The following is a 520155-nucleotide window of genomic DNA, read 5'->3' as shown; positions in this document are numbered from 1 at the left end:
ACTGAACCAGGAAAATGGTCCATTCAGTGGACTCTAATCTGTGTGTGTGTCTGATTCTCTCTTTTCCCTCCCACCTCCTTTGCCTCACATCTCTTAGCCCCCTGACCTCACCAGCTCTCCAACATGTCACTAGGGGTTTAGGCTCTCCCCTGGTTTCAGTGAAGAACTGGGGAGAGATCTTTCTCCTTACCTCCTCCTCAGTAACAATGGTGACTGGGTACCTTATATGGCAATGAGAATATATGATACTTGTATAATTGATCCAGAGACTGGATTCCTTAGCTACCTCTTCTGCATAGTATCTCTTTTCCTGAGCAGAAAACAGTGGTCTTAAGGGATGGAGGTCAGGAATTCCTGGGTCCCAGTGATGATCATGCAGCATGAGGTGATCTCCACAGCAATACTAAATACAGTGTGGGAAGAGATCTGGATTTCTAAGTGACACAAATGGTGCAGGTAAGAGGTAATACTATCAGTTACAAAAGTCTTCCTTGAAATTTTGCTTTCACCTATGCCTCCTTTGTTTAAACAATTTACAAATCTGGATCCCCTGGAAAACTATGTCCTGGCTTGGGCTTTCTTAGTCCTTTAATCCCACTACTGTGAAACTACTGAGCAATGTGAATGTTTCATTGATGTCATTTTTTTCTATCACCATCACTTCCTTTATTAAATCCTTACTAGTAACTAAGATAAACCAGCATTAAAGTCTAACACAGACCATGACTGATAATGTCTATAATATTCTGTCCTTGTAGGTCCCCATCTCTGTTGTAAGGAAAATGAGCTATGCTTCATTATCTCTTGTATTGAGCACTCTCATTGCTTTCTCTACTGCTCAGAATCCAACTTCTCTTCTGTGATCTATTTACATTGTGGTAGTCATTGTGTTTATTATCCTCTTGGTCTTGCTTATTTTGTCCACATCACTTCATACAAATCTTCCCTTCATTGATCAGTATACATGGTCAGTTTTTCTAAAGGTGCCATATACAGCTGTTGTTCAGTTATTCATTTGTATCTGAATTCGTGACCCCATCTACCATATTGTCCATGGGGTTTTCTTGGCAGAGATACTGCAGTGGTTTTCCATTTCCTTCTCCAGTGAATTAAGACAAATGGAGATTAAGTGATTTGCTCAGGGTCATACAGCTAGTGTCTGAGGTCTCAGGTCTTCCTGACTCTAGAACCAATGCTCTATCCACTACGCCATCTAGCTGCCTCCTATATACAGCTGAGAGATATATAAATTCCATTTTATTCCCATTCACTAATTGCCCCAAAGCTATCATCCCTAATTATTCTAAAGTACTAGTAAGGCACTTCTTTATTATTCTTTACTTAGACTTGTCTAGTTCTGAAAGGGGTACTTTAAATTCCCCTATTATTATAGTTTTACTATCTAGTTTTCCCTCTAATTCAATTACATTTTCCTTTAAATAGGTATATGCTGTGCTATTAGGTAAATATATATTAAGTATTGATATTGATTCATTATCTTTAGTGCCTTTAAGTATAATGAAATTTCCCTGTATCTCTTTTTATTTTGTCTGTAGGAATGTAATTCTATCCATGTTTCTCCAAATTCCTCATTTCTTTCTGCACGTTACTGTTTAATTGTGTTTATGTATCATAGTTTGCTTTCAGCCAGTTCTCATTCAAAGACCTGTTTTTTTTTCTATTCTCTGTTGTTGCTAAGAATGCTTTTAGGAATGAGCAGAGGTAGAAGGAGACTTGAGAGGTAGCCATCTGTTTGATCAGCTCTACATAGCTTTCCTTCATAACAGAACAAGCCTACCCCTAAATAAAACCATGAAAGAGGCAAAGTTTGTCCTAGATGCCCATCCTTCCACCACTTCTTTCCTTATTCCTGGCTCTTGTCTCCTGGTCTCTCAGGTTCCTGCAGGCAGTGATTGCTGCCTGAGCTGACTGGCAGACTGAAAAGCTAAGGACTAGGCCATCAATGGCTATGGTCCTTCAGCCCCAGTGTAGCTGTGTAAACTATGGCACTTTTAAGAACTCCAGTTCCTATATTAGAAGAGTATATTAGGTAAGGCAGTGCTTTTAGTGAGTCCAAGCTTACCTGCAATTCTGTATGGTTGTGAGCCATGGAGAAGCAAAGTGATGGGAAAGCTCCTTGGAGGAGATGACCTGGGCCTTGAAGGCAGATAAGCCTTCTGAAAGGCAGAGATGAGGAGAAAGTGTATTCCAGACATAGAGGACAGGTTGTACAAACATCAGGAGACAAGAAATGGCATGTTGACCTCAGAGGACAGTTGGTAGTCTGGTCTGGCTGGAGCATGAGATGAAAGCTGGAGTCATATTAGAAAGCGATATAAATGCCAGGCTGAGGAGTTTCTATTTTATCCTAGAGGGATGTTTCCTAATAAGGATTGTCTATGTCCTGGTAAGAAAATTTGAGAGGATTTTGAGGAGCTGCATAATATGGTCAGATTTGTGCTTTAGAGAGATTATTTCAGCAGCTGTGTGAAAAAGATGGGCTTGAGAGACAGAAGTGAGGAGAGAATTAAGTAGTCTAACAAGTTAGTGATAAATGTCTCCCGTAATTCACAAAGTAATATTTATCCGCAAAGTAATCAGGGAGGGTATTATTATCCCAATCTGGCAGGTGAGCAAATAGGTGTGTATTGAGTTGGAGGTGGGATGGGAAATGCTCCTGCCCAAGGTCTCAGAGGCAGTTGTGGTGGAGTGAATAAAGAACAAGACTTGAAGACATTTAGATTTATACAGAAGTGGTGTGACAAGGCATTGGGTTCTTCATTCCTTCAGTTCTTAAGGAAGAGATTGGATATCCACTTGCTAGAAGTATAGAGAGAGTTCTTGCTTAAGTAGAAGGTGGACCAGGTAATCTCCAGGTCTGTTCCAACTCTGATCCTTAGATTCTGTGGTAGGGAGGATTAGGATACACTATGTTAGCAATGGAATCTTGATGAGGAGGAAATACAAGTGCCCCCAAATACAGAAGGCATAGCAATGACAGGAAGGGGAAACACAAAAGAACCTGTCACATAGTAATTTTTTTTTCCAATTAATGAGCATTTTTTCCCCTTTCTCTCATCTCTCCCAATGAGAGAAAAAGAGAAGGCAAACAAAACATTCCACAAGGCAATTTTGCAGAAAAAAATATCTGAAGAACAGCTTCTTGTTTCCTAGTTCTGAGCTCTCTTGACCAGTCCTTGCCCCACAACCTTCATGGTTTCAACAGCAGAGTCAACTCCTTGGCAACCTACCAGAGGAATCTTTCCAATCAGACCTTGTAATTCTGTGCTCACCTGCTTTAAAACTAGGGCAGAGGAAGAGCCTTGTGCTTTGGTCTTTTGGCCCAGGGTAGCCTTTAATACAGCACAGAAGGAAACAAACTGACAATTGAATAACTGAGAAAGACGCACAAAGGAGGCTGTCAAGGATCTATGTAACACCCCATTTCAGCAGGATCTTGGGGGCTCCTTTGTGCTTAGCCCCTGACTAGGGGGCATCAGTTTTGGAACCAAAGAAAGTCTGTTACAGAGAAGCAGTTAGTATCCAGAAAAACGGAACCATCAGAGGTAGAGGATAGGCCCCGTTATGGTGGCCACTCAGGATTTACCTGTGGCAAAGTCTCAACCGGGCAGCCTCACACACTGAAAGGACACAGACATGGGCCAGCCCTGGTGGTCTCAGAGAAGAGAGAGCAGGCAACAAGGGCTGGGGTAGAGGCACATCATAGTAAACTAGGCCTTAAGGAAGAAAAGGATGGGAAGTAAGATACACATTTTCAGCAGACACCATAGAAAAACCAGCAAAGGGATAAAGTCAGACAAAAAGTGATTGAGGGGAAAATGAAAGGGGAAAGTGGGAAGCCATCCCAGTAAACAAATACGTGGCAACAAAAGAAATGAGTCAAAATCTCCTGAGAAAGGTGAAAATATTGCAAAAAATTCTGCAAAAAAATGACAATGAAGCATCAGAATGATTCAGCAGAGCAATAAAAGAAGGAAATGAAAATATCAAGCAGTCTTAAGGAAGAAGTCAGCAAATTTAACTAGACAAAAAGACAGGCATGCTTTCCATAACAATGGATTTTCTGAAAAATAAGCAAACAATTGAAATGAACAAATGCAGAAAAAGAAGAAAAAATAATGGAACATCATTTAAAAAAATAGTATTGCAAGAACATGTGAGAACTATACCAAGCAAGAATACTGTACTTGAAGATGGAATATAAAAATATAAACTAAGGATTACAGGTCTTCCAAAAATACATCACGACACAGAAAAACTGAAGAACACATTTCAAGAAGTAATAGAGAAAATTTGCCCTGAAATATAGGAAGCAGACAACAAAGAGATCAAGAGAATGCCAAGAAAGATATCTCAAGGAACATTATAGCAAATTTCAGAATTACAATATCAAAGAAGCTGGGAGACTATAATAGAGGAGATAGGTTTTTAGTTTTTGTTTTAAGTATGTAACAATGTATGCTTATGAACCTTTAATGTTTTAGGCATTTCTTCTGTAGTAGAGAAAATAAATAGTTGTCCTATACTGGATATCTACTACTTTGTATATTAAGTGACTTTTCCAGAAGGGACTCCCTTTTGGGGAGATCTTAGATATGAGTCAAAACTACTAGGATATTTTCTTGGAAAAATTCCATGTGAGAGAATAATGATCCAGAGAATGTTGGAAGAAGCCTGAATCCCTTCTCATCAGGATCAAGCTCCCCCCAATACAGAAGCTAGTTCTCATGAATCCAGAACTGAAGCCTCTGCCAGTGACATCTCAAGGTTTTGCAGCAAGCCAGCCATTCATGACTCATCCTCCTTGTAAGTGATTATCTTATCCTCTGAGAGTGCAGTTGCAGTGTTTCCACTGAGCACTAAAAGATGCCAAATGGGTTGGTTTACACCCCATATTGCCCAAGTCTAGGATTAATCTAGGAGACAAAATGAGACATTGTCAAAAATATTAAACTAGAGAATCTATATGTTTTTCTTCCTTTGCACTAATCCTTCTCTCCCCACTCCCTAAATTCCCCAGGTGCAAGGTACTATATGGGTCAGCATTACTGAGAAGATTACTTTGATTCTGTATCAAATTTTTAAGTCCTATTTACGGGTACTTGATTTTGTCCTGTAACTGCCTAAGTCATGGTTTTTTGTATCTGTACTTTGTTCAGAATTCAGCGGGCCTATATAATGGATTAAGTTTAGAAATCCCCTTCTCTTTCTAATCACTGTTCTATTTTTGCCTCAGGGAATTTAGCTATCCTTGGGGGATGCTGGTGAATACCAGGGTGTCTCGTCTTGTATCCTTATACCACCTTGAAAGATGTCTGGTTTACTGTCCAAAAAAACTCTGGGCTCAAGTTCAGAGATTTCTCTTATAAAATATTCAAGTTCTATGGGAAACTTCATGGCATTTGTGTGCTACACATGAGAAGTAGACTAGCTGACAATTTCCCATCTTTAGCCTCATCCTTGCCAATTAAAAAGATAGTCTTGTCTAATTCCCAGGTGTCCCTGAGACTACATACCTAGTTTGCTATCAATGACCTTGATATAAGAATATCATAAATTCACAAAGCATTGCTTCAAGACAGGGAAGGGTCTTCAAGGTCTCACATGTACCAGCTTTCTTTAATGTTACCACTTGGGTGCCGTCATTTCAATAAATGCCTTTCTATAACTTGGAAGCTGTCAGAGTGAATTCTTTCTGGACAGTAGGACCCCAATGTCTTTTCCTTATCAATCAGAGATTTATCAATCACAGGCTAGGGTTATCTAGAGTGCTAAGGGCAAGTCTGCCTGCCTACTTGTTCTGAATCTCCTTCTTCCCCTTGATAATGTTTAATATAAAATTTTGGAATAATCTCTTTGTTCTCTCTGAAGCAAACTCAGAGAATGCCTCTTCCTATGTCAACAAAAGCCAGCCAGGGCTGACTTAACATTCCTTAAGAGACCTTTAACCTAAGATACTATCTTGAATAATGGGACGTTTTCCATATCTTAATATTTGTAGACATATACTATGTTATGGCATGTTAATGGTAAAGAAAACACAGACATCTTGGGCCGTAATTTCTATGTGAAACTTTGTCAAACTCTGTTATCTTATTGTATTTACAACCTATGCAATTGAGAAATTCCTTTCTAATGGTCTAGTTAATCACTCATGGAGATCATAAATCTGAAGGACACAGAACACTTCTTTGTCCTAAAAACATATTTAAGGCTGCCCAATTCTTTGTATCAGTAGCCAGAACATTTCTGGCTCCATAATGCATTATGTTACCGTTTTCTTTAATAGGGAATTGATTAATTAATTAATTAAATCATAAAATGTATGCATTTAGCCTGTTGCCTTTTCTTTAACCAAGTTTTCAGGTCAACACCCTTCATGGGAAGTCTTATATAACACCATACTAGGCCTTACTTTCTGGACTCAAGCATTCTCTTTTATGACCATGGTGATGTGGATAGAAACAGTGTCCTAAGAGTTAAAAATAATATTGATTGACTTTGTGAAGCCCTTGGTGCCCTAAAGTCTCCACTTACCAAAGAACTTCCCCTTATCCTGGACCATAAAATTCCTTGTCCCCACCCCTCATCCTGGGGAAATGGGATTTCCTTATCTCCCTCATCTTGTGTCATTCATAGTCCTCACCTTGTGTCTTTATCTGGCAAGACTCACCCTAGATCTCCAACCCCCATAAGGAAACCCTAAAATCATCCTATTTCAGTCTGGTCCTTTTCATATACCATTGCCTTTGTTTACCTCCTTGCTAAATTTCAGGCCTTCTGCTTTTGCGTCAACAAAGCTCCCAATGGCTACAGAGAAGGTCTAAGTGAATTCATTCACATTTTGAACTAGCTCTCCCACTTCAACAACGGGACAAAACGTCTAGATATAATTCGGCTGGACATTTAACATGTACATGACATGAACATGTATTGTTATTTGTTCATCTACATCTATGTCTTTCTGTCTGCCTAAAGACACTGAGAAAAGGGGTGGGATTCTTATAATTAAGTAATTTTTTTAATGGGATGGGGAAAATAATACAAATAAAATAGTTCGTATTTAGAAATGAAATTTGGTAATGGTAGAATACAAAGTTCAGTCCTGCCTGTCCCACTTCTGTGTCCATGGGAGCAGAGGGGGAGAGAAATGTTTTTCCTGGTCTTTCTTCTCTTTCCTTGATATACTATTTCACTTGGCGATTTCATTAGTTTCTAGGAGTTATCATGAAGTATGGCGGATGGCCTGCGTCCCCACACGGCTCGGTAATGTGGTGAAGAAGAAAGACACGGGAAGCGGGAAAAGATAGACCAATTCCATTTATTGATCCGAGGGTTAGGGTATATATAGACAGAAACTGCAAGTCTACGGGACACATTCTGCTTGTCTCCTGTCCCAGTGATTTGGCCAGTGTTATTGTCTTTAAAGACTGTTAGCCTAGAGGGCATCTATTTTACATATCCCTTGTTTTCTGTAATTCTCTTGTTTGTCTTGCGGAGACAGCAACTTCTGGCGGGCATGGAGAGCCATTCTGGATGATAATGAGCACAGTCTCAAAGAACAGTTTCCCTGAAGGTCTATCCTGATCTTGTCAACCACACTCCACCCTGGCCCTCAACAATGAAGCAGATGATTCCCATAGCTATCTACCCAGGTCTAGTTTCTCACCTTGAACTGTAGTCTGACATCATCAACTGTCTACTAGACATTTTGAACCTGATGTTTTGAACCTTTCTCAAATTCAATGTATACAAAACAGAGCTCAAATTAACTTTCCCCCTTTTATTGTCGAGGAAACCACCATTTTCCCAGCCAAGCAGATTCACAACTGAGGTGTCATCCTTGATTTTTCAGTCTCACCAACACACATCCAAGAACTCACCAAATCTTGCCATTAATATCTTTACAACATTGAACCTCTATATCTCTCCCTTCTTTCCACTCAAAGTCATCACTGCTATTCAGGCCCTCATTTCCTCTCCCTTGTACTATTTCAATAGCTAATTGATACCCTTGCCTCCTTTTACTCCCTCCCCTCCCTCCTTAATCCATCCTTCACAAAGCTGCCATAGTGAATTTCCTAAGCCATTAAATTCTCCTATTCAAACTTTAGGATCAAATATTCTATAAGGTTCTTTAAATTTTAAAAGTTCTTCACAACCTGGTCCCTTCTAGGTTTATTCTACATTACTTCCTTCCCCATATGCAATGATTCTACCCTGCTGGTCTCCTTGATGTTCCTCCATAAGATAAGCCATCTCTCATCTCTTTTCCTTTACTAGTAGCTGTCCCAAATACTTGGGAGTGCCCTCCATCCCGGCCTCTTGTCTTTAAGAATCCCTGGCTTCCTTCACATTTTAGCTCAAATGCCACTTTCTTCCTGGTCCCCCCTCAGATACTGGGACTTCCGCTTCCAAGGTTACTTGTCTTTTATCCTTGTCCTTATATCTATGTGTGTGTATTGATAATGTTTAATATAAAATTTTGGAATAATCTCTTTGTTCTCTCTGAAGTAAACTCAGAGAATGCCTCTTCCTATGTCAGCAAAAGCCAGCCAAAGCTGACTCTGCATTCCTTGGGAGACCTTTAACCTATGACATATCTTGAATAATGGGACTTTCCTTTGTATCTTATTATCTATAGACACATACTATGTTATGGCATATTAATGGTAAAGAAAATATAGGCATCCTGGGTTTCTATTGAACATTGTTTGCCCTTTCCTGTGTTAGTTACCTGTTTGGGGCAGGAAGCCTGCCACTTACTCGTGATGGGATTTCCTTCCTTCCTTACCACCTGAGACATATGTTTACCCAGCTTGGAATCTCAACATTTGACTGACATTGCTTTGTTAATTGTCTTGTCTTACTGAATTTATGATTTGCCTAATTAGGAGAGTTTCCTTCTCATGGCAAAATGTACTTAAGACGTTTTCTGTACTAGGTAGTCAGAGTCACCTCTGACTCCATAGCGCTATGTAACTGTTTTCTTTATGGGGAATTGATCAATTAATTAATTAAATCATAAAATGTATGCATTTAGCCTGTTGCCTTTTCTCTAACCAAGTTTTCAGGTCAACAGTTAATATTCATATATATATAGATATATACACACACACCTACAGACTATAAACAACTATACAGAGAGAGTTGTTTGCCTGCGAGCTTCTTGAGAGCTCACTATTTTTGTGTCTTTGTGTCCCCGAGTGCTTAACGTTCCTGGTACATAGTAAGTTTTTGATAAATGCCTGTTGGCCACATAAATCATCAGCATTTGTGTATATAACTAACAAAGCCCCAGCAACAAGAAATAGAGAAATTCTATTTAAAATAACTGTAGTCAGTGTAAGTTATTTAGCAGCCTACCTGCCAAGTCAAACCCAGGAACTACAGGAACACAATTACAAAACACTTTTCACACAAATGAAGTCAGATCTAGACAACTAAAAAATATATATTGTTTAAGATAATGGCTGTTCCAGTCAATTAACATTTATGAAGCACTCAGCCGATAGAGTGGCGAGTCTGCGGTCAGCAAGAGCTGACTTCAAACCTGGCCCCCGACGCTGACCAGCGGTGTGACACTGGGCCGGTCACTCGGGTTTAGTATCGGCGTCCGAAAAATGCGCTGGAGAAGGGAACGGCCAAGAACTCCAAGCACGCCATCAACAGTCAGACCCTGGCTGAAACAACGGAGGGACAACGAAAATGTCCTAATCGCTGTGCTAAGTGTTGGGGATAAAATTAATAAAAACAAATAATCCTTGCTTTTAATAAGCTTACACTTTAATGGGGGGGGGGGGGGAGATGCACAAAAGAAGGCAGGAAGAAGGGGAAACCAGAGAGTATCTTCTAAGGTGGAGTTGAAACCAAGGCAGAGCAGGAGAGGCGGAATGTTGGGGAAGAATTTAAAAATGTCATTCTCTTTTTTGCAGAGGAACAAGCGATCAATCAATGAACAAGCATTTATGAAGTGCCTACTGTGTGCCAGGCAGTTGTGTTGCGGTCGTCCTTCATTGCCGAAGAAGACCACGCCATCAGAGACGTGATGACGTGACTTGCCCTGGGCTCTGTCCTGAGGGCGGGCGGGCTGTGCAGTCACCAGCCCCACTGCGCCTCCAGAGCCTTCGGGGTTCATCTGGGTGACTGGAGATGGCCAGGATGCACTGGGTGCCGGTGACGCAGACACGAGGGGTAGTGCATTGAATCTAGGACTGACTGCCAACCCCCAGTAACCCTGGCCGGCTGAGTCCCCAGAGAGCGGCGGCTAGGGCGGGTTTTAGAGGGCTGTGAGGACCCGGAGTTGTTGTCTAATACTATGGGGACCCCCTCGCTGCCCTCCACCGGTGCACTTATCCCAGTGGTCATAGAGTGGTGTCGATCGTAATCTGCCAGGGACTAGCCTTTTAGGGGTGGGGCGTATGTACAGTTAGGGCAGTGGCTACAAAATATCCCCTCAAACGGGGCCCAGACTGCGGCCTGGGGCGCTAGCGAGGCTGCCCTGGAGGGCGCCCTGGGAAGGGCCCGGGATTTGCGTGGGTCTCCTCCGGCGGCTCTGGAGCCCCCCGGCTCCTGCCTGGCGCAGACCTCCGCACGGTCCTAACGGCCTCCGTTTCATTTCGCCCACCGGCTCCCCCCTTCCCAGTCTGGGGGACCTCCGAGGTCAAAGCTTATCCAATGACCTCTAAGGGATTGATTTCAGGGCCCCGCACGTCCCGACGGAGTTGTTGGGGGGGAGGGGAGTCAGGATTCGATCCAAGGGCCGCACTTGAGGACCTCTGGATTAGATCCACAAAGAAGTTCACATGAGGGCCGGGGGTCCCACCCGTGGTACACACAGTCAGATTGAACCGACATGCAATGATTATACCACGCTTACTTGGTGTTTATCGGTGATTACTTCATTAGACCCTCACTACAACCCCGGGGGCTAGGGACTATTGTGCCCATTTTACAGATAAGGAAACTGAGGCCCACAGACGTGGACTGACTTTTCCCGGACACGCGGCTAGAAAGTGCCTCAGGGCGAATTTGAACTCGGCCCTTGGGCGCCCTGCTGCGCCTAGTGCTGTTTATGGGCGTCGGCAGGCTGGAAATCGCCGTGAGGAAAGCTCCGGCCTGGAGTAACTGTGTGTGATCTGGTGAGGGGGCGGGGTGAGCTGGAGGAGGGGAGAGAATGGGGGAGTATGTGTGTAGGGGTGGTGGGGGTGTTCAGAGCTAGGAAAAGAGTTAATGAGAGTTAATTGTGTGTTTACCAGAAGCTTAGGAGAAAAGAGGAAGTGGACACTGGCGGGATTGCGCAAGCGCCTAGGACAAAATGGCGTTCCAGACTCGGCTCCTGAGGGGGAGGGGCTAGAGGAGGGGCGTGTCACGTGACCCTGGCTCCGGCTTTACACCGCCCGTGGCCGCTCTGCCTGACGGGAAACGGAGGGGCGAGGGAGTGAGGCGATCGGCCATTTTGTGTCTTTCCTGTGGGACGCGGCGGCGCTTGTGTTGCACGGTGCGGCAGCGGTACCCTGCTCGTATCCCCTTTCCTTCCTCTCCTTCTCTCTCTTGCTCTTTGTCCCTCGAGCGCAGCAGCCATGGGCCGGAAGAAGAAGAAGCAGCTGAAGCCTTGGTGCTGGTATCCTTTGTCGGTTGGCGGGCGAGTGCCCGCGGGGGCGGCCGTTGGGGTCGGCGGGGCTGGGGGAGGGGGAGACCCAAAGCGAGGTTGAGGTCGCGGAGCTGGGCCTAGAGGAGGGGAAGAGACCCGGGCCGCGACCGAGGCTGCGAGGGTGGGGGAGGGGAGGAGGAGAGGCCCAGACCGAGGCTGCGGAGCTGACGGTGGGAGGGGGAGGCCTGGACCTAGGTCGAGACGGAGGCTGCGGACGGGTGGGAGGCCCTGGCAGGCGCCGCCCCTGGCGACCGCGGGCGCTCGGACTTGCAGGGGGCATCGCGGTGACTCCCAGGACGACTTCGCGTGTTGCCACCTCACCGCGGGCTGCCCCCGCGGATTTTGTGCTCTGGGCGGGTGGGGGGGCCTGGGGTTGGACTCCCCCAGATCTCCGGACCCGGGGCCTCATCGGAAGCGGCGCTGCGCCTTCCGCCCCGCCGGGGCCCGGAGGCCCTTCCCCTTCCCCTCCCCCGGCGCTGCGGTTCGTCTTCTGGCTTGAGAGTAAAGGTCACTTCAAAGAAACGTACTTAAAATGTCTCCTTGGGTCCTGAAGTTGTGACACTATTTACTTTAAAAGAAAAACGCGTGGTACCACGGGGGGAAGGGGAGCGAGTCACTTAGTTCCCTCCGGCCTCAGTTTCTTTATCTGGTGAATTGTGTCGGATTCTATGATCCTTTGAAAACTTGATTTGAATTTTTGTGGGGGTGGGGAAGGGCTTTTAAAGAGACTTCGTTTATGATGTTGCAATTTTTTAAATTGTAATCCTTGTGGTAATGATGGATTACTCTTGCCTTAGGTTGTTGAATTAATCTGCTCGGCCCTGGGAATAGAATAAAATAGCAGTATTGGTCTGAAAGGACCTTGCTGGCTAACAGGGGATTTCAATTCAGCGAGCCACTATGAGGCAATTTGTAAAAACGTTATGGATTTGTAAATCGAGAGATTGCTGCCCTTAAAGACCTTGTTATAAATGGCCTAGTCTTTTAAGTTTGGGCCACCATTTATTTTCTGTTTCCCTTGAAATATTTTCTGGCAAAAGAAAATTTAAGTATGTGAGAAGCACAACAAACTTCCATAGTTTCTCTAGCTATTCAGGTAACTTGGACGTTTCTTAAACATTGCATTCCATGATTTTCTTTGAGAGATGCAATTAAAAAGCATGGGGCAAAAAGACAAGTGTCGTCACTGAAAATATAAAAATAAGGGACGAAAGAAATTCCGTGAGATAGCATTGATTCACAGGTCAGGTTTATGACTTGGGGACCTTGGGCAAAGTCATTTTTTGAGCCTCAGTTTTCTTTTATGTAAAAGGAGAGGGTTGAGTGAGGTAGTGCCTTCTAGGTCTAGAGCTATAGGAATGAGATGTGGAATTATGTGTAAAGAATATATAGTAAGTAAATCTGTTGAAAAAATTCTTGAAGGCCAACGTTGTAAGATATATGTAAGATTGTACGACTAACACTGGAGTTTTTCACTGTGTTCCTTAACAATATGATCAGGTATTGTAACAGGGATTTTGATGATGAGAAGATCCTTATACAGCATCAAAAAGCAAAGCACTTTAAATGTCACATATGTCATAAAAAATTATATACAGGGCCTGGTTTAGCTATTCATTGTATGCAGGTAAGCTGGCTCTTTTCATACTTATTATTTTTAATCTGTAAAAGTGTTGTTCACATTTGTTGTAAGGGAAAGGACTTGGATGAATTTGTATTACAAATGTTAACAAATACGTTAAATGCAAAAAATAAGTGGATGAGTTTGTCAGCATTGTGTTTTTTAGTCATAATTAAAATTTTCATATGATCAGTTCAAGTAGGACTTTGCATGAGGTCTAAAAGTATCTCTTGAAATTATGCTCTTATGACCCTTATGGATGGTGTACCTACCAGGTATCTGGAGAGTAGGAATCTGATTGGGGTTGGAATTTTGCAAACAGGATTATCTAATTTTATTCACATTAGCATACCAGTGCTTAATAACGGCTGTTGTTATCTCATATCCATTTAAATAAGGCTTTACCTGGCATACCTTTTTTAAAAGACTATTTGCAGCATCTTATGGTATTCCTGTAAATGAAAGAATTCATTTAGATTGTATTTTGCTATGTTTCTCTATTTCTACTTTTGAGTAAGGAAAACTTCGTAGTTTATTTGGAAGAGATTCTTAGTATCTTTAGGGTCTGATTGAACAGAATTTCCCCAGCTTTGGCTAAATTGGTCCCAGTGATTAAAAACTGATTTTAGTGAACTGTGTGGGAGGAAAAGCAAAACAAGATATTTGTTCCCAAGTTTAGCAGTTGTAGTTCAGGTGAAGAGGCAGCTAGGTGTCTAAATGGATAGAGTGCCAGGCCTGGAGTAAGGAAGACCTGAATTCATATCCTGGCTTGGGACACTTAACTAGCTGTGTGACCCTGGGTAAGTTACTTTAACCCTGTTTGCTTCAGTTCCTCATCTGTAAAATGAGCTGGAGAGGGAAATGACAAATCATTCCAGTATGTTTGCTAAGCAAACCCCAAATAGGGTCATGAAGAGTCAGATATGATTGAAAAACAAAAGTCTTGATGAAAATATTATTGTTGGTTTTCAAAGAGTTTTCTGCATATATTTTCGTTACTAATAACCCACTGAGCTAGTAGGTATGACAGGCAGACCCCTGTTTTGCAGATAAAGAAGCAGATACAAAGAGGTTAGATGTTAGATAAGTTGAGTTGGAAATAGAATTACAGGCTCTTGAATTTGAGCCAAGGGCCTTTTCTATCTAAGATATTTCCTTCTTCCACTAAATAGGGTCCTAGGAAACCTAGACTAGAATCCTAATTTCTACCAGGAAAATACGTAGGAAGAATACTCTGAATTTTTGAATTTGAGTAATAAGCACCAATAAATCTTTTAGGAAAATTGAGATTCACATTTATGAAGCTGTCTTCTGATGGAAGTACACTAGTAGGAAAAGGGGGACAAAAGTATTTTACCTCTGGAGGAGTTATTTTATTTCAATAATAGGTAAGAGTGACTATTCCTGAAGTATGTTAGAACATTTGTAACTATACTGGAACAGATGACTCTGGTTGTTTTAAAAGTTGATGAATCCTTGTATCTAGCAAAATACATAGTAAATATAGAAAAGGGACGATGGTTTATTGGAAAGGTGCTAGGAATTTTTTTCAAGTTGTGTAATAGCAAAAATGTTGCAATAATCTGTTTACTTTGTGGTGATATTTTAAGCTGATGGCCATTCACAATTTCCTCTCAGAAACCAGATCAAGGCCACAACCTCTCTTCCCCCCGCATCCTATTGCAAGGGTGTTTATTATGTTTTTTAATTTATTGGGGTACAATAAAAACTTCATTAATAATTAAAGCCTTTTCAAGTGGTCTGTTTGGAAACAGATAGGTAAAAGCAGTCCAAGATATTTTTGAAAGTAAGACAACTTTTCAAAGTGTTTTGTAATTTAAGCTTTAATATTTCATACTTGACTCCTCTGCCTCCAATTTTTACACTTTAGTAATGTGATGGTTCTTTACAAATGCTATTGAACTTAGCATGTAATTCATTTAAGAGGAACTCTTGAAAAAATTGACAAGTCAAATTTAGTGTTTCTCTTACTGAAATGAACATAAATTGTTGTGGTAGGTGCATAAAGAAACAATAGATGCTGTACCAAATGCCATACCTGGGAGAACAGATATTGAATTGGAAATCTATGGTATGGAAGGCATTCCAGAAAAAGATATGGATGAACGGAGAAGACTTCTTGAACAAAAAACTCAAGGTGAATTTAAAGTTTGTGCTTTTCTTTCTCAAAATATCTTAGGAAGTAATTCCCTATTTGTTCCTTCACTTAGAAACTGTCTTGGACATGTAGAAATAGATGTTAAGTATTCTTTGGTGATGGTTACAAAGAAAATCATTTACATTGCTGGATAATTGTGAAAGGAGGGGTGGGTTAAGGGGAAGTTGATAGTCCTCTTTTGGATGTTGTGAAGTTGAGATACTTAAGAGATGATCAGCTTCTTTCTCTGGTTAGATTGCCTTTGGGAAATTAAATAATACTTTTTTTAATGGCCATCCTCCATCCCAAGCTTCTTCCTAAGACAAAGACCCATCTTAACATTGGTATTTGTTGATGCTATTATGGTTGTTGGGAATGATATGGTCTCCAAAGAATCATAGTTTTTAGTTATCCATTGGACAGTGGTTTATGGTGGTGTGTAGGCTGTGACATTGCTAATCAATAATTGCATAGGAACAGTAGCATATAAAACATACAGAAATGTATGACTCATAAAGAGGAGGTGACTAGGTCACATACTGAGCTTTTTCACTAACTGATGGACAGCACACTTTCTACATAAATATCCATTCTTTGTCAGTTCTAGAGGAAAGATGTGGACAACACACAGGAGGAGATACATTGTTATAACTGTATCAGTGGAGTCAGTATAGTCCACGTCATCATAGATCATACCATCAGTGAGGTCACAGTTCATTGAAACTAATGTTATATGTATTTTGTTATGGAGATATTTTAAAACTAGGTCATTATGGTGCAAGCAAGCTCTATGAGGTCCGACTAATCAGAAAAGTCTTTTGAGGACAGTTTATAGCGTAGTCTGTTTCTTATCTGAGGACCAGTCTAGCTCATTTCAGAGACCTTCATCTCTAGAAGATTTCTTCAGCAGTCCATGAAGACTGTCTCATTTTGGGTTAGGAGATTGAAATTGAAATGTTCGTAGTTTAAAGATTTAAATGGAATGAAACAAAAATCGTCAAATTAATAAATTACATGGTAATGTTATAAGCTTTTTCTTGCATTGTTGTAACAATGAAATTTTCATTAGCAGAGAGTCAAAAAAAGAAGCAGCAAGATGATTCTGATGAATATGATGATGATGAATCTACAGCTTCAACTTCATTTCAGCCCCAACCTGTTCAACCCCAGCAAGGTTACATCCCCCCAATGGCACAGCCAGGGTTGCCACCTGTGCCAGGAGCACCAGGAATGCCTCCAGGTAACACCTAAGTTACTTAAAAAGTAGCAGTAAACCAAAGAGTTGTGTCTTAGGACCATTTCCTTTGCCTTAGTTTTGTTGTATTTACATATTTCCCAACAGTTAAACTCTAACTTGGTTCTTTCGAAAATTTTAAAATTATAGGTATACCTCCATTAATGCCAGGTGTTCCACCTCTGATGCCAGGAATGCCTCCAGTTATGCCAGGGATGCCTCCTGGGTAAGGAAAATCATTATAACTGCTTTAGTTGGTTTGTGCCTAAATCCACTGGTCCTTTTCAACCCAATTGTTTTCATTCAGAATTAAGAGCTATTGCTTCTCCTGTTCACTTGTTCAGTATATGGGCTTTATAAATGGTGAAAATATGAAGCTAAGAACTAAGAAGACTAAATGCTGCAAATGATTTTAGAAATTATTTGCCTCTACAGAAAATGCGTTTTTAGTTTCAGTTTGCTTTTGTTAGACATCTCTTTTAGTTGTCATTACTGTAATTAAGGTAGTTTATTATAGTTCCACGGTTCCTGAGGACACAGTTGGAACAAAAGCAAACTTTGTAATTTATTTACTTTGTTGAAGCATCAAAAATTTAAGTAACTATGAGGTACCTGGGATTTTACTTAATCTTATTGGATATGACAGGTAGTCGATACACTCCCACTGTATTTTGAAAATCACAGTTAGATTTTGATTTTGTCATACATTTTCACAGATTGCATCATCAGAGAAAATACACCCAGTCATTTTGCGGTGAAAACATGTAAGCATCTCATTCATAATGTAATTCAGGAGGTACATTCATGATGTCATTTTTTTTGTGTATAATGATATTTATTCAGTTGACTTCAACAGTTTTGTAACTTTCTCACCAACCTTGAAAATCCCCAAGCTCGTTGACAGCAGGTATCTAAGTAACAGGAGAGAGAAATGGTTTATTTAGACTTGTAAATTGAACGTAGGTTTTTTAAGTTTTAGGCTATGTTTGTCTCAAATGACTTCTACTTAATGGGGTTTTTGTACTAAAATTTGGTCTATACTTAAAATGCCATCAACTAGCCAAATCACACATTTTAATGTACGTGTTTAGGTATGAAACTTAGTGTAAACTTTAAAATTTGTATTTTTCATAGTCCACAACAAACTGAGACTTGAGAATTTGGGAATTGAAGAGTTTATCTTTTTTCTTTAACTAGTTTGGGAAAGCTCTTATTTGGGAAAGCGTGCTCCTGAAATGTGTATATTTAGAGCTTGCTGATGCATCCTTTTTAGATTATGGATAAATAATAGATCTTGTTTGATGACTTTAATAAAGTGGCTAGTTGTTAATCCTTAAAATGAAGAAAACACGTACTTTGTCTCAGAGTCTAAATATATGTAGTCTTAAAACTGGGGCAGAAAGAGAATTCTTTAATCCATTTCACTCATTTATGGCTATTTTCTATAGTAGGCAAAGGTATTACATTTCACTATTTTGAGTAGATGCGACCATACGTGGTAGCATGTTTTATTTTAAACGAAAGTTTAAGAAAGAATCATTTGATTTTAAGTTTGTTAGGGCATTCTCTTGAGGCAAAAGGCAGGCAAGAAGATTGACTTTCCTTCTTTTTCTGGTAAAGTTTACCAGATTTTGTTTTGTTTTTAGAATTTTTAGTCTTTGAGGGTTGTTGAAAGGTGTGGTGGTTTTGTTTTTTATTTTTTGTTGTGTGTACTTTGAACTTGATTGGATTTAATTCATGAAGGCTTTTGAAGTCTTCAATCCGTGATTATTTCAAGTCTTAGTCAAGATATCTTCCATAGTTTACTCTTGTGTTTTAAGTTATGCTTGTTGTAAAATTTGTTTTTCCAATAGAATGATGCCAATGGGTGGAATGATGCCACCTGGACCAGGAATACCACCTCTGATGCCTGGTATGCCACCAGGTAGGAAATGTGGAATGCTTCCTTATATAACATGGGTTTTGTAGGCTTTATTTTTCAATTTGGATAACTTTATTTTCCTAGATTTGACCAGTGAAATGTTGGTAGATGATACTTTTTTTTTTCCTTCTGAAGTTTGAAACAGGGAGTTAAAGTTAGCATCTTATCTGTCAGTCTCAGCTATCTCCTGTAACTGACAACCAGGAAGTAAGCAAAAGGTTTTTAACAGCTGAAATTGCTGCCAAGCCTTACAGTGAATCATTTAATACACTTGGATTCTCATAGGTCATCCCTTTCTGCTATCTCTTGGCTTTTTATTTAGATAGAACTCTGACTAGCTTGGTTAGAAAATTGGGGAGCAGTCAGCTAATCCTTGCAAGAAATGATAGCATCTTCAGTGAAAGAGAATATAAGAAAACTAAAAAACAGTAAAAGATTTAAAGCACAGGACTACTAATAAACATTGCTTAGGCCTTAGTAGACCTTTGGGATAGCTCCATATCATAGTGCAGTAATTGAATTTATCTTCATAATGATGATACCAATCGTTATGAAATGAACATTATAGTCTATTGTTTTATGTCATTGTAGTTTTATTTACATTTATTCTGAAATTTGCTTTCTAATAGAATGATACCGATGGGTGGAATGATGCCATTTGGACCAGGAATACCATCTCTGATGCGGTTAAATATATGTTAAGGCAGGGAAGTGTAAATACATTTTAGGAAGATTTCCATTAAATATGGTTTAAATAGAGTTTTGGCACTTGTTGTTTTTTAGTGACTGGGACAAAGCAAGCTTATATTTTAAATGACTTGATCATTGTTTACTTTGGAAACGTTGATATGCAAATACCTAATCATATGCACATTTGTCTTCCACTTCAGAAATAATTTCCTTGTACTTTACAAACACTAATCCAAGTATCAAGTTTAGACTTTTAGTAAAGTCAACCCTGGGTATAAGTTCCACACTTTCCCTTTTGGTGTACTACCCTGCATATTTCCTGTATAGAATGCCTACTTGTTACTCTCTTAGGCATGTACAGAAATAGGAAAGGGGCAAGGATTAAAGTTTTTTCATAAGGGCCTGATGCCACAAGTTACGGATTAGTTGAATTTGTGTCAACCTCTGAATTTTTGGTTTAGTAACATTACATTCTTTACATGTATTAGCCTCAGTGTTTTGTAAAATTGTGGGTTTTTTTTTAAACTAATGAAATTAACAGACTAACCAAATTTCTACTCATTTTATAGGTATGCCTCCCCCTGTTCCTCGTCCTGGGATGCCTCCTATGACTCAAGCACAGGCTGTAACAGCACCTGGTATTCTTAATAGACCACCTGCACCAGCAGCAGCTGTTCCTACCCCCCAGCCTCCAGTTACTAAGCCACTTTTTCCTAGTGCAGGACAGGTAAGGTATTGATTAGATTCTGGATATTTGTGTTTAATTGTAAATGACTGGTATTTCTCATACGTACTACTGAGGTTATTATAGGTTAGTTTTTCTTTTGGAGCCTTTTAAATAGCAGTTTATCCTTTAATAATATATTATTTAGGTAGTGGCAAAGATACGTGTATGTGGAGAAAATATGATTTCCTCTATTCAGAATAGATTGAAAGCTATCAGAAACTTTACATTGCTTTTTCATATGTCAAGACCTTGTACATAGTTTCACCCTTTCTTGACTTGGCTCTAGCTGGAGCTGAAAGTTAATTTCTTTGCATGGATATGAGAAAGAGCTAGACTTCTGTCAGGTGAACTGAAAGTGGGATGAGTCCAGGATGAAGGATGAGTATTTCTCTCTGCTTCACCAAAGACTAAGGGACTAGAAACATTTTGAAAGGCTATTGGGATCATGAATTCTTTGTCTTCAAAATAATAGAGGTGGGACCTTTCTGGTTGCATATTGACTTAGAAAACCAAAAGTTAATATTTACATCTTATTGTGTATTTTGTTTGTTAAGTATTTCCCAATTGCGTTTTAATCTGGTTTGGGCTGCACTTGGGAGTTTTTAGGGCTTGGCTTTTATACTTCTGATTTAATTCGTTTTATATTCTTATGACACAGTTGTCTGAGAAAATTGAATCTTTTTTTCAAGTTAGACGTTTACACCTGTTTGTCTTCTGAGGCACTATACTATTTATTTTTATGACTAAAGATGAGGACAATACGTATACCTTAGGTGTCTAGTTGATTTATAGTAAATGTGTTCAGACTTGATGAAAATAACATTAGACCTTTATTCATTTCCTCCTGTTTTTCTTCAGTTTTGATTCAGAATCACTTAATAGACTCATTTATTTAAAAAAAACCATGAAACATTTAGAACAAAGTTTTTTTTATAATTGATAACATTTTGGATGTGACTTTAATTGGTGTTAAAATATGTAAAAGTAATGTAACTTGGACTTTCCAGTTAATTTTTCTAGTACTTCAGTATTTTTTTTTTACTGGGAGAGAAGTGTTTGCATTTGAGACAGAATGACAGCATGAAGTTTAACATAAATTCTTGGTATTTAATTCAGTCATTGTTTTACTTCAGACTATCTGGGATACACATTCATAGTGCACATGTTAGTATATAAAAAGGAAAACATTATAGCTAGGTTGGGTGGGTTTCTCTCCCCCCTACCCCCCAGGCATATGGCAATTGCCATTAGATTGTGTTTGTTGTAAATGAACATGTCCTGCCTGCCTTTTGAAATAACGAATTGGATTATATTTTGCAGGGAAGGTAATTCCTCATTTACAAAAATTCAATCTTTAGGTTAAAAAAAGTCTACCACATGGCTTATTTTCACCCATTTGTTTGGAGACTTTTCACTGTTTCCTTTCTTTTGTGCTACAGATGGGGACACCTGTTACAAGCTCAAGTACAGCTTCATCCAATTCAGAAAATCTCTCTGCATCTTCTAAAGCTCTGTTTCCTAGCACAGCACAAGTACGCAGGAAGTTGCAGTTTTAAAATTAAAAAAAGGCTTTACAACTTAACCCTTTGGACCCTTTTAAACCTTTATGTTCAGAAATGTCTAGTTTCCTAAAAAAATTTTCAATGACTACTCTCATGAATGCTAATTTAAAAACTCTGGAAAAATAATAACCCAAATTTATGTGGCTCTAAAGGGTTAAAAAGCATGTAAGCATTAAATGCTTCTTAGTGGTCAATGGTTAGCTTGATGCATGATTAAGCTCTTTTGATTTATGCTGTTTAATCTAATGCATCACATTTAATGTGCAAGAATTCAGCATTCTGAATTCTGTACTAAAGTTGAAATATTTGGCTTTGTTTTCTCAGCTTCGGTGATTTTTTTTCAATTCCAGACAAATTGCTAAAATTACTGATCTCTAAAAATCCACATTAATTGTCCCTAATTTAGTTACTGTACTGGACCAATGATTTGTGGCCTGTTTTTAAAACAAATTTAATGAGAACATTTCAGTATTCTTTGTTATAGGCTGCTTTTAAAGGACAGATGAATTAGTCATTACTGATACTGTGTTTAATAACATTAGGATTTGCACAAACATGACATTTTTAGCAGTTTCTAACATTTTTGAGCTGCAACGTAGATTAATACTGGCTTAAAAGACTAATTTAGAATGGTGAAAACAGCAAATCACAGTATTCCAGTATATGACACTATACTTGATGATTAGGAGTAGCTTTGTGTAAACTCTTCTTAAATTTTTTGGGGGTGAGAGGGTGGAAGGAATTGAAGTTACACATGCTGTCTTGTTAGTTTGGATTGCTTTTTGTTTTGGTGGTTGCTTTTGTCAAGTACCTTTTGATAGAAATCTTTGCGAAGTATATTGGGTTTTGCTGAACTTTTATGTTGTGTTCTTGAGTTGCTTTGAATTAATTTTAAGGCTGGAGTGCTTTATTGTGGGCAAGCTTATTTTATATGTGCTTTTTTTTAAAGTTACCTAAATGAAATTATTTGGGTATTTGAGTTTTGCTGATTTAAGTATTGTAATTCACAGGCTCAGGCAGCTGTTCAAGGACCTGTTGGTACTGATTTCAAGCCTTTAAATAGTACCCCTGCAACAACCCCAGAACCCCCCAAGCCTACATTCCCTGCTTATACTCAGTCTACTGCTTCAACCACTAGTACAACAAACAGCACTGCAGCCAAACCAGCTGCTTCTATAACAAGTAAGCCAGCTACACTTACGACAACCAGTGCAACCAGTAAGTTGATCCATCCCGATGAGGATATATCACTGGTAAGTGGTTTTCAATTTTCACGAATAAATATGGCTACAAAAGTAAAAATTTTTAGCAGCATTTCACATTTTAGTGAGAGTGATCATATACAGGCATGTACCCTTGTGTTAAAAGATTTAATGCTCATAATTTTTTTGCCCCTCTTGGTTCATAAAGGAAACATTACAAGGGTTTATCTCCAGTATTTCCCATTTTGAATACTAGAATGGGTTTGAAATTATACCTTGTTTTCCCCTTTTTGTTACTATTTTAGTTACATAAATCTTGGACTAGGTGTCAGCATCAGTAGGTCACCAAAACAAATATTAAAAACACTGCTGACTTTCTTGTTACCTTAGCATATTTAAAAAGGCCATGTTTTAAGTGTGGTTAGTTATTTAAAGATAGTTTGACAATAAGTTAATATTGTGCTTACTAGGCATGCATTAGCTGTAATAAGTTGTACTAGCATCTATTTTGGATGGTTCACCTAAAAAGTTGAAAAATTATGCTGACACTTTATCAGTCTTGTTCCAGGATTGTTTGTAGGTGTTTTATTTTGAGTATTTTAACTACATTGAGTATTTAACTTTTAAGAAATCACCAACGTTTCTTAAAGTTGACTAAGTTCTATGTATGAGGTTTTAAAAATATTTTGCTTATTTCCATTCTTAGGAAGAGAGAAGGGCGCAATTACCTAAATATCAGCGTAATCTTCCACGACCAGGACAAGCCCCTATGGGTAATCCACCTGTTGGACCAATTGGAGGTATGATGCCACCACAGCCAGGAATTCCTCCACAACAGCAAGGAATGAGACCCCCATTGCCTCCTCATGGTATTCTTTACTTTTCATTTTTTTAAAGAAACTTTTACTTAATGAACACTATCAACATAGAACATAACCTTTTTGTAGATTTTAAAGTAATTGTGACATTGCATAATATGTTTTTTAAGGATCTACTTACCTATGTTATATCTTTGGATGTGTTTTATAGGTCAATATGGTGGTCATCATCAAGGCATGCCAGGTTACCTTCCTGGGGCTATGCCTCCATATGGGCAGGGACCTCCAATGGTACCCCCTTATCAAGGTGGGCCGCCTCGACCTCCAATGGGAATGAGACCTCCTGTAATGTCGCAAGGTGGCCGTTACTGATGTTACTTCACCCAGTCTAATAGGTTTGGAGATTAAACCTTTTCTCATCTTGTGCTGTTTATATAGCCAAGCTTTCGTCAATTAAGGCTTCATTGTGACTCTAACAAACATTATCTTCCCACATACCAGGAACTATTGGACATTTTGTTTTACACGGGAAAATTTTATTTGGAATAATAAAGCAGGAACTTTTCCTGATGTTGCAATTTATACTGTATGGCTTCTTTTTCATGTTTCATCTAGGTTTTTAGAAGTGAAGTATAGTAAATATGGTTCGTTAAATTGTGAAGGCGCTGGAATTACATGAACATACCACCTTAAAGGCAAGTTCTGTAACCTTACGTTGCTATTTGTAAAGTTATGCCTTCGCAGCATTTCATATGCTGTTGGACTTTTATGTCCCCAACATAGCTTGGTGAGGGCTGTAACTGTTTCCAAGTACCTGTACATTGCAAGTCTGAATGTGTAACAATATTTAATGTACTTAGAATTCCTCATGTTGCAGGGTTCAAGAAAAAAACTGACCCACTAAAGGTCGTGTGACTTTTCTGTACTGTTAAACTTAATTGTAATAAAATGAAAGAAAAATTGATGCCTTTTTATTCATGACCAGCTGTGGACCACTGCCTGAAAGGTTTGTACAGATGCATGCCACAGTAGATGTCCACATATAATAAAATGCATAGTTACTGGCAAAGTTTTGATAATACTCTCCAATTTTGTGTTTGAATTGTAGGTCACTCCTTAGCTGCATGGTGAAATTGCCTATTTCTGAGCAATAGACATAAACTTGTACTTTTATTAACTCATTTACTGTTTATTAGACATAATGCAGAGTATGATTACACCATTACATAATGAGTATAAACACTTTTTAGTGCATTCTTCCCTTGGTTTCAATATTTGCAGGTGACTTTAGAAATTGAATATATGAATTTGACACACCTTCCCTACTGCTGCTCAATTATATATAGACTCTAGTGCCAGACATGTGTAATTTAGGATTCTTTAGTACTCTAGTCATGGACCTCAAAAGCTTTACCAGGTGCAAGCTTCTAGAAGTTTAGCCACATGCTGTAAATGTGTTTTCTATATTTGTCTTAAAACATTGAAAACTCACATACTTGATGCTTCGCTAATTTTTAAAATTTGTATCCTAAGGTTAAAATGTTTATTGTTTGATAGTTTGCAAATGGCAAGTTGGTTACATAACTTTACTAATTGTAATGCTGAGCATCTTTATGTAAATATGAAGCTTATGAGGTTAATAAACATTTGTTTTTGTGATCTTAAATCTACATTAGTCTTTAATCTCAGACTCTAGATGCAGCTAGTGACTAATGTAGTCACTAGCTTATGATTATTGTGTATATTATCACGTTGTCATGGGAAATTAAAGCTTAATGTAAAAACTGACTTATGCTTTTTATTTGTACAAATAAGACTTTTTAAAGAGATTTTTGTTTTAAGTATCTTGTTAATAGATATTCTGGTATTTGATAATTCTCTTTTGTTTTTATTTTCATTTAATTTTATAGTTACAGGTGTGATTTTTTTTCCTTAAAGAACTGAGCATAATTATGGAAGTTTAGCTGTAATGTACTTAAACTTTTCCATGTGGTGTTAACTAATACCATTATGATATTTCTAAGAGCCAAATTACTTCACTGCTTATAAATTTTTATATGAGGGTGAAGGAAGAAGAGATGATTTAATACTTTGTAAAAATGTTTTCACATTCTTTATGAAACATAATTTAAACTCAAATATTTTATTACTATAAAAATGACTTGAATTTGTTAATATGTTACAAGTCTTAGTCCTAAAGCACAAAAGCTTTAGTCCATATGGTGAATTTATTTAGGGTGAATTGATTTCAAATAGCATTTTATTAAGTATTTGACTTTTTTGATGCAAGGAAACCTGTCTGTTTAAACAGTGAAAATCATTTCTTTGAAAGATGCTCAGCATTATAAACATTTTCAAACTAAAAGTTGTCAGACATCTTGAACCAATGAGTTTCAGCTACTATTCTACTCTTTTGGTAAGAATTTTCCCTCGTGTGTTACATATTCAAGATCACTAGTCTTGGTGTGGTAACCCAGCTGGGAACTAATAAGAGCTCCTGCCCTCAGAGGGATCTTATACTTCGTTGTGAAATTCCCTTAGATGCTTGTAACTGTACAAAAGGATAGCAATTGATGAAAATTTTTTTTGGCATCCATAGATGGGCAGGAAAGAATTTCTAAAACTAAGTTAATTGAAGTGCATATAGTTATGACTTATTGGAAAAGTAGATTTTTTGTAAGTTGTAATGATTTCTCTGACTTACATGTGTGGTCTCTTTCATTGACTTGTATGGCCTTCTCTTGTGTGGAGTTGTGAATTTCTATTTTATATATGAGACCAATATTTTACAACAAAATTATGCCTTTTGAAATCTATGGATCAGGAACTTTCTTAATTACTTTATCAAAATGGTAACATTTCTCTGCAGTTATACTTAGAAGTTAATTCTAAAAGGCCTTAACACTTGAGTATCACATCTTACCATCTTAATTAAACATTACTTGTAGTTACAAGTGGCTTATGTGTGTGGTGCAGAAGTTGATACTTCTAATGGTTTTGATGCATCCATTAAAATATGATTAAACTTCTGGAAAACACTTTCTTGTGCCTAACTGCTTCTGTGGTCCATGGTGGTATGCATTATTTAAATTGGAACAGTTGAGATGATCTTGTCACTTTAATAAGTTTCCTTAAAATTATTGGTAAAATTGTAGGAGAAATTCTGTGAACTGGGTAGGCAGTATATAATTTCCATAATTAAGAAAGTGACATGACTGATTTACTGTGGTCTGTCAGTTTCTCACTTTTCCTTGGAGACTAGCTCTTTAAATTTGTCTGGCACTAGATAAGTAGGAATAGAACTAGTTCCTCTGTTTGAACTATTAGTTGTATGGTGAGATAACCAACCAACTGAGGGTTAAATGGTGGGATTTTCATTTTACCTAGAACATTTTCTAGTTTAATGACATAGCATAATAAATGCTGCGAGGTATGGGGAAAATATTGGTAGGTGTATTACTGTTCCAATGATCAAGCTGCAAATTAAATGTTTATCTCAGCACTTTCCTAGTTTAAAAATATTTGGGGCAACCCCCAACAAATAAAAAATGTGGGCTTAGTGTGAAATTATAATAGACAAGTAGTAAAAAGCTGATTTTTCTTTTGCTTGCTTGATCATTGGGATTTTGTTCATTTTTTTATGCATGTCTTTAAAATTAATTGGGTCATGTTTTTCTAAAATTGAAATTTTCTTCTTCCTATAGCCCTGCCATAGGACAGGCTGAGGCTGAGTCTCAGTGTTGCCCTGTTCAGTCTGAGGCAAGTGGGATTTATTTTATTCCTTATGGGGGCTTTCACAGCTTTATGGCTGTTGGATATTTATGTCCCCAAACTTGCAGCAAGTTTGGTGAAGGCCCCTAAATTTAATTAAATTTAGGATTTTTATAATCTTTTGGCAGAGAAGGCTCTATATTAATATTCATGTTTGACTGTGGTGTTTAGTAGATAAACGTGGACGTTAAGAATTTATTCTATAGAAACATTAAAATTTTTTGAAATTAATCTTATGTATTATCTACTGTTTTGACTCTCTACTTAGGTCCCTTCATTTAGAGGCATAAAATTTGTTGTTATGCTATATTTGTATTTCTGACCTATGAAAATTTAATTGCCAATTTAACAGAAACATTATATTGGATCTTAGATACGTGTTTGATAATTAAAGTAATTGAATATTAAAAATTGTATTTAAAATAAAAACTTGTTATCTATAAATGTTTGATATTTTGGAAGTCACCACATTGGAGCAAATGTTAATGTAGAGCCCCCTACATTACATGGGGAGGTGGGAAAAGAATAGAAAATTGGCTTTATAAAGGCTTCTAAAAGAAAGGGAATGAAACTTATCAGCATAACAAACATCAGTTTGAAAGATTTTGTGGCTACTGTTTTTTGATGAGCCAAAAATTTGGGAAAATGTACATTTTAAAGTTAGTAACATGCTTTAAAATTGCAATATTGAGATATAATTTTGAGGCTTCTTTTCAGGCTAATTGGACAGAGTCCCAATCCATTCTAACTAAATTTTTCTTGGTGAGACAAAAGGAGACAAAAGCTTAAACCTAGGATAATGTGTAGTTAAGTCATAAGTGTATTTTGGCCCACCCATTCTGCCTCTTGGAAAGACTTTTTGAACAACAAAAGCCTTTTAAGCGTTTTAAGAAATGTTGTGTTTTATTTCTCTTTAGAATTTACAACCATGAAGTTAAAATACTAAGTAATTGCCAAATCGCCAAATTGTTTTTAAGGTTTTGTAAAGATGATTTTTCACTCTAGTTTTTAGTGGGTGATAGAAAAATTTTAACTTTCTTTAACACAAATTTATTGCTTCTAATAACATCATTATTGCTGTTTGAATAGTTATAATCAACAAATCTAAAAAGATAACCCTGCTTCTTACAGGAAGAGTCAGATATTTGGCTTCTTCCATAGCATTAGCCATTATTTTGTGTTCTCTTAAATACTGATGTCTAGAAATTGCTTATTCTATCACTAATGCCAGAACTTAAGATGAGCCTGAATCAGCTGAGAGCTCTTATCCACCTTAGGAACTATTCTTGTACTATGATGGATTTTAATACTCCTTTATCTTAAGGAGTGGCATTTTGCAAGAGAAACCTAAAGTCTATTTTTAAAAAAAATATAGTTAATGCATTAAAAAGTAAGTTTGTAATTTGTGTTTTAGTAGATAAATAGAAATTTAGAGATAAAACTTAACTAATGGTTCAGGTATCTGCAGTATCTGTTGGTAAAATCGGATAAATGTTAACGTTACTTGTTCACAAAGACAATTTTTTGTTTTAATAAAATAAATAGTAGATGTCTTCAAGCATGATGCTTGTTATATAGTCAGAGGCATAGGAACCCTCTTGCACATAATTTATGTTTCCTCTCACTTTGTACAATAATAAACCATTATATTTTTAAATGGGTATCCTCCTTTGATCTAGCCATGGGTCATACAGTTCTGAATGCTCTGGATTTGATTTTTCTTTTCCTGTAATTCTTCAAGTGAACATAGTTTTGGCTAAGAGGAGGCATGAAATTTTAAGCTTTCAGATTTTGCCTCATCCCACTGTTAATAGAAATATTTGACAGAACTTTGTAAATGTTTTGTTAATTGCATTTCTCGCAATTAACTACTATGATTTGAATTTTCTCCCTTCATGTAACTAAGAATCACTTACTGTCATCGTGTGGTTTTCATAGTTCAGCAAGTCACCTGATTATGCCTTATATGTAAAGTGTCGCATTTAAAAATCAGAAGCACTTCGCTTTTTATAGCATTTTTATTACAGTGCCTTGCACATTGTTGGTGCTTTTAATTTTGTGGTTGATGCTGAATTACTAAAATACTTTCCTAACAACCCCTCCACCTCCCATTATGGATCATATTCAGATGAATGTAAAGAAAGAAGTAAAAGCTTCTGTTTGGACTGCTCTGACATTTACAAATCATCATCTTCATATCATAGTATTCAAGTATTTGTAGGTTTTTCCTGCTCTGTGAACTTAGCATTGGCTGGAAATGAAGAGTGAGTGTGGCATGTGAAAGAATGCTACACTGTAAAATGATCCAATGGAATGTTGCTGGCTTACTAACAGAAGCAGAATGTCTCTGTGAATAGATTTGTTCTTTGCCCTGAGGAAGAATTGTCCTCTCCCCCCTTTTCTCCAAATGTTGGAGTGTCTACTACTCTAAAAATCTGTTTAAGTCAACCCCGTTTGTTTTAGAAAAATGTAATGTGTAGATTTTTTTTTTTAAAAGGGAGATTTTAAGACCTAAATGTAGATCGAAAGAGGATACTTTCTGGTGATTTACTAGGATGCACCTAGTTTGATACTGTAATGGTGGGCACTGGCCAATGCTTATTCAAGAATAACACATTAGTTGAAGATTTTCTTGATTTAGGTATGATAGGTAGAAAGATTGAAGTTTTTAGGAACATGGTGGTTAAATGCCATGATAACTGCAAGGGAGGTGCATGTAAGTAAAATTTACCTTAGTTATTTCATACTACTTTCATTTCATTGACAGCTGTTTTTTGATTTTAAATTGTTATAAATGGATTATAGATGCAATAATAAGGCATATGAAACAACATTTGACCATATAGTTTTGCCAAATGAATAGATTGGCAAATCATTTTGACGTTCTGGTCTTCTAGTAATCACTAACATACTAGGAGTTTCATCACTAAGGTGATTATTTAGAAACTCCTCATGGTTTGCCTTTCATTGCTGAACTTTGATTAAATTTGTGAAAGGGTTCTGGGAATTTAGCACTGAGTCCTATGCTGACCAATTTGAACAAAATAAAGAATTGTGGTCATCTTCCCTTAACCCCAACAAATGTTGGTATTCATTGTTTTAGACAGATTCTCTGTGTCTTGATTTTAAATCACATAGTTGAGGACAAAGATAGGTCTATTTCCAGCATCCTTCTAAAGGGATTTTTAAAAAATGGTTGTATTCTATATTGGCCTGACGTTAGCAAGACATTTTCATATAGGAATACTTCATATTTTGTATTTGGTTTTGTGTCCTCCAAAGTAATGAAACAATTTTTGGTTATATTGGAAAAATTATTTGCATTTTAAGATAAATTTTCTGTAATATTTGCTTCATACACAGTTTAACACTTTAAACTAGAAGAAAGAAAAAGTATAAAGACATGGAGGAAGTAACAATCATGTCATCACCCACTCATTACAGACTAATAAGACTACTAAATAACTAAAGTGGACAAGGGTAAAAAGAAGATGGGGAGAAAGAGATTTTTCCTTTTTGGTAGAAAAGACCTCTAACTGAAATTACGTAGCAAATCTTTTTTTAATTGAAATTAAACAATAGAAATCCCAAGTTCTGTCATCTTAAGTTTTGACAGTTTAAAAGAAGTCACTTGTCTATGGTGTAGAATTTTCTTTAATTTAGAAGTTATCTCTTTATCTTGAGATTCTGCTCCTTTGGAAGAAATTACTTTATCACTTCCCTAAGTCAAAATAAATATCAGAATATACAAATTATCTCATTGATCAGGAGGAATCATGATTTCATAATTCAAATTAGATCACACCAAATTTAATAGCCCGTGTAAGTAATTTTGTGACATTTAGAGAAATAACTAATGTTTAAATAGCAGGCTCTGAGGAAATTTAATGCACATTGACTTTATAACTATGGATTGAACTCCTCAGTTTAATACAATTTGTGTTTTTGTTAACTAGCAGCAGAATTTCAGCATTTGCTACTTACTGGTAGAGAAGAAAAATCCCACAGCACTGCCAGTACAGGTTAGTTTAATCTGTAAGTACCTGATGTTCCTATTTGAAATATTGTTTTCAACATATCCATATAACCACACAAGTTAAAAAAGCCTTCTAGTTAAAGAAACATGACTACATCTAATATTGGCTGCTTTGGACGTTTAAAAACACACATTTGGGGGCAAAAGCAGTTCTAAAACCACTGATTTTAGGTCAAGTTATAATGATGCCTCCCTTATGAACCTGGCTTTTGTAGTTGACCCAAAATAGATGTGCTCTCCATGAAAGGAAAAGGCAGTAGTAGTTTTGTTTGGCCAAGGCTCGAGTACTGGAAACCAGAACTTGTATTCATCTGTTGTTTGAGCCTCTCCACAATCCTTCTTGCATTCTCCCTCTGTTTAAGATGTCACTTTCACAGTGTGGCTTGAAGTCTTGAAAAAATGTTAACTCTACAGCTTAGGAACACCAAATGGTTGCACAGGCATAAGATGGAAAATGTTAAAATAGTGCACATTTTGACTATAGATGTTTTAGTTTTGCTACAAACAAGCATTAACTTTTTACTTATTTTACATTAAAATATACCTCAATTTTATGTTACTGTTCGACTTTTAGGTACTTTTTAGTCTTTGTACTAAGAACAGCATAAAACTCATTCGTTACATCTAAGTTAATGCAAAATTCCACATCAGGAAATTCAGGCAGATGCTGCAAGTATGATTAACTTAAGGGTGGGGAAATAATATATGTATATATTTTAACATTCAGTTTTTTATTCTACCAAGGGCTTGAAATGATGCTAACCATGTTCAGTTTCTTTTTCTCCTTAAAGTGTTGCTAATTTTTGGTTCTTAAAGAAGAGTGTGTGTGTGACTTATTCTGGGAATTGGGAATGGTATGAAGAAATGGATCTTTTAAGCAACATAGATAAGCAATATAAATGTGGGGGAATTATGAAGTATTTATTTTTCAGAGGTTTGAATTCCCTTTCCTTTCCCAAGCTTGAGCTTTGATTATAATGCCTTCCTCTTATACATTCATTATTATAGGAAATTTGGGGGAGGGGGTTGGGATCGAAGTACAAAGATTCATAGGACTTCATCTCTAGAAGCTATATTTTTGAATTTTTAAATTTAAAGTTTTCCCTCTATAGAAATTGGGAATACTTTAGTTTTAAAGTAGATATTTACTTATTAGTGCTCCTGCTTAAATTAGAATTATAACTATTTGAAAACAGTTGCCTTTTCATGTTTTCAGACAGGTTCTGTTTGGTTGAAAAAAATAAATCTAGGGTTATCTGCTGGTAATGTGTTTTTTTTTAATAAGATCACTTAACTGTTGTTTCTTATACAAAATTACCTGAGGGCAAAGGTTCCCTGCCTTTCACAGTTTAAACTGTATTTAAGAAATGGAGTAGATACAGTGGAGATTTGGTTTTCCTTAAAACTATCTCTAAACGAGCTGTCTTCCTGGTGAGTACCATTTTACACTTTTATCTCAAGTTTTACATTTTTTTTTTTAAAAAACGAACTAACTTAAGGCACCACCTGCTTACAGTTCTAAGCAGAATTCCTACGTAGCCTTCTAGGATTTACCATAAACCAGGAGCATTAAGGTGATAGTGCATGGCTTAACAATTTTCCCCACTCTTCTTGAAAGTGTTAGGTTAAAAAATCCAAAATATTTTATTCTGAGAAAATAGCTTTAAAATATTGAGTCTATTAAGCTTTGTCAATTGGGTGTAGAACTGCAGTTTTCTGATGATTGGATCCTACTTTGTTCAGGTAATAGAGGAGAAATAATTCGTTGACTAGTTCATTTTTTAAGTGAATGTTCAGAAATTTCAAACGCATTTAGATAGGGTTTTTAGAGGACTTACTTGAATATAAAGTCACTTAAATAGTTTACTTTTTCTTGTTCTCTTAGGCATGAGCATTGCACATAGATTTTTTTTTAATAACACTAATTATGCAGAAAAGTGTAGATACTTTTAGTTTAGGAATTTTTGCCTGATTCTTGCTGGTTGTAACTAGCCTCTTGAGTACATATCAATGTAATTGTGCTATCTTCTGCTCCTTGTTTCTACCCCATATAGCAAAATTGATTTTTTTCTTTTAGCTTACAGCCTGGTTAATTGCCAGCATTTGCTAAAGGTGCTTTCCTCTCATGAATTCCCTGCTGTGATTTTGTGAACCCTTGACAGAAATGTCACTTTGAAGTTTTTGGTACACAGAAATGGTGGTTGTACAAAACCAAACCCTCAGAAAATAAGCATTTTCTGAATGTGTTGAAATTATAATATCTCCTGGAACTGGCACTAAATGAACAAAGCCTGACTCTTTGGTTGTTGTCTGTAAGATTTACAGTGAAATAAAACTTGAAAGCACTGTGTCCTTTCCTAGATAAGTATTACAGAAAGTGCAAATGTGGTAAGTATATATATGTCTTTAAATGCATGTAATGGTTACCATGGTCAGTAACCAAATTACATAATTAATGAAAATTTAGGATTCCAAATTTGGGACTCAGATCTTTGTATATGTATCTAGCATTTACAGAAGCGTGTGTGTACAATGATTAAATAAGATGGATTTACTTCTTTTGTCTGTGTTGCTTTTTTGTTTGGGGGCAAAACGAAACATCAAGTTGTAAATATATTGAGCTTCCTTATTCAGGGTTGCAGTCAGTGACTGTTAATGATGCAGATGACTTCAAGAGGAGAACAGCGCTATTCCCTATTTGAAATTACAGTAATGCCTTTCACATCTTAAAAACATTCTAGGTAAAAGCCTAGATAGCATGCTTAGCAGTATTTCTGATGATCACTGAAGATGGGAAGGATTGGATTGCCAGCATTTTGGGTAGCTGAAGCCACAAAAAGATCCAGGTCATCTGATTAAATAAAATTTAGTAAGGATAAATAAAAATTAATTTTTTTTTTTTTAAAACAAAGCATATCCTAAGTGGATGAGGTGTGTATGGCTAAACATTATGGAAGCAGGTTGGTGCTATGGGAAAGAGTGCCAGATTTCTGACTGACTCTCAGTTTTGTTATTTGTTTTCACCTTTGTATAACTTTGGACAAGGAGCCTCTCTAGCCTTCAGTGTTTCTCATTGCTCAGATGGTGGTGGAAGGGGGGGGTGGGGTGGGTTGGACTAAAGGACCTCAAAAGATCTCTGCAGTTGGATGTTGAGAAGAGTCAAGATCATGTAAATAGTGATTAGTTGAAGGAATTGTGGAGGTTTAGCCTAGAGAAGAGATGACTTGGGTGTAACATAGCTAGCTAGCTGTGTTCTAATATTAAGAGCTACCACGTGAAGGAGATTCATTTATAGCCACATGAACTGGGGTAGGAAGAATGGGTAAAAAAATTTTGGAGTCAGTTTTTGACTCATTGTAATATGGTGATTCAAGTGGGCATGGGCACCCTTGGGGGCAATGACTGGTACGCCTCCATCTCAAGTCTCAAAACAAACTGGGTGATGACTTGGTTGTCAGTGTTGTAAATGAGATTTTTATTAAGGCATTAATTGAAAATTAAATCCTGAAGTATTTTTTTTTATTCATTTAAGTCTAAAATGTTTTAAAACATTTTAAACTCAGATAATGCGGCTATAAGACTTCTCTCTGTTATGAGTACTAAGTGTTTGAGCTTTATGACTCAAACATCTACTTCTCCATGAATTTCTAAATAAATTGGAGAATTAACTGAAATGGTATAATAGTTTATAGAATATCACTTAAACTTAGTCTTTTCAGATTGCTACTCTTTACAGAGATTGTTTTGCTCTATTATGGAAAATAATGCATTTGTATGCAAATTACCTTAGTATATGAGTCAAGTATTATAGCCTGGTTGTGTCCATAGCCCAAGGACAACACCTCAAAGCAAATTAGTGACACTTTTTCAACTCATTAACTGTGGAACTTTGACTTACCCCTACTAATCTCAGTGGAGAATGAAGGTGTTAATAGAGATCCTCTTTATGCTAGATGGTGTATGGCTAGAAGGAAAAATGACAGTTCTTAACTACAAGATTGTTGTGATGGATGACAAATCCTTGTCCAGGTAATAATTTCTTGATGATTAATACTGATTTTCAGTTTGCATGTTACAAAAGCCTAAGGATCATTTAGGGCTATCAGTGGATGTTGACTCTGGTGCTACATTTAACCACACAGTGTTATTTAATTCTGGTGTGGCAACTACCTATGCAAATGGATAATGCTCTGTAACTGCCCTAAAGTTACTGCAGTGAGGCCAAATGTTTTGCCCAGTTACAATGCCAGTATATAGAGAAAGGAAGTAATGTGTTCTAATTGAAAGACTAGCCCTTTATTCACTATGTCATACTACGTTTCTCAGATGTTGCTAGGAAGACTAAAAACTTTGAAGTTAACACCCAGAATGCACCTAAAGGGAAAATTTAAAAGCTTTATCCTTTGAGTAAAACAGATTTTGAGTATTAATGGTAAGAGATTTGAGGATAGGGTCTAGTTAACGATATCAAAATCTGTGATGTAACCTTTGAAAAGCAAAACCCAGCATTGGAATTTTTTGCTCAATTATAACAAGCTGAAAAAGTATCTTAGAAACTTTCCAGTGTTTTGGAATAGCTATAATTATCTGCGGTTGAAGAGTTAAGGTTATTTGCTTTCAGCAGCTCTATGAGAGTAGGTCTCCATTATACAGTTGTCCTAATGGACCACCTGACTATAGTCAGGTGCTCTTTTTTAAAAATTGAATTGTTTTATTTGTTTTGAGTGTTTGACAATCACTTCCATATCTTAGATTTTTTCCCACTCCCTCTCATTCTCCATTCCCTTCTTGAGATGGCATATAATCTTATATAGGTTCTACACATAACATTCCTATTAATACATTTTCACCTTAGTTGCATAGAATTAAAATGAATGGGAGAAACCATAAAATGAAACAAAACAATACAAAAGAAAAATTGCCTTTCTATCTGTGATCCAATTCCATAGTTCTTTATCTGAATGTGGAGGGTATTTTGCCTGGAAATTTTTTAAGTCCATGCATTTCAACGAAGTACTAGTAAGTCCACCAGAAAATTCCTCACACACTGTGGTTTTTGCTGTGTACCAAGTTCTTCTTTCACTCAGGATAAGTTAATATAAGTCTTTCCAGCCTTCTCTGAAGTCTTCCAGTTCATCATTTCTTACAGTACAATAGTATTTCATTACATTCGTATATTCCAACTTGTTCAGTTATTCCCCAATTGACAGACATTCTCTTGATTTCCAGTTTCTGGCCACCACAAAAAGAACTGGTATGAATATTTTTGTACATGTGGGACTCTTTCCCATTTCTATGATCTCTGGGATAGAGTCCTAGAAGTGATATTGCTGAGTCAAAGGGTATTCACATTTTTGTAGCTCTTTGGGCATAGCAGATGATTGGATCAGCTCAGAACTCCACCAGCAATGAATTAGTGCTCCAACTCTTTCCACGTATCCAACATTTATCATCTTTGTGTTTTGTCATGTTAGCCAGTCTGATAGATATGATGTACCTCAGAGAAGGTTCCCTTTTTACTGCAGTATGTTGAAAGTAGGTACACTTGTTAGCTGTATTACTAGCATGTGCCCTTCTGCAATTGATTGATCTAGGATTTTCTAATTGATTAGCAATGCAGATACAAAAAACTTTGCTTAGGGCTTTATAGCAGTGCTCACTTTTACAAGTCTCCTGTTTTCTCTTGCTGTCATATCCTAGCAAATAACTAGTTAGGATGATTAAGTAATTTTGCCTGAGACCTTGGAAAGGGAGTAACCCATTTTGCTAAGTTAGAATTCTCTCCAAATGGGGAGAGTATGTTCGTTTATCTAGGACAGCAACTGATGTCAGTCTCAAAATAGGTAAAGGAGAGCTGGGTGCAAGAAACCAGGTAAGATGGACTTTTTCTCTCTCAACTCTGTATCGGGTATGATAGGTAAACTATATGGCTGAACCTCACATAGTTGTTTTTTTTTCCTAGTGAAATATTTCTCAGGGTATGTTCATCTATATTCTTCATGATGTGCTGGTGATTGTGCTAACGGCTATGCTAGTGGAGCTCAATTTGGCAGGTTACTACTCAGTTAAAAAGTACCCAGTATGGGCTCAGTAATTCCAGACTGTTCGCTGAGCAGTAACCTAACCATATTTAGAAAGTCTTAGGCTTGGCTAGCCTCTTATGTTTTTCAGTTGGAGTAATCAAGGTGTACCATCTACTCAGCTTTCAAAAGTTGAAGTCAGCCTTTAATTTGTCCAATAAGTAATGGATCTCTTTAAATTTCTGTGTAGGACCTAAGGCATATATTTATAACAATACTCAGCCATGTAGAGCTTCAGCTATAAAATGTAAATGCTGAGGGGAGTCTTTTTTTTTTCCACTGTACTTAACATGGTACATCTTAAGAAGCGGCAGACCTGACCACACTTCTGGCTGCTACAAAACCTTGGCATTTGCTGGACAACACAGCCTCTGGCCATGCTTTCCAGTACTGGTCGCATCTTATACCCTTCAGCTCGCTGGGTGAATGGGATTATTCCTTCCTTTCTGTGGACACAGATTCTCTTCCTGTCATTGCTCAGTAATCTTTAATGTGCATGTTATTTATCTCTACCACCCAATCAAAATCCTGGTAGCTGTTACCTACAAACCACTTCTGACCGTGATTCTTCTCAGTGAGGTTGGTAACATGGCTTGCAAATATCTTGTTCCCCAACCAAATTAAGGAATTTCAGCATACACACTGATTCCTCAAATGCCCTAACACCTCAGTTCCTTGACTTCACTTCCCATGACCTCTCCCAATTTACTTGAGCCACACAGTCGTATCCTTGACCTTGCCATCACCTACAAAGTTACCTTCATGTTAAAGAATTCCCTGATCCCCTAATTAACTATAATCTATTGGCTTTACACCTCTTCATCCCTTACCAGGCCCTTATCTTTGTCCACACTGTGACTTCAGTTGCTTGACCCTTTAATCCCAGGCTATCTTCCCAGCAGTACTCCTTTCTCATCTTGATCTCATGGTGAACTAATTCAGTTCTACACACCTCTTGAGTCTCTAGCCCTTTCTTTTTCCAGTTTGCCCCCTGCCAAGCCTCAGCCTCAAATCACTCTCACGATCTGCCAGACTGCTGTTGAATAAAAGTGGAGAAAATTGTGCATCCATTTTGACTTGACTAGAGTTTTATGCCACTTAACTTCAACTGGGCTCTCACTGCTGCTGAGCAATCATACTATACCTCCTTCAGCAATTCATTGCCCCTTTTCCCTTGTGACTGCTAGGTGGCACAGTGGATAAGAGTACTAGGTCTGGAGTCAGGAAGATCTACAAGATGGAGTACAAATCCAGCTTCAGACACTTAATAGCTGAACACATCACTTAATCCTGTTGATCTCAGTTTTCTAATCTGGAAAATAAGCTGGAGAAGGAAATGGCAAACCTTTCAAGTATTTTTGCTAAGAAAACCCTGCATGGGGTCATGAAGAGTTGAACGTGACACAACCACCCATGGTCCATGAAAGGAGAGACTATTCCCCAATATTGAGCACAATTCATTAGTACAGAGGATGGAAGCTGACCCAGAAATTAGGGAGATGAGTGATAAAATCTATCCCTAGCTGCTTATGAGCTGTGTGACCCTGGTCAAGTCACCTGACTCAGTTTACTCACCTACAAAATGGAACTGTGCTATTATGATAGAATAAAAGTATATAAATACTAGCTCTTATTTTTATTAAGTAGTGGGCATTTAATGTTTATTGAATATTTCATTTTTGTCAAAACTGGTCAAAGGTAGCAGCCATTCAACTTATCCCAAAGCCCAGGTTTTATAATGCTAAATCCAGTGAGAATTATATAACTTTACCCCCCAAGTTACTGAAAAGCCCTCAACTAAGTTCAATACTTAACATGCTCTAACGTGCAGGTGTCCACTGTACCTTTTTGTCTTTTTAATCTTGTTTTAGGGTGTACCATTGTATGTTTTAATTTTGTATTCTGTAGTGCTTTTTTTGTAACGTATGTAGTCTAGGCATAAACCATAAATCTAGTGCAAAGTAGTGGGGGAAGGAGCGGGATGCAATGTAGTGGAAAGAATGATTTGGAATGCATATAGGATGAAGAGTTGCCAAGGCCTAACCCTTCCACTCACTCAGTCTTGGCTCTCTGACTGGCTCACTTCATCTCTCTGAGCTTTTTTCCATGTTTGCCTACCTCTCTACCTAACAGGGTTGTATGACTCAGTATTTTTCTTTCTTTTTTGTAAATAGTATTCTTTTCCAATTACATGTAAAGAGTTTGCAGCATTCATTTTTTATAAAGTTTTGTGTTCCAAATATTTCCCCCTCCCCAAGATGCCAAGCAATCTGATATAGATTGTACCTGTTAAGTTAAACACATTTCCACATTAGTCACACTGTGAAAGAAGAAATGGCAAAAGGGAAAATCTATGTGAAAATAATATGCTTTGACCTGCATTCAAACTCCATAGTTCTTTCTCTGGATGTGCATAGCATTTTATATCATGAGTCTTTTGGAATTCTCTCGGATCATTGTATTGCTGATAAGAGAGTCTTATCGTAGTTGATCACCACACAATGTTGCCGTTACTGTGTACAATGACCTGGTTTTGTTGACATCACTCAGAATCGGTTCATGTAAGTCCAGGTTCTTCTGAAGTCCACCTGCTCATTTTTTCTTACAGTAGTATTCCAATAATTTGTATGCCAGTCTTGTTTCAGCCATTCCCCAATTGGTGGACATCCCCCAATTCCCAGTTCTTTGCCACCATGAAAAGCTGCTATAAATATTTTTGTACATGTGGATCCTTTTCTCTTTTAATATCCCTTTGGGATACAGACCTAGTAGTAGTATTGCTGGGTAAAAGGGTATGCACACTTTGATTTGCCCTTTGTGACCCAATATTTCTTATAAAATGTTTTATTCAACACTAGGTATTCTTATATCCATCAACCACCAAGCGTTTACTAAGCGCTTACCATAGGTACTGGCAAAAAGCCAAAAGGCTACCTTCAGAGTAACATACTCAAAAAGGTAGCATGTCCATTTATAAGTACTGTATGTATGAAAGAAGTGTAACTACTTGAAAAGGACAGAAAAATGGAGGGGTTTGCATGCGCGCGCACGCGTGTGTGTGTGTCTGAGAGAGAGAGAGAGAGAGAGAGAACGTTGGTGGAATAGCAGGCCAGTATAAAATTAATAGGACTAAATAATTGCTAGGGTCTCTTCCAGCTCTCATGTTTTGTGATGTTTGTCAATTTGACCTCTAGGACCCTACTATTTAATGATTTTTCTTGTGGGGATGGAGGACACAACAACAATATTGATTCTTATGTAGAAAGACCCTAGCTTAGGGGTCCTGGGCATTGCACTCTGGCTTAGGGGTCCTGGGCATTGGTTGTATGTAGGTCACAAAATAATCTTTCTAACAGACATTTTTATTCCTGCTCACAGCATTTTTGTAGAAGTCATGTGCATGATCTGTATCGCCAGTTTAGCTGGCTGGGTGGTGGCTTTGGCTGTTCCTTGTGAAGAAATCGCTTGAAGTCATGTTAAGTTTGTTGAAAATAGGTTATGGGGTAACAGATGTGATGAATATCATTTCTATAGTCCCTATGTCAAGATCCAGGGTATCTTCATAATTCTGTTAGCTTTCATTTGTGTAAGAGTTGTTCCAAGTATGGGAAATAACATGATATAATGTTTATGAAGTTTTTTTGGTTGTTGCAGATTTTAAAGGTATCACATATGTGTCAACTTTTTAAAAAAAATTTTCAGTTGCAAATTCTCTCCCTCTCTTTACATTCTCCCCCACCCATTGAGAAAGCAAGAAATCATATCATCTGTTCTTTATTAGCTTTTGCCGTGGGAAAAGATTCTGATAGATTAGCCAGGGTGGTTCTTTATTGTGTTATACAGGTTCAGTGTGATTCCAAAGCTGCTTAATGCTCTTAAGGTAAATATGAAGTGTTTTGGGTAATTATCGTACAATAATAAATGTCTACCAGGAAACCAGGGAGAAGCTTAATCAAATAGCAAAGCATTTCATTGGGACAAAACAGCAAAATATGTAACAAAATCAAGCAATTGAATCATTTGACTCCCTGTCCCACTCACCATATGCAAAGGGCTACAGATCCCATGCCAGTGGGGAAGGGAGCTTACTTTTTGAGGAAGGTTGGTGTTATCCCTGAACAGGGTTCTGTTTTCTGGTAGGACACTATGCCTTGATACCCTTCCAGTCAATCTCTCTTGCTGTCTGCTGGGGGTGTCCCAAAGTGCTATCATAGGAATTGTCTGTCAAAGTTAACTAACATGTTAAAGACAACATGCCATCTGTGAGGGTGCCCCTTTCATAGGGGCAAATTTTATTTTTCTTTTATGGAGCTACTCTTAGGAGTTTGACATGCTTGGGGGTGCTAATCACATTTTCTGCTTTTTTGTTTAAAAGAGCTTGCCAAGCTGACAGACAGCTAGGTCATTAAGGCCTTTTTCTCCCTAATTCTTAACACCCTCCACTGCCCTATAGAAATTCCCTAACCCTCTCTGGTTTGGTTAGGGTGAATCTTTTCAATTTCAGTCCCATCAGTCTTGTCCCTAACATCTGGCTATATGATTTACCTTGAAATTTCAGTTAAGCCTTAAGAATGCACTTACACAATTGGTTACCTTTACCCTACAAATCTGGTACTGTGACAAAGATGCCCTTTTATTACATTTTTTTTCACCTGTGAAACAATTATAAGATTTAGTGGGTTTTTGTGAGTCATAGTGTCCAAAAACCAGGGTTATCTGGTTTGGGGTATATAGTTTTTCTTTAGAAATTTTAATTTTTCTATTAACATATGTTTTCTCTCCTTCCCACCCCTCCTTGTACCCTATTGGGAAAACAAAAACCAGCTCTTTGTAACAAATGTGCATCATCAAACAAAATAATTTCCCTCATTGGCTGTATCCAAAAAATGTTTCTTTCTGAACCCCTAGTCGGTCACTTCTCTCAGGAGAATGTGGGTAGTGTGCTTGGTCATCTGTCTTCTGAACTAGAGATAGGCCATTGTGTTGTTGATCACAGTTCTCATTCTTCCAAAGTTGTTTTTATAATGTTGTTGTTTGTATAAATTGGTTTTTTCTTATTCTGCTCATGACACTCTACATCAGTCATATAAGTCTGCCCAGTTTCTCTGAAACTTTTTCTTTAAGATTCTCATGCGCTGCTATGATGAAATATCACCTTTTTACACCATGACTCTTGTGCTGAATGACTATCTCCTCCTATACCTTTGTTTTAAGGTCTCTAGAATGCATCATATGAGAAGGCATTTGGGACTTTTATAAGTTTCCATTGAGTAGTCTTGAATTTTTTTTGTCATCCTCTGATATGCATGTGCCTAGCAACTCCCACTCAAAAGTGTCCTCTACTAAATGTAGTATTCCTAATGTGATCCAGTATAATAAGATTAGCAGTGATTTTTACTGAAGCTTTGCATTTTTTTCAATGATCCTCCAAACAGAATACCTATTTTATTCATGATGGGAGCATCTTGAAACCTGATTAATCCATACTTTGCCTATGTTTTGTGGACATTGCTGTTGACAAAACAAACCCTAAAATCTAAAATAGTTTTAGCAAGGTATTTGTTAAGTTGTTTGGTAGAGGAGAGCACTCTCTTCCAGGTTCTGGAAGGTTTACATGATATAGGGTTTAGACAAGGGCGCACCAACCACATGTACACAGTTAAGCAAGGTATGTTGAGATAGATATGAGTGACTATAAATGTTCAATAAAAGTGAGGACATAAGCATAAGTGAATCTATTACAAAATCTTAGGTGTGATAACCCAAAAACAATAATGCTTTGGGTAGATCCAGGACCTGGGGGAACCCAAAATACCTTGTAATGATCTCTAACATTCCTAGAGAGTTATTGGGGTCAGGGACATTCTCTATGTAACATTCTTTAATCACACAAGGTTGGATTTAAGCAGTATAATTTTTGTTCAACAGTATAATCATTTCCTCACAAAATCATGGTATAAATTCAGGTCCATATAATTGAGGAACACCATTTTTTCTTCTTAAAACTGTCCATCTTTATATGGAGTCAAGTGTATCATCCCAACCCAGTGTCATCCTAGAAGTAAAGTAGAGCGGGTTTATCTTGATCTGCCTTTATTTCAGTTGTGATGATACTGAGATGCTGCTTGCGTATAGGTTTGTAGTAATGGTTATAATTGGGAGTCACAACTATGTGTGCTTCCAAAGGTGGAGAATATACTTCCATGAAGGTACATGGCTAGTCAGTGCTCAATCGTTACTATGTATATAAAAATGTAAATACTCTTTGTAATGTGCTATGTAAACTTTAAAGCATGCATAAATGCTAGTTATGTTAAATGGTGTTTTCAGTAAATGTATATTTGTGGGTTGTATGTTTGTAGGTTGGCAACATTTGCTATTTCAAGGAATCCTTCTTGAAGTTGTAACCAGTCCCATCATACATTTCCTCCCCTCTCCCATCACCCCCATCAGGTTCCATATATGCTTATTATGGGGGAAAACAATCATAGTTGAGCTTTGTTCTAAGATGTTAGGGACCAGAATTCATGTGTTCTTCTGGACCTTGTACCATATTATAGATGAATTGGTAGTTGTGCTTTTTAATTACATACACACACATACACACACACAATATATACGTATATATGTCATGGTCTTTACAGGCAGCATTTCCAGGAAAGTTCTGTAGGCTTCAGTGGTACTCGAAGCCCACACAGCACCAGTAGGCATTCCACCTTCAGGAATATATGTTGGATGATGTGGTGGAAAGTGCTAACAGTGCGTTACTGACAAGCGTTTCATCAAAAAACAGTTTAGTCCAACTTTTGGTACAGCATCCACCATCTTGCCTGATTATCAAATGAGATAATGGGTCAAGTGCTTTGCAGACTACTGGTTCTGGAGTTTCAAATTCTTCAACCATCTATCAAATTGGTGAAGCTGCCCATTTTTACTAGAACAGTCTTGTTCCAGTCACTGGTCTAGAAGATTTTGTTCTCCTATTTCACAAGCAGGATGTTGCCTAGGGCTTATCTTGTATAATTTTGTGTAAAAAGCATCACTATCGTACCCTTTCAGCTCGTAAACAGGCCACCATCCCTTATTTACCACATCGCTGTAAAAAAAAAAAAAAATCCTTGAAATCTGTGAAAGGAGTCATAGTTTCTGATACCCTCATAACTTTTTACGTAAAAGATCTTGATCACATAGTAAGTGTCAGAGGCTGCATTTGAACCGACTGCTGGGCGCTTGCCGTGCTGGGTGTTGAACTTTATGCAGATACCTGATCAGCTTTAGTACAGAATTCCGTACCTCAGGAAATTCTGATGGTGATCCATCAAGTCTCAGCCTTTTTCGTAGAAGCAATTATAGGCAGGTCCTGGTTACGGAGAGGAGTATCACAGAGAAGTGCTGTTTTATTTGCCCACTCACCCATTCTCAAGAGGCTTAAGATAGATTACAAAGTCCTTCAGTTGGCGTTTGAAGTCCTTTACAAATTTACTCTACATTTTCACTCTAGGCTTACTATGTGTTACTCTCCCTTACACTCTACATTCCAGCCAAAATGAGCTTCTGATTATTCACAGTAGACAGTGTTCTCTCTCTTGGCTCTATCAAGTGACACTTCCTATACAAAGATCTTCCCATTTGCTAATGTTCTTCCTGCCTCCCATGAAACTACATTGTCATTACTTTATATAAATTTTGTTTTTATTTTCCTGTGTATGTGTTCTTCCTCTTTCCTCCCCCCACTTCTAGTAGAATGTGAGCCCTTCCTAGGGAGGGTCACATTTTATCATTTTTGTTTCTGCAACTCCAGAGCCTTGATTTCCCACCTAATCTCCCAACTCATATTAAATAATGAAGATGCAGATGTCATTTAAGAAGTGATAATTGGATTAAATTATATAATCCTTGATCCTTTCTGCTCCTGATTTTTGTCCGTTTGAAAGTTCCCTGTGGTTTCAAGAATCCATTTCAGACCATTGTTAAAAGAAAAAAAATCTTTTTGCCAATCTAAGCCTAGTCTATCCAAGCTCCAGCTGATAGGATTACTGAAATGATATGACTGACCTGCAGTCAAAAGTCTCCTTTAAAGGACAATGCGAGTTGTAAGATGAAGTCTTTCTTCATCACTTTAAGAAACAGGCATTTATCAATTAGTCTACCAAAGCTAACTAAAATGAGTCATAGTGGCCTGTCCTAGAAGAGTGGGTGCAAGTGAGCCGCCATAGCTTCCTTATTGTTTTTCCCCTGAGAATGCTCAGTAGACCAAAGGCAATAACTAGGCAGTAGGTCCTTGGGGCAGGAGGAGAAAGATATGGTATGGGAAAAGCAGAGATGCTTGCATTCCAAAGGTTGGGGCTGGAGGAAAAAGTGAGAACCTTTTCCCTTTGCTTTTGTCTTTTACCTTAAACCTGTAAGCTCTGCAATATGCTGGCATCAAGTGGTTATTTCTGTACCCCCAACACTTAGCACAGTTCCTGGCAGGTTGTAGTCATTTATTCAATGTTTACTGTTCAATGTGAAAAGTAATTGATTTTAAGTCCATGTTGTTTTTGTTACTAAGTTGCGTCTAATTCTGTGACCCCATTTGGGTTTTCTTGGCAAAGGTACGGTTTTCCTTTTCCTTCTCAAGCTTATTTTGCGGATGACAAAGTGAGGCAAACAGGGTTAAGTGACTTGACCAGGGTCACACAGTTCTGAGGTATCTGAAACAGAATTTGAACTCATGAAGGTGTCTTCCCAATTCAAAACCCAGTGCTCTATCCACTGCACCGCTTACCTGCTCTGAAAAAATTCATGTTTTACAGACCTTCAAATGTTCAAATAACTTTTTTTTTAATTAAGAACTGTGATTTTATCAACATAGAGAGCTTCTAGTAATACACATCATCTGTTCTACAACCTTATAGTTTCAGAGAATTTTCTGGGGCACGAAGGGTCAATTCAATTTGACAAATATTTATTAAGTACCTACTGTGTTCCAGGCATTGTGCTAATCCCTGGGTCACACAGCCAATATGTGTTGGAGGCAGGATTTGAACCCAGATCTTTCTAGCTCACTGACCACCATATCATATTGTCTCTTAACACGTTACTTACTAATTGTAGAAGTGTTTAAGAAAGCAACATTCTTTTTCTCTTAGGACATCGGAAAATTCTTTTATCTTAACTTTGGCAAATAGGTTTGCATTTGAAATATATAATTTTGTTTAATCTTAATTGCTGATCATGATTCCAGAAGTTTAAATGGATGTTTTCCAAAATTTAAATACACCAATTTACTGTGGTATCCTGAGAAGCTTTACTAATCTGACCTTTCATTTAGTATAAAACCTATCAGATAAAAATACAATGGGAGAAATGCTCAGCTCACCAGATGTTGGAAGCTAGAATTATTTCTAGTGAGGTACATAATAAAATATATCCTTGTGTACATGTGGGTGGGTCTGTCTATGCTTACAACTGCATGACTGAGTGCATATATGTTTGTCAGAGGGAGAAGCCTAGCCACCTACTATCGTGAACCAATGCCGTCTCCAGCTGATACTTTTTTTTTTTTTTTTGAGGAGAAAGTCCTCTGGATACATTGGGATCCATTCTACCCTCTCCTGTGTTCCTGACTCTTCTCTAGTTCCCCTAGTTCTTTTGAGCCTGGACCATGTTTTCCTACAAATGTTTTACTTCTGACAAAGAGGCTGTAGACTCAGGGCAGAATAAGACCTCTCATTTTTGGACATGATACCTATGGGAGTTTTTTTTTTCTTCATTGTGCATGTTTGTTACAGAGGCTTTATTTTTGTTTTTGTTTCCAGTAAGGAGGAGGTAGAAGAGAATAAATTTTTGTTAATTGAGCACATCGAATTAAATGTTCCTTTAAAATGCACTTCAGGTACCATCTTCTTCATTCTTGCCACCTTGGGGCCAGTCAGACAGGAGAATCCATGAAGTACAAATGTAGCACAAGCAAAAGACATTACTAGGCCATAAGCTAGCATAGTGCTGAGTCAAGTAATAGGTATACAACTGTTTGTTGAATGACTGACTGAGTCTAGGAAGTCACTGTGAGTGACCTCTGACCTTTCAAAAAGTCTTTCCTAGTTGCCTTGCTCTTATTTAGTCCTGTTGGTATAATTTTTATTATTATGTTTTCTTTTGTTTAATTTTTTAAAATGCATTTTTATATAGAAGAGGCAGTGTGGATGTAGTGGATAGCTGTCTGGCCTCAAGTCAGAAATTATTTGTTGTTGAGTCATTTCAGTCATGTCTGACTCTCTGTGACCCCATTTGGAGTTTTCTTAGAGATATTGGAGATACTTGGAGATGCTGGAGTGGTTTGCCATTTGCCTCACCAGCTCATTTTACCGATGAGGAAACTGAGGCAAATAGGGTTAAGTGACTTGTCCAGGGTCACATGGCTAATAAGTGTCTGAGGTCACTTTTGAACTTGGGTCCTCCTGACTCCAAGGCCACTTCACCACCTAGCTGCCATAAGTCAGAAGTCCTTGACTTTAAATTCCTCCTCTAATGCCAGTACTGACTACAAGACCCTGGAGAAGTGGGGCACCTCTCTGTGCCCTAAGCAGTTCTCCAAAGCTGAGTTAACAGAGATAAGCCTGGGCTGCCTTGGTGGAAGGAGTTCTCTGTACCAATGGAATCACGAGTCTGCAAACCAAAAGAAATAAAACAATACAGAACATTTTCAGACTCTGCTACATTATTACCCATGTGATAAGAGTGACAGTTTCCTCATGCATGCAGCCCTAAGTTGGACCAGGAGATCTCTAAGGCTTCTTCTGTCTTTAAATCTTCTTACCTGAATTGAGTGGGAGCAATGCACCATATTCTCTTACGTGACAACTGTGTGCTTTGAATGAGTCTGTAACCCTGGCACCATGTTCCACCTGGTGGCATTTGTTTAAACTACAAACTTAGATGCTTTGATGTGTGTTGGTCCTTCATTGCCGAAGAAGACCATGTTATCAGAGAAATAATGACATGACTTGCACTTGATTTTGTTTTGAGTGAGGGAGGGCTATGCAAGTCACCAGCCTCACCTCTCCTCCACAGCCATCTGAATCCAGTGACCAGATATTCATCAGGATGACTGGAGATGACCCAGGATGAGGCAGTTGGGGTTAAGTGACTTGCCCAAGGTCCCGTAAGTGTCAAGTGTCTTGAGGTGAGATTTGAACTCAGGTCCTCCTGACTCCTGCACTGGTGCTCTCTATTCACTGCACCACCTAGATTCTTTGATGTGCTTTTACCAGAATAGCCACACCTTCCCTCCAGCAAATGCCATCTGGCTTCTGATCCCAGCTTTCCACTCACACCACTACCATTTTAGTTCAGGCCCTAATCATCTACCTCCTAGATTTAGTAGCAGCCTCCTCATTGGCCTCCCTGCCTCAGATCTCTCACCTGTCCAATTCATCTTCCTCACTGGGGCCAGTGTAATCTTCCTTAAGCCTATAGGCTTCCTATTGGCCTTTTGGACGAAATAGAGACCATTATACCATGGCTCCAACCTACTTTTCCACCTCGTTGGGGTTACTCCCCCACCTACGCTCTGAGATCCAGCCAAACTGTCCTTCTTCCCTTTCCTCACACACCCCATGCCATTTTGTAGTTCACCACCTTGCGCCTAGGCCCTCTGAATAGTGGTAGGACTGTCCCCAGTACTGGACATCGGTACTTCAAGGTTATGGAGCATAACTAGTTTGGGGGATTGGTTGCCCCTTTCAGTATAACTGCACCCAATTAGGGCATAATCCCCATCTCCACCCAACAAAACGTTATTCAAATGAATTTGCAGGCACAGAATTACTGGTTATAGGTCTGCATCCAGTGTCTGTATGTGTGTATATACATATAAAATTTGTGTATACATATGTGTATAGACATGGTTATATATACACGTATGTATGTTTCCTTATGTGTGTAATTTTGTTTTACTTTTTAGAATTTGGGAAGGAGTTGATATTAAGCCTAATTGGTCTATAGTTACAGAATCCATTTTTCCTCAGTTAAGAAAATCAGGACAACATTGATAAATGTTCAGCCTTCTGGAACTGATCGCATTATCCACAACTTCTAAAAACTTACTGTAATTCATGTATTGCATCTCCAAGATTTTTTAATACCTGGAGGTACCATTCACCTGGACTCACACTCAAAGTTAGTATGAAAACATCTAAGCCTCTATCAATTTTGGATTTCACCTCCTACTTAACCAACCTAGTAGGATGATCATTTTCCTTGATAAAGAAAGTAGAAGTTGGTCGAATTGTCCTACTTCCTTTCTATTGCCCACCAACAGTATACCATTTGGCCCTAAGCAGTAGATACATAACTTTAAGGGCCTTGCTTTGAACCCATTAAAAAAAAAATAATTGTTCTTGTTTTCTGTGTTTTTTATAACCTTTAGGCTAATTCTGGCTTTTGTCTTTTGACACTGAAAAGCTTTGTAAACCTTAAGGAATATTAGTTATGGTTATTGTTCCTTTTATACATGTTTTTGGTTCTGAGCTCATCAAAGAATTGACTGTCAATAAGCATTATTAATTAGTACCTATTATGTGCTCGAGACACAATCTCTGCCCTTAAGGAGCTCACATTCTATCAGAAGTTACTGTGTAGCAACACATTTTTTATATATATTTATTTTTAGTTTCCAACATTCATTTCCATAAGATTTTGGGTTTTGAATTTTCTCCCTCTCTCCTTCTTTCTCCACAAGATGACATGTAATCTTAATTTGATATAGGCTCTACTCATACTTTCATATTAAAACATTTTTCATATTAGTCATAATGTAAAGAAGAATTAGAACTAATGGGAGGAACCATGAGAAAGAAGAAACAAAACAACAAAAGAAAAGGAGAGCAAATAGTATACTCCCATATGCACTCAGACTCTAAAGTTCTTTCTCTGGATGTGGATAGCATTTTCCATCATGAGTCTTTTGGAACTGCCTTAAATGAATTGCTGAGATTGGTTAAATTTACCAAAGTCAGTCATCACTTCATTCAGCCTCAGTTCATATAAGTCCAGGTTTTTCTGAAGTCTACCTGCTCATCATTTCTTTTTTTTTATTGTTTTCGGTTGTCAACAATCACTTTCATAAGTTTTGAATTTTCTCCTCCTCCCTCCTCAAGACAGCATGCAATCTTACATAGATTCTACATATACATTCTTATTTCCCATTTTCACATTAGTCATGTTGCGTAAAAGAATTATAATGAATGGGAGAAACCATGAGAAAAACCAAACCACAACATAACAAAATTGAAAATAGTCTGTTTCATTTTGCATTCTGACTCTGTAGTTCTTTCTCTGGATGTGGATGGCATTTTACATCATAAGTCCTTTGGAAATGTTTTAGGTCCTTGTATTGCTGTGAAGGGTTAAGTCTATCAGAAACAGTCCTCAAACATTGTGACTCTTACTGTAGATTTTTTCCTAGGGAATTCATTGATGACTTGTCCAATTTCTTTTTCTGAGATGGGGTTATTTAAGTATTTTATTTCCTCTTCTGTTAATTTGGGCAATTTATATTTTTGTAAATACTCATCCATTTCACTAAGATTGTCAAATTTATGGGCATGCAGTTGGGCAAAGTAATTTCTAATTATTGTTTTAATTTCCTCTTCATTGGAGGTTTTCAATTTTAATACTGGTAATTTGGTTTTCTTTTTTTTAAATCAAATTTACCAAAGGTTTATCAATTTTATTGTTTTTTTTTCATAAAACCAGCTCTTAGTTTTATTTACTAGTCAATAGTTTTCTTAATTTCAATTTTCTTAATTTTTCTTTGGTTTTCAGTATTTCTAATTTGGTATTTAATTGGGGATTTTCAATTTGTTCTTTCTCTAGCTTTTTGAGTTGCATGTCCAATTCATTGCTCTTGTTCTCTATTTTATTCATGTAAGCATTCAGATTTATAAAACTTTCCCTAGTTTTCTGTTTTCACTGCATCCTATAAGTAGGTTGTCTCATTATTGTCATTGTCTTGAACGAAGTTATTGATTGTTTCTGTGATTTGTTGTTTGATCCACTTATTCTTTAGGATCATATTATTTAGTTTCCAATTAAATTTTGGTCTATCTTTCCATGGCCCATTATTACAAATAATTTTTATTGCATCATGATCTGAAAAGGATGCATTGATTATCTCTGTCTTTCTGCACTGGTTTGTGAGATTTTTGTGCCATGGTACATGGTCAATTTTTGTGTATGTGCCTGTACTGCTGGGAAAAGGACATAATCCTTTTTATCCCCATTCAGTTTTCTCCAGAGGTCTATCATATCTACCTTTTTAAAAATTCTATTCACTTCCTTAATTTCTTTCTTTTACTTTTTAAACTTCTTATCTGGTTCAGAGAGGAGGAGGTTGAGGTTTCCTACTGGTATAGTTTTGCTGTAACCCTTAACTTCTCCTTTAAGAATTTAGATGCTATATCACTTAGTGCATATATGTTTAGTAATGATATTATTTCATTATCATTGTGTCTTTTAGCAGGATATCGTTTCTTTCCTTCCTCATGTCTTTTGATTAGATCTGTTTTTGCTTTTGCTTTGTATGAAATTAGGATTGCTATCCCTTTTTTTTTTTTTACTTCAGCTGAAGCATAATATATTCTATTCCAGACTAATCTTTTACCTTTACCCTGAGTGTATCCCCCTGTTTCAAATGTGTTTCTTGTAAACAACATATGTAAGATTTTGTTTTCTTATTCATTCTGCTATCCACTTCTGTTTTATGGGAGAGTTCATCCCATTCACATCCACAGTTATTATTATTATCTGTGTCTTTCTCTCGAGCCTATTTCCTCTCCTGTATGCTTTTATTTCTCCATTTTCCCTTCCCCTCCTGAAAAGAGTTTTACTTTCGACCACCACCTCCCTCAGTCTTCCCTTCCTTCTATCAGCCCCTCTCCCTTTTCTTTCCTCTTTCCTCTCCTACTGCCTGTGGGGCAAGTTAGATTTCTATACTTAATTGAGTATGTTGTTCCCTCCTTGAACCAAATCCAATGAGAGTGAAGCTCAAAGAATGCCCATCTCCCTCCTTTCTTTCCCTCTGCTATGTTTTTGTCCCTCTTCATGTAATGAAATTTATTTTCTTCCTCCTTTCCTCTTCTCCCATTACAATCTCTTCACATCTTTTAATTAAGTTTTTTATCATCACATCTGTTAATTTATACACACACCCTCTATCTATGTATATCCCTTTCACATGTTGCAATAAATATACAATTCTCAAGATTAACAAGTATCATCCTCCCATATAGGGATGTAAATAGTTTGCCCATATTGAATAACAGGTTTTTTCCCCCCTGTTTACCTTTTTATGCCTCTCTTGAGTCTTGTATTTGAAGATCAAATTTTGTATTGAGTTCTGGCCTTTTCATCAGGAAGATCGGGAAATCACACATTTCATTGAATGTCCATCTCCTTGCCTGAAATATTATGCTCAGTTTTTAAAAAAAAATTATTTATTTTTAGTTTTCAGTATTCATTTCCACAAGATTTTTGAGTTCCAAATTTTCTCCCCATTTCTCCCCTCCCCCCACTCCCCCAAACCTGTGTATTCTGAGAACTCCCTCCTTCAATATGCCCTCCCTTCTTTCACACCCCTATCTTCCCTTGTCTCCATCTTCTCTCTTTTCTTGTAGGGCAAGATAGATTTCTGTACCCCACTGCCTGTATTTCTTATTTCCCAGTTGCATGCAAAAACAATTCTCAACATTTGTTCCTAAAACTTTGACTTCCAACTTCTCTCCTATCCTCCCTTCCCATGCATCCCCACTGAGAAGACAATCAATTCAATATAGGCTATATATGTGTAGTTTTGCAACAGACTTCCTTAATAGTCATGTTCTGAAAGACTAACTATATTTCCCTCCATCCTATCCTGCCCCGCCCTTTATTCTATTCTCTTTTGACCTTGTCCCTCTCTTAAAGTGTTTACTTGTAATTATTCCCCATTTGCCCTCCCTTCTATCGTCCCCAACACCCCACTTATCTCCTACTTCTCCCCTGTAGTGTAAGATAGATTTTCATACCAAATTGAGTGTGCATGTTATTCCCTCCTTAAGTCAAATGTGATGAGAGTAAGCTTCACTTTTTCCCTCTCACCTCCCAACTTTTCCACTCAATTGAAAAGAGGTTTTTCTTGCCTCTTTTATAAGAGATAATTTGCCCCATTCCATTTCTCCCTTTCTCTTTCCAAAATATTCCTCTCTCACCCCTTAATTTTATTTTTTTAGGTATCATCCCTTCCTATTCAACTCACCCTGTGCGCTGTGTGTGTGTGTGTGTATGTATGTATATCCCTCCAGCTACCCAAATACTGAGAAAAGTTTCAAGAGTTACAAATATCTTTCCATGTAGAAATGTAAACAGTTCAACTTTAGTAAGTCCCTTATGATTTCTCTTTCTTGTTTACCTTTTCATGCTTCTCTTGATTCTTGTGTTTGAAAGTCAAATTTTCTATTTAGCTCTGGTATTTTCATCAAAAATGCTTGAAAGTCCTCTATTTCATTGAATGACCATTTTTTCCCCTGAAGTATTATACTCAATTTTCCTGGGTGGGTGATTCTTGGTTTTAATCCTAGTTTTTTTGACTTTGGAATATCATATTCCAAGCCCTTCGATCCCTTAATTTAGAAGCTGCTAAATCTTGTGTTATTCTGATTGTATTTCCACAGTACTTGAATTGTTTCTTTCTGGCTGCTTGCAGTATTTTCTCCTTGACCTAGGAACTCTGGAATTTGGTTACAATATTCCTAGGAGTTTTTCTTTTTGGATCTCTTTCAGTAGGTGATTGGTGGATTCTTTCAATATTTATTTTACCCTCTTTTTCTAGAATATCAGGGCAATTTTCCTTGATAATTTCATGGAAGGTGATGTTTAGGCTCTTTTTTTGATCATGACTTTCAGGTGGTCCCATACTTTTAAAATTGTCTTTCCTGGATCTATTTTCCAGATCAGTTGTTTTACCAATGAGATATTTCACATTGTCTTCTGTTTTTTTATTCTTTTGGTTTTGTTTTGTAATTTCTTGGTTTCTCATAAAGTCATTAGCTTTCATCTCCATTATAATTTTTAAAGAACTGTTTTCTTCAGTGAGCTTTTGAACCTCCTTTTCCATTTGGCTAATTCTGCTTTTTAAAACATTCTTCTCCTCATTGGCTTTTTGGACCTTTTTTGTCATTTGAGTTGGTCTATTTTTAAAGGTGTTATTTTCTTCAGCATTTTTTGGGGTCTCCGTTAGCATGTTGTTGACTTGCTTTTCGTGATTTTCTTGCATTGCTCTCATTTCTCTTCCCAATTTTTCCTCCACCTCTCTTACTTGATTTTCAAAATCCTTTTTGAGCTGTTCCATGGCCTGAGACCATTGCATATTTATTTTAGAGGTTTTGGATGCAGAAGCCTTGACTTTTATGTCTTCCTCTGATGGCACGCCTTGTTCTTCCTCATTAGAAAGGATGGAAGAAAATACCTGCTCACCAAGAAAGTAACCTTCTGTAGTCTTATTTTTTCCCCTTTTTTGGGCATTTTTCTCAGCCAGTTACTTGACTTTTGGGTCCTTTGTCAAGAGAAGGGTATACTCTAGGGACCTATAAGTTCTTGGTTCCTCTAAAGTGGCACAGTCATGGAAGAGGAGTTTACTCCTCTCTTGGCCTGTGCTCTAGTCTGACAGCAACCACGAGCATTTCTGCCCAGGATCTGCAAATGGAATTCCCTCTCTGGAGCCTTCACCAGCTCCACCAGGCCAGTGCTCTTCCTCACCCCAGGACTGCCACTCAGGGCTGAGATCTGGACCACTGACTCAGTTCCTCCAGGATCTTTAGCCCGAGGGCTCCAAAAAATGAATACTGCTCCTGTTGCCTGGGGCTGGGGCTAGGGCAGGACCCTGCTCCTTTCTCATCCAGGTAAAAGAGCTTTCTCACTGACCTTTGAAGCTGTCTTCGGCATTTGTGGTTTGAGAAATCTGGGAATCGCAGCTGTTGCCTGTGATTGTGTGCCCTGAAGCTTGCTGTAGTCCTGTCCGTGCCAGGCTGTGTAGCCAAGGCTGGGCTGCGCTCCATGGGCTCAGCCCTGAGACCAGTGTGATAGACCTTTCCTGTTGGCTTTCCAGGCTGCCTTGGGCTGGAAATCTCTTTTACTCTGTCATTTTGTAGCTTCTGCTGTTCTAGAATTTGCTTAGAGTCATTTTTTTACAGGTATTTTATGGGTTGTGGGTGGAGAGCTTTTACAGGTCCATCCTTCTATTCTGCCATCTTGGCTCTGCCTGATTATGCTGAGTTTTGCTGGGTAATTTATCCTTGGTTGTAATCCAAGCTCCTTTGCTTTATGGAATATCATATTCCAGTCCCTCCAGTCTTTTAATATAGAAGCTGCAAGGTCCTGTGTGATCCTGAATGTAGCTCAATATTTGATTTCTTTCTTTCTGGCTGCTTGCAGTATTGTCTTCTTGTCCTGATAGTTCTGGAATTTGGAAACCATATTCCCTGATATTTTCAGTTTAAGATCCCTTTTAGAGCGAGATCCGTGGATTCTTTCAATGATGATTTTGCCCTCTGGATCTAGAACCTCAGGGCAGTTTTCTTTGATGATTTCTTGGAAGATATTGTCCAAGTTCTTTTTTTTCCATCATGGCTTTCTGGTAGACCAATAATTCTTAGATTTTCTCTTGTGGATCTGTTTTCCAGGTAAGTTGTTTTTCCAATAAGATATTTTACATTTTCTTCTATTTTTTCATTCTTTAGATTTTAGATTGATTTTTGATGCCTCATAGAATCATTAGCTTCTGCTTGTCCAATTCTAATTTTCAATGAATGGTTTTCTTCAGTTAGCTTTTGTACTTCCTTTTCCAATAGTCCAATTGTTCCTTTTAAGGAGTTATTTTCTCCAGTTAGATTTTGTTCCTCCTTATCCATTTTTCTTTCCAATTTTACTTTTCAAGGAACTGTTCTCTTCAGTGAATACTTTTTTTCATATTGTCAATTGTATTTAAAAAATTATTGGTCAGTTTTTCTTCTGCCTCTCTAATTTGGCTTTTAAAATCCTTCTTGAGTTCTTCCAAGAATGCTTTTTGGGCTTAAGAACAGTTCACATTCCCGTTTGAGGTTTCAGATGGGGGCTGTCCTCTTCTGAATTCGTATTTTGATCTTCCCTGTCCCTGTAGTAAGATTCTATGGCCTTTGTTTTTCTGATTTACTTCTTGCTTGATTGGCATTTTCCTGGCTTTTAAAGTAGATTTCTGCTTCTGGGGCACAGGGGGCTCTGTCCCACATTTTTTGTGCTGGGAGCTTGGGACCTGGTTACTGGCTTTGTGTGCTGTGGCCTCTGGTTCTTTCAGCTAGAAGCTATGTAATGCTGCAGCTTACTTGGTGCTGAGCTGGCTGGTGTGTGCCAATACCAGATGAAGTCTTTCTGAGTTTCCCAGGTGGTACATTGAGTGAGGTATGGGGGAGGGGTGGTCTGGCCAAGGGAGGTCTCCTCCCCTAGAGCTGTGCTAGAATACAGGCAGGCTCAGTGGCTGGTGAACCCCATCTGTACTGGTGTATACCCAATTTCCCTGGCTGTGTTAAGGCACACCTGGGGTTCTGGTGTTGGTGCCTACTGGCTCTGCCTCCCTGGGGTTCAGGTTCTCCTGCTGGTGGACTGAGGTGGAGCTTTCTGCGATACCTTTGATCTTGCACTGGTCCTTTTTAGCCACAGCAAGAGGGATCCTTCCCATCAATCTCCCTAGCTTCCTGAGCTGAAATACAGCTATACCCCTATGCTGGCTTCACTATTCCTGGATTTTTCCTGGGGCAATATTCTCTGGATTTTTCAAGGTCAATAAGGTCAACAAGGGGAGCACTTACAGTTTACTCCACCATCTTGGCTCCAGGAAGTTCAAGTAGGTGACTTTCAAACATTTAGTCTGTGAGCTGATAGTTCCAAGAGTGGCTCCTCATCATTTCTTATAGCACAATAGTATTCCATTCCATTCATATACCACAACTTGTTCAGCCATTCCCCAACTGATGGATATACCTTCAATTTCCAATTCTTGGCCACTACAAAAAGAGCTGCTAAGAATATTTTTGTATGTGTGGGTCATTTTCCATTTTTTGTAATCTCTTTGGGAAACAGCCCTAGAAGTGGTACTGTTGGGTCAAAGGGTATGCACGTTTTTATAACCCTTTGGGGATAGTTCCAAATTGTTCTCCAGAATGGTTGGACTAGTTTACAACTCCACCAGCAATGCATTAGTGTTCCAGTTTTCCCACATCTTCTCCAACATTTATCATTTTCCTGTTATGTTAGCCAATCTGATAGGTGTGATGTGGTACCTCAGAGTCATTTTGATTTGTGTTTCTCTAATCAATAGTGATTTAGAGCATTTTTTCCTATGACTATAGATAGCATTAATTTCTTCCTCTGAAAACTGCCTGTTCATATCCTTTGACCATTTATCAATTGGGGAATGACTTGTATTCTTATAAATTTGACTCAGTTCTCTATATATTTTAGAAATAAGGACTTTATCAGACATACTGGTAACCATTCATGGAGCTGTCTGCTTTAAAAAATCTTTTCTCTTTACTGTCATTCATGATTTTCTTAATAGAATTTTTCTTAATAGAATTTCATTTTTGAAAAGCTCCAGTCCTTCTTGAATATTCTTATTTTGCCATAGGCCATGAAATCGTTACTGTTATTTGAACTTGAAGAATTGTTTCCTTAAAGTCTAGAATACAGATTCCATTTTATCTGATGTGATAGCCTCCTTGACTACTGTAAACTGTTTGATGACAGGATCATTCTTCCCCCCAAGGTTTCCATTGCTTATACTTTACCAGTTGCTTTTCCTTATTGGTCATTCATTCAGCAAAAATTAAGCACCTGTTATAAGTGGTGGTTGTTGTTCAGTCCATGGGGTTTTCTTGGCAAAGATGCTGGAATGGTTTGCCATTTCTTCTCCAGTGGATCAAGGCAAACAGAGGTTAAATGACTTGCCCAGGGGTCACACAGCTAACAAGTGTCCGAGGCTGGATCAGAACTCAGGTCTTCCTGACTCCAGGCCCAGCACTCTATCCACTGAGCCACCTAGCTACCTCAATATAAGCAGTAGCATGGTGCACTAGGCAGTTTCTTGCCTTGAAAGCAGGAAGACTTTGGTTCAAGCTCTACCTATGACCACTCATGACTGCATGACTCTGGGCAAGTAATTGTAACACCTCAGTGCTCTGGGAAACTCTCTTAGACTATGAGTGGCAGAGAAGATGCCACCTGCATTGGTAGACAGAATTCCTTTCTCTAGGAGTTCTCAGTATCAATGAAATTATAGGTCTAGTCTCTATCCTATGAATATCCACACAGTATTGGGTCTTCAAGGATATCAATCACTCAATAAACATTAATTAAGCATGTACTGTGTGTCAGACATTGTGTTAATTGCCTTGGATACAGAAAGAGGTGATAGTCCCTGTTCTCAAGGAGCTTAAACTTAATGAGGGAGACAACTCGCAGACAAATACATACAAAGCAAGCTGTACACAGGATCACTGGGAAGTAATTAACAGAGGAAGGCGATAAAATTAAGGTGGTTTGGAGAAGACTTCCAGTAAAAGAAGGAATTTTAATTGTGACTTACAGGAAGCCAGGAAGGTCAGTAGGTAGAGTGGAGGAGGGGACAACATTTCAGGCATGTGGGATAACTAGGGCCAATGTTTGGAGCTGAGAAGATAAGAGTGTTTTGTTCACAGAACTGCCAAGGGACCAGTGTCACTGAATCAAAGAGAATGTGTTGGGGAGTAAGGTGTAAGAAAAGTAGGAGGGGGCTAGGGTATGCAGAGCTTTCAATGCCAGACAGATACAATAAATACAACATAGGTCCTGCCCATAAAAAGCTTATAGTTTAATGTAATTGCACAAGGATTAAGACCTGAAGGGCAGTTTGTTGTTACCTCTCCTACTTTCTAAGATGAAATTTTTGGTGAAGCAAGTTAGGTGTAATGGGCGTGGAGCAAGCTGTTTGTCCTTTGTGGTTGTGGTCAACCACTTGGAAGCTGTGGGATGACCCACTGCTGAAAGGACTTGGCATTTCAGAATGATGTGGCAAATACTAAGTGGATATTTGGTCTTTCCCCACCCAGTGACAATAGCAGGGGATGAGATGTTGTATCTATTAAATTAAGAAATAGGGTCCAGTTTACCCTCTTGGCTTTGACTTACCTCATGACAACTATCTCTGCTTTGACTCCGCTATACAGGAAGAAAGGGGGGTAGATTGTGTTCTTCCCCTTCCTCCTACCCTACCATGTGGAACTTGGACTACCTGGGTCAACTTGTGCCTAGGCCCCTATCAGCCTTTTCTGCTTCCTATTTCCTTGCCTGAGTGGGATGCTTTGTGAAACCAAAAGGTCCAGAGCTCAGTGTGTTAGCAGCAGAATCCACCAAACTGGAGGCAGCATTATTCACCAGAGCATTTGAATATGGCAACAGCAGGTACAGGACTGTGGAAGCAGCTGAATTTAAAATTCAGAGGAGGGTCAGGTGCCAACCTGCAGTGGAGTGATAGTATGAAGCCTACATGGAATGTGAAATGCCTATTAGTAGATATACAAACTACTTTATTTTCTGATGAAATTAAACATTAGCCTTCTAATAAAGTGTAACAGTAGTTATGAGTTACTAAATTCTGTTCAAATGATTCTGTTAACGCATACTTGTATTCTTTTATGCTTAGTATTCCTTTTTGTGTGCAGAACTAAATTACCTGTCTTACACCCTGATTTATATTGTTCATTGAGTATCTCTTTTCATTCTCCCCTTTGGCGAGACCCAGAAACCAGCCATAACAGCAATTTTTCTCCCTGTGGCCCTGGGATAGGGGATTTAAGGATCTGAAAAGTATGAAAAAAGGGAGACTAACTCCCTCAATAGAAGCAGGTTCTCCTGTAACTGAACCCCATCACAAACTGCATGGGGAGGGGACAGGACAGGGGGAGGGTGAATTGTCACAGTCTCACCGGCCCAGTCTTAACACTAGATAAGAATGTATGAAAACTTCTTTTGTTTGACTATGTTTATTTATTACAATTGAAGGTTTGTTGGGGGGAAGGGTTGGAGGGAGAAAGGCCAAGTGATAATGATTTCAAAAATAAGAGAAAAAAGAAAAATGCATCAATGAAGATTTTAAATTTAAGAATCAAGAGTGCAAAACAGAAAGCATTTTAGAGACAAAAAACAAGCAGGGCAGCTTTGATTGTTTTATATTTAAAAAATAAACTATGTAACAGAGACTTATGGTTTCATATGCCTTATTTTCCTGTTCTTTGCATGTGGAAATTTTTGTTTGTTGGTGTTCATCAAGTTCAGAATAACAAAAAATTAAAAAAGATTTACCAAATTCTCTGCTTTTACTGGTAGAAGAATCTGAACTTTTGCATTAGTCATTCATTATGTCCAGAGCATACTCCCTTACTATCATTGAGACCTTTTCTTCCTTTACTATCTTCTGTAGTGTTCCCTTTCCCAAACTACCTTATATTTAAACTATTTTGTATGCATTTTTATTTGTTAACTACACATTTATGTTGTATATAGTTTATATATTCTTGTCTTCCCAATTAGAATGTAAACACATGTTGACTAAGGATGATTTCATTCTCTGCATTTGTATCTCCAGGGCTTAACCCAGTGCCTGGCACATAAACAGATCGACTGATTGATAGTTGAAGTTTCTTGTCATTATTATAGCTTATCTCCATATAATTTTTGAGGCTCTGTTAGCAAAGTATTATACATATCCTCTTTCTGCTTGGACAGTTTGCAGTATATATTTAGAGTGTTCTGTTTCTTTCTCCATTATATCTCATTAAAATATTTTCATTGTTTGTCCCTTCATTAGCAATGTAGCCTATATATATTTGTAACACACAGTGCTACTCCTCTGTTGCGTCTATCACTTTCTTTTGAATAAAGTTTACTCTTCCATTGCTGCATTCTCATTATGAATACCATCCCGAGACTTAGTAATTCTTATGATATCATATCTGCCACTTTGTATTAAAATCTCAAGTTAATTTACCTTGTACAGGGTTACTAATAATAACTACCCTTGGATCTGTGCTGTTTAATATTATTGTCAACATGCTTATTCATTTCAACAAATATTTAAGTATCTAGTATGTGCAAAGCACAGTGCTAGCTGTTGGGGATAAATTTATGTCATGCTTTGCAGTTTACAAAATACTCTATGAGGTAGTGAAGACAAATTGTATTATCTCTATTATACAAGTCAGGAGAATGACATTGACATTGTTACTAGCCCACAGACATACAGTAAGTAAGTGATAAAGCTGGAATTTGAACATAGGTCTCATAACTCCCAGATGCTTGTACTCTTTGTATCACCTCTCTATAAACTGGTAGATAGACATAAGTATTATTCCCAAAATTGCCAAACCCTTTCCCAGTTTATCTCTCCCTGTGAATTACTAGGCAGTTTTGCAAATATTTTTCTTCCTAAGTCATACCTGATTTCCCCCCTATATTATTTGGTTTTACAGTTTCAGCTAAATATCTCTTTCTTTCATCTTGAGTTAATTTCATTAGTTGCACTCTAGTGATTTTGCTACTAGGTAGTGATACTTGGTAGCAATCAATTAATCAGTCAGAATTTATTAAATACCATCTTGGTGCTAGGCACCAGGGATAGAAATACAAAAATGAAACAGTCTCTGCCCTCAAGGATCTTACAATCTACTTGGGGAATGCAACATAGTCATAGATAAAGAAAAAGAGGATATGTACAAAAAATGCAGGGATTATTGAATTTTTGAAAGGAATTACAAAGGCAAATTATAATCATTAAGCAAGGAATCATCAAGGACAGGGCATGCCAAGCATTGAGGGTGTGACATCTGCAACCAGAGACACCCTTTTATCTAAAACACACACGCACGCACACACACACAGACATTGAGGCATTTTGTGAGCCTCATTTTTCAAGATTGTATTTTATAGTAAAGGTTAATTGCTACTAATTTTTATTTTATGTTTTAGTTAGACAAACACAAAAGATTAACAAAAAATTCATTATGATTTAAATAAATGGTAGCCTTAAAAAAAATAAAATTCTTTGGTTAAGTAACCCAATGAGATGTGCTGTGCATGTTTGTGACTGTTCCTGAAAGTTAGAAATGAGTTAAAGTACAAAATAAAAAAAAAAAACCCATGCAAGATTTAGTTCATTTCCCTTTTTTGACAAAATTATTAGACTGGCAGATTAGGGGAATAGTGCATACATAGAATTTATGAGTCTTCCGTTATTATGAGTCTTCTGCTATTCTTGTGGACCAGATGAAGGAATGTGGGTTAGTTCATAGAAGTTAAGTGGATTCACAGCTGATTAAAAGACCAGACTGGAAGAGTTATGGATTAATGATGGATTAACATCAGTTGAAAGTGATGTCTCTAGAAGAGCATTGTGAGATCTACCATTGGATTGGAGCTGTTTACTATTCTTGTCTATGACTTGGACGAAGGCAGAGATAGTATGCTTATTGAATTCAACAAATACTTAAGTATGTACTTTGGGCAAAGCACTGGGCTGATTGCTAGAGATATAAAAACAAAAATAAAAGTTGTGGCCCTCAGGGAATTGTCATTCTGCTGGAGGGGTGGTGGTGATGGAAGGAACCAACATCTGTGCAGATAAACAAATACTAAGTAATTTGAGAAGAGGGAGAACACTGCCAACTGGGGGAGGGGCAGATGAAGGAAGGCTTCTTGTATGAGGTTTATATTTTCAGGCAATGAAGCTGGGAGGGATAACTAAATGTGCTGAGTGAGAGGCCAGTATCCCAAAAGCCGTCAGTAGATTAAAAGAAAAGACCAAATGAAATAAGATGATTTTAAACAGGGATAACGAAAAAATTTCATTTGGATTAAAATAATCATCTTTGCAAATACAAGATGGGGGCAGATATCACTAGATCTTTCTCAAAGAGTTCAGTGCTTGATTCATGGTCAACCCAAAGCCTGTCTTCCTCCTAGAGGAGTTCAACATTGTGGAAGCATATAGCACCAAGGCCAATTTCAATTTCGCACCTTTCCTGGTCTTTGAACTGGATTGCTTCTGTTATGTCTTTCAAGGAGTTTTGAATGACTTTTTAATGTACGGTGGAGAGACACTTTGTTGCAAAAGAGCCTGTAAAGCAGTGTTTTCTTCTCCCCAATCAAGTACTTTCTCGTAATTAACAAATATTAAACCCAGTGGTCTTACATAGTCTCCATCTTTCAGTCAATTACAAAATAGTAAAGATGCAGCCCATTGTTAAATATGGGTTCCAAAAGTCAAAGATGTTCACATTGTGATGGAGGGGATTCAGTACAGATTGCATGTTAAAGATTTCTTTGCGGATGTTGATGTCCCTGGGATGCTCCTGTTTGTCAATAAATCCCTGGAACACTGCAGAGTCTCCTGGAAGGGGGGGGGGGGGGTGTGTGTGTGTGTGTGTGTGTGTGTGTGTGTGTGTGTGTGTGTGTGTGTGTGTGTGTGTGTGTGTGTGTGTGTGTGTGTGTGTGTGTGTGTGTGTGTGTGTGTGTGTGTGTGTGTGTGTGTGTGTGTGTGTGTGTGTGTGTGCCCAAAAAGAGTTTGGCCTCTCTATCCACGAAGGAAAAACTGAGTGGATGATGAATATCCCGATTATGGCATGTATTTGGATGGAATCCCTATAAAGCTTCTCCATCAACACATCTGTCTGGGGTGGACAGTATAGATGAGCAATATGTTGGTCCTGGATTTGAACAAGAGAAGGAGAGTAGGCAGGATTCCCTTTGGGAAACTATAAAGCTCTTTTATGCCCCCAAGCTTTCTGTGGAAATAAAACCTTATCTATTCAATGCAATGTTCTACCAGCATTTCTATACAATGGCAAAACATGGAAATATAAGTGACTGAAGAATTAAGAATGAATATCACATAGACGGCAGTGGAGAAGCACATGGTAGGTGTGAGGAGGCTGTAACATAACTGATGTGGACCTTTGGAAAAAAAAGATGTCATCAAGGAAATGTATGATAGGAAGAGAAGACAGACTGGTCATGTGGTGAATAAGGGATGATAGGTGGACAACCAGAATGTTCCTCTCACTGGTAGCCCTGAACTGTTGGGATAAAGTAAAGAAAGTTTTCACTACATAGGGAAGGTCTCCTGTGATGAACAGATAGATAAGAGTTACACAATGTGGGTAGGCATGGATGGGATGGATCGATCTGCAGTGTTCCAGGGAACTTCCATATTGATGAAGTCGTAGATTTATTTGAGTATTTGAGGATTCTCTAAAGGGAAATTATTATTTCCCCATTAAACCTACTCCTAACCATTCCTATTTCCGTCAAGGACACTGTCATTCTTCCAGTCACCTAGGTTTGTAAACTTGGAGCTACCTATGACTATTGCCTCACTTCCAAAGTCAGATCCACTGGCACATTTTCTTGATTGGACCTCCGCAGCATCTCCTGTACCTTTCCATTTCTCTCACTCACATGGCCACTGCTCTGGTTGAGGCTTCTGGCCTGAACCATTTGCAATCACATCCTAAATGGTCTTCTTGTTTCTAGTCCTTCTCTGACCTCTAATCTATTTTTCACTCAGCTACTCAATTAGCCTTTTGTAGCTGAGGTTTGACCCCATGACTCCCTTCCTCAACAATCCTCTCCATTGACTCTAGGATAAAATACAAACTCTTTATCCCAAATACCTTTCCAGCCTCATTTTACACTACTCACCTTTGCACATTCAGTATTCCAACCAGTTGTACTCTGATCTTGACAGTTTTCATGTATTCACGCAAACACTCCCCAGGCCTGGAGGGCATTCATTTATCAGAATTCTCCTCCTTCCAAGTTCAGCTCAGGGGCCGACTTCCTCTGTAAGACCTTCCTTAATCTCCCAGGGTGTTGGTCCTCTCTCCCTCATCCATTTTTCTTGCATTTATTGGAGTATATATTTGATGAAATAACACTTCTGTACAAAACAAGGACAAAACTTCCATGTGTGTGTCTTGCTTCCTCCTCGAGTTTACCTTTAATTTAAACTTGTGAGTTAAGGACTGTTTCCTTTTTGTCTTTGAATCTCCAGTTCCTGGCATAGAGCAGACATTTAATAAAAGTTAACTGAAATGTTTTGTTGATTTGACAAGCTGAAGAAAGTTCAGAGGATGGTCTGAGTGAATGGTAAGTGTTCTGGAGACCAAGTCACGTGAGAATTTCTTGAAGCAACTGGGCAAATTCATCTTTGAGAAGAAAAGATAGGGGAACAGGGAGGAAGAGGACATGAATAGTAGAAGAGCTGTTTTATGGAAGAAGGATCATATTAATAAGATCCTAGAGTTGGAAGGGACCTTGGAGGTCAACCCTCATTTTAAATGTGTGCCCAGCACTGTGCTAAACACTTTGCAAATATTATCTTTTCATGATCTCCAGTCATCCTGATGAATATCTGGCTACTGGACCCAGATAGCTCAGGAAGAGAAAGTGAGGCTGGTGACCTGCACAGCCCTCCCTTACTCAAAACAAAGTCAAGTGCAAGTCATGCCATCATTTCTCTGGTGTCATGGTACTCTTCGAAAAGGAAGGATGAACCCTGTGAAGTAGGTGTTATTATTTCCCCCCATTTTACAGATGAGGAAACTGAGGCACATAGAGGGTTAGTGACAGGGTCACCCAGATAGTAAGGGTCTGAAGCTTCATTTGAGTCAGATCTTCATGACTCCAGGGCCAGTGCTCTGTGCATTGTAGCACCTGGAAACTAAGTCCAAGAAAGGTTGTGTTATGGTCAAGTTTACCCAACTGCCTAGTAAGCGCTTGGGGCAGGATTTAAACCTGGATAGATAGCTAGAACATTTAAATGCTTACTCTGTACCAGACACTGTGTTCAATGCTGGGGATTTACATAAAAACAAGCAAGACAGTAGTGCCTGCCTTCAAGGATGACAGACCATGTGGCCTCTTGACTTAATGAGTTTACAAACATTAAGCCCTGTGTGCTAGGCACTGTGCAAAACCAGTCCCTAGTCTTAAGAAGGTTCATGTTGTAATGGGGGAAACAACAGGCAGAATTTCACGCATGGGACAAAGGGGAGGCAGTCTTAGAGGGCGGCACTGGAGGTGCGGTGTGCAGAAGGTGGGATCCGAGCTGAGTCTTCAAGGAAGCCAGGGAAGTCAGGAGCTAGAGATGAAAAAGAAAAGTATTCCAGGAAGGGAAAAGGCAAAGATGGAGGGGCATAGGTGAGGAACAGTAAAAAGGCCGGCAAGTAAATGTCTGGAGGGAGGTAAATCGTGAGAAGACTGAGCGACTTTGAAGGACTTTAAAAGACAAAAGGGGATTTATTTAGTCTTGGAGGTAACAGGGTTACCGTGTGTCTGTGGGAGGCTAATATGGTCAGATGTGGGCTTTAGGAAGATCGCGTTGGCAGCTAGGTGAAAGACGGTTGGCAGTGGGAAGAGACTTTGTGCAGGGAAGTCCACAGGAAGGCTGTAAGCCAAGGTGAGACGGGCCTGAGGTGATAAGGGTAGGGTGGTGGCTGAGATATCCGAGATAAGGGGACTTAGAGCCGAGCTACCAAGGCAGCGAGGCAAGGCTCTGTGGTGCCAGTGCCACGGGGCTGACGAAGATGACGCTGAACTGTGAGCCTGGGGGACTGGGACAGTAAGAAGGAAGCTGGGAAGAGGGGGCTGTTTGAGGGAGGAGGAACAAGTTCAGTTTTGGACACGGAGGGCTGGAGATATTCCCAGGATATCCATCAGTAGGCAGCTGGCGGAGCAGGACAGAGAGACCTGGGCCGGGAAGTCACCGGCGGAGAGGGTGCTAACTGTGACGAGGTCAGCGAAGCAGGCAAGGCAGCAGAGGTTACATGGCCAGGATACTGTGGGGGACCCCCACCATTAATGGGCATGGCCTAGAGGGAGCTCCAGGAAAGGAGGCTGAGGAGTAGGGGGAGAGGCCGAGAGAGGAGGATGCTGTTGAAGGTCCAAGGCTGGGCACCTTGAAAGGACCAAGGAGGGGACGTACCCGGACTGGGGCTGGGGAAGGATGGGGTTTCGGTGGAATGCGCAGGGAGAAATGGGGGAGGGGGCCAAGTGCCTGTTTGGTGCGGGGGCGGGGGGTAGGGGTAACTGGTCCCAGTTGCAGTGCGGCACTGGGGGGAAGGGGGGTCCACGGACCCCCAGGCAGACTTCCGTGAACTTTGGTGGAAAAAAGGCACCTTGGCGTTCCCTGACCTGAGACTTGGCACTTGCTTTAATTGTGAATTTGTAAAAGCTCCCATCGCCCTCCTTGGTGGTGCAGGGGGTGGGTCGGTAAGGGGCTGCCCCTAACGGGAATGAGCCCCCCCGTCCCTGGAAGGCAGGGACCGTCTTCTGGGGTCTTTCCCAACTTGGCGGGTGTTCTTTTGGGACGCGCCCGTGGCTAGGCAGGCGGACAGCCCGGCGCGGAGATGCTCTCACTCCACAAGCGCACGTGGCCGCCGCGCTCGGGTTCGCGCGTTCTCCCCCCTCACTCGCGCCGTGCCTGGCCCCGCCCCCTTCCCCCCTCACTCGCGCCCCCCCCTCCCCGGCACCTCCTCCCTCTTTCGTTAGCGCCCCCCCTCCTGAGCACTTCCTCCCTCTCCCTCGCCCCGCCCTCCCTCCCTCGCTCTCGAGGCCCCCTCCGTCCCTCCTTCCCCCGCCCCGCCTCCTTCTTCCCTCTCTTTGGTTCCTGTTCCCCCTCCCTGGCGCTTCCTCCCTCCCTCCTTTCCTCGCCCTCGCGTCTCCTTCCCCTCTCCCTAATCTCGCGTCCCCCCTCGTCGTTCCTCGCCCCGCCCCCAGGCCCTGCTCACCCTGCCCTCCCTCGCTCCCCCCCGTCTTACCACACTGGTGTCCCTCCCTTTCTCCCTCCGATCCTCGCGCCGTCCCACGCCCCACCCCTTTCCCCCTCCCTCCCTCCCTCCCCTCTACTTTCTCACAACCCCCCGGCCGGACCCGACGCCTGCCCTGCGGAAGGACTACAACTTCCATGATGCTCGGGGAGGCAGGGGGCGGGCCGGCCGCGCTTGTGTTTCCGGCGGCGGCGGCGGCGGCCGGGGACGGTGTGAGAGGTGGTAAGATGGCGGCGGCGGCGGTGGAGTTCCAGAGAGCCCAGTCCCTGCTCAGCACCGACCGGGAGGCCTCCATCGACATCCTGCACTCCATCGGTAAGCGCCCGCCCCTCGCCCGGCTCGGCCGCTGCCGCCGCTTGGGCGCGCGGGCCGGGGCCGGGGCCGGGGCCGGGCCGGGGGCTCCGGGCGCCGCTGCTGACTCACGGTGTGTGAGGGGGCCGGGCTCGGCCGGGCCGGGGCACAGGCCGCGTCGCTGCCGCCTCTGCCCGGGGAGAGGGAGGCACGAATGGGGGAACGGGCGGACGGAGGCACGGGCGCCGGCGCCGTTGCTGACTCACCCCGGGGCCCCGTCGAGGCCGCTGGCGGGACGGACCCTGGGACGGACGGACGGACGCGCGCTCCCGAGGGCCTCCCCCCGCGCGCGGCCGCCGTGACTTCGGCGGTTCCGGGGGCACCCCGAGTCCTCCGGGCCGGCCGGGCCCCGGGCGCCCCGCGATCCGCGGACGCCGCCAGGGCTGCCCCGTGCCCGAGATCAAAGACCGTGGCTTCATCGTGCAACAAGTAGCCCAGCGGTTACGGAGGTTCCGCTTGGTCACCTTCGGGGACCGAGGACAAAGGTGCCCCTGGCCTGCCAAAGGTGGGGGGCAGAGCCGGATCCTGAGCCCCGGGCACGGGAGGGACGAGTGAGTGAGTGGTGGGGCATGGGGCCCCCTCTGCCCCCCAGGAAAGCCCAGAGCTGGAGCCCCGGGTCGGCCGACCCTTCTTTAAACCGAAGAGGAAACTGAGGCCTCGGCAGCCAGGTTACCTCGTAGTAAACGTCCGAGGTGGGATTCGAACCCAGGTTCTCCCAACTCCGGAGCGTTCTCGGTTATTTTGTGAGTTTTCCGCCCTGTTTTCAGGGTGCTCAGAGGATGGCAGCAATAGCAGTTTCAGGTGTGTTTTTTTCTTCTGTGGAGAAACTGAGCCAGAGTGCGCTCCGATCTTGGGGTTTCCCTGGGCTTCGTAGGAGACCGGTTTGGGAGGGATCGCGATGACCACGGGCCGGGAAGAAGGTAAACTTGAGACCCGGAGTGACTCTCCGCTGCACTTTTCCCCTGTTCCATCATGGGGCATCTCCTCTTAGTTTTGTCAAGTCATGGCAGCCTCCGAAATCGGTGGTGACCGGTGGTACCAATCATTCTCTGGTTGATAGTTTGGGAATAGTACTTTTTATCAATAACTGGGCTTTTTTGTTCTGCTCTGGTGAAGAAAGCATCACGTTGTTTTTAGCACAGGCTGAAACCAAAGCCCTCTTCTCTTCAGTAAGTGTTGTATAGTTTGGGCGCTGAATCTTGATTAGTGTTTTACAGGCTGACTTGTTTTTGTTTTGTTTTGTTTTTTAACAAATGACTTTCTAGAACTGCTTTTTTTTTTATGTTAAGGCTATTGATCTTAGAATATTAAGTATCTTGTGCATTTTGATTATAGTTTGGTGTCTGCTGGGATGTTGATTATACTGAGCATATTTCATAGTTTTATGTTGTAGGAAATGGTTTTTTAATTATCCCATCTTGGCCAACATAAATTTGTGGCCATGGGTAAGGATAGCTGCTGCAAGCTGGTGTTCTGATTATTGCACGGAGTGGGGGGAAGAAAAGGGACTTCCTTTTGGAACATAAGAAAGGTTTGGTTTGTTTTTTTTTAAACAGCTTTCCAGAGTTAAACTTTGTATCCAGCCTATTTTCATTATATAAATTGGACCTGAATTATCTTTCAGCCTTGTTTAGAATTTACACTGTTTTAGTGTTGCAATTTTAAAATTTTCACTTGATCCTGGGATAGTACATCTCCTTAAGTTTTAGTTTAAATTGATTTGTACCTTCCTCATTTTGTTAGGTAGTTAAGAGTGAAGTGAGCTCGGGTTGAATTTGCTGAGAGTGTTGGGTCTCAGTTTTCGTTCAGAATTTCAGGAGGGTTTTTTATTTTTCTCCTAGTGAAGCGTGACATTCAGGAAAATGATGAGGAGGCGGTTCAGGTCAAAGAGCAAAGCATCCTGGAACTGGGTTCACTTCTGGCCAAGACTGGACAGGCTGCAGGTAAGTGAGACAAACTCTGATGCCTTCTCTTGGCTCAGGAAGAAGTCATTGCTTACAATTTCATTTTATGTGTACTATGATGGTACACAGGAAGTTATACATGACTCAGTTCTGCGGTCATATGGTGTGTTCTGTTTTCCCAGATAAGTTTGGGAACTCTGTAGCAGGAATCATGTAGACAGTAACTCAGGTTAGAGTTTTGTTCTGGGGAAAGTTCTTACAATCATAACTGTCAAGTCACTGTTTTGCCTTTGCCATGACTTTTTTCCAGTGTCTTTACTATTCTGGGACTTCACATGCTGATCAGGAGTACTTGGTGATCTTAGTAAACAACCTTGGTGTGTGTCTGATGGGCTTTAGGACCTTTAACCCTGACTGTAAAATAGCTGGGACTGCATTTCTGTGTGACTCATTATCCTCGCTGGTCCCAAATGATTAAGAATATAGTTGGACAAAGCTTTCCTGAAGCTCTTTGTTGGGGCATGTTGCTGCTCTGACACTGCAGTTGGAGTCAGCTCATTGGCTGTCAGATCCTGTACAAGGTAGAATTCTAGATCATTGAGAGATGCTGCAGGCACTGGTCCTGGTATGCTCTGGAGCTAAAAGATTGGTGTTGCTACTGTTTAGGAATGTACTTTTCCCAGACTGAAGTTTGAAAAGTCCTACTCAGTTCCTGATGTAGAATTAGACAGTTAGGAGAGTCAAATCAGGCAAGTGCTGCTAACTTTAAAGAAAGTTTGGCATCCCTTTAAAAAAAGAAGTGACAAAGAGGTAACTTGGTTAGTAATTTGCCTAGATCATACTTCGGTGCTTAGAAGTTGATACTGTAAGTTGGCAAATTCCCTTGATTTTGATACTTTTAGTACATTGCAGCAGAACAGAGCTCATTTCATACAAATGCAGTTCCCTTTGATGGCTATAAGACAAAAGAATCTACAGGGTACATTTGTGTGAAATTTCTATCTTATTCTGAATGTGATTGGACTGTGCTTATATAGTCAGTTTTCAGTTATAAGAATTGTCTGTTAGAAATTTTTAATCCTATACCAGCTTCTGTCTGATTTTGAGACACTTCTCCCTGCATTCATTTGGTTTTGAGCTTAAAGAACACAAACTGATGTTAATACTTGTAAAATTAAACCATAATTAAAATAATAATTTTGTGAAAAAAATCATTATGGAGGCCGGCAAGTGAGAAAGGCTTTTGGTTTATCTGTTTTGAGTTACTGGAAAAGATTGTAACTGATCCTTTAAGTTTTTTGTCCTTTCTTTTATCTCATCCATCCCACTCACTATCACTGATGCTTAAGACCTGTGGAGTTGGGAAGGGTGAAAAGAATGAGGTTGCTAGAAAGTTTGCTGTTTCTGGGGTTATAGTTTGGTGAATGTTGATAAATACTCTTATGCCCCTAACAGAGTTATGAGTCTTATTCATTTGATGTGTGTACAGATAGATTCTTTTTATTCTGAACTCTTTGAAGATAAGAACCATATCTTTTCCATCAGTAATTCTATAGGTACTTATGAAATCCTGTGCCTACTACTATTTGAGGTACACATAATGTGACACATTCCATGCCTACAAAGATTTTAGAATCTATTTTGGGAGACTAGATGCATCTGTGAATCCATCAGAGAACAAGGCAGTATTTTATGTATCAGCTTTACATAGCATCATTGTCCCACAAGGTCGAAGAAGTGTTGAGGAAAGCAGCTACTTTGGATTTAATTCTGACCAACAAAGTTTGGTGATCGGGAAATGACAGGAACTTTGGGAGAAAGTGACCATGCCATTGTGGAGGTCAGCATTTCAAAGGAAGGGATGGTGGTCAGACATGTATGTTTTACTTCAGAAAAGTATATTTTTGAAAAATTAGCTATAATTTCTGTTGCTAAGGAATATAAAAAAGAATATGGCTCAGAAGGGTTGAGAGGTACTAAGCCATTATTGCTGACCTTTATTATCCCATTTGTCCCTGACAACACCCTTACATTCTTACAAAGGAAGAACCAGACTGAGCAATGTTAAGTGACTTGCCCTAGTCACAACACTTGGTCAGAGGCACGATTCAAACCCGACTCATTCTTGATTCTTCTTTCAACACTATATTACTTCTAATAGGAAGTTGGGAAAGAGATCTATATGGCAGATGAAGGCAATCAGAATCTTCTGAGACTGGAATGTTGGTGGAATCAAACAAGACTACATTAATTCCTGGTTAAGCTTAAGCCCTACATTTAGGTTTAATAAATTCAGTCAATGTGGAAAAGACTATTTAGTGGTTTGTGTGAAAAAGACTTGGGGGTAAGAGGGAGCGGTGTCAGTTGACCGTAGGCTTAATATGAGCCAGCAGTGAGACCTAGCTGTTAAAAATGGTAGTGCAGTTTTGGGGTCTCTGAGTTTTAGGTGTGTGAAAAGAAATTTAGCTCAAGGGAGGTTTTAGTTCCACTGTACTCTGTGCTGGTCAGACATCTGGAGTATTGTAGTGGCAAATGAGCCATTATGAAGCTGGAGAATCCAGAGAGTGGTGTGGAAAATTGTCATATGAGGGAGAGGTTGAAGGAGCTGTAGCCGGGCAGAGAGGAGATGAGAGGGGAAAACTTCCTAATTGCCTTCAAATACTTAAAGGTCTGTCACATGGAAGGACAGATCAATTTATTCTTAAGGTAAAACTGGACAAATTGTATAGAAATTATAAGGATGCAGATTTTTGGTTCAATATAAAGAACTTTCTAACCATAAAAACTGTCTAGCATTGGAATGAGACACCATTCTAGTGATTCCCAATCTCTGAAAATATGCAGCAGAGGCTTACTGACTGTCAGGAAAGGGATTTCTGTGTTGGATGAAAAACTGGACTGTATTACTTTTGAAGTCCTTTGCAATTCTAGGAGTGGGCTACTCTATAATAAAGCACTCAGTTGTGTGGTACAGACGATAAACCAAAACAGAAATTAGCGGAGGGAGGTGTTTGGAGTAGTCATCTAGGAAGACCTGAGGGGAGGCAGGAATTGGGGCAGGTCTTGAGGGCTGATAGGCTATAGAGAAGTGGCCCAGAGGTCATTAGAATTTCAGGTGGGAGGAGCGTTATGACCAAAAGCATGAAAGCAGTAGTGAGGGTTGTGAAAGGACTGTTAAGGGGGCAGATCTTACTGAGGGCAGAGTAGGTAGGCATTTGGAGGAATCGGAGTCTTGGCCTTTCTTTGCAAAGTCTTGGTAGTGTCTAATAAACTACAATACAATATGTAATTGTGATATACTACTAACACAATATTTAAATAGCTAGCATATGCTAGCTATTTAAGTCTTGGCTAATGAGGACCCAAAGGGCCTAGTGGTAAGAATAGATATGTCCCTGAACTGTGAAAGGGCAAGGTTTTTCTTGATCTGAGGAGAGAAACTTCAATTGAGGACTCATCATTTGATCTCTGGATCCCCTGGATCAGTAATCAAGAAGGTGTTAGTTTTTAGTTTTGACTTCTGTAGACTCTTGGGAGTATAACTGAAATGAAAGACCACTATTCTTGGGGTTTGGGGTTGAACCATTTCCAAAGTTTCATGTTTTTTACAAGCAAAACTCTTGCTTTGATCTATTTTTTTTTTAAGAAAAACTTTCCCTTGTAACTTTGATAATACAGATCATTATTTTAAGAAGGCTTATGTTCAGTAGTTTAATTATGAAGTTTTGAAAGGATTTCATAGCTCTTTAAAGGTTGACAAACAAAGACAACCAGGGAGAGTGTAGTGGTATTCCCGAAAGAGGATGAGAATCCATGGAATTTCAGATGTAGAAAGGATCATAGGGGCTAACCATCCAGTCCAGCCCATCCCTGAAAAATTGGGCTTTGTTACAATAAGGTGGGGTGGAACTGAAAAAACTACCTAATAAAAGTGGGAGACTTAAAATGACAAGCCATCTACTTAGCTCCTTCCTTACTCAGCCACTAGAACATTTCATTTCAAGCTTGTGGGGAGGTGACAGAATCTCCCTAATGTGTGACCAGGGTAGAAGAGCTCAGGAAGAACAGCCATGGAGAAATCAAGTCATCAAGACTGGTATTTGCATTACATCCTGAGTGACTGACAGTTTTCTCCTTTCTGATTTGCCTTACATACAGAGCTTGGGGGGCTCCTGAAATATGTGCGACCCTTCTTGAACTCCATCAGCAAGGCGAAGGCAGCCCGTCTGGTCCGATCCCTGCTGGACCTCTTCCTTGACATGGAAGCGGCCACAGGGCAGGAGGTGAGTCACATTGATTGCAGGGAATAAACAAAGAGAGAGCCAGTTTTGTTGAAACTGTTTGCTTCAACTATGGTGCTGTTGTGGAAGAGACAACTGGAAGGGCAGACTAGGGACTGATCACATCAGTTTCCCTTTGTTACAGGGTATTTGATACTTTGGGTCTGTTCCATGCTTGGCTTTGTAAGTGGAGATTGCCAGTGGTCCCTAGAATCCTCATTACATCAGGGTCAAAACCAGATTCTTGTCTTTGAGGTATTGTATTTTGCTGTGCCTTTGTAGTGTTTTCTGCTTCTGTGGTACCTTTCATCATCTGTCACAAAGCTCCTTGGGAACACTAATTAACTCTTGTATTGTATCTTTTTGAAACATTTTACACCTTGGCTCTACCTTTTAGTGGGGATCAAACATCTTTCTTTGTGTGTGTATATAGGAGTGATGGGCGTTCTTGTCCATGAAATTAGACCAAGGGCTGTAATGAAATTAGACTTTTGGGGGCCAGTGATCCTCTTTTCAGACTTTTCCAAAGGTGACTGCCATTTTTTTTTTTTCATTTTGAAGAGAAGGAAGTGAAAAATTACAAAGTTACAAAGCAAAAATTGTGCAGCAGGCAGTTGTGGGTTCATTTCAGCCACTGGTTTCTTTTTGTAGAGCTGATGCTATTGGGGTCTGTCATGGAGGTAGAGCTTGTGACTAGTGATCCTGAGTTGTTAAGATGAATTAAAATTAGCTGTCACTTCTGTGGTATGGGAGAGAAAGGAAAAGTCACATCAGTTAATAGGGCCGTAGTTCTGTGGTATCAATGGTGGAAGATTTGTAGAATGCTTAAAACCAGTAAGGCTTCATCTTGAACTCCTGACTTTTTAAACTATCTGATTTCTTATTGTGACATTTCTAAATTCTAGTTAATGTGTCAGGTACTCAGAAAAATTAATTTTAGAATAATTAATTACCAAATTCAATTATATTGATTTTGTCAGGGCCCTATTTTGTAAAAAGTCAATTCATTTACAGAATCTCTTAGATGTTTGTTTTTTAGATATTGGTATTAAAATATGTTTGATTAATTTCGGATAAAAATAGCAATGTTAGAAGTAATCATATTTTCATTGACTTTTAATGACCCTTTTCTATTCTCTTTTCATTGATTAAGTGGTATTGTTTATTTGGAATATCAGAATTTACTGTAGGCTGATGGACTGCTAAACACAATGTTAATTTGGACCTTGCACAGCAGAATCACACAGGCTGATGTGAGATTTTTTGCTTTTGCTAAGCCTTTATTAGAATCTTTGACCTTCTCCTCTTAGCATTGAGCTGACTCATTGGAAGGGGTAGCACTTGTTGAATGAGCTTAAGACTTCCTCTAATACCAGTTGGGAGGGGAGGTTTCTTACCTGAGTTATAACCTGGTCTTTTCCTGTGTGATTCATTCATTCGTTCAGTTAGCCAGCATGCATTTATTAAGCACCTAGTATGTGCCAGTCACTGTGCACAATGTTGGGGATACAAAGAAAGGCAAAAGCCAGTCCCTGCCCTCAAGGAGCTCACAATCTAATGGAGGAAAAAAAATCTAAACTGCATACCAACAAGATATATACAGGGTAAATCGGGCATCGTCTCAGGGGGAAGGCACAGAGAGTGAGGACTGGGCTGTAAGACCTCAGCTGAAACTTGAAGGACACTAGGAGGTGGAGATCAGGAGGGAAAGCAATTCAGGCATAGGGGATCGTCTTTGAAAATGCTTGGAGGTTGGAGATGTAGGAGTATCATGTGTGAGAAACTTCAGGGAGTCTAGCTTGAGCAGAGAATATGCGGAGGGATGGAAGGTATGAGAAACAAAAGAGATAAAGGGCCCAGGTTGTAAAGGAGGAGTTTGTTTTTTTTGATCTTTGAAGGTAGTAGGGGAGCCATTGGAGTTCATTGAATGGAAAAGTGACAGTCAGACTTGTGCTTTAGGAAGATCAATTTGACAGCTAAGTGACCACTGGAGTAGAAAGAGAATTATGGCAGGTAGACCAAGCAACAGGTTATTTTGACAGTCTGGTGTGAGGTGATGAGGGCCTGCACCAGGGTAGTAACAACATCAGAAGAGAGAGTGAGGCACCTACAAAAGATATTAGGGAAAGTCGAATTGATAGGACTTGGCAACCATTTGGATATAGGAATGGAGTGACAAAGAAAGAAGAGTTGAGGATAACAAATGCCTAAGTTGTGAACCTTAATGTCTGGGAAGAGGGCTATTCCCTTGAGTAATATGGAAATTAGGAAGAAGAGAGGGTTTAGGGCAGAGGTCTGTGAGACCTTGAGACCACATGTGGGCTTCTAGGTCCATAAGTGCAACCCTTTGACTGAATCTAAACTTCCCAGAACAAATTCCCTTAATAAAAGGATTTGTTCTGTAAAACTTGGACTCAGTCAAAAGGCTGCACCCAAGGACCTAGAAGGCCACATGTGGCCTGGTTTAGGGGAAGGAATATTTGTTTGGTTTGCACATGGCAAGTTCAAGATATCTATGGGACCAAAGTTCTGGATGTCTGACAGGCAGTTAGAGATGTGTGATACTGGATGTTAGAGAGCGGCCAGATAGTATTTGAGAAACATCTGCATGGAGATGATAATTGAATACATAGAAGTTTATGAAATCATCATGTGAAATAGTATAGATAGAGAAGAGAAGAAGATCCAGGGCAACATCTACCATTAGTGGGCACAACCTGAATGAAGATCCAGCAAAGGGAGACTGAGAAAGAGCAGTCAGATAGATAGGAGGAGAACCAGGAGAGAGCAAGTAAGATCAGAAGAAAGTGATCAGTTTTGTCAGAGGCTCCAAAGCAGATTAAGGATGAAAATTGAGAAAATGCACTGGTAACTTTGGAAAGACCAGTTATAATTGAATTATGAAGTTGGAAGCCAGATTACAGAGTTAAGAGAGTGAGAGGAAAGGAAATCAAGGCACCTATTATAGATCGTATTCTCAGGGAGTTTAGCTACAAAAGGAAGGAGACACATGGGATGAGAGTCAGTGGGGATAGATGGATCCAATGAGAATTTATTTTCTTTTGGATGGACTGGGGGAGACATGGGCATGTTTGTAAGCAGTAGGGAAGCAGCCAGTACACAGGAACAGATTGAAGATTAGACAGGATGTTATGGAATCACATGTGCCTGCATCACTGGGTCTTCATGTGAGATGGGGGTGAAAGAGGATGGTGGCATCTGAGTGATGTGAGCTGCGGAGGGGAGGAGCGAAGAGGCTCAATTTTTTCAGTGAACTGTGAGGCAGGGTTTTCAGCTGTGAGTGTGTGTGTGGGCAATGGAAGGTTTGAGGGGGGATGAAAAGGTTTGGAAGAGAGAGATTTGATTAGGGACATATAATAGGTTTGCCTTGCTCAGTGAGGGCCCAGTTGAGATTATGTAACATAAATTTGTACTCAGCACAGTTTCTTAATTTTCTCTGGCTTCATTGGGTAGCATGTAAATATGAGCAAAGCCTGGGTGGTGGTGGGAGTAATCCAAGTCTGGGGTTGACAGGGCAAGATCTTCAGTAAGATCAAGGGGCCGGGGGCTTGAGAGAAGGGAACAGTGTAGAGTTGAACTGGGTCATCAAAGGGTCAACATTGGGAGAGGAGGATGAGTGGGATAGACTTAGTGAAGACTCCTCAGATTGTAATTTTTCTCCCAGGGGTGAGGTAAGGCCTAAAGGCTCAAGGTTACAATATTTTTAGAAAAGAATAGTTCCATATAAGGATATAAAACTGTGTAGTGTATTAGGGTCTCAATGATTGGACAAAACTTACATAATTCCTCGATGTCTTCATTTCAAAAGGGATTGGTTAGATTTTGTGTCTAGAATGTAAGACCATATTCTCAGCTAATGAGGATAATGGTCAGTGGAGGGGGGGAGGAGGGACTTGCATTAGGGTCTATATAAATTACTGCCCTTTTCCTTGTCTTCGGCTTTCCTACTCCTGCAGGTAAGCCCCGCTTCTCGAGAATCAAATAAATCTCTTTTCTGTCATCACTTTGAGAGGCCTCTGAGTAATTGATTTATGTAGGGACCTGAGCCATCCCACACAAGGAGAATGTAGGGGTGATGGATTGGGAAAGAACTAAGAAGTGAAGAGATTGGAGGTCACAGTGAGGATGAGGACAAGTTAGAAGTTGCAAGGCAGAGGGAAAGGTGCAATGACAATAGATGATGAGATAAAAGAATTTCAGAGTTTCATGACCGTGGAAATGGGAATGCTTATGGGTGATCAAAGGTTTTCTTGGCCATCTTTTTATGTAGCTGAGATGTGGGGAGGAGCAGGTCATGGGAAATGAGTAAGCTGAGCAATTAGGATATTGGGGTTTGAGGGAGTCTCTTTGTATGTGTTGAGCTCCTCTTGTTTGAGGGCAGGAGTGGGAGTGTAACTTAGGTTTGCTGAATCAGACTTTCATTTTGATAGTTTTTTGAAGTGATGGTTTTAGAAATTGAGGATTGTGTGGCTCTGAAAAATTCTTTAAGCATTCATCAGTTTAAGGCAGTGACCAGCCTCTAGCTGTTTGATTGATCTCATCTTGCTGGGGGAGTACAATGGTATTGAACACTTAAACTTCAACTCTCCCTCACTTAAATTCAAGTCAACTGCAAGTCATGTCTTCATTTCCCTGATGTCATGGTCCTCTTTGAAAACGAAGGACAGATACAACTTTTAAACTGTCACAGTTATTTACTAAATTTAGTCTTCTGTCTGTGATCTAATGGCCAATAAACAGGCTGATGGAGCAGGGATCTATTCTTGAGAGTTTCTCTCCTTCTAGTGGTTCTTCCTGAATCCCCCAATACAGTGAGAAATTATTTTATTAGATAAGGCTAGCCTCTCTGCTGAGGTCTTTCCTCTCTATATGTCTGCAATTATGTGTTGGTTCTCAGGAGTTGTGATATACAACAGAACCAAACTGATAGAATGAAGACTTAATGCTAAAAATAGGGCCAGCATCATAACCATTGACCCTCTGTTTTTGGTCCTGTTTCTGTGCAGTTTAAGAGTCTCTGTGTTTATGGTAAGATCCAAAGACCTCTCTTTTCTTCCTTGGGTCCTAAAACTCATTCTGCATGCTAAGTATTGTCTTTCTTGTGTCTGAATTTCTATAGGTTCAGCTACTGTAGTTCTTCAAATGCCAATATTTAGAACACACATCTGCTTCTTAGATACTGGTTAAGAATTACTTACCTTCCAACATTGCCTCAATGTGCCTCCTTTGGCAAGGTCACTTCTTTGTTTGCCTGGGTAATTGATGCAACAAGAAATGCAGATGACTTAAATAAAACTTGGAAAACCTTTTTTGGATGTAAGCTTATTAGAAATTTTGTTCAATCTATTTAATAAACAGCTAAGTTTGATATGTCCACAAGAGTGCCCATGAATTGGCTACTTGTTCTGCCCAGAATCTGAAAGGGAAATTGCCCAGCTGGACCTTTTGAGTTTTAGAAACAGCTGTTGGAAACAAAAGCATTTATGTTGGAACTGTGACTCTCTGCTCTTTACTCACTGTGTGTGGACATTTGGAAGAGAACATTGTTCCTTTAGGTTTTCATTGCAAATATCTAATGGCTTGTCAGTTTTGAAAAGGTTCCTCAGAACCACCTCAAGACCTTTCTTACTGATATTGTTAAAGGGACCTCAGCAGTAGAGGGAGACCAAGTGAATTGGTGTGCTTCTGTAACTGTCCATTTCCCAGAAGACTACTATTTAACCAGGACTTTTGATGTTTAGAAAACAAAAACAACATAGTAGGCTCGCATTGTAACATAGCTTGTTACACACCTTGGAATAGTCTGTAGACTAAATATAACTATATGTAGCAACTGAGACTAGAAGGCATATAACAGTGTATAGTACTGGTATTTAGTCCTGCCCCTCAAACTAGTGTTACAAGTTGGGTGTACTCTATGATGGGACTAGAAGGACTTAGGATTGTTGCTCGTGTTTTCTCTTCCCACTATAGGTGGAGCTATGCTTAGAGTGCATCGAATGGGCCAAATCCGAGAAGAGGACTTTCTTACGTCAGGCTCTGGAGGTATGTGCCCTGTGGACATGACATAGGTATCATATGTGCTCAGACTTGATCTCATATCTTTGCTGAATATCCAAAAGAAATTTGCCTTCTTTTTAAAAACAACCCAGGTCTCCTTTATTTGGGAAAGTTGTAGATTGTAACAGGATGGTCTGTTGTGAGGAATGTCTAAGTGATTAACTTGATTAGGTTCTCCTCTTTGAATTCACATGATAAAGAAAGATTTTGCCTTTCCTACTTAGAAGTTCAAGAAGTTCCGTTCAGGTATTCAACCAGATGCTCTGTCCAGCCTCAATTTGCTACTATAGTGGCCTCATCAGGCAGTGAACCATCCTGCACATTATGAGTTGTTGCTGTTGATCATGTCACTTCTCAGGTTGGAATTAGTGTCACCAGCAGGAATTACATACTCATCGTTAGCAGTTCAGTGACTCTCAGTCTTGGGTTCCCTTCTCCAACTTTTCCCTCCCTCACATCAGTCACATTTTTCTTTTTCAGGCAAGGTTGGTGTCTTTGTACTTTGATACCAAGAGGTACCAAGAAGCATTACAGTTGGGTAAGTGATCTTGTAGAAAGCAACAACTTCAGGATAGTTCAAAGTGTAACATGTAGTAACCTTTCCAGAAAATTTGAAGAGACCCCCTTCACCTTAACCTTCTTAATTTAGGGATCTCAATGATTAGCATTCTGATTCACCCAAATTAGAGAAGCAAAGGCTGATTCTTTTGTAAAAACTGAATTTTACTGAATGTGGATCTTTAATTTTCACATTACTATTATCTCGGCGTCTAAAGTTGTAAGTGCTCTACTAGAGATTGTAATACAACATCTCTGTCCATATTTGTGTTTTTAAAAAAGTTCCACCTTGCTGGGGTCACGAAACCAACAAGTTGATGAGGCAAAGTTTAAGTGAATCTTTGCTCATTCCCTCACGTGGAGCTCCTTTCCTTTCTTCCTTATATAGTCAGTGCTGAATCCACAGAACCTTCATGCACTCTGCATGTTAGCATTACATGCTTATGGTTCTGGGGTGGAAGTGTGTGACTTCTCACAGGAGAGGGAGTAGTGATGGTAGTGGAAAGATTGTTGGGACTGAGGTCAGATGATTCAGGTTTGAATAACACCTCTGCCATTTATAGTTTGTATGCCCTTGAGCAGGTCACTTAATAAATTCTCTGAGCATTAGGTTCCTCAGCTATAAAGTGAGTGGTTGGATAAAATGACCTTTCAGGTCTTTTTCATCTCTAGAGTCCTGATCTTAAATCTAGATAGAAAAGAATGCTTTCCATAATTCAGTGGCCTCTTGCAAAGTCAAATGGGAGTAGCTGTTCTTGAAGGAATTGTATTTGTGGCTTTACAGTTAGTATGACTGATGGTCAGGGAAAATGAACCAGGGAACTGGGTAGGTAGAGAGCTTCTGGGATTGTAGGGAGAAAAAACTGGTTGTGATGTCTCCTTATTTCTGTGCCATTATGGCCTAGTTATCACTGGTGGCCTGGTTAACTGACTGTTTGAGAATTAGAGCAGACACTTTGGCCAGGCAGTATTGAGTAAAGTGATTTACTCCTCACCATCTGGAGAACCAGCAAACTGCACCTTAAGGAGGCTCCCAGCAACTCCTGATTTCACGAAAGACCATGGAGTCCCTACCATCCCTCACTTTGGTGTTATAGGCTCCCAGCTACTACAATTACATAGGGCTTTCAGATTTGCAAAGCACTTTATATTTTTTCATTTGATCCTCACAACAACTCTAGGAGGTAGGTGCCATTATTCCTATTCTGCAGATGAGGAAACTGAGGCAGGTTTAAGTGACTTGCTCAGGATCACACAGCTAGTAAGTATTTGAAGCAAGATTTTTAACTGTGGCATTCCTATTTTCAAGTTCAGTACACTTTCCCCTTTGTTACCTAGTTGGTGTTTCCATGTACATCACATGCCTCTTTCTTAACTGATTTTGGACAGTGCTTTGTTGCCCCCAAAGCTGTTCATGCCAGAAGGTTTCAGGCCCCAGATTTGCCTGTGGGGATTTGGTTCTCTTCTTTTAGATGAAGGAAAGGTTCCTTTGGAGGGGACACCAAATACCTGGAGAAGCTCCTCTCACCTTGGCCTTGGGGTCCATTGTTCTCTCATGTAGTCTAAGGATGGTGGGGTGACAGATGAGGTTCAAGGAGTGCTGCCCTGATGTTTACATGTGAACATTCCCACTGTCTTTAAATCATAGGATGGGCCTGTCCATGAGTTCATGTTGTCATTAGAAAATACAGAGTGCTCCAGAGAGCATCCCTCATCTCAGCTAAAATCTCCTTACATGCCTCTTCTAGGTTATGGGCCTAGTAGCTCTGCTTTGGGGTCCAGGCAAGGCTTCATCTTAATTCTTTTTGTTTTCCCTGCAGCCCTGAGGGCAGTGCTGTGCGTATACTAAGTACTCAATCACTAAACATTAAGTGCCTACTCTGTGCCAGGCCCTGTGCTGAGGAGACATAGGGGTTTAAAAGAGACCTGGTAGAGAAGTGCAGCCAGGTGAGAGATGTTCTGAGCTCAGCTGTTGTCCTTAAGGGGAGGTCTGTAGTCCAGAGTCCCACCCTCTTAGCTGAGAAGTAGAGGACAGTGATGAAATGGAGTTCCAGGGCCAATGGGGTCTTGAAGGATGAGGAGGTTTTCCTAATGCACTCCTGGGGCCTGGGGGAGAGGTCAGTGGAACAGTGACTGAAGGGGAGTGCAGTGGAACCTTTGGTCTTTGGATCCCCTACTCCTTAGAGGCCTGTGCTTAAAGAAGAACTTTCTTTGGGAGGAAGAGGGCAGCGCTTAATCCATATTTAACATGTGATTGTTTGAAAGGACTCTAATGTTACCATGCATCTTATGCCCTAGGTTCTCAGTTGCTGAGAGAGTTAAAAAAGATGGATGACAAGGCCCTTCTGGTGGAAGTACAGCTCTTGGAGAGTAAAACATACCATGCCCTGAGCAACCTTCCCAAAGCGAGAGCTGCCTTAACGTCTGCTCGAACCACAGCAAATGCCATTTACTGCCCTCCTAAGTTACAGGCTACCTTGGATATGCAGTCAGGTAATAGCCTCTTCTCTGCCTTGGGGAACCATTGTCATGCATGTTCAATGATGCAACTCTTTTTGATGTGTTCTCATACTTTCCATGGTTGGGGAAAGGAACTTTTTACCATCCTGCCTTGTTTTCTTACTTTGATTTACCATTCAGGGGTATTAGTCTTTGTGGAATGTAGGGAAAGAGGGACTAATTGATTTGACTATTATTTGAGGAGCACTGGCACTTCACAATTCAGTTTAAGTTAAAAAAAAAATTCATTAAGCATTTATTTTGTACGGAACTTATTATTTCGCCTTTCCTGACTATCTAGGCAGGCATCTGCCACCTCTTATATGACCAGTGTAGTATAAGTGCTCATAAGTGATTAGCCAACGAACTTCACATTTAGAGGAGGAAACTAGAAGGTGGATCCCAGAATTCTAGCTTTGGTTCAACTTTTGACACACCCAAGATTAAAACAAATTCCTAATCTCTCATTTTTAATTCCTTGTTTAATTGCTGGAATAGTTACATCTCTATCCCAGGATCATTTAACTCAGATTAATGATAATTTTGAGACCTTTTGAAAAATGCCTTTTGCCCAGTGCAGACCTAAGGCCTGATACTGTGTACTAAACCAAAGGACTCAAGGTGGCAACCGTCAGCATGAAGCAACCAGATTGGGGGAGTAGGGCCGTGCTCAGAGATACTGGGTGGGTAGTAGCATGAGTACCACCCTGCTCTTGGTCTGTAGTGACCAGCTGGAGCCGTGGCTGGCCCTGCTTGAACAGATCACCTGTGGATGTCATGTACCAGTGATGTCTCCTTGCTTGGTTAGCATTGTTTTTGTGTCAGTCACACAGTTGTCTCACCTTGTCTATAGAGTGAAAAAAAAATCATCAAAGACACAGCAGGCTAACCGGGAGTTGTGGTGATTGTGTAATTTTTCTCCAGTTTGTCCCATATTTATCAATGACTTGAAAAAAGACAATGTTCACCAGTTCTGGAAGTCACATTCTCCATTTTTAACTAAATTTGACTAAATGTTTAAAATTTACCAGTCTTTTTCTATAGACTTCTTTTTAGCGGAAGTACCAGTTTGTCCGACTGATGCAGTCCTAGAAGCTGAGTGAACTCCTTGTGTTCTGAATCCCCTTTTGTGTATAGGTATCATCCATGCAGCAGAGGAGAAGGATTGGAAAACAGCGTACTCTTATTTCTATGAGGCGTTTGAGGGCTATGACTCCATCGACAGCCCCAAGGCCATCACAGCCCTGAAGTACATGCTGCTTTGCAAAATCATGCTCAACACGTAGGTGCCTGTGCTGATGGGCTCTGTAAAGGGGCTGCATTTGGGGGTGGGGGGATGGGTAGGACAAGGAGAACGGGCTTAACATGCCCTCAGCAGCCTCTATTGTTGCTTAGGGCATGCCTGCCTAGTGGGCAGGTGTATAAAACTGTTAGCAAAATCCGTACTACAAAATTTTTCTCATGGTAGACAGCTTGCCCAAGAGGCAGCTGAGCATTGGGTAAGGGACTGCAGTGAATACTGAGTTTGAGGGCTTGAGTTCAAGTACTCATTCTTCCCCATTCTGAGCCTTAGGTTCCTCCTAAGTAAAATGAGAGGGGTTGGTCTAGATCAAACTTTGTGATCTCAGGCTTCCTTTATACAGTTAAAAATTATTGAGTAATCCACCTCCCCCAAAGAGTTTTGTTTGTGTGAAATAGCTATAGATATTTACCATATTAGAAATGAAATGACTTTGTATTATGAAAATAGTTTTGACCTCATGGACTCCCTGAAAGGGTCTTGGGAATCCCTCGAGGTCTCCAGACCACACTTTGAAAACCACTGGTATAGATGATTTCCAAGGACCATTCCAATTCTGAATTCTGTAATAGTTATCTAAGCTGAGCTCACATGGGCTGTTTTCTAGAAGTTGTGGGCTCACACTGCTTAGAATTGAGATAAGGAGTATATGTAGTAAAGAATAGAGTATGATAGCTGATTAAATAATGTTACTAAAAAGCCCCAAGAGACTATCCAATACTTTGCTCTACTGAAATTTAATATTTTTTTGAACATTGAGATAGCCATTATCATTTGGGACTAAATACTTAATTTTATAGCAATTTTGATATAATTGGATTTGACCTGTATCTTACTTTTGTTTTTTCTAAAGCTTTTTTCTTTGTAACAGTGCAATGAGAAATAGTCATAAAAAATCTAGAAGCTCCTTTGCATTTGTAATGAACAATTAGATTGTGAGTCTAGGGATCTGTTTTGCACCTAGGGCTCAGGGGGAGCTACTGTTCAGATAGGATCAGTGCTTTGAATGTTCAGCAGGGTGAGTGACCTACTGAAAGGGTGTCTCTTTTTTTCCTCCAGGCCAGAAGATGTGCAAGCCTTAGTGAGTGGGAAGCTTGCACTGCGCTATGCAGGGAGGCAGGTAGGAAAGAGCTTTTGTGTTCTTGGTGAGCCTCCTCAGGCTCAGAGCTCAACTAACCCATACTTAGTTGGGAAGGTTAAAAAATGTGGCTGGTGCCATGTTTTCTCATTCCCTCAGCAACTCCCCTTCCCCCCCAATCTCAAGCCATTATCTTTCTCTTCAGTTCTTGTCCAGAGTCTGGTGTTCTTAAGAATGTGGCCCCGGTCTGTTGTGATTGTAAGTTTGAGTAAGTGGTGGGGTCATGAAACAGGCACATATATGATGAGCATTTGCCCCAGACCAGGCCAGTCACCATTACCTGACGCTAGCTGTTAGCCTTAGTGGCCTGGTCATGGTGTCTCTCTGTGTGTTCAGCCTGTGAAATTGTGGATGACTCCAGAGTGATCCAGTGGGCTGTTAAGTCCTCACTGATGCTACTGTGACCCCATGACCTGGCACATTGTACTGTGTGTGCAAACTCCTAGAAATAGTGCTGGTACCGCTTGGGAAGCTGCCAGTACAATTTAGTATGTACCTTTTTGCTGGGAGTGGTTAAAAAAGAGAGGTGACACTGGATTGCTCTTGGTTAAAGTAGCTTAATGCTAGAGTTGGTATGAATCATTTTCTTGGAAAAGTGAATCTTGGTTTCTGTTAAAATTGTACTCTCAAGTTTGCTTCTATGCCTCTCCATCCCCCCACTTACATCTTAGATTGAACAACTCTGTCCTTTTGAGTTCAAAGACAAATAAGACAGCTGAAGGTGATCTACCATAGGGAGCACTTAGCTTTCTAGGGAAGCACAGATGCCATAATAAAGAACTTTTCCTCTTCTCCACATAGAACTTTAATTGACTTTTGATCAGGAAAACACTTTGAGAGCTGCTTCCAATGTTGGCCACAACCATATTCTTTATTACAGTGGTGAAAGCCTCAATATGCTTACTGTTTATTGGCAGTAAACCACACAGATTCAGTACAATGGACTGAGCATGCCCTCTTCTGTTTCTTTAGCTTTCCTCTCTCTTCCTTTTCTCCTCTCATACGCACGCCCCCACTCAAAAGGGATGGACAAAAATTGATAGAGTGAGCTTCTGGGCTGGTCAAGAGGAGGTTCTTTCTCTGCGATTGATCCTTTATTCTAGATGATTTGGCTTCAGGGCAAAAAAAAATATCTTGAATCATTTTTAACCTTTTCATGAAAAGCACCTTCCCATTTCTTGTATATTAGCTTTCTGCTGAGAACAAATACTTTGACTCACTTTATGGGTGGGTAGGTAGGTGCCTTTAATACCTACCAGCCTTAAAGTTTCCTATGACAAGAACATCAAGCTGTTTGCACAAGTAACATAAATATTCACTTGTTAGCACTGGACCTTGTTCACAGCTGATTTCCTTAGTTGTGACAGCTGCCGCTGAGTCAGCCTTCCAGTACCTTCTCTAGCAGCTAGGGTAGCACTGGTAATGTTCCTGACCTTGGACCAAACCCAGAGTTCCCTCTGTCCCCAAGAGAATTTGTGGTGTAAATCTAGAAGGCACCTGCAGAATAAGGACAATCTTTGGAGAACAGCCTGACCTCTTCATCCCTGGGGATGGTCTTTGATTGACTGGAGAATAAACTGCTCCCTCTGCTAAAAGAACTGTTCTGATTTTTAGCTCTATCTATGTATTCATAAGTCACCCAAGACCATCGATCATAGGGAACTGGTGGACATGTCGTTTGTGTTCTTAGTTATGCTGAGGTCAGTGTCAGGTTTCTCTTATTATGCCAGGTGAAGAAAGCTAAATTCTTTGTAGTCAAAAGTTGTATGGAAATCACACTGCCCAAAAGAAGTAGAAGAGCGAAACCCAAGAGATTTGTGTTTGGACAAGTGTGTGTGAGCGTGCAGAAACATCACCATGGCTCTTTCTTCTTTGTTTGCAGACAGAAGCATTAAAATGTGTGGCTCAGGCTAGCAAGAATCGATCGTTGGCAGACTTTGAAAAGGTGAGCTACTGGGTAGTACCAGACTGGATTAAGGGGTGGGCATAGACTTGGAACAGCTAGTGGTGTAGTGGATAGAGCACTGGCCCTGGAGTCAGGAGGACCTGAGTTCAAATCCACCTCAGGTACTTACTAGTGATGTGACCCTGGGCAAGTGATTTAACTCTGTTTGCCTCAGTTTCTTCATCTATAAGATGAGCTGGAGAAGGAAATGGCAAAACCATTCTAACATCTTGCCAAGAAAACTACGTGGGGTCACGCAGTGTCAGATGTGACTGCAGAACAACAGAATGGACTTGAACGATTGCAGTAGAAAAGAAAAATTGTCCTTTAATAATTATGGATAAATTGGCATCTGCTTCTAGGTTTGCTATCCTGAAAGAAACCAGGGTGGTACCATTATGATGCCAATACATTTTCTTAATCCAGAATTTAAAACTTCTCTTGGCTAGAGCAGTTAATGATTCAAATGAAAGTAATTTGTATTTTTTTAGAGAATAAATGCTCAAAAAAGAAGTTTCTTAAGAGTTAATCTTTGTTATGAAAAATCTTTTGAAATAAAGGATGTCTCAGGCACAGGCTAAGCCTTTCTGTTCCATTTCATTTTACTTCAGTAATTATCTTCATCACTTCACATGGCCCCTTGTTAGGTCTCTTAGCTCCAGAAAGTGCTTGACTTATTCCTTGGATGGATAAAAGAAGAAACTTGAATGTGTCCACATGGGCAGAGAGAGGCGTTTGAGCCTCAAAATGAACTCCAGTGCATCCTGTATACATATTAGACAGCAGAGGGAAGAGAGGCAACCTCAGAGTCAGAAAGATCTGGGTTCAAGGACATACCCCTATCCCCACCACCCCACACTCTGTGGAATTCCTAGTGCTCTGTGAAGGTGCTGGGTGACCTGCATCGGTGGAGAGTGTTTCCTCTGGAGTTCCTTGTGCCAATGCAGTCAGGTTGAGACCTTTAGCCCTGTCCACATAAGGTAGTATTCTGTAAAAGAGCTTCCAATGTCGTAAGGGACTGCCATTATTGGCCTTGAAAAGTTGGCTGAGCCCCATGAGCCCAAGCACTTAACTAAGTGCATACTACCTGCTAGACCCTGTGCTGTGTCCTGGGAATACAGACAAAAATGGAACTGGCCTTGCCCTCAGGGGGCTTAAATTCTGTTGGAGTGGGGAGACATCATGTCCATATTAAATATTTACATTGGTAGAAGAGAACTTGTTGGGAGGACTGCACCCAGCCTTTCTGAAGGGGTGTCCCCATGGTCGTTGTCTTTGGGTTGCCTAGAGGCCATTTCCCATCCTGTGGAATGAGACATCTAAACCAAATGGGAGCAGGTAGCAATGATCATTGCCATTCTTTATTGCTGCATCTCTCCTGTAGGCACTGACAGATTACCGGGTAGAACTCCGGGATGACCCCATTATCAACACTCACCTGGCCAAGCTGTATGATAACTTATTGGAACAGAATCTGATACGGGTGATTGAACCTTTTTCCAGAGTCCAGGTAAAACTCTTCTCTAAGGAGAGCAGGCAGTTGAGGGACCAGGGTGGGCAGAAGGCACGCAGGGTCAAATGGCATGGAGGGCAGGCATGGACACCTGGGTCTCCAGCTGCTCTCAGGGCTCCCAGACTCTAAGCCATTGATGGTAGCTTTTGGCCTTGGCATACCATCTGTATCAGGGGCTCTGGTGGTTATAGGAAGTCACTGACTGTATCACTTGAAGAAAAAGAGGATGGGAAAGGGTGATGTGTGGCCAGACTGATGCAAAGATATAGAGAGGCTTCTGAGGATTCAGTTAGACATGATGCCCTGGCCAGCTGGATATTTGAGTATTTAGGGGGTGACATCCTTGTTTCTTGAGAGCTGTATTCTTTATTGCTACCTTTTTGGAGGGCACTCACTATACAGTATAAAGGAGAAATGTTTCCTATTTATATTTTAGAGGAAGACATACACATGCACATGAACAATTTAATTGGAGGCTCAGTAGAACATGCAGTGCCCAAGGCCTTCCTCTCTTTGTTCTGAAGTGAGGGAAGCTTTATTCCTCTGGGGGCCCCTCTCCCAGTTAGTCAGTCTCCTGGGGTGACTGAATGATGAATCACTAAGCCCACAAGATAAGAGAGGCCTGAGTTGGCCTAGAACAGTCCTAGGATAGTCCAATTCTGTAGTACTCTTGGAGATGAGAAAATAGAGCTGTCAAGAGATACCATATCGGTCTTGTCCAGTTTCTTCCTCTAGCCCCCTTTCCTGCCCTCTTCTTCTCGTTGAAGGCACAAGCTTGTTCTTAAGTATTGATGCCTTTCCCTTTCCTTTTAGATTGAACATATATCCAGTCTCATCAAACTCTCTAAGGTAAGTTAGATATGCGGAATCCTGAAGCCACCTTGGCAGAAGGGCTATGGTGTGGGAAGGGAATGGGTTCTTTGTGCCTGGTTGGTCCTTCCCTAGAAGGAGCTGGCTTCTCCGTGCTGATGCTGACGTGTGGAATGGGCTTTAGCCTTTTCTTAGTTGTGATATACAAACTTGGGCCATCTGGTTAGTGTCTGGAGACGTGTCTCCTTAATCCTGTTCTTTGATCTTAGGCCGACGTGGAAAGGAAACTGTCACAGATGATTCTTGACAAGAAATTTCATGGTGAGTGAGTGAACAGTTAGTTGGGGGAAAAGGGTAAGGGAAGGAATTGAGAGGAAAAGTTGTGATCTGTCAGTGTCCAGATTGTCCATCCCTCTGTGTCTGGGCCCCACCCTGTCCTGGAACCCTGGGGGCCCGTCCTGTGGTCCTCAGTTGAGTTCTCTTGCTGCTTAGAAATGAGGCCAGGGCTCTTTTCATAATAGTAGTAGAAGCTATTTAGAAAGTGCTTTAAGGTTTTGAAACTACTTTACATAATGTTACCTCATTTGGTCCTCACAACGACCTTGTGAGGTAGGGGCTATTATTACTTAGCAAGTTTTCCCTTTGCCTTTTTAAAGGCTTATATGCTTTAGCTTTCCCTGAGTAGCAGCAGATGTGGTGTATCAAATGGTGGATTCCCCCCTCCCCCCAATAATACTTTATAAGGTAGTCTACATTCTGTTTGGCTCTTTGGGGAAGGCCTTGTCTTCTTGAGTATTGACAAGAAAGGTTCAAGGCAGTATTCCTCTCCTCCTCTTGTCAATTGGATATTTGCTGACTGTCCAAAGCTGCCAACTTGATTGGTCTTAAGGCAGGGTGGGTATACGTGAAAGAAGTATTTATATAAATGATGGAAGTTGGGGAGGTTTCTGAGGCAGAAGGGTACAAATATAGCTGCTTAAGTTGCAGAAGAATTTGACAAAAAAAGCCAGCCCCTTAGGTCCAGCCCTTCCATTAATGTACCCCAACATCACCTGCAGTCCATGGTGAGGCATCCTAGCCTTGCAGCCAGGAATATCTGGGTTCAAGTCCAGAATCTGAGCTGTGCAGGCTTCGTGACTCAGGGCAAGTCACTTCAGTCCCTCCAGAGGCAACTCTAAGATTATATGTGACAGAGAAGGTGCTAACTGGCATTGGTAAGGGGAGTTCCCTGTACCAGTGCAGTCACGAGGCATAGTCCTTAAAGAATGTGGTGAAAGATTGGAAAGGAGTAGAAGTGGCTGATAGTGTACAACAGCAGCATACGTCTCATCCTAAGGTGTTCTGTAACTTGAACATTCAAGAATGCTTTGGGTTAATTTGTAGATGATAGATCAGTAAAGATTTGGCAAAGAGGAGAGTTTGTGGTATGATTTCTGAGCACGCTGTCCCACGGATTTTTTGACAAGGCCATGGTTAGTTTCATTATTGTATTGAATAGACTTCAGAGTTTGGCTTGGTTCTCCCACTTCTTATTGATTTCGTAAGATACTGAATGTGTGTATGCTTGATTAGTATTCATCAGGAAGGCCAGTGTGAATGGAATATATACATATATGTGTGTGGGGGGGTGTGAGTGTATATATTTCCCCCCATTTCTGGAGAAAGTAGAGGTAACTCATTTGCTAATGTGGAAACTCCCCATAATGGACCATGTTTCTTACCTTAGATGCCCTTGTTGTCTTTCCTGCAGGGATCCTGGACCAGGGGGAGGGAGTCCTGATTATTTTTGATGAACCTCCAGTAGATAAAACTTACGAAGCCGCTCTGGAGACGATTCAGAATATGAGTAAAGTAGTGGATTCACTCTACAACAAAGCCAAGAAGCTGACATAGGTGAGTGCAGGCTCCGGGACCAGGGCTAGTGACAGTGTCCTGTCTTCTGCCTGTCGAGACCAAATGCCTCCTCCTTGTGCCCCTGCGGCTTCCCCGATTGACACTGCTCTGTCTTCTCTTACAGAGTTGGATTTGGTAGCTGTCGTTTGGAGAGTGTGTGTGGCAGGAGAGTGAAACCTTTGGGGAAAATGCTAGGAGATTTTTTTTCTTTTTGTTCTACTTTTCGCTCGGAAAGTTTTTAAATTTCCTCATTCGGTGCATCTGTATTCCAGCCGATAGGTGTGCCAGTTTCCGTGTAATCTTTACTGGCCCAACTTGGGAGTGGGGAATATTGTTTAAAAAAAAAAAAAGAAAAAAAAGAGGTTATTCTAAATAAAAAGAAAAAGGCTTACACTACCTAATAGCTGTGCTCTCTGCCTCCTGGGAGAGGGCCACACAGGCGGGCATCATGGCCAACCACCAGGGTACAGGCTTCATCCGCCGGGCTGTCTCTCTCCTCCTCTTGTCAATTGGATATTTGCTGACCGTCCAAAGCAGCCAACTTTATATTCTGTTTGTACTGAACCAAAACAAATGACGGTGTGTGTAGACTGATCTTTTCTTTTCTATTGGAAACGAGGCATCTCAGTGTTCTTTCCCCTGCTGTGCTTCCCCATCCCTTGGTCCCCCAAGAACGTGGCTCCAGCACCCTGTCCTGAAGGGCCTGGCAGCTCCAGTTGCTGGGGCCTGGAGCCGGCCTCCATCATGGCCACTCAAGGGATCATTGCAGACCCTCCAGACCCCCGGGGCCTGCTGTGCATGTGGCTCTTCCTCTTTTTAAAACTCGAACAGAAAACTAGACTAGACTTCAGTGTTTTAACAGCCCCCTTTGCCGCTGGTGCACCCCAAGACCCCAGTCGATAGTGGAGGCTGTCCCATGTCTCCTCCTTCCTCCCCTCCTTTCTCCTGGCAGTCTCTGCGTGGTGGAGAGAGGCTGTTCTGAAATCCACCAGCTTCTCTCCATCTCTTCTACTCCCCTCTCCTGCTGTCAAATGGATTTATTCCTTTTTTAAAACAATGAACATTGGAAATGAGACTGTGGGGGTGTCTTTAGGGTTTTTCTTTTTCTTTTGTAACCATTTTTTGGGGGGTGGAGTGGGGGTGGGGTTTCAATTGAACCTCATGTCACCCTCCCAGGGAGCTTATTTATTTACCTCTTGAAAATCCAATTGGTGGAAGGCGGAGCACTGTATTCCAGCATGTTTTGTTTTATGATGAGGTTACTCAGCAAGGTTTTAATGCCATTTGGGCAGTGTAAGCTTCTGCATCTTTGTTGTGCTGAATTCTCTTCCTCTTCCTCTCATCTTTCTCACCTGTGTCCATTTTCTATCTCTCTGGTCTAATCTCTTTTCATCTCTTCTGCCTCCCCCTCTCCCTTTCTCTCTCTCTCTGTTTCTCTCCTTCCTTCTCTTTCTCCGACTTTCTGGCCCTTTTTCTCACCCAGATTTTCTTAATAAATTTATATTTTGTAAAAGGATTTTGTTGTACCCAGTTTTGCATCTTCACTTAATCTCTGACTGGCTATATTTTTCCATCTTCTGTCGTTCCCCTCCCTTCTTCCCCTTTTTTCCCCAGAATCATTTCTTTTTGTTCTTAACATCACCTCTCCCATTTCCTTAATAGTCCCTCTCGTGTCCAGTCACTGTTTTGGTTTTGGCACCATCAATATCAAATGTACAAACGGTTCTTGCTAACCAACACCAGGTATATCTGATGTTCAGATGAGTTCCAATAAAAAGAATTTTTTTTTCAACCTGTGTCATTTCTTGAGTGTTGGAAACCTGATTCCCTGACAGCTCTGAGCATCTGGATCAGAAAAAGATAGGAGGGAGGGTTCATGGTGAGATATTAAGCCCAAACTGGGATATGGGAAGAAGCTTGTAACTGAAATCCAGGATGGCAAACAACCTTTGCATCTTGAGAGTCCTGTAAAGGATTTCCCAACTGAGTTTAGCCACAAAGTACTCTTGGGCTTGATGGAACACATAAATTTGAGTCCTGAAGTATTGAGCACTTTGGGGATGAGGGTGGGTGTGGTTGGGGAAATTTTGGAGCAGATTGGAAGAAATTAAGCCTATTTTCATACTGAGAGATTGACACATGTCAAAGAATTTTTGATACATAAGTGCATGTTACAAACATTTTAGATGGGAAATATTACATGTCACAATTTTCTTGTGTAACTCCACGTTTTTTGGAAATACTCATTTTCACAAATACAAAGTATCAAGTATATCATAGCTAATCTTAGAGTGCCCTCTCCCCATCCGATGCCCCTAGCTTTCCTTATTCTTGGTTCATCTGTGGGAATTTGTCCCAAGGAGCTACCATTCTTCTCTCCCATGTATGACCTTTAAGTGAGCTGGGAGCAGCTCAGCCGAAGCTTTTGTGTACAGTTCAGTCCCACAAGTCTTGTTCATTTGGGGCCTGTGCTGTGCTTTGAGGTCTGTGGGAGAAGGCTCGGGGCAAACTCACCTGTAGTCCAGGAGCTTATCGTGAAGGTCGACCAAAGGAGACACAGTTGGATGTAAGCCATGTGGTCACTCTGAGGGGACAAGGACACCGCCAGGCAAAAACACTGAAGCCATGTGGTCCCCCTGTATATGCGGAAGTCCAACGATGTGTTGCTTAAAAGAACCACTAGATGGCGCCCCAGGATCCCAATAGGAAAAAAGATTGTTCTGGAGTTGTGGTTTGCTGGGTCCTTGGCTGCCTATACAGGCTAGGGTGGGAGGGGTGAGGTGCCCCCAGGCGAGGAGAGCTCAGTTTGTCAAAGGGCTTCTTTTCTTCCCTGATTTATGGAGATGAACCTCAGGGATCTTATTGTACTGGGTCCTCAGGGAGGATAGGGAAGAGAAAAGCTGGCCAACCAGACTGTTCTGCCCTGGGGTCTTTATCCAGACGGTCATTGCTGACTGCATTCCTAGACCACCTCCCCTAGCCTGGGTGTGCATATGTGTGTGTGGGGTGTACAGTGCAGGAGAGGCTGTTGTAGAGAGTAGGCTCTAGTAGGTGAGGTTTAATTAGCATTGTTTGAGGGGTATAAAAACCATAGGGAGAGGGCCAGCTGTTTGGCCAAAGTGGTGGCCCGCTGGCTAACCTCTGTTCCTCTGCAGCCTTGGTTTTGCCATGCAGAGGTGTGATAGTGTAGAGTTTTGGATTAGAAATCAGACAATTTGGGGTTTGTGGGAATTTGGGTTTTACTACTTGACTCACCTGTGGGACCTTGGAGAAATCAATCTTGGGGTTACCCTGTCATCTGTAAAATTACTGGATTAGAGTATATCTAAGGTCTCTTCCAGCTCTAAATCCTGTGATCCTTAGATGGCAGTCCCTACAGTGTGTTCCAAAAGGTGCCAAACCTTTAACAGTTTAGAAAACTACAGATTTTTGGGGATTCCCTATGGAATGGCTACATCCTCCCTATTTGGAGGGCAGGAATGAGCTCTTTTTTTCTAGGCTGTGAAGGATGCCTATTTGGAGAAGGCACAGATTTAGCCAAAGAATGTCTCATTCTTCTAGGTCAGGATGTTGTGGGACTTGAAAATGTCATGAAAACAATCCTGGTGTGCTTAGGGGCTTGTGAAAAGGAACCCTTTGCCAAGGTGCATTGTGAGAGGGTTTGGAGTGGGGAGGAAGGTAGTACTCCTTCTAAACTTTTATTTCAGGATCCAGTAATTCATTCTCCTTTGCCACAGAATTTGAAAGCAAAATCTCAGGCTTGTAGAGCATTGTAGAAAATTCTAGCAAAACTGAAATTTATTGCAGAATCAACAGCCTGGCTTATTTCATCATGCCTCTTTCTTAATTTTTGCCCCCTTAATATTAAAGGAGTAGCCCTGACATGAGCTGATAAGAAAGTAGCACAGGAAAGGGTCAGGGGCTTAGGAGTAAGGAGGCCTGTATTCTAGGCCTCGTTTGGCCCCCTTTAGCTTGTGGAACTTGGGGTAAATCACTTTTCATTGAGCCTGTTTCCCTACTGGTAAAATGATGGATTTGGACCAGATTACTTTGAAGGTATTTTCTAGTTTCAAAATTCTGTTCACATCACAAGGGTGAATGTTGTTACCCTTGACTACCAACTCTATCTTAAAATTTAGGGTCCAAGATGAAGTAAGTTCAAATTTAAAGGGTTACCAGGAAAGGATCCCAGTTACGGTCTATGGGAGGAACAGTTGATGGAGATGTGCTTTTATTCTTAATGCACTCTAATTGGAAAGCCCTGTATCATTTGGGACTATTTTGGATATAGTCTTACAGAAAGTCTTCATATATTTGTGATTTTTAAAAATTTCAATAAATTCATTTGTGATTTTGAGGAGGGACTGTGGGGTTTGTTTTTTGTTGCTGCTAGAAAAAGATGGGATAGAGGCTGTGCTTGTGATTTCATTAGTCTTAGGAACCTCCCTATTACCAATACCTCCAGTTTGATAGTCTTGATAGTACCTAGAACAAGCTAAGTAATGACTGGGCTCATGCAGCCAGAATAGTATGTCTGAGTATTTGAGCTGAAAGGCTCTTCAACAGACAGACAAGGCTGACATCACTGCCTCTCAACCACATCACTGCCTCTCAACCACACCACTGCAGCTCAAGGCCTTAAAACCCCTGCATTAGCACCCTCTGATGTCACTCTCCCATGGCCAGGGTTCAGGGCTAGCTTCTTTGCAGACATGGTGCGCTTTCACTCAGGTTTTAGTTCCTGAGTGCCAAGGTTTGGCTGTGTTCCATTATGTGGTATAGAAAAGCTGGTTTGTTACCTGAACCCTGTTTGAACTGTTCTTCCAACCACATCCTCTGGCTTGGCAGAGGCCCCGTTCTAGCGTGAGTGACAAGGGATGCTTGTGCTGAGATGAATGTGCTTAATCCGTCGGATCGTTGATTTAGGAATGGAAGGGACCTTAAATGTATTTTCTACCTATTATATGATGTGAGGGCGGTGTGTGTGTGGTGTGTGGTGTGTGTGTGTGTGTGTGTGTGGTGTGTGTGGTGTGTGTGTGTGTGGTGTGTGTGGTGTGTGTGTGGCGTGTGTGTGGTGTGCGTGTGTGTGAGATTGATTGACTGACGGCTGGCCCATTGTCTATTGTCTGAAGACCAGCCAGCCTAAACTGTGAGAGGCTCATCACAAGGGGGCCACACCAGCTCTGGCTTCTCCAAGCTGCAGAGGGGTCATCGATTCAGAGCTGGGAGGGAGCTCGCGCGTCATCTAGCCTAGCCCCCTCATTTTAAAGAGGAAAAAGCGAAGACTCGAGAGATTTGGAGGCTTCCACCCAGCGCTCTTTCCCGAAGCACAGGTGTCATCTCCGCGACATCCCTCCTGGTGGAAGGACTGAAAGGATCGTTCTTTTGTTTTTGGAGAGAAAAGCCTAATACGAGACTCCGGCGCCGAGAGCCCGACTATCGGCCGGCCGACCTCCTTCACTAGCCATTAACCATCGCCTGCCTGGCTGGCCCGGGAGGGTCTGGAGGTGACTTGGGTGGGGAGAAGAAGGGGTCTGGCAGCCCGTGCTGGTCGGTGGGGGCCCGGCAATCCTGGGGTGGGCACCGCTAGGCGCGGGGCGCGGGGGCTGGCAGTTCCGGCTGGCCGGGCTCCTGCGGGAAGACTGCGGGGAGAGGAGCCCGGCCGCGGGCGGGCGGCGGCTGCCCGAGGCGGAGCCCCCCCGCGCGGGCCCAGGAGACTGCAGCGCCCCGGGCGGGCGGGCGGTCGGGGTCCCTCGGGCTCCGCCTCGGGTGGGAACAAAGGCGGCACGTGCGTGGGCGGGGCGGGGCGGGGCGGGGTCTCCTGGGCCGCCGTCCGGGAGCCGCGCGATTGACAGCCCCGGGGACCCCGAGGCCGATGCGGCAGCAGCTGCTGCGGGAGCTGCGACGGCGGCCGGGGGCGGGGAGAGGGGGCGGGGCTCGGGGGGCGGGGCCGGGGCGGGGCCGGGGCCGCGTGCTGCTGCTGCTGCCTCCGCCCCCGCCGCCGCCGCCGCCGCCGCCGCGGACGTCTCGGGATTCTGAAATGGAACGCGGACACTAGAGGCGCCTGCTCCGGCTCCCGCTCCGGCTCCCGCCCCGGCCTCCGAGCGGCGGCTTCCCCAGCGGAACCAAGCGAGCCCGGGGGCCGGCCGGCCGGCGCGTGGGCAGGGCTTGCGGCCCCGACAGGGCGCCGGGCTCCGGGAGCGCGGCGGGGGCGGCGGGGGCCGGCGGGGGCGGGGCCGGAGTCGGCGGCTGCAGAACCTTGGACAGAAGCTTGAGGCCGAGCCGGGAGCCCCGCGCGCCCCGCGCTGTGGCCGCCGAGGGAGCGGCTCCGGGTGCGCACTGCGGAGGGCGGGAGCCGAGCCAGCTCCGAGGAGGAGCCGCGCTGCGCTGCTGCTACCGCCGCTGCGGGGGCCGCTCTCCCGGTAAGCCGAGCCGCCGCCCGAGCCCCTGCGGGGGAGGGGGCTGCGGGCGGGGAGGGAGGATGCTGCGCCCCGGGGGGGGGGGGGGGCTGCGGGCGGGGAGGGAGGATGGTGCGCCCCGGGGGGGGGGGGGCTGCGGGCGGGGAGGGAGGATGGTGCGCCCCGGGGGGGGTCTGCGGGCTTGGAGGGAGGATGCTGTGCCCTGGGGGGGAGGGTGGGGCTGCGGCGGGGGGCTTCGGGTGGGGAGGGGAGCCGGCCTCCAGGCCGGCTTGGCCCGCTGGGCTCGGTGTCCCGTGGCTTCCCCGAGGAGGAGGGCGGGTGGGAGCCAGGAGGCTGAGTGAGGATACCGGGAGGCTTCATTCAGCCTCTCCGATGCTAAGAGAAACCATCTTGTTTTTCTGTACAGATCTGAAGGGGGCCGCTGTTCATCGGAGTCCAGCCCCCCAGCCAGGGGCACCTCCGGAGAGCAGGGTTCTGGCCTTGGCAGGCTGGGCCCGCAGGGGGACTATCCCTGCCTTCCCCCAGCCTCGCGTTGCGCTTGCCACCTGCCACCATGGGCACGGTCCTGTCCCTGTCCCCCAGCTACCGAAAGGCCACGATCTTTGAGGATGGCTCGGCCACAGTGGGCCACTACACCGCTGTGCAGAACAGCAAAAACGCCAAGGACAAGAGCTTGAAAAGACACTCCATCATCTCGGTGTTGCCCTGGAAGAGGATTGTGGCCGTGTCGGCCAAGAAGAAAAACTCCAAGAAGGTCCAGCCCAACAGCAGCTACCAGAACAACATCACCCACTTGAACAATGAGAACCTCAAGAAGTCGCTCTCTTGTGCCAACCTGTCCACATTCGCCCAGCCCCAGCCCGCCCAGCCCCCGGCCCCCAGCGCCAACCAGCTGTCTGGTTCCCAGCCTGCTGTGTCCTCAGTCAAGAAGGCCCCCCACCCCAACGCCACTGCTCCCGGGACGCCCAAGCGGGTCATCGTCCAGGCCTCCACCAGCGAGCTCCTGCGGTGCTTGGGGGAGTTCCTGTGCCGGAGATGCTACCGCCTGAAGCACCTGTCCCCCACGGACCCGGTGCTCTGGCTGCGAAGCGTGGACCGTTCGCTGCTCCTTCAAGGCTGGCAGGACCAGGGCTTCATCACGCCGGCCAACGTGGTCTTCCTGTACATGCTCTGCAGGGACGTCATTTCCTCCGAGGTTGCGACAGACCACGAGCTCCAGGCTGTCCTGTTGACCTGCCTCTATCTCTCCTACTCCTACATGGGTAATGAAATCTCCTACCCGCTCAAGCCCTTCCTGGTGGAGAGCTGTAAGGAGGCATTTTGGGACCGCTGCCTCTCCATTATCAATCTCATGAGCCCCAAGATGCTTCAGATTAATGCTGACCCCCACTACTTCACTCAGGTGTTTGCTGACCTGAAGAATGAATGCAGTCAGGAGGACAAGAACCGGCTTCTCATTGGCCTCGACCGGTGAATTCCACTCGTGTGTGTGCGGCTTACAGGAACAGTACATTTTTTAATTTATTATTAAACACAAAGTTTTGTGAACATATGTGTCTAGCAAAGCCACTGAAGGGCCTCCCTATTCTTGGCCTTCCCCACCCCTGGTTTAATCCAGCCCTGGTCCTTAACTTCTGACTGCTCTGGGGAGCATTCTTTTTTTTTTTTTTTTTTGGTCTGTAAACCTTTTGCAAAGTTTAGGTGATGATTTCCAAGTTGTTTTCTGGCCACTGAATCCTTGCTCTCTATAACTTCAAAGGACTGGGTATTCTTGCCCCTTATTATCCCCCCTTTGCCCTCTCCCCTTGACCTGGTCCTGGGAATGGGGTGAGAGATGAGATGTTGAACTTTGAGATGGAGAGGCCTTAGCTTATTCCACAGAGACCCTTTGTCCTAGAAATGGATCTTACTCTCCCTGAATGAAGTCCCCTTACTTCCCCAGCTCAACTCCATCCCCTCCTCCAATCCCAGGAAGGGAGAGGAATTCATTTCCCCAAGTGGCAGCTGTGTCCTGAATGACTGAGGGCCCCTCCCAAGGATACCGACCTGGACCTTGCTAATATGTTGAGCTGGAACCTCTCGGTTTCTGGCTGCCCCGGAACCAGTGTGTAGTTCATTTCACTGAAATTATCAGAAAATGGCTGATAGAGGGAAGAAAATCAATCTTGAATTTTTTTAACCTTATGTTATGCTGGGTGTGTTTTTGGGGAAATTTTTCAGTGGGAAAAGGGAAGGCCTGTAATTTAGAATTCCTGCTTCTCATTTATCCCAGGCCCTAGGTGTTCACTCCTGGCTCATGAAGTTGGTCAGGCTCATTATGCTACTGGATTAGGGTAGCAGCTTCCTGAGTCCCGGTGAAAGGGGTGGGACTGTGTTTAGGGATACTTTCTTTCTTTTTGGAGGAGAATAATTTATCTGAATAATGCCATTGAGTCAGTCACCTGGTGTGTCACACCTGTGGATGGGGGATACTGCTCTAGCTGCCTGGCAGCAACCTGGCTCCCTTGTGGGGAGTCCCAGTGGACTCTTGAGTTGGTGCTTAGCTCAGGGTGGGTCACTCGCAGGTCCACGTGGCTCGGGGCCTACAGCTGGTTCAGTTGATCTGGGCCAGCCCTGGTGTCAAGATACCCCACTCCCTCCCCCACCCCTGTCAATTTCAGGTTGTTTCCAAACAGCTTGTGCAAAGCCCCCCACAGGCCCCAGAATGGGAGCTGGATCTTGTAGACAAATATGAAGTCTGGATTCACACCCTAATTGCTCCTGGAGCCTGTTCAGTTGACAACATGTCATCTCAAACCACTGGTTTTCACCTTTTCCAGTGGCTGCCATGGACATTGCGGATGCTCGTCTCTCATAGCTACCTTTAGTAGCTCAGGACTTTAGGGACCACAGGCGCGGGGGCAAGTCTGTTTCAGTAACCCTTCGCCCTGGCAGTGGGGAACAAAGGTGGCTAATACTACAAGAGATTCTTCTGTTTGGCCTGACAACCCAGGAAGTTTGCCCTGACAACCCAGGAGGTTTGCCCTGTTGGTACTGGAATTCTTACAGAATGGGAGATAAAGGGTCATTGTGCTTAGGGTTAGGTAAAACACTAATTGGATGACTGCTGGAGTCAGCAGCAATCATTCCTGGAGTGAAAAGTCAAAATGTATTTTTTTTTTAATGAAAAAAGAAAAAAAGGAAGAGAAAGCTGTGAAATTGAAGCCTTTGACTTATGATGTCTGGAGCGGGCAGCCAACTTGAGTCAGCCTGTGGTGCCTGGAGGGATATAGGTGAGGGTGCCTGGATTTCACAGGTAAGGAAGGAGAGCGTCTGCCCAGCGTCAGTGGTGGGGCCTAAACTGAGCCATTAATGTGGACTGTAAGATACTCTTTGGACATGGAACTGGATGAAGAAGTCTCTGCAAAGTGACCAGCATGACCCCTGCCTGGAAAGCTGGAGTCTCCCTTGATGGACTTTTCCTGTGGTTTGTTCCCTTTCCGCTCCCACATCATGGGATGAGCTCTGCCCTTGGTCTTGGTGGGACCTTGTCCCCCCGCATGTGGCACCAAAGGGGGGGCTTTGAGTGCCAAGGAACTGAAGGAAGAATGAGGGGGACTTGTTTTTAATCCCAAGTCAGGCTAGCCGAGCCTGGACTGAAACTCTCTGGTTGAGCGCCTTTGATTGGATTCTAGTTTTGGGTCTGTTTCCTTCTCTTTCCCTGTATTTATTTATTTTTTTTCTTAGAGGAGGAGGAAGCAGAGGAGCAAATTTTGGAGGTGGTTGGGGCCTAAAGGAAAAGAAATCAACCATGTAGTTAAATCATTGTAAAGTATATTGTTCCCTGCCCCTCTCCTTCCCTGCACCTATCACCAGTGTTGTGTAAAGGACCAACTGATATACTTGAGTGTGCAAGCAATGAACACAACTGACATGCTGCTATGAAGAATACTTTTAGAACAAAAAGAAAAAAAAAAGAAAAAACTAACCAACAAAAAAAAAAAACCAACAAAACAACCCCTTTCTTCTTTGTTGCTTTTACAGTGATCTTGTGCATGCAAACAGGCGCATTTTGTGTCTTCAGAAAATAATCTTAGAACAGATGGTTGTGAACATTTACACCCATGCACAAACCAAGTCAGAGGAATCTCTCTCAGTATCTGGTTTCTCTCCTTCCCCACCCCACTCTTTTTCCCATCAGCCCTGGGGGGAATCGATGGATTTCTTACCATGCAGTTTTTAGGTTTAGTTTGGTTCCAGCAGTTGTTAAACTTGCAATGAAAAAAAATGTGCCATTTCCCCCCTTTTTCCCTTCCCCCACTTGAAATGATCCACAGCTGTATATTTGAAACTGCTAATTACCCATGTGCGTGTGGTGTATGTTGGGGTTTTTTTTTAGTGCAATTTCCTCTGTAGATCTCCTTTGACCAAATTGTGGGTGTTGTTAATATTAATTTATATTTGTCTCATTTTGTATGTATGTGTAGTGTGTTTGTAAGTATGTGTGGTTTATAATCTGACAAAGTCATGAAGCTCAGTCTGGCTGTAATTTAATTCCCTACCCTTATTTTTATTTATTTTTGTACCGTGCTGATTAAATAAAATGCACTGACCATCCATTATGCAGCCCCAGGCCCCTCTGTGTGGTGGGTTATTCGAGGTGTGTGCGTATGGGTTGGGGGCGGGGGGGACTGGGGAGTTGATTCCCTTGGCCTTGATCTAGGGGGAGGGAGGAACTCCCAGGGAAAGGAGGGGACATAATTATACTGGCACAGCCTCACTCCCCTGGGCTTTGATATTCGATGCAAGAGGGTCTGAGTGGAGACGCAGGATCTCCAAGTGGGCAGGAAAGCAGGAAGGGTGAGTTTCTGAGAGATCTGACTTGGAGTCAAGTGGGAGTGGGGGGCTCTTCCATGGCTAAGCAGCTGTTAATGAGATTTAAGGACTAGCTCCACTCAGCCTGGGGAAGGGGGAGGGAGGGTGACACTTGCACCTGTCTCCACTTCTGACACTGGGGTTCCCTGCTCCAGGTGCTGATGGTGCCCTGGTGGTGTTTGCTCATGCCATTTCCTTCTTCCCAGGGAATTCTCTGTATGAATTGGGATTTGAATCTTTTTGCCATGGCCCCACTGGGTCTGTCAGTTCGATTCAAGTGATCCTTGTGAGATAAGCTAAGATCAAGGTCTGGGAGGCCCACTAAGGCTCTGTAACCTGGTAATGTCCCACTGGAGAGCCAGATAGGTTTCAGGACCCGTGATCATGGCCACATTTCCAATTCTGATAGCAAAAATGGGGATATGGAGAAGGTCTGCTTTTCCTTTTCCCAGGTTCTAATAGCAATCATCTGCTCAAAGTCAGACAGAACTATCCTTACAACATTTGAATGAAACTATCTGCCTACACCTCAAGGAAAAGAACCAAGGGAGAATTAAGACCCTCTCATCTTTTCTCTGTAGACCCAGCTCCTTGGGGCTGATGGGTAATAGCAACTGAGGATTGCTCCCCCCCACCTCCTCCCAGCATCCCCACTCTGGGCACTAACAGCTGGATGGCACTGATGCCCACATCTAAAGGTGTAGGAGAAAGCATTTCCTCTCATGCCGCCTGCCAGTCAGGGAGGTGTGTTGGCCTTTTGTCTGCAGAGCTATTGGGCATTCCCGAGGCAATCCTCATTACTTCATATAATCCAGGGAGGGAGGCTCCCTCTTTAGAGGGAGTGAGTGGCATTGAGTTCCCTACTGGGCATAGAACCCTGCTGGTTCTGTGGCAGATCCAGAAAGCCTTTTCAGCTCATTCCAGTCCCTCCCCCACAAAGTCTGGCTTATTTGCTTTTCCTGCTTCTCCCTTGTTCCCACTTTGCCCACTGGTAGGAGATGCTAGGTAGTGGCTTGAACTTTCTTCAGAGCCTTCTATGACGCTCCAGAAGAAGCTGTAAGCAACTTAGGCCTGCTCCTCTTTAGTCAGAAAAGATCCTACATCTTTCAAATGGGTTGTTGCCACAGAGTAAAGGAGAAGGAATGGGAAAGGGACCATTCAGAGGAGAGACCTCAGTAAGGTGGTAGAAAGGCAAGCTTCCGAATTTAGCACTCTCAGCCTCACCTAACTTTGTTCTTTCATCTTTTCATTCGAAAGCCCCAAAGTGAATTCTCCATTTTATGTAACCTGCCTTCTGTCCTTCCGAGGACTGGGAGCTGGCCAGCTCCTTGAGGGTCAGTCTGGACTATATCATTCTTTGTTTTTGTAGCTCCAATGCCTGGTCCACAGTTGATCTATATTTGTTGATCTATAAAACCCCACCCCACCCCTACTTAAAAATGACACATAATTGGAAAAACATTAAAAATAAGATTCAATGCTTTATTGCTCTTCATGATGAATCAAAATAGGGCTTTGGAAATAAAGTTAATTTAATGAAAAATAGGAATATATGCACCAACAAAAAAAAAAACCTGCATTTAATTTAATCAAGAGAAACATTTCATTACATACAATCACCATAGATATCCCTCTCCTCTCCCTCCTCCCCCCTCTACCACTGCCCAGATGCAAAGGCTCTATGAGAGCTCCAACCTTGCCCTTTGGTCAGTTTCCTGTGACCAATTTTTGCACCAGATGAGAAGTATGAGCTCTTCTGACAGCCAGGTGCACCCCTGGCCCTTGTCTGGTGGTCCTGGGCTGGGGAAACAAAATGAATCTTCGGAGAGAAGGGCCTCCTTTTATTTTTTCGAAAAGAATTAAAAATAAGAATCTGAAAGGCCTCCTTCACCCCAGGCCTTGAAGATGACTCATTTGGCAAGCCTTTAGGAGACTTTTAACAAATACATAGTTCAAAGCAAGATACTTGGGTGAATATATGGAAAGGACAGAGAAAGTTTCCGTTGGTCTCTTCTACAAGTATCTACAGGTAATTGGCACCGCTAACAGTATCGCTAAACTTTGCTGTTGGCCTACTGAGTATTTGCTATTAAAGCAGTTGTGAAAGGTTTGTCTCTATTTGCTAATGCTTGATATGGCTTCTTTAATTAGATAAAAAAAAAAAAAGGCAACAAGGAGAATGCCAATGGGATGCCAGGCTGGGGAATCCCACACAGTGCAAATGTAGGTGGTCACCTCTGGGACAGCCCCCGTGCCAGGGTGACAAGCTGGAACCAAGGGAGTTTAGGGAGTGGGACTTCAGGTTGGACCACAGGACCAGCATTTGAGGTACGGTGCTGCTCCCTTTCCTCAGGGCTGCATGGAGGCACTTGGTTTGTCCTTTGTGGGACCAGAGGAAGGCTGGGGGGAAGGGGAGAGGATCTGGAGGAACAAAGGGTAAATGGATAAAGAGAATCCCAAATACCACCTTTCCCCCTGCCCCAATCACCCAAGGGCAAAGTTGACTCTTTCTAGTTTCAAGATGGAGTCCCCAGTTTTTTCCTTCCTTTTGAGATGCTAATGAACCATCCTTCCCTGGGTAACTTCACACTTCAACACTTTTTTTTTTTGATGGCCTATGAGAACACCCAGCCCAGGAAAGTCCTCCTCTCTCCCAGTGGGATCACAGGTTGGTGCCACTCCCAGGACAACAGCCATTACTTGGCTTGCCTACCTTAGAGAATAAGACATGTAGTCTTGGGAGGGCTCTTCTCTCTGCTTAGGTTTGAAATGCACATACTTTTAGCTGGGTGCAGAACAGCAAAATGGTTGCATTTCTCTACTCTGGAGATTTTTCTTTGCCTGGTTTCATATTATCAGGCTTTGTGCAGCATGAAGGGGTAGTCCTGGCCTGGCCAGCAGTGCCAGGATCCATCACTATTCTCTAATTATTAATTAATTACTTATTAATCTCCCTACTTTCCATAATCCCATAATGCCACTTCCCTCCCACCACATTCATATATCTCAAAATAAGCCCAGTACACAATTAGATGTATTGAAAAAAAGAGTTCCCAACCACCCGATCCCTTCTGCCCCCAACTTACACCTCTCATCAGTACTCCTGCCAAAAAGTGTTTTACAGGAAAGGCATCTGCTGAAGAAACTCTTGCAACAGTAAAAATGAGGGCTGAGACAGGTTACATGTGCAACATAGATAAGGGGACGCTCGGTTAATTAAAGAGAATGGTCGGTCTTTAGCATACCACACGTCTCCATTGGACAGGTGGTAGAGAAGGCCTCTATGGGGTGCGGCAGCCACCCAGGTACCAGCATCGTAGGCATGTGGTGCCAAGTGCAGAATCCCTAAAGCAGGCCTTTTGTGCCCTGGGGTGAGAAAGCAGCCTTGCCAGGAGATCGAGAACTGGGGAGACTCTGGTTTTTGGGTTCTGAACACAATGGCCTGGTGTTGGTTGGTGCTAGCGAGAGGCAAAGCTTACATGCATGGCTTTCATCCTCCCACCAAGGCTCTGGGTCCTGAGTTAAGTTTCTCAGGAAGAGATTCTAGAAACCAGGGCTGACATCTGAGCATGGGTATGTGCGTGTGAGGGGTAGGGGTGTCGAGTGGGGAGGATGTGAGGATCAGAGGCCCCTAGCCAGGCAGGCACAGCTCAGTTCCAGGGTTGAGCTGTGAGTGAGCAGGTTACTTTGGCATTATTCTCTAAAGAGCATCTTTTTAAGATTTTCAGCTCTTTTTCCCACCCTTTTACAGGGTCACCGGCATGGTCACTAGTTAAAGTAGCAACCTGACCAGGCAAAGGGAGGCTTAGGTAACTCCTGACATCCTTAACTTGCTTGTGGGTTGTCAATGGGATTTGGATGCTAGCCTCGATGGTTTGGGTGAGTCACTCCCTTCCCCCCAGCTCTTTGGTTTCTCTTGGGGAGGTGACAGAACATGAGGAAAGAGGAAGTCAGGGATAAAAGGAAGCTAGGAGAAGAAAAGCTCCCTCTGGGGAGTGGTCCTGGGTGGCTGGGAGGAGGAGGGAAGGGGAGGAAAGAGGAGGAAGCCCATTCAGAGATCATTTCTAGTCAGGTTGCCTGAGCTACATTAGCAGGCGATTCAGCAGATTAGATTGGAATCTATTATGCTTAGCAAGGACAAAAAGCTTCCTGGGAGTCTGCTCCCTAATCTTCTGGCTGGACCAAGGCAGGCGCTGGGGGTGGGAGACCACAAGCCTCCCCTGCTGCCCGGCCCCCCCAACCCCTTTCCCTCCCAAGGTCTCTCTCTCTCTCTCCAGCCTGGGGGCGGCCAGCTAGTTCCCAGGCACACTGAGGGTGAAACCCGAACGGCTCTTGGTGAAGTCAGGCTCTGGCTGGTTAATGCGTGTTTCCACGGAGACAGTGCACTTCTTGCCGTGTAGGCTACACTGCACGGGGTTGTTGACATTGACTTGGAGGTGGCGTTTCTCACTGAAAGGACAAGAGAACAAAACAACCCCACACAGATCAGACAGGCAGGTTTCCAAATCAGTGTTACCTCCCATACCTGCCTCATAGCCTTGGCAAATCTCCACCCTGCCTGTTGATGTTCAAAAGCCCCTTTGGGGAGAAGGGCCCCTCGAAGACTGAGAAGAGGCAGGTGGGTTCCCAGCAGGCCTTAGAAATGCTAACAGCCCTGAACCTCAAGGGGAGGATGAGCAGGCGGTAAGGGCAGCCACCGAGCCTCTCTGTTCAGTGATCTCCAAAGGGAATCTGGGACAGAAAGCGGCAGTCTGCCCTAAAGTCAGGTTCCAGAAAACACCCAATGGTTAACCAAGGATGCATGGTGAACTGGAAACTGCTCTAGCCTGTCTGATGGAACAGGAGGCTAACACCGACAGCCCAGTTCTGGTGGAGATTCACACATGGGTTTTCCATCTGACTGGGATGCAGCCTGGGTGGGAGCAGAGCCCTGTGGGGCTCCAGATGGCTTTTTTCCTGGAGAAGGGAAGGGAGCTGATGTAAAGATCACTTCTACTACATACACATGCACACACACACACACACACACACACGCATACATATACCCATGCACAACAGTCACATTTGTGTCTTTTTTTTAGCCAAATAATTTTTTCTCTTCCATCTATTCCCAATTGCCCCAGGATTGCTCTGCAGACAAAAACTAGCCACGCCCAACCTGTCTCAAGCCTCTTCAGAACAAGAGGGTCCTTTTGCCCTCGCACCTGGGAGCTGGACCCAATAGTCCATCATCACATAGAAAGATGGGAAGAGGTCAGGTGACTGAAGGCCCATTTTGTTCCCCAGTCCAGAACCTGGGAATGTGCCCTCCTTCTTTATCCCTATATAATAACTGTGCTGGGAGTTACAGATCTATTTTTTGCCTGTGGTGGAGGCCCTGTTGATGATGAATTGTTGGCTCAGACAAGCTTTCTCTTAGCTGCTGAGATGCCCCAGTTAGACTTGAGGTGGAAGAACTGAGAAAGGCAGCCCTTTCTGCCTTGCCTACCTTCTTGGGATACAAAGAAGGAGTCCTCCCCTCCCCCATCACTAAATTCACTTAAGGAGCTGTCAGCTTTAGAAAAAGACAAAGAAATTTGGCAAAATGGGCTGAGACCTAGTATTTTCTATTGTTGGGTAGAGGCTCAGGTGAGCCAGCTGGGGTCCTACCTTCTCTGAGATGTCCAAGGGGAGCCCAGAGGCATACAGAGCTCAAGGGCTCAGTTAACAGACACAGGGCCTCTTAGGAAGGAGACAAATCACAATGAGGGAATCTTAGAGGAGGAAGGGACTTCAGTGAACATGTGTTCCAGTCCCTATGTGAACAAGAATCCTTTCTAGAACATCAAACCATCCATCAACAAGCATTTAGTAAGCACCTACTACAGGGCCAGGCACTCTGCAAAGCACCAGAGATACAACTGCAAAGAAGGAAACAATCCTGGCTCACAAATGACTTCAATTCTACTGGAATTAACAAATGATCATCATCTGGGTTCTCACCCCATCCACCTTTGCCTGGAGAACTCTGCTGTGATGGGGAGCTTTCACACAGCTCTCAATCCTGGCAAGTTTCTCCTGCTGAATGTGCCACTCTACTTCTACCCAATGTTCCTGGATCTTCCTTCTAGCCACGGTGGATAAATCCACCCTCTTTCCCCACATGCCGTCCTGCCTTCGTGTTTTCCTTAAAGCTGCTCTGAGTTAGGCTAAACATTCCTAGTTCTTTTGGCCAATCACCTCAGGTCATTCCAGTTTTCCTCTCCTCTTGATGTTCTCTAACTTGTCAAACTCTTGCCTAAAACATGGAGCCCAGCACTGAACAAAGTGCTCCAGTTGTGGTCAGACAAGAGCAGAGTACAGTGGGACTATTGCCCTTCTCATTCTAAACACATTTATGTGGGGTGGGTATAATCAGCAACACCTGAATTCAAATATGGCCTCAGACACTTATTAACTATGTGACTCTGGGCATGGGCAAATTTTTTTTGAGAGGGGCTTAAAAACTTTTTTGAAAATTAAATTTTATTTTTCTCAATAAAAACTGACCTTCTTTTCTCCCTCCCTCCCCCACAGAAAAAAAATAACAAAAACTCAAAACAAATACGGGTCATCAAGAAAAATAAAATTTCTGGGCAAGTTATTTAACCATTGCCTGCCTCCATTTCCTCATCTGTAAAATGGAGATATTGATAATATTTACCTCCCAGGGTTGGTGCAAGCCCTGAATAACATTTGTAAAATTCTTCGTAAACCTTATATTATTATTATTAAGGTAGCGCTACTATACTAATTATATTGTTAATTATTATAGTTCACATTTGTATAGTGCTTCATGGTTGGCAAAACACCTTCCATTAGGGTGGGGAAGCTGCGGCCTCAAGGACACACGTGGCCCTCCGGGTCCTCAAGTGCAGCCCTTTGACTGAATCCAGACTTCACAGAACAAATCCCCTTAATTCAAGGATTTCTTTTGTAAAACCTGGATTCCAAAGGCTGCACCCAAGGACCTAGAGGACCACGTGTGGCCTCGAGGTGGCAGGTTCCCCACCCCTGCCTTATATACACAGATCGTTTGATCGCTTTAAATAGGCTAAGCATCTATGATGCTAGGTGGGTAACAAGGTTGACACAGTGGTTACAAATAACACCTAGTTTCTGCCCTCATCAGCCTTACTGCCCAATATCACCCCGGACCAACCTGACCGCTAAGATGGAGAGTTTGGGTCTGGAAATCATCAATGGCTACTTCTGCTATAGCCTTAACGGGCCCACTGTAAGGAGCTTCCCTGCTGGGAGTCATTCAGGGTGAGTGGAAAGCATTGCAAATGGCAGCAACCTTCCACATCACCACTAACTTAGCAGTGTTCCACTGGGTCTTGTTGAGAATAAAATGATTGGAAAGTGACCAGTTCCCCAGTTTTCTGTCAGCGCTTGACAGGTGTGCTGAACAACAGAAGCAGCCTGGATCGTAGGGTGCATGTCTACTAAGATTTCCTGCTCATTCCCTCATTGTGCACACCATGGGGACAGCGGCCAGGCCGTAAAAAGACACATGGTCCTCACTTATGGGACGTCAGGTATTTAATACTGAATGTGTTCTTGCTTCAGCCAGCTGCAGCTAAAATCTTGGCTTAGGGAGCTATTTTTAGTCAGGCCTGGCCACAAAAATAGCAAAGCCCATCAAAGCCAGTGACTCAGGCACTTTTCCATTAGAGTTTGGAACCAGGGCCACCTGCCTCTAGACAGGTAGACTCAGGAGGGCTCCAGCCTCCCCAGCTCAGCCACCAGCTGCCAAGTCAGCCATTGGAACAAGCCACAGAAGGGGAGCAACGGCTGGGGGGGCTCTCCTGGGCCCAAACCAACCAACCAAACACTGGCAAATGTGGCCCCTATGCCCTAGCCAACCTGGTCTCCTTGCCAACTCTGCTCTGCCCCCAGGCAGCCAGTCAACAGTCATTCTACACCTTTGCTCATTTGCACCTGTGGTGAATGCACTGTTTTCCTAGCCCTGGATGGCTTCCCGTTGGCTCTGCCAATTCTGGGCAATCACTTCCTTCATGTAGCTTTTCAAGACTCACATTCAGTGAGAAGCATTTCTTAAGAACTCCTCCCCAGTCAGAGCATGTTCTCAGCCTTTATGTAGATGATGTTATCATGAGATGCTAGATGGAGAGCTAGATAGGGGGCCACTTGATCCAACCTTCTCATTTTACAGGGGAGGAAACTGAGGCCCAGAGAAGTTGTCACTTGCCCATAATCACACAGGTAAGAAGTGTCTAATGAAGGATTAAAACCCAGGTCCTGTAATTCTGGAATGAGGGATCTTCCCATTGTATCAAGCTGGATCACTGGCTTATATATTATCGGAAAGAATCATGATTTCATAATTATACATTATTAAATATATTATACATCTATATTGTATATTTCATAATTATATGCTATGCATTTGGTTATATATTATCTGGAAAGAACCATGATTTCATAATTATGTATTATTAAAAATATTATATTAATATACAACATACAGATCTATAGGTCATTATAGATTTCATAATTATATATTTGCTTATATATTACTTGGAAAGAACATTGATTTCATAATTACATATTATTAAATATATTATACAGTTATATTAATATACAAATGTATCATATATTTCTATATTCTTGGAAAGAACCATGATTATGTAATTATATATTATTTTATATATATAAATATGTAAATACATGATATATTTTACATTTCTTAATTATGGATTATGCTTTTGCTTAGGTTACTTGGAAAGAACCACAATTTCACTAGTGAAGGTGGCAAACCAACCAGACCTTCTCATTCTCTAAGGTTCTCATGCACATTTTCCCATGAATTCTCCACAAAGCAGCCACTGAATGAGTATCTTTTTCTTGGCTTTTTGGTATCTCAGAAGTCATGGGATCACAGACTAAGAGCTTAGAGGAAGCTTCAGAAGTCATCTAGTCCTCTTTTTATAGATGAGGAAACTGAGATCAAAAGAATTTAAGTCATTTGCATGAGGTTAAGCCGGCAAAGTCTGAACCATATCCCCTGACTCCAAATCCAACATTTTTCTACTGAGGCTTGGGACAAGGGACCGTCACAACTAGCTAATTTGCTTTTCCTCCCTCCCCACCCTATTTTCTGTGTCTTTTGGGCCTACTTCCTTTTTCAGTCACATACAGACTCAATAATGCTTGCACCCACCACCTTGGAATTTTTCCTAGTTGCTTGATGTATGAATGTCTTATCTGCCTAAATAGATTGAAAATTCCTAGAGAAGAGCATCTCTATCTTCTTTTTATATCCCCAGCCCTCCCAATAGCATTTAACATAGTAACTTGCCACATGGCAAAAGCATAATTCAATTCAACGTTGATTAAATACCTACTATGTGCAAGGGACTGTGCTGGGCTCTAGGGTTATAAAGATAAAATAAAATTGTTCCAGCTGTCAAAGAGAGCTTACATTCTAAATGCTCATAGAATGAGTGAGGTTGGTGGGAGGAGTCCTGGAAGAAAAGCCACATGGAGCCTCTTGTTTGAGAAACCTTGTGAAATTTACTTGACCTTGCTCTAGCATCATAGAGTGGAAAGAACCTTGGATTTGGAGTCAGAAGACTTGGATTTGGACATTCCTTGTGTGGCCTTGGGTAAGTCAGTTTAACCTCTTTGATTCATCTACAAAATGATGGGATTGGCCCAGATGATCTCTCTCAGGTAACTCCCAGCTTGAAATCTTATGGTCCTATGACCTGCCTGAGACACTAGTGGCTAGTGGTGTAAAACCCAAAGAATGAAAACTATGCATGATCCAAAGTCAATCAGTCAGTAAGTCAACAAGCAGTTGATAAGTGTTTACCTTGTGACAGGAGGTACAGAGAAAGGCAAAAACAGTGACTGTCTTCAGGGAGCTTACATTCTAGTAGGGAATACAATATGTACACAAATAGGCTCATTCAGTTAAGAGGAGCAGGCACCAGCAGCATGGGGACTGGCCTCCCACAAAAGGAGGGCTTGGATCCGAGTCCCGAAGGAAGATGGGAAATTGAGAAGTAAGGGTGAGGAGGGAGGGCATTCCAGGCGTGGGGATGGCCAGCATGAAGAAATGAGCAATGAGTCCTGTGTTAGCAAAGAGCTGCAAGTAGGCAGGGGGAGGAAATCATCATGGAGAGATGCAGAGTGGGCTTAAATAAGTTCTAGCATGTTACCAACAATTTTTGTTCAGTTGTTTTCAGTCATGTTAGATCCTCTGGGACCCCATTTTGGCTTTTCTTGGCAAAGATACTGGAGAAGTTTGCCATTTCCTTCTCCAGCTCATTTTACAGAAGGGGAAATTGAGGCAAACTGGGTGAAATGACTTGCCCAAGGTTGCACAGTCTGAGGCTGGATTTGAACTTGGGTCCTCCTGACTCCAGGCTTGGAGCTCTATCTGCTCCCCTAGCTGCAGTTACCATCAATAGATACTTGTACATAAAAAGTGGTTGTAAAAATGTAAGTGAGTGGGTCATGTCATCAGAGAGAGGACACCTACAGTGCCAGGTGCTGGGCTAAGCACTGGGATACAGAGAAAGACCCCACAAAATGCCCCTCATCTCAAGATTAGGTTGGCCTTTGGATGGAGTATCTTAGAATCACCCTTGCTAATGGCACCCACTATCTGTGAATGTGGAATAGCTGATTGGTTCCTCCTCTACAGTTATTCTGAGCTCTTAGGTCCCTGCCCCACCAGGAATACCTCCCAATACCCCTCATTTGAGAAACAGTAATCTAGAAAAAGTTTGCAGAGATTCAAAAAAGTTCTCTTGCATGAGATTTCCTAGTCCTCATCACTGTGTTGGTTTTACCTCCACAGCCGCCTCTTAGCTGTACTTGACCCTCTTCCTACTTCCCAGATGATAAACATTTGTCCAAGACAAAGAGTCCCCTTCCTGATACACATTTCACGAAAATCAATTATGACAGCAATAGAAACAAGTGACAGCATCAGTTAACCTTTCTTGGCATGGCCTTGTGCTAGGCTTTCCCCAAAACTGTTCAAAGGACTCTCCCCATTTCTCTGACATCTTTTATCACATGACAGTTTATCAAAGGCTATTTGGATTCTCAAGAAATGGTTCTTTTCTCTCCCCCACAGAAATGCAGACAATGGCCCAAAACAAGGCCATAGGAGAAGGTTGAGCTACTTGCTTCTGGGCACAGTCATCCACATGATTTATGAAATCAACCTGTACTGAACAGAATGAACTAAGAAGAGAATAAACTGATCATACTTTCAAACATCTTTCTCCATCTAGGTCCTTTTTTGGCAGCTGGATTCCTTCCTTTCTGAAATTAGAGAGCTGAGATAAAATAAGATTCCGGTAACTTTCAATAAGGCTGTTAGGATCTCAAAGTCAGAATCAAACTCAAAGGTCTAATCCCTTGCCCCGTACAGACATCCTTCTGGTACCATCTCTCACAAGGTGATATCTATCCTCTGTTTGAATATCTTTAGGGATTCAGAGCTCAAGACCTCACAAGGAGTTTATTTCATTTCAACTAATATGGCACTACTCTAGCTCATCGTATTTCCCAAAGATTAAATACCAAAGAGGTCCTATGTTAGCTGAGGATAGAAGACAAAAAAGGAAGAGGATTACATGCCCTCAATCAACTCCAGGAGAAGATAAAGACTTGGCCATGGACACAGATCACTGGAGGGGGGAGGTTGGAGGTGGAGTGGGAGCAGAGCCTGGAAAGAATCTAGACTAATATTAGGAAGGAGTACATAGAAGGCATGGAGACAGGAGAGAGTGTCAAATGCAGGGAGTAGCGAGTGCACCAATCTGACTGCCAGGTAGACTTCATGAAAGGGAGGAACCTGAAATAATTTGCAAAGGTTAAGTGGGAAATAGATTCGAAAGGGTTTTAAGGACCAGATGGAGGAGCCTGAATTTTATCTGAAAGACAATAGGGAGCCACTGAGGGTTCTGCAGCAGGAGAGTGTTATAGATGACTATCATAGCTGTGTTTTAGGAAGATGAATGGGGTTGTTGTGTGGTAAATGGATTGGAGAGGGGAAAGGCTGGAAGCAGAGAGAACAGTCCAGAGGGGAAGTGATGAGAACCCGTACCGGTAGCAATGAAGAGAGGAAACATACAGGAGATGCTGTGGAGGTGAGAAACAGTAAGATAGGGAAATGGACTGGATATGGTGGTGAGGGAGAGGAAAGTTAATCATAAAGATGATAGGTAGCAATTATGTGCCTATTAGGCGCTAGGCACCTGTTTAGCTCATCGGCCAAGGTGTTTTTGTGGGTGTGGCCGCTGCACATGCTACAGCTTCTTGGAGCTATGGGTGAAAGTGGGGTGAAGGTGGACACCAAAGGCAGATAAGCAGCTTTTACTCAAGGAGGACCAGCACCTCTGGGGGGAGGGCTGCTCATCCAGGTTAGTGGGTAGGAGATGGATAATTATCCAGCAAAGGAGACCAAGGTCAATTGTTAGGAAGTGTCTGCACTAATCTGCAGCATCTGGTGAGGGTCAGCCCAGTGTCCTGTTGGACAGTTGCCCCGGAAGAGCTGGGAGTGGGTCTTGTTCTGAGATTCTCAGAAGACGTGAAGCATCGTGGCCCCAGTGCTTTCCATCCCCAACACATCAGGTCCCTTGTCATCCCTCCAGCTCAGATTCTTCAATCACAGCACACTCACACAGTAGTCTGCTTTTCACAGTCCTATCCTATTATAGCTGTCACTGGAATAGATTCAGCAGCCTCCCTGTTCACTGCAAGTTTAGAAATGGGAAAAGTGATGCATGCAGATAGCTGGTAAATAAGGTAAGGGAGTGACTAAGGTCACTGAGCCTCATTGCGTCTGAGTAGAAGGTTGAACAGTAAGATCATAGAGGAAGGGAAAGGTCCCTGCTTTGGATCTATAGCCTTTTACTAAGTGGAATTCCAGATTTACCAGGCAGGGTCTATGGAGAGGATTTTTGGGTCCCTGACACTTTCTTGAGTAAAGCATATTCTTGAGGAAGCCTGTCTTGACTTGCCTATATACTCACAAAATGGGAAGAAAATGGGCAGTCCACTGAACATTCTCCCCTGGAAATGGGAGCCACTCCCCTTCAGCAACTATATAGTGGGAAGAGGGATATAGCAGGCACAAAAAGGACACCTTTGGCCCCTAGAAGTCTACATGATTAATGTGCAAAGATTTTTCTTTCCTGAGGACATCCCTACACCATTCTCCAGACTTCTCTTCATTAAAAGATAACATTTTTGCATAGCTTGGTCTGATAAGAAGAACAAATTAGGAGCTTCCTCTCCTTAATTTCATTCCAAATTTCACTCAGTCCAGGAAGGAGTTACTTGTGATTCTTTTGGGGACTGGACAGAAGCAGAGGCTGGCTAGCAGGCAGGAAACGGGCACACCAGGGAAGTGAGACTTCATGTTACCATCTCTCCAGCTTCCTCATCATAACATTGATCAGAGCTCTCTAGAGCTTTTTGTTTAAAAAAGAAAAAAAAAGGGTTTCAGTGCATTTTTTGGAGTGGGATGTGTTTTATAGCCTTTTGGGAGAGGGAGAGAAAGACAGAGGAAAGGAGGAGGAGGAGAAAGGGAAGGGAGGGGGAGAGAAAGCAGGAGAGGGAACATGGTTCCTTTTACTAGCTTGGCAAAGCAAGTGATAATTACTGATTGGGCTGACGTGTGTGTGTGTGTGTGTGTGTGTGTGTGTGTGTGTGTGTGTGTGCGTGTGTGTTTTTCCTCTCTCTGGTACTGGGATCTAATAGCTTCACGAATCTGCTCCAAACCATGATGGAAGGCCACCGACCTCTATCCAATTACCTGCCCCTTCTTTTTAGACTGAAGCCACTGTTCCAAATTCCCCTTCTTTTTAGACTGAAGCCACTGTTCCAAATTCAAGAGAGGAATCAAAGGGTCACTTCTCTTTTTTCTTGACACTTTCATGTAATGTACACAGCATCAATGTGTTTTGACATCTGTGGTGTGTATGTGTGTGATAAGAGTCACTGTGAAGAGGGGGAAGTGGTGGTGTGTGTGGAAATGTGTGGTCTGACATGGAGGTTAAGGCCTCTTCCCCATGTGGGAAGTTGTAACTGGTCTTGGAACTGGTCATAGATACAGCCTGGGGCTCTGAAAGGCCTGATCCCAGAGCAAAGGAGAACCTCACAGGTCATCTACACCAAGGGCTCTTAACATTTTTAGATGTCCTGGTTTCCTTTGGAAGCAGTGTGCAGAAGGCTGTGGATCCCTTCTTAGAATCATGTTCTTGTAGGCATAAACCAGAACACACAGGAAACCCATGATATTAAAATATAGTTATCAAAATATTGAGAAACTCCACAAGATCATGAATCCCAGGGTTAACAACGCCTGATCTAGTCCAACGTGTCCAGAAATAAGAATCCCCTTCAATAGCAATAGTTCTCAAAGTTGGGTCCAGGGACCCCTGGGGCTTCCCAAGATGCTTTCAGGGGCTCGTTAGGTCAAAATTATTTTCATAATCATAAATCCTAATTTTTAATACAGTAAATATTGATGGTTCTAACCCATATAAACAAAAGCTTAGCTCCCCACATTTTCTCTGGCTGGCCCCCATACCTGGAATGCTCTTCCTTCTTCACTCTGACAACTGACCTCCCTGGCTTCCTTTAAGTTCCAACTAAAATCTCACCTTTCTACAGGGGGCCTTTCCTAACCTATCTTAATTGTGGTGCCTTCCCTCTTTTCAGTACTTCCTATTTGTCCTGCATATAGCTTGCCGTTGTAGATATTTATTTGCACGTTGTCTTCTCCTTAGACTCCTTACCTCCTTGTTGAGGGCAGGGACTATCTTTTGCTTTTTTTGTATCCCCAGAGCTTACTGTGGTGGCTGGCACAGGGTAAACACTTAATATTTTATTCATTGATTGAGAATGTAAAGAGGTCTTGAGACCAAAGATCTTGAGATCTATTGTATTACAACATCCCTAACCAGTGGCCATCCAGCCTTGCCTTGAAGATCTCAAGTGCTCCCAAAGGGGAAATAGTCTTTCTCTCTATTATTTCGAGCTTTCTTTGAGTTTTCCTTCTGCCTCTAACATAACTTAAACAAAAACATAAACCCTCATACTGGTTTTCCCCCTACCCTTAGCATCCTTCATCAATGTCAATTCATTTGGGCTTTGGCTCTCCTGACTATCACATGGAGGGACGTATCCCTTCTCTATCCATCTTTAGTTGTCTGCCAAGCAATAGGCAAAAATACTTTTTATTTACAAAATGAAAATTTCTGTTTTCCCTTTCACTGAAAGTCTAGAGAACACATCTTCTGTGTATGTTTTCCCAAACCCTAGTACATCCTGAGCCTTCACTGGGAAACAGCAGAGGCCCACACAAAAACTCAGCTATTCCTCGCTATGCTGGCTCTTCCAAATTTAGGGCTAACATCCTCACTGACAACAATTCACATTTAATAATAATAATAAACCCAACTCTGTTTATCTCAGTTTCCTCATCTCAGGGATGACAATAGCACCTACCTCCTAGGTTAGGTGAGTTAATGAGTTAATATTTGTAAAGCGCTTAGCATGGTGCCTGGAACATAGTAAGCATTATGCAATTGTTAGCTGTCATCATCATCATCATCATTCATTATTGTTTAACTCAGTTTCCCCAACTGTAAAATGAGGCTATTAATAGCACCTACCTCACAGGTTTGTTGTGAGGATCCAACGTGATCATAACTGTAAAATGTTTATCACAGTGCCTGGCCCATAGTATGTACTATACAAACAATAGCTATTAGAACTGTTACTATTATTTCCTATGCCACTATGGGTTTTCCTTAGGGCCAAAGGAAAATCAGGCTTGGCTTAAATGAGTTAGAGAAAAAACATAAAAGACACTCTAATAAATTCAGTTTCTTCTCTCTCTCACTCCTTTCTTTCCTTCTTTTTCTTTTTTCTTCCTTTTCCTTCCTTCTTTGTTTCTTTTTTCTTTTCTTTCCTTTTTCTTTCTTTCCTTCTTTCTTTTCTTTCTTTCTGATGGGCATTTCCCATAAACTCTAACTTAAGGTGAGGTAGGATTTGCATTGTAGGTGAGCCAGGAAGGGCACTGACTGGCAAATTTGGGAGGTGTCTATGCAAATCTCATTGACTGGTGAACATTGGTGGGGAATCCAGGGGGCTTTTCTGTCTGTTGCAAGATGAGTACAATATTTTTTCCTGTTCAGCCACGGCTGTTGCTGTAAAATGCCCAGCCTGGCACCAAGTACAGGCAGGTGCTTAAATAAATACTTTTTGGAAACAATGATGTTATCAAACCTGTTTCCTTCTAAACCCTGGAGTTATAAAGATGATGTATTAGTTTTTTTCCCCATTGGGGTGTCATTGACAGGAAATCATCTCTTCCCACCAGTGAAAAAGAGCTTTTGATATTAACTTTCTCACAGTGTGTATGATACTGCTTATGGTGTCTCCCACTTCCTTTTAAAAAGTGCACCCAAGGCCCCCATGCTGATGTCAAACCACAGAGAACATCTCTTTCAAAATCTAGCCTGAAGGAAGTCTATTTTGGTGTTCGCTAAGCATCATCAGTGAGAATATTTTTACTCTATTAAATTCTGAAACCAAAACTCCAGAGCTCACACAATGATGAGAGTAATGACTTTGTATCACCTGGTCACTAGGAGCTCTTAAAGTTTGAGCTATAAAAGAAAAGGGCAAACAGACCTTTTATTTAAAAAAGGAAAGTTCCTGTCCTCCGCATTGAAAGTAGAGAGGGAAGAGGAAGTGTCTCTCATGTGCCCTGACCCTTAGTACATCCTGAGTCTTCAATAGTAAACATCCTTGGCCCGAAGAGATGCATTGGTTATGGACTAAATGCTCTATAAGAAACTGACCACAGCCATTCCAAAGAAGGAGGGTCGACATGGGCTGTAACAATGAGTACAGACCAAGGACCCAAAATAGAAATAAGGCTATGCCTGAAAAAAATCAGGGCACTGGGACATCCTGTACAACACTCTACATAAGATGGAGTTCACTCTATACAATGAGTACTTGTGAAAAGTTGTGTGCAACAGAATCAGGTACCAGGGAACTCAACATTTTAAGAATTGTTTAAGAAGTGTGAACCAGATCTTTCTGTAGGGCGAATAATCACTCTAATTTACTATCCTATTTTACAAAGTTAAACTTTCACTGGGTTTTGCTTAAAATCAAGGTGGATCCATGTCCTGTGTATGAATGCCAGACAGGGGATAGAGACTGGGCTTGTGATTTCTTGGTCTAGGGAAGTCTAGGGTGAGGAAATTCCTTTTGCCAATTTGGGATGGCACCTTCATTGCAATTTATAGTCTTAAGGAACTACCTAGAGCTCTAAGAAGTGACTTGCCCAGTACCATGCAGCCAGAAGGGAAAGAAGTTAGGAATTTCTTCAGTGAAATTTGGGATGAACTAATTTGAAGAACGTCAAACTTTGTCTGCCAGATGCCTATAGGGATAGGAACTAGACCTCCAATTTGATTGGTGGAAGGAGCTGTCAGGAGAGAAAATCTCACCTCTGCCAATGACGATGGGTGCCATGTTTGCAATTTATAGTCTGAAGAGTTGAGTAGATCACTTGTATGTTAAGTGGCTTTGTGGGTCGGAGGTCAGACTTGAACCCAGATCTCTCTGGCATCAAGGACAGTGATCTGCCTATTCATTATGCTACACTGACTCTAACTAGTGGAACTTAGGGGAATAGAAACACCTATTATTAGTTGGCTGGGCAACTTAAAAAGATTGAACTCCACCCATAAGCAAGGTGCCTTAGCTCTAGAATGCATGTGAAAGAGCATAGAATACCAGCTGACTGGTTTCTGGAATCCTGACAATGAGGAATTCATAGCCAGCTCTACTTGGACCTTCCAGAGGCATCTCAAGTAACCTGGAGACAGGTTTCCACTCATCACACGGTTTATTTCCTAGCCTGGGTCAGAGTTCCATTGCCATTGTTGCGGGGCAAGCAAATATGAAGGGGCTGGGAGAAAAACAGAAATCTTGACTGGAAGGAAGGCCTGAGCTATGCATCCCCTTTGAACCCTACAAATTCTTTTTAGGAAAAAAATAGCCATGACTATCACTGTTATGGCTAGGTTTGTGTTTTTGGTATTGCAGTAGGGCACTCTGCTCCATCCAATCAGAGCTAAGTTTTGGGAGGGTTGTTACATAAGAAAGGCAGGAGAGTCACACTCAACCTCCCACCCATCCCAGCATGAGCATTACCTGGAAGTAGCTGGGCCAGAACTCATATACAGGGTGACAAGTCACTGCATCAGTTCCTAATATTCTCTGGCTTCTCTGGCTTCTTGTCATTCATGACTAATACAACTGGTCCCCTGGTTGCACTTTCACATACACTATATAATTTGCTCCTTACATCCACCATGGGAAGTACCATTATGCCCAGTTTGCAGACTGAGGCGGAGACAGATGAAATGCCTGGCTTAATTGAACTTAGCTGAGAAGTGACAGGGCCAGGATTCCATGTTAGTTTTCCTGATTCCCTTTTTGCTTCTTTCCCTATTATGTTACGCTGCCTGTAAGGGCAAAGAATTCTCAATGTGGATGGAACCATGACAAAGCTTGTATCCATCAACCCAAGAGTAAGTAACTATGTTTGCACCAACACAGTTGACCCCATGCAGCTCTCTTTTTCCAAGATCAACTCCTTTCAACCTCATTTCTAGGGGTTACCTCCCCTCGGGTAACCTCTAACCAAAGACTATACACATAGCTTTGCAGGGAGAGATGCCATGAAGGGGTTTTGCACGCTTCTTTCACTTCCTTATTTCTTTGACTAGCTTCCACCTTGCATCTAGCTCTTGAGGGGATGCTGGTTTTTGAGGTGGTGTTTCTATGGGAATCAATGGCCTCCATGATATTTTGGGATCCTGTGTTTGGCAAACTAATAAGCCTTTAGTTTCTCTGGATTTTAGACAACTCTAGTCCAGGGATTGTTAATGTTTTGGGGGGGGTCATGGCTCCCCTTTGACACTCCAGTAAGGCCTATGGACCCTTTTTCTGAATAATATTCTTTTTAAAAATTTAAAACATTTTAATTTTTATCTATTTATTATGACTTTTGAATAATGTTCTTAAATGCATAAAATAAAATACATAGGATTATAAAGGAAACCAGCAATACTGAAATATAGTTATCAAAATATTTGAAAAAAAAACAACAAAGAAGTTCACCGGTCTTGATTAAGAATTCCTGATCAAGAATGAGTTGCGGAGTGCCAGAGCTGGGTGGCACCTTGGCATCCAACTGCTCCCTTCTCATGGGTCAGCCTACTCCTTCACTCTCATTGCACCATGCAGCTTCAATGTGGGGGGTTCAGAGGAGGCTGCTTGACTTCTGTTGACTTGACCTTTCTCCCTCACTGAGGCAGACTGTGATGTGGTGACTATACCTGACTTTATGAACTTTGGTATCCGGGTCTCTCTAAATATCAAAATTAACATTTCCATTGTACAATTTATGTTTAAATAATATTTTATTTTTCCCCCGTTGCATGTTAAATCAATTTTTAACATTTTTAAAAAAAGTTTTAGTCCCAAATTCTTTCCTTAACTCCTTTTGCCCCTCCCTGAAATGGTAAGCCATCATATAATTTATACAAAATTAATGGTTTGAATGAACCTTTGGAAAACAAATTGAAAGGATAATGTCATCTCCCCAAAGAGTTGCACCAGGGAAGCAGCATCAAAATTCTGCAGTTAGATTGCCATGAAGGCATGACATATGTTCAAGGAAACCTATAGGGTCTCCATACATCATAAAGATCCTAAATAAGGCTGAAAAGAGATGCTGAAGAATATAAGAATGACATGGAAAGCTGGAAGTTGACCATTTCTCAGAAAAAAACTTAGCCAAATCCCTTTTTGGTTAATTTTTTTAAATTTGTTTGATTTAGTTTTATACTGGAGACCTAGCCCAGGTACCAAGAGGCCAATATGAGAGATAGAGAGAAATATTTTCTCTAGCAAGTGGATTAGCAGCTTGCAGAAGACAATCTCTAGGGTTAGCTTTTAATTCTGAAATTATGTGGTTTGAAGTGATAAAGATAGCTGAATCAGGGTGTGGTGAAAAGAACACGGGACTATAGGTGAGGAGCCCTAGCTCAACCATTAAGCTACCAACAGGTATTGGGCAAGGTAATTTCCCCTATTTTGGGCCTCTAGAACAGGGTCTGTTCTAGATCAATTCCAAGGTCCTTTCTAGCTGGGTCTGTATTTAAAATCCCCAGTGCACCACTTTTTTTTTTTGTCTATCATGTCATATGGACTTTAATTTGTCATAAAATGCTTTTCTCTTTTTTTTTAAGGATCTTTCCCCTTTTGTTCTATTAGTGACATTTTAAATTTTAGTTATTTCCCTCCCACATTTCTACCTCCTTCCCCCCGTCTCAGCCGTGGTGCTAACAGCACTTCCCGATTTAGCACCATCTGTGAACATTGCTGGCGTGTCGTTTCCTTGCCGTTCACATCATTAATGTTCATCCAGGCTGAATCGAACCCAGCCCCAACAGATCCTTTCTTCTCACTTTTAACCAAAGATCATTTAGAATGACTTATTAGGAACAACATTCTCTGTCACTTATTCTATTCATTCTCATCAGACAGCATTTTGGGTTCATTTTCTTCTGGGGGTGGAGGAAGAAGATGGTAGGAGGAGGAAAGGGACTATAGCAAGTTCAAGCACTCAGAATTTTTGCCCTTAAGAACTACTCAAGAAGAGGGTTACTTAAAGCAGATCACACATAGGTCTAACCACCGAAAGGATGCCTAAGCAGACAAAAATATTTCCGTAGGATTGTGGACATTGGATGGGGTTTGGAATGTAGGGTTTCTGAACAGTGTTGGAGGCTGAGGAATATGGAACTGGAATACCGGGGTACAGCCCCACTGTGTTCAGCTCTTGCAAACAAAGGCAGGAATGAAGAGGGTTTCACAAGTGCAAGAGAGAGAGTCGATGGATTGCAGCAGAATACAATCTCCATAAATGTTCTGTGGCAGCATCTCACTGGAGGCACTGGTGTGACCCTGGAAAACATGCTCTGAGAGGGCTTTGGAGCAGGAGTCTGGGAGAAGACAGCATCTCGCTTTCTGAGGACCAGCCTCGCTGACTCCAGAGAAGCTTCCCACCAGTGGGTTAGCCAGTCCAGGGTGACACCAAAGTAACACCTATTCCTTGTGAAGTTCTCTCTACCTGTATGACCCTGGCAGGTCACTTACACTTCTGGGCCTCAGTTTCCTCCTCTGTAAAATGAGTTGGGCTAGATGGCCTGTGGATTCCCTTCTGGCTCTGGGCCAATGATCCTATGAGCCTTTCCTCATCTGCAAAGCGACAGTGACAGGATGCAGACAAAGGGGCAGATGAGAGACTGTGATGTGGAAGTGAGAGCAGGAGAGTATGGTGAAAAGCTATGGTGGAAAACATGGAGTTATGGATGCTAAAGGCTTATAGGTTACTCTGTTTGTAAATTATGATTATATTCTTCAAGGACAAAGCAGAAGGGCATTGGATTTGGCAAGCTTTGAACAATATTATCTAAAAAAAGAAAGTGACATTTGGACAAAAGTATAGATTGGTGTGTGCATCAAATGTGCAGATGACACAAGGTGATGACACTGGAAGGATCCAAAAGGATGTCGATAAGCTGGAGCACTGAGTTGGGAGTTAGTAAGAATTAAGTCAATGGAAATAAATGAGTACTAAAAATAAGCTAAAATGGGCATTGAGGTGGTGCAGTAAGTAGATAGAGCACCCAACCTGGAGTCAGGAAGACCTGAGTTCAAATCTGACCTTAGTCACTTACTAGCTTTGTGACCTTGAGCGAGTCACTTTACTCTGCCTTAGTTTCCTCATCTGCCAAATGAGGTGCAGAAGGCAATGGCATATCACTCCAGTATCTTGCCAAGAAAACCCCAAATGGGGTCACAAAGAGTCAGACACTATTGAAAATGATTGAATGATATCGACATTATTTGGATTCTACCTGATCAGTACCTAATGTACTATGTGAGGAAGCTAGGAAGTGCAGAATCTGACCTGATATACACAGAAGAAAGCTTTATTTGAGGTGAAACAATCAAGATACTTTGGAGATGCCAAGAGAAAAGGAAAAGATTCCATAAACTCCTTGCGGGCAGAGGTTTTGGTCTTTGCCTTTGTACCCACCAGCACTGTATGCCTGCTACACAACCCATGCTCAGTTAGTGTTTGTGGAATTGAATTTAACTAATTGTAGCCATTACTTTTACAAAAAAAGGGGGGAGGAAGTAACTAAGAAGGTATTAGCAACTGCTGACCCGTATGCTTTCTCATTGCTATAAAATATTTACGAGAATAGTCTGCGTAGATTGTGGGTGCCCTTGACGAAAACCTGAAATGTGGATGGGAAGACCTTCCCATTTTTCTATAGCTTTCCACAGTTTTTCCTTCAGTAAACTGAGAGAGACAAGGAGAATTTAATATCTTGGCTTGAGTGGCTTTTTTTTTTTAATGAGGGAAAAAGCATCTGACTCGATAGAATAAAATGCGACCTTAAGGTCTCTGCAAATAAGGTGTCTATCACACATATGTAAAATTATGTAAGGCTGTGATGGATGTAGCTATAGAGAAAACTTACAAAGAAAAGTAAGGCTGGATGTGGGTGTACAGTGTGATGCCAAGCTATGTTCACAGTCTCGTGAAAGGTATACTTGGCAGAATGGAGCTACATTACAAATTTCCTACTTATTGAAGGGGAAGTTCTCCCAATGGTCAGTGATTGTACTAATGTTATTGAGCTCTAGAGTGCTTTGAAGTCTCTGCAGTGAAATCCATAACAATGGAAAAGAGACAGAAAAATCTATATCCTTTAGAAGACAACATACAGCTGGATGGCAGTCCTATTGAGTAAGTCTGTCAGTAGATGGATGCAGTCCCCAGAATCTTAGTTCCATTTTAAGATTTAATAACACCTGTATTTTGCATGGGGTGATGTAGAGGGATCATAGCATCATGGAGCTGGAAAGAAAATCCTAGCCCATCCTGCCCAACCCAAACATTTAACATATGGGGTAACTGAGGAAAAGGGAGAGTATGACTTGCACCAGGTCATGCAGGTAGTAAGATTTGAACCTAGGTTCTATGGATAATGATCTAGGTTTTGAATTGTTTAGTAGAAGGAAACAGTTCTGGATTACTTTTAGGAAAATCCATAATACTTTCAGTGACCCACACATTGCTTGCCATGGCAAAACTTCATTTCTAACACTCATATTTTCCTGATAATTTTATGTTACTACGAGTTACAGAACATTGCCATCTTAGAAGAATCAAAATTACAAGTGACCCAAAGGGCAAAGGAAAGACATATGGTAGGTGTTGGTAGCTTGTGGCATCTTATTGATGATGTTACATGCTAGGAGTAGCAGCAAGGAAATCATTGAAGGCATGTACAATCAGGAAAAGTATCTGGGCTGTTCACAACGGAAGGGAGAATGAGAATCTTTGCCCCAGAGCTACATAGAGCTCTCCAGGATGAGAAAAGATTCAGAGGAGGGTCTGTGGAGAGATGCCCCTGGAGGGCTTTGGGAAAGAAGTAGACAAGGGAAGAAGAAAGGAAAGATCACTGATGAAATGCCTACTATATGCTAGCAACTGTGCTCACTAGTATCTTAGTAAGATACTAAGACAACATCAAAGTATCTTATTTGATGGTGGGCAAGAAGAATCACATAGGCTGAAAAGTCACAGACAGAATTATCTGCCCTGATGAATGATATCACAGAGGCAAAGGAAAAAGGAGTATTTCCCTTCCCTTAAAGGAATGTATTCTAACAAAATCTGTTATAAAGCAAACAATCTAACTAGTTATAAGGGGAAGAGAAAGGAATAAGCATTTATATTGCACCTACTATGCGCTAGGCATTGTGCTGAATGCTTTACAACTGCAACGTAGGTGTTGATCTGTTATTATCACTGCTTTACAATTGAAGAAACTGAGGCAAACAGAGTTAAATCACTTGCCCAATGTTACATGGCTAGTAAGTGTCTGAGGTTGGATTTGAATTTAGGTCTCCCTGACTCCAGATCCTTCGATCTCTCTATTGTACCATCCAGCTGCCTCTGGTAGTGAAAAAATTCCAAGCAATACCCAAATAAAATGAGTTGCCTTGGGAAGTGGTGCTTCCTCTCCTAATGTAAGAGGCAAAGATTCTGGGATTTAAAGGAAAAAAGCTTATTCACCCTACTACAAAATTCAACTCAGCTCTACTGAAATCTGCTGCTCAACCTAGCAAGTTCCCCACAATCGGGAACATTTGATTAGGCAGCAGAAATAACTGGTGAATTCTGTTCTATGGGGAAATCAAGGAGTTTTCAAGTGATCTGAATCTTTTGGAATAAGGAGTGTACACCTGTGGTTCTACTTACTCACTTTTCAACTTTAACTCCAGTCCCAACACTCTACTGAACCTGCTCCTGCAAAGGCTACCTTCCTCATCACTAAGTCTATTGTCAGCCCTTACACTCCCTGACCTTTCTGGAGCATTTAACAATGGTAATTACCCCCTCTTAACTCTTAGCTTTTGTGATTATTCACTTTTGGTTAAATTACTTCTCTGACTGTTCTTCTGCCTCCTCTTTTTTTCCACCTTTTCTTCTGTGTCCTTTTTTTTTCCTTTTCACCAAAGGTCTGTGACTAGTCCTCTTCTTTCTTCTCCTTCTCTACACTAGGATTTCTTAACCTGGGGTCCATTAATTTATTTTTAAAAAAACATTTTGATAACTTTCAGTATAACTGGTTTCCTTTGTAATACTATGCATCTTATTTTATGCATTTAAAAACATTCTTCTGAGAATGAGTCCATAGTCCACAGTCCAGACTGCCAAAAGGTCCATGACTCACAAAAGGCTAAAAGCCCCTGCTTTATATTCTCTTCCTGGGTGCTCTTCTTCATTCACCCAACTCCATTTACACAATTCAACTACTACCTCTATGCAGATGACTCTCAAATCTCTATTGCCAAATCCCTCTCAAGCTTCAGAATCGTATTTCCAAATGACTGTGGACTATCTCCACCTGAATATCCTGTAGCCATTTCAAGTACAAAACATTCAAAAATGGACTCACAATTATCCACTGAACCTGCCTTTTCACACTTCCCCATCTTCATTAATGATACCCTCATCCTTCGAGAAGAACAGATTCAAAACTTTTGATGCCTCCTCTTTGCATTTCCTCCATCCCCCATCTGACCAGTTGATGAGCTCATCCTATGTATGCTCTGTAATACATCTCAAGTCTGTACCTTCCATTCAATTTCCACTCCACCAAGCCTCTTTTAGGATTTTGTTAACTCTTGTCAAACTGGTTTTCTTGTCCCCAGGCTCTCCTCCCTTCAGTTCTTCTTATAAATGGAATCATGGAATACCAGAGTTGAGATGCCATCTACCTCACCCTATAACTAAATAAAAATCTCCTACATAAATGACACCTGATGTAAATCATGCCTGAAAAGCAGTTATCCAGCTTTAGTTTGAATTGAAGATGAGGGGGACTCTGCTACCACTCGAGGTGCCATTATACCAATAGCAAAGTATCATTGTTGGGAATCAATCTCAGATCTTCAGTATTCAAGAAGACTACTCTTTCTATTTTACCCTGTGGTCTCTTGTCCATCATACTGCTTCTCATTTGATAATGAAAAAAATCTGAACTTTTTAGTTTAGGCTTTAAACCAAGCTCTATTATCTGACTGTAACCCATTTTTGTTGATTTATGTTCCACAGCTACCTTCTCATCTAGTCAAACTGGACCATCTATCATCCTACAAACTCATCTCATTCTTTCCCACCTTTGCTTATACCATCCCTTATATTCATTGTGCTTTTTCCTCCCATCTTTGCTCACTGAAATTCTTCCCATTCTTTAAGGTCCAACTCAGGAGCCAGAACCTTCTTGATGACCTCCCCGTAGCCTGATACCATCATTCTGAAGCAATCTATCCCCTCTCATAGGCCTTGTTTTGTGTTTTTGGTATATATTTATATTCCACTTTGAATTATAGTTATTAATGAACATTTCATATCTTTTTTTGTAAGCTCCTTAAGGGCTGGGATCGAGTCTTAAACATCTTTTTCTTCTTTTTAGCACCTTGCATTGTATTTTGCACAAAGCACCTACTCAATAGTTGTTGAATTGTGGTTAAATCAGAAGCAAATATTCCTGTAATCTCAGTTTATTAGGAGAACAAGCTCCCAGCTGCCCATTTTTTTCACTTTGTTGCAGAATGTAAGGTGCAGTATGCAGCACTCTAGCTATATAGCTACACCCTCTTTACTCTGGGGAAGCATTGCCCATTTGTGTGTTCCTAATGGGAATTCCACCCTCTCCCTTACGATGGTATTCTAAAGGACACAACCTCCCACACAACTTCATTTTCTTCTTCCAAGGCCAGGGCATCTATTTTGGGGCTAGAATGAGAGACATGCTGGTGGCCAGAGTCCAGTTCTTTTGGAGGAGGATCCCACATCACAGGACCCTTCTACAATGGCCTTTTTGCTGGTAGACACATCAAAGATACAGTGGGATCTGCTCTTTTTTTCTTCCCCCAGAAGGAAGTCATCTGGATTCAGCCTTGGGTGTGTGTGGCTGGAAACTAGGGTGTGTGTGTGTGCCCTCTCTTGCCACATCTGCACTTTTACTGCCTACCCTGAAGAGTTTTCATTCTTTTCCTCATCAGGGATTTAAGAGTAATCTCTATTTTCCTGTCTTCGTCCACTGGGATATTCTGATCTGAAGGACTCCCACATTGGATCTGACCTTGAACGAAGATACACCTCTGTTAAAAGGCCAATTGCTTTGGCTGTTTCTCTGGGCAGTTTAGGCAGTTTTCCTGCTGTGTCTGTTTTTGGTTTTATTGACTTCCAATATTGGCTTGATTTGCCGACTGTAGGATTCCCTGGTTGTAAGAGCACATTACAGCCCCTTTTTTGATCATATATATACATAGTCACATTTTCTGGTGATTTAGCCTATAAACTTGGTCCAAAGGCCTACAAGTGTCAAAAGGGTTTTAGGTATGACTCCATTTTATAGATGAGGAAATAAAGATGCAGAGATTGTTATTTGAACACCACTGAGGATCTGAACTCACATCTCCTGACTCCAAGTTCTGCCAGAGTGCTTTCCACATTAGAGTTCAAATGACCCGAACCACTTCTCCCTAACCTTTGATCTTTATTTATTTCATCCCATGTTAAAAGAAGTGCATTACAGATGGCACATTATTAAGGTTGACTCTTGGTACAAGTGATCTAATGGAAGAATCGGTAAGCCAATGAAAACTCTACTGGAGCATTTTTTGATACAGAAGGTAACCTATGTGCTCAGCAATGCTGGCACATCTGTATTGGCATTTGAATTGTCAACCTCAGTATTTTTCTTTTTTTTGGTCTGATACATCAGAACCTTTACTTAATATTTAGGCCAGCACTGCACAGGCCAGCCTGAAAAAGGTTTGTGCCCTGATTAGACACTTTTGTGTTTGTTTGAAATGACTGTCCTGGCAGAATACCTGGGGAATTTCAGGGCAAAGAAAAGCTTTAGGAACAGATCAGAAATGGCAAAGTAAATAATACCCTTGTGGTACTGATCAAAAGAGAATGATACATCTCATTTCTGCATCAGAAAAGCGGAAAGTTTTATCTAAAGGCTTTGAGTAGGCACATGACCTTTCCTCATTCATCCTCTCTTTACCTTTGTGGGTGTGTTGGGGAGCGGAGATCATGAGTAAGAAAAAATGTCATCCCTCCTTGGGATGAGCAATAAGGAGTGTTCTCTTCTCTGCCTCTGATGTCTATACAAATCTGCTCTAGAGGCTTTTAAACTTTCATAATTTATAATAAGACTAAGGATATCAATACAATCGGAGTCCAAATTTCCAGAAATGTGAGAGTAAATCTCATCAATTGTATCAAGCATTTTTCAGTCTGAGAGTCAAGACTCTCGTGCAAGGTTGTAGAACCTGCATAGGGTTCATTTCTAAAAAATAAAAATTATTAATGTCTTTTGTTTTTGCATCACATTCATTGCTTAATACATCCGTCCTCCATTCTTTATTCCATTCCTTTCCATTATATGAAAGATTACAAAAAAAATTAGTACAACCAACTGAAACATATAAGTGCATCTTCTAGCATATACAAACACACCACATCCATAGCTCCTCACCTCTTCCAAGGAAAAGAAGAATGTTATACATTTCTTCATCTCTTCTCAGGAGTCAAGATTGGCTGTCATTATTCCACAGAATTCATTTTCCTTTTAATTACATTATTGTTGTCATTATGGGCATGTATGGGGTCTGTTTACTTTATTCTGTATCAGTTTATAGAAGTCTTCCCATGTTTTTCTGAATTTCTCATATTAATTTCTTTAAGATTTTTTATATTAAGTAATATAATTAATATAATAATTTTTTTCTCCATCCCATTGAGAAAAAAAATGGGGGCAGGAAGGGAAACCAATTTTGTAACAAATATGCACCGTCAATCAAAACAAATTCCCACACTGGTCATGCCCCCAAATGTTTGTCTCATTCTACATCTTGAGTCCATGACCTCTCAGTCAGGAGTGGGGAGCATGCATCCTCGCCTTGTGGGTTCCTCTGGAATTGAGGAATTGGTCACTGTGTTCATCAGAGTTCTTAAGTCTTCAAAACTGCTCATCTTTACACTGTTGCTATAAAATAAACTGCTTTCATGCTTTTGCTTACTTCACTTTGCAACAGTTCATACAAATCTCCCCAGGTTTCTCTGAAACTAACTCTGGTGTCATTTCTGATGTTGCAAGTAAAATTAAACAAAGGTAAACTGAGGCATGCTTCTCTGAGCAAGCTATTTTATTAATAGAGAGCTACTTGTCAACAAAAGGGTCAAGGGTTTGCTTCTGCTTCTGCTAAAAACCCCGAGCTAAAGACTTAACTCATTTTCATAAGGTTAGAACAAAGAACAGAGCCTCAGGGTGGGTGGCATCATGGGGTTGAGGACAAAATGACTGGTTACATAGCTGAGCTAAGAGGAACAATATGGTTGGTTGGAAGTTGAGAATTGGTGGTCTAGCAAAACCCTCCTCCTTCTCTCTTATGACTAAGAATGCTCTTATGACAATTCGTTGTTTGAGTCTACCTGCAAGGTCATGGGTAGTGGACAAAACTTCTTTGATAACAGACTAGACATCCTTGAAGGATGGCTTGGTGGTGTAGACCCAATTTCCTGATGTTCACCCGCATCCCTGGAGAAAAGCAGAATTTCTTGAGGCAAGAATAGAACAGGGAGTAGCAGGAGGGCTGGGTTTCTAAACTTAATGCATTATAGGCGAGATGAATTTCTGCACTAAACGCAGAGATAAAGAATCATGACTTAGGCAGTTATAGGACAAAATCAATTAGTTGTAAATAGGATCAATAAAAAATGACAAAAAATAAATTTAATCTTCTCAAGCATGATATTATATATTCATTGTTTCTTAAAGCACAACAATAAATACTTCATTACATTCATGTGCTATGATTTGTTGTCAGTCAATGGGCACCCACTTTGTTCTCAGTTTTTACTAATACACAAAAGGCAGCTATGAATATTTTGGTGTGCATGGGACCTTTCTTTGGGCTTTAAGTTCAGTAGTAGGTCAGAGGATAAGGATATCTCAGTCAATTTTGTGGGGGGTTTCATTCTCAATTATTCTCCAGAATCAGTCAATTCACATCCACCACTGACACATTAGAATGTCTGTCTTCTGCAGCCCCTCCTTCAATGGATATTTATTTCCATCTTGGGTGACCTTCTGTCAGTTTTCTGAGTAAAAGGTAAAACCACAGAGAGGTGTCAATTTTGCACACAGCTCATTAACACAAGCTTGATCATCTTTGCCCTTTCCATGCCTCCTTCCATCCATCCATTTACTAGCTTTTATTTCTGATCAAGAAACAAGAAGGGGACATGAAAAGTGCCAGGGTGAAAAAGTTGGTCAGTTACCCTAGGAGTATACCAAGAGCGATCCAGGGTTTCTGTGTTTTCATCACAAAATGCCTTTGTCTACTTGTTATGTGTCTGCCTGGCACATAGTAGGTACTTAATAAAAGGATATTGAGTGACTGATTGATTATAATAGTTTCCCAACTGGTCTCCCTGTTTTAAATATCTCTCTTCCACATAACTGCCAAAGTGATATTCCTAAGCTCCGGACTATGTCACCTCTCTTCTCAGTAAATCTCAATGGCTCCCTAATCCTCCAGGATCAAAAGGAAATTCCTGTTTGGTACTGAAAGCCCTTTATAACTGGGACCCAATCTACCTTCCAGCCTTTTAAATTTTTGTTTTATCCATTTCCCACACTCGATGGTCTAACTTAACCCAAACTGACTTTCTTACTGTTTCTCATATACAGTATTCCATTTCCTGTCCCATGCATTTGCAGTGACTGTCGCTTATGCTTAGAATGCATTCCCTCCTTACTTTGCCTGATAACACTAGAGAAAAAGAACAAACTTGGGAGTCAGAGCTCTGAGTCCCAGTCCAGACCCTGCTGCTTACTAGCTCTGTAATTCTGGATGATTTATTTGACCTCTGCGAAGTTCAGTTTTCTCATATGTAAAATAGGTATAAACACTTGCCCTAACTGTCCTAACAGGCTATGAGGATGAAAACACTTTGTAAATCTTAAGGAGATGATGATAATTCATTGTCCAGTGTCATCATGATCAGATAATGCTGTTGCTGAAGTCTGTCTTGTATGCCTTAACTTGGCATGGAGATGACCAAGGGGGGGACATTCCTAGAAGGTTATACCTGCAAATCCAATTAAGCTGTAAGTCCTTCTCCTATAGTCCCCCAATGGACTGACTGACGGCTGATCACCAACCTGGCTAGGTTTGGAGAGGCTTCCTACTGGGATTAGCCATAGACCTGATGAAGATTTATTTTGGTCCCAGCAATTAACGGGTGGAGAGGACTTGCAATGTGCACCTATAGCAGGGACGGATACCCACACTGATGAAATAATGGATCCTGCAGGCTATCGATGGTAGCAGACCAGCACCTTTGTTTTGGCAAGGAAAGGGCATCACACGGCAGGGCTAGAATGCTCACATAAATATGAATCAGCCAGAAATTTTAAATCAGCGGTCCTCGATTGCTCCACTCCTTTTAGTGAAATAATTATACAGAGGATAGTGATTGGTTCCCATTGTTACAAAATCCCGAATCCCTTTGTTCACTCATAGTAATGTGACTTACAAATGGCAATCCTAGGCTCGTTTTATTGTTCTTTTTGTTTGGTTTCATCAGCTCAAACCTCTGAAGCCGCCACCATCTCAGACTGGGGTGGGGAGGAGGGGCACCTTCATCTAGCACACGGGATGGGAACACTGAGTCATGGAGGAATAAGGCTCTTTGGGTTGGGGAAGCCATGGAGCAGTCAGGCAGTCAGTGGCAGAGCTGGGATTGGAATTATGCTCCCACTTCTGTCCTGAGGCTTTGGGCATCAGCCACACGGCTAGGAACAGAACCCAGGGATAAAGGCTTTTCCTCCCCCTGCTCATGAGTGCACCATGTGACATCCACTTCCATTCAAAGGAAAGAAGTGGAGGGGGAGCGGTAAATCTCCTTGGACCTTTTAATTGCTGGTTTTCGTTCCTCTGTTCCGCAGGAAAACAACTGCCAGGCCCAGAAGAGGCTGGAGCAGGGCAGACCACAGGGCTAGGAACTGTATGCTGCAAATGACACCTCTCTAAGCCCTACAGGCTGTTTCCTGGGCATCCATCTGCCTTTCCTGTCTACTTAATATCTTTTCAACTGTGATTGAGAACAGAAAAAAAATGAGGAAAAAATAGCCCCGTGAGACAGAAGGAAGGTTCTGGGTTATACCTCCATCTCCCTGTAAGGGTGGGGACCCCTCTGGCAGGTACTAGTGAAGCCTACGGATCCTTCTCAAAAAAGGGCTTTTAAATTTATAAAGCAAAATATAGAAGATTGCAAAAGAAACCAATTATTTGGAAATAAAGGTGTACTTATTTTCCCCCTTTCAAGGTCACAGACCGCCTGGATCTTTGAATTCAAAGCGTCCTTAAGAGTCTACAGATTCAAGATTAAGGACCCCAGTTTTAGACATATATCAAGAAAGGTTCTGATGGTATAAGATATACATATTCGGACATGATCACTGAGGGAATTTAATTCCTTCATTTAAGGGTTTCCATTTTCTTTTTACTGTTAAATTGAGGATAATAGATGCTTATATAAATAAGTGGAGTTTTTTTTTTGAATTTTAAAGAAGGGTTCTAATATCTCTACTGCAAGAGATTCAGTTCTACAAATATTTACCAAAGTATCTCTGATGTGCAAAGCACCCTTTTAGGCATTTTGAAAAATAAAATATACTTAAAAAGTCTGGGACCCTGATTGCAAGCATGTGGGGGGGGGGGGGCGTCCCCAGCAACACCCTGGCTTAGCGTGCTTCCTTCAGGGCAGTATTCTGTGTGGTCCCAGCCTAGCCCCCCCGCCAGCACAGGCAGAGGGAGCCAGGAGGTCTCTTGTTTTTGTTTTTTTGTTTTGCCCACAACAGGAGCATCCAGAAGTGCTGGCTCTACTCCCGGGCAGTGCATTTTGTGTGTGCGGGGAATTGCTATGGCCCTACAGACAGTCATGGGGGTTAACCGCTCGGCCTCCACTGCATTCTGGACACATCCTGCTCCGGGGCAGGAGAATAGAACTCGAGTGTTCAGTGGTGAGATCTCTAACAACCTGGCAACATCTGCTGCTGGAGAAGCTTATTCAGCAGAGAGCATCCCTTCAACTGGAGGCTTCCCCCTCCCCCCATTCCCCATTATCCCGAGTGTGCCGCACTGCAAGACAGAGGGAGCCAGGGAGGGAGGGAAGGAGAGAAAGAGACAGACAGAGAACCGAACACAAGGTTGGCTGGGGATGGGCTGGGGAGGAGCCGAAGCACCCGCTTTTAGCTCTATAGCTGCCTTGGTCACTATGGCAACCTGGACATTAACGATTCCATCTGACATTCGGATTCTGCCGCCTGACTGGAGGTGGGGGGGGGTGTGCTGTGTACAGTGGGCAGAAACATGTGCACTCTTGCGCAGGCCCATGGAGGAGGCCCTGCCAACGCTGGCTCATTTGGGGCTGTTGTTTTATGCATCATTAATGGTGCCTTCTTCCACTTTTTTTTTTTTTTGTTTATCTGCCTTTTCTGGGGAAGGTGATTGTCTGAGGCTTGGAGCGGGCAATGCCCAACTAGGAGGGGGCCAGGAGGAGGCTGCGGATCTGGCGAAAAGAGAAGTAGAATGCAGATTCAGTTCAGTGTAGGCCTGGCTTAAGAAGCAGAAGCATACACATACGCATACACACACACACACACACACACACACACACACACACACAACCACTCACTGTCTCACTCTCTTTCTCTCTCACTCGCAAACCCCTAAAAAATGGATCATTGGGGCAGAATACCAATCTTATGAGGGAGACACATCCAAGAGGAATAGTTTTTGTTGAGGAAGGGAGGACTATTTTTTTGGGGGGGATTTCTTAACCTTTTCTATGTAATGGGATCACTTAGGTAACAGCCTGAGGAAGCCTACGTTCAGGCTTAGAATGTTTGAACATGCTGAAATAAAATATGTAGTATTACAAAGGAAACCAATTATACTGAAATACAGTCATCAAAATATTATTATTATTTTTAAATGCCTGGACTAAAGAACTAAAGAAACAATGTTGGCCCACTGCTATAGCCTTCCCCCAGAAGCAATGAGCTAAAGTGTTCCAGGTTCCTTCTCTCAAGGAGGTCAGTCAGGACTGGGTGGCCAAGTCTGGTGTCTGCCGAGGGCCATCCTGGTGTTTTACTCTCAGCCTTTCCCAGCACTGTCTCCATATAAATAGGCAGTGAGGCAGAGAGGGAGGCGCTGTGACAGAACGGAGCCTGGGAGATGACTTGGATGAGAGGAAGTCTGTCCTGATGCAACAGGGAGCTGAGTATAGGCAGAATGTCAGCTCAACTCCAACGCTTTACTGTATCTTAAAACCAAGGCAGAAGAAGGGGTGTGGTTATGTTTCAGAAAACCAGCAATCCAGGTTGTTCAGTGTGTACTGGAACTAGGGCAGGGGTTTTCTTCCCAGAAGACATTGTATGACACATCTAACCTAGCTATGAGCCTGGGGATTATATTTTGTGAACAGAGTTCGGTAACAACTGTCTGGGCCAGTAGACAATAGACATGTGCCTTGCTAATGACTGGTGGGGAACTCTGACGTCACATGATTCTTTTCTCTTGAATCAGACCTGGTTCACAGCTGATGGAGCATTGTGATGGACCCCTGAGGGGAGGCAGTACTAGCCAGGACCCTATCCTCTAATATCTCACTATTATATTGCTTTCTAAAGGATTCTTCTTGACCAGGAACAGACAGAAGTTCTTAACTCGAGATCTGTGAAGTTGTCTTTAAAAAATATTTTGGCCAAGTATGATGGCACACACCCACCAGTAACCTCACCCACAAGGGAGGCTGAGGCTGGCATATTTCTTGAGCTCAAGAGTTCTAAGCTGCAGTGGACTACACTGGGTGTCCTCACTAAGTCTGGCATCATCAACTGGTGGGTCTCTGGGAGTAGGGGGCTACCAGGTTCCTTAATGCTGGGACAAACTGGTCCAGGGTAGAAACAGAGAACGTCAAAGCTCTTGTGCTAATTAATCAATGGTGGGATCAGGCCTCTGAGTAGCCATTGCACTTCTAGCCTGTGCAACATAGGGAGAACTTGTCTTTAAAAAAACAAACTGCCCCCCCAAACTTTTTTTGTTCACTTTCTTTTACTATAATTGGTTTCCTATAGTCAATAAGCAAAAATTTATTTAAGCATCTATTATGTGCTGTGTACTGTGCTGAGCACTTAGGGAAAAAATATGAAAACTCTAATAGAGGAAGACAACATAAGAAAAAGAGGGTGGAGGGGAGAAGGTGCTTTATAAGCCTATATTTTTTACATAGTCTTTACATATTTTAGTTTATGCATTTAAACATATTATTCTGAGGAGGAGTCTACAGGCTTCACTAGGCTGCTGCCAAAGGGGCCCAGGACACCCTTTTTTAGATGAAGAATCCCTGATCTATGACAGTCTCTCTTCATATAGTCCAATGGATCCAAAGTGCTCCTTGATAATTTTGGAAGCGACTCAAACATTCTAGGGTAGAAGGTGTTGCTGCTGTGGGCAGAGGTGAAGCGGGAGGTCCCCAGGCATTCCCTGGAGGAATGCCTAGTCCTTACCCTCTTGAGATTCTAGTAGGGTTTTCTTCCCAGGCTACATCCTGGTTTTTTAAACTATTTTATAAATCATCTTTATATCACATCAAACCACCTGCAGAAAAGTCTTTGGTTCTTAGTCTTTGAGAGTTGGCTACAGCATTGAGGGGATAAACGAGTGGCCCAGAATCACACAAGTAGGAGGTATCAGAGGAAGGACATGGAGTTCTCCACTCGCTGTACCACACTGCCTCTCAATTCCTTCATTTATTAAATTACTTTTATTAAATATATTTCTTAATTTAATTTAAAATTTAACACATTTATATTTATTAATTATGACCCTTACATTTATTAAGTACCCACTATATATGGTACACTGCGTGAGATGCTAGAGAGAGAAACAAGGCTTAGGGAAGGCAGTCTCTGATGTTATAGGATTGATGGTCTCTTCCTCCTTGCAACCAGTATTTGAACTGGGTTAGGGAGGGAATGAAAGTAGAATATCATATCACTTCTTTTCAATAGACCTACTGTCTTTCAGTACACTTATCTTTCCTCTCTCTCTCTTAACTCTCTGTAAGTCTGGTTTCTGATCCCACCATTCAACTGAAACACCCCTCTCCAAAGTCACCAAGGATGTAACTGCCCAATCCAATGGTCTCTTTCTCCTCCTTTTTAACCTCTATGCAATTGTTGATGGCCAATCACCCTCTTTTCCTTCCTACTCTCTTCTGTCTAGGGTTTTTTTTTTTTTTTGCGGGGGGGAGGGCACTGTTCTCTCCTGGTTTTCCTCTGACCTATCTGACCACTTTTCAGTCTCCTTAGATGGATTTTCATTCAAGTCTTGACCGCTCACTATGGGTGACTCCCAACGCTTTGCTCTGTCCTGGACCTTCTTCTCTTTTCCCTCTATATTTTTCTTAGTGTTCTCATTAGCTCTTATGGATTCAATGATTTATCTCACTGCAGATCTATTTATCCAACCTCCAGTTTCACATCTCCAACTGCCTGTTGAACATCTTCAACTGGATGTCCTGTAGACATTTGAAACTCCAAATGGCATCTTTCCCCTCAAACCCTCCCCTTGTCCAAACGTCTCAATTACTGCTGAGGATGCTACTCCCCAGTGCTCGAATCTTAGTGGTCATGCTCAGGGTCTTCACTCTCTCACCCTCCTCCCCTTATCCAGTCTGTTGCCAAGGCCTGTCAATTCTACCTTCATAATATTTCTCAAGTACATCCCTTTCTTTCCTCTGCTACTGTCCCCACACTGGGGCAGACCCTCATCACCTCACTCTTGGACTACTGCAATAGCTACTGGGTGGGGGTGGGTGGGGTGGGGGTCTGTCTGCCTCAAGTCTCTCCTCATTCCAGTCCATCACCACTCAGCTGCCAAAGAGCTCTTCCTAAAGGGAGACTTTGGACACATCACTTGCCTACTCAGTAATCTCCAGAGACTCCCTACGACCTCCAGGATCAAATAGAAAATTCTCTCTTTGGCTTTTCAAATCCTTCACAATGGGCCCCTTCTCATCTTCTTACACCTTATTCTTCTTCACCAGGCTGCTGCCAAAGGGGTCCACGATGGAGTGACACTGGCTCCGTTGCTTTTCCTCACACAAGACTCTTCACTTCCCAACTCTTTACTGGTCCTCTCTCATGCCTGGAATGCCCTCCCTCTTCCTCTCTATCCCCTGGCTTTCCTGGTTTCCTCTCTGCAAGAAGTCTTTCCCATCCCTCTCAAAGCAAGTGTCTTCCCTCTGAGATTACCTGCAATTTACCTTCTGTATATCTTATATGTACAAGCTTCTGTATAGCTTATATGTACATAGACTGTGAAATCCTACAGGATTCTGCCTTTTTTTGTATCAGCACTAAGCCCAGTTCTTGGAATATGCTGCTGTCATCCATCTCTTCTTCTCTAGCATCATCATCATCACCACCACCACCACCACTATAAATATATATGGCGCTCAAAGGTTTACAAAGAGTTTTTTTTTTAAACAAATATTATCTCAATTTATTCTCACAACAAACTCTGAGAGGTAGATGTTGTTATTATCCCACTGTACAAATAAAGAAGCTGAGGCAGACTTAGTGGGTTTAGTGACTTGCCCACACAGCTAATGATGAGCTCAGGTCTTTCTAACTCCAGGTCTAGCACCTTGTTGTTGTTTAGCCATTCAGTTGTGTCCAACTCTTAGTCACCCCATGGACCACAGTACCCCAGTGTTGTCTGTGGGGTTTTCTTGGGGACAGAGATTCCACAATACCTTGTAGTTACCCATTCTGGGGCTTCGCCAGCCTGATGGTTAGAAGTTTTCCCTAAACCATGACAACCCACCTACTCCTTAGAAACAAATCTAAAATTATGGAAGAGAAGCCAAAAATATGGCCTCAGGGATCTATAACCTAGAATGAGATTTTTACCCTGCTGAAGCACAGAAGCTTTTATGTCTGGTGTTGTTTTTAGGCAATGGTATTATAAATTCTACCCCCTCCTCATACTCAGGTATGGATTCCCCATAAAGGGGGACCCTGAATGAAGTTAAAAGGATTTCAAATGCTACTGAACAGCTCTTGAATTTAGGATCAAAGTGATGATAAAATTTACATCACAGTGAAAATGAAATGGGGACCCATAATTTAGAAGGTCTTTACCAGAATGCCTTACAAATATTGATCAAATGTTTTACAAGTTACAAAGGTTTTTTTTTTTTTTCAAATACTTGATCTCATTCAGGACTCACAACCACCCACTGAGGTAGATGGGGGCTACATAGAAAATCTGATTCCCATTTTGTAGATAAGCAGACCCTCAGTTCACAGAGGTCAGCTCAATTGGCTGCTGGTGCTTAGTTTGCTAGTGACACTGGCAAGGCCTGGCTATGCTTACTGTTCTCCAGATTGAAAATAATTTGGAAAAAACAAATTGCCTCATGTAGGATGAAACTGCAGCAGATTTCAGCTTTAGAAGCATCGTAGAAAACATTCGTGATTTCTTCCTCGTTCATGAAAATTCAGGTCCTTAGACCAAGTACAAGCCCAAGCAAACAAAGCATATTCAAAAGTATATTTTTTAACACTGAAAAGTACCCTGAGCCCTCATGCCATGCAACTCTTAATTTTTTATTTTTATTTTTTTCCAAATGCTAATTTTAATGAGATGCTTAATAATAGAATTTCCATCATGCCTTAAGGTTTGCATAGCACATAATACAGGCAATATACATCATTTAGTACTCATAACCCTGTAAGATAGGGTTATTACTTCTATTTTACAGATAAGGAAACTGAGGCTGAGCAAGGACTTGTCCAGGTTCACTTGGGCAGTAAGTGCTTGAAGCTGGATTTGAACGCAATTCTGCCTGAACCCAGGTCCAACTATCTACCTGTTATATGCCTGGTGTTTTTTTACTTTAGAAATGATATCTTTTAGGATTAATCCCCAAACTGCCCCCACTTCCAGTCTCCATGAGTCTACTAGGCCACCAAAGGACACAAAAAGAGTTAAGAACCAAGACTCTCTAGCAGAATGACAGTGAGCTCCTGGAAGACAGGGACCACTTTTGTTGTTTATGTCTTTGTATCTCCAGGACCTAAACAGTGCCTGGTACCTCGTAGGTATGCTTGCTTAATTAAATTTTTGAGTTAGTTAATGAATACATTATTGGGAACTGGCATATCTGATAAACACTCATTGTCCCCCAGCAGAGAGTATGGTCTAACGGGAAAAGGACGGAAAGGTTTTGATAGTGATGTGGGTAAGAGAGAGTTTTGACCAGAGGGTAAAGCTGCTCAGGCTCGTGGGCGCTAGAACGGTTTCTTTAATGGAAAACAGAAAAGAAAAAAAAAGTGAGGATTTTTTGGTTTTTCTTTTCTCTCTTTTTTTGGCATGTGTGTGAAATTGCAATGATTTTCTTCCCATAAAGAAAAGCATCCCTCTGTTAACAGAAACCACCTCTGTCTTCAGTGGAGCGGGCTTCCTGCTGGGTCAGCTGACTTTCCAGTCCCTCACTCTTGACCCCATCTGGTAGAAAAGTCTCAGTTTCAAAACTGCCAAAATCTTCCTTATCATCATAGAGTTACAAACCTCTTTTGGCAGAACTGAAATGGACTCAGGCCCACCACTGACCCTATGAACAAACCACTCATTTTCATATTTAACCACTGTTATTTTTTTTATTAGTAGTAGTAATAATAAAAATTCACATTTATCGAGTGTCATCATATTTGTAAAGATCTTCCTTATAACAACTCTGTGAAGTAAGTAGTCCAAGAATTCTAACTACCCTTTCAAAGGAGTAAACTGAGGCTCTGATAGTTGACATGACTTGATTGACCATGATCACAGAGCTAAGAAGAGATTTGAACCCAGGTGTTCTGACCTAAATCTAGTGCTCTATCCACTAGCACAACAATCTGAGATAGACTAGCAGGTACCCCTAAATTCTGGAGCTGATGACTTGTTCTTTCCCTTTGCTTTCTGTCTTCCTTCAAGTTCCAGCGAAAAGCCCTCCTTTTATAAGAAGCCTTTCTGAATTCCCTTAATGCTAATTCCTTCCTTCTTTTGATCATCTCTTATTTATCCTGTCTAGAGCTTGTCTGTGGATTGCTGTTTGCATGTTATTTCCTCATTACACTGTGGGGCTCCATGAAGGTAGGAACAACTTTTGCCTTTTCTTTATAGCTCTTGAACTTAGCACAGTGCCCAAAACGAAGCAGGCACTTAATTAATGCTTACTGACTTTCAGGATAAACTCAACATCTATAAAATGGGAATGAATATGATCCACCAAACAGCTACTATGACTGATCAATGAATGCCTGGGGAGGGAAGCTCAGATCCCTGGCTCCATATCATTTGTCATTAGGAATGAAGGTGTAATCTTGGGCTGAACCTCTTGCTTCAACCTATTAAGTGGGCTGCTGTGGGCATCCCAGCCAGAGGTGTTATTTTAGAGCTGGTTTTATATTTCTGTATATTTTTGGCCTCAACACTTTTTCAAAGCACATTGCAATGTGGCATCCATCTGTACAGCAAGGAATGGCTGCGATTCTTCATTTGGTGATTATCCCGCTCCTTCAGATTTCTCACTTTAGCTGAAATTCCTTTTCACTGTTCAGAAGATCTCAAGAGCTAATCCATTTTTTTCCCTCTGGGTACGAGGAGTGATCACTCAATGTTCCTTTTAATAAATATAAATGTTGGGGGAGAAAAGGCAAATACCTGAAAGCTGGCATTAAAACTGTGCATAGGCTCAGCTTTTTCATATCAAAAACTGTGCATTTTCAGCCTCCCTCAGGGAGGGAGAGTCATTCCAACCTTCAGGATCCACACTTCCCAGTTCTGCAGAGAATAGATCTTTTCATTTAAATGGCGCTGGCAGGGAAGGACGTGGGCACCTGCTCCATGGGTGACACACAGCCTAGCAAAACCCTTCTTGGCCTCTCCGGCTTCCCCAACTAAGCCTAAAGGTGCTAAGCTGTTCTCCAGCCTTCTCACACACCAAAGCATGAGCTGGAGACAATTCCATGGCCGGGGACAGCTTGCAGGAGTGGCCCGTCACGCCCCCTTTCAGCTCTGCTTTAGCTCGGCTCCAGCGACAGTAGTTAAAAAAAGCATCAGCCAAGGAGGAGCAGTTGGAAAGAGGGCCCGCTGCTCTTCAATTAGGCAGAGCAGCCTAATTTTATCCTTCCTCTGGTTTTCTCTTCTATTCACATCGGCCTCTCTTTCTTAACCTCATTAGATCCTTCCTCCATCAATACCCCTTGTCTTTCCTTATGTCAATCAATTCATCACCAGGCATTTGTTAACCACCTACTGTAGGTCAGGCAAACAGGGTCTCTGCCCTCAAGGATTTCACATTCTAGTGGGGGAGGGAAGAGACAACATAGAAGCAATTCTACACAGAAGATATGTACAGTGTAAAATGGGATCTAGTCCCAGACAGAGATGCCATTGGTGAGGGAGAGGGAGGGGGGGAAGGAAGAGGGGAGAGAAAGAAGTGGTGGGGGAGGATAAGCACAGGAAAACCTTCTCTCACTTTTCTCCCATTTGGTCCTTTCCAGGACTCACTTAACCCTCAGTTAGCTAATTCACTTCACTAGGTACAGCCTCCTCTTTCCCCAGCCCCATCCTCCCCATTATCACACTGTTTAGGCCCCTCCAATTCAGTGACCATTTTTGAGCTTTAACCCCTCCAGCGCCCTACAAAGCTATGGGAAAACAAACTTAACCGGCTGATACTGCTTCTGTAAGACAAACATAGAGAAGAAAATGGAAAAAGAGTTAACTGAATATCTGGATAACTGAATTACCTGGACAGCTTTCATGTGTGAAAATTGTATGAACACAACCTTAAGGAGAAGGCCATAGCCATTCTGAAGGTTGTGTATGGTACATGTGCCTCTATGTGGAATGTGTATGGTGTGTGTATGGAGTATGTGTGCACCTGTGTATGGTGTTTTGTGGTCTATGTATGTGTATGCCTATGTGTGGTGCATGTGTGCATGCATGTGGTATGTATTTGTGTGTGTATGTCAGTGTATGTGTGCCAAGAAAGGTCTTTTGATGACCATCTGGATCTGTTTTTCTTCTCTGTTTCAAGAGAACCCTTTTTACAGTAAAGAGGGGGAAGTTTTTAGTTCAGTATCATTTTCGTGGATGCTCTCACTTCTCCCCACCCCCACCCTTCTGCCTTGTGCAGATTGGGATGATTTGGAGCACTCTTTATTGGCAATCCCACACCACCCCAGTGCTGGTTTCTCCATAGCAAGCTTCAGTCATTTGTCATTAAAGCTGCCTCCAGTGACAAGGCTTGGGAGCTCAGCATCCTTCCCTGCCCTCAATCACTTAGCAATGCTTATAAAGCAGTGTGTGCCACAGTGGGTGCTCTGTGTGTGTGTGTGTGTGGGGGGGGGGGGGGGGTGGCCCTCCTCTTCATTCCCTTCAAATCCTCTGGCACACGGTTAAGCTTTTCTCTTTCCAAATGGATTTGTGAAAAAGGTTATCAAAAGAGGGAGGTTTCTAAAGAATGCCATTTGCATTCTGAGGATTTGTGCCCAGTGCTGTGAAGAAGAATTTGCACGTACCTACTATGTGCCAAATACTATGCTAAGTGCGTTACATGTAATATTTGTAAAGCGCAAAAAGTATCTGAGGCTGGATTTGAATTCGGGTCTTCTTGATTCCAAAGCTGGTGTTCTATCCATCAGGCAACTTAGCTACTTCCTAGTTGTGAAAATCAAAGAAACTAAGATGTATAAAATGCTTTGTAAACCTTAATGAACTTTATAATGATTAGCTAATATAGCTATTATCATCTCATCTCTAGCTCTGATTCTGAATCATTCAGGTGCCCTCAGATCACAGCTACCAGCAAGCATTTCCTTACTTTACATCTTCTTTGACTTTTACCAGCCTCCTCAAGGTAAGCTCCTGGCAGGGTGACATTCAAAAGGAAGGAGAAGAAGTCGAGCATTTTCTGTACTTTCCCTTCTTAGTCCACTGATGGGCAGTGAGTTCTGGTCTCCCTTACTTTTTGGCATGGCTACGGTGCACTGGTAACTGCTGGGTGGGGGATAACAGAGTGTGGCTCCCTTCACTGCTCCCCTCTGGCTCATGGGGATGAACCTAGGATCGCTGAATTCTGGAGAGAGCTAAAGTATTCCCTGGAGCCTTGGTACACGTGCAGCTGGGTGAGTGGGAGGAGCAGATGTGGCCTGTGATTCAGCTTTCCCAAGTGAGCGTTATATAAGGTAGGATGGACAAATCCAACAGCAAACATTTCATATTAATTTGTTTGAACACAGTGATTCCTGCAGTGCCAGGATCAAACCCCCTAATTCAAACGCACAGCCTGACTCCTAATCAAGAGATCCCCTCCTCTGAACTACTATGAGCAGTTCAGCTTTCTTACAGGGATGCACCAGAAAGGGAAGCTGTGAGCAGAGAACATTTGGCCTTGTCCCACAGCCTGCTCTCCTAATCCCAACCTCCTCGGGGTGGGCTCCTGCTGAGCATCAAGGACAAACAGTGGGAGGAAAAGGGAGGGGGCCATCAGAGAAAGGCAGATGGAGTCAGGCTGAATGTGAGGAAAGAAATGTCAAAGCAACTAACCCAGGAACGACAGAAACATCTTAGCAGGAAGAACCACCTTCATCTTGAAACCTAAGGCCTTTTTGGAAGGGTGTTGGCAATTGCTTGAAAGGGGAGGGCAGTGGGATATTTTGCTTCAAGTTCTACCAAATGTAGGATTCAGGGATTGTTGGGCTGGAGGTGGGAGGTGCTCTCTGAATGGGTGGTAGGTGGGGTCACTGGGATCTTGTGGCTTTTTGGGCTGGGTGGCAGTGGGGTATGTGGTATTTTTCTTGGGAGGGGACTTTGGCGCTAGAAAGCTAGAAAGCCTAGGGTGAGGCCCAGAGGAGGAAGTAGCCTTTTCTGGCTTCTTAACATTTACCCTAAGAGACAAAAGCAAAGGGAACCATCAATTTTTCTTCTAATTTGTCCAGTCCTGTCCAGTCAGTCAGTCAACAGGCATTTCCAGGTACTCAGGTTAACCAGGTTGTGGCCACTGTCACCATCTTCTACACAGCAGTATGAAAACAAAAAACATTGTGGATGTACCCAAGCTGTCTTCAATTATGTCATCATTTGGCAACATGACTAAAAAGGTTAATGCAGCTAGGCATGTGCCAAGCACAAATAACTATTAAAAAGCTAGCCAAAGTAGTGCTGTCAAAGCCAGTTCATCTAACATGACTGAAAGCATCAGGCCCTTAGAGAATGAGGGCATGCTGAAGACACTGCAGACCTAGACAGCAGCAGCCCCACCCAAGAGTCTGCATCTCTCAAAGAGGTCATGTCCTGGAGAGCCATCAACTGCTGGGCACAAATGGCTGATGCCAACAGGAGCGAAGAGGCTATTTGTGGCAAAGAAAGTAATGCATTATTAAAATTCTGCAGGAACTCATGCTCTCAAGAGGGATGCTCATAGAAACTTGTAGTGAGAGATTTGGATCAAGCTAAGAAGGATGTATGACCAGTGGGAAGCCAAAACAAAAGACATCCAGGCTATGCTGATTACCAAATGAAATACTCCATATAATCTTTCCAGTGTGAACCCATGTTTCCATGTTTCAGCACCTACTCTTAAGGGTCAACCAAGATCTCCTAATTCCTAAATTCATTGACTTTTTCTCTATTTCCATTCTCCAGTGTAGCATAACGAATACAGTGCTGGACTTTGAGTCAGGAAGTCTTGGGTTCAAATCTTACTTTAGACACTTGCTAACTGTATGACTCCTGGCAAATCATTTAAATTCTTTGTACCCCAGATTCCTCATCTGTGGAATGATGGTGTCAGACTTGATGGCTTCTATGTTTCTTTTTAGGTCTAGATCTACATACATGGTGCCCATGGCCAACCATATGACGTGAATTATCAATCCCACCCCTTGACACTTTCTTTTTTCTTGGATCAGATAATTATGCAAAATACTTTGTAAAACTTACAGTGCTATATAAGCATTAGAATTATCATTGCTTCACCATCATGCGACTGGTTTTTTCTATCTTTTCTTCTTTCCATTGCCTTAATGTCCTTCGTCCTCTTTTCTTCTTTCTCTCTGTACTTTCCTTCCATCTCCAACTCTGACTCTTAAAGCTAATGGCACTAACTCCAGTCTTTCTCCTAAGCTCCAAGTCACACATTTCTAACTGCCTGCTAGACACTGCCCCCTGGATCTCCTGTTGGCACCTCAAGCTAACCATATCCAGATTGAATTCATCATCACTTCTCTCTGACCCTGAAATCTTCCTGTCCTCCTAACTTCTACCATTACACCAAATTATGAATTGTGTTCAGGTGTGTCTGACTCTCTGTGATTCCATTTGAGGTTTTCTTAACAAAGATACTGATTTGCCATTTCCTTCTCCAGCTCATTTGGCAGATGAGGAAATGGAGACAAACAGGGTTAAGTGACTTGCCCAGGGTGACACAGATAATAAGTGCTTGAGGCCAGACTGGAACTCACGAAGATGAGTCTTCCTGACTCCAGGTCGACATTCTATCCACTGCACTACTTCACTGCCCAAACTATGAATGGTCCTACCAATTTTCTAGTCATCCAGGCTCAAAATATTAGAGTCATCTCCAGACATCCTCCCCTTTGTTGTATGCTTCTAACCAATCACCAAGTTCTGTTGATTTTACCTCCACTGAATACAATCCTATCACCACCACCCTAGTTCACGCATTTGTTACCTCTTGATGGAATAATAAAATAATCTAATTAGTCTCTTGGACTTCAATTTCTTTCTCCTCCAATGCATCCTACATAGTGTCACCAGAGGAACCCTTCGAATACTTGGTCCTGATTATATAGCTCTCCCCCTCTCCCCCCATCAAGATTCTTCAGGGATTCTCTACTACTCATGAAGAAAGCCCAACCATGTCATAATCTGGAAACTGTTGAATGTACTGAGTTTCACAGCCTCTTCCTCTTCATATATTTTATGTTCCAGCCAAAATGGAATATTTATGGTTCCTCAACCTTCTCCCACCTCTATGATTTTGCTTACAACGTCCCCTACTCTAAGGAAAAGATGGGAAAGGCAAGATTCAGAGTGACTTACAACTGAGCAAAGATATGATTGGAAGGGAAGAAAGTGCTGGGCTGCACTTCTGTGTCTAACACCTAATGACATCCTTCCCGTGCCCTAAAAATGATCCCAAATGCTTCCTTTTTACATATGGAAAAATTCCCTCAGTCTCCCCAACCTGAAGCCATCTCTCTGTCCTATGGACTGCTATCACAATTTATTTTCCCCTCTCATGCATTTGAATTTCAAGTTCATGATTTCTTTTGGGTGAGTGTCCCCTCCAATGACAGAACCAAATCCTCTGAGCTTTAGTAGAGAGGACCTCATGAGTGGTTGTGACCAAAATAGACAATCGACTTGTGGCCAAGCTTATGGCCATGAGCCTCTATGATCTTTGCTGAGCCTGGGTCCTCAGACCACAGACATTCAGTCAAGTCCTGTGTCTGTGTACTTGAGCCATTTTTAACTCGGGAGGTCCTACAAGAGCTTACAGTGCCTGATGTAGCTTTTCAGAATTCAGGGTCACATGCTTGCCATGATAGGGCATTAGAGAAGGAATGCAGTAGAGGCCAAAGCACTAAGAACCCCGGATTTAGATCATGACCAATCCTGCTCTCCTCATTTTTTTTTTTTTTTTAGTTCAGGGGCCAGCATAAGCAAAAGTATTACACTGAGTGGGAGGAGGGGAAAGCAGGGAGTATTCCTTAGAGGTTGTAGCTGGGACAAAGGTTTAGAGGTATATAAAACAGATAAGTTAGTAGAAAGTCTTGGATTTTATGAGGCGGGTAGGTAGTGTAGTGGATAGAGCGCTAGGCCTGGAGTCAGGAAGACTCATCTCCCTGAGTTCAAATCTAGCCTTACTTACTAGCTGGTGACTCTGGGCAAGTCACTCAACCCTGTTTACCTCAGTTTCCCCATCTATCAAATGAGCTGAACAAAGAAAGGGCAAACCACTACAGAACCTCTGCTAAGAAAACCCCAAATAGGGTCATGAAGAGTTGTACATGACTGAACAAAAACAATAAATGGATTTTATAATTAGGTTTTTTAAAAAAATTAATCATTGCTCTGTAATCTATAATAATTGTAAGTGACCTCTGTTAAGTCTTGGGTCAGTTTGCATAAGGCATCATACCATGCTTGAGTCTGAAATGAACAAAGGTACCTTCCCTTTGGGTGTGTTTCAACGCAGCATGCAGGTGACTAGCTTCTTCAAGGCTAGGTCAGTAAAGGCTTATTAAACAGACTTTTAGGTGTGCTGCCCAGAGATAGACTACCATCTGAGACCAGGGCAGGGACCCCGAAACCTCTTGAAAGAACAGAATGTGGAACTGAATCTAAAAAAGAAGAGACTGAATATTGAGGGCCAGGCAGGATGCTCAGGGCTGTCCTCAAAGGTAGGTAGTCCTGCCTTTGACACATACTAGCCATGGGACCCTATGCTGGTCAAGTAATCTTCCTTGGGCAAATCTCCAAAGCTATAGGTTACAGGAGTCTGCATGAGAGGATTTTTCCTATTGAAAGGTCTTTATCCTGATAAAAATGCAGTTCTGGAACATTTAGTAAGTGACTACTGTGTACCAGGCCTGTACCGGTTCTTGGGATTACAGAGACAAAACTGAAACAGTCTCTTGCATCAAGGAGTTTCCAATATAGAGACAGCTTGTACATACGAGGTTTGTATTTTTTTTTGTTTTGTTATGGACCCCATGGGGAGTCTGGTGAAGTTTATGCTTTTAAATGCATAAAATCATATAGAGAGGACTGCAAAGGAAACCAGTTATAGTTGTCAAAATATTTAAAAAGACAAGGCTGTGGATGCCAGGTTAAGAACTCATAATATAGAGGTATATAAAAATAAATGAGAGATTTTTTTTTTTTGTGGGGGAAGGCAATGGCATCTCGAGGGACCAGGAAAGACTTCATGTAGAAGGCAGAATCTAGAATTCCTTGAGGAGGAGAGTGACACCTTCAGACCTTTGGTAGCTAGGGGAGGAGGGATTAGGGTAGAACGACCAGCGAGGAGGCTGTTGTAAGAGTGATGAGGGCCTGGCTAGGATGGCAGCCATGTAAGGGGAGAGAAGAGTTACTACCGAGGTAGAAATAAGACTGGGCAAAGGACTGGACAGTAGGGGTAAGGAGAACAAGGAGCAACATCTTAGAATTCTGGAAGGGCATAATGTAGTAAGATTCTGAAGGGTTTCAGACACTACAAAGGGGAGTTTGTGTTTGATCAGAAGAATGACAGTTTTAGGCCTGTGCTTCAGGAAAACTTATTTGGCAGTTGAGTGGAGATAGAGGATTTATTAATAGCTTAGTATGAGATGTTGTGGCAGAAGAAATCTGCCAAGTGATTGGATTTGGGAGGTGAGGGGGAGTGAACAGTAAAGGATGATTCCAAGGGTGACTGAAAGAATGACGGTGACCTAGAAAGAAATGGGGAAATTGGGAAGAGGGGAGGGCTTTGAGGAGAAAGATAGTGAGTTCTGCTTTGGATACGTTGAATTCAAGATGCCTATGATACATCTAGTTGGAAATGTTGGCAAGTTGTTGATACAGTAATGGAGCTCAGGAGAGAATTGAGGCCTGGATATATAGATCTGGAGTCATCCATAGAGATGACAATTGAACCAATAGGCACTAAAAAAAAAACCACCAAATGGAAAGGGAGAGAGAGACAAGGAGAAGAGTAAAGAGAGGATAGGAGAGGGGAGGAGAGATGGAGGGAGAGAGAGAGAGACAGAAGAAGAGTGAAGAGGGGGGAGAGAGAGAGAGAGAGAGAGAGAGAGAGAGAGAGAGAGAGAGAGAGAGAGAGAGAGAGAGAGAAAGAGACAGAGAGATCACTCACAGTTAGGGGCTAGGACATGATCAGTTCATATTTGGACTATATATACAATACTCTTTCCTCTCCCCACCCCAAATAAAAAGTTTGGGCAACTATATTGCATGTTATAAGCCTGACTTCTTCCCAACTAGAATGATCTCATGGCCTTAGCTATAGTACTCTCAGTGGACACCCTTGGTTACTTGGTGCCAACCACAAGAGGTGAAGGCAGAGTATCTGGAAGGAATGAAAACAATTTCTCAAATCTAAGACTTGACATCAAACTTCACTGATGACAATGTCATTTGAGGATTCAGATAATTCTGCAAACATCTCATTAATACAAGTTTTCTTTTAGGCCTGCTTCTACTACAGGTGATAAAGCCCATGAAAAAATTCCAAGGACTTGCAAAGATGTCAGAACTTATACTTGCTATGTTTCAATTTTTTTATGCCTTTTTATCTTTTTCATGTGTGTTCTATCTTTCCTTTCCCATTTGACCTTTTAGAGAGGAGGGACTGTGACTCTTACTTCTTCATGTCCTTTTTAGTACCTAGTACACATAAAACTCTAGAAACACTTACTGTGAATGATTAGGTTTGGAGATTTTTCAGCATTATGATCTCTTGTGCTTTAGGAGAATGGGAAATGCTACCCCTACATACACTGTGCTCATTAAATTCTGGAAAAGCAGCATGTCTTGCAGAACACCAACTTTTTTATTTGATCCACATTTGGGCATGTGGGTAGGCATAAGATGTCTTAGAATTTGAGATAGGCTGGAAAGGTCCTCCACCAGCAAGTGCCCTTTTTAGTTCAGGGTCTGGTGTCTTAGAGACTTATTTCTTGAGTTAAATATTACCCTCCTTAAAGTCTGCTCTTAAAAAATGAAAATATATATTTAAAAGAATGAGATATGAAATACTTAATACCTTAGGATGAATCAATGTATGCAAATCCTTTCCACCATGATAGGAAGGGTGTATTGGATACATGGAAGAAAGGGGGCATAGAAAGTGGGAGACTATAGACAGATTAACCACTCCACAGCATCACCTAAGATCCATCAAAGACCCATGTGAAGTCAGTCATCTACTGGAAGGAGACATAGAAGGGGACAGCGTGGTGTAGTGGAAAGACCCATCGGACTTTGGAGTTAGAGAACTTTGGATAGGATCCTTGGATCATAGATTTAGAGCTGAATGGGACCTGAGAGACTGAGTCAAATCCTCTTATTTTAAAGGTGAAGAAATGGAAGTTGAGAGTGATTAAGACTTGCTTTGAGTCACAGAGCTAATAACTACCTAAGGAAGGATTTGAACTCAGGTCTTTCTGACTCCAAACCTAGCACCCAACCCACTATACCACCTAGTTACTCAGATTCTCTCCTTATCACTTACTACCTGTTTGACCTCAAGTCCTATAACCCATCTGGGCCTCAGTTTCATTCTCTGAAAAAGAAGGGAGGTGGAATCAATGGCCTCAAAGGTTACTTTCAGTCCTATGATCCACATCTCAGCGGCAAGGTAAAATTAAGACCAGTGTAGACCAGGTAACAGCAAGCCCCAGTTCTCAAGTAGGAGTCCATTATTTTATGGGAAGTTACAAGTCTCCTTAAATGGTATGGTCTCATAAGCGATGATGGCAAAGGGAACTGAAATGAAGTCACTTCATTCTAACAGATGAGTGAAAAGTAACAGACAGCTGAAGGGGAGGGAGGGAGTTCTTGCCATCGCTCCCCTGACAAATGCCAGAGCTAATATTAATCTCTCATTTTTCAATAGGTGGTGTGTGTGTGTTTCTAAGCCTGAACAAATCCTTCTTCATTTCTCCCTTCCTTCTCCATTCCTATCAACCCCCCACACCCCCCAATGACGTGTGCACATGCTTCTGGTATTATTGAACCAGCTGGAGGAGGCCAGAAAGAAATGGAGCCGAGAGAGCCCAGAAAAAAAAAAAGAAAGAAAGAAATCCAACCCCCAGTTAACTCTCTGAAACCCCAGCTGCTGTTGCTACAGTCAGCAGGGGACAGCAGGTGTCCTTTCATTCAATCTGGACATGGACTTATAAATAGAGACTAGGAATTTCAAATACAAAAGCTTTATCCCTCAGAAAAAGTGAAACCTCCTCATCCTGCTAAAAGAGCTAACCCTTGAGCAGCTGAAGAAAGCAGCCTTGAATACTGGGTCTGCCTCTGTGGAGGAACACTGAATGAAGCAGAAACAGTTCATGGGACCCTTGGTTCTTAGATGTCAAAGTGGTCATCTTATGCCATATGAAACCAGGTTTGCCCCATCTGCAGTAAAGGCTCATTTCAGTCCTGGTTAGATCAGGGTGCTATTTAGGAGAATTGCCAAGTGGTGCTCAGATGCAAGTAATTGCATTCTTTATAGAGAACAATCTCCGATCTGCAGTTTACATAAGTATTTTTAACACACACACGCACACACACACACACACACACACACACACACACACACACACACACACACACACACGAATAAATAAGGTGTCCCAAAAGTTTCAGTGTAGTCCAAGGCATTTGTTATCTGTAATTCAGATTTTATTTCTACTTCAAAATATGGAAGACAGAACCTTCAACCCAGCATATGTAATTGCAGACAATGAAATGGTCTTTTGGAAACATTAACATGTTTCTGAGTGGAGGATGAAATAAGGCTCATGTTCATATGGCACATATGCATATATGCCTACATGGAATAATAATGCGTGATGTTTATATAACACTTCAAGGTTTGCAAAGTGTTTGACATTTATTGTCTGATTTGATTCCACCACAGACTTGGGAAGTAGGTGCTGTTATTGTTCTCATTTTACATGTGGGAAAACTGAGGCCTAGAGAATTTAAGTGACTTGACCAGGGTCATACAGTTAGTAAGTACCTGAGGGAGAATTTGAACTCAAGCCTTTCTGATATTATATCCAACACACTAGAAACTATACCTCCGAGATGGCTCTAAAACAAGGGGCCTGAGAACTTGGATTAGAAAAAAAAATTACATCCTTATTAGAACATAATTGATTTTCTTTGTAATCCTATGTAATTTATTTTATGCATTTCAAGATATTATTCTGACAAGGGGTTCATGAGCTTCTTCAGTCTGCCAAGAGGTCCCTGAAATAAAAAAGAATAATTAAGAAGCTTTCCTCTAATGAATATATTCTTCTATTTCTTCAAGGACCTTGGGACACTTTCTCTGCAAGGCCTCAGTAATTTCAGAGGGACTAGCAAATACTCATCTTATGGCTCTTTCCACGAATGCAGAGAAAGTGTAACGTGCTCAAAGCCACAGGGTCCATGGCTGGGTGGTGAAAAGTATCCTTCAATTTCTTGCCTCTGAACTTCCTCACCAATGGTTCCCTATGGCTGGAATGAACACCACCTCTACACCCATTTCTGCCTGTTAAACTTCTGCCTGGGCTCCTCAAAAGCCTTCCTTGTCTGCCATCGCTGGCAGTTACTGTCTCTTCCTCTAGGCCAGGGGTTCACTTTTTTGTGTGTCATGGACCCTTTGGGCAGTAGCGTGCTTAAAGCCTGTGGGTCCCCTTCTCAGAATCATGTTTGAAAAGGCAGGAAACAAAATACACAGGGCTACAAAAGAAACCAATCATAATGAAATATAGCTATCCAAATAATAAAATAAAATTAAGGCCTCAGTCTCAATCCCAGGTTAAGGCTCCTTGCTAACAGGACACTGAGAACCAGAGTACAGCCAGGCAGGTGAGGCAGCCGGCTAGCACAGCAGGTAGAGTGGAGTTAGAAAGAGCTGACTTAAAAACTGGCTTCAGCCTCTTAGTAGCTATGTGACCCTGGCCAAGTCATGTCATCTCTGTTTCCTCATCTGTGAAATGTGGATAATAACAGCACCCACCTCCAAGGACTGTTGTGAGGATCAAGCCCTTTGTAATTTTCCTGTGTTTCCCTCATCTGTGTCCATGTCTCATTCCTCCCTTCTACAAAGTAAGCTTCTGGGGGATAGGAACTACTTTATTTACTTCCAAATCCCCCATGGCACCTACATAGGAATATATGCTTGACAAGGATTTGTTGATCCGATTAATCACGATCACTTACATCAGTGTATGTTTTTCTAATTTAGAGCATCTTAGAGCGCTCATCATTTCATTTAATCCTCTCAAGAAGCCTGGGAGCGAGATGCTGAAAACTGTCATTCTCTGCAGGGAAACGACCAGAGAGCTAAAAGGGGCCTCAGCCCAACATTCTCATTTTACAATTGAGGAAACTGAGGCACAGAGAGAGGGCAAAGGACTTGTGCAGGACCGTTCAGTTAGTGAGTATCTGAGGCAGAGTTTGGACCTAGGTCTTCTAGGCGCCGAGCACGGTTTCTTAACCTATGCTGCTAAACTGCCTCCACAATTTGATGGATGAAGAAACAAATACTGAGATGTGAAGTGACCTGTGGCCAAACGAAGGAAGTGACAAGACAAGGATTTGCACTCGGGACTTATGACTCTAAATCGATGGCTTTTTCCTATTCCACATCATTTTATAATAGAAAAGAGCAGAGATGGGCTATACAGTCTGTATCTTCTACTTCTTACTGTGGTAGCATGTTTCTCTTCCCACAGCTCTGGGGAAATGAAAATGAGACCAGTATGAAGTCAAGCAATTTCCTGAAGGAACAACCAAAAAAGCACCCATTAAGCAGTGGACCATTTTGTACGGCGTTGTCCTTTGTTATTACTGCTGGGTGAAGGAAGTAACTTTTAACTGGTTCAGCTCTCAAATTAAATGAATTATAAATAGAGCTGCCTGGGCTTGTTAAGGATGAGTTTTATGGGCTGATTTAATTTCCCAGAATCTCTGATGGGTAATGCCAAACGTAACACTGATCGATTAGTTCCTTAAAATTTTGGATCTGGCTCAGAGATCAGACTTGGGAGTTGGGGGGGGTTGATGTCAGGAAACTGAAGCCATGGTCTGATGATAGATCCTCTCTTGGAATCTGACCCATGTCATAGTCATTGGAAATGAGACAATCTGCTATGCTTTCCCCCCACCTCCAATCTTAAGGGTTGGTAATTTTCCAAAAGTGATTATAGATTTTACTTTTAGACTTCATTATGCAAAACTTAGTTCTCATGAACTGAATTCTTTCACAATTAGAAGACTACAGGCTCACACTTCTTGTCAGCAGGAAGTGGAGGCTGGGGCCATTCTAATTTTGGAGATGAAAAGCCATCTTTAACCCAGAAAAATGAAGTTGGTTGAGGGAATTTCTCTGTTCCATCTGACATGATTTACCCACGGACTAGGGAAACGGGAGAGGGCAATTTCAGAAAGGGATTCACCTCCTGAGGCTCTGAGATGACCCATATTTCCTGTGTCTCAAGGACTCTGGGTTTACTCTTATTTGTTTTGGTGTAGCAATGCTTGAAGGAGGGCCAAGATTCCATCAGCCAAAGGACGAATTGAGGGTTTTAAAGTTGGTCACCAAAACCAGTGGTAAAATTCAGATAATGTAAATATGTGTCACAAATGTTGCATTTTTAGTGTTCTGGCTGCACTTTAGAATTTATAACAAAGACAATCAATGTTACAGACTTGATGGGCTCAACTGGGACAATATATAAATTATGAATTAATAATAAGACCTCAAGTCAGCACACATTTATGAAGCACCCATGACATGCTAGGAGAAGCTCATAATATTATAATTATGCTTTCTACTTACATAATTTTCTAAGAATCCTTAAACTACCTATGTTGAGAGAATTGTTTTGAGGAAAAAGAATCAGAAACTGTAAAGCACTATTTAAATAGAGGATTTCTTTTAGTTGTTTTTCAGTCATCTCCAATACTTTGTGATGCCATTTGAGATTTTGTGGCAGAGACATTGGAGTAGTTTACCATTTCCTTCTCCAGTTCATTTGACAGATGAGGAAACTGAGGCAAATAGGTGACTTGTCCAGGGTCACACAGCTAGGAAGTGTCTGAAGCCAGATTCGAACTCATAGATTCTTCTAGTCTCCAGCCCTGGCACTCTACCCAATGTACCACCTAGATGCCCAGTAAAGGAGAGTCCCTATCCAATGTCTGTCTATGTATACAGTGCTTAAAATTTATACCAATAAGTGTATGTTATATTAATTATAATTAGAATATGTTATATTAGTTAGAATTAGCTACTATTCACGTGGTACTTTAAGTCGGGCAAAGTGTTTTACATATGTGAACTCATTTGATCCTCACAACAACCCTGGGAGGTAGGAGCTGTTATGACCCTATTTCACAGATGAGGAAACAGAAACCCTTGCTCAGGGTCACATAGGTAATAAATGTCTGAGGTCAGATTTGATCTCAGGTCTTCCTGACTCCAAGCCCAGCACTCTGGGCACTAAGGCACCTCCTAGCTGCCTCCTAACAATACTTGGATAGAGATAGAGGAGGCAATATTATCATTATTTTACAGTTGAGAAAGCTGTCTGGGTGGCTCAGAGGGATTGATTGAGCACCTTTGAGTCAACCTTTCTGGGAAGCTTATACTCAGAAAGCTCTGGGTTTGAATCCTGGCTTTGCCACTTGCTACCTGGGTGACCTTTGTCAGTAGGGGGCCTCTATCTACTACCTCCCACAGACCAGAAAAGTTGGGAGAGGGCTAGGCTCTGAAAACTACAACTTCCTCTCAGAAGACCAATAGTACATGATGAATCACAAGTCAGGGCTAGAGATTCAGATCAATGTTAGGAGGCAAATGTTAGGGCAAAGAGGGACCACTTAGACATCTGAGAAGCAACTTAATGTACAGAACCAGGGAAAGGGTGAGAGGTTAATGATGAAGACATCCATTCCTGCCCACAGGAAGGAGGCAATGCCAGAAGGCAGAAAATCAGGAGCACACAGGCTTCATTTTTGTTTAGGGATTTTTTAAAAAGACTGAGCTTGTTATTTCACTGGTGTAGGGAATTTTTGGTGAGGAAATGCCCTCTTCCAAGGCTATTATTGGTGAAAAGGCTTTTCTAGCACATTAAAAATATGTAAGAAGGTGACATGGAGGTCATCAATATTTAGTGGGAAAATTCCCAAGGGTTTCTGTGGTCCCTTCTGTAGCTTATGTGAATGGGAAGGAGAGGAGACTGGAGAATAGGGGGAACCAAAATCTCTTTCAGTGTGATTTTCTCTAGCTGCTTAATGATGACTTGACCTTTGACCTGTGGGTCAGAAAATACACTTGGAAAAAATGTCTCTGAGAACAGATTGAGGGGGTTAGCTCATTTTGGAATCAGTCTCATGGGAGTCACCTACAATCACAGTGACTTATTCTGACTTATGATTTATACATGAACAAGAAACTTCTATTTTCATAAGTTTGATTTATAACACCTCCTTGCATTAAAAAAAAATACTGTCGATTGGAGACACTCATAATTACAGGACTCTATTATCAGTTATTAGACACTTCAAGTACCTTTTCTGTGAAGAACTCAAGGTGTGAGATGGAATCAGACAAAAACTTGTTCATGAGGAATACATCTAAGTGTCTCAAAGATGTCAAAGAAGAGGTGGTCCTCCAGAGCAGAGGGGAGGGCAGAAAGAGCAGAGAGTTTGGAAGGTAGAAGGGATCTCAGCAGACATCAAATCCAACCTCTTTGCACTTTGGGGAAGCTCTAAAAGATGTTTTTCCTGCCGTCAAACCTAAATTTGTCTCTCTGTACCATGAGTGAGTTGATCAATTTCAGAGCCCTTCTAGGAGAAGCAGTGTGGTGTAGTGGATAAAGCCTTGGAGGCAGAACCTTGCCATTTACTGTGTTCACATCTGCTTCCTCATCTATAAAATGAAGAGGTTGAACGCAGTGATCTCTGAGGTCTTTTCACACTCTCAAACTGATCCTATAACCAAAGGATATGATTCACTAGCCTGAAGTCCTGGGGGAATAGAATTACTCCATTGTTTGAAGGATCTCTGAAGTTGGAGTGAGAACACTATTCCTATCACCATCCTAAGCCACCCTACCTCCTAGGCCAACTTTAGGCCTTTTGGGTTTCCTGGCAGTCAAGAATATTTATTGGGCATCCAACAAATGTATTTGTTGTACATTTGTTGTATTTGCAGTTATGTCAAGAACTAGAGGGAATGGTCACTCCCCCTCTGCTCCCTCTCCCTCCTTGCCCCAGGTATAAGGGACATCTATTTTTCCAGTAACCTCTGACTGGTTTTGATACCAGCATGAGCACAATGGTCACCAGGTACCTCAGGTGGGGAGGGATGGAGCACAGGTGAAGTATCCTTTGAACACTTTCATCAAATGTAGAAGAAGCAAGAAAATACAACTTTAAGTAAATAATAGTACATGTTTCCTTCCCAAAGTCTTAGGGAATACTGAGAATGCCACAGGGATCTTCAATATGGGGATGTAGAGCTCTTGCTGTGGTTTACTGGGTCACATTTTTTAGGGGGGGTTCATTGGAATGATTTTCCTAAGTTTTATTTTATCTCCTTAGAGGAGGTAAAATAAAATGCTCTGTCATAGGTCATAAGAAAGCTTTTAATATGTTAGACAAGTCACATCTTTCCCCCATAATAATCTTTAAACTTATAATTAAAATATTTTATTGATTCCCCTTCCTCTTTTTAACATTATAATCAGTCATTTTTGCATGTCCTCCTATCCCACCTGACTCCATCCTGAATTAAACCCTCCCTGGAAATAGAAACAATTAAGGAAAAATAAACAAGATAACCACTAAATCAGGCAAGTTATTCAACATTCTGTCCTCTAATCCCCTCCTTTTCTACCATGAGGAGGGAGATAATGCTTCCTTATCTGTAAGCTAGGTAGCACCAGTCTTAGAACCAGAAAGACCCACTTATTAGCTGTGTGACCCTGGACAAGTCACTTCAATATGTTTGTCTCAGTTTTCTCATCTGTAAAATGAGCTGGAAAAGGAAAGGGCAAACCACTCCAGTATCTCTACCAAGAAAACCTCAAATGGGATCATGGAGAGTCAGATATGACTGAAAAATGGCTTAACAACAATCTATAATCCTATTAATTATAGGGTGTACCATCTCTTATTGCTCCCTACTTTCTAGAAGAAAAGAAAATTTCAGTTTGCTCCTTATTCTCTGAGTTCATTTCCTTTTCACTGTTGAGCTGCCTCACTCAATGGTGTCTTGAAGTGGTGAGAGTTCCTAATTGTTGGCTCTCTAGTAGACCCTAGTTAGAAAGTCCTGGAAGCTGGCCTTCTGTTATGGGGAGGAAGATTTTCTAGGCAGCATAATACTAGAATCTAACCTCATAGTCAGAGAAGGGTGAATTTCTAAAAAAATCTCTGTAAAAAATCATGAACTTAAATATCAACAGACACAAACATTTCAGCACACAAAGTACAACGAGTAATTTGGAAATGTGGGTTCAGTAGGAAGGGGGTTACTTATGTCACAATGTCAAGTACATTTATTTCCCTTTCAGTATGTCTAGGTTCTCACAATAGTGATACCATAAACCTAAGTGTCTAAATGAGTCTTTCTGGCATGGAAGAGGGACTCATTAGAAGACTGCGGAAGGGGTATTACCTCTCCAGTATCCCAAGTGTCTTTCCCTTTCAAGGAGGTAAAGGGGAGTCCAAACTACAGGATGGCACTAATATTCTGGGAGTTTTGCATGTATCCCTGTGGAAAGTAGTACTCACTGAAATGTTAAGGCTAGTCCCATTGGCTACAGCAAGTTTAGTGCCCTTTCCAGATGAGTCCATTGTATGGGGTATTACTTAGTGCCAAATATTTTAGTACCCTGGTGGAAAGTAGGACTTAGGGATAGGACAATTGTGTTGATTGTGTGCTATTGTGAGTCATTATGTGTTTTCTGCATTTGCTGAGGGGATCCGATGAGTTCTAAGCATTTTCTTTATGTTTTGTGTGGTGCAGTAAATGTACTGTTACCCTGAATGCTTGTATGGGATCTGGGGGGTCTTTTATCCACATCTGTGAAGACCTTGACATAAGCTGTATTTGGACATTTTCCTAAATGGTGAGGGGGCCATAGTAACACAACTCTCACTTTTTATTCTGATCAGATCCTCTCTGGAGTACAGTATTGAGTGCTGGGTATCCCATTTTAGAAAGGACATTGACAAGTTGGAACATGTGCAGAAGAAGTGCCTGGGTGGTGAGCAGTTTCAAGATCATGCAATATGAGAATGAGCTGAAGGAGCTGGGGTAGTTTAGTCTGAAAAGAAGACTCAGGGGGATATGATGGTAATCCTTAAATATTTAAAGAGCTGTCAGGGGGAAGACAGATTACACATGTTCCATTTGACCTTAAAGGGCAGAATGAGGAGCAAGGGGGTTAAGTTGCAGAGAGACAGATTTCAGCTTGAGGAAAGGAAAGATTTCCTAACCATTGGAGCTTTCCCCAATGGGAAAGGGCTCCTTTGGGATTCAGTGGGTCCCTTTTCACTAGATGTCTTTAGGCAGAGGGATGCTGTAGAGTGATCCATGATCGAGTAAAGATTGGACCAGATAGCCTCTGAAGTCCCTTCCAACTCTGGGATTTTATGATTCTGCTTAAATTTAATTTGGTTCCAACAACCACAAAACCAAATCCCTTCAAGAAGAAGAAAATAAATTATGCTATTTCCGCTTCCCCCTGATTACAGAACTGCTTTGCCTCTTTCTCTGGGGCCAGGGAGTCTGGTGTTACTCGCTTTGTGGCTTCTCTTAATTGAATAGCACATGTTCAAACATGCTAGCCTGCTTGCTTTCCAAAGACTGTGACAAGGATCCTGGGGCGCATCCCTTCTCCTGCTAACACTGGCCAGGAAATGAATTTCCATTTTGGCACAGTCTTTTCACATTTCAGTGACTGAATATGGCTTACATTTATAGAGCACTTACAAGAAACTTTCCTTACTGTCCTTGGTAGTAGTTTAAATTTTATAGATGAAGAAACAGAGGCTCAAAGGTGTGACCTACCCAAGGCATACAGTAAGTCTCCTGACTGCTATCCCCTCTAGCTATCTCCTTATTCACAGCTAAACATAGAGAAAAACTGTATATGCTTGTGGTCTCCATTCCCCACCACTAACAAACTTAACTCCCTGCAGTCTGACTTCCAGCGTCATTGCTCTTTCACCTTCAGTTCCAAGCATATCTCTTCCCTGATCCTACCCAGAGAACTATGCCCTGTAAGAAGAAGGGAGGGGTGAAGTGGGGAAGCACTTATGGACAGCAATCAACACACTGTATCTGACAGTAAATACAATATTCTGTACCCTTAGTCCCCTACTTTTACAAAGAATGGAGGAAGATAAATCTTTCCTCATTTCTACTTCAGGACCAAGCTTGGTCATTATATTTATATGGTATTCTGTTGTAGATACTGTGTGTAGTTTTTTCTGATTCTGTCTGGTTAACTTTGCATCAGTTCATGTAAGTCTTCACATGCTTCCAGACATTCTTTCTAACAGCACAATGAGATTACTTCATTCATGTAGTACAACTTGCTTAACTGTTTCATAACTAATGGGCATCTACTTTGTTTCCAGTTACTGCCTGCTACAAATAAGTTACAATAAATGTCTTATCTTTAATCTCCTTGAGATAGAAGTATAATAGCAGAATCCTGGGACAGTGTATAAGCATTTTAATCATTTTCTTTGTGTAATTCCAAATTGCTTTGCAGAATGTTTGGACCAATTCACAGCCCCACCCATAGTTTATGAGCAGGAATCTCCTTCCCCAGTCCCATCAACACTGATTATGCCCATCTTTTGTCATCTTTACTAATCTGGGAGGTGAAACCTTTGAGTTGTTTTGATTTGCATTTCTCTTACTATTAGTGTTTTGTAGCAGTATTTAATATGGTTGCTAATAGCTGGCAATTTTGAGAACTGTTTATTTAAGTCAATATTCTTCGACCACTTATCTACTGAAAAACAGCTCTTTAACTACTTCTTACCAGATAATCTTTCTCCTTGGTTTCCAGGACATTGCTTTGTCTGAGTTTTCCTTCTCCCACCTCTAAGCTCTTTTGGAACCCTTAGTATGAGGGTTCCCTGACATCCCATCTCTGAGTTTTCTCTCCTCCCTCTACACTCCACCTGGCAATTTCTTCCACCTTAATGGCTCTGTTTTTAAAATCTACATTGATGATTCCCAATTTTGCTAGCAGACTCATTGTGTGTGTATTACACGTAGGAAGATACTCCTAATCTCTCAATTCCACTTCCCTACTTTCAAGGGCCTGCACTGGCCTAGGTGCTTGGCCAGCATCCCAAGCTTGTCAGGCTGAATTAGCTGTCTTCCCCCTTAAATATGACCCTATTTCTATCAATGACACCATTGTGCTTCCTAGTCTTAAAACTTTGGCTAATTATTTTTTCTTCCTCATTTCCACATTTAATCAGTAACTGAGATCAGTTCATTCTCCCTCATTATTCTCTCTTATCTATTCCTTCCGGTCCACTAGGGTGTCACCACCCTAGTTCAGACCCTCTTCACTTCTATTGTAAAAGTCTCCTAACTATTTTCTTTGATTCTAGTCTCTCTTTTTTAAAAATTTAACCAATAACACAGTTGTCAAAATAATTTACTTAATGCATAGCTCTTCCTGTGTTACTACCCTGCTCAAAAACCTTCTGTGCCCTATTGTCTCTTGTATAATAAACTATAATTCCTCAGCCTGGCATATAAGACTTTCTATAATCTCATTTTAACCTAACCTTCCAGCTTTACTTTCTATTAGCCTCTTTCACAGAGTCTACATTCCAGCTTCCTGATCTTTGCCCTCTTGTATTATGGGTGATGCAATGGATAGAGGCTAGACTTGGAATCAGAAAAAACATGAGTTCAAATCCTACTTCAGATACTTACTAGCTGTGTGATCCTGTCATTTAATCTCTGTCTACTCTCATTTGCTCATCTGCAAAATGGGGATAATAATAGCACCTACCTTCCATGGTTATTGTCAGCAACAAATAAGATATTGTAAGCCCATTTCAAATCTTAAAGTCCTTTATGAAATGCTATGAAGCTGAAGGTGATGTTCTCCTACCTCTGTACATTTATATAAGCACTTGCTGGTGTTCAGTTGTTTCAGTCATGTTTGACTTGTTGTGACCCCATTTTGAGATTTTCTTGGCACAGATACTGGAGTGGTCTACCATTTCCTTCTCTAACTCATGCCACAGGTGAGGAAACTAGAGCAGGGTGAAGTGACTTGTCCGGGGTCACACAGCTAGTGAGTGTCTGTGGTCAGATCTGGACTCAGGAAGACGAGTCTGCTTGACTACAGGACTGGAGCTCTGTGCACTGTGCCAGCCTCTAGAATCTTTCTCAAATGTCTAAATCCTTGTTCAAATCCTTCTCTTCTTTTAAGATCCAGTTCTGCTACTTCCATGAAGTCTTTTCTGAATGCTCCACCTTCACCCATCTCAGCTGACAGTGTTACCTCCCTTGCTCCATTATGCTGTACCTTATATTATAATTATTTGTGTAATATCTCATATATCCATACTGAAGTCACAATTGGGAATTTTAAGTAATGGAGAAAAGCCACATGTACCCACTTTAAGCTAAGTATAGTGTTTACTGGATACTGATGCAAGCCACAAAGAGAACATTTACTTAAACACGCCTTGGGTTGTCCTGGGTCCCTGACTGGTTCCAGAAAGTATATGGGTATGTAGCTAAAACCCAGGTAATCAGCATGGTCTCAGCAATCAGTTGGTTCTGGATGGTCCAAGGCTTTTAGGGGCAAAGTGGTTTCATGTGAGATGAACAATGGGAGGTTGGTTTGTGGGGCTAGAGGCATCAACATGAAATTAAAAAAAAAAACCCCCATGTTTTTCCAATTATATTCAAGTTAAGGAAGGCACATTTGGGTTGGCTAGTATGCTGTCTTGAGGGCTAGTGGCTTCTTTACCTCCAGCCTCCCCAGAGAGAAAAAGTGCTGAGCCTGCCTGAAGTAGCCTGTATCCCTCCCAGATTTTAAACTCCTTGAGGGCAGGGATTCACAGTATGACTGAACCACCTTGGCAGTATTTTTTTCTATAGAGATCATTTGAGATGGGAAGAACTTAAGTTAGTATATATTTGGTTAGAATAAATCATTGTCAGCCAACACTATCAAACTTTTTTACTTGAGTATTTCATGGGTGCCATCACGTATTGGGGTGGGATAGGAGGAAGGTAGGGTATCCTGATGTGATCTCTCACACTCAGTAATTTTTATGTATAAAGACAAATGGGCCACGAATTTACATACTTTTCCTACATATGCCATTAGATAGGTAACTGCTTCTATTTTTCTTTATTAAGACAGAAGGTGATAACTTACAGAACAATCTTAAATAACATTTGATTTCACATATCTGTGGATTCCATATCTTTCTTTTTATTTTAATTTTTTTAAACATTTAAAATGCTTTGTTAGCCTTTTTTTGGGGGGGGAAGGAGGTATTTATCACTGTTCTACCAACCAACTCTCTCCCAAGTACCAAGTAACCAGTATTAAATAGCTTTGGTGATTATTTCTTGGTAGTATAGTTTGAGATATAGAGGCCCCTCTTCATTTCTACTTTTTTCAGTATTTCCTTCAGATTTGCAATCTTTAGTTCCTCCTCATTAAAAATTTTATTTTGTCTAGATCTATAAAAATAACCCCTTGATTATTCAATTTGTATGGCACAAAACCTGTAAATTAATTCAGGTAATAGCATCATTTAAATTACACTGGCATAGCCCAAACACAAATAATTAGTAACTCCTGTTATATGTCTTATTTCTTTTCTGAGAAAAAAAAGTATTTTGTCATTTTATTCATGTAAGTCCTAAGGTTGTCTTAGAAGATCAATGACCAGATATTTTATATATTCTCTACTTACTTTGAATGAGATTTCTTTTTTTATCTTATCCTGATGAGCTTTAATAATAATTTTCAGAAAGCCTATAGATTTTTGTGAGTTTATTTTATACCCTTCTACTTTACTGAAGTCATTGTTTCAATTAATTTTTTAATTGAATATCTATGGTTTTCTAGGTAAGCCATCATATCAGCTACAAATAGTAATAATTTTGTTTTCTCTTTGTCTATGAATATTCATCAAATTACTTTTTCCTGCCTTAAATAATAGTGGTGACAATGGTTATCCTTGTGTTACCCCTGATCTTATCAAAAAGACTTCAAGTGTTTCTCCCTCACCAATAATGCTAGTTCTTGGTTTTCCAGAGGTGTCATTTACCATTTTGAGGAAAGGGCCATTCACTGCTATGCTTCCTAGTATGCCCATATCTAGTTTTACTGTATTTTGCTTTATTGCATTTTGCAGATACTGCAGTTTTGCTTCAAGCAAATCTACCGGTACCATTTTTCCAACAGCATGTGTTCATGTGTCTCTTTGCCACAATTTGGTGCTTGCAATATTTAAAACTTTTTCATTATTATTATATCTGTTGTGGTCATGAGTGATCAGTGATCTTTAATGTTATTGGGGTGCCATGAACCGTATCCATATAAGATAGTGAACTTAATCAATAAATGTTGCATGTATTCTGACTGCTCCACCAGCCAGCTGTTCCCTATCCCTCTCCTTCTCCTTGGGCTTTCCCATTCCCTGAAACACAAAGATATTGAGATCTGGGCAATTAATAACCCTAAAATGGCTCCCAAGTGGTTCAAGTGAAAGGAAAAGTTAATCAATGTGGCCAACTTCATTAAGACATTGCCACAGCCACCCCATCCTTTAGCAACCATCACCCTGATCAGTCAGCAGCCATCAACATTCATTACCACTTGCTGAAGGCTCAGATGATGGTTAGCAGAAACTTGTGCCTTGGGCTTCTGCTAGGCTGATTGGTGACTGCTTCCTCCAATCACCATACTTCCTTTCAGTCCTTCCTCTCCAACTACTGCTTCCACAGTTTAGCCAGCTACCCTGCCACTTGCCTCTCTCCACTTCTAAAACCACAAACCACAATCATATCAACTCTACCACTTGTCCTGATGGACTGTATTATTTACTCTTCTATGGTCCCACTTACCATCCCTGTAAATTTCATGACCAATGTCCCTTCTCTGTCCATCACTTCCCTTTGTGTATTGTTTCTTGCATTAAGATGCAAACTCCTTGAGACCAGGAATTGTACTTGCTTTTGAATTTGTATTTGCATCCTCAGTGTGTAACACAGTGCTTAGAAGGTGCTTAATAAGTGCTTTTCTGTTCATTCATTCAGTCATTCATCATAGTAGGTAATCTTTTTAATATGGTGTCCTAGCTTCCTTGCTAATATTTTATTCCATTTTTTTGGATCTGTATTTATTAGCAATAATGAGTTAGAGTTTTTTTGTTCTCTGCTTTATCTCTCTGGTTTTGATATCAGCATCACATTTGTTTAATAGGAAAAGAAGGTTGGATATTTTTTTCTATTTTTACCAAAAATTTGTGTCATATTACAATTAATGTTTAGTTGAATGCTTGATAGAATTAGTTAGCAGATCCATCTGGGTCTGTGGTTGTTGTTCATGTTTTTTTTTTTGTGGGGGGAGAAGTTCATTTACAACTTGTCTAATTTCCTTTCCGGAAGGTTAACTGATATTTTTCTAGTCTTGTTAATCTGGGTAATTTATATTTTTGTAAATGTTCACCTATTTCTTTTCAGCGAACAGTCTGTTGGCATATATCTGGGCAAAATAACTTAGAACAATTGCTTTTATTTCCTGTTCATATAGTGTGATTTTTTTTCCTTCTATTAATGGTGACTTGGTTTTCCTTTTAAAAAAGCAAAATTAACTGATTCTTTTATTAATCTCAAAAAACTCCTAGTTTTATTTAGAATTCATTTCTGTTTTCAATATAGTTTATATCTTGCTTTATTTTTAAATTTTATTTTTTGCATTTATTTGGAGATTTTTGATTTTTTGTTTCTCTAGTTTTTTTTTGGCTGTAAGCTCAATTCATCATCTCTTGATTCTCTTTTTTGTTGATGAATATGTTTAGATATATACATTTTCCCCTTGGCACTGGTTTGGCTGTATCTCACAAGTTTGGTGTTATCTCATTGATATTGTTTTTCTTGATAAAATTTGATTTTTTCTATAATTTGTTCATAGACTCATAAAAATATTTGAGATTATATTAGTCTCCATTTATATTTTAATTCTTTTCTGAGATTACCTTTATTGTTTACAGTGTTTATTACATTATGGTCAATAAAGGATTTATCAGTTTTTTGGGGGGGCCCTGTTACTTGTTGAATTTTTGTGAAGCTGCCACATTGAGAAGTAAGCATATTCTGTTTGCTTCCTACTTACTAATCCCCTCAAATTTAGCATATCTAACCTTTCTATTCAGACTTTTATTTACCTTAACTTTTCAGACCTTTATCTTATTATCATTTATCTTCTAGTTAGATTTTTCCAAGTGTGAAATGGACACATTAAGCTATTTGTTTGGAGATGATGACTGATCAGTGACTGGCTTCTGACCACACTTTCTTCTCTATTTATTGTTTTATAGGCTGCTCAACAGATGCTGGATAAACAATATACAAAATGGCAACATAGTTGCATAGTTGCAATTCTATCAATACAATTATGGGCCAATTTTTTTTCCTTTTTCCTTCTTTGCCTCACTGCTAGAAATCTGAAGCCCATGCCTCTAATAAAAATTTATCGCTACATTTGTTTTATATCACATTCATTTCCTGTTATCTTCCCCCCCCCGAGAGTTTTTTCTTTTATCAAAGATTGCTCCCCAACCCCAACAGTTCAGCCAAAGCATATTTATTTATTTTTTTCAGCAGTCCTCTTGGGACTTAGGGATCTTAGAGGACTCAGAGATGTGTGGAAGGGGCCCTGCTGTTCAAAGTTCCTGTGTGTACCTGAAATCTCATGGTACATTCCTGTGATTACCATCATCATTGGCTCTGCCCTCTGCCAAGCTAATAACAGAGTCTTCTGACTATATACCTCTCATATCCCAAATCATCGTCATATGATGGCCCTAAACACCATATGGCTTCTGATCCACAGGCTGGGGATTACTGAATTTTCCCCTCTTAAATGTAAATGGTATATAGGAACCCTGCTGCTGTTATCCAAAGGAGTTCAGAGGAAGCCAACACCCAAATGCTGCACTGGTTATAAATGGCTTCCTCCGTATAGATTCAGGCTCTCAGAGGATTGAACAGTAGCTCATCTACTTTCATGTTTTCCTTTAGAATTCAGTAATGAACTCATTAAATCACCAACTTGTTGTGACAGAAAGTCATTCAGATGCTGATGCCATTGCCATGGAAACCATTCCTCTGCTCCGGAGATCTGTCTGTCTCTTCCTGAGGAGTGCTGGCTCCATAACTACCAGCACCCCCAAATAACACAGAGATATCACGACTGCGACTGCGTGCAGATCCCAAAGTGGGGATGTAAAGCATCTCCACAGAGGGGTTGTTTCTTCCTATCTCTTCTCCCTCGGCCTAAGTGGGAAGGGGGTGTCCTTGTTCAGTACAATCTGATGGTTAGCAAATAGCTCTCATTGAGAGAGCTGGTCCACACTGCCAGCTGGTCCACACCGCCTTCCAGTTTTCCAAGCTGTTTGCTAATGACGTTTGGACTTACACCGAACAATTGCTTTGCTTGGTATCTGATAGATCCTAGAAAGTCAGACAAAGGCTATTCTTTTGGAAGCTTCTCAAGGCTGCTCTTATAAAGTGAACCTACTGTTCCCTTATCTCCTTATGTCTTCAAAACCCACAGAGGTGGTCCTGGTTGTGGTTGGACTTGATTTTTCAGATACCACGCAAGTGACTTTGAAGTACAAATTCAAATGCCATTAACTGGCAATTGGGGAAAATTGCAAAGTAGTGAGGACCAGTGCTTTCTCTATGCTGCTGTTTGCTCAACATGTCAGATTTAACTAAACCTCCTTTTTGCCCTTCCTACCTACCCATGGGAAGAAAAGATGGATAGAAGCAACATGTCTTTGGATGTCAAGCTATGATTTTACACGGAGATTATGACATTTAGCTCTTGCCCCTCCCCATAGAAACATTAATGGCTAAAAGTCAAAAGTAGATGAAATACTTCATTAATCTATTACTGCAACTTCTAGACATAGCTTGGCTTATATTCCTTTATCCAATCCCTCTTGGGTGAGGAAACATCATTTTGTTTCTAGTATTGCCTATACCCAGATTGATCATAATTAGACACAAAGGTTAGTGCCAAAATGTGTTCCAGAGACAACACAAAGATCAGCATTTTCACTCTTAAAATTATTCTTAATCAAAAGTTGATGAATTCATGGACAAGAGAATAATCCCCTATGTCATTAAACATTGTATCAATGAAGGGAGGATAGTGTCTTTAATAACGTACATAAAATGTAGCACACTGAGAATGATTATATGACATTTTCTCCTCACGTTCTCTGTGAACTAGTTCCTAGTTCCTATAGCAGAAGTGACCTTTCCCATCTTAGGTTTTCCTAGGGGACTCTCCCTTGATAGCCCTGTGGTCCAATCATTCTATACCTTATGTTACATTTATTTACATAGTGGTCTTCTTTCCACTATTAGAGTTCAAGCTCCAGGAGAGCAGGAACGCCCCTCTTTTGCCAAAGATGGATCTCAGAATCTAGCATATAGTAGAGCTTTATCAAATATTTGTGGAATTGAAGTTAGTAAAACATAGACTTGAGAATATCACTCTCCTGTCCATAGACATAATCCTAAATTCTGTTATTTAATGTAAACTCCTTGAAGCTAAGAAAGGGGATCATTGAAGGCTCTCTCCCCATTCTAGCCTTAGCTTATGAACACTTGTAGAAATCCCTTTGGGACTGGAACAGTGTGAGAAGCAAATCTTGCCAAACACATTATGCTGAATGTGTGTGCATGTGTGAGCACACGTGTGTATGTATGTGTGTATGTGCACATACATGTTGTAAACTGGCAGAATTGGGGAAGGAGGGGACAGCATTAGGAAAGAGCACAACTAGGGAAACTTCAGTAAAGTGTTTTTTCAGATTTTTTTGAATTAAGTAAAAAGAGCTCAAAAAAAATATTTGTTATATTCTCACTTTAACTACAAAGAAGAAACAACACTTCATCAGAGACTATGGGAAGACTTTGGTTGTCCAAAGCCACCAAAAGGGTGATGTCTAGTTTTTCTTACAATTCCCTCTCCAATAACAGTATGGCCACTGTCATATTAGGAAGATGAGTACTCAGAGGTAGCCTGTAGAATGTTAGTGATCCCCAAATATCTATTTCACTCCTAATTTATGGTGTTCTATTTCCTGGGTTAGGTAGTTTGGGTTCATACTACGTTAAGTATTTTGGTCTGATTACTTTCTCCCTGTTTAGATTGTGAACTTCTGGAAGGCAAAGACACACACAAATTAACTGTATGACCTTGGGCAAATCTCTTAACTTAGTACCTGATGGAGTGACATACTTAGCTAATACTGCTCAGTAAATGCACATTGAAGTTGTGTGCTTCAGGTCCCTTGTGGACCAAATAGGGATAATATCTCCTTCCTTTAGAACAAAAGGGAGGATATGATGATTAGAGAAACAGTGTGTGAAAGCTCTAACACCTCAAATTCCAAGCATCTACTAAACAGAGGCAGTTAGGTGGCACAGGGGATAGAGCACTGGGCTGGGAGTTAGAAAGATTCATCTTCCTGAATTCAAATCAGTGTTTTTACTTGCTGTGTGACCCTGGGCAAGTCACTTAACCCTGTTTGGGTTTCCTCATCTGTGAAATGAGCTGGAGAAGGCAAGCTACTCTGGTATTTTTGTCAAGAAAATCCCAAATGGGGTCATGAAGAACTGGGCATGACTGAAATACTTAACAGCATTAAACATATACCTATCATTGCTTTAGATTCTGTGGGGGATAACTAAAGTAGTGGAAGAGAGGCTGATTGAGATTTGAGAAAAGGAAAAACTTACCAAAAAGAGGTCTGTGAAAAAGAGGAACGGGACTTTCCATCTCCAATGGACTCTGCAGACCACTGACACCAGCCTCCTTGTTGTTCCTCTCACCAGACCCTCCATGTCCAGACTGGGCATTTCCACTGGCTATGCCTCATGCCTATAACACTTTTCCTCTCGATCTTGATCTCTGGGCTTCCTTTGAGTCCCAGATAAAACCTCATCCATGAGCAGCCACTGCTGATAATACTTGTTATAGCACAGAGCCTGGAACATAGTAGGTGCTTAATAAATGCTTATTCCCTTTCCTTTCCCCCTTAATGCCAGTGCCTTCCCTCTATTGATCACCCCCATTTACTCTGCCTATGCCTTATTTGTCTCTCCCATTAAACTGTGAGCCCCTTAAGGGAAGGCATTATCTTTTGCCTTTCTTTGTATCCCCAATGCTTAGCAAGCTGCCTGGCACACAGTACACACTTAACACATGCTTATGGATTGACTATCTGAAGAGGTAGTGAGTTTCACATCTCTGGAGGTCTGCTGTAGAGATGATTCTTATTTAAGTATAAGTTTGACTGGGTGGACTCTGAGGTCCCTTCCAAATCTAATGTTTTGTGAAGAGGATAAAAATATAGATAAATCTAAAGCAGTGCTATCTTCTAGTGTCCCCAATACAATGCTTGGCACAGTCATTTCTGCCATATTCTGTTTGTATAAACAATTTGATGGAAAATTCTTGGGGAATAATATCAACTTAGGCCAAATCTAATTGCCAAAAATAGAAAAAAAGGGGTATTTTCACTTCATTTTAACATAATCTTCAGGCCCTATTTAAAACTAACAATAGCTAGAATTTAAATAGCACCTACTATATTAGGCATTGTGCTAAGTGATTTAAAAATCTTATCTTATTTGGTCGTCACAATAACTTGAAAGGCAGATGCTGCTATTATGGCCATTTTATAGTTGAAGAAACTGAGGCAGACAAAAGCTAAGTGACTTGCTCAAAGTCATACAATGATTAAGTGGCAAAGAAAGTCTGGATTTGAATTCAAGTCTTCCTTAAAAGAATATAATACGTGTGATCTAGTATATATAATATACAATCACATCACGTGGGTGGCCCCTTAGTGTTTACTATATCAAGAATAAACCTTTATCAAAAGATATTGCACCACTTTTCATAGTCTCAGTCAGCAAATCAAAGTGTAATATTGGGACATGAAGCATCAGTCCAGTTTCTATGAGGTTACATCATTCCAAAGGAACAAACATTGTGTTTGCTTCCTTTGGATTTGTTTTCTAGGGAATTTCTTAACCATCATGCCCTCACATCTCAGCACCCATTTGTTCACAGAGATAACTTTGAGTTACAAATGTGACCTTCCACCTTTAAACTGAAAATGTGATCATGATAACTCTTGATATCATGGTTTAAATTTTGCAAAGCCCTTCCATTTGTTATCTTATTTGATCCTCAAACTCACCCTATGAAACTATGATTTTATAGATGAGGATACTGAGGCTGGGGGTGGTGGTGACTTGCCCAGGGTCACTATGGCTCCATAGGCAGTGTACGATATACAGTCAAACAAAACATGGTTTTGTGGCAGTTTGTAAAATAGTCCGTTTGGGTACATATTTTACATAGATTGAATGTCAGCCTCATTGAGAGCAGTGTCATTCAGCCCTGGAACATGCCTGGAACACATATTTTGTTTACATCCAGAAGGGGACATAGATAGTCTTAGGCAGAGTGTCTGGATTAGGGAAACCGCACCAAAAGAGAATGACTCATTTGCCAGAGACAGGAAAAGGCTTCCTGGGCTAACTGGTTCCACAGACTTCACCAAGCTTGATTCAGTCTCGACTTCCTTTCGATTTATCCTTAAAGCACCACCTTGTCTGACTAATAAAGGGGAATGGGTGGGTCAAGACAGGGGGAGACATCACTGCCAATATTTAGACCTCTGACATATAGAACCTCAAGATGTATATAGTCAGCAGAATGAACATTAGCACAGAGAGTTCAAAATCCCCAGAAAATTCAAAAGCACTTCTCTCTGGCTTCGGGACATATTTTCTGTTTTTGTAGTAGTAGACTTAATTCCCTAATTATGTTTCCTTTGGACTACGTAAAATGTTAAAATTAGTTTGCTTTCCCTGATCATACATCAATTGATCCTAGTGGGATTGGAGAAAATGCCAGATTTGGAATAAGAAGATAAGATTGAATTTTAACACTGCCAAATACTAGCTTTGTGATCTTGGGGGATTCACTTAACTAATTAGGGCCCCAGTTTCTTTATCTACAAGATGAAGGTGAGAGAAGATGATCTCTAAATTTATGATACTATGTGCTGGCTCTGGGGTGTCCCAGGTATGACATGGTAAGAGAATCTGGTTGGGGATTAAGTATTTGCTTTAAATAATATGGATAAACAAGAGCTCACTGTAACATGTTTAAGCCAAAAGATTCCCGTAGTTCATTAGAAAAAAGAGGGTGGATATGCAACTGGGAAATAAGATACACAGGCAATGAAGTATAGAAATCTAGCTTACCCTACAGGAAAATGGAGGGGGAAGAGAATAAGAGAAAGGGGAGGGGAACAGAAGGGAGGGAAAATCAGGAGAAGGGGTAACCAGAATGCACACTGTCATGGAGCGGGGGAGGAGAGAGATGTGGAGAAAATTTGGAACACAAAATCTTGTGGAAGTGAATGTTAAAAACTAAAATAAATAAATAGAAGAAAATTAAAAGAAAAAAGGGTGGGCAGTTTATAAAGGAAAAAGAAAAATGCTCTAACTATATTTTTCTATAACCACAACCCTTTCCTAAATCTCAAGGTCCAAATAAAAAACACAACAGATACATGGGAATTAAAAAACATGAGAAAGGTACTCATAACATTTTTTTCTTTTGGGGGTATACATCTCAGAGTCTGAAACCTAAACATCTGAGCTATGGTTAGAGGTGTTTCTCTGGCATTATGCAGAAAAACACTTGCCAGTAATATTCTTTTTCCTTTGCATTATGTTCTTCATTTCCAGAGATCCAAAAGCATCATCATTACCATCATTATTAAAATTAAGGTAATTTGAGGGAAAAATAAAATGGTAATTTTAAAACATTTACAATAGGCAATGAATTGGAGGGTAAATTTAAAACCTGGGATATTAATCAGTACAATCATATAGATTGGAATGAAGCTACTTTTCACTTTCTACTTTGTGGGCTGGGTCTCTGAAAGTATAGTCATGTTGGAAAACACTAAAGTACTCTAATGGTCTACTTGAGCAGAGTCTGCCCATATAGCCAAGCCATTACCAAGGGGAGAGTATGGAAGGTACCTGATGCTGTCATGCATACTCGTTAAGACTTAATTCATTTTATGACATATGCATTTTGGAGGAAGGGGTAAGGGATGTAATACATGAGATGGCAAAGCACTCAGTTAAAGAAGAGCTAACATTTAGAGATAATACACTTGGGTTTCAGCAGGACATTTGGCAAAGGCTTTTACAATATTTTTCATGGACAAGATGGAAAGACATGGTTGAATGATTGGACCAAAGAGCAGTGAATACTGGATTTATGTTAACCTGAGCCTGTGGTGTCCTGGGCCTATTGTTCAACATTCAGTGTGAGCATGTACACCTCATGGATCAGCAAACACTACCCAATCAGGGCTTAATTTATTGCCAGGTTGGTTACCTAGACTCTTGGTTTATGAAAGGGATGAAAAATGAAAATGAAAAGGAGAAAATGTTAATGATGCAGATTCCTCTTAAAAGTGCATCAGACATATGTTTTCTTCCCCTGGGAAGTCAGCAGACCCTTGACCTGGAGGAGCTTTTCTGGTAGCTTGACCCCGGCATCTATGCCCTTGGCTGTATTTTGGTCAACATTTTTGACTTTGGCCAGTGGTTTTTGATCTGGGTTTTTAACCTGAGTCTGTTTTTCATTGTTGTTGTAGATATTTTAGTTACTATATTAATATGTTTGAAATATGTCATCAAAATAATTACGTTATTTTTATTTTGGGCATTTCCAAACACTATTGGGAGAGGTCCATAGGCTTCACTGGACTGCTCAAGGGGGCCCATTCCCACCAAGAAGATTAAGACTCCTGACTCCATGGAGGGCATAGGTAGTGTGCCTACTAAGTCTGCAGGTGATCCAAAGCTGAGAGAAGGAGCCTGGTAGATCACAGAGCCAGGAACCAAGATCCTGACAAGTTCAAATGATGGGCTGAAGCAAATAAGATGATATTTAAAAGGCATATATGCTTAGGCTGAAAACTCTCCCATCCAAGTGTTGGAGAGGTCTGAGTAGACATTGGATGATCACCTGATAGGCATCCTGTAAAATGGATTCCTATGCAGGTATGAGTTGGACTAGATAGAGAGCGAGACCCTTCTGACCGCTGCCATTCTGGGATCCTGGCATAGGGCTGGAGGGTGCTGTACAATTTATAATTCACTTTCACATCTATCTCATTGAAAGGAACCCCCCACACACACCCATAGTGGTCTATGTTGTACATAGGACATTTATTACCTGACTTTACAGAGGGATAAAGAGATTTTCTCAAGATCACACAGCAAATATAAAGTATAGTAGCAACTCGAACCCTACTTGAAGTCTGTTATGAGATTTTGTATTATAAAATGTTACTTCATTTATATTACAAGATGTTCATGAACACAACAAGAGTGGCCACATGGTAGAGTGCATGGTGAGCCAGCTGTGAGGCCAGGAAGATATGTGTGTGTGTGTGTGTGTGTATAAATAAAAATAAAAGTAAACTGTTTGGCAAACCTGAAAGCATTATATAAATGCCATGATGCTTGTTGATGGCAATAACCCTGCTGTGTTCCCTAGCCACTTTGAGAGGAAGGCAAAAGTGAAATGATCCATGAGATCTTCAAGTGATGTCTGACTAGAAATGAACTGCAAATGGTTAATATTTCAGTGCAAATACAACACAAAGTGAAGGTGCCTCACTCTTGAGAATCAAGGTTTTGTTTTTCTTCTTTTGAAGTCTTATTAAAAGGGTCTTCTTTTCTACTTTTAGGAAGTATAATGTAGTTGTGCTTCTGCAGTCCAAGAAAACAGAAAATCAGGAGTGCTTGGCCATCATCATATGCTCATACCTGTGGTTTGAAACCAGCGAACAGATCTCTTCACATTCAAGGGTTTATTGTCAGACTCACACAACTGCTGACAATTGAAAGACCAGAAATAGCCCTGCTTTTCACAAGAGAAAGGCTTTTTGGCCAAACCTCACTAGTTCTGCTGTAGAATAAATGAATTCCCAGGGATATGAGAGGAAATACAGGTCATTCAAAAGGTCACATACTTCTGCCCCTTTTCATCCTCTCATTCCCAGCTTGCTTCCTTCCTATTGCTTGGCTTAACTATTTCATGAACTCTTTCCTGAATACTCAAACTTATTTTATTTGGGCTATTGTAGTGTGGAAGATCTCAGACTTTCTGCCCTTTGTTGTGGTTGGGAGTGGGGTGATTCTAATCATTATTAATCCAAAGGGAGGACAACTCTGAATTTCAGAAAGGTTCAGAATTGATAATCAATCAATGAAGATTTATTAAGCACTTGTTTTGTGCTGAATACTATGCTAGGTGCTAAAGACAAAAGTGAAACAGTCCTTGACTTCAGGCAGCTTGCATTCCATCAGGAAAGACAACATGTACACACCATACTTCCCTCCCTCCCTCCCTCTCTCTCTGTCTCTCATAAATACAAGTTAATTTCATAAGGAATCAAACTTGGGGGTTGACACCGAAGCAATCTTCTGTCATTCCACTGAATCCCTCTCACACAGAGAGTTCTGTCCTCCATGTTGTGAATTTACAACATGTAAACAACAGTTGTAGGATTCATGAGCATGACTCAGTTCTGTCTTCAGAATGTCTGATTCCCATGCTTTCAAACTGTGAACTCTGAAGGGTGGTGCTGCCTAGATAATATCCGTTCTCTGGCTAAAAGGCTAGGTTCTGGGATCCTGCCACTGAGGAAAGCCAAATTCCCATTCTTCTATGCCAGCCTTCAGGATCACTGTCCATGAACTACTCTCTAGCATCATTTGGGTAAACACATCCTTACCTCCACCATGTGCTTTCTGCCATAAGTTGCTGGGTGAAGTTCAAAAGAAAGGCACAAGGAAAAAGATGAAAAGGCAAAAAAAGGACCCCCCTGAAAAAAAATCACAAAAGGGACTGAGAGCACTCTGTTCCTTTTTAGCTTTTTACAAGTTTATCTTCCTGAATCCTGATAGCTCCAGGCTCTGAGGACCATTTGGGAGTTGTCTATGTCATCTCAACAATGCACCAGTGCTCATGTTCCCATTCTACATCCTGATCTCAAAGGTTCACACTCATTAAATCCATCAGCAATTTCTCCGATCAATACCCCTTGCAATCATTTCATTTCCCAACTGGCTATACTACTTAGGACTTTATCCCATAGGAACTTTGTCCTATAAGAGCAAATTAGCCTTGTTATTCTTATCTAAGTACCCTCTTGCCTGGGACCCTGATTAATGAAGGGTGAAGCTGAGAGTGCCTCCCAAAATCTCCATTTAAAGGGAGTTCCCAAGCCAGTCATCTCTTCATTTCCTGTCTGGAATACTGTAAATGGTGGTTAGCCCACAAAGCCTGACTCATAATATATTTGCAGTGCAGTATTGTAATACATAATCCAATCACTATGGGGAACAATGTTTTTATGGGAAAATGCTGAGGAACCCCAGGAAAATGTCTCCTTTTAATACAACAAGAACAGGGACTTCTCTAGTTCTAAGCCATGAATGGGAGCTGGCACCTGTGCATTGCAGGACAGTGTCAGAAAGATCTGAGTTCAAATCTCACCTTAGACACTTGCTAGTTGTTTGGCCCTGGACAAGTCACTTAACCTTCATTTACCTCTGTTCCTCATCTATAAAATGGGGACACACTGGAGAAGGAAATGACAAACCACTCCAGTATCTTTGTCAAGAAAGCCCCATGGAAAAAAGTCCATTGGGTCACACAGAGTCAGATATGACTGAACAACAACAAACTTGTACACTGGAGCAGGGAGAGGAGGAGTAGTTTAGCTTTTCCATCTTGCTCAAGACTTCTTCCTCAGCTCTGTGGTGGAGATATCAAAGCTCAGACCAACACAATGTATTGACCTAAGAAGATTGGTGGCTCTATAGGGTATCCCAGAAATCTTAGTGAGTATCCCAGTATTACAACTCATTATTTTGGTTTGACTAGCTTCCTGCTAGGCTAGAGTTTGTATGAAACGGTAGAAGTAAAGAGAGATCATGAGAAGTAAGAAAATGACTATAATTTACTTTACTTAGCTATGTCAAGAAGAATTTGAAAAGTTTTCTGGGTATAATTTTCTCCCAGATAAGTGCAGAGGAGTTATCATACTACACATGCTTTCACAGAAAGAAATGAAAATGAAAATGTTGCCTCAGGACAAAGAAGGCCAGTTGATGTTGGTTTGCTCAAGCCAGTGATGAGTCCCATTCCATTAAGATTAACTGTCTATAGGCAGCAGGGTTGAGAAGGATGAGATGGAAGATGGAGGCCTATATAACCATTCATTTGAAAATTTTGATTACTCAGAAAATCTGGAAAAGAAGTTGACTCATTATCTTTTTCTACTCTCCCTTACAAAGTCATTTACATTTGGAAAATCTAGGTCAACATGTGTGGTCATCTTTCTTTCTTAAGCTGACACTATGTGCTTACTAATGATGATTAATTTTTCTAATTTTTATTTTGGTTGGATACTCTACATCCCAGTAGGTACAGCAGACCTTCTCTTCTCCTAATAAGATTCATTCGATGAAGGTACATTCTAAGCCCAGAGTCTGACACACAAGAAGGAAGGATCATCAATCAATTCTGAACCATATCTTCTCCCTCTCCCTACAAATGGCCTAGATATATTAATTCTAACAGACCAAATAAAAATCATGTTGGTTCCACAAATGTACAAACATTCCATCATTCTTAGTGAGAAATCTTTCTAACTTTAAGACAGAGTGGAAAAAAAAACCCCTGATATATCTAAGCAGCAGAATTCTAGATTTATTTTGTTTTTTAAGAAAACCATTTATGAAGGATTAAAAAAAATGTATTAACATAGCAGGGATATTGTTAAAATATAAACTTCTTATGAGAAGGGATTGTTTCCTTTGCTATATTTGTATAGTGCCTAGAATATGACAGGTGCTGAGTTGAGCCCAGTGCCTGGCACATAATAGATGCCAAAATACTATTTGGTTGCTTGATTGGTTATGGTCACCCAATATCTTCATTATCAAGCCACAAAAGGCAGCAAGGTAAAGTGAATGGGGTGATGGTAAACCTGGCCAGTCACGTCTGCACTGATGGGTGGTGGCTCTGTGGTCCTGGACAAATCTCTTAACCTCTCAGTGCCCTACACAACATTCCAAGACTATAAGGTATAAAGCAGTTACTCATCTCTCTTGCTACACAAAGTTTTCTCACTGGCAGCTCACCACATGAATGAAATTAAAGATATTTTTCCTACAGAAAAGTGTACGGGAAAGAGTATGAAGGAAAAGATGGGGTGGAGATAGTTCTTCTTCTGTCCAAAGCTGACCTTCCACCTGCAAGCTTCCTCTCATTCCTTTTCCTTTCTAATCATGTTCTAACAATCCTCCTTACTTTTTCTTGTATCTTCAGTCTCTCCTCTCACTCTGACCACTGAACTCTTTCCTCTCTGCTTCTAAACTCAGGTCTTCCCTCTCTGCTTTCCTGCAATCCAACTTCTCTCTCATTGAAAGTTCTCCCTTTCACTGCCAAACTTCTTAGAACAGGCAATACTGGTCACCTACATTTCCTCATTATGCGTATTTTTCAATCGTTTGTTATCTGGCTTCTGTCCCTGTCATCCTATTGAATCCTCTTTCCAAGAGGTCAACAAATCCAATGGTCTTTTCTCAATCTTCCTTCTTGATTTCTTAGCAATATTTGGAACTGTTGATTTTCTTTTCTTTGATATTTTTTTGATTTCACAATATTATTCTAGTTCTTCCACATGTATAGCTGATCCTACTGAAAAAAATGATTAGTTTCTCATTATACTAAAGACCAATTTATATACTGGGCCCAAAGATCCTCTCTTCTTCTCTTACTTATTCAAAGCTCAGATTCTCAAGGCATTTCTGACCTCACTTCAAAATTCACCCAAACCAGATCATCTTATCTAGGTGGAATCCTTACTGTAACTCCACCACTGCTCTACTCCGTTAGGAAAGGGTGGAGAATGGATTCTTTGGGATGGAGTGCTGGAGGTAGAGATGAATCTCTTCATTCAAGAGTGACAAGATCAGAGTCATGTTCCCTAGTTCCTCATTAGAATAAGCCCACCTCTTATATCCTCATTAATAAACTGATTATCAATTACCCCAAAACGATGTCTCTCAGACTTTTCATTCTTCCCACTACTTTCCATCTTTCAACTTTTCCTCTTCTGCCTCCTCTCCCCTCAATGCTCTCCTTTTTCTATCCCTATATATCTAGCCTCAATCTTTCTTCTGAGCTTTAGATCCACATTCCTAATGGTCTACTGGATATCTCCACATGAATGTTCTATTGGCACCTCAAACTCAACATATCCAAAACTAAGATTGGTTCAGTGTTCCTTAACTCCCAGTTTCTACTAATAGAACTACTCTTCTCCCAGTCATCCCTGCAACATGCTAACAGCATCTTTGGCTCCTCGTTTCTTAAATATCCAACGCATATATATATATATCCCATTAGAATGTGAGCTCCTTGAGGGCAGGGAATTTCATTTTTCTCTTTGTATCCCTAAGCACTTAGCATAGTGCTTCGTATATAAAAAGCACTCAAATAAAGTTCATTCAATTTGCTCATCCCCTCTAGCTTGAACTGCTACTATGGCTGCTAGAAATCCATTGCCCTAATGATAGAATTACAGAATGTTGGAGTTGGAAGCAAACATAGTAAACATATAATAAATATTTATTGAATATTTAATTGTATTACAACTGAAACTTGGCTCTTTGCGACTCTATTGCTAACGTTCCCCCCCGCTTCCACGTCTCCCCATCCCAAGTGGTTTCAGATCCTTCTCAAATATGCCTCATAAGTCTTTGTAATCTCTCGGAGAGGTAAAGAAGTAGGCCCTCAGGTAATTAGTATCATCTGTAGGAAGTGACCTGTTAGATATATAGAGCTGAGTCATAGCATTTTTCAACTTTGCAAGTCTTTTTTCTTTTTTTTTAAATTAGAGGTGAATCAGATACTCTCAAAACTAAGCCCTGGCCAAGCTCACTTTCAGAGTACGCCTGAGTTCCAAGGGAACTGATAGTAAACTGTCTTTCCTTCTACAGGTAAATTCCCTAAACAGGCTTCCTGGGTCCTTTTGAACAGTACATTGTAACATATGTAAAATGTCTAGAGACCTGCGATATTTTCTCCATGGTGCTGATTAACATAGCAGCATGAAAACTTCAGTGGGATTTTCTAGACAGTACGTACATAGGGAAAAAAATATCCTATGTGCAATGTGTTTTCTCAGCAGTGATGATGTAAACAGAAATACTTCACTCCTCATTGTTTTGGTTTTTTTTTAAATGGAGAACATGACCAGCATTGCTCCAGGTTAAAAAGCTGAATCACCTAAGCAGTGACTAACTTTGTTAATTCACCAAAAGTCTCTTGTATTCTGCTCACCTGGCTGTGGGATTCTCAGGTGTCAGTGACAAATTCTGGTGCAATGTCTGGTTTTCCAGGTAATATTCCTTTGAGGGCTTTCCTTACCTAACCAGTTTCTTAGGATAGTGAACACCCAAGGACAGTGACGAATTAGAGTCACATGAAAAAATCCTGCCTCCCAATGAATGAGCAGTGTACACACCCAGGAGTGTAAAGTTCCTGTCTCAGTAATATTTTTCCCCCTCCCAAAGCATTCCTCTTGGAGTGATGAACAATGTGTTGTGAACTGATACATCTAGACAAGACCTGGATTTCCCATTCCTCTGTAGAGGTGGGGGGAGTAAATTCAATTAAACAAATATGGTCACTTCTCCTGGATCACTGCTTTGCTTTTGTGCACAGGCTTGCACAGCTCAGTGAAACGACAAGCTATGCCATGCATGATTACCCAAGATGGACAGGTCATAGTGGAGAGTTCTGACAAAAGGTGATTCACTGGAGAAGGAAATGGCAAAGTACTCCAGTATCTTTGCCAAGAAAAGATAAGACACCAGAAGATGAGCCCCTCAGGTAAGAATGGGTTCATCATGATCCTGGGGAAGAACAGAGGACAACTACAAGTAGTTGGTTGGGCTAAAGCTGAAAGGAAGCTCAGCTCAGTTGTGGATATGTCTGGTGATGAAAGGAAAGGCTGATGCTGTAAAAATCTAATACCACATGGGAATCTGGAATGTAAGTCTATGAATCAAGGTAGGCTAGATGTGGTCAAACGGGATATGGAAAGATTAAACATCAGCATCCTGGGTGACAGGGAACTTAAATGGATGGGAATGTGTGAATTTAATTTAGGTGATTGCTATATATACTACTGTGGGCAAGAATCCCTTAGAAGAAATGGAGTGATCTTCATAGCCAATAAAAGGATGAGAAAGGTAGTACTGTGGCATAATCTCAAAAATGACAAAATGATACCTGTTCACACTGTTCCACATCATAAAATAAAAGAGTTATGATTCAACCACTGATGTCAAAGAGGTCAAAGTTGATCAGTTCTATGAAGACCTACATCTTCTAGAAATAACACCAAAAAAAGATGTCAGGTTCATCATAGGGGATTAGAACTAAAGTAGGAAATAAAAAGACAACTAGAACAAGAGGCAAGCTGGGTTTTGGAGTACAAAATGAAGCAGGGTAGAGACTAATAGAGTTTTGTCAAGATAACGCTCTGCCTATGGCCAACACTTTTTCAACAACCCAAAAGATGACTCATTACATGGATATCACCAGATGGTCAATGATGAAATCAGATTGATTATCTATTTTGCAGCCAAAGGTGGAAAAGCTCTATACAGTCACTTATAGCAAGACCTGGAGTTGAATGTGGATCAGATCATGAGCTTCTTACTGCAAAATTCAGACTTAAATTGAAGAAAGTAGGGAGAACCATCAGATCATATAAGTAGTACCCAAATAATATCTCTTATGAGTATGAAGTAGAGGCGATGAACAGATTGAAGGGATTAGATCTGGTAACTAGAATATCTGATTCACAATATTGTATTGGAGGCAACAAAAAACATTCCAAAGAAAAAGAACAAGAAAGCATAATAGTTGTTTGATGAAGCTTTACAAGCAGCTGAGGAAAAAAAGGAAAGCAAAAGCAAAGTAAAGGGGAAAAGGAAGGATACACCCACCTGGTGCAGGATTTCAAAGAACAGCAAGGGGAGATAACATTTTCTTAAATGCTCAATATAAAGAATAGAAGAAAACAACAGAATGAGAAAGAAATCTCTTCAAGAAAATTAGAGTTAACAAGGGACCGTTTCATGCAAAAATTGGCATTTTATAAGAGACAAAAAGTGGCAGGGACTTACCAGAAGAGATTAAGGAGAGGTAGAAAAAATATACAGAAGAACTATACAAGATCTTAACATCGTCATGACGGTGTAGTGACTGATGGAGAATACAGATATATCCTGGAGAATGAAGTCAAATGAGGCTTAGGAAGCACTACTAACAATAGGGCTAGTGCAGGTGATGAATTACAGCTCAGCTATTTAACATCCTAACACATAATGCTGGTAAAGTGCTGAATTCAACATGTCAGCAAATTTAGAAAACTCAGCAGTGGTCACTGAACTGGAAAAGATCGGTTTACATCCCAATCCTAAGAAGGGCAATGTCAAGGAATGTTCAAATGACCATTTCACATTCCAGCAAGGTTATACATAAGATTCTTCAAACTAGGCTTCAGCAGTACGGGAACTGAGAATTACCGGAGGAGCAGGCTGGTTTTTGAAAAGGCAGATGAACTAGAGACCAAATTGCCAAACTTCTACAGTGTTTCAAGGGGTACAAAGGTACTTTCTTTACAACCACCTTACAAACCACAAACATGAGTTTGACAGTGCAAGTGTTAGTATCTCCTTTTTTTAGATGAGCAAACTGAGGCTCAAAGAGGTTGACAATATGTCCAAGGGTCACAGTTAGTAAGTGCTGGAATTGCTTTTCAAAGCCTCCTGACTTCATGTTCAGTGTTTGTTTCACTCTAGCATTCTCTTCTCTAGTCAACTTGTAATGCCTTCCATCTCCATGGTTGTATGATGATAGCTTTAGAGTCGGAAGGGACCTGAAGAAGTGCTATTTTGTAGATGAGGAATCTGAAGCCTCAAGAAGTTAGGCTTATCAAGCCTATCACAGATCATGTGGCAGTAACTGAGTTAGAATTTGAACCCAGGACCTCTGACCTCAAATTCAGTTCTTTGTTCACTGTACCATATTGCCTCTCTATCTTATCCCACAAAAGACCAGAAAAATCAAAAAGTCATGAGGGATCCCCAATATGTAATCTGGTTAAGCTCCCTACCACTACACAGGTCAATGCACAAATCACATAGATGGTTTTCTTTCCTACTGTTAAATATCTCCAGGGATAAAAATCTCATAACCTCTTTGTAACCTATTCATATTTAACTACTCTGATATGATCTTCTTTAATGGAACTATTTCTTGCTACTATTTAAACTATGGTGATACTGTGCAACTTTTTGGATATCATCCTTATAAAACTAATAATATTAACAGCTAACATTTACATAGTGCCTACTATGTGCCAGTTACTGTGCTAAGTGCTTTACAATTATTATCTTATTTGATCTTCACAACAACCCTGCAAGGTAGGAGATATTGTTATCCTCATTTTACAGATGAGGAAACTGAGGTTAAGTGGCTTGCCCAGGGTCACACAGCTAGTAAGTATGTTACTATTGTTGTTTCAGTCATGTCTGACTCTTCATGACCCCATTTGGGGTTTTCATGGCAAAGATACTGGAATAGTTTGTCATTTTCTTCTCCAGCTCATTTTACAGATGAGGAAATTAAAGCAAATAGGGTTAAGTGACTAGCCCAGGATCACCTAGCTAGTAAGAGTTGGAGGCTAGATTTGAACTCCTGGAGACGAATCTTCCTGATTACAAGCTCAGTATCCTATCCAAAATTATTTGTTGGATTCTGCCATCATACACATAGTCCCTGCAAGTCCACTCATTACAGTTTTTCATTTTCCTCTCCTTTAATCCCCTAAATGGCTCATTTAAACCAGAGCTCTTAATAGGTGTGTATGTGGGGGTGAGATATTAGAGATTCCACTATCTTTGCTTTGGCACCAGGTTCCTTGTGTTGGATCAGGGCCACTAGGCACAGATAGAAAGCCTCCTAGAAACACTGAACACATTTTCCATAAAGAAAGTTGCAGACAGCCAACCTTTTCATCTAGCCACGGTGGCACATTTCCACTTTCCAAAGTATTGTACACCTGGAATTGCTTGGCATCTTTTGAAGAAATTAGGCTTTTGAAAACTTAAAAGGATTTTTAAAAAATCCCCCCTGGTCATAAGAAAGAACCACATTTATTCAGCTCTTAGAACAATGCATTATTGTCAAGAGAATTTGTTTTTAAGAAAAATGATCCTCAAATAAACATTTAAAAAGCTATAGCCTAATGCTAATACTTGCGTCCAAACCCCAATTCAATTCTGAAACTCTTAATAATGCTGGAAAGAAAACTGTTGTGCATAGTTTGGCATCAGCTTAATCAGGGAGGCTCTTTTTAATCTCTAACTTTGGGTGTCAATCTCTCACATTATTTAGGAACTAAGAAGGTGAGAAAATGTGTTGGCTTTAAAAGTTTTTCAGGTAATTGGGTCAGACTAGTTTCTCACAGATTTACAGAGAAGGCAAGGGGGCAAGCAACATAACTTGTCCTGACTAGAAGTGTGAACATCACTTGAGGTACAGAGACTATACTAGTAAAGCTCACTAATTTGGATTAATTAGTGGGAAAAAGCAATCTGAATTATAGAATATTAAAAAGATAAATTTATTGTTATCACCTTAAAATACAGGCAGCTACTCTAATTAGCTGCTTAAAAAAATGTCACCAACTAGAGGTTCTGCGCAGTCTGCTTTAATGAATAGGTAAGACTTGTTTGCAATTAGCACATTAATTATTTATACTTCCCATTCATATGCAAAATTCTTGTCACCTTAATTAAGGTAAAATCTCTACTTTGTTTTATTATTGCTATAAATTTGCACAAATAAACCTTTCTTCATAGATAAAGGAAAAGTACAGTAACCTTAAGCTTAGGTCAAATCACAGGAAATTCTATATTTGTGAAATTTAGATCAATGAGATTCTACTATATGTAAATTAAGTATACAGAAATGTGAATACTCTGTAGAAATGATGTAACTATAAGGGAATGAGGCTGATTTCTTTGGGTGGTTTGTGCAGGTCACCATTATTTTGCAATAATGTACTAAATAACAGTCACTTCTCTATGTCCAATCTGCTTTGGGAACCTTTCCTTCACAATGAGTCAATCCTTTGGCAGTTATAATCTCTACTCCTTGTATATGCCCTGCCCCTCCCTCCACCATGGTGTTTCTCCGTTGCTTTCTTTGAAACCATTCTGTTGGCACAAAGAGCTCCAGGTTTCTTAGGAGCTTGCCTGAATTTTCTATTGGTAGTCTGGATTGCACCCTGTGATAGCTCTTGCATGAGAGCTTGCTTCTCCCTTCCCTTCCCCCTTCCCTTCCCCCTTCCCTTCCCCCTTCCCTTCCCTTCTCTTTTCCCCTTTCCCCTTCCCCTTCCCCCTTCCTTCCCCTCCCCTTCCCTCCCCTCCCCTCCCCTCCCCGCTTAGGTACATGATCTGAGCCAATCAGCTGGCCAAGGTTCCAAATCAAAAAGAATTAAAGAAGATCCCAAATAGAAAAAGTGAAATGTTTTGCTGTGAAAAAGCTTCTAGCCTGATGTTGAAAAAGTTAACACTGGGAGTAGAAAGTCTATTATTCCCAACAGATGCATAAACATCATGTAGTCCCAGGTACTCAGGGTTGCGTAAGCATGACCATGGGGTAGGTCAGCTGGGGCCAGTGAGGGCTGAGAGATGTTAGTAGTTTGTTAGCTGTGGTGTAACAGAGAAAGCACACTGAATTTGGTATCAGAAAATACATTCAAAACCTGGCTCCATCACTCCACCACTTACCTTGGTGAAGTTATTTAAGTTCTCTAGGTCTCTGTAAAATGGGGGACTCTAAGGTCCTTTCTAACTCTAATTCCTATGACTCTCTGAATGCTATTAAGTGATATCTAGCTGGAAGGACTTAAGAACTGGAATTTTGCAATAGGCTCCAGATTCTGTACCACAATCATTTAACCCCTTTGCTCTATAACTCCTAATGCTCATGAATCAAAGAATCTCCGATTTCTTAGGAGTCTTGGAGATCATTTAATCCAAATTCCTGACATAGGAATTCCTTCGATGATATCTCCAACAAGTAGTCATTCAGTCTCTTCTTAAATACATTCATTCATGGTGATCCTCATTGCCTCATAAGACAGTTTATTTCATTTTGGGACAGTTTTAAATGGTATTATAGGTTACGGATGTACCCCTTTGCCTTATAACCTCTACTGATGACCAATCCAGTGGCTTTGAGAGCAACTAAACAGGAAAGAAGATTTGAAATGAGCAGATTACCCATTTTATCTGTTAAATCACCCCAGAAATCAATGAGAAGCTATGGAAGGGAAACAATTTTCTATAAAAGGTTTGGGTAGAGATGCAACAAACCCAAATCATCATGAGAATATTTAAGGATGAAATTAGGGGGCAAAGATTTCTATATGGGGCTCTTTTTTTCACACAACCAAAACTGAACTGATAAGTTACATGAAAAAACAGACTCGGAAATAAAGAAAAAACAGAAGGGAAAAGCATTTAAATTATATAAAACATACAAAAGAAGACTGTAGTGGAACTAATACAGTTTTGAAGGCAGTGAAGCATCTCTTCTTCAGATACATGGAAGAGGGAAGGATACCAAAATCTTGGAAAACAGCATGGGTTTTATCACCAGAAGATGGTGACTTAGGAAATATCAGTAACTACTAACTCAAATGCCCACTTTTCCACTTCAACAAAAGTCTTATAAAAATAACCTGTGGATACCTTTTATGGAGATGTGAAGGAAGGTTTTTGTAAATGATACAATATGGCAGACTACTAACTATGGCATTATACAGGCAGTATAACTGACTGAGGTTTAGAATACAAAGTATTTCACTATACTTAATGTTCGTTGACTAAAAGGAAGTTGATTTGGTAGAGCAAACCATCATCAATAAGGTGTCTTTCATGCATATGTTCAAAGCTCATGAGTCTAAGAAAGATATAACAGACATAACTTTGTTGTATGTCCCTATGACTAATAATATTAAGTAAGGCATAAACAGGGAGAAATATGTTCACCAAAAGTGTCTGTCACTGTACTGTAGGATATCCACTAGGAAGTCCAAATGGAATAGGGATTCACTATAGATGGTGAGGTCCTCCAGATAATTCTATTTGCAGATGACAGTGTTCTGATGATATCAAGCACTAAATACTGCAGAGCCTCCTAATTAAAATCCAGAACCACCCAGAAAAGTTTGGCTGAACTACCTACTTGTTGAATTAATCTACAAGTGTATTAATAGTGCCTATTATCTGGTTTATTAATATCTAGCTGAATGGACAAGTCATAACAAGTCACAGAGCTGGTCTATCAGTGTATGTATATCTTTCTAGCTCCATATCTATACACACATGTATGTATGTATGTATGTACTTATGTATATATGAATGCACCGTACAGCATAGAAAATGAAATGGTCTCATTGTCGACTAGGAGAAAATGAGTAGGCTAGATTGCCTTTGAAAAGATATCCAGTTCTTTTAATGATACCAGGATTCTCCTTGAAAGAAAGGCTCATAAAAAAATCATTAACACCCTAGTGATAGTATATGTCCAAGAGTCATGGAATACCACAGTCTCTCAACAGTTAAAGTTATAGGTCAAAGGACAATGGGGAGGTTCATGATAGACAGAAGGAGGCTGAGACCGATGAAAAGCTGGGCAGGGGAAGTAGCATAAATCAGATTTTAGCGACCAGTAAAAGAAGGCAGCTAGTCATGTAGTGAGGTGGAGGGATACCTGATGGAGCTCTCAAGATCTACTGCTGTTCACAAAACAAAGAGATCTATAGCAAGGCTCCCTACAACAAGGCAATCCTCTAACACGGGTGGAAGACATGAAGTTGTATAGGATGGGAAGATATGATTGGTTGTGAGCTTTGTTATTGCACAGATCCTAGATCTGATGTGTCCTAAGGTGTTAGCACTCCCTCTTTCCAGCCTATTGAAAAGGGAGCATGTTTAGAGTGTGATAGAGTACCAAGAGATCCCTAAAAACTCCTGCCAACCAAGGTTGGCAAATCTTTCTGAAGAAGCTCTGCCTCTCCCATTCCACTCTCACAAAGGAGAGACAAGTTTTCTAAATAGCAACCTCCCAAAGCAAAGCAAAGCAAACTCCACTGCTTAGGATTTTGAAGCTTCATTACATGGAATAGGACTGGATAATGCAATGGTCTTATGTGTGACCAAGATAATGGGTTTGTTCAGAGTTCATAATTTTACAATCTAATCAGCCCTGGAATATAAGGACTTCCTTTCTTTTAAAAAGAGTAAGTGATTTGGAACTGAGATAATATACCACATTTAAAGATTAATCACAGCCTGTCAGTGGCACAGAGGTTTTTCTGGCAGATTTCCATTAGCTGGAGATACAGTTTCAGACTTGGGTTTTGCTCCAGCAAACAAGATGCAGATCAGGCTAACTAACAACGCTGAGTGTATTTACCCTGCTGGTAGACTTACTCAGGCTCCTTCAGGACAGGGTAGATGGAGGGAATTCCAATGGGAAACACTTTGAAAAAACCTTCACATAGACTGTTTGAAGGGGCTCTTGAACTTTAAAAACAAAATTTAAGGGACTGAAGTTTGCTATCCAGCTATGAGGTTTTTGGAAAAAAAAACCACAGCAATGATTATTCAGGAGAGGAATGTTATTTAGTTCTGAGACAACATTTTGGAGAGAAATTACATGAAAAATGTTTTTAAAGTACACATTAAGACATGACTTGTATCTATGCCACTTGTTTCTTCACTCAATCAATCAACAAATATTTGAGTGCCTACTATATGGTGGGCACTAAATGAGGTGGAAGAGATACAAAGACAAGTAGATGGTCTCTGCCTTCAAGGAGCTTATATTCAAATGGAGGATAAAATGTGCATAACAGGCATCTTAAGCTTTAGTAGCTTAAAATTCCACCAAGACTTCTGGGACACCCTGTATAAAAACACATATAGTACAAAAATAGATTCAAGGTAACCTGATGGGTGGTTGGGAGGAGGCATTAGCACCTGGGGGGCCCAGGAAAGGTACCCCACAGATGGTGGTGGGCTTGAAGGAAAACAGGAGTACCAAGAGTTAGAGGAGGTAAGAGAGTGTATTCCATTCACTGGAACAACCAGTAGAAAGGCATGAGGGTGGTGAGGGAAGTTACAAGTATTTATTAAGTGCCTACTATGGGGCAGCCAGGTGGCACAGTGGATAGAGCACCTGGAGACAGGAGAGTCTGAGTTCAAATTGAGGCTCAGATATTTATTAGCTGACACATCACTTAAGTAAGTCACTTAACCCTGTTTGCCTCAGTTTCTTCATCTGGAAAATGAGATAGAGAAGGAAATGGCAAACCACTCTGCCAAGAAAACTCCAAATGAAGAGTCAGACATGGTTGAACTGCACAACTATGGGTCAGACACTATACATGAAATGTCTATAAAGTCCACAAGTCTTTTTTATTTCTTAAGTTTATGTGACAAAAATTATATGAAGATTCATTGATAGGCATTGCTGCTGAGCTGGAAATTCTCTTACCCCAAGTGAAAGACAATTTCTATCATATTTTTGTGATTTTCTCCTATGGCCACCTTTGCGCTAAAGTCACAGAATACTGCATTATAGATTAAATAATACTGATAATAGTATACGCTTAACACAGTGCTTTAATGTTTATAGCACACTTTCCTCACAAAAAACCTTTGAAATTGGAAGTGTAAGTATTATTACTTCCCTTTTACATGTGAAGAAATTGAGGTTTAAAGCAGCTGAGTGACTCATCTAAGGTCACACATATAATGTGCCAAAGACAGGAAGGAAATCATGGATTTTTTTTTTTAATCCCAAGACCTCATGAATATGTGATAAGAGAACGTTAGTACTGACTCTATTGCAGTCATTTCTTTGAGCCAGCAAGTCACATCTCTATCTGGAACAAGCAGAATTTAGCTGAGACATTGAACCTGAGTTCAGGTGAGTGACAGGAGAACTTCTGGCTCAGCTTTCTACCTTTATTTACTTAAGATGAGCATTTCCTGTCACTAGCCAGAGCTCTGGTGTGGATGGTTACTCTGCTAATTCCAGCTTTATCTTTGGTGTTTACTGACCAGTTGATAATTTTACCTGATACAGATCTTCCTCTTTGGCTCTCTGTTCTTTGACACGGAAATCTTTACCTTCTCCTTCTGACCTTTGTAAAATTCCATTGCGTCCCTTCTGCCCATGGAACTAAAACTTCCAGGAATGTTACAGCTAAATTCTAGAGCTCCCAGTTTAAGGAGAAAATATTGCAAGCAGTCAGAAAGAAACAATTCAAATATTGTGGAGTCACAGTCTGTGACACAACATTTAGTAGTTTCTACATTAAAGGATCAGAGGGCTTGGAATATGATATTCTGGAGGACTAAGAAGATAGAAGTAAATCCAAGAATTACCTACTCCTCAAAACTGAGTATACTCCTTCAGGGGAAAACATGGATTTTCAATGAAACAGAGGACTTTCAAGTATTCCTAATGAAAAGACTAGAGCTGGACAGAAAATATGACTTTCAAATACAAGACTCAAAAGAAGCATAAAAAGGTAAACAGGAAAGAAAAATCATAAAGGATTCAATAAGGTAAAACTCTTTACATTCCTACATGGGAAGATGATATTTATAATTCCCAACAATTTTATCATCATAAGGGAAATTAGAAGCAGTTACATAGGTACAGGGCAAGGGTGTGAATTGAATACAATGAGATGATATAAAAAAATCAAATTAAGGAGTGAGAAAGAGGGATATACTTGAAGAAAAGGGAAGGGAGAGGTAGAATGGGGTAAATTATCTCACATAAAAGAGTTATGAAACAACTTTTATAGCAAAGGGGAAAATGGAGTGGTGGTGGTAGGGAATGCTTGAATCTTACTCTCACTGGAATTGGCTCAACGAAGGTATAATACACACGTTCAGTTGGGTATAGAAACCTATGTTACCCTATGGGGAAGTGGGAGGAGAGAGGGATAAGAGAAGGAGGGGATAGGCTGATATAGAAGGGAGGTCAGATTAGGGGAGATGGTGGTCAAGAGCAAAACACTTTTGAAGAGGGGCATACAGAATGACAGAAATAAATTAGAGGAGGATAGAAAAGTTTACATATATGTCAGATATATGGGTAAGGGAAGAATTTAAGACCAAACAAAAGACAGAGATCATTACAAGATGTAAAATGGATAATTTTGATGGCATTAAATCTAGAAGGTTTTACACAGACAAAACCAATGCAGTCAAGATTTAGAAGGGAAGCAGGAAATAGGGGAAAAAATTTACAGCAACTTTCTCTGATAAATGTCTCATTTCTCAAATGTATAGAGAACTCAGTCGAATTTATAAGAGTAAAAGTTATTCTCCAATTGATAGTTAAAGGATATGAACAAGCAGTTTTCAAATGAAATCAGTTATCTATAGCCATATAAAAATGATCTAAATCACTACTGATTAGAGAAATGCCAATTAAAAATAAATCTGAGGTACCACCTCACACATATCAGATTGGTTAATATGATATAAAAGGAAAACAACAAATGGTTGAGGGGGTGTGGGAAAATTGGGACACTAATGCACTGTTGGTGGAGTTGTGAACTGATCCAATCATTCTAGAGAGCAATTTGGAACTATTTTCAAAGGGCTATAAAACTGTGCATACTCTTTAACCCAACAATACCACTACTAGGTCTGTATCCCAAAGAGATTAAAAAGAAAGGAAAAGAACCTATATGTACAAAAATATTTATAGTAGATCTTTTTGTGGTCACAAAGGATTAGAAATTGAGGGGATGCATGTCCATCAAATGGTAAATGACTGAGCAAGTTGTGGTATAAAATTGTGATGGAATACTACTGTAGTATAAGAAACAATGAGCAGGAACCTTTCAGAAAAACCTGGAAAGACTTACATGAACTGATGCAAAATGAAGTGAGGAGAATATTGTACACAGTAACACTAATATTATATGATAATTAACTATGAATGACTTAGCTATTCTCAGCAATATAATGATCTAAGACAATTTCAACAGGCTTATTATGAAAAATGATACCCACCTTCAGAGAAAAAACTTATGAAGTCTCAATACAGATCAAAGCACACTTTTAAAAAACTTTCATTCTTTTTCTTTTTGTCTGTTTTCTTTCACAACACGACTAAAATGGAAATATGTGTTGTATGACTGATACCCTTCTCAATGAGAAAGTGGAAAGGAAGCAGAGAAATTGGAACTCAAAATTTTAAAAAACAAATGTAAAATTTTTTTACATGTATTTGAAAAAAATGAAATATAAAAGAAGCAATTGGGAAATGTTTAAGAAAATAAATAAAAGTATAATATAAAATAATGTTAATCTGTGGTTTTCTAAGCCAATATACAGCAAAAAAAAAAAAAAGTTTCTATTTGAGTTTGACACCATTGTGTTAGAATCTTTCAGACACCATCTAGTTTAACCTCCAAAAACTATGGCTAAAGAGAAGCTACATTAGTAACTTGTCCAAAGTCACATGACTAGTTAGGGTAAAGCTAGAATTCAAACTCAGTTCTTTTTCTCCCAGTGCAGAGCTATTTATACTCTACCAGTTAAATCAATTCATATTCTAAAGGGAGAAGCTCAAGAATACTGTGCATTAAAGAAAGCACAGTTCTGGAAAAATACTTTACCCAAGAGTTGCCAATTCAAAATGGAATGCTTCCACCAATCTTTGCTTAGTTTGTTCTGCTTAAAGATCTTGCTAGAATAAATGGTTCTTTAACCTTTTGTTGACAAAGATTCTTTGTTGCTTGGTTACTCTTTTCAGGTTTATATATATATCTTTCTCCTCTCTTCATACTTTAAGCCAAGATTCCTAGCTTCATGATATTTCTGGTCCTATGTTCTTTTTTCCTTAACATCCTGCAAACACTCGTTTTTCTTCAAAATACCCCCCTACTGTTTTAATATCTATTCTGTGCTCCTTTCTTCTCCTCTAGTTAAAAATACTCTCTGTTCTCTCTTTCTATTAAGATCTTCTGATTCTAGGGACCATTGCCAATCAGGTCCCGCCGATTATTTTGAGTCAAGGAAAGGAAATTTCTAAAATAATTTTCCATATAATTCTAAGCCAAATCAGAAAGGTATATTAAAAGGAAGATCTCAAAAAGGAAACTTATAAATGGCAAAACCAGAAAACATAACCTTTAAAGGAGAAAAATACTCTGGTTGTTGGTGACTGTGGCAGTGAAACTCCTTTTCAGTTTTACCATTTAATTTTAACATGAAGAAATGGCAGCCTGGGACAATTTTTTTCAGATGGTAAGGGAAGTTCAAGTGAAGCAACTGTCGTTAGTGTTTAAGGGAAGGTCAGAAAATGGGTTTGAAATGTGACAAATGCTTCACCTTTTAAAAAGAAAAGTCTCTAATCCCTGAAGAGTCTTTTTTGGAAGGAAAATGCCATGAAGAGAGCTGAGAAAAAGAGAAGCATTTGCCTTTCTAAGTATTTTTATTTTTCAAAAACAGATTTTTCAAAGTAAAAATGTGAAGTTAAAGCCCTGAGAAAATATTCTCTTATGTATAATTCAAAGGGAGAAAACTTCAGTTATTTTGGAGTAAGGTTACTTTAGCTACTCTGTAATAAAATCTTTCTTAACTCTGAATGTTTAAGGTAGAAGGACCCTGAGAGGTCATGCAGTATAGTCGCCTTCCTGACACAGAAATCCCTAGTATAATCTGATAAGATGGTCACCCAATTTCTGATTTAAAAACAAAATAAAACTTTCACTGTTGGAAAATTCACTCCCTAAAATGGCATTACACTAAAAGTATAATGCTAAGAATAAGAACGTTCTTTATTTCTTGAATTTTTTTATATCAATGTTTATTACTGAGAGTGATTTGAAGTTCTTTAATTTATCTCTCCCTGGTTTGGGTACCAGGTCCATATTTTAAAACTTATAATAATGGGTTTGGTGGAATTTTTCCTTTCTCTATTATTAGAACAATTTTTGTAGTATAGTTGTTAATTGCTCTTTAAACATTTAATAGAATTCACTTGTAAATTTATCAAGACCAGGAGCTTTTTTTTTTTTCCTGTTTGGAATTTCATTTACAAGATGCAAAATTTCTTTTTCTGAAGTGGTGTTGTTTAAGATTGCTATGTCTTGTTTTCTTAATCTGGATATTGTCTATGTTTGTTGATAAACATCTATTTCCTTTAAATTCTCAGTATTCCTGGTACATAATCAGATATAGTAGTTTTGGACAATCATTTTATTTCCTCTTTACTCATTGTAACTTCACTTTTTTATTTATTATTTTGGTAATTTGATTTTCTTTCTTTTAAAAATTAGGTTAACTAATAGTATATCAATTTTGTTACAATTTTATAAAACCAGCTCTATAGTTTTAAATTTTATCTATCTTCCATTTAACTTTTAAGATTTCTTATTTCATGATCATTTTCAAATTAATTTGTAGATTTTTCTGTTTTCAAATTGTATATTAAATTTACTAATGTTTTCTTTTTATATCTTGATAATGTTTTCAGAAATAAAATTTTCCTCTGAGAATTCCTTTTATTGTATCACAAAAATTTTGGTATGTCATTGTTATTTGTGCTATTACTTAGTTTTCATTTAGGTCTGTTTCTTTTTCCCATAATTAATTTTTTTATTGCATTATGGTTGGTAAAGGACATGTTTAATATTTCTGCCTCTTTATACTTATGACTTCTTCATGCCCTATATAATTATATAATATATGATAATAATACTTAGGTAACAAATTTTTTTTGGACCTATAATTTCACGAGTGTATGAGCTATTGTGAGTAAACACTTCCTAATAATGAAGACTGGAAAGGGGTTCTGAAATTTATACTCCCAGTTGTCTGGGACACTGAAAAGTTTGGTGAAGTTGCCCATCTACCAACAGTCAGTATGTGCCAGAATCCAGGTGGTCCTTACATTAATGCCTGCCCATTCTGTTCACTACTCCATATTGAATCTCCACACAATCGGTTCTTGTTAAGGCACAGTAAAGATGATGTTGACCCTGGACAATGAAGTCATTAGGAAATGACAGGGAAAATGCTGAACCACATGCTTAGTTAGGCATAGAAAGAGAAGGGTCAAAAATGAGGGAGAAAAAGATTAAAAAAAAGAAAATAGCAATATAAGTAAATTTAATGAACTTGAGAAAGATCAGGTTATTTAGAAATCAACACAGAAGAAACAAAAGGAAAACACATGCCTAATAACCATAACCTTAAATGTAAATGGATTAAGTAAGCCAATAAAATGAGTGACAGAATGGATCACAAAATGCAATAATGTCCCATATACAAGAAACACATTTTAAAAATACTGACTGGGGAAAAAAGGAAAAGTGGATAGATTACTGTTAACAAGAGCAAAATATTCATCAGAGGCTAGAGGAGAAAAGGAAAATATGAGGAATGATAAAGAGGATCTTTGAAATACGGAGCAGGGAGAAGTGAAAGCTTATAACAGATGGTCTCTTTTCTCAGGAACACAGAAGGGTCAAGTCCTCTGCTGAGAAACACAGGAACTGATAAAGAAAATTTAAAGAGGATGTGGTAGAGAAGCAGGAAAGAATAAAAGGTTTTCTGAGCAGCAGTGAGGTCCAGTTGAGATCAGACACCATGACTGTGTGGACTTCTTCTAGCAGTGTTTATGAATAGGCTGTGGAGAAGACAGATGGGGCTGAGCAGGGTGGCAACCCAGGGCTAGGAATTTTTGATGACAAAAGAAAGGGTTAAGGGATTCAAGTGTAGCTGATGGTTGACCTGGTTAAGACTGTGAAGGGAATGAAGCAAGAACAGAGAAGCAGTGATGGATTAGAGTGCATGGTAAGGATGAAGAACAGGTTTTGGAGAAGAAAGGAAGAAAGAGATATTGACAAACAGAAGGTTATGATCAGAAAGGAATCTTGGAATTCTGGATCTGAGGGATGGACCACTTAGGAAGGATGCTCACATCAAGGGGATATGTCTGGCTCACATGCAGTATAGATGAAGGCTGTAGTCATGTAGAAAATTAGGAACTGGGAGGCCCCAGCAGACACTGACTCTAAGTCACAGGAATGAGGGGAACAGAAGCTGGGAATTCTCAGTTACTAATCATCATTTTTTAGTTTGGTGCAAACAGAGAGAAAACTTAAGCAAGCTTGGCTGGTTGTGAAATATAACACCTTTCAGCTTCTTACAAGCAGTTTCACAATCAGTGAAATTAAGTGAGACAAGCTACATGCCCTAACAACATCAACAAGACTATGTACAGAGAAGTCTAGGAGTCCATTCTTAATGTTACCATGAACTGTGACCTTCCCTATGATTGACTCTGGAACAGTTCTGACATTGTTGCCTATTCTAAGAGTCACACATATGACTGTGAGATACCATCACCAACCAGGTCCCAGAGCTGGCAGTCTGCCAGCAGTAAAATAAGGCTGGGCATCTGAGAACAGAGGGCAGTGGGTTATTTAAGGAGATGCTACATGTAAAAGGCTGATGGATGAGAGGGAGGGGACCTGTAGAAGAAAGAAAATGACTGTATGAAAGTATAATGTTTGGCAAAAATGCTTTTTATTATACATGTTTTATCCTTTTTACCTATCCATTCACCCATCCATCCATCTATCCATCTGTCCATCCATCCATTCATCCACCAATTAACAACTGGGGTTACGTGACTGGCCCAGGGTCACACAACTAGTGCCTAAAGCTCAATTTGAACTCAGGGCCAGCACTTTATCCTTTTTAGGACAGTGCTGCAGAAACAACGAATTCTGGGTTTGGAGTAAAGAGATCAGATTATGATCCAGGTTCTGTGTCTTTGGGCAAGTTTCTCAGATTTGCTTCTTCATCTACAAAAGGGGAGGAGATATGTGGGAACAGTTCAGAAATTGTTAACCTGTGGTCCATGAACTTGTGTTTAAAAGGGTTTCTTAAACTTTACCAGACTGCTGCCAAAGGAATCCAGGGCACAAAAAAAAGGTTAAGAACCCCTGGAACAGGTGATCTTCAAGGGCTTTCTAATTCTAATATACTATGCATTTGCTTTTTAAAAATAGGTTTTAATGAATATCTTTTATTTCAACATCACCTAGATTTCCTCCTTTATCCCTTCCCCTCTGAAGAGCTATCCTTTCTAAATTTAAAATTTAAATTTAAAAAAAAAAAAAGAAAAGATTTCAAGAAAACCGATCAATATATTGGAAAAAAAAACCAGCCTACACTATATGCAATGTTACACACCTATGGACCCCATCCTTCTACTCTACCACCTTTGGGAGAGGTGTTCTCTCATAACTCTTCCTTGGGACCAAGTTTGTTTTTTATAAATCTGATATTTATTTTTTTATGATGGTTGTTTGCATTTGCATTGTTGCAGTTTATTTTGTATAATGTTTTCCTGATACTGCTTACTTCATTTTGTCTTATTTCATATCATTTTTCCTTGCTTCTATACATTCATTATGCTCATCATTTCTTATACTACAGTAATATTCCATTGCATTCATGTACAACTTTTTTTTAGTCATTCTCCAGTCAATGAGATTTATTTTCAGTTCTTCACTACCACAAAAAGTGCTGTGATAAATATCTGAATATACATAAAGCTTTTCCTTTTTTTTTTTTTTTTTAAAAAACATCCTTGAAGTATATATCCAGCAGGAATCTTTGTCAAAGCTTATGGACATTTATTTACATAATTCCATACTGATTTCCAGAATGGTTAATACAAATATACAACTCCACCAACAACGTATTAACATGAATACTGTGCATTTTCAAAACTCTTATTTCTATTTGCTTTTCTCATGTAATATAAGGACCCTGTGCGGAAAGTACAACAGGTTAAAGTTAAGGTTGCAAATGAGGAAAATGAGTTGCACATTCAAGTCAACAAGCATTTATTAAGAACTTACTATGTGTCAGATTGTGCTAAGCACTACACAAAACAAGGCACAAAACAGTCCCCATTCTTGAAGAGCTCCTAGTCTTTGGGGTGATAACATGTAAACTGTGTACAACATCTATCTATATACACAAAGGATAAATTGTAGATAATCACACTACTATATAGGATATTAGGAAAGGCAGGTAGGCTGTGCAGTGGATGAGGGGCAAGACTTGGTTCAAATAGTTTAAATCCAGTCTCAAATACTTACTAGCTATATGACTGTGGGTGAGTCATTTAACCTCTATCTGCCTCAGTTTCTTCAATTTCAAAGAGGGGATAATAATAACACCTACCTCACTGGATCTACATCACAGGGTTGTTTTGTGAGGATCAAATGAGATAATATCTGTAAGGCACTTAGCATAATGTCTGGCATGTAGTAGGTGCTTAACAAATGTATTCTAATGCCTTCCCTTCTTGTAGAAGTTGGGACTTGAAGGAAGCTATGAGGCAGAGATGAGTAGGTAGAAAATGCCAGGCATGGGGGAGAGCCAATGAAAATGTTGGGAGCTGGAAAATCTTATTCAAGGAATAGCAGAGGCTAGTATCACTGGATTACAGAGTATGGGTGGGGTGTGTGTGTGTGTGTGTGTGTGTGTGTGTGTGTGTGTGTGTGTGTGTGTGTGTGTGTGTGGTTTCATGATAGGGTAAGAAGATCAGAAAAGTAGGGGAGAGCCAGGTTATGAAAGGCTTTAACTATCAAACAGAGGATTTTATATTTATCCTGGATGTATCTGAAAGAACCAAGGATCTTGCAGGACAACAAAAATATTGCCCAAATGGGATAGCGACTTTCTTGCTGTGTACATTCTATTTTCCTTTTTTTTTTTTTTTAATTTTCACAACATTTTGGGTTACAAATTTTCTCCCCTTTTATCCCCTCCCCCCCCAAACCCAAGCATTCTAATTGCCCCTGTGACCAATCTGCTCTCTCTTCTATCCTCCCTCTCTGCCCTTGTCTCCATCTTCTCTTTTGTCCTGTAGGGCCAGATAGCTTTCTTGACCCCTTAACCTGTATTTCTTGTTACCCAGTGGTAAGAACATTACTTTTGATCCTAACACTTTGAGTTCCAACTTCTTTAGCTCCCTCCCTCCCCACCCCTTCCCTTTGGAAGGCACGCAATTCAATATAGGCCAAATCTGTGTAGTTTTGCAAAAGATTTCCATACTAGTTGTGTTGTATAGGACTAATTATATTTCCCTCCATCCTATCCTGACCCCCATTACTTCTATTCTCTTATGATCCTTTCCCTCCCCATGAGTGTCAACCTCGGATTGCATTCTCCTCCCCATGTCCTCCCCTCCATCCTCCCCCCCCCCACCCTGCTTGTGCCCCTGTCCCCCACTCTCCTGTATTATGAGATAGGTTTTCCTATCAAAATGAATGTGCATTTTATTCTTTCCTTTAGTGGAATGTGATGAGAGTAGACCTCATGTTTTTCTCTTGCCTCCCCTCTTTATCCCTCCACTAATAAGTCTTTTGCTTGCCTCTTTTATGAGAGATAATTTGCCCCATTCAACTTCTCCCTTTCTCCTCCCAATATTTCTCTCTCACTGCTTGATTTCATTTTTTTTTTTAAGATATGATCCCATCCTCTTCAATTCACTCTGTGCACTCTGTCTCTATGTATGTGTGCGTGTGTGCATGTGTGTGTGTGTGTGTACTCCCACCCAGTATCCAGATACTGAAATGTTTCAAGAGTTACAAATATTGTCTTTCCATGTAGGAATGTAAACAGTTCAACTTTAGTAAGTCCCTTATGACTTCTCTTTGCTGTTCACCTTTTCATGGTTCTCTTCATTCTTGTGTTAGAAAGTCAAATTTTCTTTTCAGCTCTGGTCTTTTCATCAAGAAAATTTGAAAATCCTCTATTTCATTGAAAGACCATTTTTTCTCCTGAAGTATTATACTCAGTTTTGCTGGGTAGGTGATTCTTGGTTTTAGTCCTAGTTCCTTTGACTTCTGGAATATCCTATTCCATTCCCTTCAATCCCTTAATGTAGAGGGTGCTAGATCTTGTGTTATCCTGATTGTATTTCCAAAATACTTGAATTGTTTCTTTCTAGCTGCTTGCAATATTTTCTCTTTCACCTGGGAGTTCTGGAATTTGGCCACAATGTTCCTAGGAGTTTCTCTTTTTGGATCTCTTTCATGCGGTGTTCTGCGGATTCCTTGAATATTTATTTTGCCCTCTGGTACTAGAATCTCAGGGCAGTTTTCCTTGATAATTTCATGGAAGATGATGTCTAGGCTCTTCTCTTGATCATGGTTTTCAGGTAGTCCCAGAATTTTTACATTGTCTCTCCTGATTCTATTTTCCAGGTCAGTTGCTTTTCCAATAAGATATTTCACATTATCTTCCATTTTTCGAATCTTCACGCTATGTTCTGTGATATCTTTCTCATAAAGTCCTTAGCGTCCATCTGTACCATTCCAGTTTTGAAAGATCTATTTTCTTCAGTGAGCTTTTGAATCTCCTTTTCCATTTGGCTAATTCTGCTTTTGAAAGCATTCTTCTCCTCATTGGCCTTTTGAACCTCTTTTGCCAATTGAGTTAGGCTAGTTTTCAAGGTGTTAATTTCTTCAACATTTTTTTGGTTCTCCTTTAGCAGGGAGCTGATCTGCCTTTCATGCTTCTCTTTCATCCCTCTCATTTCTCTTCCCAGTTTTTCCTCCACCTCTCCAACTTGACTTTCAAAATTCTTTTTGAGTTCTTCCATGGCCTGAGCCCATTGGGTGGGCTGGGACACAGAATCCTTGATTTCTGTGTCTTTGCCTGATGGTAAGCATTGTTCTTCCTCATCAGAAAGGAAGGGAGGAGGTGTCTTTTCTCCGATAAAGTACCCTTCAATAGTTTTATTTCTTTTCCCTTTTCTGGGCATTCTCCCCAGCCAGTGACTTGATCTCTGAATATTCTCCTCACACCCACCTCGCCTCCTGGTCCTCCCAGCCAGCGTTTGGGGACTGAGATTCAAATGCTGCTTCCCGCCTTAGGGCTTTTGGCGGGGGCAGGGCTGCTATTCAGTGTGAGATTAAGTTCAGGTGCTCAGATGGGGGCAGGGCCACCTCTCAGGCCCAGTTCCCTCAGGGGGTTTATGTACAGACCTTCCACAATGGATCCAGGCTCCCGCCCGCTTGGGGAGCCCCTGTCTGCAGCCGCCTCTCAGCTTCTATCTCCGGGGGGGGGGCCGAGCCATGGGGGCACCCCACTCCCCTCTCGACCCACCAAAGAGACTCTCCCACTGACCCTCGTCACCTGTGGGTGGGGGGGCTTGTGCCGCCGCTGGAGATCCCGTCCCTAAAGCCTGCTCGGATCTGTACCCCTTTGAGCCGCTACATTCTATTTTCATGGCTCTTAGACATAAGTGAATTTAGGAGAATGAACAATTAGTTCAAATTCAGGGCTCTGATTTTAGTGAGGGGGAAAAAAGCAGCATTTTGAAGAGGAATTGGTTATGGATACTTATGGTTTCCAAATCAAGAAGCAGCCTAGTAGAAGGGGAGGGCAGTGAACAGGAGACTTAAAAGTTTAGTCCAGCTGTGCCACTTTGACATCACACAGTTGTATGATGGATCTAGTCCAAGTCACTCAATTGCATTATATCTCATGATGATAATATCATCGGCCTGCATAACTCTTAATCAATTGATCAATGAATCAATCACTGAGCATTTATTAAGTGCTTAACAGCGCTAGGCACTGGGGATACAGGGACAGAAATGAAAAACAGTCTGCTCTCCAGGAGCTTACAATCCAGTGAAAGGAGATGCTATGTACATCATAAGGATGTACAAAACAGATACAAGAGTTGCCATGGGAATCAAGCAGAATAATGCATAGGGCCATGCTTTTTAAATGGAAAGTGTGATGCAAATGCATTACTGATATTATATTAGGTAGCAACTCTCCTTTTCAGGAATATCTGTAAGAGCTATCCTTTAAAAAGCTGGTTTACTTTTTTAATCTGAAAAAAGTGACTTTTTTGCCTTAAAATATGACTGTACTTTTACTCAAACAAAAAAAACACAACACCCAACAATAAAGACTCCAAACCAAGCTCATGGCACCTTTTAAAGCACAGAGACAGACCAGCTTGCTCGTGATTTTGACAAGTCCTCTCAAACAAGGGAGTAAACAAGACTTCTACAAGTATGTTAAGCTGAAAATGCAAAAGAGATTTAACACTTCCTCTACAGGGAAAAGAATTTTCAAAGAGAATAAACAAGGGTGGGAATATGATTGTTTAGTGAAGACTCATTATGTACCCCCAACCAGGTGACTTCCCCTTGAAGACATGCCATTATCAAGCCTGGTGCTGAGGTTCTGTTGTTTTTCAAGTAATCTACTTTTTTAGGCACTACACTTCTATTGATAAGAAGCTCTGAAAAGGTGAGTGATTACAAATTGTTCCAACCTGAAGGCTCTGAGGATGGACATTCAAGCCCACCTGCGGAACAAGTTTATTTGCTCTGTACAACAATCTTTATGAAAAAAAAGTGAAGTTTTTTATGATTGTGTAAAAACAGTTGTCCTTTAAGAAACGTTGGAGGACATTTTACTTCTAATTTAAAATTTTTACATTGTGGTGTAAGGGAACTGACCAGTCAAGTGTTTGTTCACATGGTATAATACTTGTTGCTCGGGTATTTTTGTTGTGTCTGACTTTTTGTCACCCCCATCTGGGGTTTCTCAACAAGGGTTCTAGAGTGGTTTGCCATTTCCTTCTTTAGCTCATTGTACAGATGAGGAAACTGAAGCAAACAGGATTAAGTGATTTGCCCCAAGTCACATAGCCAGTAAGTATCTGAGTCTTCATCTGAACTCACGAAGATGAATCTTCCTGATTTCAAACCCAGGACTCTATCCACCTAGCTGCCCCTTGGTACAATATTTATTATTATTTAAATTTACTTAACTATTGCGAATGGGGTTTTTTTGGTCATCTTCATCAATCTAATGAGTATGAGGTAGAACCTTAGAATTGTTTTAATCTGAATTTTCTCTAATTGCTATGCTAACTGGAATATTTTTAAAAATTAATTTTATTTTCTTCAATCAGCAAAAATTTGCTTTCTCTCCCTCCCATTCCCCCTTCCAATTGATAATGAAAGAAAAACACCCCCCTCCCTCATTACAAGCACGTACAATCAAGCAAAACAAATTTCTTCATAGGTTATGTCCAAAAGGGAAAAAAAAGAAAAAAGTATGTATATATGTATATGTCTCATTCTGCATTCTGAATCACCGCTCTGTCAGGAGGTGAGTAACAGGTTTCAGCATCAGTTTTCTAGAGTTGTGTTTGGTCATTATATTGAATCAAGTTCCTAAGTTTTCAGAGTTGTTGGTTTTTACATTATTGTTGTTATTATATAAATTGTTCTTCTGATTCTGTTCACCTCACTTTGCATCATACAAGTTTATACAAATCTTCTCACGGTTCTCTGATATTCTAGTCTTCTTTATTTCTTATGGTACAATAATATTCCATCATGTTTATATTCCATAACTAATTAGCTATTCTCTAATTGATCATTATCCCCTCAGATTTCCATTCTTTGCCACCCCAAAAGAGCTATAAATATTTTTGTACATTCTTAGCCAGAGTCTGATTCACTCAGGACTCCCTTAATCTACTCTCCTTGAAATTTTCCCTTCTCTCCTTTCCCCCCTATTTTCCTGTTGAGTGAAATACAGTTCTGTACCCAATTATGAATACACATTCTTTCCTCTGACCAGTTCAGATGAGATTGAGGTTCCAGTTTCAACTGCTCACACCCTTCTTCCTTATTTGCACAGATCTGTGAATCCTGATTATGTAAAGTGATTTTACTTAACCTTCTTTTCCCTTCCTCTCTTGCCCCAGCCCCAGTATAAGTCTCTTTTACTCTCTATTTTTATTTAAAGACCATCAAGACATATCGGACCCATTTACAGGTCTTCTGTCAAATTAGACTATGATCCCTGATGATGATAGGATTTGGGGGGGGGGGGGACACATATATCATCTCCCTATATTAGAATGGAAACAGTTTATCCTTACTTAGTCCCTTACGATTATTCATGTATGTTTTCCTTTTTATATTTCTTTTAATTTCTGTTTTGAGCTTTATAATTTCTCCACAGCTCTGGCTTTTCATCAGGCACACTGGAAGTCCTTATTTCATTAAAGGTTCATATGATTATACTTAGTCTTGCTGGGTAAAACTATTCTTGGCTGTAAGTCATTATCTTTTGCCTTTTGGATTATATTCCCAGCTCTCTGCTCCTTTAAAGTGGTGGCTACTAAGTTGTATGTGATCTTGATTGTGACTTTTTGGTGCTTGAATTCTTTCTTTCTGGATGTTTGCAGTATTTTTACTTTGACTGAAGGCTTTGGATTTTGGCCGTAACGTTCTTGTGAGTTTCCATTGTGGAATTTCTTTCGAGGGGATGATCAATAGATTCTTTCTATTTTCCTTTTGCTCTCTGACTTGACAGAATATTATTACGTGTCAGACACAGTGGCACACATAAGTACTGAACAATCAACAAGACAGTCCCTCAAGTAGCTTACACAAAAGAGGGAGCTGGGAAAGGGTGAGGTAAGGTATATGCATGCAGGGGCATGGCGGAGACCACTGAGGAGAGGCTTGCAATTTTTTGGGAAAGACAAGGTGGAGGTTTCTCTATCAGAGCCTGGCATTCTGAGCACAAGGTTGGGGATGGGGGAAGATAGGAATGATGGCATTGGGTAGAGATGGCTGGGAAGAAACATGAAGGCCTGGTTCCAGGTAGTTTTTATCTGTGAATTTTTGGTATGCAGTAGGTGATGCGCTGTATCAACCTTGGTATTGAACATGTTTCTGTCATCGCCTACTGAACACATGTTGTCTGTGGGTACAATGCTGGCGTTAAGCTAGTGTCAGTGGCCAATCTTGATTGGTGAGGGATAGGTCTGATTATATGCCCATGAATTGGGTAAAACTAGGAACCTGGAACCTGATGGAGCCATGGCCCCCAGTGTCCTGGAAGAGAGATATACCCTGCTAGCTAGGTAGAAGAAGAACATGTGCCCAGAAACTTGTGGCTGCTGACAATAAGAGTGAAATACAATCTAGGGAAATTGCCTTAGATCTAGGAAACAAGGGCTGTCCACTTAGCTACCAGGAAGATACTTTGCTAATGCTTTAAAAAAATCACCTACATTGTTTGTGAATTTGCTCTTTCCCTATGAGTAAAGCCCTTGCCTAAATATCATACTCATTCAAATCTATAATCAGGATTGGGGTAGAGATTCTCAGGGCATCCTGGTAGAGGAGAGTGCTAGGAAAGGTGCCAAGAAGGGATTAGAGAGGAAAGACGTGGGACTTTAGGGCCAATGCTAGTCAAAATATTTGTCCTAAGAGTGACAGACTGCTGGGATTGGACCCTGATGACTTTATCATCACGCCATATATTATGGAACTGGATTGTGTTCCAATTAACAGTTTATTGAAGATTGACATTGTTTTTTAAATTTAAAATTGTAAGCTTCTGGAGAACAGAGACAAAGTTTGTAATCATTATTAATTTTTTTTATGCACCAGGCTAGCTATAGTGTGAATACTCAAAAAATATTTGCTGAATTAAATTTGCTCAGCTGTCTGTGCCATCAAAGGCAGAATTTTCAGAGTCTATGAGTGTTTGACAAATGTCTACTTGCTTGGCATAAATGAACCATTCAAGAACTTGAAGGAGCATTAGAGTTTAGTCTGACCCTCTCATTTCATAAATGAGGGGACCAAGGTCTGGGGAAGGGGTTCAGAGGAGGGGTTTGAGGGAGGGTTGATTTAAGTGTCTTCCTTGAAGTTACATCCCTGAGCAGTAGACAGGACTGGAGTGCAGGTTTTCTGACTAGTAAGCATGCTGCTTTTCACCAGCCTTCATCCCTCACAGATAGACATTTACATGAACAACTGTATCCTTCCAAAGTCTGATGCCATTTCCACTTACGCTACCATTGTTAACCGTCCCTACCACTGGCACATCCTCAGTGCCTACCCTCAGCTTAGTGTGACTTGCTGCTTGCTAATATGTTTACCTCAGTCTGATTTTACCATAAGAAGAGCAGTGGCTATTGAAACAGCTTTGTTTCGGGGACTGGAATAACCAACTCAGAGAGAAGGCCCTACAAATGCTGTAAGAAAGAACAGCTGCCCACCATGTGGCGCAGCTGCCAGCTTTGATCACATGTCCTCTTGTGACATCTCTTGGTCCTCAGTATTGTCATTTAACATTTTGTGTGTTTCCCCTTCATCTCCTTAACTAGGTTGTAAGCTTCTTGGGAGCAGAGACCAATTCTTATTAATCTTTGTACGCCATGCGGTGCCTAGCACAAGGCCTTACCTGGGTTGACCAATCACTGGATTGACAGAATCCAACATGTAAGAATCAGGAATTGGGTGGCTGTTGTTAGTAATGGTTTGAGGTTGATTACCCTCACAAGAAGGAGAATCAAAATCACCAACGGAGTCTGTAAACAGCAGCTGTGGCCACAGATCAAAGAACAATGTGCACATGTGCATTTTCACACCCATTGTATGCAAAATATTGGGACACTACAGGATGCAAAATAGGGGGGGAGCAAGTTCATGCTTTTTACTCTCTTGACCCTGGGACAAATAGGATAAAACAGGTAAATTCAGATCAGGGGAATAATAATAGCCACTGATTACAAGTCAGGAATTCTTAATGTGTGTGTGTGTGTGTGTGTGTGTGTGTGTGTGTGTGTGTGTGTGTGTGTGTGTGTGAGAGAGACAGAGAGAAAGAGATGGACCCCATTGGCCAATTGGTTCCAACCTGTGTACAGAGACTTAGACCCCATTGGCCATATGATGGAACCTTCTCAGAATAAGGTTTTTGAATGCACAAAACAAAATATAGAGGATTAAAAAGAAAACTAATTATATTGAAATACAGTGATCAAGATATTAAAATAAAAAATTCATGGACTCTAGGTTCAGAAACCCTACAGTAATTAGTGCTTTCCAAATCTACATATAAATATATGTTTTAAGGTTTTTTGCTTTGTTTTGTTTTTTTGAACAAAATGCTTTGCAAATATATAATAAAGGTCAGTGCATTTGGGAAGTCTGATAGGCAGTCTGCAAGTTGGGAGGTGGTTGTGAAGGAATGCTACTGGGCTGGGGCTAGGACCAGGTTGCCCTGGGATAAAGGGGTTTGGCAACCTTTTGCTTCCTTCCTCCTGTGTTTTTCTCCCCCCCCCCCCCCACTTTCTGTCTCTGTCTCTCTGTCTCTGTCTCTCTCTGTCTTTCTGATCTTTGCTTTCCTTTTTTCTCATTCTTCCTGTCAACTCCCTCTTTATCCTTCTTGGCGCCAACCTAGCCTGAGAGGCTGGTGTGATGAATTTTTGTCTGACTTTGTTCCTCTTTTTACAGGAGATCTTAAAAATCCCACAAGCAAAGTGATCCCTAAGCTCGAGAAACCAATGATAGAGAAATAGGTCAAATTTCCAGCCTAAATTCAGTGACTGTACTCTCTCTCCTCCTTTAATTAAGCACATATTAAAGATATTGAATGTGAAAAACAAGAGGCAGATGGCACTGACTTCCTGGCTCCCTTCCATGAGAATAGAAGAGGAAAAATAAGAAATTTCTATGCTTGAGATTGGTGTGATGCTGAGACTCCCAACATATAGACAGGCAAATGCCTGGACAGCTGCTTAAGGCAGATGGGTCCTTTGAGAGCTTAATATTTGCCGAGTTGATGGTGAATCCATAGTCAGGGCAGCCAACTTGAGACCATCTGTTTACTAGTGGGCAGAAAGGCTTCTAAACAGCAGGTAGCTGCTGCTCAGGGTGAGAAACCAACCAAGAGCTAAATCAGCAGTATTTATAACCTCTGTAAAGCAAACACATCTAACAAACAGCTGGCACACAGGCCATAGAAAGGAAACCTCATCTTGTGTTTATGCCATACCCAGCAGGGAACCATGGGCTACAGGATTTCAAGAGATTGCACGTCACAGTACTCACATGTTATAAGATATACCATTCATTTAAGAATGCTCTTTGACTTTTTCTACTTTCCCAACTGGAAAAAGATAATAATAATATAATAATAAGAATAATCATGCCTTTTATTTACACAGCAACCTCTTTACCCCAAGGCAACCTGGTCCTAGCCCCAGCCCAGTAGCATTCCTTCACAACCACCTCCCAACTTGCAGACTGCTTGTCAGACTTCCCAAATGCACTGGGTTTCCCTGACCTTTATTATATATTTGCAAAGCATTTTGTTCAAAAAAAAACAAAACAAAAAACCTTAAAACGTATATTTATATGTAGATTTAGAAAGCACTACTTACTGTAGGGTTTCTGAACCTCCATGAATTTTTTATTTTAATATTTTGATCACTGCATTTCAATTTAATTAGTTTCCTTTTTAATCCTCTATATTTTGTTTTGTGCATTTAAAAACCTTATTCTGAGAAGGTTCCATCATATGGCCAATGGGGTCTAAGTCTCTATATACAAGTTGGAACCAATTGACTAATGGGGTCCATGTCTCTGTCTCTCTCTGCCTGCTTGCCTCTCTCTCTCTCTCACTCACACACACACACACACACACACACACACACACACACACACACGTTTTATTTACACACCAGAAGCTGTGGTATAGCAAATGTAATTAGCAGAAAGGCAGGGCCATTCAGGAAGACTAAATTTACGAAGACACAGAAATACTGCCATTGATGAGGACACCTTCCAAGGACGTGATGGTTTCTCAGAAGATTTTGATTGTAATCAGAGGTAGAAATAACGTAAGAGAAATAAAGCCACACAGTGGAGTGACAAAGAGATTATTATATTAGAAATATCAAACATGAACTAAAATAGAATCAAATGTGCCAGGACACATAAAAGCTGCAGCTGAGATTCCTTGGGGGCAGGGCCAGTGGATAATAGACACTGGTGACAGATAGAGAGGGGTGTGTGTGTGTGTGTGTGTGTGTGTGTGTGTGTGTGTGTGTGTGTGTGTGTGTGTGTGTGTGTGTGTGTGTGTGTGTGTAAGGTCTAGAAGGCAGATCTTTCCTACAGGATTGTTACTAGATGCTAGAAAAAGATGGAAACAGGTTAAAGACTTCATAATCATAATCATCTCTTCTTTTATAATATGTCTAATGTGGAAATGTTTAATATGACTCTACATAGCCTATATCAGATCACATGCCATCTTGAGGAAGGAGGAGAGGACAGAGGAGGAAAAATTCAGAACTCAAAATTTTATAAAAGTGAATGTTGAAAACTAAAAATAAATACATTAATAAAAAGAAACAATAAAACAAAGTTAAAAGAATGAAAAAAATCCATCCTCATCCTCATCACCACCGTCATCACCACCACCACCCTCATTACCACCATCACCACCACCACCACCATCATCATCACCACCACCACCACCACCACCATCATGACCACCACCGTCATCACCATCACCACCATCCTCATTACCACCATCATCACCACCACCATCATCACGACCATCACCACTCTCATTACCACCATCATCACCACCACCATCATCACGACCATCACCATCATCATCACCACCACCACCACCATCATGACCACCACCATCATCATCATCACCACCACCACCACCACCACCATCACTACCACCACCACCACCACCATCACTACCACCACCATCATCACCACCATCAGTATTTCCACAGATTATTTTCAGGAAGAAGAGGTCCTTCTGTTTAGGGGAGAGGGAAAGAAGGGAAAAGTGGGCCGACCATGGCAGCTCAGTGTGACTTCAGGGCCACCTCCTGTTTCCCTCAAATGGTTAATTGCTGATATTTGCAATTCTACTTCCATCAAGAAAAGGGAAACGGGAAAAACCTTTTATAGCACAGTTCCAGATAAAAAGCCTAACAGGGAAAAAGTGAAGCTAAAGTAAAATGTGAGGGAGTATGAGTTTCTTTGGAGTGTTAAATTGCCATCAGTCAGTAGAAGTGACTGGTTTCTAAATTCTTTCTGGTTTTAACTGAGGATTGGCAGTGAATAGAGGGAAAGGCATTGAGCTCCTAGAGGCTTAAGAAGGCCAGAAAGTTTGGATTGGGAACAGGACAGCTTCAAAACTGGCCAGGTCTAAACTTCCGATGGAATTAAACAGAAACTTCTCATTGAAGTATTTCTGTCATGCCGTTACAAAGGCAAGCAGTCTGCTTTCCATCATTCATGATACATCTTTCTTTCTCTCCTTCTCTTCTCCCCTTTCCTTTCTCTCTGTTTCAGTTTCTCTCTTCTACCTTCTTCTCCTCCCTGTCCTCCCTCCTTTATCTCTTTTTTTTTTCGGTCTCCCTCCCCTCTCAACATGGCTGATTTTGTATAAAAAAGATTAATTCCCAGGGAATTTACTATTTGAGGCACCAAAGTACTGGGGCCTGTCTATCTGAGATAAAGCATTCTAGAAACAGCAGTTTTCAAGCATTTTCATTCTTGGGGAAGGAGGACAGGAAGGGTAAGCAACATCTTCTTTTAGTAAATACCACACCCCCTTTTTTCACCTTCATTTTTTCCTTCTATAACTCCACTGAGAATTTGCCTGTCTACTTCCCGTTCTAATTTGTCCTTATAACTGCACATACTTATTTCCTTGAGGCTGTGACCCCTGGTCTATCTCCAATCAATTTATTTTGACTCTGTACCTCATGTCATCCTTGGTCAATGAACCATAACTTTCTCATTGGGAAGTTGATCTGAAAGATAAAGTACTTCTCTAGCATTCTGCTCTCATCTCTCTTAGGAAATGATTTTTGTGACTAGAGGACTCATCTTGCCTCTCTGCTCTTCAATTTTCCATGAATTAAAAGAAGATAAATGAAAGAATCTGCTTTATATAGAGCCACGTTAAAACCCCGTGGAAGTTGATAGGCTGACACAACAGTGAAGTTGACCACCCTCTCTGCCCCAAAGCAGAAACCTGCAGGTAGACAAATGTAACCGGAGGCCCCCAATTAACAAAACAAACACACTCCAAACCAAAAAACCTACACACATGTAGATGTGTGTATGTATGTGTATACATATACATGCATGTACACACATATATGTTGGGTTATGTAATTTTCACTTAACCACAGCCCTAAATCACATCTTTCATCTTGACATTCTTCTCATAAACCCTATGAAGACTATGGAATTTCCATTCTATACAACCAGGAATGCTCCAAAATTTATGAATTTAAAAATCTCCACACATGTCCCAGGGAGCCAGTATGTATCTAAGTTTCCATCCCAAAGATATGTACAGAGAGAGAACATCATTATTCTCTGAGACAGAGAGGCTCACAAGCTTGTGGTTCTGAAGCTAGCCAACAAGGCCTAGACTTGGCAGACTTGGGGCTTCTTGCTTGAACTTTGTAAAACAAAAATGGCATCACTTACGCCTGCCTAAAAGGAATTCTCTAAAGGCCCCAGTGTGACAGCTTGGTCCTCACTCTTGTACTCCCTTCCTAGGACTCACCAGAGTGGCATCTTTGCCAAGCCCTACAGCCCATCACAAAAAGCACAGTGTTCTGGGTCCTGGGGTTATTTTCCTTAAAGACCCTTAGGTTCAATAGCTTTCCTCTGTTTTTATCATTTATGCTGGCTGGGTGAGAAATAATATTTTAAATGGTCTACTCACTTTTTCTAATGCCTCTCTTATAATTACTATCTATTTTCTGTCTCTGATAAATAATCAGTTAAATATTGATGCAGCTAGATGGTATAGTGAAGACAATTAGGTTTGAAGCTAGGAAGACCTGAATTCAAATCCTGCCTCGGATGCTTAATAGCTGTGTAACCTTCAGCAAGTCACTTGAACTCTGTTTGCCTCAAAGGCAAAATGAGGGGGTTAGAGCTGATGATTTCTAAGGTCCTTTTCAGCTCTGAGTCTGTGATCTTATGCTTCTCTGGTTTAAAACACATCTGATTCCATGAAAATGCTGAAAAACTTAAACAGGACTGGATTTTACAGTTTAATGCCATACGATGACCTGACTGACTTCCATCCATAAATATACTCTAAACATTTATATGGGGAAATGAACAACGCTGAGTCAGGCAACTGAGCACCTGGTTCCAAACGAATGACATCTGAATCAACTTTTTATTGAAAAATCCAAGTTAATGAAGACATCATAAAATGGCAGTAAAGTATCCTGAGCAGTTCAGGAAATATCATTTAGGAAGAAGAAGGAATTGACTATTTATCTAATTCTCCTCCTTCCCTCCTTTTTATAGACTGGACCTGGGATTTCACTGGTATAACAAACTTTCCTCTGTGGGAATGGATCACTGTAGCTTACACTCTTAGCAACTTGTGAGGATTGAGGGGCTAAGTGACTTGACAAGGGATAATAATATTAATAACAATATCATAATTATTATAAGTGATTTAATAATTATAACATCTATATGTAATAATATAATAATAGGTTGGGTACTGTACTATGCATGGTACAGTTATTTTCCCATTTGATCCTGACAACAATCCTGGGAGTTAGGTGCTATTATCATCTCCACTTTATACCTGTGGAAACTGAGGCAAACAGGCATTAAGTGACTTGCCCAAGGTCACCCAGCTAGGAAGTATCTGAGACCAGATTTGAACTTGGATCTTTCTGACTGAAGGCTCAGTGTTCTATCCATTGGGCCACCTTAGCTGTCCAAGCCAGAATGTGTCAATACAGATATTCCTGATGTGAGGACCAGTTCTCTATCCATCATTCTAAGTACTTCTCTACTTACTGACTTCCTCAAAGATTGGGTTTTAATATGAAGTTTCATGAGACCAGAAAAGTTTGGTTGGAAGAGTAGACAGAATCTTTAGAATGACAACTGATGAAAACCCATTTAGTACATACTGGGAGGACAAATGGTATAATGGGTTAAGAATTGCGATTTCATGCTGAAGCTCTGAATTCTCAACTTTAAGAAACCAAAAACATCTTTTGAAATCCTCACCTGGACAAGTTTACTTAATTTTTTAAAGATAATAATGACTGATAAAAGAGTCGGGACAGACTTGCTGATTAACGTGTCTCAAGAATAATATTTAGTGACAGTGAAGTATAATTACATAGCACAGTGGGAAAGAACCAAATCTCTTAATCCTTTTACATAAATGAATGGAATCCATGAAGCAAAGATGATATTTAACATGTATGTTTGCTGTACTAGATTTTGCAATGTCAATAGGATTTCGGTATTTCATTGTTCAGCTGTTTCAGTCATGTCTGACTCTTTGTGACCAACTTTTCAAGATTCCTTTTGGGATTTTCTTGGTAAAGATCCTGAAGGGGTTTGCTCTTTCCATCTTCAGTTCATTTTTTTTACAGATGAGGAACTGAAGCCAATAGGGTTAAGTGATTTGCCCAGGGTCACACAACTAGGAAGTGTCTGAGGCTGGATTTGAACTCAGGAAGATGAGTCTTCCTGACTGTAGGTCAGGCACTCTATCCAGTGTGCCACCTAGCTACCACCTTGTGGTATGTATCTTCTTACTAAAATTGTTATTAAATCCCAACTTGTGGATAGGTTGCATAAGAAAAAATGAACTTTAAAATTCTGGCCTACAAATAATATTTTTAAGATGTTCTCATTATGATTTCTCGTATACCATTCAATTGCCTTAAGCAGAGGTCCCTAACCTAGGATCTGTGAACTTAATTAAAAAAATACTTGGATAACTATGTTTTCAATATAATTAATTTCCTTTGTAATCCTATGCGTTTTACTTTATGCTTTAGAAACCATTTTTCTGAAAAAAGATTCAGACTGCCAAAGTGGGGGAGGTCCATGACAAAAAATGAAGACCCCTAGATTTTGAGTGAGTTCCTAAGACCAAGCAATTTATTTCATAGCTAGGCCTTGAATTTTGCCTCCCTTCCTACATGTATACAATAAATTAATGAATAATGTAAGAAATCAATATCTGATACCTATTGCAATTAGAAGGAAAGTAGGTTCATTTCACGGCTATGAAATAAAATCCCTCTGTAATTCTTCCCTAGCAATGCTGAGATTCTTTTGTACTGCTAGGTGATAGCTTCATCCATCCTAACAACTGTAAGATTTTTTTTAGGCTATCTAAATTATATAACAATCTTATGTAACTCAGGATCTGCTGTCTACATCAGGTTTTCCTTCTTTTTCTCCCTCCAGACCTCTCATTTCTTACCTGTCCTCTCTTTACCCTCTAAGCCCCCAAAACACAAGGTTAATGTGCACAAGTCAAAACCACACATTTACAATGAACATTTAAATTTTACAAGCAGCCTTAGGAATAGAGAATGTTGTCAGCAACACTGCAGACAGGGTCAGTTACTCAGATCTTTGAGCTTCTTGGACATCATCTAATCCAGTACTGGCAAGCTCTGTGCTATTCTGTTCTGCAGGATATGAACAGGAGTTCCAGGAAAAGATTGTCATCAACATAATCCAGAGCCAGGATAGTGTAATGGAGACAAAGTTGGCCTGGGAGCCAAAGAGACCCGAGCCCAAGGCTTCCCTCTGACTCACACTAGCTTTGTCACCCTGGGCAAGTCACTGGACCTCTTGGTGCATCTATAAGTTGCAGAGAAGGTGCCTCATCCTGCACCCTCTCTACATCAATGAAATCACAAGCCCAGGCTCCACCCCATATTATCCTTATTCGCAGTCAAAATATTTTTACAATCTAGGATTTTCTCTCTTTTATTTCATACCCATAATCAAGCAAACAGGGTTAAGAGACTTGCCCAGGGTCACACAGTTAGTAGATGTCTGAGGCTGAATTTGACCTCCTGAAGACGAGTCTTTCTGACTCTGGACCAAGGACTCTATCCACTGCAGCACCACCTAGCTGCCAACTTATGGTATGTACTAAATCCCTACTTGCAGTTTAATTGCATAATCTTTCCTCCATTCTCTTTTTTTCAGATTCATTCCCTCCCACCTATTTTCACAATCACAACCCCAACTCCAAGCCTTTTATTGCCTCATATTAGGATAACTGTAAGAACCACCACTTTCTTCTCCCTTTTAATGCCAGAACAACCTTCCTTAAACACAGATTTCACATCATATCTTGAGCCCCAAGAGCGTGCAGTGATTATTTATGGCTTTTTCTACCAAAACCAAATTGCTCAGTCTAGTATTCAAGGCCCTTTGCCAAAAGGTTGCCTTATTTCATGTAAGTCCTTACCATAACTACTCCATTCCACTGAAGACAATTTGCTGACCATGCCTTTCCCTCCCTTAATCTGATTTCCATTCTCCTCATCATTTAGATATTAAAGTTATACTACATTATAGTTTTACTTAAAAACAAAACAAAACAAGATTCATAAGGTGCTTTAAATCTGTAGTCTCTCACCAGCAGGCAGCAACAGTACCTCCTAATTCTTTTGTACTTAGAGACACCAATTGAATAAAGCAGAAGGGATGGCTTAATTGGGTATTAATAGTAGAATTCTCAAGTATTTTTGCTATCTGCTAGATTTCATTATATGCGGATTAACAGGAAAGAGATTTTACTTAAGTGTGATATTTCATTATTGACTATACTGGAGGAGGAAAGACCTGGGAACAATTCCTAATCTTGAAATCAAACCAAGCTTTAATCAAAGTATTCTATGTGGAGAACTTGGTTACATTAAATAGGCTCTCTTTAGGGAAGAAAATTATCAGACAAAATTAAAATGGCATAATGTAAGTTCACCAATATTTACAATGAAAGATTTCAGCTCTCTTAGTTTGTTTTCTGGAATAAAGTCAAAACTCACCTCTTGAAATGATTTGCCAGAACCCCAACGAGTTCACCAATTCTACTCTCATTGGTTGGCTGTTTGCTGAAAAGGCAGACAATGAGGTCTTTGTTGTCTTTTGTATGGAAAACCACAAGCTGGTCCTTTCCATTGGAGACACTCAACCCTGTCAACTGCAAAGAGAGTTAAAAATATTATAAGGCTTGTTTTCAAACATGTGATCCACATACTTATTATATTTGGTAGTTCTTCTGTCCACTTGTGATTAGAAGCAACCCAGAGATCTTTTCTAGAAGAGGACAATTGGGCTTTTTTGGTCTTTTATTGTTTATGCTGAAACTATTCCATTAAAACATACCTGAGGCTTACATCTTCACAACCATCTACAACTTGTGCCTTCCATTGTAAATTTCAACACTTTCAGAACACAAGGTGAGGATTTAGGTGCCAGATGAATACAACATATTTCTCTCAATGAATTTGGTTGTGTTCATGCAAACCTACTACTGTCTTTATCATTTTTGAAGATTATTACTTAGAATTTATTATCATGAACTATGAGGTATCACAAATAACAATAGTTAAATACTTATAAAGACCAAGTTTAGTTCCAGGGTTCCACCATTAGGCAATAACCTATGGAGAATCCCTGGAGGATTGAGAAAAATGAAAATAGTTATAAATTAGCATCTGTGAAATGCTAATGGAAAATGGCTTATTTAGTCTGGAGAAAAGGAAGGGATCCTTACAAATTTTACAGAATGCAAAAAGATTTGTTATTTGTGGTGGTAATCATAGCCTTTTCATTTGCAGAAAGATGAACTTAAATTGCAGGAGGAAAAATCAGGAGATTTATGTCAGACCTTACGAAGTACTTCTTACAAACACAGTTATTAAACATCTAGAATAGTGAAGCTTGTGGAATCTTCTTAAAGAATTTATCAAGCTTCCTGTCTGTAACCAAAAGTATAAACCAATGACTGGGAAATTTTGTTGTTGTTGGGCTGTTTTAGTTGTGTCTGCCTTCCTTGACTCCATTTGAGGATTTCTTGGTACCGATAATGTAGTGGTTTGCCATTTCCTTCTTCAGCTCATTTTACAGAAGAGGAAATTGAGGCATACAGGGTTAAGTGACTAGCCCAGGGTCACACAGCTAATAAGAATCTGAGGCTGCATTTGAATTCACAAAGATGAGTCTTCCTGATCCCAAGTCCAACGCTCTATCCACTGTGGCAACTTGTTGCCCACTGGACAAATAGGGTTTCCTTGTTCTGAAAGTCTTCTCTGTAAAATAAAACAGATTTGCAGAGTGGTCTCTCCAAATGTGTCTTACTTGTCTACTGCAGAGAACACAGAAGTGCCACCTTCTGGTCACTCTAGTAGGTCAATAATGATGGATTCTCTCTGTTCTACAGAATATAAGAAGTGTATGTGCGGGAAGGGGGGATGGAGGTGGAACGGGACCCTTTTGGAAGTCTATCAATCCCTTCTCAGAAGAATGTTTTAAAATGCATAAAATAAAATACACAGGATTACAAAGAAAATCAATTCTACTGCAATCGGGTTTAAGGACCCTGGATTCCTTTTGATAGTCTGGAAGAAAAGCCTTTAAGGAGTTTATAATCCAGCTGTAGAGACAGAAGAGAGATGCAGGAAGCATACTTTTGCTAGCTGGAAAAGCACATGAATGGAAGGGAGAATCACAGCATCATAGACTTTGAGATGAAACCACAGGTGAAGCCCCAAAATGTTCACACGTTTGTCTAAAATCTCACAGATAATAAACAGCAGAGCTAGGATTTGAATCTAGGACAGCTTGCCAAGTTCAGTGCCTTTTCTACTATCCCATGCTATAAATACGGAGAAAAGTAGTTAAAAACTGGGCACAGGAGAATCTAACAATGAAGAGACATCTCCTCATAGGAAATGAGGTTTAAACACAGGTTCACAGAGAGGTGGACGATAGGTATTCAAGGAGAAGAGAAAGACTCTTAAACCTAGGTATATATGCATTGTTTCTACTACACCACACTGCCTCAGTATCATGTAAACTGGCTGCCCATATTACCTTGTTAGGGGCAGCTAGGTAGTGCAGTGGATAGAGAGAGTGTTGGGCCTGGAGTCAGGAAGACTCATCTTTGTGAGCTGAAATCTGACCTCAGACACTTACTCTGTGACCCTGGGCAAATCACTTAATCCTATTCACCTCAGTTTCCTCATCTGGAGCAGGAAATGGTGAACCACTCCAGCATAACCTGAAGTTCTAGATATAGTTTACTGCTACATGATATTCTCCATGAGGGCAGGGGCTCTGTTTTCTCTATACTTTGTCTCTCTGACAGTACTTCCTCTAGCAGAGAGTCCTCTAAGTACAGGTGCTTAATTATTGTTGAAATGAAGTGCCTACCTTCTCAGGAATGGCTTCTTTCAAATGATTTAAAATGTAATCTAATTGAAACGATATAGTATTTTCTGTTAAGTTCAGTGTCTGTCCTATCTATTCTCAACTGGCAATTTTATACATGACATTAGAAACTGAGCTTATTAAAAACATTTCACCAAGATGTTTGATGAAAATCTTATAAAAAAATCTTATAAAACAAAATTACAAATCCTGGGAGTTTTGGCTCCAGAAGCATTAAATGCAAGAAGACTAGAAATGGAGAAATGCGGTCAAGGGGAGTCTTCCAGAGGATGCTCCAAAGGACTATTCAACAAAATCAATTTTCACAATTAAAATGTGCAAAACACTGACAGAAGGGGACAAGGTCAAGTTTAGAAATAACTGATATGAAATATAATAAGGGCACATAAGGGATACAAAGAATTATCTACATGAGCTCCAAAGAGGCAGCGATTGCTTCCAAATGGAGGGAATCAGATAACCCTTCATGGAAGAAATGACATTTGGGCTAAGCCTCAACAGATGGGTAGGATTTGAAAAGCAGAGTCATGGGAGGAGGGGGAAGGGAGAAGGGAAGACATTCTAGACACATTTATACTGGGCTTTAAGAGTTTTTGCATACATAATATTTCATTTGATCTCCACTGGGGAAAGGAGTTTAAATATAATTTATTATCCTTACTTAAGAGAGGAGGGAAAAAGACTCAGAAAGTTTAAGTGAATTCAAACCCTTGTTTTTGACTCCAAGTTGTATCATTTTTACTATACCATACTGTCTAAATATAATGTCAACTGACTGCCCATATTACCCCGTTAGGTAGCTAAGTGGATAGAGCAGAGCATTAGGCCTAGAGTCAGGAAGACTCATCTTCTGAATTCAAATGCTGCTTCAGACACTTATTAGCTATGTGACCCTGGGTAAGTCCCTTAACCCTGTTTGTCTATTTCCTTGAGCTGGAGAAAGAAATGGCAAACCCCTTCAGTATCTTTGCCAAGAAAATCCCGAATCGGGTCATGAAGAATTAGACTGAACAACAAATGACCTCGTTAGGTATATTTAATCCCTGAGGTGACTGAAATATCTTACATCTGCAATGAATGTTGATATAAAACAATATTGATCCTTGAATCTCCAGTGTGCAAGTACAGCGCCTGGAACAGAGTAGGTATTTAATAAATGTTTATTGATCGATTGGCTCACTGTTTGTTGAAGTGAAAATAAAAAAACACTGAAAATGAATGAAGACTGTAAAGATAACCAAGTACTTTCAAAGGCTTTACTGAGTGCTGTTCCATTGTATATATAAAGGAGCTGGAAGGAGGCATTGAAACCTGAGCACAAAAAAGCAGCAAGCCTTTGTAAGAATGACTTCAGGAAAGAAACCTAGTGTGAGTGGAGGCTTTCCATCTATTCTAAAGGCAGCAAAAAAAGGGCCTTTTAGAAATCCAAGTTGGAGGACGAAGAAAGTCAAGGACTAGATACATATAATGTTTACGGGAGAAGGGATAATAATAACAGACAATGTTGAGAAGACAAAACTACTCAACTCCTCTTTTACGTCTGTTTTCTCTACCCAAAGTGAATTATCTTCAAACTGGTAAGGACAGAACAGAAATAGCTACTTGGATATTGAAAACAAAGGTAAAAGCGACCTTCAGTGAGTTATAATTGCCTGGTCCAAACCCTGAGTGACTTGCAGGCTTAATGAAAAAAGTGGGTGGGATTACTGAACCACTATCTGTGATGTTTAAGAAAATGGATTGTGGGAGGTGATCTATGGAATTAGAGAAAGGGAAAAATGTCTCATTCATTAAAAAAAAAGCAATTGATTTTGATACCTAGTAATTATTCTAAAATACATAAAAACCCCCACCAGTTTCAGGGCAGTTTCCTTTGAAAGGGAAGAGGTAACTGTAATGAGACACCAACTTAGAGAAGAACAATTTATTTCTCCAAAGGACTCATGATGAGAGAATTGATGAACAGATTTAAGAACAGCGCAGATTGAAGCACGTATATTTCCTTTGTCTTTGTTTCTTTTTTTGCAATAGAGCTAATGTGGAAAAATGTTTTGTATGACTTCATATGTACAATGGGTATTGCATTTCTTGACTTCTCATTGGATGGGGGAGATGGAAAGAGGGAAAGAATTTAGAATTGAAAATAAAAATTAAAACAAAAAAGTAAATAATTTCTTTAATAGGAATATCTTTGACATAGCACCATCACTCATAGTCGGGGATTTCAATAAGGTATCTGGCAAAGCTTCGCATATCTGTTCCTGTGAACAAGATGGATTATAGTATACTTAGAAGAGTTTAAGACTAGCTGAGAACTAAAGGCAGTGATGGCTGGATTAATATCAACCTGAAAGGAGGTCTTCTGTGGAGTGCTGCAGGACTCAGTTTTCAGACCCACTCAACATTAAAAAGTCAAATGAAGGCATCGTTATAAAAATCCATTCATCACACAAATCTAGAAGAGAGAGATTTGAGATTCTGAAGGGTCTCAACAGGCTAGGAGAAAGGCTGAACCTATTAAGAAATCTGATAGGAATAAATATAAAGGCCTGAATATGGGTTCAAAGAGTGAACTGTACAAGTATAGCATGGAAGAAACATGGCTGGAAAGCAGTTCATGTGAAGAGAATGGGGTGTTTTAGTTGACTGGAAACTCAACATAAACTAGCAAAATTATGTGGCAGCCAGAAAAGCTACTGTGATCTTCTAACAGAAGCATGAAGTCTAAAGTGAATGAGGTGTTTACTCAAGAATACTGTGTTTAGTCCTAGATATAAACTACAGAAGGGAGATTGGAAAGCTGGAACAGGTTTAGGGACTTGGAATTATGCTATATAATGAACAACTGCATCAACTGAGCATGTTTAGTCCAGGTAAGGCAAAACTTGAGGGCAGGGAGAAATAAGGGTTTTCAAAAATCTGAAAGGTTGCATCATGGAAGAGGGATTAGATTAGTTTTGTTTGACTAAAGGGAGGAACGATGACTGATGGGTTCGAGGAAGGTAGACTTTCATCAACACAGGGAAAAACTTCCTAACATTTAGAACTGTCCAAAAATTGAATAGGCAGACTTTGGTACTGATCTCCCTACTACTGGAGGTCTATGAGCACAGTCTGGATGACCCCTTGGTGGGCATAATGTAGCTGGTATCATGATTTGGCTAAAGTTTGGATTAGACAGTCCCCAAAATCCTTTCCAACTTTAAGATCTCATGATTCAATGAGTTCTTTAGTATGTAATTTCATTTCAAAACTTACTCTATTCCTTTTATTTTTCTGGATACAGATACATCACCAGTGTCATTCTTATTAGATATGGTTATGGTCATTTTGGGGCCTACAAATAAGATAAGAGTATGAGGGAGATAAATAAATTTTCTTAACATAACTAGACAAGAATTGGAAGACAGACCAAAAGAAATGAGATAAAATAAGATACACATATTCATAAAAGTAGGATTGTCTGAGACAAAATTAATAGTTCTATGGAGTTGAAAGAGAGAGGAAAGACAGGGGAATGCAGTATAAAGTTCATGTGAGATCATTAAAGAGGAAAGAAAGGAGGTGGTGGGGAAGAAATGTTGGGTCAAATGGCTCTTTATACTGGCCACCAGGTGGTACTGTTTGCCCAGGACAGTTTCTTTGCTTTATAGGATGGTGTTGATGGGTGGAGAATGGGTAAGCAATGTGCAACTGGTCATTTATTCCAACAGAGTTTTAGCAAGCAAGGTATTTATAAGTTGGTTGGGTTTACATTCTCTTCTCTTATTCTTTAAGTTATTTAGTAAGCAGCCTCTTTTGGACTTCATTTCCTCCCACCTATTTGCTCAACTCCATATAATCTGGTTTTATGAAGCGCTCTAAGAAAAAAATGTTCTTTCAAAGGTCATCAGTGACTTTAAAAAATTCATAGTCTTTTCTCAGTTACTATTCACCTTGATTCTCTGCATTGTAACATTATTGATCAACTTCTTTTTTACTGAATTGTCACATGTCTTCTATAATGCCATGCTATCTCTATTTCTCCTTGCACTTTTCTGTCCATTCCTCCCCCTCTTTTGCTGGTTTCTCTTCCCAGATCCTTGAGGAGGATATTGTCTTCAGCCCTCAGTTCCTCTTTCTCTAAGCTTTTTCTTGGTAATCACATCTACTCCCACAGCTTCATGGAGAAGACTCAGCTTTATATCCAGCCCTGACCTTTCTCTTGAGATCCAGTCCAACTTCCAACTACCCACTGGGCATTTCTGTCTGGAAGTTCAATACCCCCTGGAAACTAATTTGTCCAAAACTGAACTCCTGACATTATTTCAATCTCTAGTTTGGTCAAGAACTTTTCCATTATCCATAGCTGTGAGATGTATCTCTATCCTTCTAAAATGTTTATGACATGACCTTTTATTTCCATTTGGAGCTTACAGTTCTATGTGGTGTGAGATGCTGGTTTAAGTTTTAAGTCTTATTTCTGTCAGGTTCCTTTCCAATTTTCCTACCAGTTTTTGTCAAGTTTACCTTAGTAGTTAACCCCAGTCTATCAGTTTACTGAACACTATTTTAACATCTGATTGTTTTGGGTTCTAATATACTTGCTCCACTGATCAACGTTTTTACTTTTTTAAAAATCAGTATCAAGTGGTTTTGATGTTCTTTTGCATTATAGTATAGGGTGAGGTAAGGCAGTGGCAAGGCCTCTTTCCTTATCACTTATTTTCTTTGAGATTCTTCAACTCTTTTCATTTTAGCAGATGAATTTTGCTATGACTCTGTCTTGCTTTATTTTATTCATTTAGTAGCAATAATGGAATTTCTTTTCTATCTCTTCCTGGTGTATTTTGTTGGTAATAGGCAGAAAATCTGATGTTTTTTCAATGTTTAACTTTATATCCTGCTATCTGACTAACGTTATTAATTGTTTCAATTATATTTTAGTTGAATCTCTAGGGTTCCCTAAGTAAACCATTATATTTGTGGAAAAAAAAGGCAATGATTGTTTCCTCTTTTCCTGTACTTATTCCTTCAACTTCTTTGTCTTTTTAATAGTTTTCTTAATGGCCTAGGAAATAACATATCTTAAAGTTGTCACCTAGAATTTTGAAAAATGTTGCCTTCCCAAATAGAATATATGGTAGTAAAGGTAACATATTATGGGAAAATTAGGAAGAGGAGAACAATAAGGAAAATGACAGATCTAAGTAATGATAAAAATGAATTTTAAAAAGATCTATTCAAAATGAAGGAAATACGGGAAAATATAAAGGGTAGCTATTTTTAGAGAGCTATTTTTTTTTCTATTGCATATTTATATATTTTTTCTTTTCAGAGAGATTTTCATCTTCTGTGCCTGTGTCTTTTCAGGGCTGTCCCCCATGTCTTGAATTCATTCCCTCCTCAACTTCATCTTATGGAATCTCTAACTTCCATCAAGACGCTGTTAAAGTAACACCATATGTACAATGCCTTTCTTGATCTCCTCAACTCCCAGGGTCCTCCTCCCAAGATACTTTGTATTTAACTACCATATGTTTATTTTTATATATATTTTTGTACATAATTATATATGTCCATACTGTTGATTAGAGGGCTAGAGGGTGGAGGACCAAATTCTTCCCCAAAGCCTTCCTTTTATAGAGGACAGAAAGTGGATGTCTTTGGGCTCCCTCTGCCCTTCATCTGCTGCCCTACCTGGTTTCAGCTCCATGTTGCTGCTTCAGAGAATTTATACTGGACAAATACCTTTTGAACAATGGATGGAGAGAATCCTTTATCTTCCTTAAACAACTTACTAAACTTACTAGGTCTCCCAGTGCATCCTGGGTCATCTCCAGTCATCCTGAGGAATATCTGGTCACTGATTCAGATGGCTCTGGAGGGGAAGTGAGGCTAGTGATCTTGTACAACCCTCCCTCACTCAAAACAAGTCAAGTGCAAGTCATGTCATCATTTCTCTGATGGCATAGTCGTTTTGGCAATGAAGGACAAACACACACACATACCTGGTTTCAACTCCATGGAACAAGATGCTGCTGTGCGGGGTGTTTGTTCCCCTATTAGACTGTGAACTCCTTGAGGGCATTCATTTTATTAATTGTATCCCTAGTGCTTAGTACGGTGCCTAGTACCTTAATAAATAAATACCTAATAATAACTAATAAATATAAGAGCACTTAATAAATGTTTATTGGATTAGATTGTTTTCCTGGATGGAAAGTAATTTCCTTGAGAGTGAGGATGGTTTCTTTCTTTCTTTTTTTCCTCTTTGTATCTCCAGTACTTAGCATAGAGTCAGGCAGGTTGTTGGTGCTTAATAAATGCTTATTGACCAAAGGTATCATCTAGAAGATAGGTGACCTTTATTTACAAGAATATCACAGATTTACCATGGCCTTAAGTGGATTTGGCTTTTACTGGGATGACCCTGGCACCAACAGAATTTTTAATCTAAAAGCTACTTGAAGAGTCAGTCAGGAGCACTTACTATCCCTCTACTATATGTCAGACATTACCTCTAAGTGCTATGGGTATGAAGAAAGTCAAAAACATGATTCCTGCTCTCTGGGGAGATAATACAATGATCCCTTCCACATGGACTTTCCCCACTGTAGTTTTAATATATATCAAGGTGGCATAAGAAATTAAACGGAAATTTTTGAGGAGTTTTGAGGAAGTCACAGATGACACGTGAAAGCCAGAAGACATCACAGAGCCTATGACCAAATACTTAACCCAAATTTTACAATAAGGTACCGTAAAGACCCCATAAAAGAAAAAGGGAGTTCAGACTTTTTCCTCTGGTACGAAGGGAGGGCCAAAAATTTTGTGTGGATTTTCCGGATTGTAGGGGCACCTTACTCCTAACCCCTGTGATGTGGAAGGAATAGCTGTGTATAAATATCTATGCATGTGCACAATGACTTCCTGTTGCATACTGAGAAATATCACAAGTATAAATTAATACACTGAGTACATAAAGGCTGAAGAAACTCGATAGGAATGAGCAGACAAAGGTAGAATTCATTAAGATGGGAGTCCAGGATGCAGATGAGTTTTGAGATGACGTAATAGTTTATTTCTGCATATAAGATTTACATTGCAAATTATTTGTATTGGTAACACTTATGTTCTTAAAATAACTAAAATAATGTTGCAACAATTTATAATTACTTATAATACCAAGCACTCAAGAACATGAAAAAATTACCAAAAGTGTGACCTACTATATCTTTCCATCCCTATGTTATATCGCTCATGATGTGTCCATAAGTCACCCTGTGTGTGTGTGTGTGTGTGTGTGTGTGTGTGTGTGTGTGTGTGTGTGTGTGTTTCCTTAAGGAGGCTAGATTTCTCAAGGCCAGGGTCCATGTCCTCTTTCCTTTGGTTTCTTCTTTACATGTGGTGTTGGCTGGAACTTACGGATCTATCTGTCACTCTCTCTTCAACACTACCATGTGTCACATATAATACTAGACACACACACACACACACACACGTGCGCACACACACACACACAAATCTGTTTAACAAAAAATGACCTTTGTGGCTCTCAGTATATTTTCTTTATGTATCCACGTAGTTTGACTGACTGGCCGGATTTTGGGGCTTTAATATTCAGAATCTCAAATTCTGATACTTTGTCTAACTAAAATATTTACGCACCTCTGCTCTCATTGAATAGACTTTACTGTTCAACAATGAAGCATACTGCTTTCCACTGAGAAACTCAGAAGGTGAATGCTCCCACATTTTGTAGGCTGCCTGGGGCAAATAAAATCTTAGCTATATAGAACCCTTGAGGAATGAGTCATTGTAGAGAGCCCAGTGTGCTGGGTATGTGGGGGTTCCCCTCTTAATCAACAAAATTTTCTATCTTAGCCATGCTGGATGGAAGTCTTCCTAAAATGTACCACACGCTTCTCTGCCCTCTTTTAAAGACAATTTACTGAGTATAATTTGGCTCTCTGTTGACAACTAAGGGTCACCCTTATGAAGATAAATGACTGCATTGTGCTGTAATACAATAGGGTCCTAAGGGTCTACTGAGTAATGTAGGGTGATTTGCCCACATATTAAATATCCTCAGACTGCTTTATGTTCACAGACTTTGTGGTATCTTTTATTTTTATTTTTTCGACTGCTCAGAAGTCTTTTTAGTTTGCTCTTAATTCTCAGTTATGTTCTAGACCAGTGATCTCCAAACATTTTTGATTATTCATCCTTATGAGTAAAAATTTTTTGAGTCACATTCCAATATATTTACAATTGTATACATTACAAATGTTTTAAGATATATACAACATAGAAATAAAAATGAGACAAAGATGAAATATTTAAAATATTTTAACAGTGAATCCTTTTGCCCTCACTAAATATAGAATTATTACTTATTAAATTGTCATTAGAATATTTTAGTGAGAACAATATAATTGATAATTTTCATTATTTTTGAAAATCTTGGTTTAATACTTTAGGATACAGTGCTTAAAATATCTGGTTAGAACTTCAGTTTATTTCAATACTTGGTTTAATGGCTGATAACAGCTGACACCACACAAATTCAAATGGAAGAAATATATTGTTGGATGTGTTTACTAAATCATGACACTCATTCTTCAATCTCACCCACTAGTTACACAAATTTTTTTTTGCTGAAATTCATCAGTAAAGATACTCCTTCACTGATGTCAATCAGTTGTTCCTGAAAATTATTTGGAATGCGTAGCATTAATTTTCTTTTCTGTCAAGAATTTAATCCCCCTTTGGAATTCTTCATTTGGAAATTTTTTTTTTAACAGGCTAAAAGTGCATATATGGGAATTTTTATTGGCGACAGACTTTAGGAAGTCTTGGCAACAAGAGCTTAGTATTTATATATCTTCCTAACTGTGATGGCTTTATACTATCAATGACCAAGGATCTCAAGGAACAATACACACTTAGGACAAGACTCATCATTTCTAATAGCTAACATAAATCTATCTTTAGAACAACCTTGATCATTTCAAATATTGTTTCCTTGAATTCTTGTTAATTCTGTTTAAATTGTAATTGTTTTTGCCTTGTAATGTGGTTGATGATGAACTCTTAGGACTCAGGAGGATGGATATTTTCTCCTCTGCCATTTTCTCATTGTTCACTTGTACTCACATTATTAGCATTGTAGTCAATCCATGATTTCTTTGCAGGAAACTTTTAGAGATAATTGTCTATTTTTTGAGGATTAGTTTACTTAAAATGATGTAATATGAGTCATTTACTCACTTTACCAAGTACACATAAATTACATTCTGCTGCAGACACCATTGTCCCATTCTTTCCTCAGGATACATTGAACACCATCTGTTATGTGTGACTGTCTGATATACAGAGTTAAGGAGGGAACCACTGTCAACTTGTCTATTGAATAATAGTAAAGCTTAATTTAAAAAAGATACAATAAATGTAAAATGAAGTTCGAATATTTTCCTCCCACTCCTCAGGATCAATCTTGTATACTCCATTACTGTTATTCTAGATTATAAGATATCTGGATAAGTGAATTCTAGAAAAGGGACATATTACTGTATAGCTTTTTTTTTTAAGTTGCAATAATTAGTTAGAATGCCAAGTTCTTTATCCATTTTTTTTTTTTTAGTTTCGAAAATAGGCAAGCTGATGAGAATATACTTGAAGATTTAAAAAACAAAAATAAAGGTCCCAAAATATGACTAGTGTCACCTTCTGGTAGCAAAGAACCAGAAACAAAGGGGATGCTCACTGACTGGTGAATGATTGAACAAGTTGTAATACATTACTGCAACGTAGGAATGATAAATATGAAGAATTCAGAGAAGAATGGGAGGATGCATATGAATTGATGGAGAGTGGGGTAAGCAGAAACAGGAAAACAATATACACAATGACATCTACAACAACGTAGATGGAAAATAAAAACCATCAGCAACCCTTGAAATTTAACACTACAATTTTAACCACCAAGCTTGAGGTCAAGTTGGAAAAGAAATGGAAACAAGTGCATCTCTCTCCCTTCTTTGTAGAAGTGGAGGCTTATAGCTGTGGAAACCTATATGACCCTGTGGATGTCAGAAAGTTTTGCTGACTCCATCCCTTTCTTTCTAATTATTTTCTTACAACGGATGGCTCACTGAGTGGGGGAGGAAGGATGGATATATTCAGAAATGACGGTGATGTAAAATCAAAAGATGGCAGTACAAATTTAAGACTGACAAAAAGCATTGTCCCAACGGTTCAAATAAGTTACTTTTGACCCACTCACTTTTACCTTTAATCTGTTCCTTCTAGTATGCCTTTCTTTCTTTTCTTTGACAAACCATTCCCATCTCTACTTCAAAACACACCTCCTGTATGAAGCTTTCTCAAGATAACCTTGATCATTCAGTTACTCTTGAATACTTCTGTGGATTTGTGATACCAGTAGAATACTCATTTCTCTTGCATTGTCTTATACTCTTTGCTGTAGCATGCAGGCCATCTTTGCCTTCTATTATCGACTCCTTTGCAAATCATGTCTATTTTGTTAGATAGCCAGGTGGCACAGTTCATAGTTCATTGGATTTGGAGTCACTCCAACCTGAGTCTGAATCCTTCCTCAGACACTTTTGACCGTGTGAGCCTGGGTTGTCTGTAAAATGAAGATAATAAAAGCACCTACCTACCTTATAGGGTTGCTGGAGGCATCAAATGAGATCATATGAACAAAGCACTTTGAAAACTACAAAATGCATATAAATATTTAGAATTGGTTATTATCAGCAATCATTAGCAATTGATAACAGTGATAATTATTACTATGGTATTCCTTCAAATTCCTCCAAGATCATAACATATCACAGAGCAGGTATCTGGTAATCATTTGTTAATTGTCTTAATTTATTTGAAGGTCAATCAGTCAGTCAACTAGCATTTATTAAACACCAACTATCTGCCAGCCCTGACCAAAATTTGCCACAATCAGGGTTATTAGTGGAATAATATAATATTTCTGAAGAATTTACCAAAGATTCAATCAAGTCCCATAATGATCCACCACAAGGATGGACCACATCCGTGTTGTAAAATAGCAATTTTGATATTTTAGCAAGCAGCAAATTTGGATAACAATTTTGGAGGTAGATAAATAACAAGGAAAAATGTGGTGTTGGTCTTAGAGGTCCTTTAAGGTCCCTTTAAATTCAAATCTCTGACCCTGTGACTATGATCTCTGTATGAAGTGTTTATGTTAAATTCTTCTCCCAACACTAGGTATTTTTTAAAATCTTCAGCATTTCACTAGTGGTAATTAAATCCTAATGTGAGGCTGCTTTCAAAGCTTCTAACAGTGATGTTAGAATAATTCAAAAGCACACATGGATCTCCTCTGCCAAGTTGTACCACCCTTTCAAATGAATTTGCATACATAAGTATCAATCTAGACTTACAATAGAATTCTACAGATTAGTACTATCTGGGCTGTAAGTGTGCATCCATTGTGGAAGAAAAATGAGAAAGTTGTTCACTGAATTCATAAAACCTTATTTAAAAACTGATGATTAGCTGAACCATGAGAGATAACTAATACTGCCTAGAGCCAAGTATTTCTTTTTTATGTCTGGTCTTGAAATATAACTGAAGTGGACACAGGGGTACTGAATATAAAGAAAATTTATAAACCTCTTCAGGAATTACACATGGAGTATCATTATAATTCAAAAGAATTTCCCAAACCTCCAAGTGGCAAACATCCAAGTGAAATGTAAGGTTTTGCCTTGTTTTAAACAAAATATCCAATATATAGAAATTTAAACTTATAAAGCAGGCAATTTAGGAGGTGATTATAAAAGGATTTCTTTTTTACTTTACAGTCATTGCAGGAATCCTCTAATTAGCTGCACTATAATTAAAAAATAATCTGACTGCAAAAGAACCCCATTTGTTTGCAAAAAGTGAGATATGGGCACATCAAGGTACAAGCCCAATTTTTCCCTTTGACAGAAACCACTTAACCCATCCAGAAAGATTTCCCCTGTGACTCAACAAATAAGGCTGAAAATGTGGCTCAGATACTCCTTTTGTCACAAGGTCTTGTAGAGAAAAGAGTCGGCTTTAATACTAAAATCACAAAAGACTTTTCTTAAAAAATCCTCAAGTGTGGAGCAGGGGAGTTTTATAATCTCCCCCTCCCCACACTAGCAAAAAGACAGAAAAAAGAAATCTGGAGCAAAATATTCTAAAAAGCTACCAACTGCAACACCCTTAAAAATTTCTCATGCTTCATTTTTATTAGTTCTTGTCTAAGCAAAAATAGCACCTTCCCTAAGCATACAGTTTTTCAAACGCCTAGTGTTTCTAAGGAAGTACTTTTGTTATACCAGACAAAATATCAACACCTACAAAGAGATTAAAACCGCTTCTAGAACCTGCAGAGTATTAATTGGTCTGACATTAAAGGATTATATACTTCCCAATAAAGAAGAGTAATAAATAGAGTTTAAAGGCCAAGAGGGAGGGGGAAAGGGGGCAGAAAGCTCACAAACCTCAGGATGCTCTTTTTAAACACACACAAGCCAAGGCAGTACCAGACATCAGCTGACAGCCTCCATTGAGATTACCATGGAAACAACATCCCTTGGGAAGCTGCCATGTGGGTAGGGTGCTTTAGAAATGGTGATGGTGAATATTGCTGGCAGGCAGATGAATTTCAGCAGGGTTCACTCCTGTACACATTACAAGGGCAATCCATCTTTCAAACGAAAACGTATCTTTCTAGTGAGGCACATCAAATGGAGTAATAAAGCACTGAGGCTGGTGTAATTACAATCCATTTACCTCTACAAAACAGTCACATCCGTCCAGATAATTGTCTCTTTCCTCTCCCCTGCCTGGCCCTCATTCTCTAAGAACTAAAAGACGTATTTGTGTAATTAATCGGTGACTTCCTCAGCCATCACATATGTATGGATACAAAAAAGGGACTGTGTCAGAACCCCCATTAAGGGCAGATTTCAAACATTCTTCAAATACACATTGGGCAGAATCACTACAATTTACCATCAGAAAAGGGGTAGGAGGAATCTAAGCCCAGGTGAGGGTTGGTGTTTGAGTTTATATCCTCCAGCCAGAAAGAAAAACACCGAACGGATTTTATGTTTATGCAAATTAAATCCAATCCTGGTAGCTAGGCTCAAATGGACCCATGTTCACAGTAAATCAGCAGCATAGAAGTGCTATTATTCAAGGAACATGCCTTAGCTCTGTGATGCCATCTCTCTCATCCATTTTCTAGTACTCCCCAGGGCAATTCATAGTGTTCCAAAGATCCTGCCAACTGAGGGAATTGTGCAAACAACAAGCCAGATTCACTGCTTTCTCCTCAACTTCTGTTCACAAAAAAGCATTCAGCATATCAAGAAGGCAGGATCTTACGTCTCCCAGCTTTGCAGAACACTCAAATTCTGACCTCCATGTCCTCAGCTAAAAATTTCAAGACATCATGACAACTACATTGGGACTGGTGCTTTTCATTGATACTTGGTCCCAAGCCACAAAGAGCATGCCCTGAAGACTTGAGAAGACAGAGCTGGAAGCAGCCTTAGAGTTCATCCCCTCACTAGCCTTCTTCTCTTAAGATAGGAAGAAACTGACACCCACACATGGGAACTGACTTGCCTAAGGCTACACAGTCCAATGGCATCCGAGATAGCCCTAGGATCTAGTTCTCCACTTCCCTCTCCACCACTCCACAACTGTCCATTTCCCAGAAATACTGGCTAGTTGAAACCTTACAATGAGTGGCAGTTGAATCTATCCAAGCAATCAATACTGTTTGTGAAGGACAGGAATCGCCCGCCCTTCCCCCCAATATAAACTTAGCCCTCCCCAGAGCACAAGGCACTAGCCATCATCAACATAGAAGAAGCCTAGGTTTGCACTAAGCATGGAGGGATATAAAGCTGAAAAGTGCCAATATCCACTCTTGTGGAACTGATAGATTAACGCCAGTTAGACCTAGGTGTGAACACTAATTAACTAATTAACCTGTATGACCTAGAGGAAGTTAATTCACTGGGACTCAGTTTCTTTATCTGTAAAATGAAGGGGGCAGAATTAAATGACATCTGAAGTCCCTTCCAGTTTGAAATCTATCATTCCTATACAAGTTCTTGTAAAATTCTTAGTGCGGTTTTCTATTACTAAAAGCTTACAGCTGCACTGAGACTTTTGGGACAGTCATGTCTATATCTATATATGCACACACAAATAATTATAATGCAAATTAGAAAATAATTAAGTAAATAGGAGAGGTAACTTCCTTGTTTAGAAACCTTTAATTGCTCCTCAACGCCTACTGAATAAAATAAAAACTCCTTTTTTATTTGTGCATTTTCAATTTTCAAGTCTTACTTTCTTTATGGTACTTCTCTCTACACAAATAATGAACCCCTCTGTCCCAATCTTCACCCAGTGGGGTGCCCCTCCCCCACAGGGATGTCCTCTGTGCCCCACTCCACCTATGAAATCCTTCTTTCAAATCTAATTCTGGTTCGACCTCCTCCATGGTGACGATCCCTTCAAGTGACCCAGACTAACCTGTAGACAGAGTGCTGCACCTGAAGTCAAGAAGACCTAAGTTCAAATCCAGCTTCAGCTACTTATTAGCTGCATCCTCCTAGGTAAGTCACAGCCTTCTCGGGTCTCTGGGACAATAACAGCACCTGCCTAACAAGGTTGTTATAAAGACTGAATGGGATGCTGTATGGAAAGTGCTTTGTAAATACTAAAGTCCTATATGAAAGAGTCCTCTTCCCTTTCCTGTTTGAATTTCTCTATTTGCCTTTTCTTATGCATTTAAAATTTACCAACTTACTGTACAGTTGTGCCCATGTCTCAGGTTTCTACCAGAAGACATGTTCCCTGTGAACATGAACTGGGTCATTTTTTACTATTTGTATTTCCAGTACCTAGGAGAGGGCCTTGCATAGAGCAGACATCGAATATACATTAGTTAAACAGAAGAGAATAAATGACTGGCACATTTATCCATCTAAACTTGTAAGACATCTGTGAGAGGGGGTGTTCTAATGAAAACCTTCTTTAGCCTCTGTTATAATTTCCCGTCTTTCCTTTTACATCTTCCTGAATCCTCCTGAAATGGCAATAACATACTGTTTAAACCTCTATTTGCTGAAGGAAGGAAACAATGAGATTCTACCTTCCTTATTTAGTTAGCAAATATACCTTTCTAATTATATTTTGCTTAGGCTTGCCATAGAGTGAGTTAGCAACAGAATTAGTCTGAGGCTGCTAAATGCCACAATAGGCAGAAGGTTGGCCGAAGACTCAGGAAGTCTCTTCCTCATTGGGTGTCTCTGTGCAAATCATTTAATCTCTGTCAGCCTCAGTTTGTCTAAATTAATTGATTTATCAGAGGCAATTGGGGTTAAGTGACTTGCCCAGGGTAACACAGCTCGTAAGTGTCTGAGGTTGGATTTGAACTCAGGTCCTGACTACAGCAATGCTCTATCCACTGCACTATCTGGCTGACCCCTATCAGTTTTTCTAAATTTAGACCAATGTTTCTTTCAACTTAGGAACTGGCTATGTTCTAAAAGTCAGTTGCTTGGAATTAAGAATACATTTTCCCACAAACCAGTGTAATTGCTAGCATCTTCCTTAAGCTCACAAAACCCCTAAACTTTTGGTACTTATTATCTATAACAAATAATGTTGTCCTAACAGTGGTAAATCTGAATCCTCTGCCTCTCTCTGAGTCCTCCATCACCCCTAGGTCATGAGAGTGATGCAATAGTGGGCTGCGATCTATGTGGGTGGCAACACTGGCCTCCTGGCTGCTCCTCACACAAGATGCTCCATCTCTGGACTGCAGTCATTGTCACTGGGAGATACCTGAAACTCTCTCCCTCCTCATTTCTACTCCTTGTTTCCATGGCTTCCCTCAAGTCTAAGACAAAGCCCTCCCTTCTGCAAGAATCCTTTCCTGGTGCCCCTTCATGCCAATGTCTTCTCTCTGCTGCTCATCATCAATGGAGGCTGTCCAAAGCTTGCTAGTACATGCTTGTTTGCCTGCCATCTCCCCATTAGCTCCCCAAGGTAAGCACCTTGAGGGTAGACACTGTCTTTTGCCTTTCTTTGTAACTCCAATGCTTAGTACAATGCCTGACATATAGTAGGTACTTAATAAATGCTAGATGACTGACATGAAGGCATTGAGAGAAACTGTCCAAAGCAAAAAGATGGGAGCTTAGGGGGAGTGGATGGCAGGGGATCTTTCTGGTAGTTTCCAAAGAAATAGTAGCAGAGGGCTTTGCGGTCAAGCGAGCTGTTTCCAAGTCAGAAGCCTGGTGAACAAAGGGCATTTCAAAGGAATGTGGGATCGATGGATGCCAACTTCCTTAGGCAGGTTTGGGAGTTTGGAACAGAAATTTTCAGGATAGTACAGAACAGAAGGAAAGAAGATGACGTGAGAGTTAGAAGCAGCAATGAGCAAGTCACTTACACGCAATGGAATGCAAACTCTTGGCAAGACTAGACCATAAGACCAATAGCAGAAGAAGAAGCTTGTGTGGCAGTGAAATGGGGAAAGAAAGATCTTGAAGACCTCTGAATAAGTGATAAAATGTGAATATGAAATTACTACAGCCTTCTGTGGAGAAGGGAGGGTGGATGGAAAATTTAGAGAAGTGAGGCAGCTAGGTGGCACAGAACACTGACCCTAGAGTCAGGAGGACCTGAGTTCAAATCCTGCCTCAGATGCTTACTAGCTGTATGACCCTGGGCAAATCACTTAACCCTGATCACCTCTAAAAAAAAGAAAAAAGAAAATTTTAGAGAGATGAAATCATGTAGAACTGATGTGTCAAACTCAGGGACCTCACACCCTGTTGTCATCAGAACCAGATAAAATATAATTGGGAAATGCTTAACAAAAAAAAAAAAAACCAAACATAAACACAATACAACATAGGATAATGCTAATTTGTAAATAGTATAAGTCAATATGCTGCCTGCAGGGATCTGTTTCTATTTAAGTTTGAGATCACTGATTTAGAAGTTCACCATAAGTAATCCCAGGGTGAGATGGTAAAGGCCCTCAGTGGGGTAGAGGTGATAGAAATTAAAAAAATAAAAAGAGTATGGCATCTGAGACACCAGAGAACAAATCTACAGGGCTAGGATGGCTTGATGGATAGAGAAGAAAGATTAAGGTAACACAGTCTGTACATGTCTCACAAACCAGGCTACAGTTGGGGCACAAACTGGGAGGGAGGAGATCTGGGGTTTCTAGCTCAGGCTATATATACTTACCTAGCCATGCAACAATGGACAAATTACTTCATCTCCATGGAGGCTAGTTTGCTTTTTATCTATAAAATGTGCCTGGACTTCCTATCTTTAAAAATCTGTAATTCTGAGTTGGGAACAAGTGACTGGCTGGGGATGGTGGATGGTTATGATGACTTCACTTGGTGACACATGATGACCAGATAAGATCAGGACCTCCAGATGGCGATGACCTGAAGACAGCTAGAGAGAGAGTCTAATAGGCTGCTAGCCAGGCTGTCACTAAAAATGTGTCCAGAATGATACTGAAAGGAGATGAACTCAACTGTGGATACCCTAGTGGGGACAAGCACGCATGTGCCATTTTATATCAGTAAGTACTTCTGCAGCAATATTTTGCTTTATTCTCCTCTTGAGACTTGACTTTCATGCTTCAAGGTGTGGAATAAGAAATGAAGACTGGGACAAAGTTCCAGTTCTCATGCAAAGGAAATGGGGGGTAGATTCATTTTCAAGGAGATTTAGAATGCAGTTAAAGAGCTGACACAAATGATTACTATCTACCTAACCATTTTGCTGCAAAGAGTGTGTGGAAGGAACCAGGGTAGGTGGCATGGCATTACCTACACTGTACATCTGTACAGTTTTCAAAGTACTCCCATCCACATATAATGGCACCTTCCCTGGGTCCTGATGACAATCCACTGAGGAAGGTAAGGTAGGATATTATTTTTTTTTTCATTGTTCTGATGAAGATGGTGAAGTTTGAAAATGTAAAGAGATATATTCAAGATTTTCAGAAGATTTGAAGCTAGAAGGGATCTGAAAGATTCATGTGGGCTAGGGGTTCTTAACCTGTTTTGTGTACTGGGTGCCTTTGGAAGTCTTATGAAACTGATGGATCCCTTCTTAAAATAATGTGTAAATGCATAAAACAAAATATGTAGGACTTACAAAGAAAACTGATGTATTTGAGACATGATTATCAAAATAATAATAATTATTAAAAAACCAAGCTCATGGACACCAGGTTAATAACCCCTGATTCAGACTAAATCCCTTATTTTATATATGAAGAATCTAAGGTCAAATGGCCTTAGGTGATTTCTCCAAGGACACACAGGTGAACCTCAGACCCCTCATTCCAGAGCTGCTTCTATTATCTGACAATGCTTCTCACTCTCAGGGGGGATACAGAGGAGAATTGTAATAACTCCACACTGCATAATTAAGAAAAAATAGGCTTCTGATTAGATTTGACATCAGTCTGAATTTTGTACTTTTCTCCAAAGCACAGAGGAAAAAAGAAGAAACACTAGCTTTAAGTATGGGTTTGTTTGTTTAAATTTTTCTTTGAATGCATCGTTGCTAAGAAAATCAATCTGATCTCAATAGAATAAACTACTCACATTCCCTTGACAAAGTCTTCTTGGACAACTATGAGATTATGCCAGCCCAGAACAACGTGAGTCGTAGAAAACATTCCTACAACAGCTCTATAAATGTCAAAGATGTAGACAAAGCAAAGATGTCTAATGTTATAAATAGAAGAATCAGTAATTGAACTAAAATTCCGCAGCAAAGTGCAAGGTTTTTGTTCTTCCTCTCTTGGAGCTGGTTCGTCATTCAAGGTCAAAGGAAGAACAGAGCGACCAACGACTACCTGAAATTTTATTCAAACACCCCAGAGAAATGCAATCAAAACACTGCTAAGATGTAGTCAAGATGTTGCTCAATCGGCAACAACAGCTAAAAGTATTAAGACTCAGTGAAGGTGGGAATGTACAAGAACTATGTTTTCTGATGGTTCCAAAGGAACTGGCATGACTCTTGAGGAGTGTTCTGACCACATAAAATTAGAGCTCCCACCTATTCATACCCTGTTGCTCAGGAAACCCCTTACTGGGACTATAATTGAGGGATATACAGTTAAAATTTAAAATGACCATATCTATAAAAACTATTTTTTACTCAAAATAGTCAAAGGGCTCTCTGAACTGGCTGATGGGGGTATAGTGTTGTTTAATGGTTAGAGCTGGACTTGACATCTGGAAGACATAGGTATAAGGCTTGTCAATGACACATACTGATTGTATAATCCTGGGCAAGTCATTGAATCTCTCAGTGTGGCTCCCTAAGACCCTAAGTGGGGAAGAGGGAACAGGTATTTTAATAAACACTTACTATGTGCTAGGCGCTGTACCAAGCATTTTCCAAATGTCTCATTTGATCCTCACAACAACCTTGGAAGGTAGGTGCTATTATCATGCCCATTTTGCAGATGAGGAGACCAAGACAGACAGAAGTCAAGTCACTTGCCTAGGGAAACACAGCTAGTTCAAGTGTCTGCCACTGGATCTGAACTTGGGCTATCCTGATGCAAGGTCAGGTGGTCTATCCATTGCACCACCTAGCAGCTTTATACTACCTTTGCTGGTGTTCAGTTATTTTTCAATCATGTCTGACTCACAATGACGCCATTTGGAGTTTTCTTGGCAAAGATACTGGAGTAGTTTGCCATTTCCTTTTCCAGTTCATTTGACAGATGAAGAAACTGAGGCAAACAGGGTTAAAGTGACTTGCCCAGGGTCACACAGCTAATAAGTGTCCGAGGTCAGCTTTGAACTCAGGAAGGTGAGTCTTCCTGATGCCAGGCCTGGCATGTTGGGTGGCCTTGTAGGAGGTCATTTACAACACTTGCCCAGGAAGGGCAGCCAGGGATGAGAAGGAAATAAGCCACACTAAAGGGATCACAGACTAATGTTGGTGTTTGAGTCAAAGTAAATAAATGAGTATGCCTGTGTAAATGATGCTGTGTGGTCCTTGAGGCCAAGGGCTGTTTGGTTTCCATCTCTATATCTCCAGGGCTGAGTACATGGTAGGTATATAATAAGTGCTTACTGACTTTGATTCAGTGTATTTTTGTATATTTGTTGTTAGTTATGAAACACAAAATTTTTAACACTGAAAAAAACCTCTTCCTAAAGATTAGGAGCATCCAGTGTGTGGTGGAGAGTATGGGGTTGGTCATCAGAGGACCTGGCTTCAAACATCAGCTCTGCTACTTTCTGCCTGAGGGACCTCAGGCAAGTGTCACTGAATCTCTCTGAACCTTGGTTTGTTGGTCTATAAAAGGAAGGGGATGGATTGGAAGAATGAGTTAATAAAAAAGGATTTATCATGTGCCAGCACTGAGGATACTCATGGAAACAATAATATAGCACTTCCTTAGGGAGCGTACTCTCTAAAGGGGTGAGACAACAGAGATGTGGAGTGGAGGCCTAGGAAGGAAGTTTTGGGATGGAGAGTCCCGGGGAGTCACAGGGCAATTGACTGATGTACCCTTTCCAGAAACAACAGTAGTCTTGATTACTGAGCTCAGGGCAAAGGCTGAAAAGGAAGGGTAGAGAAAAGAGGGGAGAATACATATGGTGGCAGATAGATGGTGAGATGGCCTGAGTTAAATGTAATGTGAAGAAAAAGATCATCTACAGCCAGCTTACTCGCTGTGGGACCCTGGGCAAGTCACTTAACCCCACTGGCCTCAGTTTCCTCATCAGTAAAATGAGCTGGAGAAGGAAATGTGCAGCCACTCCAGTATCTGTGCCAAGAAAACTTGAAATAGTGTCACGGAGAGTCAGACACAACCGAAAGACAGAACACCAAAAATAACAGCCATTGGCCAGGTAAGTTTGCACTTACTTAGCCACAATAGAGACAAAGTTCCTAAGGCAGGAGTTCCAAGGATTAACTTCCCCAGGGACTGGCAGCATGGACTCTGGTAGGTCCAGTGCCAAGAGTGCTGGTCCAGGTAGGGGAGAAGAAGGACGACAAGAGCAGGCCAATGGAAAGATGGCTTGGGTGGAAGACAGGCTGGGATAGCAAGATGATCTGACATGGGATGTGCTCCAGGGCTCTCTCTTCTTTTCTCTCTATGACTTCTCTTTCTTGAAGATCTCAGCAACTCCCATGAGTTCCACTATCATCAGTTCTACTATCATCTCTATGCCAATGACGTAGCCTTCACCTCTCTCCTGAGCTCTAGTCCTGTAATCTCCAGTGCTTGCTGGCCATTTCCACTGGGACGTCTCTTTGGCATCTCAAACTCAATGTGCCACAAAATGAAGTTGTTACCTTTCCTCCTAAACCCACCTCTCCCTCCAAACTTCCCCTTTTCTGATGAGGGCATCAGCTTTCTTCTAGTCCAAACTTGGGCACCACATTCAATTATTCCCTCCCCCTCATCCCATGAATCCAATCAGTTGACAAATCCAGTGGATTCTAGTGGCTCTCCATCTCTCACATGTGTACCCTTCCATATACTCCCACCACAACTACCCTAATGCAGACTTTGTTCTCTTCCAATTCCATGGCTTCTCCCAATGCACTAACTTGCCACCTCAATACTGTATCATCAGGATGGAGTGCTGGGCTTAAAGGAGTCAGGAATATCTGAGTTCAAATCACAACTGTGACACTGAGCTATATGACCCCAAACAGATCATAACCTCTCTGAACCCAAGATTGATGATTAAAAACACTTACAGTTTCTACCTCATAGAGCTGTTGTGAGACTCAGATGAGATAATGATGCACAGATAGCATTTTGGAAACCTCAAAACTCTATGTTAATGTCATCCATTAGGATTATTCTTATAAATTATTTAACAAAACGGATGGAAGCTTCAAAAACAGAGTGTCTATTTATATAACAAGATCTCAGGGAAAGTGACAGTTAAAATAAATTGAGTAACAAAAGGCAGATAGAGAAATACAAAAGTAATTTTCTTCTCTAATTAGACATTGACCAATTAACTGTGTATTCCCAAGATACAAAACTGTCATCCTGAGGCTTTAGTGATAACCAACAATCATGTGTGTGAATAGGTACCCAAAGGAAAGAACTTTAGTGAACTGTGGGAATCTTGTAATGGCAATTGCTTTATACGGCCTCCCAATATCACTCCCTACGATATCCTCACTTCACCTCCTCTCCTTACAAATTCAAACATTGCCATAAAATCAGAAAAGAGGACAATATGACATTCATATCACTGGACAAGGCAGTAAGATCAGAGATGTAGAAGAACTACAGAGACTGGTCAGCAGTTGGTACTTACATTATAGAGGGGGATGGTCTTCATCACTTTATACTGTTTGGTGGGGTCCATCTTGTACAGGTGACGATCTGTGACAAAAATTGCTCGATCTTCCACTTTACTAAATCGATTTACCTAGGAGAAAGTCAAACCAGAGAATCCCCTTAGGCAGGAAGAAAGGTTGTCTTAAAAAAAACATCCAGAAGCTGTGAGGAGTGGTTTTTGAGACCCTAGGAGTAAACTATAAGTAGCATTGGCTGATTTAAGTCTATGATGTTCAGTCGACTTCTTGAGGAGCCCTAAGATGAAAGGGACAGTTTCAACATCATGGAATTTTACATTTTAATTGGTCAAATACAAATAGCAGCAAAAAATACCAGCATACATGGTGTCCCAAAAGTCTTAGTGCAGTCATTAAGCTCTTTCTTTAATGACAATAAAGATGCTATGATTCAATGACAGATAAGCTTTAATGGCCTAAAACTGCACTATTTTTGTATTGAGGGAGATTAGCCCCCCCCATTATCCAGTTAAGCCCAGGAATTCCTCCCTGTTTCTACCCAATGAGGTCTCAGAAGATTCTAGTCCTACTAGTTCATCTCCTATCTGATTGATTCTAACTCCCTACCAATTTCTCCTTATCCTAAGGTTCTTTCCTACCCATTCCATACCATTGTCTGTTGGTATTGGGCTTGAATAACTGTTTTTTTGTTTTGGTTATGAAATTGTCATATTAGAGGAGGAGAGAAGAAAAAGGAGGTCTTAGTGACTGGCTATAATACATAATAAAACATAATAATATAATATATATGCACAATATAATAGCATATATCATATTATATATAATAATCACACACCTATATAGTAATATGTAACATTTAAAGTCTGTCATGTTATATAATTTTACACACATATTGTAATATATAATAACATATTTAAAGGTCTGTCATATATAGTAATTACATTCACATACAGTAACGTAACATATAACATATTTAAAGGTCTGTCTCTAATATTGCATCATATTATTTGTTATATTTTAACTGAAGTCAGCTAGTCATACCACTATGTTTCAAAAATCCACTGCATAAAAGCCAAACTTCTCCATAATCTACCTGCTTAACTTAACTCAAGAGTCAGGAGGCCTGGTCCAGCCTCAGCTAACCTCTTTAGGTCTCAGTTTTCTTATTAATCTTTTTTTTTCCCGAGGAAGTTGCATGAGATGAGCTCTTCAGTCTATTTCTAGCCCTGTGATTTAACCTCATTTCCAACTTCTTATCAACAGGCTCTTGTCCCCTAGATCTGCACTACTCAGTCCCACCTGACTAATATGTTTGTCTCATTCTCTTTTGCTAATAATTTCAGGTCCGGCTCAAGCCCCATTTCCTCACTGAAGATTTCCCCAATGACTCTAGACCTACACTTGACTCTCCTTCCTGAATTCATACAACACTTAGAAGCAACACAGCCATTCGTGCTTGATCTTGAGCTACTTCTCATATGCCAACTTTCTTCCTATGCTCTTTGGAGGGCAGTGAAAGGGCATTTTTCTCTCTTGAATGGACTGAGCACTGGTACTCAATGACGAATTGTTGACTGGCCCTAATGCTACTTGTCTCCTGGGATTTTCAAAAACTCTTGCTTACCCTTCTCCTGTTCTGAGTAACATCAGGCTGATTCAGGATGATGGGGAAGGTTTTATAGGACCAAAAAATTCCAAAGTGTCAGAAGGAAGAGCCCTCAGGAAGTGATTTCTGAAAGTCCCATGTGTTCAGCTTGGTCTCAAACCAGAGTTTCACCTCTGGGCTAATAGAAGGGAACAGTGGATTGGTAGCTTTTAATTAGTAATGCCACTTTACTCCACTTTATTACTGTAGCTAATTGAGATATGAGTATACCGCAGTTCACAAGTGGCATGGGAGTTTGTGGAGAGTGATTTATTTATTTAGGCCCCCCACGTGCCCCCCCGGGAGTTGGAAGTTATTTGTATTAATTTATTTCAACATACATTTATTAACTTCCTCCTGTGAGTGGAGGACTGGGCTAGGTGCTGAGTGTCACTAGCAGCTAAGGTACTGAAGGAAGTAAGATATTTTTATCTATGGGCCTGCCTTCAAAAACCTTATAGCCTGTTAGGGAGATAGAACAGATACACAAACAACCCTAATTTGAGAACCTTAAAACCACCTTATTAATAGTGTAGTAACTGCTCCCTGCTAGGTGGTCCAGTGGATAGAGTGCCAAGCCTGCAGCCAGGAAATCTGGCCTCAGCCACTTACTAGCTGTGTGACCCTGAGCAAGTCACTTAACCCTGTTTGCCTGTTTCCTCATCTATAAAATGAGCTGAAAAAGAAAATGGCAAGCCACTCCAGTAGCTTTGCCAAGAAAACTCCAAATGGGGTCACAAAAAGATAGGCATGACTGAAAAACAACTAAACAACAAGAAATTGCTGCCTGCCTTCTTCTCTCTTTCCCAGACCTGCCAGATTTGCCATATCATCTTCCCACAATTAGTAAAGTCATAATAATGCCACATTTTTGTTTCAGTAACCAGAAGAAAGCTACTAATAATATTGAACATTATCCCTATCGCAGTCACTTTAAAATAAAAAGGATTTGGAGATTTCCACAGAAGAAACAGATAGAACCAATAATGCTGAAAGCAATAGGCCTTGTCTTATACAAAGGAAGGCACTTAACTTGAAACATCTTAGGTAGAGGGAGGAGCAACGGAAGTGGGGAGGTGAAGGGAAGGAGACACTATTAGTCTAGAGACCAGGGTCTAGCCAGATCCCAGGAGAGGCTGTCTACTATATATATATATATATATATATATATATATACACATAATGTGGTCAGCGGGGAAGCCTGCGCACTGAGTGAAAAGCTACAGCAAGAGGAGAATGTTGGTGATGTGAGAAGGATCCTGAGGGAACAGGACATAGTCCCTAACCTATATCAGCCTCTCCCCCTTCCTCTCAGTTTGATGCATGTACCCCAGACTTGTCCTGTACGGAACTGCTCACTAACGGGTGGGTCAGAGGTTCTATAGGGAGGGGCAGAGACTTTATAGCTCGTCTGGTTGGTTTCTCACATCTGGTGTCACAGACAGGTAGGAAACTGGCAGTGTTCATCAAGGAAGAGTCTAAATATGGGGTAAAGAGGGGGTAGTTTCCCTAGAAAAGGAACAGTGGCCTACTGTTTATCTCATCACTATAAGCAAGTTAGTAAAACTGGGTCTCTAAAAAAAGAAGTTTTTTTCCCCCAGTACTACATATCACTTTCAGTTTTTTGAAAAATTATTTCTTAAAATATACTTTTGGCTTATTAGGCCTAACTTAAATCAAGCTATAAGTCCAGGATGGCAGCTAGGTGGCTCAGTGGATAGAGTACTGGTCCTGGAGTGAAGAGGACTCATCTTGGTGAGTTCAAACCTGGTATTAAACACTCATTAGCTGTGTAAGTCATTTAATCCTGTTTGCCTCAGTTTCCTCCTCTGTAAAATGGGTTTGTGAAGGAAAGGGCAAACCACTTCAGTATCTTTGCATTTTTGCAAGAATTTGATATAGCAGGTTTAAAATAATCTTAAAAAATGAGAGAGAGGAAGGGAGAAAAAAGGAGGGAATAAGGGAGAGGGAGGGAGGGAGAGAGAGAGAGGGGGAGAGAGGGGAAAGAAGGGAGAGAGGGGGAGAGAGGGGGGAGGGAGGGAGAGAGAGATAGAGAGAGAGAGAGAGAGAGAGAGAGAGAGAGAGAGAGAGAATGCCCAGGATCAACATTTTCTTGAGTAATATAGCTGCTTACTCAAGTATAAAACGACCTCTGAATTTACCTGGCCCAATCATGACTGCCTGTAGACAAGCTTGCTGTGAAAACAACTAATGGGGGGCTATGCCTGTGAGGATGATGGAGTTTCTGGGAAGATCAAGACTTTTATCCAAACCTCCATGCCCACACACCTGTAAAGATTGCTCTCTGTCTACAAAAGGTAACTTTACATTCTCTATTTAAGGAGAAGTCACTTCCATTCCATAAAACAAAATCTATTTTTTTCTCTTACTCCACATCAGTGATTCTTAGCATTGTTTTTAAGACACCTGAGTGTCATTTCCCTTTTTGTGATCTGTAAAATGAGCTGTTCTACAGCCTTCCTAGCTTGAAATGCCATAAATCCAGAAAAGGAGGATCCAAGGAAGGGAAGGGAGTGATGTGGACCAGTAGCAAGGATACTGAATTTGAGATGGAAGGACTTGAATTTGAATTCCAGCTTTAGCATTTGTTATATGTGCTATTTTGGGTCAATCAATGACCCTCTCTGGGCTTTAGGATCGTAGATATAGATACAGAACTGGACCAAGCCTTAAGGGACATGTGATCCAACCTCTTCATTTTATAGAAGAAGAGAGCGAGGATCATAGCAGTTAAGTAACTTGGCCAAGGTCAGACAACAGCAAGTAGGAAGATTGAATCTTGGTCCACTGTCTTCAAATCCAGTGCTCTTTCCAGCAAACCATCTTAGTTTCTTCATCAGTAAAACAAAGTATTTCACTACATGACATCTAAGGACCCTTTCAGAACTGAAATAGAGGATCTGATGATACTCTGGGCAACAGAGAAGGTAACATGAAAGAGCTGTGGAGGAAAGACTCTACAGTATGGGCTGGGGACAGGGATGCTCAGAGGTGAGGGAGGCCATTCTGACAACAGTCTGACCAGAGGCATGGAGGATCACAATGCGCATATATGGCAGATGGGAGTCCAGTCAAAGTGATGGTAAGATTATACAAAGCAGGAGAGGTGGTACTGCTAAAGTGGGAAAAGAAGTGGTCCATATTCCTGAAAGCCATGAGGGTTAGCCTACAGACTGTGAACTGAAGGCATGAAAGAGTCCTGAGCAGGTGATTTTGAACAGAGGACTGACATGATTAACACTATTGTATTAGAAAAATGTATCTGGCAGTAGGGAATATCTAAGTGGTAGAAAGGCCATTATCAAGAGGATATCAAACCTTGGTACCCCCTCCTCATTCAATAAACTCTTGTAGCTTCCTATTGCCTTTAGCATCAAATATAGAATCATCTGTTTGACATGGAAAGCCCTTCATCACCTGGCCAAATCTTATCTGTCTAGTCTTCCTAAGCTCCGCCTTCCCCCCACCCCTCACCTTTGTGATCTAGTCACACTGGTTTCCTTGGTGTTCCTTGAACATCCATTTCCCAACCTTGGGCATTTTCACCAGCTGCCCATCATGTCTGGAATTCTCTGTCTCTTTATCTTCATCTTCTGGTTTCTCTTGTTTCTTTCAAGCCCCAGATAAAATACAGGCTTCTATAGCCTTCCCAAAGCCCCATAATGCTAGTGCCTTCCCTCTCTTGACTATTTCGAATTTATTGTATCTATTGCTTATTTGTACATTGTTTTTGCATTCGATCTCCCCCATTTAGAGTGAGCTTCTTGAGAACAGAGATTTCCCTCCCACCTCCCTTCTGAATAGCTGGATGAGTTCATAAGTCCCTGAACAGTGCATTAAGGTATCTTTTTCCACATTGCCTTCCAGCACATAATAGGTAGGCACTTAATAAATGCTTAATGGCTTATTGACTTAACAAAGCATGTCTTTTCATAATAAATTAGAAATAAAAAAATAAGTATTTTCGTATTTGAAATCTTGTCCCTATTTTATTACACCTGCCAGTTAAAAACAAACCTTTATTTTTTTAAAGAATTATTAATATTTTTTGTAAGTAAAAATTATCATTAATTTCATTGGATAGTTACATTTTATTAATGGGTGACTTTTCTTTTTATGTCCCTTTCTTGCTACCTGCACAATATAATAATCAGGGAAATGTGGTTTTCATATAATTGATATCTACTTAAGGTATATTTTGCATGCCAGCATACATGTAAATCAAAGGTTTAGATTCTAGACCTTGCTTAGACTGGTAGCAAAAGCTTAATGCAGAACCACTCCATAGCACAATTGCCAATTTGGTAGATCTGATGTAAGGAGACTGTTTACCTTCAGCAATGGAACAGAACGTTCTGTATCTGATACATAGTTCTATGGAACTGATGCAGCAAAACTTTAATTTGGTAAATATTATTTTAAGACTCTTCTAAAGAAAACATTAAAATTCTGCTACCTTGAGTTTTAAAGTAGAGCATTCTAAAGCCATATCCCACCTTAGAATTCTATAAGATCAAAAATTTCACATATCAAGGGATCCTTGAAATCACAAGGAAGCCTTGTTCTTGGGAGATGGAAAGCGCTACAAGGCATTTTATAATTCATTAGGTACTTGCTGGTTTGGATGATACAATCATGTATTTGGGGAATTTTTTTTAGCTAAGGCAATTAGCCTCCAAAACTTCAAACTGCTTCCCTAGAATGTTTTTTAGATGAGAGAAATCACAGTATTCGAGGGAAAAGGGAGAAAAGGAGATTGAAAAAAAAAACCTGGAAATACCCAAAAAAAGGAGAAAAAGAAGTACATGCAAATTTTTTATTGTAGTAAGAGAAATAAATCTTCCTAGGTAACAAACAGGAAACCCCGAAAGGAGTCAAAGGGCCCAGTGTGACAGACTAGTGATTAGTAGCTAATGTAGAAACTCGCAAATTCACATGTAAAAATACTCAGAAAGAGTATTGCATCCCATGGCTTTTGGAGTGACAGTGACTGTAAGTGATTTTTAGAGCAGTTTGTTGAATGTTAGTTCCAGGGCATGAGAGGATTTGAGACCATGGACAGTAGGTGATCCTTAACCATTCTTATGTCTTGAACTCTTTTCGGCAGTGCGATGATGTCTATGTGCCCCTTCTCAGAATCACGTTTTCAAATGCATAAAATACATAGGATTACAATGAAAACCAATTATTCTGGAACAGAGTTATCAAAATAATAATAATTTTTTAAAAGCCTAAGGTAAAGAACCTAGGATTTGGTCCAACCTCATTACAGGTGAGAAACCTGAGGCCCAGAGAGGATAAATAGCTTGCTTTAAGGTCACATAAGAAATAGAAGCAGGATTTGAATCCCCAGAAACTGATTCCAATTATAGTACTCTTTTAAAAAAAATTTTCATTTTTAAAATTTTGAATTCTAAAATCTCCCTTTCCAACTCCATCCATTGAGAAGGTAAGTGATATGATGCCAATTATACATGTGAAAACATAAAAAATCTATTTCTATATTAGGCATGTTGCAAAAAAAAAAGCAAGAAAAACAAGGAAAGTGAAAAAGAATGCATTTCAGTGTGTACTCAGAGTTTATCAGTTCTCTCTGGAGGTGAAGAGCATTGTTCATCATGAATCCTCTGGAATTATTGTGGATCACTATATTGATCAGAGTAGCTAAGCCTTTCACAATTGATAATCATTTCAATATTGCTTTTATTAGGTACAATGTTTTCCTGGTTCTGCTAACTTCACTTTGCCTCAGTTCATTTAAATCTTCTTAGTTTTTTTCTAAAACCATTTCTCTCCCTTATAGCACATAGTATTCCATCACAATAATTTACCACAACTTTTCAACCATTTGCCAATTGATGGCCAGCCCCTCAATTTCCAATTCTTTGCCACTAAAAAATAAGCTGCCATAAATATTTTTGTTCATATATTTTCATTGATCTCTTTGGGATACAGACCTCATAGTGGTATCATTGGGTCAAAGGTACACAGTTTTATAGCCCTTTGGGTGTAGTTGCAAATTGTTCTTTTGAATAGCTGGACGAGTTCACAAGTCTCTGAACGGTGAATTAAGGTATCTATTTTTCCACATTGCCTCCAGCATTTGTCATTTTCCTTTGTCATGTCAGCCAATCTAGTAGGTGTGAAGTGGTACCTCAGAGTTGTTTTAATTTGCATTTCTCTATTTATGAGTGATTTAGAGCATTTTCCCCCTATGATCATGTATAGTTTTGATTTCTTCTTCTGAAAACTGCCTGTTTATATTCTTTGACCATTTATCAACTGGGGAATGGTTCTTATTTTTATTAAGTTAGCTCAATTCTCTACAAATCTGAGAAATGAAGCCTTTATTAAAGAAACCTGATCCTGCCCCAGTGTCTTGCTTTATTTCTAATTTTGGTTATAGTGACTTGGTTTGTGCAAACTCTTTTTAATTTAATGTAATCAAAATTATCTAGGATCCTATCTCTTGTTTGATCATAAACTCTTCCCTTATCAATAGATCTGAAGTAAATTTTTCTATGCTTTTTTAATATGTTTATGATATCACTCTTTATGCCTAAATTATGTATCCATTTTGACCTTAATTTGGTATATGGTCTGAGATGGTCTCTTTCTCTCCAAGTTCCTGATAATTCTATTTCAAGCACTTCATTCTTTGTGTATCCAGGTAGTCAGAACTGTCCCCTCTTCCCACAATTACTTCGTCTATCTCCTGAGAAATGAAATTGTCAATAGGAAAAATCAAGAATCAATCTACTTTTAGAAATATGGGGCTTTCAGTCAAAGTTCGGGGTAGCTGAAGTCCCCCATTGATGCTGTATCATTTGTCTTTGTGCCAGTATCTGTGTTGGGAACTCAGCATCAGATTCTTCCGTTTTAGTGGGTAGTCAATAATATATTTCCACAACAGTAATACTTCCTTTTTTCCCATTTCACCTTTTCCCCTCTGTTCTCCAACCTGTTTCTCCTGTCAAGTTTGTGGATTTTCAAAAAGATGTATAGCAAATGGTACTTTTGTTATTGACTAGGACATCTTAATTTAGGGTCATTAGAGCAGGAATTCAACCTTTTTTGTGTCACAGATCTCTTTGACAATCTGAAAGGACCCCCTTTCAGAATAATGTCTTTAAATGTATAAAATAAACAGCATTACAAAGGAAGCCAATTTTATTGAAATACAATTACCAAAATATTTTTTTAAATGAAAAATTTTCATGGAACCACACTTAAGATCAGTACTGTTCTAAGGTAACCAAGTCAACAAACTCTTTTTCTATCTTTCCTTACCTTACGGACATGGCAGGAAAACAGAACGTTCATGTATTTGTCCTTCCGCTTTAATTCATTGGCAACAGGGACAAAAGTGCCTGTAGTCTGAGGGGTATCTGGCTTCTGAAAAGGGAAGGAAAGAAGGATAAGCTGAGCTGGAGATTGATGAGAGGATGGGTAGACATAGCTGAGGTGCAGGGTCTGTAATGCCTCACAAATATTCACTAATGTTAACATTTATCACAAAAAATGACAACCCTTACTGATATACTTCTTTGTAACAATACTCATGACACTTCATACATGTCTCTTTTTGGTCTTTCCACTTAGACTCCAAACACTGCAAAAGTTGATGGCAGTCCATGTTGAGAGAGGTCACCTGGGCCAGGAGTTCTTGACCCTGTTGGTGTCATGAACCCTTCTGGCAGTCTGGCCAAATCTATGAACCCCTTCTCAATTTTTTAATTCAAAACTGAAGGGAGTACTAATTTGCCATTGTAGTTAGTGAAAATAAATATGCAATTTTTTTCTACCCAAAGTTTATGGACTCTATGAAATTGATCCATAGACCCCAGGCCAAGAAGCCTTGTTTTGGTCAGAAAGAGGAAGAGCACTGGAGCAGAAGTCATAGGTGTAGATCTGTATTGAGGGAGTAATATATATATATATTAATACACACACACACACACGCACACACACACACACACACAGATAAATAATAGTTGAAAGAACAACAGATTCCCTAAGCAAATAAAGAGGGAGCAGAATAAGGGAGTTACTGAACACTCAGAAGAGTACTGCTGAATATGCATGCATCAAAGAGATCAAAATTTTTTTAAGAGGTGGTGAAGCTGAGGGCAGCTAAGTGGTGTAGTGGAGAGAGTGTCAGGCCTGGAGTCAGGAAGACCTGAGTTCAAATACAGCCTCAGACACTTATTAACCATGTGACCCTGGGTTTTTATTTATTTTATTAACCCTGTTTGCCTCAGTTTCCTTATCTATAAAATGAGATAGAGAAGGAAATGGCAAACCACCCCAGTATCTTTGCTAAGAAAACCTCAAATGGGGTCACGGAGAGTCTGACTCAACTGAAAATGACTGAACAACAATGGACCTGAAGGATTTACCAAACAGAGCAGGCTTGATAATTTCACAAATTGTCATCTTAAGGAAAATCTGTGAAATTACTTAAGTTATTTTCTCTCAACAATTTCTCAGAGAAAAATTATTTGTGTGTGTGTGTGTGTGTGTGTGTGTGTGTGTGTGTGTGTGTGTATGCTCATATACGTAGAAAAAGGGCCAATTTCCATTTCCATCACTGTACTCACTGCTGCCAGGTAGTTTCCCTCCCAGGCTCTCTGCAGACCAAGGTCAGCCCTGTGACCTTTCAGCATCTCCATGGCAGCAACCTTTGCCCTGACCTGGGGCAAATCTGCAGGGGGGATGCTCCGGATAAGCTGGGCTGCTCTCCATCTACAAGAAGATGAGAAAAGATGGAAAACTAATCAAAATGACATTCTTGTGACCTTAGGCAAGATGTCTCCATTGTTAGAACAATTAAATTTCACATTACCCAGGGTGAGTCAGACACCTGTATTACTCCTATCCTGAAAAGGGAATGCTAGATGCCCCCTTGAAACTTATAGTAACTTTGACAAAGCACACACAGTTGGAGTCAACAAGTACTTTACCAACTGTCTACTAGGTTTGAGATGTTGCCCTTCTCCTTTCCCATAAATAAATACATACATGTTATAATAAGAAAAGGAAAGAAGGAGAATCAAAGGGAGAGTCATGAGACTGGGAGAGGGAAGGATCTCATGGAACTTTCATAGGAGAAGTGGCAGAGCTTACTTCTCCAAAGCAGAGAAGGATTTCAATAGGTAGAGATAGAGAGGGGACTCTGCAGAGATGGGAGAAGGATGCACAAGTGCACAGAGATAGAAAGGACCACTCTAGGATGGGCAACGCCTCATGGTCCAGTGTGGCCTGGTGATGGAGTACATGATAAGGAACAGTGTGAAATGAGGCCATCAAAGCGTGCTAGAGTCATATCATGACTCTCAGAGAAGGGAGTCTATATTAAGTCTGTGGGCAGTGGGGAAACAGAAGATTTTGGACCAAGAATGATGTGGATCAGCCATGCATTAGGAAAATTATTTTGGCAGTGAGCATTGTGGAGGAAAGAGTTAAGTAAGAAGCTTGGGATAGAGATTGGCAATGAGGAAGCCAAGAGAATAGTCTACGTAAGAGGTAAGAAAGGGGTGATTCAGGAGGGGAGCAATCAGGATAGAAAGCCAGGAAAGGACATAAATGCCAAATGATAGGTCAAATTAAGGGCTGTAGGAATTAAAATGAACAAAAGATTACACGGAAAAATGTTTATGTGAAAATAGCTACGCTGCTTAAGGCTTGAGTGTTTGGGGTAGATCAAGTGCTTGGTCAGTAGTATAGGGCCTCTGGCAGTATTTATAACAGAAAGATAGATTGAGAAGGAACTTTAAAGGACATTGAATACAACTCTCTCATTCTGTAGTCAAGGATTGGGGATAAGTGGTTTATCCAGGTTTACATGTCTAACAAGTGTCTCTGGAGTCTATCTACTGAATCTCCAAGCCATCTGCCTTGCCCAGTGCACAGAAACTCTGGACATACTTAAGGAATATTGTTTTGTTCTCACTGCTTAGACAAGAGAAAACAGAGCTGATGAGTAGAAGTTTCCATATATATATAAAAATATATATATGAGTATGTATATGTATGCATGTGTGTATGTACATACACATGTGTGTATATATACACACACATACATATGTGTGTGTGTATATATGTATATATAGTTTGTGTGAATATACATACACACACACACATATAAAGCCCCTTTTAAATGCCATCTCTTTTTCAAGTTTTTACAGATCCAATGTGAAGAATTTTCTTCACACTGACAGTCCTCATGTGGGGTATAGCTTCAAGCCCCATTACAGTCATTTTGGACACTATCTCTTGGATAAAGATTTGATACAATCAAGGTGATCCTGTGGCTGGGTTTGGGCAGCATAGAATGTCTAGATGGTCACTCACACTTTGAGAAAGGTTTCTGAGCTCATTGACAAAGGACAGTTGACCTGAAAAACCAACACCAAGAGTTGCTTCTCTCACAAGGAGAAATATCTCCAGAAGAAACTACAGCCAATGCTTATTTCTGTTCCTGTGCCTTCATCAGGAATGACTTTGCTGGGTGTTCTACAAGTGGACAGTTTACTTCCAATGAATTCCCTTTTCAGGATGATGACAGCTGTTTCCTTTGCCCCTAGAATATCCTGTGGCTCCACAACACAATGGAAGGAGCTTTAATACTTAGCTATCTCACTGTAAGCAGGACATGTTTGGGAGCTTTCTTCTTTGGTGACTCTTAGAGATGGAGCTAAGCCATGTCTTGGTTCCTCTCTTCCCAAGAACACTCATTTGACACACCTATAACATCAGTCATAGACAGCACTGAAAATGGAAGACTTTGCCATGCCATGTACTTGTATTAGAGTTGACAGGGGCACCTAGGTAGTGCAGTGGATAGAGCACCAGTGCAGGAGTCAGGAGGACCTGAGTTCAAATCTCACCTCATACACTTGACACTCACTAGCTGGGTGACCTTGGGCAAGTCACTTAACCCAAATTGCCTCATCCTGGCTCATCTCCAGTCATCCTGATGAATATCTAGTCACTGGATTCAGATGGCTCTGGATGAGAAGTGAGGCTGGTGACCTGCACAGCCCTTCTTCACTCAAAACAAAGTCAAGTACAAGTCATGTCATTATTTCTCTGATGGCATGGTCTTCTTTGGCAACGAAGGACGAACACACACAATCAAAGTTGACAAAACACCGGAGAGGATGAATTTGAAAGTTGACTTTTGCTTTAGAGGAGATTGGGAGTAAAGAATTGAAAATTCCCTTCTGCTTAATTAATGCTCTATATTAGGATGTAGATTTCAGGTGATCTACACCTAGATTCAAAAACATTCTACAAAGAAAACAGATTAAGGGAACCAACAGGTTAATAGTCACATTCTCAAAATAACAGATTAGAAATTCCTAACAGATCAAGAATCAATCTTTGTTTTTTTTCAGGTTAGGTTGTTGTACTTTGCATCTCCTATAATACAGTATTATTTCCTTTATTTCTTAAAAATCTAAGATATGCTTTGGTGTTTATGGTTAATATTCATTTCCTTGAGGAATAATAGTCTATACGCATGCTCTAAATTAAATTCATTTGACTTCATGATGGAGATGATGGACTAATATGCAAAATAAGAATAAGAAATGCATTTTTGGATTGCCCTATGTGGGAATGTCTTGCTTGATTGTGCTTATGCCATACAGAGGACTCCCCCACTCCTGCTTTCTCCTTTTCTCTCCCTTCTCCCTCCCTCTTTTGCTTCTGTTCCAGTGATTAACAAGAGGTGGAGAAAAACAAATGCTCAATTATTGTTAAAAAAAAAAAAAGATAAAACAGACATGTATGAACAATAGTAACATAAATTTACATAGCATTTCCCTCAAAATAACTCTACTCTGATAGGTAGTTCAAGTGTTATTATTCCCATTTTTAACCAATGGGGAAACTGAAGGTCACAAATGTTAAATGACTTGCCCAAGGAGATACAACTAGCAAGTGTTGGAGCCGGTCGTCAGGCATGTGTCCACTATACTACATCGTCAGCATCGAAGGTCTTATCATGCTGGACATTAAGTGAATTTGACATGTTAATGCCTGCAGGGGTTGCTCAATCCTAATGTAGTTATGATGGAAACAGTTTTCCATTTTAAACAATCTTGTTTAAATGTTGTAGTTTCCTTGTCCTTTTCTATGTAATGCTGGTGGTCCCTTTAACATGTAATTGAGGTATTTTGTATTTCACATTTTCAAATACTTCAAATTTTTGTATTTCAAATTTTGTATTTCAAAATTCAAGACCATTAGAGAAATAATTACTATATAGAAATAAAATTCAACACAAACAGCAGCTTCCATGAGAGAAAAACAAAGAGGAGAAAACAAAAATAGTAAAATGGAAAGATTTTGGGCTGAGGCAGAACAGTCCAGGGGCTGTCATACACTCAGTGGCGTCACAACAGTACTTAGCTCTCTGCCTTCTTTTCCTTCTGCGTTCACAGGTTTAATTCAATTTTTTTCCAATTCAACAAACATTTTCAAATATCTATTCTGTGTAAAGCATTGTGACAGAGAGCTCAGGGAGTACGGAGGCTAAAAGGCAAGCTATGACTCTTCCCATGACAAGCTCAAATACATTAAGCTCCAGAATAGACCGCCCATGGCTAAAACCAAGATAAGCAATCCCAGGGCACTCTCATTTAAATTTGAAGGCTGAGTACAAACCTTGGGAAAAGAAAGACTTTTGATCTGAGGCTAAAATTCAAAGTAATTTGATAAAGTTAAAGATTAGGGAGAAAGGTACCAAATGGTACTCAGAAATGCATCTCTTTAAAAAGCTTATGCTAGAAAGAATTCTTGTTTTTTCCATTGAAGTGATTTCAATTTATCTATTTTGGTCAAGTCTGCTAATAAACCAAGGTAGGAGAAGCATATTAACCTTCTCTTACCCAGAAACAAATGGAATCTGAGGGACATGGCAAGCCACTGCCATCTGGTGGCAGGTTACCTAAATTCCAGGTATAGTTTGAAAGATAAGTAAGCCCCCTTCCATTAAATTATCAAATATATCTATTAAGTGCCTACTCTCTATAACAGATGGCATACTATATTTTATAGATGGTACATAATATATGAAATGTATATATACATGTGTATGTATGTGTAAATACATGGATACATATCTGTATATTTGTGTGTATATGTACATATATGTACACGTACAGCCACACCCACCCATGACTAGGAGCTACAAGAGATACCAAGATGAAGAGGTGAGTGTTCTTACCAACAAGGAGATTACCTGAATCTGGTAAATTTCTACGAATCAGTCAACAATCATCCATGCCTTATTAAGTACTGACACTAACTCTAGGTGCTGGGGACTTGAAGATAAAAATCATTTAATCCATGGGAAATGTGTATACACATATTAATAGATACAAAATATTGATGAAGTAGATCAGAGGTAATTTTGAAATGTCCAAGCAGGGAAAGCAGCTGGGGGATCAGAAAAAGCCCCATGAATGACACAGGAAGGAAGTTTGGGATTCCAAAGGGTGGAGGTGGAAAACAGGGCATTCCCAGATATGGAGTGATAATGTGTTCTCTTTCAGGAGACAGCATACTGAGTGTGAGAAACAGCAAGAAAGGCCACTTGGTTGAACTATAGAGTGCGTATGAAAGGAAGTAACGAATAATAAATATAAAAGGGTAGACTGAGGTCAGATTGTAAAAGGCTCTAAATTACAAAAAGGGAGATTGATATTTTATCCTAGAGGCAATTGGGAGCAGCTACAGTTTCCTGAGCAGAGGAGGGACTTGATTCAAGCTGTGCTTTAGAAATCTCACTGTCAGTTCTGCCAAGGAAGTGTTGGAGATCAGATAAATTGGAGTCATGGATGCCATTAGGAGGTTATTTCAGTAGTCAAGGCAGGAGGTAATGAGGGTCCAAACTAGAATGTGGCTGTGTGAGTAACTAGGAAGTGAAGATGCAAGAAATATTATAGAAGCAGAAGAGACAAGACTTGGCAATAGTTTGATGAGCGAGAATGAGAAACAGAGGGTGACTCTCAGATTGTAAACAGGGTACTGGAAAAGATGGAGGTGTCCTTGAGGGAAACAGGCAAGTTTGGAATGATGGTGTATCATTATTTTTTTGGGGGGGGAGGGAAGATGAAGTATCCTGTTTTAGATATATATTGGGTTTGAAATGTCCATAGTTAGAAGATGGGAAATGGATCCAGCAGAGGAGGCTGAGAGAAGCATCAAGAAAGAATTGTCATACAAACCCAGACAGGAAAACGTGCCTAGGAAAAAAAGAATGGCCAATAGTGTAAAATACTACGGAGAGCTGAGAAACATGAAAGCTACAAGGGAAAAACCAACCCAAAAACATTTAACTTAGCAATTAGGGGATCACTGGAGAGAAAAGTTTTGACTTCATGATAGTCAGAAGCCAGATTGTGAGGGGCTTAGAAATCAGTGAGAGGAGAGCAAGGAGAAACAAGTGTCGCTCTTTTCTAGGAGTTTGGGTATGAAAGGGAGGAGAGATAAAGATAATAACTTGAGGGAATGGTGAGATAAAGGGTGGGTTTTTTTTAAAGGATAGATAATATCTGGGGATTTTTTCAGATACAGGAAAATGCTCAATAGAGAACAAAGATTTGAGAGAGGAAAGCTTTGATTGTGGACTTTATTTGCTACAAGAAATGAGAGGGGATGGGATCAAGGGTAAAGGGTAAAAGAAGGGTCATCTTTTCATCTAAGTTTGGAGTAAAAGAAGAAAGCATGGGGGATGATGTTAAGGTTTTTTGAGATTTAGAGAATGGGAAAGGAGATTGATATGAATAGTACCTATTTTTTTCACTAAAATATAAAGATCCTCTGCAAGGGGAAGGAGGAAGCGAGATGCATAGGGGAGGTTTAAGGAGAGAAGAGAAAATTTGGAACAGCCCTACTGGGGAATGTGATGCAGAGTCATTTAGGGAGGAAAAAAAAGACTTGTTTGTTACAGAAAGTGCCCAGTTAAGATTAGGTAACAAATTTGTAGTAGACCTAGTTGGTATAACTGCATGATTTTCTTAGACTTCATTCAGCATTAATGAGTAGAAATGGAAGAGGTGGTAGATATTGAGGGTAATGCAGGTCTAGGGTTTGGCAAGGTAGGAGCACTGAGAGGACAAGAGGGCAAGGCTCTTAAATGAACAAGAAAACATTCCAGATCAACACCAATCGCATCATTCATCTTTTGCAAAGTAAACTTTGTGTCATCACAACTTTTGCATGTTATTTGCATATATATATTTTTGCTTTCAAAAGTAAGAACCAGTTTGATGTAAGAAACTGCACCAATGTGTTCCTACCTCTGATAAATCGCCTTGAGGGCCTCTTCAAAGCGATGCAGAACTTTAGGAGGAGTTGGCCATGTCACATGCTTCCCATAGTCCTTCATATTCTTAACACCCTGCAAGCGCCTGTTGACCTCCTGGATGTATGCCTTGACTTTGTAACGCCGATGGTACCTGACAATGGTCAGAGCAGCCTTTGTTCTCTTGTATTTTATTCGGGCTATGGTGCCCCTCCACACCTTTATATGTAATAGAAAGAGAAGTGAAAAGGATAAAAATTGTCCATTTGATAAGTGGCTAGCTTCTAAGTTAAACAGGCATATTCAAGTCGTAATAGAAAATTACACAATTGTTATTTGGCATGGAGCTTTTGTGGAAGAGTAAAAGGGAGAGTTTAGCTTTAGGAAATGGAAATGTAAGAAGTTCAATCAACTCTCAATTAGTCATATAAATCGTGGTGTGGAGACGATGAGAAGACTAGTACTAACAAGCCAAAATGAATTTATATTTATCTTTGGAATATTTCCTAACTTTTGAAAGAGTACATCTGATTTCTTAAGATTTCATAATATATACTTCAAACAGAATAATGAGATTATGCAGTGGACTGAGGAAGAATTTGAAAGTCGTCATGCTTTTCCAATATTCCCTCTATTTAATTCAGCTAATCAATCAATCAGCAAACATTAAGTGCCACTGTGTGCCAGACATTGTGCCAGTTATTGGATATACAAAGATGAAACTGAAACAGTCCCTACATCAAAGAACTTACATTCTATTAACAAAGGCAATATGAACATATTCAAGAACGTATATACCAAAAATACCAAATAAATGCAAGGTTTCATAAAGGAGATGGTATTTTCTTGTTTCTCACTTTATGGTGAGGACAGATGGCATTAAACCTCAGACTACTGCAAATCACTAACCTAAGTTTGACTGATGCCCAGTTTATAGCTCTGGGTTGGAAAGAAAAGTTAGAACTAAATGCTTTACTTTAAAAGGAAAGAATTTTGAGCCTTTTCACATAAGTGACAGTGTAAGTAAGAATAAAGAGAGATGCTGATAATGACCAAACACAGACACTGTTTTCGCACTACTGATATTTACAAAAACTTTTCTTTTTGATTTCACAAATATCAACAAATGTATTTTTCTTTATGTAAATGGCAGAAAAAGATGACCTTGTATGGCACTGTGCATCAATTATGTGCATACATATGTATATAAAAGTATAAAATAAATAAAATATGGTACTGTTAATACTGATTGTCCTGCTTGTCTGAGTCCTCTTCCGAAGTGCCTTATTTACTCTTTAGGTATTGAAAATATTTCATTGACATTCTTTTCCTTTTTCTTCTTCTTTGTTTGAAGTCAATAGTATAATCACTTCGCTCAACCTAATGAAACTTCCCCTACAACTTTCCAAAAGCCTTTCATTTTTAACAAATAAGTACAGCCAAGGAAAACAAACCTCCATACTGACCATGAATATAGATCTCATCGTTCACCTTTAGTCCATCATCTCTCTGCTAAGAGGCAGGAAGTATGATTCATCTGCTCATTTCATTCAATGTTAATTCAGCCAAGTCCACCTAGGTTTCTCTGAATCTATCTTTTAAAATTTATTACAGCATAAAAATATTTCATTTTGCTCAAAATTTGACTGTTTCCCTTTTAATACCATAAGCTACTGAGCAATTCTCCAATTAAAAAGCACTTCCTTAGTTTCCAGTTCTTTGCTACAAAAAAAGTACTGTTATAAATATTTTTGTACATCTACATCCTTTCCTTCTTTCTTTGACCTCTGTATATAGATTGTATCATACATACACAGAATGTGTGTATGGTAGTGGTATCACTGGACCAAAGTATATTCACAGTTTGTTAACATTTTGGTAAAATTTCAAATTGCTTTCAAGAATGAACGGACCATTTCACAGATCTAACAATAAATGAGTATTCTTATAGCCCTATAGTTTCTCCAACAAATAATTTTCCTTTTCAGGCATCTTTGCCAATCTGATGTATATGAAGTGGAACCTCAGAGTTTTTTTAAATTGGGATTTCTATTATTGATGATTTGGAGCATTTTCTGATTAACTTGGATTTCTTTTCTTGAGAACTGCCTGCTTATATACTTTGATCATTTATTTGATGGAGAATGGTTCTTAGACTAGCATACATCTATAAATTCATTATATATCTTGGGCATCAGACGTTCATCAGAATAATTTGCTACAAAAAAATTTTCCAGTTAACTGTTGACCTTCCAATTCTATTTTGATTTAGTTGTGTAAAAACTTTTCAATTTTATATAATCCAACCTGTCAATTTTATCTCTTCTGATTCCTACGTTAGTCAAGAACATTCCTTCCATTAAGAGAAGTGAAAAGTATCTCTCTTCTCTATTTTGTTTATATACTAAGAACTTTTAGATTAGGCTATGTATCCATTTAGAGTCTGTTGTATTGGGAGATATGGTATCAGCTGCTGGTCTAAACCCAGTTTCAGCTAGACTGTTCACTAGTATTTCCAGCAGTTTTTGTTGAATAGTACACTCTCAGTAGTGAGGGTCCTTGGCTTTATCAAATATTATGTCACTATGTTTTATTGCTTCTGAATCTTACATGTCAAAGCAGCTTCACTGATCAACTTTTCTATTTTTTAACTGGTATCAAATAGTTTTGGTGATTAACCCTCTCTAATACAGTTGAAGATCATTTAATACTAGGTCCCCCTACTTCCCACTTTTTTCACCATTTTCTTTGAGATTCTTTACCTTTTATTCCTCCAAATGAATTTTTAATTTTTCTAGTTCTATAACCAATTTGTAGTTTGATTGTTATGATACTAAATCTATAAACTAAGTATTTTCATTTTTTAATATACTGGTATAATGCAACTATGAGTAACTGTTTAATTCTATTTCTATAAAGCGTTTTATACCTATATTCCTATAATTTCTGTATGTGTCTTGGTAGGTGGACTCTCAGATATTTTAAGTTTTTTTTTGAAATTCTGAATTAAACTTCCTTTCTTATCTCTTCTTAATTGGTTTTATTGGTAATGTAGAGAAAATCTGTGTAAGTTTATTTTATGTCCTGCTACTTTATTAAATTATGGTTTCAATTAATTTTTGGTTGAATCTAGAGTATTGTTCACCAAAAATGATCATTTGCTTCCTTTGTGCCCATTCTTATTCTTTTAACTTTTTTTTTTTGGTCTTACTGCTGTAGCTAGAACTTCTAGTACTAAGTTAAACAACAGTGCTGACATCGGACATCTTTGATTTATTTATTCATTAGAAGGTCTCTGATGTTTTCCTTTAAACATATTCTAGCTCTTGGTTTTAGATACTGTTTATTATTTTAAGGAATGGTATTGTTTAAAATGTCATTTAATTTTTTTTTACATAAAGAAGTACTGTTATATTTAGTCAAAAACATTTTGGGATGATCAATTTCTATTGTTTTTGTCATTATGTCAACATCATTTTGATAGATTTCCTAATATTGAATCTATCCTGCATTTCTTGAATAAATGCAACTTGGCCACAGGGTAAATAAATCGAATTATATTTATAATTTGCTAACATTTTATTTAACATTTTTTTAGTATCAATATTCATTAGTTATAGGGTGCTATCATTTCGGTGTCTGTTTCATCTCTCCCTGGTTTTCTTAAAAGAAACACATTTGTCACACAGAAAAAGCTTCTAGAATACCGTATTTATTTTTGTATACAATCTGTATAATGTTAGAATTAACATTCTCTGTCAGAGAATTAACACTAAATTTACCTGGTCTTGGGATTTCTCCTTTGGGAGTTTTTTTCTGGTATCTTCGAATTATTTTTCTGTGTTTGGTCTATTTAAACTCTCCATTTCTTGTGTAGTTAAACTGAATATTTTATGTTTTTGTAAACACCCATTCATTTTGTTTGTTAGCAGTTTTGTTGGGAGATATTTCTAATAGTTTCCCTTACTTTCCCTTCATTAGTTGTAATTCTTTTTCATTCTTACAGGCACCTACATGGTACAATGGACAAAGTTCACTGGAGCCAGAGTTGGGAAGATATGAATTCAAATTCTGCCTCAGACACTTAATAGATATGTGACCCTGGGCAAGTTACTTTAACTCTGACTCAATTTTCTAATCTGTAAAATGGGGATAACAGTAGCATCTAACTCACAGCATGGTTGTTAGGATAGAATGAGATATTTGTAAAGTATTTTGCAAACCTAAAAGAGCTATATAAATGCTAATGATGCTGCTTATTGATACTGGCACTTTAAAATATCAAATTAGTTAAAGATTTATATATTTTATTTTTTAACAGGTCTTAGCTTTATTAGTTCAATTTTTTTGTTCATTTTCAATTCTGTTTATCTCTTTGCAATTTTAAAAAATATTACTTTCCTAGATTTTCTTTTTAGTTGCATGCCCAGTTGATTGACGTTTTTTCTTTCACTGATGAAATTAAGAGATATAAATTTCCCTCCGAGAACTGCTTTTTTGGCTAAATCTTTTTTTTCTAATTAATTTATTTAACTTTTAACATTCATTTTCACAAAATTTTGGGTTCCAAATTTTCTCCCCATTTGTCCCTTCCCCCTACCCCAAAACACCGAGCATTCTAGTTGCCCCTATCACCAATCTGCCCTCTCTTCTATCATCCCTCCCTTCCCTTGTCCTCATCTTCTCTTTTGTCCTGTAGGCCACATAACTTTCTGTACCCCATTACCTGCATTTCTTATTTCCTAGTAGCAAGAACAGTACTCGACAGTTGTTCCTAAAACTTTGAGTTCCAATTTCTCTTCATCCCTCCCTCCCCACCCATTCCCTTTGGGAAGGCAAGCAATTCAATATAGGCCATATCTGTGTAGTTTTGCAAAAGACTTCCATAATAGTAGTGTTGTGTAAGACTAACTATATTTCCCTCCATCCTATCCTGCCCCCCATTGCTTCTATTCTCTCTTTTGACCCTGTCCCTCCCCAAGAGTGTTGACTTCAAATTACTCCCTTCTCCCATTGCCCTCCCTTCCATCATCCCCCACCCCCACTTCTCCCCTTCTCCCCCACTTTCCTGTATTGTAAGACAGGTTTTCATACCAAAATGAGTGTGCATTTTATTCCTTCCTTTAGTTGAATGTGATGAAAGTCAACTTCATGTTTTTCTCTCACCTCCCCTCTTTTTCCCTCCATTAAAAAGTCTTTTTCTTGCCTCTTTTATGAGAGATAATTTGCCCCATTCCATTTCTCCCCTTCTCCTCCCAATATATTTCTCTCACCACTTAATTTCATTTCTTTAAGATATGATCCTATCCTATTCAATTCATTTTGTGCTGTGTGTGTGTGTGTGTGTGTGTGTGTGTGTGTGTGTGTGTAATCCCACCAACTACCCAGACACTGAAAAGTTTTAAGAGTTACTAATATTATCTTTCCATGTAGGAATGTAAACAGTTCAACTAGTAAGTCCCTTATGACTTCTCTTTGCTGTTTACCTTTTCATGCTTCTCTTCATTCTTGTGTTTGAAAGTCAAATTTTCTTTTCAGCTCTGGTCTTTTCATCAAGAATGCTTGAAAGTCCTCTATTTCTTTGAAAGACCATTTTTTCCCTTGAAGTATTATACTCAGTTTTGCTGGGTAGGTGATTCTTGGTTTTAGTCCTAGTTCCTTTGACTTCTGGAATATCATATTCCATGCCCTTCAATCCCTTAATGTAGAAGCTGCTAGATCTTGTGTTATCCTGATTGTATTTCCACAATATTTGAATTGTTTCCTTCTAGCTGCTTGAAATATTTTCTCCTTGATCTGGGAACTCTGGAATTTGGCCACAATGTTCCTAGGAGTTTCTCTTTTTTGGATCTCTTTCAGGCGGTGATCTGTGGATTCCCTGAATACTTATTTTGCCCTCTGGTTCTAGAATATCAGGGCAGTTTTCCTTGATAATTTCATGAAAGATGATGTCTAGGTTCTTTTTTTGATCATGGCTTTCAGGTAGTCCCATAATTTTTAAATTGTCTCTCCTGGATCTATTTTCCAGGTCAGTTGTTTCTCCAATGAGATATTTCACATTATCTTCCATTTTTTCATTCTTTTGGTTTTGTTTTGTGATTTCTTGGTTTCTCATAAAGTCATTAGCCTCCATCTGTTCCATTCTAATTTTGAAAGAACTATTTTCTTCAGTAAGCTTTTGAACCTCCTTTTCCATTTGGCTAATTCTGCTTTTGAAAGCATTCTTCTCCTCATTGGCTTTTTGGATCTCTTTTGCCAATTGAGTTAGCCTATTTTTCAAGGTGTTATTTTCTTCAGCATTTTTTTGGGTCTCCTTTAGCAAGGTGTTGACCTGCTTTTCATGCTTTTCTTGCATCTCTCTCACTTCTCTTCCCAGTTTTTCCTCCACCTCTCTAACTTGATTTTCAAAATCCTTTTTGAGCTCTTCCATGGCCTGAGCCCATTGAATATTTATTTTGGATGTTTGGGATACAGAAGCCTTGATTTCTATGTCTTTCCCTGATGGTAAGCATTGTTCTTCCTCATCTGAAAGGATGGGAGGAAATATCTGTTCACCAAGAAAGTAGCCTTCTATGGCCCTATTTTTTTCCCTTTTCTGGGCATTTTCCCAGCCAGTTACTGGACTTCTGAATTTCCTCTCCACACCCACCTCGCCTCCAGATCCGCCCAGCTAGAGTTTAGGGTCTGAGATTCAAATCCTGCTTCCCAGCCTCAGGACTTTTGGCGGGGGCAAGGCTGCTATTCAGTGTGAGATTAAGTTCAGCTGCTTGGGTGGGGGCAGGGCCACCTCACAGGGCTCAGTTCCCTCAGGGGGTTTATGTGGAGACCTTCAACAATGGATCCTGGCTCCTGCCTGCTTTGGGAGCCCCTGTCTGCTGCCACTTCTGCCGCTGCCCCCGGAGGGGGCCCAAGCCATGGGGACACCCTGCTCCCCTCTCGGGGAGCCAAAAAGACCCTCTCAGTGACCCCTGGAGCCTGTGGGTGGAGGGACCTGCGCTGTGGCTGGAGACTCTATCCCCAAAGCCCGCCCGGACCCGCTCCCCCCTCCCCAGTGCCATGCCGTGTGGCAAGGCAGGGCTGGGCTGCGCCCTGGCATCGGCCCCCTCGGGTCTTTCTGGAACAGAAATCTCCTCCACCCCACTGTTCTGAGGCCTCTGCCACTCCAGAATTTATTGGGAGCTCCTCTCCACAGGTATTTTATGGGCTGTGGATTAGGAGCTAGCATGTGTATATCTCTCTACTCCCCCTTTTTGGGCTAAATCTTAAAAGTTTTGGTATATTGTCTCTTTAAGGTTACTTTTTTAAATGAAAATATCCATTATTTGTGTTATTTATTCTTTGATCAATATATTCTTTAGGATTAGGTTATTTAATATACCTTTAAGCTTAAATCCTTTCTTCAAATGCCCTTCACTGATTATAGTTTTCATTGTGTTCTGTTCTCTAAAGAAAATGTTTAATATGTCCTTCCTTCCTCTCCCTTTTGATTATGAAGTTTTTATACCATAACATCTAGTCATTTTTTGTAAGGGTCACATGCTCTATTGAATTATATGTATATTCCTTTCTGTCCCCACTGACTAATTACTAGAGAAGTATCTTATCTAGCTTTTTGAAAATTTTACTCAGATACATTAACTTCTTTCTTGCTTATTTTTGTTATATTTGTCTAGGTCTAAAAGAGGCACAATAGAGGTTGCTACTTATTAGAGGTTTATTTTTGTTTTCTATCTGTAATATCATCAATTTTTTTTTTTACATTTAGATGCTATGGCATTTGGTGTGTGTATGTATATTAAATATTGATATTTCATTACCTATAACACATTTAAACATAATGTAGCTTCATTTTTTATCTCTTTTAATCATCTTTTTCTTTTTGCCTTGTCTAGAAATAGCAATTTAAAATGACAGAAATCAAATGTTACCTTTGGGTAATTGAGAGTTGACTGGATTCCACTATTTTTGTTGTATTTGTAATAGCTTTCTTGATAAATTTACTCTCTAGTCTCCTTTCCTTATTATATGAACAATTCCCAAGTCACAGTGACCCTTGAGAAAGCAATACTAGACTCACCATCACCCTCTTGCTACCTCCAGTCTTTTATCTTCAAGTTCTTATAAAAGGTTATCTGTAGCCATTGTGTGATTGTTCTCTCTAGCTGATTTGTTTCTGAATCATCAACAATTCATTTTTTAAACTCATCACTGCAGAGCATGCTACTAATCACACTGATGTCTTATTTGCTTCCACATTAAATGAGTTTTTTGTCATCTTAATTCTCCTTACTTGACAACTATTAACACTATAAACTATTACTCATTCATCAGTATTCTCCCTGACCTCAACATCCAAGAGACAGTCTCCATTTGCTTTGCCTTTTACATGTTTGGTCATTTCTACTAGACTGCAGTTAGAGGTCATCTATCAAAACCAACCACCGGCTATGTGGTTCACCTAGGACTTGGCCTCATTCTCAACAACAGGATCTTAAACAATATTATTTGTTATAGATTCAATTACGGTCTAAATGCAGATGTCACACATAACTATTTATGGATCACTGAACTTTTCCTTTCAACTTCTGGGGAGATATAAGTCAATTTCTACTTAGATATCACATTGCTAATGTCAACTAAACATGGTTAAGGCTAAAGGTACCTATCTTCTAATGTCAGGTCCTCTCTTGGGTCAAGAAAAAATGTTGGGGTTTATTTTCATAATTTTTTAAAGAAGAATTTATCTTGAACTGAATGGTTTGGACTCATTTCTCATGTCCACCTCTTAGATTTCCTGTCTTCCTTCAGAGTCATCTCTAGTGCTACATCCCACAGGAGGCTGAGCTCTCAGCTGCCAGGGACAGTGCATCAAATCACCATGTACTTACCCTGTATGTATTTTGTACATAATTAAATCAATTTGTCAGTTAACAAGCATTATTAAGCACCTACCCTGTGCCAAGCAATATGCCAAGTGCTAGGGATACAAAGAAAGGTTAAAAAAAATCCCTGATCTTAAGAACTTCATTGATTGTTTTCCTTAATAGAATGTAAGTTTCTTACAGGCAGATGATTTTTCATTTTTGTCTTTGTATGCTCAGCATGCAGTAAGCACTTAATAGGAAAAAATTGCTGGGCAGCTATGTGAATAGAGCGCTGGCCTTGTAGTTAGGAAGACTTGAGTTCAAATCAAGCTTTAGACATTGACTAGCACTATGACTCTGGGCAAGTCTCTTAGCCTTTCTTTGCCTCAATTTCCTTGACTGTAAAATGGGGATAGGTTGCTATGAGGATAAAATGAGATAATATTTGTAAATCACTTAGCACAGTGCTTGCTACATAGTGAGCACTATATAATGCTTTTCCCTTTTCCTTTCAGGTAAACTTGTTCAATTTCTTTTCCAGTCAACATCTGACATTTGCTCCAAACTTTCTCCCAAACCGTGCCTTCTTCCCCTATGCCTCTAATCTATTTCACTGCAAAACTAAGCTGTTGGTGGTGGTGTTGTTGGGTTTTTTTTTGGAATGCTAGTTGCCAGGGAACCATCATCACATGGGCCAGTTATGTGAGGGGAGTCGAGGGAAAGCAGAATATACATATGTAAAACATGTCATTTTTAGTTACTTTATGATGAAGATCTGCCATCAAAGAAACAAGGTATATCAAAATAATAGTATTTCATGGGGCCTTAGCAAGCCATCCAGCCATTTCTAGGCAACAGTTATTCTCATTTCCCATCTAGCCCAACATGCTGTGCAGATGGCTTGTCACGCCTCCACCCAAATGCCAGCATGAAGGTCTTCCCTTCATTGTTCTTTGAAAACCAAAGGGATGAAATTATAGGGTTATATTCTAGGGTTCACAGTGGTTCAGTTACCTAACCAAAATGCATTTTAAATCCCAAAGTTATTTTTCATTGCTATTGTTTGTTTTTAGGGAGGAAGGAAAGATAGGAAGATGGGGGAACAGTTAAGCTCCATAGAGTAAAAAACTACATAGGAAAACATTTTAATTGAAACAATTTATTATACCTTTAGAACTCTTTATTTAAAGTTTTAGCTAGTATTTGTTAATAAATTTGATTATCAGTTTTGGAAAAAATAGTTTTTTGAAAATACTATTTTCTTTCATTTAGTGTACAAAATATAAACGAGGGGCAATCACTCATACTATTCAAGGGGTAGTCTTTTGATCATTCACTTATCACATCCGGCCCTCTGGTAGCTTCTGTAGATTATAGCCCACCTATAAGAAGGATGAATGCAGTATGTAAAAAACCCCCAAACACTCAGATAATAAGAAAATTATTAAGAAAATAGTGCTGAAAATAACTAATGATGGCTAAAATCCAAAGTTTAGTGAGTAGCACTTCAAAAAACATGTAGATATTAGAAACTAGTCAGAATCCTGTAATCTGCTGATCAAAGTGAGCTACTATATCTAAAGAACGCCTGAGATTTTGCATTTCATATGTAAGATCAGGGAAATGAACAGCAAAGGGGAAAATCTGTAGAAACACATGAGGAATGGAATGTGGAAGATAGCCTCACCCTCAAAATATATTGCTTTATTTTTCCAAGTGGGTTTATTAGTCAGGCATGTGACATATTCCTGCTATCCCTGCCACTGGGGGAGAGTGGGAATGGTGGATCACTTCACCTCAGTTAGGCTAAAGCCAATTTGGGGTCTACATTGAGTCCAGCACCATTATGTTGAACCTCTGGGAGAGGGGATACCATCAGGTTGTCTAAGGAGTAGTGAACAGCCTTATGCTAGAAATGGAGCAAATCAAAACTCCCCTGCAGAGCAGTGATGGGCAAATGCAATGAATAGACTTGTACTTCCAGTGTGGGTAAGACAGGGAGTTGATGTTGAGATTCAGTCATGTCTGACTCTTTGTGACCCCATTTGGGGTTTCCTTGGCAAAGATACTGGAGTAATTTACCATTGCCTTTTCCAGCTTATTTTAAAGATAAAGAAACTGAGGAAGACAGGGTTGAGTGACTTGTCTAGGGTCACACAGCTAGCACATGTCTACGGCTGGATTTGTACTCAGGAAGAAATCGTTCTTACTCTTGATGAAACTGCCAGTATTCTCCTACTACTTCCAGATGGGAGGGAACCATCAAAGGAGTTCTGAGGTTTGGGCAGGTGGATTTTTAACTTGCCTATAATCATAGATGCCAAGCCAGAAGAGATGTCAGAAGCCATTGAATCTAATACTCTCATTTAACAAACAAAGAAACTGAGGGAGAGGCCAAGCGACTCAGTCAAACTCACAGAGGGAGTTAAGTTTCAGTGGCAGGATTTGAACTCAGGTCCTTTAACTCCAGAATGACTTTCCAGTTGGCTGGATTTAACTATATAGTTGAGAGAGAATAGCTTTGACATTTAGCAGCAAATTTTTCAACCCTGTAGCTGCTTTTGATATCTTATCTTCATAACCCTTACCTCCTTAAAAAAGAAAATAACTTGTGTGGCTGCCTCAGCGATGGCAATATAATAGCTGAGCTTCCTGTGGGACTTAGAGTTCACAGGGCGCTTGATATACTTGGCACACTGGAGCCTCCCAACAATCCACTGGAGGTATTGTCAGGACTAGTATAATAGATGAAGGAAGACCCAGAGTCTACCCTTAGGTCTTCTGACTCTAAACTCAGCACAGCCAGTCACACTGAGCAAAATGACCTCAAGTAGACTGTTGGGAAATACATGAACATTCTCCCAGGATTGACTGGATTTGCCCAGGTGACAGCATTTTATTGACCTTTGGGACAATAGGTTAAATGTTTCTATAGAACTACGAAGTTATACACTAGAACCTTAAACATAGATATATAAATACGTCTACATATATATGTGTACATAATTGTGTGTGTATATGGAAAATGTACTTCACAGCTCCAAGGAAGTCATAACAACATTAATGGCAGCAGCCTGAAAGTGGGGACAAAGGCAAACTCCCCCCCCGCCCCGCAATGGCTTAGTTTAAGAAGCAAATATATCCATTCCAACAAAAATATGCTGAATTTTGCTCATTTATTTTACATTTTGTAGTCTGAGACAATAGGAGCATGAGACAGTCCATGGATACCAGGTTAAGAACCCTTAATCTCAAGGAAACACCTTTCTTTATTGTATGTATATAATAAAATTAAATCTTAAAATATAAAATGAAAATTTAAACTTATGACACAAAATTTTAAAATAAATCATGAAATTTCTAAATGAATTATAAAATGAAAATTTATGATAAAATATGCATTTTTATATATTTATACATGCATATATTTGTTATAAATTATAAAACAAAACAGTTTACTATGCATGTAATGAATATCTAGTCCTTAGTAAAACACTAAAACCCTGGGGGAAGGTGGGGAGCGACCATAATCAAAGCAGATTTGCTTGAGGATAATGGTTAGCTAGCTCCACATGACTACAATAATTTCATTCATTATATTACAGTTTAGTTGTATGCCACTGTTTTGTGTTCTCATAGATATAAAATAGAATATATGCTGTACTTTCTTACATATGTAATCAAGTTAATAAAGGAAAACTCAGGTTCTCCTAAGGCAAATATGCTTTGATAATAGAATTTTTGCACCCCATTGTTTATAAATGTTTATAACATTATAGATTAGAAGTTGCAGTGACCTTAAAAGTCACCTAGTCCACCCTGTTATCTTACATCTGAAGAGACTGAGGCCCAGAGAGGCAAGCAGCATGCTCCAAGTCATACAAGTATTACATGAAAAAAGCAGGATTGAAGCCCAGATGCGTGGACTCCAAATCCAGATTATTTTCTCACTTACTACACCATATATGTGAGCTAAACCATCTGTGCCACAAGCGGGGTACCAGCACAAAGACCTGGTGGTTAGAATTTCAAGTAAGCAAAAAAATCCCAATAAACTACTTTGAAGGTACTATTCCTCAAAACTTTGTCAAACGATTTTGGGATGTGAGCTCGGGCTTAACCATTCCATTAGATAGTTTGATCAACCTCATGTGTGTTACCCGTACAAGATAATACACGAGATAATGACTAAAATAAATCAGTGTTCTAACATACTGTTTATCATTTTGGTAAAGATAGGTGCATTACGTTTCAGCCCGCTGAAAGAGTGGGCTGAAATTCCCCCAGAGAATTTTCTATCCCCAGGTGGATGATAAAAATATTTTAGGAAATCACATAAAAAAATTAAAATGGTACCAGGGCAAAATTTGAGGACATTGAGTATCTCAACCTCTGTCATGGGAATTAACAGGAAAAGCATACTCTTTATCACAGCTGACCCTGTGATTCAGTCCAATTTTGTGCAGAACATTACATGAAGGCAAAAAAAAAAAAAAAGGCCCAAGCAGGGGAAAATCCTGGCACAAAACATCAATAGCACAGTTTGAGTGGGACACCTGAGATTGATTCAAAGGCCCTATTTTTAGACTGCTCTAAACATCCATCCGTGTTTGATAGTTCAGGATCTGTAAGTAGGCAGACTTTGTTAGCCTCAGAAAAAAGGCTGTATTTTTTTCTCTTCTCTTTCTTAGATGGAACTAACATATCACTGCCTACCTCTCTGAAACTTTAAGAGATAAGACCATTCACAGTATGATTAATTTTATTATTTTTGGTGTAATTTTCAAAAAACCAACTCCAAATATTTACCGAACACTAAAAGTACTATACTTGGGCTCAAAGATGTTTATAATCACACATAAGAGTCACACATATTAAAAATAAGAAGTACGATTATGTATATAAGTGCTGAAGGGGTTAAAAGGAGAGAGAAATCCTTTCACATAATGGCAGCCAAGGAAGGCTTCCAGAGGAGATGGAATCTGAGTCAAGCGTTACAAGTATTGCTAGTATTTGACTGTGTAGAAAAAAAGTGGAGTGTGAAGGCTTCCTAGAGGCAATAATACAGACAAATTTATGGCCAATAAATTGACCAAGTTGGAATAAAACAGAAGGGTCATGTTGGAAACTACTAAGACACTAGGGTGGGAAAGTAGGTTGGAGTCAGATTGAGGTGAGTCTCAAATGCAAGGCTAAAGAGTGTGGATTTGAAAGTTTAAGCGAACAAATTCATACAGCCATATAAAAATAGTCTCCAAATCATTAACCGAGAATTGTAAATGTCACTCTGAGGTCCTTATCTCACACCCTTCAGATTGACAAAATTGAAAAAAAGAAAACAATGAATGTCGGCAAGGCTGTGGAAGGCAGGCCTATTCATGCACAGTTGGCAAAGCCATGGACTGGGACATTCATTTTGCAAGCTATGTCCAAAGAGGTGCTAAATTTTGCATACTAATACTTAACCTATACGCCAAAGAGTATATGTACAAAAATATTTTAGTAGCATTTCTTGGTGGTGGCTGAGAACTAGAAATTGAGGCAGTACCACTGATTGGAGAATGGCTGAACAAACATGGTGTGTGAAGGTGATGCAATACTACTCTGTCACAAGAAGTGATGAAAGGGATGCTTTCAGAGAAACCTGGAAGGCCCTGAGTGAAGTGAGCAGAACTAGGACATTTTATACCATGACTACAACATTGCAAAGATAAACAGCTTTGAAAGACTTAATAACTGATCAATGATCCACTACAACTCTTGAGGACCAATTAGGAAATACGCTGCCCACCTCCTGACAGATAGCGGAGGGACTCAGGGTGCAGAATGAGACAAAAACTTGTGGAAACAGTCAATGGGAAAATTTTGCTTGATTTTTTTTTAAATGAAGGTTTTGTTTTGTTTCTTCTAAATGAAGAGAGAAAATAAATGTTTGATGACTGAATTTATTTTTAAACAAAAGTTTAGAAAATATAAAGCCTTTGAAGTCATGTATTGGGGGGCAGAGGAATGATATGCAGAAGGTAGTGTTTGGGGATGATTTACCAGGAGGACCAAAGGAGAGTGTGTGTGAAGGTGGGGAGATCTAGGAGGCGAATCATCATAATCCAAGCTATGGAGGAGCTCTAATGCCCAATCCACTGCACTACTTCCTTAGAGAAGCTGCCTAATTAACGCTTCAGTTAAATGCATAATAGCTGTACCATTGAGAAGGTATAGGTGATGTTGTTACTGGCTTTGGGTAGGAAATACAGCATGGGTTCCTCAAGCAATACTGGAGTGATTTGTGTTAGTTTTAACTATGAGAAAGCAATATAAGCTGGGTGCAAGTGAGGAATGCAGTTCATTTTTTTTCATGTTCTTATGATGCTAAAATGTGTCCAGCTAGTAGTGGGAGAATATTCATTTTCCTTTCCCTTTTTTGGGGGAAGAATAAGGAAATAAGTATCCTTTGGCACTTGATACACTGATCACAGTTTCCAGTTGCTAACCTGAATGTGGTGCTTTCAGGGAAACCTGTTCTAGGCATTAGGAAGATGAAAAAGCACTAAGAGGGTATGAGAGGCCAACAAGATCCAAATAAGGCCCTCAGGAAAGACAGAGAGAAACCCAATCCAGCGGGTATGTTTCAGCACATTTTGTCCTCGAGAACTAACAGACAACAAATAAGAAAGTATTCATATACTTTGATAAGGGTTATACATCATAGTGCACAGAGCGCCTGGAGTCAGGAAGATTCATCTTCTTGAGTTCAAATCTGACATCAGAGATTTACTACCTGTGTGACCCTAGGCAAGTCACTTAATTTTATTTGACTCAATTTCCCCATCTGTAAAAGGAACTGGAGAAGAAAATGGTGAACTACTCCAGGATCCTTGCCAAGAAAACTCCAAATGGGATGAGTTGGATACTACTAAAATGAGTGCACACAATAAATGGATCATGAGAGTACAGAAGGCCTAGGGCACTGTAGTATAGGATAAAAAGTACTAGAAAGAACCTTGAAAGGTTATCTAGACCATGTGACAAACGTATGCCGTAAGGAATGACATATACAAAGAATTCAGAGAGGCACAGCAAGACTTCTATGATCAGATGCAGGTTGAAGTAAGCAGAACCTGTGAACAAAATACACAGTGACAACTGAGAACTAAATAAAAGTGAATGATATGTTATTGTGATGACCGAATTTGGTGGTAGAGAAGTGATGAGAAAAATGTATGTACCTCACTCCCTTTTTTATAGAGATGGAGTACTATGGGTGAGAAACAATGAATACACAGGTAGGTTCAGTTGCTACACTGGTCACCTTTATCTAACTGCTTTTTTCCCCTTTTAGTTATTTATTCAATGCCTTATAGGAATTTGAGACTTGAGTTTGCCATAATATCAATTATTGGTCAGGTTTCTAAAGTAAAATGTATATATTGTACAATAAATAGATTGCTTTAGGTGCAGTCTTTCTAGAGCATGGGTTATTATCTGCGCCCCCCCCCCCCCCCCCAGACCTCTTTGGCAGTCTGGTGAAGTCTATTTATCCTGCATATAGTTTGTTTTGTATATATTTGTTTGCATGTTCTCAGGGACATTGTTTCTAACTTCCTAAAAATAAAATACTTAAGTTTAAAAAAGAAACTAAAGGGTAGTAAGAATAAACATATAATTTCTTCCCATCAAGGTTCATGAGCCTCCTGAAATAAATCAAGGGACTTCAGATTGAGAAGCTCTGCTCTAGAATATAGAAATATAAATTTCATTTCCACTCACATCTTGATTATTGCAATAGCCTGCTTGAGGGGGACAGTGACTGTCTGTTTCAATACACTAATGCGATTCTCCTAAATCACAGTTCTGACCATGCCACCCCCTACTCAATAAATTCTAGTGGCTCTCTATTGCTTCCAGGAGCATATGCAAAATACTTTCCCTTGTTAGATTATAAGCTCCTTGAGGGTAGGGACTGTCTTTTGCCTTTTTTTGCTTCTCCAGGGCTTAGCCTTCTGCCTGGAAGGTAAGAGGCACTTAGCAAATGTTGACTGATTGAGTTTGTTGACCAGGTGATGGAAATAGATTTAGCATTCTAATTATATGAAGGCCAAGAGACAAGGCTAGCTAAAAGAGACAAACCGCATTTCTAAGCATCCAAAGGATGGATTTTAGGTATAAAGATGGTGGCTATAGAGCTCAGGAACCACACATCAGTCTTCAAAAATAAGCTCTGTCTAGCTAATATTACAATAAATTTTATTTTAGCCATAGGTTGCCAAGAAATCTCAATCTTTGCTGCCTGGAAGTTATTTAACAAAACATTCTGATTAAGTCAAAGGCAGAAGAATATTTGATTGACAAGGTTTCCTCTATTGACTTCTGAGGCTGTGTGGTTGGAAAGGAAGGCTGTATACTACAGTATTATATTTTTTTTAAAAAAAAATCAATGTTTGGATCAGTTTGATGAAAGAAAACAGCTAATAGCCATTTTTAGACAAGTACAATAAAATCTGGTTAATTTTTAATTGACTCTCTCTTCCCTCCCTGAGTAGGCTTGAAATTTTCTTTTGCACTATACAAAAAACTGCTAGCTGAACAAATTTATAGTCTATATAGAACTGCAGGGAGATAGTTAACATATGTGAAAGAATAAACTTTTCAAGCTTTCTCATTCTCAGACAAGGTATCAGTTGCCAAAGATTTTCATCTATTTATTCAAGTATGAAATGACCTCTCCTTGGCATCTAAATGCTAATTATTAGCTTGCCTTAATGCATTTGTCTTTAAGTAATATTAAATTTATTTCTTTAAAAATTTTACTATTTTGGAATAATTTTTCCCGTACTTTTCCCAGGGAGGCCTTATTGTAACAATTACATTCTTAGCCCGAGTTTTTTGTTTACTGATTTATTCAGCAAATATTCATTGAATGCTTATTATGTACAATGTACTGTGCTAGTTTCTATGGGGGATTCTTTGATGTGGGAACAGTCTTTCCAATAGTACAGACTGTAACACCTCATACTGTGTGACTGATCCATGTACTCCTCAAATCCTCTGAGGTGGGAAGGCTGCTGCACCCCAAGAATTGGGAAGCCTTTCTCTACTATAGTACTCTCCTGACATTGCAGTGGTACCAAGAGAGCACAAAGAATGTCCTTTAATCATCCTTCATTCTTGCTCTATGTCTAGACTACATCCTTTCTTAGTCATTTTCTCACTTACTCCACTTTTCCTGCCAATTATTTGTTGGCAATGTTTTTTTTTAATAAGATTTTTTTGAAGTGTTTATTACTGTCCTTCTAAAAAAAATCACCTAGGTTTCCCAGTACCCCTCCCTCCTTTCCCATTCTGCTTCCCTTCCCAGAGATCCATTTCATAAAACAAGTTGAAGACATATTGAAGTCTACTCATTTCCACCATGCACTTCTCTACCAACCTTTGGGTGACTAGTAACTTAAATTCTTTAGAAACATTTATTAAACACTCTCTGTGTGCCAGGCATTGTGTTTAAGTGCTAGGGATACAAAAAATTGCAAAAGACAGTTCCTACCGTCAAGGAGCTTACAATCAAATTGGAGAAAAAAACCACAAAATAAGCCCTCCCTCACTCAAAACAAAAGTCAAGTGCAAGCCATGTCATTATTTCTCTGATGGCATGGTCTTCTTTGGCAACGAAGGACAAACACACTCACCCTTTCTCCTACTTAGGAAATAGAGGAGATGGACTTGGCTATGAAATTGCTTTCTTAATTTCTTCCTTTTTAGGGGAAATGGACATATGATGTCATTGGTATACAGAAATCCTACTTTGGAAACTGTCTTTTCTAACATATGTAATCACTTGTTCTGCAATGTAAGAGTTGCCACAGGGTACAGAGAAGTGAAGAGTCTCAGAATCACAGAGTGGGGATGTGTCAGAGTGCTGACTCTGAGGTTAGTTCTCTGTCTATTATCTCTGCTTCTCTATTCTGTGAAATTTATCATCTAGGGAGACCAAGCACAATCGTTAATGTCATCATCAAAATCATTGCAGCTGCATGGTGTTTTAAAGTAGACATTATTTCATGTTATCCTCATTAGCAACTCTGAGCTAGACACTGAAGGTATTATTCCAATTTTATAAATGAGGAAGATGGAACTTAGAGTTGTTCTCTTGTGAAGTGATAGATGGGTTTTAGAAGATCTAGGTTATAGTCTTCACTCTGCCACTCATGAACTGTATATTCCTGGTCAAGTTATAATGGGTTTTAGTTTTCTCATCTATAAAAGGTAGGGTTAATATACAGAATCTGTAAGTGATTTTTAAGGTCCTTTCCAGTGCTAACATTTTACGGTTCTAAAAATCCAAGTAGTTTCAACAAGTTTTTGATGCCCAAAAGAGGGTAACAGACAGAGAAAGGGACATTGACACCAATTAGAAAAACTTTATACAGAAGTTAACTAATGTAAACCAAATTTGAGAACAAAATGATGAAAAAGAACTTAGAAACAATGTGATCCATCAAATACTTGGTTTCTTTACCAAATAAGAAAAAAAAGAAAGCAAAAGGTCATACCAGCTTAGAACAGAAACATGTTTGTAAAATCTTATAATGAGAATGGGGGACTAAGCAGTACAGTCTCATACAGCAGCAAGAAGCAGTACAAAAAAGAAAACAAGATTAAAGTAAGCTTGATTACTAATTTAATTATTATGGATAATGTATCAAAACTGCATTGTAATTCTCTATTTAAAATGGGCACAGAACTCATACAATTGTTGATACTGGTCTCCCCCCAACTAAGTAAAGTGCTGGACCCTTGCTCTCCTCTGCTGCTATCTCCTCCAATAGACTAGATTATCCCCATAATCATTCTCTCTTATCTCTGTATTCAATTTCTGGCTCAATCCTGCTACCTAAAAAAAATGTTCTTTTAAAATCCTCACTTAATGCTCCCATCCCCTTTCTCTCTTCTCTTTCACAGTCAAACTTCTAGAAAAAGTCATCCACCCCATTGTCTTCATTTCTTCCCCTCTTACTCCTCATCATTCAATTGAACCTGTCCTTTTTAAAGTAACCAGTGACTTACCTCTTCATTACAAAACTCAATGTTCTTTTTCAAGCCGACACTCTTCTTGACCTCTCTATAGCACCTGACACTATGGAAAACCCTCTTTTCCTTGATATCACATCATCCTAGAGTAACGCTCTTCTCTCATGATTCTCCTCCTATCTGCTTGACAATTTTTTTTAATCTCCTTTGCTGGATCTCATATCATGCCCACTAACTGGGGGACCACCCCAAAGCTCTGTCCTGGGGTCTCTTCTCTGCCTATATTTTCTCTATTGGTAATCTCACCAGCTTTATTATCATCTTTATGCACAACTCCCAAGTCTATATATCTAGTCCTCTCTGCCCCATCCTCTCAATTGCCATTCCCACATCAACAAATGTCTATTACGCATTTTGAATTTGATTTACCATAAGCATCTCAAACTCAATATGTCAAGAAGAAAAAGGACTCATTATTTTCCCTTCCCAAATGCACTCCTCTTTTGAATTTCCCTATTTCTGTTGAAGATGCTACCGTCCTTCCAATCACTCAGGTACACAACCTCAGAGTCATCCTCAATTCCTTACTCTCTCACCTCACAAATATAATAATTTGCTAAGTCTTAAATGATTCTTCCCTCTATGATGTTCTTCCAATATGTGCCCTTCTTTCCCTTACCTTGTTCAGACCCTCATTGCTTCTCACCTGAAATGCTACAGGCATCCTAGACTCAGGTTTCTACACTCTTCTTATCTGCAATATAACTGCCAAATTGATAATCTTTTTTAAAACAGTATTTTCCCCCCAATTACATGCCAAGACAATTTTTTGGTATTCATTTTTATAAGATTTTGAGTTCCAAATTTATCTCCCTTCCTCCCTCCCCTCTTCTGAAAATTTAGGCAATTTTATGTAGGTTATACATGTGCTAACATGTAAAATATATTTCCATACTAGTCATAGTTGTGAAAGGGGAAATAGATCAAAAAGAAAAAAGTCACACAAAAGAACAAAGTGAAAAAAATATGCTTTGATCTGCATTCAGAGCTCATCAATTCTTTATCTGGATATGGATAGCATTTTCCTTTGTGAGTCCTTTGTACTTGTCTTAGATCATTGTGTCGCTGAGAACTGAGTCATTAATAGTTGATCAGCACACAATGTTGCTGATTCTGGATACAATGTTTTCCTGGTCCTGCTCATTTCACTTTGCATTCCAAACTGATATTCTTAAGACATGGGCCTAACCACATCTTTCCCTCAACAAAGTACAACTGACTCTAGGATAAAATAGAAACTTCCTGGTTTAACATTTAATGCACTCCAAAATCTCACTGAAATCTACCTTCCCAGCTTTATTTACTTATCCTTTACACATTCTTGTGGTTGTCCTTTGTTACCAAAGAAGACCATGCCATCAGAGAAATGATGACATGACTTGCACTTAACTTTGGTTTGAGTGCGGGAGGGCTGTGCAGGTCACCAGCCTCACATAGTGTCTGGTCATTGGATTTACACATTTTGCAGCAAAGCCAAATGAGCTTTGATGATGCTTCTAACATTCTATCTCCTGCCTCTGGGTCTTTGCAGTGGCTGTCCCCCATGCTTGGAATGCCCTCCCTCCTCACCTTTGCTTTTTCTGATTCCTAGCATTCTTCCAAGTTCACCTTAAGTGCCACCTCCTTTCTGCCTTTTCTGATTTTTCCATTAGCTAGACCCTCCCTCAAACCCTTCAAAATTACCTTTACATTTTTTCACACATATTTTCACATTTTTTTCATGACATATAAATATTGTCTTACTTGACAAAATGTAAATTGAAAACTTTGAAAGTTAATATCACTTTTATCACAATGCCGAACAGGAGGCACTGTATATACGTATGTTAAGTGATATTGGTTTGGAGGCAGGAAGGCCTTGGTTGAAATCCCAATGCTTACATAGCCACTGAATGCCAGTTTTTTTACCCATAAAATGAAGATAACACCTGTAGTGCCTACCTGGCTGGGTTGCTGAGGCTCAAATGATACAATGTATATAAAGAGCTTTACTAACCTGACAGTCCTATGTAAGTGTCCACTAGTGTTTTTTTATTTTGCATACTTCTGCTCTCCACCTCCAACCTACATTTTGCCAGCTATTACTTACTTTAAATCTATCATAACAGAAATAGTGAAGCCGGGAATAAATTAGATAGATATTCTTGCAGGTAATGGATTTCTGCTGGCAGACGCACAGCTTTGGGAAACTTTTACCCATATCATTATTTCGTGGTCCACATCTCATTGCCATGGTGATCGGCATACAGTTGATGCTTCCCTCTCTCTTCACTGTAGCCTAATTCTATTGGTCCTGTGATTTCATGTAATACAAGTTTCACATAATAGCTCACATGAATATAAATAATGCTTTTCAATTTACCAAGCATTTTCCTCACAACAATTCTGTGAGGTGAAAAGTGGGCTTGTTATCATTCCCATTTTCTTTTTCAAAGCAAAAGCATTCACTCAGATGGCCAGGAAAGATCAGTTGCTACAAAACATCCCCCTTCTGCCCCATAAATTTGTGCCACACTCTTCCACAATATCAGCAGAAAAAATATACATGAAGTAGTATATTCTGGTATATACTGGTAGAAAGAGACATGTCCCCTGGTTATAGTAACTCACACCTCTGGCACTCAGAGCCCCACTGGCCTCTCTTCTTCCTGTCCTTTCTTTTTCTACTTTCCCCTGAGTTTAGTCACTTTACTGTTTAGATTGTTCCTCTGGGCAAAGACTAGTCCTCTTTGGAATCCAGTCATCTCTCTTCCCTGTGGCCAAAAGTCACACTCGTTGCAGCTCATTCCTGCGACCGACTCTCTGTCTGTGTGTCCTATACAGCACGTAGTTCCACCAAAAGATACCATGTCCTGCTGCCAAATTTAAGTGTTTCTGTGACTTTTGGAAGATGGAGTTAAACTGGTAGACTCTTTGGGCCACTGGGTGAAGGAGAAGGGAGAGTTCCTTTCTTTCATTCTCTCTTATAACTTAGACTATTGAGTTGCTAAGAGATTAAATAGGGGTCACATAACTAGTAAATGACCTCTTGTACTCTAAGCTGGCCTATTCTTCTGGCCTTGAAGTCCAGCATCCTTTCTACCACAGCAACTTGCAGAACACAAGCTTCTGTTGAGGACAAGAATCTTTCCTATAAGGAGACTCTTGTGTCTTGGGGCAGACACAGAATATTTCTGCTCTTCTCTTATGTTGCTGTAAAGTCACAAGGCAAGAATATCAGAATATGGAACTGCATCTCCTTAAGTGAAAATAGGATTCACTTGACAATCAACTCTTCTGGGATGACTACCTTTCTTAAACTGAAAGCTTACTGAGAGAAATAAACCATGTATCTTGCTTGTTAAAGGACCAAGGATCTTTTTGTGTTCACTTTTTATACAAAGTATAATCACAGGATTCCATCCTTCACAGTAGTTTATACATAACAGATAAACCTTTGAAGACATTCTCCAGTAAAGCAGAGGACTCCCTGGAAGATAAGAATTCAAAATTACCAATGGGAGAAGAGATGTCACCTCTTGCTCAGATCTCTGTGCTTGTACTGAATCAAATTAACATAGAGAGAATGCTCACCCTCACATGGTGAATAACGCAAGGGATTAGGGAAGCATCTCTGGTCTGATTTTACCAGGGCTTCCCCTTTGGGACAGTTCAATTAATGAAGGAATGAGCCATGTATTGGGGATGATGCCAAAGGGATTTCTGTTGCAGTACAAATTGGATGAGATGGTGTTTGGGGTTTCTTCCAATTTTGAGAATTATATAAATAACTTTTCTATGATCAGTTTAAAAAATTATTTAAAAAAGTTAATAGTAAGCTAAAAAAAGAACAGTTTATGGTCTATGAACACATACAAACCTTGAAAGAGGTACAGTATTATCTTTATATCAATTTTAGAAAATAACATGAGGACAGAAATAATGGGCCACTCTCTAAACAGTATAGCCACGGACGCTGGTAAAAGTTTAACAACTGGCTCTCTGGTGGGGGTGGAAAGAATGTACAAAATAATTTAAGTTCATTCTGAAGTATTAACATTTTACCCATACTTTCCTTAACTCTAGACAGCCAACAAAACAATAAATCAAGCCCCAGTTTGTGGTGTTTGCTGATGTCCAAGGTACAAATTTAAAATTTAACAACTGGCTTCAGTAACATCCCTGCAGATAGCCCAGACTGGGTACAGGTGTGTTTGTAACATTCCTGTAGGGCAGGGATTATATCTGAAAGATTCTTTAAGTATGGCACCTAGCACAATATTCCACCAAATTAAGCTCTTAATTAGTCTTTGATGATAATAAAGAACTGAGTTAAGACACAAGATACTCACTGTTACCATTTTGAAACAGGCTCCTTTTGTTTAGAAACTGAATGAACATTTTATAGAAAAGGAACAAACACAAACCAGGTTAACCTCTTCATCTTGAATAAGCTGATGAGCGAGATGCATGCTACATGCACACAGGGCTAATTGACACATGATCAACTTGCATTATAGTAGCATTATAAACTGCAAAATTACAAAGATATGGCATAACATATTCAAAATACCTCTGAATCAGACTATACCTGTGGATAAACTTGTTAGACTACGCAAAAACAAAACACTTTAATCTTCGTGGCATTATTTTGGTTTCTAATGATAAAGAGCTGTCAACAAAAGCATTTTTTCTTGAATTTCCTTAAGAGAGCTGAAATGAATTTATGGCCCGCACACACTATGTGCCCCATGTCTCAGGCTAAAAGAAAATGGGTTGTGCCATTCTACTAAACATGTTTCACATTGTCAGCAAGCACATTTTAAATTCAGAAACCAGCTCCCTACTCCTTTCAGAAGAATGCCAACGCCATACTGCCTGAGGAGCACTTCATGTGTGCGAACCTTGCAATATTTTATGCTCATCGAAATCCACTCCTTCCTTCACTTTGCTGTGACTGTTTTGATCAATATTTCATGGAATCTGTGCATGGTTGCCCTCCAGGGTTTCTCACAGAGTAATGCCAACTAAACTCCTGCTAGGAAATTACAAATGTGAACTTGGCCACACAATACCGCAGGGGGTCTCCAATGGGAATTGAAAAAGAAAAAATTAAAAATGGCTACAGCACAGTCTATGGAGCATTGTTTAGAATACCTTCCAAATGTCACATGATCATTCTGTAGGATTGAAAGGGTTAAACATCCTCTCTGTGTGTTGAAAATAGTTATTCCTCATGCAAAAAAAGGGCTCTGGGGGGTTCTCACACCCAAGAAGAGCCCAGCAATCCAAAGAGTTATACATTGCATCCATTTATACTAAAAAAAAAAAAAAAAAAAAAAAAAAAAAAAAGCGCAGATGATTCTGCTGTACTAACATGGAAATGGATCAAATAAGATTTAAAGGTATATAAGAAACAGAAAGTATTTGGTAGCTGCCACATTTCTCTAAAGTCTTAGTGCATTTTAAAATAAATTTAAGTTCAAGGGAGACAGTTTTCCGGCATCATAGCATTAATATACATCCACTGGAAATGTTGATTTACTGATGTGCAAATGAATGCGTGAAAAGTGGCCTGCCTTTCAGCAAATATTCCTCTTGCATAGAAAAAATATTTCACTAAAAGCATGAAATCTGCATGATAAATAAGAGGCTTCTGTTTTAGTAATGAAGGCAAGTTGCACTGTATTTTGAGTGTGAAACATGACAACGTGGGCATCCTAATTTTAGTTTCTGTTCCCCAGTTAATTAAAGCCACAGTATTTTTCTTGACAAGTTCTCCCTTTGGTTTTTTAGACTTCATAAGAATTCAGACACTCTGCTTCTCACCAACATTCTATATCAATAAGTGACCAAGGGAAGTATAGTATTGTTATTTTGGAAGTCCATTCTATCCTGGTGGACCACTCCACTTGATTGGCTGGTTCCTATTGGAACCTCCATTTTAAGAAAAGTGCCCAGGTTAGCTATGCTTTCATTCCTTTCTGGATTCCAGCCCTGACTCTCTGCACTTTCTCCACCGTTTCTGTGGCCTAATCCCAATTTGCCTTTTCAGCTCTCTTTTAAGAGCTGAAAGACAGCTAAAAACTGCCTTTCCTCATTACAATATAAGCTCCCTGAGGGCAAGAATTGCCTTACATCTGGCTTGTTTAGCATGATCCCTGGAACATATTAATTGCTTGATAAATATTTATTGATGTGATTTGAGTAAAGTAATTGATTTTCCCTCTGGATCCAATGGACTCCAGAGAGATCACATCAAGTTTTATGTCTGTGTATTACTGCTTCGCTACTGGACCCTGAGAGTATGATAGAACTCTTCTTAAACATGCCTGGCATCTGTGTGGAAAGCGAAAAATTAGGATGGAAAATTCAATCTGAATGTTTCATGTATCATCTTAGCCTTGAGTTAAGAACAATCACATCCTACTTAACATGAAAAGGCACCATTATGGCTGGGCACGTTGGTTAGATTAACCAGGAGGAAGATGTACTCAGTTCCAACACCAACAAAATCAATGGCAACAGTTGGGGGAGCCGGGGGTCTACAGTGGCAACTTTGTACTTCCCAGCAGGAGCCTCCTAGCTCCCTTCCAAAGCCTGCTTAGAGTTCAATTCAGCATTATGGGACACGAATCACAATCACCATTGTGATTGCAGGAAAATGTCCTCTCCTCAATCATAGCTTATGGAATGTGACCTGACGGTCTTACATCCAAGAGTATGCTTCACTTAACTTGGACCACGGCTATAGGAAGGCTTGAGGTTTTAACTACTGAACAAGGAGGATGAGAAAAGCCTTTAAAAAAAATAATACTCTTTAAGAACAGAATAAATGGGGGGCAGGATAGGATGGAAGAAAATATAATAAGTCTTTCACAACATAACTGTTATGGAAATGTTTTGCATGACTACACATGTATAACCTATGTCAAATTGTTTGCCTTCTCAATGGGGGTAGTGGGGAGGGAAGAAGGGAGAGAAGTTGGGATTCAAAGTTTTAAAAACAAATGTTAAAAATTGTTTTTACATGCAACTGGTTAATAAGACATGTAGGTAATGGGGTATAGAAATCTATCTTGCCCTACAAGAAAATAGAGGGGAAGGGGATAAGAGAAGGGAGGGGTGTAATAGAAGAGAGGGCAGATTGGGGAAAGGGGTAATGCACGTTGTCTTGGGGTGGGCAGAGGGAAGAGATGGGGAGAAAATTTGGAACTCAAAATCTGGTAGAAGTGAATATTGAAAACTAAAAATAAGTAAATTAATGAAAAAAAAATACTGTTTAGTCCCAGCCCTGAATTTACTTCCTTCAATGCCTATACTTACCACGTTATCCCTTTTCTACAGTTAGGTCTTAAGAAATTAGGGGAATATAGTTAACTATCCAATTAGCTAACTCTCAGCAGCAAACACTGACATGGATGAAAACAATACCAAATCTGACTAACTGGCAGCAGAGTCACCTAGGATTTCTTGTTACCCACATGATGTGGAACTGCTTGCCAGCTGATCAACAGTGGCCTGACACCTGAAAGCATGTCAGTACTCACAAGGTTCCACTTCAAGCTGAGGATGCCCCTCCTGTTATCATCCAATTTTGGATTACTTTAACCCATTTCATGGGTGTTATTAGGGTACTTCCTCCAAATACATAGCTCTTGAATGTTGACATTCAGAGAGCAATCAACAGACTAACTTCCATAGGAGGGTAGTAAATTACTGGTCTTCATATTGGTCCATCATATTTTGAATCAATCATTTACCAGTAACATTAGCTCACATTTATATATGGCACTTAATGTGCAAAATTTTAAACTTTAGTAGCTTAAAACTGCTTTTAGTACCTTAAAACTTTTAAGTTACCAAAGCTTAAAACTGCCCCAAGATTTTTGGGACATCCTGTATAAATGAACTTTCAATGTACCACAGTAAAAAGAAAAAAACAAGACAGAAAGGAAAGAAGTCTTAAACAAATGTTTTTTAATCTTTTTTGTGTGTGTTATGGACCCTAATAGAAGTCTGGTGAAGCCTCTGGACCACTTTTCAGAAAAATGTTTTAAAATGCATAAAATAAAATATATAGGATTACAAAGGAAACCAGTTATGGGCTTATTGAGTAAGTGAGGGGTCTTGGGCCCCTTCTATCCATCTAAAATGTGTCTGTTAACAAATGGTATGTCTGTTCTTCTGTCTTGATTGTGTTTATACTTTCTTGATCTTAGGTGAATTATCTGAGATGGAATGAACCAGTTCAGCCAACAACAATCTCCACTGGCAAGTGGACCCAGTGGTAATAGATGCCAAGTACAATGAGAAACCAGCCCTGAGGAGGAGCTTGCTTGACTTAGCCCAGGTGGCCAAGTGACCTGCTTACATTGACCTGGCCGTCAAATGACCATAACCTGTAAGCAAGGGAGTAACCTATCTGCGGTCTATACCATACCCAGAAATGAACCTGATGGGGGAGAATGTTCTGAAGGAACAACTTAAAGTTTGAGCTTAGTCTCCCATGTGTAAAAAAGAAACTATACCCTGGCTTGAAGGGGACGTTGTTGCACTTTAGTGCCTGCCATACTTTCTCCACAAATATCCCTTTGTATAGACAAATTGATGGCAAAAGGTTAATTGATACTGGGGAGGTGTTAACTGGGTGAATGATATTGGGAGGAACACACTTAAGATGGGGTCTTGTGACTGATAGATTCCTGAGGGGAGAAATAGTAACTGGCTTTGGGGACCTGATCTTTCAGTGCATCAATGGGGTTTGGGAGAGGGCACCACAAAGTCTTTGCTATACTTGCGTAAATCAATATCTAGATGGAGGTGTATGTCTTTGGACATAATAGACTTATTATGTGGGCTATTGGTGTTATCACCCTGGAGGCAGGCCTGTGGATGTTCACCTGCCAATGCATATATAGTGTGGGAGTATTTGATTATATTTTGTAATAGTGGGTTTAAAAAAAGCCCAAACCAACAAACTGACTCATTGACTTAGTCTCTCCAAGTCCTGACCTTGCATTTGGGGCCAGCACGCCCAGAACATGCCCTCAAACAACCAGTCAACTTGGCATGGAAACAGTGCAACAGAGCGCAAAGCTCAGTGGACTTAAAGAAGTGGGTCTGAATTTCAACTCTGAGATAGTAGCTTTGTGTCCAAAGGCAAGTCACTTCACTTTGATTAGTCTCCATTTCCTCATCTGTGACTTGCATTCCCTATAGCAGCCAGGGTTAGTATACAGAAAGTACTTTGTAAATCTTAGAATGCCATAGAAATGTGTATTATTAAGGAGTGGGGGAGATAAAAGGGAAGTAGTCACAGGTCATAGGAAAACCATGAAAGAGGAGTAATTCCTCAAGTCAAAGAAAGAGAGAAAATTAAGAAAGAAGTGATAAATGCCACAGAGAGGCTAAGAAGCATGAAAAGTGGAAAAAGATCTACTGGATACCGATTTTAAGGAAGTCATTAGTAACCTCTGAGAAAGCAAGATCAATAGAGTGGTAGAAATGGGAGACAAATTGCAAGAGGAAATGAAAAAGGAGGAAATGCAGAGAGACAGAAAGATGCTCTGTCTAGAAGCTTAGTAGTGAAGAAAAGTGAGCATGGGAGTTTAAAGAGGCAGCAACTGTGGTTTTTTTCTTCCTTTTAATATTTCTTGACAAGGATCAGGGTGGGAAGGGCCTGTTCATGTTTGTACACAAAAGGGAAGGATCCAGGAGACAGGAAGATAGTAAAAAGGTGTGAAAGGGAGGACGGTTAATGGAACAAGATCACCGAGGAAAAAGGAGGTGAGGAAATGAGAGAGAACAAGAGCAGAGATGAACTCCTACTGGATAGCTGCTTCTTCTCAGTAAAGTTATTTGCTGAAAGCGGGGGACAATAGCTGAAATTAGAACCATATAGTTTAGAATAGATACTTCTAGGAATGTGACAGGAAGTCAATAAGGGATTTTTTAAAACTTGCATCTCAGCATCCAACAACTCTTCCCATCACATACAGACTTCTCTACTCAAAAAATATTGTGCACCTACTATGATAACTCCCCTTTCTCTGTCTTTTCCTATTCATGGATAAGATTGTTCCAATTTGGTGCAGACATGCTTGGAGGATTTCTCTTTGTCTCTTACTTCCTTCACATCTCTCGTTCAAATTAACTTTCTTCTGATTCCTAATTCTTGCTCAGATCTCCTTGGAGACTCTCCACTCTTACTTCGCCTCACCATCTCTTTTTCCAATTCCCACCATTTTCATGGTTTTTCAAAACATAGGGGTTACTGATATGCAGCTATCAGGGAAAAGAAAAAGAAGTCCTCAGCTCTAAAGTGAAATCATCTTAGCAATCACCACCAACCACCTCTTGTGGTACTTGAAAATGCAAAGGAGTACTTTTTAGAATCACCACAAGCATAAACTACCTCATCTTCTAATTAGACTTGTTTTTATTCAAGCCACAGCATTCAAAATACATCAAAACTAGGTGTTATTCAATTTTGTTATTTTCATTACCAGGATCACAACAGTATAAAATTATCTTAAATGGCAAATGTATAGTATTTCAGCTACATTATGGATTAAGCAGGCTTTTTTGAGTACTAGTCTGGGAAGCTAATCATCATTAATAATAAGGGTTCTGTGGGGAAATGCATTATGATTTCCAATCAGAACTTCCAGATGAATGTTTGGAATAAAATCTGTGTCTAACTTGTTGACTGCTAGTGCATATAAAATTTAGGTCATACATCCTAGCTTTAGTCTCAGGAAAATGTGTCAAACCCCCTCTCACCCTCTTCCCCTACTCCAGCACATATACATATACACCAAAAGCAATGACATTCAAAACATACATATCCAGGAAAACAAGGATAAGAAAGATGTCACAAAGACCCAGAGAAGAGAGGGGAATAGTCATCAAAACCAAATTCTGTAGAGAAGTTGAAAATGATAAGGACATCAATGAATAGAAAATTAAATCTTAAAATCACTAGGTATATAACTTTCCATCTAAGAGATGTGAGAGGAACTTGCATTTGTATTAGCCTCATCCGTTTCCTCATGATATTCCCCCTAATATCATTCACCCAGTTAACACCTCCCCAAATCAATTAACCTCTTACCATCAATTTGTCTGTACAAAGGGATATTTGTGGATAAGGCACAGCATGCACCAAAGTGCAGCAATGACCCCTTCAAGTCAGGATAGAGTTTCTTTTTTACACATGGGAGATTGGGCTCAAACTTTATATATGCCAGTATAAATTGACATAATGTTACTTGTACATAGATCAACTAGGGTTATTGTTTGGAAAGCACTTTGCAAACCCCTGCCTTTATATTCCATATAAGAGAAAGATATATCTAGAAATGTTATATTTCTTAACAAATTGCAAACAATAAAAACAACTAGTTTCTTGGTAGCTGAGATTATAGTAATGGCCATGGATAATGGGGACTGAGCCTAGTAGATAGAAATGCTGGTCTGTGGGGCACAGCTAGGGTCTTTGCCATCAGAAACATAGCCCTGTCTGGGGAGAATTCAGCAGTTGTAGCTACTGCAGATTTCTGATTAATGGACACTACAGAAGGCAGCAGGTTTCTTCCCTGAGACATAAAAGCATTATCCCTTCTTAACCTATGACCTCCAAACTTCTTCACAGATAAAATGCACTTTGCTCAGTCTGAAATTTGTGTGTTTTCTAGAAAGAAAGAATTAGGAACATTTACAAATGCCCAAGTCATTCACATCATTATAACTGGTTGAAATTCCAAATATATAACACTTTGCTAAGCTTAAAGCTTTTGACCTAACTGGAATATTTAGTGACCCAAACATGCTTTGTTTGAAAATAATATTGAATTATTGAAAATAATACACTTAGGTGAGGAAAATGATGAAATGTTTCCCAGACTCAAAACAATTTTTTTCACATCATCCATTGTACATGAATTTCCACACTTGCACACCATGTATCCTCCATCCAGATGCTCCTCATGTAAACTTCTGTTTGTGGATCCGAAGGCTGTCATGTCTTTCATTTGGGCCATGAATTGTAGCCCTCAGGGGAATGCTAAAGGGTTTTGCAATTTAATGCCAAAGTCCCTTCTTTGTATCAGACAATGCTCATTGTCCTTTCATGGGTTAACACTGCTTATAAACAAGTCCTAATAATTTCCAGGGTTAAAGAAAGAAAGCAAGGTAAACTATTACATTATGAGAATTTTGCTAAGGGCTTTTTTCTCCTTCTTTCTTAACACCACCCACAAAGGCTAGAGAGTTACTATGGAGACAACAGCTGCTAAGTTATGAGTGACAGGTCTCCAGAGAGGAGTCTCTGGGAACGAGAGCCCCTGAAGTTAAAAAAAGGTGGGAGGCAAAAATAGGTATGATATAATGCAAGCTGGTTTTTTTAACCAAGCACAGGTAGGCTCATTTGAAAGGTACATTTTAGCCAGCCAGGAGATGGGGGGTAATCCTAGACCACATCTTCCTTCAGAAGAACACGTTTTATATTACAAAAAGTTTAAGTATATGTATGTACCTTGGAACAATTTCATTTAAAAACTGGGAGTCATACTGATGCAGCAAATTGGTTGCCTTGGAAACGAGCGGTCACCAAGGCAACAAAACCACTGCTGTTTCTGAGAGAGCAAATCATGTGTCTTCCAACTTGTGGGGGAATGAGTTGGAAGAAAAACTTATTGGCAAAATCTGACAGGAAAGACAGGAGAAAAATGATTTTTTCACCATTGTTTTTGCTAGTGTGTTTTTCTCTGATATTTTTGGAAGAGGAAAAGGGGAAGAAGTGAAAAAATGGAAGGGCTTTATTGTTCATATACTTCAAGTTTACTGGTGCATTTTAAAATTGTTCTTCCACACCTTTTCTATTTAAGCAATGCTTAATAAACAAATGGTGTTAGTTTTAGGACACAATAGACTAACAATTTTACATCTTTAAAAAAATCTTTCCAAGATTACAAGAATCAACTAATTGTGAGAATGAATAGTGATCTAATAACACTGCTATGTGATAATATAAAGGCAAAGCCTCCATGAGCAATAACTAATGCTCACTGGATATACATCTAGCATAGTGACAGGGGGAAAAAACAGCCAAAAGATGTTAAAATCAGCTGCCCTGGATTAGCTACACCACCATTCCCTCATTTGCTGACTTGAGGGTCAGCAAATACTGAAGAATTTAATTAAACTAAAAAGTGCTTTCCTAAGTTTCCCATTATCTCAACAGATTTAATGGGAGGACCAAAGGTTCAGAAGAATGTCAACGACTGAGAATTATACCTCTCTACCAAAATAATCTCCAAGTGGATAAATGACCTAGATAGAAAAGGTCACATCATAAACAAATGAGAGAAGCAAGGACAGAAACATCTTTCACAGCTACAATTAGGGGAAGAATTCATAATCAAACAAAGGGTAGAAAGAACCACAGCAGATAAAGTGGACAAATTTGATCACATAAAATTAAAAAGGTTTTACACAGAAAATCAATGAAATTAAAATGAGAAGGGAAATGGTAACTGGGAAAAATCTTTGTAGCAATTTTCTCTAATTTTTAAAATTCGAATACCCTAAATACATAAGGAATGCATTCAAATACATATGAACAAGAACCATCCTCCAACAGACAAACAGTCAAAGAATATGAACAAGTGGTTCTCAAAGGAAGACAGCCAGGCTATCACTAGCCACAGGGGAAAAAATAATCATTAAAGAATTGCAATTTAAAAGCACTCTAAGGTTCTACCTTACATTCATCAAAATGGCAAAGATGACAAAAAGGAAAAGGAAAAGGAAAAGGACTGCTAATGGAGGGGCTGTGGGAAGACAGACCTATTAATTTACAGACTTAGTGGGAAAGTTCAGTTCTGGACATGTTGAGGCAATGAAAATGAATCATAAAGGAAGTATACAACTTCTTCATAGCTCCAAAGGTGGAGTTGCAAATTGGGACAACCAAGTTGGAACTACCCAAAAAAAATTCATTTACCTGTATAGAAACATTTTGGCCTAGTGATATCACTATGATGCCCATAATCCAAAAAGAAAAGGGACACACACACACATACACACACATACACACACACACACAATATTTATAACAACTTTTTGTTGGAGTAAAGAATTAGAAGCAAAAGTGGTTCCCATCAATTAGGGAATAACCAAATAAACAATGTTATATAAATGTAACGAAATATTATTGTATTTTAAGAAATGACAAAAAGGATGGTTTCAGAGAATCCTGGGAAGAGTTATATGAACTGATGTAAGTGAAGTGAATGGAACCAGAAGAATAATTTATACAATACCAAAGTGGTAAAGAACAGTGTAGAAAACCTTAAGAACTCTGATCCACTGATGATGACCAACCACAGATCCAGAGAACTGATAATGAAACAAGATATAAGTCTGATAGAGAGGTTGTGGGCTCAAGGTAGAAATGAGATATAAATTTCTGAACATTGCCAATGTGTGCATTGTTTTGACTATTATTTTTTTTTTACAAAGGTGCTTCCCCCCTTATTTTTCAACTTGGGGTAGGTGCCTGGGGAAGGAGAATAGTGATGGTGTTACCAAAAATAAAAGGAAGAAATGAAAGTAAGTATTTAAAAGAGAAAAAGAAGAAAATAAAAGGAAATCCTGGAGAAAATCCAAACAAGCAGTAAAGTTTTGAAAGTAATACAGCAAACATTTGCTTAAAAATCAACTGCACATAAAATAGATTCATGTTTTCATATGTAATCAATGTTTTCTGATCAACTTTGTATGTGGAAATGCTATTTTTTGGTGTTTAAGTGAAGAAAATATATAAGTAAACTGAAAAGAGACATGCTCTCCTCTCCTCTGCTCTATAGCTTTGGAAAAGTTACACGTTTCCTCTGACACCTCAATGCATGCAAAACTAAATGTTTGCCCTAAACTTGTCCCTTCTCACAACTTCTCTTGTCTTAATGGTACCACTAACCTTTGTTACTCCAAACCTCAGAACTACTGACTCTACCTTATTTTTCATGCTTTGCTCGATCTCAATAGCTTCCAAGTCTTTTAAATTCTACCTCTAATAATTTATTTCTTATCCATAGCTTACATCCCACTCATACTACTATCCTAGTTCAAGCTCTCATCACCATTTGCTTGAACAAATTATTATTAACCACCTAACTTGTCCCATTGTCTCAAGTGTTCCCTTTCATCCAATTCATCTTCCACATAATTGTCAAAAATCTTCACAAGACAAAAATTTGCCCTTGACATTCTCCTGTTCAAAAAACACAAGTGGGTCCATATTTGCCTACAGGAAAAATTGTTAACTTCTCAGCCTAGCAGTTAAAGTTCTCCACTTTACTTAATAAGAATGCTTTTCAGATATATTCTTGTTCCAACCAAACCAAACTTACAAGATAAATGCCTTCTCCCATTTCAGTCCTCAGAGTTCTCCATGTCCAGAATATATTTTTTGCTCATCTTTACCTTGTAAAATCCATCTTCAAGGTTTGGCACAGGTACAAATTCCTCCATGAAAAATTTCCTGATCACATATGCTTCCAACTCATTGTGTTCTCTTTTATGGGCAAATGGACTAGACCTTTCCTTAGCTTCCAGTATACCCTACATTTTGTGTTTTTATTTTTTTAGGTAATGCCCACAAATCACCTACCCCCAGGAGAATGTGAGCCTCTCAAGGATAAGGGACTGTGTCATGTTTCAAAATTTTATCTTTAGTGCCTGGTGACATACCTTGCATAGACCAGGGCTTAATAAATGTTAAACAACATGTTGTTGGATCCTGCATTTGAATGTACTTTTATTTTCTTTTCCATTTGATAGTTGAGTTTTCTCTATTCTCATTCATGATTATGATGGTTAATTATGTATTTTCCTCTTCTATAGCTCTGCCTCTCTTTATTCCTTGTTCTACCTCATTACAGGTAAGAAGAAGGTGATGGAAGAGAAGGATTACGTTCAGTACTGGTGATCTATAATTGAAGCAGCATGCTCTCCACTTCAGTTTTCATCCTTTTCCTCCTCATCCAGTTGACACTTTTTTCTTTGCTTATAATTGTCTTCTTTACAATTTATCCTCAGAAACTCAAGTTTATCTTGCTTGTAATTATGAAATAAAGATTATAAAGGAAAACACTTGCTTTCTAAATGACTCTTCACTAAAATTCAATTCTATAGCTTTCTTATGGCAGGTTCACAAAAACAAAGATAGCAGAACGTATTCTATGGTAGGCTCTGTCCAAGCTAGAAAGAGTATGGCCCAGGTAAGAGATTGTGTGCCTACCATCTGGAGGCCAAATAAGCTGTAAGAGCCTCACTATCAGACAGCTGGCTACTTGTTGATTTTTTTCATCCCCAGCTGAAAACTGCCCATGATGGCTTAAAGTACTTGTGATCAGCATTTTCAACCAATGAAATCACAGATTATTGAAGGTAATATCCACCAAGATTTCATTTGTTTAAAGAATCAAACTGAATTTGATAAAATAGCAATTTCCACTGTGAAAATGAACAGTTATATATTCATTGCAGGACTGTTTTTTCTTTCTTTTTTTTAAAGCAATTTTTAAAAATCATCTCTTCAGCTCAAGTATCTCCATAGTTGAGCACGTAGTGGTAACATATGCAATAAATCCATTTACAATTTAGAAGTGATTGTTAAAGCAGGAAGATTTATTAACATAAAGGGGAACTGTTCTTTAAGCTACTACTTTACATCAATTAGACATCAATCTCATGCCTTCCATTCACAATATGGAATGGTAAGACAGGATAAATGGGGTGCCACTGGGGACTAGGCTACTTTTGAATCCCTCCTGAGTCATGCTTTCAAAAGGTATCATAATTATTTTCTTTGAAGCATCAAAAACTTCTATATGTGGGTAACAGAAGCATTTGGCATAGCACTAACACTAATTAAATAAAAACATGTCCAGAAGAATGATTCAAAAGTGAAATGGGTTCCCTTATGAGGTAGTGGAATTCTTCCTCTCTGGAGGTCTTTAAGTAAAGGCTGAAAGGAGCATATTAATCTTGTTTCACCCAAAGGTCTCAACTACTGGGGCAAGAATTCACTATTTGATGAAAGCTGTTGGGAAAACTAGAAAGTAGTCTAGCAGATGCTAGGTATAGCTAACATCTCACTCCATATGGTAAAATAAGTTCAAAATGGGTACATGACATAGAGAGAAAGAGTAAGATAACAGGCAAATTAGAGGAGCATGGAAAAAATTACCTATCAAACTTGTGGCTAGGGGGAGTTCATGACCAAACAGCAGAAAGAAGTTAACAGGAAGTAAAATTTACAATTTACAATGTGTAAATTTACAATAAAATTTACAATGTGTAAAATTAAAAAGTTTTTGCACAAATAAAACCAATGCAGCTAAAATTAGGAGAAAAGCAGGAAGCTGGGAAAAAAACATCTTTGTAGGAAATTTCTCTGATAAAGCCCTCATTTTTAAAACATATTTATCCCAAGGGATAAATGGTCAAAGGCTATGAATAAGCAGTTTTCAAGTGAAGAAATCAAAGCTATTAATAACCATATAAAAATACTCTAAATCACCAATAATTAGAGAAATCCAAATTAAAACAATTCTGAGGTACCACCTTATACCCACCAGACTTACTAAGATAACAAAAAAAGAAAAATGATAAAAGCTTGAGAGGAAAATAAATACACTAATGCATTTTTGATGGAGTTGTGAAGTGGACCAACCATTCTACAAAGCATTTGGAACTATGCCTAAAAAGTTGTTAAATTAGGTATACACACCTTTTGATCCAGCAGTACTGCTACTAGGTCTGTACCCCAAAGAGATCAAATAAAGAGGAAAAGGACTCATATGTAAAAAAAAATCATAATAGCTTTTTTTTGTAGTAGAAAAGGATTGAAAACTGAGAGAATGCCCATCAAGGAATGAATGAACACTTCACTATATGAATGTGATGGAATACTATTGTACTATAAGAAATGGAGAAGGGGATAATTTCAGAAAAACCTGGGAAGAGTTGTATGAACCAATGAAATGTGAAATGAGCACAAACAGGACAATCACAAAATATCATCAGTACTGTAAAGCTAATGAATTTTGAAAGACTTAGTAACTCTGATCAGCACATGCCCAACCACAGTTCCAAAGAATTCCTGAAGCATCATGCTATCCACCTCTAGAGAGAACTGATGAATTCAGAGCACAGACTAAACTACATTTTCTTCTGTTTCTTTCTTTCTTTTGGACAGGGCTTATGTAGAAGTTGTTCTGAATGACTATGCATATTTGTAATGGGTTTTATTTTTCTTGTCTTTTCAACAGGTGGGGGAGGGGGAGGAAAGAGGAACAGAATTTGAAATGGAAAATAAAATAAAATTGAATCAAGAAAAATAAAGGTTGGACAATGATTTTTTAGACAGATGAGATTCTTGTTCAGAGTAGTGCTTCTCAAAGTGTGGTCCACCCACCCTTGGGGTCATCATGACTCTTAGTGGAGCTGTGAGGTAAAAACTATTTTCATAATAATACCAAGACACTATCTGCCTGTTAAAATACTCCTCCCTTTTCCAACTACATATCTGGGTGAGGCTGGATTTTTTTTCATATACTTCAACCAAAACAACAGATTATAATAGATGTAATGCAGAAGTAGACATGAGGATCATTTAAGCCACTAGAGCCACATTTCAGAGATTTGGAAAAATATGTCAAATGCCATTCTTTTCACTAAATGTTTTTGTTTTGGATACTTATTTTTCATAAAATATATTATTTGTGCAACAAATGATGAGTTTATTGTTATTTTAACTAAATAATTTCAAAAATTCATATTTTAATTCCTAATGTGGTAAATATTGATAGATATAACTTACAGAAACAAAAGCTCTTTGGGGTCCCTAAAACTTTTTTAAAAGTGCAACAGGGTCCTCAGTAATTTTTAAGAATGTAAAGAGATCTTGAGACCAGGCAATGTAAGAACCACTGATACAGAGGTTAGATTAAATGGCTTCTGTGGTACCTTCTGTGATTCTACTGAGTTACTCAAAAGAGTTTTGTAGTCTTATTTTGCATACCTATCACAGCAATCAACTTCCCTTTTGACTGATAATCACCAATAATTATATTCTTCAGTTAAAAAGAGAAAGATCCCTATTCCATACTCAGAAGTAGAATATTCTAGTCTGTGATCCTTCCTCTACACAATCTGAATTTTTGTTTTTCTTCTCTTCTTCCTTCTATTCCCCCTTTTCTCCCCGATCATAGCTTTGAAAACTGCCCTCAAACTGTTGAGGCAGAGCAATTAAGTTACCATCCTCCTTAATTGGGAAGATGGGCAAAGAAGAATGGGGCCAGCAGGCCCCAGGAGTCTCGTGTGAGTGAAGATTTGTGAGATGACAGTTATAGCATTTTCTATTTGAACATGTCCACATTTTCACACAATTACCACATAAAGAAAGACTGACCATTAGATGTCAAAGATTCACGTTTGATTTTAGATTCAGTCATTCAGTTTACAGTCACTACGGGTGGCACAGCAGGTTTAAGAGTGAACAGGGAGCTAAGCCTTTGTCAATAGCCCCAGGGAGCTCACAACATGGCAACTGGGCAAGAAGTATAGAGTGGGTACGTTTTGGGTTTTTACAGGTTAAAACACACTGGTCACAAATATTGTTATTTGGGAAGCCAGGTGACACCATCGTGCACAGAGTTCCAGGCCTGGGGTCAGGAAGATTTATCTTCCTGAGTTCCAGTCTGGCCTCAGACACTTACTGACTGTGTGACCTTTGGCAAATCACTTCACCCTGTTTGCCTCAGTTTCGTCATCTGTAAAATGAGTTGGAGAAGGAAACGGCAAAACCACTCCAGAATCTCTGCCATGAAAACCCCAGACGGGGTCACAAAGAGCCGGACATGACTGAAAAACTACTGAACATCAGCAACAAACTGATCTGAAATCTGGAAGAGATGGAATGTTGTGCTTTGCAACTTTGTAGCAAGTTCACCTATTGTGGGTACGATATCTCCCATAAACTTTCCCTACATTCAGTTAACCTACAGGCAAGGGGCTCACTTCTGCTGTGGACTAGCAGGCAGGCAACAAGCATTTATCAATGCAAAAAGGAAGACAGTTCTTGCACTTGAGATTATTTTCTCATGGGGGAAGCCAACACATAAAAAGGGGCATGGTGGCAAAGGCTGGAGAGTCAGAAGCATAGCTAGGAGGGGGACGATGCATGGTTGGCCAGGGCCCAAAATGGAGATTACCGAAAGGAACTTATCAATAGGAAAGGAGGTCCCAGCACAGTGAAGGGATGTTCCAGCGTGAGAAGGCAGCTGGGCTGTAGTGGCAAAGTCTGAAGGGTCAGAGTTCCCTCCTTGGCCAGGAGGGGAAATGATCTGAGCAGAGAGGTGGCTAAGGGTTCTATGGATAGTACTCATTATGGATAGCACTTCAATGAAAGGCTGCATCTCCAAAATATAAAATGTAATATCCAAGGACAAAATATTGCTATATAAGTGACTGGGCAAAAGCTTCTTGAGGGTTAGTTACCCTATTCTAAACTTGCTCCTGACAAGGGCTCAAAGGAAAAGCTGCTAGTTGCCAGGATTCTCTATTTTACATTTCTGCCACCTCCCTTTGTATCTCTCCTAGATAACAATTTTGACATCACCAAATTCAAAACCTAATGGGCAGATAATTCAATAATTATTAGGTGCAAAGCACTGGGCTGGGTGCTGAGTAGATGGAAAGCTAGAAAAAACATGGCCCCTGCTTTCACAGAACTTGTAAACCAGAAGGTCATTTCAATTCTTACCTAGCTCTTAGACATTGAATGAGTGCTGCCTCAGACAAACTGAGACCTGGGTAAGACCTTCATTTAAAAAAGTCATTCACCACATCCTGGGCCAATGCCAGTCGCCTTGACTTTTGCTTTGCCACTGGAACCTGATGACTCTGGACTATGCGCTTTTATGCCTCACTCAAATCCAAGTCCTGCAAGTCAAGGTATCATGTTTGTGATGTCATTGGTCCTCTTCAAGAATGATGAACAACAACCCAGAAGGGATATAAGATACTAATACAAACAACTCTAACATAAAATAATATATATACTGATGCACATGTGGTAGGTACAAAGAAGGTATTAATAAGAGCATTTTTTAAAGGATCTTTTAATACCAAGTAAGCAAAGTCACAAATTTCATGGTGGCCAACTCATCAGAAAGATATCCTGTTCCCTTTTCAAAATAAATACATAATAAAGCTAAGAAAGCAGTGGAGAAAAAGAATTATTCAGTTCAATACCCAATTTGAGCAGGTATTATATTTGTATAGGGCACTTGATTTCTCTGAGGAAATCTTACCAGTGAGACTAAAAATTCTAGGAGAGAAAAACCTGTCTTGTTTTCCTTTGTAGTACGTATTATAAAATCTTCCTTATACAGCACTTTGAAAAATTATGCACTCAGTAAGTGTGGAAAGGCAAGGAAAGGGAGAAAAGGGGAAGGAAGAGAAGGGAATGGAATGATTGGAAAGGAAGGGATGCGAAAGAAAGGGAAAGAGAGAAGGTGAGAAACTGAATGGAGAGGGATAGGGAAGGAAGGAAAGGGGAGGAAGCAAAAGAGAGAGGAAAAGGGAAGGGAGGAAAGAGTGGGGTTAGGAAAAAATCAACAGGGGGCGATGACAAAAGGTCTAAAAATATTCAAAGATAGAATTGAAAAAAGAGAAAACAAAACAAAAATCAAGGACTTCCTAGACACTTGCTTCACAGGGCAATTCATTACACACTGTATAAATCTCACCAGAGCACCTGCTCCTTTCGCTACCAAATTGACAAGGGCAGTTGATTGATCTCTCCATCCCCTTTGTCTGGAGTCATAATCCCCACCACCAAAGAACTCCTTCAGAGCAGCCTGTGTATCCCAACTCCTGCATCTCTCATAATCATACCTAGTAACAAACCCAAGAGGGCTAGGAGATGAGAATGAATCAACGTGGGCTCTGAAAAAGTTAAGAGGGAAGGAACTTTGTAATCACGGTGGCCGCACGGATGCCTCTCACTGAAGCCGATGACACAAAAATTTGTTCAGCACAACTAAGTAATTTTTATTTTTATGGAAGTCAAGTGGACAACTCCCAAGAAAATATTTAGCATGGCAAATGATTAGGTAAAGCTGCAAATAAGTACTTTCTTCTAACACATAAGTGGGAGATTTTTTTTGGTCAAATTACCTGACTCTTTAAAAGCAAACAGATGACACCACAGAAAACAAAAGGCATTCGCAGTGAGCTAATCTGATTAAATAGGAAACTGTAATCTCTTCCATTTGGTAATAATGAATTTTATGATTATTGAGGAACTTCTGACTTAGGTGCAGAATCCTGACACTGCAGGAAGAACCAAGACATGCCCTATATACCCATAATAAAGCCAGTTACTTTGTAACACAAATGGCTCCCAAATTAGCCTTAGCTTTGCAGTAAGCCTCTAAGAAAAAGTCAATTGTATAAACCAGGAAGAAAAGCTAAATTACCCCAATTAGAGCAAAATGAGCACAGTTAGAGATGCGCAGCAGAGCACGCAGCTGCAGCTCCCTTGACACCGCACCCCTCACATCTAACAAGTTGCTACTGGCTAATGGATGCTGCAAAACCACTCTCTGCTTTTGGTTTTTCAAACTATAGTTGGAAGGAGAAGGCCAGAGTCTGCTATCACTTTTTTTCTGATGAATCTATGATCCAACTGACGCTTTCAAAAATAAGCAGGGGTCCAATGAGAGGAATTGATAGACAAACAGGAGAGGGTGTGTGTGTGATGCTAGATCCCAGTGTCACTTTCATTATCCCTTATTATATCCAAAGAACTCTGAAAAGGAAATCAAGCAACAGGGGTGTCACCTACAGTTGCTCAAGAAAGGAACCTGGGCATCTCCCTGGCATCAGCCACATAGGCTAGACATTATGAAAATTTGGGCTAACTTCCTAATTTTTCTGCCCTGCGTTATCCTGGACCTTCCTTCTTTCCTTTTTCTCTTCCTCCCTCCCTCCCTTTCTCCCTTCCTTCTTTCTTTCCTTTCTTTTTTGGGGGTGGGGTCTAGATCTGTGTGATTCATCTGGAATGGAGAGTTCCTGGTTTGGAGACTCCTTCCACTGACAGAGGCAACTCAACTAGGACTATTATAGTCTTATGTGGCTGCCTGGGGCATGGAGACCTCAAGTCCTTTGCCCATGATCATACAGCTAGTACACACCAAGTCAGGATTTGAATTCTGGTCCTCCTTTCTCCAAAGCTGGCTCTTTATCCATTATGTCCCATGGACTACTACTTAAAAACAGCTTGCAGCCTCCCAGAAGCTGTCAAGGCCTGTCTGTTTAATTATGGGAGTTTAAAAAAAATAAGAAAAAGAACCTTTTCTTAGGAACACATAAAGATTCACTTTGTAGCAAAAAGCAGTTGGGGAGGGACAGAGCCAATGACTTATGCTTCCTGTCATGTTTGATCTTCCAGCCATAAAAATACTTTTAACTTTGCTGGAGTGGTGATTTAAAAGGGGAGTGGGGTGGGGGTAGGAGGTATTCCCTTCATATTTTCTTATTCTCTGTGATTCATAAAAATAAGGGGCACTCACAGACAAGTGGATACAGGCGTTTATGGGAGAAAGTTCTTCAACATGACTATAAATCTTTGAGGTACAAGAGATGCTATTATAAATATTCTAAATAACTGACTTGCTTTACCTCCCATGTGGAAAGAAAAAAATTCAGGGGATAAATCACACAGAAATAGTGAAAATCAAAACTTTTAGTTTAATGCAGTTCAATTTAATGATTTAATGGCAGTTCTCAAGGATGTGGTTGCTTGAAGGCTAGAACTTGTTACGTGGCTATGCCATTCCAGGCTCTATGCTAGGTGCTAGAGATAGAAATATATTTTAAAAAATTCAATTAATAAACATTCATTAGGTACCTACTATGTGCCAGGCACTATGCTGGGGATAGAAACATACATGGAAAGCAGTGCCTGACCTCAAGGAGGTTGTAGTCAATCTGGAGACGGCTGGGCAACGTTCACCAAGGTAGAGACAGGCTGGGCCAGGTGTTAGAGTACGCTAAATGCCAAACAGAGGACTCTGTGGTTCACCTTGGAGAATGAAGCTATTAACCTTGGCCTTGTGAATTTTTTGTTGTTTTTTCAGGCTCCCTCATTCTTTTCTAAATGTAAATATTATTTGTGTTTTCCAAATACATGTATAGATAGTTTTCACCATTCATTGTTATAAGATTTTAAGTTCCAAAGTTTTTCCCTCCTCACTCCCCTCTCCCTTCCCCGAGATGGCAAACAATCTGATATAGGTTATGCATCTGCAATCATATTAAACATATTTGTGAATTCATTTTTTAAAAAATATTTTGATAACAGTGTTTTAATATGATTGGTTTCTTTTTTAATAAGTGTGATGAAAAGTAATAGTATATCTCTCTCATACCAGGGTTATTCCTAAGATGATAAGGAGTTGTAGCTGTCGCTTCTCCCTGGGAAACTCCCCAGATCTGCCAGTGTGAGTGCAGACTGAGATAAGTGATGGGAAGGAGAGAGAGAAAGAGTGAGAGAGGGACACATGGTAAGAGGAAGGGAGAGGAAAAAGGAGAGGAAAGGTGTGTTTGGGTGCCATACCTTATATACCACTACATCTATCTGTTATACATTTTTTTAATTAAAAAGAAATTAATTTTGCTTTATGATTTAAGAATTGCTTACCAGTCCTTCAGAATGCACCCCCCCCCCAACTTCTGCCTTTCAGAATTCCTTATTTACTACAAAAGTCAGCTTAAGTGCCAGCTCCTACATGAAGCCCTTCCTGAACCCTTCCAGCTCAAGCTGTTGCTACCCTGAGCAACCCTCCCCTCTACTGAGAACAGCATCTGTTTTACATTTGTCTTTGTATCTCTAGGTTCACAGGTATCAGGTACTCAGAGAGTGCTTAATAAATGCTTGTTATTTGATAATAGATGAGAGGATCAGAGTATTTCCAACTGGAAGAGACCATGGAGATCAATTTAGTACAGCTCCTTCACTTTGCAGTTAAGAAAAATGAAACCCAAGGAAGGTGGAGTCATTCTGAGATTTCTCAAATTTCATCCAAACAATCAACAATTTAGAAAGAGAATCCTAACACATCATTATGGATATGGAAATAGGCATTCCGTTTAAGTGGAGAAGGCACAATTACCTTTTGTAGAAAGAGGACAATCCTTACAAGCATCTGGGCATGGAGTTCTTCCAAGGTGAAAAGTGTCCTGGGAGTTCGGATAAAAATTTTGGTCTTTCCATAAGCCACATCATCCTGGAAACCACAGCCTTCAATCAGTTTTTTCACAGCTTGCTTGTCAGAAGGGAGGTCATGGTTGGGCCAGGTAAATTCAGAGATCATCTTGTACCTAGGTAAATGAACATAAATGTTACTGTAGAATCTCTTGATCATATAAAACCCATTTTTGCCCTGTAATTAAATCTGGAAGAGTTTAAAAATGCTATTCATTTCAAAATCTGTTGTGAAAATTAGCATGGACTGGTCATCTGATATGAGTTAATGATAAGAGATCTAGAGGCCTTTTTAAGAAATGATCTTTTTTTAAAAAAAAACAAACAACTGAAATTTACCTCAATGTACATTGTGCCACTGAAGTAAAGAACATAACATGAGCAAAATAGGGAGAGAATAGTGAAAATGTAGTGGTTGAGCGTCTGAGTCTAAAGGAAGCCGTTTCAAGGGACAGGGAAGCGAAGAAAAAAAAAGTAATTTACATGGTAACTTTATTATATATTTAAAGGAATAGCAAGATGTACATAATGTGCAATCGCTTTCTAAAATTATACTATTATGGAAATGCTTGTTTTATCCCATAAATCTAAATAAATAAATAAAATTTTAAAGGAAAACCAGGCAGTCAGGAAGAGCTTGTTTTAAGCAACGGTTTTAAAACTTTCTTCAATGTTCAATTTGATGGGGGTAGAGAAATCCCTAGGGACTATCTATCCAATCCATCCACTTAGCACTGAAAAGCCACTTCCATATCCACTCTACTCTTGGTTACACAACACTTTATAATTTCCAATTGCATGTGGAGAAGTGGGCAGTAGGACTCGAAATAGGTGGAAGGAAAAGACAGACAAGGTTTCTAACAAGGTTTCTGTGGCAACACTCTTGCTCTCTTTCTCTGAATAAGGAGATCATTCCAAGAATGGGGAATGGCCAGGGAAGAGGTGGGGACATGAGAGATGACGTTCCATGTAGGAGCAACAAAGAGTAGGCTAGTTTGGCGAGACTGAAAAGTGGGAGGGGGAGTGATGTAGAACAAGGCTGGAAAGACAGGTTTTGACCAAGTTGTGAAAGGCTTTACAAGCCAAAGAGAGGAGTCTGTATTTTATTTTAGAGGAAACAGGAATTTATTAAGCTTACCATTTATCAGAGGAAGGCTCTATTGCCTTCTATAGTGTACTAATTGAATAATTAGTCTGTAGAGGAAGCTTTGCAGGAAAATAACATCTTTGTGCCCTCAGAATACCACCAAAAAGAGTCTTCTATGAAGCTGTGAAACAGCTTAACGTATTTCATTCCAGTGATTGCTAGAATATAAACCAGACAGCCCAGGGATTTTATAGGATCTTGAGAAGTTTAAAGATACCCCAAGGCATATATGCTGGGAAGATATGGGGAAAAAAAGAGTACTACTTTGGGTATGCCTATATATAGTTTATATGGAATTTAATTAGAGAGATAACTCTACTATGTAAGAGCCCAAAGAAAGAAAAAGAAGAATGTGGTAATGGTAACAGGACTGGGTTTGGAGTCAAGAGAACCTAGATTCTAATCCTCCTTTTCTACTTGTGCAACTTCAGCAAGGTACCTCATCTGTGGATCAGATGACAACTCATGTCCCTTTTAGCTCTTAATCCTGTGGATGATCTAGCAACAAAGATTAATTGAATCATACAACTTTACAAATTGGAAGAAGCCTCAAAGGCTAACCAGTCCAATTCCCAGTCTAATTCCCAGTTAGAATGCCCTAGTCATCTAGTCTTCACCCCAAATGTTCCCAAGAACTCACTACTTCCTGAGGTACTCTATTCCATTTAAGGAATAGACTAATTTTTCTCTTCTGATATTGAGTCAAAATCTTACTATTTCCATCCATTATTCCTAGTTTTACCCTCTGAGTCTAGGTAGAATATAAGGTGAATCCTATTTTCTTAGGTTAAGCCTTCAATTTTACAACATGCTTCAACTTAAGTTCTTTCTTCTTGAAGAACACTTGTACCTATGGCATATTTTCTAAATCCCTCAAGATTCTGGTCACTGTGCTTTGGACTCACTCCAACTAATCAACAGCTCTTCTAAGATGTGGTGCTCAGGAAGAAAAACTCCACTGCAAATGTGGTCTGGACAGATCATGGTGACGGAGTGATCACCCCACATTACCACTAATACTTGACATTGTGGACCATTTCCTCTTTAGTGATACTCATTCTTTCTTGCTTTCTGTGGCGCAGTTCTCTCTGGCTTCTTTTCTTTCTGAATACTTTCTCAGTCTCCTTAAATGGTCCACCTTATTCCTCCCACTCATCAAGTACAATTGTGTCCCAAGACTCTCTCAGTTCATGGCCTCCTACTCTGTCTTTGATGTTGGCAATCTCATCTATTCCCATGATTAGGATAATCATTTCTATGTGAAAAAAATTCCAAGATATTAATATGAACATGTAATCAATAATAGTAATATTCTTGTTGCTTTGTCTTTTAAATGCCAGTGTAGCATATCCTGTAGCTGTTAAACATTTCCATATTGATATCACATGGGTACCTCAAACTCAACATGTCTAAAATTAATCATATATTTCTTTCCCCCCACCCCAAGCCTGTCCCTTTCCCCAACTTTGCCTAGTCGTTCAGGCTCAAAAGTTTAGAGTTATCACTGATCCTTCTATTTTTTTTTCACACCTCCCCATCTAATTAGTTAGTTGCCAAGTCCTGCTCGTCTACCTGTATAGTATCTCTCACATTCATCTCCTCCTTTTTATTAATACTATCCCTACCTTAGCTCAGGCCCTCATTAGCTCTTGACTGGATAATGAGAAGGGCCTCTTAATCAGTCTATCTGCACCAATTTCTACTCTCTTGAATCCATCCTTCACACTACTGCCAAATTAATTGCTATAATGCAGAGTCCTCACCATGACTTTCTCCTGTTCTAACATTTTAGTGGTCTCCTATCGCTGACAGGGTAAAATACAAACTCCATTCCTTAACACTTAAGACCTTCTGAGATTTGTCTTTAATCTAGCATACAAACCTTCCCTTCACTCTCGCCCCACACTGCTCCTCTCCATGTACTCTACACTCTAGCCAAATTTAATTACCTGTCATTTCCCAACTTCATTCTGCCCTCTTCTACTTTCCCACGTTTATACAAACCATTCCTCTGAAACTTTGAAATTATTCCATCTACATCTCTGATTATTAAAATCCTTTCTCCTTAAAGACACTACCTTCTGTACAAAGCCTTCCCCAGTTATCCCCAACTTCCTCCCTTCCCCACACAGAGCTGAATTTTCCTCTTCAAATTTTTTTTGTCTGCCCAGATCTTCCCTACTGTAAGTCCTACAACAACAATAATTAAGACTTATGTAGCACTATGTGCTGGGCACTGTACAATGATTTAATCCTTACAACAATCCTGGAAGGTAGGTGCCATTATTATGCTCATCATATAGAAGAGGAAGCTGAGGCAAACAGTGACTTGCTCAGGGTCACACAGCTAGTAAGTGCCTGAGGCCAGATTTGAACTCACAGCTTCCTATCTCCAGACTCATATCCATTATGCTACTTAGTTGCCTAGATCATACCTGGGCACATCTTATACTATGCCAACCCTCCTCCAGAGGGAAAGTTTCTTGAAAAGAATGATAATTTTTATCACTGTTATTATCTCTAACAACAAATGGACTTTTTTGCCCTGTAGATACTGACTATTTCTTGAATTAAACTGATGAAGGTATACTAGCATCTGGCCGTCCTTACACTGATAAAATTATAGGTCTGGACCCCTCCCATGTTCCCCAAGAATGATTCCTTTAACTTTTTTGTTTGCCATGTCATACTGTGGAGTCACCTGAGCTGTGGTTTGCTAAAATTTCTTTTGCACATGGATTATGGTCTTGGGCCACTGCTATCATGAACAGAATCCTGATGCCATGAGGGACCTCAGAACCCTTTGGTCCAAACTGCATCTGAACAAGGAGAAGGGGACTGAAGTGCTCACCTCTCCCCACACCTCTCCCTCTGCCCATCCTGCTGAAACGCCTTCTCTTTCTTCTCTAGGCATGCACCTCCATTATTCAAGTGATCTTTTTAGTAATGGATGCTAAAATTTGTCCAAGAATAGAAGTCAAGCTTGTTGCACTGTGGTTTGCCAGCTTTGCTCGCTTCTATTTTCTGAAAACTGGGAATATCTGCCCTTCTCTCTTGTCTTGCATTGCTCTCCACTGTCCTCCATGAACTCTTCTAGTTTACAAATAGCAATTCCACAAATGTAGCCAGCAATGCCTTCAGTACCTCTGTATGAGTTTTGTCAGGGCTTGAACTCATCAAGGGCATCTAAGTGTTCTTTTACTAACACTTTCTTTGCTTCTCCTCTTTCAGTCTCCTGGTTCACGAGAGAAGTCTACTAATTCAAGTTGAAGAGCAGGACCACCTTTTCTCCATTGTCTGTGAAGGTGGCCCCACCCAGCCAAGCAGCAGGTTTTCTTTCTTCCGATTAGCTTAAGTCTCACCCCTTGGTTTTCCTTCTCTTTCTCCAACAGCCTCATCTCATTCTGGGCTCCAGCCACCCTCTCCTGACCCTTTCCTGAGAGAACCATGCCAAGCTTTTGTACTCATCCTCCATTATCTGCTGCTAAATGCATCTTCCACATGTCTTTTAAATATCTAAGTTGGTCATTGAGATCCCTGGATGAATTTCACATTATTTTCTTTAGGCAATTATCCTTTGTCTCTTCATCTGAATTACATGCTTGTATCTTTGAATTTCATTCTTGAGTAATCATCAGTCCTGGAACTTTATTTTCCCTAATATAAATTCCACCTACTCTGCTCCCCACCTTTCTGGTCCTTTTACACTTTACACCCTTCCTTTACCTACGCCCCCATCCCTGGCCCTGCTACATACTCTTGGATGACATCAGCCTCTTGTCCATGAACAGAAACACTCTATTTCTTCACTGGGCACTTTCAGTGGGTGTCCAGGACATGCCAGAATACTTTCCCTACTCATCTCTGCTTCCTGACTTCCCTGGCTTCCTCTAAGTTCCAGATAAAATCTCACTGTCTACAGAAAATCTTTTCCAGCCCCTCTGAATTTTAGTACTCTTCTGTTGATTATGCCCTATTTATCCTGCACATAGCTCATTATTACATAGCTGTTTGCATGTTCTCACCATGTTGGATTGTTACACTCCTCAAGGGCGAGGACTGTCTTTTGCTTTCTTTGTATCTCCAGCATTTAGCACAGAGTCAGGCATATTGTGAAAATTGAACAAATGCTTATTTGCTGTCTTTCTCGTATCACACTTACCCCTGTATATATCTTATCCTGCTGCAATTCTCCTCCAGTAGACTGAAGGAATGGATTCTAAGATATTAGTTGCTATTACTAATAGCTGGCATTTACATAGTATTTTGGGATTTGTGAAGCAGTTTACATTCATTATTCTCATTTGAACCTCATGGTCACTTGTTGGCATTATGTAGGGATTGAGGCATCACAGGTAAAATTTCATTGGGGAACACAGAATGTTAAGGAACTGCCTAATACTCTGAGGGCATAAGTGATGCCCAAGGTCATGCAGCCACTCTATAGAAGAGGCCGGGCTTTGAAACTCTTTCTGGCTCCCACGCCAGCTCCCTGTCCACCATTCTGCCTCTCACAACACAAATCAGTCTAAAGAAAAGCAGGATGTCAACTGAGTTTTTGTAAACACAATCATGTCAAATTTTGTACTGAACTAAATCATTTTGCAAAACAAAGTATCCTTTTGTAATGTAAATAATTTGATTTTGTAGTCAGTCAGCCAACAAGCCTTTATTAAGCACTTCCTATGTATGTGTCAGGCACTGTGCTAAATGTGGAGATACAGAGAAAAAGCCAAAATTGCTTTTGCCCTCAATAAGCTTACGGTTTAGTGGTGGAGATGCAAATAAACAGGTATGTACAAGATACATCCAGAGCAGACAGAAGGTAACTCAAAAGGGGAAGGCATTAGTAGAGGGTGAAAAGTCTCTGGGAGAAGGTGCGTTTGAGCTGAGTCTTGAAAGAAGCCAACGAAGCTAGGGGGCAGAAGTGAGGGGGGAGGGCATTTGAGGCCAAAAGGAGAGCTTTCATCAAGGCAGAGTGTGTGAGGGACAGTAAGAGAACACCTGTGTTATCAAACTGTCAATGGAAAGACAGGAAAGGTCCAGGCTGTGAAGGGATCAAAGTGCTATGCAGAAGACTTTATATTTCATTGTGGAACATGGGAGTTTTTTTTATAGAGGGGTGACATGGTCAGACGTCTGTACTAGGAAAATCATTCTGGCAACTGAATAGAAGGGGAAATGGAGTGGTGACAGACTCTAGGCGGGGAGAGAGCCCAAGCAGAACATTACTGCAATCGTTGGAGTGGGAGGTAATGAGGTTCTGGGCTCCAGCAATGGCTGAGGGAACTGAGAGAAAGGGATGAATACAAGAGATACATTCAATTTTCTTGAAACAGGGCATATCGTGCAGTACCAGGACAGAATACCTAAAACAAACATGTTGTTTCTCTATGCTCCCTGCCCCTTATCCCAATTATGTTTTGGTCGTTGTTCAGTTGTGTCAGACTCTTCATGACCCCACTTGGGGTTTTCTTAGCAAAGATACTGGAGTGGTCTGCTACTTCCTTCTCCAACTCATTTTACAGATGAGGAAACTGAGGCAAGCAGGATTAAGTGACTTGACCAGGGTCATACAGCTAGTGAATGTGATTGTATTTGAATTCAGGTCTTCCTAAGTCACAGTCCAGTGTTCTATCCACTGTACCATCTAGCTGCCCCTACAATAATCTTAAAAGGAAGAATGGACAGGATCACAGGGACAGACTGAATCTTAGGAGATCTAGTCTGAACCACTTCACGGTGGAAAAAAAAGAGCTAAGCAGAAGGAACACTAGACAGGGGTCAGAAGCCCTGGATTCCAATTCTGACTTTGTCATTTATCAGCTGATGCCTGTTCAGGGCCCAAATGTCTTTCCATAAACCAGGGCAAATACTTTGCTGACCTCACAGGGTTGTTGTGAAGATCAAACAAAATGAATTCATGTGAAACTGCTTAAGTTGATAATTGAAAGATGTTATTCTGCAAATTTTCCCCTTATGTGCTTCTAGGGAGCCATTCAATTGTTTTGTTTATTTTCTGGCATCTTTACTAAAGGCAGCTGCAGGTAACATATTAGTCAGAATTGTTTTTAAGGCTCCCTAGATCAATGCTAAGAATTTCAATGCTCTATAAAATATGCCAAATTGGAATTTTTCTTCTAATGAATTAAAAAATCCAACAAGATAGGGAAAGAAAAAAATGAATAAATAGCCTCAAATCACTTAATAAAATAAAAGTAAGATTTCTTTGAAAATATATCTGCTATGTTTGAGAATTAGTGAATAAGTGGATCAGACAGTAAACAAGGGGACTATGCATTTTAAGAATAAAACAACTTAACGTCTGCAATTTCACCACAACTTAATTATCAAAATTGTTTTATGATGAAACAAAGAGTAAACGGTTTTAACTTCTGCCCATTTTAAAGTCTGTGATATAAAAAAAATCAGACTTAGTTCTTCAAGAAAGGAATAAAACTATATGAACAAATAATAAAGAATATAACTTGAATTTTTTTAAAAAAGAACGGATGTATTACAAATTACTAAATTTCATTTTTACTACATATAGAAGGTGGTAAGAGGTTATGATAATGTCTTCAGTGCCTTGCCTACCTGTTAACATGTCTTCTCATTCTAAAAAATGGACAATGTACCCTGAAACCTGCTCCCCTCTCAAGTTCCATTTCTTTTTCATCTTCCCATTCATCTGTTAAGCCCATGATGCACTCTGGCTTCTGTTGAAAGTTCTCTAAGGTCAGTAATAAAACCCTTTCCCCATCCTTGTCCTTGACTCCCTGTAACATTTGAAACCTACAACCACAACATCAGGGGATTCTTTTCTCCTGGCTTCAGTGATGCAACTCCAATGGGCTGGCCACGTTGTTCTAAGGCCAGACATATGATTGCAAAAAAGATTATTTTATGGAGAATTCACACAGGGCAAGCAACTCACCTGGTGATCAGAAGAAGAAATACAAGGGCACTCTCAAAGTCTCTCTTAAGAACTTTGGAACTGATCATGTGACATGAGATACTCGCACCGGACCGCCCAGCATGCTGGGCCCACATCAGAGAAGGTGCTGTGCTCTGTGATATCTTTAGTAGTGACAGGAAACGCAAGACAGATTACAAATGGCTGGAGTGTAAGTGGCTAATGAAAGAAAGGCAATGAATGGAGACTGTTCTTTCTGGAAAGATGCAAAGGTCCAGAATGCATGAGCAGAGCAGCAGAACGAGATCAGAGCAGCATGAATATATATTGTTCCTTTCCTTCAATATCATGCAGTATCAGGGGCTCAAGTCCAGTGAAACAAAAGCAGGTTCTCAGACTATATATGTTCCTGCAATCCTACAGGGATGAACCCTTTAACCAAAAGAGAATTTGATACGAGAGTAGTTAAAATGACTTTCTGAAATCTACAGCTACATAAAAATAGAAGCAAAACTCATTTTGTTCCCTTGGCTTAGTAATAAGTGGTATGCTAATGGGTTTATTACTTTCAAATTTGATTATAGTGAAAGTTCCCATTTCTGAAAATGCTCCAGTTAATGTTAGATTTGATATTTGAGGACACGTACCTTAAAACACTTTGAGTAAAAGCAATCCTATTATAAAATACAATAATAAAAACAAAATCCTCTAAAATAATTTCATTCACAAAAATGAGAAAAATTTTAAACAAAAAACATAATAATGGCATTATATGGGGAAAAAAAATCCATCCGGATAGAGAGAGTACTAGATTACACAGTTAGACATGGGGACCAACAACCAAACAATGACAATTAAGAAAGGGCAAGGCTGGGCAAACAGAAAATTAAAAATAAAAAAAAAACTAAGAAGCAGTGAATAAAATGGAAGCAAAGTTCAATATTTAAATAACATTATAGGTATCAATGGCCCAAGCAATTTGGAAAAATTTCCAGATACACTGCAAAAACTGGATGACACCATCATATTACTCTTCAAGGTTTTCCATTTATCTAACAAATCAATGCAAAATCACTCTTCTCTCCTTCCCTAAGGCAAAGAGCATGACCCTGGTAGCCTACCAAATCACATCCTGCACAGTCCTGCTAATTATAAAGATGAACTCAGAATAAATCTGCCATTTCACAGCATCTTTTCCTCCTCAAAAGACCTCCAAAGCTTTCAAGGTCAATGGTACATTAAAAATCTCTATCTATTTCTCTCTACAAAAGACATGAAGATAAAGGAAAGTGACAAGTAGAACCTGGGTTTAAACCAATAATCCTTAATAAAAGCCTTGAGACAAGAAATCACTGGAAAATACTTGTTTGAGCAAAGAGCAGGATACTTCTCTCAGCATCAGTGTCTGCTGGTCTAATGGACCTCTAGCTTCCATTCCACCCCCACTTTCAATTAAAGTATATGACTCTGAATGGATGTGGAATTGCAAATAGAAAAATACCGAAGGACATAATGAATCAGTAATGCAACTTATTTCCATTTCACATGTGGCTTGAGACATTAGGTTTGTTACTTTATAGTGATATGCAATTTAAAGCAGAAACTGGACATATTCAACATAAGTGGCTGAATTTTTCCAGAAGTGTATTTCTAGCCAAAATAGAGGGCTTTAGGGGCAGCTAGGTGGTACAGTGAATAAAGTACCAGCCCTGGAATCAGGAGGACCTGAGTTAAAATTTGGCCTCAGATACTCACGAGCTGGGCAAGTCACTTAACTCCACTTGCCTCCAAAAAAATGTGATGTTTTGGAGGGATAGATTACATAGTAAAATACTGAATCAAAATGCATATTTAGATAAATAATGAAATTGATACATGGGATGCTTTTTGACCTTTCCAATTTCATATTTACCAATGGAGTCCCACTAAGCCCCATATTCAACATCCCTTCTCTACCAGCAAATAAATCAGAATTTCTTAATACAGTAGCAAATCTAAAGTTTGAGGGCAAAGGGAGGCCAAATAAATAGAAAAGGCTGACTGAGTACATTTATGTAGTTTGTAATTCATTATCAACAGCCCTGGTCTTTATTGCTGTCTCTCTTACTTTTCCCATCTGCTCCCTCGAAGGCGCAACCCTGCATCCTACTATTCCAATCATACATTTCTCATTTCCAGTTTGGACAAGGCAATGCTCCCATTCATTCCCCCTACTCAACTCATGGTACTATTTAACCTCCATTCATTTCCTAAAAATTGCATTTAGAACATACAAAAAAAATCTCTGCATTAGGCATAGAGAGTTGGATGTAAATCTTATTATTAAAATTTGTTGTGTTTGCAAGATAATGCAAGTAGATCACTTTTGCTGCAAACTCTCAAGGAGACCCAAACTAAAACCACTTTTTAAAGCTGAAATATGAGTCTAACCAGGAAAACTGACAGTTCAGAGACAAGTGTCCTAAAAAAAACACCTTTGTTTTATCTAAGATTTATGTTTATAGTTCAAAAGTCTTCATTTAATGGTGATACTTTAAATGCTCTTTACATTAAATATTTTTAAACTGCAAATTAGATATTTTAAAAATATTCTTTAGCTTCTTAAAGAATCTCTCTTCCTCGGCTGCCCCCTGCAAAGCTGAATTTTAAAGACCTCATCTCCTTTCTCCAAGAAAGGATGCACTATTTTCCTAGACTCATTCATGCCAACAGATGAGGGACATTTTTCACAATAAATCTAGGATTTATTCATTGTTTCCATCATCTGAAATATGAATATTAGGAAGATCATTTTGTTCACAAGGTACTTAGACGATCCCTGCTCACCTGTGAAGAAACTTTTCATAGGTCTGACGGTAAGCAAATCCTGCCCGCCGCACTCTCACGTTTTCCAGTAATCCGAGATATTCCACCTGATGTCGGCATCGTTCTTCATCAAACAGCTGGGGGGACTTTTTGTCATTTGGTTTAATGCAACGTACATAATATGGTTCCTAAGGAGATAAAAAATTGCATATAAGTTTCACTTGAAAATAAGCCCAGACTAAGGCAATAATCACACAATTTGTCCTGGTTATTTTGTGTTCCCTTTACTAACCAGAAAGCAATTACAATATTGAAACTAACTTGAAGGTCTCAGTGGAAAATACAACTCTTTACTTTGATGACAAGTACCCCTATCTCACTCATCAGTTGTGTGATTAGAGTGGCTAAGTCATGGTCACAAACAGAAGACAAGATAGTCAGCATAAGTTATGTTTCCTGTTATCATGGGACCTAGAGTCTATTATGTATATTTTTACAAACTGCCTAAACTAGGTGAGATCCTGGCCCTTGAGTTAGATGGCTTTTCCCTTTATCTGTATGTCTCTTCATTTGGTTCTTCAAAATGCTTTAATCTACCATTTCCTTTACCTTACACCCTTCTGAGACCACCGTATACAAATACAGTCATGTCAGAAAGTCTAAAAATGTTTTCAATACGGAATGACTCTAACACTGATGAGGATTTATAAACATATCCCCTCTAAGACTTTTTATTAAATATAATTCACTGGAAACAGATTAGGAAAGCATTTTTACAAAGAGCTTTAAAAGCTGAGGTTAAATTCATATTTCTTAAAATGGAATTTTATATGTAATTCTTGAATACTACTGGTTTAGCTGGGGAGCCCTCTTAGTCACTGCTGGCCATCCCTTATTAAGAACCAGAAGCTCTTCCATGCTCTTCGGGAAAGGCACCATAAAACAGCTAAAATATAATATGCTCAATAAAAACACTTTCTGTTTAGCCAATTTTCTGTCCACTTACGTTTTTCTTTTTTTTTCTTTTTTTTTGGAAGTAATCAGTCTGATTGAGGCTAATACACTAAAAATTCTACCTATTATGGTCAATGATAAATGTTAAACAGAGCCATAGTAATATGGAATTTCTGGGGGAAAGAAAAGAAACAAATCTCTCAATCTTTAACCCTATCTTGCCCTTATCTTATCCTTATTAAAAGTCATTTCAAGTCAGTCAAGAAGCATTTATTAAGCACCATGCAGGGTGCTAAGAAATTTGGGAGCTCCCAGTCTAATGGAGGAGACAAAAACTCTGCTCAAACAAGAGAGAGACAGGATCACTTGAAAATAACCCACAGGGAGAAGTCACTAAGATGAAGGGGGATTCCGAGAGGCTTCCTTACAAGGTGGGATTTTGGCTGGGACTTGAAGGAAGCTAAGAAACAGAGAAGAAGAAGAGAATTCTAGGTATGGGGGACAGCCATAAAAACACTCCAAGTCTTGCGTGAGGAACAGCAAAGAGGCCAGTGTCACTGGATCACAGAGTATATGGAGGCAAGTAAGATGAAGAAGACTGGAAAAGAATGCAGGGGCCAGATTATGAATGGTCTTAGAAGCTGTACAGAGGTTTTATATTTGATCTTGGAAGCAACAGGGAGCCATTGGAATTAATTGACTGGGGGCCAGGTAACATGGTCAGACCTGTGCTTTAGGAAGATCAACTTGACAACTGAAAGGAGAATGGACCTTAAGTGGAGAGAGATGAGACAGGGAGATGGATTATCAGGCTAGTTCCAGTATATCTCAGTGATGATGGATAGCACTAGGGTAGTGCCAGTGGGTAAGCTAGTCAGGGTAGTAGATAGAGCACTGGGTTTGCAATCAGGAAGAATCATTGTCATCGATTCAAATCCAGCCAAGGACACTTACTGTGTAACCTTGGGCAAGTTACTTAACCCTGTCTGCCTCAGTTTCCTCATCTGTAAAATGAGTGGGAGGAGGAAATGGCAAACCCCTCCAGCATCTCTGCCAAGAAAATCCCAGATGGGGTCACGCAGAGTCAGACATGACTAAACAACAAAAGTGCACGAAAAATGCAGCTTCATGCACATAATTCATGTGAGATTATAGGAAATGTTCTAAGATACCAGAGAATGGGGACTACCTCAAATTAGCGTGCTTGGAACAGTACCAAGGCACAGAGGCATGTGCAAAGGTCCACTTCCATTCTTTCAAGTATGCACAGCCCTATGTTAGGCATTTGAATAAGACAAGATAAATAAACCCACCTGTTATCTGCAACTTATCACTATCCTTCCAAAAACAGAGCACCCACATGAAGATGACACTCTAGGGACAGTGTGATGAAGGTGCAGTACAACAGCACTGTCATTTTTCTAAACCTAAACACTATGTCTCTTTCAGATTGTAGAACCTTCTAAGAACAAAAGTAAATATATGAACTTTTTTTTTCAAAAAAGTAAGTGTTAAACCACATAAGTGGGAAATGTGGAGATGGAAAAAAACATTGGCTGTAGACTTAGAAGATACAGGTTCAGATACCACCACTGACATGTACTGCCTATGTGACCTTGGACAATGGATTTCATTTCTCTGGACCTCAGTTTCCTCATGTGTAAAGTGAGTGGTTTGGACTTCAATGCCAGCGGGGTCCCTTTCAGCTCTATATCTATGATCCTATAATGTGGTCCAAAATATAATCTAATAGAGTGTTTGGAATGATTAGTGATTGTCCTGGTAGAAGGAAGGAATGTAATGAAGATGTCTGGAGTTGAATACTGAAGGATAGAATGACTCACATTTCTCAGAATCACAAACTCTTAGACTTTAGGAAGTAATCTCTGAGGTTATTGAGTGTAATCTGCACCCGAAAAGAAATCCTTTCTACAACACACTTCACCGATTTTGCCCGAACACCTCCAGTGAGGAGGAACTCACTACTTCCTCAGGTCACTCATTCTATTTTCAGACAGCTCTCATCTTCAGGAAATTTTTCTTTAGAGCAAGTGGCAATCCTCTCTGCAGATTCCACACACTGTTTTTACTTGTGTCCTCTGGGGACAAGTAGGACAATTTGTGTGATAAACCTTCATAAATTTGAAGAAAGCTATTATGTTTCCATAGCTAATCATCCCCAGTCACCTCCAACTGATGCCTGGATCCATATCTTGGATATAACAGATGTTTAAGAAATCTTGCTTGATTATTTTGTTGAACTGACACTTCACTACCCCACTTACCCTTGTCATTGTCCTTGTTTGTTGTAATAACAGTCTTTGAGTAAAAGGGCTGGCCTATTGCAGAGGGATGTGACTGTTTGTTTGTCACCAGAGGGTGGAACCAGGGAGTCAGCAGAATCAAATGAAGAAATGTTGCAAAGAGGCAAATGAACATGATATTGGGACAAACTTGTTCACAATCAGAGCTGTCCTAAAGTGGAATGAGCTGCCCCAAGATAAAGGGGCTTCCCCTCCTTGGAGGTCTTCATGCAAACACCAGAGGGTTCCTTGTCAGGTATGTTAGAGGGGGGATTCTTCTGTTGTATGGACTGGCCCAAAAGGTTGCTGAGACAGGTTCCCTCTAAAACTCTATCTCTGTGATTCCTAGACCTGAACACAGTACCAGAAATGTGGTCTGATCAGGCACTGTCATTTTCCTTGTCAGTGGCACTATACTTCTCAATGTATCTGAACATCAGACTCATTTTTTTTGGTTAGTGTATCCTACTCAGATTGCTGTTTTTGGGGGAAGCATGGGGATCAAGTTTGTAGTCCATTAAAAACCCTGGATCTTTTATAGACAAAATGATATCAAGCAGTTCTTCTCTCATCTTATGTTTGTGAAGCTGATTTTGTTTAACCCTGTAGGGTTTGAAATTTCATCTTTGTAGATTTGGTCCAAGGTTCAAGATGTTGAGATCTATAGTTTTCATCTTTGGTATGAGTGTGTGAGCTATCCTAGCCTTGAAGCACTGGGCATTTGATAAATGTGTAGTTAAGTGTTGCATAAATGTTTATTCCCTTCTCCTTCCCCCTATGCTTTTACCCAAGTCACTGACATGTAAATTAAATATCACAAGGTTAAACAGATCTCCGGGGGCACTCAACTAACTTCATCCTTCTACACTGGCATCAAAGCACCAATGGAAACCCCAAGTTTGGCCATCATTCAGTTCTAAATTTACCCAACTACCCTCCCGCCTCGCACGGGAGACTTTGACAAGCACCTTGCTAGAATTTTGGTAACTATCTTCATTTCCTTTTTGTTTTTTGTCAGGAATATAAAGCTAAGTAGATTAATGGTATTTTCTTTATCCACTTAGTTAAGTAAACTTGTCAAAAAGAAAAAAGGAAGGATGAAAGAACAGAAAGAAGAAAAGAAGGAAAAAAAGGAAGAGAAAGAAAGTTTTCTTCGGAATATAGATAACTATATTATTTTTATAAAATATGTTCTGAAATTTTTGCCAGGAATGAACATAACAATTCCAAATTTACAAAATAATTTCTTTACAACAACCTTTTGAGATAGGAACTACTTATCATCTCTGGTTTTTAGAAGATGAGAGGTAGTTGTAGAATGGCAGACAGAGAGCTGCTCTTGAAGTCAGGAGGACCTAGGGTCAAGTCCCATTTCTGAAACATATGGGCTGTGTGACTCTGGGCACGTTACTTAACCTCTCAGTGCTGAAAGATAACTGTATAAAACTATAAGTTACAGAGAAAGCACAGACCTGCATGGTAGAGGGAGTTCTCTTCACCAGTGTCCTTCCTCTATCCCTAATCCTATCCTTATCCCTATTCCTTTTTCTATCCCTATCCTTCATAGAAGATGAAACTGAAGTTCAGAGCAGAAGAGTGATTTTTCCACGTTTCTCTGATTTGTGATGGTCAGAACTGGTTCTCAAGTCTCTCCTGACTCCCACATCAGCACCTTTGCTACTATATAATAATTCAATGATCTACCCATTGTAGCCCTTGGTTGGTTTGGAGAAGTAGACAAGAGATTTAATTGCAAACAAGAGGAAGAGCATATGTCAAGATCCAGTGGTGGAGACTAACAAGTTATAACTGCAGGACAACATGGAAACTTGTTGGAAAGGAATGGCAAAGTTGGGTTGGGAAGTAACAGCAAGAGTGGTAGTCATATAAAAAGAAGACACGAATATCAAAATGATGATTTTTTTCATATTATCCAAAGGTAATCAGGAATAGATTGTCACCAAGGGGAGTAATAAGACATAAAATATATTTGAGGAATATTATCTTGCCAGCTGTATACTAGTATAATATTTAAGAATAGCCAGAAGCAGAGAGATAAGTTAACAGGCTTTTGCATAAGTCTGATGGGAAGTGAGGAGAGCCTGGATGAGGAGAGTGAAGGTTGAAATGGAGAACAAATGCTATGTTGAGGAATAATACTTAAAAAAAACAAACCCCCAAACTTGGCTATTGGTGAGATGGGGCATCAAAGAAGAGGAATGAGTCTAAGATAACCTTCAAGGTTAGGAACTTGAGGAACAGGAGGATGTTTGTTAGTGGCAATGAAGCTAATGGGAAGGGGCAGGGGTCAATGACCTTGGAAATGAGAGAAAGAACACTGGTTGTCTTTTTTTCTTTAATTTTTCAAATGTTTTATTGATGTTTTTGCCCCATCTGTCATTGACCATCAACCCACCATCCTGTAACCCCAAGTGGATCTCCCTTATACTAGAACATTGGTTTTCATGTGCCACTAAGACCTTGAGGAGATGATAACACAAGGGCCATTGGGAATTTATAATTGGAGAAGTAGTGAGTTTTAACCAGGTGATTATGATTTAAGAATTAAAACCATGAAATGAGCAGCTAGAGGGAATAGGCACATGGGAGTAGATGGCTTTTGGGCATGTCCAGGATAAGATGCTTTTATATTAAATACTTAGTGACACTTCTGTATAAATTTACACTTTTCCCTTTGATTTTCATTATATTTTTGGTAATAATGTAAAATGATAAACTGATTAATAAATGCAATACTTGTTTGTATTATAGACACGGGACAAATGAAACCGTTTGGAAGACTTCATGCTATAGTTCAACAATAAGTAAAAGATATCTATCTTGGTCCAGATGTGAAATTTATTTTTTAGCTCTATAAAGAATACTTTATCAAACTCTGCCAAGCTAAAGTTAAAGTACACATCCCTCCATTTCGTTAACAATCAGTAAACTATAACAGTAGGAAATTACATTTAGGACTTATCATAATCACCGGTAGGTGGTTTTGTTTTACTGAAACACAATGTAAAATGTAGGCATATTATTATTATTTATTTATTATGTATATGTTTTTTAAAGTTTCTACTAGTGCACATGGGCAGCAGGATGGATACAGAGTCAGCCTTGAAGCCAGAAAGTCTTGGGTTCAAGGAATATACTTTGACACCTTTATTGGTTCAAATCTCTTAACCTCTCACTGCCCTGTACAACTTTTGTAAGACTAAAAGTTAGAGAAGGCCCCAAATGGCACTGGCAGAGGGAGTTTCCTTATCCAGGAATTTCCTAAACCAATTGATTCATAAGCTGAGTGTCCCTCTCCTTATTCATACACAGAGGTAAAATACATTTTCAGTCATAAGTAACTACTTATTTGCTTTTCATCTAGTAACTCTAGTTATTCTTACTGACTGTAGGGAAACCTAAATTTAAAATTTAATGGAACATAAAGGGAAAATTGTATTTTTATACAAAAACCTTACTGAGTGTTCAAAATATAATCCCTCCAAAGCTAGTCATCTGGACATATTCAGGGCTTCTCACCTCTCCTCTTCCCCCTCCCTAAAATATTCTCCATGGTTTGCATTCTTATGTTTTCATTGTCAGATGTTTTAGTGATAGAAGAAGGGTAGGTTTGCAGTTATGGATGAGGGGGAGTGGAACACAGTAAATGGAGAAGGAGGACACTGTAGACGTGCTATAACTTGGTAGAACCCTTGGTACCAGGAACAAAACAAACCCAAGGGAAATTTTTGCAGCTTTGCTCAAGATGTACCAAGAAATCAAGCAAATAAGGGTAGACGAGGACATCAAAAGTGGAGAGAGTTTTTGTGTATAGACTTTGAATCTTGGAATACTTTATTTGACTTGCAGTCTTTTAGTGAGTTTAAACATCTTTTTAGTGGCAGTGTGGCATAGTGGATAGAGTTGGCTTTAGCACCCGGAATACCCGAGTTCAGGCCTTGCTTCTGCCCCGTAGTGGCTGTGTGACCACCTGCCACACATCACTGAAATTCTCAGTGTTCTGGAAAATTTTTTAAGATTAGAAATCACAGAGAAGATTCCAATCTGTATAGGTAGAGGGACCTTCCTTTCCTGAGAGCTTCATGTACTCTACTGCTTACCCTACTATCTTTTGAAAGCCTAATAATCTGAAAATGAAGATATCCTTTGTTTGGGGATGGAGCATTACCTGGTTAACATGTTTTTGATTTGGTAAAGTGGTTTTTTTAGCTGATATATTTTCTTTTGATGCTATTCACATGTCTGAACAAACACCTACACAAAGCCACCACAAAGTACATGTCTATTTGTATTCATGAGATCCAGGCATGCCCTACCTCACCCCAACTGGGGGCTAAAGCCGTCTGTCATTATAGAACAGTGAACCTTGTACAACTGTTACCACATTTGCTGGTTAAAAGGATTTCAGCCTCTAATACAGTCCAGAGATTACAGTGTCTCATGTCATATCAGTACATTTAGGACATTCATTGGCAAGAATATTACTGCTCTTTGTATAAGAGGAAGTCATTGCCCATCAAGTATTTGTTTCTGCATGTGGAGATAAGGCTAAGAGATTACTATATGCTTAGCATTGCTTACAACATTACATATACATAAGGAGGCTGTCATGTGGTTACAACAATAGCCGTTGTGTATAAAACTTGTCTGTACTCCTAAGTCTGTTTCTTCTCCATCCTCAATTGCCAATGATGGTTGAACCATGGGTGGTTACTTCACAGAATTCCTTAACCATCAATTGCAATCTTAAGGTGGTACATCTGCTAAATATCCAACCTCCTCACAACTTCAGCATTGCCCATAATTGAATTAATGTTCGTTTTGAACTGGTCTACTGGTTACCTTCTAAGACTCCATTGTTGGTCATCCTGACTCTATCTCATGTGGATTTTGGTTTGGTAATTTTGATTTGCAGACAGAATGGAAACAAGGATCATGATACTGATAATGAAGATAACCACTGCTCTGAAGATTTATGCTCCATCTGAAATTTGAAGGCATACTGATGCCATTCTGCCTGCTGGCCAACTGGAATGGTGTCTCTCTTTGCTGTCTGCCATTTTGTAACAGACTTAGTACTATACAAGTTATGGACTATCAACTCGTTGTGTGTGTGTGAGTGTGTGTGTGTGTGTGTGTGTGAGCGCGTGCGCGCATGTAGGGTATCTCTAGTGCAGATTATATGACTTTACTGTTTTTCATTCTTATCATCAATTTAAGGCACTGCACTGACTCTGCAAATCCATTCCACAACCAAGAGGTCTTCTAGGCAGGTTTTTTAGAAAGGTCATAGAATATTCAAGTTCCTTCATTATAAGCCTAACAATCTCTGATGAATCTCACACTCTTTTTGGTTATAAGTATTCTGAAAAACTGGAGGTCTAGTCAACCATCAGCTTTCACATAATTTGTTAGATTCTCAAAAGTTCATATCATACTGCTTTAGTCCAGTGATGAAAGGAAATGGATGGATAAGACATCATTAATTGTGATCTAACAGGAAACACATGTTATGGAACATGCTTATGATTTTAATTAACTTTGACTGGTTAGTCAAATCTACTTATAAACACCTCAGCAGTTAAGTAGTGCAGCGGATAGAGTTTTGGATATGAAGTCATAAGCTCTAAGTCTAAATTCTGTGTCAGACTTTTACATAACTATGTGACCCTGGTCAAGTCACTTAATCTTTTTCAGTCAGATTTTCTTTAACCGTAAAATGGGGATGGTAATAACAGTACCTACCTCACAGGGTTGCTGTGAGGATTGAATAAGATAACATATACAAAGTTCTTTGCAAACCTTAAAATGCTACATAGATGTTAGTATTGAACATCCAGGGTACAATTCTATAGTTGATAACAAATGCACCTTGGAAGGCAAGGAAAACTAGTCGAGATGCTGATTTTTAATTTTGTTGGGATCTAGATGCTACAGTCACAAAGATCATGTTTTTTACATCATATTGTGACCTCAAATTAAAAATCACAACTTTGGAAAAATATAGTTGAGCTTGCTGTACAGGAGCTGGACCACAAAAACACTGAGGCAGGATCTTACCAGAAATGGCAACAAATAAAATCTCATTGCACTGACCAACCAGTGATTAACACTCATCTCCATTGATCCCTATTTGATTTTTTTTTTTTTGCATCAAGATATGCATAGATTGAGTTTTCATTGCACACTCAGCAAATTGGCAATGATGGCAAAAGATAAATATAGCCAATGTTAGAGAGTTTATGGAAAGACAGCAGCACACCAACACACTGTTGTTGGAGCTTTAAATCTGTCCAACTATTCTGGAAAGTAACTTAGAATTATGCAAAGAGAGTATCTAAAATGTGTGAACAAAATAGACTTCCTATTCCTGAAGGCAGAAATGAGCAAGACAAAGAAAAGGGAACAATTAGAACCTAAGTAGAATTGGAATCAATATCCAGTCTTTCACCCCCCAAAAAGGGAAAATGACCTATTTGTACAAAAATATTTATAGTGGCTCTTTTTGTTTTGGCTAAGAATTAGAAATCAAAGGGATGCTCATCAACTGGGTAAACAGCTAAACAACCTGTGGTATATAATTATAATGGAATTTTATTGGCCTATAAGAAATGACAAGCAGGGTGACTTCAGAAAAACCTGGAAAGACTTACATGAGCTGATGCAAAGTAAAGTAAGTAGAACCAGGAGAACACTGTACACAGTAACAGCAATATACTGTGATTGACTTCACTATTCTCAGCAATACAACAATCTAAGACAATCCCAAAGGACTAATGATGAAGCATATTATCTGCCTCCAGAGAAGGAACTGATATTAACCAAATACCAAATGAAGCATGCTATTTTTCTCCTTGTTTCTTTCTTTTATTTGAATTTTCTTATAGAGAATGACTAATATGGAAATGTTTTACATGATTGCACATATATAACATATATCTAATTGTTAACTCTCTCACAGAGGGGGAAGGAGAGGAAGGGAGGGATAGAATTTGGAACTGAAAACTTTAAATAAAAATGGTAAAAAATTAAAAAAATTCCATAGGCTTTGATCCACAGATCCCACAGTGAGGCATGTACCCCATGAAAGTCAATGATAGGAAGAAAAGTCTTATATACACCAAAATATTCATAGCAACACTTTGTGGTGGCAAAAGACTAAAACAAAGTGGATGCCTATCAGTTGTGGAATAGCCAAACTGTGGTACTCAGAAGTAAAGGAATGTCACTGTGCTAGAATAAACAATGGACGTGAATTCAGAGAAGCATGAGAACTGGATGAATATGAAGTGATGCAAAGTGAAACAAGCAGACTGTGAAAAGCCACATATATACAGCAACTAACAAAGTGTAAATGGGAAGAAAAGAGACAGCAAAAATTGGAACCAAATGTGATATAAAATTATAATGACCAAATCTGGCCCCAAAGAAGAGATATGAGAACATATCTTCTTTCTTTCTTTGCAGAGGTGAGAACTATAGATGTGGAACATTACACACAATGTCAGATTTGACTGATGTGTTAATTTTTCCAAACCACTCCCCCTCTTCCCCTTTCCCCCCTTTTCTAGTCTGTTATATAGGATGGTTCTCTGAAAATCAGGGAGAGGGATATGTTAGTAAATGAAAGTGATATAAAAACTAAAGATATAGGGAAAAAAACTTTTACGGAAGAATCATAAAATAGAACTGGAAGGGATAGATCTACCATCCAACCTCCTCAATTCAGAGATGAGAAAACTAAGGTTAAATGAATGTCTCATTCAAGGTCACACTGCAAGTGGCAAAGTCAAGACAAAAGATAAATTACCTGCCTTTGAGTCAGTCTTTCTCATTGAGACTCTCTTATCATGTACGTGGTGGTGTGAGTCCTTAAAAGACCCAAGAGATGCATTTGAGCCACATTTCTATTTTAACTCCAATGACAGAATGACAAACATACCACAGATTGAAATGATTGGGGGTGGAAATTGATAAACAATTAACAACAGTATTAATAATAATAATAACAGACAAGAGACAAGAAGGGAAGTCAGAAGCACACAGGAGCACATGACATTTAGGTAAGAATTCCAGAATGCTTGATGATTTATCAAAGTTGTCAGCAACAATAGTTAGAGCAAAGGCCTGATATTTTAGGACATAGAAAAAAAAAGACAATAGACCCAGGTGATCAGTCAAGCGAGAAAAGTCCCCAAAAGAAAGAATGGAAAGACGAGGCATTTATCAAGACTACATCTTAATGTACTTTAGGAAGAATAAAAAGATTCCACCTCCTCTTGGAAACTCCTACCATTTGTCTATTTCCACAGATAATACAATGATCCCTTATAATCATGAGCTATTTTTCATGAATGTCTTTGGACCAGCATTAGGGAATATCATTATTAAAGAGTTTTAGTGTTTCTTAGATTAGGAGCTTGGAAGGCACCTTCCTCAGAGGTCATTTTGTTCAAACCACTTGTTTTACAGCTGAGGAAAATGAGATCTAAGACATTAAGTGACTTCAAAGTCACAAAGCTGTTAAGGATCACAGCACATACATCCAGACTTTCTTTTTGACCAAGACAGACATCAAATATCAAAGCTACATGAAAAACCCAAACAAAGTGAAGAATACCAGTACCGAGCCTGGGCAGGACTGTACCATGATGCCAAAAATGATAATGGTGAGAACTGTATTATTCATCACATTCAGTTTGAATCACTCTGTTTTAATTTGATGAGTAAAACTAAATGTCATTGCCTAAAGAAGCAAACCAGACACACATCACATGAAGGGCATGTCAAGAAGGAGCCAAGTATGAAAATGGAAATGTAGATCAGAAAATAATTACCTTTGATGCCAGGTTGTCTACTAAGGCAATCATGGAATTCTTAAACAAGGTAGCCGCTGTTAAAGGGCGTTTGGTAACCTCTGTAATGCTCAATTTGCCTTCCGGCCACATGTTCTTCAGCACAGGATTTGAACTAAGAGCCGTAGGAAAAGAAATTCAAATACATCAGTTCCAATGAGTTCTTCCAGAAGTGATAAGCTGTCCTGCCGAGCTACACTGTGAGTACCTTTTTTTAAATTATTTTTTTAATAAATTAATTTATTTATTTTTAGTTTTCTTTCTTTTTAATTATTAATTTATTGGTTTTCAGTTTTCTACAATCACTTCTGTAAATCTTAGATTTTCTCCCCCTCTCTCCTTTGTATGGGCTGTATACCTACATTCTTATTAAACACATTTTCTCATTAGTCATGTTGCATAGAAGAATTAAAATGAATGGGAGAAACCATGAGAAAAACCAAACTAAAACAAAACATAACCCAAAAGAAAACAGTCGGTTTCATTCTGTGTTCCGATTTCATAGTTCTTTCCTGGATATGGATGGCATTTTATTGTAAGTATCTTTATTTGGACTGCGGAAGGAACTCAAAAGAGCCAATTTCAAAACGATAAAGTGACAACAACGAATCCATAATGACAAGAAATGCACAGCTAGTGAATTTCCTCAACTCTTTTGAACTTTAAAAGGAGTAACTATTAGAAGGAACAGTTAGTTATAACATATCAGACTACCCAAATAGAGAACACGAGTCTCATAATATAATATGAACTAGGTCTAGAAAGGAAATCAATATTCATCATATAACTACGACAAGGGACAAACCACTGGTAAGATGATGATGCCCAGAGTTGGGGCAGGAAAGGTGACAATAGCAGTTTTTCAACCTGTTACACTGTTAACGTGGAACCGCAAGAAGCTATTAAGTACCTTACTGTGTACAATTCCTTCTGTTTTGTGCTAGGGGGAATAGGAAGAAAATAAGATACAGCCTCTCTCTTCAAGGAGGTCACAGTATCATAAACTGTCTGAAAAAGCAGGTACACACCTGGGAATCACTCCGAAACTGCTCCTCTCCTTACAGGAGGCATATAATAAAAAGTTGCTTAGAGTCAATGACAAAAACTGCCTTTGCGCAAATTTTCTAGTTAAAGAAGATACTAGCTAGACTCCATTTTCTTGACATTCAGTTTTCTATTCGGCCACTAAAATGATTTTTCTACAACTCAGGTCTGACCATGTTACCCACTTATTCAATGAACTGCAGGGGTTCCCAATATGCCTCTGGGAGCAAGTTCAAAATTGTCTGTTTGGCCTTCAAAACCCTTCCTAACCTAGCCCCCTCCTACCTTCCTAGTCTTCTTACACTTTAATCCCCAATATACTAACTTCCTGGCTATTCCATGAACAAGACACTCCATTCTCCCAACTTGGGGCATTTTCTTCGACTGTCCCCCAGTCCCTGAGGAAATACTTCCTCCTCCACTCCAACTACTGACCTCCCTGGCTTCCTTTAAGCACCAATTAGAATTGTACCTCCTACAGGAACCGTTCCCTGTCCCTACTTAATTCTAGCGCTTTCCCTCCATAAGTTATTTCCTATTAACCTTGAACATAGCTTATCTTATTTTTGTTTGCATGCTGTCTCCCCTATTAAAGTGTAAGTCCCTTGCAGGAAGGGGCTGTCTTTTGCCTCCTTCTGTATGCCCAGAACTTAGCACACTGCCAGTGCTTAATAAATGTCTACTAACTGATCTATCTTGGTCTAGAGTCTAATTTCTCCCCCTCCCATTTTGAGTATCTTTGGTTTTATATTAATCAGGTTCCAATGTTCCTATGGATCACATGTGCCCGACCTATGGTAGAGTCTCCCAAGATCAGCCACAGTCGGACACAGCGTACCTTGACTCCAAGATAGCGATGTCATTTTGGGCCACTTCAGGAAGAAAGGACAACAACCACCCAATCAGACTGTTAAAACAGGGTTGCCATCAACATTCCCCCTTTTTTGTAATAGGAAATTGACATTTTCCAAGCGAGAGAAAAAGAACACAGTCTCAGCATTCTTTTTAGATATTCTGGTCTCCAACGAATAAGACTGGGCCCTTTGGCCTCTCTCAGTTCCTCTGATATGATACTCTAGTGCAAGTCAATCACCATTTCTCTGATGTCATGGTCCTCTTCAAAAATGAAGGATACTCGCTGCACATCACATGTATTTATGTTTACAACACTGTACAACACTGTTTACGTGCAGGAGACAAATAATATATGCACATACGTTATACACATTTCTTCCACCCTTCCAAAAAGCCCTGGGATTTCACTGATGTGAGTACTCTCTCCAAGAGTGATGAATACAACCCTTCCATGATTTCTCATCCTGTGAAATTCTTGTCCACATCCTGTCATAACTTGACCCTGAGGGTACCCACATAGTGTCATGAGACATAGCAAGGCCCCCAGGACTTTGGCTGGCTCATGACACAATGTAGGAACTAAGACAGCATGCTGGCTGCCAATGTTATTGCATTTTTGTGTGTGATACTGCCCCACTGGATTTTCTGGTCACAAGTCTCTGATAATATCTTATATGCTACTTTTTGTCATATACCTTTTTGTTGGTAATCTGCCAGAGCCAATTTATGTCCACTCACCACATATCTCTGCCTAGATCTTTGGATGAAGCACAATTTTGGTTTTTTTCCCCTATATTGTGATGTTGCATAATCCCTGGCCTTACCACATCACTGGAAGAATAGGGATATTAAAAAAGATGGCCTTTTATTTCATGGAGAAGCTTGAGGTCACTGAAAGTGCTATGTAATTTCCAAATAGAAACTCAAATGCAATATATTTCAACTATGTCACAGACATAAGCTCTCAAATGACACTTCACCATTAATTAAATGTAGTCGATCAAACAAGAAACTTTGTTGGAAATGACCACTGCCACATCCATGTTCTCACATATGCATATCTAGGCCTTCGTTGTTATCTGAATACTAACAATAATAACAGCTATAATTTATTAAGTACCCACTATGTGCCAGGCACTGTGTCCAGTGCTGTACAAATATCATCTCATCTGATCCTCACAACAACCCTGATTGGGAGGCACTATTATTATCCCCATTTTTCAGATGAAGAAACTGAGACAAAGAAAGGTTAAGTAACTTGCCCAAGGTTGTGTAGTTAGTAAGTGTCTGAGGTAGGATTTGAACTCAGATCCTTCTTTCTCTAGGAGCTTACAGGAGTTCCAGAGCAATTTATTTTTTGGTCTAGATCTGTGACTGCATTAAGAGAGAAAGACTTCCAGAGAGGAGATTCCTCCTCCCAAACCAGATGAGCAACTCCCCTGTGTCTTAAGAGTCAGGTCTGCCAGAAGCACAAACTAGGTCAATGACTTGTCCAGGGTCACAAAGTCAACACAGGTCAGAGGCATGACTTGAACCAGGTTTTCCCAACTTCCTGGCCACTCTCTATGCACTATAATACTATCTTCTGGGGTAAAGTCTCATTGGGAATGAAAAGCCACCATACCATAGAAATATTCACAGGTGAACCGACCACTGCTAAAATAAAGTTTCCAATTAAACATCCTTCCCAACTTAACACTTGTGTCTCTGCCTATTCAACTGTGCCAGCTAAAAAGAGAATGATATGAACATCAAATAATTAAAAGAAATTTCCAGAAAAGTTGATTGAGTTGCCAAATATTTATTCAGCAATGACCTTATTCATTATCATTTTGCAAATGTTAAATGTTATATGAGGGATGATCACACGTTGTACCAGCACCCGATTTTGAGAGAAAAATTGTAGCAAAAAAAAAATCAACACTGATTCATTCTTTATGATTCAATCTTCCCAAGATTACTTCAGAGTTGTAAGTAAAACCTAATTTTATTAGATGAAAGAGAAAACAAACTTATTTTCACAGTCCCAATGAAACCTTCCCCCATACTATTTACTCTAAAATCATTCTCCCCAGATTAAAGTGATCTTTTCCCAGAATCAGTTATCCTCAGAGAACAATACATAACATCCTCTGTTATGGATTCACAAAACATGACTAAATGTGAACCCTACCTGTTGTACATGAGGCGTTTGAAGTCTTGAAATAAGGTGTCTTTGTTTTTGTCAATGAAGCCAATGACTGAATAGCTAATGAGGAAAAGAAATTAGAGTTACTGAGCAGACCTAGGGAAGTGCCCCCTTCCAACTTGTCTACAAGTAGTCTAAGAACTCTAAGTCATCACTGAAACTCATTAATTGCTCACTAACAGGCTAAAGGAATCACCACATTCAACCTTTATGACTGAGTAATTTTTGTTCTTAAAGGGGAACAGAAAAGAATAAGCACTTAAGTGCCTACCATGTGCCAAGTTTTGTGCTAAAAGTTTTATAAATATTACAAATATTATATAATTTCATTTTTAACCCAAAGGAATGAGAGGAGCAGAATTAGTGTAGTATAGGGTCCCAGAAGTCGAGGGGAGAGTTTCTTTTTATTGTTGTCAATTAAAATACAAAATTTAACATTTAATTCAAGAGAACAAAAGATAGCCTTAAGGATACTCTTCAGACAAGATGCCTCACATGAAAATTTTAAAATCACAGAAGATTTCTGATAGATGCCTCATCAGGGATAATTTCCTGATTGAAACTCAGAATCTCAGTATCAGGCAGAGTGTAAAACAAGGAGACCATGCTTGCCAGTGGCACCATGAAGGATGAGCTATGAAATCTTCAAATGGATGAAGGATTCTATATAGAAAGTTCTCTCCAGATGCTCCCATTTGGGGAGGGCATTTTCCTGATAGCATCAGGCAAAAGTAGAGAGTTTTAAGCAGTGTCAAAACCTGCATAGAGGTCAAAGAGAATGACGACTGAAAAAAAGAAAAGCCAAGAACATAGACATGGTTGATATTTCACATACTTGTTCTCATGAAACGGTGTTATGGAAATCAGACTGCTGGTAGTTAGAGATGCCATGCTCAGAGGTCGAACTAGGTGGGTTAGGTGGAGACCAGATCTCTGGGAATGGTGAGTGAGGGAATAAGGAGAATTTGTATAATGGAGAGGTCTCTTGAAGCAGGTAAGATATAAGTTGAGACTTGAAGAACACCATTAAAATGAAGAGGAGGAGGTGATGAAAGAAAGCATTCCAGCCATGGGAACAGTCAGTGAAAAGGCAGGGGAGAGGGAGAGTCATGTGTGAACCCTTGTAGCATGCCATGGAATGTGTGCAGGGGTAAAAAGTAAGAAGACTGGAGAGGTAGGAAGGGGGCAGGTTATGAAGAACTTTCAATGTGAAACAGAAGACCGAATATTTGATCTCAGAGGTGACAGGGGACCACTGGATTCCATTGTGTAGGGGGTGTGACATGCTCCAACCTGCACCTTAGTAGCTGAATGGAGGATGGGCTATAGTAAGGAGAGATTTGAGGCAGAGAGACCATCCAGCAGACCACAGCATCCATGCCTAAGGCTTGATGCTCTGCAGAAAGCTTCCCAGATTTAATATCTCCAACCTGTATCTGCCTATATAATGTTAGCAACTAATTCAGACTGGAATAATAAAAAAAATGCAATTAAATCAAAAATGCAATTAAATTTTAAAAGAATGAGGAACTATAATGAATAAGTGAGTAATTTAGAACAGATTTCCTCTAGCTATATTTTCTATATCAAGTCATTAAAAAGGTTGTTACAGAAATAAAATATACTCACACTACATCTCCAGCATAATGCCTAATTCGAAAATCTCGATCAAACTCTAGGGTCTTATCTGTGGCACAGAGCTAAAAAAAAAAAAAAAAGTTGGATACAGTTAAAAAGAATACATTTCCATTTCCCTAAAAACCCAGGCCACCCTGACACTGAAATGATAAACATTTCCTTTGTTCCCTATTTGCCTTCTCATTTTTCTGGTCCATCAGTGCCACCTTACTCATTTTTCTGCAGCCACTTTAATGATGCTCCTGTCTCCTAGATTCCCTCACTCCTTGATCTATCACTTTACCTGTCTTTCAATAAGTCTTATTCCTGTGGGACACTTATTACCCACATCTTGGTTCCCAGTCTGCCAAACACTGGAGATAGACATAAAACCTGCCTTTAGGGGATTCACATAGTTGGTGCTACTGAATTAACTACATCTGGGTACTTGCTATCATTTAATAATCATTTTACTAATTTCTTGGTGATTCCCCATAAGCACCCTTCTTAACATTCTCTATTTTCCTTATGCCTCTAACCCCCTGTATCCTTTCAGAGATGACCTTACCTCCTACTTTACTGAGATCTATACCATTAACACTCTCAACTTCCCCCCACGTCACAAAACCTCTCTGAATCTTTACAAATACTTTCCTACTTAACAGTATCTCCAAAGCACAGGTTTTTCTTCCTTGCTAAAGCTAAACCCTCAACCTACACCCCTTGATCTCATTCCTTTCCATCTCTTCCATCAACTATCCATGTGTATACATATGTATACATATACACATACATACATGTACATACACACATACATCTATATAATTATACACACATTCAATGAGAGATCTTATAGATTTTTCAAAACCACATACTTAATATTACTACATATGGTAGCCAAGCCCCATGTCCATTCCATAGTTTCCCGCCACCTTCCCTGGAGAGTGAGGGAACAGTGGGGTGTGGTGGTCTCCCTTGGAGTGTACAGGTGTCTCCTACTGAAGGTGGGGTAGAAGAATTTCAGCATGGTTTTTTGTCCCACGAGAGAATCTGCCCCTTTCCAGGGAGTAATAGAGGGAAATGGCTGTCCTCCATTCCTTGAGGCCAAAGACTTTTCCATTGACAGGAGGACCTCCAAGTCACGTTGCCCAACTGGAATTGTGTGGCGGGAGACATGGAGTGCATCATCTGTCCAATTTGTGCCCCTGGATGACCAGAACATGCTATTCTGCCTCTGCCTGGAATCCTTCACTCTGGCCACATGGCCAGTCCATCATTTCTTTCTGCCATAAAATTTGCTGATGACATTCTTTAATCTTGCTCTTTAGAATTCTTTCTTGGTTATATGCTGAAGCCTGCTCATGCTCACATGCACACCTACTATCTGTAAATGTATTTTATGGCTCATTAGAGGTCTCCAAAACTTTGGGTAATTATCCCTTATTGAATGGCTTCATTTACTTGGTCCTGGGACCAATGAGGAATCCATTAATGAGCTCATCTAACAAGGCATAACTGCACAAAGTTATCAGACACTTATGTTCATATAATATCCATGTCTCCTAAAAGTCTTCTAGAGGACTGAGAATTGGAAGATTCTCCCAGACCATTTAAATCAGTCTTAACCAATGTGAATGGACAAGGCTTTGTTGGATAGTTTGGATTTTGGTTCTTCTCATGGTCTGTGACAATAAATAACAGTTACATATTGTCAAATATTTTAAAATCCCAACCATTCATTTCATAGATTACTAGGCTGATTGTGGTCATCTCCATGACATCTCCATTAAACCAGAAACAAATGTTTGGAGGATTAAAGCTTCTTAAAAAAATTTGTCCTTGACTCTAGCTAATTAGTAACTTAAAATATGATATTGCTTGGCACAAACCAAAAAAATCATAGAATAATTCAACAGGAAGCTTATTCAAATATTCTCTTAATACTAAATTATCTTTTCTGGGCCCAAATCCCAGAAAACAGCACTTTGGAAACTCCTTTCTGTCTTCTTACTTTTCTATTCACCCCAGACCTCCATGTTTGGTCATTCTAATGATGTTCTTTCTATCACCCTAGCGAAGGGTGGGGAACCTGCATCCTTGAGACCCCATGTGGCCTTCTGGCACTTCAAGTGCAGCCCTTTGACTAAATCCAAACTTCACAGAACAAATCCCCTTAATAAAAAAATCTTTTTTTTAAAAATTATGAAATTAGAATCATCAACAAACAGAAATGTTCCAACATACAAAGATGAACAAGAAAGAAGTTTGTATTTGGAACCATAAACTTCCACCATGTACGATCTGTTGAAGTAATTTAACAATGTAGTAACAAAACAGCCATGTTTGCGCCTCAGACCTTTTAGTTACTTGACCTAATGCCATTTCCACACACTACTGATGCCCAAACTCCACCATCTGCTTTCTCCAGTTTGCTCTGTCTCCAGCATGCTGAAAAGTGGAGAATTGAGGTTTTTTGTTAATTGTAACATTCTGTTAGACTATCTAAATTCCTCTGCTGATCATTTCTGATTTATCTTGTCTATATCTTGTTTGTATGTAGTCATTTACATGCTGTCTTTCCCTTTAGACTGAGTGAGAGCAGGGATTGTCTTTTGCCTTTTTTTGTGTCTCCAGTGCTTAGCATAATGCCTAGAATATACAAAGTGCTCAATAAATAGTTATTGGCCAATTGACTGGGCCTCTCACTGCTGCTGGGCAATCCTTTTTTTATCAATTTCTTTATTCCTTATCTCATCACCCACAGTTAATTGCCTGCTCCAAATTTTATGCTCAAGTTTTAATTCCTAACTCTTACTCCCAGATAATTTCAACTCCTGTTGTATTTGATCAAGAGTGAGATCATATGCTCCCCACAATTCCTCTTCTCTACACCTCAAAAATGTTCTATTTTCACCCACCCTCTTCTATCTCAGAGAAAGAGGGGGTTCTCCTAACGAAGGGCTACCTGGACCCTCTATCTCCTCTTCTCCCATTTCTTCTGGAATCTGGTGCCATCAATCAGCTTATCTTTAATCTTTCTCTATTAACTAACTACTACTTCTTTTTTTCTGAAGTTATCCTAAAAAGTAAAATTGTAAAATTTCCCTCAATTTCACTGTGTCCCATCTCTTGTCTCTTTTTCGTTGCGAATGATAATCCAAGCCACTCCCTCCACTGCCAGACTTCTAGACGGTTGTATTTATATCCTTGGCACTTTGTACAACGTTGGTCACAGAGCATTTAATAAATTACTTGCTGTTTGATTGCCTTAGCTTTCAGTTGGTCTCCCTGCCTCAAGTTTCTCCCCATTCGAATACATCCTCTACATAGCTGCCAAAGTGATTTTCCTAAACATAGCTCTGACCATATAATTTAACTCTCTCCACCCCGTCCCTGTTCAGCAACTGCAATAGCTGCCTATGAACAATAACAATACCAGTTCACACTTACATGCTGCTTGAAAGTTTGCAAAATGTTTTACAAATTTTTTTTATTCGATCACAACAACCATGAGAGATAATTGCTATTATTATCTTCATTTCACAGATGAAGAAACTGAGGCAGGCAACGGTTAAGTGACTTGCTCAAGGTCATATAGCAATGTCTGAGGCTGGATTTGAACTCAAGTCTTTCTGGTTCTTGGTTCAGATCTCTATCCACTGTGCTACCTAGTTGCCTCCCTATTACTGGGTGCTTTCAACCTTTCCAGTCTTCTTACACATTATTGCCTTCTTTGCACTCTATACTGGCCTATATTCTTCCCATAGGATCTATTTTCCATCTCTATAACTTGGCACTGGCTGTTTCTCTTAGCCTTCTTTATTTCTTCTTCTCAGAATTCCTGAATTACTTCAAAACTAAGCTCAAGCATCGAATTCTACAGATCTTTCCCCATGTCCTCCCCTTCCTCCCCTTGTATGTAACCTATATGTAGCCACTTAGCTACACATTGTTTCTCCCATTAAAATATAAACTCCTTGAGGGTAAGGACTATTCCTATTTTTCCTTTGTATCTCTAGCACTTAGCATGGTGACTAACACACAGTATAAGGTTAATAAAAGCTTCTTTATTGCTTTACAGAAAGGGCAATCTACATTCCTCCTTGGCTTCTAGCTCTCATCCTTCATCTGGAACTGCTCTGGCAAAGTCACTAATGATCACTGATTTTCAAATCCAATTTCCTAAGCCTTTGTCCTCCTTGACCTAGCTGTAGAATTTCCAATCCAATCCAATGCAATTCAACAAGCATTTATTAAGCATCTACTATGGGCAAATCACTTAACCTCTCAGTGCCCCTCTCTGAGCTAGTTGAAGAACAGCAGCTGATCTGATTAGCAGAGTTTTCTCATTCAGAGGTCCTTATACCAGTGAAATCATAGGCCTGAAATAACAATCCCAAAACTGCAGGGCACTGTGCAACACAACAACAAACCATCATCCCATTTGCTGGGGAGAGGGGCGTGACAGGTAACTATCTATACATGATATTGGGAAGGGAGAGAGCTAACTAACAAAAGGGCCAACGTTTGCTCTTGTGGGCTGCCCTCAAGACGTTCTCCTTTCCCTTGTCTTTCATGACATTGTCCTTTCCTGGTTATCTGGTCTTCTGACTCCTCTTATACTTTCTATCTGCTTAATACAAGCATTCTCCATGAGTCTGTCTTTGGTCCCTTTCTTTTTTGGTCTCTTACTCCCTCCTTTAATGTTACCTATTCCCACTACTTTAGCTATCAACTTTCTAGGGAGGATCATGAAATCTTTATCTCCTGCCCTGAACTCTCTTGAATTCTAAACTCAGCATAGCCAACAGGGCTAAATGTCATTTCTACCCGAATGTACTACTAACACCTCAAATTCAGTATTTCTAAAACTGAAAAAAAAAAAAAGATCTTTTCCAGGAAACCTGCTTCTTTTTCTTCCTGGTCTTTGTTTTGGCTAGTGATAATAGCTAGCACTTTAATGTTTACAAAACTCTTCATAAATATTATATCATATGAGCCTCACAAGAACCCTGAGAAGTAGGTGCTATTATTAGCATTTTGCAAATGAGGAAACTGAGGCGAATAGAGGTTAAGTGACTTACCCAAAGTCACATAGCTATGAGGTCAGATCTGAACTCAGGTCTTTCTGACTCCTGGTCCAGTGCTCTATCTACTTAACCAGCCATCAAGGTGCCTCTAGCTAATGGCATCAAAATATTTCCAGTCATCTATCTTTGAAACTTCAGTCCCATTTGTCCTTACTCCTTTTCTCTCTCTCCCTTTCTCTTCTTTTCTCCTCACATTCATTTAGTTACCATATTCTATCAATTCTGTCTCCTGATACCACTCAAATCTATTCTTTGTTTGCCATTTCCACTACCATTATTCAGGCCATTAATTTCTGTCACCAGAACCAGTGCTGTAGCCTCCTAATTGATTTCCTAACCTCCAGTCTCTCCATCCATTTATGTATGATATATGATTATTAGGCTGAGGAAGGAGGAAGAAAGTTCAGACTTGGGATTTCCTTATTATTAGTAACTCTGATGAAGGAAACTGTGAATTTACAATTTATAGTCTTAGAAGAGTTGTCTAGGGTGGTGGTCTCAAACTCAAATAGAAATAGGGCCAGTAAAGTGCATATAAGGGCACATATTCACTTAGAAAACCAGATATTATCATTATCTATGTTTTATTGTACCTTTATTTATTTTGTTAACTATTGCCCTATAAACTTTTTAATTAGGTTTAGGCAAGATTTGTGCAGGGTCAACCACTTGGTGTCTGACTTGAACCCAGGGCTTCTTGACTCTGAGGCTAACATTCTAGAAGAGAAAAGGGATCTCAAGGGAGTGAGAAGAATCAAGGATGATTCAGAAGCCATTTGCATCATAGATGGCGGAACCAGTAACAAAAATAAGGAAGTCAAGAAAAGGAACAGGTTTTTAGAGGAAAATGAACCAAGGGCTCCTTCTCGCACACAGTGTACAGTGTGACTTATCACACACAGCCTGAGACAAAAGAGGATTTTTCTTGAACCCTGTCACACAAGAAATGCAAGAGCAGCATTTGGGCTGGATAACACAATGTCACAAAACATAGAAGAGCAATCTGCCCACATCACAAAGTGTAAATGTGAAAAAAATGCACATAGAGGAGGCTTCTCTTCTCTGCACTCAGGGAAGAAAAGGTCTTTTCCTCTTTGGAGGCAATACCTCTGTTTTTAAGAAAGAAAGGATGCCTAGAGCCCTACAAGAATGAATTGTGTTGAAAATCCAATCCATTTTGTAGCAGTTGGGACCAAACCTCACATCCCAGTAATACATCAAGGACATATGCTATTTTCACTGACACTGCTAGGGGATGCAGGAGTAAAAAAAAAAAACAAAAAACAAAAAAAAGCCTTGTCACATGGGCAAGAAGTCAGCACCTATTGGTTATAAATGACATCATAATTTCTAAAGAATCCGGTTCACATTCCCGGATTTTGAAGCACTGAGTAGGCGAGAGCTCCCTCTCCTGGATTTTTTGATTATTAATCCAGTCACAAATAAACCCCAGAAAGAATTTATGTACAGTATCAAGTCAGAGAGTAGATGTGTATAGACATCCTCCTTTTCCCTATTGTAAAGTGTGTTAAGCCATTTAACGAAGTCAATAATGGAGGAAACTGTTGCAGATGAAAAGAATGGAGGAAATCTCCTGAAACCTCTTACCTTCCGGCTGGAGAAATGGGCATGCTTGTTCAGTTTTGTGTTCAGGGCTTCCAGGAATATTTCATCAGTCACTTTGCCCACATTCACACAGGCATCATCCAGTATGGCAATGATCCCTCTGTGCTGTTGCTCCACCAGGTCGACGATGATTTGATTGTTAAAATAATCAATCTGTAGAATACAAGAGAGTAGAGAGATTTCTGGGTCTTCTCTGGCTTTAAAGAACAAGAGATGAGGAGAAAAGAGGAAGCAGACAAGCCAATAAAGCACAAGCACAGACAAGCAAACAAATGGCGAACAAATGAAAAGCAATCAGAGGGGTGGGTGAAATTACCTCAGAATTCATTTATAAGAACTTATGTTTACCTGAATACAACAACAAAATTATAACCTTATAACCAAAGTCTTGGGCGCGAATGAATAGACTAAAAAATATACTGTTAAAAAATACTGAGGCGTTACAGAATAGCAAAAACAAGAGGGAAGGGCAAAGGGAATGAGCATTTAGTAAGCACCTACTATGCGCCAGACTCTGTGTTAAGTGCTCTACAAATAATTTCATTTGATCCTCAGAACAACCCTAGGAGGGAGGTGCTGTTCTTTCCCCTGTTTTACAGCAGAGGACACTGAGGCAAATAGAGGTTAAGTGATTTGCCTTGGGTCACACAGCTAATGAAGTGTCTGAGACTGAATTCGAACTCAGGTCTTCCTGATGCTGCATCCAGTTCTCTATTCACTGTGCCACCTAGTGCTGGATTTGGAGTCAGAGGACCTGGGTTTGAATCCTGATGACCCAAGTGACCCTGGGCAAGTCCTTTAATTTCCCCAGGTCTAAGGTCTTCATGTATACAAAGATTCCTTCTAGTTCTACACTTATGATCCCATGATGTTTGTGTGTATGTATATGTGTGTGAATAAATGGTGAACTGGACTTCTCTAAATAAGTTTAGTACACATAGGACCCCCGCAAAAAAAGATGAATCTAGACAGTGCCCTCTGAAGCCATGGCTCATTTCTTGCCTATTCAGAGTGGGCTCAATGAGAGAGTTTGAGGAGAGAGAACTTTTAAAAGTGTAATTTTACTTGTTTTTTCTCCCCATAACTCTTACTTTGACACACCTAAAAGGTGCTGTACAGTGAAAAGAGCACTTAGTTGGATGTCACAAGACTTGGGTTTTAGTCTATTGTCCTTGGAATGGGTCACAGCCCTTATCTAATCATAGATAAAGATTCAAATGACAGCTAAGTCTCTAGGAGAATCATAGCGCACACAGTGCTAGACCTGCAGTCAGGAAAGACTGCCCTCAGGCCATTCACTAGGTGACCCTGCGCAAGTCACTCAATCACTGTTGGCCTCAATTTCCTCACCTGTAAAAGGGGGATAATAGTAGCATCTACCTTTCAAGGTTGTTGTGAAGGTTGTCCACAGTTATAAAATAATAACAGTAGCTAACATTTATACAATGCATATGCCAGGCACTGTGTTTGACACATAATATCATTTGACTTTCACAACAACCTTGGAAGGTAGGTATTATTATTTCCCCCATTTTAACAGATGAGGAAACTGAGGCACACAGAAATTGAGTTGTCCAGAGTCACCCAGCTCCTATCATCTGAGGTCAGATTTGAACTCGTGTTCCTGACTCCAGGCCAGATTCTCTATCCACTGAACCACACAGTTGCCCCTAGAGACATGGTAAAATATTTTAAAGTGTTTTGTAACAATAATAATAATAAAATAGTAATAAGAACAGTTGGCATTTATATAGACCTTCTTAAAGAGTATCTTCATCTCTATCAGCAGCAACATTTATAAAGGGCTATAGAATGCCATCCTCTTTTTCCTCTTTCTCTTCTTCTTTGCAGTAGCAGTAGTAGTAGTAGTAGTAGTAGCAGTAGTAGTAGTAGTAGTAGTAGTAGTAGTGGTAGTAGTAGTGGTGGTGGTGGTTAGTACTTGCTCTCTGTCATCAGACTTTTGTGAATTCAATGAAATATTGGCTATCATGGAATTTCTTTAAAACTATAAAGCCCTATAACAAACATCAGATTGTTATTATTATTATTTTCTTTACAAAGTACCCAAATTGAAATTTCTTGCCTCCACCTTAGAAAAGGGCTGGGTAGTCATTACTGGCCATGCTATAAGGGTACAGGCTTTGGGGTTTGTAAATCTAATACAGAGCCTAAACCAAAACTGGATTTCAGCTTAAAAAAGAAAATGAAGGGGCGGAGCCAAGATGGCGAAGTAGAAAGACGCACATACACATAGCTCCGAACCCACAAACCACAGAACGGCAGAGGGGACTAACCCAGGGCGAATTCTGCACCCAGAGACCACGGAATATTGGAGCGAGGGAGATTTCTGTTCCGGAGAGACCTGCAAACCTCTCACGGGGGGTCCTTCGCGCCGTGGACTGGGCGCCAGGGCGGGTAGCAGAGAGCAACCATACTGCGGCAGCGACACCGTGAGAAAAAGATCCGAGAAGGCTATGGGACGGGATCTCCAGCAGCCACGCGGGTCCCCCCACCCACAGAGGGACCAGCAAACCTCTCGCAAAAGGTCCGTCGCGCTGCAGACGCGGTGCCCAGCCCGGACCTGCGGTGGCGGCAGCGGCCACGGCTCCGAGAGGCACAGATCTGAAAGGGCTCCGGAGGCGGGATCTTCAGCGGCAGCACGGGCCCCCCCACCAACAGGTGACTGACGGGGATAGGTGAGAGAGTCTCTTTGGCGGGTTGAGAGGGGAGTGAGGTGCCCCCAAGGCTCGGGCCCCCCCGGGAGGTGGGGGCTGAGAGGCGGCTGCGGACGGGGGCTCCCCAAGCGAGCGGGAGCCTGGATCCATTGTGGAAGGTCTGTGCATAAACCCCCTGAGGGAACTGAGCCAGAGAGGCGGCCCTGCCCCTGACCTCAGCACCTGAGCCTAATTTAACACTGAATAACAGCCCTACCCCCGCCAAAAATCCTAAGGCGGGAAGCAGCATTTGAATCTCAGTCCCCAAACGCTGGCTGGGAGGACCAGGAGGCGAGGTGGGTGTGAGGAGAACATTCAGAGCTCAGGCCACTAGGTGGAGAAAATGCCAAGAAAAGGGAAAAGAAATAAAACTATTAAAGGGTACTTTATCGGAGAAAAAACACTTCCTCCCTTCCTTTCTGATGGGGAGGAACAAAGGCTTGCCATCAGGCAAAGACACAGAAATCGAGGACTCTGTGTCCCAGCCCACCCAATGGGCTCGGGCCATGGAAGAGCTCAAGAGGAATTTTGAAAATCAAGTTAGAGAGGTGGAGGAAAGACTGGGAAGGGAAATGAGAGGGATAAGGGAGAAGCATGAAAAACAGATCAGCTCCCTGCTAAAGGAGAACCAAAAAAATCTTGAAGAAATTGGCACCTTGAGAACTAGCCTAACTCAGCTTGCAAGAGAGGTGCAAGGGGCCAATGAGGAGAAGAATGCTTTCAAAAGCAGAATTAACCAAATGGAAAAGGAGATTCAAAAGCTCACTGAAGAAAATAGATCTTTCAAATCTGGAATGGTACAGATGGAAGCTTTGGACTTTTCGAGAAAGACAGATATCTCAGAACATACCGCGCAGATTCGAAAAATGGAAGATAATGTGAAATATCTTATTGGAAAAACAACTGACCTGGAAAATAGAATCAGGAGAGACAATGTAAAAATTCTGGGACTACCTGAAAACCATGATCAAAAGAAGAGCCTAGACATCATCTTCCATGAAATTATCAAGGAAAACTGCCCTGAGATTCTAGAACCAGAAGGCAAAATAAATATTCAAGGAATCCGCAGAACACCGCATGAAAGAGATCCAAAAAGAGAAACTCCTAGGAGCATTGTGGCCAAATTCCAGAATTCCCAGGTGAAAGAGAAAATATTGCAAGCAGCTAGAAAGAAACAATTCAAGTATTGTGGAAATACAATCAGGATAGTACAAGACCTGGCACCTTCTACATTGAGGGATAGAAGGGAATGGAATAGGATATTCCAGAAGTCAAAGGAACTAGGACTGAAGCCAAGAATCACCTACCCAGCAAAACTGACTATAATACTTCAGGAGAAAAAAATGGTCTTTCAATGAAATAGAAGACTTTCAAATTTTCCTGATGAAAAGACCAGAGCTGGAAAGAAAATTTGACTTTCTAACACAAGAATGAAGAGAACCATGAAAAGGTGAACAGCAAAGAGAAATCATAAGGGACTTACTAAAGTTGAACTGTTTACATTCCTACATGGAAAGACAATATTTATAACTCTTGAAACATTTCAGTATCTGGGCACTGGGTGGGAGTACACACACACACACATGCACACACGTACACATACATAGAGACAGAGTGCACAGAGTGAATTGAAGAGGATGGGATCATATACTAAAAAAAAAAAAAAAAAACGAAATCAAGCAGTGAGAGAGAAATATTGGGAGGAGAAAGGGAGAAGTTATATGGGGCAAATTATCTCTCATAAAAGAGGCAAGCAAAAGACTTATTAGTGGTGGGATAAAGAGGGGAGGCAAGAGAAAAACACGAGGTCTACTCTCATCACATTCCACTAAAGGAAAGAATATAATGCACACTCATTTTGATAGGAAAACCTATCTCATAATACAGGAGAGTGGGGAACAGGGGCACAAGCAGGATGGGGGGGAGGATAAAGGGGAGGGCATGGGGAGGAGAATGCAATACGAGGTCGACACTCATGGGGAGGGAAAGGACCATAAGAAAATAGAAGTAATGGGGGACGGGACAGGACGGAGGGAAATATAGTTAGGCCTATACAACACAACTAGTATGGAAATCATTTGCAAAACTAAACAGATATGGCCTATATTGAACTGCCTGTCTTCCAAGGGGAAGGGGTAGAGAGGGAGGGAGCTAAAGAAGTCAGAACTCAAAGTGTTAGGACCAAATGTAATGTTTTTACTACTGGGTAACAAGAAATACAGGTTAAGGGGTCAAGAAAGCTATCCGGCCCTATAGGACAAAAGAGAAGACGGAGACAAGGGCAGGGAGAGAGGATAGAGGAGAGAGCAGATAGGTCACAGGGGCAATTAGAAAGCTTGGGTCTGGGGGGGGAGGGGAAAAAAGGGGAGAAAATTTGTAACCCAAAATTGTGTGAAAATAAATGTTAAAAGTGTAATAAAAAAAAAAAAGAAAAAAAAATGAATCCTATTCATCCCACCTAACCCAACAATGGATCATTTTCAAGGGTAGATTCACAATCAGGCAAAATTCCAAGCAAGTGCCCCATAAATTATGTCTCCTGCAAAAATTTGCATCTTAAAATTTTCTTTTAACTAACTAGAAAGCAATTTCAATGAGTCAGGGACTAGATTATACAGGAAAGCCCATGGAGGGAAGTGAAAAAGGAGACTTATTTAAATGGCAATCGTGGCACAGGTTCTCCTGGGGGAGCAATGGTGAGAGTGGGGCAGAAAGAGGAAAAAGCCTGGGGGGGCTGATCCCAGCCCCTCTCTTCCAGTCATTGACTGTGCAACCTGGGGCAGCTCATTTCACCTCTCTCAGGGCCTCGATCTTTTCATCTGTGCAATGAGGAAGCTGGATGAAATGACCTCTAAGGTCCCTTCCAACTATAAATCTATGATCATCAAGTACTTTGTAGCTGAGGAAGCACTTTACATATGCAGCAGGGCAGGGGGAAGTCAAGCTCTGGATCAGCTGGGCCCTCTCTAACCTACTTGAGAAATCACAGGATGAAAGAGGAAAGGACAGAGACAATGAGGTGTGAAGTTTATTGGTGCCATTTTGGAGTAGTTGCATTAATGGTTTGTGAGATCTCAAGTGGCGCCCGCTCACTTTGAGTGGCCTATTCACACATGACAAAGTGTGTTCCGCTTTCAGACTCTGATGGCCACTATAAAGAGGAGTTCTTGGGTCTGCTGGATGGAATTAAAGGGCTACTAGCCATTGGCTGGCAGGAGTATGGATCAGCCATGACCCTGATGGCACTGAAAAAGCAAAGACAAGCTGAGAAAGGAGAAGGAAATCAAGAGAGGAAGAACCCTGCTCTTCAGGGGAAAATAATTTGCTTTTTCTCTTGTTCTTTTTTCAGAGTGCAGTGAGGTCAAAAGGAAGGGTATTTCTCTCTGTCCTACTACCTCCCTTCATTTGAAATGGTATCTTGTAGCAGAGCAACTGGCTTGGTGGGAGATACCTCATTCAGCAGAGAATAGGCTGAAAACCTCATTGAACTTTGGAGAAAAGTATGTCCAAGGAGCCCGATGGAGGGACCAGCAGAGAAGCTGTACCCAGGGTTCCCCTGACGTGAGGACAGAATACAATCAGTCACACAGGGCCAGAGCTTTGGGTTGCTTGGACACATGAGTTCTTTAATATCTCTATGTGGGTGCCCACTCTTTTAATGACAATGGCTATATCTGTGAGAAAATGTGGCCTGGAGTCATGGGAGGAATCTTTTGTGACTATGGTTCATACTATGCCATTTCAGTGAATGCCTCTGCCTTGAGTTAATTGTGTCCTGTAGCTGACTATTGAAGGTAAATGCATTAATAGAGGCTTGTGAACTACAGTTTCAGAACTGTGGACCTGCAAAGCACCGTGAACCTGGTGTAAGTAGTTGATAGCTGAAGGAACCAACCTGAGACTGGGAGTTGTGGTGGTGGCCCCAAAAGGAGCCCTCTACATACATGATCACACTGAATCCTTAAAACTGTCTTCTGAGGTGGATATCACACCTATTATCATAATTTTATGGATAAAGAAATGGACAGAGAAGTTATTTGACTTGCCCATGGGCACACAGCTAGTAAGTTTCAGAGGAGGGATTGAAATTCCAAGCTAACATAAGGCTAAGCCCAGAGTTCTTCCAACTGTACTACACTGCCTTTTTGCCCAATGAAAGACAAAATTCTGTGAAAGGTTCTTATTGGATATAAAGTCTACAACTGATTCAAACATGCCAACCATATGTGGAGAACATTAGTTTGTTAGTCAATAACATTTATTAAATGTCTAGTTGGGGATTTAATCTATCACTATAAAAATATCTGCAAAATTCTTCATACCAAACTAATACAAAGACCTCTGCTTATATATTATCCTGGTAAATTTTAAAAAAAACAAACAAACCACAACAACTAAAGAATGTATTGACAAGCTGGGCCTGGTACATGCTTGTGAACCCTGCCACCAAGAAGGTGGAGCTGGTGTATCTGTTGAGCTCAGGGGTTCTGAGCTGTAATGGGCTGCCTTCACTGTTTGGTGTTGATATGGTTGGAGTGGGGGGGGATTAGTTTGCTTAAAGAAGGACTGAGATCAGAAATGAAACAAGTCAAAGCTCCTAAGACAATCAGAGAGATGTCAGGCTTAGGAAGGGCCACTGATCCTCCAACTTGGACAAGACAAGGAAACCCAGTCTGAAACATATACAAGACTGTGAAGTGCTACAGTGGATATGATGCTGGACTCAGAGAGACCTGATTCAAATGTGGCCTTAGATACTTATAAACTGTAGGACCCTGGGTAAGTCACCAACTGCTGCTTGCCTCAGTTTCATCTACAAAACTAGGATAATACTAGCATCTACCTCCCAAGGCTGTTCAGAGGATTAAATGAGACAAAATGCTTGTAAGATACTTTGCAAACTTTAAAACACTGTAAAATTGTCATCATTATACCACTTAGAGGGTGTCCCAAAACTTTTAGTGCCATTTAAAGCTTAAGAGTGTGTGTGTGTGTGTGTGTGTGTGTGTGCGCGTGTGTCTTATATCTTCAGGCCCATGGCTACAGTTTTAAATTACAATAACCAATGAGTCTCAAAAAGGGGCAAAAGCAAGGAGGGCCTCTCCAGCTGCAGCCACCCGTTGCAGGCACACTGCAGGCCCTGATCTTGGCAGGGGCCTGCCTCCTCCTTGGGAGGATGCCTGCATGGCCGCACATCAGCAGCCTGCCTCCTCCAAGGGTCCCTCTCTGTGCTGCTCACTCACGTGCTTCCAGGGAATTCCTTCCCGCTGGTATTCCTCCTGCTCTTGCTTCAGAACCAGCTGAATGAAGAGCTGCTGAAGTTTCTCGTTGCAGTAGTTGATGCAGAACTGCTCAAAGCTGCAGGAGGGAGGCCACAAGTTACCTTTCATGGCACCCAGCCCCCGAACCCCAATCTAACACTTCCTCCCTTGACTCACCTGTTGTTGTCAAAGATCTCAAAGCCATAGATGTCCAAGACCCCGATGACCGTGTTCTTCCCATGGATGATGGTGTCATAGTTCTTCACCTCAATCACATCATTGAGGCGGGTGACGATCCAGCAGAAAAGACGTTCATAGATCGCCTAGGAAAAGAAAATGTTTGCCTCTTGTCTGCTTCTGGACAGTTGTCTTCTTGCATCATAACTGGCAAAACTAAACCTTAGTCACAGGCCCCTTGCAGCTCATGTATGCTTGAGTGTAGACAAGTATGCTCAGCTTTTAAAACCTTCCCCAACCTAGTCTCTTCTAACCTTCCCTGCCTTCTTACACTTTTCTTCCCTTCACCTTCTCCATGCTATTTATTTCAAGTGACATGTGATGCTCCGTGTCCCTCACTCTTGGAACGTCTTCCCTCTGAGAGGACTTGTCATTTACACTGCATAAATCTGTATCATACAACTGCTTGCCTTGTTGTTTCCTCCACTAGAAGCTCTTCTAAGGCAGGAAATGTGCTTCTGCTTTTCTTGTAGTCACAGCAGCCTAACACACAGCAGCCATTTTATTAATGCTTGATCATATTTCAGCCATTTCAGACTTCCCCATTTGGGGTTTTCTTGGTAAAGATACTAAAGTGGTTTGCCATTTCCTTCTCCAGCTCATTTTACAAATCAGAAAACTGAGGTGAACATGGTTGAGTGACTTGCCCAGGGTCACACAGATAGAAAGTGACTGCAGAAGGATTTGAACTCAGGTCACACACACACACACACACACACACACACACACACACACACACACACACACACAGATGAACTGCGCATGTGTATCCTAGGATTCAAGTCTCACTCCTGACACATACTTGCTACATGAACCTTGGCAAATCACTTCATCTTTCTGGTCCTCAGTTTCCTTATTTATGAAATGAAGCATTGGGCTTGATGACTTCTAAAGTTCACGATCATCTAGAAAAAGCTATGCTAAGTGGCGAATCCAAAAATATGACTGCTAGTTCCCCAAACTCAAGTTGGGTCCTTTCTCAGATGCCTTACAGGAGATAATGTCAAGGGGAAAATCAATAAATCAGATTTTTCTTATGAAATTAAGTAGTCCAAGTAAAATTCTATTTTAACAAATTCCACAGGGAATTAAAATTAAAAAAGAATTCTAGCAGAATTTTTGTTATGAGTCCATGGTTATGAATTTGTCACCTGTCTATCATTTGTGCATTTGGAATTTTTTAAAATTGCCGGCCAGACTGAAATGGAAAGGATTGTGTTTTAGTTATACTTTGTATCTCCTTCTCTGTTAAGCACATTGTTCTGTACACAGCAGGGCCGTATCAATGTTTCTTGAATGAATGAATGGTTACATTTACATTCTTAATCTAGAGAAATTGAAACTTAATTTAAGAAATTTAATAGAGTTCTTTAAGTAAAGGAAAGAAGAAATATGATAATATGCCTTCTTCCTTCCAGGTTCCTGAACTTTCTAGGAGCTACATTGTGGGTTTTCTTTTCTTTTCTTTTTTAGGTGGTATGTTGTTTTTGGTAGGGAGCAACATATATTTAAAATAGGGATGATAATGGGCTCTACAGGGTAATTGTTGATTTGGGGCTTAGCTCTCCTCTCCCTTTCTTCAGTCTCAATGCATAAGCAAATACTTCTCTTAGAAAGAAGCAATGTTACAGAGCTGAACAAACCAATTGATTTGCTCAATTGCTCAGTGTGGAGAATAAATACTCATCTTATTGGCAAGGCATTGTTACTATAAGGGCATGTGCTGTCACACAAAAATGGTGGACTTACACAAAATCTTTAGCACTGTAGTGGGATTTTCCCAACACAAAGGAGCCAGAAAAGTATCAGCACCATCTCCAGGATACCTGAATTACTTCCAGAGAATAATTCACCAGTGGTACCTAAGGTTAACACTAATGAGGTTCAAGCAAAGGCAACTGGAATCACCTTTGCAAAGGCATCTCGGCCGTAGCAGGCTTCCTGTTCAGTGTGCTGCTTGTCGATGATATCGCGTCCTGTTGCCACAGTTCGGTAAAGCAGGGCTTTCTCGACCAAATCAGACTTAGTAGAGAGCAGTTCTGCGATGATGGATACAACTTTGCCATTTTCAATCAGAGTTACATCGCCATCCATTACAAATTTTAAATTACCCTAGGGAAGAACAGTATGTACAATACCTTAAAAGAGACAACTGGTATTATTTTGGAAATCAATTTGTCATTCCAAATTTCAAGCTGAGTCAATTCTGTTACAGTGTTTTTTTTGGCCAGATATTTTTGCTCAGTTGTTTTGCAGTCCTGACTCTTCGTGATCCCATTTGGGATTTTCTTGGCAATGATACTGGGGTGGTTCACCATTTCCTTCTCCAGCTCATTCTACAGATAAGGAAACTGAGGCAAACAAGATGAAGTGACTTGCCCAGGATGACCCAGCTAGTGAGTGACTGAGGCCAGATTTGAACTCTTCATCACTTCATGCATAGTACTCTATGGTGCCACCAATCTGCCTTGTCTAGATATAGGACATCTCTTACACAAAAATATGTTGCACTACCCTATTTGAATCAGGTCTTCCTGGCTCCACGTCCACCGAGTCACTAGGTGACCACCAGGAGTCCAAATATGGCCTCAGACATTAGTTGTGTGACCCTGGGCAAGTCATTTAATCTGTGTTTGCCTTAATCCACTGTAGAAGGAAATGGCACACCACTCCAGTGTCTGTGTCAAGAAAAGTCCCTGGACAGCACTGGCCTGCTATGATCCTTGGGGTCACAAAGAGTCAGACATGATGGAACAACTACCCTATTTTCCTTCCTTATCATCACATTGTAGTTTTCAGTCTGAACGCTAGATGGCAGGAAGAATCAAGCATTGAGAACAAACCAATCCATGATGGCAGGTAAGAGAATGGGAAACAGTGAAAGCAGGGATAGAGCACTTAGGCACTGGAGGAGAATCGAGTTGGGGGGCTTGGAGAAAGGCAGAAGAGGATTGATGCCTAATGAACTTCCTCATTTACAATGCAACATTTTGTGTGATCAAACTCTGATCAACTTAAGATATATGACAGAATAAAAGTTTTACTGATACCAAACAAAGCCACAATGAAGATGCATTCAACTTTGGAAGTGTTTGACTATATTCAAAGGCTTTGTTACCAGTAAGATTATACTTTGCATTTAGAAAATGAATAATAATTGAGGGAAGGGGTAATCAGAATGCAAGGCATTATGGGATAGAAGGAGGGGAAAGATGGGAAGAAAATTTGGAACTCAAAATTTTGTGAAAATGAATGTTGAAAACTAAAAATAAATAAGTATTAAAGAAAATAATAAAGACAAAATATGTCAACTGTCATTGCATAGCAACATTATAAGGAATAAAGAATTCATAATCTTATGTGTTGTCAGAAAAGATCTGCCCAGAGTCATGAGGAAAGAGATGGTACCTAAACAGAACTTTTAATCTACTCAAGTTTTTGGTAGTTGATACTTTAAAAAAAGTCCCATTTTTCTCATTCTCATCTTCCTCAGAATTATTATAGTATAAAATTATGCAAGTTTCAGCTGGAAATTACCAAATTTTTAAAAAGGCTAAAATCAGGACTTTTAATCTACAGAACTGGGGAAAAGCCAAAATTACAGTATAAATTTCATTGTGGAAATTTTAATGGAAACAGCATGGTTGTGGAGAAGACAACAGGTAGGTACTCTTGTTTCTTCAAAAATCTGAGAAAGTCTATTTTTCCAAATCCAGTTACTTTGGAGAACTATTCAATTGAATGAAGACCTCCTGACATCACATTGCAGGGACCCATTGGAGGAAGTGTCCTACTCACCAAATGGAGAATAGTAGCCAGAATTTTATAAACGGTTTGAATCTCCTCTGGCTTGAAGCCAATCACTTTCATGGCATCTGCTACTCCTTTGAAATCTGCAGCATCGTTGATGGAAGACTAAGAACAAAAACCCAAGGCACACATCAAGCAGGTCTGTAATTCAAGGATCCAAACACCCTGGATGTGAACCTGAATCCAAAATTCCCCCCATGTCTTAGCCCTATGAGAGAAATGATGGGAAGGGCAGGTGTCTATCTGAATCAAAATGACATGATTAGACTGGAGAGAGCCCTGAGAAAATGAGATAGTGTAAGAGATAGATGAAAAGGAATGAGTAGAATTGAAGAGAAGGCTATGGGTTGGTTTAACTGCAGGCTTTTAAAAAACCAATGTAGAACAGAGCTTTTGTCTCCATTGTCTTTATAAAACAGAAAAGGATATGTGCTTAATGTAAGAGATGTTTCAGGTAGGCAAGGAAAGAACTTAATGATCAACGGTGATCAAACACTATAATAAACTAAGAAAAAAGTTATGGTATCTCTTGCCACGGAGGTTTTAAAAACAGAATAGGCAAGTATCTCTCTTGGGTGGCTTGCACATTCATCTGCCTGAAGTCTGTGGACTGGACTAAAGAGTCCTTTGGGGTCCCTTTTGACTCAGTTTGTCTTCTAGAACAATCTCAATCAGTAAAATCTCACCTTTAGCTGAGCTCCTCCACGGATGTAGTTGTATGATGAGAGACCCTTCTGGAGATGTAGAGAGCGAAGCAACTGCTCAGAACTCCCTTGAAGCAACTGGCAGATTGAAATGGGAATGATTATCAAAAGTTAAAATGAAACCGGAGACAAGCAGGTCACTGGTTTGGTCTTGCTCTTCCTTTTGGGCATTTCCTGGGCTTCATGCATTCTAGACAATACAGGCTCTGAGGGCAGAGCTGCCTGGACTGGTGAGTCAGAATTCACCTAACCCATTCTACTCAGCTGGCCCTAGATCATGTTTCACATCTCTTCCAGTGACCTGGGCAGACCCCCTTCTTCTGCTAAAGCCCTTCTACCCATGTGGCACAGCCACTTGTAGATCAGACCTCTATGGATCATGACCTCCTCCCTAGGAGAAGGAAAGTTTTCACTTTTGGAATCCTATACTGGGGTTGACCTGTCAATTGATGAATGAGTGAAACCAAACTCAGGTAACCCACTCTGTCTAGCTGTTTTAGACATCTCATCTAGCCATCCACCTGGGACATCTTGCCATTTACCCCATGACCATATCTTTTTGCCTCTCAACCTCACTTTCTACCTTTGCTCTGAGAAAAGAAATCTAATCAGCCAACAAACATTTATTAAGAACTTATTATGGGTCCAGCATTGTGCTAAGTGCTGAGGATGCAAAAAAGAAAAAAAAGAAAAAAAAAATATGATCCCTGCCCTCAGGGAGCTCCCATTCAAACAGGTTCTACCAGTGCAGGACTGCTACAGAAAAGTGTACGACCATAGACAGAGCAACTCTTCACTCACCATCCTTGGCCACCACTCCCTTGTGCTTGATTTCTCTCATTCTGGTATGGAAACACTTCAAGGGCAGGTACTGTCTCACTTTTGTATTTATATAACCTTGGAGTCTAAGCTAGTTCCTGGCCTAGAAGAGGCAATTAATGTTTTTCCTCATTCCTTCCCTTTTCCTGCTTTCAGAGTATGAAATTTTTTCCCCTTAGAGACAAATGGCTTCATTGTTTTCCACTATGGAGAAAATTATACAACCGCAGCGTGACTTTAAAAAGAATCAATCAGGTCGTCTGACTCCAAGAGCACAGTAAAAATGCCTCACTTCTAATGCTGCTCTTTGGAAACAGATTGGATCCTCTGTTGTATTCCAGGCAGCAGGGGTTTGAACTCCTTCTTTCACTTGCTATGGAAATAAAGGCATCAGAAGGCCATGTCACATGCTCAACGAGACTCAAAAGAAAGAACTTCCCACTCCCAAATCCACCATTTTACATAGCCAAGCCTCGTCAAGTAGTTAGGCAGTCCTCACCTGAGTCATTTATAACCAACACCAAGGAAAGACAGGGCACTCTAGGTTAGAAGGTCATGTATATTAGTGTAAACCCATAAAAACAAACAAAAAAAAACCCAACCCAAAACAAAGACATTGAAAACAAAGGCAACTTTCAACAAAAGCCCAAAAGCAACACAGATAACCCATCATGTAACAGAGCAGATGCAGCCTAGAAAAGTCTTTCAAATTAAATTCTGCATATTATACTGGGCACAAAATAAGCGTCTCTCTATATGCCCATTGAGATGTGAGTATTAGGGAAGATTGTGCTAAGGAGGCTGAGAGGCCATGGGGTTTGAGAGAAAGAGAGTGTAAGTCTTGGAGTCAGTCACATCCCAAGCTAAAATCTCAGTTCTGATAATACTTCAGTTGTACAATGATGGGCAAGTCACTGGATCTCTTGGGACCTCTTGTTTCTTCAGCTGTAAAATGGGGACAGTAGCTAGCATTCATAGAGTGTTTTAAGGCGTACGGAGCCATTTATATACCTTATCTTAACAATCTCGTAGTGTGGTTACTACTGTCTTGATTTTACAGGTGAGGAATCTGAGGCTCTGGGAAGTGAAAAGACTAATCTAGGATCACACAGTTAGTAAATGTCAAAGGCCGTATTTGCTCTCATCTTCCTGACTGCAAGTCTGGAGTTATATACACTGTATCACCTAGCTGCCTCAAATCACCTCCACCGTCCACCACAAATGTTTCTGAATAGGTTTTTTGTCCACTATTACATAATAATTACCTCCAAGATAGATAAGATTGGCATAGTGGCACTGAGTAGGTGGGTAGGGATTTGACTCAGGATTTTAAAATTAGCATAAGGAAGGTGATAAGCAGTCAAAGTCTACAGGAGGCAAATGGCCCCAGAGATCTCCAGCATATTTGCAGGTCTCTGATTGAAAGTCTGTAGACTTTCTCTGCTATGATGCAGTAACTTCTCTACTTTGAAAGCTTGCTCTACTCCTGAACTTCCCATACTGGAAGGATACCCCCATTCCTGCTCTTGGATTGGCTGGTTTCTACTCAGAAACTCCATTAGGAGGAAGATCCCATGGCCAGCTGTCTCTTCATTCTTCTCCAGATCTCCTCTATCAAACTTCTAGGCCAAGAACCTTCATCTCTCCCAGTCCTAATACTTTTCTGTTCCCTTTTATGTGTTGAATTCCTTATCAGAATATAAGCTCCTTGAGGGCAGGGCCTTTCTACCTGTATTTGTATTTGCAGCGCTTAGCAATTGCCTGGCAAATAGGAAGAACTTCATAAATGATCGTTACTTGACTTGGTTATACATCTGGTGTTTTTTTTTTTTAACAGTCATTCCAAATATTGTATAATTCATCATTATAGGATGTCTTTCGCCTCTATGGAGGCTGTCCTGCTTTAAAAGAGGTGCATGCACTCTCTCTCTCTCCCCCTCCCTCCCTCCCTCCCTCCTTCCCTCCCTCCCTCTCTCCTCTTTCTCCTCCCTTTCTCTCCACTCACACACAAACATACTACACACACACATACCCATACACACACACATATATACATAAATACACATATATACACAAGTCTATGTCTGTGAATGGGGGACAGGAAGAGGCAGTCGTGCCCCTTCATACCATCTCTTGCACCTGTCACAGAGGGCTCGAGTGACAAGCAAATGAAGTACAAAGCTCTAAGTACCACACAACTATCAGCTATCATTGCTATTCTTAGAGGGGCTGGCAGGTAGCCCGGTGGCTAGAGACCTAGGGCCTGGAGTCAGGGAAGACCCGAGTTCAAGTCTGAGCTCAAACACTTCCAAGTTGTGTGACCCTGGGCAAGTCACTTAACCTGCTTGCCTCAGTTTCCTCATCTGTAAAATGGGGACAATACCTCCCAGAGTTATTGTGAGGATCAAATGAGATAATAGCATAGTTCCTGGAACACAGGAACTGCTACATAAATGTTAGATATTATCATTATCATTGCTCTTGTTCTTCCAAAGAAAAAAATTATATTGTTCCTTCTACAAAGAACTTACATTTTATCCTCTGAAGGGAGTCTTTGCCAGCCCTTCCCAGCTGCCAGTGCCTTCCCTTTTCTGATTTTCTTCATCTACTCAGTATATTTCTTATATGTCTCCCTCATTAGAACATATACTCCTTGAGAACAGGGGCTGGTTTTAATTGTTTTATTTCTGGCCTTTCTTTGTACCCTTGGCATTTAGGACATCACCTGGCACATTGCAGGTACTTTAAAAAAATGGTAAGATGTACATAATGATAGTTTTGTTTAAAGGAATCATATTTTTACACAGACAGGTCATACACATTAAAACATCTATGTAACTACTCAAGTTTTACTAATTTAATTGCCACTTCTAGATGCTTCGATTTAATATGACTGCTGCCTTTCCAACAGCAGTGGGGAAAGCCATTTTATGAACTGCAAACGAAATAGGCTAAATTTGCTGTTTTATAAATTATCTAATAATAAAGTAAATCTTGAATTTCTAGGACACATGGAATATGTAAGCCCTTTATTTTGTATTATAAGGAAATAATTGGTTTTACCCTTCCTGTCTTTAAATTTCATAGGTTGTATTCCTCACGGCAACGAGATATGGTGTGTTTATCCAAATGGGGCAATGCCTCTGGTTAAATACTCACAAGATTACCTAATAAAAATCCGCCCTGGGCCCTGAGGAAGCAGGAAAGAACATATTTTTTCTTGCATAACAAAATAAACAATTACCTATTTGTTCAACAAGGAAAACTAACCTGGTAGAAGGAATGAAAGCTTCTTTCTCCGGGCTGCTGCACAATCACTCGAGACTAAGAAAAACACACATGCACATTCTCAGAAACATTAAAATGGTTATTTTCTGAGTGTCACCCTCTAGTAGTACAGAGGATTAAAAAACATTTGCTCTGAGAATCCTATCTGTATTACTGCCAAATTCCCACAAGGCTGTCTGGTGTAATATCCATTTGGGATTTCCAGCCTTTCTAAGGATAAGTAGTAGTCTGATAAATTTCTCACTCCTTCAGGCAGGGGACCCTAAACTTTATGGGATGGATGCAAACCTATGGTGTTCCTAACTCAAAGTCTTAAGATTGCCTTAGGCAATGGGGATGAGAAGGGCGTAGAGAGATCTTTCTTATCCTTAAAAGTCAAGGGAAAGGCACAGCCAAAAGATAACAATACCACAAGCCCATCCCTGCACCCTGTATTTCAAGTTACAGAAGTCACTGGCCTAGAATTAAACCATTATCAACAAATGATCAGAGTGTATCAAAATGAAAATATATATAGATATATATATACATATATCTATATATATATTCTAAAGAAATGATGGCCAGAATATGGCTTCAGGTGATTGCATCTTAAGAAGGATTTTCAATTTTTAATGTACATATAAGGCCATTGGAGAAGTTAGAAGACTCTTTGGAAATTACGGTGATAATACTCAGCCTTATGTCCTTCTCAAGGGATTCAGATAATGCAGCTGTGCCCCATCTGGCAGAGATTCAATCTAGACAAAATGGCGATTATGCTACTACGGAGAGAAGCAGGAACCTTCTAAGGGAATGTGCCGGGGAATCATTTTCCACCTCAATCTGAAAGCAGACATCAGCAACACTAGCACCTTACCTTCCTACTTCTTGTCACTTTCTTTCAGAGCATAATTCAATGCAGTGAGATAGGTCTATAAAGTGTTATTTGATCTATAAAATCAGAGCATTAGAGTATATGATTTTCAGGCTCTATGTTATCTTTTGTTCCTAGCAATCAAGACTGATTTAGCTATTGTGGCTGACAATTTCCCCCAAAGGAGGCTTCGCACAGCCTTTTGCAAATCTGGCCTTACAGTCACATGGATGGAGCAGGATGAAACACATTCTCAGTTTTTATTAAATACAAAACAGTGAATATCAGCCCTAAGATTTTTTTTCTAACAAGTCTATAGCAAACAATAGAGAGTAAATGGAGAGCAGGCAAAGAAAATAATGATTCCAAAAGAATTAAATAAAAACATGGGAAATGGTGGTTTGCAATCATTAGAAAGATTATGACATTATTGCAAACAACCTCTCCATTTGATCACTTGCACCTTACCCAAAATGCAGGCCACAAGTCTGAAAGCATGGAGAATAAGTGGAAAAGAGAAATTTTATCTCTATAACATATAGCATTTTCAAAATTGATATTACACAACAAAAAGTTGATTTAAAAAAATATGGAAGAGAAAAAGGTTTTCTGCCATGAAGGAAAGCATTAACTTGAGAGAAGGAAAGGAAGGAAAAGAAGGAAGAATAAGAAACTATTTTTAAGCAGTATTATGTTGGGAAAATGACACTAATGAAGATTAAACATGAATCTGATGTAACAATGCTACCAAAAATTAGGTACATTTTACCTTCTCTAGTAAGTAGTTATTGATGTGTCCTCCTATAGGATCCCCTTTGAAATCAAAGTTGATATCCATATACTTTCCAAACCTACTGGAGTTGTCGTTACGGTTGGTTTTGGCATTTCCAAAGGCCTCCAGTACACAGTTGGATTTTAACAACATATTCTTCACCCTTTAGCATAGAGGAGTGAAAGGACATAGAAACAGGTTCAGAAATGCACTTGTAAAAAATCTAGACACTCTGCTTCTTAAAAGGATGTTACTGTTCAGTCATTTCTGTCACGTCTGACTCTTCATGACCCTATTCGGGGTTTTTTTTTGACAAGGATACTGGTGTGGTTTGTCACTTCCTTTTCCAGTCAACTTCATGAATGAGGAAACTGAGGTAAACAAGGGTAAATGACTTGTCCAGGGTCACATAGCTATTAAGTGTTTGAGGCCAGAGTTGAACTCAGGAAGATGAATTTTCCCAAGTCCTGGGCTGGCATTCTGGCATTCTATCCACTGAGCTACCTCATTGCCTTAAAAGGATATATTTAGTATAAAAGTCTAGCAATGAAGTGATTCAGTGACAGTCATACCAAAATGTGTGTGTATCTGGTGCTAATTAAATGTGCTGACTTCCAACTTTGTGTTAATTTTACTCCCCCCAAATAAAATCCTTCCTCAAAGGGCAAAAATTTGCTACTGTTGGGGGTATTCAAAAGAATGAACCAAAGTCAAAACTGAAAACAAATTAATTTATATTAAAAAAAAGGAACCAAAGTCTCTAGGAGCAATTCCAAAAGGGAAATTTTGAAAACATTCTAAAGATTAGCAGGATGCAGGAATGTCTACAGACTCCCCAAATGGCTACTTGGAAAGGAATGCTCAAATGGAAATCTTCATTCTGGTATATTTACCCCCAAAAAAGAGTAACCTTCTCTCAGTGAAGTCTTCTGCTGGTGATGCCCATAAGGTACAGAAGATAGCCTGGAGTCTCAAAGACCGTGCGTGGTAACACAGCTCAGACTCCATCAGCCTCTTCCAAGCAGGAAAAGTTTGGAGTACCTTTCCAACAATAGACTGTATATCATGTCAGGAACAGCCAAGCTAAGTTTTGAGAAACTCATTACAAGTTGGCAGTGTGGCAGAGTGGATAGACAGAGGCCCTTGAAGGCAGGAAGACTTGAATGTTTGCCTCTGACATACCGGCTGATAGATCTTGGGAAAATCATTTAATCTCTAAATGTTCTAAGCTAGAAGTGTTGTGCAACCCATACAGATTAAAACATAATTGGGAAATACCAAAACAAAGAGAAATACAACATAGATAATGTTCATTTGTGGTTTTCTAAGTCATGAGGCCCATGGCATTCATTCATTTCTATTTGAGTTTGATGCCAATGCTCTAGGACAGGACTTCTTAAACTTTCCCCACTCCCACTTGTGACCCCTTTTCACGCTTTGGCAGTTCATTGGCATTGCATGGCCTGAGACCATACACAGTGCAAAATGGCCATGCTTTGTGTTCAGAACCAAGGCTACAGTGAAGTTTCTCAAAGAAACACTGGTAAGCACTGCCAGAAACACCTTGGATTCAACGGATTTTTCATTAACTTTTGGTCATTGCACATTTAGAAACCTTTTACTGTTGCCAAATTTTTTCGACCCCATATGGGGGCCTACTCTCCAAGACAGGGAAAATACTGACCTGTGTTGGAAGGTTGATTTTCCTTACTTGGGAGTTCCCTTTACCAATGTAATCACAAGTACAATTCCTGTTCCACCACAATTCTGGCTACTCAGTGATGCCTTTTCTCTTTTCTTTTTTTTTTTTTCTTTAATCTTAGGCATGCATGAAGACTATTTAGGAATGTGCAGAGGAGGTACATCTACTCCAGGGGCGAAAGAATATCCTTACCAACAAAATCAGACTCTTTTAATACTGATGTTGTCACATAACTTTATAGTCATACTTCATGTGTTGGCAGGAGGACAGTCACGCTGTCCTTTTCTATAAGGTTCTTGGTCTTTTCTGCCTCTGTGATGTGAATAGGGCAAAAATCCTGGATTTCACTCCAGTCAGACCTCACACTGGGACATGATCACAGATGGTCATCCTAATTGGGTTAGGATTTATATGTCTGTGTGCAAAAATCAGTCAGCCTCTAAAAGAAAAATGGCTCTGTGAATGCTGCATTAACGGCGGTAGGGAAGGTACCAAATGATTCCGAATCAAGGCTGGATACAGAAGAGTTTTTGTGAGCTAGCATTTACATACTAGAAGCTCTAAACCTCCATTTGTTTCAAATAAACTTTCCTGTGGAAAAGCAAGAGCTGATACTTTGAGAGCAGAGAGCATTGTCTGGGTTACAAAATGCTTTCCATCAATCTGAACTTCACTGTGGCCGGGGAGGTACTTAGTAACAAAAATAGCCATCATTTATAGAATTGGTTATAATATTGTTGTTCATTCTTATGCATGAACTTGTGCATGAATTAGATTTAAGTAAGGCAGCATTGCACAAAGTCATCAGCCTTCCTCTTCCAGTGGTGCTTTATGATTAGCAAAGTGTACTACAAGCAGGATCTCATTTTAGTACAGATAGCAGGAACAGGTATCACTATTTCCACTTTGCAGATGAGGAAACAGAAGCACAGACAGGTTTGGCAACTGGATTCAGAATTCAGAGTCAAATAACAGACCAAAGATTTGAATCTGAGACGAACGCTCCAAGCCCAGAGCTCTTTCCAAATACTGTAGATGCCTCTTTACTTATAGAAATAGCTAAGTATTTGAAACACAGTAACAGGAGACACCACCCAATAACACTAAAGTGGTTGGCTGTTCAACGGATATTTACTGAATGACTGAGCAGAATTTAAAGATGTGTAAGTTTACACAAAAAATGTAGGCACATGACTGCGTGGAAAGTAAAAGTCCATGGGTACTTGATGGTAATACGCAAAATATACCCTTACCTTTCAACTTCTGCTCTCTGACTGGGGTTGGTAATGGCAGCAATATACTGCATTATATATTTACTGGCTTCAGTTTTCCCAGCACCACTTTCACCTATAATATACCCATAAACATGAATTACACAGTACATAATCATTCAGGCTCAAAGGATTAACTAAAACAATATATTTTTTTAAAAACCACATCATGTGACATCATCACTGGTTACTTAAAATGACTCCCCTTCTCACTTATACTTGGGTGGGCTTTGAAATATTTTATCCCTTTGATATGATATTTGAATAAGTCAGTAGAAAGGAAAAAATAACACAGGATTAAGATTTATAAGTTTTTTTTATTTTTGATTCAAGAAGTAAAAGGTCTGAAATAAACTTCTTAGTTTGAAAGATGAAAAACTCTCAGGGTAGACTGCTAATCAAGTGGAATGAAAACATTTTAAAGACTGAAAAGCTGTTCATTGTTAAGATCACTGACCTACAACAGAATTTTAAATACCCTGGATATTAAAAAAAAGGGAGAAAATGTGATTCTTTCAGACAATAAAAGGGAAGAATGACATTCAGTGGCTTCAGTAAAGAAAGAGTGGGAATATTAGGGAGTTACAAGTACGAGTGTGTAATACAAAAAAATAGTGATTTGGGAATCAGAAGACATGGGATCTTATCTGGGCACATTGACCTTACCAAGTTGTTTGCTTGACCTTGGGGGAAATCACACATTCTTTCTAAGCTGCAGTTTCCTCATCTGTAAAATCAGGATAATAATAACTGCCCTACCTTCTTTCCATGGTTGTCATGACAACCAAATGAGATAACAGATGTGAAACTACTTTTAAAAACATGAAATGCTCCATCAATATATGGTGTTATTACTACTAAAGGCGACTTTCAGTTTGTATATTTGGTCTAGGTATCCTACGAATGCTGAAATCCCTGAGTGTTGTGCTGCATACAAAGGGATGATTGTTTCCAATACAAAATGCTACATCTGCCTACTTTTTATTTAAAGTTCCCCTTTTCAATATTATATATATATTATATATATATATAATGTATATGTATATATATATATAATTTCAATTCTTCAGTTCCATCTGTGGACAAAGCCTCTAGTAAACGGTAACTCCCTTTTTAACACCTATGTAACTTCAGAGTGGAGGCATTCCTTATTTGATGATGGTAACTATAGACAAAAACACATTGTCAGATGAAAGGATGTGATAGAAAGCAATTGTAAGATCCATATTATAAAATAGCAACCATTCAAACAGGATTACACCGGGCTATTGCAGCTTTATGATAGGAATTGGTTATAAGATTGCTATTCATCCCTGTGCATGAACTTGGGCATAAATTCAATTTAAGTAAGGCAGAATTGCACAAAGTCATCAACTTCCCCTTCCCGTGGCAGAAAAAAATCAAGATGACTGGTGATGACCCAGGATGCAGTGGATGACTTTGGCATCTCTGATGCCTGACCAAGCTCTAAGCACTCCACATTGTTTTAACCACCTTCATGACTGGAACAAACTTTTCTCTTCTGCCCATTCTGACAGGGGCAGTCTTCACATGCTTGGAGTAGACATCTTCCTAATTCAGTAAGAGGTCTGAGAACTGTTGGTTACCCTTAACTTGATTTATCCTGTCTGCCTAGATGTTTTTACTAGGGTGAGGCTGCTGTGCATGCTACAACTTCTTAGAGCCACAGGTAAGAGTTGGGTGAAAGATGGACACCTGAAAAGGGCTTGGCAGCCCTCACACCAGAGGTGCTAGTTCTCCCTGACACCTACCTATATATCAAAATTATAATATATTGATGACACTATGGTTTGTCAGGGTAGCCTTACGGGCAAATATTTATACAATGCTAGACAGTCTGTCTCAACTTTCTGCAGTGGGAAGGCCAATAACTTTCCATTTTGAGCTTGTGTGCCTGATACTGCAAAACATATCCTTCACTCACGAAAAAAGAAAGGGAGTTAGCTCCATTGCTACAATTATTGGAAATTTCTTATGGCAAATCCTAGAACAAGAAGGGTTTCCTATACGTGTATATGAATATAAAGGTAAGGAAGCCTTGAATACAATGAAGGCAGGAGGAGTAGGAAGATACCAGTAAACTATTAGGGAGGCTGGGGAAGATCTTAATTTTTAAAAAAAAGCATACTTATATAACCCTACCCTCTTGATTCCCCTCATCACATGTATTTTTATTACTTTTTTACTTGTTGATAAGTGGAGGGTAGAAGGTCAAGGATTAGAAGAGAGAAAGAAAGAGAGTAGGATAGGAATGACACGATGGGCAAGTCCCATTAAGGTAGTCAAGTCTTCCAGGTTTTGTTGGGACAGTCTTTTTTAATTACTTGCATTACACAAGTATCCTCTAGAACCTAGATAGATTGTCCTGGGGCATTTATCTAGAAAACATTTATGACATACTATAGATTTATCAAATTACTCACATCAAAACCTTAAACTGGAATAGGGTAGTTTACAAGTGGTTCACAGAGTTAAGAACTTTGCCTGTAGCTTAGAGCTTGAGATATTGGGTCCTGGGGAAAGGCATCCTTTTTTAGCCCAATTGCTTCATTTCAAGAGAACATGGGATAAATAAAGCAAAATGAGAAATTATCCAACTCACTGAACCAGTGTTTTATAAGCTACCAAACATAAACTATTCATAGAAGGACCCTAGTTTTCTTTGAAAACTGGAAAACATCTGGCAGAAGTTAGATTTTTATGGGTACCTTACAACATATACCACAATAAGCTTAAAATGGATATTCAATCTGAAAATAAAAAAGTCACATCATAGAGAAAAATGAGAAGAGAACTAGATCAGGTACCTTTTGTAACTGTAGCTGAGAAAAGAATTTTTAACCAACCAAGGATTGAAGATCACAAAAGATAAAATCAATAATTCTGATTACAAGAAATTAAAGAGCATTTGCTTAAACAGAATCAGTACAGTTATGATAAGAAGGAAAACTGACAATTGGGAAAAAATCTTTGCATCTAATACTTCTGATGATGATCTGATATCATGGATATATGAGGAATTAATACAATTCTCTCTCTGTATATGTATACACATATATATGTACATGATCTATACAAGTATATATATACACACACATACGTATATATGTAAAACGAGTGATTTCCTAATAGATATGTGGTCAAAGGATGTGAACAAATGATTCTAAAATGACAAAATATTAATAATCATGAAAGATTGCTTCAAATTGCTCATAATTAGACCAATGCAAATTAATATAACTCTGAGGTTTTATCTCACACCCAGACAATTAGCATCAATGTTAAAGGGGATGTAAAAGGACAGGCATAATAACACACTTTCGGTGTAGCTATGAATTGGTCCAACTATTCTGGAAAGCCATTTGGAATTAGACTAAAAAAATGTGACTGAAATATCAATACTCTTTAACCTGTAAAGGCATTTTCTAGGCATATAGCACAAGGAGGTCAAGGACAGAAAGAGGGAATCTATATACACCAAAATATTAACAGTGGTACTTTTTGTGACAGCAAAAAATGGAAAACAAAACAGATAGCTAGAAATTGGGGAATGATTGAACAAATGTTTCCTTATCAGTATAATGGAATATTAATACACTGTAGGAAAAGACTAAGGTGAAGAAGAACTCAGAGAGAGACAGTACTAATATGTATTGATTGTGAATGAAGCTAGAAGGACTAGAAAAATGATACACACAATGATAATAAAGTAAAGAATGAAAAACCAAAGTTGAACATTGTGTAATAATAATGACCAAACTTGGCCCAGGGAGAAAAAGTAAGAAAATGTACCTCCCTCCTCTTCATTGCAGAAGTGAGAGATGTTAGGTATAGTATCAACTCAATCAATCAATCAATCAATCAATCAGTCAGTCAATATGCACTTATTAAGGGACTGTTATTTGCTTGGCAATAGCTAGATGCCGTGGACACAAAGACAGAAATGAAACGATCTCTGTGCTCGAGAAGTTTATGCTGTATTGGGAAAGACAGCTAATTATATGTAGCATATATGAAGAATAAATAAAAACTAAGTTGAGGAGGAAAGAATCTAGCAACCAGGAGATCAGGAAGGGTCTCATACAGAAACCAGTGCTTGACCTGAGTTCTAAAGAAGTGTAATGATTCTAAGAGGCCAAAGTGAGGAAGAAATGCATGGGGAGCCTGTTCAAAGGCTGAGAGCTGGAAGCTAGAGAACCAGTTTAGTTGATTCATGAAGTGTTTAAAGGAGAATAGTATGTAATAAGCCTGGAAATGTAGTCTAGACTAAGTCTGTAATAGGCTTGAAATGCCAAATAGAGGAATTTGTATTTGATACCAAAGTAAAGTAATGCAGAGTCAGTGGAATTTATTGAGCAGGGAAGTGACCTGATCAGACCTGTCATTTAGGAAAATCACTTTGGCCTCAGTGTGGATGATGGATTAGGGAAGAAACTCAAGGCAAGAAGACAAATTTGGAAAGTATTACAAGGAAAGGGGTGAGATGTGATGAGAATGAGAACTAAGACTATAAGCATGTAAGTGGAGATACGAAGATGGATAAAAGAGATACTGTAGTAGTATTTGGTAACTATTTCTCTCCATCATTTTTCCAGTCATCCAGGTTTGCAGAATTGAGGAATCATCCCTCAACTGGTAATTCTTCCTCACCCCACATTATCTAATCAGTCATCACATCTTATTGAATCTACCTCTGTAATAATAAAGTTTGAAAGAGGGGAGGGTATAGGGTGTGGGTGTGTGGAGATAATGAATTTTTGTTTTGAGTACGTGTTGAGCTGGAGATAGCTATAAGGCATCCTGTTGGGAATAACCAATAGGGGGTGGGTTCTGTGAGTCTTGGGAGCTCAGGAGAGAGATTAGGGCTGGATACATATATTTGAGAATCATATGCATAGATAGGATAGTTAAACCCATGGGGTTTGATGAGGTCACTAAGTGAGATAGTATATGCCCATAAAAGGACTGAGGACAGAGCTTTGGGGGACGTGCAACATTAGGGAGTATGACATGAATGATGATCCAGGAAAGGAGACTGAGGAGGAGGGGTCAGTCAGAGAAGAGACCTAAGAGAAAGGAGTGGCATGAAGCTCCAGAGAGAATAGGTTATACAGAAGGAGAGAGGGATAAGTGGCATTAAAAGCTACAAGGAAATCAAAGAGGACAAAGATTAAGGAAAAACCATGAGATTTAACCATTAAAAGAACAATGTTGCACTAGAGTAGTGAAACAAGAAGTCACATGCAAAGGGTTGAGAAGACAAAGGAACTGAAGCATTAATAACAGAAAGCTTTTTCCAGGAGTCTGGATGTGAAAGAGAAGGGAAATGTAGAATGATAGCTTGAAAGGATTTTTTTTTTAATATGGGAAAGATCTGGGCATGTTTATAGGCAGTAAGGAGGTAACCCCTAAAAAACAAAACATTATTGTCCAGAGGGATGGTGACAATGTGGAGGAAATGGGATAAAGGATGGATCGATGGATCTGTCTATCTAGATACAGATATGGAGACAGATAAAAAGAAAATTGATAATGGTGAAGAAAAATACCAGTTTTTCATCAGAGATAAAGGGGGAAGGCATAGAAGGTGACAACACAGGGCTTTGAGATATAAAGAAAAGGAGAAATTGGACCCTCCCTGGGAAATGGTCTTAATTTTTCTGGTAATGTATGAAGCAAGTTCTCTTGCAAGAGGGAGGAAGTGCTATGAAAAGGAGAAGATATGTAATAGTTTCTATGGGAAAGGAGATAGAAAATGATTTAGGGAGAACCAAAAGGACTATTTTGCTGCAATGAGGGCATTGTGTGTTTGCCCTTCATTTTTGAAGAGGATCATGACATCAGGAAAATGATGACATGACTTGCACTTGACTTTGATTTGAATGAGGGAGGGCTGTGCAGGTCACCAGCCTCACTTCTCCTCCTGAGCCATCTGGATCCAGTGACCAGATATTCATCAGGATGACTGGAGATGGCCCAGGATGCAATGGTCTTTTCAGGTACTCACTTAAAGTGAGATAATGCCCATTCAGGGAACAGGTCTTGCCTCTTTAAGAAGTAAGTTAAGGGTTGGCCCTTTAAATTAAAAAAGAAAACAGAAAAAGACAAAATTTTAAAAAAATCAAGCTGGGAGGGGAAGACCCTTAAGGTTGCTGTTCCAAAGAGAAACAGTTACCATTGACTTTTACTCCAAATTCACTCAAGGCCAGAAGGGCCCAAAAGACAGCCATTGGGTGGAGGTTGGCCAGGGACAGTTGAGATTAGATAACACAAATCTGTAATGGATCCTGTCTATGGAGTTGTGTGACTTCCTCTAGCCCCATTTGGTAGCATACAGAAAAGGGGAGGCAGACATGAAGAAAAATTCAAGATGGTGTTTGGCAAGACATGAGTAACAACAGAACAAGGGGCAGAGGGATTCGAGAGTAGAACACACTGTCATCATGAACTAGTTAACCATAAAGTCAAGATTGAGAAGGGAGGAAAGTATGGCCAAAACTAGAGTGAAATCCAGGGAGACTACTGACAAGTGGACATTGGAGGGCACAGTGAAGATGAAGAGAAGGCATAGGAGGGTTGAAATGCAAGGAGAGGTGGAATGATAGGAAGTCATGGTCAAACAGACGCATTTCAGAATTTTCAACCAGGGAAACAGTAGTAGGTGATCATGAGCTCAAAGCCATGATGGTCCCTTTGAGTGTCTTGGATGAAGAAATAGGTCAGAGGGGCAGAGGAAATAGAGGAAACTTGAAGATTACAGGAACATGCACAGAAATGTTCAAATCTCCCAATAGAAAGCAGGAGTTGGGATGGAAATGAAAACTGAGCTTGGCAGTGGAACTCTGGGAAAAAGGAAGAAGAATGACTTGAGTGCCCAAAGAGAAGTGGGTCAGATGCAGCTGATATTTCAACCAGCTTTGCTGAACTAGGTACACTGCCCCCTCTTTTTTAATCCTTATTGGGCAGGGGTGGGAAGAAGGAATATATTTGAAAATAAATGCGATATAACGCAAAATGCATTGATATGGGAACATGAGAACTTTGTAGACCAGGATTCTACAGTGTACCTTCTGTAACTACAGCCCCTCTTGGGGTTATGGTAATGGGAAAAGAAGTCAGCTAGCTGGCACAGTAGACAGAGCACCAGGTCTAGAGTCAGGAAGACTCTCCTTCCTGAGTTCAAATCTGGTTTCAGACACTAGTTGTGTGGCCCTGGGCAACTCACTTAACCTTGTTTGTCTCAGTTTCCTTATCTGTAAAATAAGCTGGAGAAGGAAACTGCAAACCACTCCAGTATCTCTGCCAAGAAAATCCCAAATGGGGTCATGAAGAGTCAGACACAACTGAAAATGACTGAACAAGTGGTAAAAGATTAGGCTTTTTATTGAAACTGTGTCTCTCCATAGAGGCAACAGGCTTATGGCTCAATCTGGAGGCCTGTGAAGAAGGCAGAAGTTTCCTCCATTTCTCACGTTTCTGCCCTTCTTGTTCCAAATTGGTTAGTCAAAAATATGGCAGCTTCATATGAGAAAATGTACATAAGCATGACCAGGATTTCTGTATAGCATGGCCCTACAGAAAAGGATTAGCGCTGGGCTTTCTTTATAGTTCCAGATCAATGAGCTAGACAAACATGAGGTAAAGGTAGGCAGCCATAACTGAATGAAGGCAGGTTGTGTTTGTCCTTTATTTTTGACAATGACGTCAGGGAGATAATGATGTGACTTGAGTGAGGGAGGGCTGCACAAAGTCACCAGCCTTACTTTGTCCTCCAGAGCTGTCTGGGTCCAGTGGCTCAATATTCATTAGGTTGACTGAAGATGGCCCAGGATGCAATGGGAGACCAAGGCCTATTCAGGTTCTCACTTTGCGTGAGGTAACACCCATTCAGTAAATAGTCCTCTTTAAGAAAGTCTCCCTCCTGGAGGGAGAGATTGGAATTCCTTGTCTGTTGAGCAGCAAAAACATACCATTTTGAGTCCAGTTCCTGATGGAACTTGCTGGTTTCTCCTACTTTTATGGGGTTTTTTTGGTGGTACCCCAGTTCTCCATGAACAACTACATGAAGCTGGTGCAGGGACAGGTGACTAATGTACCAGGAAATAATATTCTGTCTGCTCTCAAGAGTCTGAGTGTGGGCCTCTTCTACCTGGTGGGCTATACCCTGCTCAGTCCCTATTTCACAAAAGAATACCTCCTTTCCCAGGGATATGAAAACTGCCCCTTCTGGTTCAGCTGCCTATACATGCTAGTTTGGGGCAAGTTTGTGCTCTAAAAATATGCCACCTGTTGGCTGGTTACGGAAGGAGTGTGCGCTCTGACTGGGCCAAGCTTCAATGGATTGGATGAGAAGGGACATCCATTGTGGGATGCTTGTGCCAACATGAAAACAGGGCTATATGAGACTAAACCCCAATTCACTGGCACCATCACCTCCTTCCACACCAACACCAATGACTGGGTGGCCCGCCATATCTTCCAGAAACTAAAATTCCTTGGGAACCAAGTTGTATCCCAGGGTCTGTCCCTATTTTTCTTGGCCTCGTGGCATGGGCTGCACTCTGGCTACCTGATCTGCTTCCAGATGGAGTTCCTCACTGTTAATGGGAAGAGACAGGCTGCCTACTTAATCACAGAGAGCCCCATCTTGAGCAAGTTGGTATCCATCACTGTCTTGAAGCCCATCTTCTACCTATTGCAGCAAACCATTCACTGGCTCTTCAAGGGTTAATCTATGAGTGCCTTTTGCCGTTTTACATGAGATAAATGGTTCCAAGTCTACACGTCTATCTATTTTCTTGGCCATGTCTTCTTCCTGAGCCTCCTATTCATATTGCCTTTATGTTCACAAAATAATGGTACCAGGAAAAAAAATTAAAGAAAGCATAGTAATCTGCTTCCCTGCCGGCCTAAAATGGGACTAGTACAGGAGCTACTGCCTCTCTTTCATAGGCCTCTTTTGCCCTGCGAACATGCACAAGACAGAAGCAGGACTCGGAAGGCATGGCAGTCCCAGCATGTCAGCCAAGGGGAAAGAAACCCTAGGTGAGTGAGGAGAGAACCAGCCCACTCATGGGCTCCCACACACACATTGTTTTATCTCTCTCCTTTCAGAGGGAAATCTTGTTTTCTTTTCTGCTGATTTACTATGATTATACATGTTTCGATTCCATAACCACCTCCCTGTGGAAGGGAAGGGACACAGGTTCTACCTGCTTCATTTTTCTACTTTGGAATTGTACCAGATAAAACCACTTTTGTTTGTTCAGTCAAAAGGAAAACAAATGAGTCAAAGGATGAACCCTTTAAGTAAAAAAAAGAAAGAAAGAAAAAAAGAAAGCTGGGAGGGGAAGACCCTCAGAGTTGCTATTCCAAAGAGAAAGAGTTACCATTGACATTCACTCTAAGCCAGGAGGGTCCAAAATAAAGCCATTAAGTGGAGCTTGGGTAGGGACCTATGGTGGTTCAATTTATGAGGCTCAGAGTGAACCGGTAGGAAGGAAGGAAAGGAGGGGAGGGGAGGGAAGGAGGGAAGAAAGAAGGAAGGAAGGAAGAAAGGAGGGGAGGGGAGGGGAAGGGAAGGGGAAGAGGAAGGGAGAGGGGGAGGGGGAGGGGGAGGGAGAGGGGAAGGGGAAGGGAGGGGAAGGGGAAGGGAAGGGAAGGGAAGGGAAGGGAAGGGAAGGGAAGAAAAGGAAAGGAAAGGAAAGGAAAGGAAAGGAAAGGAAAGGAAAGGAAAGGAAAGGAAAGGAAAGGAAAGGAAATCTAATCAGTAAGCCCCAAGTTAACTGGGCAGCTTCTGAATGAAGGCAAATATGATCAGTAAAGATGTTTTGGGATTCCTTAGTTTATAGAGTAGGGGTTTTCTTTGGCTAAGTCCATCTTCTAAACAGAAAGTTGGTGAGATGGTCAGATACTACTCAATAAATCATTCCCATTTATTTTGTGCCTGGATATAATTATGTATTTGTTGATAGCCTTCCAATTGGAAGTATTCAGATTTAATCAATTCCTCCATATGTGGTTCTTATCTTCTTTTAAAAAAAAGTTTTATTGGTGCTCTTTGTTTTTACATCTCACTGACTTCTTGATACACCCTTCCTCTTGTCCTCTATCCAGTGAGATGCAAAGATGCAAAACAAATACAGCAAATAGTTCAGCAAATTCAATGCATTAGCTATATCTGACAGCATGTTCAACATGCCATACCCATAATCCTCCACTTTACCAATAAAGGGATGGATGTACATCTTGTCATCTCTTCTCAGTTTTATTTTCTTATTCTGTTTAATTTGCTGCAGATGTTATATACATACACATATGTGTACATGTATGTATGTATATAGAAATGTGTTTGTATACACATATACATATAATATATAAAACATGTGTGTACGTATTTATTTATTTCTCACCCTATCTTCCCCCAATTCTAGGGTCAGTTCTGTACTGGTTCACATAAGTCTGTGATGGGTTTCCTCTTTCCAACAATAACAATTTCTATGAAGCTGTTTATGCCCCTCAGCTTAGCAATCCTACTATGGAAATGTAGCATGAAGAAACTACTCAAAAGAAAGAAAGTAATCTGCATGAAAATGCTAAACACAACCCAATGCCCAAAAAAAAAAAAAAAAAAAAAAGGGAATGACCATGATCCATAGGCACAACAGAACAATAATATATAACCATTAGAAATTATAACTGTGTAGACATAAAGGTTTATGTGAAACAAGGCTTCTTAACCTTTCTGTGTGTTTTATGGACCCCTTTTGATGAAGCTCATAGACCCTTCTCAGAATATTATTTTTAAAAGTATAAAATAAAATAACAGAATTATAAAGGAAACCAATTCTACTGAAATAGTCATCAAAACATCTAAGAGAGTCACAGACTTCGATTAAGAACACTTGGTGTATAATAATAGTGATGAAAAATCATAAAATAAAATGAAACCCCCATGGATTGCACTTGTGTAAACATGTATATGTGAGCACAAAGAAACATGAGAGGCAAGTTGCCCTCTCTGGCATACCTGATATCACAATACAAGTGTCTTTTGATCGTCTCTTCATCGCTTTGTAAGCAGCATCAGCAATGGCAAAGAGATGGGGTGGCCGTTCATAGAGCTCCCGCCCTTTATACTGCTCAATTGTGTCTCTTCCATAGATGTTCAAGGATTTATATGGGTTCATAGAAACAACAACTTCTCCAATAAATGTGTAGATGCGTCCTTTTTCAAACCTTCAGTAAAGATGTCAAAGAAAAAGAAAGTCTTAGCTGGAACAGATACATGTTATTTTTTTCCTATAGAATTATTCCTCTCATGTTATCATGCCCAGGGATACCAGGGACAATCTCTTAGCTGGTACCTCTCCTCCTGAGCTACAGTCTTCTATCTCCAACTGTCTGCTGGATATTTTCACAAGGATATCTTTTAGGCATCTCAGACTCAACATATCCAAAAGAGAATTCATTACCTTACTCACCAAAAAACCACCCCTCTTCCTAACCACTATTTCTTTTGAGGACATCAGGATTTTGTGTCTTTAGTTTTTTTGTTTGTTTGTTTTTGATGACATGAATTACTTTGGCACCAACCTGGGGAATCCCATGGATCCCTTGTCAGAATATTTAAAAAAAAAATTAATATTTGAAGGAAATGCTAAATTTTAATTAGAGGTTAGTGAAGCTAAAGATAATATATTTTTTTCTCATTCAAGTTCATGGGCAATTTGAATTCTAGCCATAGACTGCAGGATAAGAACTCTTCTTCTAATCAGTCAGGTTTGCAAACTAGGTGGTATCCCTGGCTCTCACTCACTGTCCTTATGTCCACTTGCTAGGTATTATCTGTTGGGGGTGTAAGCTCAGTTCCATGTGGACAGTCTCGGGCAGGTAAAGGTGAGGACTTCTAAACCTTAGAGTTCTCATGAGGCCCCCCAGGGAACAGCAGGGAATTGAGGTGTGAGACCGGGCTATCTCATGCGTCTCCACCTCTTCGTGGGATACGTGCTGGGAGAGAGCATCCCCGCCCTCGAGATTGGCCCGGGGTCTGAGCACACCTATTGTTGTCTAACAGGCACGGTATTCAGGTGCAAACTATGCGGCAGGAGAGCTTAAGTAGGGTCAGGAAAGCCTGAAGGCGCTCTTAGCGCTGAGGGGCCCTTAAAGGACAGAAGGCCCCTCTTCCCTCTCTCCTTTCTTCTCTCTTCCCTCTCCCCTCTCCCCTCTCTCCTTCTTCTACTTCCACTTCCATTCTCTTACTGTAAGATCTTTGCCTCCTTGGGAGATTCCTCTCTCCTCAGGAAGAGTTCCCCCTGCACATGTAACCAAGACCCTGAATAAAGCCTAACCCTTGTTCGACTCTGGAAAGTCTCTTCTCTCATACATTTATCCGGTTTGGCCAGCCGAAGACCTGTGATAGGTAAGGTAAGACTCGGGTAGCCCTTAGGCCTCTAGGCCTGGCAATTATCAATTCTCCACCACCACATCTCTCTCCTGACATATCCTCCACCCAAATTCAAGCATCATGCTCCTCTCGTCTGGACTACTTCTTTTGTCTCCTAATCAGTCTCCCTTTGTTTGGTCTCTCCTTTTCAATTCATCTTCCACAGTCATCTGATTAATATATCTGACACATAGATATGGTTCCACTACTTCCTTGCTGATAATACTTCAGTGGTTCTTAATTTCTTCTGGGCCAAAACAAATTTCTGTGGTTGATCATAAAAATAACAATAATAATAGCTAGGTATTTGAGGTTGGCAATACATTTTACATATATCATCTCATTTAATCTTAATAACAACCCTGGGAAGAGGGTACTATTATTATCCCCATTTCACAGATGAAGGCATTGAGGCTCAGAGAGTTAAGGGACTTGTCCAGGGTTATACAAATAGGAAGTGCCTGAGGCAGGATTTAAACTCTGGTCTTCCTAACCAGAAGGCCAACACTCTATCTACTGTGCCATCTGTTAGTTAAAGTCCTTCACAATCTGGCCCCAGGAGGATTACATATCATAGCCCCTCCCACATGTGGAGTCTCAGACAATCAAGCCTACTTGCTGTAGACCATTCAGGACATTGGTTCTGTAAGGTTTTGCCCAGGTTGTCACTAACGTATAGAATGCTCTCCATCCTCCACCTCGGCTTCTTGGATTCCCAAGGCTCCCTTCAAAGCTCAGCTAAAGTGTCACCAAGATCAAGAAGTCTTTCCTGATTCCCATCCCCTGTTGTGCCCCATTTGCCTAAACTGTGCTTTTTTGCATATATTTCATATTAAGTTATCTCCATTCCTGGTCTCTCCCCCTAGTAAGCTCCCTGAGGGCAGGAACTGTTTGATTTTTATCTTTGCATCCCCAGTGGCTAGCACCTTATGTGGCACATAGTAAAATATGCTTAAAAAGATAAAGGCACAAATATAAACACATTAAATAAATGTGTATAAATGTATGCACATAAAGTGTACATAAACAACAACAAAAGACAAATTTTAAAATCTCCTTGTTGAATTGAATTCACATTTCAATAGGCTCAGAATTTCCTTTGAGAATCAGTGACTACTGCTTCTCTTCACACATGGTTAGGGAAAAAGCCAGTAGAGCATGAGACAGAAGCGGCTGGTAACCAACCATTTGGAGGACAGGGAATTCCTACTCTTAAAACAGAGGGGAGAAGTCAAGAGAGAAAAAATAAATTTTCCCAGGTAAAGAAACCATAGTGGAGGAATTAAATTACCTCTAGAAAGGAAAGTTACAGGAATTAAAGTTAGCCTAGAAACTTATTCAAGAAATCATTGGGGGCAGCTAGGTGGTACAGTGGATAGAGCACCTGCTCTGTACTGAGCAGGACCACAGTTCAAATCTGGCCTCAGACTTCACTAGCTGTGTGACCCTGGGCAAGTCCCCAAACACCAACTGCCTCCAAAAAAAAAAAAAAATCATGAGACGTATAGACAGAGATCGACATAGGATGACTGATGTTGCGTCTGGAAAGGATCACAGAGGATATCTATTCCACCACCTCCATTTTAGAGATGGAAAGTGAGGCTTAGTGAAGTTAAATTATTTGCTCCTGGCTACCAATGCAGAAGTGGTGCTTGAACCCATGTCCTCTGACTGCAGAGAAATTGCTCTGGGATTCTTCATCTCTTCTTCCCACACTCATTTTCTGCTAAACAGATATAAATTTGTATCTATAGCCATACATGCCAAACCCCAAACTGACAAAGAAGCATGCCAATGTGGAGGAATACCCAAATCTTTAATCACTGAGACATATACCTATCACACACCTCTACGCACACATGTACATGTACATACACACACACACACACACACACATACTCATAGGAGAACCTGGGGTTGACAAATCATCCTCACAGCATGAGTCTTCACAGAGACTCTCCTCTAAACTTCCTTGCTCTCTAGTTCATAGCTCTTCCAAGGACATCAGGGGTAATTAATCATTTTAGATTAAAAGTAGGGAACCTCAAACCGCCTTTCAGCTCTTCCTGGGCTTCAAGTTACAGGATGTAATTTAGAGTAAGAGTAAACAGAGATGGTGAGAATATCAAATAAGAAACTGAAATCAAGATTTTCATCCACTGACATAGTTCATTTCTGGGTAATCAAAATCATTAGCTATCTATTTATATTCATTTGTATATGTCATTTTGTTCATATACTGCCCTCTGTCCCAGGTTAAGATCAGATGTTCCTTTGTAAGCTTCTCTACCATTTTCCTTCTTGCCCCATTCAATAGATATGTGCAAAAAGGCTTCTAATACATGTTGATCTAGCTATTCAAATGTCAGCACTATAAAGACATCTTAAGTACTGTGTCTATGCCATGAATTTATAACATCTTAGGCCTGTAAGGTGAGGAGCTGATCACTATTCAGCTTCCTTACTTGGTTACCAATTCAATATAGAATCTTAAAAAACTCTTCTCTTCAAAGAAAATATAGTGACTAAGAATAATGAAATAAATTTGATTCACTCTCAATATTCCATCCCACTTATCAGGCAATAAATGGTCTCCAAACATGAGTAATGAATAATCGATAACTCTACCCTCTTGAGACATATTGCCTGAATGGGGAATAACGATAAGATTTGTGATTTTCTTGATATAGGGAACTCCTAGATGAGAGAACTCCCTCTATCAGTACAGGTGACTGAGAGAATGTTACCTAGAGCACTGACAGGCTGTTACTTGCCCAGGGTCACACAGTCAGAATACGTCAGAGGCAGTTCCCTTTCTCTTCCCTAGACCACTGGTTCTTCAAGTTTGGTCCAAGGATCCTGGGGGTCAGCAACACCCTATCAGGTGGTCCAGGAGGTTTTAATTTTACACACACACACACACACACACACACACACACACACACACACACACACACACACATATAGAAATACATACATATATTTATATAAAACCAGGAAGTTTTATTATTATTTTCATAATAATAAGGTGTTTGACTTCCTAATATGATATATCAATAGACATTACCCATATAAACAAAAGCTCTTTGAGATCCTCAATAATTTTAAAGTATATCCAAAGGGCCTAAGCCTTTTGGTTTGAGAACCATTGCACCATATACACTAGGCAGCCTCCATGACCTAAATATTAGTGGAAAAAATGCAAGAGTCAGTTGCTCCAATTAGGGAGCAAGATACTCCATTTCACACATAGAAGACTAGGAGTTAAATGGGGGTTCCGGTTCCACCTCTGCCATTAATTAGCGATCTGGCCAATATCAGGTCACTCCACCTCTCTGGGGCTCAGCCTCCTTATCTGCAGATGGAGCAGGAGGGATGGTGGAGGATCATATGACAGTTACGGTTCTTTCCAGCTCTAATATTCTCCAGGTCTAGGAGGAGCTGCTGTTTTCAGAAATGCATGTATCTACAGGGTTTATGTAAATACATACACACACATATTGTATACACATGGCTGCACTCTGGACTTCCTCTACAATGACCCAGAAACATCTTTATCCTGGAAGCTTATACCACTCCTGCAATGAACACGCTGTAAGTGGCCTCCACCCCTATGGCCTCTTCCTCTGATTGGATGGCTCTTCTGGAATCTCAATTCAAAGCCACCCAGGCCGCCCACATCTCATTCCTCCAAGCTGCACTGTAGACTTTCTCCACCATCCCTGGAGCTCTGTCTCCCTCCCTTTCCCTCTTTCAGTTTCTTTTTTCCCTCTTCACCTATTAGAAAGCAAGCCCCTTGAGGATAGGTACAATCTTTCTTTCTGGTTGTACTTGTATTCCTAGCACTTAGAAACAGTGCCTAGCACATAAAAATTGTTCAATAAATGCTTGTTGGCTGATTATATCTATATCTATATCTATATCTATCTATCTATCTCGATATATATATTTTAAGATCAGGTCTAGAAGTTGTCATTAACTAGAACATTGTGATGCAGAGGATAGGGCATCAGGCCTGGCATCAGGAAGACTCATCTTCCTGAGTTCAAATCTGGCCTCAGATACTTTCTAGCTCTGTGAACCTGGGCAAGTCACTTTAACCTGTTTGCCTCAGTTGCCTCATCTTTAAAATGAGCTGGAGAAGGAAAGGGCAAACCACTACAGTATCTTTGCCAAGAAAACCCCAAATGGGGTCACAAAGAATGGGACATGACTGAAAATGACTGAACAGCAATAACCATCACCACAACAAAAAGCACATTATAGAGAAACAGCAATCATCTCCCAAATGGCCATTTCATTCCTAAATTAAAACTGTGTTAAGTACCCTGCTGCTACTACTACTACAACAAAAACATCAACAGATCATCAAATAACATCACAAAGAAAAGGCCAAAGATGCTGTGACTAAGGCATATGCACCAAATTCTTAACATCTATTAGCAACTTTGGAATTGACTTTCCTGAAATTCTGGAAAGGGTTTTATGCGCATTCCCTAACTAACTAATCTCGGCATATGAACTACCACTAGATGGTGCCAGGTACACTTTATAAACACATAACCTTATCTATTCGTTGGCATTTTGATGGCCTTTGGGCAAGTATATTCTCTACGGACACATCTAGCCCAGCTATTTTGTCACCAGATAGTACTGTACCCAAGCCAGCATAGAGAGACAGCAAGGAGAGCTTCCCTCCCCCAAAGGCTTATCAAGGAAAATTCTTTCTGCAAGCTCCCTCAGCAATTCCTTTGTGCTACAAAGGTTGAAGTTAAAGTAATCCCATAGAGTCAGGGTTAGTTTAACTGTGACTAACATGGCAACTGAACTAAAACTTTTCTATAAACATTTTATGCAGTACGGTAGCTACTTCAAAAAAATACACCAAAATACTGGTTTATTTGGCAAGTGAATTTCTCTACAGCTTCAAAAATGTGACATCCAATGATGTCCAATGAAATATATAGTTTTTTAAAGGTGAGGGGAATGTTCAGCCATCCTTTTACAATGAGCTCTTATGAGGTGCACCTCTGATAGTCTCATTAATTCTCTGGATTCAGTCCAAGTAAACAAAGTTAGTGTCCACTATTTGCAAGGGATTGGTTATTTCAGCCTGTTTTATGACTGACTTCCAGTGCCTTCACTGCTCCCAAACTAGCTCACTTAATATTAGGAAAACTAGTGCAGAAATCAGTAAATTTGGATTCGAAACCAGGTCTGCTACTAATTAGTTGGGTATACTGTAAGTGGGTCTCTTCACTACCTGCCATCTCACTTTCCAAATGTAGAGAATGAAGAGGTTGGACTAGATTGACTTCTGAGATATCCATCTAAAACCATACCATGGTAGGACATAAACATCCCAATAGGTTGTTTACATCAAATTAACACTTTAGGAGGCCAGGGACTTTCGCTGCAAATCAAATCAAGAAATGTTTCTTTGGCAAGTAATGCATATAAAGACACTGTCCAGGGCACTAAGAATAGAAAGATAATTCCATCAATCAACAATGACTTAATTGATTATTGATCAACGATCTAATGATCTCTTTGTGTTAGGGACAAGAGGGAAATAGTATTTGCCTTGAAAGGGCTTAAATTTTATGGAGGAAAATAAATATACATCTAAGTAAATAAGACATATATCATATAAAGTTTATCCAATATAATTTTGTTCTTAAAATAGGTTATACCCACTTGTGGAGTATAAAATTTTAAAAAGTACTTTCCTCTCAAAAATCTCAGAGAGTGAGGAGGCCAAACATTATCATCTTCATTTTACAGAGAAGGAACTTGAGACTGGGAATGATCTGTGGACAGGCAGGACTGGAGCTGCTCCAAGTCTGGCATTTCTTGACCATCGGTGCAGTGGCTCTCTCATTAATATGATGAGATGAGCTAGTGAAATGTCAGAGAACACCAATGCTGTTCTCAGGATAGTAAGCAATCTAATGATGGTTGATAGAAAGATGTAGTCACAGATAATAAAACCAGCCAATGTAAATTAAGAACCTACTGTGTACCAGGCACTGGGGATACAAAAGCAAAACAGAACCTGCCCTTAATCAGCTTACAGCTGAATTGTGAAAGAGGGCACAGAATGTACATATATGGGTATATTAAAACATATATAAAGAAGATTCCAGAGAACCTTGAAGGGGAAGGCACTTGCTGAGGGGGCCAGGAAATGCCTCACACAAAGAGAGGTGCTTGAGTTGAGTATAGAAACAAACCAGGAGGTTCCACCTGCAACAGGTGGAAGTGATGATGAAGGGGCAAGACAGATGGAATATTATGGCAGCACTAGTTAGTAACAAGATGGCTAGATGGCAGCGTACGTGGAACGGATGAATGTATATGAACGTTTCAAAGGTTGGGAAGGCTAGGTTTGAAGAGTTTCCTAGAGGAAACAGGGAGCCATTGGAATGCACTGAGAAGGACAAAAGTGAACACAATCAGACCTATGCTTTAGGAAAATTGCTTTGGTGGTTGTGTGGAGAATGGATTGGAGTGGAGAGGCCTGAAACAGAGAGACCAATTAGGAGACTATTGTTATAGTTCAGGGAAAAGGTAATGAAAGCACCTGAAGAAGTAAGGTGGACACATGAGGGGAGAGAAAAGAAGGCATGTGAGAGATGTTGTAGAGACAGAAATCACAAGACCTGGCAACTGATTAGATATGCAGAGTAAGTGGGAAGATGACGATGACACAGGTTTCAAAGCTGAATGACTAGAAGGATAGGGATGCCTTCCACAGTAATGAGAAAGTTCAGAAGCTGAGTGGGTTTTGAGGAAAGAGAATGAGTTCTGTATTAAACATGCTGATGGGAATCTTTATTGGACATGAAGTTTGAAATGCCCAGAAGGCAGTTAGTGATGTGAGACAGGAGCTCAGAAGTCTCTCTCTCTCCCTCCCTCTCAGGTGAGGCATACTGGCAAAGTCCAGAATATCAGAAGCATAGCCAGGAGGGGAAAGAAACAATATATAGAGAAAATGGAGCAAAGACAGTGCCTTAGGGGACACCAGCAAGGAGTGGTCATGACTTGGATGATGATCCAACCTAGCAGACTGAGAAGGAGTCATGAGACAGGTTGGAGGAAGACCAAAAGGCAAGAGTGTCATGAAAACCCAAGGAAGAGAGAGCATCCAGGAGGAGATGGTCAACAGTGTCAAACACTCTAGGAAGGATGAAGTCTAAGAAAAGATGATGAATGGTGGCAATTAAGAGATCACTGGAAACTTTGGAGAGGACATTTCAGTTGAACGATGAGGTCAAAAGTCAGATCGCTGAGGGGTTAGAAGAGAGTAATAGGAGAGGAACTGGAGGCAAGGAATGAAGACAGCTTTTTCAAGGAATTTGGCTGAAAAAGGGAGGAGAGATAGAGGATGATAGCTAGCTATAGATGACCACAAGACAAAAGAGAGTGAATTAACTGTAAGAGAGTGGTCCAGGCAAAGAACTCTGAGAAACAAGAGGCGGGAGAGATCACTTTCATATGAGAGAATAAGAGGTTTCATACAGGAAGCACCTACTCTGTGTCTTGAAAGGATAATAATAGTTAGCATATATAGCACTTGAAAGTTTACATGTTACATTTTATCTGTGCAGTAGGTGCTATTAACATCTTCATTTTTTAGATAAGAAAACTGAGTTTGAGAAGTTGTGACTTTCTCAAGACCACATAGATAGTGTCAGAGCAGATTTGAACTCAGGTCTCTCAACTTTATCAAGCAATCCGTCCACTGTGCCCTCCAGCTGCCTATAACAGGGAGAAAAGAAGAGAGTGACTTCAAGAGGTGTGTAGGAGGTGGAGGAAATAGGACAGCAGCTGGAGGGACCTGTACTGCAGGAGAGATGAAGCAAGAAGGAGACTGGGGAAGGAAGGGATGGAATTGGGAGGGAGCTCTGGGTTCCCACAGATTGCTATAGTGACTAGCACATAGTAAGTGCTTAATAAATGCTTGTTGACTGACAATCTGTGTCATGAGAAAGATGAAAGGCTGCCTGGTGACAGCTGGTGGAGGATGCAGATTAGGAGGACAGAGCTGACCTTTTGTTATTTGGTAGACAATGGCAAGGCAAAGAAGGTCTGAGACAAAGAAGAAAAAAGTAAAATATACATTAGCAAGATCATTTTGTTAATTCTGCACTGGAAAAGCTCATAGACTTAAAGATTTACAGCTGGAAGGGACCTTGGAAATCTCAGCAGCTGCTTTCTTTAAAGATGAACAAGTATCCAACACTCCCAAACTATAGCAAGTAGCATATACATACATACATACATATATGTGTGTGTGTGTTTAAATTTTGTTGTAAAAACTGTAAACACTCCAGAAGCTTTTAAAGAAGGGAGAAACTGGAGTAACCAGGAAATACTTCCTGATCTGGGACTGAAACTAGACTTTGAAAGATGGGAAGAGGACAGATGGAACTCCATTTCATGCCAAGTAAATAATCTGATCTTAGGGACAGAGGGGGAGATGGGCAGAGCTGATATGTGGGCCAGTGAGGAGCCCACTCTAATTACAGCACAGTCTTTGTTGGGGAATTAATGATTGAAAAAGTAACGTCTTTCCTGACAGTCTTTCTGTTTCCTAAGCCCAGTTCAGGGAGAGGTAGAAAGCTTATCACCAGTAGTATGGCCACTAGGCGATGAATTTGTTGACCATGACAACCCATGAAGCAGAGAACAACACAGAAACAAATGAACAACAACAACAACAAAAACAAACCTTTTTCTTCTGGAATTAGGGGTAGAGTGGGGTGGGGACAGGTGGAAAAGGTCTGCTCCTAAAGTGATGATGGCTGAAAGAGCCAAGTACCATACATGTTTAAGACTGTCAGTGTTAAATGTTGGTTGCTGAAACATGAAATCTGTGCCCATTAAGTTGACATGCCCTTGGAGGAGCTGAATCATTCTAATCTTGACATTCTCACAATTAATGAAACCATGACATGAAGGTAAATTTCAGTGAACTAAGAGGATGACTCATAGATTCTCCTTGGAAAGGCAAATAAAGGAGTTGGTGAGGTGGGTGTTCTCAAGTCTTCGAAGGCAACAGGAAACACAATGTCACAAAATACTCTCCTATTACAGAGGTCACAATCAGAATTTGTAAAAAGATCTCCATGAACGAATGAATGAGAAAAACATTGATTAAGCACTTACTATGTGGCAAGCACTATGCTAAGCTTTGGGACACAAATTAAAAAGCAAACAATCTTCCTCCCCTCAGAGAGCATACATTATAATTGTTCAGTTAGATTCCAGTTGTGTCTGACTCTTTGTGACCCCATCTGCAGTTTTATTGGGAATGGCTTGCCATTTTCTTCTCCAGCTCATTTATAAATGAGAAAACTGAGGCAAACAGGGTTAAGTGACCTATCTAACTGCATATACTTTCTAAAAGGGGAAAACAAAATATACAGGAGTTTGGGGTTGAAAAATTGCATGGATGTGAGGGCCACAGGAGAGTAGACTGTCACATTTCATTGAGGAACAATGACTAGGTTGATCTGATTACAGTTACAGAATTGGAAAAGTTGGGAAGGGGTGTCATAGAGAGTAAATGTTGGGGGAGGAGGAAGCAGCATCACTGAAAAAGTTAGGACCTCCAAGGCAAAGTGGTGAGGGGATGGCTGGAGCCTGCAGAAATGGTAGGCCAGGTGAGGCACTCACAATCAAGACAGCAAAGTCTATTGTAGACAATGAGGAGTTAGAGAAATTCTACCAAGAACTAAAAAAGATTCCTCTTAAAAGGAACAGAGCTCAAATCCTGCCTCAGACACTTACTAGCTGTGTAACCCTAGGCAAGTCACTTCTCTCTACCTCAGTTTCCCTTCCATGTCTAGATCTTTGATCCTATGAAGAAAAGGAAGAGACCAAAGGCTTGTAAGACCTCTCAGGAGGCTCAAATTACTTATCATAAATACATTCCCCAAGCAGCAAATAAGGAAGTAAGAACCAAATATAAAATTGAAATTGACTATCTCTAACACACACTGGTTATTTAGGTCTGACCACATCACCTCCCAGTGGGTCCCTCTCTGGCATTTAAAACCCTTTATATGTTGACCTCAGCCTACTTTTCCAGGCTTACTGCACATTACTGCCTTTCCCAAATTCTATAGTGGGGGCAAAGGAGCTGTCTTGCTGCTGCTTACCAACAACATTCCCTTTCCCATCCACTTCTTTCTCACCTCCACTTTTTAGAGTGCCTTGTTCAAAACTCAGTTCAAGTCCCATCTTCTACACGAAGTCTTTACTGATTCCCCCAGTTTCACTAGTCTGCTCCTCTAATGAGAAGAAATTCATTGTGTTTATTTCTATGTGTATATGTTGCTTCTCCTGATAGATGGTAAGTTCCCTGAGGACAGGTCCATTTCACTTCTGTCACTGTGTTCCCAGCACTGTGTTTGAACAGAGTAAGCCTGTAATAAATGAATTTTGACTGATTGAAGCCGGAGTTATTTCAAACTAAGCTGTCTTGTGCAATCAGACCATTGACTTATTAGGACAAAGATCAAAATCAATACCAAATTAGAAGAACAAAGATGTGGAGATACTGTGTGCAAGTAAAACAGGCAACTCCATCCTGGCTTATTTAAATAAGCTATTAATGCTGAAAAATAGGAAGCAGATAAAGAATATTTATCAGTTATCCAGTTTAAATGATGTAAATCAATCACCTCAATATGGCAGCCAAGATGCCACTGCCAGCAAACACCTGTTTTCCTTGCCAAGTGGAGAGATGTAGCAGCGAAGCACTAAATTGTAGTTTAGGCTATAAAGTCATTTAAAATCCTATGGAGGGGGGATGTTAGAAGAGTGTTAGTACTACCACCTCATAAAGCAGTGAGAAGCAGGGAGGTGAAAACAAGATTATTGAAAGACTCAAAAGAAATCCTAGCATTCTGACAGCAGAGGTGAAAACAAGATTATTGAAAGACTCAAAGAAGTCCCAGCATTCTGACAGCAGATGACTTCCAAACCTCCACATTCAACCTTCATCTCTCTCTTGAGCTCCAGTCCTACATCTCCATTGGCCTGTTGAACATCTTTATTGATTCATTAATTTATTCATCGAATAAACATTTATTAAGCATGGTGCCAGGCACTATGCTAAGTGCTGGGGATGCAAAAAAATAAACAAAACGAAGGGCAAAAGTCAGTCCCTGTCCTCAAGGAGCTTATAACCTAACGTGGGAGACAACAGGCAAACAAATATACAAAAAGCAAGGAACAGACAGGATGAATAGGAAACAATTCAAAGAGAGAAAGCACTGAATTAAGGCAGGCTTCTTGTGCCATAGGCATTGCAAAATTAGACTGGCCCCAGAGGTGAACCCTAATTCAAACTTGACAGATGATCTATATTAAAAGTTATTAAATGAAATTAGGTTTTTATTCTTTTATTTCTCTCGCATCTCCTCTTAAAGTCTAGCCCAATGTTCTGCCTACAACTCGCATCTCATTAATGCATATCAATGAATTCACCTCCCAAGAGACAATCTAAACAAAATCTCATTCTCAATAGTCTCCAGGAAATATAAGGGTCAATATGTTGACTGAATTACATTTACTTGACTACAATCTCCTAAAGGATTGGAGACAAGCCAAGGAGGAAGAAAGACAGGAGGTAAGTCAACAACTTAGCCTGAAAGAACAGAGGTGTGATTGTAACAAGGTCAGGGGCCAAACGATAAATAGTGAATTCCAGTGGTAACTTGTGGACCTCTAAGAGGCAGGCCCCTTTGGGGACCAGTTTGGGATCTAACTAGTCCGGACATTATTAGCTTATGTGATAACTGGGTCTGAAAGTGGAACCCCAAAATTATCTAGTCACAATGCTACAGGAGAAAATAAGAAAAAAAAAGAACAGAAATTGTAGTCAACTTACGGAAGGTCATTAAGGGTATGAAAAATAGGATCTTAGTGGCATAAGGAACAAGTTTAGAAGAAGACACTGTTAACTGGGTGCAGGACTAATTAGAAGACTAGGTCATCTGAAAGACTGAGAAATATGTTAAAACACAGCCTGGAGGAATATTTACCCAAAATGAGCCTGGTCACACAGAATATGTTGTGTACAACCTTAGACTAGCTAATGAGAACAAAACTCAAGCACAATATTTTCAAATTGCTTTGAGTACCATAATGAATTTTACTTTGAGGGTACTTTGCCTCATTTCTTACCTAGCCTTAATCACTGAATGGGTACTGCCTCAGATAAACTGAGATCTGGAAAAGACCACATCTGGAGCCACTGCCAATCGCCCTGATCTATATCTTGCCACTAGACCCAGATGGCTCTGGAGGAGAAAGTGAGGCTGGTGACTTTGCACAGCCTTGCCTCATTTAACTCCAATTCACTTGCAAGTCATGACATTGCCTCCCTGATGTCATGGTCCTCTTCCAGAATGAAGGACAAACAATGAACGAATGAGGATATTGGTAAGCTTAATAAACAGGAAAAAATGACTGATTATTCAACGAGTCACATTTCCCATGCCTTTGTTCTGTCATCTCCCTTCCTGTCCCTCCCTGGCCTTTAAATAATGAAAAAGAATAGACTGGCCTCCTCACACCATCCAAGTTATGTTGATCTGTACTACATCAATGGCACCATTTGTTCAACATCTTAGAATGCTCAACTATTCTACCTCCCTGTTATTAAGCATATTACATGTGAATAAAGAAGTTCAAGGGATGGTTGCTTATATTAATTCACTAACTTAATTTTGTTGTCAGTTGGTGAGAAGGAAAGAGTGTGTGTGTGTGTGTGTGTGTGTGTGTGTGTGTGTGTTTGTGTGGGGAGAGGCAGGAGGAAAGGGTCAGCAAAGATTATTTGAAGATAGTTATCTGAACATCAAACACAGAATTTAATGGCATTGATACATGTGGGAGTTCAGATCTTTTATCTTTCCTAAGGTGGATCTTAGGAAAAGGAGTTGAGAAAAGTTTACTAAGCTAGAATTGGGATAGAAAATAAAAGGAACTGAAATTCAGTAACAGGGGCAGCTGGATGGTGCAGGGGCTACAACGAGGAGCCTGGAATCAGGAAGAATCATCTTTGTGAGCTTAAATCTGGCCTCAGATACTTACTAGCTGTATGACCCTGAGCAAGTCACTTCACCCTGTTTACCTCTGTTTGCTCAACTGTCAAATGACCTAGAGAAGGAAATGACAAACCATTCTAACATCTCTGCCTAGCAAACCCCCAAAGCGGTCGTGAAGAATCCCAAAAGGAAATCCCAAATTGGGTCACAGAGAGTAGGACTGGACTGAAAACACTTTACAACAACATTAGGAACACTAGAGATTACTTAGTCAGCTGAGGCCCTCTAGAGAGACTTTCCCAAGATCATACAGGTAAGAGAGTGGCAGAGCTGGAATTCCAACTCCAGGTTCCATTCCTCTCATACTGTTCCTTGCTGCCTCCATTTGTTCCAACATTTTTGGGAATCATTCCTGTATTATTAATAATTACCACCCCTTTTAAAAATAGAAAGGGAGAATTCACCCAAATTTTCAAATTAGCCCCTTGAAACAACTGCTAAAACACACCAAATAGGAACATTATAAAATGAATAAGCCCCTTTGCCTCCTTTTCTGTAGGAAATTTTACTTATTTTAGGACTTTTCAGAGAAGTGGAGTAAACTGTTTTTATTCTTGGGGCAAAGGTAACTACATCATTACCAATTCTACCAGCTGGGTGGCTTTTCCTCTATGCCCAATCCTCTACCACTTTACTCCTTTGTTCATTATGGAACTTGAGTACACAAGGTCCTCGAACCCCTCCCTCTCAGCTGGGCTTTTGACTCTCGGGTTCCAATTTTCTAGACTTGGCTGCCATTTCCCCCTTTTCAGCTCTCTCCAAGGTATCATCTTTCTCCATTAGGAATGCTGTATGAAAATTTGTGTAGTAGGTGAGAGATTGCATTAGATGATTTCTAGAAGTCCCTGAAGGGCAGAGACAGAGTTTCTTTTCCCTTGTATTTGTATGTACAGGTTTGTAAGTGCTTAATAAATAAATGCTTACAGCCTGCCTGGCTGCCTGAACACAGAGCACTTTCCTCTGCTTTTACTCCGGCCCTACCATCTCCATTCCCTTTTTCTTCCTCAAGCTCTCTAGACCTTTGGGCCCTTTGTTATGTACCACTGTACAGCATCATGGGATAGTGGATAGATCTGGGTTCAAGTCCTACATCTGACCCTTCCTAGTTCTGTGATTTACAAGTCATCGAACCAATGTCTTTGACCTTAAGACAAATCTACTATGAAAAGGGTTGAGAACGACCCTCGTAACGTATATACTCCCTTGGAATTTCCAAGATCCTTAATTCAATATAACAGGCTGGATATTTTTGTCCTTTCTTTCTATCACCAGCAGAGTGCCTGGCACATAGTAGGCACTTAGTAAATGCTTGCTGACTTGTCTTAAATTGGAGAGTAATTTAATAGATTAGGTAAGGGTTTGACAAATTAGCCTGTTCCCAACAGACAGCCTCAACACAGGTTTAATGTTCAGCACACAAGACTTTGACCCTTTCCTTTCTAATGTCATTGTGCAACTTTCAGGAGCTGCAGTCTACCTTTCACTTGAGTTCAGCTCAACATCCCCTTATCTCTGTATTTACTTCCCGCAGATCACTTACCCTTCTGAACTATTTGAAGGCATGCTGAAATCTCTTGCAAGCATAAGATTTAAACTCCATTTTAATCAGTAAGACAAAATTAGTTTTAAAAACTGCCTCACTGTTAAGGATAGGTAGTTAATACAAAAAGAAATAAAATTGATACAGCCATGGCTACCATATAAATCACTTGAAATTTGTTTTTGATCCTAGAGAGTTCAGAAAGTTGGTTATAAAAATAGGAAATGTTAGGTGCTAGCAAAGACATCCACATTCTTTAGTGGAGTATGTACCAGAAGGAGTAAGCAATGCACAGCAGATTTGTAGTATAAGCAGAGAAAGAAAAAAAAAGAAAGCTAGGGAGGGGATGAGGAAGGAGCAAAAGGTCAGGAGGGAAAAAAAAGAGGGAAGAGACAGTTAAAGAATCAATATTCACCAAAAAGCTGGTCTCAGGTGATGGTCCACAGGGATCTTTTATACACCTGGATTTGTTTACACTTTTACAAATACTTTTATAAATTAAATTACATTTTTTTCAACTAACAAAAAATATAATTTTTCACCTAATTCCTTCTCCACAACACTGGAAAAGAGAAAAAAAAGAAAAACAAGGAGTCTTCAAGAATTTCTATGGCCAAAACATTTCCTCATCCTGCAGCCAACCTGGCAAGCAGCCTCTGAATTAAACTATATTGATCCTCAGACAACAGACCTAGAATCTATGACTGTCATGGGACTTCGTACAATACATTAAGACTTGAGAAAATTTGAATATGGCTGGTCTGGGCAAAACGTGCAAGAACTGTACACCATAAGGAGGCAACGAAATGGGACTCCAGTGTGACGTACGCCCATCCAATGCTCATAAATCACGAAGCTCTACCTGCTATTCTTAATATTGCTACTGAGCAAACAGAGGCCACCCAGAGCAAGTGAACTAGAACAATGAAGGAGAGAAATGGATGAAAAGGAGCTGAGAAATCTTCACCCAGAGGAGAAGAGATCTAAGAGGGACACACATGTTTGAAGGACTGTCATAGGGAAGACATATGAGATTTATTTTTATGTCATTGTAGAGGGTGGGATTAGGACCAGTGGGTGAAAGTTAGGGGCAAATTTGGATTCCAAAAGAAAGAATTCTCTTATAATCGGAGATAACCAACAATGGAATAGACTGCCCAAGAAAGTTGGGCATTGGAAAGTGTTCAAGCAAAAACAAGATGATTATCTGTTAGGAATGCTGAAAGAAAATTTGTGCAGTAGGGGAGAGATTGCATTAGATGACTTCTAGAAGTCTCTTCTAACTTTAAGTTTTCATGATGATGATTACTGGTAATTATAATAACAGCTAGCTCTTATATTGCACTTTAACATTTGTAACATGGTTTAACCATGTTACTTCATCAGATCCTAACAATGACCCTGTAAGGCAGGTTCTATTAGCATCATCCCCATCTTTCAGATGAGGAAACAGGCTGGGAGAGGTGAAGTGAGATAGTAAATGTGTGGGCAGCATTTGAACTCAGGTCGTCCTAACGACAGATCACATACTCTCTCCATCCACTGTACCATCTAGGAGTCTTGTATGAGAAGGCAATAAATGGAGGAGGAGAAGAACTATGTATTATTGGGAATGTTCTTATATGGCCCATAGGACTAAGAAGCCAGAGGAAGGTCACTAGGTCATAGTGTCAAAGTTATGAAAGTTGTGGTATAGGCTGTTTACTTTTTACAGAAGATGTCATCATTCTCTTTGCATCACATATGTAGCAGAAAAGTATGCTGTGTTATTCAGTAGCATTATTGCCACAGAATACCTTTTGGTCCAACAAGTAGTGTGAACTTTGCCTGGGTTAGGATTTTTTTCTATCACCAAGAGATGGGAAGGGAACCACCATTTGTTAAGCAGCTCCTATGTACCAGGCACTGTGCTGAGAGCTTTTACAAATATTATCTCATTTGATCCTCACAACAATCCTATAAAGGAAGTGTGCTATTATTATTCTCATTTTAGAGTTGAAGGAACTGAGGCAAACAGAGGTTAAATGACTTGCCCAGGGTCACACAGCTCATCCCAGTGTATGCAAGTGGAAGGCAAAAGGATATTTTCATTAATGATGGTCTATAATTTGCAATCCACCTTACTATTTATGTGTGCCTACACAGACTATACTATATTTTGAGATATCCCTTCTAGTTCTGACCAAATGCAGAGACTTCTGGTTAAGATGGCAACATGAAGTGTCCTAGCCAATCCAATTTCGTGCCTGAAACCAGTGCAATGCTGGGGTCACAACAGGAGAGAGAGACAGCTCCTGATAGGGAGCAGTGTGTGGGTGTCGGGTGGATGTGGGGGTCTTCCAGTTGGCCCAAGGTCAAGGTGATCACTTTTATCAGATTGTGGTCTGTCAGGACAACATCAGGAAATGAAAGTTCTGGTTAGTGATTATGCAAGAAGGAGACAGAGATGAGCAAAGGCCAGCCCCTGATTGGGCCATCAGGGCACTGAGACAAAAGCTAAAGATTGTGCCAGAGACACCCCATTTTGAACTGGAGTGGCAACAACACCCCATTCTGAAGAAGAGACAGGACCTGGCAAACAAGCTGAGAAGGGATAATTTAAGGTTTCCCTGAAAACCATAACTAAATAAGCAAAAAAAAATGGATACCATATTTTAGAAATCATAAAAGAAAACTGCCTGGATCTGTTAGGACCAAAAAGAAATTACAGGTCACCTCCTGAAAGAAATTCCAAATTGAAAACACCAACGAATGTCACAGCCGACATCCAAAGTTTCTAGTTTAAATACACACACACACACACACACACACACACACACACACACACACACACACATCCACTACAAGCTAGAAAAAAAGAGTTCAAGTACAAATGCATCACACTCAGGATCTCACAATATTATGCAATAACTACTGTAATGGAGGAGAAATTGTGGGATACAATATTCCAAATGCCTATTCCCTTTCTTTTTACTTTTAAATCTTATTTTTTTTCCAATTACATGTAAAAATAATTTTTAAAATTAGCTTTTAAAAATTTTGAGTTCCAAATTCTCTCCTTGGACCTTCCTTGAGAAGGCAAGGAATTTGATATAGATTACACATGTGAAGTCATGCAAAATATGTTTATATTTATATCAGCCATACTGCAAAAGAAAACACAGACTCCCCCCACCCCCAAAAGCCCAAGAAAAATAAAGAAAAATTATTCCTCACTCTGCATTCAGACTTTATCCATTCTTTTTCTAGAGGTGAATAGTATTTTTCATCAAAAGACCTTCAGAATTGTCTTAGATCACTGTATTGCAGAGAACAGCTAAGTCTTTCACAGTAATCATCATTATAATGTTGTCACCACTGTGTACAATGTTCTTCTGGTTCTGTTCACTTCACTTTGCATCAGTTTATGTAAGTCCTTCCAGGTTTAAGAAAGTTCATTCCAAGAGTTGTAGCTCTACATCCCACGTCTTTCTTCAGTCCAATCCATCCTATACTCTGTTACCCATCCCTTTTCTACCTTACCAGTCTTCTTACCCTTTAACACTTTCCACAAATTCTGCAATCCAACTGCACTAGCTTATTTGCTCCTTGAATACATTCGATCTTCTGTCTCTGTGTCTTTGAGCTGTCCCCCCATGTCTGAAATGTACCCCTTTATTATTCCACCTTTTAATTGTTCTGGCTTTTTTTTTTAACACTCAATTCAAACCCCCAGCTTCTGCAGGAGGTCTTTCCTGGTTCCACCAGTACCGTACCTAGTAGCTTCCATTATGATATTACTTTCCATCTACTCAGTTTAGCAGGGACAGTGAGGTTAGGTGGCACAGTGTATAGAGCACAAAATTTGGAGCCCCCTATTCAAACCCTGCCCAGACATTTATTAGCTATGTGACACTATACAAGTCACTTAACCTCTCTCAAGTCTCAGTTTCCTCATCTGCAAAAATGTAAATAATAGCAACTATCTCCCAGGGTTGTTAAGAGGATCAATGAGTTAATATATCTATAGAAATGCTGGCTATTATTTTTATTACATAGTTTGTGGGTACCTAATTATTTACATGTTCTCTTCCCATTTGGATTATGAGCTCCTTGAGGGCAGGGACTGTTTTTAATCTTTCTGGTTATTCCAGTGCTTAGCCCACTGCCTGACACATAGTAGGCTCTTGATAAATGCTTAAATTTTTCTTAACATTTTAATTTCTTATTTATTTTTAGCATTCATTTCTTTATTTTTAAATAGAGTTTCAAATTCTTTCCTTCCCTCTCACCCCCTGAGAAAGCTAACAACATGGTATCAATTATACATGTGAACTGATAAATATTTTTTAACTGATCGATTGTCCAGTCCAAAAATACCACAGAGCCTCCAGAATGAGATCTACAACCACTCCCAAGACCTCAACCTACACAAGAAAATCAAATGGACAAGGAATGAATATTGTCCAGATGAAGAGGTACAGTTGAATGAATGCCCAATTAAGCTGGTTCTTCACTACATATATTTTGGTCAGACGTTGAAGAGGGACACTGGCTGAGCCCAGAGTTGAACACTTGACAATCTGTTGTTACTATTCAGTTGCGTTTGACTCTTTGTGAACCCATGGCCCATAGCACGCCAGGCCCTTCCGTTCTCACTCTCTCCCAAAGTCTGAGAAATTACATAACACTTTTAAATTATACTGAAATGAAAACTCATCTTTTTAACATCAATATTTTTCCCAATTATATTACATGGTTATAAATCACAGAGCATCATAACCTCCAAAGTGTATTACTAAGGATTAGTGACACAGACAAAATGGAGTAGAAGATGAATGATCAGAAAAGGAGAGATGAACATGAATTTCAAGGTACGGATACCATATGGAGTTAATCACAAAATGTTAAGGGAGGTAGAATAAGATCTCTAACATGTAGGGAAGCTCCCCAAAGAAATTTCAAGACATGGACGAACATTATTAGATAGTGTGTGCTGGTCCTTTGTTGCCGAAGAAGACCATGCCACCAGAGAAATAATGACATGACTTGCACTTGACTTTGTTTTGAGTGAGGGAGGGCTGCATTAGATAGTAAGAAGTGGCTAACTCCTTACTTTCCGTCAGCAGCTCTGCTTGGACTCCCAAGGAACACAATGCTCCACCCAGGATGAGCTGATCCCCTGAAATCTCATCACCACACTGACAGATATACCTTTTGATACTCAACACTTTCTCAATTCTCTGACTGGAGGGTGGAGCTTTAAAGTCCTCCCAGAGCTCTCCTTTGTAGAGGGATTAGATGTGAGCTTTCCAGCTAACTCTGTACTTTTCATCAGCATCTCTGCTCAGTTTGGATTTGGGGAACATTACATTCCCCAAGCTAGGTACCCCTTGATTCCCATGTTCTACTTTCTAATTTCCTTTTGTATGTGGTCTTCCCCTGTTAAATTGTAAGACCCTTGAGAGGAGGAGTGTCTCTTTACTTGTACATCCAGTCCTCACCACAGTGTCTGGCACACAGTAGGTGCTTAATAAATGTTTATTGAATTGAATGGATGGTTAGAATCTTCATCATTGGAGGGAGGACCCACACTAATGAGGTCATGGATCTACTGAAGAACGTTCATGACCTTAGGCAAATCTCAACTTCTCTGGGAGTCTGTTCCTTCCATCCTTCCTTTAGAGACCTAGGCTTAGAGTCAGAATGGCCTAAGCTCAAATCCTGCTCAGATACTCAAATCCTGAGAAAATCACTTCACCTTGTTTGCGTCAGTTTCCTCATCTGGAAATGGCAAGCCACTCCAGTATCTTTGCCAAGAAAACCCCAAATGGGGTCATGAACTGAAATAACTCAACAACAAAAGTGTTATGAATGTAAAAACTTTCTTTACACTTAAACATTTCTAAAGCACTGAGCAAAAACAGAATAGACTTTGCTATCCTAAAATTCTCATCCTCACTGCCACTTTTACTTTTAAATTATTGATAGAAGATCTAAACAACAACAACAACAAACCAGGAGGTGTGATACTAAGAACCTTTGATTTCTTTGCCTCTTCCCTGTTCATACCTATTTTTCATCACGCAGAATGCCTTGGCACTATCGCCAGTTTAAGAAAAAAAAAAGCAACCATTGTTTTTCTAACCTCAGTATTCAAAGACATTTTTTCCTTAAAAAAGCTATCATCAGATCTCCTGTGAAACATGCTTTCCTAGAATGCTCGTGATTCAAGACTAATTGGGAGAAGATTAAATTGAAAACACTCAGAGACAGGCTCAGACACTCATGCATGTCCCCATGCTGACTCAGGGATGATGCAAATATGAGTGGATATGGTGGGGTGAAATTGGTAGGCAGATTGCAGGGGGCCCTGACGTTCTAAGTGAGCACTGTATATTCTACGTGTGAAGCCCCCAGCCCAACTATCACAAAACTACCATCCTCTCTGCTGTTTCTAGGGCCAGGTAATAATTCTGCTGCTGTGGCATCAGAGTGCACAGAGTACTGGGCTTGGAGTTAGGAAGACTCAACTTCTGAGTTCAAATTCAGCCTCAGAAACTTATGAACTGTGTGACCCTGAGCAAGCCACTTCACCCTGTTTGCCTCAGTTTCCTCATCTGTAAAATGAGCTGGAGAAGGGAATGGCCAACCACTCTAGTATTTTTGCCAAGAAAACCCCAGAGGAGTGACAGAGAGTGGGACATGGCTGAAAAATGACTTAACCACAATAATAATATAAATTTAGAGATAAAAGGGATTTCAGAGACCTCCAAGTCCATCCTCCTTATTTTAGAAATGAGAAAACTGAGGCACAGAGGTGAAGTGACTTACTCTGGATCACACTGGTACTAAAGTATCCTTTCCCCTGACTCCCAAAGTCCAGGACTCTATCCACTACACAACACTGCCTAATTGTCCAAAAGAAGGAAGCCCACAGGACCATGCAAAGAGTCAAGCCCTACAGTCAAAGAGTCAGGATTCAAACTACCTGGGTGATCATGGGCAGACCTGCCACCTGAGCTCTTAATTAAACTCGACCTCCTTATCTGAAAAATGGGGAGGGGGTGGGGTTAGATTCGAAGGCCTCTAACATGGCTTGCAGCTTTAGATCTCTGAGCCCATCTAGTAAATAATGTCAGCTTTATAGAGGACAATGAATTACAGGGTTGAGCTGGATGACCTCGAGGGTGGATTTCAGCTCTAAATTTATGATTCTAAGAGAGTGTAATCAAAGACAAGAGATCAGACTAACACAGAAAAAAGCTGGCACCGGACTCCAGACTTTTCCATTTCAGAGAGATGCGGGCCTTATATAAGACGTCTTTGTCTTCACAGAAATGTCTGCCTTAATGTTCTATACGCTGCACTAAATAAAGAAATTTATTTCACTGGAGAGGGACCTCAGACTTGCACTAAAAACACTGAAAAAGATGGAAATTGTGTGTAAGTGATTGTGTAAGTTTTTGAATATATGTTTGTGTGAGTGTATGAGTGTGAGTGTGATTGTGTGTTTAAGTGTATGAGTGTGTGTTGGAATACATAAATTCACCAACTGATGTAGCTGTTGCTTCTGAATGGCTCCTTGTGCACAGACACCATAGTTTTGCCATTTGATTTGAAATAATGACCTCATGATTCTTAGCTCTATGGTCTAACGGACAGAATTCTAGACTTGGAGTCTGGAAGACCCAGGCACAAACCTTGCCTCAGATAATTACTAGATGTGTGATCCTGGGTGATTCCCAGAAACATATGCCTCAGTTTCTGCATTTGTAAAACATGGAGGTCAGACTCAATGGTCTCTAAGGTCCCCTCTAACCCTTTGATTTTATGAACCCCTCAAACACTGCCCTTTGGATCCAGCCCAAAAAGTAATTGTGTGGATGCATTCATTCTGAAGAGGATTTCTGGCATATTTCAGTCTGCTTTGAAAGGAGGCAGAGAGGGCTGTTTTCTGAGATGACTGATTTTCAAGAGATGATCATTATATGCCAGAGCAAAGGTGTCAAAGGCTGCAACCAGCTGAACTCCCCAGGGTGCTGCTGGAACCAGACGTTTCCTCTCTATTTGAGTCTGACGTCACTGTGCAGGAGAATATTGATTCGTTATATATGTACATCAGGAACAGACAGATATAAACTGTTGATAGCTTCTGGGGAAAGTGGCTTAAAGGTTTCCTTCTGCTTAAGTGTAGGCACTGAGCTCAGGTTGGCGTACATTTTCGCAGTGGAGACATATTCTTACAGACCCCTCAAGCAGCCTCTGAACTGATGCACATTCAGCAGGAAGAATGGTTATAACTGTTCTTTTACTGCTGAAAGAGCCCTGGTTGGTGGTACTTTTGTTAATGCTTGTTGTCATTTACTGCTTTATACAAAGTGCCCTGGGAAGGTGAAAATGAACTGTTACCCAGAGTAATAGCCTTGTAAAAATAGTATGACTAAGTGAATGTTAAAAGAAAAAAAAAATACTTAGAAAAATAAAGCTAATACACATTTACATCTGCAGTGGACAGAGCACCTGGCCTGGACTCAGGAAGATCTGAGTTCAAATCTGTTCACTGACACTTACCAGCTGTGTGACCCAACACAAGTCATTTAACCCCTGTTTGCCTCAGTTTCCTCATCTACAAAGAGGGGATAATAATAGCACCCACCTCCCAGAGTTGTTGTGAGTATCCAAAGAGAGAATAATTGTAAAGTGCTTACTCAGCACAGTGCCTGGCCCGATAGGGACTATATAAATATTAGATATTATCATTATTACTCTATGAAACACTCTGCTGGTATCTTCACTCTCTTTGTTTATTGCATATAAAGAAACTCCCTTAACATTCCATATGGTCTTTTCTTAGTACAGAATAGGTTGTAAAGTGTTGAATTTATAAGGTCAGATTCTGGAAAGTACTTAGTCAGCTTGTTGTAAAACAGCTTCATTGGTTTAAGGAGAAATTCCCCCAATTCCACACACACATGCACGAGACACTCCTCATCTCCTGCCCTGAATTCTCAACAGCAATCTCTCCCCACACTTGTAATTCTGTCTCCTGCTGTCTCTGTCTCCTAGCTCCCTTCAAGTCTCTGCTAATCCCAGCTCTTCCCAAGAAACCTTTCCCAGTCTCTCTCAGTGTTGGTGTCTTCCTTATCAGAGATGATCTCCAATTTTTCCTGTACGCTGTTTGTTTGCACGCAGGTGTTTGCATGTTGTCATCCCCATCAGCTGTAATCTTGAAAGCAAGGGCTCATTTTTGTCTTTCTTGGTATGCCCAGTGACTGGCACACATGTGGTATTTAGTAAGTACTTGGTGACTTGTCACATACTCAAATTAAGAGAGGAATAGGGACGGGATGTGTGATTTTATTGGCTTAAGGAACTCCCTCCTCCAACGCAGGTTGGCATTATTTCTACAATTTACAGTCAGAAAATTATCTAAAGTATGGACTTTACCAGGGTCACACAGCTTGTATACGTCAAAGATAGGACTCGGAATCAGGTCTTCCTGACCCCAGGAATCACTCTCTATCCACAATGCTAAGCTAATCATCCTCTCACTATTTAAATGAATGCACCAAAGGCAAATACAGGCTGGATTATCCAGATTTAGCTCCCTATTAGTGAGAAGGCTTAGAGTTTACTGTACTTTTTGAAATAGCAGAAGGTAAACTGGGGGAATAAGAACATAGAGAACAGAAAAAAAAAGGGAGCCAAACTTATCATGAAAAGGCAAAAACAAAATAATTTCTATCTATTGTGTCACTTGACTAGCAAGAGACATGGAGAAAAGCCCAGGGGAATGCTGCTTCACCAGCAGCAGAAGGCAGGATACTTGACTAAGGAGGCTGAGGCAGTCAATGCAGCACCAGCTAACTAGCTAGAATGGGATCAAGGTCTTTCTCTTCCAGGGAGTATCAGTTGACCATATATGCACAGTTTGAGATTTATTTATTTAAATAAATAATATTCTTTTAATTTTCAGTATAATTCTCCCTGCCCAAATACATGTTAAAACATTTTAATACTTGTTTTCTTTTTAAAGTTTTGAGTTCCAAATTTTCTTTTTCTCTCCCTGAGATGGTAAAAAGATTTATGCTACATGCGTGCAATCGTGTAAAACATTTCCATATTAGTCATTTTGTACAAGAAGACTCAAAAGAAAAAGAATGAAAGAAAGCAAAAAACAGCATGCTTCAGGCTGTATTCAAACAATATCAATTCTTTCTCTTGGGGCAAATAGGATGTTTTATCATTAGTCCTTTGGGATTTCTTGGATCATTGGATTGCTGAGAATCGCTAAGTCATTTACAATTCTTCAATGTACAATATTACTGTTACTGTGTACAACATTCTCCCGGTTCTGTCCACCTCACTATGCATCAGTTCATGTAAACCCTTCCAGGTTTTTCTGAAATCATTTCTTATAACACAATGATATCCCATTACAATCACCTACCACAGTTTGTTTAGCCATTCCCTAACTGATGGGCATCTCTTCAATTTGCAATTCTCAGCCACCATAAAATGAGCTGCTATAAATATTTTTGTACAAATAGGTTCTGCTCCCTCCTTTTTTGAACTCTTTGGGATACAGACCTAGTAGTGCTATCGCTGGATGAAAAGTTATATATAGTTTAATAGCCCCATGGTCAGAGTTCCAAATTGCTCTCCAGAATGGTTGGAATACATAATATTCTTCAAAACAAGAACCAGCTGAATGTTACATTTCAAAGATGAAAAGCAAGATGAACCTGTTTCTATGTCATCCTTTAAATCAATCTCATATTCTACTCTTGAGGGAAAAAAAGGTCAAGATATCTCAAAGAGAGTCAATAATCAAAAATTTTAATGCATAATTATGTTAGCAAACATTCTTTATTATGTTTATGTGTATTACTGCATCTCAGTTTCTTAAATTATATAATTCTCTAACCGAAAAATGAAACGAATGAATGAAAAAGCATTGATTGTCTACTGTATGCCAGGTCCTCTATTAGGTGCTGGAGATATAAAGACAAAGGGGAGAAAATCAAATGCCCTCCAATGTTAGCTTACATTCTGAAAGGAATAGACAACACATATAAAGGAGGGGTGGCCAGGAAGGGGAATTTTTATCCGACCAGGGAGTAATGGGATGGTGAAGGAAGCCACTGGGTAGTAAGTGGTCCAGCCCTTTCCAGAAGCTGGGATTTGATTATTGTTCCTAGAATAACAGGCAAGTGAGAGGAAGGGTAAGTGATTGGTGAGATTACAGATAGCAAGGTGTCCAGGATGGATGGAGCTGAGGCATGGTCTGGGGCAGGCTAGATATGATCAGTATTAATTGACTAAAGTGATTTTATTATTTATTTATGGTCTTAGGAATCACTTCCTGGTGATGCATCTTTTAGTCAGAAAATAAGAAAAAGAAAAAGTTAGAGGAAACTATAATGATGTAAAAAAAACAAAAAGACAACAATAAAAAAATTTAAATTTTTTTTAAAAAGTAAGCTCCTTGAGATTAGGATCTGTTTTCATTTCTGTCTTTGTGTCACCTGAATCTAGCACAGAGTGGACGTCTGAAAAACACTGTTGAATGTAATTAAAATTAATCAGGATTAACTAGATATTAAGCTTTTTGAAGGGAATGGTATACATGGTATTGAGAACCTAACAGGGGCTCAAGAAATATTTGTTGATTCATATGCGTTAAAAAAAGAAAAAAACCATTAATTGGTAGTGACCAACCCAATGAATTGGCACTGTAATCTGCAACAGACGCCTCCTGGAAAAAAGAAAATGTTTTCATTAAGTTATTATTAAGATTCAAACTCAGAAAATTATTCCCTGACTTCATTAAAAATAAAATAGTATACCTCTATAAGTATCAATTAGCATATTAGATGTGGTCTCAAATCATAAATATAAATAATTTCTAATCTAAGCAAAAACCTGTTACTGAAGAGCATAGAAAACTCTTTTTCAAGCATGGAGAGTAGAGATGGTTCCTTGGAAGGAAGAAGTGTGGTGGTAGAGACACAGGAAGAAACATAGGTGATGTAAAACCAAGAGTTATCAATAAAAATTAAAAAAAAAAAACCATGGAGAACTATATCTGTTAAGAGTCAGATTTTAAGACTTAATTTGAAAGTATATTTTCTCAAACATAGTAAAGAGTAAGAAATGTGCTTTCTTCAGAAAATGATTACTATGATACAGAGGGTAGTATGGCAGAATGGTTTAATAATTAAGTCAAAAGCAAATTTCATATTTCTAATGGTATGTGTAATTCCTAGACAACTCTTATTATAATTTTTTTGACATTGTTTGAAGGCAGGTCCTGGGAATGTTACTAATCTAGCATCTTTTCCAAAGACCCTTACAAAACACAGTGTTAGTGGCTAAATTGTTCACAGTTTGCTTCTGAAAAGCAGAGAAGTCTTTTACCTGTACATTGTCAGCTTTTGTTACTGCTTTAGTGAGATAAGAATGCTCTTTTACAAGCCTTGGATTGTGTGTGCAGTGAATATCGAAAGCGAATAGAGGTTATAAAAAGACAGGGTGATCTTGCCAGCTTCACCTGCTCAAAGAATCTGAGTAAAAATCTTGTGCACTGATCTGGCTTTCAATTCTTGCCTCACTTGACTGCACTCTCTCACTCTGTCACTCAAAAGAAAGTCAAATGCAAGTCATGCCATGGTCTGATGGCATGCTCTTCTTCAGCAATGAAAGATGACCACACACACACACACACACACACACACACACACGATACAGATTTACAGTAGCAATGATTTCTGGCTCTGACTTTCTTTAAAAAAAAAAAAGAAAAGAAAACCTTAATCTCAGAATACAATACCAGTAATACTAGGAAACTATTCATATGAGTTAAAAATTTACCAATACATATAAAATCCTATGCCAGGTTTACTCTCTACCAATTTTGTATTTTCTTCAAAACTCATAGAGATTGCTAAAGGGATGGTTGCTATTTTGGACAAAACATCACTTAATTGATTTCAATTCAATACAACTTAGATTTAGAAGTCTCCAAAAACTATTGACACCCTAATTAAAAACAAATTAGAATTATTCAAGAAAAGTCACTAAATGAATAGAACCCAAAAATACTGTGTACAGTAAAAGCAATATTGCTTTAAGAAAAACTTTCAGCAAATAAATCATTTTGAACATTATAAATACCCAAATAAACTACAAAGGACCATATGAAGGAAAATACTATCTGCATACAGAGAAAGAACCGATAAAATAGAAGTATATGTATAATGATTTAACATGCACATTTGTGTCTAATAGTAGCCATCTTGGGGAGGAATAGAAGGAAAGAAAGGAAAAAAATTGATCTAATAACTTTATTATATATTTAAACGGAACAGCAAGTTGTACATAATAGAGTAGCAGTTTTATGTGCAATATTTTTTTAAATTACAATATGTTACGGAAATCCTTGCTTTATTCTGTAAATTAAAAATAAAATAAATTTTAAAAGCCACTAAAAATCATTAAGTCAATATCCCACTCTTGGTAAACATTCTAAAGGTATCAAAGACAGAAACTAAAACCTAACATAGACCCAAATATCCATAATCAGCACTTTTTGTGGTGACAAAAAAATGGAAACAAAAACAATAGGTAACCCTTGACTGGAAATTGGCTTGAATAAAATGTGGTATATGAATGTAATAGAGGGGCAGATAGATGGCACAGTGGATAGAGCACTGGGTTTGGAATTAGGAAGACTTTTGTTCATGAATTCATTTCTCTGCAAGACTCCATTTGGGATCTTCTTGGCAAAGATACTGGAGTTTCCTTCTCAAGTTCATTTTATAGATGAAGGGGCAGTCATGTGGTACAGTGGACAGAGCACCAGTGCAGGAGTCAAGAGGACCTGAGTTCAAATCTCACCTCAGATACTTGACACTCACTAGCTATGTGACCTTGGGCAAGTCACTTAACCCCAATTGCCTCATCCTGGGCCATCTCCAGTCATCCTGAGGAATATCAGGTCACTGGATTCAGATGGCTCTGGAGGAGAAATGAGGCTGGTGACCTGCACAGCCCTCCCTCACTCAAAACAAAGTCAAGTGCAAGTCATGTCATCATTTCTCTGATGGCATGGTCTTCAGCAATGAAGGACGAACACAACAATAGATGAAGAAACTGAGGCCAACAGGATTAAGTGACTTGCCCAGGGTCACAAAGCTAGGACGTGCCTGAGATCAGATTTGAACTCAGGAAGATGAGTCTTCCTAACTTCAGGGCTGGCATTCTATCCACTACACCACCTAACTGCCCAGTAGAGAGACTATGGTCATGGTAAAGTTGAATAATATGAACAAGTTGTCAAGGTTCGCAAAAGAGAGAGAAGCTGGTACATTTAGGGGAAGGGGGTTGGCAGAACATTCTTGTAAAAAAAATTTCACTTATTTATTTATTTTGTTGCATTTTAAGTTTCATATTGTCTGGAACTGTTGTATTTTTAAGTGATGAAGACTTCCATCCAAGTAACAACTTGTCCAGAGAGATAAAAAAAGAGAAACATTTACTGTTTTTGAGTGAATTTATGTGGAAAATAGAATAATTTTAAATACTTAAAGAGTCTGGAATGATAGAAAATTCCCATGGTCTCAGACTAAGTAGAATTTGAAGAATTTATAGGTTACAGCCTGTTCTAACCACCTTCCCCTGAAGAGTATGTTAGGTACAGATTACCTACAAAGGCCCTAAAAGTCACATTACTATCAAAGATAGTCTGACCCTGGTCAGGGAAGCCTGTACAGTTCATCGAGTGCAGAGCTGGACTATCTAAAAGAAGGATTTGACCATGGGTCTTCTTTCTGGCAGTGAAACCCTCTTCCTTGGACTTCAGAGGCTCCATCTACCAGAAATCGGGGAAACTGTCCCAAGTTGAGATCAATGATTGGAGTCCCCTGTTTTCCTCTCTACTTTTTAGGACTTTGTAACCTGGAAACTGTGAACTTAATTTTTTTAATATATAACGGCATTTCAATGTAATTGGTTTCCTTCTGTAAACCTATATGTTTTCTTTTATGCACTAGAAAATTATTTGGAAAAGGGGTCCACAGACTTCTCCAGACTGACTACTAAAGGAGTGCATGTTACAATGAAGTGAAGAACCCTCTGGATTCTAAGTTAACAAACTCCCTTCATTATTAACTATGGGAGTAGAAGTGAAGGTAAGATTAGGAGATGGATATTCGTAGTTAAGAAACAGTAAAATACGACTAGATTTATTGTTTAATTTCTCTTGTAGAGGCATGTTTTTAAAAACTTTGGAGTCTTAGGACTTCTTTAATTCTGCTATATAATTCATATGTGCTCATATTTATGAATCATTGTTATTTCTGCTGAAAGGAGGAACTGGCCTTGAAACCTGAGCCCTCAAAACCTTGAATATCTAAAGAAATGGGGGAATTTGTAGATTTCAAAATTTTATCCCAGGAGTGAACATTATGTCATCTATTAGTATAGTTTGGGTAGAGTTCTTTTTTTTCTTTTTTGGTGTTTGTCTTTAAAAAAAAAAAAACCACTCCAGCCAGTTCCTTACTCGTTCACTATGAGAGCTGCACATGAATGAATTACTTATTCCCTTCCCAACCCTTTTTAGTTCCAGCACATACAGGAAAGGAGTGGTTCAGAGAAAGTGGTGAATGGCATTTCCTATTTTAGAAAACTGGCAACATATAAAACTAAACTAACAGGGCAGTACAAGCATAGGCTTATTGGGTTCCCCTCCCTAAAGATCTATATACAAAGGCAACAGCAGGAATTCTACAAAGCTATTAAATTTAAAACCTGAGCTGAGAGCTCAAGATACAGTTTTCCCTAAAATGAAAATCTAAGATTATTATTATCAGGGCATGAGACATCAATTTCATTTGAATATAAAGCCTGAAAAATCCAAAGACATCAATGGTTTCCTCAAATATGAGCTTTTAATAAGCAAAACTTCTTTTATCCACGTGTAGGACAGGGCTCAGTACACCCAGGATTGTCTTAACAGTCTGTTGTAGCACAGTCCTGACGGTTACTTTCACTTGACTTCCATCAGTCTTATGGCATGCACACATAAGTGGCAAAGATTTCCAAGTTACAGGGATAGGGACTCAACCTGTGATTTCATTGACCCAGGGACCTCCCAGGTGAGGTGGGAGGGAGGGAGGGAGGGAAAGAGAGAGAACAACTATTTACTAAGCACCTATTATGTTCCAGGAACTACGCTAAGCTCTTCATAAATGCTATCTCATCTGATCCTCACAAGAATCCCGCAAGGTAGGTGCTATTATGAACCTCATTTTATAGTGAAAGAAACTGAGGCAAACAGAGGTTAAGTGACTTGCTGAAGATCACACAGCTAGTAATTTTTTGAAGGCAGATTTGAACTCAGGTCTTCCTGACTGAAGGCTTAGTACTCTACCCACTGTACTACCTAGCCACTTCTGAGGAGGCTCAATACCAATGTAGGTTAGTATCTTCTCAGCAACAGAATCTCAGAGCAGAGATTTTTTACTTTTTAAATTCAATTCTATTTTATTTTCATTTTCAAACTCTCTCCTTCCACCTGCTCATCCACCCATTGAGAAGGCAAGAAATACAGTACTCATGATGCATATGAAGTCATGTAAGACCTATTTTCACATGAGCCCTGTAGAACAGGGATTCTTAACTTTTCTTAGCGTTATAGATACCTCTGGCAGTCTGGTAAAGAACCCTTTTCAGAGCGTGTTTTTAAATGAGTAAAATAAAATAGGTTGGATTACAAAAGTTTACAGATTCCAGCTTAAGAGACTTTGTCTCAGAGTTGTCTTGGGCTCTAACAAGTTAAATGCCTTGCTCACACACAACCAGTATGATAGAGGTGTAGATTTGAACTCAATTTCTCCTGATTCCATGGCCAGCTCTCTAAGCTACAACATTTTCACCTTGGAACGGGCCTTAGAGTTGTCTTGATTCTCTTCATCTTATACATCAAACAAGCCAAGAAGTTAAGGGATTTGTCCAAGGTTTTAACTAGTTAGTGTCAGAGACAGGCTTATTATAGCCTGGGTTCCTTTTTTGTTTGTTTGTTTCAACATAAAATATTTACTTTTTTGTCCTCTATTCACTGTACTATTCATGATTTGTGGGCATAGTACTTGTTTGCTACCCTGACATCCCATTCCCAGGGGGAGAACAGGATGAAGGGAACAGGGGAAGAAGACACAAGAAAGCTATCCATGATCATGACTTTTGGCTTACTGATAAAATGCTGGGAGGGACACCTAGGTGGTACAGTGGATAGAGCACCAGTGCAGGAGTCGGCAGGACCTGAGTTCAAATCTCACCTTAAACACTTGACACTCACTAGCTGTGTGACCGTGGGTAAGTCACTTAACCCCAATTGCCTCATCCTGGGTCATCTCCAGTCATCCTGATGAATATCTGGTCACTGGATTCAGATGGCTCTGGAGGAGAAGTGAGGCTGGTGACTTGCACAACCCTCTCTTACTCAAAACAAAGTCAAGTGCAAGTCATATCATCATGGTCTTCTTTGGAAACGAAGGATGAACACAGAGAAAGGGCTGGGAAAAATGGAGATTTCCTCACCATCCTGTCTGGTGCTCACAAAATTCAAGTAGACAAGGAAAGAAGGAAGGGGGAAAACAACAGAAGAGATAATGTTATTATATCTATGGGATGATCTAACTTTGGGGAAAAGGGTATGAGGGGGTGGGGATCAAATAAAAGTCTTGATGGTTGAAAGGAGTATCAATAGTCAAGAAGCTAGTGTAGTGATATCTTCATTTTCCCTATAAGTCCTGAATACTTCCTGTACTTACCTGAAATGAGGGCAACACCCAATCATCCCCTAACTCTAAAAGATTTTAAGATTCCAATCAAGAGACTTTTGGTTAAGATAGTGATGGTAAAGGTCTTAAAGAAACCCAGCTCTCTCACAACTATTCCAGGTGAGATCTAAAAAGAACCCTGATAGCTCTGAACACAGTGCATAATATTTATTATATAGGCTTTCTTGAAATGGAAACTTAATTGCTGTATATTTTGAATCCTCTCATGTACAGTTCTGAACATAATGCATGGTGTTTATTAAATAGACTTTATTGAAATGGAAATTTATTGCTGTTTAATTTGAATCCTCTCATTCTCTGCTGTGCACAGAGCAACACTTTATTTTCTTATTTTGTATTTAAGCTTTAATACTTAAGTTTATGTTTCTTTTCTTATTATATATTTAAGATTACAATAAATTGATAATAATATAAGAAGAACCCTGGATCTGAAACCAATCAAAAAGAAATAACAGTAATTGTCTTCCTTTAGCCAAAGACAAAACGTTTTTAAAAAGTTAACAGAAGAAAAAGGACATAAGTTCAGAAGGAGATATAGACAAGCAAGAGAATGTGGGTACAAATGTGCTAAATTCATGATACACTTTTAAAAAGCTGTTTGTGTTAACGGAATACCATTGTGCTATAAGAGAGGATGACCAGGTGGACTTCAGAAAAACCTGGAAAGACTTCTATGAGCTGATGCTGAGTGAAAGGAGCAGAACCAGGAGAACACTGTACACAGTAACAGCCACAGTGTGCGAGAACTGTCTTTGGTAGACCTAGCCCTTCACAGCAATGTAAGGATCTAAAGCATTCCCAAAGGACTCTTGATGCAAAATGCCCTCCTCATCCAGAGAAAGAACTATAGAATCAGCCAAGAGATCCTAAAAATGGAAAAAGGACCCACATGTACAAAAATATTTATAGCAGCTCTTTGTGGTGACCAAAAACTGGAAATCAGGGGGATGTCCATTAATTGGGGAATGGCTGAACAAGTTGTGGTATATGAATGTAAAGGAATACTATTGTGCTATAAGAAATGATGAACAGGAAGACTTCAGAGAGGCCTGGAAAGACTCATACGAATGGATGCTGAGCAAAAGGAGCAGAACCAGAACTTTATACACAGCAACAACCACAGTGTGCAAGGATTTTTTCTGGTAGACTTAGTACTTCATTGCCATGCAAGGACTTAAAAAAAATTCCCAGTGGTGTCTTAAGGCAAAATGCCTTCCACACCCAGAGAAAGAGCTATGGAATTCGATCACAGAATGTAGCAGATCATTTTCTTTTGTATTACCTTTTGTTTTGTTTTATGATTTCTCCCATTCATTTTAATTCTTCTATGCAACATGACTAAGGTGAAAATGTATTTAACAGGAATGTATATGTAGAACCTATATAAAATTGTATGCTGAATCGGGAAGGGAGGGGGAAGGGAAGGGGAAAAAAATTTAAGTTTTATGGAAGTGACTGTAGAATACTGAAAACAAATAAAATTTTAAAAAAAGAACTATAAAATTGGAACTCAGAATGAAGCAGACTATTTTTCTCTTTTGTTACGTTTTGTTTTTATCTTTCTCATGGTTTCTCCCATTCATTTTAATTCTTCTATGTAACATGACTCATGTGAAAATGTGTTTAATAAGAATGTATGTGTAGAACCCAAATAATATTACATGCTGTCTTTGGGACGGAGGGGGAGAAAATTTAAAACATATGGAAGTGATTGTTGAGAACTAAAAACAAATAAATTAATAAAAAAAAGCTGTTCATGATAGAGATTCACTGTTTCATATGCGATACTTTTTTCTGTTTTTTATATATGAAATGATCAAGTTTGTTGAGGTTGTCAAGTTCAGAATAATAATTCAAAAAACCCTTAAAAAACCATCTCCCCAAACCTCCCCAACCTAGGTCTCCTAACTCCTATTGTAATTCCTTCTACAACATGCTGCCAAGTAGAAGGTCCAAATGGGTTTAGTTCAACTTAGCAAGTCTTTCCTGAGAGGCTTTTACTGTTAGGAAAACAAGGCCTATTTACATGAAGCAATCAGAAAAATATATGGTGAAAAATTTAACGTAATTAAATGTTCCCTAGTAAGATATGACTGTGGCAGGGGACTGGTCAAAAAGCGCGACCAAAGATAGGATTGAGTAAAGCATGAGTAGGGCCCAGGATGCAGCCCAGCCAGGTTGAGGAAGAGGAAGAATGAGAAATGAATTAGCTAGGCAAGCTTGGCTGAGGTGTCAGTTCAGGAAACACAAACAGCGGCAGCTTGTGGTTGCCCAGGACAGGGGCCAGGATCACAAGAGAAGAACACAGCACAGAAGTAGACTAGAGCCAGGAAGTATCTGTAAAGTTGGGATGAGGGCCCGTTACCCAGTGAACTATGCAGACAAGGAATACACCCAGGAAGAACTAGGCAAACAAGGCAGATGGGAATGGTAAGAGTGAAATACACACTAGGATGAGAATCCAGGTGACCAGGGAGGGATAAAGGAAGGATTCTGAAATATCTGTTGATTTTTTTTCAAATGAAAGTATCAGGAAAATATCAAAGGTCAGGCTAAGCAAAAGATCCAGAAGGTAAAAAGACAATCCCATCAGCAGGGATAAGGTCAAGAGCAGGCAGAATCTAGGCAACGAGTCTCAGTGAGAGGTAAGGGACACTGGTAGGAAGCAGAGAGAACCAACTCTTGGCCTTTATCCTAAGAAGGAAGTCTGTTTAAAAATCTCAGTTGAAGCAAATTCCCAATCACCAGCACTTGTATAAAACCTACAGGAAACTGTATGAGGGAAGACCTGGCTACAATGGGGGGTGGGGGGTGGGGGTGGCGGGGGGTTGTTTAGGAAAGAAAAAATATCTGTTAGAAAGCAACCTCTGATACAGGAAGACCTCCAATAGGGGAATTGGTTGGCAGAGGGCTTTGATGGTTTGGGTAAAAAGTTCAGACTTGTTCTGATAGATAAATGAGGAGCCACTTGTGACATTTTGAGTCTGGGAAGGACATTTTAACTGCAGTATCTTAGAATGGATTTGTCTAAAAGTATCACAGGAATGACTAAAGTAGAGACACACCGAAAGTAAGGAAAATGGGTGAGAAGCTACAGCAGGAAAAAGTGAGGAAGCCTAGGCTGGGGGAGCGAAGAGGGGGCAGTGGGAATAGATAAGAAATGATCACTCCATCAGAAAATGAGCAAAGAAAAGTCAAAGGAGCTGTGGACGAAAGGGAGAAGCTATGATATGGAAAAAAGAGACCTGGTTTTAACCCAGGTGTAAATTTCGACTTTGCCACTTACTTGCCTGGGCCACCTCATTTCTCTGTGTGTTAGTTTTACACAGGTCCAGCCATAACCGTCCCTTCCTCCAATTCCAACCATGTCCTATTGCCTATAGTATCAAATATAAAGTCCCTGGTTGGGCATTAAAACTTTTCACCACTGGCCCCTTCGTATCTTCCCTGTCTTCTCCAGCACTTCTTAAACTGGGGTGGGCCACAACTCCATATGGGGTTGAGAAAAATTTGGCAACAGTAAAAGGTTTCTGAACACGCGATCACCAAAAATTAATTAAAAATCAAATGTGTAATGAATCCGAGGTGTTTCTGGCAGCGTTTGCCTGTGTTCTATGGTGCAACTCCACTGCAGCCTTGGTTCTGAACACAAAGCATGTGTACTTATACCCTCAGGCCATGGAATGCCAACAAGATACTGCTGAAACTCAGAAGAAGGTTAAGAAGCCCTGTTATATACTATTCCCCTTCACACATTTTGCAGAACAGTCAACTTTGGGTTTACTGTTCTTCACAAACAGTGATCTCCCTTCTCCAAGCCTTTGCACAGGTTGTCCTCTCACACCTGGAACTTTCCGCCTTCTCAGTGCTGCCTTTTGAAATCTCTGGTTTTCTCCAAGACTCCACTCAAGCCCACCTTCTGCAGGGGAGCTTTCCCTATCTCCTCAGATGTTAGGGACTGCTTCTCTTATGGTTAATTTGTATTTGTGTGTGTGTGTATGTATGTATATGCATCTATCTCTATTTCCATATATATATGTATGTGTATGTTTAAGTGCATATATATGTATATATAGTGAGAGATTTACATATATATTTGTATACACATACACATATGTACATATTTACACACATATGTACTCCATCAGAACATAAGCTTCTTGAGACTGTTTCCCCTTTTTCTTTATGTCTTCAATGCTTAGCTCAATGCCTGGCACACTCTTGTTAACTGACTGAAACAATGTGTAGAATGTGAATAATACAGTTCTTGCAGAAGCTGATGTGAGAATCAAACAGGATAATATGTTCAGACACTCATAAATTCTAGATGCACACATGCTAGGCAGAGGACAAGAGCTTGTCCAAGTTATTGCTGGACTAACTCAATGGGCAGCCCATTTCGCTGTCTGTCAGAATCTAGACAACAACCCTTGTCTATTTGGATTTTCTTGATGTATTAAGCCAATCTAAGTAGACAGCAGGGAACTGGATTACAACTGGGAAATAGCACCACACTTTCAAGAAGCTCAAGCTGCTCCATCATTGAACATCATAATGTCTGAAGAACTGAAATGCAGAAGACCCAAAGAGCAATGGAGAGAACTAACGGGGCTACAGGATATTACTCATGATACCTTATATGCAAGAAGTGGCATCAAAGAGATGGTCCAGGAGATACATTGTCAGAAACAGAGACAGGCCAGACATGTAACAAGAGGAAAGGACTGCACTGAGGATTGACTGGACCATTACACTGGAACACACATGATGTTCAAAGTACTTCAAGAGGACCTTGATCCATAAAGGATCTGGAGGATCCATAAAGGATCTGAAGGGCTGGTGGGAGGGAAGGCATGAAGTGAGATGAAAAAAGGGTATGTGTGGAGGGGGATGGAGGAAAGGGAGAAGGAGAGATCTGAGCAGACAAGGAGCATCCCCATATCAATGAAACCATAGTTCTATTGCAGTAAGGAAGCGTAAGAGGTCGCATAGTTTATGGAAAGAATATTGAACTTGGAAGTCAGAAGACCTAGATTCAAAACATTGTCCCATTATTTACTTGGTTTAAGAAGCAAAATGAGTTCACAGAATCAAAACAAAAGAATGCCAGGGCGGCTGGGGAACTCAAAGATTATTTGGTCCAAACCATAGCAGCAACAACAAAAAAGAATCCCCAATAAATGAGGGAACCTCTGGAGCATGACTTCTTAATTTTTTGTTTATGGAATCATGGACCCCTCAAGGCCGTCACACTAAGCCTATGGATTCCTTCTTCAAATAATGTCTTCACATGTATAAAATAAAATTATAAAGGAAACCAAATATATTGAAATAAAGATGTAATTTTCCTCCATCCAAATCCAAGGATCCTCCCTCCAAAAAAGTCCATATCCATGGACTCCACATTAAGAACCCCTCATCTACAGAATTCATCCTTTCCTGTCCATTTCCACTGCTGCTATTTGAAGCCCTCGGCATGCTCGGTTAATTGGAAGCATCTTAATTGCCTACCCTTTCCCAGTGTCTCTTCCCTCTAATTCACATTGATGTTAGAATTTTCCTAAAACTCTGCTTTCATGTCATTTCCTCATTTAAAAATCTACATATCTTTCCTTCCTGATATTCCAGCTTACTAAAACCTTGCCATCTATTGAATTCCTACATTTACAGGCTCTACTACACAATTTACTTTTTTACTATTTTGGGGGTCCTTTTCTGGGAATTCCAGAGAGAAGGAAGCACCTGTCAATGATGAGAGAAGCAGGCCCTTTTACTTGCGATGATTCAAGGAAGGCCCCTATGAGAGCACAGAAGGGGAGGCGTGAGAAACAAGGGAAGGGTTCTGATACCCTCACAGAGAGTTAATACCTCCCTAGAGAGGTCAGGGATGACCCCTTCAAGGTGGTACAGGGAAGGACACAATTAGGTCTATTACCAGAGAGCCTTTGGCACAAGATCTTCACAAATGAGCAAGAGGAGGGAGCCCATGGTCATCTTGTGAGAGGCTGCCTCCCAGACTTGATAATTGTTTTTCCAAGATCTCACCATTTTGATAGTTGGGTATTCTTGGTAACTCTATGAAACAAGACTGCTCAGGGAAACTGAAGAGGGTCAGATGTTTTATTATAAGGAAGCAACTGTCTGCTTTCCTTGCTTCTAATGTCACAGTTAAGAGGTTCTCAATTAGCTAGAAAGGTAGAAACTTTCAGCCTGGAAGGTTCAAGGCTGATGAGGTAGATGAAGTTTCTGCAAGGAGGCAGGGCATACCAGACAAGAGAAGTATAGTCAAGAGGGAGACAGCTTATCTATCTAACAGCTGTAGAAAAGGCTAGATCTCCCCAAAAGGTTGTTCCCCAGGCTATGACAGACTTTGCTGTCTCCTATTATTTTCCAGAGGTTTCAATGTTTTACCTTTTAACTAAACTTTAAGTTCCTCAAAGATGATGAATTTTCTTTCTTTCATATCATCCTTAGTAGCTACTAACGATGCCTAAATGGTTTTATTTCTCCTGAAATGGAAACATAATAGATGCCAAATATGCCACAGGAATTGGAAGGGACCTCAGAGGCCATTGAAGTCTAAAGACTTCATTTTTACAGATAAGGAAACTGAGGTCCGGGGAGGTTTAAATGACTAGCCCAAGGACATGCAAATTAACAAATGTACCTCATCAAATGAAAAATGATGGCATTTTGGACTGACATAGTAATAGGCACATAGCATCACGCAAGATGGAAGTCAGAAGAAAATCAGCAGCTACTAAGCTGAGCTTGAGGAGGTGCTGAGAAAAATCATCTGAGAAATAATGGACTACAGAACAAGAGATGAGATAGGACGGTGGGGGCAGGGCAGGAAATGTCTCCTAGAGAGGAGCTTGATTAAGCGTCAGAGAAGAAGAAAAAACCTCCAAGGCAGGGTCCATGACAAGACCATTTTAATGTATGTTTGTAGACAGGTGGCCTGGTATAGACCAGTAGCGTAAAATCCAAATAGAAACAGGGACACTAAACTACATAAGGATCCCTGAGAGTCACATGCTGACTTAGTTTTAAAATGTATTATGTACATGTTATTTTATTTTTACTTATTTTGCTAAATATTTCCCAAATATAATTTAATCTGGTTCAAATGGCACTCAGGAGTGTTGGGGGTCACATGGTTGACACCCCTGGCTTGATGCATACAAAATGAGCTTTGGAGTCAAGAAGACTTGGGGTCCAGTTCCATCTCTGACATTTACTTGCTGTGTGAACCCAGGTAAATGGCTTAACCTCTCAATACACTAAGGTTTCTTTCACTGGGCATGAGGGAGGAGAAGGTAAAGAGAGAGGGTAATAATTTCCAAATGACTAGTAACAATTGGTCTTTCTATGCAGAGTTCTCTAATGTATGCTGGATAATTGTGCACTTTTTATCCCTATTCCCAAAGTGATCACGGTCACATGTTGTTGCACACACGTCTGAACTGAAAAGATGCAGTTATGCCCCTTGATCAAGCCCCCTTTCTTGAAGTCACAAGCAGGCCTTGACAGAATATTGGAAAGGTTAGCAAAATATATCATTGTCATCTTCTTCTATCAGGATTTTTTTTTTAGTAGAGAGTTTCCATCTAAGTAAAGGTCAGGTTTGACCATACTCAGCTGTTATGTCTGATTCAGGTTCAGCAGGATAGGTAATGAATTGTTATTAGGAGAAAAAAATCAACAGTTTTGGAAGAGGGGAGATTCTGTTTTGGAAGGGCAGCCTTGTCATATACCCTGAAATAACAACTCTAATAACAGTAACATATATAGTACTTTGAAGTTTGCAAAGTCCTTTACATGTATTCATCTCCTCTGAAAGCCCTCTTTGGACAGTACAATCCTTGTTTTTAGTGATCCCTTTCTAGATTTCTTTGTGGTATGGTACTTTTTTTAAAAAAAAAACTCCTTATATTAATTACTTTTACCTATTTCAATTTTAGCTGTATTACATAATCATCTTGCTTTTATTTTGTAAAGATCTTGACTTCTATTTAAGTATTTTCTGGACTGAGAAGGGACCTTTAGAACTCTGCTTCAAGGCCCTCGTTAGGCAGACAAAGATCTATATTGTGAACATAAAAACCATCTTCTTTCAAGAATTATATTCTAAGCCAATAGGTCATCAAAATATAGAACTCCACTCTTTAAAAAACAAAACAAAACAAAAACAAACCACCAAATCAGAACTTTGACTTTATAACATTAACTCTGAATGGACAGTGAAGTATGTCATGAACATGGAAAAGTCTGTACATGGTATAAGTCTGATGGTTCAGTAATTTGAGGATCTGTAGTTTCCTCAGTGGAAGCATTTCCTCCACAAATGCACACGGTCATCACTGCTTTAGTGGGCAGTCTAAAGACCTATGTGACAGATAAAAAAAAAATACAACACATCTAAGCACATGTGGGTCAATCCCCCATTGATGAGTTTCTCCACATTAAACTAATCTGGCCTTCAGAGGACCTATTGTAATCTCCTCAGGCTGTACTCAGAAGCTCTCCAGCCTGGCAGACCTGGTCAGATCTGAACTCTGCTGGTTTCAAAAATCCCAGAGTGTCTTCCCAACCACAACAGAGCACTAGAGTAAGACTGTGGCAGGGGAAAAGTCAGACATAAAGTCTCCTGCATTCTAACTACTGAACTTCCTGGCTTTTTTTTAAGTCCCAATTAAAACCTCACCCTCTTTTGGAAGCCTTCTCTTAACTGAGGTGCCTTGGCACAAATATTTCTATCTATTCTGTATCTAGCTTGCTTTGTATGCACTTGTTTGCATGTTGTTTCTCCCATTCCATGGTAAGTTCCTTCATGCCAGGGACCGTCTTTTGCCTCTTTTTGTACCCCCAGCACTTAACACAGTGCCTGGCACATAGTAGGTACTTAATAAATGTGTATTGATTGATACAATTGGTGATATTTACATAATGTTCTCCAAGCTTGAGGCAACTGTAATGCAGTGGGTAGACAGCCTGCTCAGAGCCAGAAAGACCAAAGTTCTAAGTGAACCTCTGATACATACTACTCGTGTGACTATGGACGTGTCACCTAAGCACCTCTCAAAGACTAAGTCACACAGAAGGTACTGACCTATGACAATGAAATCATAGATCCAGTCCTTAGCTTTAAAAAAAAAAAGTTTGCTGTGCACTCTCCTCACAACAACCTTATAAGGTAGATGTAGTAAAAATATGATGATTATGCCCATATGAACATATGAAGAAATGAAGGCTCAGAGAGGTCAATGAATAAATCACTCAATGACTAAATTGATGTCAATTGATGGAGGGAAGTGCTCCACAATTTATAAAGGAATGGGAAGAAATCTTTCTCTCCCAACTTCCTTGGAGTGTCATGGTGCATCAATGGTGAATTTTCTTCCCATGTTAATTTGGAATACTGTTTTTATACTGAACTAGAATAGGAGAATGAGGTTACTATTATCAAAACAGATACTTTCTCCTAAGTGGAGTGGGTGGTATTTTTATTAAATCACACCTACCCAATATAAACAAAAGGATAACATTTACTTTTGATGCTGTCAGTGATGGCAATGATTTAACTTGGCTATAATCACAGGGTTAATAAGTAAAGGAGCTGAGACTAGACTCCAGGTCTTTTGATTACAAGGACCACATGCCGTTCACTAGATCGCCCTTAGTCTCTTTAACATGGTTAAAATCTAAGGATGACATTAGTTCTCTCACTCCACATTAGTATTAAAAGGAAGTTTTAAGTCATATACAGGACAACTTCTGGATTTTTCTCACCCCCATCCTCCACCCTGTTTCATTACAGTTGATACTGATACCACGGAGAAAAGTAACTGCCAACGGAAACTTGGGGAGGTGTGAGCTCTTTCCCGATCTGCCCAGCAAGGATAAACACATGAGGTGAGGGAGATAGTCTGGTGAATGGAACGTGGGAGGTCATTCCAAGCCTTGGGCATAATAAGAATGGAGTCATAAAATCTACAATGCCTCATTGTAGCATGGAGGTGACTCTGGGTTCTCTGAAGTGCCAATGGCAACAAATCTGTCAGACCCTACACTAAGCTAGAAAAGCTTCTCATTTTGATCCAATGTGTCCACCTCGTTAAGAAAAGCTTGTCACTGGGCTGTTTGCAAGGTAAGGATTTTTGGTTATGGAAATGATCAAAGATTGTGCTATGTGAATGAATGAAGCATATATTAAATACTTCCTGAACATCTTGCTAAGTGCTGAAGATAGAAATAGAAATAGAAAAGTCAGTACTTGCTTTGAAGGAATGCCTATTCTAGTGGGGAGGCAATACATATGGAAGGTTTCAGCTGTAAGTCAGATGGAATTATCTGATGCAAAAGCAGATGGTAACGGATCTTAGGCCATCTCCATTCATCCTGATGAATATCTGGTCACTATATCAAGATGGCTCTGGAGAAGTGAAGCTGGTGACTTTGCACAGCCCTCCCTCACTCAAAACAAAGTCAAGCTCAAGTCACGTTATCATTTCTCTGATTGATGTCAATTGATGGAGGGAAGTGCTCCTCAATTTACAAAGGGGTGGGAAGAAACCTTTCTCTCCTAACCTCCGTGGGTCAATGGTGAATTTTCTTCCCAGGCTAATTTGGAATACTGTTTTTATACACCGAACGAAGGAAGAACACAACAACAAGATGGTAATGCCTCTTCTTTCATGGCATTACCACTGACAAAATGATTTCATTGCTGCTGTTGTACCATTTGACAGTACCAAGGACTTTGGTGACAAGAGCTTTATTTTCTAAGTCTTCAGAAACTGAAACTGAAGCTTTGGTTGTAGCACCAGATGAAGAGTTGCCAGGCTGCGTCTCTGTAGCTGAGGCTTTCCAGGATGATGGCTGAAGACAGTAGGTTGGAAGCATTGTTATTCCAAAGGTTCTTAGGTCCAGGGTCCTGGGTTGTCACTATCAGGATCTGAGGGAAGATGGTAGCCAAGATGGTAGAGGTGGTTTGACTTGCTTGGCACATGCTTTCTCCATTTTCTCCCTCAAGTGGCCTTGATACTTCATCTAAGCTGGCTTGCCTACACTATGTGGAGGGCAGTCAGTTGGTAGTAGGTGAGGATGACTGGTTTCTCCACAGGAGTTGTTCACCCAGATGAAGGCTGTGAGGACTGGACTGGTATGGGAGGTATTACCACTTCCTCTTCCAGAGGGTGGCTATGTGGTGAAATGGATAGAGTATTGGGCTTGGAATCAGGAAAATTCACCTTTCTGAGTTCAAATTTGGCCTCAGACACTAGCTGTGTGACCCTGGGCAAGTCACTTAATCCTGTTTGCTTCAGTTCCTATCTGTGAAATGAGATAGAAAAGGAAATGGCAAACCACTCCAGTATCTTTGCCAAGAAGACCCCAAATGGGGTCATGAAGAGTTGAAACATGACTGAAATGTCTCAACACCATCATCACCATTCCCAAGGCTCATGTGCTTTTCTGTGTATTGGTAGCAGGTGGTTAGTAGTTGTTGCTGGGAGCAATAAGGAATATGGGCCCCCACTTCTTGATGACTTCTCCCATCAATGATGGCTCTGCAAAGGCTCAGAAAGAAGCAGGACCAGTGTTCTGGGAGGTATTGCCAGCCCTGAGACTCTTGGACACAGGGTCCCAGGATGTCTCCATCACTGTCCAAGGGAAGATAGTGGCTAAGGTAGTACTGATGATCTGATCTGACTGGTACATACTTCCTCTCTTCTCTCCTTCAGGGTGCTCCACTTGGAGCAAGTAGGTTGACTTGTATATCTTATGAGTCATAGTTGGCTGGCAGTTGGTAGGAATGATCAGCCTGCTTTCCATAGGAGTTGCTTCCCCAGATAACAGCTGGGAATGCTGGGCTGGAAAGAGTACAAAGGGTGCTTCCATTTCCAGGGTTCCTGTGCCTATCCATACATGGAGGAGTTGCATGATCTTTATTGGTGATGAATGAGCACCCACACCAATTAAATCATGAATTTGTGAAGTGCCAGAGGAAGGAAAACTGTAAAAAGACACCTGAAAAGAAGGGATGCTGTCTTCCTTCTCATCTCTTGTTCCTAAAATCCTTACTTCCATGGAGGCTCAACTTGGAGGTCACCTAGTCTTTTCTGATTCAATCAATCTGTAAGAATTGATTAAGTGCCTGCTATATGACAGGCAGCATGCTAAGCACTGACAATACAAAGAAAGGCAAAAAATGGTCTCTGATCTCAATGAGTTCACAGCCTAACAGAGGAGAGGGCATACGAAAGACTCCATATACACAAGACCCAGGGAGGATGAAGTGGAGATGATCAGCAGAGGGAACACACTAGCATTCATGAGGTGCTTAATGTGTTTCAGGAAATATACTAGGTGCTAGCAATAGAAAGGCAAAGGTTATATGAACATATATAACTATATACAAAATAGATACAAGGTTATTTGTGGGGAAAGACGCTAGAAACAATTGAAATTAGGAATGGCTTTATGGAGAAGGGGGTGATTTAGTTGAGACTTGAAGGAAATTAGGATTCTGGAAGAAAGAGATGAAGAGAAAGTGCACTTCAGGCATGAGGGGACAGCCAAGGCAAAAGCAGAGACGTTGGAAATGATGTGTTCATTGTACAGGAACAGCAAGAAGACCAGAAAGACTAGTTTGTAGTAATCACAGAGGAGAGTCATGTATAATGAGACTAGAAGAATAAACTGAGGCCATATAGTGAAGGCTTTCAAATACCAAACCAAGGAGTTTATATCTGATTCTGGAGGTAATAGGGAACCAATGCAGTTCACTGAATAGGAGAGTGACATGGTCAGATTGTCATTTTAGGAAAATCATTTTGGCAATGGTGTGGAGGACAGATTGGAGTGAAGAGTGATTTGTACAAGGGAAACTAATCAGGATGCTACTTCAAAAGTATAAGGAAGAAGTAATGAGGAGCTAAACAAGAGTGATGGTTATGTCAGAGGAGAGAAGGGGATGGATGGGACAGATGTGGAGGTAGAAATGACAAGAGTTGGTAACTAACAGGATATGCGAGGTGAGAGTGATGAATTAAGGATGACAAAGAAGTTGTAAACCTGGGTAATGGAAAGAGGGTGGTATCCTTGATAGAAATGGAGAGATTCAGAAGAGAGGTGAATTTGGGGTAACGTATTTTGATATTACACACACACACACACACACACACACACACCCACTAGGGAGTAGCCTTGGATGTTGGTCAGCTTCTCAGGGCAATCAAACTTATTTCCTTCCAAAGCCCAGACCTATTTATAACAGCAAATATTTTTATGAGGTTCCTCGGCTTCCTTTAAGTCTCAACTAAATTCCTATTTTCTACAGGAAGGCTTTCCCAATCCTTTTGAATTCTAGTAACTCCTCTGTCTTAATTATTTCCTTTTAATCTTGAATACAGTCTGTACATATTTGTTTGTTTATCGTTTCCCCCATCAGGTTGCAAGCTCTCTAGGGGCAGAGACTGTCTTCTTCCTCTTTCTGTATCTCCAGCACTTTAGCACATAATGTGCCTAGCACACAGGAGGTGCTTTTTAACAAATGCTCATTGACTGATTGAGGTTGATAAGCAGCATTGAAACCTTGATCTTATTACATTTATTTTATTCATGACCATAATAGTAGCACTTTATAATTTATACAGGGCTTTACACTTTACTCAATAAAGTTCTACACATTTGTTGAATCAGTAAATACTTTTAGGGATGTGAGCATGTAAGATGGTAGAAGTAGAGAACCAGCAAAGGAAGCTGAATAATAACTCTAAAAACCTCATTAATTTAGAATAATGGACGGAAGATCAAACCAAATTAGCAGAGACTGACTCAATTAATGGGGATATGGACTAACCTTGTGACTTTATTGATATAGGGCACCCCTGGATGAAAAAACTCTCTGCCAGTGTAGAGCAGCACCTTCTCCAAGAGCACTAACTGGTTCAGTGACATACCCAGGGTCACACAGTAAATGTCAGAAGCAGGACTTCAACCTAGGACATTCTGGCTATAAGACTAGCTTTTGTTTTCTTAAAAGAAATTTTATTGACACCAAATATTTATAGTAGGTTTAAAAAAATAATGTCAAAGAATTGGAAATTGAGCAAGTTCCCATCCTTTGGAGAATGGCTGAACAATTATTGGCATATAAATGTGATGTAACATTATTGTGCTGTGAAAAATGATAAAGAGAATGATTTCAGAGAAACCTGGAAAGATTTGTATGAATTGATGCAGAGGGAATGGAGTAAATGCAGGAAAACATTTTATATAATAATAACAATATGATAAACACTAAACTTTGAAAGACTTAGGATCTTTGATCAATAAAAAAAACAACTAGAAGATTCATGATGAAACATACGACCTACTTTATGATAGAGAGGTGATGAACTCAGAAAGCATATTTTTTTAATGACCAACGTGGGAATTTGTGCATGTTTGTAACAGGATTTCTCTCTTTCTTTCTCAGTCTTGGAGCGGGTGGGGAGAAGAAGTAAGAAGGAGAGAAAGAAAATGTTTGCTGATTAAGAAAAATTTAAAAAGTAAAAACAAAAGAAATGTTGAGTTTGAGTACAGTACATATAAAATATGCATAAATACAAAATTTATGGGTAAAGTGAGGTAAATTAATTTAAAAATTCTAATTTGCAGGAGAATTATAAGACCCTTTATTATTTCATAGATATAAAGGGACTTAATGTTAAAGTTCATATATGAGATTGAATTATCCTATACAGAATTAAGTCTCCACTCCTAAAAAAATTTAAGGCTTAACTTTTAATTTTTTGGGTCCCAGAAGTTCTGATCTTTACTTAGTATGCCTTTGTCATAAGGAAAATTGAAAGTAGGGAGAATTTAAAGTAATTTAAACTTTTTTCTAAATAAAAGTCACAAATATTGTCCCTAAATTAAGCCAACTACAAATTCACAAAGTTTTCTGTATTCCACTTACTTTTATCCTTGAACAGATCTAAAATCCTATTTGTGAAGCTTCTTTTATTTCTCAGAAATTTAATCCAATTTTCACAATCAATTTTAGCATTAATCTTTCACAAATCACTTAAAAGGGTTTATACGTGCTACAGTTAGGTCATTCTCATAACCGATCATTCCCCCTGCCCCAATACAGCATCACCAAAGGTGCACTTCGAATTACTTTTACACTGATTAAAACTTTGCAAACAATATCCTCAAACATCAGGCCAGAAGAAATGCCACACATCCTACACAACTTTACTTTGTAGATATTTAAAATCTCCATTTACAATCAGAGGATCACAAGTTACTGATGTCCAAGCAGACACTTCATTGTTCTGATAAATGGCCTCCATTTGTTAACTGCATGCATACAGTTCAGTGACAATGTGGGAAAATTTCTGACTATAATATTGTTTGAAGGCAGGGCAGCATAGTGTAATAATAAGAGTGCCAGACTTTGAAATAGGACCCAGGAATCCAAATTTTACCTCTTATCCCTATGAACTCTAACACTGTGGATAAAATACTTCGAGTGATGTTTCCTTGTTTGTAAAATGGTGTTATTGTGCTATACCAAACTACCAAGGGATATTTGATTGAGGTAGACAAAAATAACAAACAAAAATCATTTAAAGGAACACCAGGCAGAATTTGGAAAACAGTGGAAAAGAATAAGAAGGAAGAAGGAACAGCACCTCCAGTCTTGAAACCCTCCTCCATAGCAGCCATCCACAAATGAGTATAAGGAAGAAAAGTGTAACGAAGAATCATACAATTGAAGTCAATAACCCAGGGTTGGAGAAACCTGGGGACAAAAGTTGTTCAGGAAAGAACTCTCTGTTTGACCAAAATTGCTGAGGAAATCAGGAAAGCAGTTTGGCAGACATTAGGTTTAAACCAAATAGTAAAGGACATGCCGTTAAAAAAAAAAAAAAAAAGATAATTAGAAAAGGTGCATTTCAAAACCACAGCCAAGGGAAGAATTATTTACCAAAAAACATATAGGGGATCACAAAAGATTAAAAAAGATAATTGCAATGACATAAAATTCAAAAGCTTTTGCACCATGAATATAAATGCATCTAGGTCAGATGAAAAGCAATCATATGGGGAAAAATTCATTGTATCAAATATCTCTGACAAAGGCATCTCTAAAGATATCAAATTTATATAAGGAATACACCAAAATTCATTCCTCAGCAGATAAATGACAAAAGGATAGGAATAATCCTCAAAAGAATTGCAAACTACTAAGATTACTCCAAATAATTAACAATAAGAGGTATTCAAATGACGACAATTCTGAAATTTCACCTGAAACTGAGTAAGCTATCAAAAACAAAACATGGTAACAGTCAATATTGGAAGGATTGAGGGAAGATAGGCACACTAATTCACTCGTGATGTAGCTGTGAACTGATCCACTCTTTCTGGGAAGTAATTTGCAACTAAACTAAAAAAATGACTCACAGGATTCCTTTGATTCAGAGACACCATGGTTAGAAAAGTCCCATATGCACCAAAAGATTTATAGTAGTACTCTTTAAATTTGTAAAAACTGTAAACAAAAATCAACTGAAGAATGGATAAACTGAGGTACATTACTGTAATTAAATATCATTGCAATGTAAGAAGTGCTGGATATGAAAATATAGAGAAACAGAAGAAGAGTTCTATGAACTGAAAAAAAAGTGAAGCAGCATCAGGAAACAGTACATGTAGTGACTACAATGGAAAGAGAAAGAATAATCCTGAACAATCCGAACTAGTTGCTGTGAAATAGTGGCCAAGGTTGATCCTAAGTCTTGAGAATATACCTCTCCTCCCTTCCTTCTTTGCAGAAGGAGGGGTGCTATGGTTATGAAACATGACGTGTAAGGCCAAACTTCCTTGATATGCAAATTATCTTGCTGATTTTTCCCCCTCTTTTTTATTCTTTTAAGTGAGGGATAATTCTGAGAAGAGGAGAAGAGAAAACATGTTGGGGAATATCAGTTGTAGAAAAAAATCAATAAAAGTTAAACCCCAAAAGTTAAGTGAATGAGTTCTTAAGCATTTAGAGGATTTCAGCTCCATATTGTTCTATATTCAGTTTCATATTGTTCTATAATAGTACAAAATAATGTATAATTTATTTTCATAATACTTGCATTTGATAGTAGAGGATTAGTGGATGTTCAGAATGATTAAGACCCATAGAGTCCCTGTCATTCACTGCTAACTCTACACTAAGAACTTCTGCCCAGGAATGAATTTTGAATGGAATAGACAGGGAACATTTGGATTCATACAAGCAAGCCAGTAGCCAAATTTCTAGTCCACTAGAGGGATGTAGTGCATTTTCAAGGTGGGGGAGAGGTGTAGTTTAAAAAGAGAAAGACAAACAATAATGAAACAGTATCAGAAATTAAAAATCTATTTATATTACTCATGAAATCCAGCCTCATGGCCTTAGACTCTTCTGACATTTGGATTATTTTATTTTAAAAACTATACCCAGCCTGGCATATATAACTTTACCGATTCTAAAATTGTTTAATGTAATTACAGTGAGAAAAGATGAACTTTTGACTTAAGAGCTTTGGTCAACCCAATAAACAATCATGATTCTTCTCTTGACAGAGAGGTGTAGAATGAGACAGCTATTTTATGGATATGGTCAATGTGGGAATTGATTTTGCTTGATCATGCATATTTGTTATGAAGATTTCTCTTTTTTTCTGTTTCTCTCTTCCACCTCCCCCCATCCCCCAGTGGGGTAGGTGAGAGGGAGAAAAATAGATTTTAACCAATTGAAAAAAATTAAATTAAAAGTTACCATGTTGTGGACTTAAAGTCAGGAGAGATACAACCTACTCTTTACTCTGCCATTAACTAGCCAGCGAATCTGGATAAGTCTCTTCTCTTTGGCTTTCAGGGCCCACACATATATATGATGAAAAGGTCAGAATGCATAAAGTTGTGGTGATCTCTTCGAGCACTGGCATTCTGTGGTTCCATGGTTTTTTGATAGAATAACAACAACAACAAAAAAAGGTATGAGAAGTAAATAAAATGGAATTCCAGTGACACTGTAGACCTTTACCACTGATCTCTGCTATTAACTGAGTTGTAAAAACAAAAACAAAACAGAATGTGCCTAGAAAAATGCCCAGTTAGCCGCCCCCTTTTCCAAGAAAAAATTAAAATTGTCTTTTCAACAGTCATTGCAGCTGGTTATTCACTTTATTCTCCACTGGTCATAGAGTCATTCCTCCGAAATAACTTCATACCACAGTTTCAAAGCAATCTGGGCTGGCAAAGCAATGAGTCTCGGTCATGAGGAAGTTTGTTTCCCTGCTGTGCTGCTGTCTGATTATAGCAAGCACAAGAATTTAAGCACTGGAGACATAACTCCCAGCACAAAATTTAAAATTAAAAAAAAAAAAAACAACTGCCACCTACTGAAGTTCAAGGATAAAGATTACTGGTACATCTAATTTTGTTATGGCTACCATGAAAGGAAAGATTGCTAAAAATACTTTTGCTGAGGAGAAAATATGGTCTGACTGGGAGCACTGAAGCTCTGAACCTCAAACTCAAGCCTCAAGTGCCTCACATTAACCTGTGAGACTTTATGCCAACTCTATTACTATCATCATAGATAATATGATCAACAAATGTTTGTAGAGAAGCACTGATGTTCTTGAATGAAAAGTGTCCTTCTAGTACAGCTAATCCTGGTATTGTTTGATAATTACTATAAGGCAAATGTAGGTGTTATTTCTCTTAACAGAATGAATTATAATTCTGCTTCAAATACTTTAGCTGTGTTACCCTTGTCAAGTCATTTAACCTCTCTGTGCCTTATTTTCTCCATCTGCAAAATGAGGATAATAACAGCATCAACCTTCAAGGGTTGTTGTGAATACTAACTTAGTCTTAAATCCTATATTACCAAGGACAAGTTACTATTGTTATTGTTAGTCTAAGAGCTTGAAGGGATCTTAAGAAATCAAGCAGCTTTGGTATTTCCTCCATTTTACAAATGAGGCAACTGAATCTAATAGAGATTAAATGCCTTGCTTGCCCAAGGCTACACAGGTAATAAGTAACAGTATTTACACCAGGACTGCCTCTTGATAAGATAATACCATGAGTTATGCTATTGGGTCTTTGAAATATTATGGTTTACTTGTAAAGTCTTTATTGCACTGTCTTCTGTGCCCAGTGGCTACTCAATAAATAATTATAGAATTGAATTCTAACAATAGGGTTATGGAGGGGAACTTCAGCAGTCCAAATCTCCAGACCCTAGCTCAGTATCATGTCAAAAGTCATTTATGGTAAAAAGAGGTATGGTCTTGAGTATGAGTAAGATTGAGGAAATGGGTACAGTTTCCTGCTAAACTGAATTCTGATGCAACTCCAACTGGAAAAGTGTAGCTTTATAAAAAGAAATGTTTTGTAGCCTTCTCTACAAACTCCACAGGAAAGATTTCATTATAGAAGAGCTCCATCGTTCTGCTCAGCCCAAACCTGTGATCTTTTAGACCATCTCATACCAAAGCAAAGAAAGGGAAGACATACAAGATTTATAGAGACGAGTCCCTATGATCCACAGCCCACAAAACAGATGGTCAGTGGCTATGTGGAATAGGAATGGTTTGTTTTTTTATGCCAAAAAAACAAAAAATCATGAGACTAAAAAAATTTCACTCAAGCTGACAAACTTTTTCAAAAATCTTTCTTAGAATTTGAACAAAATAGCAAAAAATGTTATACCTATGTTTGTTAGGAAAGCTTTACTGAAATAAAAAAAACAAAAGAATATTAGAAATCATCACAGAATTACCACAACAATTTCTATGACCCAGCCAGGATCACATGATTGGTCAAAGCACACACTCTCTGACCACGAAATAACAGGGCAAAATAGTTGAAGAGAACTATCTTTTTCAGAATGAGAGAGGCTAGAAGCATAAGCACCAACTGTATTTCTTCAAAGGTAGGGGGCAGATGCCTAAGAGTGCACCAAAATCATTGCTAAGTAGTAGAAAGAACATACTGCTTCGGAAAATGGATCAATTAAAAAAAATTTGCATTAAGTAAAATCATTTTTCCCATTGTTGTTCCTCTAGCATTCAAAATTAGAATATAAAAAGGTAAAAGTATATCAAACAGTAGACCACCTCCCCAGAAGGCAGGGTTAAGAAATATCAGTGATAAAATAACTCACTGGGATGGTATCTCAAGCTCCATCTTTGTGCCTGCCAGTGACCCTCTACCATAACAAGATATAAGATATACCACTTTAACCACTGGAAAGAGTGTCCTCTCAAAGCAATAAAAAAAAATCAGTTGACAAGCATTTGTTCAACATCTACTAGGTTCTAGGCACTGAATGGAATGAAAGCCAATCTAGTGCCTACGTCCAGGGACTGGGGATTCAAATACAAAAGATGAAATGGTCCTTAATTCTATTTGAATAGGAAAATAAACAGAAAACTTGTAGGAGAAAAAAAGATAACATAAGAAAGATAAATTAGAAAAATCAGAAATGGAAACTAATCAAATAATGTCTGATATGAGATCTTGAAGTTGTAACAAAGGGGCAGGACAGACCTTGGATAAATCAGGAAGCCTCTTCCAGCATCAACTTTTAGTTGTGGAAAAATGAGGAAACTAACTGGGTCACCTTGAAAGTCCCTCCCAAGTCTAAGAATCTTAAAGAATTCAGTGGGAGATGAAATAGGGGAAATGGTTGGTCTATATATGCTCCTAAGACTTAACTCTTTCTGTTGGTTTTATCCAAGAATATCAGAAACATTTATGTTTTGTATACATCTCTCCATTTAGACAAAACTACATTCCAAAAAGAGAAAACAAACAATTGTTCTTCCTTTTTCTTTATCTATTTTTTGGATGGCTCCCATCTCTGTTCTACCTCCTTTAAATAAAATATTTCAGAGCCTAATGGTATTTCAAAAAAAAAGGAAGGCTCATAAAAATAAGGAAGGCTCGTTTCCCACTATTTTAGAATTTTTTTTTTAAACAAAGACATGAATAACAGTACAGAATAGTAGGGGCATTATTTCTTCTGCCATATTGCCATGCCTCGTTACATTAGAGGTAGAAGAAGAAGCCTTGACACTGAAAACCTATGGCAATAGAGGATAAGGTGATACCTTGGGTGGTACCAAGCTTGGGGGTTTCGAATGTGGGTCAAACTCATCCAAGGACCATCTGAAGTATTTATTTTGATTTTACTTGTATCCTCAGCTCAATGCCTGGCACATTCAGTTGTTTTCAGTAATGGTCAATTCAGCTGACCCTTTACAATCCCGTTTGGGGTTTTCTTGGCAAAGATACTGGAGGGATTTTCATTTCCTTCTCCAGCTCATGTGAAAGATGAGGAAACTGAGGCACACAGGGTTAAGTGACCTGCCCAGGGTCACACAACTAGTAAGTGTCTGGGGCTGGATTTGAACCATGAAGATGAGCCTTCTTGACTCCAGGCTCTGTCTACTGTGCCATGTAGTTGCCCTGCCTGGCACAAAGCAAGCACTTAATAATTGTTTGTAGCCTTCTTGCTGTGTAGAACTCTTCTGCCCTACACCAAGTGATCCTAGACTGCTCTATGTTTTGGGCTGTCAATTTTCTTATTGTTCTTTAAATGAGCTGATGTGTATAAGTGATCAAATGAGACAGTATGTGGGAGCCTTTATTTCTTTCTCATGTCTTGGGCATGCTCTGGATAATGGACCCCCAAATAAGCAAGAAGGTAGCTCTGATGATCACGACCTTTGCCTCTGACTGAAGCATAAGCGAGAGGGCGAGGTCCTCTGAGAATCCAAACATCTGGTGTGGGTGTTGATCAATAGCGTAAGAGGGAGACAGCCAGACAACAGAAAAAGCCAAGTGCATGATTAATATACCAATTGTAAAAACAGCTCCTGAATAAATAAATAGTTGACTGGAATGCAGTGCTAAGAAATTCACAGAAAACATTAAGAGAGTATGGTCCTAGAAGCATTTTCAACATGTTTAGTCTTCAGATATGTTTTTTTTAACATCAATCTGATCTTTCGTGTTTCTTATGTCTTCTCCATTACAAGGAGAATATTCAAAATGCAAAAAGGAGAACAAACATAGTTGAGAGGTTGCTGGTGAGGAGTTAGCCAGCACCTGACTGCTTTAAATAAATTCCGGTTTACAGTTCAGAATTATATCCAAAGATCATGAAAGAATTTTGTACCACGGGGAGGGGGGAGGAGCCAAGATGGCGGAGTAGAAAGACACACCTATGCTAGCTCCGAACTCACAGCCCATAAAATATCTGTAAAGAAGAACTCCCAACAAATTCTGGAGCAGCGGAAGCCACAGAACAACGGAGAGGACGAGATTTCTGTTCCAGAGAGATCTGAAAACCTGACGCAAAAGATCCACCACCCCTGGACCTGGAGCAGAGCCCAGCCCTGCCTTGGCCACGCGGTACCGAGAGGAGCAGATCTGAGCAAGCTTCAGGGACAGAATCTCCAGTGGCTGCGCAGGTCCCTCCACCCACAGGTGACAAGGGTCAGTGAGAGGGTCTCTTTGGCTGGTCGAGAGGAGAGTGGGGTGTCCACGTAACTCAGGCCCCCGCGGGGGCAGCAGTGGACTGGGGCTCCCCAAGCAGGCAGGAGCCAGGATCCATTGTTGAAGGTCTCCACGTAAACCCCCTGAGGGAACTGAGCCCTATGTGGCAGCCCTGCCCCCACCTGAGCAACTGAACTTAATCTCACACTGAATAGCAGCCCCATCCCGCCCAAAGCCCTGAGACTGGGAAGCAGCATTTGAATCTCAGACCCCAAGCGCTGGCTGGGCAGATCTGGAGACGTGGTGGGTGTGGAAAGAAAACTCAGAAATCAAGTCACTGGCTGGGAAAATGCCCAGAAAAGGGAAAAAAAATAAGACTATAGAAGGTTACTTTCTTGGTGAACAGATAATTCTTCCCTTCCTTTCTGAAGAGGAAGAACAATGCTTACCATCAGGGAAAGACACAGAAGTCAAGGCTTCTGTATCCCACACATCCAAAATAAATATACCATGGGCTCAGGCCATGGAAGAGCTCAAAAAGGATTTTGAAAATCAAAGAATTTTGTACCACAAGCCTGTAGATGGGCAAATAGTCTCCTGAAGTCCACCTGCTCATAAAAGGCGGTGGGGGAGAGTAAATTTTGAAAATTACAAATCAGTAAAAAATGACATGATCTCCCATACATTCTCAGATTATTAAATAGACGACTTAAAAGAACACAAAGGACAAGTAGATAGTAGGGTAGAGAACTAGAGGGTCTAGTCAAGAAGACTCAAGTTCAAATCCAGCCTCAGATACTAGCTGGGTGACTCCAGGCAAATTACCTTTTACTTTTTGTCTGCTTTAGTTTCTTCAACAGTAAAATGGGGATAATAATAGCACCAACCTCCCAGGGTTGTAGTAAGGACCAAATGAGATGATATTTGTAAAGGGTTTAACAGGGTGCCTGGTACATAATAGGCACTTAATAAGTGCTCATTTCCTTCTTTTCTAAAAGAGAAAATACTGAACTAAGAGTCAGAATGATTTTACTTAAAAATGCCAAATTCACCTCATTTCCTCTTTTGATAGGATTTAGTATAACTCATATTTATATGGCTTAAAAGTTATCACTGCCTTATAAGTATCCTATGAGATTGGTAGTATATCACTGTCCTTATTTTACCAAAAAGGAACCTGAGGTTTAGAGAGACTCATGGTCATACAGCTGTAGTGCTGAAGCTGGAACTAAAATCCAGGCTACTGAATTTAAATCCAGAGCTCTCAGCACATTGACAGCCCAGGGGAAGGTGGCAGACATCACGTACCTGGATTTCAGGAAAGCATTCGACAAAGTCACAACACCCTTATGGAAAACATAAGGACATGGAGGCTGTATAATAACCAAGTTAGGAGACCCAATGAAACATGGTTCCAAAAGACAGGACATAATTCCAGATTGCTCTTCAAAAACAGTTGGATCGTAAGAGGGAAGTTAGAAAGAGGAGAGAATCTGGAGGAAAAGCTGATGAATTCTGTTGTTTCAGATACGCTGACACTGATATACCTAAGGGGCATTCAGTTTGAATGGTGTGGGAATTGAAACACAGAAAAGAGAGTAGGTCTGGTCATACAGTTCTCAGAGTCACCTGCAAAGATGATCACTGAACTCATGGGAACTGATGAGGTTACCAAGTGAGAAGTATAAAGAGAACAGAGAAAGAACAATACTGAGCCTTGGTGTACACACCAAATATGGAGTCTGATACAGATGATCAATCAGCAAAGGACGCTGAGGAATAGCTAGACAGGTAGGAGGAGAGCCTGGAAAGAAATGTCGTCAGCTAGGAAACGGCTGAACAAGATGTGGTATGTAAATGTAACAGAATATTATTGTGCTATAAGAAATAATGAGCAGGTGGACTTCAGAAAAACCTGGAAAGACTTGCATGAACTGATGAGTCACTTCCAAAAGACAGAAAATGCTATCCACATCCAGAGAAAGAACTATGAAGTCTGAATGCAGATCAAAGCATACTATTTTCCCTTTTTTGTTTCGTTTTTTCTTTCATAATATGGTTTTTCCCTTTTGCTCTGATTATTCTTTTGCAAGATGACTAATGTGGAAATATATATAATATAATTGTACATATATAGCCTATATAAGAGTGCATGGTGTCTTGGGGAGAGGGAAGGTGAAGGAGTGGGAAAATTTAGAACTCAGAATCTTATAAAAATGAATGTTGAAAACTAAAAGTAAATAAATAATTTAAAAAACAGTTGGATCATATCACAATTCCACCAATAATGAGTTAGTGTCCCAATTTTTCCACAATCCCTCCAACATTTGTCTCTTTCCCCTTCAATCATTTTAGCCAAAGGAGAGGAATAAGAGAATGGATGATGAATGTTTTGGAAACATTAAAACTCAGTACAAATGTCTATTATTATACTAATTAATAGATGCCAGTACGGAGGCTTGGAAGCCTTGCTGTCTCTTTCTTCACAGCTGCCAATATTTCATGAGTAGTCATTATATGAGTGAAGAACTTTTGTTAAAGGATTAATCTCAAGTTACTAGTTTGAAAGGTCCAGAAGTTATTAACCTCTTTCACATATTTTAATTCTGTTATTTATAAAAATTAATAACCTTTCATAACTGGGATTTTATATGCTGGATTATTTTGAATTCATTAATCAAGAACCACTTTAAAACACCTACCATTAGCAGGCATTGTGCTAAGCACTTCAGATGAAAGTAGACAGCCCCTCCTCTCAAGGAGATTCTAACATGTATGTGTATTAGATAAAATAGATACAGAGGAAATTGGGGGTGGGTGGGAAAACTTGAGCATCTGGAAGGAATGAGGAAAGGCCTTCTATGGAAGCTGTTGCTTGAGTAGAGATCTGAAGGAAAGAAGAGATTCTAAAAAGTGGAAGGCAGGTGAGAGTCCATTCCAGGAAGGGGGCACAAGGTAAAAGGCTAACAGAGATGGGAGATGGCATGCTACATGTTCCTGGGTAAGAATAGATAATATATAATCATACTGGAAAGGTAGGTGGAGATCAGGTTGTGATAACTTTAAAAGACAAACCAGAGAACTTAAGAGTTGAAACTCACAGTAATAGGGAGCTACTGGAGTTTCTTGGGTAAAGGAATGATATGGTCAGAGCTGTACTTCAGGAAAATCATTGGAAGCTGGGGTGGGGTGGGGAGGGGAGTGGATTTAAGAGGGGGAAAAGCTTGTGTCAAGGAGACCAAAAAGGAGGCTACCACAGTACTCCAGGTGAGAAGTTGTGAGGGCCTAACCTAGACCAGGGAAGGGGATGGATGAGAAAGATATTGTGGTAGAAATGACAAGATTTGGCAACTGGTAGGCTGTGTGGATGAGGAAGAGTGAGGAGCCAAGGAAGTCAGTGATGTTGTGAACCTGAGTGACTAGAAAGGAGGTGGAACCTTCAGTTGAAATTTAGGAGAGTTTAGAAGGCAGGGGAGGCATAGGGGAAGCAAGATAATGAGTTTAGTTTTGGTACATGTTCCATTTGCACTGTAGGACCCATGTACTCAGGAAAGTCCCTCTAGGGCTACAGAGACAGATTTGGGAGCCACTGGCACAGAAGCTGATGAGGTCACCAGGTGAGTGAGTATGGAGAGGAAATGGAAGGAAGCCTAGTATTAGGGGCATGAGATGGAAGACGAACCAATAAAAGCAGAGGTAAATAATAAGAATGAGTACCAACAGCAGCTCACAGGATGAGTGTTTTGGAAACATTAAAGCTTAATACCAATGTCTATTATTATACTAATTAACAGATGCCAGCCCAGATGCTTAGAAGCCCTGCTTTCTCTTTTTTCATAGCTGCCAATATTGTATTAATAGTCATTATATGAGTGGCAAACCTTTGGTAAAGGATTAACCTAAAGTCACTAGTTTAGGGACTTCAAAACACTTCACAAATATTATAACAACTGGGGGAAGTAGATGTTATTACTATCTCCATGATACAGATGGGGAAACGGAGGCTCAGGGAGGTTAAGTGACTGACTTAGGCTCACAGACCGACAAGCCTTCTGCCTTCCAATGCCAGTATTCTACTTGGCCTGTCATTTAGTCTAACAATGAAAAATCATCCTGGGGCAAGAAAGTCTGGTAAGAACAAAGAATTTGTGGGCCTGTGAATTTTGGGACTTTTTGGTGAGGTCATAACACCATATTCTGAACAATGAATCTTAAATAGCCGATTAGGACTTAATGGTGTTTTGTTGGAATGCCTGGTAAGTAATTAAGTGAATTAATTGTTCTCTTCACATCAATTAATACTTAGAAAGGAAGCATGTCATAGTGGAGTTAGGAACACCTGGCCTTTGAGCCCTAGGTCTGACACATCCAGGCTGTGTAACCTGGGTCAGGCACTTCACAAACCAGGCAGTGCTCCAGGCATCTCTGAGACCAGAAATTTCAAAGTAGTGACTGACTTGCATTTGTGGAACAAATGTCCTCCCTGGGTGCTCCCTATCCCAATGAAATCAGAGGTCTGGTCCCCAAAATTGATAGACATTAAGCAATGAGCTTCAGCCTCAGACTCATTACTACGTTACCCAGAGTGAAATTAACACTCTCGAGGGATTTTTTTGAGACCTTATTAAAAGTTACCGTCCCCCCCCGCCCCAGGATTTCAAGAAATGGTACTGGACCTCTAATATGGCTTTCCTTGTACTAAGTGAGCAGATGATTTTATTCAGAAAGGTGGTGGCACAATATATACAGTTTATACCTGTGTAGGTGTTCTGTGACTTCCAAAGAACTTCAGCATCAGTACAGCATCTCATTGGATCCTTCAAACAACTTCTGAAGGCAGTCAGGCAGGTGGGTAGGATAGGAAAGCCAGGAAGGTGGGCAGGCGAGCAGGCAGACTAGGGGCTATTATCCTCATTTTGTAGAGAAGAACCTGACCTGAAATCATGTCCTTCAATATATAACATAGTACAGCAAATATTTACTGAGCACCTACTTACTATATGGGCAGCTGTGGGGCATAGTGGATAGAGCATTGAGCTTGGAACCAGGAAGACTTGACTTCCTGAGTTCAAATCTGGACTCAGACACTTCCTAGTTGTGTGACCCTGGACATGTCACTTAACCCTGTTTACCTCAGTTTCCTCATCTGTAAAAATGAGCTGGAGATGGAAATAGCAAACCACTCTAGTATTTTTGCCATGACACCCAAAAATGGTGTGATGAAGAGTCAAACATGACTGAAATGACTCAACAACAAATATGTGCCAAGCTTCTAGTCCAATGCTTTCCCCACATATACAACGACAATATTAGCTGCCTCCAATTATATTACAGGTTGTAATGACAATAATGCCCTGAGTTTACCTACTATTATTTCCATTTTACAGATAAAGGAACTGACACTCAAAGAAGTGACAGGTCTTCAGTTCCCTGGCTAAGGAAATGTTCAAGGGGAGACTCCAACCCAGGTCCCCTTACTCCACGTCCAATGCTCTATCTCTCCTACTGCCTCATCTTTCCCACTGCCTCTCCCAGATATGACAGCACCAGGGCTTAGCACAGCGCCTGGCACACAGGAACTACTGAAGAACTACTTCTTGAACTGACTTCAAGAGAAAAACAAGAACCAAACTTCTATTTTATTTATCTAAGGGATTCAGATTTCATTACCTCAAGATATCTCTTTTGATTTAAATACTTTTGACTGTCTTAACAGATAATAGACAAATCATGAAGAAGTCACACTTTGGATTAAAAGAATGGGTGTGTAACGGGTGTCAGGTTTCAAAAAGGAAATGGAAAAAAAGCACAGGTCAAAGAAAGAGTTCTCTCCATATGAGGTCTTGGTCCTAGCAAATGACAAAGACAGAGACAGAAACACAGAGACAGAGAGAGACGGGAGAGGAATGAATGTGTTTACTAAAAGAATACATTTTTTTTCTTAACAAGCAATATCCACTTGCAGGAAATGGAAAGAGTGTTTTGATATTTCCTGTTGGCTAACACACCAGGCTGTGTCTTGCACTGCAGGATATGTGAGAAAGGAATGTCAACCTTCTTCTCTCTCTGATCCTCCCTTTCCCAAGAATGATCAGTAAAATCCTGGATGAAGCCTGGGGCATTTTCTCCCACTTGTAAATGTAAATATCCACAGATAACAAAGAGTGGTTTTTGAAGAGTGAGTTTGTACAGATTACTTTTGAAGGAAGGACATCCTAAACTGATGTCCTGGGCTTCTCTCACATTTCCTATTCCCACCTCCCCAAAATGTTTTGAATATCCTGAACACCACCAACAACAAAATGATGGTAACTCTTTGGATTCAGGAATTGACCAGAAGGGCCACTTATGGGAAAAGTACCAGCAAGAATCAATAATCTTTCTACTCCTCTTAAAAAAAAAAAAAAAAGCAGGAGGAAACCCAGAGTCCTGACCTGCAAGTGCATCCAGTTCAGCCTGTAGCAGACTAAGACTCCCTTGTATATCATCTGGGATAGGAGAATAATCTACTAAGGTCCGTGCTCCAAGGTTAGTCTTGTTCTCCCCCAAAAGGCATATTTGAGACTTAATTGATGCTCTGGGATGACTTCCTGAATCAGGGGAATGCAGCATTTTAAAAGAAGAGACAGTTTTCAATGTAGTATTTTTTTTTTATCTCTGCCAAGCCCCTCCCCACCCCCACCTCCCCACAGCCCTTCTCTCTGTCTCTGTCTTTCTTGATCACTTCAAGTGATAGGTAGGTGAAGGATGCTAGCAGAATGGGCCCTGGAGCATGGGTGCACACTTTTTCACATTTTAGCAAGGACAGAGTACATGTACTGGCCAGGATCAGTCTGTGGCCACCTTTGTGCCGTGTGTCTCTTTTTGTGAGCAGAGGTGTCTGAACCGCAAGAGGTCATGAACCCCTTGGGTTGCTCAGCCAGAACTAAACAGCAGCAGCAAGAGATTCTGCCCTGGAAAGTATGACCAGAGAAAAGGAAGAAGAGACAAGCTTTGACTGGTTAGAATCCCTTATTGTTGACTGTCATTTTTTTGACTGTCCTGATCTCACCAAAGTGGTGGGGACCAAAAAGAGCGATCCCCTGTCCTATAAGCACCAGCAGCCAGGCACGGGGCAGCACCTGACCCCAGGAGAAGGGACAGCTTAGTAGCTCTTCAGTGTAGAGAGAAGTATTGGCAAAGGTAGCAGAAGAAGCAAGGCCAAGGCATCCCTTTAGTTACTGTAATCTGGAAAAGATAAGGCTGCCTCCACAATACAGCACCAGATGACCAATGAACAATTTCTTCCCAGGGAAGGTGCAGAAGGGGTAGAGTGGCTTTCTAATGAAAGGTAGAGGGATATAAAAATGATGTGTGCACAACTACCCAGTTCTCTTGGAAGATGGGGCAAGTCATTCAGCAAAGTCTCCTGGTTAGGGGTAGATCCAGAGAAGGGGAGGTCCTGGCTGGTGAGCTGGGAAATACTGAGTGGGTGGTGGAACAGACCAAGTTTTGGTATTGATCTTGGCACCAGGAAAGGCTAGAGGGTAATGCCCTTTTAGCTATATTACTATAAATGACTTGACCTGATACAAGGATGGGTGACTGACCTGCACTATGGCCCTGATTTTGCAGACATGCTCCTGATCATCATCAGCATCCTTCACTGGGAAACTCACTTGGTATAGAGGTGGTCCCCACCTCCTGAAGGGAAATCCATTACCCCCTTTCCCCTGGGAGTCCATTCTTTTTTGGCACAGTTCTAATTGACAAGTCATTTTGCCTTACAAGGAGCCTGATTTTCCCATTTCAAGTCTATTAATCCCAAGTCCTAAATATGGAAATCAATAATGCATTTTTCTCAGACAGGAGTCACTACATCTCCATCCCTCCCACAGTTCCAGGCCCCAGTACCTGCTGTATTTTCTACATTGGTGTCTTACTTCAGGATAAATTCAGCTTACTGCCACTTAACTTGTCGAGCCAAAAGAGTTTTCCTACCTCTCTAAAGTTATGGGGAAGGGCTTATTCTTCCTTGCCCCAACAAAATGATGGGAGTACATTTTAGAACCAAGCTGGCTTCTTACCAAACCCAGGATATTCTGGGAACTTTGTCAATAGAACTTCTCTACTGAGCAGGTTCAGGTAGGATGCCTGTTCTCAAAGATATGAGGTCACATTTTCCAATGAGGACCATTGTTCATGATGGACAGGAGCTGCTGCTGGAAAAGCGGGAAGAGCTCAAGACTGAGCCTGAGCAGACAGCTGAGAAATGAATGTGGTCAAGACCATCAATTCAGTACGCTAACAAGAGAGGGACCTGGTGGCTCTACTCAGGTTCTGAGCCAAGAGAATCCAATGTACCAGTTCCTGGAGGGGCTGGTCAACGTCATTCAGGACCATGCTGCCAAGTGGGAGTGGGGCACATTCATCATAATTCTCAACCCTCTTTGAAGTTTCTGTCATCATTTCTTACAAAGCAAGAATACTCTATTCCATTCACATGACCATACTTTGTTTACCTAATCAGTGGACATGCTTTTTGTTTCCAGTTCCTTACCTCCACCACAAAAAGTGTTGCTATTAATATTTTTGTGCATGTAGGTTCTTACCCTCCACCTTACCCCTTCGGGGGCAACAAAAGAAGTGGTATCACTGGTCAAAGATCCTATACTTTTCCACCTTCACTCCTTTGCTCATGTTATTCTCTATACCTAGAACACCCTTTTAATTTCTTCTACAGTGCTAAATTCTTACCCATCTTTCAAAGTCCAATTTGAATGGCATCTCATATAATTTTCACAAATACTCCTATCAGTAGCAGCCTTCTCCCCTCAGACTTCCTATAGCACTTTCCTTCACTCCTTTGATGTGTCTATCATATAAAGTACTAAATCTCTTTTTGGATGTATCAGATCTACAAGATTACAAGGTCCATGAGGGCAGGAAACAGCAACTTAGGTAAACTTTCTGTCCCAACCAGCATCTAATACATTCTGCACAGACTCTGTACTTAATGTTTGCTGATTTGGATTATACTGATGGAAGGATCAAACAATGGATAATCTAAAGCACCAAATGATCTAAAAATTATTTATATATAATTCTGTGACATCATACCCTTTTCCACAGACTACTTAACCTGCTAGAAACATTCTATTTAGGCCTTTCTTAAAATTACTTTGCATTACCAAGCATCCCCAAGGTGAGGTAGAGGACCACAGTGTGTACGTTGAGAGGAAATAAGCTTTAGATCAAAAGCTAGTCACAGAAAAACCGGCAAAATTGTTTATATCAATTTCAAAAACTTGAGAAATACTTTAAAACATAATTTTAAAGGGCAGTATTTCGGGAACACTAAAGAAATAGGAAAGTCATCTGAAGCTCAAACCAAAATTTCCAAGAGTAATTTTTTTTTTTTAGCACAAGTTTTAACTTGTCCCCAATAGCAGCATACTCTACAGTAATCCTTTGGGTTATACAAAATGTATCTGTGCCTGCACTAGAATAATCTATAATTATCCCAAGGGATATTTTTTGTGTTTTTCAAGAAGTGCTAAGCATTATCTCATTTAGACCTCAGGTGTTTAAACTGTGAGCCATGTTTATGTGAACTAAATGTCCCTCAGAACTCATTTCTTTAAAAATCCATGTCTACTAAAAGTCAGTATCTTATCAGCCTGACAAAGACGGATAGCTCAGTACTGGAGAAAACAGAGCTTATGCCAGTGATCACTTTTAGAATCAACAAAGCGGCATGCTAAAGTTGAGAAAGTAATGGAAAAGAGCTCCTATACACATTCTATCCACTCCCTCCACCTTTTGGTCCCCCCTAAAGTTACTGTGAATTGTGGGGCACCCACACGTTGCGGAAGCCAAAATTTTAACGTTAAAATGTAAAGTGTTTTAAAAGTAGCAACAAAAGTAAACGAGAGCATGAACTGAGGCAAAAATAACAGCCAAGAAAACAACATACATAGTAGTTAACAGAAATGGACAGAACAATACATCTAAATATCAAATGTTAATGTAAGAAAACCATAAAGAGTCAGTAGGACTTGAAAGAAGAAAGAGATGGGAAGACACCTCCAAACTGCCCCTTTGTGTTAGTGGGAGGTCCATAGGTCCACCTTGCATGTCTTTTCAGACTTTTTACATGTATTGATCAGTTGTGCTGACTTTTTTCCTCTTAAAAAAATACCTCCATGCTTAACTGTAACCTTCTTTAGGATAGTGGTAGGGAAATAAAGTAAAAAATGCACAGCAGAAAACAAAAGAAAAGCGATAAAGAAGTAAAGGAAAACTGGATTGCTTTGAAAATAATATGTAGTATTAGATACAGATTTTCTTGAAATATAAATTTATTGTTTTATAGTGAATCCTCTCTTATGATCTGCTATGTATATGGCAATGTTTTTTTTCTTTTGTATGAGTTTAAAATAAAAATAATTACAAAAAATAATCATTTGTCATATGGGATTATTTTTCTGGGAAGGATGCTAGAGATAACTATGGGGATGGAAGAAACAGAAAATATCTATAAAAATTTAGAAAAGAAAAGTAAATGAGGGCTTCACAGGGCCAAGTAGGAATTGCCTTGAATACACAAGGGTGTGCTGCGAATCTCTAAAAGTAATATACCTGCCATAGGATCATGGATTTGGGGTTGGAAGAGTCCTTAGGTCACCTCTTCCTATCACCTGATGAAGAAACTGAGGTCTTGAACAGTAATATGACTTGTCCAAGGTTATACATGTAATAAGCTGCCTCCATTTTTTCAGGTCCAATGATCTTCACCTTTCTTCCACTTTGCTGAACCTTTGGGGCAGTCACTCCTGGGGCTTCATCACCATTCGGAATTGTTCTCTTCCACTCTTGAATTCAAATTTAAATCTCTGAATACAAATTCCCATGACTCGCTCCCTACACTTACAAGCCATCTTATTATGCCTCCTAATCCCGTTTTTTACACTCACCAAGACCTCCAATCACTTGATCCTCCTCTCTTTTCTTAGTCTTTCAGAACAATGCTGATTAAAAAAAAGACTCTGAATGATAATGTCCCAAAAGGTAGTGCATGAGCCCAGCAGCTTTCAGTATGCTGAGTGTTGGGGCATTAGAACCAGAAAGGGAGAGAAGAAAATGGCTGTCACATTTAACTCATGCACGAGCTAATGCCCCTCCCCGCACAGAGAAGTAGTAGCAGAAGACACTCGGTAGCAGAAGCTCACTTCAGGCACTGGGGCTCTAGCACATGTGCCACAGAAAATTGTCAAAAACTGTTACCCTTTCTCTAGGCTGCAAGGTAGTAGTGTGGAACAACAAAGGGAAGGAGGGTTCATGGTCTCCATTCCCTGAGAGTTTGGGAGAGGACAATTTGGGGGAATGGGTGGGTGGGAGTGTTTGCTTTATCATGTCTTATGACTGAAGTAAATGGCCTTCAATTTACTGTTTCGTTCTGAATTAGTAGGGGAAATTCAATGGAAATGGGGGCTCATGAGCTACCACAGTAGATAATGACCATTTCAGCACCATGGACCTGAGAGAAGTCAAGGAGCTTGGGGGGAAATTGGGAAGTCCTGTTGTACTAATATCCTCAACTTTCTACAATTATTTTATTTATAATTTCCAATTTTGTTCAGACTTTCACTCTATGCTTTCTACCCTGTCTTTTGGGTTATTAAATGTTTCTGGAAAACATCTAAAAACTGAATTGACAGAGTCCTCTACAAATTTATACTATTCAGCTTCATCAGGCCCCCACTGGCTAATGCTCAGCAATCTATTTTTTTTTTTTGTCATCTCTTACTCTCATTTGCTAAAGCAGGTGTTCCAGACCTTTCACATTTTCACATTCTCCCTCAGGAGATGACCTTGCTTATTTGATTCTGATCAATGTAAACTCCATCTAATTACTTTCTGTATAGCCTCAAACCTCTGTATCTTCTATTAAACTTATAGCACTTACCAGAACCTAGTCTAATACCTGGCAAAAATTGGGGTTGTGGGGGAGAAGTCTACAATTCCACTAGTGAACAGAAATCCACCTTCCAACTCTGTCTTTGCTTTGGCTGTCCCCATAGCTGAAATGATCTCTCCCTCCTTAACTCTTAGCTTCCTGAGTTAATTCAAGACTCAAATCAAATTCTACCTTTTACAGATCCTCTCCCCTCTTCATCCCCATTCTCCTAATGCCTTCCCTCAGAATTTTATTCGATCATGTATATGCCTACTTATTTACATGCTGACTTCACATGTGAATAAGAGCCCCTTTGGGGTACAGCAAGAGTTTTTTGCCTTTCTCATGTACCCCCAGCATTTAGCCCAGCATCTGACTGGCACACAATAAGCACTTCAATCCTTGCTGACTGACTATTGCTGCAATGTGATGATTCACTTCACGAGTCACTAATGCTTTCTTCAAAAATATAGTCCTTAAGTGAAAAAAAAGGCAGAATCAGTGAATCATGCACTAACTACAACTACCTTCTAGAAAAAGGGAACAGAATATACAAGAAATCTTGAGGAGGGCCTTAAAGCAACTGAAAATTTGTTATGGGACTTAATGTGTTAAAATGAATTAATTAAAATACAAATTGATACTAAGCAAGTTTAGTTGGTTGTATTGATGGTCAATCTTAGATTGTTAAAACTTTAATAAACTAAGTCAAATTAAAATAAAGAATTAAAATGAATTTGCAAAACTGGCACACAAGGACAGGCTACTATAACATTGCACATTTCTTTTTTTTAAAAAAAGAAAAATTGTGAAAAATGTATGGTTTTTAAGTATTTTGAAAATGCTTAGCTGTTATTTTCCTCTATGTAACAAATGAAAAAAAAAAGGAACTATATAGAATACAAAGAGCAGCTCTCAAGAAGCTCACACTCTAAATGGAGAAGAAAGCACACATGGGTTCATCTGCAGGGTGGATAGAAAGGCCCAGAAGTGCTAAGGCTTCTTATTCCATTCACATGGAAGACAGAAAAAGACTAAATGGAAAATTATGCTAAAATAAAAATCTAAAAAAATTCACTTGGACCATGTAGTTTCCTTTCTCTATTCCCCTCCAATATGACTACTTTTAATAAAAGAGTACACACATACCCAAAACTCCTATTCTAATGCATCTTGCTACATAATAATCATCATCTTATTAAATATCCTAGCTTTTAATGTGGAAAAGGTAGGATGTCACTTCCATGTTCAGAAGTCTGTAATGGTTGCCTCTTTTATAAGGTTCAAATAAGGCCATCCAAGGTGCTTTAGGCTCATCTATCAAACTGTTCTCCCTCTGTAACTATTCTCATTTGGATTCCTCTAATCAAGTCCTACCCTACTAGAAGAGTGAATGTACTCACAGGTCCTACCTAATCAGGACAGGTTTCCATTACCAGTCTAGTAACAAACTGTCTGCCTATCATTAAGTTTGGATTAGCTCATCAACAGAAGGTCAGCTCCCCGGAGACAGACAAGTGTTCCCAGCCAAAATAACTCCCAAAGACTATCTTTGAAAACACAAAGGGATTGTGATCCCTATCAGTGCATAGAATGCCTACAAGGTGAAATCACAAATCCTTGAAACATTACTCATGAATTCTCTATCTCAGACATTCTACATAAGTCATGAAAATATACATTCCTTTCCTAAAACATATTTTGCTTGTAACAACAAGTCAAATTCTGACCGTGGTGTTACCTACCTTACCTCCTCTACCATAGAATATACTTTTTAAAAATTGTTTCATAGAACATAACTTCTAATCTTATTCTCAAACTCTTTCCCTCTATTGTTTCAAAACTCTGGTGAGAACTTCTTTCATGTAGCCTTTAATGATTCCAAACAGTTTTAGTTGCTATTGTCTCAAAAATCCTTCCAGTAGTACTTATTTGTTTCTCTGTATTCAATTGAATCTAACTATGTCAAGAGATAAAAAGTAAGCAATTTAAGTCTTATCTTCAAGAGGTTTATACTCCATCTGGGAGGAGGGAGATATTATATATCTCCTCTACAGATAGGAGGCAAAAAAAGAAATGATGAAAACAAAGAAAAAATTTAGAGAAAGACGTTAGTAAATTTGAGCAGGGAAAAAAACCCATTAATTCTAAAATAGTTCATGGCTAGGTCATGCCAACATAATAAAAATGGCAATACAATCTAAATTAGTTTCCATATTCAGTGCTATACCAATCAAAATACCAAAGACTTATTTTATAAAAATAGAAAAAAATCAATAATAAATTTCATCTTCTTAACCTGTTGTAAAAAGAAAGGATTTCAGGTAATTCATGAACCTACCTGGGAAAAAATTTACATATTGTTACTAACATCTAACAGACATTTGGGTAGCTAGATGGCTCAGTCAACAGAGTACTGGACCTAGAGTCAGAAAGACTATCTTCCTGAGTCCAAATATGGCCTCAGAGAGCTCTGCAACCCTGAGTAAGTCACTTAACCCTGTTAGCCTTAGTTTCCTTATCTGTCAAATGAGCTGGAGAAGGAAATGGCAAGAAAATCTAGTATTTTTGAGAAGAAAATGTCAAATGAGGTCACAAAGAATCATATGCTACTGAACAACAGCTTGCCTTCAACTGTTTAAACATATTATTCTGAGGTCTATGAGCCAAAAGGATCTATGATGAAAAAAAAATAAGAGTTCCTCACCTAGAAGAATAAAAAGTCAAGAATCTCAAGAGAAATAACGTAAAAAGTAGTGGGTGGTCTAGCAGTACCTAATCTCAAACTAATATTACCAAGCTATAATTATCTAAACTCTTTATGCTGGCTAAAAATATTTATAAGTTGATTGATGGACCAGATTATATACATAAGCTCTAGAAACATTTGAATATAGTAGAAAAATGTTTGTTAAACCCAAGCATTCCAAGTGGTAGTTCAAGTACTCAGTACTCAACAACTACTAGGAAAATTGGGAAAGAGTATTGCATAAATTAGATTTAGACAAACATACTATAATAAGCTACAAATGGATACATGCCCTAAACACAAAATGCTAAATCATGAAAAAACTGGAGGAACAAGGAAGGAGAGACTTTTCCCAACTCCGGATAGTGGAAGAGTTCTTGACCAAAGAAAGGATGGAGAACAAACACCACAAGAGAGAAAGACATAATTTTAATTATGTAAAGTTGAAATGGTTTTTGTTTGAACAAAATTAATGTAGTTAAAATTAGAAGGGAAAAAGTTAAATGGGAAAAATGCCTTGTAGTAACTTTCTCTGATAAATGTCTAATATCCAAAATGTATAGAGAATTGATACAAATATATAAGAATAGAAGATATTCCCCAGTTGATTATTGTTGAAAGGTTATGAACAGGTAGTTCTCAAAAGAAGAAAGTCAAATTATTAATAATCATACAAAAAATGTTAGAAATCATTAATAATAAGAGATAGGCCCTCACCTTATAATTTCATTGGTATAGAGAACACTTAAATGAGGAAACTCTTTCTACAGTGAAGGTCAGCACTTTCTTGGAAACTTAAGACTGTTAGTTACATATATCACTGAGAGATTTAATGATTTGCCCAGTGTCACACAGTGAGCATGTCAGAGCTAAGACTTCAAGCTAGATCTTCCTGGCTGAGGTCGTCTCTCTATCCACTATAATACACTTGCCTCTCCAATAAAAGGAGAAATCCAAGTGAAAACAACTCTGAGTTTTCATCTTACACTTATCACACTGACAAAGATGACAAAAATGGAAAATGATAATTGTTAGAGAGGCTATTACACACTATTAACAGAGCCACAAACTGATTCAACGATTCTGAAAAGCAGTTTGGAACTATGCCCCGAAAGTGTTTAAACTATTCACACCCTTTGACCCAGTGATACCACTGGCGTATAAGGAGTGTTCAAGGAGGACTAGCACCTCTGATGTGAGGACCTACTGAGAGCCCTTTGCGGGGCTACTCATCCATCTTTGGTATCTACTTGGCACTCAACTCTCATCTGTGGTTCCAAGAAGCTGTGGCATGTTCAGTCACACCCTAGTAAACCATCTTGGTAGATGGGCTAAACCAGATTGAGAGTAACCAAGAGGTCTCAAACCAGGTTGATGAATTAAGGGGGTGTCTGTCCCAAACATGTGAAGACTTCTGATAGAATGTACGGATAATAACAATTTGTTCCAACCACCATGAAGGCAGCTGGAGCAAGCCAAACATTGAAGATGCCTATTGTATCATCTATTGTATCCTCGGTCATTACCAGTCATCCTGACTTTAGTCTTGCCACTGGACTTTGATAACTCTGGAAGAGAGAATGCAGCTGATGACTCTGTGCAACTTTGCCTCAATTCAATCCAATTCACACTCAAGTCATTACCCCATGATATCACCAGTTTTCTTTACAAATGAAGGGCAAACACCATCACCACCACCACTGAAGCCTATGCTCCAACGAGATAACAGTCAGAGAAAGAGGACACATATGAACAAAAATATCTGGAGAAACACTTTTTAGTGAAAGCCAAGAAATACAGGTGGAAACAATTTAGGGAATGAACACATTATAGTAAATGAAAAGTAATGCCATGGAGAAATGACACAAGGGACTGATTCAGAGAAACCTGGGAGGGTTTGCATGAAATTATGCAGGCTGAAGTGAGTAGAATCAGGAGAGCAACTTATGCAGTGATTATAATACTGTAAAGGAAAACAACCGTGAAAGCCTTTTAAGATCTATGATCGACTCAGTGACCATTTACAACTCAAAATGCATATCACTTAAGCTGAATCTGGAAGGAAGGGATGGATTCTGAAAATCAGAAATAAGGAGTGTATTATGGATATACTGAGTAAGTATGTTATGTTTAAGGAACTATTACTGGTTAACCTGGAAAATGGGGTACTCAAAAGGAAATCATGTGGAAATAGGTTTGGAAAAATAGGTTGGAACTGGAGTATGGGGGAGAGGTTTTAATTTCCAGACTGTATTTTTTTTTTAAATTCCTTTACCCTTGTTGACCTATAGGCAATAAGGGGTCATTGAAAGTATTTAAGCAGAGGAGCAACAATCAGAAAGGCAGATAAGGAAGAACATTTTGGAGCAGTATAAGGGAAGGAGCAGAGAGAAGAGGATGGAGGCAGGAAGTCCAATTAGGAGGTTCAATAGAGAAGTAATGAGGGCCTTAATTTTTATAGTAGCAGTGTGAAGGGTGAGAAATATGTGAGAAACCATGGAGGTAAAACTGACAACACTTGACAAATGCCTGGAGCAGGGAGACCGAAGGAGAGGACAGCAACAGATTTGAGGTTTAGATCTGCAGTAACTTGAAGATGAGTGGTGATATCAAGAGATAGGTAAGTTTGCAAGGAAGGAGGGTTTATGAAGAAATAGAATGAGTAATAAATAAACATTATATTAACTTTTCCTTGCATTGTTTTTCTGCCAACATTTCTACTTTGTACTTATGTGTTTGTCTCTTTTTCCACATTGGGGTGAGCTCCTAAAAGACAGAGACTTTTCTTGTGGCCCTCTTTAACCATTTAGCAATATGTTTAATAATCAGCCTATAATAAGAACTTTGAAAATGGTCTTATAAAAGCCATACATGGTTATCCTTGGAGAACAAATCACTCAAAGTATATGCCCATCGTTTGGGGAATGGCTAAACAAATTGTGGTATGTGAATGTAATGTAATACTACTGTACTGTAATAAACAATGAATATAAAGAAGGCAGAGAAGCATAGAAAGCATTTCTATGAAATGATGCAGGATGAAGTAGGCAGAACCAAGAAGACCATGTACTAAATGACTACAGCAGTGTAAGTAGAAAGAACTACAAAGTAACTGAAAATGAATATTGCAGAATTACAAAGAACAAGCATAGCCCCAAGAAAAGAAAATGAAAGATGATGCCTCCCCTCCAACTCCTTTGCAATGGAGGGAAGCCCATTAGTGTGAAACATTTCATATTTTTCAGACTTTTGATTAGTGGGTCAGTTTTGCTGACTTTTTCACTTTTTTTTCTTTGAACGTATTATTTGTAATATGGGATGGCTCTCTGGGAAAAAGGAAGAATAGGGATATTGAGAGAAATCTACAAAATACAGAAATTTTTTTTAAAAAAAGGAAACAAATCACTCTACCAAATGGCAAATAAGTGAATATTGGGAAACGAGTCAATGTGCTAATATATTTTATTCAGTGTTGCAGAACAGCTTGCCAAACCAAAAATGGAACGTGGAATGAAATGGAATGCAGAATACACACTTGTGCTTTTTAATCACTAGATTGTTGTCTCCCTCTAATATTCCAAGGAAAACCTTGGAATTTCTTCTCAGTGCTGTGAAAGAATAATGGATTTTATTTTGGAGAAAAGGAAAGACATATTCCATAGATCCTAGCATCATTTCAGAAGGAAAGGAAGTGTTATATCAGAACACTATCAGTAATTTCTAGCAAGATGGGTAAATTAAAGTTTTATCTAAGTACAATTCTTTGCACAACATAAAACAACTAAAAATATATCCCCAAAACCCCTAAAGGAACAATGACTATATGGTGGCAGTGGAGGAGAAGAAAAATTCCCACAGAAAACAAACCAGAATGACTGAGAAAATGAGCAAGAAAGGAAAAGATCTTAATAATCAAGAAATATTGTGAGTTAAAAGAATGCCAAAACAAATATACAGAAGAAAATAATTATGCAATAAACACAACTTCAAAGCCCAGAAAATAGGAGATTGACAAAAGAGCCTCAAAAGTAGTTGCAAGACAATAAAAGAATAAAGGAAGATACAAAGTTGAACTAGACTTCTTACTAAAAAACTTGAAAGAAGAGCCAATGGCTTAGCATAGAAGCCAGAAAATGTTACCAAAGCAATAGATACCTCCCCTCAATAAGATAAAAAATGGAACATCTGGAACTCAAAAATTCAATAATATCATATTCATAAGAGCAAAGTCAGAAAACAGTAAAATTGGAAGAACATGTGAATGACTCAAGTTATATGAGTAAAGTAAAAAACAAACACTTAGAAGAAAATGTGAAGACTATAATTAAAAGATTGATCTGAAATACAGGACTTCAAGAGATAACTTAAAATGACTATTCTCCTAGAAAAAAGAAATTTGTTGTTGCTAGTCATTTTCAGTCACATCCAAGTCTTCATGATCCCATTTAGAGTTTTCCTGGCAAAGATACTAGAGTGGTTTGTCATCTCCTTCTCTAGCTCATTTTACAGATGAAGAAACTGAGGCAAACAGGGTTAAGTGACTTGCCAAGTGTCACACAGCTAGTAAGTATCTGAGGGCACATTTAAACTCAGGCAGATAGAGTCTTCCTGACTCCAGGCCCAGTGCTCTATCCATTACACCATCTAGCTGCTCCCCAGAAAAATATGATGAAACAAAAAAACAAACAAACCTGAATACCATATTTTAGGAAGTTTTCAAAGAAAACTGCCCAGAAGTATTAGAGCTAGAAGGTAAAGAAAAGATTAGTGAAATCTATAAGATACCACCAGAGAGGAAACTCAGGATTAATTCACTCAGAAATGTAGTTATAATGTTTGAGATCTCCCAGATTAAGAAGGAAATATTGCAAGCAGTCAAGAAAAAGTTCAATCTGGGCATGCAGGAACAAACTCCTATCAGAAGCACTCAGGATTACTTATTATCAATGAGAAAGGAAAGACTGGATTATGATATACTGTAAAAGAAAAAATAGCTTGAACTCAATAATAATATATAATAAAATTGAACATAAATTTCCAGGAAGGGGGATTGAGCAGGAGACTTTACAAGATTGGTTTATTTCTAAGCATCCTTATTACAAGACCAGAGTTGAACAGTTTTGAAATACAAACATAACAGATAAGAGGATGTTATGGTCATCAAGTCTAAATTACTTAAAAGGACTAGGTGACAAACCAATACTTACATATTGAAAGAAAAAAATCTTATTGCCCCTTAGGAATTCTACCTCATCTAAGGGTCTGGGGCTTCCAAACTATGAACAACTATGTGAAAAACATCTCAAATTACTAATAACAAGGGAAACAATAAAAGAACTCTGAGTTTCTACCTCATACCTTCAGATCAACAAAGGTGACAAAAATGGAAAACAAAAATTGTTGGATTGTATCTATAGGAAGATCAGCAAAACTTGTTGGTGGGGGAGCTGCAAGCTGATCCAACCATTCTGGAAAGTGATTTGGAATTCTACCTCAGAATTCATTAAACTGTTCATACAGTTTGATCCAATGGAACCATTACTGAAGCATATACCCCCAAAAGATCAAAATTAGAGTGAAAGAACAGATGTACAAATATATTTGCAGAAGTACTTTTTGTTGTGGCAAGGAACTGGAAACAATGATGGTACCAATCAAGTGAGGAATGTCTAAAGTCACTACAGCATGTGAAAATGCCATATTACTATTCCATAAAAAAATGACCAAAAGAGGCTGATTCAGAGAAACCTGGGAGGACTTAAATGTAATGATGCAGATTGAACAGAACAGAACCAGAAGAATATTTACACAATGAGTACAATACTGTAAACTGTGAAAGACAGGATCTGTAATTGACTCAGTGACCATTCATGACTCTAGAAGCCTGATAATGAAGTGTATTTCCCACCTTTTTACAAAGAGATGATGAACTAAGGACACAGAAGAAGACATGCATTTTGGGACACTGCAAATGTGTGCATATATTTTATCTGATTATGCTTATTCTTATAAGACAGGATTTTTTTGGTGAGGAAGTTATGGGAGGGGCCTGGGGGGATAATGATGCAAAAAAAAAACCAAAGAAAAGGAAGAAAAAATCATCAAGGAAACATTTAAAAATATAAAGAAGAGAGCTGAAAAAATTTCAGAAGGGGAAACACAAACAGGGCACTATTGGAACTGCCTAGCCAGATTTATCTCATACTCTTAGAAAACCCAGCTGTATAACAAAGATTCATGATTTTTTTTCCTGTTCTCTTTTGTTCTGGTTGTATTTGTCAAGCTCATAATTTTTGAAAGAAAAAATTTTAAATAATAAAATTTAAATCAAGGGTTAGTGGCAAAATTGTGATTCAGTTTCAGAATTTTTTAGAGTAGGAATGGACTATATAACGTATGAGAACCTGAAGAATAGGTTGGTTAAGTTACTTGTCCAATATCACAAAGTTAAGCTGAAACACAAACCCAGCTCTTGATTCAAGGTCTATTTCTATCTTGATGGATTCCTTTAAGACAATAAATATGCCAAACTTCAAGCTGTGGTGATGGGTCAGGGTTAGTCCAGATGAGGAAAATCCACAGAAGGGATAAAAAACCTCATTTTAACCAAAAGCTTCAGTTTCTTCATCCACCAAACCAAATAACAAGGAGTGAGCATGACTGTTTAGCTTTTTCTCCTCTTCTGTCCCCCCCTTCTGTTGACTTACCATGAGCAAAACTGCTAAAAGAAACTGCAGCAGCTGAGAGTGGGGAGGGAAAGAAAAATAAAAGCCAAGATATTCAGAGAATTGGGACAGAAAAGCACCATGGGGCATCAGAAAATGGCACTTGCAGACGTTTTCTAACTTTTCCAATTCTTTGTACCACTTGGAGTTCTCAGGAAAATTTCTCACATTAATCATGGACCAAAAATATCACATACTAAAAATAGAGTCCCTATGCCACTTTTTCTAATGATGAATCTAAAGATCCTAGTCTCCCTCTCCCTCAAACCTAAGTGATTATACAGTCACTGCTAATTCTCACTTCATAAAGGAAAAAGGTATTCAAACAATGATTGACCATATATAATATCAACAAAAAGCTTCACAATCTGTCCTCTTGGAAGATCACAAAAGTCTGAGATTTCCTAACTTTACAAGACAGGTGAATTTCCCCAAATATGTATGCAGATCAAATCACTCTAACACTTTCACCACTGATATCCCATTCTCACTCTCTCTTTTCCTATCTCCCCTCTCCTTTCTCATCTCCCTTCTCTGTCTTCTCTCTTCTTTCTCTCCCTATTTCCCGCCTGCCCTCTTTTTCCTCTATGTCTGTCTCTCTCTCCCTTTCTGTCTCTCTCTCCTCCTTTCCATCTCTGTGTCTCACACACACACACACACACACACACACACACACACACACACACACACACACTGCTGCCTTAGGAATTGGGTGAGCATCTAGCTGTATTTTAGTTCTGTCCCATAGCAAGCATAGGAAATCCCCACTTCCAAGCCAGTTACCACCTTGATAAGTAGTAATCAAACTTATGCTTGAAACTTCCCAGTGAAAACTCTACTCACTTCTTCAGGAAGTAGCACAATCAATTTTTAATGTTCTCCATTATTAATAAGCTATTTCCTATATTGAATAAATATCTACCCCAGGTAACAGAATAAGTATTATACATCTTCCATAACATTTTTTTTTTCAATTTAGAAGATAGCTTTCATGCTCTCCCTAAATACTTCCTTTCCCACTTAAAATCTCCAGTTATTTTTAAAAAAAGTTTTCCACACAGAATATGTTTTTGAGTTCCCTCACCAGCATGCACACGCCATAGGTGGTCAATGATTGTCTTAAAATTCAAAAATGAGTCTCTGAATGTGATCTGACCATTGGAGGGCACAGTAATATTACTTCTTCTCTGGTTCTAGGCATTATAGTTATTTCATCCTGTCTAAGATTATAATTCTCATTTCTATAAAACCTTTATGAGAATATATATATACACACTGATTAAAATGTGAGAATGGAATATAGGCTTCACAAATAATATTCTACAGCCAATAATATTTGTGTAGCCAAAAGTGACTAAAAGGCACAGAAAATATAAGATCCTATTGTATTTATTGCTTGTTGAATATAATTTTTTTTTACTATTTGATAGCACAAAATGCAGCCTTAAAAGCTCTCTTTCTAGGTGCCTCCTATGTCTAAATTAGGATCATACAAGAATCAATAACAAGAGATTTTTGTATTCAATGATCTTCTCACTATGAATATGAGGCCTAAAATAGGAACAAAAGTGTTTGCCATTGTCACTGAGGATGTCCTGCACAGGATCCAAATGGAAGAAGGATTCCTCATAGGTTATATGGTCTTCCTAATACTCCTATTTTCAAGTGATGTTCTAATTGCACTATGCCTTGTAAGATTGCAAAGCTTCCTAAATGAGATTCACAAATTGAGTCTAACAATCCATACAGTTGAAAAACTAAGTGGATGACAAATTCCAGACTATGACATATAGTTGAATGGACAGTCCATTGAATTGATCCATATCTTGGACAGGAAGAAATGATGATCAATAAACTGGACTCAGACTTAAATAGGCGAAAGAGAGCAGACCAGGTTCATTTGAGAAGTTATGTAAATCTTTCTCTTGCCTTGATAATACCAGGTTGTTTTTTTCCCCTCAGTCATGCTATATGGCTAGGAATCAAAAAATAAATGATCTCCAAAATATCAAAACTGTGCTTCATCCAAAAGGTATGGAGAGAGACATATTTTGGGTACAAATGGGCTGCAACATTTTGCAAAGTATGACTTGTATGTGTAAGAAGAAATATAAGTGAGGTCATCAAAAAATGAGACAGGAGGCAGCATGGTCACATAGAGAGAATGAGTTACAGCCTATGTATCACTATGGGTACCATTAAGACCCAAAGGAAGACCATCAACATGTTGATGAAGGTCACATGGGAGAACATGGACAAGGTCATTTGGGAAAGAGAAGACCTGGATGGGTTATGATCTGAAGTGTTGTAGAGAGTACCCATGTTAGGGAGATCACAGAAATGAAATTGAATAGTTTTATTTTCTGAGTCACTTGCCAACACTATACTATCTGACAATCATTAAGTTTGCACTTTCCCTTTTTTTCTTACAATATATACTTTAAAATTCTTTTTTTTTTTTTTTGTCCCATAAGTTTTAGCTCCTTCTGGGCTTTAAGGTTCTTGATACTATTCTTACAAGTCTCTCACACTCTTTTTGGTTCATTCTTACATGTCTTCTCTCCTGTTTTTCCCCCTCCATCTTTTGTACATACTTATTGGTCCTGAGCTCGCTGGAGGCTGTCCTCTGAAAGCACCTCTGTCTTCTCCTCCTCCTCTCTCAGAAAGATAATTTGGAGATTGTATTGTAAAAATTTCATTTTTGAAAGCTTCCCATTCTATTTGAACTACCTTCCCTTTTAGAGTCTTGGACCATGAGATCATGACTGTCACTTCTTTGAACTTTTTGAAATCTTTCTTGAAGGGCAAAGTACATGTCCAACAATGCTCAGCATTCCCTTCCTTTGGTATCACATCAAAGGGCACTGCTTTCCACAAAGATCTCCCTTGCTTTTACTTCACCATCAGTTCTTTATTAGACAGAAGAGCATCTCAAGCAGGGCTTCTCCTTTTTCTTCCCTATCTACCTTAAGAAATAAAATTGTTGGCAAGTCAAGAAGTTGCCTGATACTGGGCTTTTAGCAGTCAGACTCCCATTCTAGCAGATATGTGGATAGCCAAGTCCTTCCCCATCACCAATTAATTACTGCCATACTTTTACCTCTATACCATGAAAGGAGCCTCTACCGTTGAGCAGTCTATCACATATTCCCCCAGCATCACCACTTCTGTTTATTTCACCTTTTATCCTCACATCATGCCAGGGCAGAGAGCAAAGGACCCTGGAATTAGTAAAACCTTAATCCAAATCCAACCTCAGATACTTACTAGCTGTGTGATCCTGGCCAAGACATTTAACCTCTGTTTTCTCATCTGTAAAATAGTGATAATTTCAGGACCTACCTCTCAGGCTTGTGGTAGGGATCAAAAGAGACGATATTCATAAAGGACTTTGAAAGCCTTCAAGCACTATATAAATTCTAGGTGTTATTAGTAGCTATTATATGTTTAGCTTCATAGATTTCTACAGGTATACCTTCTTGACATGCAGTTCCACTCCTTTGTCTCTTCTATCAGATTTATTTCAATTAAACAAAATAGGCTTCACTCTTGTATTCTAATTATGAATCCCACCCTCCCCAGTCTTAGTGATCTCTATAAAGCCAGTCATTTCCTAGTGCCAAGACTACAAACTTGCTTTATTTCCTGTATATATTTGACACAATGCATTTTGATCCTCCTGTTCTCCCCAGTTATTTCCTCCTGTGAATGCCTGTGCACACTGTTGAAACCCTAATGCCCCTCACAGGATCCAGTTTGTAATATGGGTGCTTTTGACCCTCACCCTTCATTTTTAGTTTCGCTTCCTCTTGATTGTATCCTCAAGTCTTCCAGCACCAAATCCTCTTTTCCCACCCTTCATAGGATGCCATCGCCCAGAAAACTAAGGCCCTCAAGTAAGCAGAAAGTAAAAAGGGTTAACCTTAGAAAGCAGAATTTTTCTTTCTCTCAACAGAAGAGAGTGGAAGACAGGTAAACTACTTAGACTCTCAAGATGAAGAGTGATGGTTTATGTTCATTTCTGATTGATTTTCAAAGGGCATGGACTCTCAGGAGAATACATGCAAAACAAGAGAACCATATCCATGGGCTAGTAAAAGGTAATTCCTGTTGATCCTCCAAAGCGATGTGGAGGAGTTATAGCATTTACAATTAAAAAGTAACTCTGCTATCTAGATTAGTACACCAAGCACAAGAAACTGGCTCTGGAAAGAAGTGACTTGCCCACAATCCACAGGTAAGTAGGAAAGCCAAGATCCCAAGAGGACTCTCACTTCAGGCCTAACTCTCTTTCTGACACACCAAACTGCCTTGTAGGCATTTGCCAGGAAAGGAACAATAAATACAAAACAATCATAGTAGTCTTAGGTCTGGCATCTTTTGTCAAATTGCCCAGTGTCTAATGGTTATGAAAAATTTTTTTTCAGAAGTGTTTTCATTTTGAGATGAATATTAATGAATGTTTTCTAAAGGGAAACATTACTCCCTACTTTATCTGTTTCCTATTTTGGTTTCCTTAAAGCAAAGCACACCCCTACTATATGTCATTGTAGAGTGTCAAAAGTCTTGATGTGGCTACAAACTAGTCAAAACCTCCGGCCACCCATGGGACAAAACAGAGGGTCCTAGAACCAAAATGGACCAAGTTTCTCCATCCCCACTTGCACCATGAATAGGCTGTTTCTTTGGTTTATCATTCACTTGGAATGACTTTTATTAGACTTCTCTGAAAAGTTTATTTCTTCTGCTTTTACTGTTTTCTCTCACTATGAACCAGATTAAGAATTCCGAGGCGTCAATTGCAAAGGAAGCCTTTATAGCATTTGGAGAATCCCATCACTAATATGTTCCCCATCAGATGTTGTACTTCATTTCCCCCAGCTTCCAGCAATATTGTTTTCTCCAATCATCTGCCATCATCCTGCTTCAGAAAGGAACAACAATAAAATTCCCAGTAGTCATGGGGTAGGATAAAGCCATATTGAGCCACTGGTGAGGTTAGCTAGCTATGCTCCTTTACCAACTAAACAAGTATTTTTCCAAGTGCAACTGTTATCAATGCAGAAAAAATAAATCTTAATGCCTGTACAAGAACTTCCTTCAATTCTCTTTGTAATATTCAGATGTGTTTCAATAGTTCCACCCTTGCTTCACCGACACAGATTTCTTCCCTGATAATAAATTCAATACCACTCAGTAGCTTTATTCAGACACCTTTATGCCTCTAGCTATGGACATACTGTGACAGTTCTCTTTATCCTAGCCTACATAAACTTCAGTTACTCAGGCTTATGTACTGAATATGATTTCCTTAGTCATTCCACCCACACAATTATTTACATGATTATCATAAAAGGGATTTCTATCACTTATTTTCAGTCTTCCCTTATCTACTGACTCCTTCCAAACTGGTACTGCCTATACACATGCCGACATCTCCCCTATCCACATAAGATTCTCACTTGATCCTTCCAACCTTCTAAGGAAAGCTAACCTTCTTGAAAAGGCCATCTACCATGGGTGCCTCCACTTTCTCTCATCTCATTCTCTTTTTAACCTCCTACAGTCTGGCTTCCCAAATCATTCTTCCACCAAAAACTGCTCTCTCCAAAGGTACACATCTTGGTTTATGTTCAATGTCAAATTTCTCAATCACCATTCTTCTGGACCTTTCTGCAGCCTTTGAGACTGTTGATCACTTTCTCTTGGTTGACTATAAGTTTTCAGGACACCACTCTCTCTTCTTGATCTGACTGTTCCTTCTCAGTCTCCTTTGCTGGATTCTCATTCAGCATAGGGCTGTGATGCACAGTTTAAGAAGCAATGAAAGGGTCTGCAATGGGAAAAGTTTAAGAAGCCCTAATCTAGATCATACCCTCTAACCATAAGTGTCCCAACAGGTTTCTGTCCTAAGCTCTCTTCTCATCTTTCTTTATACTAGTCTTTCCTTGATCTCATCAGCTCCCATGGATTTAAGTACTATTTCTACACGAATGATTCTTAAACCTACCTATCCTGCCCTAACCTCCCTGCTGATCTCCAGTCTTGTAACTTCAACTGCCTTTCAGCCATCTGAAAGTAGATATCCAGGAGACATTTTAAACTCAATATATCCAAAACTGAACTCATTATGTTTCTCCTAAAACTCTCTCCCTCTCTTACTTTCCTTATTACTGTACAAGGCAACACTATGCTCTTAGCTGCTTAGGTTTGCAGGTGTCATCCTAAACTCCTCATTATCTGTCACTCAACCATATACAAACTGGGGTCAAGGTCAGTCAATGACACCTTTACAAAAATCTCTTGAATACACCTCTCCTCTGAAATTGCCACCACTTTGGTGCAGATCCTCGTCATCTCACAGCTGGACTAATGCAATAGCCTGCTGGTAGGTCTACCTCTCCTACCTTCATCTCTCCTAACTCCAATCCAGCCTCCAATCAGCTACCAAAGTGCTTTTCCTAACAAGCAGATCTGACTATGTCACCTTCCAATTCAATAAACGTCAGTGGTTTCCTGTTGCTTCTCAAGTTCGTTTCACAGTTTAACAGATACTATGGAGAATATTTGGAACAAGGACAGTTGTTTTATGGAGATGAGGGAGAAGCAATAGGAGAAAGGTAAAGATTGAAACTAAAAGTTACTATGTCATGGCAACTCGTGAAGAACATCTGTTAAGGTAGAGGAAGCCTGTGCCCTGCAGCAGTTGAGGAAGTATTCACAGTAATGCAATTAGAGAACCTTTAGGGGCTGGAATGTGGAAACAATGAACCAGGACTTGTCTGGCAACTTCCAGAAGATTAGAACTAAAGAATATCCCTAAAGCTTGATGAAGATATTTTTAGGACAAATCAAAGGAAGTACCATTTTCTCTATATAATTAGGGTAAGAGACATAGGTGCTAAAAGCACAAATGGCCTTCAAGAAGGATTCAGGAAAACAGATTACAGACTTGTGCATGAAAGGGGTGCTTAGGTATTACAGCCATCACCTGAGAAGCTATTAGGGAAAGCAGCTAGGACACACTGAAAAAAATGCCCTTTGGTGCCAAAAGACTAGATGGACTGGTGAGTTGACACAGCATAGTAGCCAAGTATCACAGTGATACAGCGTTGGCCCTGGCATCAGGAAGACTTGAGTTTAAATTCAGCCTCAGATATTTGCTGTATGAGCCTGAGCAAGTCACTTAACCCACTGCCTACCTCAGTTTCCTCTTCTGTAAAATGGGGATAACACCTACTTCCCAGGGTTATTGTGAAGAAAAAATGAGACAATATTTGTAAAGTGTTTTGTAAACCTTAAATCATTATTAATTATTATCATTATTATAGATAGGGAAATGATTTTAAAAGGTTTTCAAAATACAAATCTTTTTCATATGCAAACATTACAATTAATTCCTTATAAATTAATTTTAGTTCCATTAAATTAAATTAAACTTATATTAAGATACACAGAAAACATTAAATAAAACCTATAGTAGTACAAATTTTTATTTGCTAATTTTTATAAATTTTTATAAAATACCTCAGCTAAAAGTACTTTTAAAAGCAAACTAAAGTTGAAACTACATTTGAATTTTTTCCTTCAAACCTCACTGAGTTGGTCATTTGAATCCTGCAAAGTCTTAATTTATTGTTATTTCTCAACTTACTTCATCACTAAAGTATTTGTATGTGAGGGTTTTGGGTTTTTTTTGCTTTTCTTTCAATTGCTAAAATTAGATTTATTTTATCCTTTCAAGTTAACAAATGTATCTCTGCAAACTGCAAAATTTCAGCATATTGCAACAAAAGCCAAATCACAAGATCACAGACATTTAGTGCTGGAAGGGATCTGCAAAGCTATCCATCTCCAGTCATCCTGATGAATTTCTGGTCACTGGATTCAGATGGCTCAGGAGGAAAAAGTGAGGTTGGTGACCTTGCACAGTCCTCCCTCACTCAAAACAAAGTCAAGTGAAAGTCATGTCATCACTTCTCTGATGTCATGGTCTTCTTCGGACGAACACAGGACTAGTCACTGAATGAAGAGGTTAAGAGATGTGCTCAAGGACTTATACATGCAGCTTCTCCTATTCCCAATCCAGGACCCTTCCCATTGTACCATGCTGCCTTCCCCAGAATTCTTCAGAAACAATTTGGTTCTTTCCATCACAGAAAGAGCTTTGTATTCTGAACTCTGCAGCAACACAAGTGAAGAAGACCGGGAAATGCTGAAGGCCAAATGCAGGATGTGGCTATGTAAAGAGACAAAACTGAGAGAAGCTACTGAAGAATGAGTAATATTTTGTGGTAAACTGGATGATGGGGTACACAAATGAGAAGTAGAAGCAAAAATTAAGGTTATGGGCAGGGTAGAAAGGGGCAGGGATAGCACTGTTGACAGAAAGAAGAAAAATGAAAATGGTGACTGTGTGCTGGTAAAGCAGGTAGGGTGGGCTAGTGGCAAGGAAGTTTGAGAGTTGGAAGAGCCAGTTCAAGAGTGAGAGGATCCAGGTTGTCATCTCAGTTTCTTCACTCATAAATTGAGCAACTTATCTGGTCATCAGCTGACCTTTAAGTGTGGGATTAGATCATATAAACTTCCAATGGGAGGGAGTGGCAAGTGATGATGAATTAAAGAATGGGTAGGCTTGATATGGGGGAAAGAGGCTCTCAAGCTGGGTCATCTACTCCAGCCAAGCCAGTCAGACTGCAGCCGGGCCTGCTAATTCTCACCTCTACATGTTTGTTCAAGAAACCAGATATGAATCTGTGTCAAGTTCAAGGTTCAGAGCCATTCAGAATATTGCATCCTCCTTCCCCCCACCCCCCTGCTATTCTGCTGGCTTTCAGTTTGGTCTGGTGGGAGCTTGATGCGATTTCCCCACATTGTTGGCCCCCTGAAGGACACACTGGCTCTTGAACTGAATTTTTTAAAATTGTCTAACAGCTTACTACAGGCTGCTATATTAGCAAGTAACAGAACTGAGTAGTTACTGTCAAAAGGGCTAAAATCTTTAAACTCTAGCTCCATGTATGGTTTCTCTGAACCATACAACCTGAACATCCCCCTAACTCATACCGATGGCACATTTCTGATAAGTCTTAAAAGCAGCGCCTTTACCTCACTCATATCCTTGAACACCAAGAGAATAGGCACCGAACCAAGCTTCTGCTGATTTCTCAAGGATAATTTCAGACAACTTGGCTTCCTTCATATTATTTTGCAGATGGTGAATTGAGTGCTAAACCTAGACCTGGATTCAAGTCCCAGCTGTGATACTTCCTCTCTGTATGACCCCCTGAGCAGGACACTTAACCTCTTTTAGCCTTAGCTTCCCCATCTGTTAGATGGAGATACTGATGCCTGAACTTTCTACCTGTCAAGGATATAGTATAAATGACAAAGAGCTAGAGAAATGTGAATAGTCTTAAGAAGATGAAAAACAACAGCCACAGAGAGACACCCTGTGCCACGGAGTACACAAATGATACAGTTAGGCAGCTCCTTAATTGTCTCTACTCATGTCATAGTTGTAAACGTGGCTGTGTGTTCCCAGGAAGCATTAAGCAGTTTAATTTTTTTTTCTACAATGCAGACAAAGCACTCAGAGGAAAATATGCTTTCCTATCAAGGCATGTCATCCACAAATGATACATCTAACCCTTGAGCTTATTTTAGACAGTCTGCTCACTAATTTGCCTGTGTTTTTGAATTGTAAGTAATGTGTTTTCAATTTTGAGAGGTTAGATGGAAATTTCTGTGGTCAAACTGGCCTTTCATTTGCATAGAAACTTTCAGTCTTAGAGAAATACTTTGGGGAATAACATTTTTTCATCAGTACGAAGCAGTCTGACAAACTTTAATAGCTACTGTTTCAAGGAATGATTGTTTCCATCTACAGAGAATTGATGGTACTTGTGGCCCTTAGAGGGAAAAAAGGGGGTAGGTAGCTCAGACAAAACAAGACTTTTCTGCTTGCTTTTTAAAAGTAAACAAAATGTGTAACTTAGGAGAAATGGTTGATAATATTTCAACATATGTTTTAAAAAGAACAATTGTCCACACATCAGATTTGATATATGAACAAAATCACACAGAAGATTCTTGTTAAAGGTCACCTAATTTTTCTATAGTTCTCTTATTCAAATGATGTGAACATTCTACTTTGAAAAGAGGAAATGATTAGTCTACGTTTTTTGATTTGTCCACTAAAAAACTCTTTATCTTGAAAAATATCATGCCACTAGAGTATAACAAATCACTAGTTGCCTTCTTGTCTTGTTTAACCACATGATTTAAAAAGTAAAAGTGCTCCAATGTTTATTATTTCTGGAGTAAAAAACTGTTGGCATCACCTCTAAAACACAATTTCAAAAGAACCTCAGACTTTTTTTTTTATATGCATAGAATGGCAGCAATGGTGCTGCAGAACGAATACAGAATTTTGAGTTAAAGGGCTTACGTTCAAAATCCTATCTCTGGAACTTACCAGACCTTGGGTAAGTCATTCAACCTCTGTGGGCCTCAGTATTCCTTTTTGTAAAATAAGAGGATTGGATTAGATCAGAGTTCTTAACCTGGAATCTGCAAATTGGTTTCTTTTGTAATTTCATGCATATTATTTTATGCATTTAAAAACAACATTCTGGGAAGGGGTCCACAGACTTTGTCAGACTGCCAAAGGGATCTGTGACATACAAAAAGTCAAGAATTCATGAAGGATTCAATGATCTCTAAGCTCCACATACCAGAGTCATGGAAACATCACTAGAATGGCCACACAGTGATGAACTTTTTGACCACTACAACTCTTGGCGACCATCTACCATGTGACGGTGAGTGAAGTTGTGGTCCACATTAAGGTCAGGGAGTGCACTGAGAAAAGTCCTAGATTTGATGTTCAAGAATCTAAGTTCAAATCCTGACTGCTACATTCTCCCTGTGTGATCTTGGGTAAGTTATTTAACTTTTGTGAACCTTGGTGTCCTCATCTATAAAATAAAGGAAAGTGAATCCGAAAGGCTTCTGAGGTCCCTTCTGGTTCTAAATCTAGTATCCTCTGTCTGACCCTTCCATTAACTCAACCAATATTCAATAAATGCCTATGTACAGGACACTATGCTAGGTACTGTGGAAACGGTGGCAAAAATCAAGGAGTTTACACTCTGCTGGAGGCATGGGGAGGATGTACAGCATGGATACAAGAAAGTAAAAAAACAAAATAATTTCACAGGGGAAACTGTGCTAACAACTGAGAGATCAAGATCCTTGAGGAATTGAAGAACCTAGGAAGTTACCAGAGGGTGAACTAGAGCAAAGCCAACAGGTTAATTAATTCTGGATGATTTATGGGATATCTGTTATGCTTTCTACTAAAATAAAATAATTAAATGATTCTATCTAATCTAAAAAAGCTAAAAGCAGACCTTGTATATAGCAGGCATTTAATAAGTGTTTATTGAATTAAATTAGATTTATTCTGGATATTTTTCTACAAGGATAAAATATTTTGACATGATAAAAACATAAAATACAGTTTATAATAAAAATCTGGGTCAACATGGGACAAAATGCAGGTTAATTATCTTCCTCTTTCTTTTTCTTCAATAACTTGAAAAATAAAGACAAAGTTTATTTTTTTGCTTGTGTAGGTCCTAAGTGCTCTCATTTATGTGGAATTATTATAAAAGGGGGAAAAATGCTATGCTGGCAGATGATAAAGGTATTTTCACTTAAACAATTGCTGAAAGGTCCAATGAATGAATGAAAAGGTCTTAATTAAGTGCTTATTACATATATGGTAAGCACCTTTGCTAAGTACTAAATATATAAATACAGAAGTGAGACAGCACAGGAAGCAGAGTGGTAGTCAGAGACAGGAGCAAACTTGAAAGTCAAACTTATTCTTGAAATGTCTGACTCTGACCAGTACAGTTTGATGATCGTTTGTAACAAATGTCTATGTCATTGAAGGATTTGAACAACTAGAAAAAAGTGAAGTTCATGCTCTTGTGAATAAGGTTTCCAAAGTAATATTATTTAATTTAAAATCCTCTATTCAGTCAAAGAGTAAAAGTTTGGACTCCTTAAGACTTCTTGAAAATTACTTCTACAGAGATAAAAAAAGGAAACACATCGAGAAAGAAAAAAATAGCAAAATATGATGATGATTTAAAAAATAAATACTACGTCTATATCAAGGCCTTCCGTGACTTGCAATTCAAAAGGAGGTGTAAGTGCAAAGTATCAAATATAGAAATAAGATATTCTCAATTTGAAAGACCAAGGTACTACTAACAGAATAACGAATAGCAATTTTATTAAATCATAATAAACAGAAATGTAAGACAAGTTAATAACATTTATTATAGACAGAAATATCTTGTTAGATAAGAAAAATGAAAGCACATCAGGAATATATTTTCGATGTAGTTAAAAATTCATTTCTAAGATAATTCCTTTGAGATGGAATCCCTTTGGTAGGTTTTCAAGAAAATCCCCACAAACCTTGAAAAGAACTTGAGGATAGTATGGTTAGAGTCATTTTTCTCAAAATTCCATAAAGATAACTTGCCTTCTTGATGCACTGTAGAAATATTAAGAAATGCATAATTGCACAACACATTAACTTTAAGGCTTCCCTCAGAAATGTTCTCCTATACAGTTGACAAAGAAAAGAATCACCCTTATAACCAATGGATATTCACAAGGAAAAAGAAAAAGAACAAGAACCAAGGAACTGTGTGGCACATATGTAAAAATATTTCTGGGTGGGTGACCACATGGTAATGTTAGATAAAGCCTAGAGGCAAATTACAAACAAACAACAAAACCAGGGTTTTATTTCTATTTGGCTACTCAGTTACTGCCATAGTACTATCATATCTAGATCTCTCTCTCTCTCTCTCTCTCTCTCTCTCTCTCTCTCTCTCTCTCTCTCTCTCCCTCTTTCCCCACAAAGAGGAGACAGAGAGAGGGAATGACGGAGGAAAAATACCTTTTGTTTACTGGATGAACCATGGAGGGAATCATTAAGGCTAACTCCACAAAAATGTTCTTTCTTCAAAAAAGATACGATATTTGTCTCATAAAGACACCAGAAAAATCTGAGTGAAAGAGACACTAAATCTTGGTCTTGCAAACATTTCAATTACCTTAAAAAATGTAATACTATTGACTAAAAGTTGCCTTTTAAAAATAGAATACATTTGAAAGTCACTAATTCACAACTACTAATTTCAAAAATAGGTGATTATTATCCATTTCCTCTGAATGAAAAACCCCCAAGGCCTTTAAAACTCATTTTAATAATAATTTTTAAAACCTTCTTTCTTGGGCACAGCCAAGATGGTGGAGTAGAAAGATGCATATACTCTAGTGCTTCCCCCACAGCCCACAAAATACCTGTAAAAAATGACTCTCAACAAATTCTAGAGCAACAGAAGCCACAGAACAACAGAGTGAAAGAGATTTCCAGCCAAAGGTAACCTGAAAGGCTGACAGAAAAGGTCTATCCCACGGGACGCTGAGCAGAGTGGAGCCCAGCCCTGGCCATGCTGCATGGAGAGGAACAGGACCAGAAGAGGCCTCCAGGGCAGAATTCCCAGAAGGCAGGGTCCCAGACCCCTCAATCTATAAGCATCAAAGAAAGCTTCAAAGGTCAGTGTGGGAGGGCTTTCCCAGCTGGGCAAGAGGGGAGCAGCACTGGCCCCAAGGGGTAGCAGAGATAGCAGCAGCAGCAGCAGGCAGCTATAGTAGCAGCAGAAGTAGCCTGGGTCCATTGTCCCAGGGGCTCAGCTTAAAGCTTCTGGGGGAATTGAGCAGCTGATCTGAACCTCAGCCCTGAGCATGGTCCTGGGGGGAGGAGGAGCACTAGAACCCTCCTCTTGACAAAGGATTCAGAAGTCAAGTAACTGACTAGGAAAATGACAAAAAAAAAGGGAAAAAAAATAAGACCATAGAAGGTTACCTTCTTGGTGAACAGGTATCTTCTTCTACCCTTTCAGATGAGGAAGAACAAGGCATACTGTCAGAGGAAGTCAAGGCTTCTGCCTCCAGTACCTCCAAAACAAATATGAAATGGGTTCAGGCCATAGAAAAGCTTGGAAAGCATGTCAGCAACCTGCTAAGGGGAACCAAAAAAATGCTGAGGAAAATAACACCTCTAAAAAAAGGCTAACTCAATTGGAGAAAGAGATCCAAAAAGTCAATGAAGAGAAGGAGGCTTTAAAAAGCAGAATTAGCCAAAATGGAACACAAGGTTCAAAAGCTCACTGAACAAAATAGTTCTTTAAAAGAAAGAATTGAGTTCAGGGAAGCTAATGACTATGAGATAAACCAAGAAGTTACAAAACAAAACCAAAAGTCTGAAAAAATAGAAGATAATTTGAAACATCTCATTGGAAAAACAACTGACCTGGAAAATAGATACAGAAGAGACAATTTAAAAATATTGGACTACTTGAAAGCTGTGATCAAAAAAAAGAGCCTAGACATTACCTTTCATGAAATTATCAAGGAAAACTGCCCTGATATTCTAGAACCAGAGGGCAAAATAAATATTGAAAGAATCCACCAATCACCTTCTAAAAGAAACCTGAAAAGAGAAACTCCTAGGAATATTGTGGCCAAATTTCAGAGTTCCCAGGTCAAGGAGAAAATATTGCAAGCAGTTAGAAAGAAACAATTCCAGTATTGTGGAAATGCAATCAGGATAACGCAAGATCTGGCAGCTTCTACATTAAGGGACTGAAGGACTTGGAATAGGATATTCCAGAAGACAAAGGAACTGGGATTAAAACCAAGAATCACCTACCCAGCAAAACTAAGTATAATACTTCAGGGGAAAAAATGGTCATTCAATGATATAGAGGACTTTCAAGCATTCATGATGAAAAGACCAGAACTGAATAGAAAATTTGACTTTCAAACACAAGAATCAAGAGAAGCATGAAAAGGTAAACAGGAAAGGGAAATCATAAAGGACTTTCTAAAGCTGAATTGTTTACATTCCTACATGGAAAGATAATATTTGTAACTCTTGAGACTTTTCTCAGTATTTGGGTAGGTGGAGGGATTACACACATACATACACAAACATACAAACATACACACACACACACACACAGAGTACAGGTTGAGTTGAATCAGAAGAGATGATATCCATAAAAAAATAAAATTAAATTAAGGGGTGAGAGAGGAAAATATTGGGAGGAGAAAGGAAGAAATGGAATGGGGCAGACTATCACTCATAAAAGAGATATGAAAAATCTTTTTCAATGGAGGAGTAAAGGGAGGAGGTGAGAGGGGAAAAGTGAAGTTTACTCTCTTCACATATGGCTTAAAAAGGGAATAACATGCTCACCAAATTTGGTATGAAAATCTATCTTACACTACAGGAAAGTAGAGGAGAAGGGAACAAGTGGGGTGAAGGGGATGATAGAAGGGAGGGCAAATTGGAGAAGGGAGTAACTAGAAGTAAACACTTTTGGGAAGGGACAAGTTCAAATGAGAGAATAGAAGAAAAAAGGAGGGACAGGATAGGATGGAAGGCAATATAGTTAGTCTTACGCAATATGACTATTATGGAAGTCTTTTGCAAATGACACATATATAGCCTGTAGTGAATTGTTTGCCTTCTCAGTGGGGATGGGTGGGGAGGGAGAGAGAGAGAGAAGTTGAAATTCAAAGTATTAGAAACAAATGTTGAGAATTGTTATTGCATATAACTGGGAAATAAGAAATACAGGTGATGGTGTACAGAAATTTATCTTGCCCTAAAAGAAAAGAGAGAAGATGAGGATGAGGGAAGGGTGGGGTATGATAGAAGGGAGGGCACATTGAAGGAAGGGGTAAACAGAATGCAAGGTGTTATGGGGTGGGGGGAGGGGAGAGATGGGGAGAAAAATTGGAACTCAAAATTTTGTGGAAAGGAATGTCAAAATCTAAAAATAAGTAAATAAAACTATTTTAAAAAACTTTCTTAAATTCACCAAGATCAAATGGAAGCAGTACAAAGCAAAAAAATCAAATTTTTATTTGACAATTTTCATTCCATTCATTCCAGACACAAGCAAAACGTGCCCTTTTGACATTTAAATTATTTAGTTGAATCATTAAGATCTCCACCTCCTTACACAAGCAGTTATGTGGGAGTGAGAATTTTATTCCAACAGAAGCAACTGCCAGTGAATATCTATGCAGCTATAAAAATCCAAATTGTTTCCTCTCAAAATTGTTCAAAATTCCTTAAGAGTGAGTCAACCTTAAGAGTTACTCCAAGAAAAAAAATGAAACCACCCAAACCTGAAAGTGAAGAAATCTTTGCTTACCCAGTATTATCAAATGGATTTATGATACTAAAGATTTGGTCACTTCCTCCAACAAAGCATATTGTTCCCCTTCTATGGTTATCTACCCTGGGTGAAACTCTCCAATTTCTTCAGTACATTCTCCAAAGTGGGTCCACCTAACATGCCAACGACTTCTTTGGTCTGCCGACCCCAAGATGGAACCAGTAGAGTCATTCATCTGTTACCCCTTGCTCTTGCCATGTGACTAGCTCATCTTCTTTTTCAGTCATACAATTCCCTAATATGTTTTACTCCACTTCTTTAGAATTCTTTATTACATATGTTGAAGCTTTCTCACACCCACCATGTCTCCCCATGTAAAAATCTGTGTAATATTTATTTAAATTTTTCAGATATACTGGGGTTCCATGATTCACAGATGTACAATGACATACAAAGATGTGCCTTCATTTCTTGGAGAAGTTTGTGGTCATTAAAAGACTCTACAATTTCCTGAAGGCAATTCAGCCCACTCTCCACTTCCTGTTTAATTCTAGACCCAACTCATTATCTATTTGTTCCAAATAAATAAAACAACAGACATGCTCAACGTAATAGGGATATGTAATAGGGATACATTAAGATTCAAAAAAAACCACATTAATGCATTCAAGCTGGTGGTGGCATGGTCAAAGATCTGGGTGTTTTAATAATGAGTTAAGAGAAATGATCCTGCCATTACTTCTCAAAACCATTCACTTGGCAGCAGAATAGTGGTACAAGGTGGCGGATAAGATGCAGCATGCCCTGAAGGCAATTCTATGCATATGATCCGTCTTCCCAAGCAGACTGCAAGCTTCTTGAGGCTATATATATCCAGTGGAGCTAAGAGGATCACTGATTTAGAATTGAAAGGATGACAAACGCCATTGAGTTCAATCTCCTCATTTTACAGATGAGGAAACCAAGTCTGAAAGAGGTTATATGACTTTCCCAGCATCATATCACTACTGAAGGATTGGGAGGAAGGATTCAAATTTAGGTTTTCCTGATTTCAAGTCCACTGCATAACTAATTACCATCTTATATCTCTAGGGCATATCACTAAGCTCTGAACATAAAGGGTACTATATAAAAAGTTCTCATCCATTTTCAAAATATGAAAAAAGTAGAACTCAATTTGATCCAATATTAATTGATAACAATGATTGATAGACTTGAACTATACATTACGACATGAAGGAAAATGAAAAAAAGAGAGGAAAAGGACAAAAGGGGGAGAGAAGCAGAGAGGTAAAGAGAAAACTACAGACACTAGAAAACAAAATTGCAACAATAAGCTGCCACCACACACAAATGAGAATTCCATTATAATACCATCCTGCTTAGAGGTAATGGGTACCTCATTATTGCATCAAGCAAATAACAGGGGCCTCTTCAGAAAAGGAGCTGAGGTTGCCAGGGTTTGAGCCTGAAAATGGTGTGAGTGGAGGGGATTTCCCTCTCCCTTCATGACTTCAGAACACAGATCACCCCCAAAATCTTAGGGAAACTTTAACACCTTAAAATGGCACTAAAAATGAAACACTTTCTATTTTCCCAATAGAAACAAAAGGAAAGTTCAAAGTAAACCCAAAGCATGCAAACCAATACTGGTTTGCTGTACTAAATATTATATATATATATATATACACTGTACTAAACATCAATGAAGTATGGTCTGCAGGGCTTGGATATGGTAGCTTTAAAACTCCTGAATTTCCCCTCCAGGTTGAGCAGCTTGAGAGCTTAGATGTCTCTTCAGGTACAGCAGAAAGAATAATGGCTAATAACAATAACAGTAATAGCTACTTTTACATAGTATTTTCAGGTTTGCAGAGTGTTTCACAAATATCTCATTTTGATCCTCACAACTCTGGAAGGTAGGTGCTATTATTATCATCCTAATTTTACAAGTAAGGAAACAGAGGCACAGGCTTAGGTGACTTGGCCAGAGTCACCACTTAGTAAGTTTGAATTCAGCTAACTCCAGATCCAGAGCTTCTATCCACTACACCCCCTAGCTGTCTCAAGGCAAACTAGAACCTGGAAAGGGTCAGGAAATCTAGGGTTGAACCTGACCTCAAACATGCCTGTTGTTTACTTATGTCTCTGAGCCTGTTCTGAAAAACTCTACAATAAGAGCATGACTTCTTAGGATTCCCAGATTTGAAGCTAGAAGGAAATTATAGATCATCCAGCCCAGCAGTTCTTAAAATTACTGAGGACCTGAAAGAGCTTCTAATTACCTGGGTTATAAATCCATCATTAATTTACCATATTAAAAATTAAAACGTTAGTATCTTGAAAATAGTTTTGATTTCAGTAACCACCAAAAAGGTCTTGGGCATCCCCAGAAGTCCCCAGAACAGACTTTGAGAACTGTGGATGGAGTCCAATCCCTTCATTTTTATATACAAGAAAAATAAGACTGACAGAGGACATTGACATAGTAAATAAATCCAAGATTCAAATACAGGTTCTGACACCACATCCAGCACTCTTTTCCACTGTACCTTCTGGCTACTATTTATATATTTCTATGGTTCCTGTGGGAAAGGTGTTTATGGATATAATATAACAATGTGATTATGTAGCATTATTTGTCATTATATTATGTCATATATTTTGGCACAACTTCAAGTTGAGATTCAAAGCTTTCATAAGTCAGACATCAAGTTTCTTAGGTATTCACAGGGCTACCTGTAAGTACTACCAAACACTACCAAATCATAAACAAGATCCAGGAATGTAAACACTGATATATTTATTCTATTGATAATATTGACTCTAACTTCTCTGGGTTCTATATCTGAGAGCATTATTTCATTATAGTACAGTATAAGAAGTAATGTTTATAATAATGGTCTTTAGCCATCAAAACACACACATATATGTATGTGGATATGGATATAGATTTATATCTATCTCTCTCCCTTCCTCCTCTCCCTTCCCTTCCTCCTCTTCCTCTTTTCCCCCATGAATTGTACTGGAACAACCACAAAGAGAAAGGAGATAAGACTCTGTTTAAATTTAAGGATGCAAGAAAGTAAAAATCATGATTAAAAAATGTTTTCAACATATCTGCCAGAATTTAAACATCCAAGTAAGTGTAACATTTCCAAGCCATCCCCTTGTCCTAATGACAACACATTTTTTCCAAACCATTTTTCAATGTCTTAGCTCTCTGGAGCTCCTAGAGGTTAAGTGACTTACATGTAATCAAAGAGTCCAAGTCATCATTGAAATACCAGTGACTAGTTTGGGGATGCTCTCATTTGACCAGTTACAAATCTATCTGATAATGTTGTAGCTCTTTACCTCTTCCACGAGAAGAGCAGATTTTTTTTCAAATGCTTTGCTAGAAATAAGGGGAACTATATCTATGGCACTCTTCATTCTCATCCCACTTTTTGGAAATTAGCACATTTCCTCTTCAAATCCTGTGGTATCTCTATAATTCTCCATTTTCAGTAGACGTCTTTTAAATTCCTAAGTTGTTGAGTTCCCTGTCTATCCATGCTGTTCTCCTTACATCCCCTTTTTCTTCTTCAGAATGATTTTTCTTCATTTTTTCAAATTTTAACTTTCTGGCCTTTTCCCCTACCCCACAGAATTTCAGGTCATAGAATTCTATTTATCCTTTCTCCAATATCTTTGAAAAATCACTTTCCTAAGATCTCATGTATTACACTCTTTCACAAATTTTAAGATTTAGTAGTCACTGCCCCTTAAGCTTCAGAGCCAGCAAAAAGTTCATCAATGTTGGTGAAAAGTCAGTCAAGTTCAGAAGAAAAGTTCCCCTTACTGGTTCTTCTATCTTTTGAAAGATAGAATTATGATTACAGCAAGTAAAGAAACTTCTCTGCTTTTGGTAGAAGTCCAGTAGAAACCTGAAGATCCCTTTTACTATTAGAATATATGATGGCTCTGTGCTAGGATAGTGAGCCATTTCCCACGCTCCTCATCTACTCTTCTTTTGGTCCAAGTGGTCTGAAGGGATACTATGATGACCCTGTTTCTTCATCATCATCTAAACAGCCTCCACTATACTTTCCCACTCTGTTGCCTGGATTTTTTCCCCATCACTTTCACATAAATTGGCATTTTCTTAATAAACAACACTACTTCACAGACACCTCTCCTTTTGACCATCCTGCAGCTTTTGAATAAAGCATGCACTTCCAAAGAAATAGCCTACTCAAATATTTTACGCCATCAAGTCTCTATGCTATCTAATAGGTTATATTAGCTTCTTTGCATTAGGATTTCTAGTTCACCTTCACAGAACCACAGAATTTGTGAGGTGGAAGGACATCAGTGATCATGTAATCCCACCCACACACAGAAGATATCTTCATTATAACATACTTGACAGGTGACCATCTGCTTATTACACATGCTGAATACTGTGGCCATGGGAGCTTTTGCTGACTTCATTATATGTTTTGCCTATTGAAAATTTCTGGATTTCTCTTCTACTATTCTTTTTTCTACATTATACTTACTCTCTATGGTATCCAACTTGGTGGCTATCCATTGGCAATTTTCTCCTTCTTTCTTGATCTGTGTCTTCCTTGATCATTGTTATTAAATTCTTGACTAAAGAAACTCTATCAACACAGTACAGCACTTTCTCTATAACTTAAGTTGTCAGAGTTACCTAGAGCATTGAGAAGTGATGTCTTTGTCAGGGTAAGTATCAGGGGTAAGACTTGAACCCTGGTCTTTCTGAGTCTGAGGCTGACTCTGACTCCTATACCATGTTGGCTCTGTATTTAAAAATTCAAATCCCATTTTTGGATGCTAGGTTCAGAAATTCCAATCCCATTTTCAAATGTCATATTCTTCATCAGCTTCTCGTTCGCAAATCCGTTTCACTCTTCTGAAGCCCTTGTCGAGGATTAGTAACAGTGATGAGACCTCCATATGGGCTCCAAAGATCTTCAGTTTCTTGCCCAAGACTTTCATAATCTTTAGTAATGCTTCCTATGTTCCATTTGCACCCTTATTTCTGCCCATAGGAATCACCAGAAGTGGGCAGTAGTCATCTGGTTTGACAAGTCTTGAGAGGCACTTTGTAACATTTTGGATACACACCCTAACAAGGCAGGAGAACTCTTTATTGTTGTTATGGTGTCAACACATAGCCACCTTAAAACTCATTAGCAGGGAGGAAACCACCACTAATTATTTCATCTTTATCTGAACCTAACTGGATGACTTCTCATTTGACAGTCCCAGAGGACTAATACTATTCTTTCATAGACGAAAAGAAGCTGCTTCTTCCTTGGAGGGTCCAGCATCTTTCTCTCCAAAAACAACCTCAAACCTATTATTTAGCTCTAGGTATCCTCTTCCCTTTCTCCTCTCCATCAGTTACATTCCATACAAACTGACACATCTTTATAGGAACCACCTCTCAAGGACACCCAATGGATGACATCATCAAAACCGTGTTCTGCTATAAAGCTATAATTCAGGAGAGCATTCTAGGTTATTAGTATCATAGTAAGAATAAAGTAGTAGAATTACCACACTGGTTAACCTTTTTTAGAATGACAGTAACAGATTTTTCTCCTTGAGACAATATCATTGACTCCCTGCCCTTAAACTCTGCACAGTTCATTGCTATTTCCTCCCTTTTGGAAGATAAACTGTACCTTTCCTAAAGATAAAAATTTTTCATTTTGTGACTTTTTTTAAGAGAGAAAAGATAAACAATAGCTTTCCTTTCACAAAAGCATAGAGCTACAGTGATTGAAGTGTTAGATTATACAAATATTACTTAATTTAAAAAACTCAAAATATATTTTATCATTGAAGACTTATTCTAAAGTTTATGGAACACACAAAAAGTATCCATCAGTAATTATAGCAATTTAGTTACAAGCTAAATCTAGCACAATATCCAGGACTATGTGCACAGAAATCCTTGTTTAAAAATTATAATTAAAGTCAATTTCTTAGACTTCAGGATTAATTAAAATAAACTCAATTTGGTGGGATATTTTTACTTTCCTTTTTCTTTGAAAATGGACTTTTCTTCACCTTCTTACAGAATGCACTAATTACAAGAAGTCAGAATCTTTACCACCATACTCATAGATGATACTGTATTCTATAGCCAGGTGGTACAGTAGATAAAACAGTTGATCTGGAGTCAAGAAAATATGAGTTCAAATACAGATTCAGACACTTATTAGCTATGTGACCCTGAGCAAGTCACTTAACCTCTTTGCCTCAGTTTCCTTTTTTTTTAAAGACCTGACTAATAACAATAATGATAAATAATAACACATATCTTCCAGGGTTGTTGTGAGAATTAAATGAGATAGTATTTAGAAAGAGCTTAGCACAGTGCCTGACATATAACAGGCACTTAATGCATGCTTCTTTCCTTCCTTCCTTCCTCCCTTCCTCCCTTCCTTCCAGTTACTCAAAGCATACTTTGTGGCCAGGAAAAAAATTTATGACTCTCTTTTAACAAATGCTTTATCACTTTAGATGAGACTTTTAAAATAAACTCATTTCAACACTGATAGGAATCTTGCAATAATAACCGTTGCCTTTTAATTCTTAGTAATGGGATTGTATGAGAGTTTAGTGAACAGAAAGGAGGGCAAGAAGTATGGTTATGCCCTTTGGAAAAAAAAGTTTTATTTATTTCAGAAGATTTTTCTCTTTCCTTCTAAGGAACACAAAAATGTCTTGAATCTTAATGGAAAGGAAGAAAATACACACCATACCACACACACACACACACACACACACACACACACACACAAGATATTTAAATAATTTTACTTAAATAATTGTGTTCCAAAAATTTGTTTTAAAATAAGATACTCAGAGTTGAGAACACAATTCCCCTCCCCGCCCCCCATGAAGATATTTATTGAGTTCCTCAAGTTAGTCAACAAAAGCTTGTTTAACCCATGAGGATAACTAGAGCCTTGGACTGATTTTCTAGGAGTTAAAGAATCATGAGATGTTGAAGGAAGGAAAGAGAAGAGAGGATCCAGATCAGCCTAAGGTAACAGGTGAAAATAGACAAAGGTTATGTTTGGCTTCTCACTGTGCTTCTCTGTATCCCTTTCTTACCTCCTAGTCAGTGTTTCTTTTCCCAAACCTACCATTTCCTCATGCTCTTCTAAATAGCTCTGCTTTTATTACCCAAAGTACTTCAACATCCAAGATTACTTACATACCTCCCCTCAATCAAAATTTCTGTTCCTTCCATGGAGCTGATCCCAGCTATGCAATAAAAAGCAATCAGACTGAAATAATCTGCACCAATTGTGAATAACTGAGTCTTTAGCTCCCAGAGCTATTTGCACTTCTAAAAGAAGAGTCTTACTAACCTGGATGAATCTCTAATTGGTGGTGCTAGTGGCTGGACAAAATATTTCACTATTTCAAGAAGTATAATAGAGACAGGTTAAAAATAAAAAGCAATCACTCTAAGATATGATACATGAGATAGCAGAAAGATGACCAGATTCAGAGTTAAGGGACCAGAGTTTGGGTTTCAGTTCTGCTCTTTCCTACCTGTGTGAAATTGGGCAAGTCATAAATTCTAAGAGTGTTAGCCACAAAATTAAGAATTTGAGATAGGTGATCCTTCTAAGATCAGCTTCTCCTTTCAGCTCAAAATTCTAAGGCTAAGATATGTTGGGCTGGAGAAAGAAGGCTGAACAAATTAAGATGACTAATTTTAGAGAGTCTCTTCTCTAAGGCAAATTCTCCTAATACATGCCTGCTTGTGATAAATATATGTGTGTGTATGTGTATGTGTATGTGTGTGTGTCTGTATAGCCAAGCAGAAGAAATAAATTCCCCTCTTTGCCCATGTCCAAAAAATGTGCCTCACTCCGTACCCGAAGTCCATCACCTCCCTGTTTGAAGGTGGTTAGCAGGCTTCGCTGGTGCATCCACCCGATGTTGAATCATGGTTGGTCCAGTTCTTAAAGTCCACCAAAGTTATTTGTCTTTACAATATTGCCATTAGAGTAGAAATTGTTCTCCTGGTTCTGTTCACTTCATTCTGCTTTAGTTCCTATGAATCTTCCCATGTTTGTCTGAAAATGCTCATTTTATCATTGGTTAACTTTTAAAGGCAGCTGGTTGAGTAGATAGTCAGGTGCCATTCTATTTAAAATACTTCCAAATTTGGATTTTCTGTATATGATGAAGTCCCTTATTTCCTAACAAAAGGCCAAACTCCTTACCCTGATCATTCAAAGCCCTCCAAGTTATGGGTCCTAACCAGTCATTCCAACCTTATCTCCACTATTCCCCTATGCAAACCTTCTGTTCTAGCAGACTGTTTACTTCCTGGCCCTCTTCTTCATGGGCTTGCCTGACTCTGTTAGTAATGTCCTCCACCCCAACTCAAGTTGTGTGTAGTCAGGCTAAGAGGCCCAGATAAACTCTCACCTGCTCCCCCAAGAGTTCCCTGAACACTTGATCTCAATGATTTCATGTTCCATGAGGGCTGAGGGCATGCACTATTCTTTTTAATGTATTCCAAAAGGCACAAAATGTATTACTCAGGATTTACAGTGTGGTGTGATACAATCAATCCTGGATTTGGAGTCTGAAGACCAGGGTTCAAATCCCAGACCTTGCCACTTAATGCCTGTATGCCTTCCAGTAAGTCAGTTGACTTCCTCTGGCCCCTGTTTCCTTATCTCTAAAATAATGGGTTGTACTACATAAGGGACCTTAGGGTTCTTTCCAACTTTAAATCTATGATTCTTCTTAGTATGTTCTGAAATATTTTATTAAATAAATTGCTTATGCAAAAAAAAAAAAAAAAAAAGGTGAGTGGTCCTGGGGAGGAGATAGAAGGGCTTACTTGGGCTAGATTTTTCAGGAAAACTCTCCTGAAATGTGGAGGGGTACTTTACTCATAAGTACACATGTTTATGCTTCCAGCTGCAAGTCTAGGTAGTTTACGTCAGTGTTCTAGACAACTCATTAATATAGTAATTATTGTTGCAGAGAAGGTGCCAACCTGCTTTGGTAGAAGGGATTTCTTCACTCAGGACTTCCCTATACCACTGAGGTCCCAAGTCCAATCCTTACTCATCCTCCCAGGACAGTACATCAGGGACCTATTGATGTCTGGCTTACCTAGATTTAAGCAAAGGAGTTGACTAAGCCTCTTCTGCTATTCTTGCTGACAAGATGGAGAGATGTAGGCTAGATCTATAATCAAGTAGATTCAGGACTGATTGCCTGACTTGTGGTGGTAGCAAAGAATTGGAAACAAGGTCGGTGCCACCCGCTGATCAAATAATGTCTATACAAATTATGGTATATAAATGTAATGAAATATTATTGCACAGCAAGAAATGAATGTAAGGAACTCATAAAAACACCAGGAAGACTTGCATGACCTGATGCAAAGTGAAGTAAGCAGAACCAGGAAAACAACAGACACAGAGACTACAACAAGGTAAACTGAAAAGAAGCCAAATGTAGTGTAATTCCAATGAGCAAGGTCACAAGGGAAGAGTTAAGCAGTCTCTTCCCTTCAATACAAATGTGGGGAACCATAGGTGTGGAAATTGCATATATTGTCACATGTGGTCAAAGTATTAATTGGTTTTGCTGAAGGCCTTCTTTCTTGAAAAAAAATTTTTCATAACAAATGAGGGTTTTCTAAGAAGAAAGAAGAGGGATATTAAGAAATACATGTAATTTTATAAAAACTAAAGACATAAACTAACATAAAAAAAGAAACCCTGGTCACATGACTAGACCCAAAGAATTGTTGTTATGACTCAATATCAACAAGGAAAGAAGTCTCTAATACAGTACCCCCAGAAGATCTCTTCTTAGCTCTGGGCTTTTAAAAACATTTTTATCAATAACTTGGATGATGGCTAGATGACAGGCTTATGAAATTTGCAGACTGGGAAAAACAGCTAACAATGAATGGCAGCATGCAAAAATGTGCTAATAGGTCAGGATGTTGGCTTATATCTAATAAAACGAAATTTAATCGTAACAAAGTCTGAGACTTGGGCTTCAGTAATCCAATTCACAAATATAAAGCAGAGAAGGCATAGAGAGAGAGCAATTTATCTGAAAACAATAATTAGAGCCACAACTTGAAATCTCAGGGCTCTGGTGAATGCAAGTTCAATACAAGTCAACAGTGTTAACAAAACAGATTAAAAAATGAATGTGATGTTAGGCTGCATTAAGACATCATGTCCAGAATGTGGGAAAGGACAGTCTCACTGGAATCTCTCTTTTCAGACTACATATGGTATATTGTATTCAGTTCTGTGATCGTATTTTAGAAAAAACATTTGTAAGCTGGAGACAATTCAGAGGCAGGTGACCAAGATTGTAAAGACCTTAAGATGTTAAATAAAGACTCACTGAATAAAGCAGGAAGGTTTAGCTTTAAGAGGAGGAGACTTGGGGATTATATGACAATGATTTTCAAGTATCTACAGACTTTTTTTTTTCTTAAGGAAGCAATCAGACTCCTACTGCTTGGGCTCAGAGAGTAGAACTTGGAGAAATGGGCAGAAATTATGGAACATCAGATTTGGACTCAAAGTAAAGAAAAATTTTGTGCCATTTATGGTTGTCCACAAAGGAGAATGAGATGTCTCAGGTCTTGGGTTTCCCATCGCTTAATCTTTGGATGAACATTTATGGGGATGATAGAGGGGGGATTCTCAGTAAGGGTCAGGTTGGGCTAGATGGACTCCAAGATTCCTTTTATCTCCAGGGTTCTGAGAAGTTCCCTACACTCCTGGCATTAAGAAGTTCAATATTATCTGTGATTTCTGCTTCTCAGAAATGCTTTATGATCTTCCCCATTGATTTTTGCCAAAGAAGACCCAAAGAATGGATCTGTCTGTCTATATTATCTGTCTATCTATCTATCATTGCTAAATACTGAACACCCTCTTTGGAATTAGAGAGCTCCCTCACTGTCATCTTACAGAGGGCATTATTAATAGCATATCTTCTGAGATACCTGAAGCACAGAGAATGAAGCTGAGAAAATCTCTCCCTTGCAAACACTCAGTTAATTTCCTGGCATGAGGTAGCCTACGTAATTGACCACTTAGCTCCAACTCTGCAATCTACTTTATTTCCCAATGGCCTGGGCCTGCGATTTCATTGGTACAGGGAACTCTCAGGTGATTGGCAACAGTTTTGCAAATGTAGAGTCTTAGAACAGGTTCTTAACTTCGGGTCTGTGAACTTTAAATATATATAATATATTGTTTTGGTAGTTGTATTTCATTAATTGCTTTTCATTGCAATCCTATGTATTTTATGCATTTACAAATAATTTTCTGTGAAGGAGGCTATAGGTTTCACCAAACTGCCAAATGGGTCCAGGACACAAATATGTTAAGAATCCTAGACAAAGAAGATTATGCAGGGGCACTGAGAGTTCTAGTGACTTGTCCAAGGGCACATGACCAGAATATATCAAAGGCAGGACTTGAACCCAGCTCTTTCTGTTTCCAAGGACAGTTCTCTATTCACTACAGAACTATTTCCCATTATACATAAATTACTACTGACGTCAAATATCCCAGTTTTTGAAAATTAGTCTTCAAATTATAAGTTGCAAAATTTGTACAATTTCTTTCCAATCACTGAACAAGGATTAGAAAGATTTTTTAAAAACACACCATTTTACATATGGCCTATTTATTCATCCCTGATGCTCACTTAACCCCTGGACTTCTCACATTGGAAGTGTTCGATTTTCCCCTGCGATTGGTTGGTTCCTCCCAGTGCTGCCATGTGTTCATTCCTCTCCGGGCTTTTCACTCCTGACTCTCTGGAGTTTCTCTCTCTTGCCATCCCTGTATCTCCTTTTAGATTGGGTGTCTTCCATCTACAGAATGGAAGCTTGAGACTATCTTTCTTTCTGCTTTTATTTGCATTCCCTGCACTTAGCACAAGGTCTGGGCATGTAACAAGCACTGAAAAAAATGCTTGACTTGAATAAGATCACAACTAATATGTTCAATAGTCTTTTAAAAAATTTATTTGAAGACAACAGAACATTATAAACAAAAACGTATTTAAAAAATATATGAGGGCAAAAGCCACACACAAAAAAATGGATTTAGACATGACTCTTCAGTGAGTCAGAGGCAAAGTCAAAAATAGACCTTAAATTCAGACCACCTGCTGTCTAGCCTAGTGCCTGTCTGTCACTGCATGATGCAAACTTTCCTGAATATCTGAAAACTTTCTGAAAGAAAAAGGAACAGCAATTATTATGGTAAAAAAAAAATATTCCTGGGGGAAAAAACTGATTCACACATGGACAATCTTAATAAACAGGTGCATCCCACTTCACAAATATCCATTACACAGAAATCACACTTAAAGGAAAAATATATCAAGTTACTTCCTTTTATTAAATTAGGCAACTTCCTCTTTAATGTGCCTGTGACCCATTATGTTTATTTGCCTTTCTCCAGACAATACTGCTCCATCTCAGAGATTTATCTTCTGTGAAAGTATTAATGAATATATAAACTTCTCCCAATTTTCCAACAGGGACTTCTGACAATACTGTTCCTTCTTCTAATATTCAGTAATCATTAATTAGAGGGAAAATAGAGTGTTTGCTGGCAAATGAATCTTCAGAATAAATGTGTAAAAGAAAAGGTAAGCCTCCATCTATGGATCTGAAATTTTTTTTGTAGAGATTGGGCCATAGACACTAGTACACTTCCTTTGGACCAATATGACTGCTAAAAGAAGGAAGAGTGTTGCCAGCTTCTTGAAAGATAAGAAGCCAGAGCGCCCAACTTCATAAGAATTCCCAGAATCACAAAACTTTAGAGTTAGAAACAACTTTAGAGGCCTTCTAATCCAACACATTCTTGAAAAAGAATACTTTCTACAACATAACCTACCCGTTCCAACTTGAAGACAATTTAAGCAAAACATATTTAGAAAGGAAATCTATGAAAACTCAATACATTACAGCACCAAATACATAGTTTTATTACCTGATAAGTTTTTTTTTTAATTTTCTAAGCATGCTGTTTGGATAAAAGTGAATAAAAAGTAATAAAAATGTATACATTACAAATTATGGCTTTTTCCTTTACCCTATCTTCTGTGATCTGAATAGAACAGGTTTTCAAAAACTGACTTAAAATATGGCATTATTAAATCACTATTTGGCCTTCTCCAGGATAGATAAGCCCCCTTTCAAAATGCTGCTCATATAAAGGTCCAACAATGTCAAATATGAAAGAAAATAATCAACACACATTTGCCGAGTGTAAAACAAACAAAACCCCAAATCCACAAGAAGTTGAGATGGAGACATAAAAAGATGACAATTTGACCACTGATTTGCATAAAATACAGAGCCAGAGTAAAAAGAAAACCTACATGCAGAATTGCTGGACTCTTAAGTTTCTAAGAAAGGTTATTCATCCCAGAAACTCCTTTCATATTTTGCTTTTACTCACATTCACTTCTTCTATTATCAGTGGATATAAAAACTTGCCAACCTCCTTAGAAGAGTTATCCATATTTTGGAAAGTTACTAAATAATGCCAAAGTTCTTCAGTGGTCCTATGTGGCTTCCAGGCATGATAACTCTTCCCTCCTCCTCCCACTTTCTCTTCTTTGCTAGCTCCTTCTCTTGATCCCTTACTGTAGGTTTCCATTAAGGCCCTTAACTTCTCTATCTCTATACTCCCTCCCCTCAGAGAAGCCATCTTCTTTCATGGATCACTGTTCACTTTAATGCTAAGAACCCTCACATCTCTGTTGTTGTTATTCATCTTTTCAGTCATGTCCAACTCTTTGTGACCCCATTTGGGATTTTCTTAGCAAAGATACTGGAGTAGTTGGCCACTTCGTTGTCCTGCTCATTTTACAAATGAGGAAACTGAGGCAAAGTGGGTTAAATCACTTGCCCAGAGTCTGAGGGCCAAACAAATCAGGAACACGGGTCTTCCTGACTTTAGAACTGGTACCTGTATCCACTGAGCTACCTAGCTGCCCCCTCACATCTCTAGCTCTAATGAATGATTATCAAATGTGACATTTATGTAGTGTTTTATTATATTAAAAAATGCTGATTCTAAGCAATAATCTCAACATGAGATATAATAAAAAAAATCAACTTTGTGTGTTACTACCTCTTGAGCTTCCTAGTATCCCTTTGATGGAGGTAATGGTGAACCACTGCGAGGAAAGACATGGTGGATATGTTTGTATATGTTGTTGAGGATGAGAGATATGGATGTAGGTAGGCTAATCAATGTTTTGAAGATGGCATATGTTCTCTTCTCTTCCTCCCAGAGGTGTCAAATATTTCTAAAGTTTGAAATTTATACAAATTTATACTGCATTACCCAAATAACTTAACCAGTAGTGGAAAGTAACTGACCTTCTCTTGGGAAATAAAACTCAAGCCAAGGGAAGCAGTATTTATAGAATCATAGACTTAGAGTTGCAAGGGTCCTTGGAGGCCACCAAGACCAACTCCCTGATTTTATAGATGAGAAAACAGGCTGAGAGAGATTAAGTGCCTAGTTCAAGGTTTCAGAGCTACTAAATGTTTGAGGAAGGATTTGAATTCAGATCTTTCTGACCACAAGCCTAGAAATGTTATCCATTATGTGACCTAGTTACCCAATATATATCTATTTGATTCACTCATAAAGAGACCCATAACATACCTATTTATGAACACAGTTGACATTTGATGTTCCATGACAATGAAGGCAAACAATGGATCATCTACCTGGCAGAATTGGCACTAAAACTGCGTCTTACATTACAACAAGGTTTCCCCTTTACCCAGATGGCGGAAGTCCTAGATAAAAAGATATAGCCAGGGGCCCAGAGGCACCACACAACAGCTCGGTAGGAGGGAATTGCCAAGGGCAATGGAGCCACTCCCTATGGGAGAACACCTTTTTTTCAGGTTCAAACAATGGGGAAGAAATTATAGTCACTAGATGCGTAGAGATAATTAACAATGCAAATAACTTATACAAAGGCAACACAATATATTTTCATTTCCCCTGAATTCGGTATTGTTCTTCCAAAGTTAAGCACAATGGCAAATCTTCCCTTACTTCCACTAGAAGCAGATATTGTAGAATGCTGTAGTGTAACCAGTAGCCCTTACTAAAGAGTCCCCATTCCACCCACATCTGGCTCTATTTAAAGCTAAATTCAGCAAAATTCTCCAGGGTCAACAAATGACCCTGAGTAAAAATAGCCTTGGAAACCCATCATGGAAAGGAAAGGGGAACAAGAGGGCGGGATGATTCACTCCAAATGGAAGCTCTAAAACCAAATTCCCATTTTAGTCCCAATATGAAACCAATGTGCAAACCAGGCACAGGGTAAACTACCCCTTTGAAAATACTTCTGCAGTGAGTGGTCAAAGAATTCAGCATAAGAGCTAGAGATTTAGTGGGCCATGTATGTCTCCTTTAAATCACAGCTGATGATACTCCCTCCCCAATTCCAGTCAAAGAGTTCTACCTGCCAACACACAGGTTACCAAATGCTCTTCCCTAGACAAGAGGGGACCAGGTGTCTCACTGTGTATTTTTCAAATCATGTAGGGTGCAGAAGTTAAACCGTGAGAAACAAAACAACAGCCCTCCATGTATTAATTTCATCCCTGAAAGAGTAAAATGTCAAAAAAATTCATTAGATGCTAAAAAATAACTATTTAAATCCTGAAATGAGTAGAAGTACCCCTTTAATAACTAAAGTTATGAATTAATTCCACAAAAATATGATGTTAGGGAAACATCATTGCAGGGGCTGGCAAGTTTCACAGGAACAAAGTCATGAACATAATGACATTAAAATAGGGTATTGCAATGGTCAGGTTTGGTTTTCATATATTAACAATGTCATTGTGAAATAATGTTGTTATGAAATGATACCAGTCCATGCAACATTTTACAGACTGTGCCTGTGTATCTTTTGGTCTTAAATTTTATCCATTTTTAATATACTACTACTGTGTCCATCAACAAATACTGTAGATGTTTTATTTTGTTGGTTCCAATCATGCTTCATGATTCATGCCTGTTTGTCCATCTTGAGATCCTGCTAGAAACAAAAGTCAATGAACAAAGGAGAGAAAGAAATAAACAAGTCAGCCTTGGCAACTGGAAGCTAGGTAGCTCCTGCTGCCATATCAGAAAGGAAAAAAAATTAACCTAGGACACTGGATCTACATGTCATTAAAAGGTATGTTTCTTTCACTAATCAAATACTTATTGTGTTCTTATGTTTGAAGTACTCTGGTAGGTGCAGGAGATAAGAAAAGGTAAGCAAGCCATAGCTCTTGCCCTCAGGAAGTTTACTGTCTAGAAGGGGAGTCAGATATATACAAATAAATATACTATAAATGAGAATGTACTCTGTGTACTTCACGCCCCGCCCCTACTGTTCGATTACATTCATACGTGTTCTATTTTATTAATAAGTCTCCATCAACATGTCCCACCACCTCATCCTCTCATTCAATAAACCTCAGTGGCTCCTTATTACCGCCAGGATCAAATACAGATTTCTGTTTGCTTTTAAAAGCCTTTCAAAACCCAACAACCTCTTCTTACCTTCCTAATCTTCTTATACTTTATTCCCCTCAGGGTATGCCATGATCCAATGACACTGATATCTTTGGTGCTCCTCCAACATGACACCCCCATCTCCTTTTATTAGTTTGTGTTCCATGTCTGGAATTCTCTTCTCTTGGCCCTCCCGGTTTCCTTCAAGACAAAGCTCAAATGCTATCTAACATATGAGGCCTTTCAAGGTCCCTCCTTTGCCCCATCCCTACTGCTATGTCTTCCCTATGGGATTATTTCTCAGCTATAATTTCTATATCCATGTCTATCTATATCCTTTACATCTATCTATCTATCTATCTATCTATCTATCTATCTATCTATCTATCTATCTAATGCGTACAGCAGCTTACCATGTTGTTTCCCTAGTTAGAATGTAAGCAACCTGAGATCAGGGACCATGTTTTTGCCTTTCTTGGTATCCCCAGGATTTATCACAGTGCCTGGCATATAGGAAGTACTTACGAAATGCTTGTTGACAATGATGATGCTTGACTCCAGGAGGTAGAACTAGGAGCAATGTGTGGAAATCATAATGAGACATTTCCCAATAATTAGGGTTACCCTCAAATGCAATAGGGCCTCCCCTCCCCACTAAAGGGCTACAAGCAAAGACCAAATGGCCACTTGTCAAGTGCACCGCAGAGCTGATCCTTGTTCGGATACTGTTCAGACTAAATGGCCCGTTCCAAGGATCTGAGATGCTGTGGTTTGTTTGTGACCAGGTTTTAACTGTCTTAATGCAATATTACTTCCACTAGAGTCCATTTCCACTGATACCTCCCCATAGCAGGGAGGTGATACTAGATCCTCCAGAGTTCTGCCAGCTGAGCACCAGCACTGGAAGATCCTATCCAGGCTGGAAAAGGCTTCCAGTTAGAGCCAACAGACAGACTGCATGCCTGTTGTTCAAGAGACAATCTGGCTAAGTGTGGAGGCTCACCACTAGGAGAGCTGTAGGGAATGGAGGATCGCTGTTTTTAGCCACATCTCCTAGACCTTCTACTAGATCTGCTTCAGTGGCATGAGTACCAGCACTGAAAGCTAAATCAAAGACCATCAGATCATAAGCTCCAACTGGGCAAGGATCCATTTTATTGTCTTTGGACCCCCATCAAGGCACACCTTACACACCAAAAGGTGCTCAATAATTGTTATAGTAAAAGTGATTATGTAATAGAAAGTACATAGGGCTATAGAAGTTCACTACTACCTTGAAGGAGATGGTCCTTGAGCTAAGCCCGGACAGATGCCACAGATTAGATTAGAGCAAGCAAAGACTGGGGAGAATGGAGAAGAATTCCTAGTAGGACTGCATCATCCTGGGTAAAGTATAACCTGCCTCTTACAGTGATGCTTCCCAACCCAGACTACATTACAGGAGAGTCAAAGATCTTACAGTGGGGCACTATAATTTCAAGGCAGCAGCTTTATCTGGAACACAGGGAGAAAGGAGCTAGTAGGGAAGAGTAATAGGAAAAGGGAAGGGGAAGAGGTGGGACTATTTAAGAAAAGCCTCTGTGCAGAGTGGACCTTAAAAATTGGCCATGGGCAGGCAGCTGGGAAACACTGTCTTAAGGTAGATTAAAGTTCATAATGCCTTCTTTTTCATCTGTTAGTGCTTGCTTCAGCTCATCAGCCTCTCATTAATTCCCCTCTCACCCTCTCATATTCTTAGGTGGTTCCTGGTACCTCCATGTAATGGCAGCACCAGCAGGCAACCCAGCCCACGGATTCATCCTGTACTGTTCACCTAGCATAGCATCAAAAGCCAGAGGTTCAGAAAGCTATGATCAATACAGTAAGTGGAACTCACCCAAAAAATGCCCAAGTGAGGAGAGGGGAGGGAGGAAGGAACCAAGGGGCTAGAGCCTCCAGAGGAAAAAACTGCCATGAAACTGCCACAAGAAGATGCCTAGGTAAACTTTCAATAATCACTGCTGGAGGAAAAACAATTTTCAGAGCACTGAATACAGACTGTGCCCATACCTGTGCAGGCAAATGAAAAATGACCAAAGGAGCTTCTCTTTCTCTTCCTAATCTAAACTTGCCAAAAGTGAACAGGACCAACCTCCAAAAATAGGGGAACAATGACACAGAACATAATTAAAGATGGCCAAACCTGGAGTTAGACAATCTAGTTTCAGATCCTGACTCTTCTTCCCTTTGGATGCCTCATCCTGGACAAGTTATTTAACCTCTCTGGACCTCAGTTTCCTGATTTATAAAAATAAGGGGAATGGACCAAATGATTTCCAGGGTGCCTTCAACTTTCTGATTCTATGATAAGAGACGTCATTAGGAGGCTTTATATCATTTGCCATTTCCATTTGGGATAGATATACAAACGGACTCTTCATAGATGGAAAGATTCAGGCACATTCATGATCAAACAAAAATTTGCCCTAATCAAAGAAGTAGTTAACAGAAGAAAGATTCTGACCCAATTCAATAAAGATTTATATATACACATAACTAGAAATATTCAGATAATATGGTCCAGGATAGCCTTAATCCATCAGACCCAGTGTTTTAGCACCATGTAATACCCAGACCTGCAGTGGTAGATTCTTGGCTACCCTCTGCAACATGGTTCTAATGCCCACAGGTCCCCTGTAGCACAAGTGCATACCTCCAAACCTCAGCACAGCTTTAGGAAGTTCCCCCTGGTCTCATGGCTTAGGAAACCACAGGAACCCCACCCCAACCAGGGACTCAGAGCTATGTATGCTGAGGGCTGTACCTGAGCCATGATCATCTTATGGGCATAACAATACTATCTATCTCATAGGGTTGCTGTGAAGATTGAATGTAATAATATCTTTAGAGTGCTTTTCAAACTTTAAATTGCTGCTAGACCTCCAATTCATCATTGGAAGGTAGAAAGAAACAAGTATATGAAAGGAAGGCATGCCTTCCAACCCTTCCTGATGGGTCACTAAATTAGTTGTATGACCTTGGGAAAGTTCATCTCACCTTTGGGTTTTAGTTTTCTTATCTATTAAACAGGGAGGGTGGAGTAGCTCTAAAGTTCTATGATCTAAACATTGCTGAACATTTCCACCTCCATTGGTTGCTTATTTCTCTAAAATACTGCATTCAGCAACTAAACTAGTCTATCACTTAGCTATATTCTGCCTTATATGGTCTCTAATTGTTTCCCTATGCTAATCTTATGTCTCCAATTAGACTATAAGCTCTTTTTTATCCTTGGTAATAGTCACCAGATAAATATAGAGCTGAATTGCAACATACACTTATGAATGTGCTCACTATGGTTAAATAAAGCTTTGCTCATCCCAAAACACATTTGGTTCATGAATGTTCCCAAAATTTAAGTTTTTGCAACCATTCAATATTCACTAAACATATATTTGTTAAGCACTTACTATGTGCAAGGCTTGTGATGAGAAATAATTCCTGTACTCCCAGAGACTGCATTCTCCTGGGAAAGGGGGAGGGAGAATGACAACAGGTATGCAGAAAAGTGAATAACAAGATAACTGGAGGTGGAAGGTATACTAGTAACTGGAGGGATGAGAGAAGGCTTCATGCAGGAGCTGAGCACCTGCCTCCCAGGGTTATGGGAAGAACAAAATGAGAGGATATTTGTAAAGCACTTTGCAAACTTTAAAGCACCATAGAAATGCTAGCTCTTTTTCACCCCCACCATTACATCACCTTTGTTACCATCACCATTACCATCACCACCACTATTATCACCATCATCACCTCACCATCACCACCATCACTATCATTAAAGGAAGCTTAGAATTCTAAGAGGAAGAGGAGAAAAGAGAGAGAGCATTCCAGTAATGAAGAACAGCAATTTGTGTGAAGGTACAGACTGGAGATGGAATGCCTAGCAGATCAATTTTGCTGAGATGCAGTGTTCATGAAAGTGAGGAATATGTAATAAGCCTGGAAAAAGTGGTGTAGAGAAGACAAATTACTTGTCTGGGGTCACACAGCTAATACCTATCAAAAGCAGCATTTGAACTTCCTCCCTAACTCCAAGGTCAGTGCCCTATCCATTATATTATGCTCTCTCTCAAGCTCCCTAATGTTACTTCTCTGCTCAAGAGTCTTCATTAGTTTTTTAAGATATAAAAAATAAGATTAAAAGTAGAGGAGACTCTTTAGTGGCCTCTAAGATATAACACAAACTTTTCAGCCTGTTAAGGGATTTAAACACCTTATTTGCCTAACATATAAAATGAGGGGTTGAACTCACTTTTTAAGGAGTCTTCCAGCCCTAAAAATATACGATCCTGTTATTATGTCAGCTGTATAGAGGAAGGATTGGGAAAAGGAGGAAGGAGCAGGGGCTGAGAGATGAGTTAAGCGTCCAGCTGAGAGACCATGACAGTGGGAGCATCATAAGTAGGGAGAAGGGGGCAGTCAGATGTAATAAGTGTTCATATAAGTGGTGTAAGAATCTAGAAAAACAGTCCCAAGACCTGCATATGCCCCCACAACAGTTATGCTGTAAATGTAAATCAAAGGAAACAATTCCACTGCAACTGACACATCCTACTCAGCTAGTGTAGCAAATCTTGGAACTCTCAGTACACCCATGCCAACATTTTGCATACTCCATATACCAGTGAACACATACCAAATCATACCAATGAACAATGTTTCCAACTAACATCGTTAATACTTTATAACTAAACTCTACTAAAACCCTATTTGGGTTCAATAAATCATCCATTTCTAACATTGTTTCTATGGAACTAAATACCCCTTGTAATACTGTTTCATCTAATGGCATACTTTATCAAGGAACTAAGGAAAGATAGGACACTGTAACACAAAGCTGGAGGGAGATCAAGTTTGCAATCCTAACTTTGCTACTCCATGTGAACTCAAGCAAGACATCACATCTCTTTAGACCTGAGTTATAAAAAGAGGGATTTGGACCAGCTGATCTTGAACATCCCTTCTACCAACCAATAAATCACTGAGTATTACTGAACACCAGCCAGCATGCCGGGTAACTGAGGATACAAGTACAGAGAACAAAATGATTCCTACTCACAATGAGCAGCGATGTCAAGATAGGTATGACTTTTAATATTTAAAGCACAGGTAATAATTTCATTAATACCATGTTTTTACTAAAATTAAAAGAAAACTAAATGTCTCAATCTTTGGTGACAGTATCACAACAGACTTTCAAATGAGCTCATGCACTTTCTATTCTCAGAGAGATTACAAGACGCAGGCAATCCCCAACTTGCACTGGGTGGGACTCTAGGACTCCTATGTTATTACTTTAGACAACAGGGTAAGAGTGAGTTACATCACCTTCTGCTTCCCAAGCAGTTCTAATACACAAAGCCCTATTCCCTCAGGTCTGTGCCTGAGGTAGCCTTCTAGTATCCTAGTTGTGAACCCCATGGGGTTCCTCCTATGTCCAGCCTAAGGCCCAGTACCTACCAGCCCGAGCCTACTTTCTTATGTCCGTCCCATGGTTTTTCTCATTGGCCTACACAGCTGTTTTCTTGTTCTATCTCTCACCTTCCTTACTTAAAAAAACAACACAATAAACTACCAACCCACCAAATTGTGTGTTTGATTATTACATTGCCTGACTTCATACATGTATACATACTTGTGTAACAAGTACTGGTACTTCTATCCACCAATGTAGCTCACATCCACTCTAAGTCATTGTTAATTGTTTTCATGTGCTTACACATAGTAGGAACTGAAAAAGTGCTTGATAAACATCATTTTAAGGAGCAGTTAATACAATGACTAAAGCAATCTTATAAGTGGAAGACCCATGGAATACAAAAAAGGTTATAGCACTCTTCAGTCATGCTTTCTTAATTATGGAAACGTTGTTCCCTGAGATGATGAGTTTCCAAAATGCTGGAATGGGCAACCTGGGAAGTCATGAGTTGCAGCTGAACTGGGCAGGGAAACTTTCATGATGGGTCCCCTGAAATATGTTAGTCCTCACATGTACTGTCACCATGCCCCCATCAGCGGATCCAGAATCAATGACATCCCAGCTTGAAAGATTTCCCCTCCTTCGAGGTTGGCAAGCAGACTTTCAGGTATGGTCTAGATTAGACTAGACTCTAAGGGACTCTAAGGTCACTTCTAACTCTCAGAATGAAATAAGCATTTATTAAGCAATTACTATGTGTCAGGCACTGTGCTAAGTCCTTCACAAATATTATCTCATTTGATCCTTACAACTCTGTGAGGCAGATGTTATCATTCCCATTTAACAAAAGAGGAAACCGAGGCAGAGGTTAAATGACTTATCCAGTGTCATACAGTTTGTAAGTACCCAAGACTGGATTTGGACAGGCTCAGCACTCTATCTACTGAACCACCTTGATGCTAAGACACCTGTCCTGTTAGATCCTTCAAACATCCAGAGTCACTGTGAAGCCAAGAGGAGGCAAGTGATTTATAGATTCTTCAGAAAACTTTACAATCCATGGTACAGATCTCATTAACCTATTTCATCCTGCAGAGGTGGCCCAGCCAACATATTGGAAAAGACATTAAGGCAGAGCCAAGATGGTAGAGTAGAAAGATGCACCTACTCTAGCTCTTCCCTTACAGACCATAAAATACCTATAAAAATGACTCTAAACAAATTCTAGAGCAGCAGAAGTCACAAAACGACAGAGTGAAAGAGATTTCCAACCCAAGACAGCCTGGAAGGCCGACAGGAAAGGTCTATTACACCGGGTGCAGAGCAGAGCGCAGCCCACGGAGCCCAGCCCAGCTTTGACAGAGTGGCACTGGCAGGAACAAGATGGGAGGAGGCTGGGGTGTGGAATCCCAGACAGCAGCTGCGGTTCCCAGATCCCTCAACCCACAGACACCAGAGACAGCTTCAAAGGTCAGTGAGAAAGTTTTTTCACCTGGATGATAAGGGAGCAGGGTCATCCCCTAGCTCCAGACTCAGGCGCAGCAGCATCCATTTTTGGAGCCCTTGGCCTAAAGACCCTGAGAGAATTGAGCCGCTGAGCTGGATCTCAGCCCAGGCAGCCCTGGGATGAGGAAGAGCGCTGGTGTGGTGAAGCTAGTGGAGGCTCTGGAAAGGGAATTCTACTTGCAAATCCTGGGCAGAAAAGCTTTGGTAGCTCCCAGACCAGAGTGCATGCCAGGAGAGGGGTAAACTCTTCTCCACTGATTGTGCCACCTTGGAGGAACCGAGAACTTACAGGTTCCCAGAGAATGCCCCGCTCTTGACAAAGGATTTCAAAAATCAAGTAACTGGCTGGGAAAATGCCCCCAAAAAGGGGAAAAAAAATAAGACTATAGAAGGTTACTTTCCTGGTGAACAGGTATTTTCTTCCATCCTTTCTGATGAGGAAGAACAAAACTTACCATAAGAGGATGACATAAAAGTCAAGGCTTCTGCATCCAAAACCTCCAAAATAAATAAACAATGGTCTCAGGCCATGGAAGAGCTCAACAAGGATTTTGAAAATCAAGTAAGAGAGGTGGAGGAAAAATTGGAAAGAAAAATGAGAGTGATGCAAGAAAATCATGAAAAGCAAGTCAACAGCTCGCTAAAAGAGACCTAAAAAAGTGTGGAAGAAAATAACACCCTTAAAAATAGACTAACTCAAATGACAAAAGAGGCCCAAAGAGCCAATGAAGAGAAGAATGCTTTCAAAAGCAGAATTAGCCAAATGGAAAAGGAGGTTCAAAAGCTCACTGAACAAAATAGTTCTTTAAAAATTAGAATGCAGCAGGTGGAAGCTAATGACCTTATGAGAAACCAATAAATTACAAAACAAAACCAAAAGAATGAAAAAATAGAAGACAGTGTGAAATATCTCGTTGTAAAAACAACTGATCTGGAAAATAGATCCAGGAGAGACAATTTAAAAATTATGGGACTACCTGAAAGCCATAATCCAAAAAAGAGCCTAGATACCATCTTTCATGAAATTATCAAGGAAAACTGCCCTGATATTCTAGAACCAGAGGGTAAAACAAATATTGAAAGAATTCACCAATCACCTTCAGAAAGAGAGGCAAAAAGAAAAACTCCTAGGAATACTGTGGACCAATTCCAGAGTTCCCAGGTAAAGAAGAAAATATTGTAAGCAGTCAGAAAGAAACAATTCAAGTATTGTGGAAGTACAATCAGGATAACACAAGATGTAGCAGCTTCTACATTAAGGGATCGAAGAACTTGGAATATGATACTCCAGGAGTCAAAGGAACTAGGATAAAAACCAAGAATCACCTGCCCAGCAAAACTGAGTATAATACTTCAAGGGAAAAAAATGGTCATTCAATGAAATAGAGGACTTGCAAGCATTCTTGATGAAAAGACCAGAGCTGAATAGAAAATTTGACTTTCAAACACAAGAATCAAAAGAAGCATGAAAAGGTAAACAGGAAAGAGAAATCATAAGGGACTTACTAAAGTTGAACTGTTTACATTCCTACATGGAAAGATAATATTTGTAACTCTTGAAACTTTTCTCAGTATTTAGATAGTTGGAGGGATTATACATACATATATATGTATATATATATACATATATATACACACACATATACACAGAGGACACAGGGTGAGTTGAACAGGAAGGGATGATATCTAAAAAAATAAAATTAAGGTGAGAGAGAGGAATATATTGGGAGGAGAAAGGGAGAAATAGAATGGGGCAAATTATCTCTCACAAAAGAGACAAGAAAAAGCTTTTTCAATGGAGGGGAAAAGGGGGGAGGTGAAAGGGAAAAAGTGAAGCTTACTCTCATCACATTTGGCTTAAGGAGGGAATAACATGCACACTTAATTTGGTACAAAAAATCTATCTTACACTACAAGAAAGTAGGGCAGAAAAGGATAAGTGGGGTGGGGGGATGATAGAAGGGAGGGCAAATGGGAGGAGGAAGTAATAAGAAGTAAACACTTTAGGGGAGGGACAAGTTCTAAAGAGAGAACTGAATAAATAGGGAGCAGGATAGGATGGAGGAAAATATAATTTAGTCTTTCACAACCTGACTATTATGGAAGTCTTTAGCAAAACTACACATACATAGCCTATATTGAATTGCTTGCCTTCTCAGTGGAGATGGGTGGGGAGGGAGGAAGGGAGAGAAGTTGCAACTCAAAGTTTTAGGAACAAATGCTGAAAATTGTTTTTGCATGCAACTGGGAAATAAGAAATACAGGCAATGGGGTATAGAAATCTATCTTGTCCTACAAGAAAAGAGAGAAGATGGGGATAAGGGAAGGGAGGGGTTTGATAGAAGGGAGAGCAGAAGGGGTAATCAGAATGCACAATGTTTCAGGGTGGGGGAGGGGAGAGATGGGGAGAAAATTTGGAACTCAAAATCTGGTGGAAATGAATGCTGAAAACTAAAAATAAATAAATTAATTAAAAAACCCAAACATTCCAATGTTTTTGGCTTGGATATAAGTTTCATTCCTCCCTCTCCCTCCCAATCTATGACTAGATCTCAGTTCCTTTCCATTCATTCTATAGGGCTTAACTTTTATGTCACATTTTGGGTATTATATCACCAATAGAAAGATGCTGCAGTTGAATACGTCCATTATTCATTTCTCTATTGCCATTTGGGTCACCTGTAAGCATTCCATGATTCACAAAATTCCCAGAGAAAATGTCGAGAGGGGTTCCTAAGGGAAAAGCTTCAGTCAGTTGCAGCCAGTACAACGCAGCCTACTCTATGATGTAATGAAGAAAAGCCTTCCTATATCTTACCTTCTCTAAGATAAGCATCCCCATACTAAACCATTATATCTTGTGATCCATACATCTCAAGATCTTGAGGACCTTCATCCTCCTCTGGAGACTTTACCAGACCCTTTAAAAGGGGGTGCTGTGGACTAATACACACTCTAGATATAGTCCAACCACTATAGACCTAGCACCTCTCTACCTTTGCACACTATACTTTTCTTAAGGCATTTTGAGACTTACATTAGCTTTTTGTGGCTATGGTATCACAATGCTACCAAATACTGAGCTTGCCATCCACTGAAATCCCCAGATCTTTTTCAAATGGTCTACCTAGCTACACTTTGCCCTCTTTCCACTTGCAAAGCTGATTTTTTAAAAAAATGTATAAGATTTATCCCTCTTAAATTTCATCCTCTTAGATTCTGTCAATCTTTGGATTCCTCCAAATTCTGTCAGATCTTACCAGCTTTGTGTATGATGACAATTTGATAAACATATGATCTGAGTCTATACACAGGTTATGAATAATAATAACTGACATTGACTAAAAATGCTAAACACCACAGGAGAGCCAAGCACAGATCCCTGGGGGAACTTGGCTAAAGACTTCCTTCCAAGTTCACAGATGATCATGGAAACACAGATTGAGAACCAGAAAGGACTTTAGAAGTTACTGAGTCCAACGTCCTCATTTTCAGATGGAAAAACTGAGTGACTTGTCAGAGTCACATTGGTAGTAAGCATCGAAGGTAGGATTTTAACCAAGGTCTTTCTGACTCCAAGGTTGGTGGACTATCTCCTACAACAATGTTTTGTGGAAAACAAACTGTAGCATTAATGTTTACTCTTTGGGTCTATCAATTCAACCATTTCTACATCTACTGAACAGCACTATTATCATCCACTTTTTTCCCCTGCTGTGTGACTTGTCAAACCAAACTCTTTGGAATGGTTATGGATCACAGAGAAGAGGTTCTGTAAGCTTCTGGAGATCAATGTAATCAAGGTAACATCATCTACAAACAGAAGCATATTGACAACCTCACCATCAGGAGGATGGTAAAGGGGCATTAACCTACTAGGGAGAATGCTAGACCTGGGTCTAGGAGAAATGTGGTCTTAAATCCCATCTCCTTTATTGTGTGGCCATAAGCAAGCCACCTAACCCTTGGGAACCTGTTTTCTTATTTGTAAAGTAGGGGTGATAATAATAATAGTTTTAGTACATATCTCACAGAATTGTTATGTAAGTAATATGTGTCAAGTGTTTGGAAAACTTTATAGCATCCTATCAATGTCAGTTACTGTTGTTATATTATCTTAGAGGGAATTCTTCATTTGGCCTCTGGGCTGGTCATCCTCCAGGACAGTAACAGATGCATTGGTTGAGTATATGCCTACCTGTCTCCCTGATTTATGCCTTCTTTGACATTAATAATGGTTAGCATTTAGATAGCACTTTAAGGTCTGCTATATGCTTTCATATTATTTAATTCAAACCCAACAAGTTTGGGAGAGAGGCACTACTTTGATACTCATTTTTCTGATGAGGAACCTGAGACAGAGAGGCTGGGTGACTAGCCCAGGGTTATATAGTTAATAAGTATCTGAGGCAGAATCTGAACTGAGGTCTTCCTAACCCCAAGTGCAGCACTCAATGCATTAAGATATCTAGCTGCCTTGATATCCAAAAATTTGAAAAGAATCATCTCTTTTGTCATATCTTTGAAGGAATATGATGTGATTTTAATACATGTGTACTGTATATATGTATAACAGTGTACTTATGTGTGCACAAACTGTGTGTACATATATGTATACATACGTATACATATATACATGCAGATATACATGCATGTGCACTGGGCGCCTCACTGGCACAGTGAATGGAACGCTTGGCCTGAAGTCAGGAAGGCTTAAGTCAAATCTGACCTCCAACATTTGCTAGCTGTGTGACTCTGAGCAAGTCACTTAAATTCTGTTTGCCTATTTCCTGTAAAATAGGGATGAGAATAAAAGCACTTACCTCCCACGGCTATTTTGAGGATCAAATGAGATAATTGTTAAGTGCTTAGAATGGCACCTGGCACATAACAAGCACCATATGAATGTTAAGTTATTGTTATCATCATCACCATTACACACACACACACGAATATGTATGTATGATTGTATATAATACATATCACGTATTACATACCAATATTATATATTACATACCAACATTATATATAGATATGCACACCTTGCTGGAGAAAAGTCTTTAACAATCAAATAACTCTTTATAAACAAAGAACACAATTGCATATATTTCACACCTTTCAGGCACTGTTGTGACTATAAAGATGTATTCTTCTGGAGAATGTGAAAGCCTGCCTCTCCACTTTCAGGTTCTTATAAAAAATACTCTCAGTATAGGGACAGAACATTCTCAAGATTTTATGGAGATGACATTTTGGGTATATCTTATTCTTCTTAGAAGTTAAATAATTTGTCCAAGGTTTCAGAGGTAAACTGAGGTGCTTTTTTCCCCTCTAGTGCTGACTTTGCATTTTCTGAACTTTGCTATTTCTTTCTTTCTTGACGTTATATCATGTACAGTTTGTTAAATATGATATTTATGCCCATTCTATTAAAACAAATTGAGCATCAGGCCCCTACCAGGATAGCCTCCTATTATAGCTTCTTCTATGAGAAAAGACAGCATAATATGATGAATAGAGAGTCAGACTTAGATCAAAAGCAGCTCCTTTTGTGGGCTTGTATGACCCTAAGTAAGTCACTTAATCTCTCAGTGGCTCAGATAACTCTCTAAACCTAAGTAAGATGTAAAATGGCATTGGAAGAAGGAGTTTCCTATTTCCTTGAAAACAGGTTTGAAGAGAGAGAAACAGGAAAAAGGAAATTCATTTTGTATAATATCAACATATAGCCCTCCTTCTAGGAAGGCAATATTCAACAAATTGGAAGGCTGCTGATATTTTTAATCATAGAATTTCAGATATAATGACAGTAAGAGCTTATAAGTACATAATACCGGATGGTTTTCATGCTAGCATCTCAGCTGATTATCAAAGCAACCTTCTGACAAAGGCAGGACAAGTATTATTCCATTTTACAAATGAGAAAACTGAGCTTAAGGGTCTTATCCAAGTTCAGAATGCAGCTATTAGAGAACTAGGACCCAGGTGTTCAGACTTCCAGGAGCGCTCACTTTTCTCTCTATCATGATGCCTCCTAAACTCAGGATTGATTTGTAAAGAGGCTTTAAGTTTTATACTTCAGAAAGATAGGGTGTTTAAAGCCTCTGTTGTCATGCTAATAATTGTTACAAAGAATTCAAAAAAAATTCACAAAGCAGAAGTGAAGATTTCATGATCTCTTCGGGCCTCAGTTTCCCCATCTGTAAAATAAGGGGTTTGAATGTGATTATCCCTGAGATCCCGTCTAGCTGTAAAGTCTATAATTCTAACTGTGCAAACTTGGATCTTGACCCTATACTTTGTAATTTTACTGACTGTCATAACTTGCTGCAGGCTATAAATCTTTGACGGAGTGGAAGAATCCAGAAAATATAAAGATTAGAATTTAGATATATGGAAACTCCACTTAAACTAACATAAAAATCAAGTCTCAAACTATTTCAGTGCTCTGCATCTCCATTCAGCACTAATTCTATTGCTTAAAATTTCATTCAAAAGAAAATTTCAGTATACTTCTTAAAGAAAGTGTGGGGTATGGAAAGGAATGCAGAACCTGGAATCAGGATGCCTCAACTCGAATTCTGGCTCTGACATTTAAATGAAGTGTAACTTTGGTTAAGTCATTTGGCTTCGCTAAGGCTCAGTTTTTTCATGTATAAAAAAGAAGAAATGATTTTGTTCTGAGCAGCAGATGGGCAACAGGGAACAGAACACTTGCTATGAAGACAGAAAGATCACAGAAAAATAGATTTGGAGTTGGAAGGGACCTTAAAGTCCATTAAGTCCAAATACCTCTTATCCCATTTTGCAGATGGGGAAGCTGAGGCACAGACTTGTCCAGAGTTAAGCGAACTAGTCCAGGTGTAGGGAACTTTCGGTCTCCAGGACACATGTGGCCCTGCAGGTCCTCAAGTTAGGTCCTTTGACTAGTCTAAGGGAAGCAATTGAGGACCTAGAGGGACATGAGTCAGTGACTGAGGCAGGATCTGAACCCAGAGTCTCTGACTCCAGTTTCAGTGCCCTATTCATTACATGACACTGACACACAAGACGTGGATTACACATCTTGCCTCTCAATATCCCCCTAGATAACTCTAAATAGCTGCAAAAGCGCTTTGTATAACCTTCCACTGCTCCTATACATGTCCTCATTTCTCTGATGGCATGGTCTTTTTCGGCAACGAAGGACCAACACAACAACATACTTGCTACTGATGAAACTGGCAACTCTTGGCTGAAGAAACTTTAGCTACCCATGCAGACTGGCACCATCTTTGTAACTTTGTAACTTAGAGTCTTAAGGAGAGAGCAGCCCTGAGATGCAGGGTCACACGGAGATTCGATCAGTAAGTATAGAGAGGTCCCGGGGAAATCATCTTAAGAACTGGAACTATAGGAGACCCCGTGTTAAAAACAAGCCTAAATCGCTCAACTTGGGCAGCTGCTCTTGGCATCTGCGAGTACGTGAAGCATTCCTTTCAACCTCTGGGACTTTGTCCGCTTTAGTTTAAAGCAACTTCGAAAAAAGGACAACGCCCCGGAAAAGAGCGCGCAGGGAATCCTCGTCCCCTGGCCCGGATGACGCCAAGGGGCTACTTGGGCTTGGGGGATGCTCTGAGCTGAGCCGTCGGTCCCTCTCCTCCGGCCCCCTTCCGCTCCCCCCGCCCTTCCTCGGCCCTGCCCAGGCGCTGAGCATCCTGCCCTCGCAGGGGGTAGTCCTCCCTCCCCGCCCCCGCCTACCTGAGCCGGAGGTTGGCCATGAACTCGGACATAGTGACCGAGTCCATGAGCACGAAGTCCGCCTTGCCGAACTCGAGGCTCTCTTGCTCCGCCATGGCGCAGGCGGCACAGGTGGGAGCCCGGCGGCCGAGGATGGAAGCGTGGACCGGGCCGGGCGGGGCTGGGCTGGGGGAGACCTGAGGCCCCCTGGGCGCAGCGCGGCTGGCAGCGGTCCGGACTCAGGCGGGCGGGGCGGCCCGGTTCGTGGCTGAGGCGTCTCCGAAGAAAGCCCAGAGCCGGCAGTTTCCGCTCCTCCCGCTGCGGCTGCCCGGGCGCTGTGGGAGACGGGAGACCGAGACGGAGACAGCGGCGGCTGGTCCCGCCCTGGTCCGGCCCGGGCCCGCCCCTGCCTGGCCCTCTCCTCCCCTCCCGCCCCCTCTCCGAGGGGGCCGCCCCAGCTGGGCCCGCAGCCTCCGCCTCCTCCCGCTCCACACCTGGGCCGCGCGCACACAGCAGCGAGACTCCGCCGGGGGCCCGGGGATGCGCGCTCCGGCGCCCTGGGCTGTGCCCGCCAGCGCGCACCCGCCTGCCCACCCACTAGAGCTCGGGAGCCTGCTTCCCCGAAGCGGCTGCGCCCTCTGTGGGCCGGCCACGCGTCCGGGCTTGGGTGGAGGTGGAGCGTAGACTGGGAGTTTTCGTTTTTACTCGACTAGGGAATGTTGGGAGAGCCCTGGGGAATCACAAGATAGTAGATTTAAAGTTGCGAGGGACCACAGAGACCACTTGTTACAGATGAGGAAACTGAGGCCCAGAAAGTCCCGTAACTTTTCCAGTGTCACACAGAGGTAACTGGCAGAGGCAGGAGAACGATTATATCTCATAAAGAGTGCTGGTATCAGCCAAGGAAACCTGGCTTCACCTCCCTCTTTCTTCCCCCCACCCATTACAACGTCAGTGTGACCCTGGTCAAGTCAACCACTAAGTGCTCTAGGTAACTCTCTAAAGAATCTTCCTTGGTAGAAGGAAGTTCCTAGTCCAGGAGTTCCCTCTATCAATGAAATCCCAGGTTCACTTCCCCATCCCTCAAACAAAAACCATTTTTGGCCGCTTTGTTTGAATCGTGATCCCCTTGCCCCAGATGACCATCAGACAACAGCAATTAAAAGAATTAGCTTGTGCTCCTACTAGTTAAGGGTTAAAAAGAGCTTCCCCTAAACAGCCCTGTAAACAATCCTGTAAAGCAGTTAGTGCATTTGGAATTCCCTTTTACAGAGGAAGAGACAAAAGTTCAGAGGCATAGGTGACTTGTCCAGGGTTACATAGTAAATGACCGATTCAGGTTCCCAACTCCAAATACTGGTCTCCTCCTAATGATCTCCTCCCAGACAAATTTTGCCTTGCTATTCCCCACTCTGGTGTCCTCAGTGTTTGCTTCAGTCTGTACTGATGACTTAGTACCTTTTGAAATCATTTCTGTCCAAGTTGTGTAGTTAAAAATATCCTCTTAATTATCAGTTATTTAACCTTTGTATTCTGTCTTATCTCTTTAACAGTGGAGGGAGGAGGGAAGTGTCAACTAGATTGGAAGTTCATTTAGGTCAAGAACTTGAAAGATCAAAGATCTAGAATTTTTAGGTCTTAAAAATTTTACTTCTTAAAAGCCTTCTGTTCCAACCCTCTCATTTTGCAGATAGGGAAACTGAGGCACAGAGGTTAAGTGACTTGCCCATGGTCTCATATAGCTTTCTAAGTGGCAGATCTATGATTCAAATCCAAGTCCTCAGTTCTTTCCGTTGAACCCCAATGACTCTCAACCCCTAGTATATTTTCATATGTTCCTATAGCCACAGTGTCTTGAACAAAAAGGGATTCATAAGCACTGAATACCTTCCTAAATGATCAATTAATAGAATTGAATGGATTGTATGAGATCACATAGGGTCATAGCTCTTCAGATGAACAGGAACTTGGTCCAATCCTTTCACTTTACAGAAAAAGAAACTGAGGAGATACAGTGACTTGCCTAAGATCACACAATTGTTACCAGAGGCAGAATTTAAACCCAGATCCTCTATATTCTCAAAGTTCAATAGTAAGTTGCCTATTTGGAGCTCAACATATCTTTTTTTTTCCTCATAGAAATAATATTGTCTCTGAGGTAGTGGATAGAGCACTGGACCTGGAGTCAGGAAGAACTGAGTTCAAATCTGGTCTCGGACACTTACTAGCTATGTGACCCTATGCAAGTCATTTAACCTTGTTTGTCTCAGTTTCTTTATGTGTAAAATGGGAAAGAAATGCCAAACCATTCCAGTATCTTTGCCAAAAAAACAAAAATGCCAAAACCCAAATAGAGTCATGAAGAATTGGACATGACTTAACAACAAATTTTTTTAGATATAATCCTGGATTTAGAATCAGGAGAACTGGGTGTAAATCCTATGTCAGAAAGTTTCTATATGATTATGAGTAAATCATAGAATACTCCCAGAGTCTCAGCATCCTTATCTATAAAAGGAGGGATAAAAGTAGTTTTACTTTGCAAGGCTGCTGTGAGGCATAGCAAAAGGGGTCTGCAGATCTAGATCTGCCCTTACTTCTATTAATGGGAATAGACCGCAAATCTTGTGTCCATGACTTTTGCCCATAGATGCTCCACCAATGGGAAGTCCCAGATAGGCTTTTGTGGACTGCCTTATGAAGCCAATCTTTAAGGTAAGGTTACCTTAAACCACTACAAATGTGTCACTACCAATGTGACCTTAGGCAAGTCAACCTCCCTGGGCCTCAGTTTCCTCACCTGTAAAATGAAGGAATCGGACTAGATGGTCTTTCAGGTACCTTCTGGATTGAGAGCCAGGCTCTTATGCTACTGATCCTTTGAAATTCATTTCTTCCTTCAGTATACCTATGACATGTTGGTTAGAGCATTGGCCCCAGAGTCAGAAGGACCTGTACTGAAATCCTGCTCCTGATGCTTTCTGACTATATGACCATGGGCAAGTTACTTAATGTCTCCATTTATTTAAAAAAAGGGGGGGGGCAGGGGATAGGACTGGGCTATATGGTCTTGCATATCACTTCCAATTCTAAATCCAGGTTCTTAACCATCCTGTGATCTCTTCCTCCATTTTTTACAAAACACCTTTTCTGTATCTCTCTTCCTTACCTCTACAGCATTCTACTTTGTATCATATTTACTAGTATACATGTCTTGGAAAACCCGTGGTATACAGGCATACCTTGTTTTATTGTGCTTTGTGGATATGGCATTTTTTACAAATCGAAGGTTTGTGGTAACCCTGCCTTGAGCGAGTCTGCTGGTAGCATTTTTTCCAACAGCATGTGCTCACATCATGTTTCTGTGTCACATTCTGGTAATTCTTGTAATATTTCAAACCTTTTTATTATTGTAATATCTGTTATGGTGATCTGTGATCTTTGATGTTAACTATTGTAATTGTTTTGAGACTCCATGAACCTCACCCATATAAGATAATTGATATTAATTGATAAAATGTGTGTGTTCTGAGTGCTCCATTGACTGATCATTCTGTGATCTCTCTCTCTCTCTCTTGAAATTAGGCCAATTAATAACCCTACAATGGCCTCTAAGTGTTCAAATGAAAAGAAGAATCAATTGACTTGGCAGACTTTGTTGTCTTATTTTAATAAATTGCCACAGCCATCCCAACTTTCAGTAGCTACCACCCTGATAAGTCAGCAGCCATCGACATTGAGACAAAACCTTTTACCAGCAAAAAGATTACGACTGCTAACAGTTCAGATGATAGCATTTTTTAGCAAAAAGTATTTTTAATTAAGGCATGTAAATTGTTTTGTTTATTGCCCATTTAATAAACCACAGTATAGGGTAAGCATAACTTTTATTTGCACTGGGAAACTAAAAAAATTCATATGACTTGCTTTATGGGAATATTTGCTTTATTGTGGTAGTCTGGAACTGAATCTGTGATATCTCTGAGGTATGCCTGCATTGTAAGGTCCTTGATGGCAGCATAGAAAAGTCCTTAATAAAATGTTGGTTGTACGGAAATTCACTGCACTAAAGAATCAAGAAAACACTCTACATAATGACTACATTGTTAATGGGAAGAACAGCCACAAAGAAAATTCAAAATAAATGTTGCAAAATAATAAAGAAGTATTATTATTAATTAATTATTAAAGTTATAAAGAAACATTGGAAGACACTCCCAGTACACCTCTTAACAGAGCTGAAAGGGTATTGTATTGGCCATATTTTCAGATTTTGTCAGTACATTGATCGGTTATGTTGATTTTTCCCTCTTCTTTTTTTTTAATTTAAAAATACTGTTTATTACGTGGGATGGCTTTCTGGAGGAAAGGAAGGGATACTTGGGAAAACAATGGTGAATTTCTAAAAAAACACATCAGGTAGAATTTGAACTCAGGTCTTCCTGACTCCAAGTTTAGCACTCCATGAAAGGTTCCTGATTTCTTACTTGGGTTTAAGAAATAGGACTTTATAATATTTTGAGCTGGAAGGGACTTCTAGCTCACATTGGTCAAGTTAAGGAGTTCTTAATCTTTTGTGTGTCATGGACACCTTGGGCAGTCTGATGAAGCCAATCTTTCTTAGACTAAAATTTTTCAATGAGTAAAATGAAATTCATAGGGTTACAGAGGAAACAAATTATATTGAAATACAGTTATCAAAATATTCTTTAAGAGCACAAGTTCATTAACCTTACATTAAGAACCCCTGATCTAGTCTATCCTTTTCACTTTACAGCCAAGGCAACTGAGGGCTAAAAAGATTAAAGATTAGTTCAACTGGGATTTGAATTATAAACTTGATTAGAATTTAAGTACCATAAGGCCAAGGACTCATTTGTCCTTGTATTCCCAAAGCCTAGCACATAGTAGGTGCTTAATTTAATGCTTGTTGATTGGCAGATTGAACCCAGGTTCTTTGACTCCAAGTTTGGACCCTTTAAACCATTCCCTTCTCATACTCCTTTTTTTTTTTTTTAAAAGATGAGAGAGACAAAGGGTAGGAGCATCCGTCCCTAGAACAATATGGTGATCAAGTACAAATGACCAGGTACAAGTGTGGACTGCACTGGGTCTCTAATCTCTTTTTAAGGAATTCCTTATGAATCAAGCCATTTGAAGAGACCAGACCAATGGTCTGGTCCAGCAGCCAATCAATCAACAAACATTTGGGATGTATCTTCTATGTGACAGGCACTGTGCTAAGTGCTAAGGATATAAAGAAAGGCACAAACAACTTCAATAATCAAGAAACAAGAAAACAGCCTCTGTTCTCAAGGAGCTCATAGTCTAATGGGGGAGACAATATGGGGCGGGGCAAGCTTTGGACAGAGACACACAGAGTAGATGGAAGGTAATCTCAGGGAAGCTCAAGATTGGTGAGAGGAGCAAAGAAAGGCTCCCTGCAGAAGGCAGGATTGGAGATGAGTCTTGAAGGAACCCAGGACACAGTGGTGAGGAGAGAGGACGTGCTGGGCGTGGAGAACGAATCACAAAATGGAGACTTATGTTGGAGAAACAGCAGGAAGATTAATGTCACTAGATCCTAGAGTACCTGCATGGAATAAAGTCTAAGAAGACTGGAAAGGTGAAAAAGAACTGGTTGGGAAGGACTTTAAATGCCAAAAGGGGGGGTTTATTTTTGATCCTGGAGGTAATAGGGAGAGCCATTGGAGTTTATTAAGTATATGTGTGACCTGTTCATACCTGTGCTGTAGGATGATCACTTGGGCAGCTGAGGGGAGGATAGATTGGATTGAGAAGAGATTTTAGCAAGGAGATCAACCAGGAGACTGGAATTTTTTTGTTTGTTGTTTTGTTTTGTTTTTGAGGCAATCAGGGTTAAGTGATTTATCCAGGGTCACACTGCTAGTAAATGTCTCAGGTCACATTTGAACTCAGGTCTTCCTGACTCCAGGGCCAGTGTTCTCTCCATTGTACCACCTAGCTGCCCCAGAAGGCCATTTCAATATTCCTCCCCTTCCAGTTTCCTCGGCTTCCTTCAAGTCCCAGCGAAAAGTCCACCTTCTACAGGAAGTCTTTCCTGATCCCTCTTAATTCTAGTGCCTTCCTTCCCTTTATTATTTCAGATTTTTCCTATATAGAGTTTATTTGTACATAGCTGTTTGCATGTTTTCTCTTCTCCCATCTCCCACCCCCATTAGACTGTGAACTCCTTGGGAGCTGGAACTGTTTATTCTTTTTCTTTGCTCCTCTAGCACTTATCACAGTAGTATAGCATATAGTAGATGCTTAATAAATACTTCTTGACTGACTAAATAGTCCAGATGAGAGGACTGAACCAGGTTGGAGGTGAAAAACATAAATACTTTCACATGACATGGCCCATTGTCTATTTCTATTTCAAACACCCACAGGACTGTACACACCGGAGGTGTTTCACTGACTGGTTGATTTGGGCAGTGATTTTTTTTGCCTCCAAGTTCCTTTCCAGACAATTGCTACATAAAATAAACTCTTTATTATCCACAAGTGGATTATCTATGGCAGAAGTTTGATAGCAGTTTAGTTTCTCTTCTGGGCACCTGCCCCTTTCTGTCAGTTGGTGTGTATTCAAGGAAGATAAACTCATTTCAATATTATCTAAGCAAAACCTAAGTGGCAAGGCAAATCCCTGGCTGCAAAACAAGCATATAATGTATTCAAAGTCTAATGTAAATGATTTGGGTACTGTCTGCTGCTCTGAGATTGTACCAGACACTCCCTCAGCTTGTAAATTCAGAGAACTGAGAACTTATTCTGGGCAAGTATTACTGGTAACCTCCACTGTATATATGAGATGTCTGAAAGGAAAGGTCTCTTGGCCAATGGAGCTGTTGTCAGACATTGTGGAATGCCAGGCTCAGGAAAGGTTATTTCTTCAGCAGATAAGCAAGATCCAGCAGTCAGTCAACAAGCATTTATTACCTGCTTACAATATGCCAGGAACTGTGCTAAGTTTTCAGGATATAAAGAAAGGCAAAAGAGTTTTTGCCTTTAAAGAACTCATAGCCTCATGGAGGAGACATTATTTAAAAACAAAAAAAGCACATTGTGAAGAGTTTCAAATGCCAAGCAGGATTTTATATTTGATCCTGGAGATAGTAGGGAGCCACTGGAGTTTATTGAGTAGGGGGGTGAGTTGGTCAGGCCTATACTTTAGAAAAATCAATTGGACTGATGAATTGGACTGGGGAGAGACTTGAGGCAGTGAGGCAAGGAGACCAAGGAGGCCACCTTGGGGCAGGACCTCAAAACCAAGCCAGATCAATCAAGAATATTTATTATGCACCTACTATGAGCCAGGCACTGTGATGGATAAAAAGACAAAAGAAATAGTCCATGCTTATAAGGAGTTCCACATGAGGAAAATGAGTTCTTAGAGCTAAAGTGATGTTTAAGGTCATACAGAGTCCTTCCCAAGGAAGTCAGTTTCACTTTTGAGCAACTGGAATGATTGAAAAGGTTTAACTGAAAGGTAACTTTGGCCAGATGGTCCTGCTTCTGCCCTGTGGGGCTAGAGAGAATGAAGGGAGGCAGTGTGTCAGAAGGGAACAGATTCCTAGGCTTGGAATCCTGAAGATCTGGCTTCAAATCCTTCCTTGGAAATGTGTGTGACCTTGAGCAAGTCACAACTTCTCTGAGACTCATTTTCCTTATCTGGGGAATGAAGGTGTCAGCCAGAGGAGCTCCATATTCCCTCCTGGCTCTTAACTGATGATGTAATAAATCTAATTCTTCTGCCCACATGAAAATCTAGCATATATCAAAGACTGCTATTTTATCCCCCCTGAATCTTCTCCCATCTAAGCTAAGCATCCTTAATTCCTTAACTCACTTTCCTATGGCTTTGTTACAGAATACTTTCACTATCCCGGTAAATCTTTTATGACTGTGATTGAACTTGTTAATATCCAGACACCCTGAAATATCCTGGATCATTCTCACTTGACATCAGTGTGAATCTTTCAACTGGTATGGATTGCCTTTTCCATTTTTCCATACTTCCTCAACTAGTGCTTATGTCTTTCTGGAAATCTAACATAGATTTGCCCAACTCATTAAAAAAAAAGCTAGCATTTATATATTACTTTAAACTTTGCAAACCTTACACCAACCCTGTAGAGGAAAATGCTATCATTATTCCCATTTAACAAATGAGGAAACTGAGGCAGACAGAATTTAAGTGACTTGCTCAGGGTCACTCAACTAGTAAGTGTCAGAGGCTGGATTTGAGCTCAGGCATTCCAGATTCCAGGTCCAGTGCTCTATCTATTGTTCCACTTAGCTAAAGAACTTCCTTTGGATTTATAAATTCTTCCTAGGTCTCAGGGCAACACTCAGCTGTCCATTTGTTATTCCTTACTCTTGCTACTTGACCAGCCCACTTTTTTTTTTGGCAAATTATCTTCTTGATAATGTCTCTATTACTTTGCACTTGGGGCAGCTAAGTGGTACAGTGGATAGAGAACCAGTGCAGGAGTCAGGAGGACCTAAGTTCAAATCTCACCCTAGACACTTGATACTCATTAGCTGTATGACCTTGGGCAAGTCTTGCCTCATCCTGGGTCACCTCAAGTCATCCTGATGAATATCTGGTCACTAGATTCAGATGACTCTGGAGGAGAAGTGAGGCTGGTAACCTGCACAGCCCTCCCTCACTCAAAACAGAGTCAAGTGCAAGTCATGTCGTTATTTCTCTTATGGCATGGTTTTTTTTTTTTGGTGATGAAGGACGAACATACACACACACACATTACTTTGCATTTACAAGACATTGTTGCTGCTGCCTGTTTGGAGTTATCAAAATCTTTCCATTGCTCTGGAGGTTACATGTAATTTTGATTCTTCTGAGATCATGATGTTTCATGATTCCCAGGTTTTTGGCATTACTAGGAGAATACTGGGATTCAATAGGAGGTTTGGGTTCACTGAATGCACTACTGAGTCCTCCTTCAAGTACTATCCAGATGAAGTGCCTTCTACTTATTTCTAGGTCTAGTTTATACTTCATCTACAGCACATAAGGTATCAACATCTATGCCTACCCATGTCTATGAGAGGCAATGGAATATAGTGGATGGAGGCAGCCCTTCTCCCAAAGCCAAGAAAGTTCAAATCCTGCCAATGACATAGACTGGCTATATAGTCCTGGGTAGATTATGTAACTTTTTGTGCTCTAGGCAGCTCTCTAATATAAGTTCAGAGAAGGTGCTAACCTGTATTGGTAGAGGGAATATCCTCATCCAGTAGTAGTCCATACCATGAAAGTCACAAGTTCAGTCCCTATGCCCCTGCGTCTTTATATTTCAATGGGCCAACTGCCCAGTTGCATTTCCTAATCTGTGCAATACGTGCTTCTCATCTACATGATTTTTCCGGTGTGGCTAGTTAGGCTTGTCTTTACTGACCGACAATGGATTTTGTCCAGAAGGTTTTGTGGTGTTTCCAGGTTTGATGCAATTAGGACAATTACATCCGTAAAAGGGAGGATATTATTAGGGTAGGAGGTAGCCAGGTGGCTCAGTAGATAGAGAGCTGTGCTGGAGTCAGGAAGACCTGAGTTCAAATATGGCCTCAGATACTTAGTAGCTGTGTGACCCTGGACGAGTAGGTTAATCTCTGTTTGCCTTAATCCAGTGGAGAAGGAAATGGCAAACCATTTCAGTATGTTTGGCAAGAAAACCTGATGCACAGTAGGGTCATGGTTTCCTAATCTGTAAAGAGGAAAATAATAATAATGGTACCCACCTCCCAAGGTTATTGTGAGGATTAAATGATGGCTGTGTACCAGGCTTTAGATGTGATTAGTATAAAATGCCAAAAGTAATAAGGTAAAGGTAACAAGACAAAGAGTCAGATACAACTGAACAAAAATGCTGTTAGGGAAAACATCTCCTGTTTTTATTCTGCTCAGGACATCCATTCCCCAGAATGATAGAAAGCACCTTAGGTGAATGTATGTTTCCACTGATGTTGATACGCAGCAAATATCTCCATGGTCACAGTTATGACTGAATCCCTCTTTGACTTACCAATGTTAATTTTTGTTTCTTTCTAACAAGTCAAGTGCATTTTTGGAATTGGCAAACAACTGACGTGATTTTATACTCTACATTTCCAAGTGATCGGGGGTCGTTGTGAAATTGAAAATTGATTTTAATTCTATGTTTAAGACTTTGTCAAGCTGGCATAGGTTTTCATACTCTCCCATACGCTGTAAATCCAAATTCTTTATCCCTTAACTTTACCCTTCACCTACATTCTAGAGAATTTTGCCTAAAGGTCAAGCTTTTGTATTGTAATTACTTCCACTCTTCATTCAGGTAGTCATTTTAGTTTCATTTCTATTTTTTTAGTTTGTACCTCTGGTCATTTGAGGCTCAATTCTATTATTTTAGTTTGTATTTGCATCCTGGTATTATCCATCTTTGTAATCTCAACTCATTTAACTCAACTACAAATTGATTCAATCTATGCCTTTGCAGACTATACCCAAGTCTGCAGACTAATCCTACCATCTGATTTTGTTTGAATTGTTCCTATCTCCCAAAGGGGAAGTAATGGGAAGGGGTAAAATGTCAATCAGGATTGTCTTGGATTTGTTGGGGAGGTCCAAATGATATACTGTCAGACCAGTCAGAAGGAAGACAAACCTAAGTTTAAAAGACTCTGTCAGATCTCACTTAGGATCTTTAGTAACCGAGAGAGGCCATTGACCCAATTTATTGGTTGCTACTAGCCTAACTAATAAATTGATCATGCTCAGACCACTATCTCTCTGTGTAATGTTCAAAGGTAACACTATGAAGTTATTGTCTCTTATAGAATACCACCTACCTTCTTATGTTTTCGTTAAAGAAAATTTCAGTGAACGTGTAGACCATTCTCACAAAGACTTTCTAGAAATAAGAAAATAGGAGTATCAATTAGTAGTTGCTGAAGTCTTTACAGTCACCCCTCTACCTTTTTTTGTAAATATAGCATCTATGATCTTCCATCAGATTGATACTTTAGGCCTAATCTATCTTCTGAGTTCCTGTTCTGCTATCATTTGGATATTTCAAACATAACATGTCTAAAACAGAACTCATTATCTATTCTTACAAATCCTTTCTTCTTCCAAGTTTCCTTATTGCTATTAATATCACTTTTCTCTCAGTCACCAAGGCTCTCAATCTCCCTTTTCTCTACTCACTGTCACTTACCCCATAAATCCAATCCATGGCTTTATACTTTCTGTCTTTGTAATAGCTCTCATATATGTTGCCTTCTCTCTACTTACACAGTCACCATCTCAGTTCATGCCCTCATGGCCTCTTGCCTGGATTATTGCAATAGCCCTCTAATTGGTTTTCCAGTCTTAAATCACTTTCTGATCCATATTGTACTCAGTTGCACAAGCGATTTTTTTTTCCTAAAGAGAGTTCTGACAATGTTATTCCCTTACTCAATAAACTCTGGTTGCTCCCTGTTACCTCCAAAGTCAAATATGAAATCTGTCATTTAAAGCTTTTCATAACATGGTTCCTTTTTACCTTTCCAGTTTTCTTGAACTTTACTCTCCTCTGTGAACCAGGGACACTGGCTTTCTTCCTGTTCCTTAAATGTAAGACTCTATCTCCTAAATTTGTGCCTTTTCATTGGCTGACCTCTATGCCTGAATACTCCCCCTCATCACCTCTGCCTCTTGACTTTCCTGGCTTTTTTTAAGTCAACTCAAATTCCACCCTCGACAGCAGGTCTTTCTGCTGCTCTCCTTCTCTTTCCCCACCCATTGCCTTCTATCTTACATTACCTTCTATTTATACTATAGGGGTGCATGGCATGTTCAAGAAAGACTAGCCTCTCTGGTGTGAGGGCTTGCTGAATCCTTTTCAGGACTCATTCACCTTTGGTGTTTATCTGGGACTAAACTCTTACCTGTGGCTCCAAGAAGCTGTAATCATACCCTGATAAACTGTCTCAGCAGATAGGCTAAACCAGATTGATGGTAACCAATAGGACCTCAAACCCGTTGGTGAGTTAGAGGTGTATCTACCCTAAGTATATGAAGACTTCCTCAACAGAATGGGCAGATGAGAATAATTTGTTCCAATAGTCATGAAGGTCACTTAGAGCTTGGTCAGATATCAAACATGCCAAGGTCATCCCCTGCATCCCAGGCCATCACCAGTCATTTTGACTTTTGTCTTGCTGCTGGACTTTGATGACTCTGGAGGAGAGAATGAGCCTGGTGACTTTGTGCAACTCTGCCTCACCTAATCCAAATTCACAATCAAGACCACTCTGTCATGTCATTGATGCTCTTTGAAAATGAAGGACAAACAATAACATATGTACATATTTGTATATTGTATATATTTATTATATCATATATAAAAATTATGTATGATAATATATATTATTATAAATTATATTTACACTGGAATGTAAACTCCTTGAGGCTGGAATTATTTTACTTTTCTTTGTATCCTTAGTGCTTAGGATTGCACCTGGCACAAACTAAGCACTTAACAAATGTTTAGTGACTTGATTTTTCAGGTCTTTTGAAATTTTTACCCCTTAGATATCTTGAAATTAATACCTGAATAGTATTGAAATTAAATTCATTTTCAATGTGTATTTCTTCTATATGCATTTAAATAGGTCCAGGTCTTAGTAAAAAAAATTTTTAATGTAATTGACCCTTCCTTCCATAGTACTTCAGACATAGCTACAAAATTCTAACAAGAATTCTAAAATTCTTTCTGAGAGGTGGCTGAACCAAGATGGCTGATTAGGGTTAGCTGAATTCACCCAATGTTGCCCTCCAAATAGCTTTAAAAAATGTGTAAAATTAAATTCTGGAGCAGCAGAATCAACAAACAGTTTGGGTGAGATGTTTTTCTGGCCTAAGAAGACTTAAGAGGTCAGCAGGAAAACTCTGTGATACTGAATAGAGGCCTGTCCAGAGTTCACACATGAGGTAGTGGCAACAGTGCCTGTAGCAGCAGCAGCTTCAAGAACTTTCATCCCAGAGACAGTAAGGGAGTCAGACAACTGATCAGAAAGAGAATACAGGGTACCCTTTACTGTCACTGGGTATAGCTGGTGCTAATTGGTAACTCTATTGCCCATATACAGTTCTGGGTCACAGTTCCAGGGTGGCTAGGAGTGCTAGTGGTCAGTCACAAGGGAGCAAGGACCCTGGTCACGATTCCAAAGGAAAGAGAAGCACTAGTGCTTGTGACTGCAGGAAATGAGGAACTCTTCCTGGGTAAGGACCAGAGTGAGGACCAGGAGATCAGTGACCACACTTCTCCCAGGATCACACCATTTTGGAAGGATCAAAAACTTGTAGAGCCCTAGAGTTAACTGTGAAAACAGCAGCACAAAACAACCTGAAGCTTGGGAAAGTGCCTCCCCTCCCTGGGGTGAACAAAGTCCAACTTTAACATAAAGTTCAAAGTCAAGAAATAGGCTGAAAAAAATGAGCAAATTAAAAAAAAATTGAACAAAAAAAGCTACTGCAGTAGCAGGGAAGACCAAGACACAAACCCAGAAGACAACAATATAAAAACAGCTACTAAAAAGCCTCAAAGAAAAGAAAAAGACCAATTGGACCCAAACTCAACAAGAATTTCTGGAAGAGTTAAGGAATGAGACAAGAGTAGTAAAGGAGAATTAAGAAATGAAATCAGAGTGGTGCAAGAAAATTATGAAAAACGAGTCAATAACTTGGTTAAAATGGCACACAAAAAAATTCTGAAGAAAATAACACCTTAAAAAGCAGAATTGGCCAAATGATTAAAAAAAGGGACAAAATCTCATTGAAGAAAATCATTCCTTAAAAATTAGAATTGATAGAACAAAATGAAATATCTCAAACTATGAAAAATTATTTTATAGTGCTAAAAAAGGGAAGAAGAAAAGCTCAAGGATATGAAGGGAATCAATAAAAAATGCAAAAGAAGGTGGTCTAGCTATACTGGATCTCAAATTGTATTATAAAGAGATAATTATCAAAAACAATCTGGTACTGGCTGAGAAATGGATGGCTGGATCAGTGAAATAGATTAGGTACAAATTACATTATAGTAAATGACCATAGTAATCTAGTATATGATAAAACCAAAAATCCAAGCTTTTGGAACAAAAACTCATTACTTGACAAAAAGTGCTGGGAAAACTGGAAAACAGTATAGCAGAAACTAGGTATAGACCAATATCTCATACCATATAAGAAGATATACAGGTACATGATTTACACATAAACAGTGATATTATAAGCAAATTAAGACAGAATGAAATTCAAGGATAAAGGAAGAATATTGGACCAAAGAAGATATAGAGAGCATTATAAAATGTAAAATAAGTAATTTGGATTACATAAAATTCAAAAGTTTTTGCACAAACAAAACCAATATAACCAAAATTATAAGGAAAGAAGAAAACTGGGAGAAAACTTTGTAACAAGTATCTCTGATAAAGGCCTCATTTCTCAAATACATAGAGAACTGAGACAAATTTATAAGAATACAAATCATTTCCCAATTGACATATAGTCAAAAAATATGAACATACAGTTTTCAGATGAAGAAGTTACAGGAAATAAAATAAATCAGTATATATTATCGTCATTTCTATATATTGACAACAAAATCCAGCAGGAAAAGACAGAAAGAGAAATTCCATTTAAAATAACTGCAGACAATTTAAAATACTTGAAAGTCTACTTGCTAAGACAAACCCAGGGAGTATATGAATACAATCGCAAAATGCTTTTCACTCAAGTAAATACAGATGTAAACAACTGGAGAAATACTAATGGCTTATGGGTAGGCTGAGTTAATATAATAAAAATGACAGTTCTACCTAAGTTAATTTACTTATTCAGTGTCATACCAATCAAGCTACAAGAGAATTATTTTATAGAGCTTGAAAAAATAGTAAGAACAACTCATGTGGAAGAACAAAAAGACAAAATTATCAAGGGAATCAATGAAAAAAAAATGTTAAGGAATGTGACCAAGCTGTTCTAGATTTCAGATTACATTACAAAGTAGTAACTATCAAAACAATTAGGTACTGCTTAAGAAATAGAGTTGGGGATCAGTTGAACAAATTAGGCCAACAATATTATTGTCATTCAGTTGTTTCAGTCATATGTGACTCTTTGTGACCCCATTTGGGGTTTTCTTGGCAAAGATACCACAGTGGTTTGCCATTTCCTTCTCCAACTCATTATACAAATGAGGAAACTGAGGCAAACAGGATCATACAGCTAGCATCAGAAGTTACATTTGAATTCAGGTCTTCTAGACTCCAACCCCAGCTCCAACCCCCACACCCATCCACTGGGCCACCTAGCTGCTTTCATATTGACTTAGGAAACCACATGTTAATACTATCTAGGTTCTATCATGAATTTTTATTTATTTTATTAAATATTTCCCAATAACACTTTAATCCCATTTCAACTGGGAGTGATGAAGGCCTTAATGTGTATTTTGATATCTCTGGTCTGGATGACTTCTAAGGTCCTGTTTAGCTTTAAATCGACACTTTCCCTCAGGGCCCATGATTTCAACTAGCTGATCTGAGAAATGAATCAGACCTGTTGTACTTTGGGAACAGAGCTAGAGTAACTCAGGTGAGCTTTAATAGTGGCCTCCAGTTATCACTTCATTATCTCCACTTTTGTTATTCTACACATGAGTACACACTCACAGAAGTTCAAGCTCACTTGGCTTCCCACCTCCATTCTCTTCCTCCCCCACTTTCTCCAGTATAGATTAGACTATGCCAATACACCGCTCAAAATTGATCATTGCTTTTCTGTTCCCTATTGAGTAAGTTTTTGCCTGATATTCAAAGCCATCCTCAGATTGAAGAGATCCTATTCTCTAGCTGTAGCTTATGTTCTTCCCCTCTATGTATTCCATGCTCTAGTCAACCTGTAGAACTGTCTGTCCCTTCAGATGACGCAAGCATCATCCCACAAGTATTCCCTAGGCCAAGAATGTCCTCCCTCTTTATTGTTTAAATTCTTGCTTTTGAAGACTAACTCAAACACTACCTCCTCTCTGAGCTGCCCAAGCAGTAACAACCTTTCCCGACCTCCGTACTCACATAGCACTAATATTTTTTACCCCCTATTACATGTATTTTGTATTTTTTTTTGATATAACAATTATGTATGTAGATGTCACATCCCCATTCTAAATTGTAAGTTCCACATGGGCAGGAATTTTATATTCAAAGATGATGTGCTCTGGGAAGGGGGCTGAAGGGCTACCCTTAGGGCTACCCTTAGGTGGCTGAGTGGATAGAGAATGCTGCATTTGGAATCAGGAAGACCTGAGTTCAAATGTGACTTCAAATACTTACTAGTTGTGTAACCTTAGGCAAGTCCCTTAACTCAGTTTCCTCAACTGGAAAAGAAAATCCAAATCATTCCAACATTTTCTCCAAGAAAACCCCAAATAAGGTCACAAAGAGTCAGACATGACAGAAAATGACTGAACAAGAACACAGTCACTATGCCATATGACTTAGTGGCCTTTGTTTCTGTTTGAGTTTGATACCACTGATCTAGACTAGCCGTGAGAAAACTAAATCTCAGAGATAGCCGATGACCAGTCACACAGATAGTAATAAGCAGGGCTGGGATTTGAAACCAGGTCATCCAACTCAGTCTAGCACTTGGTACCATATTGTCTCCAGTAAGATTCAGATTCATCTATGGAATAAGGAAACAAGTTTTTGGGGTCACCCAGGGTTTCCTGGCCAGGTAGGGCAGATCTAAGGAGACTGAGTCCTGAAAGGGGTTGGGACGTGGGGGGAGCATAAGCATGGGTTGTTCTTCCTCCTCTACTCCAACTACTGACTTCCCTGGCTTCCTTTAAGTCCCAACTAAAATCCCATAGGAAACCTTTCCTAACTCCTCTTAATTCCAGTACCTTCCCTCTGTTGATTAATTCCTTTTTATTCTGCATATACCTTGCTTTGCACATATTAGTATATATGCTGTTTCTCCCATTGGATTCTAAGTTCCTTGAAGACAGGGACTGTCTTTTGACCTTTTTTATATCTCCAGTTCTTGGCACATTCGTTGCCTGGCACATAGTAGCTGCTGAGTAAATGTTGATTGATTGATTGGAGAGGAAGGAAGGCAATGGAGAATGGCCACAAAGTTCATCTATTTTGTGGTTTTTGCCTTGGGTCAGCCTTTGCTGGATTACCTGTGGGAGATAGTATAGGACCATCAAATGTTAGCTCAATGCAGGTCCTATCGTCAAGTTTTTATCCTATCCTGGGATAAGTAGGCAAATGCCCAGTGACTCCCATTTTCCCTGCTCCCTCTGATTTTCGTGACTTCACTTCAACCCTACCTTTGCCTCCTGTATGGCCCAGGTTGAGGAAGACAGTGCCCAGTTGGCAGCAGTGGCAGAAGCTGTCTGGATGGCAAGTTGAAAGTAGTCTTGGCATTGGAGTTCTATCCCAGGTACTTACTAGTTTATGACCACTTCCATCCCCAGTTCACCATGGATAGCTCATCTTTTGTCATTTCACTTTTTAGGAAACTGGAAACAATTCTCTACTTATGATGTGGTAGAGTTGCAATTTTTGGGGGGTCTATATCTGTGATTTCCTGGGTGTAAGGAGCTGCTGGTGTATAAACTCTACTTATAAGAATCCGTAGGATCGTGAGGCAGCTAGGTGGTGCCATGGCACACGGAGCGCTGGGCCTGGAGTCAGGAGGACCTGAATTCGGATCCAGCCCCAGATACTTATTAGCTCTGTGACAAGCTGCTTTCCTCAGCTGTAAAATGAAGGTAATTATAATAGCCCCCACCTCCCAGGGTTGTTGTAAAGATCAAATGAGATATTTGTGAAGTGTTTGGCAAAGAGTAGGTGCTTTATAAATGCTTGTTTCCTTCTCTTTTTTCTTTCTATTGGCACAGGACCTCCCCCTTGACTATATCCTGATCTTTGCTTGAAGAATCGAGATTTATTCAAAAGAGAATTGTTGTTTTTCGACTTATATTCTTGAAGAATACACCAATGACAATTGATAAGGCCACAAATCCCAAAGATGACCAGTCGTACCAAGCTGCCTTGCCTTTCTACATTGCACAGTCTTCTTTTCCTCTGTTCCCCCCTTTCCTACACCTACCTGACCAAGTCTTGCTTTAAAGAACTCAAGTGCAGATACTAGAAGCTCTTGGGCAGTGAGAAGGTAAATTACTTACCGAGGGTCACACAGTTAGAATATATCAGAGGAAGGATACAAACTCAGACCCTCTTCACCTCAAAATGCCTTTTATTTACTACCACATGCAATTCCTCCAGGAGGCATTGGTAAATATGCCAGTGAACTATGTTGACTATAAACCTTTGGGTGCATGAATAGGTGCTTAAAGGATGCTGTCCTTGACATTTCCTCCCTCCGTGACCTTGGGCAAGTAACTTTACCTGCTTGGTCCTCAGTTTTTATAAAATAGGGGAGGGGTTGGACTACATGATTCCTGCGGTCCCTTCCAGCTTAAGGATCTATGACTTCACAGTAATAGAAGTCATGGTCCCTGCCCCTAAGGAACCCACAATCTAGTTGAGAAGGCAATACACACAGATTTACTCTGGAACAAATATACAATCATACATGCAGACGCACAATCATGTACACAATGCACATCTACATATAGGCATACAATATCTTTAAGAACATTGTCAAGAAGCTTACCATCTATTTAAAATGACAGAGTACCAACTGAGCCCTTTAGTGTCAGACAGATGTCAAATCAAAGAGTGAGCAATTTGCCAGGGTTAATCAGGGAAGGCTTCCTGCTGGAGGTGGCTTCTGAATTGGATTTAGGAAACAAAGAAAGGAGAGCACAGGCAAATGAAGACCTGGGTTTGAATGTTAGTCCTACTGCTTCTATCAGGGGCTTAGGGCTGGAAGAGGCCTCAGGGATTGATTCAACCCCCTCATTTTACAGGGGTGGGGGGAAATGAGTTTCTGAGAGTTTAGGTGACTTGCCCAAGGTCACACAATTAGTGTGGTAAGGAAGGAGTCAACTCCTAATGTGAACAGGATTGAAAAGGAACAGACCTTAGAAGTCAACTAGTTCAACCCATTCATTTTACAGATTCAGAAACTGAGGCCCAATTGTGTGATACTGGGCAAGTCACCCAATCTGTCAGAACTCCCACCTCCTAACACTCCAGTGTTGTAGATTAGAGATTAGTTGTGGTGGAGGGAAGTTCCCCACTGGAAATTCCCCACACCTATGACATCACAGCTCCCCTGGATACACACACACACACACACACACACACACACACACACACACACACACACACACACACACACATTTATATAAAACTATTCCAGGGAAAAGGAATGGTATTTACAAAGACGCAGAGAAGAGTGCCTAGGCACCTTAACCACTTGGGATCCAAGTAGAGTGATAAGGAAGGGAGGGGTGGGGTGGGGAAATAGTTGTGTCCAATATTTCCAGAGGACTTTGATAGCTCAAGAAGGCACACTTTCCCCTCCTCCTACAGGCTCCCCACCTGATACACATTTAGGACCTTGAAGGAGGTAGGGTGGGGGTGAGGGCTACTTCCTGCAGCTGCAGTCTATGATAGCCTAATTGGAGCTCTCCCCTCCTGACCCTAATGGTTTAACCCATATAAACCTGTGAACAGCTTTATGCTGAGCAAGCACCTTC

General features: G+C 39.7%; 5 protein-coding genes and 1 pseudogene across 15 annotated transcripts in view; 5 read left to right on the top strand and 1 right to left on the bottom strand.

Annotated features, from left to right (window-relative positions):
- Positions 1-10950: 10950 nt before the first annotated feature.
- ZNF207 (zinc finger protein 207) lies at positions 10951-24567 on the top strand. 8 transcript variants are annotated; one of them, XM_072644967.1, is made up of 12 exons: positions 10951-11162; positions 11280-11644; positions 13175-13301; positions 15315-15453; positions 16523-16693; positions 16838-16913; positions 17404-17451; positions 18541-18611; positions 19868-20025; positions 22598-22840; positions 23496-23658; positions 23819-24567. In XM_072644967.1, the coding sequence occupies exons 2-12, from the start codon at positions 11604-11606 to the stop codon at positions 23977-23979; spliced, it is 1398 nt and encodes a 465-aa protein (XP_072501068.1). In that variant the 5' UTR covers positions 10951-11162; positions 11280-11603; the 3' UTR covers positions 23980-24567. The 8 variants fall into 8 exon arrangements, with proteins under 8 accessions (XP_072501068.1, XP_072501069.1, XP_072501064.1 ...); XM_072644963.1 differs by lacking the exon at positions 10951-11162 and adding an exon at positions 21465-21557 and having other exon boundaries at positions 11355-11644; XM_072644964.1 differs by lacking the exon at positions 10951-11162 and adding an exon at positions 21465-21557 and having other exon boundaries at positions 11424-11644; positions 16526-16693.
- A 43611-nt stretch (positions 24568-68178) lies between these two features.
- Positions 68179-94469, top strand: PSMD11 (proteasome 26S subunit, non-ATPase 11). Of its 2 annotated transcripts, none has more exons than XM_072644961.1 (14): positions 68179-68720; positions 70598-70699; positions 74819-74943; positions 80935-81006; positions 81502-81559; positions 83878-84072; positions 85216-85360; positions 86438-86498; positions 88399-88461; positions 89846-89971; positions 90788-90823; positions 91054-91105; positions 92535-92677; positions 92802-94469. In XM_072644961.1, exons 1-13 carry the CDS (start codon positions 68543-68545, stop codon positions 92675-92677), a joined length of 1356 nt encoding a protein of 451 aa, XP_072501062.1. In that variant the 5' UTR covers positions 68179-68542; the 3' UTR covers positions 92802-94469. The 2 variants fall into 2 exon arrangements, with proteins under 2 accessions (XP_072501062.1, XP_072501063.1); XM_072644962.1 differs by lacking the exon at positions 68179-68720 and adding an exon at positions 69586-69676.
- A 5062-nt stretch (positions 94470-99531) lies between these two features.
- On the top strand, positions 99532-100646 carry CDK5R1 (cyclin dependent kinase 5 regulatory subunit 1). Its single transcript, XM_072644960.1, has one exon. The coding sequence runs from the start codon at positions 99650-99652 to the stop codon at positions 100568-100570; it is 921 nt and encodes a 306-aa protein (XP_072501061.1). The 5' UTR covers positions 99532-99649; the 3' UTR covers positions 100571-100646.
- A 4772-nt stretch (positions 100647-105418) lies between these two features.
- MYO1D (myosin ID) lies at positions 105419-500738 on the bottom strand. 3 transcript variants are annotated; one of them, XM_072644957.1, is made up of 22 exons: positions 500420-500738; positions 374937-375145; positions 363869-363962; positions 360911-361076; positions 359268-359321; positions 355161-355256; positions 354463-354579; positions 352573-352776; positions 350605-350750; positions 350410-350524; positions 342435-342605; positions 335749-335819; positions 334105-334179; positions 330015-330147; positions 317921-318087; positions 306940-307147; positions 261754-261977; positions 255043-255187; positions 253733-253837; positions 244776-244889; positions 219960-220114; positions 105419-108399 (listed from the first exon to the last, which is right to left on the bottom strand). In XM_072644957.1, exons 1-22 carry the CDS (start codon positions 500512-500514, stop codon positions 108243-108245), a joined length of 3021 nt encoding a protein of 1006 aa, XP_072501058.1. In that variant the 5' UTR covers positions 500515-500738; the 3' UTR covers positions 105419-108242. The 3 variants fall into 3 exon arrangements, with proteins under 3 accessions (XP_072501058.1, XP_072501060.1, XP_072501059.1); XM_072644959.1 differs by lacking the exons at positions 105419-108399; positions 219960-220114 and adding an exon at positions 232804-232999; XM_072644958.1 differs by lacking the exons at positions 105419-108399; positions 219960-220114 and adding an exon at positions 236949-237072.
- LOC140530441 (lysophospholipid acyltransferase 5 pseudogene) lies at positions 370592-372831 on the top strand (annotated as a pseudogene).
- Positions 500739-520058: 19320 nt separating the features above from the next.
- Positions 520059-520155, top strand: part of H2BN1 (H2B.N variant histone 1) — a 2315-nt gene continuing 2218 nt past the window's right edge. The window contains exon 1 of the mRNA XM_072644956.1: positions 520059-520155. This exon is cut by the window's right edge and continues 81 nt beyond it. The gene's annotated coding sequence lies outside the window, so the exon portion shown is untranslated.

This window comes from Notamacropus eugenii, chromosome 2 (assembly GCF_028372415.1).
Source record: "Notamacropus eugenii isolate mMacEug1 chromosome 2, mMacEug1.pri_v2, whole genome shotgun sequence".
NCBI classification, from domain to species: domain Eukaryota; kingdom Metazoa; phylum Chordata; class Mammalia; order Diprotodontia; family Macropodidae; genus Notamacropus; species Notamacropus eugenii.
This window is presented reverse-complemented; position numbering and strand designations above follow the sequence as displayed.

What these genes read in the sequence shown, in the direction of transcription:
- ZNF207 (XM_072644963.1), top strand. Translation starts at nt 11,604, where the DNA reads ATGGGCCGGAAGAAGAAGAAGCAGCTGAAGCCTTGGTGCTG. An exon ending in AGCACCAGGAATGCCTCCAG is followed by an intron (nt 16,694 to 16,837) that starts GTAACACCTAAG and finishes TTAAAATTATAG; the next exon opens with GTATACCTCCATTAATGCCA. An exon ending in ACCCCCATTGCCTCCTCATG is followed by an intron (nt 23,659 to 23,818) that starts GTATTCTTTACT and finishes TGTGTTTTATAG; the next exon opens with GTCAATATGGTGGTCATCAT.
- PSMD11 (XM_072644961.1), top strand. Translation starts at nt 68,543, where the DNA reads ATGATGCTCGGGGAGGCAGGGGGCGGGCCGGCCGCGCTTGTGTTTCCG. An exon ending in CGACATCCTGCACTCCATCG is followed by an intron (nt 68,721 to 70,597) that starts GTAAGCGCCCGC and finishes TTTTTCTCCTAG; the next exon opens with TGAAGCGTGACATTCAGGAA. An exon ending in TCTTGACAAGAAATTTCATG is followed by an intron (nt 91,106 to 92,534) that starts GTGAGTGAGTGA and finishes TCTTTCCTGCAG; the next exon opens with GGATCCTGGACCAGGGGGAG.
- CDK5R1 (XM_072644960.1), top strand. Translation starts at nt 99,650, where the DNA reads ATGGGCACGGTCCTGTCCCTGTCCCCCAGCTACCGAAAGGCCACGATC.
- MYO1D (XM_072644957.1), bottom strand. Translation starts at nt 500,514, where the DNA reads ATGGCGGAGCAAGAGAGCCTCGAGTTCGGCAAGGCGGACTTCGTGCTC. An exon ending in CATTATGCTGGAGATGTAGT is followed by an intron (nt 334,180 to 335,748) that starts GTGAGTATATTT and finishes TTTCCTCATTAG; the next exon opens with CTATTCAGTCATTGGCTTCA. An exon ending in AAACGCCTCATGTACAACAG is followed by an intron (nt 330,148 to 334,104) that starts GTAGGGTTCACA and finishes TACGGCTCTTAG; the next exon opens with TTCAAATCCTGTGCTGAAGA.